At 42.3% G+C, this 576,716-nt stretch overlaps 8 protein-coding genes and 1 long non-coding RNA gene across 31 annotated transcripts in view; 3 read left to right on the top strand and 6 right to left on the bottom strand.

The window, feature by feature from the left end:
• Nucleotides 1–8,790, bottom strand: part of CCDC126 (coiled-coil domain containing 126) — an 11,736-nt gene extending 2,946 nt beyond the window's left edge. Inside the window, exons 1-3 of one of the 4 annotated variants that reach the window (XM_039527046.1) lie at nt 8,652–8,790; nt 2,179–2,319; nt 1,169–1,564 (exon numbers count right to left, since the gene is read on the bottom strand). In XM_039527046.1, the coding sequence (XP_039382980.1) occupies nt 1,169–1,406 (238 nt within the window). In that variant the 5' untranslated portion in view covers nt 1,407–1,564; nt 2,179–2,319; nt 8,652–8,790. Of the gene's footprint in view, nt 1–1,168; nt 1,565–2,178; nt 2,320–6,448; nt 6,824–8,409; nt 8,429–8,596 lie in introns of those variants that run through there. The other 3 variants (XM_039527047.1, XM_039527049.1, XM_039527048.1) reach the window with 3 other exon arrangements.
• Nucleotides 8,791–36,762: 27,972 nt separating this feature from the next.
• Nucleotides 36,763–82,748, top strand: TRA2A (transformer 2 alpha homolog). 2 transcript variants are annotated; one of them, XM_039522021.1, is made up of 9 exons: nt 36,763–36,987; nt 50,291–50,424; nt 55,353–55,518; nt 60,346–60,408; nt 67,472–67,660; nt 79,996–80,111; nt 80,627–80,743; nt 81,547–81,614; nt 81,817–82,748. In XM_039522021.1, exons 1-9 carry the CDS (start codon nt 36,952–36,954, stop codon nt 81,825–81,827), a joined length of 900 nt encoding a protein of 299 aa, XP_039377955.1. In that variant the 5' UTR covers nt 36,763–36,951; the 3' UTR covers nt 81,828–82,748. The 2 variants fall into 2 exon arrangements, with proteins under 2 accessions (XP_039377955.1, XP_039377956.1); XM_039522022.1 differs by lacking the exon at nt 60,346–60,408 and having other exon boundaries at nt 36,771–36,987.
• A 34,965-nt stretch (nt 82,749–117,713) lies between these two features.
• IGF2BP3 (insulin like growth factor 2 mRNA binding protein 3) lies at nt 117,714–296,653 on the top strand. Of its 3 annotated transcripts, XM_039522900.1 has the most exons (18): nt 117,714–117,890; nt 118,412–118,473; nt 121,138–121,803; nt 122,397–122,575; nt 124,379–124,439; nt 151,405–151,453; nt 212,642–212,693; nt 212,793–212,856; nt 228,819–229,103; nt 232,418–232,552; nt 233,848–233,970; nt 242,873–243,008; nt 246,936–247,067; nt 274,982–275,101; nt 284,919–284,993; nt 290,596–290,727; nt 292,266–292,379; nt 294,111–296,653. In XM_039522900.1, the coding sequence occupies exons 4-18, from the start codon at nt 122,401–122,403 to the stop codon at nt 294,210–294,212; spliced, it is 1,755 nt and encodes a 584-aa protein (XP_039378834.1). In that variant the 5' UTR covers nt 117,714–117,890; nt 118,412–118,473; nt 121,138–121,803; nt 122,397–122,400; the 3' UTR covers nt 294,213–296,653. The 3 variants fall into 3 exon arrangements, with proteins under 3 accessions (XP_039378834.1, XP_039378835.1, XP_039378836.1); XM_039522901.1 differs by lacking the exons at nt 117,714–117,890; nt 118,412–118,473 and having other exon boundaries at nt 121,802–121,810; nt 122,398–122,575; XM_039522902.1 differs by lacking the exons at nt 117,714–117,890; nt 118,412–118,473; nt 121,138–121,803 and adding an exon at nt 121,916–121,933 and having other exon boundaries at nt 122,398–122,575.
• Nucleotides 296,654–298,898: 2,245 nt separating this feature from the next.
• Nucleotides 298,899–311,760, bottom strand: MALSU1 (mitochondrial assembly of ribosomal large subunit 1). The gene is made up of 4 exons (XM_039522905.1): nt 311,548–311,760; nt 307,281–307,459; nt 302,825–302,906; nt 298,899–300,620 (listed from the first exon to the last, which is right to left on the bottom strand). The coding sequence occupies exons 1-4, from the start codon at nt 311,738–311,740 to the stop codon at nt 300,463–300,465; spliced, it is 612 nt and encodes a 203-aa protein (XP_039378839.1). The 5' UTR covers nt 311,741–311,760; the 3' UTR covers nt 298,899–300,462.
• Nucleotides 311,761–317,784: 6,024 nt separating this feature from the next.
• On the bottom strand, nt 317,785–345,652 carry GPNMB (glycoprotein nmb). 2 transcript variants are annotated; one of them, XM_039522903.1, is made up of 12 exons: nt 345,435–345,510; nt 338,847–338,999; nt 337,620–337,763; nt 335,620–335,793; nt 333,472–333,630; nt 330,841–331,149; nt 329,454–329,513; nt 327,411–327,533; nt 326,743–326,845; nt 325,570–325,775; nt 323,247–323,340; nt 317,785–321,235 (listed from the first exon to the last, which is right to left on the bottom strand). In XM_039522903.1, the coding sequence occupies exons 1-12, from the start codon at nt 345,508–345,510 to the stop codon at nt 321,082–321,084; spliced, it is 1,755 nt and encodes a 584-aa protein (XP_039378837.1). In that variant the 3' UTR covers nt 317,785–321,081. The 2 variants fall into 2 exon arrangements, with proteins under 2 accessions (XP_039378837.1, XP_039378838.1); XM_039522904.1 differs by lacking the exons at nt 317,785–321,235; nt 323,247–323,340 and adding an exon at nt 324,161–324,277 and having other exon boundaries at nt 345,435–345,652.
• A 4,291-nt stretch (nt 345,653–349,943) lies between these two features.
• LOC120398483 lies at nt 349,944–353,784 on the bottom strand. Its single transcript, XR_005594471.1, has 3 exons — nt 353,511–353,784; nt 351,621–351,663; nt 349,944–350,525 (listed from the first exon to the last, which is right to left on the bottom strand). It is a non-coding gene; the product is annotated as an uncharacterized LOC120398483 (long non-coding RNA).
• A 34,635-nt stretch (nt 353,785–388,419) lies between these two features.
• Nucleotides 388,420–399,745, bottom strand: NUP42 (nucleoporin 42). Of its 2 annotated transcripts, none has more exons than XM_039527388.1 (7): nt 399,623–399,745; nt 396,755–397,004; nt 394,878–394,972; nt 394,373–394,449; nt 390,502–390,588; nt 389,490–389,574; nt 388,420–389,396 (listed from the first exon to the last, which is right to left on the bottom strand). In XM_039527388.1, exons 1-7 carry the CDS (start codon nt 399,630–399,632, stop codon nt 388,825–388,827), a joined length of 1,176 nt encoding a protein of 391 aa, XP_039383322.1. In that variant the 5' UTR covers nt 399,633–399,745; the 3' UTR covers nt 388,420–388,824. The 2 variants fall into 2 exon arrangements, with proteins under 2 accessions (XP_039383322.1, XP_039383321.1); XM_039527387.1 differs by lacking the exon at nt 399,623–399,745 and adding an exon at nt 399,380–399,606.
• An 8,248-nt stretch (nt 399,746–407,993) lies between these two features.
• KLHL7 (kelch like family member 7) lies at nt 407,994–446,672 on the bottom strand. Its single transcript, XM_039527142.1, has 11 exons — nt 446,102–446,672; nt 435,501–435,603; nt 432,988–433,081; nt 431,524–431,648; nt 430,612–430,787; nt 427,293–427,467; nt 424,249–424,391; nt 415,131–415,371; nt 411,556–411,757; nt 411,164–411,261; nt 407,994–408,388 (listed from the first exon to the last, which is right to left on the bottom strand). Exons 1-11 carry the CDS (start codon nt 446,219–446,221, stop codon nt 408,105–408,107), a joined length of 1,761 nt encoding a protein of 586 aa, XP_039383076.1. The 5' UTR covers nt 446,222–446,672; the 3' UTR covers nt 407,994–408,104.
• A 45,584-nt stretch (nt 446,673–492,256) lies between these two features.
• FAM126A (family with sequence similarity 126 member A) lies at nt 492,257–576,121 on the top strand. 15 transcript variants are annotated; one of them, XM_039523880.1, is made up of 16 exons: nt 492,257–492,316; nt 498,784–498,840; nt 508,671–508,750; nt 509,002–509,098; nt 525,895–525,984; nt 527,887–527,975; nt 531,375–531,476; nt 536,785–536,964; nt 543,238–543,318; nt 543,747–543,862; nt 546,746–546,841; nt 557,652–557,768; nt 558,609–558,696; nt 559,349–559,508; nt 569,866–570,161; nt 571,065–571,201. In XM_039523880.1, the coding sequence occupies exons 6-15, from the start codon at nt 527,925–527,927 to the stop codon at nt 570,132–570,134; spliced, it is 1,260 nt and encodes a 419-aa protein (XP_039379814.1). In that variant the 5' UTR covers nt 492,257–492,316; nt 498,784–498,840; nt 508,671–508,750; nt 509,002–509,098; nt 525,895–525,984; nt 527,887–527,924; the 3' UTR covers nt 570,135–570,161; nt 571,065–571,201. The 15 variants fall into 15 exon arrangements, with proteins under 15 accessions (XP_039379814.1, XP_039379815.1, XP_039379816.1 ...); XM_039523881.1 differs by lacking the exon at nt 569,866–570,161 and adding an exon at nt 561,449–561,521 and having other exon boundaries at nt 571,065–571,192; XM_039523882.1 differs by lacking the exon at nt 571,065–571,201 and adding an exon at nt 561,449–561,521 and having other exon boundaries at nt 569,866–569,992.
• The last annotated feature ends 595 nt before the right edge of the window (nt 576,122–576,716 follow it).

The following is a 576,716-nucleotide window of genomic DNA, read 5'->3' as shown; positions in this document are numbered from 1 at the left end:
TTCTAAATATGTTTCAAATAAATTCCTTTGCACAGAACCAAGGAATATAGATCCAGTTATAGATGTACTTCACCCCCCTTTAAGGGTCTTGTTGAGTTAAAGATTTTAACACCCTAAAATATTGGACCTGACCTACACACTGAAAGAGAGATTTACCCTCAACTAGAATTCCTTCTAAGAAGGGGCAGTAAGTATGAGTCTTTCTGTATGTAAAATCCTAATTTAGCTCTTTCACTGAAAACTAATTTGTCTATATTCATATGTTAGCACAGAAGTTTTTGTTTTGCATGCCTGCCTGTATTCTGTCAATGAGTTTATTTTATCTAGTTCTCAGAAATTTAAGTGTGAATGAAACACTGGAGAATAGTGTAGGAAATTTAAGTAGATTGTATTTGTCAAATGGCAGGTTAGAACACCTAGACAAATCATAAGACTGGAGTTGCAGAGTTTAAAGTGTTATGTTTTTGAAGTGAGAAATTTTCAATGTTTACATTAAACAGATCTCAATAACTAAATCACACACAGATCTCTCTTGCATTCTAGATGAGCATGGGCTATAGACATATAGCAGGTGCACAGGTAACAGGGCACAGTGGTGTCAAGTCAGAGGGGAATATGGTGATGCAAACACAATGGAGGCTCAAGATTTGGAGCACTCTACTGCCTTCTGCTAAATACATAATCATGCCCCCACCTTTCCAATTTTACCATCATGATTGCTTCTCATTGTTTGTTAATAGTGGAAGAGAAGAAAATTAAAGGAAAAAAAGATATAAAAGCAATAAAAAGGTAGAAATAACACACAAAGTAACAGTGTTTGGGTAGTGAAGTGTTTTAATTTTACATTTAATTCCTACATTATGAATCTACTACTTCATGTTACTGTGGAGAAAACCCCCCAGAGCTCTATTTGCAATTGGTGGAGAAAAAAGGCAACCTAATATTGATGCTGACAGTCAAATTACTATAATACATACAACTATGTTTAAAGAACAAGTGTTAGGGCTTAATTTTAAGGCATAACTTCTATGAACGAGCAAACACACAGTCAGTACATAAAAAAAATATTTTGAAGAGTTCCATGTACCATTTAAAATAAGATTTAAATGTTGTACCAAAGGCAGTTTAGAACAAAAAGGTTTGTGTAGCCAGGTTTATTTAATCTTACCATATCCTGCCATTGAGGCTCCATTACCACCATTCATTATGTTCTTATTTTCTTCTGCCAGGGCTTTCACATATCTTTTACTTAAGTCTAGTATCTGTTCACGCAATTCAGTGCTGCTTTGGTGTCTTGGATGCTGAAAAGTATAGCGCAGCAACATCAAGCCCCAAATGAATCCAAACACCAGCAACAACAAACTCAGTTTCTGGGACATGTGTTTTCTTGAAAATGTTAAAAACATTTCTGATGAAGGCAACAGATGAGTCTCGATTTCAAGAAAAATAATTCAATTTGAAGTTGTCATGGTATTTACATATTAGTCAAAAGCAAGATCTTCACAAAGTAACAAATCTTCTGGATGGACCATCTTAAACACATTTTCTCCATGTCACTTGATTCCTAAATTTGAAGTATTACAAGATTAGTCAAAATGCTCATTCACCAGGAAAAGGAACAAAAAAAACAGTTTTCAAGGTCAGTAATACTGGATATTCTAGAAATTCTTTGTGGATTCATATCTGTGAAGAAACATACCTGTCCACCTCACCTACCTCTACAGCTTTCTCTCTCAGCTTTTTTGCATCAAGTCAAGGCTTCAATACCACCATCATTGCTTCAGTTTTAAATTACTGTAATGGTAATTAACTTTTTAAAGTGCATTTGGGTTCAATTTCAAGAACCAAGTGTCATCTAATAGAAACCTGTAAAAAACTCGTCCCTTTAGAAACTATTCTGTTTGTAAGCAATATTTTGGACTGTTTATAATGCCATATTTTCACACAAAAAAGTCCTTGCAAATTCATCTGCAGCTGCTGCTTATTCCCCACTGAAAGTCACAAGGCTATGGTGAAACTCAAACATGAAATTTATTTAGACTAAGTTTCTTGGGCAAGGGCCTCATTTGCTTTTGTACAGCATCAAACACATTGTCAGTGTCTTAATAAAAAATAATGAAGTTACACCTCCTTATAGCACTTTGGCTAATAATTATCCATTAGTTATATAATCCTTACCGTAGCAACCAATTTTGATGCCACTACAGATTAGGACTTCAGATGGGAAGTGATCAGCAGGAACATATCAGTACTTATAAACCAAATATCCAGCTTCTGAGGGTATGGAGTAGTACCAGCCATACATCTTCAAAGAGAGCTCTGCATGTCAAGCAAAGTTTATTCAAATAAAGTTCTGCATATTATGTTAAGACCAACATTTTCAAGGAGGAGCCTCCAGTTGAGCAGTGCTTAATTGTAAATAACTATGTCTGAAAACCCAAAATTACTAAAATAACGATTGGAACTGGATACCGTGGCTTAACATACATATAAACACAAATTTCACATACATAAAGTCACTTCTGTTTGAAAGGCAGGCAAAGATTTCTTCTTTTAAGCAGCTACTTTGCTTTTTAAAATCCTTGTTTACAATCTTACTAAGGATTTGGCCTCTACAGTATCCTGTGGCAATGACTTCCACGGCTCAATAATGTGTGATAAAAATATTTCCTTCCATAAGTTTTGCATCTTCCATCTTTTAATTTCATTAAAACATCCCCTTGTTTTGTGTCATGACAAGGAGTACAGAAACTCTGGATCTACCTTTGACATATTTTTATCATATCCCCTCTTACTTGTCTCCTTTCTAAGGTAAACAAACCCAATCTTTTCAGTCTCTCTTTAAATGAGTTTTTCCTCATGCCTCTAATCATGTGTAATCCTTCTCTGGACCTCTTCCAATTCTGCAATATCCCATTTGAGATTAGGTAACCAGTATTGCACATAATATTCTAGGTGAGGCTTCAGTATCGTATTTTTGTATAATAGCATTGTATAATATTTCGTATAATGGCATCGTATTTTCCATATTATTCTCCATCCTGTTCCTTGGGCATCCTAACATCTTGGCTTTCTGGACCATAGCTGCACATTGAGTCAAGGTCTTCATTGGGCTGCCCAGAGCAATGTCCAGGTATCTTTCTTGAGTTAACAAAGTTAATTTAGAGTCCTCTAAAGTGTACAAGTAGTTAAAATTTCTCTTTTGAATGTGTTTTACTTCTGATACAGCATACTGACCCAACAGAAGATTTTTTTTTTAAATCATACAGTAGGCATTAAAGACAGTGCTTTCGGTTCCTCTGGGACTATCCTTGCTAGCTTGACTAGGTGAACTAGTCAATTTATCTTAGTAAAGCCAGGATCACATTAAAAAGTAGCTAAATATGGGGACCATGGTGGTTTGAGTGACAAAGTATTTTGTTGTTCATAACACATGCAAGGCTCGGAATATAATAAAGATAAAGCCCACCCCCTTCCCCCTGACCATAAGGGCAAAACAGATTGTTTCAATGGCAAAACATTTGAAAACTTATGATTTGGCACTATTTTAGACTTAAGTTAATAACCACATCTTACATTTACAAAGCAGTATTAAATTGCAAAAGATCCCAAAGTCCTTCATAAATATTATGTATGAGAATACATATGGGGGGAGGAATAGCTCAGTGGTTTGAGCATTGGCCCACTAAACCCAGGGTTGTGAGCTCAATCCTTGAGGGGGCCATTTAGGGATCTGGGGCAAAAAAAAAATGTTGGGGATTGGCCCTGCTTTGAGCAGGAGGTTGGACTAGATGACCTCCTAAGGTCCCTTCCAACCCTAATATTTTATATTCTAATCAATTCCTCTACACTTGGATGGAATTTAGCAGCTGTTTAACAGTGAACAGTCCTAAGGCAAAAGTTTAGAAGAGGAAATGAAAAGATACAGCCTACACCACACTGTTAGATTTCACCCACATCTGAACAGGGTTGTCCAGGCTAACTTACACAACGCTGAACATATTTTAGCAGTCAGTTTAGACCAAGGTTAATTTTGTTCAGCATCACCAGCTAACTATTAAACCCCAAGAAGCACTGATAAATTCTATTGTAAACCCTCTGCTGACTATCTCCAGCACCCATTAGTCTTCAGATATTGTAGACCAGGCCTATAGCAATTACAGTAGACAACATACAATGACTCAAGTTTATAACTTAGACAGGATACAAGGATTAATACCCCTAAATCTTGTAAAAAGTGTTATGGGATGTTAATATGTGTTCATGACCTCAGTATCTCTCTTCAGTGAAAGATGTCACTTCTAATAGCAGAGTGACCTTTAATACCTTACTGAATCATTTGATCAGAATTGGCTCAGAAGGAAGACCACAGTCTCCCATTGAATCACCAACAAGTTAGACGATAGGATGAGTTTTCTTTGAGGAAAGGGAACACAAGGTCCCAACAATAAGAGTGCAGTTTAAATGCACTTATCTATTAAGGTTTTGGGGAATATCCCTGTTTACTAGACCAGAGAACTCAGAAACCATTGCATAATTCTCAGGAGCTGTAAAATAACTGCAAATAAATTATTAACAAATTAGACATGAATACACAATGCAAGAAATAAGAAGGCACAAGGCCAATGGGCTGTGTACACAGGGGAATCACATCTTGAGGGTCAAAATGGGACAAGAGTAGTCGTAATTTTCCACATTCCACCTACAAACCAAAATCCACACGCTCACGATGAGATACCACTCCAGTGGATTGCGCTCATCTTCATATTGTTCCTCTTTTCTTCTATACTTTACTCAGAAATGAAGTAGAAACTAGGGCTGTCGATTAATCGCAGTTAACTCAAAAAAATTAAATCATATTGTTAATAGAATACCAATTGAAATTTATTAAATATTTTGGATGTTTTTCTACACACAGAATACAAAGTGTACAGTGCTCACTTTATATTATTTTTTATTAAAAATATTTGCACTGTAAAAATAATAAAAGAAATAGTATTTTTCAATTCACCTAATACAAGTACTGTAGTGCAATCTCCTTATCATGAAAGTGTAACTTACAAATGCAGATTTTTTTGTTACATAACTGCATTCAGAAACAAAACAATGTAAAACTTTAGAGCCTACACCTCCACTCAGTCCTACTTCAGCCAATCACTCAGACAAACAAGTTTGGTTACAATTTGCAGGAGATAATACTGCCTGCTTCTTGTTTACAATGTCACCTGAAAGTGAGAACAGGCATTCGCATGTCACTGTTGTAGCTGGCATCGCAAGATATTTACATGCCAGATGCGCTAAAGATTCATATGTGCCTTCATGCTTCAACCACCATTCCAAAGGACATATGTCCGTGCTGATGACGGGTTCTGCTCGATAACAATCCAAAGCAGAACAGACCGATGCATGTTCACTTTCATCATCTGAGTCAAGTGTTCTATTTTTTGGTGGTTCAGGTTCTGTCGTTTCCGCATCGGAGTGTTGCTCTTTTAAGGCTTCTGAAAGCATGCTCCACACCTCATCCCTCTCAGATTTTGGACAGCACTTCAGATTCTTAAACCTTGAGTCGAGTGCTGTAGCTATTTTTAGAAATCTCACATTGGTACCTTCTTTGAGTTTTGTCAGATCTGCTGTGAAAGTGTTTTTAAAATGAACAACATGTACTGGGTCATCATCTGAGACTGCTATAACATGAAATATATGGCAGAATGTGGGTAAAACAGAACAGGAGACATACACTTCTCCCCCAAGGAGTTCAGTCACAAATTTAATTAACACTTTTTTTTTAAACGAGCATCATTAATATGGAAGCATGTCCTATGGAATGGTGGCTGAAGCATGAAAGGGCATACATATGTTTAGCATATCTGGCACGTAAATACCTTGCAACATCGGCTACAAAAGTGCCATATGAATGCCTGTTCTCACTTTCAGGTGACGTAAATAAAAAGCAGGCAGCAGTATCTCCTGTAAATTTAATCAAACTCGTTTCTCTGAGTGTTTGGCTAAAGTAGGACTGAGTGGATGTGTACGCTCTAAAGTTTTACTTTTTTTTTAAATGCAGTTATTGTTTTGTACATAATTCTACATTTGTAAGTTCAACTTTCATGATAAAGAGATTGCACTACAGTACGTGTATTAGGTGAATTGAAAAATACTATTTCTTTTGTTATTTTTACAGTGCAAATATTTTTAATAAAATAATATAAAGTGAGCTCTGTACATTTTGTATTGTGTGTTGTAATCAAAATCAATATATTTTAAAATATAGAAAACATCCAGAAATATTTAAATAAATGATATTCTATTATTGTTTAATAGCACAGTCAATCACATGATTAATTTTTTTAATCGCTTGACAGCCCTCGTAGTAACAAAAGTGATATTTAAATCATCATATTTTAGCTGCAGAAGTAATACTACACAGAGATTAACTGCAGCAACTCACCTCTCAGAACTGTGTACTAAAATTTCATCAGTTTACAATCTGTTCCCATTCTAAAGGAGGTGTTACATTTGCCAACACCAAAGTGCCTTATTTTTCATACTGTAACCTGGATTATGGAGCAAAGATTGGAGCCACCAAAAAAAAGCATCAGATTACTAAATTGCTGCAAACTGGCCTAAGTAGACCCCAGGTCATTATCACAGAACAGAGAGAAAATCCTTCTTTATGTCTGTCACACTGGAAAATTATATTCCATTTAGTTATCTGTATCTTTCCAGTAATGAGGTATACAAAAAGTAGTTTAGAGAAGATTAGCAAGGTTGATTAAGAAGTTGGAGCGAATGATTTATAGAGAAAGTTTAATAAATGTAAAAATATATAGCTTGGAAAAACAGGAGACATGATGATAATCTATAAATATCTGAAAGGTTAAACTCCAAGGAAAGAAAAATGTTATTTAAAGGATGTATAAGGTATTGCCACTAGAAGTAACTGAATTATATAAGTGAAAGTTAACGTACAATAAAGACAGACAGATGACAGTGTGGTAGAGTAGGCTGTGGAATAGCATACTAAGCAGTAACAGAAGACTCATTGCTTTGATTTTCTGGTAAATTAGATTGGGTCCTTACAGTACAGCAAACACATTAGTTTTTCAGAGTCACAGCAGCCATAGTACAGTTCTCAAAGTTTAGGAATTATATGGGGGTAAAAACTGTGATTCTATAGCAAATGCACAAGGAAACAACACAAAAAGTATTTTTAAGGAAGCACTAATCTATGTGTCCTGAGTAAATTCTAGAATTGGGTAGTAAGACAAGACAACTATTTGATGCATCATTCCCTCAATACATCTCTTGTTCTCTGCAAAACAATTCAATATAAACAATCGTTTATATAACTTATTGTTATATTTGGACATAGCCACAGAAGAGTAATAGCACTTCCTTACCTCACAGAGGTGGTGTGAGGATAAATACATTTAAAGATTGTGACATTCTCAGGTACTATGATAACAGGGGCTATATATATCTAAAATTGATAATCATCAGATCTTGTGGCCCCTAAGAGGACAACTTAGGAAAGTATACATTATTAACAGTGCACAACGCATAGTAAAATGCTGACTCACACCAGGACAACTGAGGGTCAATGCAGCACAGATGTGCAACGGGGTGATCCATGCTAGAATAAGGCTGAGTCAAGGCAGCTAGCTCCCATGGAACACTGCACAGAGGCCCTGCTAAGAGAGGTTTGCAACAACCCCCTTACAAGCACATGGGGAACATTACATTGGTATTAACAACAGGGATTTGAGAGGGGGGGAAAAGGGATTGCTCCTGCCATCAGAATCCAAGTGCTCATACAGTCCAGTACCAGGAACTGCTGCAACAGGACAAATCAGAACAAAAGCAGATTATTGCATGTACAGCAGCAAAGAATCCTGTGGCACCTTATAGACTAACAGACGTTTTGCAGCATGAGCTTTCGTGGGTGAATACCCACTTCTTCGGATGCACGTAGTGGAAATTTCCAGGGGCAGGTATATATATGCAAGCTAGAGATAACGAGGTTAGTTCAATCAGGGAGGATGAGACCCTGTTCTAGCAGTAGAGGTATGAAAACCATCTGCATGTACAGATGGGCTGGGCAGGAACAGGGACGGGAGGAAGGAGAAGAGAAAAGAGCATGATCTGGACCAGGGAGACATCTATAGAGAAGAATCAAAATAAGATGCCGATGAGGTAATAACCTCACTTTACTCAACAACTGCGACCACCCCCAACACTTAGAATAACAAACCCCATCCCACACGCATTCTCAAACTCACCCGTATACCTGTCCCAGTTCACAGCACTCACACAATTCCCTAATCCCTATCTCAGACCTCCCTGCAATCCCCTAAGCCCCCGCATCGCATCATGTCCCCAATTCCCAGCACAGCGCAGTCCTGCTCTCACCTCTCGATCCTGTCCCGCTGTAGCACTCGCAGACACCCCGGGGAACGGGGCCCGCCCCGCTGCGCCCCATCCCAGCCCCCTCTCAAACACCCCCCAGGGGAACGGGGCCGGCCCTGTCCCCCCACGCCCGGGGCCCGGAGCCGCCCTCCCCCCCCTCACGCCCCCCGGGGCACGGGGCCGCCCCTACCAACAAAGGCTCGGGCTCCCCGGCGGCGGCCGCGGCGCTCTCGCCTCTTCCCTACCTGGCTGACAGGCGCGACACCGGCTCCCCAACCCGCTTCCGCGCATCCCACAGCCCCGCCCCCCGAGCCCTTCCGCCCCAACGAATGCCGGGAAACGGATCCCGCGGCCTCCGCCGAGCCAGGTGCCAAGCGCATGCGCGGTCCCGATTCTCTTCTGCGCGCGAGCCAGAGGAGGGCGCGGGCCGAAGTGTTCGTGCCTTGCTGCAGGGCGCGCGCGTGGGTTGGTTCTCGGATCGCTCCTGTCCTCGCAGCACAGGAGCCGCCTCCGCAGTGTTTGCTGGGTCTCCGTGCGCTTCTGCCATCTGTGGTTGTGTGTGCACAGGCCAGGGTGCGTTTGTTCTGTGCCGCTCAGGAGGTGCCAAGCAGCCAGCCCGGCTCGGCCGCGTGTCTAGGTAGCAGCCTCGCCCAGCGTGGCGCCTTAGCTTTCATATTGAAAACAACGTGCCTGACCTTCAGGGGCGTGACGAGCAGGTCCCCACTGATTCTTGAGCGGGGGTTAACCTGAAACATTAGCTCAGCAGAGTTAAACTCCCCCATGCCCTGTTAGCGGATCCCGGGCGGCTCTGGCCATAAGAAATACAGCTTATAGGAAACTCCGAGGGGTTGTTCCGGTGTTGGCTGGGGGTGCTGTGTGGCATGGCATGGGCCTGCCCCCGAGGGGATGGGGCATGCTGGCAGCACAGAGCCAGGTGGGCCACTGTGCATCTGGCAACTGCCCGTTTGTAAATAGTGCCCTTGCCATGCCATGCCCCATTGCCTCTGGCTAGCCCCTCGCTCTGGGGACTGATGTCCCTGTGCCATGCTCCATTGCCTCCATGGGGGCGCACAAATATGTTTGGCACCGAGCCCACAAAAGCTTGATCCAGCCCTGCTGGCAGGAGTCCAGCCAAGTGCAGCATGCAGTTCATTGTGAAAGCAGCACATCTGTGGGGTAGCACCAGGTCTAGTGTTGGCCTCCTTAGGCTGGTACTACTGCCGCAGTTCTTTTGCTTTCATGTGGCACTGCTGCTGATCCCTGTTGTAGTCCTTTGCCTGCATCCCTTGTGCGATCTGGTGGTAGATGGCCCTGTTACTACACCTGGTCCATAGCTGATAACTGTGCTGGCACAGCCTCTTCTCCCCACAAGCCCAGGAGAGCCAATAGTTCCTGTCTATTCCAGGCAGGAGCATGACTAGTGCAGGGCACCACCATGGTCATTTGGGAAGCTGCACACAACAAGCGTGAACTGCTAGATATGAGCAAGGTGGGCAAATAGGAAAAGGCATTTCAAAAATACATGGGGAGGCTTGAGGGGCAGAGTTCTGGTCTCTGTGACCCTTGGGCAGTGGAGTGTAAAATTGTGACATAGTTACTGTTGCAGGGAATGGGGCATTGTGTGACAACTGCTATAGGACTGTTAGGATTGATAGAGGTCACACGCTGTCAACAGTCGCACTTCATTGACTTCAGTAAGTCGACCATGGCTCCACACCATTTCAGGGAGGTGGTTTTACTGCATTGCTGTAATGGGCCACTATGTCGGCTAGAGACAAATTTCATTGTAGACACACATGCAAATAAGTTGACGCAAGGCAACTTACATTAGCCTAACTTAGTACTGTAGACCAGGCCTAACCATACAAGAATCACACTCCTAACTGACATAGGTATGCCAACAACTTTTAAATGTAGATCAGGCCTTATTAGGCCATGTCAAGACTAGGATCATTTTTTGTTATAGATATATCAGCACAGTGCTTCTAGTGTGGAAATAGTTATACCAGCAAAGCTAACCAATACAGCTTATTCCACCATCACCCTGAGCGAAACAAGCTAAACTGGTGACAGCATAGTTTTGCTACAATAACTGCATCTACTCTAGAAGGTTTTGCTGGCACAACTATGTTGGCCACAAGTCACGCCTCTTCACACCCCTGACCAAAATAACTATGCTGGCACAAGCTCCTGGTGTAGATGTGGACTCATTCTGCAATAAGTGTGTCCACAAATGGAGTTATTCAGGAACAGCTGTTCCATGTGCAGACAAACCCAAGGTGTAGAAAAAGTAGGCGTCCTAAAGGTAAGCATATTTTCCCAGTGAGTAATGCTGAATACAAAAGCATTAGTCAACAGGAAATTAATAAATTATAACTGCAAGTTTAGTTACTTTTCCAGTTGACAGTTACGCTTTTCAAATGGGAGTTCTATGCTGAAGTGAGGGTAGTATGCAGTCCTGCATACCCCAGTCCATGGGTTATTACTAAAACTTTACTAGTAAATATTTATATTATGGAAGTGTCCAACAGCCACAAATCATATTTCTGACAGCTTTTGACAGCAATTAAACATGAACATGGGCAGTGGGTGAACGTGCCCTTGGAGGGGGCTAGCCCCGGCTCCTGCCCCTCTGTCCAAGGCCCCACCCCTTCTTCCCCCCACCAGAGTCCAGAGCACACATCCCTGCCCCCCTGTGTGCCCCTAGCCCCAGCACATTGGGCGGGCAGAGTGCCCCCAGCCTCAGTGTGGTTCCAGCACCGGGAGGACAGGCGGCGAGTTATATGGGCCCATGGTGCCCATGCTCCACCAATAGGAAGATGGGCCCGGCTCCACCAATGTATGGGCTTATATTTTCAGAGCCCTCCTGTCCATAGGACAACCACCCTGGGCCCTGCGCTTTGGGGGGCCCCATGCTTCAGGGTAGGAGGGGTCCAGGGCAGCCTGGGGGGCTAGTGAGGGACCTGGTGCTGGCAGCAGCGAGTGACCCATCCCCATTCCACCCAGCTCTGCCTCTTCCTGCCCCTGATCTGCCCCTGCCCCACCCCACCCCATCCCTTCCCCCAAGCCCCTGCCTCCTCCCATCCCTGCTATGCCCCCTCCCCACCCCCATTCTACCCCTTGCCCCAAGCCCCCGCCCCACCTCTTTCTGGCTTCCACCCCCTCCCCTGAGTGATGCCAGGAGTTGGCGGGGCAGGCTGGGGCTGGGTCACTTGCTGCTGCCAGCGCCAGGCCCCCCCACTAACCTCCCACACTGCCCTGGACCCTGTGTCCCCCTGAAGTGCGGGTTCCTCCAAAGCACAGGGCCTGGGGCGGTTGCCCTGGTCTGTCCTATGGACGAGGCAGCTCTGTGGACTCGTCCTGGGCCTCACCAAAAATTTTACAAACCTGGCGCTGATCAGCGGCACAGCGTGGTGTGGCCCCAGCCTGGGGGTCTTGTGCAGAGGAGTTCTGTGCCCCCACTAATTATTGAGGGGAGCCATGCTCCTGCTTACCCTCCCCCTTCTGCCCATCCTTGTCAGTGCTTCCTGCACATTGCTTGATACTGCAGGCCTCCACCCATAAACAGAAACCCAGAATGCAGAGGGGAAAGTTCTCAACCACTGTACCGGGATCGATGCAGCAGTCACCATCTACAAAGCATTGGTTTTGATGCCTCCATCAAGGGCCATGAACACCCGTATGATCTAAATCTGAGGCTGTCCCACTCTGCTCCGCTTCATGCTCCCACTTTTTGGAAATCATCTCTTCCGTTTCTGCAGCTCCTGGAAGCAGATTACCTCCAACATATGGGTCTTGGAGGTTATAACATCAGGGTACTCCATCTATTTTCACTTCATATCTCCCTCCTATCCTCCTCCCCCCCCCCCCCCATCCCTTTTAGGGACCCATCTCACGAGTCTTTCCTGAGACAAGAGGTTCTCTCCCTCCTCTGCTTAGGAGCTGTGAAACCAGTTCCCAATCAGTACAAAGGAAGCAGATTTTAATCCAAGTACTTTCTGGTTTGCAAAATAGATCTCAGTATTCTGAATACCTTTGTCAAAGTACAGAAATACAAGATGGTAACACTCACAGCTATTATCCCATCCCTGAATCCAGGAAACTATTTTGTGACTCTCGACCTTGAAGATGCATACTTTCACGTTGAACTACATCCCTCTCACAAGAGATTCCTATGCTTTGCCATAGTCAGGACCCACTATCAGTATCAAGTCCTCCCTTTCGGACTCTCTACTGCCCCCCCACCAAAGTTTTTACAAAAGTTATGGCAGTAGATGCTTCACCAATGTGAGTAATCATCTTCCCATCTTGACAATTGGCTTCTAAAAGGGCATTCCTACTGTGAAAGGTTGAATCACAGAAACCCCCTTGAGAGCTGCCACCAAGACTCCCAATGGGGTCTAAACCCAAATAAATGCATTTTACCCTGTATAAAGCTTGTACAGGATAAACTCTTAAATTGTTCGCCCTCTATAACACTGATAGAGAGAGATGCACAGCTGTTTGCCCCCCAAGTATTAATACATACTCTGGGTTAATTAATAAGTAAAAAGTGATTTTATTAAATACAGAAAGTAGAATTTAAGTGGTTTCAAGTAGTAACAGACAGAAAAAAGTAAGTTACCAAGCAAAATTTAAAAAATGCACAAATCTGTGTCTAATCCAACTGAATACAGATAATCTCACCTTCAGAGATGCTTCAGTAAGTTTTTCCTCAGACTGGACACCTTCCAGGCTTGGGCACAATTCTTTCCCCTGGTACAGCTCTTGTTCCAGCTCAGGTGGTAGCTAGGGGATTCTTCATGATGGCTCTCTCCCTCCTTTGTTCTCTTCCACGCCTTTATATATCTTTTGCATAAGGCAGGAATTCTTTGTCCCTCTCTGGGTCCCCCATGGAAAGACACCAGGTTAAAGATGGATTCCAGTTCAGGTGACATGTTCACATGTCACTGCAAGACTTCATTGCTCACTTGCCAGCACACACACATATACAGGAAGACTAACAGGTAAAACACACCCATCTGCAAACAATTGTCTTGGTTAATGGGGGGCATCAAGATTTCAAACCACCATTAATGGCCCACACTTTGCATAATTACAATAGGCCCTCAGAGTTATATTTCATATTTATAGTTTCAGATACAAGAGTGGTACATTTATACAAATAGGATGATCACACTCAGTACATTATAAGCTTTGTAATGATACCTTACAAGAGACCTTTTGTATGAAGCATATTCCAGTTACATTATCTTCACTCATTAGCATATTTTTATAAAACCATATAGACCGCAGCGTCACACCGACACTGAAGTTCAAACAGGGTAAAGAAGTCTACATCTCTCTTATATATGCTCAGCCTTCAGCTCAATACTGCAAAGTCCTCCCTCTTACCTTTACAACAGATAGAACAACTCTCAAGGCCATCCATTTCCCATTAACGCCCAGTCTTCTCACTCAGAATTTGGAGAACATTTATCACCCCAACCTGAACACTATGACTCAGGGCTTGGTACCTGGATGCCTCCTCAGGGTTAGAACTCTCCTGTTCTAGAGAAATACAGGAAGTCCTGTTGAACAGTAGAAAAGAATCCACAAAGAAAACTTACTTCAGAAATGGAAAAGATTTTATCACTGGTGCACCTTTTCACTGAGGCAAGGAGGTCTCCTTTTGAGCGCCATTAAAGTTTACCTAGCAGCCAGCATAGCATTTCATTCTCTTATGGAAGGTTTCTCAGTATTAGCTCTCCCTGCAACTTTTAGATTCAACAAAGGATTATTAAATGTCTTCTCAAATGTCAGAGAGCCGACCTCAATTTGGGACTTGAACTTAATTAAACCTCCCTTTGAGCCGCTAGTTTTCTGTACCCTTTTAAACCTTTCCATGAAAACTGCTTTTTAGTGGTAATTACCTCTGCTCCAAGAATTGGTAAATTAGGGGATTTGATAACTGACCTCACCCCTTACACTGTCTTCTTCCAGGATGTGGTATCCCTCTAACCATACCTATGGTTCTTATCCAAAGTCATTTTGAACTTTCATATCAGTCACACAGTTCATCTACCGGTTTTCCACCCTAAACCTCATCAAATTAAGGAAGATGCTGCCCTTCACACCTTATGTGTTAGGAGAGTGCTAGCATATTATTTGGACAGGTCTGAACCTTTTCAAGTTTCTCCAAGGCTATTCGTCTCTATTGCAGACAGACAGAGTTAAAGGAACTTCAGTGTCCAACCAGAAACTTTCTAAGTGGGTTTCTGGCTGCATCCTCTGTTGCAAGGGTAGGCAACCTATGGCACGGGTGCCAAAGGTGGCACGCGAGCTGATTTTCAGTGGCACTCACACTGCCCGGGTCCTGGCCACCGGTCTGGGGGGGCTCTGCATTTTAATTTAATTTTAAACGAAGCTTCTTAAACATTTAAAAAACCTTATTTACTTTACATACAACAATAGTTTAGTTATATATTATAGACCTATAGAAAGAGACCTTCTAAAAATGTTAAAATGTATTACTGGCACACGAAACCTTACATTAGAGTGAATAAATGAAGACTCAGCACACCACTTCTGAAAGGTTGCCGACCCCTGCTCTGTTGCTATGCAGTTGCTAATATGCCATGCTCTCCTAGGGTCATAAGCAATTCTACTATATTTCAGTCCCCATCTGTTGCTCTACTGAAAGATATTCCTATCACAGAAATCTGGAAAGCTGCTACATGGGCCTTGGTTCACATCTTTTCAAGACACTATGCCTCAATGCACTATGCCTCTACAGCAGATGCCACTTTCAGTTCTGCTGTTCTGCAAACAGTTCTAGACCACGTTCTGAAGCTGTCACCTCCTTTGAAGAGCACTGCTTAGTGGCATCCAGAGGGACACTACTTGAAGAAGGAAAGATTACTCACCTTGTGCAGTAACAAGTTCTTCGAGATGTGTGTCCCTTTGGGTGCTCCACTACCTACCTTCCTTCCCCTCTGATTTGTAGTCTTGTCTCCATGGGTCTGTGTGGGAATTCGTCTGAGATTGCCCTGTATACTCTTGGTTTGGGGTACACAGATAGTTAGGGCACATGCACTGCTGCTGAAAATCTCCAGTGGAAGGTGCACAAGGCACAGGTGCACCTCAAGTGGAGCACCCGTAGAGAGAGACATCTCAAAGAATTCCAGTTACTACACAAGGTGAGTGTGACGAGTTTGACCCCTTGGGAAGCCACCTGATGTGCTGAGATACCACTGAGTCTACCTGTTCTGCCAGCATGGGCCCCCTTTAATCTGTCTTGCTGAGCCAGGCTCTTAAAACCTCCTCTAACACACACACAGGCAGGGCCACACCCAGATGCAGATCAGCTCTGGGAAGACTCATCTTAAGGGACTTGCTCCAGCACTCAGATGTCCACCTCCCTTGGAGTGCAGACCCAAAGATATATTATGAAATTTGCCCCCTCCCTCAATGTGGAGCTATATTATGAAATTTGTCATCGTTCCCCCATTGGAAATTACAGAAACTGGGTTTACTAATAAACAAAACAAATGTTATTAACTATAAAAGGCAGATTTTAAGTGATAAAAGGGATAACAAACAGAACAAAGCAGATTACTAAGCAAATGAAATCAAGCACACAAACTAAGCTAGTTTCATTAAAGAAATTGGTTACAATTAGTATTTCTCACCCTAGATAGTGTTGCAGGCAGTTTGCAAAGTTTCTGTGGTTCAAAGTTCCAGTTATATTCCCTTTCAGACTGGACCCCTGTTTCAGCCTGGACTCCCCCCTTTCCTTCCTTTTTTCAGTCTTTCTTCTTGGGCGGACAGGCCATTGAGAGGAGGAGTCTTGTTTGCCTTCCTCCCCACCCTTAAATAAGATTTACATAAAGAGGGAATCCTTTGTTTCCCAAACTTGACCCCCCTCCCCTTTCCCTTACAGTGGAAAGGAACAAAAAGCCCCAGGTAATGTTTTAGTGTCAGGTGACAAGACCACCTGACTCTGTAGGATCACTGCGTTCATAAGTCAGTGGCGGTATGGAGTGTCCACAGGAAGGCCAAGCTTTTCACAGTCCATTGTCCTTGCTGATGGGCCATCCACCCTGTCTGGCTTTTCCATTGTTGTTAACCTGAATTGTTAGCAGTGGGCATCACCCAAAGTAGCATAGTTAAAATACAGATACATAGTCAATTTCCTAACTTCAGATACAGAAATGATCTGATGAAGTGGGTATTCACCCACGAAAGCTTATGCTCCAATACTTCTGTTAGTCTATAAGGTGCCACAGGACTCTTTGCTGGTTTTTACAGAAATGATGGCATACAAATTGGATAATCGCATTCAGTAAATCAGAACCTTTTCCATTATATCTCACATGAACCATCTGGTATAACGTATATCTCAGTTATGTCATATGAAAATATGCTTATGATATGAATAAGAAATATGGAACGCAATGTCACAGTGAGTAACCCCTCCTTCCAGAATAACACCCTGTTTTGACAAGCCCTACAGGAAAGTTAAGACAAATTTGCTAAAGGCGTGAAGTTCAAGCTTATTAAACCCTTGTGTGGATGCTCTCATTCAAAAGTAAAGTGGCCTTCATTTGAGATTATCTGTCACGGACTCACAGATCGTGCCCACTCTTGGCCCCGTGAGGCCAGTGGGGGGTGCCCCTTTCAGGGAGACAGCCCTTCTTGGGGGTCCACTCTCTCTCGGGGTTAGGCCCCTCCACCTCCTGGAGCCGCACCTCTCTGAGCCTTAGCACACCTGTTTCTTGCCGTGGGCCCCCTCAGGGAGTCCACTCACTCTGGACCCCTGGGGCCTCCACCCCCCGAAGGGGTTGATACAACCCTGTTCTCTAGACTGGAGTGACTCTCAGCCAGCGTAAAACAGAAGGGTTTATTGAACGTTGAACGCAGCACAGGAAACTCTCAGGGCCTGAGGCCTGGCCTCCCTCAGCACAGCACATCCAAGTCTCCCCTGCATCCAGGTGGGCTCTGCTTGCTTCCCCCCCCCTCCAGCCCAGAACCCCCTGCTTCCCAGCTGGACATCTGATATCACCGGCCCCAAGTTTTCTGTCCATTGTTTTCTCTTCAGGTAAATAGGGTCATCAAAAAGGGTCACCTGGGACTCCTCTCCTCTCTTCTGTCCTCTGTCCTCCTCTGGCTGGAACCAGCTGGTTAGGTCATCAGGGTCCTCTCTTTAGGTCACCGGGGTCCTCTCTTTACAGCCCATTGGCCTCCCACTGGCCAGAACAGGCTGTGATTCCTGAGCTGGGCCTCTGGGTCGCCAGGACACCAGTCGCTGAGGTATCCGTCTTCCAGGTCATTGGCTGGGGTCCCAAGTTCCCTCTCCGGTCCTCTGTAACAACAAACTCCCTCTCCCCTCACCTCATTAAACCAGTAACACCCAGGGATACTGAGTCCCACTCCCTCTGCATGCAAACCATTGGAAAAAACAAGGAAAATACAAGAAAATCCCCCACTTCGTCACAGTGTCTTACATTTAAAATTTAGGTTGACATAGATATGCTCAGGGGCATGAAAAGTCCACACTCCAGGGCACCATAGCTATATAAACCTAAACTCCTGGTGTACATGTAGCTAGGCCGATGGAATAATTCTTCTGATCACCTTCATGAGCAATGGTAGCTAGGTTATGTTCCTACAGAGCTGGAAAAACCTTTCCGTCGTCATAAGCTGTGTCTACACTATGGGTTTATGCCAGCATACCTACAGCACCATAGTTATGCAGCTATAGTCCCCATAGTGTAGACATGTCCTTAGTTCACTTTAGTTTTATCCCCTTTGAAGGAAGCAAGATGACATATCCTCCCTGGTCTGCTTCTCTTTGTGCCTGATCAAGGTTCAGTGTTCAGCAGGCACAGAGCGACCAACAAAGTCACCATGCCAGAGGCTGCTAATTAAAACAGACAAACACACCATTAGATTTACAGTCACGGTGGAAAGGGAAAGATAAGTCTTAAAACTCCCTTACATTATCGCCATAAATATCTTTAATAAGAAATGCTAATTGTCACTTCAGCTTTGGAGTGCTCATTACAGCACCATTTTGCAGCTCAAGACATGGTGAGTATAGCCTAGCAGGGAGAAGGCCAGGGAGGATAGTCTATTGCATGGAAAGTTTAGATACTGGGTGTGACATTACCCAGGGTACAACGTGGACTGATGGACAGCTGTGTGTGTCCTCTCAATTCTCCAACCTGGGGTGCTTTGCTGTGAGAGCAACAACTCCTGGTCAGTTCAGACAGCCTCCAGCATGTAAATCACTCCCAGCTATCTTGTATGAGTGCTATAACCAGTCACCCATGAATTACACCTCAGGGCAACACTAGCAAACTCCCAGTCCCAGACTTTCCCCCAGTGATGTGCGTCTTGTATTGCCCAGCTCCTTCTGGACAACACAAACTCATATAAAGTCTGTCATTTCATTAATAGAAAATTATATGCACAAGTCTTGTTATCCCAAATGAAATTTCCCAAACACTTCAGTCCAAACACATACTGGTTTAGTTAAAACAATAATACAATTGTATTGACTACAGAAAGATAGATTTTAAGTAATTACAAGTAATGAGGCATAAAAATCAGCCTTGATTACAAAGAAATAAAAGATGAAATGCAACTAACACCTAACTTAACAAGTTAACTGAATTCAAAGCAAGAGGTTTCTCTCACCACATGCTTTAGCAGTCTTACAGCTGGAATCCTTTCAGCCAGGACCCCTGCCCCAGTTCAGTGTTAATTTCCTTCTTCTCAGTAGTTGTTGATGCCATGGGCAGAGAAAAAAGGAGGAGTCATTTGAGGCATCTGTTCCCCATTTTTATATCTTTTCCTCCTCCTTGAGAATCATCTCCAGCTGGGGTTCAGGAAATAGAAAGTCTGTTGGATGGGAACTTCCAGCTGTTTCTTTGCCAAGATGTAAATTTCTCAAGTACACACTTTTCCTGCCAAAGCATGGCTGCTTAACCAGGTAATAGTCTGTTTGATTTTGTTGACAGCTGGCTGAGGCGTTAATTTGCCTTTTGTCTTTGAGGAACAGGTTTGTGCCTGCTTTTCTAAACTTGGAATGTGTCTCAGTAATGTTTACAGTGGAATCTTATAACTTTACATACAATGTTGCCACACATATTTTACCAGGACAATAATGATGAGCAATTATGAGTTTTCAAATGATGTCACAAGGCATACTTTGTACAAAATCCATTATAGTTTTGTAAAAAGAGTGAATATAGGGATACAGACTGTCATACTGGGCACCCTGTGTATGAGTGTAGGGAATGAATGGCAGCTGTTCATTTCAAAAGACAGTGGTGTAAGTGTTGAAGCAATTCAGTTACTGTGTGTTATGCTTCAGTATTGCAAGAGACTAATAAGTCCAATTCTCAAGCAACAGTCCTTGCCGCAGATAATGCAGGTGTAAGATGCTGAGCCAGAAGATGAACTAATACACTACTAGCACTTGAGGCCTGCTGTACTTCCCTCTTTCCTTTCCTTTTTCTCAACCACCTCTCTTCAGCCTCTTTGACACCTTGGTGCAGACCAGCCCTCCAGCATGTCCTCTTGCTAGCTGCATCTTCCCAGCTTGTAGTGTCAATGCTGCAAGTTTTCAATTCCCTTTTGCTAATATCTTTGAACCTGAGCCTAGGTTGGCCCAGGGGCCCTGGAGCATCTGGAATTTCTCCATACAGGAGATCCTTTGGAATATGTCCATCTGGTGCAGATGACCAAGCCACTGGTGTTTGAGAACAATTATTAGACTTGGCAATTTTGCTTTCTCACATATAGGGAAGGTGTGGTGAATAATCTGGTGTACTCCAGGCGGGACTGTGTTTGCAGAGGAAAGCCAGCATCATCAGCTGGGAAGATTCTATGTGAGCTGTCCACGCTGAGCAAACAGAAAATGGAATTTCAAAAATTCTTGGGGATTTAAAGGGGCAGGGGTGCATGCCTGCGTACCTGTCTGCAGGACAGCAGAGTAGAAACTGCTTACCAAAGTGGTCATGATAGGCATTGTGAGACACCTCCAGGAGGCCACTTAGGGTGACATAAGCAAGCACAGTATCTTTACTGACACTGTATCGCTCTAACTTTGTTGTAAAAAGTTCTATGCCGCTCGTCAAGGCGGGAGGAGCATTGTTTTGTGTACACCTCCACTGTTTTGTCGATGAAACCTGACTTGTGTTGACAAAACTATGTAGTGTAGACAAGGCCTAAATATGGGAAACTGTGCTAATATGGGTCAGGAAATCTGTGTTACAATAGTCTCTTCACCCTACAAGAGCAAACTGTATCAGGATACCACTGTATTGTATCCAGGTTCTTTCTACTGCAGACAGGGTCTTATAAATTATTAACTGTGTTCATCAGTGTTTTCCCCAGGAATTGAAATTAGGTGTGTATGTTCAAATTTATGAGGGTGGGGGGTGAGACTGTGAGGGTGAAGGTGGGCTGTATGGCACCATAGTCAAAACTGAAAAATGTTTCATGACCATTTTATTAGATTTAACTCATGTTTTAAAACCATCACACAAATTAAAGTTGGCAACTCAAGCCTTCTATGAAGCACTACGTCTATATCCTTCTTGGTTTCTTCTTATAAATTTTGCACAACTCTGTTAATGAACTTATTAAATGCAGTGCATTCATCTTTGGTGGCTTCTCGTGTGTCCGGTACTTTCATTCCTTCAATTGATATGCTCATTAGTTCATTCACATGATCAGACAGAAGGTGATTTTTTTCAGAACACAAGATTCTATTCCATGGGGCAAAAGAATGCTCAACTGTAGCTGTTGTGACTGGAAGTAGCAAAAGATGAATTCCTACTTCTTTCTTCCCAGGAAACATAGCACAAAGATCGGGTCGAGCCACTAGTGATGATAAAAAAGAAGTTGAAGTCAAATCTTCATTAATTCGTTGTATGATATTCCACTCTGTGTTCAAATTCTCTATTCTATCCTGAGCACATAGCAGCCCCATTGCTGGTAGTGCCTCACTCCACTCAACTGTCGGTGTTTTATGGGACAGGTATCTGTAAATGCTATGTAGAGGTTGAGTAGAATCTAGAAGTCGCTGCTGTAGATTTTTAAGAATCAAGTCTGTGTACTTTTTCAGTTGTCTTAACAAACACTTCTTGTCCCCTTCACTTAAGGATTCAATATAAATGCCTTCATTAGTCAACTCCTGGACTGAAGTCTTTGCTTCTTCCAGTACTTTTTCCAATGGATAGCTCTCTGATTGATCCAAATGTAGCTTCTATTGCTGGACAAAGATCTACTACTGTTGCAGCAGATGCCTGGATGGCATTGTTTAATGACCCAAGTGGTTTCAACAGTAGACTTACAAGAGAAAGAACAGCAATCATTTTCTCTGAATGTAGTAGCAAAAGTAATCCACCAGCCTCACTACCAGTGGTGAGCTGGAGCAGGTTCCCACAGGTTCTCAAGAACCGGTTGCTAAAATTAGACCTCTGTGGAGAACCGGTTGTTAAAGGGCCAGGAGGTGGGCAAAGAACTCCAGTCCGCGGGCCGGACCATCCTGTTGCTCCCAGGATTCCCAGCTGGGGAAGCTGAGGCTCCCCCAGCCCTTCCCCCGCTTCCCGGCAGCTGCAGCGTGGCCAGCCACCGGCACCAGCTGGGCAGCTCAGCTGAGCTCTGGAGTCGTCCTGCTGCCACTTTTTGAGAGTCCCGGCAAGGTTGGGGGCGGGGGGGCTGCTGCAAGCTCCAGGGCTGGCCAGAGGGGAGGGGGCAAGTGGGGCAATTGGCCCAGGCCCTGCAGGGGCCTCCGGCCCCACAACGATCTCTCCCTGGCCCCGCCCCCCTTAAATCAGAACTTTTTATAGGGAACCGGTTGTTAAGATTTTGGCAGCTCATCACTGCTCACTACTTAGATCCATCCAGTGCTGGTAGATACTTTCCGAAGCCAGTAATAACGGACAACAGCCAAGGATCGCTCATGAGAAAACCAGAGGGTTTTCCCAGGTTGGACTAATTTGAACTTCAGTCCCAGTGTATCTTCTATATTTTCCAAGATATTCAGTCTTTTTGGACTCTTGCTGAAAAAATAATATAATGAAGACATTAAATTTATAGCTTTTTTAATGTCTTTCTGCAGCTTGTACTAGCGCGAGTTGGAGTAGATGGCCTCTGCATTGTGTATAGGAGAGCTTAGGGTTTTCTCTGAGTAAAGCTTGTACTCCATCTCTTCCAGAGAAGTTTGCATCTCCATCAAATGCACAAGCAGCCATCTGTTTGGGGTACAGTTGACAAGCATTTAACCCTTCTAAGATGTGGGTTGTCACAGATGCAGCTGATGTGTCTTCTATAACTTGAACATCTAGAAATGCATCTACTGGCTTATCATTGACATCAAGATAATGTACACAATGACTTAATACTTGATTCCCATTTGCATTGGTGCATTCATCAGCCATGTATGCACATTTTTTGAATGTGGTGAGAGAGTTCTTCACCTTTTCAACTGTTGAGTCTTTCACTGTTGCACCACATGCTTCTAGCCAGTCGGTTGAGTTTCTTGCAGAAAGATAGTGAGCATTTGCTGTTCTTGTTTGGAACCAGTGTTCAACTTCAGGATGAACAAGTGACAATGCACTTAACATTGGCCTCCAGTTTGTAGAGTGTGGTATCTCTTGCTTAAATAGAAAGTATGATGCCACAGCCATGTTTGTTCACATGAACTGTGTTGTGCCTCCAGCATTCTTAACAGCCTCATTAACACTCACTGGTGTTGTCCTTGGTCAGTGGAGGCTCATAGAATATTAGGGTTGGAAGGGACCTCAGGAGATCATCTAGTCCAACCCCCTGCTCAAAGCAGGACCAATCCCCAAATGGGCTCCTCAAGGATTGAGCTCACAACCCTGGGCTTAGCAGGCCAATGCTCAAACCACTGAGCTATCCTTCTCCCTTCAGAGTTGCTTTCCTATTATATGATATATGGAGATATACCTATCTCATAGATCTGGAAGGGACCCCAAAAGGTCATTACATCCAGCCCCCCTGCCTTCACTATCAGGACCAAGTACTGATTTTGCCCCACATCCCTAAGTAGCCCCCTCAAAGACTGAACTCATAACCCTGGGTTTAGCAGGCCAATGCACAAACCACTGAGCTATCTCTCCCCCCACATGAGTTTGTTTCCCACATGTGGGGCAAGAAGGCACCTTGCTCGTTCCTCCAGCTGCTCACTGTTCGCTCTGGCCATTGTTTTCATTGTGCCACCGTTCACTCCATCGCTCTGTTGCCAATGGCCCTGTGCCATCACCTTCTGCTGCCACCTGCCACTGTGACCTCTGCTAGTTGGTCTCTTGAGGTTCCACCCAGCTCTCGGTGATTTCAGCTGAACTCTCACTGCTAGTGCAGACTGGGCCATCACTTCCACAGAAACACGTCCCACAGCAGGTCTAAGCACTTAAACCTGATTATCAGTTATTTCAGCTGTAGTGGTCACTTAACAAAACAAAAGACTATCTATGGAGCCTAATCAGCTCTGTCTTTAAACAGTGGAGAGGGGCAAGTCAAATAGTACTTGTGACTCAGGCAGACCATCAAGCAAAACACCTGTCCCCACCCTCTCTCTTGATGCCCTCAATCAGCACAGGCTAAGTACAGTTCTACTGCCCTTTACTTTCTTACAATAAGAATAACAACATTTCATTCCGCCCCACTCACCCACCCCTGCATTCAAGTGATTTGTAACCCAACCCCAGCCAAAATCTATCACTTGGGCAGTGCAGCTCTGTTTCCTGGATACGTAGGTAGATTAGGTGTGAATGTAAATACAATCTGGTCCTGAAGCCTTTTCCCCCAGCTCATCACTAGCTGTCAGGGAGAGCTCATTTAGACTTTGCTTACAAATCATAATTTGAAATTACTATGTTGGCCAACATCACCAAAATGAATGCACTGACATTGTCATAAAAAACAACAGCTGTATAAGGAAGCTAGTCTATGTTCAAACTTTTCAAATCTATTATACTTTTTCAGATACATTAATTTTATCATACACAGTATATGCTTTTAAAGTGTGTATTAATCTTTTAAATTCAATTCAAATTTCCAAACAATCACTAAATTGGCAACATTGCATGTAATTAGTTCACAAAACTGGGGGGTTGGGGAAATTCAGGTGGGGTGTAGGGAAATCCCTGGTATTCATATTTGTTCCTTTGGGCTGATAGTCATGCTCTTGTTACTTTTTTTCAATTATGAAGGTACAGCTATCACCATATTAAATGATATGCTGCCCTGTTATCCCAGGCATGTGATTAGACATTTTAGGAATATGTGCACTTAAAATCTTCACACTGATGCCTGTATTGGGAGTGAAGGCATATTTAGGCCTGGCAGAAGCCTGCTATGGATTTTAAGAATCTGTTCTGATAATGTTTAACAGCATAAGCATAAGTAGAACTGTGTACTTGTAAGAAATTGCAGAATAATTATGTTTAGCATTGCACATATGTAAGAAATTGCAGAGTAATCATATTTGGGAAAACAAGAAAATATATAGTAAATAAAAAGCCAGAATAGTTTGAACTAATACTAAATTTCTACTGACAGGGGAGGAGAATTAACATGGACATGAGAGACTAATACATATGTATAAGAAAAGATAACAAAAAGTTATAAATAAGTTTGTGTAACAAAGAGAGATTGAAGTTGTATTGTCCAGTGCTGCAAGCGACTGTGATGAGATCATCCTGGTGAGCTTGGCACTTGTGAGTAATTGATCACTGCTCTGAGTGTTTTGCCTTAATAAATATTTGTTAGACTCATCTGCTGAGTAAGTGAACTTTAATCCAACACCCCAGAGTCAGTTCTTCTGTTTGTAGTGATTTAATTACAATATGTTTTAGGACCAGGAAAAAAAGTACTATAACAAACTACATAAATCCTGTGTAATTTATTTTTATTTAATATTAAGTGACACACTTAATGACAGAGGACACCTTCGTTTATGCCCTTGTGATGAGAATCCTGAGAAGAGCATCATACAGATGCTCTTCATTAACCTGTTTTTAGAGGCTGAAATTTGTCACCTGTCCAGAATGATCTGAGTTTCAAGTGGTTTAATTAAAAATCATGTAAGGAGATCAGATTAAAACAAATGAAATAGTATGCAGAAGAAGTGTATCTGAGGGTCCATTCCCAAATTCATTCAGAATAGTATTCAGTGCTGAGAACAAACAATTTCAGTTCCTCCTTTTCTGCTCCGCTTTTGCATCTTATCAACCCAATTTAGCTTCTCCTCTCCAAGAATGACCTTTTGTACTGGGCTTGGCAAGTGAATTGTCTTGCCTGAAGGTGCCATCCTGAAGCCAGGTCAGTCTGCTTTTTAAAGATGCAGGGTTTACATAAATGTATAATTTGTCCTTAACATTAATGGTACTACATATCTAATATGAATAATGGACAAGATAATGGATTTGTCATACTCCTTCCCCTTTACAAGGTGCTGTCTTGATGGACCAAAATTCTCCATCAAGTTAGCTTAACACAATTGAAAAACCATTTCAGCACTCATTAAAACAGGATAATACATATGAAGGCATGTTGGCTGGCTATGTTGTAGCCTAGGCAGCAACCCAGCCAGATAATATGCCTTAAAACATGCTAGACTGCATCTTAACAAATGTTAGAGGGACTTTCACTTGCATTAAGCTAACAACTGAAAACAACACATTTTTATTTTTTGGTTCTTTGAGACAGGACTTTGTCTGTGTTGTAGCCTAGACACCAGTGTGGTGGGAGCTGCCCACTGTGGTAGCCAGTTCCTAACTCCCAGCCCCTTGGGCTTAAGACCGTCCTATGGCCTTTGGAGAGGCAAATATTCACCCAGAAGCCACTACAACTCCTTTATCAGTAACAAACAATCATGTTATCAGCAACAGTCAGCTTTATCAGCAAAGTGTTCCACTGTATGCATCCAATGAAGTGGGTTTTAGCTCACGAAAGCTTATGCTCAAATAAATGTTAGTCTCTAAGGTGCCACAAGTACTCCTGTACTTTTTGCGGATACAGACAAACACGGGTGCTACTCTAAAGACACTCAGGATACCTTCTTCCTGTTTGTGGGTTCTAGCTGAATCTCGCATATGGTGCTGTTTTACTGAATGAAGCCACATGTTTAGGCTGCTCCCTTGCCTTGTTTCCCCCCTATCTAGAGCTCAGACTCTTGGTCTGATATGTCTCACCAGCAGCCAACTGCACATGCCCTTTCCAACAACCCACTGAATTCTATCTCCAGTCCTAGGAGAGCTGGCAGTAGGAAGCAGGAGCAAAATTACCTGCCAGCTCTCTAGGCAATCAGAACGCTTTGAGGGTGGAGAGTCCAGCTTCTTGTTTGCTTACATACACACTCCCAACCACTAATCAGGTCGGGGGGGAGAGCTAGGTTTCACAGCATGGCTGCTGATCTGTGGAGTTGAGGCTTCACAACAAGTTAGCATTCTCTTTTCATATGATGTGATCATATGATTGCGGGTCTATCTATTCAGTAAACCACTTCCCATAATGAGATAGCTATAGTATGTTTAGACCCTGCATTATGACAAGACACTTTTCTTCAACAGTAGCATAGTTTTTCTCCCTTAATAGTATTTTTTGCATAGCTAGATTATTTATTGTTGTTATTATTATTATTTTATTAATGTTGTGATAGCACCTAGAAATCCCAGTCATAGGCCAGGACCCGTCATGGACTAGGACCCCATGTGCTAGGCACTGCACAAACACAGAACAAAATTATGATCCATGCATTGTATAGAATTTCTTTCCTTATCCCTCTATACTTACTTACATCAGGAGAGCCCATAAACCAGTGTCAAGCATCTGTGAGCACCAGGGAGGATTTGTCAAAATCTAGGTTAATTAGCACTAGGCCTTTAGACAGCTCCTGTTCCAAAAAGTGGAAGGCCTCTTGACAGTGGTCTCTTTAAACAACCTTCTTAGGGTATGTCTACACTATGGGATTATTCCGATTTTACAGAAACCGTTTTTTTAAAACAGATTGTATAAAGTCGAGTGCACACGGCCACACTAAACACATTAATTCGGCGGTGTGCGTCCATGGACCGAGGCTAGTGTCGATTTCCAGAGCGTTGCACTGTGGGTAGCTATCCCATAGCTATCCCATAGTTCCCGCAGGCTCCCCTGCCCATTGGAATTCTGGGTTGAGATCCCAGTGCCTGATGGGGGAAAAAACATTGTCGCGGGTGGTTCTGGGTACAGCCTCCCTCCTCCCTCCATGCAAGTAGCAGACAACCGTTTCGCGCCTTTTTTCCTGGGTGAACTGTGCAGACGCCATAGCACGGTACGCATGGAGCCTGCTCAGCTCAAGACAGCAGTCATGGACATTGTAAACACCTCGCACATTCTCTTGCAGTCTATGCTGAACCAGGACTTGCAAAACCAGGCGAGGAGGAGGCGGCTATGGCAGCGCGGCGACGAGAGTGATGAGGACATGGACACAGAATTCTCTCAAACCACGGGCCCCTGCGCTTTGGAGATCATGCTGGTAATGGGGCAAGTTCTAGCCGTGGAACGCCGATTTTGGGCCCAGGAAACAAACACAGACTGGTGGGACCGCATAGTTTTGCAGGTGTGGGATGATTCCCAATGGCTGCGAAACTTTCGCATGCATAAGGGCACTTTCATGGAAATTTGTGACTTGCTTTCCCCTGCCCTGAAACACCAGAATACCAAGATGAGAGCAGCCCTCACAGTTGAGAAGCGAGTGGCGATAGCCCTCTGGAAACTTGCAACGCCAGACAGCTACCCGTCAGTCGGGAATCAATTTGGAGTGGGCAAATCTACTGTGGGGGCTGCTGTGATGTAAGTAGCCAAAGCAATCATTAAGCTGCTGCTACAAAAGGTAGTGACTCTGGGAAATGTGCAGGTCATAGTGGATGGCTTTGCTGCAATGGGATTCCCTAACTGTGGTGGGGCGATAGATGGAACCCATATCCCTGTCTTGGTACCGGATCACCAGGGCACCCAGTACATAAACCGCAAGGGGTACTTTTCCATGGTGCTGCAAGCACTGGTGGATCACAAGGGACGTTTCACCAACATCCACGTGGGATGGCCAGGAAGGGTTCATGACGCTCGCATCTTCAGGAACACTACTCTGTTTAAACGGCTGCAGCAAGGGAATTACTTCCCAGACCAGAAAATAAGAGTTGGGGATGTTGAAATGCCTGTCGTTATCCTGGGGGACCCAGCCTACCCCTTGATGCCATGGCTCATGAAGCCATACACAGGCAGCCTGGACAGTAGTCAGGAGTTGTTTGACTACAGGCTGAGCAAGTGCAGAATGGTGGTAAAATGTGCATTTGGCCGTTTAAAGGCGCGCTGGCACACATTACTGACTCGCTCAGACCTCAGCCAAACCAATGTCCCCTTTGTTATTGCTGCTTGCTGTGTGCTCCACAATCTCTGTGAGAGTAAGGGGGAGACCTTTATGGCGGGGTGGGAGGCTGAGGCAAATCACCTGGCCACTGATTACGCGCAGCCAGACACCAGGGCGATTAGAAGAGCACACCAGGAAGTGGTGCGCATCAGAGCAGCTTTGAAAACCAGTTTCATCACGGGCCAGGGTACGGTGTGACTGTTGTGTTTGTTTCTCCTTGATGAACCCCCACCTTGATTGACTCATTCCCTGTAAGCCACCCACCCTCTCCCTTTGATTACCGCTTGCTTTCTAAGGAAATAAAGTCACTCTTGTTTAAAAATCATGTATTCTTTATTAATTAATTATAAAAAGAGGGAGAGAACTGACAAGGTAGCCCGGGTGTGGTTTGGGAGGAGGATAGGAGGGAAGGAAAAGGCCACTAAAAAAATTTCAAAATAATGACAGCCTTTTGGTTGGGCTGTCCACTGGGGTGGAATGGGCGCGTGCACGGAGCCTCCCCCCACGCGTTCTTAGTCATCAGGTGGGTGAGGAGGCTAAGGAACATGGTGAGGGGGGAGGGCGGTTATACAGGGGCTGCAGCGGCACTCTGTGATCCTGCTGCCATTCCTGAAGCTCCACCAGACGCCGGAGCATGTCCGTTTGATCACGCAGCAGCCCCAGCGTTGCATCATGCCTCCTCTGATCTTCCTGCTGCCACCTCTCATCTCGAGCATCTCTCCTCTCCTCACGTTCACTGGCATCTTTCCTGTACTTTGATACCACGTCCTTCCACTCATTCAGATGAGCTCTTTCATTGATTTCCGAGAACATTTCGTCTCGCGTCTTTTTTTTTCGCCGCCTTATCTGAGATAGCCTTCGGGACGGAGGAGGGAGACTTGAAAAATTTGCAGCTGCAGGAGGGAGGGAAAAAAGGGAGAGAAGTATTTAAAAAGATACATTTTACAGAACAATGGTTATACTCTTTCACGGTGGACTACACTATTCACCTTACATAGCACATGTGATCTCACTACAAGGTCGCATTTTGCATCTTACTATTGAGTGCCTGCGGCTTTGGTGTTAGAGCTCACAGACGCAGGTCCGGGCAGCAGAATTCGGTTTGCATGCGGCCATGGTAAGCCATTGTCTTTTGGCTTCTGCAGCCTTCATATATCCAGCACCCTCCTTTCCCAAATAGCAAGCAAAGCCCGTTGAGTGCTGCTTCTTTCCTGTTAATGTGCAGCACCAGAACCGCCCCCATCCAATTCTCTGGGATGATCGCTTTACCCCTCCCCCCACCACATGGCTGGTATCATGGAAGATCGCTGCTAGCCACCCTCCCCACCACCGCTTGGCTGGTAACAGGGAAGATCCCAGCTAGCCAAACGCGAAAAAGCTCAGCGCCAATCACACCCTCCCCTCCCCCATGCTTGGCTAAATGCAGGGAAGGATTTCTCTTAAGCCACAGGCAAACAGCCCAACCATCTCTGTCCCCTTAATTAAATTCCTGTATTTCAACCAGGTTACCATGAACGATATCACTCTCCTGAGGATAACACAGCGAGATAAAGAACGGATGTTGCTTGAATGCCAGCAAACACCGGGACCATACGCAGCTAGGCTTTGTCATGCAATGATACCAGATTACTTGCTACATGCATGGCATGGTCAAATGCCCTACCATGGAGGACGGAATAAGGCTGCCCTGCCCAGAAACCTTCTGCAAAGGCTTCTGGAGTACCTCCAGGAGAGCTTCATGGAGATGTCCCTGGAGGATTTCCGCTCCATCCCCAGACATGTTAACAGACTTTTCCAGTAACTGTACTGGCCGCGAATGCATCCCAAGTCCTCAGGGCAAATTAATCATTAAAAAACACTTGATTTTAAACCATATTTTATATTTACAAAGGTTCACTCACCAGAGGTCCCTTCCATGGCTTCATTGTCTGGGATAGTGGCTTGGGAGGGCTGGGATGGTACTTCTTTCAGGCTGAGAAAAAGCTCCTAGCTGTTGGGGAGAACGGAGTGCTGTGTGCTCTCTGCAAGCTCGTCCTCCTCTTCCTCCTCCTCATCTTCCCCGTCCGCAGAATCCTCAGGCACGGCTAAGATTACTCCCACCTTGGAATCCACAGACAGGGGTGGGGTAGTGGTGGCGGACCCCCCTAGAATTGCATGCAGCTCAGCATAGAAGCGGCATGTTTGCGGCCCTGCCCCGGACCTTCCGTTTGCTTCTTAGGTTTTCCGGTAGGCTTGTCTGAGCTCCTTAACTTTCACACGGCACTGTACTGAATCCCCGCTGTGGCCTCTCTCCATCATGGCCTTGGAAATGTTTTCAAATTTTTTTTCATTTATTCTTTTGGAACGGAGTTCTGTTAGCATGGAATCCTCTCCCCATATAGGGATCAGATCCTGTACCTCCCGTGCGGTTCATGCTGGAGCTCTTTTTCGATTCTCAGACTGCATAGTTACCTGTGCTGATGAGCTCTGCGTGGTCACCTGTGCTGATCAGCTCTCCACGCTGGGCAAAGGGGAAATGAAATTCAAAAGTTCGCAGGGCTTTTCCTGTCACCTGGCCAGTGCATCCGACTCCAGATTGCTGTCCAGAGCGGTCACAATGGTGCACTGTGGGATAGCTCCCGGAGGCCAATACCGTCTAATTGCGGCCACACTAACTCTATTCCGAAATGGCAATACCGATTTGAGCGCTACTCCCCTCGTCGGGGAGGAGTACAGATATCGATATTAAGAGCCCTTTATATCGATATAAATGGCTTCGTTGTGTGGACGGGTGCAGGGTTAATTCGGATTAACGCTGCTAAATTCGGTATAAACGCATAGTGGAGACCAGGCCTCATACACGCCTGTAATAGATGTAACACTATTGCTAAAACTGGGCACAAACCATGTACTGCAAGTGGCCCATCCCTCTAAAGGATTGGGCATTTTTCTGTGTTTTGTGGACTGTACTATTTTTATGGATTCTACATTCATTGACTAGGGGTAGATCCACCTATTTCCAACCTGGTACTTCAGCCATTGCCACCTTATGCTTTTCTGCTTTTACTATTATCCCAGCCATAGGCGTGGAAAGTAGAGATGCGGGGGGTGTTGCAGCACCCCCAGGTTTTATGTGGGGCCACTGGCCCCATGCCCAGAAGTTCACTCCCCGGCTCGAGGGCTGTCCCCATGCCCCAGTTGCTGTCTCTGTGCTCGAAGCCCTGCTCCCGGCCCTCCGCCTGGGACTCCGCTCCCCAGCCTGGGGCTGTTTTGATACCATGTCAGAAAGGATCAGAGCAAACTGTTCTTACAATGATGTAAGTGCTTTATTGGTACAGTCAGAGCTGTCCCATCCATAGGACGGACTGGGGCAACTGCTCCAGGCCCCACGCTTTGGGGGCCCCACACTTTGGGATGCAGGGTCCAGAGCGGCCTAGGGGTTTAGCGGGGGGCCTGGCACTGCCAGCAACGAGCGACCCGGCCCCAGCCTGCCCCGCTCCACCCTGCCGGCTCCCCGCGTCGCTTGGGGGAGGGGGCGGAAGCTAGAAAGAGGCAGGGCGGGGTCTTGGAGGAAGGGGTGGAGTGGGGGCAGGGCCAGAGGGGAGGGGTTGTCCCGGGCCCCGCACCAACAAAGAGACGGCCCTGGGTACAGTAATAACAAAATGACAGTTACTTAGCACTAATTCCAGTTATAGCAGGGGTTCTCAAACTGGGGTTCAGGACCCCTCAGGGGGTCACAAGGTTATTATATGGGGGGCCATGAGCTGTCAGCCTCCACCTCAAACCCTGCTTTGCTTCCAGCATTTATAATGGTGTTAAATAGATAAAAAAGTGTTTTTAATTTATAAAGGGGGTTGAAATCAGAGGCTTGCTGTGTGAAAGGGGTCACCAGTACAAAATTTTGAGAACCACCGAGTTATAGTGAGGCCTATTATATTAACTCTTCAAGTTAGGTGACCAGAGGTCCCATTTTTAAAGGGATAGTCCCATATTTAAGCCCTCCTGCCGGTTTCCTGACTTTTTCTTAAAAACGGGCAAATTGTCCCATATTTTTTGTCCCCCGCCCCCCTCAGTACTGGCAGGTCCTGCTGCTGGCCAGATCCCTGCTCACCACCCACCCACACAGGGTGAGTCGGGGGGTCCAGTGGCCGATTATGGGGGTGCAAGGCTGATGGCAGGGCAAAGATGCAGTGTGCGGGGCAAAAGCCAAAAGACTGCTGTTGGCCATGTTCTGGTGTGAACCCTGGCAGAAATCTGGGCAGAGAGGGTCGAGTCAGTCAGCCACCCTCCCTATGTGAGAGAGGTGTACGGGAGTATGTGTGTGTCACCTCTCCCTGTGTGAAGCCTAAAACTTTAAAGATGGGAAGGTTTGGATCCCTTTGGGAACTGGGTGATGGAGACAGATAACCTGCTGAGCTGTTTTCAGGAAGTCTGCAGCTTTGGGGGCATGGAACAAACCCTGGGTCTGTGTTGTAGCAGGCTGGCATATTTGGCTCAACAAGACAGGATTCTGGAAGTCCCAAGCTGGCAGGGAAATGAGGCTCAGAGGTAATTTCAGCACATCAGGTGAGAGTCCCAAGGGGGCCCCTGTGACTGAACCCATCACAGAGGTGAGATTTAAATAAATTGATAAGGAGATGAGGAGAAAGTATAGGTGATGTGTGTACTGGAGCATCTGTGTAAGGTAAGATGGATATGTACGCACCTGTGCAGGGAAGGTGTTGGTATGTTGGGGGTTGCAGGCATAAGGGGACCACCTGCATGTCATGTTGGGCCTCCTGCATCTCACAGTGTGTGTATAAGGTTGCCAACTCTGACTGAAGCTATTCTGGGAGATTTTTTCCCCCAACGTGACATGATGTCATTTTCTTAAAATAGCCCATTAAAATCTCCCGGATTGCTTTCAGTAGTCACCGGGAGATCAGTGCTGATTTTGGGAGACTCCAGGCCAATCCTGGAGAGTTGTCAGCCCTATGTGTGTATGAGAAGAGCGTGAGAGCTTGAGCAGGCCAGTATGTGTGCGCGATTGTGGGGGGCTCTGTGCATGTGTATGTCCATTCGGTTTTGTGTGTGGTTGTGCATGCTAGCGTATGTGTGTGGTTGTGGGGGCTTTGCATATGGCAGCATGTGGGCGCATTGAAGAGAGCACTGTGTGCAGGGAGGTGTGTGTGTGTGTGTGTGTGTGTGTGTGTGTGTGTGTGTGTGTGTGTGTGTGTGTGTGAGAAGAGGACACGCTGTTCATGCTGGTGTAGAGTGTTGTGTATGCCAGTGTGTGTGAGCCTTATGTATGCCAATGTATGTTGGGGTAGCGTGTTGTACATACCAGTGTTTGTCTAAGGGAGCCTCATAAATTTCAGAGGGGTAGCTGTGTTATTCTGTTTCAGCAAAAACAGTGAGGAGTCTTGTGGCACCTTAAAGACTAAGAAATTTATTAGCACATAAGATTTCGTGGGCTATGGAAAAAAAACACCCATGAAAGCTTATGCGCTAATAAATTTGTTAGTCTTTAAGGTGCCACAAGACTCCTCGTTGTTTTTTCATAAACATTAGTGTGTGGTGAGGAGAGAAAGGTGGGACCTCATTCATGCCAGCGTCTGTGTGTGTGTGGAGAGGATGGACACACACACTGTTGTGGGGGGTGTAGTAAGTGCAGGCCCTGATAAAGGCCCAGTATGAGGCCTGAGGCCTGAACTAAAGTAATGAACAAGACTTAGCTAAAAAGCAAAGTGAGGCTCTGAGCTGAAGGCCGGCCCAGTTCACAGAAGCTGGCAGGAAAAGGGCTGATGCTGCATAAACATATATTCACCTAGCATACCAAAGTATAAACACAGCACTGGAATACACTATACTGAAACATTCCATAGATAATAAAAGGATAGGCCGACCCAGCCCAATGACAGGGGCAAAAGGGTAAATGATGGATAGAGTTGTTTTGATCGAACCAACATGTACAAGGTAAAAGGTGGCACCTTAATACGTAGAGAGGTTGAACCTCGCTGCGTAGAGGGGTGGCCCCTCAATACGTCAGGAGTGATGTGTAACTTGTTTGTACCTACGTATAAGAATGTACCCCTGGGGCGGTGTCTTTGTCCGGCCTAGGGGGCAGTGGAAAGTCCCGCCATTGACTGAGCCAGGTCCATTGCCAAGAGGCACTTTCTCGTAGTATGCCCTGAGTTAGGCTAAGAAACCTACAGGGAACTGCAATTGTGTCCGAGGTCGCAATAAACCTAGCCGACGTGGCTTTGCATCTTACTGGACTTTGTGGTTATTGGGGGTTCTCGTCGGGTCTGCTGTGTCAGCTATCTGCGCAGAGCTGGGACAGCACACAGAGGAAACGCGCACGCAGCCGAGTGATATCAACATTGAAGAAAGCAGAGCACCACACTGGTAACACTCTGACAACAGGGGGCTTCATGCACACTGATTAAGATGATCACTCACCTTTTATTTTAAAGGACCATCCCTTATTTCATTGATTTGTTCCTTAGGGTTACCATCCATCCTTTATTTTAAGATGAATTGAAATGTATTCAAACTAATAAGTACCATTTTAAACATTAAATTGAAGCTTAAGATAATTGCATTGTCTACTTGAGGGCAGTAGAAATATACACATGAGAGAAAAATACATGATATGCTAAGGAAAAAAAATGTTTCCTTAAAATGTCTCTTAAAATAAAGCGTTGACCCTTATTTTTCATGTGGTTTTCCCTTATTTCTATCCAGCAAAGGTGGTCACCCTAACACTGATGTATATGTTGAGGGAAACACCGTGGACATTTCTGTGAGGAAGAGGAGGACTGTGCACATCAGCATGTGTCTCTGTGACAGTAGTGGACCTCTACACATTGATGTGTGTGTAGTGGGGGGGTTGTACACACCGCACCATGTGATGTATGGTTTTTTTTGGGGGGGGGGGCTCACCAGTGTGTGTTGTATGTGTAGGTGGTAAGAGGCTTGTACACACTGATGTGTGTGATGTGGGTGCAGGTGGTAGAGGGCTCATACACATTGATGTGTGTGTAGGGTGACAGGGTTTGTACACACTAGTGTGCAGGGGGCTTGTACACACTGATGTGTGTGGCAAAGGGGCATATACTGGTACGTACAACATTCTCCCCCAATATACACTGGCATATAAGGCACACACTCACTGGCATGCACAAAAGTCTACACCAGCTAGGGTGACCAGATGTCCCGATTTTATAGGGACAGTCCCTATATTTATGGCTTCGTTTTATATAGGCATCTATTACCTCCCCCACCCCCATCCCGATTTTTCACATTTGCTGTCTGATCACCCTAACATCAGCATGCACCACGTGTCCTCTTCACACACACACACATCTGCCTGCACACAGTGCTCTCAATGCGCCCACAAGCTGCCATATGCAAAGCTCCCACAACCGCACACACACGCTAGCATACACAACTTCCCCCCCAAAAAACCCGCGCAGACATACACATGCACAGAGCCCCCCACAACCGCACACACTGGCCTGCTCAAGCGCTCATCTCACTTTCTGCTCATACACACGCTGTGAGATGCAGGAGTCCCAACGCACCACGCTGTGTTGGGCGTGGGGGAGCTCATACAAACGGCTGTGTGTTGTGTGTAGGGGGGCTTATACGTGGTGGTGTATGTTGTGTGTTTGGGGGTAGCTCGTGCAAACCGCGTGGGGGCACGTACGCAGCGGCGCGTGTTGTGGAGGGGGGAGTTTATACGCTTATGTGTGTTGAGTGTGGCGGGGGAGTCGCACAAGTCCCGTGTGTTTGAGGGGGCCGCTGCAGAGCCTGGGTGCGCGCACGAGGGGGTCCGCCGTAGGGGGAGGCAGGGGGTAAATGGGGACAGTGTCCCTCTCCCAGTTCGGGCGGGACGGACGGCTGAAAGCCCGGGGCGGGCCCTCACCTCAGTCACCCACCCCCCTCCGCCGGGCGCCTCCTTTGTGATTGGCGGGGTGGCCCCGCCCCTCTGCGCGGTGTCGGGCGCAGACGAGGCAGAGGCGCCATTTTGCGCTGCCGCCGCTGCCTACACGACGGGTCCGGAGGCTCTGCGGGGAGGGAGGCAGGAAGGAGCCCGTTGCCCGGGACTCGCGTCCCCGTTCGCTGAGCGCAGCAACCAGCACCCCGCCGCCATGAGCGACGTGGAGGAGAATAACTTCGAGGGGAGGGTGAGTGGCGAGCCCGCCCGGGCCGTGCTTGGGGAGGCCGGCCCGGTCCTCCAGGGAGTGGGGGAGGGGCGAGGCGCTCTTTTCCGGCGGGCCGGGAGGCGCGTTAGCTTCTCCCTAAGATGGCGCCCCTCGGCGACGCTGAGCCATCGATGCCTCCCGCCGATACCCCCCGCCCCCGGCGGGTTCTGCATTGGGCCGCTGTCCGCGCCCCGCTGCCCTACCCCCTCCCTTGCTCCCCACAGTTTAGCCACGGGGCGCCCTGCTCTGCTGGCCCCGCCACACTCATTTCTTGATGCGGGCGATGCGCCGTGCTACCTGCCCACCTCCTTTGAGCCCGCCTGGGGTCCCTTCTTCTCACCCGCCGCCCCGGCGAGCGCCCTCGCTCTGAGTTTCTCTCTTCTCTCCTTCTCGGGCTCCGAGTCCAGCTCGCCCGCCCCGAGCCCCCAGGTCTGCGGGATCCCACTCCTGGAGCTCCTCTACCCGGAGCTTGGGCACCGGAGGCGGCGCGGTGCCAGCCCTTGGGGCGGGGGAGATCACAACGTGTCAGCGCTGGTTTGGTTGTGCTTTCTTTGTCGGGCAGTTAATGGCTGCGCCTGTGTGAGAGACGGGCCGTGTCACTGCCTGAGGAGCGCAGGGACCAGCCTCCTCTTCCCTTCCGATGGCCCGTGATCGGGATTTCCTCTCAGCCAGATTCCCGATGCCACCTGAGGTCTCCGCTGCTGCCCTGTGTAGTTCACTGATGATCCGATTGTACCCCACCACTCCCGCTGTGCCACCTACTGGGGTGTGGTGACCCCTTGCCTTGTTAGGCTGAGCACCTCACTGATCCTCTAAGGCAGTGGTTCTCAAACTTTTGTGCTGGTGACCCCTTTCACATGGCAAGCCTCTGAGTGTGACCCCTCTTATAAATCAAAAACACTTTTTAATATATTCACCACCATTATAAATACTGGATGCAAAGCGGGTTTTGGGGTGAAGGCTGAGAGCTTGTGACCTCCCATATAATAACCTTGTGATGCCTTGAGGGGTCCTGACCCCCAGTTTGAGAACCCCTGCTCTAATGGTTGCTGCAGTCTTTTTGTACATGTGTGAATGGTATTTGTATACTTGTGAATGGTCTCTGTACACTTTTAGTGATTGACAAAGGCAGAAATTAGAAATTGCTTGGTACTATTTGAAACATGGGACAAATGTTCACGTCCATGTGGTCACTGCCTTCATCCCATCCCTGTTTACCTCTGTTTTATTGTAGGAAATCTTTGGGGTCCTCTCAAGAGTTGCTCTTGAAGAGAACTAGAGGAGCTTTTATGTGACCTCCTCTGATGATGCAGTGGCAGCAGCTTTTGCAGCAACCTGATGCTGCCTAGGGAAATGACCACTGAAATTCTGACAGTGCAGTGTTGTATTCCAACAAGTATCTCTACTGAAATAGTGCTACTTTTGTAACACTAAATAAAAATAGTCCCTAGGCTAGAAGCACAATACACTGCTATAGTATTGGCTGCCGCTTCCTCAGGTGAGGTAAACAAAAACGGTTCTAGTGTGGATTATTCTGGCAAAAGTGGCTGTTAGCTGTGTATTTCTGATTTAATTAAAGTAATGAGTAAATGGAAAATGAACATATATATTTAGATATCACTTTGAAAAACTTGGGTAACAATCGTGCTTGCTTGTCAGTAATTCTTTACAGTTTATGATGTTCTTTGAGCACTAGTTTACCAAGAATTTTTACTATGTATTTTGGTATCTTGCTTTTTTCCCCCCAGAGATATTTTCTCATCCCTTTCTCTAGTTTAAGAGTACAGTTGTTAGGGTGGTGATGAAACTGATGAGCTTCAGAGTTACTGTATGTTTTCCATTGCCTGATGTTGAAATAGGAGGGTCTACTCTAAGCATTTCTGAAGCTACGGTTCTGTGACTGCTGTTGCAGTTGGTCCCTTCTCTATTTAGAGGGTAAAGTTTACTTGTCAGTGTGTGCCATTAGTCTTACTTCAGTTCTTTTGGGAGTACACTTATCTTTATTTCCAGTGATGATGAAATTTCTTACATTGCCATTTGCTATGCTGGTTATTTTCCATTTTATGGTCTTCCATGCAGCTGAATGCAATGGTAGAGAAAATTAGTGATATGTTTACTTTTGTTCATGTATATCAGAACAGAAAACAGTCACACACACTAATTCCTGTTACTCTAGGAGTATTCTAAAATTATTTTTTGTCTGTTTTTCTTTTGCTTTGTGTAAAACATTATTTTAAAGACGCAATACATCTGTGCCTTGCGTTTTCGCTTGTGAGCGATTTTGAAGATCCATCTGTTGAACACTTCTCCCAAATCCAACAAAAGTCAATTGCACTAAAGTTAATTAAAATAAAATTGAAGTACTGTATGGTGCTGCTTAGTTAAGTATGTGTTCTTCACTACTTCAGCCCAACCAGTCATACCTTAATCATCATGTGTCCTTGATACATGCATTTCTGAGTGTTTTATTGTGTTCTAAAATAATATGAATTGAACTGAATTACCACTGTTGTGGATGTCATAAAAGCCTAGCTACGATAAAGTAACTTTAAAAAAGTGCTGCAGACTGCCTTAAGAATTGCGCAACACATAAGTTTACTGTACTTGAAATATTAGAAAAATAATTCTTTAGCTTTGTCAGTTTTACTTTGCATTTTTATGTATATATAGTCAGTTTCACTTTTTTCCTTGTATAATGAATAACACTTATAGGGGTGTCTTACCCATCCACATTGTAGGCTAGAACACACACACTAAAGATAAATATGATTTGTAAGGCCACAAAATTGAGAAGTCTTGGTGTAGGAATATAGGCCTACATGAGACCTAAGTAAACTATGATTTTACATTGTTTTGATTTTAACCTAAGAGGTAGGTCTGAAGCATGCAGCCAGAAAAAATGAGAGGGATTGTTTGTGTTAAAACTTACAATGGTCCTGGAAATATCACTGTTACCTTATTGAGCATTTGAGCTAAGCAATGGAAATAAAGAAAACATGGTTAATTGAGCACCAGGTGCAGTAAATAATAAGTTAGAAATGCTTAGTCAAGTCTTGCAGCTGGGGAAAATATGGCAAAGTGAGATGAGAAAGTATGGTGCAGCCCTAAACTGCTTCAGCTGATTTTAGCTAAGGTCCAATAACCAGCAGTGATATTGCTTACTTTTTATGCAGTTTCGTTGTCAGTTTTCTTTAGCCTTCTGGAGACATGGCATGATGGGGGAAGTTGTCTCCCAACCCTGAACTTTATTGTAAGCATGTTGGCCAATGCTTATAACTATATTATTGTTAGGATATAGGTAAGGATATATTCTTTTGGATGCAACTTGCACCAAGTGGCCTTTGAACTAGTAAAGGAATGCTTGTATGGAAACTGAGTCATGGCAAACCTTAATACAGTTGTTAAGGAAATTTCCATAACTTGGCAATTATAGCAATTGAAGCTATTTAAAATTATTTGTTGAAGCTGAGTAGATTCCCAGTTGATATCTCTCTTAAAGGTGATCTGCTAAGAGGAAAAAAGGGCATGTGCATTTTTTGTATATGATGTATATCAGTGGTTCTCAAACTATTGTACTGGTGACCCCTTTCACATAGCAAGCCTCTGAGTGTGACCCCCCCCTTATAAATTAAAAACACTTGTTTATATATTTAACAACATTATAAATGATGGAGGCAAAGCAGGGTTTGGGGTGGAGTCTGACACCTCGTGATCCCCCATGTAATAACCTCATGACCCCCTGAGGGGTCCTGCCTCCAGTTTGAGAACCCCTGATGTATATGGAGGACTAGGAAAGTGGTTTTGTTTTTGTTTTTAAATCTGCCTTTTTTACATTAAAATGACAGAAGATCTCTATGCTGAAAGACACTGACTGGGAAACTACTGAAATGGTGACCCCATTAGAGCTGAAATGGTGGAAGTTGAGCAATTTGAAAAGTAAAAGGATTTTTATTCATAATGACTAAATCTATTTAACACCTGATATTTTGGATAAATATATAAAGGAAGCCTTTATTAACGATTAAATATCCTCACCTTTTCAATTAAGGTGCTAATTGATGTGGCAAACACTAAGACCTTCCCAAGTGAATATGGTGGTTGCTAATTGCAATACTAAGACGAAGTCTTCTGTTTCCAGCTTCCAGGGGATGTCAAGAGTGGATTTTTTGTCATATCCCTGGATTTAAGTCTGGTTTATAGTTCCATTTTCTGCTCATACCCTAGGCCAGGGATTCTCAAACTTCATTTTACTGTTGTCCCCCCCTCCCCCCCCTTCTGACAACAAAAATTACTACATGACCCCAGGAGGGGAGACCAAAGCCTGAGCCCCACTGCCCTGGGCAAGGGGTCCAAAGCCGAGGCCTCAGGACTTCAGCCCCAGGCTGGGGGCCTGTAGCCTGAGCCCCGCTGCCCAGGGCTGAAGCCCTTGGGTTTGGGTCCTGGGCAGTGAGTCTTAGGCTTTGGCTTCGGCCACAGGCCCCAGAAAGTTTAATGCCAGTCCTGGCAACCCCATTAAAACCGGGTCCCAACCCACAGTTTGAGAACCACTGCCCTAGGCTCACGTACTCACGAAAGAACTATTTTCATTCTGGTAACTCCAGTTTGGCCTTTGTTACGTTTTGGTTCCCAAAACTGTAAGTTTTTGTCCTTCCTCAGGTCAGGGGAGTATTGTTCCTTGTTTCAGGGACAGTACTTCACTAGAATCCCAGTTATCTATGTCTAAAATAATGGTTTTATATATTATATATGAGATGACATGGATTGAGTAAATTGTAGTATTGCATTTTTAACTTACTCCCCCGCTGCATATAGGATGTTTTCAGAGAGAAATAAAGAACATGGGCTTATTCACCTCTTATGCAAAGTTTGTGCAAATTATTAGTAAATTACAGAGAATTTAAGATTTGAGTCTTTGTTCCCTTCATATTCAGCTGGTTGTCATTAGCAGCGTCTTCTGCATCCAGTGATGTAGCTTCGTAGTGAGGTTTTTCAAAGCAGTGTACAAAGTACACTTTAAGCCAGTGGTTTTAACCTTTCCAGACTACTGTATCTGTTTCAGGAATCTGATTTGTCTTGCAGACCCCAAGTTTCACCTCACTTAAAAACAACTTGCTTACTAAATCAGGCATAAAAATACAAAAGTGTCACAGCACACTAATACTGAAAAATTGCTTGCTTTCTCGTTTTTTAAATATACATAAAATAAACTGATTGGAATATAAATATTATACTTACTGTACTTTCAGTGTGATACTTGAGACCATTTTTCACTCGTGTGAGCCTTATCTGAAGACTGAACTCTGCTGCCTGGGGCTGAAGCATGTAACTTGGCTTTGCAGGGCCACCTGTGGCATGGAGCCCTGGGCAGTTGCCCTGCTTGCCACCCCCTAATGCTGGCCCTGCACTTGTGACCACCCCCCTCCTAACCCATCTCTTGATGAGTCGTCCTCCTCCCCCTGCTGAAACCCCAAAGTTAAGAAACATTGATCTAGATGAATTGAGTAACTGGAAAGGTTGGTTTGTTTGGTTTCAAAGAGGTGAATAAGCCCATATTCTTTATTTCATCCTGAAAACATCCTATGCACAGCAGGGGGAGTATGTTAAAAATGCAGTACACCTCTACCTTGGTATAACGCTGTCCTTGGGAGCCAAAAACTCTTACTGTGTTATAGGTGAAACCATGTTATATCGAACTTGCTTTGATCCACCGGAGTGCGCAGTCGTCCCCCCCCCCCCCCCGAGCACTGCTTTACCACGTTATATCCAAATTCGTGTTATATCGGGTGGCGTTATATCGAGGTAGCAGTGTACTACAATTTACTCAACCCCTGTCATCTCATACGTACGTAATATATAAAACTATTCTTTTAGACATAGATAACTGGGATTCTTTCCCTAAAAAAATGGTGTCTTCAGCAGATATTTACCTTGCTAGTCAAGGAGTGATAGAAATTCCTACAGGATATGCCTATTCAGTTTTTCACCAGGTCAAAGTAGCAGTCAAATTTTTTCTCATCTTCCTAAGTTTCAGTACCTTTGATTTTAATTGAGATCTCTTTCTACTCTGTATAAATCCTAACATTGGCCATAGTCCAAAAAAGTGCTTAAGCACGTATGTAGCTTTAAGCACATAAGCAGTCTCATTGAAGTCAGTGTGGTTACTTATGTGCTTTGCTGGATCAGAGAAATTGTGAAAGGAGTATTTGGCTTGAAAAGAATACTTTGCAGGTGTATCTTAAAAATATACAGGTTAAGGAAATCTGGTCATCTGTTCTCTTTGCAGTCCTCTCATTGGCTCAAAGATAATTTTAGGGAAGGCTGTGTCTGTAACCTTTGGTTAGGGTCAGAACATATTCTCCAAGGGCAGTCTACTGCCTCAGTAGAGACCAGACGCTCCCAACAAGAATTTTTAGAGGACGACAGTATGGATGTATTCTGTTGCAGCTTTTGGAGATGGCAGTGGCAGTTTTCACACATGGGTAGTCCAACAGTTCTTTGGGAAGTGCTCTGATAATCCCATGGTCTGAGTCTATAAGAGTGTGAAAAAGGAGGGTAACTTTTTTTTTTGTTAAGTGTCTGAATATTCTTGTCCTGTTTGTTCCCTTTGGCTTTTCGTCTTGTTATTGAGTAATGCTGGTAGTTACTGCTAGACTACTATTCATGCCATCGTAGACAGCTGGACTCTTAGATTTCAAAAAAGGAGATTTGTTCCTGTCTTCCCTACCTTATAGAGGAGTACTTGAAAACAATCCTTCTGCAAAAATACTCACCTAAATAAACCCTAAGTAGAGCACAGAACTTCTCTTTTTGGCTATAACCGTAAATATGAGTATTTTCAAAGACCTTTTAACTCCAGTTAATTTTTTGAACACTGAAGGGTAAGGGTTATCTGTTGATAATCATGTAACTCATTAACATTGTGAGTTGAATATGTTTATTGGTATATTTTCTGTTGGACAGTATAGTTGGCAAATTATCTTTTTTAGCAGCAATTCATCTTCCTCCCATATAAGTTGAATTACTCATACATAGACAGCTTAATATACAGATCACATTATAGGATTTACAGTCTTACGTTTTGATTTGTCAAGCTCTTGACAGGGTATAAGAAAAAATAGCCATTAAGAGATCTGTTTCTCCATTTAAAGCAAAGTTGGCCCTATTCTGTGGCAAGATATTCCAATTGATCCCTGAGTAAATAACTGTGATTGAAGGGACTCATCTGTTAGCTGTTACCCTGTTGATGTTTTATCCTACAGACTTGGGCTGCTATCAATACATTCCTTAAAATCTCCTTTTCTGATCATCCATCTCCCTTTTTATTTTTCCTTTCTTTTTAAAGGGTTGTGTTCCTTTTCATTCACTCTTTATTTTGCTAGTGTTTCCTTTTTGTCTGTCTGTCTTGGGGAAGGGTCTGGTGAAATTCCCAAGAAAGTACATAGGATTGTCCTTCCATTGGCTCCAGACCATTGATGTTTCTCCTTCAGTTGACTTGGGGTGCTGTCCAGCAAGTGATGCAAGCCACATCCTTGTGCTTATCCCTATCTCTTGTCTAGGGCTGATCCTGCTGCTACTCCCCATCAACAATAAAGGCTCATACAATACTGGCCCAGCCTGTGGTGGTACTCTTCCCTGGCGAAGTAAGACTAGAATAGCATTGTATATGATCAGAACTGTCAGTCTTACTTTGCTACTTATGCTATTTCTTGTGGTAGGGAAGGACTTTGAGAACAGTAGCATAGGCAAGACTGGCTCAGTGGATGTTTTAAGTGTGTTTGGGGTGGTGAAAGTCGAATTCACATGACGTTTCATCAGATTAAAACCTTGATGTATGTGCAGCTCTTACAAGTGAAATGTTAGCTACAGAGAAGTCTGAGACTGATTTTATTTGTTCTGCATGTAATATGTATGTTTTCTTTTTAACCAAATCAAGCATACTGTATTTTGGCATGGAGGGGGAGGAGGGTGAGAGGTGGGGTTATTATGAGACATAGCCATAGTGAAATTCCATAGAATTGTTTTTCCTTCCTATTCTACTCTTCATGCACACACTGCTATGCCCTATTTTATCTTTTTTAATATCTCATCTCAAAAATGGGGTCCATTGATATTCATTTGACAAACTCATTCTGTCACACTTTGGAGATGTTCAAGTGGTCAGTGAGAGGGCATAAATACCCCTTCCCCCAAGGCTTTTTTTCCCCCCTTTTTTCCCTTACCTCATTCTCTTCCCCACCCCAGGAAATTTGAAAGAGCATTTTTTTTAAAACCCTGCAAAAGATTCAGTAGGATAGTTTAAGTACTCTGAAAGCTTGTTTTAAAGCCTTATCTGTACTGGAGAAAATAACATGGATTATTGGGAAGGCAACACTCAGTGTAGCTTATCTGAAATTTGTAAGGATATAACCCATAGTTCAACCAGTTGTGTATCAATGTAGACCCAACACATTGGTACAGTTGGTGCCCTGTTAACCGATACCTATCAGAGATTACAATATCCTCAGCTCGTGAATGGTCTTCAGTTTGATTGTGAGTTTTCCCTCTCTGCCCTTGGTGGGTCCCCTCTCTGCTTCTGGTTTCCTCTCTTCCCAGAAATATCCTTTAGAAATACTTCTGGCTCTGCATATCCTCATCTGGTGAAGCACCAGTAGATCAGTAGTTGAAACTGTACTCTGTAGCTTGTTCACTCACCTCCAGTAATGTCCCCTGCTCTGACTGTGCCACTGCTTGCTTGTGGTTCATCAGAGTGAGAATGTCAGCCATAATGTGGGCCTGCCACAGGGAGAGTGGAGTTGGTCAAGGTGCTCTGTTAGCTTTGGAGTGTTAGGGAGAATCTGGTACCTAAGGTATTGTAAGGAGCGCAGCTACTAGTTGTGCTCTTCTTGCTGCCTCTTGAGCTGGAGAATCATCTGTGGATTGCTGTCTGAAGCATTCACTGTGACAAACTACCTGTAGTTCGTTAGAGCAAGAGAATTGACTGGTGAACCATTAATGACTCACTGAGTAGCAGATAGAGGGGGAGGCATTAGTGTAGGTGTTCTGTCCAATGGTGGCAGTGGGATGGGAGGTTAATGGTGTTTAAGAAATACAGCCTTAACTGGTGATTTGTCACAAATTGAGAACCTTCAGAACAGGAGGGAGGGCATTGCTCAGTGGCATTTCTATGGAGCAGGATATACTGTAAGGATGAAGACAGTGGAGAGGGGACTCTTAGTTGGCAAGTAAGGATATGTGCTAGCTTAGGTGGCAGTCAAAGATAACTGTCCACATCTTTATTTTAGGGCAGTCTTTATGTGAATTCAGATCAGCGCAGGTGGTTTTTGATCTGCAAGGCCACATTCATTTAGGATTTGCCATGATGAATGTGGATGCAAGGGCAAACTTAAACCAGTTAGGGAGGCGAGTGTGGACTCAAGTGTTGGTATTTCCATCAGTGCTGTATGACCATTTGAAGAGCAATAACTGATTGCTCTAGTGTAGACAAGCCCTTATTTTTTGGTGTGCTTTTTATCATTTTTATAACCTGGCGGCTGCATAGAAAACTCAAATAATCCTAGGAAATTTTTTTCCCCATTCATTAAAGATTATGTGCCCAAGGAAAAATCTTACTTCCTGGGACAGGGATTATATTGTAGGGCAAAACATAATATATGAGGTTTGTGGGTTATATCCATCCCATAAAATGCTTGTGTACGAAACCATCAGGTCTGCTCTGTTTGCATTGTAGATGATAAAACTGTAAAGATGCCATATTGGTTTTGGGGTGCGGGGAGAGGAGAGTTTGGGGAAAAAAGGTAGGAATGGTGAGGACTCTGGAAAAAATCCTTCCCAGCAGAAGACTTCATCCCGTATTATGTAACTCACCAGGGGTTGGAAACCTGTTCTAGTTCAGCAAAAGACCACAAATAGAGGGAAATATTTTCTTAGCTGCTTTGCTTTCCTTAAACTATCTCATAAAACCATTATATAGATTTCTTTAATACTCCCTTTGAAGTTCTGTGAGAGTAATGTTCTCGGTTATATCAGAAAACTGTTAATGCCTGCCATTGACATATAGTATGCAGCTGCTGATAGAGAATAGTTGTCTCCTCAGCTGCAGTCCACATCACCAATTGTTATGAATTTGAAGAGGTTTGAAACTTGTAAGGACCTGTGCTCTCACTGCAACTTGAAAATTGGAACAGTTGAACTGTCTTGTGAGTTTAAACTGTTCTAGAGCAGGGGGTTGGACTAGATGACCTGCTGAGGACCCTTCCAACCCTGATATTCTATAGGTCTATGAAATAATTTAAAAATAAAACAAATGGATTATAGTTTGATCTGTATGAAATGAGGTGGTGGTTCCTTTCAAATATCTGGCAGATACATTCATGTCAGTATGGCATTAATTGGAAACCATGTTGGCAGTGTCAGCAGAGTTTTAAGTTTGAATGGACAGGGATACTGAACTATAACCTCTTATACTAGAGGTGTCAAACATATATCCTGTGGGCCACACCCTTCCCTTTTTAATTTGATATGTCAATGACACTTCTGCAATTAACTTTAATCACTGATCACTTGTAATGAGGAAGGCAGTGGGAATGATTGCTGTAGGTATTGGGAATTGCTGCAGGGAATAAAGTGTAGAGGAAAGAATAGAGGAGGCTCTCAAAGGGTATGGCTACACTTGAGAGTTGCAGTGCTGGGAGTTACAGTGCTGGTAGTACAGCTGTGTAGGGAAAGGGTTGGTGTGTGGCCACACTCACAGCTACCAGTGCTGCAGTGTGGCCAAATTTGCAGCATTTGCAGTGCTGTTGGGAGTGATGCATTTTGGGCAGCTATCCCAGTGTTCAAGTGGCAGCAATGTGCTTTTCAAAAGAGGGGGGTGGGGTGGAGTGTGACAGGGACCGGGGTGGAGAGAGAGAGTGGATTTTTGGAGCTGACACTGTGTATCAGCTCCCTGCCTTGCAAAATCAGAAAATTTTCCCGACCCCTTACTCTTAACTGCAAACAGCTTGCAGACCAGATAAGCAGCTGCTCCAACAGACTCCCTTTCTCCCCCCTGCCCCCGCTGTTTCTATCCTCAAGCAAACACTCATCCCCCTGCCTGCCTCATTCACAGCAAGGTAGTGGGTTATCTCATTTGATTGTTCACAGTCAGTTACAGATTGATCACAGCAAACAGGAGCTGTGTTTGTTTTTTAGATAAGCAGCTCCTGGAGCCCCAGTTCACAACAAAACAAAGAGAGGCAGCATAACAAAACAAAGAGAGTGATTTAGTTAAAAGCATTCTGGGATATCTCCTAATACCCTGGAGGCCAATAACAGCGCTGGTGTGTGGCCATACTTTACAAGCAGTGCTGCAGCACCAGCGCTGCAATCGTTATACCCCAAGCAGACCCAGGTGTACAGCCAGCGCTGCAGCCAGGGAGTTGCAGCACTGGATGTGCCCTGCAGGTGTGGACAGTTACTAATTGCAGCGCTGGAAAGCCTCCACCAGTGCTGCAACTCTCAAGTGTAGCCATACCCAAAGACAATGAAGGGGCAGAGAAATAGAGTAAGGAGGATAGGAAGGAAAGAAAGAAAGAAAAGGCAGGAATAGTTGTGGGCCTGAAAGGGAGCATGTTTTCTGAGTGAGCTCTGGATGTGAGAATAAGGCATGGAATAGAATAAAGGTACATAAAATCACCACCTTCTCGTGATCTCTATGGAAGCCTCCTATAGTCATCAGAGGGCATTCTGAATAGTTAGCAGTTTGAATGTAGCTCTCCCTTCTTTCTCTTGAATTCTTGTTGAGGTACATTGGGGAAGCTTGCTCAGGTTACATGTTATGAGGCTCAGTAGAACTTGAAAGGTTCTTGAAATAACTTGAAAGTTGGGGGAAAGCTTGCTAAAACTTGTGTATATTTAATACTTCTCCATATCTAAACATTTACAGTTACTTAAAGCAAATTTAAGCCACATATGGCCACGCTCCCTGGAAAAAAGTGTTATTGGCTGGGAAGGCGGGCGGGGGGGAGAGAATCCTATCCTGCTCTGTTTGCTTGTTTTCCTGGTTATTTCTCTTATGTGTGTGTTCATGCAAGTAAAAATGGCCCTTCATGGGTTGCTTTGTACTATAATACATATTTTATTTTAAATATGGCTTTAATACTCAAGGGAAATAGGATAGCAATAAGGAAGAGAAGAAAATTTAGACAATCATTAACTTTAGGTTTAGTTTGGGCAGTGTATGTACCTATGTGCATAGAATTTTTTTTTGACTGGGAAAGTGCTGCTTTAACTTTCTGTTGAACTAAACGTGGCTTAATAAGAGCTTATTACAAGACTAGCATTTTAGGTATTTAATATCAAAGTGAACATTTAATATTAGGAAAAAATCTATTTTATATCAGAACATCTTAATATATTTGTGCAAATTAAGTTTTAGTACATGCTTGTATCTTGTAGAAATTCTAAAAAAAAAGGATAATTCTATAATTTGAAAGGGGGGGAGGGCAGCTTTGAAACATTTTGAGAAAATCAGTAAACTCATTGTCAGAACCTAGAAATAATACAATTTTAAAGATTTTTTTTAAAAAAATGTTTTTATAAAATAGTTACTTGCACTTTACCTGCTGGCTTTTCAATTTTGGTAGATAACATTCTGAACTCCAGCAGAGTTTTATAATCCCTAGTGCTTAAATATACTAAATGTTCTTTTTCCATTAAGGTTAATGTTCGTGAAGAAATTGAAGAGTTTTTTCCAAGATTGTGGAAGATAAATCAAGATAAAAGAAGGCTAATGAAAAGTATTAAAGATCAGAAAATTAAAATTGAATGGGGGAAAAAATTGAACAGAAGATTGGTCAGATAGAAGCACTTGAATGTTTTTTTAAGGCTATAATGAATTGTTTGAATTGGGGAAGAATACACGAAGTATGAAAAATGAAAAACTCAATGAAGAATGAAGAAAAGTAGAAAGCAAGAGTGAAGTAGAATTAAAAGAATCTGGAAGAATGAATGGGTCCTAGGTTAAGTAAATGTATGGTTTATGTTCCAGTGTCTGTATGATCAAGTTGTAGATGAATTTGCATGATTACTTAGTTAATAGAGAATTGGTGATCTGGTTCAAGTAGGGAATTATTTGAGGAAAGCATACAATATTAACAGTGGGTTAACAGACTGAAATTTGTTCTGGAGGGTATTGCCTAACCATTTGTCTTTCAGGAGCAATCAAAATAATATAATTACGGTACTTTAAACGTTAGGAGTTAGGCATTTATGTGACCAGTACCATTTGTAATACTGTCTTTTTTGTTAGGAGTCTCGCTCCCAGTCAAAATCTCCAGCTGGGAGTCCTGCTCGTGTAAAATCGGAGAGCAGGTCAGGATCTCGTAGTCCATCGAGGGCTTCCAAACATTCTGAATCGCACTCCCGGTCAAGGTCAAAATCCAGGTATGTACTGTTTTTGATAAAAAATTAATTCTGCATCATATATCCATGGGTATGATGTAAGATACCGAGAGCATCTGATTTTCAGTTTCGACCAAGACACACATTAAAACTCTCCAATACAGAAATCTGTTACACCCAGTAAACAGTGGAAAAACACCAGAAGTGGTTACTTGTATCTGAAGTCTTGTCTACATAAAGCAGTAATGTAGACTGTTGCTTAACATGTTGGGCATTAATTGGGCCCTGCTGGTCTGCACTAAAATCCCTAGTGCACTTTAATATAGTGCTTTTTCAGACAGCACCATGTTCTTCTTTGAGGAGTGTCCATGTGGGTGCTTTAGGTAAATCTGCATGCCTGTGCTTGGAATCAGAGATTTTTAGTATCGGTGCCTGGTTGGGTCTCACATGCGCTGTTCCTGTCTCACGGAGTACCAGTTTATAACCCATTTAGTTAGTTCATAGTTAACTGCCCTATCTTTCCCCTGTTTTTCTTACAAAAAATAATAATTCTTCCTTATCTTAGGAGTTTAAGTTTCAGTTATTAGTATACCTCTTGGTGTAATGTAGTAACCCTCCCTTACGGGAGAACCTTATTCTAAAGGGCATGACCGACTCTCCCCACCACCCTCTCAGAGGAAAGAGCACTTCCCCGAAAAAGCAACATAGAAACGGGCTCCACCTTCCCTGTCTCGGGAAGCTGCCAAAAAGACTTTCTCCGGCCTCTCAGACAAATCAGTATTGACTGCACCAAGACCATCCACCTCTAAGGTAGTGGGAACATTCGATACTGTGCAAGCAAATGACCCGAAGAGGGCTGGCTCAGAAAAAGGCAAAAACGGGAAAATCCCTGCCTCGGTACCGCCAATGCTGATCAAATGTGGCACTAAGCAGCTTGGCACCACTACAATCTATGGCACTACCTCCTGCTTACACAGTGCATAGCGCAAGGCCCTCGGCACTGACAACTGCGGTAAAGGTGCTGGTACCGCCGACAATACCTTCCTTGGTATCAATGCTCTCTGTACCGCAGCAATTCCTCTGGTATAAGGACCTTTTAGTCTCGTCAGCACCAGAATCTCCACTCCTGAGTACTGACCTTACTCCAGCATGCTCGGTACTGTACCAACTTACCACACTAGCCAGATCAGCTCCTCCTTTATCTAGCAAGGAGGCTAATGATGATGAAGAGGAAATCTCCCACCACTCCTTGCCTACCCCCACCAGACCAGGTCCACTACAACAGGAGTACCAACTCATACTTGAAACTCAGGGATGGTATAGACACCCATGAATGCTGCCACCGATGCCATTCCCACCACAGTGGTCTTATTGGGACTCATGGGCAATGTACTGCCAACACTGTCAGCCTCCCAGTTCGCACACAGAGGGTGAGGCTTTCCTCATCACCCTTTGTACCTGTACCCTCTGAACCTCCGGAAGAGGCAGTTGAGGAACTGGAGGAGACTTCAGATTGAGTCACTCCAGGTACCAGTTTTTCTTCATCCTCTCTGGATGAAGCTGCTATGCTTCCACCACCCACAATGGGGGGATGACTTTAAACAGTTCTAAGAACTATTTAAGAGAATCACAGATTTATTAGAGATTCCATTGGAACAAGTTGCGGAGTCCCAACATAAGTTATTGGACATCCTTCAGACTTCAGCCTCTTCTGAGATTGCCCTACCAATAAACGAGGCTCTCATGGACACGGCCAAGATGATCCTGCAGACCTTGGCAACAATTCTACCCGCTTGTAAGAGAGTGGACAAAAAATACTACGTCCCCTTCCAGGGAACGGAATTTTTGTTTTCCCATCCCACATCAAACTTTCCTGTGGTAGAGGCTGTGAATGAGCAGGGCAGGCAACATCACTCTAGAATAGGCTGACCAGATGTCCGAATTTTATTGGGACAGTCCTGATATTTGGGGCTTTTTCTTGTATAGGCTCCTATTCCCTCCTCCCCCACCTCCTTTCCCGATTTTTCACACTTGCTATCTGGTCACCCTACTCTAGAACCACCCCATATGATAGGGATTGGAAGTGGTTAGATGTCTTTGGGCATAAGGCCTACTTGTCAGTGACCCTACAATTCAGGATTGCCAATTACGAGGCACTGATGGCCAAATACAGTTACACAAATTATTGAAAAATGTCTGAATGTATTGATCATCTCCCCGAGGACAAAAAAACAGCAATTCAAAGCAACCTTGTCACCTTCTCTCTTGAACAGTTTGACAAGTCTCTGTGGACAAGGCAACACATTCCATCGCCACAGCCATAGTCATGTGACAAGTTTCCTGCCTCCACTTCTCTGTTTTTCTCAGAGGTACAGTCTACCTTCGAGGATCTCCAGTTCGAGGACCCAAAGCTGTTGGCAGCCAAGATTGAGGAGTCTCTTCACACATTAAAAGATTCCAGTGTGACTCTCAGATCGTTGAGCATTTATGTACCTTCTCAAAAGAAAAAACTAGAAGTATTATTTGGCATAAAGAACAAGATCTGCACCCTACACCCAACCTCAGAGGCAATATGACCCACAGAGACCACTCTCTTCTCAGCCCCTTACATCCCAACAACCTCCTTCTAAACAGCGGTTTCAAAGATTTGGTCGAGGACCGGAGATACCTCCGACATTTTCTATTGCTGGAACCATCCAACACAATCCATCCATTCAGAGACCGTCTGACTCCATTCCACCCAGCGCGGAGAAACATCATGTCAGACAAATGGGTACGGGAAATCGAGACTGGCTATTCTATCCAATTTGCCTCCATTCCCCCTACCCACTCTCTCTGTCCCTCGTTAGGGATCCTTCTCATGAACACCTACTATCACAGGAGGTAAACCATCTCACACCTGGGGCAGTGGGGGAAGCGTCACACTCGGGGGAGCTGGGGGGGCCAAAATACAAGTTGGCACAGGGCGCCATTTTCCTAAAGGCCAGCCCTGACTACACGATATACCTACCTTCACAAATGAAAAAGATTCTATATGTGATGCCAGAATAGGCAAACAATGGCAACTACCTCTCCTTTACCAGTGGCATTGGATTACGTACTAGATCTCAAGGAAATTTGATCTCTCATTGAGCTCGATCAGAGTACATCTCACAGCAATTACGGCGTTCCTTCACAAAGTGGACACGTTCTTGATGTTCGCCCACCCTACCGCTAAAATGCTTCCTCAATGGTGTTTCTAATCTTTAACCTGTAATACGAGCTGCTATTCCATCATGAGACCTCAATCGGGTGCTGCGATGCCTTATGGGGGCCCCTTTTGAACCATTAGTGACATGTTCACTTCTCCATCTTTCAATGAAGATGGCCATCCTTGTTGCTATCAGATCTGCCTGACAAGTAGAAGAACTGAGGGCCCTCATGGCACATTCCCCATAAACAAAATTTTTGAAAGTTAACCTATGACCGCATCCCAAATTCCTACCTAAAATAGTTTCATCATTACATTTCAATGAACCCATCCATCTCCTATCATTCTTCCCAAAACCTCATGAGATCAAACACTTTATATCCTGGGTGTCCGAAGGGCGCTAGCTTTTTACATTGAAAGGACAAAGTTATTTCTTTCCATCATGGAAGGATCTACAGGAGATGCCATATCAAAACAAAGGCTGTGGAAATGGATCTCCAACTGCATTGACTTTTATTGCCATCAGTAGGTACAACCCCCACGGGGACCCATACACACTCCAACAGAGCATTCTTCACATCAGTAGCCTTTGTCAACAATGCGCCTGTTATGGACATCTGCAAAGCTAGCAACCTGGGCATCAGTCCATACATTCACCCAGCACTATGTCACAGAGCTGCACTCATCAGATGCTCTACGACTGCAACTCCAAAGCCCCTCCCTTCCACCAACGGGCACTGCTCTACAGTCACCTAAAGTGGAGCACCCACAGGGACAATCCTTGAAGAAGAGGAGGAGGTTACTTGCCCTGTGCAGTAACTGAGGTGCTTCAAGATGGTTGTCCCTGTGGGTGCTTATCTTTCCTCCTCCTCTCTACTTCAGAGTTTTCACACAAGAGACTGGAGTAGAGAATGAGATCAAATACTTCAAATCATACCACACTGGTTTCTTCATAATTACTGTCAGACAATAATTTCTGTGGTTTACCAAAACTTTGCAGGTAGTTGTGAGGTGTTAGAGCATAGGTTTCATAAGGAGCATGAATGATGTGAATGCCAAAAGACCATGAATTGAACCGTGCAAACCGTCAGGCATTCTTTGGCTGTTACAGTATGTTTTTCTTGGACTGTTAGGCAATGAGGGTTGTACCCTACCTGTGACTATGGTACTTGTGTGTGAAACAACATAATTTGGAACAGTTTTGTACCATCTTACTGAACAGCTGGACATGTGTGAATGATGTGAAGAACAACCTAATTACCTGAAACTAGCATGATCCTTCTGGCCTTAATTTTCGATTACTGTTGAGCCTAGGCTTACGTCAATCATAGACGTTAGACAGAAAAGCCCTGCTAGATCTGTCCATCTCCCTGCTGATGTAAGACTGTTTGTTTCTTAAAACATAGTATATTGGGCTTCCATATCACTGCATGTTATAGATGTCATTTTATATTGACATGCTGTGTGTGTGTGTGTAAGCTTAGAAATCTCTTCTCTAATTTAAAATATATTCTAGTTCACATGTCAAAAGTGTACTTGCCGTGTGAGTTTGAATCACATTACTGATCAGTCTCAGTGCAATTTTAAACTACTACAAATCTGCAATTGTCAATCTATAGTTACATTAAGAAGTAGAATTTAAACAATATTTTAAATGTAATTTGTGTGTGGTGATAGTGAATTTGTGAACTTTCCTTTAGGGACAAGTAATCTTTTAAATTGAATTTGTTGCATGTATTTCACATGTATATACACCTGAAAACTTTTTTCTTCATTGAAGGTCCAGATCAAGAAGACATTCTCACAGACGTTACACTCGCTCCAGGTCCCATTCTCATTCCCATAGGAGACGATCTCGAAGCAGATCGTACACACCCGAATATCGTCGCCGAAGGAGCCGCAGTCATTCTCCAATGTCTAACCGAAGAAGGCACACTGGCAGCAGAGTATGTGGTATTAATCAAGGCTGAGTATTTTAAATAAATAAATGATGTAAGGTAAAGCTCCCTGTGGACATTTCTATCATAAGGGAGGCTAGGTTTTTTTTAAAGTGCTTATGAGTTTACTGTGTTTTCTTTGTTTATGTGGATGAATAAGGCAAGAGAAACTCCAGGAGATGTCTACCTCTAAGGCTGACTGAAGGAGTAAAGATTCCTGGATTGATTATCCATGCATAGCTTGCAGTGTACTATGTTCACGGCACTTAAGACTATTCATGCCTAACTAAAGAAGAGCTATGATTAGGATGCATTTCTTGTGCCTTCTTGGTGAAGGAGGTGCTCTGTGGGCTCACGTCTTGGTGCATATGGAGTTAATCAGTTCTGCTAAGTGCTTTGTCTGGATGGGATGTGGGAACATAATGCAAGAATCTGCCTGTATAGTGGTTTCAGCCAGAGGAGTAAAGAATCTAGCCTTGCCCCAAAGTCCCATCTGCAACACGATAGCATGTAAGGGGAACAAATCTGTTGGTGTCTGATGAATAAAAGTGGCATGAGTTTTTGAAGAATAAACATTGTTATAATTTTTTTAAATAAACTACACTTTTATTTGGCTACAGTGTAAACATTAGTTTATTATGTATACTTATGAAAGGCAATATCTAAGTATCTCACTTTACAAACAAACCAAACCCCTATTTTAAAGATGTGCAAGGGGGAATAATAGAGGGATTAAAATTATTTACCTAAGATTAGACATTACATTGGTAGGATAGGATCATGACTCCTGGTTCTCTGCTTAAACCCTTAGACATTATTTCCTATGAAAGATATCTAGACTTCTGACATACTTGACTATGCCTCATATTAATTTTTATCTAATGAAATTTCACTCTATTGGGCAAATACAAAATTAAAAGGGTTAAAAGATGACAGGATGTAACTAAGGAGTAATTCTGCATCTTGTTTGACTTGAACATCTTGTCTGAATTAACTGTTTAGTAGGACTTCTTGAAATGTCAGTGTAGGAATTGATTTTAGCATATTTTATAAATGATCTATGGAAGAATTAATTAAATTTGCAGATGACAATGCCAAATGGAGTTGTATACACATAAAATATTGATAATGTGTTTATATCACTTAAAAAAATTGGCTGGAATTAATAATGAAATTTAGGAAATATGCTAATTATCTTAAATGAGGGTTGAAGGGAGAGGCAAGAGTAAATTCTGCTGCTACTTTAGGAAAGATGCTGCAAATCATTCCTCTTCAAAAAGGTCTTTCCACCATAAGAGAGACTCACAACACTGATTCCCCCCACATCCCCCTTCAACCCAGATAAAACCCCTAGAGTTTCCAAAAAGGTAATTTATAAAATCTAAAAAATTGAAAACAAAATGCCCAAGTAGAATTTTTGCTATACATGGACAAGTGCCAGAGATACCATAAAAAAACAGGGATTTCACCATTCCCGTTGCTTTTACGTGAAAGTTTTCTCACATACTATGGTGATGAGAGGCAATATTAAATTAATCCATCCTGTATCGGGGATTGTAACCTATTACACAGTGGCATAGTTATTGTTATACCTAGCTCTCTGTGTCACACATTAGAAAGGTAATAGCAATGGTTGAGCTGTAAATCTCCTATTTGCACATAGTATCCCAAAGACAGAAGGGCAGTACAGGTAGCAGTAGGTATAGAGGGGCTTGCCCATGAAGAAAAGCTACAAGAAATATGTTTTACGCTTTAAAAAAAAAAAAAAACTACTAAAGGCATGCTGTAACAAACACAAATAATTAAGGGTGTAAAGAATAAAGAGGAAATTGCTTAATGATACGGGGAGGAATAACTGGAAATTATGGAATGAAATGGAGCCAGGTAAATCTTAGACTGAACTTCAAGGGAAAAAATGCTTCAACAGTGTAATTGATGCAAAGAAGGAGTTGGCATCCTTGTTCAAATTACCCAGATTGAGCATGGCAAAACTGAAACATTGAATAAAGTAGTGAAGCCATTCTGGATCAGAGGAAATAACAAAAAGGCAAAGTACTCAAAAATGTCTGGGGAATATCAAGCATTGACGTAAATGTGAATTGGATAAGGTTTATTTTTTATCATACATTTTGATATGTCACTTTGATCATGATCAAGAGTCATCAGTACCTGTCTGACTGACTTTAGTTTCTGGAAGGAACCTGGAAGTTGAAATCTGAGGTTCTGCTCCTGATATTATTGCAAGTAGCTCTATCTCTTGTATAGGCTTTTAGCCCACAGCAGAGCCCTTGCTATCAGTAGTCCTCTGTCTCTCCGCTCCAGTTGACAGTTACTTTAGTGACTCAGGTACTCTTACTTCCGCACTTCTAGGTAATAGGTAATAATTGGAGATATACCAATCTCCTAGAACTGGAAGGGATCTTGAAAGGTCATTGAGTCCAGCCCCCTGCCTTCACTAGCAGGACCAGTTTTTGTCCCAGATCCCTAAGTGGCCCCCTCAAGGATTGAACTCACAACCCTGGGTTTAGCAGGCCAATGCTCAAACCACTGAGCTATCCCTCCCCCCCTTTGGTAGCTATGGCAGCAGAAGCAAGATACAACTGAAACATGGGGCGCTACAGTGACCGGCATATGCCTGATCTATTCTGTGGCAAGCTTGACCATAGGATCTTGACTCTCCTTCAAGACAGAGTGAGTCCAACAAGACTGATGACACCAAGAACAAGAACCTAGGATCCTGATGGGCTGGGCAGTATGCCGTTTGGTATTCCGCGAGATGATTTACCAAGCCAGCAGGCTCAATCCAATTAAAATGGATGATTTAAGTCTTTACTGCCGGGGGAATGAAAGCTGAAACGAGTATTTCCTCCAAATCTATTTGTGACTACTAAGAATACCAACGATGCCCCGCTATCCACTTACTACAAAGGAAAAAGGGGTTGGACAACTCCTGATCCTTTAGGAAGTTCATCTAAGATGCACCTATTTTTCCTCTGATCCATTGTGTCCTGAAGAAATTAAGTTCAAAGGCTCTCTGATTCTGATCACCACCAATTTGGTAGAAATGATCAGGATGTTCCAAATTGATGATCCTGATTTCATTTGCCTTCAGTTTGCCTGATTAGGTGTTCTTTACATTATTGTTGGAGTTAGCAATAAGCAGTCTAAATTGCTCAACTTGAGAAATGCATTAGTTTATGTAACCATGGTAGCTAACTTCAGTCCAAAATAAGACAGTACATTTCTCCATATCAAAAGTGGCTATTGACCCCTCGCTACCTTAAAATATTTTAAAAGGTGCAAGTGAGGAAAGCATTTTGCATATGGCAATATGCCCATTTCATTTATTAGTTTGCACAATACAATATTTTAGGTATAAAATCCAGCCTAGAACATGTGTACAACATGTGTATGTGACTTACTGTAGCGGTAATTGTTTAGGCACTTACACTTATGAGTAGTATATATATGCGTAGAATGCATACAAAAATGCATTTTAAAGGGTTATTTAAGGTTTAAAAGTATTTTAACAAACACCCAATGAAATTACATTTTAAAAAATCTACACTTAGTTATTTCGGTTACAAAACAAAGAACTTGAAAGTTGGGGAATGTCAGATTCACAGTTGCCCATGCAACCTAAATTTTTCCCCCTTGTGCATACAATCTGTGGACTAAATGAGGTAGGTGTCTTGGGATGTGGGGAGGATTTGATTAAAGATTGTCAAAATGCATGTGCACAAAGTGGTAGAATTAAGATTGCACAGGCAACTATAAATCTGGACATTCTTAACTTCTGCATTCTTGGTTTTGTAATCTAAACAATTTTCGTTTGAAGCATTTTTTTGTATTGCACTTCCCTAGGTTTGTTAAAGGGAAAAATATAAAGCAGGTTGTACGGCTATAACAATCACCATCATGGATAATCAAGAAAGTTTGAGACCTCAACCCTCAGCAGTGCAGCAACATTTCTACTACTTGAGAACTGACCATATTAACCGGCAGCAGGAGGAGACAGTTATCCCAAAGCAGGAATGGGCTGCAGGTGCCATGTGCAGAGTTGGTGGGGGATCCTGGCTTGATTGTCTCCACTCCCTTCCCAACTGCCCCTGAGCTGAGGGAGCTCCTCCCCCATATGATGGCCGCAAGGGCAGGCAGATGGAGATCAACCTAGATCATGGCCTCAGAGTCCAGTGTTTGTATCCGTGTCCAATCCACAAACATGGTCTGCGGATATCCGCAGATTTGCAGGGTTCTACCCATGTGATGTGGTTGGAGAATTAGGGGGCCTGGTCTAGCTCCTTCCGTAAACCGCACTACTGGAGTTGCTCTGGTAGGGCCAGGTGTTCCTAATACATCATGTGCTGTGGCAGCCTGGTTCATTAGAATGTGTTCTGTTAATATTTTGGCATGCAGACAGTTTTTTCCTGAGGAATGTTAATGAAAGAAGGGAAATTATTTTAACTGTTTATAACTCTGCTAAATCTGAAAGGAATTTCATGGGATTAAAGGCACTTCTTACCCAAGGGCTTTCTAGTTGCCAAATTGCAAAAGCCTGCTGTGAACAGTGTAGGTGTTAGAGCTTCTGGAAAAAGAGTTACAAGAATTTGATATAATGGAAAGCGTAAAGAAACCTAAATATAGAGATTACCACCAGTTACTCTTGTAATAGTACATGACATTGTGCATTTTTGACGCATTTTTTCTTCTGTTTAACTTTACGAATGTCTAAATATTTCATCATATAATCTCCCATTAAATACTTTGAATAGATTTGTTTTGCATTTATTTGTATATTTGAGAGAATGAACAATTTTCCTTGATCCAACAATGTAGGTCAGAAACCATAGTGATAAAGTGAGACGTGCCAAAAGTCAAGCAGAGCTGGGCCTTACAAAGGTAATTAAAATCAATAGTAAAAGGTTCTTTAGCCATATAAACAAAAAGAAAACAAGGAAGTGGGACTGCTAAACACTGACAGGGTGGAGATTAAAATAATATTAAGTATGGCCCAAAATCTAAAAAAAATACTCTTCCTCAGTTTTTAATAAGGATAATTAGGTGCTTGGGGGCAGGGGTACGGTTGCTGATGGGAATGAGGATATGGAAGTAGAAACTACCACATCGTAGAGGGAGGCCAAACTCCAAACAACTTAATGAGATCAAATCGAGGGGCCAGGCTAATCTCCATCCAAGAATATTACAGGAACTGGCTCTTGAAATTGCTAGGCAATAGCAAGGATTTTTAATAAATCCATAAGCTCGGCTGTCGTACCATGTGACTGGAGAATTATAGACAGAGTGCCTATATTTAAGAAAGGGGGAGGGGCGGAGTAACTTGGGAAACGACAGGCCTGTTTGACCTCAAATGTATGCAAGGTCTTCAAACAAATTTTGAAAGAGAGTAATTAAAGACATAGAGGTAAATGGTAATTGGGATTAAAAAAAACCCATAGTTTTACAAATGGTAGGGGAGGCTAGACCAACCTGATCTTTCTTTGAGAAGATGACCAGTTTTTCGAAACAGAACATAAGAACGGCCATATTGGGTCAGACCAAAGGTCCATCTATCCCAGTATCCTGTCTTCTGACAGTGGCCAATGCCAGGTGCCCCAGAGGGAATGAACAGAAGAGGTAATCATCAAGTGATCCATCACTTGTTGCCCATCCTGGCTAATAGCCATTGATGGACCTGTCCTCCATGAACTTATCTAGTTTTTTTGAACCCTGTTAGTCTTGTTCTTCACAACATCCTCTGGCAAAGAGTTCCACAGGTTGACTGTGCGTTATGTGAAGAAATACTTCCTTTTGTTTGTTTTAAACCTGCTGCCTATTTTCATTTGGTGAGCCCTAGTTCTTGTGTTATGAGGAGTAAATAACACTTCCTTATTTACTTTCCCCACACCAGTCATGATTTTATAGACCTCTGTCATATTAACCCTTAGTCGTCTTGTTTCCAAGCTGAAAAGTCCCAGTCTTACTAGTCTCTCCTCATACGGCAGCTGTTCATACCCCTAGTCATTTTTGTTGCCCTTTTCTGAATCTTTTCCAATTCCAATATCTTTTTTAGATTGGGCGACCACACCTGCACGCAGTATTCAAGATATGGGCATGCCAGGGATTTAAATAGAGGCAATATATTTTCTATCATCTATCCCTTTCTTAATGATTCCCAACATTCTGTTTGCTTTTTTGACTGCCGCTGCACATTGAGTGGATGTTTTCAGAGAACTATCCACAATGACTCCCAAGATCTCTTTCTTGAGTGGTACATTTTATATGTATAGTTGGGATTGTTTTCCAATGTGCATTCCTTTGCATTTATCAACATTGAATTTCATCTGCCATTTTGTTGCCCAGTCACCCAGTTTTGAGAGATCCTTTTGTAGCTCTTCACAGTCTGTCTGGGACTTAACTATCTTGAGTAGTTTTGTATAATCTGCAGATTTTGCCACCTTACTGTTTACCCCTTTTTCCAGATCATTTATTAATATGTTAAATAGGACTGGGCCCAGTATCGACCCCTGGGGGACACCACTATTTACCTCTCTCCATTCTGAAAACTGACCATTTATTCCTACCTTTTGTTTCCTATCTTTTAACCAGTTACAGATGACAGTTAGTAGTCCTGCAATTCCACATTCAACTTCTTTCAGAATTCTTGGGTGAATACCATCTGGTCCTGGTAACTTCTTATTGTTTAGTTTATCAATTTGTTCCAAAACCACCTCCTAATGACAGGTCAATCTAGGACAGTTCCTCAGATTTGTCACCTAAAAAGAATGGTTCAGGTTTGGGAATCTCCCTCACATCCTCAGCCGTGAAGACTGATGCAAAGAATTCATTTAGTTTCTCCACAATGGCCTTTGCCTCCTTGAGTGCTCCTTTATCATCTTGATCGTTCAGTGGCCCCACTGGTTGTTTAGCAGGCTTCCTGCTTCTGATGTACTTAAAAAAAAATTTGCTATTACTTTTTGAGTCTTTGGCTAGCTGTTCTTCAAATTCTTTTTTGGCCTTCCTAATTATATCTTTACACTTCATTTGCAAGAGTTTATGTTCCTTTCTATTTTCCTCACTAGGATTTAACTTCTACTTTTTAAAGGATGCCTTTTTGCCTCCCACTGCTTTTTACTTTATCATTTAGCTATGGTGGCTCTTTTTTGGTTCTCTTACAAGGTTTTTTAATTTGGGATATACATTTAAGTTGAGCCTCTATTATGGTGTCTTTAAAAAGTTTGCATGCAGCTTGCAGGGATTTTACTTTTGGTGATGTACCTTTTCATTTCTGTTTAACCTCATTTTTGTGTAGTTCCCTTTTTTAAATTAAATGCTACAGTGTTGGGCTGCTATGGTGTTTTCCCTGCCCCAGGGATGTTAAATTTAATTATATTATGGTCACTATTACCAAGCGGTCCAGCTATATTCACCTCTTGCACCTGATCCTGTGCTCTACTTAAGACTAAATCAAGAATTGCCTCTCCTGGTGGATTCCAGTCATTTAAGGCAGGGATTGGCAAACTACAGCCCTTCAGATGTTTTAATCAGGCCCTCAAGCTCCTGCCGGGAAGTGGAGTCCGTGGCTTGCCCCGCTCCACGTTTGCCATGCCTGCCCAGAAGCAGCAGTATGTCCCACCTCCAGCTCCTATGCGAACAGGCAGCCAGGGGGCTCCATACGCTGCTCCCACCCCAAGTGCTGCCCCCACAAGTCCCATTGGCCAGTAACTGCAACCATTGGCAGCTGCGGACGGGGCAGCGTGCAGACACGCCTGATTGCGCCTCTGCTTAGGAGCCGGAGGGGGGTCATGCCGCTGCTTCCAGGAGCTGCTTGAGGTAAGTGCCGCCCAGAGCCTGTACCCCAACCCTCTACCCCAGCCCTGAGCCTCATCCTGCCCTCCGAACCCCTTGGTCCCAGCCCAGAGCATCCTCCTGCACCCCCAGCCAGTGCCCTCACCCTAACCCTCCGTCCCAGCTCAGAATCCCCTCCTGTACCCTGACCTCCTCATTTCTGGCCCCACCCCAGAGCCCTCACCTCCTCCCACATCCCAACCCCCAATTTTGTGAGCATTCATAGCCCACCATACAATTTTCATACTGAGATGTGGCCCTCAGACCAAAAAGTTTGCCCACCCCTGATTTAAGGTGTCAAGAACCTTTTTTGTCTGCATCCTGTCCTGAGGTGACATGTACCCAGTCAATATGGCGATAGTTGAAATCCCCTGTTAGAGTTTTTTATTTTAATAGCCTCTTAATTTCCCTGAGCATTTCATAGTCACTATCACCATCCTGGTCAGGTGGTCGGTAATATATCCCTGCTGCTATACTTTTATTATTTGAGCATGGAATTACTATCCATAGAGATTCTATGGTACTGTTTGGTTAATTTAAGATTTTTATTTAATTTCATTCTATGCTTTCTTTCACACATAGTACCATTTCCCCACTGGCACGACCTGTTCTGGCCTTCCAGTATATTTTGTACCCTGGTATTACTGTGTCCCACGGATTATCCTTATTTCACCAAGTTTCTGTGATGCTTATTATATCAGTATCTTCATTTAATGCAAGGCACTTCAGTTCACCCATCTTATTAAAGCACTTTAAAAACTTGTCACTTTTAAGCTGTCTGCCATTACATGACGGCATGTAGTGATCTAATCTACCTGGATTTCAGCAAAACATTTGATATTAGTTAAATTGAAGAAAATGGGGATTAATATGAGAATCAAAAGATACGTAAGGAACTGGTTAAAGAGGAAACTACAACAGGACATGTTGAAAGGTGAACTGGCAGGTTGGAGGGATGTTATAGTGGAGTTCCTCAGGGATTGGTTTTGGGACCAAGCTTATTTAACATTTTTGTTAATGACCTTGATACAAAAAGTGAGTGCTAATAAAAACTGGATGACTCAGTGGGGACATATTGTCAATACTGAGGAGGACATACAAAAAGATTTGGATGACCTTGAAAACTGAAGTAATAGAAATGGAATTAAATTTAATATTGCAAAGTGCAAGATCATGCACTTCAGGGACTAATTACAATAATTTTTGCTGTAAACTGAGGATTTACCATTGGAAGCAACTGAGGAGAAGACAGACCTGGGTATATTGATTGGCAGCTCAATCATCCTGTGATCAGTGTGATGCGGCCATGAAAAAGGCTAATGCAATCCTAGGCTGCATCAGATGAAATATTTCCAGTAGAGCTATGGAACTACCATTGTGCAAGGGTACTGGAAAGACCTCATCTGGTTAGTGTGCAGTTTTGGACTCCAATGTTTAAGATGAATTCAAATTGGAAGCAGGTGCAGAGAAGGGCTATTAGTATGATGAGAGAAGTGGAGAAACTGCCTTGCTAGATGAGACCTATGGAGCTTGGCTTGTTTAGCCTAACAAAATGAAGGCTGAGGGGAGCTATGATTGCTCTCTGTAAATATATCGAGGAATAAACACCGGGGAAGGAGAGGAGGTCTTTAAGGGCCATTGTTGTCACAGGAACAAATGGATATAAACTGGCCATAAATAGGCTTAGTTTTGCAATTAGACACAGGTTTCTAGCCATCAGAGGAGTGAAGTTCTGGAACAGCCTTCCAAGGGGAATAGTGAGGGGGCAAAAAACCTAACTTATTTCAAGAATCGGCTTAATAAGTTGACGGAGGGGATGGTATAATGATAGCCTGCAGTGGCCCATCCGCTATTGCTAGTACCAGTTATCCCCAGCAGTCTGAGATGGAACGCTAGCTGGGGAAGGTGCTGTGTTACTACAGAGAATTCTTTCCCAGGTGTCTGGCTGTTGGATCTTGTAGACATCCTCAGTTGCCATATTTGGGGTCAGGAAGGAATTTTCCCCCAGGTGAGCGTGATAGGATTTTTAGCCTTCATCTGCAGCATGGGGCATGGGTCACTTGCTGATTTGAATTAGAGTAAATGTTTGATTCCCTGTAACTTGAAGTCTTTAAATGAAGATCTGAGGACTTCAGTAACTCAGGAGTGAGTGAGATTCTGTGGTCTGTGATGTTCAGGAGGTCAGATTAGATTATTATGATAGTCCGTTCTGGCTTTTAAGTCTGTGTCTGTATCAGTTCTCACATGAATTATAAACGTTTCTGTATAATACTGTAAATGAGCTTACACTCAGACACAGAAAACTTTAAGCTTTGTAAATTATAAACAAGTGCAAAACAGGTAGAAAATGTTTTAATCATGAGAAAAGCTTAAAGAAACACCATCAGTTTGTGATCTGGTCAATTAAAGTAGTAGTTCTGGAACCCATATCTTTCCACTAATCCCCTGTCAATTTTTATAGCATGTACAATCACATTTTTCTTTTTAAACTTTCACTTTTATTGTATAAGATTTACACAAAGAAATAATTCAAGCTGATTGTGCATTTGACATTATTGAATAAAGTAAACCAATTGAAGGTATAAAAGAATGTTCTCACTAAAATTTTAGTTAGTAATTTTAAATTCTGACAATGACAAGAACAAAATTATCATACAGATGTTTGATTTTTAAATTTAAAGTGGCTTTATTGCCTTAAACAGGATGGAAACCTCATTTCAAATTGCACAGGGCCCACACGTTATCACAAGGAGTGTTTCTTTTAGAATAACTGACATGAATAAGAGGTTCATGCCAATTGTAGAGATATGAGATCCCTTAGGGAATTAAGGAATGAAATTACACTTTTTTATGTAAGTCAATGACTTGCGTCAAGTTAGTGGTCACTGAAAATGTCAGTGAATTATTCCATGGCTGTGGAATTATGCTCCAAAATGAAAAATAAAAAAATGTAATTGTCTTCACAGCTCCAGAGATCAGGAGCATGTTAACCAGTGCACTTTTTGTGGCTAGAAAATCTGAAACCATAGTTCTGAAAGGTGTGAACTGTGCCATTCACTTCGTTGTTCTATCTAAAAATGATTAAATTTCAACCTTATTAACTTTCACTGCTGATCATTATAGCTGAAACATTCAGCTACTGCAATTAATCCTACAGTCCTAAAGTGCTTCCGACAGTTCCGAATGTGCTAAAAGTTTCAAAACAGTTTCTACAATGCAGTGTATTAAAACTAAAATATCCAGCATATCAAAAAATGAAAATGTGGAGACAACATATTATAAATGTAATAAAAAGTACTGTACTGATTGTGTGGGTCAATGTTATATTTTTTTAAAGGTAGGTTAAGTAAAAGTAGTAAAATTCAATTGAGATGAAGGTGCCAAAGAATTTCCAGTCTACCATGTAAGAATCCTGGCATCTTGCTGCAGAATTCTGGTCCTACTGTTTTTGGAGTGCCAAGGTCCTTTAAAATAGTTCATATCTATACTATCTAGATAAGATGAGCTTGTGATCTTGGTCTGTTTAGAGGGATAGGACAGAGATGCACCTTACGACCTAAATTGAGCCTTTTATTTACAGACATAAAACTATTGTGGGAGGGAATGACAGATATAGTCACAATCTTTGGGGAAGATCACAGGTATACTAATGGTTGAGATTTCCATATCTAGCAAAGATAAATTAGGAATTCACGCACCCCTATGCTATATATTCATGAATAGAGTGTTAAATGATATTCCAGTCTCTGCAGAGAGGTCAAGGATGGAATCTGAAAGGAGAGTAGTGCTACTCTGACCACTAGTCTGTCCTTCCAAATCAGGCCAGTAGCATATTAGCAAGGGGCAGTATCGGAAAGCTTCCGGAGCAGCTGTCTACGTTATACTTGTTCAGTAGGTTAACAAAGGGCTTCAGTTTCCAGTACTGTGAATTCAGTATCGTTTGCTAATATTTAATTTGCTGTAATATTTATCAAAAAATTAAGTTGATTTTTGAAAATATCTTTTAGTTCATTAAGGTTGAAGTGCTAAGCTTTGAATAACCAGGAAAACAAATAGTAGGTTGATATGATAGTAATAACATTTTAATGGAATATATTTTGAACTTTTGTTTTAACAGGCTAATCCAGATCCTAACACATGCCTTGGAGTGTTTGGCCTCAGTTTGTATACCACTGAGCGAGACTTGCGTGAAGTCTTTTCCCGTTATGGACCTTTGAGTGGCGTCAATGTGGTTTATGATCAGCGGACTGGACGATCAAGAGGATTCGCTTTTGTTTATTTTGAGAGAATAGATGATTCTAAAGAGGTAAATTCATGTTTATTGCTCTTGACGGGAGTTCATTCTTATTACATATTTGTAAAAAGCTTCACCTTTTTATAAACTAAAGAATTTAAATGTATTTTGTGAATCTCGTAAATGCTGAAAATCGCTGTCTAAATAGTACATTGGTCAAATTTATGAGAAGTAATGTTTTGGTGTTTATAAAACACTGCAATTTTATATACAAATATACTGTTGACAGCTGTAAAGTGCAATCAGTATACGTCCATTAACACAACCATAACTACCCACTAATGCAAGCCCTGTTTGCCTCAGTACATCTATTACAAAATGGAAATAAAATCTTTAAAGGGGCATGGATTTTTTTAATGTTACAAAACCTTTTAAACATCTGCCTTTAAAAAGTTACTTCTCTCTTCCTTGAGCAGTCTCTTATCTGTCAGAATCATGAGAAATACCATTGTTTTCTCTCACATAGTCTTGAGCTTTTGTCTGTCATTGTTTTAAGGAACAAGATTTCGACAGCTTACTTTGACTCATCACTATGTGCCTTTATTGGTCAGTGGGTTACTAATCAGTGCAAAACACTTGTGAGACACCTTGCTGCTGGGATTGATCATTCTCCATCCATGATACGGTCAGTTGAGGAGGAAAGAATAGAAACCAAGAATCTAAATTGATTTTTGCACAAGGGGTACAGAACACCATAGAAAAGTAGTCTCTTTTTTAAAAAGAGATGTGTTGTTACTTCTTCCTAGATAGGAAATTATATTGAAACTTCTGTGGCTGTGAGGCCACCTCAATTAAAGATACTGTATCTCCAGTTTTTCTAAACAGTGCTCTGTCAAAATGAAGAAAAATAGACACCAAATCAGCAGTTTCAAGTTTGCAGTCAATGCTTCTTCCATCATTTTCTCAAATGCTGGGATGTGACACCTCCTCTACTTTCCCCCCAAGTGGGTCATGAGGGGGTAGCTACCGGATTGGTTGCACTCCAGGGGCCAAGAAACAAAAAAAACTTCCTATGCTAAGGTAGAAGGCATTTTGATAACCACTAACCCACCCTTCCTCTTTAACATTGGACTGGGACTTGAGAGATCTGGATTCCGTTCCTGGTTCTGCCACAGATTTGTAGTGTAACTACAGATGAGTAATTTGCAGGTTAAGTTTTCTGATTGTAAAATGGAGATAATAGATTCAGGAATTGCAGTAAAATGAACCTACCTCATGGGTGTATAATATCGGTTAATTGATGTTTTTTGTTAAGCACTCATATGACAAGAATGTGAGATAGGAAGAAAGCTACCAAAGGCTGCAGCTTTTAGGAGTGAGGAAAAGAGAAACTTTCTTTTTCTTGTAGTTACTTCACTCTGTTATTCCACAATAACTTGAAACAGTTGGATGGAAGGAGGTTGGGGAATGGGGGAAATCATAGTTATTATCAGCACCTTAACACATTGCCCCCAGTCCCCAAACTGAGGTCCAGTTTCTTGTTGTGGAGCCCATATTTGCACTTCTTTGTGGCCACAAATTTTTGTGGGATTTTGGATTGCAGTAAGAAGTATGATTGATTGGATCTTCGGTGGGAACAGTTCATATCCACTGTACTAGACCATGCTCCCTCTTCTTCGCCAGTTCGGCTGAAGTAACTGGAAGAAGAGCACTATTTTACATACCTTTGGGAATTACTTGCCATATATAGAAGTCATGCATGCCAGCATGTGCCCCTTAAAGTGATCCATGTAAACAGCTATGCTTTAGTCTTTCATGAACTAGTCCAAAATAAACAAGTGTTTCTTAGGACCATTATCAGGTTCATGTGCATTCTGACATGTCTGAAATTCACTAAGATTCCTTTGAGCTTTTAATGTGACCCTGGTAAAGCTGATCAGCTTTAAAGTTATTTAGTAGCTGTGTTTTCAGCTACTGAGTAACTGTCTACAGAGACCCCACCTTAAGCAAAACTTAAGATTTCGTTTTAAAGTTTCTAGCCCTCATGGTTATGAAGAGAACTTGAAATGAACGTAAACTGTCTCTGTGTTGTCTTCCTAAGTGCGTAGACAGTCTGAAACAGTAGGTCTAAGAGGTGTGAATTATCCTCATGCTCAATAGAGCGTTAATTCTGGAACCTAATTATGACAGTTTGCGTCAGCCTTGTTAACTATAACAATGCTGACCACATTAGCAGAAACATGTGGCTATTACGCTTATTTCACAATCATAAACTGTTTTCCCAGTTTCCAAAAGCCCCAGCTATCTCTTAACGAGCTGATAGTCTCCAGCTTCCACAATGCAGTTCTGTATTTTCAGCACAAAATTCTGCAGCCGATTTAAAAAACTGATAATTATGGTGCAACATTTAATTGAATTTAACATGCTTTTATTTAATTCTGTAAAATTCTCCTTCAGTGTGAAACTGCTACAGAATTTCCAGTCTCACCAGAGTGCTAAATTTCTGTCATGGTAGAATTTGGGTCCATTCAGCATGTCTCAGAGTACACAACTGCCATCTCTCCATATGCTATTGGATCCAGTCTCCTTCTACTTAAGTAAAAATATCATATGTGGTAACAACCAAACTCCACATCACTTAATAGCTCCACCCTATCATTTCTCATTAAGGATCAAGATATTGACTCCCGCCTCTGATTGGCTCATGATACTAGCCTCCATTACCCACTTGTTAGATTTTCAAACAAGGACCTTCATGCTTTCTCCCATGCTGCCCCTCCCGCTTGGGAGAAGCTTCCTGTAAACATTTGCAAAACCACTTCAGTGTTCTCCTTCAGATCCCTCCTTAAAACTCTCCTATGCCATGATGCACCCAAAAAACTTGACAACAGTTGGGTTATGGTCTCAGCACACCAGTAGCCAATGAGGCTGGCCAATATTATTTAATTACTTCCCTGTGCTCTTTTTTGTAACCCTTTGTCTCTTGTTGTACAACTAGATTGTAAGCTCCTTGGGCAGGAACCTTCTTTTTTGTTTATGAAGTGCCTGTCACAGTGGGGTCCTGGTACATGAGTACATCTCATAGGCAGTATGAAATTACATACAATTGTCTGTGGACATCTTGCATTTTTCTGTCAGACTTTAGATAGGTCTTGAGAAAGAGGCAGTCCTCGTAGCAGTAATTTAGTGGCCACTCTCCAGCTAAGGATAAAAGCAAAACCTCAGCCTTACTTTGGCTTTTGATTCTATTGTTGCATGACATGTAGATGGCATAACACTACACTCATTCCAACTGAACAGGACCCAGATAGAGGTGTGGGAAAGCTGCTTCTCTTTTTTCAGGTGGTGTCCCTATGGGTGCACCACTTTAGGCACGCATGCACCTGTCGATCCCATGATTGGAGATTTTTACTTAGCAAAGTCCATTCAGTCTGCTCATCCATCCTTATGCCTCCTTGTGCCAGATACCAAGGCTATATTGGGGGGTGTGGGCAACAGCCCTGAGTTCCTTCTCAATCGCCTCAGCCTGAGACGAAGCCTTACTGTGTCCTCCTTGAGTGTGCCTTGGCTTTTCTAATATTTCTATAGTGGTATAGTTTTTATAGTTGTTAGTATAGATTTAGTTAGATAAGTAGTGAGATAATAGTTTTACCGTCTTTACCTTCTGGGAGACTTATTTTTCCTGGCAGGGCATATCTGGCTCACCAGGCTTCAAACATTGCCTCTCCTGGTGAGAGGCAGTATTTGTGCAAGATGGGACTTCCCAAGCCCGACACACTTAGAGTGGCCAAGTCTGCCAGAAGTGCAATTTCTGCCTGGCCCTCAAATCCAGGGCAATGAAAAAGGAGGTTAACATCAGTCTGCTAATGATGGAACACTCCCTTCAGACAGTTGCTGAGTCAGGTCAGGAGACAGTGTGACACTCACTCACTCTACAACTGTCAAGAGATCCAGCACCTCTCTTACCTCAGCACAGGCTTCTCCTAAGGAAGGAAAAACGTTGGAGGCTTCAGGAAATGCTTCTAAAAAGAACATTGGCTTTCACCTTAAGGACCCAGCTCCAAAACAAGTCCAGGACCCTGGTGAGATCTATGGCCTCTAAAGGAGCTACCTCTTGACTCAATACCACTGAATCAAAGGACTCCTCATCCAGTACCAGAGGGGCTGTAAAGTCCTGGAGCACCAAGGAGAGAGAGAGAGAGGGGTCCAATCGGGACTTGGTACCTTCTACTACCAAGCATATCAAGCACAGACACTCAGAACTGGCACCATCAAGTTCAGCCCATCTGTCAGTACCCATGCATTCAGCACCAGCAAGTAACAGCACCACACATCATTGATTTTTATTTCGGTATGCCTACCATTGGCGGTACCATCAACTTTGGCGACCATGGCCTCCGCTACCATGTTGGTACTGATCCTCTATCCGGTACCACGGGAGTTCAGATATACTAAGACAATATCAGCCTTCCATCCTCCACTAGAACGATTTTCCATATTTGCTCAAGCAGTGTGGTCTAGGCTTATTAAAGGTTTGAGGAATGTCTGTCTCCAGATAAGAAACCCTGCCCCAACCTGAGACCTCAGTCTGGTACCTTATGAGACCTCCATTCGAACCAGTGGCAACCTGCTCTGTTGCTTTGGTCTATGAAGACAGCCTTTTTAGTAGCCATCACGTCAGCCATAAGGTCAGGGAGATTGGATCCTGGATGACAGATTCCCTTTCTCTATCCTCCATTTACGGTGGTCTTTAAGGGAAGTTCTCTTTACATCCACACCTTAAATTCTTATCTAAGTTTCTATCAGAGTTCCACCTTATTCAAGCCATTCATCTATGGGTGTTTTTTCCAAAGCTACATATTTCTCTACAGGGTTTTTGTTTATATACTCTGGATGTCAGAAGAGCATTGGTCTTCTACTTAGATGGGATCAAGCAATTTAGGAAGACACCTAGGCTCTTCATTTTCTTTGCCGATAGATCCACACAGTTCTCAATCTCTACTCAGGCTATCAAGATGGATATCTAGATGTATTATCACTTGTTATGATGCTGTGGGTGTTCATCCCCACCCCACCCCACCCAGGGTAATAGCACATTCAACCAGATCGCAGGCAACATCTGCAACATTACTGATTGAGTGTACTAGTATCTGAAATACTGTAGGGCTACTACATGGGCTTCAATACATACGTTTTCAAAATATTACGCCTAGCTCCATGCTGTCCATGCTTGGTTCTGCAGTACTGTCTTCAATTCCGGACTCTCTCCTGAAGCTCCCTCCTCCATTGAAGGTACTGCTCAGAAGTTACCTGAAGTGAAGCACTCATAGGGACACTTCTCAAAGAAGAAGAGGTTGGTTACTTTGTGCAGTAACTGGTTATTTCAGGAGCGGCAGAAGCACCCTAAAAGTGTGGAGACCACTAGCGCCCGAACTGTGGCCCCCTTCCCCTATGGCCTCTCCACCATGGCCCTGTCCCGTCCCCCCGCCTCCCCCCCCGGTCGTTTGCCCTTGTGGCTGGTATGCCGTCGCACTTTTAAAAGTGATGGGGCCATGGCCCCCTTGCCTCTCCTGTTCCAGCATTCCTGAGTTCTTTGAGAAGTGTGTCCCTAGGGGTGCTCCACTACCCACCCTTCTTCCCCTCTGCTTCAGACTATTCCTGTTCTGAGTGGAGAAGAAAGGGCAACTCACCTGCGTGCCCCTCAGTAGCCTTGGTATTGGGTGAGGAGGCATGGGCTGAATGGACAGTACTAACTGCCTCTGATCAAGGGCTTTGAGGGGTGAATGTGCACCTGAAGGGGGAGACATATCAAAGACCCACAGTTACTTCACAAAGTGAGTAATTTCTTCCCAAAGAGCTCCCACGTAGAGTACTGTAAAGATCTACTTGCTGAGCTTACAAGACACCATGGGGTCAACTAACAAACCCATCTTTGTTTTCAACAGATGCAATAAATGACTTCACAGTTATATTCTAGTGTTTCCAAAAGATCAGCTGTTGAACAGCCTTAATCCACCCAGCTTCTTGTATCTAACACCAATTGAATAGGTGTTGCTGTTACTACAAAGGCTGTGTTGAGTGCATTTCTTGCTGTTATAAGCTTTTAGCAGTCCTGCACTATCATGCTATTATATAAGGCAGGGTTGTTTCATTTGCCAACCTAAGACCTGTTTTTCTTCCAAATATATGCAGAGTTTACATGTGGTCCTTCTGGCATGCTTTTTCAAAACAATGTTGCTTAGAATCTTTAAGGGTCCAGTTTGGTCTTTAGTTGCTATTTTCAAAGCAGAGGTACCCAGACTATTCTACCTGCTAGAGTATTTTTTGTCCTTTTCAGGATGTTTATTTGAGTAGGCCAATTGTAAAACAGGGATTGTTTCTGAGGGCACAATCTTTGAGGTTCTGTCTGATTTTATTTTTTTTTTTAATAGAGGAAAGGAGACATTTTATCACTCGTTATATTTTCTTAAGAAACTTAAAAGTTGGGTATTTGGTTTTGTGTCTTGTCTGTTGCAGTATGTGGTCACTTGTGTTGATCTTCCTTGAGTTACTCAGTCTCAAAGATTGAGATGTTTAAGGAATGGCATTTTATTACAAGGGATTATCACATTTGTAATCTTCTCCCTTTGGAGATAATTCACACGATTGGCATTCCATCATAAAATTCGAACGAAAAATCATTCTACCTCCACTTGTTTACCGCATTGTCACTGAAACACCTTGATGGAATTCTAGCCCATTCTCGCCTATCCACCTGTTTGCGTTTTGGAGTTCACTTTTCTATTTAAAAAAATGCATCCTCAATGTTGTTTGTGTTGACTAATAATATGTATAGCAGCGGGGAAAAACTACTACTACTACACTCATAGCTAAAACACCTTTGAGTAACAATGCTGCACATGTGGGGAAGTGGAATGCCTTCTCAATAAAACCCCAAGTAGAATATCTGTAACATTGCGTATTTGTTTAGTAATGTGTCAGGAAACTTCGAAGCGTGAGAGACTGGATAATTCAGGGCATTGGTAATTATATGGATTTTTCAATTTTATGGATGCCAGTTCTATGGAATGTCCAGTTGTGTGAATCTTATAAAACTACTTTTAGAAGTGGTGGTAATTTACACTGTTGGCAGTCTAGGTAAAGGCACCAAGGATTGTGTAGGCATAGAGACTGTGCACTGCTTTTTAGACCTTTATAAATTAATTTCCCTGGGTCAGCATAACACATTAATAAAACATGAACTTGACATTGTTGCTAGATATACTTTGTTTCCGTTCTGCAGATAGAGAACTTAAGGGTGGTCAATTCATCACCTTTCCCAAGCACTGAAACATGGACTTAAATCCAAAAAGACCAAAAATATTCTGACCAAATATTTACATTACTTAAGACCACTGTTAACTATGTTACTAATTATCAATACTAATTACTCTCTACAGTGCTGGCCTATCGGTGTGTTTAGAAATAAATTTACATAGTTTATTATTACAGACTTCAAAAATTCTCATACAAATTATTCAGTGAATGCTTAAAGAAATGGTTTACATTAAAAAAAAACCCACAAATCATACAGAAGGCACTCTTGAGAACAAAATGAACCAGCAGAGATTGAGACCTATGGGATTACGATTTAAAAAGTTTGCTGATTGTAAAGTGTCCTGACATTGCTGACACACTCAGAGAAACATTAGAATAGCATTCTGATTAGAAATAATTTTGTTTTATATCCTGTATTTATCTACCCTTAAATTCTTTAAAGCTTTTTGAAAAACAGGATCCCAAATTCTTAGCAGGATGTTTAAATATGTAAAATGCAGGCTTGCTTGCAATTTCTAACATTAGAAATACTTACACCAGAGCAGGAAACTGATGCGGACTCTTTACAAGGAAATAGAGTCCTGAATGTTAGACTTCACAGATTACAGTAAATAAAAAAGCTATTTTTATATGCTTAATTTGCTTGCATTTTTTATTTTGATCTGAATGAGATATTAAACAATATTGGTTTCACAAAAGCTTTAGTTTAATTCATTCATTGTGACTGTCTGGTCCTATCACATGTTTTAATATTGTTCATTGCATCACAATTGTTTTTTGTGGAAGTGATTGACTTAAGGAGGACGTCAGGTAAGAAATAGGCAACAAAAGCCAATGACTTAGTAGAAATCCTTTCCATGTAAGTAATCACAATTCTTTAAGAAATACTGAAAATAAATATATGTAGAAATATTTGAATGTGTCCCAAAAGTCATTAACTACTATTTAGAAGTTACAGCTGGAAGTTTTTTATTTAAAACATTTTTACAGTGTGTAAGGGTATTGCCTTTACAATTGTAGTAGTAAATTACTAACTATGCTTGGCCTGCTTCATTGGTTTCACAAATTCTTGAAGCTGTACATAGCAGTTAATGAGACACTGTCAAATAAAGGCCTCTAATGTTTGATCTGTTTGCAGTTTGGGTTGTATCTCTTACTTAAAACCAATCATGTAATTGGCACAATTATTTTTAGTGACTTTACGCCTCATGAAATATATTAACAAAGGATTTCACTTTGTAGAGCTGTCTGCTGAATAAGTGCAACACACAGAGATGGCGTAAGCCCTCCGATGTTCCTCAATCCTCCCCTGGGTTGTTTTTTCTAAGGCAGAAGTTCCCAAACTCTTGTTATTACGTACCCCCTTCCGGATCTACCAGCTGTCTGCATACCTCTAGCCTTTTCATCATTGGTAATTTTTGTGTTTTAAACACTACCTGTCTTTAAGCCATCTGTCCATATTTCACTGTTCTCTTTGGTACATATGGAGTAAATCAACTACTGTATTTTATATAACAAATTCCCACTGTGTTAAATCTTTGACTCATTTATTATGAAAATGCAATAAATAAAATAAATAAAATCCACCATTGCACAATTTCTCCCATGTATCCCCAGGGGTATGCATACCACTGTTTGGAAACCTCTGTTCTAGGGGGATGAAAGAGTAGTTGAGTCTCTGCCTATTGAATCCTTGGCCATTGTCACCTAGGGTAAAGGTGGTATACCAGTCCACTAAGATCTACACAGACTACCAACTTAAAGTTAATAAGCCACTGAACAGCTGTAAGGATATAAACAGTACTAAGCTGATCCAGGTTTAATATAGTAATGTAGAATTGAAGAATTCACATGCGGTTACCAATGTTCATATACTTCCATTCTTTCTCCCTCTGTGAAGACAGTGACTTAGTGTTTCCCATGGAATCTACCCAAGTAAACTACTAAAACTTGTTTCTGTAGAAGAGCTGTCTGTTTGTTACATCATCTTATAAAAGCCATGGTGATTTCAGGTCTTCTAGAAATGTTCAGATATTGGGGAGAAAATCAGAGTTCAAATAGAGAAGGACAGAATCAATAGGGGAAAGCATTATGGCTTGGAAAGGGTAGTAAACAGTGATGTTTAAAACCAAAATTAAACTTTAATAATTTTCCTCTTAAATTTGGGCATCTATTATAGATTTTCCAGACATTCAAATCAATACTGTTTTTCACCCTTTTGACGAAAAAGTGAATTTCTGAGACTGTGCTGTATGGATATGCAATCCTATTTGAAAATCTAGTTTACAAATGTTTTAAAGAATTTGATTAACTGTGGGAAACTTTCCCTAGGCAAGTAAACATTTTAAACATTTTTTATTATACACTTTACAGTAATCAATAAAAATATGCTTTGCATACAAATACAGAATAGCTGTACAAATGGATGTGTTTGAGATACAGAAATGCAAACTATCAAAAGTTATTAGCATTCCTAATGTTTGTCCCTGGCAATAATGTCTGCAAATTTAAGACACTTTCACCTGTGGACCGTTTAAGCACTCTATGAACGATCATTGCATGGATTTCTCTGTTAGTTGCTTTGTGTTGTTAAAAAATAGTACACAGCATCATTAAGAAGAGTTGCTAGTGGATGAAGGTGGGATCAGGTTATGAAAATTATTTGACTTTAATTACCTTTTTAAAAAAAATCTAGGCCCCATTGTTCTTGCCTATTGGGTAAATAGATGTCTATAAGGACTGTAATACACATAGGTAAAAAAGGAAATCACTTTAAAGTTACTTTAAATATCCTGACCATGATGCTGACAGTTGTTCAGCTTTTTTATTTTTGTGTTTTATGGGGGGAAGCGGGTAGGTTTGGGGGCGAAGAGTGTCTTTGTGTTTTTGATAAACATTTATTTGGGACACTAAGCAGGCCAGTCAGGTTTTCTGAAGAGCTGTGGAATTACAAATTAAACTGTTGAATCTTTATATTAACGTGTAATGTACTTAATGTTCTTTGGGGAAACAGTTATTAATATTTTGGGTCACAATAAGACACTAGAATTACACTGACTTGAGATCCATAGGTACATATCTTAATGGTAGTTCTAAGATGTTCCAGTTAACACACTCAAACCTTATTTGCCAGTTAGGTATGTTGTTCATATATAGCAGCTCTCAAAATGGATCATCTTCGAGGTTGACTTCTCCCTGAAAGGGATGGGGCCATTTGAAATAGAAGTTCCTTTTCCTGTAGAGTTAGCTCTTCAGTTAAACACAAACCTCAATCAAGTCTGTATTTGTTGAACTGGCTGTCACTTCAGCTGTATTTGCTTTGTAAGACTTTACCAAAATTGCTGGCTCATATTTCCTGAGATTTTAAAATATCTTCCACCTGAATATAAAATAACCCCACCTTTTATACCTTATTTCACTTTATTAAGTTTCTGAGATGCCTATGGTCAAAATGACATCAGTTGAGAATCCTGTTGAGTTCTAGGGTATTCTGTAGCCAGTTGCTTTTTTATATCTGAGTGCATCTTTGCTGAACAACATTTTTATTTTATGGTATTATAGGAGTAGTTTAAAAGATTATGGGTATGCAAACACTTCAAAACCTTGTATTTATATGTTTAAGTGTAATGCTGAAAGATTGAGATCTTGCTCATTATCCTCTCATGGTTTTGCTCTGCTATTCCCTGTACTAAATCTAGCTATTTTTGAGCTTGAATTGATATCACTAGGTGGCGATATTGTCTAGATTTAAACAGCATTATAAAAGAGCAAACTAAGTGGGATTAAATAGGTTAGTGGAGAATTGTTGTTTCCAGTTTGGTAGGGATATAAACAGTGACCATGTGGTGTTGTCTTTTAGATTCCTATTGCATTGATTTAACATTAAATTATAAAATTATTGTTGGCCAAAAAAGGGACTTGAAAAGGAATCATATCTGAATCTAATTTTGTTTTAATGGTTACAATTTTAGTTACTTTCTGTCTGTAAAAGAGAATGCTTTGTGTATCATTTACAAGACAGCCTTAAGTGTGATGTGTGATATTTAACTTAAAATCCATAAAATGGGAAGACAATTTGGTGTGCTAATTTTAATAAAACTCTATTTAGCTCATATAAGAGAAGGAAAGTAGAATCTACATCAGGTAAACTAATCGTTAGTATGAACTGATGGGTCAAAGACCTGTTAGCTGAGAATGCCCTTAGATGGATGGAAGGGGCCAGAAATTGCTGCTTATTGCAAATAACACTTAATTGTAACCTAATAAATATATTAGTGGTTAACTCTGATCTCTTTGACTGAAGTCTTAAATTATATTCACGTAACTCTTTAAAGTGTGTGATGCTCCGTTGAATTCCAGTTTGAATGATTTGGAATAGGGCTAGGGGGCCATTGTATTGATTCAAAACCGAGGGTATCAGGGGGCCACTGAATGAGTGCGTGCGCGGGTCCCAGCCCTGTCTGGGGGCGCAGCCTTCCAGCACGGTCCCTGATGCGTATCCGTTTAGCGGGCTGCACAGAGTGCGAGTAGAGAGGAAAGTTGTAATTAGGTATCCATGTAGGCTGAACCCGCCATTTTATTAAGCTCTGCTGGAGTAGGTCCTTGTAAGGGAGATGGCAGGAGGCAGAGAGAGCATGAAATGGCAGCCGACTAGCAGTAATGCGGCCATATGCATCCCGCAGGAAGCCACTGTGTGCGCGGCTTCTGAATGAGCCCGTCCCCTCCGCGGGGCTCGGAAGGATGCCGTTTACAGGGAAAGCTGCTTTGCTGCCTGTTAACTTTTTGGTTGGCTAAATGTCGAAGTGGTGTGGGGAAAGCGTCAGTATGTTAATGGCTAGCACAGGGATCGCGCGTCACGTAGCTCCAGCGCCCCAGTGCAGGCAGCGCTGCAACACTCCGCCTGCGACCGGCATGTCGGCGGGCGAGACGCGCCGCTCGCCACAGCGGGGCGCTAGTAGCCAGCCTGAGTAGATCACGTTTATTCAGGGCTTGTGCCGCGTACTGAAAAGCGAAGCGCTCATTTTATCGCCTATTCATTAACTGGTGTAGCAGCTCGCGAGCTAATGGCCGGGCCCCTGTCTCCCCTGCAGGCGATGGAACATGCAAATGGCATGGAACTGGACGGCAGGAGGATCCGCGTGGATTACTCCATCACCAAGAGAGCGCACACGCCCACCCCGGGCATCTACATGGGCAGGCCAACCCAGTAAGGAATTTACTCTTCATTCTGCGTAAACGAACCTCAGATCAAGTTAAACTAAGTGTTTTAAGACGCTACCAGCAGCATATTTGTTGTGAGGGTTTGTCGTCTGCCTTTTTAAAGCTGTTCTTTATCGCTAATGTATTTGCATGCACTGGGGGTGGGTTTGTTGCAGTTGATCTTGAGGTACACTATTAAACCCTGTTTTAGTATGGTATTTTTACTTAAGGTGAACGTCTTTTAAAGCCCAAGAGCTTACTGAGTGAAGAATATATTACAAATAAACAAGATGGGGGAAACAAATTGTTCCAGGGCTCTTTAATGTCTAAACCCCACCCCACTCTGGTTAATCAATGCACTTAGTGATTTTCTTTAAATGTGGAATCTACTGAGTCTGAGACACAAAGTGTACAGTTAGTAGTTGTCACTTGAGGACACTGAAGATAATTTTAGAGAACTTAAAATTAAGAAGAACGAAGGCAGACTTTTATGCTTCTATTTTATTCCTATTTTTTAAATAGCAGTGGAGGTGGCGGCGGTGGTGGTGGTGGAGGAGCAGGTCGTCGTCGTGATTCCTACTATGATAGGGGATATGATAGAGGATATGACAGATATGAAGAATATGACTACCGGTACAGGTAACCAGTTTGATTAATTGATTATTTTATTTTATTTTTTTAATATGTTGCTGTGGGGAAACTTGCAACTCTCATACATATCTGGTGTCCTTAAATTTCAAGTGACCACTAGGAGAAAGATCAGCAAAAGCAAGCCTTGTAGCCTTACTAATGCAGTTATGTCAACTAAATAACATATTCAGCTGTCCACATACTCCTTTCTAGGAGAATAAGGGGAGGAGAAGAAAGGGAAATAATGTCAGTAGGGAACTGGAGGAAAGGCTAATGTAATAGAAAGGTAAGGTTTCAGAATCGGGGGGGAGGGGGGAAGGGGGAGATTTCTGAACCCAAGCTAATAAGAATGTATGTAAATAGGCAGGGGTGCAAATAAAACTAAAATAGGAAAATATTAAAATGAAATGGAAAATGTCATATTGAAAATAAAGCCACTAAAAGGATGGTTAAGCATGAGGTCAGATCCATTTAAAAGTCTTTCTCCTTTGTCAAAGTTGTCTAGTTAAACTAAACTAAATTATTTGGGGGAAAGGACTTGTTTCTACATCTCTGCAGAAGTGCTGGGCACACTTTGGAGCACCATATAGGATAATAAACATTCTAAATAAACTCGCAAGTTTTTAAATACACAATACTTAGAATAGAGAAGCTAGGAGCGCCTTAAATATTTCATTGAGTCTCTGCCAAATCAGATTTAAATCAACCATACAGTCCAATCATCCACCATCAAGGGAATAACTGTATCACATAGAAGTGATTGTATAAAGACACTTTCATAACAAAGCAAAAACTTTATATTCTCTTTAAAGGAGACGATCACCTTCACCTTATTATAGCCGATATCGATCACGGTCAAGATCCCGCTCCTATAGCCCAAGTAAGTATATATAAATAGTTCATATTAAACCATGCTAGTGCATCTGGACTTGATTGTTAGTTTTAATGGAAAATAGATTTGTGATAAATGAGAAATCTTGAATGTGGCAACAGAAAATTCGCCTTGGTGTAAGTTCTGCTACTGCAAGCTCGAATGTTTAAATATACATGATTTTTATAGTAATAGTGTCATCTTTTTTCAGGACGCTACTGAAGAACGGAAGAATTCCAGTTGTGGACATGATTTTTAAATAAAGTTCTGCCCTTAGCTTCCCTTTGGTCTCCCCCTCAAATCCGTCTTATAAGATCTTTGGTTCATTTAGAAGATGCATATTTTCAGTTGAAGTATTGCTGTTTTCCACCCCCTTTTATTGTAATACTCTTAAAATTGTAATTGTTGTAGTTTTGTGTAGTTAAACATCTTAAGCAAAACTAAATAGAAATCCCAAAGTGTTATTACATTTTGTAAGTCATTCTGTTTTTGTTTTTAAAACAATTGTACTCCTGGCTAATCTAATGAGGAGAAGAGAGCATTGATGTTTTTTAAAGCTTGCATGTTGTGTGTAATATACACACTCAGCTACTTTAATATAAACCTGTGTTTCCAAAAAAAACTTGTTAATCTTTCTGTTAATGCTTGGTTGTTGATTTTGAAAAATAAGCAACATCTCTGAACCTTTTCTGTAATGGCAAATTTCACTAGATAGTCATGAACCCAACGGGTTTTTTTGGTTAAATTGCTTTGAGTGTAGAAAATATTAGAGCTATAGCAAATTTTCATATTTGGTTTAACTTCTTTGGAAAAACAGATTCTTACAACCTTTATCTTCAGTGTATGTTTTATAGATGAAAAGTTTCTAGACTGCTACACAAGTTAAAACCATAAAAATCTAACTGATTTTTTTAAATTGAATTCAAAGTAGTGTTTCCCCTTAATCAGTGCAGGAGAAAAATATTTATTGAACATAGCAATTAGTTATATAATTTGCTGTTCATACAAACTCATGTTGGTATTGCAATGATGGTTAAGGAAGTTCTAGTTTCCAGTCCTTTTGAAGTTTCTGGTATGGATAGAAAAATTACAGTTACATATAAACCTCTTCCTCCTCAAAATAAAGTTAATTACACAAATGGATTTTCATGTCTTTTATTTTGTATATACATGTCATCTGGATAATAAAAAAGTACTACTACTATGGGCTAAATTCTAACCAGTGAGTTAGAGATGAAGAAGATCCATATTCCAAGAATCTCCTGAATCATCCAGCTCTCATGACTAGATTTAGATTACACTTTATTTATATTGATTTAGTATTTCTTGCTAATTTTTTCACAATCAACTTAACTATTACTACTTAACTGTGGAAGTTAATTTACTTCATTTCTTTTTGCATTTCATTCAGTTTTAGATTTGTAAAACATGTGCCCAGATGGAGCTCTGGTCACATGCAGAAAGGTTTACCAATTTGAAGTAAATGCCTCCAAAGAAACCATCCCAAAATCATTGACAAAATTTAGAAAATTAAAATAGTTTCCCTCATTTACATGAGCTTGCGCACTAGCAAAAATTTTTAGGGTTTTGACTCTTCTAAATTTTGAGCTGAAATTAGCTCTCCTTTTAATTCCCAAGCCATCAAATCTTCCCACCATAATAGTTATTTGTATGTGTATAGTGCCTTAACTGAGACTCTCAAAGGAATTTTAACAAAATGGAATTAAGTCTAACACTGCTGTGAAGAAATTAAGTAAGTTACATTAAGTAATTCTTTGTTAGGCAAATGACCATTTTACTGATGCAATTGAGGGGGAGGGCAGAAGGGAGGGTGCCCACAGGAAAAGGAAGTGGAGATTAGTGTTTAGTGACACCTGTGAAACTCTCATTGGTCTTGCATTGGTGCAACAATGAATAATTCTTGTGCACAAGGAATCAAATCCATATCCAATAGCTATGTTAATTCTACAGGGCTAACGAGGAAAGCTGTAAAAAGTATAGTTACTGAAGTAAGCAGACCTGAAAATCAGGGATTGGATGTTTTCAATGAGCTTTGGTTGTAAGTTTTTTCTGAGCATAATGTTTATGCATTACCAGTCCTAGCATGAGGAGGCCTTGATAAGTGGCTTTGAGGCAGGACCACAATAGACAGAAGGTGCCATTTTTATGTAGACATCTGTCTGAAAAGGTTTCAGTGTATTTTGTACTGGTGAAAAATGTTTTGCAAATGGCAGAGTCCAAAACAACCTGTAATTACCCAGGATAGTATAAATGTGTTAAACCAATGTAGATTCTTTCAGTACTTCCTGGGAAAATCAACTGACATTTTGTTTGTAATAAGTTGTACAAAAATTCTCAGAAAATTGGTGGTAGTTGGGCCTAAAAAGTGTTTGCTATGAGAGGAAATAGCTTTACTGAAGCTACCATTTTAAAAATGCCATTTATACTGTATACCCATACTTCATGCTTGAAAACTTGAGTTTTCAATCTCCTGTCTCACTACATGTGAAGCATACAAGTGATGTAAGTTGCTTAAACTTGTTAATTTTAACAGAAGAAACCTGAGTTATGAAGCAGTCTTGATGCATTCAGCTGTTTAACACTTTAAAAAATACTTGGCTTGGACCTTCTGTTTCTGGGTTTCACCAAAGAGAATGGCTGGGCATGTCCATCTCCCCTCTTCTGGTTCTTAGTAAAATGTTATATGAACAACAAAGAGGATCAGCACCTCAAGTATTTTTGCTTCCTGGCACCACTTGTCTGCAATACTGGTTTGGTGCCTTGCTGCAGAGGAAACTCAAACTGTTGCTTAACTATCTACTCCGCTTGGTCACAGCACTATCTTGTGTTACCTTGAAGTTCTCCACTGACATGGTAGGAGTCAACTTCTCTGGAACTAACGTTTTCTGGACAACTGATGGGAACAAAAACAAGTGAAGCCTATTCTTCCTTGCTCCCTACAAGGGGTAGCATTTTTTATGAGTTAGGCAAATGACCTAAGCACAGACCCTCCTGGAGTGCCTTCTGTCAGGCATGCTGTCCTCTACACAATATCTGCAAAGTCCTCCTCAGGCTACATCAGAAAGTGGGGAGGGGCTATATCTGTCGTCTTAAGCTGGCAAAAGGGCTCAAAGGCTAGAGAGGATCCTTTTTTCTTCCCTTCTCCCCCCATTTCCACACAACACAGGGAATGTGCATTCAGGGTGGCCTCTGCCCAGAAAAATATACATAAAGGACTCTAGCTCTCATTCAGGGGCACCCAAGGAACACTCAGTGCAAAACCCTTCTCATGTACCAAACACAGATTACTTGAAAAGGACCTAGGATACTTAGGTCCCTTGTAAAGTATTTAAATGGGAGCTAACTGGCTTAAGGAAGCAGACTGGTGTCTTTCAGATCCCAGGACTCCCTCATGGTTCTTCCTCCCCCAAAGGAACACTGCCCACTGCCTCTGTTGGATTGGCCTGCCCCTAGTTGAGGACGTACAACATACAGTTGCCCCACCTAAGAGCAATTAAGGGAACCATGTATGAACAGCACAAAATACCACTCTTCCACTGCTACACAAGCTTCTTTAGACAGCAATAGTTGCTGAAACACACTAAAAGGCCTTGGGTACTGAAAAACCCAAAAGTTGTAGTATTTCTTATACACACATACACCCTGCCCTTGCACAGGGCAAGTTACCTGTATCAGACATGACCAGATCAGAACCAAATTCTTTCCATCTACCTAGTTTGATGCCACATTAGCAATAGAGGAAGAAGGCCTCAAAACCAAGGGTAAGTTTCCTATTCAAGCTAGGATGGTTGCAGATTTTTCCTCCACAACTTTATATGAATAGCAGGAGATCTAAATGAACACTTAGAAAAACATGAATGCTGAATAAAAACACATTTTAGAAGTTGTGTAAGTTGCAGATGCTTAAGGTTGATACAGCTGTGGCCTTGCTGACAAAAGACGACATGATCAGCTTGGACAAGGGAGTCTTTTTACCAAAGGATCCCATAGAGAGAACACTACCCTCTGCAGAATGATTGCATCCTAGCTACTTGGTTGGAGGCTATAGTGGCTATATCATGGATGGTTGACAGTCATTCCCAATAGATACTCTGCACATCCACATGAACAAACATTCCTCTTTGGGGAAAACATTAAAAATGGTGACAGCTAAAAAATAAGGAAAATAGCCATATTACTAAAGCCTACAAAGTTATATAAAAGGCTACAAAGTTACAAATTTTCCCATTCCAAAGTAATCCCTGTGGAAGGGTAGGCACTTAAGCTTTCTGTCTTTAAGTATAGTGTAAAGGAGGATTACAGTGCTGCTCAGGCAGCCACAAGAGCAGCCATCTCATACATAAATCCTCCTTTTCTTTAAGGGGATGTTTTCCAACCTTTGGCATTTCAGACCCTGCCACAACAGAGAGCCAGAATAGTTGTGAATGTTGGACATAAGAGGAGTGGTGGCATGATCAACCCATCTCGTGATCCAGATCTTGTATTCCTTTTAGCAGGAGATTAAGAACTAGGCTGCAGATCCTCTGTACAAAATCCCAACCGCCCCAATTTGTCAGCTGCTGAAACTTCTGGGCCTAATGCATGCAGACACAATTCAGTTAGCCGTCCTGCATCAGACCTGTAATCCATCCTAACAGAGTGGATTGCCAAGAAGATCCATGGCACAAGGTAATGCTCTCCACAAGTAACTATAATCCTTGAGATGGTGGAGCAAGCTAGATTTATCCCAGGGGAAAGTACAAGAGATGCTACCCACAAAGATAACTGTAGATGCATCAGTGTTGGGATGATGCACTTCAATGGGTCTTCACACATGGTAAATGGACCAGGAAGAAACAAAGCAAGATTAAAAATTGGAGTCAGGGCAGTGCTGTTGGAGACCCTTAACCCTCAAATTAAATTTAGCTCCATCCTGCTTCAGAGCAGCAGCTCAGCCAGCTATTCCATCAAATTTTACTCTCTGGAAACCCGCAGTGTGTGGGAAACCTGTCTCGGATACACACATCCAATACAAGGTCAGCCTTCAAGTTGACTAGTTAAGTTACCAAACTCTCTCCACAAGGGAATTTGAGTTGAAATATATAGTACTGATCAAGATCTATGAGAAATGGGGGAGGGGGCTCAGATCAGTTTATTTGTCTCAAGCAATAATCAGACTGCATTTTTCTTGATCGAGGGTCTAGGATATAGAGTACTATTCTCACTCAAATAGACTATTTGATATACGTCTTTTGTTGGCGTAAGAAGAGCAGGCTGAGCCCATGGAATTCTTATTGCCGTGTATTATTGTTACAGCACCATATGTTGTGATTTTTGTTGCTTCCTGGAGATATTTGTATGCTTACCTTGGATAGCCCCAGTCCCCACATAACTTCTGAGGTGGGGCCCTATCTTATGTCAAGAACCCACTACTCCATGGAGTTTGGTTCACACCTTCACAAATCACTATTTTCACAAAGAACAAGATGCTGGTTTCAACAAGGGCAGTGCTTTAACTAATGTTCAACAAGCGGTGGTCTCAGCCCACCTTCTGACGACTGTCACTGCTAGCTCGTTCTCTATGGCATAGTGCTGTTGAGGCAATGTTATGGAAGCAAAAAAGGGTCGTCTACCACACCAACATGTTCTTCAACAGCATCACCTCCACAGATCCACACTGACCCTCCTCTTTGCTTCACTCTTAAAGCCCTAAAGCTCCTGGAGGAAGAGGAAGAGAAAGACTGAAGGCTGGTTGGAGAGTGTGTAGGATATATCTGTTGTCAAGGCACTGTTAAGTTTTAGGAATTTGTGAGTGCTCAACTGCCCATCAAGTTACAAAAGGTTTGTGAGACCAGGCATGCAATCCTACAGCATGGTCCTGTGGAGGCAATACATACAGAGAACAAGAGCTACTCTGGTAAGTACACGGATTAAAATCTGGCTACCTGATAATCTCAAAATGTAATTGTAAATGGGGAATAATCAAACAGATATGTTTGTACTGAGATCCTGTGATCTGAACCACTTGGTTAAGTTGGCCATAAGCAAAAAATACACATTTTAATATGGTTAAATGTAAACATATCTGCCAACAAAAAACATAGGTCATACTTACAGGCTGGGGGACTCTGTCCTAGGAAGCAGTGACTGAAAAAGATTTTTGGGGTGGTGGTGAGAAGGATCATCAGATGAATATGAGCTCCTAGTGTGATGCTGTGGCCAAAAGGTCTAATGCAATCCTTGTCTGCCTGAACACAGGAATCTCAAGTAGAAGTAAAGAGGTTATTTCACTTCTCTGGCACTAGTGTGACCACTACTGGAACACGGTCCAGTTCTGGTGTCCACAATTCAAGAATGATGTTGGTAAATTGGAGAGGGTTCAGCGAAGAGCCACAAGAACGACTAAGGACTAAAAAATACCTTACAGTGATAAACTAAATACACTGAGCACTTTGAGTCTAACAAAGAGAAAGTTAAGGGAGAACTTGACTACATTCTAAGTACCTCCATGGGGAGCAAACCTTTAATAGTGGGCTCTTTAATCTAGCAGAGAAAAGTACAACACGATCCTCTGTCTGGAAGTTGAAGCTAGACAAAAATCAGACTGGAAATAAGGCATACATTTTTAACGGAGAGAGTCATTAACCATTGGAACAACTTACCCAAGGTCATGGTGGATTCTCATCACTGGCAATTTTTAAATCAAAGTTGGATGTATTTTCCTAAGGAGATTGGGAAGTTCTAAGGCTTGTGTATGCAGGTGGTCAGACTAGGTGATTTCAGTGGTCTCATCTGGCCTTTGGTTTGTTAAGTTTGAAAAACACTATCTGCCTATGAGAGAACTGTAGTTCTTTGAGTGCTTTCTCATGTCCATTCCACATTAGGTGTATGTGCTCGCCACATGCACTGGTACCAGAAGTTTTTCCCTCAGCAGTATCTGTTGGAGAGTGGACCTGGCGCCTGCTGGAGTAGCACCAGCATGGCATGGTATAAGGGGCGCCGCCAGCTCCCCCCACCCTCAGTTTCTTCTTGCCGCCAGTGATGGTGCATGGAATATTCGCTGCTTTTACTAGTGTTGCTGAGGCTTTGTTCTTACAAACTAGAGTTCTTGTAAAGTTAGTATACATAGTAATTGAGTTAGTTAGCCCTTAGCAGTAGTTAGAGTTTAAGTTTCATCGCTTTAACCCCTGCAGTCGCTGCAAAAGGTCCATGCCCGTGAGCAATCCACATAGTAGCTGTCTCTGGTGCCTCAGTGAAGGACACAAGTGATAAGAGCCGAATCTGCAAATCCTTTAAACCTAGGACCAAGAAAGAGCGTGAGATCAGACTCAGTGCACTGGATGGAGTCGGTGCTCACTCCAGCCCTGGAGCAAAGGTCCGAATCGGCACCCTGCACCATGGCATCAGTGCGTAGTGCCCCGCCATTGCCGTCAACGAGCTGGCACCAATCCCCATCCATAGGCCTGGCCAAGAAGTCAAAGAAAGCCAGTAGGGTACGGTCTCCTACTCCCCGCAAGTGGAAGAACAGGGCTGGGGGTGAGCTAAGACCTGCGCCAGGTGGCTCATCTCCCCTGTCGGGAAGTCAGGCCTCAGCTCACATCAAGCGATGCAGCCCACCCCCTTCTTTGCCTGGAAGCCCAAACACAGAGGCAAGCCTTCATCAACTTCAGGTGCCATCGATGCCTGAAGTGCTCCAGGCTGCACAGGAAATCCTGATGCTCCCAGTGCCGCCAACACCAGCCCCGGTGGTGCCCAGACCTTGGGGTAAGCCCACCTTGGTACTTTTCCGTCTGCCCTCGTGGGGGACGTCCCGCCACCATTCACTCACTCGAAGCTGTCATGCCTTGAAGTTATGGAGGCAGATGCATCAGAGCTCGCTACTGTCACTGGCAGTGGTATTCGAGGCAGACTTCGCCAGTTACCTGATGCAGATCCACAGAGGCACGCACTTCCCAGCAGGAACGTCAGGACTGGCCCTTCATGTCACCAGAACGCCATTACACATCCCAGGAATGATCAGAGGACCGCAGCCACCCTAAAAACCCTGGGGCTCTACATTCCAGGCTCGGCACGTAAGTGGTTCAAACTGCAACTTCCCCAGGGGCAAGGGAGTCAACTCTGGTAGGACCCGCCACACACAAGCCCAAGGGTTACAGATGGCGCTCGAGCCACCCGCCCCCACCCTCTGCCTAGTCAGGCTCAACCTGCTCCATGCAAGGGGCTAAAAAGTTGTTTTGAGAGTGCGCCTGGGGGCGACCTACCAGTTTCTCCAATTTTTTGCACCCAATTTTCCTTTTTCCTCCCGGTGTGGTCGGCGATAACTTTGGACCGCTGGGTCCTCAGTACGGTGGTGCATGGCTACACCCTCCAATTTATTTCCACCCCCCTCTCCGTTCCTGTTCAGGGACCCTTCTCACGAGAATCTTCTTGAGCAGGAATCTTCTTGAGCAGGAATCTTCTTGAGCAGGAGGTTCAGGGGTTCTTACAGCTGGGGGAGGTCCCGCCTCCTTACTAGAACAAGGGTTTCTATTCCCAGTATTTTCTGACCCCAAAGGTCAAGGGTGATCTCCATCCCATCCTAGACCTGCGAGACCTCAACAGGTACCTATGGAAGCTAAAGTTTCTCATGGTCTCCCTGGCCTCCACTATCCCCTCCCTGGATCCAGGAGACTGGTATGCCACCCTTGACCTGAAAGACACATACTTTCATGTAGTGATCTTCCCAGGACAGACGCTTTCTCTGTTTTACAGTTGGCTTGGCTCACTACCAGTTTGCAGTCCTTGCGTTTGGCCTGGCTACAGCACCATGGGTGTTCACCAAGTGTATGGTGGTAGTCACAGCCTACCTCAGGCTTCGGGGTATCCAGATTTACTTGTACCTCAATGACCGGCTGGTCAAAGGTAGCTCCAAGGCTCAGGTCCAATGCAACGTCACTATATACTACAAGCCACATGCTGCTCCTTGGGACTACTGGTCAACCACGAAAAGTCCACATTAGTTCCAGTTCGAAGGATAGAATTCATCGGGGCTGTGCTCGACTTAACCTGGGCAAAAGTATTCCTGCCCACATTGCAGAAGTGTCCGCATTTCCCCTGACAATGGTGAGAGTGTGTCTGTGCCTACTAGGTCACATGGCAGCTTGCACATACATGGTCCACCATGCCAGGCTCTGCATGCTGCCCCTGCAGCAATGGTTGGCGTCGACCTATTCTCAATCCAGTGACCACCTGGAAAAGATCATTCCTCCAGCAGTTCTCACCTCACTGCGGTGGTGGACCGATCACAAGAAGGTCCTGAAAGGAGTCCCATTTGACTGTCATGCTCCATCTGTTGAGCTAGTGTGGGACGCTTCAGACCTTGGCTGGGGTGTGCACCTTGGACATCTCCAGACCCAGGGGATGTGGACCCCAGAGGACACAATGTTACACATAAATGTCAAGGAGCTCTGGGCGAAGTAGTGAGAGTCCTGACTGATAATATGGCCTCGATGTTCTACATCAACAGGCAAGGAGGAGCATGTTTGTTGGCTCTCTGCCAAGAGGATCTCCATCTCTGGGACTTCTGCATCGGCCATGGCATCCCTCTGGAAGCTGGTTACCTCCCCAGCATCAGGAATGCCCTAGCAGATCAGCTCAGCAGGGACTTCTCCTCTCGCCACGAGTGGTCGCTCCACATGGAGGTGGCCTGCATGATCTTCCAAAGGTAGGGAACTCCCCAACTATATCTGTTTGCCACCAGGTGAAACAGAAAGTGCCATCAGTTTTGCTCCCAACAGGGCCTGAGCAAGGGCTCCCTCTCAGATGCCTTCCTCCTGTCATGGGCCAAGGGTCTGATGTACGTGTTCCCTCCGATCCCTCTGGTCAGCTGGGTCCTAGTAAAGATCAAGAGGGACAAGGCACAGGATATCATAATTGCCCCTGCATGGCCTCACCAGCACTGGTTCGGCACGCTCATGAACATGGCGGTGGCCCCTTCCCTACCACTTGGACCTGCTATCTCAGCAACACGGTCGGCTCCTAAACCCCACCTTGAGTCTCTACACCTAGTGGTGTGGATGCTCTGTGGTTGAACCCAGAGGACTATCTGCTCAAAGGAGGTCCAGCAGGTCCATCTCGGAGGTAGGAAGCCATCCAGGAGACTAACTTACCTGGCCAAGTGGATGAGGTTTTCCTGTTGGGCGTCAGAGTGCGGCATTTCTCCCTCGCGTTCTTTAGTGCAGTCCATCTTGGACTACTTACTGCACCTCAGGACCCAGGATCTGGCACACTCTTCATCAGAGTGCACCTTGTGGCCATCTCTGTGTTCCACCAGCCGATCCAAGGTCAGACAGTCTTTTCTCATGACATGACTGTCGGGTTCCGAAGGGGCCTCGAGAGGCTTTACCTGCAGATATGGGCCTCTGTCCCGCAGTGGGACCTTAACCTGGTCCTCTCCAGGCTCATCGGCCTGCCTTTTTAGCCGCTGGGCTCCTGCTCCCTTTCCTACTTGTCCTGGAAGGTCGCTTTCCTGGTGGTGGTGATGTCAGCGAGACGAGTCTCAGAGATAAAGGCCTTGACCTCGGAACCGCCTTACACAGTGTTTTATCAGGATGAGGTCCAGCTGTGGCCTCACCCAGCCTTCCTGCCGAAGGTGGTATCTTCCTTCCACATGAGCCAGGACATATTCCTGCCTGTGTTCTGTCCCAAGCCTCACAAGACTGCTGAGGAGAGGCATCCGCACACGCTGGACGCCCGGAGGGCCTTGGCTTTTTACCTGGAGCGTACCAAGCCTTTCCGTAAATCAACCCAGCTCTTCATCACTACGGCGGATAGGATGAAGGGCCTTCCGGTTTTTTCACAGAGGATTCCCACCTTGATCACCTCTTGCATTCAGACCTGTTAAGAGTTAGCAAAGATCCTGCCGCCGCTAATCGTCTAGAGCACAGGCATCTTGGACGGCCTTCCTGGCACACATCCCGATCCAGGACATCTGTAGAGCCGCGACGTGGTCCTCAGTCCACGCGTTCACATCTCATTATGCCATCATTCAGCAGGCCAGAGATAACGCTGGGTTCAGTAGAGCTGTATTAAAATCTGCACAGCTGTGAACTCCTACCCACCTCCACGGGAACTGCTGAGAGTCACCTAATGTGGAATGGACATGAGCAAGCACTGAAAGAAGAAAAGACAGTTACCTCTCTGTAACCGGTGTTCTTCAAGATGTGTTGCTCATGTCCATTCCATGACCCGCCCTTCTTCCCCACTGTCGGCGTGCCGGTGGCTCCCCTTATACCACGTCATGTGGGCGCCACTCCAGAGGGCACCAGAGCTGGTCCCCTACAGATACTGCTGAGGGGAAAACTTTTGGCACTGGTGCATGTGGCAAGCACACACACCTAATGTGGAATGGACATGAGCAACACATCTCAAAGAACACCAGTTACGGAAAGGTAACTTTTTTTTAAATCAGCTAGTCTTACAAAAGATCATGTAAAACTACTTCATCAGGGATTAGGACATATTCAGCTAGTACAGTGGCTACCACATGGGCAATGAGAAAGTGTTTTATTACATGATGTGGACAGCAGCAACATGGCTGTCTATAAGGTGGATGTCTTTCACTTGTTGAATTTTGCAGTGTGCTATACTTTCTTCACATCCCTATTTCTTCCTCTTATCTGACCTCCATTTCTTTCTGCTTTCTAATTGCTAACTAGGGTGACCAGATGTCCTGATTTTATAGGGACAGTCCTGATTTTTGGGTCTTTTTCTTATATAGGCTCCTATTACCCCCTTCCCCGATTTTTCATACTTGCTGTCTGGTCACCCTATTGCTAACAGTTCCTCTTCCTCCAGCCTATCATTTTGTGTATGAGAATGGGATAGGGGGAAGTGACCTCAAGAACTAGCTGCTGGTCTGGTATGCATTTAAAAATCCTGGGCACAATAATTGTCTGGCAGTTACTTCTACATTTGTCTAACAAGAATCCAGCAGTCTTAAAGACCCCGCCCTTTCAGTAAGAGTTACCATATATTGTAGCATTTTCAGGTTGTGGGTTATACGGTGTGCAATGGTTTATTGTTCAGTACATGTGCGGAAGTCTTCAGAAGCTTGTCTCTAAAGTGGGGGAAGTGGCTCAGTAAAATACAAAACAGAAAACTTTCTAGTGGGAGACTTCATCCCAATAACTTTGTGTGACTCCTTGGGGCTATTTCCAGCAGTTCCTCTTCCTCCAGACGTATGAGTTATCATCATGGGAAGACTAGTTTACAGTTCACAACACCATTCGTCTGTCACCAGAGTCCTGTGCCTTCCAGAAATTGCTGCTGATAGAGGGTTTGCTGCAGAAGTCTATGCCCTGCTCTGATTGGCTTTCTCATGCCATGCTGAGCAGAGACATTGCTCCAATCAGTGCTTCATTTTGCCTGGGCATAGGCTCAAGTCAAGGAGTGGAGTGCAAATTACAAAAAATGTTTCAGTCCTGTGCTGCAGGCATCCTCTCTTTCTTTTAACTACCAGGTGGACAGCACGATGGGGAGGTAAGAAGTCTACACTCACCCTCCTCCCTGTTTGATTATGTCTGGGTAGGCTAGGCATACCCGTATACTATTGCCCAATGGCCCAAAAACCTATTCCAGATGACAAATATTATTTACTGCCCACTGGACAAGTTGCCTGCCTGCATTTAAGAATTCCACATGCGTTTAATTAAGGATGGATGATAATTAAAGAATAGATTATTTGGAGTCCCTGATTCTAGGAGTCGGCTGCAGCCCCAAATAACCACAGCACAATCCATAAATACCTCAGAATTTGTAGTAATAACCAGTAAACCTGTTTATCCCTCACAAAATGAATGAATGATTGACTTCAAGACCATTCAACTGTGGAAAAAACACTGAGTTTTTATGATAGTATCTGCAATTGCTTAATGCTGCAGTTAAGGCTGACTTCATATTTAAATAAGAGTGGTTATGCAGCAGTTCAATCTCTTCATACACTCAGTGAACCAGCAGTAACAAAGAGCAGATCACTTATCTGGGGGTGGGGGAGGAGGTAGGGCAGTTTTGTTTTTCTTTCTCTGTTCTCTTTCCTCCCTAGTTCCATTGGTGGTTTCTTTTGCTGTCCCTCTTCTTTTCCCCTGCTACAGTGCACTTTAACTTCCCTTTTGCAGCTGCACCACCCACTTTACCTTGCTTCCTATGAACCTTCTTTCACTGCCTGTTTCCGATCTGTCTGCTCCATGGGTTTGGTGGAGGAGAGTGGAGACTGCAGCCTTCATTCTGCTTCCTTGAGGCATCTCTTTCCATCCCAAATGGCACAGAACTTTCCAGAACATCAATGCTAACATTCTGTTCCTTCTCTTCACAACACGGCCCCACTTGAAACATATTGCTTGCTGCTTGAATAGCAATACAAAGGAAAGATATTGCTGTTTGTACAGCATCTCTAGCACAACGGGGGCCTGGTCCATGACTGGGGTGCACTCATTAAAAGTTGACTGATCTATACCCCCAGACAGCAGCAAAGAATGAAAACTGGCCTCTTGCCTCAGTTTGTTAAAAGCTCCACACAGCTTTGAGGAATGGGTGATTTGCCTGCCTTTCTGTTTGACTCCATTCCTTCTCGGACACCACCCAGCCCGTAGCCTCACATGCAAGAAGAATAAACATGGAAGATGGGATATGCTCTCCCCAGACTACTGTATGGAGGTATAACTGAGATGAGAAGCCAGTACTAGATTCAGTCAGTTAACACACCTAGAGTTTTAAATGCAAGTCAGATCAGCTGCCTTGGTCTTGAGGGAAGGTAGCTAGAACAAATTTTATTTTAAAATACTCCATTCTGGTTACACACCAGTGGAGACAACCATATTTTTCTGTTTTTAACACAACATTCTAAATTGGAGATTTACACTGTCTTTGGACAAACCATTTTACAAAAAATGTGTAACTTATGTCTGTGGGAGGCTAGAAGAGGAAACACCCGGAAACCAAGAGTAGAATTGTTTAGAAAGGAGACAAACAACAGGGACATGACACAGATATATACAAAATAAAGAATGTGCAGAAAGTAAATTGTGTTCTATTCATCCTTTTTAATATTACAATTGTGCAGTGAAATTAAAATACAGCAGATTTAAAATAAATAGGAAGTACTTTTTACAATTAATAGTTGAAACCATTGCCACAATATATTAAAACCAAGAGCTTAACAGAATACAAAAAAGGATTAGACATTGGTATGGCTAATAAGAACAGGAGGTCTCGTTTCAGTTCTTAGAACTGCCACAGCCTACTTACATAACCTTGGACAAGTCACTTAATATCTCCTTGCCTCAAGTTCACAGATATAAAAATGGGGATAATATTTACTTTCTACAACCTTTTACCTGTGTTAATGATGAGTTCTTCAGGGCAGAGACAATGCCTAGCAAGCACAAGGGCTCTCAATCTCCTGGACTCTATGTTCTCCTGTAATACAAATAATAGTTATATTAGACAAGATAAAATTTACAGAATTATAAACCCTCATGCTCCAGGACATAAAATAGCTTCTAACTGACAAGAATTAGGAAGAAACTTCCTCAGTGGGCAAGTTATTTTGTAATTGTTCATGATGGGGTTCTCGCACCTTCTGAATCATCTGGTTCTCTTCACTGTGAAACAGAATACTAGGCTAGATGGACCGCTGGTCTGACACAACATGAGTATTCCTGTGTCAAGGGAGAGTTAGAGCCTTTGCAGAAAAGCTGTAGGGGATTTTTCAGAGCACTTCACTCTGAAGCTGGGATGAATGGATGGGTTAGACTCTAGAGTCTTCTCATTTTCCCAGTTGATAGGAAATTAAGGAACATGGACTCCCACTGCTTTGATGCAATCCGAGAGAAGGGGCGAAGGCCCCATTTCTCATCCCAAGTTTAGCGTTGTTGATCTGGGTAGTATCTGGAGTAAGGGATCCTAATTTCTGCCTCTATACATACATCTGTCTTGCATTCCACAGTGAGCTGTAAATTGCACTGCAGATTGAAATGTATGGAAAGCCATTCAATCTCCGAGGTTTATATTAAACTCAGTATTGCAGCGTCAGTTTAATGCTATTTTGATATTCAATATAACCTCAATTTTTAATGTGCCTTTTATGCTACCACAAGATTCAGCACCATGTCAGAAATTAGGGGCCCTTGCTGCAGAATTTAGGGCTGATGTGCCACAGAAAACATGGGGCACTGGTTATCATCAGTATTAATGGAAAACAAACCAGTACTCCACACACCAAGTATTAAAGCCACCAGCACCACTAAAAACTAGGAGTTAAAATGACACTACTGATCCCAGGTGCAGTATGTAATTATCCACTCTCCACCCTCTTTCTCTGAAGGAAAAATGTAACAGACAAAGATTTTAGATAGCAAGATTAGATAGACAGACAAACAAGGATTAAATAAGGGAGGATGGCAACACACACAGTTACTGGTAGGTAATTGTCTTTGTTGTCTGACCCCTCTTTTTCTAGCTTTCAATACAAGACTGTGAATAATAGCTAGGAATGAGGAGCAGCAAGAACAAGGAGATGAACTTTTCTTGAGTGGCAGTTTGGAAAGCTCTAATCAAAGTCAGCCTTGTGGAATGGTGATAGGTCTAGACAGCAGTGAGATACAAAGAGTGAAACTAGATCCATATCATTTATTGAAATTTAACATTTTAAAGGATGACTATCCCAGAAGGTGCCCTGACAACCATTAAAAACACAAGTCAAAACAAAGAAGCAGCAACTCCCTCCCTAAACAGCAAGAACCCTTAACAAAACAGCCCCACCCTTAAGCTTTGGAGAAAAATTCTTACATTCCACCCACATCCCCAAATGCTTGTTCAAATAAATGGACTATGCAGTGTGTCCTGAACGGCACTAGATTTTGGGACTGTTTCAGACCTGGGGTGGGGGGAGGGGCTGATATAGTGCCCCTAAATTCATTGCCCTCTGTGCCTCAGAGGGAGCAGTGATTTGTCTGTGGTACAGCATGTACAAACTGATGTTGAGGTACAGGGATCTTCTGCTCATATTGACAGTTTTTATTTCACCAAGAAATTATTGCTCTAGAAGCTCTTACAGCCCTGTTTTGTCTAAGGAAACAAACAGATTTGTAGACTTGTAAAGACTCTTTGTCAGGGCTAAACAACATTTAAAAGCCCTCTTAACATCTAGACTCTGAAGTTTATGGTGCAGAGCAGTTACTGGCTCGGGGGAGGGGGGGGGAAATCGTCAGATCCTCTCAGGAGCTGTGGGGCATTCCATTTGTAACTCCCCAGTGGGAAGTCTGGAGAAGCCTTAAACACAAGAATGGCCATACTGGGTCAGACAAATGGTCCACCTAACCCAGCAGCCTGTCTTCTGACAGTGGCCAGTGCCAGATGTTTAACTCTTTTGTTAAACATAGTAGGATTTTCTAGTGTAGACATAGCAGTATAGTGTCACGATTTGCAAATGCAGTGTAAAAGTATAAATTACATGTACATTAGTGGTAGGAGCTAATCCCCAGGAGCCCTGCGTTTTCAAAGATTCAGTGAAATATGTAATATGGTCATTTCCAGCTGTGTAATATTACTGCACAGCTTATCTGAATTAATAACCTGCTTTGTAATGTTGGCTTTATTGAACCTCTAAGGCTAGCTCTCTAGAGACTATGTGCATCATTTATACTGGGTTGGGATTCAGTTCTTTAGCAGGAGAAGAAATACTGTAACAAATACAATTACTAATACTTAATATTTCCATATGAAAGGGGGGAAATAGAGGTCTTGAATGAGGTGGGCAGGCAGATGGCTTTAAAGAAGTTGTTTCAGGCATTGCCGTGGAGAAGGCTGTTGCATTTACATTGGTGAGATGAGCGGCAAATAGTGCCAGATACAGGGGAAGGGCAAGAACTGCCTCATTCTATCCTCATACAAATTTAAACATTTTTCTTGTTTTATTTCTCACTGCTCCATTGTGACTTTATTAACACGTTGGCTCCTCTCCCGCAATGATCAGGAGCTAGCATACATATGTAGCTAACACCTACATATGTAGTGCTGGGAGTCTAATTCTCCCTGCCTCTCCATTATGGGGGGAGGGATAGCTCAGTAGTTTGAGCATTGGCCTGCTAAACCCAGGGTTGTGAGTTCAATCCTTGAAGGGGCCATTTAGGGAACTGGGGTAAAAATCTGTCTGGGGATTGGTCCTGCTTTGAGCAGGGGGTTGGACTAGATGACCTCCTGAGGTCCCTTCTAACTCTGATATTCTATGATCCTATAGAGGAGGTGGATTTTTACTTTAGTTGTGACAGTGTCTCAGCACTGAGCTGCTAACTGAGCTACTGTCTAGTAGTGCAGGGGTCGGCAACCTGTGGCACGCAAGCCGATTTTGCCTGGCACATGGCTGCCAGGTGGGATCCCGGCCGCCAGCCCTGCTCAGCCCACTGCCGGCTGAGTGAACAGAACCCCAGGCTGGTAGGATGCTGAGCGGGGCCAGCGGCCGGGCCCCAGACCTCCCCTGGGGGGGCTCCTGCAGCAGATACATGTGGGCGGCGGTCCCCGTGTGCCCCCTGGCTCCTCCCTCGCCGCACTCGGGCTCTGCGGCTCCCTGGGGGCGCACGGGGACCGCCGCATGGATGCATCTGCACCCAGCTGCAGCCCAGGCAGGCATGCCCCCCAGCTCCCACCTCACCGTGCTCAGGTTTTGCGGTTCCTGGGAGTGTGAGCTGCCGCCACCGCTGCCCCTCCCGCAGCTCCCCCCCTCCCGCTGCCTCAGCACTCTGTGTGGGAGGGGCTGTGCGCACAGCAGCCCGGCAGCGAGTTTTGCACGTGGAGCCAGCATCTGACCGGCATGGGCACGGTAAGGGGAGTCCCGGGGGGCAGTCAGGGAGCAGGAGGAGGGTTGGATGGGTCGAGAGTTCTGGGGGTCCTGTCAAGGGCGTGGAGTGGTTGGATGGGGCGTGGGAGTCCCGAGGGTCTGTCTGGGGGCGGGGGTGTGGATAAGTTTTGGGGCTGCCAGGGGACAGGTAGGGGTAGGGTTCTAGGGGCAGTTAGGGTGGGGAGTCTCAGGAGGGGGCAGTCAGGGGACAAGGAGTGGGGGGGGCTGGGGGTTCTGACGGGGGCAGTCAGGGTGGGAAGTGGGAGGGAGTGAATGGGGGCAGGGCTCTCCCCTCTTTTTTGATTGTTGAAATATGGTAACCCTAGGCAAGGGGGGAGCCAGGGGGCGCATGGGGGCTGGCGCCTGCATACATCCACTGCAGCCTGCAGGAGCGTCTGAGGGGGCGCTGGGCCGCAGCCTGGGCAGGGGGACACGGCTGCTCCCCGCTAGCAGCACTGCCGCCTTTGCAGGGCTGCTGCCCCCCTGCACCGCACCGGCTCCTCCATGGCTGGGGCTCGCTGCTGCCGCAAGTGGGACGCTCTGGCTCTCCGGTGCCTCTGGAAGGCGGCTCCTCCCTGCCGAGCTGTTGTAGTGGCCAAGCCGAGCAAAGCCAGTGAGTGGACTCAGGGCCACCAGGGTGGGGTGGGGAGGGCTTGTGGGGGGGCTGTGCACTCTCTAGGGGAGTTCAGGGGGCAGGGAAGGTGGAACCTGGTCTGGGGAGCAGCCCCTGGGCATGGCTGGCCCCTGGGGTCTATAAAGGCTCGTTGGGATTTGCCCCTCAATGAATCGATATGGGGGGGGGGGCAAGGTGGAAGTTTCACCTAGGGCACAAAATATCCTAGCACCAGCCCTGCCCCAGGGGGTGCGGGCACCCCAGGTTAAGAACCACTGCACTAAACTGATAAGATCTGCATTTTAATTTAATTTTAAATGAAGCTTCTTAAACATTTTAAAAAACTTGTTTACTTTACAGACAACAATAGTTTATAGACTTATAGAGACCGACCTTCTAAAAACGTTAAAATGTATTACCGGCACGCGAAACCTTAAATTACAGTGAATAAACGAAGACTCGGCACACCACTTCTGAAGGTTGCCAACCCCTGGTCTAGTGCTCTACATGTCATCACTGGAGCGACTTCAGTCCCAGCCTATCATTAGGAAATAGAAGCAAAGTACGTTCCAGCCCTAAATTAAATTTAAACTTTCTGACAAATTTAAAGAAAAGCCAGCTTTGCCCGGTATTCTTTTTATCTTAGCATCTGGTAACATTTACAGACAGCCTTCTCTCTAATTTGTTCACCCAGCCTCCCACCCCACCAAAAAGAATAAAAAGTCCTTATCAAACACTGCACACTGTTCAGAGGTGTGCTGTGAAAACAAACAAGAGTGCCCCTCCATCCATTTCCCATGAAAACATCCTATGTCCTTACCACTGTTCTGTGGAAGCAGAGGATGCTTGGAAACAGTTGCCACTTCTACTGGCCCTCACAAGAGATACTGGCTGTGAGTGTTGCGAGACTCTGCAAAATAAATGGTAGCAGATACAAACAAACAAAAAGAAGTCTGAAATTCAGCTATTTTATACTGGGAATTTTATTTATGTAACAATGTGACAGTCCGAAATGGAATATTTATACCCAAATCCAAAGTACTTGGATTCACCATTTCTAGACACCTCCGCTTCCCTCAAAAGAGAAAACAAAAAAGAGAGAGAAATTAATACTACAATTTAAATTGTATGTATGATCTATCCAAAATTAGGTAAGGTACACTTTCTATGTTACCCTCTCATACAAAACAAAAAAAAAATCAAGGCCTCCATTACACTCTCTTTGATGAGACATTTCACTTTCCATTCCCACATACAAATTATCTGTATTATGTTGAGGATGAGATGGGAAGAGAGCTTAAGAAAGAGGATAAGCAGCATGCAATAGGCGAAGCTGGGTTACCTACCTACCTAATTCAAAATGGTTGTCTGTAACCCTGCCCTGGGTAATGTTGGGTAAATCCTTGAAGCCCAGAGCAGTTAAATTACTCCATCTGTAAACAGGGATAATACCTTTGTTAAAGAACTGAGATGTATGGATGTGTGCTATAGTACTGTCTTGTATATTAAGTCTTTTTGATAGCCCGGTGAGGAACGGAGTGGTTATCTATGGGTAGGTGCCCTTTGTCTCCCAGTCCACCTCAAACATCCCAGTGAAAACATGGAAAAGGGAGGATCGCTTCGTAAAGTGCTCACTTTTTTTATTTACACAGGTGCGCATCATGCTTTGCAGGTAAATAAAAGCCAGGAATCCCTTCTAGTAATCCAGTGGCTCAGTCCTGTAAATACATGTGACTCACGTGTAGTCCCATTGACTTCACTGGGACTTCTGTGCATAAAATTACTTGTTTGTTTGCAGGACATAAAGAGAAATTATACCAAGAAGCTTCAAGTTGTGAAAGAGCAGCTGTTCCCCATTGTGGGCTTTTTGTCTTGGTGAGCTATTCTGCTTCTCCTTGTGCCTTCTTTTTTCTCTGGTCTTTTCCTATACAAAAGCAGAAAGGGAACAGCAGCCATTTGGAAGTGTTTCTGGAAAGATATTTCTTTATATTCTAAATGGAGAATTATTGTTATTGTTTAGGTTTAATGTGTGCTTTCTCCCTAGCACACTCCTTTCCAGTAACTTATGTTTTAAATCTGGGAGAAACAACCAGATGCAACCCTAAAATGGCCATTTTGCAGCTGACTGCTTCCCTGCCCTTCCAGCTAGTATGTATTTTGGCTTCTGTTACATTTTCACCTAGCTTTTCCTTTTACTCAATCCTGAGGTTACAGTCTAACCCAATACATTTATACCTGTAAAATATTGCTCATTGAGGGAGGATTTGCATTCTGCACTAGCTCAGGTTTGTGAGTGACTCTCAAATGTAACTCCTCAGAGATGAATCTGGTTTGGATGTGAAAAAGATATGGTTGTCCAGGGTAAGGTCTGTATCAAAAGGAATAGCAGCACCAATCTTCCAACTAGGCTTTGATGGGGAAAAAACACTCTTGGCTACTGCTGCTATCAGAATAGCCAACGGCAGCCACATCATTCGCTAAAAGGGAAAGATAAACCTCCTCAAGCAAGAAGGCTGATAACTCCTTCCACCAACTCCTGTGGTTGAGCCTGGACAGCTAGCAATAATCTAGGCTCAGTCTCAGCCAAGAACTGAGAGAGTCCATCACCCACGCTGTTTGGGCTGAATGAAATGGTGATATAGAGGCAAGTGTCAATCATATAATGGAGGTATTCTGCTCAGTGTGAGGTAGTAGGGGAGACTGAAGAGGTACCAGAATGGAATCCTGCCCACGTAAGAAATCCCTCAGGACTGAAGAGCAACTAGGGCATTGATCCAATACCACTCTCTAGACCCTTGGGGAAAGAAATTGAACTTACCTACTGTTGTCTCCTTTTGTTTTCCATGTCTGCCCCTTAGCTTCATGCAAGCCACATTCCTTACTGCCCCCTTTGTAGCCTCCTACTGCACAGACCCTTACTCCTGGAATCCACCTGCTGTTTCAGAATTAGCAACAATGGTACCAAAGGGAGCTAAAGAATCAGAATGGCCCCATGACCTTTGTTCAGTGCCAGAAGACAAATGACTGATAAGACCGGTGCATACTCTATACTTAAGAATTAAACCAGGCTAGTAGAAGTCCAGAAACTCTGAAGATTCCAATCACTGCCAAAGTTGCCTTCCAACAACACCCTTCTCAATATCTTCTTGGGAAGAAAGGTGAGCAACAGCTGCAGTTGTCAAGATAATACTTACATAGCCATTTCTTAACAACTGCTCATTTAAGGGCTGCTGCCACTTTGCTTTCCAAAAGAGAAGCACTGATGACCTCTATGAAGAGTCTTCCCACAATCTTTTACCAATTAGGATGATCAGGGGTCAAAATGTCAAGTCTCAACCCAGACCTACCAAGAACTTCCAGAACTTCACCGAATGCAATAGCTCAGATGTAAGCAGGGAAGACTGCATTTGTACCTCCTCCCACCATGGTAATGCACTGCCTCCACAAAAAGGGTCAATGCAATCTGAATCAGAATAATCTTATATATAAAGTAGCTAGAAAATTCCCTGAGAGAGAAATTAAAAAAAAAAAAGGAGGATAAATGTTGTTGTTTAGAGATGGGATAAAGAAACAGACAGGATTTGGTGACAGGATGGATGTATGAGAAGAGGAATTGAACACTACACTAAGATTGTGAGCCTGAGTGACTGGAAGGATAATGGAATTTGACGTGCATAAAGAAAGGAGGGAGATGGTAGAGAGGGAGTTCAATTTTTGCTATGCTGAGAGTTGGTGTTGGGACATCCAGGGGGAGATGGAGACTCAGAGACATGAGACTGAAGGTAGGGATACACTGGAGTTGGGAAGATCAGAGGTAGGTTTGGAAGTTATCAATACAGATGAAGGCATGAGAAAAGAGGAAGCTATCCAAAAGGTTAAAGTAAACAGAGGGGACAGGGTTCTCAACAGATTGTCGAGAGGGGGTTTAGGAACATTTGGAGAAGCAGGAGAACCAGGTCCATTCAGAATCACAGCAATCTGAAGACAAAAATGGTAGATCAGTGAGGAATCCTCAAATCTGGAATGCTTTCCCTGGTTTGCTGGAGACCAGAGTTCAGAATTTACTGAAATACTGTGGGTTTCTCTGGTTTGAGGGAGATTTTATGGGGTTGATGGGTTAATGAGAGTTCTGGAGCAGGTGGATGGGAAGTAATTTGTTTGTGCGGGTGGGATAATACCTTGGTACAGCACGCAGGGCACTGAATGGCAGGCATCGTAATACGTCTTAAGCTTTCTTGCAGTCTTCACATCTTAGTAAATAGGTAGCTCTGCTTATGCCTCACTCCTTCACTAACTGCCAAAACCACTCAGCATTTCCATGTCTCCTCAGAACTATGAACCCTGTCAGCTAGCATCTCCTCTAAGAACCAAGTTTCCTGTTACAGAAAGCAGATCTGTAACAAACCCACTTTTAGTGTATTCAGCTGAACACTGGCTCTTAAATATTATGTTGAATGCTATCGCTTGGAGCAGGCAGCTGGGCCCAGCCCCATGGGGCAGGAGCCACTGCTGTGGGGTGAATTTTTTATTTTATTTCATGTTCCTTCCCATTGGCAAAAAACACAATGTTCTACCAATGGGTGGCCATTTCGGGTGCTACAGTACAGAGGGTGCCAAAGTTCCCGCTCTGCAGGTTTACAGACCCTTCTCCTCTCTGCCTTACGGCTTCCTTCATTTCTCTCCCTCCTATTCTGCTGTGCACAGCTGCAGCAGTGCCAGTGTGGCCAAAGAGCAGTGGCTCTACCACCCCGATGGCTGCCCTTCTGCCTCCCAGGCTGTGATGGAGAATTAAACTGCTTTCTGCTCCCCGTTGCTGTAGGGTACCACATGCTGCTTTGAATCCCCAGCCTGGTTCATTGCTGTTAGGAGCATCACATGAGTCGTTGCCTGGAGGAGAAGGAAAAAGTTTGGAAGGGATGACAAGGATTGAGAAAAGGGGAGCTTGGAAGGTGGAAGGGGGCACAAGGTTTAGAGAGACAGCCTGGAAGGGGATCCTGTGAGGTGTGATTCGCATGAGCTCTGGTAAGAGACCAGTATTTATTTCTTAGCCTCAGACAGCTGACATGGGTGGGGACAAAAGGTTAATATTCCTGTCACATCCCATGGGTACTATTACACAAGGTTGGGGATGGGCAGGAACCCTGTTTCAAAGCAAAAAGATACTAAGGTGTTGAGGGCATGGGGAAGTTACCCAGTAAAGAGGAGGAAAAAATATAAGACTGTCCCTCCAGCCATACGTATTGGTACGAGGGGTGCTGCCACACCCCCTGGCTTGAAGAGGTTTCCACTATAGACAGGGTTTACAGTTTGGTTCACTGGCTCTCAGCACCTTCACTATGAACACTGTTCCAGCACCCCTACATCCAGCCCAGCCTCCTGTCTTCTGACAGTGGCCAATGTCAGGTGCTTCAGAGGGAATGAACAGAACAGGTAATGATCAAGTGATCTATCTCCTGTCACCCATTCCCAGCTTCTGGGAAACAGAGGCTATGGATATGTCAGAGCATGGTTTTGCATCCTTGCTCATCCTGGCTAATAGCCATTGATGGACCTATCCTCCATGAACTTATCTAGTTCTTTTTTGAACCCTGTTATAGTCTTGGCCTTCACAACACCCTCTGGCAAAGAGTTCCACAGGTTTACTGCATATTGTGTGAAGAAATACATCCTTTTCTTTGTTTTAAATCTGTTTCCTATTAATTTCATTTGGTAAGCTCCAGTTCTTGTGTTATGAGGAGTAAATAACACTTCTTTATTTACTTTCTCCACACCAGTCATGATTTTATTGACATCTATCATATCACCCTTTAGTTGTCTCTTTTCCAAGCTGAAAAGTCCCAATCTTATTAATCTTTCCTCATATGGAAGCCGTTCCATACCCCTAATAAGGTTTGTTGCCCTTTTCTGAACCTTTTTCAATTCCAATATATCTTTTTTGAGGTGGGGTGACCACATCTGCATGCAGTATTCAAGATGTGGGCATACCATGAATTTATACAGAGGCACTATGATATTTTCTGTTTTATCATCTATCCCTTTCTTAATTATTCCTAACATTCAGTTAGCTTTTTTGACTGACCCTGCACATTGAGTGGATGTTTTCAGAAAACTATCCACAATGACTCCAAGGTATCTTTCTTGAGTGGTAACAGATAATTTAGACCCCATCATTTTATATGTATAGTTGGGATTATGTTTTGCACTTATCAACATTGCGAGGAAGAGGAATAGGTAAGAGAAAAAGAGAATGGGGAGCATATACCAAAACTCGAGAGAGACAAATCTGTGAGGGCTAAATATTAAGAGATAGGTGAAGAAGAGAAATGGAAGATGAGAAAACAATAGACAGAGAAAAGTGAGAGCTGAGAGAAGGTTGAAAAGGAAAAGAAAAAAGATCAGATCACATCTTTCAGGTTAGTAAATATTTGGTTTGTGTTTGTATAAAAGTGTACATGTCACAGTACGATGGGCCATCTGTGCTGAGCAACTAATAGATTCCTCTGACTGAGAACCTGCAGTCTAAAGACATGAGTGAGGATAGTACTGTATAGCAAGAAGCAAAACAGAACAAACCTGCACTGGGTTATGGTAATTTACCCATGTTCATTCCAATCTGCATGTTAGGGGAAAGTCTCATGAAGAGATTATATATATTTAAATTAGGGCTGTCGATTAATCACGGTTAACTCATACGATTAACTAAAAAAATTGTGATTAAAAAAATTAAAACAATAGCACTGCTAAACAACAGAATATCAATTGAAATGTATTAAATATTTTTGATGTTTTTCTACATTTTCATATACACTGTATTCTGTGTTGTAATTGAAATCAAAGTGTATTTTTATTACAAATATTTGCGCTGTAAAAGATAAACAAAAAATAGTATTTTTCAATTCACCTCATACAAGATCTATAGTGCAATCTTTGTTGTTAAAGTGCAATTTACAAATGTAGATTTTTTTGGTTACATAACTGCACTCAAAAACAAAACAATGTAAAACTTCAGAGCCTGCAAGTCCACTCAGTCCTACTTCTTGTAAACAAATTTGTTTGTCTGATCCATTGGCTGAACATTTGCAGGAGATAATGCTGCCTGCTTCTTATTTACAATGTCACCAGAAAGCTAGAACAGGCATTTGCATTGCACTTTTGTTGCCACCATTGCAAGATATTTACGTGGCAGATGCGCTAAACATTCGTATGCCCCTTCATGCTTCAGCAACCATTCCAGAGGACATGCTTCCATGCTAAAGGTAATAATTGGAGATATACCAATCTCCTAGAACTGGAAGGGACCTTGAAAGGTCATCTAGTCCAGCCCCCTGCCTTCACTAGCAGGACCAATTTTTGCCCCAGATCCCTAAGTGGCCTCCTCAAGGATTGAACTCACAACCCTGGGTTTAGCAGGCCAATGCTCAAATGAGATGTTTTTTTAAATGAGATGACTCTCATTTAAAAAACAAACAAAAAAAAAGCTTTAATTAAATTTGTGACTGAACTCCTTGGGGGAGAATTGTATGTCCCCTGCTCTGCCATATATTTAATGTTATAGCAGTCTTGGATGATGACCCAGCGCATGTTCATTTTAAGAACACTTTCACTGCAGATTTCACAAAATGCAAAGAAGGTATCAATGTGAGATTTCTAAAGACAGCTACAGCACTTGACCCAAGGTATCAGAATCTGAGTCCCTTCCAAAATCTGAGAGGGATGAGGCATGGAGCATACTTTCGGAATCTTAAAAGAGCAACACTCCAATATGAAAACTACAGAACCTGAACCACCAAAAAAGAAAATCAGCTGTCTGCTGGTGGCATCTGACTCAGATAATGAAAATAAACATGCGTCGGTCCACACTATTTGGGATTGTTATTGAGCAGAACTCGTCATCAGCATGGACGCATGTCCCCTGAAATGGTGGTTGAAGCAGGAAGGGACATATGAATCTTTAGCGCATCTGGCATGTAAATATCTTGAGATGCTGGTTACAACTGTGCCATGAGAACACCTGTTCTCACTTTCAGGTGACATTGTAAACAAGAAGCGGGCAGAATTAGCTCCTGCAAAAATAAACAAACTTGTCCGTCTGAGCGATTGGCTGAACAAGAAGTAGGACTGAGTGGACTTGCAGGCTCTAAAATTGTATATTGTTTTATTTTTGAATGCAGTTTTCTTTGTACATAATTCTACATTTGTAAGTTCAACTTTCATGATAAAGAGATTGCACTACAGTAATTGTATTAGGTGAATTGAAAAATACTATTTTTTTTTACAGTGCAAATACTTGTAATAAAAAATAAATATGAAGTGAGCACTGTACACTTTGTATTCTGTGTTGTAATTTAAATCAATATATTTGAAAATGTAGAAAATATCCAAAAATAACAGAATACCATTTATTTAAATAACAGTGCAATTAATCACATGATTAATCATGTTTAATTTTTTTTAATCATTTGACAACCCTAATTTAAACAGCCCTTTCACCTTGTCTGGGTAGCAGGAGAATACGCCAAAAATTCTTGCCTAGAGTACTATTACACTTAAGATTGGGCTTGCACAGAACAAGGAGTGAATACATGGCATTTGCCTCTCTGCCCCCTATAATGGAGAGAAAGAAATAACATTTCCCCCTCCTCACAAACTTCTTTTCTCCTTGTTGACAGGTCCTAAAGACTTTCCCCAAGCCTTGCTTGAGACTGCAACCAAAGAGAAGATAAACCAGTACCCCATTCCAGGCACTTGTTTAAATAGGTGCAAGCTTAAAAATACCCCTATTTAAATACAAACAGCGCTTGTTAATTGGACATACAAAATATGCACATTTTTAAAAACACACACAGCAGTCTGGGATGGTTTGGACTCTCTCTCACCTCAGGCTTGGGGCTCCTCTTATGGGGTTAATGGGGGAGAAAATATCGGTGACGCCTCTTCTGCTGCTGCTTGGGAATGAGGACTTCTCTTGTATATACCTGGTCTTCAGTGACTGTTGCAAATGCACCTCACATAAACTGGTAATTTGCTACAGACACTGGAGAACAACCACTCCCTCTCTCCCCATCCCCCTCACGCTTGCTTACACAGTGAGGGCCCCAAGCAGTGATTTGTCTCCTCTTCTCTGTCATGACATAGGGAGTCAGGGTTTGCACAGGCTTGCGAGAAAGGAGATAAGAGAAAAAAAGAACGAGGAGTACTTGTGACACCTTAGAGACTAACAAATTTATTTGGGCATAAGCTACTACATGCATCTGATGAAAGCTTATGACCAAATAAATTTGTTACTCTCTAAGGTGCCACAAGTATTCCTGGTTCTTTTTGCTGATGCAGATTAACAGGGCTACCACTCTGAAACCTGTCACCATGCAAGGAGATAAGAGAGGATTTCTATTGGGTGGGAAGGGACAGTTGGCAGCTCAGTGGGGGATGGGAGGTCTTTAGGCAGCTGGAGGAGAGAGGGGGTAAGGCATTGGGAATATGCACATCCCCAATGAGCCACACTTGCAGATCACTGGAGATCTACATCTCACAGTGCTCAAACTGTTCATGCTGCCACTAGTTAGCATAGAAGATTTAAAGTTTCCACAGCTATAATTATAGGATGCAATTTCTTCAAACTTGTCCTGTCATAAAATGTGGCAAGTTTGATTTTAAACAAGCAGATTTTGAAGTTATAAGCAGCACATGTTATGAACATGAACAAAAAAAAATCTCTTTCAGCTCCTCATTTAAAAATCTCACATTTTCAAACAAACATTTGCCTTTGGGATTAAACTAAACATGACATTTCAGTCCCAAAAGGATTTTTTTTGGGGGGGGGGCGAATTAAATGGAGTGGAAACAAGACTTTACATTCTAAAGTTTCTGGCAACTTTGACTCTCTCTCTCTGATAGTGGTGTCATAATCTCATTCTACTAGTAACAGTGCTACTTCTAGCTTCTATCCTATGCACTTTCCCCCACTGGGTTTTTAGTGCCTTCCCAGCAAATTAAAACTATTACATTGTTTAGATGCCCATATTTTTGCATAATTTAACTCTGCCTTTCCCACCCCTTGCACTAGCCGATGAGCAGCAGAGGAAGATGACTTTCCTGAAGTAAGCTAGTATTCTGGCAGTTTTTATTAATTGCTAGACTTCAATTGCATTTTAAAGCAGAGGCAGAAGAGAGTCAGTTCTTAAGTCAAAAAGCCTCCCAGTTCATTTTGTATACTGTAGAATCACTACCATAAATGCACCATTTACTCAACTGGATTTAGATTAATTAGTTGAAGGCCAACAGGTGTTCTTTAAGGAAATTGTGTGTATAAAACCAAGTTCCACCACTGCCCCTAAGTTATCTGCCAGATTGATCATAAGAACTTGTTTTATGAGCTTGTAAATGTCATTAAATCTATGGGTTTAATAGCAGATTCCTATCCAACCTCCATTCAGTGGATTCCACAATATGAAACTGGAAGCTGTAGTTTTACAGATAAAATGGTATATATGTGGCCATCTATCACCCATAGCAACAGTGTAGGTCTATGTCTAATAGAATAATAAACACAGTAACTTTGCATTTACTATAAAGCAGAATACGGTAAAAATGATTTGTTCTAAGGAAATTTTCCAAAGGACAATTCTCTCTCTGCACTTACAGCCTGGGGAGTTGGGGGCATGAAAGATGAAATACCTCACCTACATCACCCATCAGTCTCACAGGTAGCTATTTCCTTTTCCTTCCACTATCTTTCTAGGTCCAGCCAAACACATTGCACATTACTTTTTTCAACACTATTCAGTAGATTTGCCAGATTATGGGTGAAATTTACCAGAAAGGAAAGTAGTGAAATTTATTGTAAAGCAAACAATACTTGTGTGACCATTTTCTCTTACAGTAAAGAGACAAGACCAGTGACAGCTTAGTAAGGTAAAATGTTACATTAATGTATTTCATATTAATCCAACTTTTTTCAGTTGTATCCAGTTGAAAATGTGTCAATACTTTATAGTATTTAAACTAATAGGTGACTAAACATTAAAAAAGTATTTTCTCTATGCCAAGGAAAAGAAAGATGGTAAACTGTCACTTGATTGCAGCGACAATCCTAACTGATGGCCACTCAGAAAACTTAATTTGTGGCTATGTCTAAAACATTTTCTTAAGTTTACAGGTATTGTACAAAGGAAAAAGAACTGTGGCAAAGAATAGAGAGATCATTTTCAAAATGTTAAGTGCAGTGCCTCAATATTTAATTTCAATAAATGCCTCATCTCTCACATAACAATATCACACCATTATTCTATTCCATTGACATTAAGAGATAATGTCTAATATTTTGGTTCTAAGAAAGGTTTATATATCCTTAACATGTATGACTATAAAGACTATGAAGGACAATAACAGAAAGTCTGTAAAAACAACTCAGAGTAAAAGATGAGGGAATAACGATTAACAGAAAAGTGAAATGGTCATGGAATTATTTCTGTAAAAAGTCTTAAATCTAAAACCATTAGTAAAATAACTTATTCTAATGTAACAAACATTTAACTAGACAGAATAGGGAAACAGAAAAACTCAACCTAGTAAAACTCCCCTGAAAATCTAGTAAAAATTAAAAAAAGACCTGCTTTATTATTTCAGAAATCCAATAGTACTGAAAAAAAGAAGAAAACAAAGTGGTGTAGATTCTAAAATAAATGTTGTATGTTGAGTTATGTACATGTAGCTTTAGAATCTGGAATAGTAATAAGACCTCAAGATTGTTCACTGTTACACATTGTTTGACCTAGAACTTCAAAATTGCAGGCAAGCCCTATCTTGTTTTATCACCTCACAACATGCCATGAAAGACTTACCCAAATTGAAAATGTGTGTATACAAATGCAAGTGTTGCATTGTGGGCAACAAAAAAGTTAGACTGCCATTTTTATGTTTAGAAGATGAAAACCCTGATGCTCCCGTATAATAATGTTTTCATGGTAATTTCAGTTACAATCTTCTCATCTCTTTTAATCACTCATAATCTTGTGAAAAATTATTCTTTTAGGCTAAAGTTTTCATGCTTATTTTCTGCTCAAAAGTGACAAGTTGGAGGAGTGTGTGTGGGTATATATATGTGTGTGTGTGTGGAAGGAATGGCAGTACATTTTCTATTTTTTAAAAAGTGGCACCTGCACATCATCAATAATTAAAAGATAGCTATACTTTGAAACTTGACATTTAACTAGTCCTCACTGGAGTACATCCATGAACAAGTCTGAATTAAAAAAAGACTAGAAGTTAGTTTTGAACATCTGAAAGTTACATACTGCACACAGGACACAATGTCACTAAATCCAAGAATTTGCACTTATAGAAAGATACAGTGTGTATGTTTTTTTCAATAGTGAGCATTTAAAAATGAACATTAATAGCTATTGAGTATAACCTCTTAGTTAGGCTAGTATGTGCTTTGTGAGGAACTGAGCAGGCACCTGTTGGCCTTTGACTTACTTGAGCCTGTTTTCTCTATCAGTGAACACTTTTGTCCTATTCCCACTCCTTTCTCTGTTTACTGCCCCTCACCCCTTTTCTGTCTCTCAATAAAACAAAACAAAAAACAAACAAAAACCCCCAACATCACTAAAAAAATCTTAACACTCTAGGGAAATATATTCATATAAAAATTAGACTATACATTGTCAAAAGATTTAATGCAACATTAAGACCTCACAGCTAAAAATCACAAGATCAGGAAACAAAAGTTAAGAGTCACAGAACTAGCTTAATTTGACCATGTTGCCAAATGTAGTATTTTCTGTTCCTGTTTTTCTTAAATGTATAGCTTAATACATATATTTTGATATAGTTAAATCTTAGAAGGATGTGCATTTTGGCTAGCTTCACACATCCCTGGGAACTCTAACCTGAGTTTCCTGATTTATGGTTTAATTAAGCAACCTTAATTAAGATATTTTGCATTTTACTTATGTTAGTACTGAAGTCAACATTTTAATTTCCTATTTTGAAAAAAGATTAAAATCTTATTTTGCCCATGATCTTATGTTTTTAGCTCAACATTTTGATTTTAGCTTTGACTATTATTATTTTAACATTGTAACCAAAGCAGATATGCATATACAAAAGACAGTGATATAAAACATATACTTTCTGAACCTTCTTGAGGCTATTATTGAATTTCAAAAAGAGTGATATCCAATGTTTCAACAGCATCATTCAAGGTCTCCCGTTAAAAAACAAAAACAAAACAAAGAACAAACATAAACCAAAGTATTGCTATGTCTTTGTAAAAATAAAGTTATTTTAACAATGTTAAGTTACAGCAAATAATGTAGATGTTATTCTGCACTTAAACTACTATGTATCAGAATGTTTACATATAGGTTGAAGTTTTATAACAGGTCTGATGCAACAAAACTGATTTCCCCCCCTCCCCCGGCCCCTGTGACCCCTATTATACTATTTTAGTGTGCCTTCAGTGACCTGAGTTTTTAAATGCATGAACCACAAACCTCATACAAGTTCACCATAAAATAACAAAATAGAGTGAATTCAGTATTAAACTTTCAGGCTTATCTAAACATATTGTTTAGTTTTTCTCTATATTTTATTGTTGCTCCCAATTCCAACTTTAGTTCACAGGAGGCTTTACATTTGATGGAGACACATGGGTAATCTGTTTCATTACCTATACTTTAGAACATAGGATTTTATCACTTATATAAGACATTTAAAACCAGTCTTTAAGAAAAAAAATCAATATACAGAAACCAGTTATTTATCAACAGAAACATTCTAATGGCCCAAATTTTACCAAGGACAACACAACTTGGACGTAAATTAGAGATTTTAAATTCAGAATTAGTTAGTTTGGGAGTAGCAGTACTTTTCCTTGCCAAATTAAGTTACATTTATTCCCACAAATTATGTTTATGATGATGCAGGATACTTTTTGGATTATGGGACTTTTTCTTCCAGGGACAAAGAATTATATTGTTGATGAAACAGTGATTATCAGTCTAATAAAAAATAATCTTTGTATAAGTCCTAGTTACTTGGTTGTACCAGATGATGTTTTACAACATCTGGGAACATAAGTACATTTGTTCTGACTACTTAACACTTGCAGTGCCATAACTGAGTAAAAAGGATGGTCTATTTATTTTCATTATATATGATTGTGCAGATTATTTTATTTTGACAGTGGTTATACAAATACATTATTTGTAGTTTGATTTTCTTAACATATTATTTTAAATAGCAACAATATGTTAAGCTAACCAATTACAGAGGAACAGTTATATGGTTTGTATGAAAAACATACAACTGAGGAGGATTTGTTTAAAATTAGGTAAAAATAACTGAAGTGACATAAAATTACTAAGGGTATAAGCACTACTGTCTTCAGAAGGAACCAATCTCAGCTGTTAAGCTAAATTGAGGAAAGAACTGAAGAGCAACAAAACTGGATTGCAATTAACATTGTTACTTTATGGTCTTGAGAAAAATAAAAAGAAGTAAGCAATGAAACCCTAATGTGTTTGAAAATTTGCTTTAAAAAAATTACCGACCAAATATTCCTAGTGTAAAATCGTAAGTAATTGTATATTGTAAGCAATTGTTTTGATGATTATTTCTTGGAAATTTTAATATTTCCATCTAATGAAATACAATTTGTAAATGAGAGAAACAAAATCTAAGGTAAACATTAATGAACTGAATTACACATATCAACCTCAGTCTACATAATAAGTTACTTTTAAGACATGGGACTAATTTAAAACATTTTATTTGTAAATCCTAGGAAACTTTCCACCATTAGCAAGTTTAACTTTTCTTTTGAATCACAGAATAGAGTATTACTACAGGTGTAAGTCTTTCAGAGTTTTGTCAAAGACTGGCACTGCATCAGATTTTTCTTCACAAATCATGAAATAAGGTAAATTTTTAAAATCTTCCCAATGGAAATGTAGTCTATAGATGTTGGTTATTTAGAGAGAAAGGATAGACCAAGATCCAACCACAAAGCAGTATTAAAAAGCAAATATAAGGCTCCCTTCCTGTAACCTACAGATATTAAAAAAAGGTTCAGGCTATGTTCATCAGGTACCTATGATGTTGAATACTAGCTGAAAACATCAGAATATGTTTTGCTTTACTAATATTATAGTGGAGAGCAGCTTCTCATTGTTCTCCAGTGGGATTTCATGCTTGGGTTGCTGTCCCATTTTACTCCATTACTTAATACATTTTTCCCCTTGGCAAGAGACCTGCTGGATCAAATGAGTAGCAAACAAGAAACATATTTTGACTTCTTCCAAATGCAATATATATATATTATATATATATATATATATATAAATTATATTTAAATTAGGACAAGCATTGTTTGTGAAATAACTACTTAATTTTCAGTTTTTGATTTCTTATAAAGGGTCCATAAACCCTCTGTATATAGAGGAAGCCATATAAACAATTACTACTGTCACTTTTTGAATTTTCCTGGTTCTTCACCAGATATGTTTTACGTGAGGTTTATAATTTCAGAGATATATTTTCCATACAATAACCACCTTTCCTTCTGTATAGTACTATAAATTATCTACAGTTTCAGATATTAATACACTAAACATTTGTAAGTCATTTTGAAGCTCAAACTTTAAATCCATTTGTGCCATACAAATTAATATTGTGCTGAATATCTGTTTTACATATAAGCAATCTTCAAGGAGTTTAGCCTACATTTATCTAATGTAAACATAAAAAAAAATCAGGTTTTCATTTTGCAAGAACTGTTTTGGGAATGTCTAACAATTAGAAACATAATAAACACAGAAATCAGTTACTACATAAGAATATTCTTCCAATAAATGTAAGAGCAAGTTATTTAATTTTCCACCAAAATATATAGCACCATGTATACATTGCAATTATTTCTCTTTCAGATTATAATGGAATATTTACATTTTGTTTCTACCATTATTTTCATTTGTATCTAAACTCTAACAACTATTCTTAGCATTACAAATAAAGCAAAAATACATAACTTTTTTGGTAAATCAAGCCACAAAAGTTAACCTCTATATATTTTCTGAACATTTTTATTAAGTGACAAAAATTAAACAGATTTATTTGTTACAATTATTTTTACCCCAACCACTAAAACTCGATATAGTTCTCATTTATCTGCCTCATTATTAGTAAGTATCTATAGCAAATAATTGCATACATATACACTATATTGATTTTGTTAATTCACTTACTGTTATAGATTCAAGATTAAAACTTCAATAAAGTAATTAATAACTATATAAATAACTGTTCTTCAGTAAATGGTCTGTAAAGAATTCCTATACTGTTGTAACTTTGCTAATGGCAAAAAAACAATAAAAGTGTTACAATTCCTTTCATCCCAGTTCACTACATAAATTATGAATAATTTCTTCTGTTTATCTGGATTTAATTATTTAAGTGATTAATTTTAGACAATTTTCTTAAATGTTTTAAAAGTTATTTATACTAGTACAAAATACATCTTTTAGTTCTCAATGGATGTTTTCATTCAGTCTTATTAGCAACACAAATCAATATGACAGGTATTGGCTGGTGTGATTATTCCAGTTAAACCTGCAAAAAAAGTTGTATGTGCTTATATGCTTGATAGTTTTTTAATGCAAATAGTAGCAATATTGATCAGATATTGGACTGCTATCATGTAACTGAGTGACAAAATGAACTGCAGCACCTTGGTGAATGCACTTTTTCAGTCTTTCTGCTGTTCATCTTGAAGACTCCTATTTTATTGGTTTTCTGTTTGTCTCTGAACTGGATTTGTTTTTGCCTTACCACCCCAAATTTTTACATCTTCACAAAATTAGGCTGTATCTTCCATCCTAGAACTAGCTGTTAAGCCACAGAACTGCAGCAACCTTACCTATCCTGTAGCTGTTTCAAACAAAAAGGTACTTTTATGTATTTTGTCCATAGCAAAATAATTATGTACTGTTTTGTTAGTCGTTTTCGGTTCTATTTTAACATTTAGCTTTGCAAACTCTGGGGAAAGCTACTAGTTTATTTAGAAACGTTTGAATATTAGTAGTCATTTTACCAAAAAAAAAAAAGGACTCTAAATACCTACAACGGATCTTAACGGCTAAGGCACAGTCAGAATGTGGAAAAGAAAGAGGCACACGAAAATGGTGAGAAGCTGCATTGCTTGTGCTGCAGCGTGGTACAAACTTACACGTTTACAAAGCACCAGCCCCAGCAGACCCCTCCATCAGCCATTAGAGGGTGAACGAATCGCAGGAAGAACTACACATTGTATCGCTTCATCCTACCCAGTAACACTTTGTTTCCTTTTTTTAGGGGCCCAACGGAACAATCAGAGGAAAGAAACAAAAACACCCGAGAGAGGAAAGGGGGCCGTTTTCGCGCCACAACCACTCCAGCTGCGGGGAATGCACGCAGGAGGCCAATGAATGGGGAGAAGAGCAAACAAATCAGGCAGCCCGTGGCCCCAGCACAAACGAGGCTGGGAGAGCTGGTAGGTGCAGCTCTGAGCCAATAGGATGCAACGCTCACTCACAGCCTCAGAGTCATAGCTGTGAGCTCCATGCTCTGCTTACTACGATTACTACGGCGGCTCCCTCCCAGGCGCCCTGCGCTTGTTGCTAAACTGCAACCTTGCTCCTTTGCTCTACGTGCTGAGTTTGCTCAACTGGCTGGTGTAGGAGGCGGGTAGTTTCTAGCTGCCAAAGAACTTCTGCACGATCCAATCCGTTGTCTTTACAATTCACTGGATCATGACAATAAGGTTGTTTGATATTTATATAGCATGTGTGTCTTCTGCAGCCTGCTTAGTTTGTCTCCGTGTTAATGCGGTGCTACGGTGGGCAGCGTGTGGTGGTGATTTTTTTCTCCTTCAACTGCCTCGTGGAGTGTCCTCTTCGTCTAGGGTGTTAGCTTCATGTATGAGTCAGTTATGCATCCATGTTGAAGCCAATTAAAGGTCGCTGCAAGCTATAGGAAGCTTTAGTTGAGGCAAAGACAAGGCAGGGCCTTGAAAGGGGGGAGGTGTTTGGAAGGGGGAGGGGAGGAAGAGAACGCACCAGAATGCTGACCAATTGAACAATATTTCTAACCTTTGCTAATCCCGGGTCGAGTCAATACAATCATTTTCCCACTTCCCCTAAAATTGTATGCCTTTCTCTTTCCTTGTTTTGGGCCTAATACAGTGAAAAAGAGAAGTCCCTTCAATGACCTTTCAACTCCTTGCATTATATAAACAACAGCAATATTCCTAAAACACGTTTAAAATGCATATTTTTCATGCAGATTATGGATGACAGATCTCTATTATATCCTTATCTAATGCCAGTTGAACTCTTTCTAAACAGGTAAGAGTTTACTAGATTATTCACAGGCCCTTCAAACACTGCTACCCTATAAGTATATTATGATTTCTATTTTTTGTTGTTTATGGCAGAGAGAGAGACCAATACATGCCTCCTCCTCCTCATTTTCCACCTTAATTATCACTTAAACAGAATTTTTTTAAAATAAAAGATTAATGTTCTAAAATAGAATTATCTTCAGAACATACCTGTATCTTTAAAAATTTTTTTTACAACTCTGTGACAGAGCAGTATTAGTTAAATCCACATCTGATAGCAAGTACTGTTGCTTCATATAAATCTATTGTGTGTACTAGTATTATGAGGAAAATAACTTCTTTAACAGTCTCCCTCTCTCTCTCCATCTGTAAAGGTAGCACATGTCACTGGGGGGAGGGGAAGCTTTAGATAAATGATTACACTTTCTGTTACACAAGTGATAAAACTTTAGTACAGTTGTTACTTTTACCTTTAATTTTCCTACGAAAATATTGTTTTAAAAGGAAATTGATCCAATTAAAGGTTAGTCTTGTTCAGCTTCCTCATATGGGGTAAAATTCAGTAACTAATTTTTGCAGTACATACTTTTAACATGAAAAATTAAAGTAAGCACAAATGTTTTGAATTTGGTAAAACTGGATCCACATTTCTAGCATACTAGGCTTGGTAAATATCTAGTTAACTATAAAATGATATTGTAAAGTATTTAATTTGGGCTTAATAAAAATGTACATATCAAATTATAAGTTTTATATAAAAAAGATGGTTACCTAATTAGTATTGGGTGTTTAAATTAAATTAGTATATGGTAATAAGAAGGGCCCTATTTATCTAATAGCATAAATAGAATGTTTTATGTTAACATTTAGAATTTAATTTTGAAAACACATTCACTTCTTTACATTACAAATAAAACAATACAATATAGTTTGGTATAAACTACTAAGTAATGTTTTTGCCCTGTGTTATAAAAATATATTTCCAGTATATATGGCTGATGATATGCAAGGTTCTTCCTCTCCTCTAACAGTGGACAATTACATATGTGTAAGTTGGGTTGGACAACTGATATATGGTTTGACTTAAATTCCCACTTCTGACTTTTCTAAAGAAAAAAGTGGGTAGCAAAACATATTAGTAAACTAGAACATTACATAAAATGTATACACTCTACATTTAACAGTGTAAAGAGGAAAATATTTGCACAGTGCTTTTTAGACCACACATGTAGAAAAGAGCACATGCAGATGGATTGATAAATTCAATACAAATCAAAGTTATAAAGAATAACACTAGACACCTGAGAACACTGACTAAACCACTCTGCAGTTTTGACTAATACATAATTTTTAAAAACTTACCATGCAGGTGTGTTCTCTTTTAATCAGACTTTACAAGATATAATAAATACAAGCTTATTTAAGAAAAATGTCTTGTCCAGCGCAGACTGGTACTGTTGAATGAAGATTCTTTAAACTAAGGAACTATTTGCCCATTTTCTACAAAATAGAAGTTGTGTTTCACTCTTTAGACTTTACACAAGAATACCCTTTGTCTACTACAAGTAAGTCATCAATTAAACTGACATTAAACAATGGATTTAAATGATAGAGGTTAGTTTCTTGATAAGCACTCATAAAATTATACATACTGGTTTATGAAAAGTTATGCCTCAAAAGTTAAACCAAAATGTTATATTTAATTATTTCATATTAACTACTGTTCTTACTTTAAGGAATGCCACATTGAATTATACCATTCTGTGCTAAATTTTCAATAACTGTCTTTACTGTGTCTTTTGTAAACCATCTGTAATAGTACATACAGATTGTAGTGTCCAAAGTACAAACAAAAGAACTTGTCAACATTCATCAACAATATAGTTTCAAGTTACATGTATTTACTTATTTAGTTTGTAGAAATGAGGTACAAAACTGTAAGCCTTAAGGTATTTCTCTTTGTGTATTTCCACATAAAATGCAGGACGTGGAAATTCATTCACTGTTAACTAATACACATACTTAACTATTTTCCATGGAATACCTATTAAAATCTACCACAAAAAAATAGACCATGGAATAAATAAAACCTTCCACTAAAGTGCATTGACATTAAACAAAACCTACTAGATTGCTATATTAAATACAGCGCTGGCTTTCCTTTCCGTATCCTTTCTTCATCTTCAGGCAACATTTTGTTTGCACTGGAAAGGCTCCACACACCCAAACCCCCTCCCCCCACAAACCCACCATTGTACTCTTTACAAATGTTGAAAATTATGAATGGTTCTTTAAACCAAACGGGGGAGGAGGGAAAAAATCTCTAAATTCCTGGGTATGTTATTACCATGCTAGGGTAACGCTGGTTGGTCATTCTTCACATTTTCTAAGATAAGAGCCACCATTAACTAGATTAAAAGAAAGAAGGAAACATTTTTTTTCTTTTGGTAGGAACTAGAAGAGCATGTTATTCTCTCACTCTGGACTCTCCCACTTCCCAATCATTTCCCAACTGTCCTCCGTCCACCCCCACCCTGCGCCCCTTTGTCCTTTTAGAGACACTGCAACCCACGCTAATCGACCCGCCAGAAACATTACCAGATGGGGGGGCTCCTTCGAGGCTGGAAAGACCCTAATCTCCCCCTTCCCGCTCCCCTCCCTCGTTTAGTCCCTTGTCTTTCTGCAGCGCGCAGCCAATGGCAAACAAGAGCCCGAAAGCCACCAAACATGAAATCGCAGGCAAAGGTGCTGCGCATAGAGAGATCGCTCCGGGCGCTGCTAATAAGAATATTACCCCAGCAGCACGCAGCCTGCCTAAGTACCCTCCCCTCCCCCTCGCTGACCCACCCACACAAAGTGCTCAAGCCATCTTGCCAGAGCAGCGGAGCTTGCACGAACGACCCCTATGAATAATACGGTGGCTTCGCATCACGGGGAGCGAGGAGGAGGGGGAGGCGTGGGCATTATATGGCATGTTTTCCCTCCTTCCTGGAGTCCCCTCGGCGATTGCACCCGCCCCGAGAGACAGCGCGTCCTCGCCTCCCCCGCTGTTTGTGCGCGCTTGCAGGGGAGCGAGCTGGGAGAGGTTGGCTCCAGACGAGCCAGGCCGGGCGTTATTTGTGAGCGCTCGGCGAAGGGGTGCGAGCCGCTGTCAACAACAGTGGTGACTAGGGGCAGAGCGGGAACACGCGCTCAGGGCCGGCGCCCATCAAACTCCCGAGCTCCCTCTGTCTCGTCCCCAGCAGCTGCAGCAGCAGCAGCCCTCTCTAAACTTGTCCCTGTGTGTGTGCGGCCAGCCTCTCTCCTCCTCCCTGCCCGTCCCTCCTCCTCCTCCTCCTCCGGTGAGTGTGTGTGTGTGTGAGCCGAGCTACAGCTACTATCTAATTGAGGCGCTGGGATTCCTCACGTGAGAAGTTGATTTGTAGTTTGAACACGTGGCTCATTCAAAAAGCCGGAATATTCAAGTAATTTTCTTCCACTCCCCCCACCCTCCTCTCTGGCTTTTTTTTTAATTGAGAGGCGGCGCCAGCATGCACGTAGTGTGACATTTTCATAGTCCGCCTGCCGCTGCCGCTGCCAAACGGGCTTGGGGGCAAGACAAAAAAAGTAGTTTTCCCCCTCCTCTCTCCGCCCGCCATCCTGGTCCCCAAGCTGGGTGTTTCCCCCCCTCTCTCCCCTGCGCGCCCGGATCATACGGCAAACACTCCGGATTCCGATTTGGATACAGTTTTTTTTTACCCCGAGAGAGGAAGGGAGGGTGGGAGGCACTCAGCCTGCAGATCTGATTTTTTTTCACCTCGCTCTCGCTTTCTCTCTTTATCTCTCCTCCATCGCATTTTATTGTATCCCCTTCCCCACCTTATTTTGCAAGCCGAGGCTGTGAGTTGTTGGGCGTGTGTGGATTGTGTTTTTTTTTTAAACGAACAAGACGATGAATAAGCTGTACATCGGCAACCTCGGCGAGAGCGTGAGCCCGCTGGACCTGGAAAGTCTCTTTAAGGAGTCCAAGATCCCTTTCAGCGGCCAGTTTCTGGTGAAGACGGGATACGCGTTCGTGGACTGCCCCGATGAGAACTGGGCTATGAAGGCCATCGAAGCACTTTCAGGTGAGTCTCTCCGGGCGCTCTCCACGCCGGCCCCGGGCACCCACCCCCGCACCTCTCGCCATCTGCTTCCTGCCCACACACAGAGAAGGTCCCCTCCTGTCCCCCAGATTTCCCCCCCACCCACCTCGCCGGTTCAACCCAGGGGGACCCCGAAATCTGCCCTTGCCCCTTTCCCTGCTAAGGGGATGGGGGGGCGAAGCGAGAGCCGGCTCCCCGGGCCGCGCGGGGGCTGTGTGTGCACGGGCTGCAAGCGGCCGAGGCTGGGGGGGCTGCTGCCGTGCCTGGCCGTGGGAGCTGGGGGGCTGTGGATCCCGGGCATGCCGGCAGGTAACGTGCTCGCTGGCGTTTGACATCCAGCCGCCTTCTGGCCTCCGCAGCTCCTCGCGCCCGGGGCTTGCGCTGCAGCCATGCGGGCTGTGGGAGGGGGTCCGGGGGGCGCTAGGCTGGCTGGCTCTAGCGGCGGGGAAGGCGGCCAAGGAGGTGTGTCCCCCCCCCCCCAATCGCTCACAACAGGCCAGGGCAAGAGGCAGCAGCCTGGGCCCAGAAACCTACCACGATGTGGCTCCCCTATTCCCCCTCCCGCCCCCGATGGAAAATCCTGGCTTCTCTGCGAGCGTCCCGGGAATTGGGGGTGGGGGCGGATTCGGAGGGGGGAGGCCATGCGATTTAGTGTTTGCATGGTGCGAAGGCAAGGCTGGCGATGTGGAGGGGAAAGTGAGCCCTGCTTCCGGCATAACGTGCGGGGACGGCGGGGCGGACGAGCCTTGCTCTGCGCATTCAGCGCGCACCTATAGGCGCTCTTGGCCCCGCATCTCCTGCCCAGCGTGTATCCCCGGCAGCCAGGCTGCGGGCTTGGGAAAAGCCGCCTTCTGGGTGCACTTGGAAGGAGTTGGCTGGCGAAGCTCCCAGCCCCACGCGTGTTGTTGCACAGAGGCGACGCATGCTGTAGCTTTCCCTGCAGGGAAGGAGAGTAACCCAAACTTGTGAGGGAAAAGCCATCGCCCCCCTTCCCGCGCTGGTCGGAGGGGCTGGCAGGGCTCGGGCCCTAGAGGGCTGCATTCCTTCGGGATTATTTATTTCGCTTTCCCTTTGACTGCCTCTCCCGCACCCATCACCGCTTGCAGGAGCCAGGCCGCCTCTCTGCCTCTACATCCTGTTTTTGTGTAAAATGTAATGTTGCCTGTTTAATACGGTTTACAGAGGCTTCGGGGGGAGGTTCCCGGGGCTGCGAGAGCCCTTCTGAAATGCGCTCTCTTCACCCCCATCTCCCTCCAGAAAATGCCATGAAGTTTAAATTGAGGCCTGTCGCCCTGCGGGACGCGTTGGAGGTAGCCGGGGGAGGGAGGGGTGCCCTGCCCAGAATAGGCAAGTAGGGAAGACACAAGCATTTTCACACAACCCTGAAGCATTCCCAATCCCTCCTGTATCCTCTCTTTGGGCTGTAGGGCCCTGATCAGCTCATCCGATCGAAATTTGTGTATCTATATTACAGAGCCCTTGGAGAAAATGGCTCAAATAAAGGAAGAGGTCCACTTTCAAACAGCGTCATTCACTTACCTCTTCGGTCAATTATTGTGCTAAAAGGAATCATTAAAATTCAAGTCCCTTGGCTTGTGATAGCAGCAGCATAGTGGCAAACTGCAACACCAGTTAATGAATAAGATAACATGTTGCACTTTTAATTTCCTGTGGTGTTTTAAAACACCACAAATTCAATTTGGGAAGGGTGGGGAGATGAGAGAGAGAGAGGGAGACGTTCAAACATTTAAAAACACTTCTCCCTAATTTTGTTTGTATTTGCAGGTAAAGTGGAACTGCATGGTAAACTCATAGAAGTTGAACATTCAGTGCCTAAAAGACAAAGGTAAATGATTTTTTTTTCTTGCCCTCAATGACCAGTCTGCCACAAAAATAAATACATAAAAAAAAAAGCTTGTTATGTTTGCCTTGTGGATAAATTAGCTATGTTATTAAACTAAAACCCCACCATGATATCAGAAATAATCCCAGAATTCTACCCTTATATTTTTAATGTAATGTATTATCAGTCTGCACTGGATTTACAGAAACCAACCCTCTTCATGGAGGAAGTAGGTTGTGATTGAATGACAAATAATTATTAAAAATTTTAAATTCCTGAGAAGAGTTAAATTTTGTGCGTTAGCAGGAAATGAAATGGGATGTTTTGAATTGTGTAACAGGCAAGCATGTGAGCTTTGCTCTGCAACAAAAAGCATCTTGTAAATATACTTGTATACATACAGTTTTTTGATCCTACCATGCTGGAGGCTGCAGCATTTTATAGCTAAGTAGTGTAAGTTTCATCTAGATTTAAGGAGGAATTTTTCTTTACTGTTTTGATCTGGCATGTACAGACATATGAGGAAACGCTGATTTCTCTTTAGTAAAGACATGATTTATGCATCCTTTATTTGTGTGTGTGTTTCATTTTTGCAAAGTGAGAACTTCAGGGCTCAGTAGCATGTAGTTTTGTGGGTCTGATGTGAAGAAACAGTGCTCAGATTCTTTCAGCAAAGCAGACTAGTACTTCTGTACTACCTAGAGCATTGCATTCTGCTTTTTTTCACAAATGCTTAAATTATACTGCATTCTAGGTTTTCTAGAGAGTAATAACAAAATAAATCAAACTTTGCACGTACTTGTTCCTGCCCTCCATTATACAAACAGCCATACTTCCCAGATTAAATAACTTTATTTAAAAAGTGCTCCTAACACATCCCTTAAACTTTTACAAAAAAATACAGAATTTCTCAAACAGCTGATTAAAAAGGTGTGTATAAATATTAGTTGCTTTATCGTTGGGAATCTGATTGTGGGATTAATTTTTGTTTAGCAGTTGAGGGAAGCTTTGATTGAGAAAGTATGGTTGTGGGATTTTTGTTGGTTTAATGTTAGTAGGAAAGTCTTCGTGTATTTATAGTGTCTGGCTAGTTTTGTTATTTGGAAACTAATGTAATATGCAGTCTTGTTTGTTATGCAAGATGAATGTATCAACTGCAAATTACAGTAGCATATATTCAACTTTTTGAATGTATAATACTGATTAAATACATTCTTGTATACTTAAAAGGTTATTAGAGTTAAATAGAAGAAAATGCAATGGCAAATGTAGGAATTGATCAGTCTCAAAAGTACATTCCAGTCTTTGTAATATATGCCAATATAGCAATTAAGTTGTAAACAGAAATTTATGAATCTGAAGGACATACAAAAAGTGCACTGATATATACACCATTCTAAACACATTAATTTAATAATCACAAATGTAGTTTAGAAAAACTTCTGTATCATTTTTGATGTGTATTAAAAGTAGGGAAATACGCATTTAAAGAGTTCAACTGAAAGTATAAAAACACATTGTTCTTTGTGTTGGGGTTAGGCATGTTTTCATATTTGTGTGTGAACTAGCACTTTCTCTTCTACAACTTCCTTTTTTTTTGTTAATTCTGTAATTTATTGGAAGAAATGTTTTATAAAACATGAGAGTAAAGTTAAGATTCCAAAATATATTGCAGGGATACAGGTACATACCCATATTTGTATTTTTATGAATATTTAGTTACCAAAATATCAGTATTATTTCCCACTTCAAACCATGTCTATTAAACATTATTTAAACATGCTGTGTCTGATCAGAATATTTCTGAACTTTTTAATAGAAAATTAAATTGCATTTCTCATAATTGAAAATAAAAACTCTCGCCTGTAGAAATCTACTTTAAAATTAATTCAGTAACGTCCATGCAAAAGTAGTTTTCCTTGCTTTCCTTTGAAAACTATGTAGTACTTCCCTTGCACCACCTCAACAAGTTTGATTTTTTTTTTCCTCCTACCATGGATCTCTCTAAGTATTGCCTAGTTGTTATGTTTCCAGAGTTACTAGGTATCTTTAAAAGTTAAGCCTTTAAATGTTGAGCTAAATAAGTAATTTAGAAAAAAGATTATTTACATATGTTCGAAGAATGGCTGTAAAAGAAATGTATTTTAAATAAACCTGTATATCTGTACATGGGAAGTGTGGCAAATATAGTTGTTAATGAGGTAGTCAGTCACAGTGCTGTGGAGAATCCTGTGTGGTGGTGGTCAAAAGACCTACCCAGTTTGTTAGTATGTTGAAAGTCTAGGGTTAGTTTTCCATGGAGCCCAGCTTGTACCAGTGTGTTTTGTTTGGTTAAATAGATGTTACAGTAAAGAAAATTATGTGGAATATAGGTAATGTCCTTCTTTTAGCATGCATAGCCATACAATTAACAGCATGATCAAATTATTGCTGCATAAGAATAACAGCAAAAATTGTTTGTAGTGCATTTAAATAGCTCAGTGTATACTGCTATATTAACCTTTATCACTGTTTAGCTGCTGAGTGGGAAGTTCCTACTCAGTTTTTAAAAATATGCATTTTTGCATTTGCCTGCATTTCTCCTCCACCCCCCAGAGGCTGGTGAGGTTGTGTATTGGGGTGAAGGTAGGGAGCTGGTAATCCATAACCTTATCATGGAAAGGAAGGTCAAGAGGTGGTGTCCGTTAGGGTTCCCATAATGTTGTGGTGTGTCCAGAAGACTCGTCATTGTGAAGTGTGGTTTGTTGTTCAAAGTGAAATTCTTAGACCCAGTAGTCACTATATTCCAAACTTTATTGGACATTCCAGTCTGAAGCGGGCACACCCACATTTGCAAAAATTTACCTTTATACCTGCTGTGAAAGGTAGGTTGGGAATATGGTACTGTGGAATGCCTACTGAAGCGTTAAGACAGATGCTGGGTACATTGCAACTGTAGCTGGGGTGGGGGAGGGCTGGTAAGGGATTACTTGCAAGAAGGGTGGAGATTTTTGGGTGGGAGGTGCCTGCTGTTTCATAAGCCAAAAGTTTATTCCTGATTTACTATTGAAATCTCAAGGGAATGTGAAAGGGAAATGTGGAATTTTTGCATTCAGACCATATGAATCATGGAAGACTATTGCAATACTTCATAGAACTTTGTCACTTCATTCAAAACTTGGAGAAGACGTAACAATTTTGAGAGCTAGTCATGCTTCTCAAGAGAACACAGAGCATTGTTAGTTCAGATCAACTCTTCACATTAATTTTGTTTTGAGAAACAAAAATGCAGCAAGATTGATATATGTACACTTGTGGTGGAGCCCTTTAGGGGCCCCCTTTCTGTGACTCAAGAGCAGCTGGTATCTAGTGGGGCAATGTACGTGCTGCGATCTGATTATTCAGATAGCACTGATGTCACTGGTGTGATGTGCAGTTTAGCTTAGTGGGGGGAAGGGTAGGGAGCTGACGCTGGCCACCTGAGCATTGCACATTGAGTCAGTCTTTTAAAATTTCTGAGAACATTCTTAAATCTCTGAAAAATGTATAGACCTTCACCTAAAATCAGGATTTTTTTTTATTTTATTTATTTATTTATTGCTTTGCTTTAGGGAAAGCTTGCTGTGACTTTCTCTTTAGGAGCTTAAAATGGTTAGTTTACACTTACAACTCAGATACTATGGTACTAGTGAGGAACTTTTCTAGCTGGGCAGATAGATACTGTTCCACCTCTGACTCTCTTGCTTTGTTTTTAAAAACAAATCCTAATCTGATGCCTTTTTTTTTTAAAAAAAATTGTGGTAGTTGGGGAGGAATGATGAGGTACAGCAGATTGGTTAAAATGTGACCTGTCATTTTGGCCACTAGTAACTCTCTGGTACAGGAAACTTAAATAAGCTTCTAATTATACTTCACCTAAAATCTCAATTAATGTGAAGTTTGGTTTGAGAAGAAATAGACCTTTTTAAAATAAAATTGTTTAGTGGGATGCATATGAGCTTCATACTGTCAGTTGTGGATTAAAATTTGTGTATAATTTTAACATGAACGTGGTATATGTGTTGGGAGCGAGGGGATGAATGTCTTATATCTGAAACGCTAAGGGGTGATTGAGCTGTATGTGGTGATTATACTTCAAGTGATCGGATTTTTAAGTTAGGGACGCAATACTTGTAGATTTTTGTTTTTGGTATAGTGTGTGACTTTAAGGCAGGGGTAAGAACACCATGCTAATGTCACATGGGGTTAGTGCACTGTACATAAGTACATAAAATTGCTAAGTACAGAGCACTTTTTTGTTTTATGACATATTAGTGATCTGTTCGTTATGCTCAGTGTCTGTTACGTGGAGGGGGTGGAGCACATGTGACTGAATATCTCATATGGCTCAAAATGAGCGAGAATCTGTTGCAGGACTTAGGAGTCAAAATTCTGCTTAGCAAGTCCTGTTTCTTAGTGGCACCATATCTACATTTGTTTTTGCAGATGTGAATAGTGGTGTGGGTTTTGGTTTTTTTTGTTTTTAAGGGAAGTTAATTATTTATTAATGGTGGAAAACATAAATTTGGCCAGTTGTTGTGGCATGCAGTATGTAGTTATAGTGAGTATAGATTTACCCAGTTTATGGATAATTATATTGTAGGAAATTGCATTTTTGTAGATCCTAGACTAGCCTTCTCACAGTAAGATAGAGGTGCACATAAGAGCACCCGTTTTTTGTCAGTCTCTTAAAGTGGGATGGATTATAAAAAGCTCATGGCTCTTTATTTAAATTTTAGGTTAAGCTTTAAATCTTTTTTTCCCTCTCAGCATTGTAGAGCCTCAACTCTGCAGGCATGCTAAACTTGAATCATTTTAAGTAAAGCATAATTAAAGGACTGTAAAACATGGCCAGGGAGTGGTTAATCAGATTTTTTTTTCTATATAGTAATTAAACTCCCTGAAAACTACAGCAGTGCTCTCTACATGGGGGTACAGCTTGAGGCCTTCCAGAAGCCGAAATTATTGCAGAATACAACTGCCTACTTTGTAAGTGGTGATTTGCATAGAGAACATGTTACTCCAGTGCTCTAGAGTCTTTCCTTGCTTCCGATTAGTTTCTAGGTGGAGTTTAGGGGATTGGCATAAATCCTTAAATGGTTTGGGACTTGGCTACACAAGAGATTGCAACTAGGAGAGGTATCACAAAAAGAGAAGTAAACAGCGGAGCAAATATACCCCCAATTTATAGGATATGGGGAGCCTGGTGGCAGAGTATTTTCTGTGGTGGAGCCTCAACTTTGGAATTTGCTTCCCTTCTTGGTCCAAACAGTATCTTTTTTTTTTTCCTTTTGGCCTTTTGATAAGGCAGTGTGTGACGGCATAGAGAGTGGCTAGATGTGTTATGATTTGCTGTTTGGGCAAGTATGAAGTGTCAGGTGCAGAAGACTATTGGGGTGTGTCTACACTCCAATAAACACCTCTGGCTGGCCTGTGTCAGCTAACTCAGGCTCGTGTGCTGTAAAATTGCGGTGTAGACATTTGGGCTCAGGCTGAAGCCCAAGCTCTGGGACCTGAAAGGGAGGAGGGTCCCGGAGTCTGGGTTCCTGCCTGAAGTCAGATGTTTACACCACAGTTTTACAGCCCTGCAGCCCAAGCCTCCTGAGCCCAAGTCAGCTGATATGGACTAGCTGTGGGTGTTTAGTCGCAGTGTAGACTTATCTTTGGTATATTTTGTGTATTTAATGCTTTGTATTGTACGAGCCAGGTAGGCTGTGGGTTAGCCATTCTAGAAATGGTAAAGAAATGGAAATAAATTGAAATTGGTTACAAAATATTAGATGTTATGAAGCAGAAATAAAGAAATTGCTTTTCATTTTTATCTAAGAATAAGAATAGGAAGATTTGTACACAGTACAAGTATTTACAAAAAGTTGAAATACAGTTCCATAATATTTTCCCAAAAAACCTCAGTGTATTCTTTCAATTTTGTGCTTTCTAAATTTCTGTATACATAAAAATCTATTCATGTATCTGAGTCAGTTAATTCTTTGTCAAATCTGCATAAAGTGGTACATAGTAAAAACTGTGAGTTAACTGCTGATGAAAACTGGTATACAAATATGTCTTTTGTTCCTGCCTCACTTTTGAAGGAATCAATATTTTTCGGAAAACTGGCTTTGTCAAGTGGAATGTTCAGGAAGTATATTTAAACCTGAGTCTAAAGGGTCTACTTGTGTATTTTGCCAGTTATCAAGCATATATATTTGTCTGGCCTTCTATCCAGTTGTTGTTTCTCTGTGTGAGCCTTCCTTTTCCTACCTAAATAGGGCAAAAGATTTCAAAAAGAGCTGCAGCATATAATAGAATGTCACATGGTCTTGCATTGAACTTGTGATGTGCTAGGATGGTGATGGTAGTAAGTAGTTCCATGCTTACCTGTGTCTATAATTTCCAATCTACCATTTAACCTGCCACTGAGGCAACTGCTATTTCCTTTTCTCAGTTCATCTACTGAAAGGACCATTTTGGCTTTTAAATACTGTCTGTGCAGTAAAACTTCTTGTTTTGCTTTTGGCAGGTTAAGACAATTATCACAGCTTTTAAAATCTATTTAATCACAGTCATCTTTTTTTCTTTAACCCACTTTATTAGCAAGTCAAGATGCAAACTAGTTTGCATATGTTTATTACTTATATATTAAGATAAGTAGCTATGGATATTATGAATCAATATCTGTAGGCTGCTGGAAATAACCTGCATTATGGGTTTTACACCTATAGTGCTTTAGTGTCAAATGAATGATGTTCCCTTGCAGAAGAGGATATTCATCATGTGTTTACAATAGAAAATCTATAGTATAAACTAAAATACAGCACATTCTTATATTCTCGTCACTTTGCAAAAGTTGGTTCCCCTTCAAAATGGTTATTATGAGAAAAGTCTGAAATACAGAATGTAAGTTACCTTGTGTTCTGTGTAGTTTTCTTTAGGAATCTTCCCTAGCCCCCTTTCTGTTTGCATACCAACTGCTGTTAGATGTCGCCTCTTTATTTTAGGTATAGTGGGATTGTACTCAACTAAAAATGGCCTTCTGTAAAGATATATTCATGAATATATTAAATTGCTCAAAATAAGATGCTCTCTTCAAAATCCAGAGTATTTGGTTCTAACACTTGGGTGGAGAAGTAGTTGTGCGTTTTCATCATAATTTGACAAGAGCATAAATTATGAAAATTATACAAAGAATAATTCATTTTTCAATTAGGAAATATATTAAAATGTTCAAACATGAAAGGTGGAAAGAACTTCAGTTTCTATTTTAATCTTTACATTTTGGTGTGAGGAGTGTTTGTGATCACGGTATTTCAAAACAATCAGACAATAATATGCAGAACAGTGTTTCAGATAAAATGCCTTTTAATCAAGTTTACATCCCAATGAACCACTTGCTATTTAAGTAGAAAATGGTTTAGTATCTAAAGAATTTTTCAAAATAGTTAAATTTCCTTTCTTCAGTATTAGTACAATTGGAGTTGAATATTCACTTTTAAAAGATTAATTTTCATGCTCAGCTGAACTTTTGGAATGCTATTTTAAGATATGTAAGTCTACCTTATGTGTCTAATAGATCTTTCCCCTCTGGCAGTAGCTGGTTTTTATTGTTTTGGTAAATAGATGTTACTCTCATATTGTGTATATGTAGCTAAAACTCAAAAGTGGTATTTGTTCATGATGAACTCTGAGAGTTCTAAAATATACTAGTGCATTGTCAAGTGTAAATGGAAATTCTGTTTATAGCAAACCTGCACTTAGGGTGTTCCATGAGCAACCAGGTTTCATTGTGTCACCGTATGTCTACAAAACTTGGTTTTAGTTGTGTTCAGTTTAAGTGTTCAGAAAGGCATTTATTTGAAATCTTAGCCTAAATAATTTAGTTTTAAACTAAATCGGAATAAAGCTGAGCTTTTAATGTTTCACTGTAATCATTCTACATTTGTGGTATCAAAAAGGAATTCTAACTTGTTAGGTATAAGCAAGGCTAGAGGACCAGTTAAAAGAGAGAGTTACACACACATACTATATAACAACTCTCTCCTCATGGGATCTGAACTTACAAAACTTTTTTCACCTATGTAGTCTTCAAAAGTCACATGAAGACTTTTACATGAGTATGAATTTTTAGAATTGAGTCCTAACTTTGGGACTGTGACTGCACAAGAAATTTAGGAAAAGTAACCTGAGTTTAAGTAGGCTTGGTCTTCCCCCTCTCGCCACCCTGCTCCCCCCACTTTTTTTTTTTAAAGTAACATGGAAGTTTATTTTCAGGATGGGGCTGTTTGCTTACAAATCTTTAGCGTTTACACTGCAGGAGGGTTCTGGATGCGAAGACAACATGACAGGTTGCGCCTAGTCAATGAACATTTTCTTTTTCTACTTTTTTTTAGAATAAGAAATATTCAAAATTAACATTGTTTAGAAGGGAAGAATTTTTAATCTATTCATTGACTTTCTTTAGCTTCTAAATTTAAACCATGCAGATATCAAACACTCTCGTTTTGTAATTGCCCTTCTTTACTCATGTGAGTATAGTTACCACATGAGTAAAGAATGTAAGTATAATTCTGATGGAAACTACTGGAGGAAATTTCCTGTGAAAGTTCATTGACAATATGAATATATCATGGCGGCTGTTGCAGCACTGAAATGGCAGAAGGAAACTTAAAAAAAATCTCTTGTCTTTTGGAATCATATTACTCACTTTGAAGTTGCCTTCCAAATATCTAGTTGCTAATATCACATGTACTGTCCACAGGCTGACTTCTTGCTGCTCTGTTGTTTATGTGAATTACTGCAGTATAGAACACTTAAGTTTATACCATCTTTCTCTTCCACTGAGTTGATTCAGATATGTTGACAATGATAATACGCAGACTGTGTGGTCTTAATTGAAAAATTTAATATTCCAGTGTGTGGAGAGAGCTCTCCAGTGTGTGTTCCTTTTGTTAGTGTAAATTTTGTTAAATTTTCTTAAAGCTAACTAGTGAAAACAATTCAATACTAAAAGTATCTTACAGCAATGCCAGTCAGTCTTACTGCTAGTCGCTAAAAAGCAAGACAATTTGTTAAACCAGTGTATATGGCATGCTTCACAGAAGTGATTTTTAATGAATGCTGAGATACTTCCCCCAATTGTATAATTCACGAACAAAGAGCTAAAATTTGCCTTAATTCAGCAAAATTCTATTGAAGTCACCAGGAGCTTTCTTAATTAAGGATGTCAGAATTTGGCCCTAAAAGAAGCCATTTTTATTTAGCCGTTATACATGATTATATTTCATCATATGTGCTGAAGTTCTTAACCCAGGACACTTGTAAGAGAACCAGTAATCTTTCTGCCAGGTTGGACACTTAAGTAAACATGTATAGATTTAGATTTTTATTTCATTTGAGTTGCGTGTTACCAGAAACCAAGTGTGTAGTTGAGCATACAGTCTGTATATTTGATGATTAAAATGAGGGAATCCGGAAGTCTAAGTCTGTATAGCAGAAAGCAAAAGTTTTAAACACTGAATTTTATTATAACTCAGACAAGACAAATGGGAAGTACAACAAAGTGTAAGTAGCTGGCTGCCTTTCTAATAGATATGGTAATTATTTTTCTTAATTTATGTTCTATCTGCCAAACTGATAATTCTCTCAAACCTCCTGATGAGTTTAATCCCACTTCTCAAAGATTCAATAGCAGAGTGATGTAACAAGGTCTCGTATTGTGAAGACTCACTCTTACAAAAAAAAAAAACCAGACAAACATTTAATAGTATACCAAGTATTATAACACCCGTACTTTAGAAAACTGTAGATGGGAGGAGGGGAAGTATGATACTTTAGTGAATAAATGAATCAACAACAAAACACTCAATACCCAAATTTGGTGATCCTCAGAGGACTTCCTAGCCATTAATGCAAATTAGTAAGGTTCTGCTGTACTTCAATAACCTTATTTTAGCTTGATTATTATGTTCACATTGGCGTAAGTCTACCTAACTACAAAAAATATGCATTTTTGGTAGGTTTGACCAATACTCGTTGTAGTAGAATTTGCACAGATTGTCTAAATATCTATGTTGGGGCATTTGGCCACTGTTTCAACCAAGAAACAGTGTTTATTTTGCTGCTTAAACACTCTCTCTGAAAACCTTGCATTTAGTATAGAAATGGAAAGTGCACTCTAGTATAACTTTTAACTTGTGTGCACACATACCCATGTAGCTACTCTATCGGTCCACAGTAGAGTGCCACTAAAACTGAGTCATTGTCAGCTATATGGGACAGTACTGTTAAGAATGTTTCAAACACAGAACAGTTGAATAAGCAACAGCAAATTGTTTGCCAAAATAATAATGGCAAAGGCTCTAGAACTAAAATTAGTACGTAGACATTGGCTAGTAAAGATAACTTTTTACATGTGTAGTGTTTCTTTCTGGCTTGTTAGTAAAAAGACCCACAAACTCATAACTTTCTGTACTATTTTTCTTTAATAATATTTGTCAGAGTGAAAGTCAAATTAATGTACATTGCCTTTTGTCCCTGCCCCCCCCCACGTTTACATCACTGTGTAGATACAGTTCAATTATTGCAAGTCTATACTACTGCATCCGTGAAATTAAATCCAATGATTTAGAATCCGGGATGCTACTTTTGAATGCATGATCAGTAGTAGAGGTCCATCTTACTACTTTTTGCTACAGGCAGCTTTCTGCTCTATGCCAGTGTTTTTGAACCACAGCTTTTCAAAATGGCTATTGAAATGAACAGTTGGGCATATAAGATACTGTCAGAAATTTAGTGACGCTTCAGCATAGAAAGTTCCTGCAATCCTGAAAATGTAGTGGGGAAGGAATAGCTTAGAATGGGGTCTAGTTTTCTGAAGACCAATATGGATGCCCTGTGACAGGCAATATTCTGACAAACTAGATAAAACTCTTGTGAATATTCAGTTGAGGAAAATCTTGCCTGGTTCTAAGGGGCTGATTAGAACACCTGACCCTATTTCTTTAACATACAGTTCTATGAACTTTTACTTTCGCTCTATAGATAACATGCATATGTTTGCGAACTGTGTTCTCTATTAAACACTTATTTTGGAGTTTCTCTGTCTTGAGGTTCATAACCATAGTTCTGCTGCTAATTTGATTTATATTGTCTTGTCCAGTACTTGGTAGGAGTAGGCATTCACTGTTCAGAAATAAACTAAATATTTGCAATCTTTTTGTAATGCAAACTAATGTAGAAATTGGACAGTAACTCCTAGTAAATAGTGATAATATTATGCTTGGGTTTTGAACATTTGTTAGATTCCAAGATAGCTTTCCTCATGATGATCTCGGGTAATCCTGTATTTTAGTGCTCTATTGCCTTTTCGTAGTTTAATGGGGCTTGATTTTGAGTCCTAACATGTTCATTTTAAGATGAATAGCTGATTTTTTCAAGATTCTAAATGTTTTCTGTTTACATTATTGATCAAGTGCAAGTTTCTGCCCCATGGGAGATGGGTGGGATAATACCTAGTTGTACAGAAAGTTTATCACATTCCTATGGCAAATAACACATATTTGTTCATAGTGGAACTACTAAAATTTTAATGTGATAAAACTGTAGTGTAATTGTTGAAGAGAAATGATATCTTCTCTGTGTGGTAATATAGTTCCATAGCTATGAACAGACTAATTTTTAAGGTTTTTTTTTGTTTTTTTTTTTAATTGGTTAGTTTTCTTAAAGGTGGGCGAATAGTCATTGCAATCAGTACATTGGTCTTATTAGGTCTTTAAGTATCCAGCAAGTCAATAAATACAAACAACCTTAAACTCTTAACTATATTACTAAGTTAACAGGTACCAGGATAATATATTTGGTTGTGATATACTCTAGTGAGTCTCAAATTTTAAGGTAAAATAAATAAAACCAATTTAATTTTACAATGTTCACTGTAATTGAAAATATGTAGCAAGTTTAAAATGTAATTGATGAAGCGAAGATCAATTTCAGTGTTCCTTTTATGATTATCTTTGGGAACACACAGATATAAAGATATCAATACTTTGAATAGCATAGTCAAAAAAATAGTGGAAACATACTGTAACTTTTGGCGTAGTTCTCTGATTATACAGTAGCTTGCATGTTCTAGGTTTACGCTGTACTGTAACATGGAAACCACTTACATTTTTACCAATGCAGTATGTGGCTTAAAAAAGGGTTAATATGTGTTATAATGTCTTTTATCTTCAAAACATATTTATTATTTTCAGGAAAATAGGAAACGAAATAAATTGTTTGAAAGTGGTGGTAGGAGCTAAATATACTCTTAATCTATGTGTCTGATAAACTTCATGGTAATTTTTCCTAGTGTTGTGAAACCAATGGATGAAAGTCTTTATTTTGGTAAATAGAATTCACAACTATTGTGTAAAAAGGAAACTTACATATTTTGTATACATGGAACCTTACTGTAATATAAACTGCTTCTGAGGGATAGCTTAAAATACAATGTAAAACTAAGTATGATTGAAGTATTGCAGAATTATATTTTTGTGAGCAGCTGAATTTGTCAATGGAATTGAATAAAATCTGTTAGTGACACTTTTTGTAGGGCCTGATGCAAATGTTCAATTAACATCTTTACAATTTCTATGAGTTACAGTATTGTTTAAATCAGTGGGCTAAACATAGCTTACATGAATACAGCATAAAAGTAAAACACTAAGTTATGATAACTTTTATTGAATGCCTTATCTGAAAAATACTATGACTAAAAATAGTTTTACATGAGTACTGAAGTAAGCTACCTTAAAGAAATACACTGGGGGGACATGATCGAAACACAAATTGTATAATTTAACTATTCCAGTATAGTTAGAGCAGTCAGACACACCCCTTCTGCCCCGGTGTAGGCACAAAATGTAACTGTGTTTAGACTAGTTAAACCTTATTCCCATATGGGAAGGGGGAATAGTCTATACCGGTATAATTGCATCCACACAGGGGATTGTACTGGTATAGCTATTTTGGGGAAGTGTGTGGTGGTGGGGGCTCCTTCTTAGAATATGCGCAACATGCCTCAGGTGTCACGTGACCAGGATTCATCACCAAATTTGGTCCGCTGGTTGGATTATTAGCTTTCCCGGCCTGGGCCGGATACTGACCAGGAGTGTGACATGAACGGTGATTCAGGCCTCCAGGGGCTCCTAATCCAAATAGTTACATTGATACAAAATCTTGTTTGAGGGCCAGGCCTTATTGCATAGAGATCTTGTACATATTTCAGATACCTAGAACTATTAAATTGTTAGATATTGGTCATCTTGCTGAACATGAGGGTGCATTCTTTATTATTAAGGTAATAGGGGATTTATTTACAATCTGAAAGCTCTTGTTCTTTTGTCCCTTTTTATAGGGAAAGGAGAGGCAATTTTTTTCAAATGGTACACGTAAAATAATAGAGAGATTACAGATGTGGAATAAATTCCAGGAGACTGTTGCTGATCTGTTTTCCCCATAATTCACACACAATCCACTTGAGGTTTCTAACAACAGAAAAAACTTAATCGGCATTTAGATTAAAAATCATAGTGTGATTCTGAAAACTTCTAAGCTATGTTGTCTTTGACAAGTAATTCTTAACCATTTACTATATACAATTTAGAGAATTATTACTTTTGTTTGTTTTTTACTCTGCTTTTGATAGTATTCTGCATTTGGGGTTAGGGAAGAGAAATGCAGTGATTTTAAAAAAAAATAGATTTCAATTTTATGGTACAATTGAATTGGGCTCCTAAAAGGGAGCAATAAGCTGATACTGTTTCCTCTTACAGCTATTTAGATTGTAGTATTTCCATAATAATTTGCTACAGAACAATTACTAAAGCATTATCGTCAACTAATACTAACTAAACTTGCCAAAATATACGAACCATTTATGATGCATTGGCTTGTTTTAATTTTGTTTGTTTACTGAATTTTGTGAAGTAGTAAATAATTTACAATAATTCTTAGTGTGAATTCGTATGGTTCTACTAGTTTGAGTGACCAGAGATTTATTTGCACTCAAACTTTGTTTAAAAAAGTTAAAAACCTGTTAATGGGAATCTGCCTGGCAAATTTGCCAGGCAATCTCTGCTGTTGCAGGATAGATGAAGTGTAATTTCTGTTAAACTTATTCCTGTTCAGAGTTCTAGAATATCCACCAGTAGCCATCCTCATTCCTTACTTATTCTTTCTTCTTGGAAGGTTGGAGAGTATAGGGTGAGAAGGAAGGAGGATATTTAACCGACTTTGTTATATTTGGTGGCAATTAATCTTTTTTTAGAAAGAAAATACTGTATAGAAATATTAAATTGTGACTTCTGTCCAAACAGAGCTTTAAGCTTATCTTGTTTAACCATTAAATCATTGACCTAATACAGTATGTTTTTAAATGCACAGCTAGCAGAATTTAGTAAAAAGTTACTCTTGCAGTTAATTTTTATATAAAACCTCCCTATTTAAGAAATACAAACAATACGTGTATGTACACCCATACAACTATACTTCCACAGTGTGTCCCTGTTGGCTAAAACTTCCAGTTACCAGAGGTGGTTAAAAGCTAGATAGAACTTAAAACATAGTCACTAATCATATGTCAGGTTTCAGAGTAGCAGCCGTGTTAGTCTGTATCCGCAAAAAAAACAGGAGTACTTGTGTCAGTATGATCATATGTCAGTATCTTAAACACTGCGTTTGAAGAATTGAGTGCTCTTATAAATTCTGCTTTTAGTTTTTCTTTGTGGCTAATACTTCTGTGTTTAAAAAACAATACTTCTGAGCATTAAAAGTATTAAGATTTTTGTCATATAGTCAATAAATTAATCTGAATTGGGAGCTACCTAATCAAATTATAACTTTTCACCTTTATCAGAGGTAAACCTAACATTAATTACAGATCTTCCAAAATGTCATTGTAAACTCTCTAGTCTCATAAATGTGAAGTTCAACTAAAAATTACACTTTTCTGAATGTTTGCTAACTCTTGTTACAACACCTAAGATTTGTTTTAAGGTTAGTTTTGTGCATTTTCCAGCACTTAGTTTCATTTACTTCCCTGTGTAGTCAAGTAAAGTCCAGTGATCTTCCAACTCTGATATTCTATGATTGTGGAGCTCGTTCCAGGATCAGGGGCTTCATTTCCCATCTTTGTCAGGGTCTCTCATTTGGCAACATGAGAGAGAGAACAATTTTTTTTCTGTAAAAGGAAAACAGGTTTGTGTATAACAGTGATACTCAAACCTCAGTGGTTCATTAGCCAAATTAGTGATCAGCATTACCCAAAAGAGCCACGGTAGTGTGAATTCATTGTTTCATTTACAATAGTACTATATATTCATAAACAGTATGACAGGAAATACTTAGTGTGTATGTCTATAATTATCACATCAAAATGACTGATCAAGTATTATTTTATCAACTACAATTGGTTATTAACATAGTAAAAGCATCCTGATTGGTTAATAATTAAATCACAGTATTTTAATATCACGTGCTGCAAAGAGCCGCAGAAACGCATTGAAACGCTGCTTGTGGCTCCCGAGCTTCAGCCTGAGTATCATTGGTGTATTAAAGCAAACAAATCTCCAAGCACTCAAAGAATCAAATTTGTAATAGCAAAGGAGAGAGACCAGGGTAACCTTAATTGCTAACTTCATGCTGTTGAGCCTGAAGAGCAGAATGTACTGTAGCCAAGTATCATAATATCTATTTTTCTCAAAGCTCTGGATTCTGGCATCATGTGACTATGTGAGAATCTAAGGCCTGGTCTACACTACGCGTTTAAACCAAATTTAGCAGCGTTAAACCGATTTAACCCTGCACCCGCCCACACAACGAAGCCCTTTATATTGATATAAAGGGCTCTTTACTCCTCCCCGACGAGGGGAGTAGCGCTGAAATCGGTATTGCCATGTTGAATTAGGGTTCGTGTGGCCGCAAATTGACGGTATTGGCCTCCGGATGGTATCCCACAGTGCACCATTGTGACCGCTCTGGAAAGTAATCTGAACTCGGATGCACTGGCCAGGTAGACAGGAAAAGCCCCGTGAACTTTTGAATTTCATTTCCTGTTTGCCCAGCATGGAGCTCTGATCAGCACGGGTGGCGATGCAGTCCCAAATCCGAAAAGAGCTCCAGCATGGACCGTATGGGAGATACTGGATCTGATCACTGTATGGGGAGACAAATCTGTTCTATCAGAGCGCCGTTACAGAAGATACAGAGTCTATGATACAGAGTCCACAGCACAGTGCTGTGTGTCAAGCGTAACGGAAAGCCAAGAATCAAATGGATGCTCATGGAGGGAGGAAGGGGGTACTGAGGACTCCAGCTATCCCCGCAGTCTCCGAAAAGCATTTGCATTCTTGGCTGAGCTCCCAATGCCTGAAGGGTCAAAAACATTTTCCCGGGTGTTTCAGGGTATATGTCGTTAATTTACACTCCTCCCCCCCGCCCCCCAAAAAAAAAGAAAAGGGGGAAAAAAACGTTTCTCGCCTTTTTTCAGTGTCACCCTATGTCTACTGCATGCTGCTGGTAGACGGGGTGCTGCAGCACTGAACACCAGCATCCCCTTCCCGGTGGCAGACGGTACAATATGACTGCTATCCATCGTCATCATCAGCCCGTGAATGCTCCTGGCTGGCCTCGGTGAGGTCGGCTGGGGGCGCCTGGGTAAAAATGTGAATGACTCCCGGTCATTCCAGGCAGATGGTACAAAACGGCTGGTAACCGTCCTCATCATAGCAACTGGAGGCTGAGCTCTATCAGCCCCACCCTTTCATGTCTAAAGAAAAGATTCTGTACTGCCTGGACTATCATAGCAGCGGGAGGCTGCGCTCCTCTCCCCCCACCCTTTAATGTCCTGCCTGGACTATCATAGCAGCTGGAGGCTTCCTCCCCCTCATTTTATCTCACTAAAAAGTCAGTGTTTCTTATTCCTGCATTCTTTATTACTTCACACAAATGGGGGGACACTGCCACGGTAGCCCAGAAGGGTTGGGGGAGGAGGGAAGCAACGGGTGGGGTTGTTGCAGGGGCACCCCCTAGAATGGCATGCAGCTCATCATTTCTGCGGGATCTCTAGGGCTCTGACATGGAGCAGCTGTGCTCTCTGGTTCTCTAGTGCACTTGCCCCATATTCTAGGCAGGACTGACTCTATTTTTAGACAAAACATAAAGAAGGGAATGACCCGGGGAGTCATTCCCATTTTTGTCCATGCACTCCTGGCTGACCTCAGCGAGGCCAGCCAGGAGCACCCATGATAGCAGCAGACGGTACAAAACGACTGATAACCGTCATCTCATCGCCAATTTACAATGGCAGACGGTGCAATAGGGATGGTAACCATCTCTGCTACCTTGCAAAGGCAAATGAATGCTGCTGTGTAGCACTGCAGTACCGCGTCTGTCAGCAGCATCCAGTACACATACGGTGACAGTGACAAGGCAAAACGGGCTCCATGGTTGCCATGCTATGGCGTCTGCCAGGGCACTCCAGGGAAAAAGGGCGCGAAATGATTGTCTGCCATTGCTTTCACGGAGGAAGGATTGAGTGATGACAGTTACCCAGAATCACCCGCAACAGTTTTTGCATTGGGATCTCAACCCAGAATTCCAATGGGCGGGGGAGACTGCGGGAACTGTGGGATAGCTACCGACAGTGCAACGCTCTGGAAATCGACGCTAGCCTTAGTACATGGACGTATACCGCCGAATTAATGTGCTTAGTGTGGCCGCGTGCACTCGACTTTATACAATTTGTTTTACAAAACCGGTTTATGTAAAATCGGAATAATCCCGTAGTGTAGACATACCCTAAGATTCCATTGTAAAAAGTTTCTAACCCTTATAATTGTGGCAAGAACCTTGAAAATGTGACATTAAAGGCTAGGGAACTAGAAGGCAAATGTATTGTATTTAAGACAATCTCATGATTTTTTAACATATTGGGATTGGTAATACTTAGAATAGTAGGTTTAACTATAAACATTACTGCACTCATTGATTGTTTAAATTTAGTCTTCAGGACAGTTTAGTGACTCGTCCTTCCTGGATTAACCCCACATCATCTCATCCCACCAAAAATCCCCTCCTCCCCCAGACTTTATAACCGTGGTCAATGAGATAGATCAATACATATTTACATCAAGCTTTTAGCTGATGGGCACACATGCAGTAACTTCTCTGAAAATATCTGTGAAATAGATGTTTTGATTGTTTCTGTTCAGCAGCAGCACTTTGAAGTGAAGTAACTTGTTGACTATTTTAATTACAGGCATTAGTGCCTCTATATTTGCCTAAAAATGGCTTTAATATAAGCTTAGATGACTTTTTTCCCCCGTGAAGTGTAAAAATAGCAGAACTTGCTAGTGAAGATTGTAAATGCCTCCTTTCCTTAAACAGAGTCCCTCCAAACCGACTACAGTTTGCAGCAGAGACTTTGTATGCAAGTTTCAGCTTGGAGCTGCTTCTTATGGCTGATAGAAATCTGTGAAAACTGGGTTTGTAATTCTAATGCTGATGGCCTCAACACCAGCAGCACTAGTAGGCACCACTAAAATGTTTGAGGAGATAGAAGAGCCTTTAATTGTGTTGGTGTATTAAAAAAAAAAATAGGGGGAGGGAGAAGATTAGCATTGTGTGCTATTACTAAAGGATTAGAAGACTCTGCAGCTAAGATGATTCATAAACAATCCTTTTGCATATGTGAAAGTGTCTTTCTGCTGGCAAAAGGCATTGTGTTTGGTTCTTCATGTAGTCTTTAGGTGGACAACTTACAATGATCCAGATACTAGTTGGTGGGGAGTGGGAGGAGAAGTGGCAAAACCTGTATAATTTTAAAGCATTCAGTCAACAAAATGAGTTTAGTTAGAGGTACAATTGTTTGAAGAATACAGATCCTTCATCTGAGTGGGGGGTGGGGCAGGCAGAATCTAGCTTTCAATGAATGCGCAGCTTCTCTACAGGAGCAGGGAGGGGAGGGGGATAAAGGGGACTGTGGAGTAGCATCGACAGATCCATTGAAGTATCAGAGGGGTAGCTGTGTTAGTCTGGATCTGTAAAAGCAGCAGAGAGTCCTGTGACACCTTATAGACTAACAGAATACTTTCAAGATAAAAAATAAAAAAAATAACATCTGTTAGTCTATAAGGTGCCACAGGACTCTTTGCTGCTTTTACAGATCCATTGAAAACTCAGTGGCTGCAAAATTAAAGACCATGTTCTTACTGATGGATGATAGAACTCACCACAGCATACGTATAGTGGTGTATCAATTTTTAAATAAGTTAAAACTCTTAAAACAGCATTTCATTATGGTAAAACTCCTGGAAAATGGAAGTATTTTTCTTTAAATAACTGAGAATTTAAATTGAAATATGGTAATAGTTGCAGTGTCTTTTAATTATTTTCCATATTAAATCTCTTTATGGTCCACACTTGGGAATTTACAAATAATGTATGTAAGATTTTAGTCTAATTAGAAGTGTGAAAAATAGTCACAATTATGTCTTGAAGTGGCCTTAGCTAAAAGTCTATTACCTGATTTATTTTTATAAATATAAGGACTACAGGCCTATAATTTGACTATGCAGTGTGAGCTAATTTGGACATGCTGATAAATAATAGCCTTTAGGTTTCATGCATTCCAAAGCAACTCCCACCCTCAAAAATTTAGTCTGCAAAACAAAAGGGGAGAGAGAGGCTTGGCCTTTCACACACCAAAAGATTTCTCTTTTAGAATATAAGCCTACACTGAAACTAAATTGCTCCACTGGTGTCAAGTATCATGGCTGGTGGTTTGTGACATAAGAATGGAGATATATAAAACATTGGCCATACATGTACTTCAGTGTAACTCTCTTAAAAATCTCTGGTAGAGAGATCCAAGCACACACAGGTATTGTGTACATCTAGGGTGTGGGGGAAACAATTGATCATACCTTGACTTTTTTTTTTTTGTAAGGGAGAGCGGAATGTTCCTTTGTGCGACAAGGTAAGGGCCACATTTTTATCTTGAATGTTGCATATAGATGTATGCAACTCTCCAAAGCTGCTTCTGTGGTTGGGTTTGTATGTGCAAAAGGAAAATGAGACGTGCATCGTGTCTGAGATTAGAATCAGATCCTCAAATTTAAATCTAGCATGCTTTGAGTTTTGAGAGATCTTACTTTGTTGAAACTTTAAAACCTTTCCTGTTCTGCATGTAGTGACGCATGGTGTTCTTAAACTAGGGGAGGGGAAGTGCGGCAGCTATGTAACACATAGCTTATTAGCTAGGCCTCCATTTGTGTGAATAACAGTGTTTTTAATCTGAATTGTGGCAGTAGGATTTGCAGTTCAAGGATGCCCCTCTCCAGTAAAATAAAGATGCTATGGTGTATCTGGGTGTTAGTATTCGAGAAACTACTTGTAGTTAGCAACTATCTCTTCTTGTTGAGCAATTTGATTAAACATGCTCATCTGGTATTTTGAGGGGGAAAATACTTCATTGTTTCAGAAAAAATCTTCCATCTTAAATACTAACAATATTATAATGTTGACAACTTAAATATTTGAAGCCTGTTCCCCAATATTCCTTCTGCTCGCAAGCATTTTGTTTTATGAGCTTATGGCCCAAATTAGGTAAGATATAGCAATTATTCCCCTTACTGTGTTGTATAGAAATACACAAAGCAAATTGCTTAGCTTTTTATAGAAATAATGTAAAACTTCACTAGCCGTTTGTCAGTTCTAAACATAGTTTCCAGGGTAACAATCGTGTGTGTGTGTGTGTGTGTGTGTGTGTATTTTTAAAAGCTATGCAGTGTAATTCTCCTTTTAGCAAAGGGATATGAAAACAAAACTTGTTTTTTTAAAACATCAGAATTGCTCATTAGGAACAAATGAACTGGTGGGGCCACAATTTTATTTGGAACTTGTAGGTGATTTACTGAATAAATGCGCCTTATTTTATCTTTATTCAAAGGATTTTGTGTTTTGCTTAATTTCTTACATGCCTTTTTAAAAAGAGGAATTAAATTTTAACTACTGTATCTTCCCAGTCTTTCAAAATCACTTACCCGACTTAACTGGCAAGCAAATTCACTGTAATATTAATTACAGGAAAAGCTATTCCATTGCTAGCTTAAAAAATCTCCCACTGTGATGTTACTTTAGTTGGTGCTTGGTGTGATTGCTTTATATTTGCTACACAGAGAATATTGTGAGTTCTTGTGAATAATTAATTTTTGTAACTGTAGAATGTGGGCCTGATTCTCCCTCTCACTGGTATGAATCAGGAATAACTCCGTTGTAACAGTGGCTGAAACTGTTGTGGGAAAAGCATTAGGCACTAAGATAGAGTAGCTTAAAAAAAAAACACCCAAAACCTAGAGTGGCATTAATAACCATTTTAATTTTTGTTTTATGGTTAAACAGTAGGTGTAATAAATAATTAAAAATTAAATGTCATGTTTATTTTTCCTGCAACCAGCAAAATCATTTGAATCTGATTGATTAACAGGAATTTGCTTTATTGGTACAAGAATCTTTAGCTTTACACTCACTGTGTCTGGCTAATCCAGTTTTAGATACTCCAGTTCTTTATTAGACCATACACTATTTGTAACAAATCTCAACTTTACGTCTTAAAATACTATTATTCGGTGTTTTTTTTGTTGTTGTTTTTTTTTTGCCAGGTCCAGTTTCTTCAGGTAAATATTAAGACATGGGTGGTTGCAGTTTATCAATTCTAAATAGGCATAAGTGAAATTAATTACCCTTCCACTCTTTACAGAGTTCTTAACTGCATAAATCAAGACAGCTTATTTCCAACTTTGTGTGAAGCTGAAGCTCTTGCAGTTGATTTGAAGTAAAATTGTAGATGTCAACTCTTCTCTGAACTACTCGTGACCCTTTCAAATGTATGAAGTCATTTCTATCCTGTGTGAGAACCATTTTGACTTCAAGTGTCATGGTTTTATGCTGACATCTTTCCCTTGTAAGCTGTTTTAACTTGTATGTTTTTATTCTGTATGGTTGTTTAAGTCAAATTGAATAGATGAGTATTGCAGCTATAACCACACAACATAATTTACAAAACAATTTGGAGACAAACTCTTTGGGGTAGGGAACTTGTCATTTTTTGATGGGAGTTGTTTGTAAAAGACTTTGCACACAATGGCAGTATAGAAGCAAAATCTTTCAGTTGCTGTAAAATGCTGGATATAAAGATTAGGAACTCTGAGCAAAAGTTGGAGATGTTTTTGGTATTCCTTGTAAACACATTTGCACAGCAACATCTTAATCTCCCCTCTCCTGAAAAAAGCCCAGACATCTATGAATTTGCCTTGGCCAGATATCACCCAGTTCATCATACAGGAATGAGAATGCTGAAATGTATTTAAGCCAGAGATATATGCATGACCAGTGTTTGAGCATCTTTACCCCAAAAGAAGTTCTTGGGAGGAGCAAATCATCTCAGTATTTCCTTTCATTTACAATCTCTGCTTAGTGCTGTTCTAAACCTTTAGGGTTCTCCTTGGCCACAGGCATTGTGGGTCCCTAAACATGTTTTGATTGTACCCTCATTCAGAAGTTTTTTCTAAGATATATAAAAATTGCTTTATTAGTTGAAACAACGAGGAGTCCTTGTGGCACCTTAGAGACTAACAAATTTATTTGGGCGTAAGCTTTAATGGGCTAGTTGAGTAATATGTGTTACACTACTTTTAACATACCACTGTACAGTTACTTAATAAAGAACCGCACTTTTCTCTGCCAGTGAGCACAGTGAAATCTGTAAGCATATAAAACTGATGTGGGCACGGTATAAATCTGTTAATACACTTCTTCAAGTCACCGTTGATACTTGTATATGGATCCAGTTTCCAACACTGCACCAAAAGTGCAATTGAAATAATAGTATTAGAGTTTATCCAGTTCTTTTCTTCAGTTGCAGTTTCGGAGGAAGCCTAATACAGGAACTAAAAAAATGTATATTTCATTCTTTCTGGTAGAGGACTGTTGTGTGTATTTTGAGAGCGAGAAATAACATACTTTACATATATCTAACTTTTGAAAAGTATCTGAACACCACATTATTAAGATCAGATGCATATGTCTGATTTTAATAAGTAACTGTATAACTCAGGTGAACTAGAGAAATTGGTCTCACTGACTAGATTTATTTTAAAGCTCTGTTAAGATGCCCACACACTCTTAGGTATCAGGTTATCACCAAAAATTTCATTCAATAAGTACAACCTTCATGAAGTTAAGAATGAATCAATCATTTCTTTAAATCTTGAGTGATTGCAGTTGGCTTAATTTTTATAAATTAATTCATTAATAAATATTAATATAACAAAAGTGATTGAGCATGACCCAGGAGCACAATCACATTATAGTATTAAAACCTAGCATGCTATACCTTACCAAAGAGAGCAGCATCATTTAGAAGGGATGTACATGAGCTGATGGTTACTGAAATAGAAAAATGTCTCTGGAATGAGATTTTGATTTCCATCCCTCCAGGATTGAGGCATCTTTTTAAAATGAGAATTCCACACCTTAAGCACCCTAAGTGTGTATTTTCTTGGAGAAAAATCCTGGTCTAATGAAAGCTAGATAGTGATGTCTGTTTCACTGAAATCAGTGACCAGGATTTGTCTATGGACCATATTAACAGATTTTGCATGTGGTTTGGTTCATGATACTTTCTCAGAAGTTATTGAAGTAAAGTTGTGTGGTGATCCTGCATGGGAGTGTGTACACAGATCAAATGAACATAATTCAATAATATTTTATTGGCACGACAAGCTGTTAAACAATGTTGCCAAAGTGTACAACAGTGGTGGTGGGTACAATCCTGTCCAAGTTTGAGCAGCTGAGAGCCTCATGCGTTTATCATTGTTGTACATTCCTGATCCCTGGTGAGACTGCTATATGGCATGATATAGAATCTTTTCCCCCCACCCCCCCACTGCTTTTGGGTGAAAAGCCTTAAACCTTTTTACTTTGAAGAAATATTTTTTGCACTCATTTTCTAGAAAGTGTCTTTGGTCTCTCCTGTCACATTAGTTGCATGACGACTCTCAGTGTGGGCTGAACTTTGTGCGTGTGTGTGTGTTCTAACTGCATTGACTACAGTACAACAGTAATGTGAAAGGATTCCCCGCCCCCCAACCTTTCTACTTATATTTTTGTGATCTGCGTAAGAAAAACTAGATGATGTAAAAGTCTTGTTGGCAGTCAACAGAGTTGAGGTTAGGGCTGTTATGTTTGGAGCATGGCTGCTGAACGGTACAGCTGATTGTACTGACTTTACTTTAAACTTATAAGCAACAATGTGAAGTGTTCATTTAAAAAATGTGACCTTTCACTTTCACGGGGTATTAATAAGTGTCTCACATATGCACTTCCAAATTTATGACAACAGTAAAAGATACACCTTTTTGAGGCTAGCTTTCAGAAAGCTTTCCAGAGCCATAGTTTTCCCCCATCTCCACAAATGATAGGGGATCTGGTCATTTAGGAATATGGTCCTTTTTTTATTTTCACCCTAAATGCTTCTCTGCATGCAAATAAACTGACTGGCCAAGTTAACTTTCATCAAGTTTTTTTTTTTTTTGTGTTTAGTAGATAAAAAAAAAAAATTGAGACCTAGTAAAAGAGGGCATAAAACTAGATTTTGTCTGTCTTGTGTTTTGAGGTAAAATTGAGGAAACACAGGGTTTTTGTGCTAGATGAAATGGAAGGAGGGAACTGTGTACATAAAATTCACCAGCTGATATACGTTCAGAATAACTATTGCCTAGTTCTGTATCAGGTGTTGAGCTCTTTCAGTTAGATCTGTTGTCCTGGTATATCTTGTCAGTACATTTGGATCCTTCTATAGCAAGTAATGACACTCTCTCAGAGCTCTCTAGTGAATTTTAATTGGAATCTACAAATGAGCAAGACTATAACATACCTCACTTTTGAAGCACATTGAACAGCATTTATATGACTGGTACTTTGCCTTGAAATCTTCTAATACTTTAAACTGTGATTACGGACTTGACTGTAAAATATACATTCATCCATTCAATTTTACTGTTGGGTTGATGAGTAAGAATATTTTGATAACGCAGGACAGTGTATCACAGATGTAGACTTTTTAACCTTATTATGAAAAGCCTTTAACAATAAAGTTGCCTGAGATTGCAAAGATTTCTCAAAATATTCAGACTTTTCACATTGCTTCTTAGGCTGAAGTAGCTCCCGACTTTTGCCAGCAGACTTTGTTCTATAAATCTTGGAAATCAAAATTCAGGGGTCTAGTTTATTATTCATTTATTTATACTGGAGACCACTTTTATTCTGTCCACTTGATTGTGAACTCCACCACGAGGTGGCCAAATATGTGTTCTACCTATTTAAGAAAGTAGATATATAAAAAATACTTCTACAATTACATTGCAGTTGGTATCCGTTCATCTTCAGAGTTAACTTTTTTGAGAAGATAGCTGCTATTTTAGTCAATTTAATTGCCCATCAAAAATAGATGATATGGAAGTGGGCTATTTACACAGTATGGCTAGAATACTGGGCCTGGTAATTACCTTCTCAGGGGAACCTTCACGCACCAAAAATGTTAAGGATACAACTGGAGTTTGGTTTAACACAAGAGGCCTTTTGAACACAGTATTTCAAGATGTAAAAACTAGCTGGAAAGGTGAGTAAGTGAGGGTGAGAGAAGGTGTCCATTCTAGAAGAAATGTGCATTGAGGAAAAAGATTGCCTTCCATGCCGTTGTTGGGCAAGAATATCCTTAGAAGGGAGCACAGTCTACTTTGTCATAAGACACTACTTGCCTGTACATGTTTGTTTTATTTTTAAAAATTGTTTAATTGTTACTTTTTTGCAACATCACAGAACTTTGATACAGATCATTTTATAAACAAACTTTAAACTTTTAAAACATCGGAAAGCAAAATAGTGTGTGTTTGAACCAATTGTTATGTATTCTGAGGCAAGTGTTTCTTCAGCTATTCTTAGCCAACTAAGACTTAGTTGCACCCCATATTCCTCCAAAGGGCTTTTAGTGATTCTTTTTATGGTATAATGTTATCCATTTTGATGATTTCTTACACGAATAGCTTAACTGGCCATATGCACGCACACTCTACCTGAGTACAGCTAGAGCTGTGTTAATCTACACATTCTTGAGAATCCCAGGGGCTATGTGGCATCTCTGGCATTTATTTGTTCTCTTGCTTTGGGGGGAAGGGAGGAGACAAAGGGTTTGGCCGAGAATCTAGTCAGAACATTACTGGGCTTTGCTGTAGTACATAAAAATATTTTGTTGACTAGATAAGTGACTGAAAGCTAATATAAAATTGATGTGAAAATATAGTGAACTAATTTCATGATTTCTACTTTGGAGGCAAAGAATGTCAGGAATTCAGGTGTTAAAATGTGATCAGTTAGGCAAGCCCTTTAATCTCAAACCAAACCTATTTATTCAGGGGTTTGGTGTTTTTTTTGTTTTTGCAGGGGCTGTAGAATGCAGTAAATATTTGAAGTTTCCTGTTGGAAACCTCGTGGTATAACATTTTTTCTCAAAAACAGTGAGGGGTGGAAGTATTTTGTATATGCTTTTGTATACAAAAAGCTAGATACTCCTGTCTTGCTTGAAAAGGTTTAATGAAAATAGCTTTCAAGCTACATGCTTTTATGAAACATCACAGCTGCCACATGTAAAACACATTACTGTAACAGTTTGATGGACTTGGACTTACATTGGTTTTGATCTAACTTCCTCCCTTTGCACTTCATTGTTTTGCCTTTTTTGTGTACTGTGGAACTGCTTCTGCCTATTTTATTAGAAAATATGCTTAAATGTACACTTTTTGCTATTAATGATGCTTTTTCTGTTTTTTAACTGTTTTCTTTAATTCGTCTGCAGGAGTCGGAAACTTCAGATCAGAAATATCCCGCCTCACTTGCAATGGGAGGTAGGATTTCACATTTTAAAATTAAGACATCCATATCTAAAGCTGTATATTTCTGTTTCTTTTCTCTTCCACAAGACTTCATGCTTTTCCTCTGCCCTCCACCCACTTCACACATGCCCCATTCTGTTCTTGGGGGAGAGGGAGCATGGAATCCTTTGAAAGTGTGAACAAGAAAGCTTTCTTAGCAATTCAGATAACTGTCTTCATTTCTACTCTCTGAGTTAATGTACATTTTTTAAAAAAAAAAATAGATTCTTGGGTGAATGCTGACTTCCTGATTCAGTCTGTCTCCTTGACAGAAAGTTTGTCCGTTTCAGAATTTTCTGGTATATGAACTCAGTAATCTTATGGAAGTTCAGATTTAAATACTCGGCAAAAAAATCTTTCAACAGCAAAACTTTAATACTAGGCCTTTGTCTTTCAAATACTTTTTTCCTTTCCACGAGTGGTAACATTATGGTAATTCTACAAATAGAAACTGGTTTACTCATACAGTACAATTAAATCATCCACTCTATCACCAGACATTTCCATAGTAATTGCGTATGATGCCACAAATAAACTGTTGTGATTTTTACAGTCGGTAGGAACAGGATAGGTTGTTATGAAGAGAAATCTTTTTTGTTTTAAACACGCATACGGTGAGAAACTGTAGTAAGTGTATTTTTCAAGTGTCCCTCTAGCCTAGCCTAGCTGATGGTAAGCCATCATGCTGGAAGATGGAGATCCGAGGCGGTAGAGTGTTAAGTTCGTATAATGTCATTCATCTGATGAAGCAGGTTGGCCAGGCCTGTTCAGTTGTCTTTCTGTCTGCAGCGACTTCATCTGCAAAATATCTACTAGGTTTTGCCCTGTTCTCGATTAGAAGAATGGAGACAGGGATCTCTCCAGTTCAGGCTCCCAATTTAGGGGTTTGTGTGCTATGAACACAGCCCTGTTCACCTGTCCCCTCCTGGTTTTCACTCTCAAATCTGGAAGTTGCAAAATAAGATACTGCACAACATTTTAATTGAAAAACATAAAATTTTCACTGATAAAGTTTGCAGATGGCTCAAAAAATGGGAGAGTGGTAAATAATGAGGAGGACAGGCCACTGATTCAGAGCAATCTGGACCTCTTGGGAGACTGGGTGAAAGCAAATAGTATGCATTTTAACATAGCTAAAGGTAAATGTCTAGGAACAAGACGGGGGATTCTCGCTTAAGAAGATTTCAGGGTCGCAATAGATATCAGTTGAACCTGAGCTGCAGTGTGATGCTGTGGCTAGAAAGGTTGATGTGATTGATGGGTGGATAAACAGGGGAATCTTGAGTAGGAATAGAGAGGTTATATTATATCTGTATTTGGCCCTGGTTTGGCTGTTGCTGGAATACTGTCTGTCTCTGGTGTCCACAATTTAAGAAGTGTTGAAAAATTGGAGAGGGTTCAGAGACGAACCAGGAGAATGATTTAAGCATTGGAAAACCTGCCTTACAGTGATAGACTCAAAGAGCTCAATGTATTTATTTTATTTTAACAAAGAGAAGGCTAAGGGGTGACTTGCTTACAGGCTGTAAGTACCTACATGGGGAACAGATACTTAATAATGGGCTCTTCAGTCTATTCCAGGGGTTGGCAACCTTTCAGAAGTGGTGTGCCGAGTCTTCATTTATTCGCTCTAATTTAAGGTTTGGCGTGCCAGTAATATATTTTAATGTTTTTAGAAGGTCTCTTTCTATAAGTCTATAATATATAACTAAAGTATTGTTGTATGTAAAGTAAATAAAGTTTCAAAACGTTTAAGAAGCTTTATTTAAAATTAAATTAAAATGCAGAGCCCCCCGGACTGGTGGCCAGGACCCGGGCAGTGTGAGTGCCACTGAAAATCAGCTTGCGTGTCACCTTTGGCATGCGTGCCATAGGTTGCTTACCCCTGGTCTATTCAGTCTAGCAGAGAAAGGTTTAACATAGTCCATTGGCTAGAACTTGAAGCTGGACAAAGTTAGACTAGAAATAAGCTGTAAACTTTTAACAGTGAGAGTAATTAACCATTGGAATAACTTATCAAGGATCAAGGTAGATTTTCCATTACTGGCCATTTTAAAATCAAGATCATAGTTACAGGAACTAGGAGTGCTGGGGGTGCTGCTGTACCCCCTGGCTTGAAGTAGTTTCCATCATACACAGGGTTTACAGTTTGGTTCAATGGCTCTCAGCACCCCCACTACAGAAATTGTTCCAGTGCCCCTGGTCAAGGTTTGTATATTTTTGTTAAAGATGCTCTTGGAATTGCTTTGTGGGAAGTTCTATGGCCTGTGCTAATGCAGGAGCTCAAGCTAGATGATCACAATGGTCCCTTCTGGCCATGGAATCTGTGAATAAGAATATCCATTACAGGTCACTCCTGTGTTTCCCCAAGTTGGACAGTAGCCATCTGTATATCTTAGCGTTTTATACTGCCCCCATCATCATGGTGACTTAATGCCTTCCATGTAAAGACAATAGCAATAACAAAGTCTCTAGTAGACTTTGTGGATTCTTTGGCAATGCTACTTATTTTGGGGGTAAAAACTCTGCCTGGGAGGGTAGGGTTTTTGGCTTTGGTTATGTGTGGATGTTCTGAGGTTTTTTAATAGTTTTGTTTTTCGGTCGGTAAGGGCTTAATGGTAGCAGGTAGTATCAGTGTTATGCCATTCTTCAGTAGTAAACTTTTCCCAGATTTCTGAACTTTATCATGCTGGCTGTGCCCAGTTCCTTGAAATGCCTCTGTGTACCTCAATCTGTTGGTCTGAGTCTCTCTCACTAAAAGGTATATCATTACCTTTATATTTCTGACCTCACTGGTAGATGTCTGTCGTCCTTTTCCTCAACTCCTAGTATAATTGATCCCCCAAAACGTTGTAACTGTTTTATGGTGACATTCTGGTTGCATTTCAGTTAAGGTGAGCGTCTTTCTGTATGGGCTGTGTCTTCCCAAAAGGTTCCTAAGGCCAGGTCTACACTACAGACTTATATTGGTATAACTGCGTCGCTCAGGGGTGTGGAAAAATACACATACCTGAGCGATGAAGTTATACCCCCCCATGTAGACAGATCTATGTTGAGGGGAAAGCTTCTCTCGGGAGGCATTCTGCGGTGTGCCTGCTTAGCACAAAGGTTGGGTGACTTCAGTCACATAAAAAAGCTTCTAGCAAGTCCTGAAGAGGAGCATGTTCACTATGAATGGTATAGGAAGGTATAAGAGAAGTGTCCTGGAATTACCTCTGCAGTATCTTTCTCCTAAATGCTTCTGCTTCCACACACATAGCCAGCTAGACATGAGGAACTCCAGGGTCTCTGTGTGTGAATAAGGTGTTAAAAAGGCAAGGATTAAATTAATTAGACACTTCGGGATTGTCTTCATGTACAGCGCTATAGTTAGTGAAGATGCTCCTACACCAGTGGGAGAGCTTCTCTCATCTGCGTAGTTACCACATCCTGGTGCTAAAAGCCCTTGCAAGAGCTCCCTTTGAACTCTGTTGGAAGGGTCCTGGATTTGTCATCCTTAAAACTGCCTTTCTTGTGGTCAGTTGCTTGGCGGGGAGAGTAGGAAAACTTTAAACCCTTGAGCAGGGATCCCTGCCTGTCTCTTCATAAGAACAACCTCTTTGCATGAGCTTTCTCTGTAGGTAGCCCTGTATGCTGCAGCTGGCTACTGCCTCATGCCCCAAAGTACCCAGTGTTTCTACTGAAGATGAGCATTGCTATTCAAGTGCCCACTCTGTGGGCTGGCATAACGGATAATGGAACAATTTTACCTATTAGTTTTCTTATAGTCATTCTGTGCTAATCCATTTATCTTTGGTTCTTTTGTTGCATTGGTAGAGTTGGGGCTGTTTTAATTCTTATGTATTGTTTTGAAAACATATTCTATTGCTGGCGAAGTCTCTAACCAGTCAGCCCTCGTAGAGAGAAGGTGTCAATGTACAAAATCTTTGCTTTTTCCTGTCTCCATATGCTGGTGAGAGAACTCAATCGACTGCTTGCACTGGCATAGAGGGACTTGGAGAAAGCAGGTTACAAGGTAAGAAACTAATATTCGTGTGTGAATTAGTCTGTTTCTAATACTGTTGTTTTAAGGAGGTTTCCCTATATTGTTTTCTGCACTAAAATCTTCTTTCACTTCCCTTGAAAGGAAGGAACTGAGGGATTTTAAAAATAGGGCTGCATTTTATATAAGGGAAACCAGACCAATGTATCACTGTATTGAATGGTCAGTGAACTATTGAATGGTCAGTGAACACATGTTATACACTGGTGCCTTGTAGTTTGTTGGTAATTTGTATTGTGATGGTACCTGCAGTCCCCTGTCAAGGGCCCATTGTACTAGGTATCCTCTCGCACTCCCCTCCCCACACCAAATAGGTGCCCCAAAGAGTTTACAATCTTATTTTTTTAAGTGCAGGTCATTGTTTCACAAGGAGCTTGGTAATCTGTTTTGTGCTAAGGAGACTTGGAAGAAACCTATATGAATTTGTGCATTTAGGCAAACACTTGAAAATGACTTAAATGAAGATTATTCCCTTTTGTCTGAATGCAAGGGATTTACACGTTTGAGGCCACAATCTGCCCCAAATCAGGTCCTGGCAGGCCAGATCCTAGTTTTGTCTCCTCACTATACCGTGTTGGTCATAGATCAGATTAGACATCTCAACAAAAATATGCAGCTATTTAACCTGAATGTATGAGTGTTAGCATTTAAACAACATTTATATTGTGGTAGCATTTTCATACCTCAACAGATTGGGCACTGTTGTGCTAGGAGTTACACAAATCTCAGCTCACTCTGGAATCAAGGAAGGAGAATGACTTGTGGCTGAGCTTTCAGTTGTCTCAGTTGATGGATTACTCTTGGAAGACTAGGATAACAAATGTCTTTACTTGCATTGTAACATTTGAAATTAACTGAATTTCAGATTTTTTTTTGAGATTCTTGTTTTTATTATTTGGTAGCATCATACATAGTATTAAAGTCCCTGCCACAGTGTCAACCCTCTTCTCTTTATTTGGAGGCATTAAAATGAATAGTGAAGGATAAGAGTTGTCCCTGAGCTCATAGAGAAAATCACTTGCTGAGAGGCTGCTGCACAACTCTGGTGGTATCAGATGCTCTGGGAGGCAAAATGTAAGATTTTAGAGTTATTTTTCATTGTTTTTTGAACTGTCTGTTCTGCTCACTAGTGACAAACAAGAGGGTCTCCTATGTATGCAGTGTCTAAGCCATAAAATTTCTACAGAAATTTTAAACTTGAATGTTATAAACAAGGTAACTTTTTTTTTTTTTAAACGTGAGCCAAATGTAAACTTTTATGTTGTCTTCCTGACAACTTCAGTGCCTCTGTTGCTAGTAGCTTTACTAGGAAGCAGCAGAGAAATTTCAGGTCCTTGGGCAGCTGGACTTATGCTTCTTAGATAGCAGTAGTGAAACAGTTAAGTGTTAGGTCCATTTCACACAGCTACTTGGGAGAACTATCAATAGGACCCAAAAAAAGGAAGCTAAGAGAGTAACAGAATAAGGGATCCATTTCTCTTTACCCTTCCATTCACAGCAGTCTAGATCAGGGAGAAGAGAGCTTCCCAGCACCTTCTTTTTGGATTTTCATGTTATTGGACATCTACTAGTTTAGTTACAGGCTGATACAAAGACAGAGCTACCCAGCAGAGTCCGCACACAGCAGCTGGGTTGAAATTTAGTGCCTGCCCTCCTGGACATTACTTTTCTGCACGTGTAGGAGGGATAGTTCAGAACTGCCGGTCACAAACTCCTGAATGTGGGGGAACCTTTTCTCCCTTAGATTCCCTACTGGACGGTCTGCCTCCTGTGTGGCATGTTGTAACTAATTCTGCAATCTCTGGAAAATTGTAATATAGCGGGATTCAAAGCAGAGAATTAACTCCTACGCATTAATCTCGTTTGATTCAATTTTATAGTTTTTTCATCCAAAAAGCCACAGATATTTAATTTGTTGCCAGAGTGCTAATGTTAATGGCAGGCAAACAGACTTTGTGGTAAGGGCAAGAAATCTTCTAAGTCTTGTGGACAAGGCAAAGCCACCTTTTGTTGTTTGTTATAGTTGCATCTGCACATTATGCAGGCAGGGTACTTTTAAGGGGAGAAGTGAAACTGAAACAAGAGTGGTAGAGATACCTGTCCACCCAGAATTGTATTAGTTCTGCTTCCCTTAGTCATGCATGCACTGCTTCATTGCCTTTTCAAGTCCAAGACCTATCACCCTTACTCTTGAAGTGTTGCCAGAGGTTTGCTGTGGGTAAGTGACAATATCATACCTATTTTTAAGAAAAGGGGGAGAAATGATCTAGGAAACTACAAGCCCGCTAGTTTGAACTGAATTGTATGCAAGGTCTTGGAACAGATTTTGAAAGAGAAAGTAGTTAAGGACATAGAGGTAAATGGTCATTAGGATAAAATACAATGTGGTTTTATAAAAGATAGATTGCCCCAGACCAACCTGATTTTCTTTGTCTTTTTTTTTTTAAAGTGGTAGATCTAATCTACCTGGATTTCAGTAAGGTATTTTGATATAGTTCCACATAGGAATTTATTAGTTAAATTGGAGACGATGGTGATTAATATGAGAATTGAAAGGTGGATAAGGAGCTGGTTAAAGGGGACTACAATGGGTCATGCTGAAAGGTGAATTATGAGGCTGGAAGGAGGTTACTAGTGGAGTTCCGTAGAGATTGGTTTTGGGATCAATCTTTAACATTTTCATTCATGACCTTTGGCACAAAAGGTAGGCATGCACTAATAAAATTTGTGGATGACATAAAGTTGGCAAGTATAGCCAGTATGGAGTTGGATGGGAATATCATGCAAGAAGATCTGGAGGACCTTGAAAATTGGAGTAGTAGAAATGGGATGAAATTTAATAGTGCAAAGTGCAAGGTGTAATTCACCTAGGAACTAACAAAAAGGGTTTTTGCTATAAGCTGGAGATGTATCAGTTGGAAGGAACAGAGCAGAAAGACTTGGGTGTATTGGCTGATCGTAGGATGACTGAGCTGCCAATGTGATGTGACCATGAAAAAGGCTAATGCAGTACAAGACTGCATCATAGAATATCAGGGTTGGAAGGGTCCTCAGGAGGTCATCTAGTCCAACTCCCTGCTCAAAGCAGAACCAATCCCCAGACAGATTTTTGCCCCAGATCCCTAAATGGCCCCTTCAAGGATTGAACTCAGCATTTCCAGTACAATAGGGAAGTATTATTACTATTATACGAGGCACTGGTGAGACCTCATCTAGAATAGTGTGTGCAGTTCTGGTCTCCCATGTTTAAGAAAGATGAACTCAAACAGAAATCGGTACAGAGGATGATCAGAGGAATGGAAAAACCTACCTTATGAGAGAAGACTTATGGAGCTTGGTTTGTTTAGCTCAGTGATTGTCAACCTATTTACTACTGAAGGCCGCGTATGCGGCCCACAATTGTCATGTGGGCCATATCCAGTACTACCTGCATGGCCCTGAGGACATCACATGGGACATAACTCTGTGCTGTTTGGGTCGCAGATTGAGAACCACTGGTTTAGATGAATCAAATGAAGGCTGAGGTGAGAGATAATTGCTTTCTATAAATACATCAGAGGGATAAATAATTTAAATAACTCCTCTCCCTTCCAGGTAAGTGTCAATGTTGACACAGGAACAAATGGCTATAAAGTTGCCATTAACCAGTGTAGGCTCACAATTAGGTGAAGGTTTCTAACCATCAGAGGAGTGAAGTCCTGGAACAGCCTTCCAGGAGGAGCGCAATGGCGGCAAAAAACCTAACTGGCTTCAAGACTGAGCTTGATAAGCTGATGAAGGGGATGGTATGATGAGATTACCTACAATGATATGTGGCCCATTAGTGACAGCTAATAGCAAAAATCCCCAGTGGCCAGAGATAGGGCATTAGACGGGAAGGGCTATTAGTTACTACAGAGAATTCTTTCCCAGGTGTCTGGCTGGTGGGTCTTGCAGGCATGCTCAGGGTTCAACTGTTTGCCAATCTGACCGCAAATATGGCTGAGACCCTGAGGTTTTTTTTCTTTCCTCTGCATCATGGGCATGGGTCACTTGCAGGTTTAAACTTGTGTAAATTGTGGATTCTCTATAAAGTCTTGAAATCATGAATTGAGGACTTCAGTATCTCAGCCAGAGTTTATGGGTCTATTACGGGAGTGGGTGGGTGTGGCCTACAATGTGCAGGAGGTCAGACTAGATGGTCATGATGATCCCTTCTGGACTTAAAATCTGAATCTATGAATATATTTATTGGGTCAAAAAGAAAAGGAATAGTGGAGCTGGATGACTGCGGTCCTAGACTTTTCGCATGGCACCACTTAAAGGATCATGTATTCTCAAAGCACCGGGTAAACAGCCTCTAAAATGAGAAGAATGGGGACAAAAGTTCCTTTTAAAAAAAATACTGTACTGCACTTTCTTGATTTCCTAAAACATGTGCTTCTACTGACTTCTCTTCATCCTACAAAAAACTCTAAAATAGTACAAGTTACTTGTTGAAACTAAAGTCAGATATGTAGCTCCTTAGCATTTGGGGGAACTTACATGTGCTGAGTAAATAAACTGAAACTAGGGTAGAGGGATTAGATGACTCCATATAGAATTTATTGGAATTATATTCAAGAGAGGAAAATGCCTTAGAGAGACGGTGGGGCAAAAATCTACAAAAAGGGAGAGATTTTTGGCAGGTAAATGGGATAAAAAATGCTACCTTCTTTCTGCCATTCATCTATGAAGGTTGTCATCTTAGCAAAAAAAAAAAAAAAAAAATTCCAGACAAGTAAATGTGGATCAGCTGATTTCTTTCTTACATTTTAACAGTCGACACCAATCCTGGTTTGTTTCCAAGTGTGCTGTAGATTTGGAATCTAGCAGAAGCCATGATGTTCAGGGAAAAGGATTTCTTCACAATAAACCAAAACTAAAGGAAGAAATGTCGATGGTTCCTGCAGCTCTCTGGACAACTATAGGTCGACATTACGCATCGCTCATGTGGTGCCTCATGGTCTCAGACACCATCCGATGGTCCAGGGACATCTACATCTAACACATCACCGGCCACCGACAGTACCAAGGAGGTGTGAGCCGGCATGACATCGTTCTTCAACTACGAGAAAGGGACCAAGAGACTTTCTCCGTTGGATCATATGAACTGGAACCATAAACTCCCTGAACATTAAATCTCACCAAATGAGGGTCAGTTCGTCCTCCTTCTCATAGCCACTCATGATAACCCACACCCAAACATAGCCATTATATGAACTTCATACCCTCATATCTCAATGTCTGTACTTTGACCCATCAACCTTTTACCCCTAATCGGGTATTGCAGATTATGTATTCCTTATGCCAGCTGATCTTAAACCCAATTTTGCACCCCTCAATAATCTGTGTGTTATTTCCTGATAACCAGAAACTTCTATGCTTAAACTCTGTACCATAATTTTTTTTAAATATCTTAATAAAATTTTTAAATCTATTCTTTGCCAAAGCAGACCTAGCTTTGTGCAACCAACAGAGACAAAAAAATTAAAACTCATCCTTAAAATTGATGCTAATGACAATTTATACAGATACTTCCACAGCCTTCCTCAAATTAATTCCAGGCTACTAAATGTTATCCTTTGCAAGTAGAGAACAGGCAGCTTAGTCAGAGAAGCTATGAAAAATTGTTTGCTTAGGAGCTGTAGATACCAGAAGATAATTTTAGATCTACTCTCTTACAAGCAAATATTGGAACAATAGGACAAGATAAGCCCAGACCAGACTGGTCTGCCTTATTAAACAGTAGCTCTGGTTCCAATGCACAACTCTCCCTGGCATCCCAGTTGTCAGCATGTCTAGTGGTCAGGCTGATGTGCTTTATAGCAGAATGGGGAAAAATTCCACTTATGCCAGATTAGTCCTATACATAACCCAAGGTTTAAATTCTGAAAATGAATCAAGAATTTCTTGCCATTTTGGATCTGGACGCTGCAGAAAATGCCCCCACCATTAGAAACTGTCAAGTGTGGGGATGTTAGGGAGATGCAAGCTCTCAGAATTCACTAAATATTTGAGAGAGTTGAAGTTTCACACAGAGACCCTGAAGCCACTTCACTGGGACACTTATTGACCTGAATTTGTCTGCGAGGGAGAGACCTGTCTGCTGCAATAGCACCATGCCTCTGAACCTTTCTGCGGATTCTGCTCAAGTAACAGCCATTTGGGTTACCTAAGTAAATGGTATTAACCAAACTACTAATTATTGTGGTAGAAGAGTTCAAGTCCCCTGGTGTATCTACACTCCTATTTGGACAACCTATTTTTATGGGTGTTGCTACAAAGCAATCTAGTGGGCACTACTAGCACCTGGGTTAATTCTCATGCAAGAGTTGACCAAATTCATCCCAGTCATTGGAATACAAGGAGTTCTAGGAAAGATTCAGAAAAGGACTCTGACAAGAAGAGCCTCCCCATAAGGTCTGGGCCCACTCTAGATGATGCTTTTATATGTGAGATGTTAGAGGATTCCTTTTGTGGTAATCTTGGACTCCTACCACCACGAGCAGGAAGCTGGAGAGGCACATATGCCTCCATATGCAACTTCCAGTCTCTTTGATAACAAGGGGAAAAAACACATATTGGTATACATACCTTGGCTCCCTCTTGGGAAATTTTTTTTCTTTTTCATTTAAGACTCTCATGCAGGGCACCTGGTGCCTGCAAGAGAAGTTATTCCATATAGACTGCCTAGAATTGAGCAGGCAGCACAACTGGGCAAACAATGGGCAACATTATGAATAATGCTTGATACACCTCTACCCTGATATAACCAGGGCCGCCCAGAGGATTCCGGGGGCCTGGGGTCTTGGGCGGCGGGGAGCCCCTGCTTCGGCGGTAAGTCGTTGTCGTCGGGTCCTTCCGTTCCGGGACCCGCAGCCAAAGTGCCTCAAAGACCCACGGCGGGGACCCCCCGCCGCTGAATTACTGCCGAAGTGGGATCCGCTGCCGAAGTGCAGCCCCCACCGCGGGTCTTCGGGGCACTTCGGCGGCGGGTCCTGGAACGGAAGGACCCCCCACACCGCCGAATTACCGCCGAAGATCCGGCTACACTCCGGCGGCGGGTCCCGCTTTGGTGGTAATTCGGGGGGGGGGGGTCCTTCTGTCCCGGAGAGGAAGGACCCCCCACCAGCGACGACCCGGTGCGAAGAAGCTCTGGGGGCGCAGGCCCCGCGAGAGTTTTCTGGGGCCCCCGGAGTGAGTGAAGGACCCTGCTCCAGGGGCCCCGAAAAACTCTCGTGGGGGCCCCTGCTGGGCCTGGGGCAAATTGCCCCACTTGCCCCCCCCCTCCCCCCGGGCAGCCCTGGATATAACACTGTCCTTGGGAGCCAAAAAATCTTACTGCGTTATAGGTGAAACTGCATTATATCGAACTTGCTTTGATCCACACCCCCCACCCCAGCACTGCTTTACTGCGTTATATTTGAATTCGTATTGTATCGGGTCGTGTTATAGTGGGGTAGAGGTGTATGTAGACAATTTTCACTCATTGATATATTTTGCTTTCCTTCACCAACTCTCTGTATAGCTTTTTTCATGAGTAATGTTATATCGGGTTGCGTTATATCGGAGTAGAGGTGTCTTTTCCTAACTAGTCTTGCTAATTTACCTGAGTAGTGAGTCGTCAGCCATCTGTGTGGCTGGCTGAGTACTGGGAAAATTTATTCACAAATAATTTACCCAATTGATGGGTGAGAGGGGAAGATTGAATAAACTATTAAGGAATACTGCAACTTGCCACAGCAGTTGGGCTCCGATTTGCCTCGTCATAGTTCCATAAGAATTCAGTTTGTATTTATTGCTTATCAGATTGGGCCACTGTGGTGCGCACACCTAACCAGGGAGGGGAAATGTATTCCATGTTGCATCCTAAAGCCCAAGTGCTGATAGAGTGGGTGGAGAGCATCTGTAAAAGGGATCTTAAACATGAACAGATCAGGTCAGCAGAAAATCCCCATAGCAGACAATGTGTCAGGCTCTGTGCTAACAGAAGCAGGCATGGTCTCTGTCCCAAAGAGCTTACCCTTTAAAGCTTATTTTTAATTACCTTTTAATGCATCAAAGAACACTTGGCTAGATTAGACTTGTATCTGATTTGCTCAGTTGTGTTACCTGAGCCTTACTCCATTCCTTCTCACTACAAAGCATTTAGAGTTTGCATTCTTAACATAGCACACTAGGAATCTGCCTTTCTAAAGGGTGCCATGTTCCCTTGTTGGGGCCACCTGAAAAGCAACTATGATGTGAAGTGTGGTGTTGCTCTTGTAAAATGACTCTTGCAAAAGCATTTATAAACTAATTTCCTCAAAGTGTAAGGTGCTTAGAGAAACTGCTTTTCAAAATATATTTCTATGTAAGTATAACGAAATGAAATTAAGTGTCAGAGAGTGGCTTCTAAACTCTCTGGGGACAGTATTGGAAACCAGCTAGGGTGACCAGATCACAACACTAAAATATCGGGACACATTGGGGTGCCGTCAGCCCTGCCCACAGTCTACCCCTCTTCCAAGGTTCTGCCCTCTTCCCCCCTCCCCGCACCCTTCTTCATCCCCCGGCCCCCTGTTGGCTTTCTGCATCCCTCCTCAGTCCGCACCCACAGCTCGCCTCTTCACCCACCTGCCTGCCACTCACCCCTATGGCGCCAACTTCCCCTCTGCCGGGTGGGTGCTCGCCCACTCCCCGCCTCTTTCCGCCCAAGCATCCGCCCTCGCTCTGCCCCCATTCCACCCCCTTCCCACAACTCCCCGCCCCGTCCTGCCTCTTCTCAACGTCCTCCCCGGAGTGTGCCGCGTCCCCGCTCCTCCCCCCTCCCTTCTGGAAAGCGCTACTTGCTGCCAAACAGCTGTTAGGCGGCAGGAAGTGCTGTGGGGGGGGGAGCGGGAACGCTGGGGGCAGGGGGGGCAGAAGGAGGCGAGAAGGGGCAGCTTGGCTGCAGTTTTTCCCCATGGGTGCTCCAACCCTGGAGCACTCAGAGTCGGCACCTCCCTCCCGCTCACCTCCTTACCTGAATATCTGGACAAATGGCGTCCCGATCATACATTGATCAGGGTGAAGGACAAAGGGTTAAATATCGGGACAGTCCCAATTTTATTGGGACATATGGTCACCCTAAAACCAGCTCTCATAGCTCAGAAGAAAGCCAGCAGCTGCAGTTGAGTTCTCTCTCCTCTGCTGCTGTCTTCCAGTTCCAGTTTCCTCACCAGCTTATGTGAAGCAGATAAATAATCAATGGCAGTAATTAACTTTGTTGCCACCAAGTGAAGCCTGCAAGCCTGTGCAGAATGAAGGAACCAGATTGACTGAGCAGAGAAACCAAGAGATGCACTAATGTGTAGAGATTCTCAGCCTGGGCTTGGTCATCTGACTTACTGGCTGATTTTGAAGAAAGAGGGCCGGGGCAGAAGATGAGGAAGGAGGCATGAACTGTGTGCTTTCTGCAGGTGCAAGAATGTTGCCAAATAGAGCGTAGACCCACTTGCCGCTCTCTGTGAAGGGGGCAGAAGTAAAGCTTCTCAGATGTATTGGGTATTCTGGGGCTCTGCAACCTGTTGTATTGAGTACTCTATGTGTAATGAAGAGGGGATAATTGCAAGTCTCTGGGCTATATCTGGAGGGCGAATGGGGTTTGTACTGTTGGATTTCTGGCCCATGTTGGAAGAGTGAAGATGTATCAAGCTCTTCTGCACATAGCATAGAAAGGACTCTGTGCTTTCTTTACTTCTGAAGGAACTTAAAATTTGCCCTACCTGTGGGTGTTACTGAATTTCAATACACATGCGTGCCTGGTGGTGCTGGGGCCACATGCAGGTTTGTCAGAGGTTTCTGTCTTGAGAGATCACTTGGGTTAGAAAAGCTGAACTGTGAGTCAGTCTCCCTTTCCCGTGTTGTTTTATATTTAAGCAGTGTTAAAGCTAATCTTGCTGAGCGGCGCCTGGGAATCCTGAAGCTAGTAATGTCAGAATATCAGAATGCTGGGGTGATGGGGTAGTGGCTAGTGTTTGTTAAAATGTTAATACTTAGATATTTTCCTCATAATATCTATGCTTTATATAATCCTAATTCATAAAGTGAGTTACAGCGAGAGGAAGAGCCAAAGTAAGAGGGGAAAATTGCAGTAAAAGAAAATTCAGTAGCAACGGAGTATTAAAACACAACAAAATAAATGACTTCTAAATGAGGCTTGAACCAATAGCTCACAGATTAATCCATTACTGTATAACTAAAAACTATCCCGCGCAACACTGAACTGTGAAGCAAAATGGAATGCCAGGCACACGCATGAAGTATTATCTCCTAGTCAGCCTTTCTGTTCAGGCATGGAAAGACTTCCACCCTGTTTCTTCTAGCGCAGGCTGCGCCTGGGTTTCCTTCAGTTCAGTCCCAAACCAACTTAGCTCACTTGTGGTCTGTGTGAGTGTGTGTTTGGTCCTGGGCTACTGGACCTAGTGGCATAAGACCCAGCTGAAGCCTATGTAAACAAGGTTAAAACATATTCTCAACTATTGATGAGCCAAATTAGTGAGCAGTTGAATGCAAACCTAGTCCTAGTCATTGATCTTCATGGACCTAAGTAGTTTGAGCAGAGCGTCATTCATGGATGTGCTTTACTCAGAAGCATCATTTCAACCTCTCTCTCCCTCCCTTCTCCCATCCAAACATGCATTAGAAGGCATGTCTGCCTGGTTCTGATGGCAGTCCACTGAGTGGTGCTCTGTAGCACCCTTTACCATTAGCCAGGTGAACCCACTGGGTTCACTAGCCACTTCCCCAGTGTCCTCATATTCTGACATTACTAGGTGCAGGATTCCCAGGCGCTGCTCAGCAAGATTAGTTTTAACACTGCTTAAATATCAAACAAAATTGGAAAGGGAGACTTGATTTTGAATAATCAGCTATCCAATATTTTGAGCTGTGCATGTCTCACAGCATGAAGTGGGACTTAAATACTACATGGTGTGACAAAGTTCCTCCTCTACCTTGGTGGGTCCTGCACTTATTGGCAGATTTGCTCACCTCAGTGATCTTCCCCACAGTCTGGATCAACTCCTCCTGTGTCTAATCAGGAGTTGGGAGGTTTGGGGGGAACCCGGGCCCGCCCTCTATTCCGGGTTCCAGCCCAGGGCCCTGTGGATTGCAGCTGTCTATAGTGCCTCCTGTAACAGCTGCATGACAGCTACAACTCCCTGGGTTACTTCCCCATGGCCTTCTCCAAACGCCTTCTTTATCCTCACCACAGGACCTTCCTCCTGGTGTCTGATAACGCTTGTACTCCTTAGTCCTCCAGCAGCACATCCTCTCCCTCTCAGCTCCTTGTGCCTCTTGCTCCCAGCTCCTCACATGCATTTCCTCTCCTCTGGTTCCTCCTCTCCTGACTGGAGTGAGCTCCTTTTTAAACCCAGGTGCCCTGATTAGCTTGCCTTGAGTGGCTGCAGGTGTTCTAATCAGCCTGTCTGCCTTAATTGGTTCTAGCAGGTTCCTGATTACTCGAGTGCAGCCCCTGCTCTGGTCACTCAGGGAACAGAAAACTACTCATCCAGTGACCAGTATATTTGCCCTCTACCAGACTCCTGTACCCCACTGGTCTGGGTCTGTCACAATGGGCAATAGTTAGGGGATAGTGTCCATGTGGTAGACTGTCCAATTCTGTGTATGCTCCAACATTGTGACTTATCTTGGAGTTTTAATCACTCAGGCTGTGGCTACAGTTAGCACTTCAAAGCGCTGCCGCGGTAGCACTGCCGCGGCAGCGCTTTGAAGCGTTAAGTGTAGTCAAAGCGCCAGCGCTGGGAGAGAGCTCTCCCAGCGCTGTCCGTACTCCACCTCCCTGTGGGGAATAACGGACAGTGCTGGGAGCTGCGCTCCCAGCGCTGGGGCTTTGACCACACTGGCGCTTTGCAGCGCCGCAATTTGCAGCGCTGGAGAGGGTGTGTTTTCACACCCTGCTGCAGCGCTGCAAATTTGTAAGTGTAGCCAAGCCCTCAGTTTAATTATGAGAATGATGATCATAGTGAAGGTGTGTGAAGTAATAAACACCATTTGCAACTGGCTAAAAGTGGGGAAAAAAGTAAAGGTTCTTGAGTAAACATGTAATAAACACTTTTGGACATCTGGAGAGATGATTATTCATATAAATGTGATGAATGCAAGGCTCTTCCAAGCCTAGATTTAGTGTTGCTATTGTGACACTGTAATTACATAAATAAGGAAAAGATCTGACAAGCAGGAATTTCTTAGTTTTTTAGGGGTTACATTAAAAAAGTACAGGAAGTTTCTTCAAGCTTTGCCCCAAATCCCTAAAGTAGCTGCTCTAAAATGATCAAAAGTCAATGTATCACTATGAACTATTAAACTCTTACCAACCGTTTATCAATCACCATTTGGATTGAGTTAGCATTGTTACTGGGAGCAGGTAACTCCAGCCTTGTAGCTGTAGGCTTAGGAAGACAGCACTGCACTGGTTCACTTTTGGTAGATTATTCCTATTCCTTACTTGTATTACAGTTGTTTATAGAAGCTGAATTGTGCGGGGCACAATACAGACAAGATAAGGAGACAGCTTTGCATCTCTGAAACCATAAAGATTTAAACATTTAATTTTTGGTTTCAGAGAAACCAAAGGGACCACAAAAGAAGTGCTGGTATAGCTGGTAGAGTGTCAAGTATTTTCTTCATTGTAGTGTTGTTGTTGGAAATTAAGTGAACTTGGAGCGTTTGCAAGTCTATCACCTGCATGAGTTGGAGAGAAAACATCTCTGGGAATGGTACTGAATCTTTACAGATAATTTTTTTTTTTTAATTGCAAAATGCTGCTGGCTGTGTTCCCTTATGCATTATGTTAAACAAGTCCTACTTGGGCCTCAGTGGTTCAGGAGTCAAATTAGTGATCAGCATTACCCAAAAGTATGAATTCATCGTTTCATTTATTATAGTACTATCTATTCTTATTTGAACTGTGTGATGGGGAAATATTTAGTGTTTATATATAATTATTCTTGCAGCAAAATGACTGACCAAGTATTATTTTATCAACTACAATTAGTTAATAAGATAGTAAAAGCATCCTGATTGGCTAATAACTTAATTAGCTAGTTAAATTACACAATGTTTTAATGTCATGTACTGTAAAGAGCGGCAGGAGACGTATCAGAAAGCCTGAGACTCACCAGCTGCAAATGGCTTTGTATACACTGGCACTTCATTGGCAAAACTTTTGTTGTTCAGGGGTGTTTAATACCCCCCCACCCCGAAATGACACAAGTTTTACCAATGAAAAGAGCCAGTGTGAACAGCGCTTTGTCAGCAGGAGCGCTCTCTTGCTGACAAAGCCGTTGCTGCTCCTGGGGGTTGGAAGATTTTTGTCGGCAGAAGAGCTCTCAGAGGAAGGTATTGCTTGCTAGGCCCATGCCTTTACATTTACAAGTCCTAAACTTGAAATGAATTAATAGAGATTAACTGTAAATGGCTTGGTATTTTGGGCACTAATACGGCTAATCTGAGCTCTTGGTCCTGGTAACCAGAGGAATGGAAAAACATTGAGTTGTGCTAATGACTTTTAAAACCATCTTGTGTAGTCTATGAAGTGAACCACATAGCTGTGTAACTGAACTTTGGACTTTTTCTTCAGAAGGTGCCCTCTAGAAGTATGCAGAGAAGTTTTTTGAGCGGCTCTGTGAATTGGTTGAATAAAACAATCAAATCAAATGCACAGTCCTTGTTTCTATGTTATAAAAATGTTGCGTGAAAAGGATGTGCAAATTATTGAGAGTGCTGTTAACTGGCAAACTAACAAATCTTGTAACTGGAACATCATCTGACATTCTCACTTTTAAAATTTCTCACTTTAGTAGAAGTGTAAACAACAAAAGTGACCAGGAACTGTCTCCACAGCATTTGGATTACTTTCTAATGTTTATGCAACAGAGTGTATACTGTCAGACTTTAAATTGCATTTAGCCAATATCAAATGATTGGGGTGAGAGGGAGAGGAAACAGCTGTTTTACCTGTAACAGAAGGTTGCATTGCTTCATCTCCAGCAGAGTTTTTTCCAACTCACAATAATACAGTTAATGCCTGTTCTTGTGTTTTGTGCACTGGTGGCTTTCTACCAAATAATTCCAATAGATTTCTATCACCTCATTTATTTGGTGCTGCTGGCTTTTCCTTTCTGGTTGGCTTATGATGGTTGGCAATTTGACATGACTTTTTTTGGTCATAGTCTTAGAACTGGAGGATAAAATGGAGGATTTAATGCAGTTTTTCAAGGGTGCTAGCAAGGAAGTCTTTCACACAACTACCTTTTTTTTTTTTTTTTTAATGGTCTAAATGGAGCAAATAAATACTCTGCTTTACTTCTTCTTGAGTGTTCCTTCTTTGACGTAACCTGTAACTTCTTCACAACCAAGTTTTAATCATAGGTTTCAGGAGGGGTGATGCCACTGAATTTAAACTGTGAGGGGGGTGTTAATTATAGATATGTATACAGTAATTTGTTTTTTCATTTTTATATCTTAAACTTGGCTAAAGAAAACTCGTGAGTTATAAAATGATTGAAAACTAAAGCTTAGGTCAGTTCCAACATCTCATGCACTTCCCTTTCAGATAGAAAATACTTGTAAATATATTTCAAAAGTGCTATTCCAGTACCAGTGGTGAATGGTCCACAGTTTTTTTTAATACTGCAAAAGTATCAGGTTTTTATTACGAGATGAGAGGCGCAGTTTTAAAAGGACACCATCAAATTATGTAGTCCCCAAATTTAGTCTGTAAAGAAGAAAAATACAATACAGATGTATGAAGTTTTTTCTTTACATAATGTTCTTGTTTAAAACTTAATGTTAAGGTGAAAATATGCATTAACCCTGCTCTGAAAGAAATCCAGCAAAGTTTGTATTAGTTCACAAGAATCTTGGAGTGAAGTGATATATCCAAGTCAGTCCAGTTTCACTGTTCAATCTAGTGAAGAGCAAAAAGTGAACCAGCACATAAAATCCTTTACAGTCTAATGAAGTGTTAAGGACAGGTAAGAAAATCTTTAAAACTTATATGTGCACAAATAATACATGTGTATAGCATATATAATCAATACACAGTTTGATTTTATATATAGCATATATGCTTTATTGTTATATAGTTTTAAAATCCAGTTCTCAAATTGACATTCAAACCAGCAGGAAAATAAGTTTACCTTTCACACTTATTGAGGCTTTCTTGCTGTGTCTCTTGCACAGCAAAAGTTATTGGTGATTACTTTTGAAATGAGAGAGGAAGGATAGTGGATAATTTAGAGTTTTGGTGATATATAGAAACAGTGCTGACAGTTAAGCAATCGCAGTAGGAATTGGGTCATGGGGAAGACTGTAAATACATTTGCACAGTTCTTCCACTAGAGTGAGTTAGAACTGCAATCTACAAGACCCATGGGGACATGAACTCTTGAATCTTAAAGGCTTTTCATTTTACGTTTTGGTGTCTACCAGCTCAAAATTGCTTTTTTCCCCTGGATGGTCCTTGGGAAGCTAGTAGCATCATGTTGACTGGCTCACTGGTACACACTCAGAGGTTTCTCCATTAGAGGGTGTTGACAGTGCTGGTACTATTTAACTTGCTGGTACTGCTAAGTTAATTGGTTCAATTAAAACATAATTTTATCTTATTCCTTGAACCAAACCTTTTTTGTGTGCATCAACAGGGTTCCATAATCCCCACCTTGCCTCTGTTACAACTCTTTCAGGAGGTGGGGAGGACCATTTTGTTCACTTTGTCTCCCATGCTCCAGTAGCAGCAGGTGTGTGTGTGTGTGTGTGTGTGTGTGTGTGTGTGTGTTGGGGGGAGGGAGGGTCCTAGTAATCCTCTGCCCCCACCCCCAATTTTCCAGTGAATACTTTGAGATTTCAGAGTTGTGTAGTATACAGCTTTTCTAGTACTCAAGCCTAAGACGGAAGAGCTGGAGCAGGTAACTCAGTCAGACCTTTCAAATTCTCCTCCTTTTGTCCAGAACAAGTCAGTTCTGATCTGATATTTTGTAAATTTAACTGGAAAAAACTTGGCACCTTAGCAGGTCTAGCAAAAACTACAGAACTAGATTTATGGTGAGCTCCAGAGACCAATCCAAAGACCTAATGTCTTCCAAATAATTGGATTTTATTCTCTGATTTCTTGTAAAGACACAAGCAGTTTGCTCCCCAGGCAGGGGCGGCTCTACAAATTTGGCCGCCCCAAGCAATCATGCCCGGGAGGCGCCCCCGAGCCGCGGGAGCAGCGGACCTGCCGCGGGCATGACTGCGGAGGGTCCGCTGGTCGCGCGGCTCAGCTGGACCTCCCGCAGCTGCGGACGGTTCGCTGATCCAGCGGCTCCGGTTGAGCTGCCGCAGTCATGCCTGCGGGAGGTTCAGCCGAGCCGCGGGACCAGCGAACCGTCCGCAGTCGTGCCTGCGGCAGGTCCGGTCGTCCCGGGGCTCCGGTGGACCTCCCGCAGGCATGACTGCGGCAGGTCCACCGGCGCAGCCTGCCGCCCCCTGGGAAAGGGCCGCCCCAGGCGGGTGCTTGCCCCGCTGGGCTCTAGAGCCGCCCCTGTCCCCAGGGTATGTCTAAGCCATGTAGCGGTTCCAGCTAAGACAGGAACTCAGGCTCTGAAGCTCAGTTTGGGACCTGAACTGGAATGTCTACACGGCGATTTTTTGTCAGAGCAGGAGACTGAATCTGTAGATCAGGGCTCTGAGGTTCACTGACATTCTTCCCCTTCCCCCCTAGTGTACCCTACATCTAGTCTCTGTCCTTGGCTTCTTTAAAGGTGGTATGGGGAGGGGGGTGGAAGAGGCTGCAAAATACCATAAATTAATCTCCAAAGGTTCATCTTTTCATGGGTGGAGGGGAGGGAGCTTTTATTTCCTCTTTGTAGTGTCCCTCTGAACCTGCCTGCTTTTTCCATAAAGGCAAGATGGTTTTCAAGACCTCCCCCCACCCCTGACTTCATTTTAGTTGTTAAAGTATGAGCAAGAAGTAGTTTATTTAAAGCAATGTTGCCAACCTTTTTTTAAACGTCCACTAATGACACTTTTTAGATTATTAAAACTGATTTGTAAATATTTATCTTTTATTCCTGTTTTCACATATCACTCAGATTGGACAGGAAAACTAGACTGGTCAGTTTTGCTTGTTAGCTCACATGTACTGATTTCACAACATTGCTGGGGAGAAATAGCTATCCTCTCCATTGAAAGTAATACGATTTTAATGAAAACTGATGTATCTGTTTTCTGAAAAAGAAATGTTGCGCCTAAAAGTCAAGTTTTTAAAAAGAATGGAGTTGCATTAAGACATGCTCAGACTTTATAATGCTATTTAATATTTAAGTTTTCTGGATTGAATATATATAAAATGTTTTTCATGGGGATGGGGGGGGGGGACAAGAAGGAAATTCTAATTTTGGTCCCTCAGTAAAAATATTTGTTTTGACCAGTGACCAATCGGGACTATTCTCCGTTAAATTATATCCTTGGTCTAGTCAAATCCTGCCTTGAAGATTTCTTGTATTAAGGCCACTCTCATGATAATTGGAAACAGACTGTTTAAAAAGTTGCTGTTTTTATATTTGTTGTTACAATTACTTGGATCTCATTTTAATGTTTGCAAAAGGCAACTTAAGTTACCTAATTAAATATATTTTTGTCAGACCATTAATCTAGATTTGAGTGAGCTCTGTTTCTACACTAGGATTTACCACAATGTCTTGAAGTATATATGAAGATTTTGGATATTTGACTGACTTTAATCTTCAGACAGTTCTAAATACTAATCACATCCCTTTGAGAAACTTGGAAAATATTTTTCACGTAATGAGAGCTGGAAGGGTATTATTGAAACATTTTGGACCACAAGGACTAGTTATACTGTGGATAGTGGATTAGTGTTAGAAATAACTTCCTTGGTTAAAACATAACCTTTGTTTATTTCCATGCTGAGTAATTAGCAAGCTGTAACTTCCATAAACTTCAGCATTTTTTTCTTTCATAACTGTGCATGGTTGATTCCTTGTGGGTTTAATGTATGTGTAGTGCAATTACTAGGACTTAAATTAATAATCGACAGCTTTCTTCATAAAGCTGCACTGAAATGTAAAGTATCACAAGTATTAGTTTGCTTAGCAATTGGCTTTCAGTACCCCGGTTTCATTTTGACTGATTTATCAATACGAGAGTCTTCTCAATTCAATTTCTAGTGAACAGTAAAAGCACCAGGTATAATAATACTTAGTTCTCTTTTGCCACTCTTCATCTATAGCTTTCAGTGCTTTCAGAGGAAATAAGTATCCTTATTCCCACTTTGACAGATTGGGAAACAAAGGTACAGTCAGTCACTCAGCAGGCCAGTGGATAAATCCAGAATAGAATACAATATAAATGGGTACCAGTTACATCCAGGAAACACATAGCGAGTACTTCCCTTTACTGTCATTAAACTGCTGTGTGTGGAAGCAAAGCTTTGTGAGAAATATTAAGGATTCTTTGCTGTTTCTTGCTCTTCCTCTGGTCACCCACCTCTAGAGAAAAAGGGCAAATGGACAACACCAAGGCCTGGTCTACACTATGCATTTATACCGAATTTAGCAGCGTTAAACCGATTTTTATGCTGCACCCATCCACACAACGAAGCCCTTTATATCGATATAAAGGGCTCTTAATACCAATATCTGTACTCCTCCCCGACGAGGGGAGTAGCGCTCAAATCGGTATTGCCATGTCGGATTAGGGTTAGTGTGGTCGCAAATCGACGGTATTGGCCTCCGGGAGCTATCCCACACTTCACCATTGTGACCGCTCTGGAAAGCCATCTGAACTCGGATGCACTGGCCAGGTAGACAGGAAAAGCCCCGCGAACTTTTGAATTTCATTTCCTGTTTGGCCAGCGTGGAGAGCTCATCAGCACAGGTGACCACACAGAGCTCATCAGCACAGGTAACAATGCAGTCTCCTGAGACTCGAAAAAGAGCTCCAGCATGGACCGCACGGGAGGTACTGGATCTGATCGCTGTATGGGGAGAGGATTCCGTGCTAACAGAACTCCGTTCCAAAAGACGAAATGAAAAAACATTTGAAAAAATTTCCATGATGCAGAAAGGCCACACCAGGGACTCAGTACAGTGCCGTGTGAAAGTTAGAGAACTCAGACAAGCCTACCAGAAAACCAAAGAAGCAAACGGAAGGTCCGGGGCAGGGCCGAAAACATGCCGCTTCTACGCTGAGCTGCATGCAGTTCTAGGGGGGTCCGCCACCACTACCCCACCCTGGTCCGTGGATTCCGAGGTGGGGGTGGTAATCGCAGCCATGGCTGCGATTGATTCTGCGGACGGGGAAGATGAGGAGGAGGAAGAGGAGGACGAGCTTGCAGAGAGCACACAGCACTCCGTTCTCCCCAACAGCCAGGAGATTTTTCTCACTCTGATGGAATTACCCTCCCAGCCCTCCCAAGCAACTATCCCAGACAATGAAGCCATGGAAGGGACCTCTGGTGAGTGTACCTTGTAAATATAAGACATGGTTTAAAAGCAAGCGTTTTTTTAATGATTACTTTGCCCTGAGGACTTGGGATGCATTCGCGGCCAGTACAGTTACTGGAAAAGCCTGTTAACATGTGTGGGGATGGAGCGGAAATCCTCCAGGGACATCTCTATGAAGCTCTCCTGGAGGTACTCCAAAAGCCTTTGCAGAAGGTTTCTGGGCAACGCTGCTTTATTCCGTCCTCCATGGTAGGACACTTGACCACGCCAGGCATGTAGCAAGTAATCTGGTATCATTGCATGACAAAGCCTAGCTGCGTATGGTCCCGGTGATTGCTGGCATTCAAGCAACATCCGTTCTTTATCTCGCTGTGTTATCCTCAGAAGAGTGATACCGTTCATGGTAACCTGGTTGAAATTCAGGAATTTAAGTAAGGGGACAGAGATGGGCATTCCTACTGGGCTGTTTGTGTGTTGCTTAAAAGAAATCCTTCCCTGCAGGTAGCCAAGGGGGGGGAGCGCGATTGGCGCTGAGCTTTTCAGCATTTGGCTAGCAGGGATCTTTCCTGCTACCAGCCATGCGATTGGGGGTGGTGGTGGAAAGGGGGGTGTTTAGCAGTGATCTTCCATGATACCAGCGAAGGGGTGGTTTCTGCTGCTGCACGTTAACAGGAAAGAAGCAGCACTCAACGGGCTTTGCTTGCTATTTGGGAAAGTGTTGTTCACCGTGAAAGAGTTTGACCAGTGTTCTCTAAAATGTATCTTTTTAAATACTTCTCTCCCTTTTTTCCCTCCCTCATGCAGCTGCAATTTTTTCAAGCCTCCCTACTCCGTCCCGAAAGCTATCTCAGATAAGGCGGCGGAAAAAAAAAGAGGCGAGAAGAAATGTTTTCGGAAATCATGGAAGTGACCCGCAATGAAAGAGCTCATCTGAATGAGTGGAAGGACGTGATAGCAAAGTACAGGAAAGATGCCATTGTCCGTGAGGATAGGAGGGACCAACGTGAGGATACGAGAGACCAACGTGAGGACAGGAGAGATGCTCGAGATGAGGTGGCGGCAGGAAGATCAGCGGTGACGGGATGCAACTCTGGGGATGCTGCGTGATCAAACTGACATGCTCCAGCGTATGGTGGAGCTTCAGGAACCGCAGCAGGATCACAGAGTGCCGCTGCAGCCCCTGTATAACCACCCTCCCCCCTCACCATGTTTCTTAGCCTCCTCACCTGCCAGACAAGTAAGAACTCGTGGGGGTAGGCTCCATGCACCCGCCCATTCCACCCCAGTGGACAGCCCAACCAAAAGGCTCTCATTATTATGAAATTATGAAATTTTTATAGTGGCCTTTTACTTCCCTACTATTCTCCTCCCAAACCCCACCCGGGCTACCTTGTCAGTTCTCTCCCTCTTTTTATAATTAAGTAATAAAGAATACATGATTTTTAAACGAGAGTGACTTTATTTCCTAAGAAAGCAAGCTGTGATCGAAGGGGAGGGGTGGGTGGCTTACAGGGAATGAGTCAATCAAGGGGAGGAGGGTTTCATCAAGGAGAAAGAAACACAACAGTCAGACTGTACCCTGGCCAGTGATGAAACTGGTTTTCAAAGCTTCTCTAAAGCACACCGCTTCCTGGTGTGCTTTTCTAATCGCCCTGGTGTCTGGCTGTGCGTAATCAACAGCCAGGTGATTTGCCTCAGCCTCCCACCCCGCCATAAAGGTCTCCCCCTTACTCTCACAGAGATTGTGGAGCACACAGCAAGCAGCAATAACAATGGGGACATTGGTTTGGCTGAGGTCTGAGCGAGTCAGTAATGTGCGCCAGCGCGCCTTTAAACGGCCAAATGCACATTCTACCACCATTGTGCACTTGCTCAGCCTGTAGTTGAACAGCTCCTGACTACTGTCCAGGCTGCCTGTGTATGGCTTCATGAACCATGGCATCAAGGGGTAGGCTGGGTCCCCCAGGATAACGACAGGCATTTCAACATCCCCAACTCTTATTTTCTGGTCTGGGAAGTAATTCCCTTGCTGCAGCCATTTAAACAGAGTAGTGTTCCTGAAGACGCGAACGTCATGAACCCTTCCCGGCCATCCCACGTGGATGTTGGTGAAACGTCCCTTGTGATCCACCAGTGCTTGCAGCACCATTGAAAAGTACCCCTTCCGGTTTATGTAGTGGGTGGCCTGGTGCTCCGGTGCCAAGATAGGGATATGGGTTCCATCTGTCATTACCACAGTTAGGGAATCCCATTGCAGCAAAGCCATACACTATGACCTGCACATTTCCCAGAGTCACTACCTTTTGTAGCAGCAGCTTAGTGATTTCTTTGGCTACTTGCATCACAGCAGCCCCCACAGTAGATTTGCCCACTCCAAATTGATTCCCGACTGACCGGTAGCTGTCTGGCGTTGCAAGCTTCCAGAGGGCTATCGCCACTCGCTTCTCAACTGTGAGGGCTGCTCTCATCTTTGTATTCTGGCGCCTCAGGGCAGGGGAAAGCAAGTCACAAAGTTCCATGAAAGTGCCCTTCCGCATGCGAAAGTTTCACAGCCACTGCGAATCGTCCCACACCTGCAAAACTATGCGGTCCCACCAGTCTGTGTTTGTTTCCCGGGCCCAAAATTGGCGTTCAATGGCTAGAACCTGCCCCATTACCATCAGGATTTCCAAAGCGCAGAGGCCTGCAGTTTGACAGAATTCTGTGTCCAAGTCCTCATCACTCTCATCGCCGCGCTACTGTAGCCGCCGCCTCCTCGCCTGGCTTTACATTGAGTGCATGAGAATGCGCGAGGTTTTTAAAACATCCATGATTGCTGTCTTGAGCTGAGCAGGGTCCATGCTTGCTGTGCTATGGCATGTGCACAGTTCACCCAGGAAAAAAGGCGTGAAACGGTTGGCTGCTGCTGCTTTCACGGAGGGAGGGGTGAGGCTGTACCCAGAACCACCCGCGACAATGTTTTTTGCCCCATCAGGCACTGGGATCTCAACCCAGAATTCCAATGGGCGGGGGAGACTGCGGGAACTATGGGATAGCTACGGGATAGCTACCCACAGTGCAATGCTCTGGAAATCGATGCTAGCCTCGGTATATGGACGCACACCGCCGAATTAATGTGCTTAGTGTGGCCGCGTGCACTCGACTTTATACAATCTGTTTTAAAAAACCGGTTTATGTAAAATCGGAATAATCCTGTAGTGTAGACGTAACCCAAGTTTACCCTTCCATTTCGAGGGTGTTAAAGGCATTGCAAACCTCACCAGCAGTCAGAGGGCTGCCTCTCTCTAGTGCAACATCTCCACCTCGCCACTGGACTAACTCTTATCAGCCCATAACTTGTTCTAGGCCATCACCATGTCATTGGATGCCTGTATTTGACTTTTCACTGTGTTGTACTGACTTTTGAGCTGGCAGAACAGTGGTAACTAATGTGACAACACCTGTTAGCTTTTGCCCTTCTCATCTATCTTTGTTAGCAACTTTACTCACCCCTGAGCTGTGTCTTGTTTGCTTTTGTGGCTTGTGGATATCTAGCAGCATCTTCTGTAGGTGTTGCTTTTCAACTCCTTCAGTGATCTACCTCTCCTCGCTGTTTATCCCCACCTTCCTCTTGCTGATGGAAATGCCTACCAAGCAATTCTTGGTGGGAGAGGAAGGGTCTGATTCTCAGACACAGGGCAGAAAGCAGGATATTAAAGTTAGGTGGGACGTGTAGGAGGCTAAAAACATGTATAAATACATTTACAAATCAAAGATTTGTCTCTTATCTCCAGTGTTTATTTAATCAAAATGATGGCTAAGGAACCCAACTACACATCAGCTAATCAAAGTATCTGACACCAGCTATAGAATAGAGAGAGAGACTGCTACACTTAGAGAACATTGGAAGTCTAAATTGTGATTTCACTGTAAACTATCTGAATCTGTGTTAATCTATTCTAGCATCTTTTTTTATTTTTATTTTTTTTAAAAAAAGGTCCTGATCCTGCAATATGTCATATGGGGTAAAAGGGATCTCTGTACCCACACTGAGCCCCACTGAAATAAGTAGGGCTGTTTGTGTGTGCAAGATTCTACCAGCAGGCAACATTTTTCCTGTTTATGGCCCTGCTCCTTTTTAGTGTGTGGTTTTTAATTTCAGTAGAACAAAAAAACCAAATGGCCGACAAAATACAACATCCTACCCTAGGATGCAGGCAGCAGCCAGGGGGGGTGGGGATTGGGCTCCCTGCTGTGCTTGGGGGCAGGGACGCTTAAGCTCAGTACTCACCCTGGCTGGGGCAGGGTGAGTGCTTGGTGCCCAGGAGCAGCACAAGACCCCCCCTATGGGGGAAAATCAGAACCTATCAGCACAGTGGTTTTTATGGGTGACGCAACTTTTCATTCCTGAAGTATGGTGTTTGATTTGATTAAAGAGACAAATGGTAGTTTAGTCATCTGTCACTCTTCAGTATATTTTGTTTACAACTCTCCAATCACAATTTATTCTAGAACGTTAAACAGTACATGTATAGTCTTAAAAGTGCACTTATAATTCCATTTAATATGAAGAACTTTAGTTGTTTATATATAAAAATTATTGTAGCTTGTATTTACATAGTCCCTGATTATGTAGTTTATAGTGCGTAGACAGCCTTCGGTGTTCACAGAGAGACCTCACTGTAGTTAATGGGAGCTAGTCCACCTTTGCTTTGTAAATTGTAGTACTGGAGCTTCACACTCTAAACTCTTTTGGAGCAGGGACTCTTTCTGATGTGTACAGTCCCAGCACAGTGTGACCCTGAACCTTGACTAGGGCTTATAAAAATGTCATTACAAGACAAATCTAATGTTATGAGACAGGAGAATTGGGCAGCAGGATCCATCTGTCTTTTTTTTTTAATGAAATAGTTTTTGATTTTTCATTTTGTCCTTAAAATTGTCTGAATTTCATGTCATTTAACTTTTCTGATGTTGCTTAGTTTTCAATCATTCTGTTATGTGGCTATGACATAACTTCATATATATATGTGTTAGTCTTTAAGGTGCCACAGGACTCATTGTTGCTTTTTACAGATCCAGACTAACACGGCTACCCCTCTGGGGGCGGGGTGGGTGGGTGGTTGTGTGTGTGTGTGTGAGAGAGAGAGAGATCTATGGGGTCCCTGGAGGAACAAAGCATCATCTGTTGCAACACCCTTATTTGTAGAAAGATCAAGTTTATTCAAACTGGCTGAATATGAGGGAAGAAGTCTTTTTTTTTTTAATATCAAAGTTCATTCTACAGAAGGCTTTGTTGCCTTATGTAGGCATGTTACAAATAATAAATGACAAAATCTACAAAAAACAAACCACTAATTGTTTTCCGTATTCTTCCTCTACACCATATTATGGTGTCTTGTTCCTGGGCCATTGCTTCTGGTGGAGAGGAAAACTTTGTGTAGGCTACTTAAGGCTTTTTAGTTTTTGCTTTAAAACCTCAATGGTAAATTCATTAGCAAATTCAGACCATTAAGGAATTGGAAAAGTACAATTATTAAAAAAACAAAGAAACCCACAAACTATAAATTCCTACGTACCTCTGATTTAGCTTAAGATTAAAACTACATAGCTTGTGTTGGGAATGTATAAAAAGATTCCTCTTTATGAAGTCCACTTTACTCTCTGCAACACTCCTTATAAAAGTAGTGTGAAATTTGATGTGATTTATTGAATGACTTAAAGGGATATAGCCAAACTGAAATGTAGTCAGCTTTTTAAAGCGTTAAAAGTTGCTTCAGGAGGTAAACTTGCCCTGGATTCTCCAGTCAATCTTTATAGTTTTACACCAGTTGTCTATTTAAAAATATTTTCTCTTTCCTGTTGCTCTGTGAAAGACCACACAAACAGGGGACTGCTGACTCCAGAGAAAAGTGAAACTCTCCATACAAAAAGTACAGTCAAATGCATAACTTGAAAAAAGAAAAAACAAAAAAAGCCCATGCCAACTGGAGAGGGAAAAAGAGCTCTTGACTGTCTTTCAGTGATAGTAGTCCTAAGTATACCTCCTACTGTCACAAGTAACAGTATTTTCAGATGATTTTAAGTTGATATCCCTTTAACTTCACATGGTGTGTTGTGTACTTGTACGGGCTAAACTTTATTGGGTTGTCTGACTTGATGATGATAGTGTGACTTTTAAAATAGTTTAGTATGTCTTTCCTCCTAGATGACCAATAATTCTCTGTGCCAGGAAGAAACAGTTCCCTACAGGTAGGTAGCAATACTAAAAAAATGCAGAGGAGAAAGTAAGCAAGCATTAAATTAGGGTTGCCACCTTTTTAATGGTTGGTAACTGGACCCCTGAGGCCATGCCCTCTTTCCCCCCACCCCAACCTATTTAAAAAAAAAAAAAAAAAAAGGACATGAGGGCTTGTCACATGGCATCTGGACTGTCTGCGTGAAAACCAGACGGGTGGCAACCCTGCCTTAAATGCTACAGAAAGCACAGAATAGTTTAGATGTCTGGGTCTTTGTTTACATTTTCTGTAACCCAGTGCTGAGGCACTTTCTCTTGTAGGTCATAGAATCACGTGAGTCAGTCTAAATTTTTCTGGTTTATCTGGCAGTTCAGTGTAAGCGTTGGATTTTGAGTAGTTTTATTTTGGACTTGTGTATGAGTTAAGAGTTGCACTAAGCTTCAGTCAATGTTTAAAAAACAAAGTTGACCCTACTACCTAGTCATTTGATTAAGACGAGGGTTTAAAAAGTTTTAAATCCTAACTGCATGATTACGGTTGCTAAGGTCCAGTTGTAAGACTCCTGAGATGTTCTAGGTTTATGGACACATCTCAAAGATTGATCTTTTTATGTAACTGCCTCTATACAGTGTCAGAGAGACAAGGTGGGTGAGGTAATAACTTTCATTGGATCAGTTTTTGTCAGTGAAAGAGACAAGGTTTTAAGATCTACAGAGCTCTTCAGATCTGGGGAAGGTACTCAGCATGTCAGCAAAAAATGTATTCTGTATGTACAATACAGGTTTTATCTTTAAAATAAAGTACTAACCATTTGGTGCAGTTTTTTCACACAATATCTACTATTTATTCACCAGAAAGCACTTTTTTCCTTCAAGAAAACATTCACAATAAATGTTTATAATATTTCACCCCAAAAAAGTCACATTTTAAGATCCCATATCTGGCTGGTTTATAAAGGGTTAATAAATGACTAATAGATGTTATGAGCATGTTACAGCTCTGAGGAGTATGTTGTAAATCAGGGGTTCTCAACCTTTCCTTCTGAGACCCACCCCAACATGATATAAAAATTCCACGGTCCACCTGTGCCACAGCAACTGGTTTTCTGCGTATAAAAGCCAGGGCCTGGGGCCCCGTGTCACAGGGGCCCCCACGAAGCTACCTTGCTCGGGCTTTGGCTTCAGCCCCAGGTGGTGGGGCTGTGGGTCCTGGGCTTCAGCTCTATGCAGTTAGGTGTTGGCTCTCTGCCCTGGGCCCCTGCGAGTCTAACACCGGCCCTACTTGGTGGACCCCCCCTGAAACCTGCTTGCGGCCCCCTAGAGTTGAGAAACACGGTTATAGATGGTTATAAGCCAGGGCTTGTAAACAGTTTATTGACCTGTTGCACTATAACAATTGATAAATAAGTTTGCATAAAAGGGTTACAACATTATTTGTAAATGAAACCTGAATTCTATTCTACATATAACGTGAGCCATAAAATAAATATATTTTATAATACGTACCCCTTTAAGGAACAATCTTAACTTCTAAAAGCAGCAGCAATCAGAGATAAAAGTGAGGAATGATTGTTTGAGAACAGTTCTTTCTACTGACTATTTTTAATCAGTTTTATACACTCTCTTTTCTCTGTCCCTCTAATCTCTTGATCTCCTTTTTTTTCTTGTCTTGTTCACTCCTTGCTCATCTCCTTCTGTCTCTCTCTACCGATTAGTGAAGTTCAGGCCACTCTCCACCTGTGTCACTGTTCTGGATGCTGGAGGGCATGGCAGACGGTACTCAACCTATTGATTGTGGCGTTGAGCAGTGTGGTTTTTGATAGTATTATGTCCAAGAGTTTAAGAGCCAGACTTGAATGACTGCATGTATGTGATCGCTCATGAAACGGGCACACTCAGCTTTGCATTTCATTGGCCTGTACAGTTACTATGACAGTGCAGAGAAAGAAGCAACTGCACGTGAATGTGATCATCTTTTAGACTTTCTAGAGGAGAAGCTGCAGTGTGAGGAATCTCCACAGATACAGCCTTGAGTTATTGTAGGGTCTGTTTACACTGGCACTTTACAGCGCTGTGGAAAAAACACCTACACCCAGCGCAGCAAGTGTCAGCACTGTAAAGTGCCATTGTAGACAGAGCGCCAGCGCTGGGAGCTAAGCCCCCCGTGGAGGTGGGGTTTTTTAGAGCACTGTGCCCCCACTTTAGCGTTGCCAGTGTAGATTAGCCCTAATTAAAACTAGCATACAAGAACATCCTGTAACTTCCAAACTGTTCTCTCAGGCCTGGTCTACACTACGCGTTTATACCAAATTTAGCAGCGTTAAACCGATTTAACCCTGCACCCGTCCACACAACGAAGCCCTTTATATCGATATAAAGGGCTCTTAATACCAATATCTGTACTCCTCCCCAATGAGGGGAATAGTGCTCAAATCGGTATTGCCATGTCGGATTAGGGTTAGTGTGGCTACAAATCGACGGTATTGGCCTCCAGGAGCTATCCCACACTTCACCATTGTGACCGCTCTGGAAAGCCATCTGAACTCGGATGCACTGGCCAGGTAGACAGGAAAAGCCCCGCGAACTTTTGAATTTCATTTCCTGTTTGGCCAGCGTGGAGAGCTCATCAGCACAGGTGACCACACAGAGCTCATCAGCACAGGTAACAATGCAGTCTCCTGAGAATCGAAAAAGAGCTCCAGCATGGACCGCACGGGAGGTACTGGATCTGATCGCTGTATGGGGAGAGGATTCCGTGCTAACAGAACTCCGTTCCAAAAGACGAAATGAAAAAACATTTGAAAAAATTTCCATGATGCGGAGAGGCCACACTAGGGACTCAGTACAGTGCCGTGTGAAAGTTAGAGAGCTCAGACAAGCCTACCAGAAAACCAAAGAAGCAAACGGAAGGTCTGGGGCAGGGCCGAAAACATGCCGTTTCTATGCTGAGCTGCATGCAATTCTAGGGGGGTCCGCCACCACTACCCCACCCTGGTCCGTGGATTCCGAGGTGGGGGTGGTAATCGCAGCCATGGCTAAGGATTCTGCGGATGGGGAAGATGAGGAGGAAGAGGAGGACGAGCTTGCAGAGAGCACACAGCACTCCGTTCTCCCCAACAGCTAGGAGCTTTTTCTCACTCTGATGGAATTACCCTCCCAACCCTCCCAAGCAACTATCCCAGACAATGAAGCCATGGAAGGGACCTCTGGTGAGTGTACCTTGTAAATATAAGACCTGGTTTAAAAGCAAGCGTTTTTTTAATGATTACTTTGCCCTGAGGACTTGGGATGCATTCGCGGTCAGTACAGTTACTGGAAAAGCCTGTTGACATGTCTGGGGATGGAGTGGAAATCCTCCAGGGACATCTCCATGAAGCTCTCCTGGAGGTACTCCAAAAGCCTTTGCAGAAGGTTTCTGGGCAGCGCTGCTTTATTCCGTCCTCCATGGTAGGACACTTGACCACGCCATGCATGTAGCAAGTAATCTGGTATCATTGCATGACAAAGCCTAGCTGCGTATGGTCCCGGTGTTTGCTGGCATTCAAGCAACATCCGTTCTTTATCTCGCTGTGTTATCCTCAGGAGAGTGATATCGTTCATGGTAACCTGGTTGAAATTCAGGAATTTAAGTAAGGGGACAGAGATGGGCATTCCTACTGGGCTGTTTGTCTGTTGCTTAAAAGAAATCCTTCCCTGCAGGTAGCCAAAGGGGGGGAGCGTGATTGGCGCTGAGCTTTTCAGTATTTGGCTAGCAGGGATCTTTCCTGCTACCAGCCACGCGATTGGGGGTGGTAGTGGAAAGGGGGGTGTTTAGCAGTGATCTTCCATGATACCAGCCAAGGGGTGGTTTCTGCTGCTGCACGTTAACAGGAAAGAAGCAGCACTCAATGGACTTTGCTTGCTATTTGGGAAAGGAGGGCGCTGGATAGATGAAGGCTGCAGAAGACGAAAGACCATGGCTTACCATGGCCTCATGCAAGCAGAATTCTGCTGCCCGGACCTGCGTCTGTGATCCGTAACACGAAAGCCGCAGGCACTCAATATTACGATACAAAATGCGACCTTGTAGTGAAAACACATGTGCTATGTAAGGTGAATAGTGTTGTTCACCGTGAAAGAGTATGACCATTGTTCTCTAAAATGTATCTTTTAAAATACTTCTCTCCCTTTTTTCCCTCCCCCATGCAGCTGCAAATTTTTCAAGCCTCCCTACTCCATCCCAAAGGCTATCTCAGATAAGGCGGCGGAAAAAAAAAGAGGCGAGAAGAAATGTTTTCGGAAATCATGGAAGTGACCCGCAATGAAAGAGCTCATCTGAATGAGTGGAAGGACGTGGTAGCAAAGTACAGGAAAGATGCCAGTGACCGTGAGGATAGGAGGGACCAACGTGAGGACAGGAGAGACGCTCGAGATGAGAGGAGAGATGCTCGAGATGAGGTGGCGGCAGGAAGATAAGCGGTGACGGGATGCAGCTCTGGGGCTGCTGCGTGATCAAACTGACATGCTCCGGCGTATGGTGGAACTTCAGGAACCGCAGCAGGATCACAGAGTGCCGCTGCAGCCCCTGTATAACCGCCCTCCCCCCTCACCATGTTCCTTAGCCTCCTCACCTGCCAGACGAGTAAGAACTCATGGGGTAGGCTCCGTGCACCCGCCCATTCCACCCCAGTGGACAGCCCAACCAAAAGGCTCTCATTATTATGAAATTATGAAATTTTTATAGTGGCCTTTTACTTCCCTACTATTCTCCTCCCAAACCCCACCCGGGCTACCTTGTCAGTTCTCTCCCTCTTTTTATAATTAAGTAATAAAGAATACATGATTTTTAAATGAGTGACTTTATTTCCTTAGAAAGCAAGCTGTGATCGATGAGGGGTGGGGGGGTGGCTTACAGGGAATGAGTCAATCAAGGTGGGGGAGGGGTTTCATCAAGGAGAAAGAAACACAACAGTCAGACTGTACCCTGGCCAGTGATGAAACTGGTTTTCAAAGCTTCTCTAAAGCACACCGCTTCCTGGTGTGCTTTTCTAATCGCCCTGGTGTCTGGCTGTGCGTAATCAACAGCCAGGTGATTTGCCTCAGCCTCCCACCCCGCCATAAAGGTCTCCCCCTTACTCTCACAGAGATTGTGGAGCACACAGCAAGCAGCAATAACAATGGGGACATTGGTTTGGCTGAGGTCTGAGCGAGTCAGTAATGTGCGCCAGCGCGCCTTTAAACGGCCAAATGCACATTCTACCACCATTGTGCACTTGCTCAGCCTGTAGTTGAACAGCTCCTGACTACTGTCCAGGCTGCCTGTGTATGGCTTCGTGAGCCATGGCATCAAGGGGTAGGCTGGGTCCCCCAGGATAACGACAGGCATTTCAACATCCCCAACTCTTATTTTCTGGTCTGGGAAGTAATTCCCTTGCTGCAGCCATTTAAACAGAGTAGTGTTCCTGAAGACACGAACGTCATGAACTCTTCCCGGCCATCCCACGTGGATGTTGGTGAAATGTCCCTTGTGATCCACCAGTGCTTGCAGCACCATTGAAAAGTACCGCTTGCGGTTTATGTAGTGGGTGGCCTGGTGCTCCGGTGCCAAGATAGGGATATGGGTTCCATATATTGCCCCACCATAGTTAGGGAATCCCATTGCAGCAAAGCCATCCACTATGACCTGCACATTTCCCAGAGTCACTACCTTTCGTAGTAGCAGCTTAGTGATTTCTTTGGCTACTTGCATCCCAGCAGCCCCCACAGTAGATTTGCCCGCTCCATATTGATTCCCGACTGACGGGTAGCTGTCTGGCGTTGCAAGCTTCCAGAGGGCTATCGCCACTCGCTTCTCAACTGTGAGGGCTGCTCTCATCTCTGTATTCTGGCGCTTCAGGGCAGGGGAAAGCAAGTCACAAAGTTCCATGAAAGTGCCCTTCCGCATGCGAAAGTTTCGCAGCCACTGCGAATCATCCCACACCTGCAAAACTATACGGTCCCACCAGTCTGTGCTTGTTTCCCGGGCCCAAAATTGGCGTTCAATGGCTAGAACCTGCCCCATTACCATCAGGATCTCCAAAGCGCAGGGGCCCGCGGTTTGAGAGAATTCTGTGTCCATGTCCTCATCACTCTCGTCGCCGCACTGCCGTAGCCGCCGCCTCCTCGCCTGGCTTTGCAGGTCCCGGTTCAGCACTGACTGCACGAGAATGCGTGAGGTGTTTAAAACGTCCATGATTGCTGTCTTGAGCTGAGCAGGGTCCATGCTTGCTGTGCTATGGCGTGTGCACAATTCACCCAGGAAAAAAGGCGTGAAACGGTTGGCTGCTGCTGCTTTCACGGAGGGAGGGGTGAGGCTGTACCCAGAACCACCCGCAACAATGTTTTTTGCCCCATCAGGCACTGGGATCTCAACCCAGAATTCCAATGGGCGGGGGAGACTGCGGGAACTATGGGATAGCTACGGGATAGCTACCCACAGTGAAACGCTCCAGAAATCGACACCAGCCTCGGTACATGGACGCACACCGCCGAATTAATGTGTTTAGTGTGGCCGCGTGCACTCGACTTTATACAATCTGTTTTAAAAAACCGGTTTTGGTAAAATCGGTATAATCCCGTAGTGTAGACATACCCTTAGTGTTGTCAACTCTTGCAAGTTTACCACGCCTGTTGCGATATTTGCTGTATTTTTCTTATGGATCCCCCTCTTCCCCTCCCCCCCCTCTGTTCTCCTGGAGTTAAGTGAGAATTTCAGTTTCATTTTTAAAAAAAGGAGATTTGCAGCCCTCATGGTTGCAGAGAAGACTTGAATATTTGAACTTTAAAGGTGTAAAACCCAGAAAGCAAATGAAACCCCAACACATTTGGCTTAAAAATCTTGAGTTTTTTAAAACTCCTGATTTTTTTTCTCCATTTACTCGTAATTTTTGAGTGTTTGTTGTCTACAATATTGTGTGAGTATAAGGTAACCAAACATACACCCAGGGTGTCGCCATGAGTACCCCTCACCTCTAGATGTTCAGTAGTGTGCTGTGTGTACCGTGTGCTCAGAGAGAAACACTGTAGATTTTCCAGGCATGATGCTTTACAGGCTCAAACCTCCTGTGGGTTCCCACAAGCATTCACGCACTTTGAGTACCTGAGGATTCCTTTAGTAGGGCATCCAGAAATAAGAGGCAAATACCCTAGGTTTTGTATGTATCTACAGTGGAGTTTGAGCTGTTTTAACTGCCTGAATGTGAATATTTAGGAGCCTAACTTTAGGCACCCAGACCTGAAAACTTTTGTGTTTGTTCCTAATATATGGTAGCTTGATACCATTATAGTCTAGCAATTTATACGTCCATGTGGTATCTAGTAATGAGAGGGATACATAATGCATTGGGTTTTTCCTGTTGTCTATGCCAGTATTGAAGTGTACTGTAGATGAGAAATGTTAGAAAGTGTAATCTTTCCTCCTTTAACGCCTACTTTACTGGTCAGAATATGAGAATTATACTTCTAGCAAAACGTTTAGATGGTAGATACAGAAATGGAACTAGTTGTGTTCTTGTGCTTTAAAGGCTAGAAAATATGAGATTTTAAATGAAGGTGTTTAAAGTCAGTATCCTCTCTCTCTCTCTCTCTCTCTCTCTCGTATAACCCTATATTACTGTATGAACAGTCTTATCTGGGGTGGTTGCAGTTATAAAAAGCACCATTGAGTTGGTGACTTACGTGCTTAGAAAAGGACATCCGTGCTGCTCTGAGGAGGCTTCTTGTGATTGCGCTGCAGTGGCCCTATAAATGTGAAGTCCGAGGTCCATCCCAACTTTCTCCACCCTAAAGTGTTTTGAGATGCTTTATTTTCTGAGGATTTTTAATTGCCAAAGTTTGGGGATTTTTACAGCCTCTATTGACTTAGCAGAAAACTAGATTAATTTTGAATGAAGTTGTACTCTAAGAATCAAAATTTTTTATTAAAGCTAATGTTAAAAAAATTATATAATACATAGGTTGAGAAATGAGTGTCTGTACATCTGGGTGTAGTGCTTAGATTATCCACAAATACAAAGTTTGTTTTTAAAGTAATCAGATACGTATGGTGCATAATCAGCAATAACCCAAATTTAGGTGAATGAATTTAAGAATACAGTTTAGATATTTAGCATCCATGCATTCGGGTACATTACTAATGAAAAAAGCTATACAGAGAGTTGGTGAAGGAAAGCAAAATATATCAATGAGTGAAAATTGTCTACATACACCTCTACCCCAATATAACATGACCCGATATAATATGAATTCAGATATAACGTGGTAAAGCAGTGCTCCGGGGGCCATGGCTGCGCACTCCGGCGGATCAAAGCAAGTTAGATATAACACAGTTTCACCTGTAACGTGGTAAGATATTTTTTTGGCTCCTGAGCACAGCGTTATATCGGGGTAGAGGTGTAGTAGGTTAACAGTTTATGGTCTCATTTTGTAACTTACTATTCCATTATGTGCATAAAATAACTGTTTAACTTGAGGGTTAAAAATACGCATGGGAATCAAAGATATGAGAAGGCTGTTGGGGGGGGGGTACATTTGAAAAAATTCTTGTTTGATTTCTCTCATTTGACTTTCTTGAAACCTGGCACCCATCATATTTGTTTCCTTGTACTGCTATATACCTGCTTAACATAAGAATGGCAATCCTGGGTCAGACCAAAGGTCCATCCAGCCCAGTATCCTGTCTACCGACACTGGCCAATGCCAGGTGCCCCTGAGGGAGTGAACCTAACAGGTAATGATCAAGTGATCTCTGTCCTGCCATCCATCTCCACCCTCTGATAAACAGAGGCTAGGGACACCATTCCTTACCCATCCTGGCTAATAGCCATAAATGGACTTAACCTCCATGAATTTATCTCTTTTAAACGCTGTTATAGTCCTAGCCTTCATAACCTCCTCAGACAAGGAGTTCCACAAGTTGACTGTGCGCTGCGTGATGGAAGAAGAACTTCCTTTTATTTGTTTTAAACCTGCTGCCCATTAACTTCATTTGGTGGCCCCTAGTTCTTATATTATGGGAACAAGTAAATAGCTTTTCCTTATTCACTTTCTCCGCACCACTCATGATTTTATATACCTCTATCATATCCCCCCTTAGTCTCCTCTTTTCCAAGCTGAAAAGTCCTAGCCTCTTTAATCTCTCCTCATATGAGACCCGTTCCAAACCCCTAATCATTTTAGTTGCCCTTCTCTGAACCTTTTCTAATGCCAGGATATCTTTTCTGAGATGAGGACACCACATCTGTACGCAGTATTCAAGATGTAGGCGTACCACGGATTTATATAAGGGGCAATAAGATATTCTCCATCCCTTTTTGAATGATTCCTAACAACCTGTTTGCTTTTTTGATTGCCGCTGCACACTGCATGGACATCTTCAGAGAACAATCCACGATGACTCCAAGGTCTTTCCTGATTAGTTGTAGCTTAATTAGCCCCCATTATATTGTATGTATAGTTGGGGTTATTTTTTCCAATGTGCATTACTTTACATTTATCCATATTCAATTTCTTTTGCCATTTTGTTGCCCAATCACTTAGTTTTGTGAGATCTTTTTGAAGTTCTTCACAGTCTGCTTTGCCCTTAACTATCTTGAGCAGTTTAGTATTGTCTGAAAGCTTTGCCACCTTACTGTTTACCCCTTTCTCCAGATCATTTATTAATAAGTTGAATAGGATTGGTCCTAGGACTGACCCTTGGGGAACACCACAAGTTACCCCTCTCCATTCTGAAAATTTAACATTTATTCCTACCCTTTGTTCCCTGTCTTTTAACCAGTTCTCAGTCCAGGAAAGGATCTTCCCTCTTGTCACATGACAACTTAATTTACATAAGAGCCTTTGGTGAGGGACCTTGTCAAAGGCTTTCTGGAAATCTAAGTACAATGTCCACTGGATCCCTCTTGTCCACATGTTTGTTGACCCCTTCAAAGAACTCTAATAGATTAGTAAGACACGATTTCCCTTTACAGAAACCATGTTGACTTTTGCCCAACAATTTTATGTTCTTCTATGTGTCTGATGATTTTATTATTTACTATTGTTTCAACTAATTTGCCTGGTACCGACGTTAGACTTACTGGTCTGTAATTGCCGGGATCACCTCTAGAGCCCTTTTTAAATATTGGCGTTACATTAGCTATCTTCCAGTCATTGCTGCTTTTTTTAGGATTAGCTGAATTTAACACCATTGCAGAACAGAAGCATTTGCAGTTTTGTTTGAATTCAAGGAAAGAGATGCTTTTTTATGGGATTTCTTAAAGGTACTTCTTTCCCAATAAAATTACTTGTAAAACATTTAACTGCATGTGGATTTGCATAGCTGTTTCATTCAAGTATGTAACTTTTGCAGTATGTGCTGATAGTTATCCTAAAAAGAACAGGATGATGGATGGTGACATCCTAGTACTCTTTTTTTCTGTTTCAGTATGTATTTCCATATAATCTTAAATTGAAACACCCGTCTTTTTGAAAAATATAATGCAAATGCTCCATTTAGTAACACAGTTTTGCTAGATGGAATTTTCGTGATAGTCTAGAATAGCAAAAACTGGGACAAAAAGATGTTTCTCATACACAATAGGATTTTAAAAATGCATATGGTTGAAAATATAGTGAATTCAATATATAGCATTGTCTTAAATCTGAATCTGGCTAGAAATTGCTTTTTTTAAAATGCTGTATAACTTGAACTTTATATTTGGCTGTGGGTGGGAATGAAACTATGGAGCTTGCAAAATCGCAGTTTTATTTCTAAAGCGATAGCCAGTGTATTGTGAACACTATAATGTGCACAGTTTATGGTTTCACTTTCTAGAGGATCTTTGGTTTTTATGTAAACTTTATGCAAAGTTTTGATGGCTACAGACTTCCAAAAAATTCACCCAAAATTAACATTTTGTTTGTTGTCAAGGTAATTTGCAAACACTGATAGCTATTTGTTTTATAGTTAATGATCTTTGGTAACCAAAATTAACTCGTTAGATATAAAACATTAGCAAATTTAGTTTTTTCTAACATTAAATTTAGCATATTGTACTAGTTAGTTTCTAGTGGAAATATGGTTCTGTTTATACTTCACTTCTGGATACTATAAAATGTTAAGTTTGTTTGTGAAATCTGAATATATAAGTCAGGAGAACAAAAGTTTGGAGACGTGGAATTTATTTCTTTGTCTACATGTTCCTTTGACAATAACATTATGCTAAGAAAGACAATTTTAAGAAAACTTTTCAATAATATATAAAATTAAACTTTAAATGTAATGAGCAGTAAAGGGGACAGAGCAAAAGGGGAACAGGGAGAAAAGGTGAAGGTGATACCAGCCAGCATACTAGAGCAAGAGGCTGGCCAATGATTTGGGTATGAATGTGAAAGATTCAGAGAAAGGAAGGTAGAAGCAGATTTTCAAAGGTATTCAGGCATTTGAAGATGCAGATAGATGCCTAGTGGGATTTTTAAAAGTGCCAAATGGCTTTTGAAAGGCTGGGCCGTATTGCCTTGGAAGAAATGAGGGAGAGAAGAATGCCATGCAGAAATGAGAAGAGAAGTAAATACTGTGGAAATAGAGTGAGTAAGGATGAAAGGAAAGGATAAAGAAATCAAAGTTGGGAACAAGTGAGTAAAGAGACAGACCTGGCACATTTGTGCCTTTCTTTAAAATGCGTCGTGTTTTCCTTTAAGTTTTGAGCAAAGGGACTAGCGTTTGTACATTTATATTACATTAGTGTTCCTGGCTATTTTGGATTCTACAAGTAAACAGCTGGAGAAAGACCGAACCTAAAATTCACCAGAATGTGTACAAATCTCTGTGGGATTTGGGTAGAGTGGATTAATTTAAATTCCTTTGATTTAAATTATTGATTTTTAATTGTTTTGCGTTTGTACTGTTCAATTATTTTCCTGCAGAGAGATTGATTCTTATTGGTTGGTAACCATTTAAAACATGTTGATTTGCAACGAAATATAGTCTTTACCCTACATTGGATACTTTTTTGCTAACCAGGAGGACTATACCTATGCATATTTATTTAGCTTAATGTAATTTATTCAAATTAGTATTTTTACATTTTATATTTAGAAAATGGTGACTGATGCATTTCTTATTTAGTAGACTATTAATATTTTACTTGTAATTTGTGCCAAGCTCTCTTTGGATGGAAATTCAAATTCAGTTAAAAATGCACAAAAAGCAGTAAATAAAACTACCTTAAATATGCTGGCAAGATGAGGAAAAAAACTATCAAAACATGTTTTGCATTTAAAACTAACAGACTTATTGAATAAAGGAAGTATTAACTGTATACAATTAATTGAACTGTGTGTTTCCAGTCACTGTATCCTTCAAGGTGGTCAGTTTCAAATTTAATTTTAAATTGGTTTATTTGTAAACAAACAAACAAAAAAACCCCATATTTAATTTAAATAAATTCTGATTTAAATTTTAAAAAGTCCAGTTGTTAACAGAATCGTTGGCTTTTATCAACCCTAGATTTGGGGTCCCTAACTTCTAAGGACACTTATTTTCTTTTTTTTAAATATTCACAACTGTGCATAAATCCAAGTATAAGCAGCTGGACAAGCAGCAGTGGGGGTTGGTCATAGTCTGAAGATTTGGGGGGAATATGAAGCATCTTCTCAGTGACCCTCTTGAAAATCTTAAGGCTGGATTTGCTAGTACTTACATTGTTTGACTATTGAATCACAGGCTGCAGTGCTTCTTGAATCTTATTGCACCAGGTTTCTGTCAATACTTACTGATTATTCAAACTGCTGCTACTTTAAAATCCAGTAATATTTCCCTCATGCAAATTTGTTAATGTGCTTATTTCTCAAATGTGGTTAGACTACTTCCTTTTCATTCATTCTCATGCAAGATGACATGAGGGTAGCACGCTAGTATCTTCTGATAATACTCTTTTAAAGGCCTGATCCAGCAGTGCTTATTCCAGCAAAAATCCTATTATACTTACTTGTGTCAGAGAGAAGGGGGAGAGATGTACTACAACAGATACCAGTGTGTCTTCTAGCAGAGTAAAAAGCATGAGAGGAAAAAGTACTACTTGTTAATTTAGGACAGGTCTGCATATTCATATAATGCACAGGAATATCTTTGCCTACACTTTGAATCAAAGCTAAATCAAAAGTTTTGCACTTTTCCCATTTAATTGTTTAGCATGCTACTGTTTCCTGACTACTTGGTTAAAAGTGTAAAAATACCATAAATGTTGTTTTTATGGTATTTCTAATGCAGCCAGAACAGTGAGTTACTTGAGGTCTCAGGACAATTGTTCTTGTGAGATCAAGTCCCATTTTCAGCTGAATGTGAGCAGCAGCCTTTTGTATTTGTACAAACAGAGGAGAGGATGCTGGTTCTATGAGCTGAGCTTTTTTTCTTAACAAAGGAAAAAGTTGAATTAAATTTCTGAGTTGGTAACTAGATGCCATGTATCACCTCAACCACTCATGGCGCCTGGCATTTACCCATTTGACTTCCACACGTTCTATGCGCTTTTCATTGTATAAGTATATTAAGCAGAGCTCTGTGCCCTGTGTTTTATATTTAAACAAAAAAGTTAGACAGGGCAGGGCAAAAAATAGAACCACTCTCAGTAGCTGGATGAGGTTGAGGAAATCATTGTAAAACAGGTACAATCTGGCAAGTCGATATCCGCAAAGCTGGACTTCTACCAGTCTAGAAATAGATTAGTATCTGGTTTAGTGGTTCTCACTTTGAACAGGGCATGAAAAAAATAAAACTCTGTCTCTGAGCATACAGAAATGGAGGGGTGTACTCAACCCTCCAGAAAAATCTGCATCAGTAGACCCTAATCTACTAAAATCAGATACCAAAGACTGGAGAAGAAACCATCAGAAAGGAAAGCTATGAAGTCTGTTTAAAAGTAAATAAAGCTTTAGTTGATATAACCTATAGTGTAAACCCACAGAGTGGATGCTGTTTTATACCTGTAGGTTAAAAGAAATCCAGTATTAGGTTTTGTTTGTTTGTTTGCTTTTCTACTAGCTAAATCTAATCCGTCTCCCTTCACTTTTCTGACTGTGCATATTGACAGTGAGGAGGATATCAAAATGTTAACCTCTGAATGGTGAGGTCTGTACTGAGTATTGAGAAACCACCAAAGCAAGATAGTGTGAAGGCTCAAAAAAGATCAGAGTCTGTCTTTATTAAATATATTTAATATCAAACAAGGAAACTCCTTCCATGTATTCTTGTGAAATTCCTTCTACCTTAGGGCTTGTCTCAACTCTGGCACTTCACAGCGCTGCAACTTTCTTGAAAAAACACCTCACTGAATACTGCAAGTTTCAGGGCTGTAAAGTGCCAGTGTAGAGCCACGCCCTTCATGAAGGTGGTTTTTTAAGAGCTCTCCTAGTGTTGTGCTGTGACTACACAAGCCGTGGCAGCGTTTTAACGTTGCCAGTGAAGACGTGTCCTTAGTCATGCCTCATCTTCATTGCAAGGCCATTTGGGAGATGGGGGGAACCTTTTTTTGTCTTCTGGGGGGAAGAAAGGAACTATTTCTCTAGTGCATCCTTATGAGAAAGCTCACTGGTTCAATTAGTGATGAATGCTGTAGCTTCACTGTCCAAAAGGTAACAGTAGATAACTTGGAATCCACAACTAGAAGGAGAATTGTAGAGTGTCCGTTTACAAATCAAATATTGGCCTGGCCTACTATGCTTTTTAGGTGGTGTATTAGGCCTCTTGTAAAATGGCAGCATAGCAGAGTTTGTCTACTAAATTGAAAGAGGAGGCTGGTGGTGGAGGAATTCCACCTGTCCTGTATTGGGCTCATTGGTTCTACAGCAGGTACCGGTACTGTGTTGCTGGCATCAAGTACCCAGTACAATAACAACAAAACATTGTGCACCATTAGATAAGAGCTCAACAATAAGGGAATGGAAAAAACCCACTTTCCATTCATGAGGTTTTCCAGAAGGCTAAATACGACCAAAGTCATTTCTCCAAATTATAATCTGGAAAGCAATTCAAGGGGTTGCCCTGCATCTGCAGCCAGACCTCATAAAGTTTTGGTTTCCACAGATTGCTGTAGCACACTGAGCCATGCTACTGCATCCCAAGCATAAAATTATTCTCTGCCATTGCCATACTTACACTTTGATCAAACAATCATCAAAAGTAAAGGCATGCTTTCAGACAAGTGGAGGGAAAAGTAATGTTGCCATCACTGTGGACAAGCAGCCAAAGACTTGCACATGTTTCTCTTAACAGTGAGCTTTAATCCTAAGGAAAGGGTGCTCACATTTCTAACGCAGCTTCTGGGCCTGGCAGCAGCACTCTCAGGACTGCCATTAGGCAAAGGTAGTAATATATACAGTGCTGAGTAGGGTGCCTTGGCCTTGGAAGAGAGAGTGGGGTCCCTCTGGTTGTACTGGCCTAAACCTGCCACACTTCATGGATTCCTGTAGTTGCTACAACCTATTCTAAAGACTTATAAAAGAAAGCCAATGCAACAGTCTTTGTCTTCGCTTTAAGGCAGTGGTTTTCAAACTTTAGGCTGTGTACCCCTTGCCAAATAATGTAGTCCACTGTGTAGCCCCATCTGAGATAAGGTCATTATATATCTATGAAAACAGAGGAAAAAAGGATCTGTAAGGGATAACACGATACACTGTCTGCCATTACAGGATTTTTCGCATACCCCCTGATAAGAGCTTGTATACCGTAATTTCATATCCACTGCTTTAAGGTACTGAAGAATCTAAACAAGGCTATCCACAACAAATGCTCATGACATTGTAACTTTTTGTTAGAATAATGTAAAGGTCTCTGGGTTATACCCTTTGCAGCACTTCCAAGAGTTATGAATGACTATTCTGTAACTTTTGAGGAAGGTGTTCTGTGGGGTTTTTTTTGTTTGTTTGTTTTGGGTTTTTTTGAGTTCCAGTTTCCCTATTTAAAAATTCTGCTCACCTATTGTAAAGTTAATTCCTAGTCTCATAAGGAGAAATTTCAGTAACTTTTTTCCTGGCGTTTAAACACTTCTGATTTTGATTAAGTGGCATGCTGAGCTGCACATGTCTCATGTCCGTTATTTGCAAAAACAGCTTGAGTCTTCAATTTTAAAATTACAGTGAAACATGTACAAGAGGCCACCCTTATTAGGCCGACTCTTGACTCAAAATAGCCTCAAAGGATCCCCGATCGTACTAAGTACAGCTTCGTCAGACCTTCATTAAAAGGTCTTTTCTGTTAAGCACCCAGTTTTAGATGTTTCTTTAGTAGACATGTGACCAATTCTGCTATGTTAACTTTCCGTGTCACGTGACCTGTCTTTCCTAGCTTTAGAACTAGTCACATCCAGTTGCTGCGACATGTACAAATGCTGCCTGATTTCAAGAGGGTGGGGCGGATGCCAAACCTTATTTGGCAGGTGATGGCGCAGCTGCTGCAGCGGTTTACAACATGCGTACAATAATCACTCTGGTGCTGCTTTCACTGCTTGCCTCCCTCTCTCAATTACATTATTTTAACTTGATACCTTACGATTAGAAATCACTATTGCGCACTTAAGTGCAGATGTTGATTTGAAACTGTTTCTACCTCTACCCTGCTCAACAACTCACTACAGCACGTTCTTTAGTCACTTGGTATTGCAAACTGAGCAAATCCTACAGTCCTGTATTTTCTCCAGTTTGTCTGTTGAATATTTTGGTGTCACTTAAAAAAAAAAAAAATTCCTGCCCTGGAAATGAGGAAAGATTTCCCATACACAGGGGAAACCTTTCCTGCCTCTTACCTCTTGTCTGTTCTGACATATCAACAGCAAAACATTTAGGTGTTCGGTTTTTCAGCTCTTAAAAACCTGCTTCTCTGTATTTCACTGAGTCAGTGAAAAATCTGAATGAAATGCACACTCAACAAAAACACAACTGATGACTTTCATTCCCACTTCCCTTATCTTATGTTGTTGGGTAGGTGGTTTCTTAATGTCAAAAAATTAACTTTAAAGGTGGCTGTATTGATGGGGGTGGGAGGGAAGCTGCAGTTGCTTCTGTGATACATTGTAGGGCTGATAAGCCTCTTAAAATTTTTGATTTCCTCGTGTTTTGCCCATCTCTAGTCTTAATGTACTGTTCCTGTAGGGGAGTTATTGACTGCAGTCCATGGGGACTATTGTTACGGAAAAGTAAGAAATATCATTTTAGCAGAGAGATTCTTCAGAAATGTTAGTGAAACAAAACCTTTCAATCCATTTATGTTAATGCTTGCAGTTTCTATTCCAAGACTATTGGACTAAAAACGAACATACAGCCAAAGCGTTCTAAAAAGAAAGCTCCCCCCCCCACCATCACCAAAAAGGAATACATATTGGAATGGAACTTTGAGTTACAAAGCACTCCGATGTTTGTAAAAGAGTGTCTTTATTATTTGAGGGACTCCCCAACTTTCTCTCTAGTTGGCAAAACCTGATGAGTTGAGCAGAACCAATTATTTAATCAAATGAAAAACTGGCAATAAACAAAGCCCAAAAGGAGAGGTTTAGTCAATCTTTACTTTACCCTTTCTCTCTTCAAAACTAACATGAACTTCAGTGCTTGTGAAAAGTGACAGATCCTCTGTTTCCAGGGCTGCAAATCTATCTAGCCACTAAAATGTCATTGCCTTCGTCTTGTTCCAGTGGGATTGTTTTTGTGGATAAGAAAGTAGTCTCGACTCCATGTTCATTAAATACTTATAGTTTTCAGATGTTTGAAGGTTTTTGCACATTATTGTAAAGTGAGAGAAGCTTATTAGTGCATAGAGATGTATTTGTTAATCGTTTTCAATCACAATTACATTATATTCTGTAAAACTTTGAATGACTAAACGTAAGTAGAAACAGGCATTTATTTTATTTCTAAAGTGAAGTTAGAGTGGAGTGTGTAAATTGCAGCAACAAGCAGCTTAACAATTTCTCAAGCCGTTTGGAATGATTTAAATTTTTGAATAATTTGTAGTCTGTAGGCTGTTCGCAAGTACTCATTATTGAATTATTGGCTGTTTTTGACTGGATATACAGGTCAAATGGTATTCGGGTAGTATAACTCTTGGAATCAATTTTCTGGTGTGCAGATACTTGCATTTATAAATTCAGAAGTTGCTTTATTGTGACTATTCTGTACTAAACTTCAATTTTGATCCCACAGGCATTCATGTCAATGAATATATTGGCCAGAATGTCTGCAGTTTCAGTCCATACTTTAAATCCTGATGCATTTTGAGGTAAAATGGCGTAGTACAGTTTGAAAATTGTCATTCCATTGAACTCTGGTCTGTCTTAGGTTACTTTTTTGATATCTCATTGATATAATTTTGATATCTCTACACTGGTTCCTTTGGTACTCTTGTTTTAAAATTTGAATATTTTTTGTATTGTTTTTCTTGGGGCTGCTGCTGAAACCTATCTACTAGAGATCTAGGATTGTCTGGCATATGGATAATTAGGATATTTCTTTAAACATAGAAAAAATAGTTATAATACTAGATGTTTACAGTCGCAGGTTAACCACTTACCTACAAAGGAACACATTTATTGGTAGCCAGAGCTACGGATGGTCTTGGGGATAGCTCTCCCCCCCACCCCCACCCCCAATATCCCACAAGTATTTTCTAGTCAAAAGTACTTCCACTATTCCAGAGGGTCAGGTTTTCTCTCATTTGAAGACTTCATGCCAGCAGTGGATGTTTTGTTTTTGTTTTCAAGGCCCTTGTCTCTGCTTTACTATGAACAGGCTTGTTCTTATTGCAGAAGACCTCTTATAATTTGTTTCTGGGTCCAATCTGTTCTCCCAACTCAAAATACTTCCAAGTACATGATTCACTTGTGCTAAAGGTGTTGGTCTTTATACAGCTTTTCTGATGGGAGTTGCACTGAAATTCTGTTCAACAGCATGGTTGAATGCTTTGCTTCCCTGCTCCATTCTCTTCCTTCTCTCTTGTGGGGATTATGATTATGGTTTAAACCCCAAAACAGAAGACTAGATACAATTTATTTTTTCCTACCCAATTATCTGGCAGTAGTTGGGTGGGTGTAGAACTTCTCTTCTCCAGCCATTAGGTGTGGAGTATAGACTGGAAAACTAACAGACCCATCCCACATGGCAGTACACAACACTACCAGTAGTGCTTGTTATTGCTGCAGTGACAGGCAGGCTATCAAAGTCAGCAAAAATGGTAGCTTGGGTACAAGTGATCATAACCTGATTACATTTATAATGTGCAAACAGAGTAAAGTCCAGATCAATAATCTATATACACTTGTTGCTTTAAAAAAGGTCATTTTTGTAAAGCTGAAAACAATTGAGTCACATCAGCTGGGAGGAAAAGTTTTTAATAAGAAAAATGTGAATGATAAGTGGGAATTGTTTAAGAACACTTTCCTAGATGCCCAAAAAGCCACAACCCTACAATTAAGGAAGATGGCCATCTTGGTTAAAAAACAACCTGGTTTAGAGGGGTAGTAAAGACAGCTATATAAATAATACATAACACATGAATGAAAGGTGAAGTTGGTAGTGAGTACATATCAGAAGTTAGGAAATTTAGAAAATTTTTAAGAGAAGCAAAAGGACAAAAAGAAAAATGGCTAGCAAAATTAAGGACAATGAGAATTTTTATATTGGGAACAAAAAGAATCCTAACAATGGTATTGGTCCAGTACAAAATGGAAATGGTAGAATTATCAATAATGGTGCAGAAAAGGTAGAAGCATGCAATAAATATTTCTGTGTTTGGGGTAAAAACAGTATGTTATCATGTTATGATGATGATAACACTGGTTCCATTCCACTAGTATCCGAAGATAATTTTATACAGCAGCTAATACAGTTAGACATTTTTAAATCAGAAAGTCGAGAACTTGCATCCAAGAGTTTTTAAAGAGCTGGCTAAGGAGCTCTCCAGACCACTAATGATGGTTTTCAATATGTGTTGGGGAGGTTCTGGAAGAAAGCTAATGTGGCAAAATTTAGAAAGGATAAAGGCGATGGCCTGGGTAATTATAGGCTTGTCCCTCTGACATTGATACTTGGCAAGAAAATGGAACTGCTGATACAGGACTTGATTAATAAAGAATTAATGGAGGGTAATATAATTAATCCAAAGCAATATCAGTTTATGAAAATAGATCCTGTCAAACTAACTTGATATATTTTATTGATGAGATTACAAAATTTGTAGATAAAAGTAATAGTGATGATCTGTTTATATTTAGACTTCTGTAAGGTACTTCACTGGGTACCACATAACATTTTGACTTAAACTAGTAAGATATAAAATTAATGTAACTATCTTCTAGTCCATTTGATGTATGCCAACTGATAAGTCTCAAAATGTCATCGTGAATTGGGATTCATCACTGAGCAGGTGTGTTTCTACTGGGTCCCCACAGGAGTCTATTCTTGGCCCTATACTATTTAACATTTTTATGAATGCCCTGGAAGAAAACATAGTAATCACTGATAAAGTTTGCAGATGACTCAAAAATTGGTGGAGTGGTAGATAATGAAAAGGACAGGTGATTGATGACAGCATTCTGGATCTCTTGGTAAGCTTGGCGCAAGCAAATAATATGCATTTTAATGTAGCTAAATGTATAAACCCAGGAACAAAGAATTTAAGACATACTTTCAGAACCCTGTTGGGAAGCAGCAACTCTGAAAAAGATTTTGGGTCATAGTGGATAATCTGCTGAACATGAGCTCCCAATGCGATGTGTGGCCAAAAAGGCTAATGTGATCCTTGGATGCATAAACAGAGGAATCTCGAGTACAAGTAGAGCAGTTATTTTACCTCTGTATTTGGCACTGGTGCAACCCCTTCTGAAATATTGTATCCAGTTCTAGGGTCTATAGTTGAAGAAGGATGTTGATAGATTGGAGAGGATTCGGAGAAGAGCCATGAGAATAGTTAAAGGGTTAGAAAACATGCCTTGCAGTGATAGACTTGAGGAACACAATTTATTTAGGTTTCAGAGTAGCAGCTGTGTTAGTCTGTATCCGCAAAAAAAACAGGAGTACTTGTGGCACCTTAAAGACTAACAAATTTATTTTAGCATGAGCTTTCGTGAGCTGCAGCTCACTTCTTTGGATGCATAGAATGGACTGAATTGTCCATAGAATTGTCCATTCTATGCATCCGAAGAAGTGAGCTGCAGCTCACAAAAGCTCATGCTAAAATAAATTTGTTAGTCTTTAAGGTGCCACAAGTACTCCTGTTTTTTTACAATTTATTTAGTGCAACAGAGTTAAGGAGAGAGTTGGTTAGTCTATATAAGTACCTACATGGGGAACAAATATTTGATAATGGGCTCTTCAGTCTAGCAGAGAATGGTATAACATGCTTCAGTGGCTGGAATTTGAAGCTAGACAAATTCAGACTGGAAATAAGGCATAAATTTATAAACAGCAAGAGTAAATTAACCACTGGAACAATTTACCAAGGGTTGTGGTAGATTCTCCATCACTGGTAACTTTTAAATCAAGATTGGATGTTTTTCTAAAAGATGTTCTCTAGGAATCATTCGGGGGAAAGTTTTATGGCCTGGGTTATACGGGAGGTCAGACTAGATTATCACAATGGTTCTTTCTGGCCTTAGAATCTATGAATAAGTAATTTTACTAGACGTTTTATTTTTCTTAAGTCCTAGTAAAAGTGAAACAGAAACTGAAGTTAAAATCTTGGGTTTATGTTTTAAAAAATATTTACCAGGGACCCAATGTGGGGGGTCAGAGTCTCCTATCAAACTCCAGCAGCCACTAAGGGATGGGGAGCAAGGAGCCCAGATTCCATGGTGAGCAGTTGGGCAATGCATTGCTAAGTCAAAGTAAGAATAATGCTGCAGTGATTCCATTGATGTTACAGCTCCAGACTGAGGTGGGGGGAGAAACCATCTCTCTCTCTCTCTCTCTCTCTCTGGACTTTTTCAGATCCAGCTTCCCAACAACAACTGCTGCAGTCATAGAGGCTGTACACAGCCACAGCTGCTGCTTCTCCTCCCTCCCATAGTGACAGCCCCCCACTATGCACTGAATGTGAGGCACCCCACCCTCCCCATACCCAAGAGGCTCCATGCTTTAAGGACAGGAAGTGAAAGTGCACTCTATCCACATTTATCTCTGTTGTCTCTGCTGTGTTGCTCCAGCCATATACTTGAGCTACATACCTGAGACCACAGAGACTAAGTGGTTGTTGGTGGAGCATCTCGTCCCAAGTTCCCTATTACGGCTCTTTGTTTCCTGGGAATTCATGTTCCTGATTGGGAGCATGAGAGAGCACTTGGACCGGGAGCCTCCTGGGAAGAACAGACAGGAAGCATGGGCGAATGGACAGGGTTAGGGTAACCACCTTTTCAAAATGCAAAAATGGGACACTTGCAGGAGTCCTGCCACACTCCATGGCCCTGCCCCCTGCCTCTCCTCTTCCCTGCTAAGGCCCTGCCCCCTAGTCAGACCAGAAGCCAGAGCTGCCCAGGGAGCCTGGACTGCTGTGGGGAGTCCCGGACCCTCCACCTGCACTGAGTGGTGGGAGGCGGTTCCCAAGAGCAGCCCTTGGGGCACGCCTCCCAGGGCAGGTGGAGACTCCAGGGCACCACACAGCAGCCTGGGCTCCATGGGCGGCTCTTACTACTGCCCGTCTCCAGGGTCTCGGAGGGAAGAGGAGGAGGGGCCTTGTAGTGAGGGCGACTAAAGCCCACCTCAGCTCCCTTCCCCCTGGGAAGAGGCTGGTGCTGCTCCTGAGCCTCGGGCAGGTACAGAGTGGCAGTGCAGGAAATCTGGGACAAATGCTGTCTTGGAGTCATTCAGCCCGGGACTTGAAATGTGCATTTCAGTTCTGTCCTACCCAATTAGGGATGGGTGGTCCCCCTAGATAGGATGTTGGACTTGTCCTTGAGAGACTGGGGATGAGTTTCCATGGAGGTGACCCAGAGCTTGCCTGTGACTTTGGGCATGACACTTAATGTGGCTGTTACCTCCACTGCCCATCTGTAAAATGGGGATAATACTTTCCGACCTCAAAAGGGTGCTGTGAGGATAAAATCCACTAATGATTGTGGGGTGCTCGGATACTGGGTGATGAGCCAGTACTTAGACAGTCAGTTCTATATGTACCGTAGCTTTGGCACTATGGAAATGGGCAAATACAAAAGTCACGTGTGGAACCTCAGTGGATTGATTATTCCGAATGCAGTCTTTCCACCTGGTATAATGCATAAGTCACTCTAATGCTTAAACAACGAGAAGTCCTTGTAGCACCTGAGAGACTAACAAATTTATTTGGACATAAGCTTTCGTGGGCTGGAACTCACTTCATCAGATGCATGCAGTGAAAAATACAGTAGCAGGTATAAATATACAGCACACAAAAAGATGGAAGTTGCTATATCAAGTGGGAGGTCAGTCTAACGAGACAATTCAGTTAAGAGTAAGATACCAAGAGAGGAAAAAATCACTTTTGTTGTGTAATGAGTGGCCCATTTCAAACAGTTTCAAGAAGGTGTGAGTAACAGTAGGGGGAAATTAGTATGGGGGAAATTAGGTTTTGTAATGACCCAACCATTCCCAGCCTTCATTCAGGCCTAATGCTTATTTTTCCAATGTATCTTATGCCCAATCACACTGCATCTCCCTGAGCTGCAAATCAGGATGGCAACAGGGCACTCTCTATTTGGGAGATAAGCAGCTATCTGGAGGCCAAACATTCTCTAAACATCTGGCTAGATCTTAGCAATGCTTTCCATTGGGAGGGCAGCTTGTGAGTGGAGGAAATATGTATTTTACAGAAGATTTTGAAATGACTGAAGCTCTTTAATAATATAGCTTATACATGACCTTTCAATTTTGTATGGGTTTTTTTCTTCAGGTTTTGTTTGTAAAGAGATCTGAGAATTCTTCCTAGTCAGTTAGCCAGGAAGTGGTTGTTAAAGACTTTTTTTTCTTTAAAAGCCTATCATTTTGAATGTATGCTGTACACAGTTAATGTCTTTGATATAGTCTCCATCTGACTTCTAATACTTATTTTATCAGAGGAAATTGTCAGCTAAACCTACTTCCCCCTTTAATTAGTGTTCTCTTCTGAGATAGCTGTAAATGGATACTATAGGAAATGCTAAATTCTGGAAGAGGCAAAACTCCTGGGAAAGATTTACCGAATATCCATCACAGAAGTGGTCCCTGTTTCCACAATTCAAATATATGGCAGTACTCACAACAACATTTTTCCTATATATGGTCTTTATTCAAATTAGTTGTGCTCACAGCTATATAAGCTTATTCTCAGTGATTTGTTTCCAAAAGATGATTCAAAAGCCAGTTTTGCTGTTACAACTAATTTCCTGTAGTTGCTGTAGTCACAAGCTTTCAACTTCACTTTACTTTTGTGCTATTGTGGCTCTGAAGATTTTTAAACTAACAAAAATTATGCTCTCAATCTGAAAAGTCCAGGTTAGTGCAAATCCTTTAAAGCAATAACATTTCAAACCAGAGCTTTTTAATATCTGTAGAAAATTGTACAGGAGCAAAAAAGTCTATTTTTGCAACCATGGCGCTCTCACCCAGTTTACAGTTCTTGCCTTTGTGTGCCTAAAAGTCTCTGGATGCCTTAAACAAGACTTCTATGAAGTAAAAATTGACATGTAAATACACCCAAGCAAAAGATAAATCCAGTGCAGAAAGGAGAAATTTCCTCCCTTTCAGTAAACCAGATTTGAAATTGACACACAGTAGAAAGATACTAGAATGGTGCTGTGGCAGGTGTTCTTAGGGAGACACAGGATATCTAAATTGAAGTAATATTTTTGATCTGAAATATGCTCAGGTATCTTTATACTATAAAACTAGAGCAGGTCAAAATTTCAGGTTGATGAAAAATGGCTTTTTAAAATGGAAATTTGTATTTCTTGACATTTTAAAGTTTTTGACAAACTGAAAATCAAAAAGTAATTTTTTGTTTTGTTTTCAAAAACTTCCATGGAAAAAGTTAGATAAGCAACATTTGGAGGTTTTTAAAAATTTTTTGGGGGAAATACTTAACATTTTCTGACCTGCTTTATATAGTGTTGAAAAGAGACCTGAGATTTGCAAAATTGGATCAAAGCAGCATTCTGTCTAAACCCTTGTCCTGTCTCTGACACTGACCAATGTTAAATGCCGCCTCCCTAGGAAGGTGTTAAAATGTGATTCAATTGCATAGCACTATTAGGTGCTTTATTGGTAGTTTAGGTACAGCTATGTCAATAATGCAGAAAATACACATTTCATCACTCTCCAAAACCCCCCACAGAATTTTCCACCTCCCACACTTTGCACATTCTCTCACTAGGACAGCATAATTTGAGTAGTATGAGCAGCACGTTTAGCATTGGATCCTAATATTGTTACATCTAATGTTGATACTATAGGGATAAGGTGGTGGGAGCAGTAAATAGAGTTTGCACTTGGATTCTGTTTTTCCTCATGAGATCAGATGGATAGATGTGACTTTACAGTCATACTAATCCAGCAACCCAGCTGTCAGGTGATATCTCCTTTACCTGGATATACTTATCTAAACTTGGAGAAAGAGGTTCTGGGAAAATTGCTTCACCTTTAAAATAAATAAATACATTTGTGGGTGGTTGTTGTTGTTGTTGTTTTTTAAAGTAGGGTCCTATCTGTGCTGCATTATTTTATGGTGAGTTCTTCTTAATCCCAGATGGTAATCTGTTTGTGCACTGAGGCCTTGGCTACACTGGAGAGTTGCAGCGCTGGTAGTGGCTTTGCAGCTGCTGGTAGCTGTCAGTGTGGCCACACTGCAGTGCTTTCCCTACACAGCTGTATGAAGACAGCTTTAACTCCCAGCGCTGTACAGCTGCAAGTGTAGCCAAACCCTGAATCATAGACATTGATAGCTGTAGGGGAAGGGGAATTAACTATAATGTAACGCATATCCTGAGGCATTTAGTTGGACAGATCATACATTGGATAAACACGTATTTGCCTGGGTTTGTTTTAAATTAGCTTCCTTTTACTTTAGATAAAGGGTAAATGGGAGCTGCCAATTTGGCTGTCTCGATATCTCTCGATCATTTGCTTTTAAATATCAATTTCTTAGACATTTTAATCTCCATGTTATCTGCGAAAATTTCAATTTGTATCAGCATAGTGTGGATTGGGTAACTACTTTTAAAAAAATATCTAAATTTACCTTTCTGTCTTGCTTCTAACTGTTTTGGTTTTCACCAAACCCCCATCCCAGATTTTGGTATCCAAGCAAGGATATTTTTAAGCAGCTTCCATGCTGATGAATGAATTTTAACTTCTTAATTTTAATTGTCCACACTATGTCGAAGGTGTGAATGCTTTTCTTAAAAAAACAACCATCCAGCAACCTCAAACCCTGCAAAGGTTGGTGTTATAAGACTACCTCTCGTTATAATCTCCCTTTGAAGATATTGACTTTTTATATTATGGCTACCGTTTGTTACTAAGGCTTTGTCTGCACGTAAGTTTTGCCCATACAGCTGTGCTGGAAACGTCCTCATAGCATAGTCCCAGTTATAGTGCCAAAAGCACTTATGTGCCACTATAACTTTGGCCACACTAGGCCTTTTGCAAAAGAGCTATGTTTTTAAAAAAATTCACACCCCTGACTGACATTGCTGTGCCAGCAGAATGGAAGTGTAGATCTGGCTTTAGGGGCTGAGGTGTGTTTACCTTGAGCCAGTCTCTCCCTCACCTGTTTGTCTTCCCGACTTCTGCTTTCCTCTCCAACCACCACCTCTTTCTCACCTCACCAGCTTTCATTCTCAACTCCTTTTTTAAAGACACATTACAAACAACTTCATTTCCCCCCTGATTGTTTTAAAAATCCCCTGGAATGTTTACAAAGTGTTGGGGAAGTTCCCTGGCTGCATTCTAACTCAGGCTATGGCTACACTTAAACTGGCGCTGCCGCCGCGCGCCGCCGCAGCGCAGCTAGCGCGAAGCGTGCAGCGCAGCGCCAGCTGAGAAAAAAAAAACTCTCCCAGCCTCCCAGTGCCCCTGTGCTCCCGAGGGACGCGCTGGAGCGCGGCTGCTGCGGCGCCCAGCTCTGGATTACACTGGCGCGCGCGCTTTGCCCCGCCAGCGTGCGCAGCTGTGTTGCTGCAGTGCTTTGCTGCTGCATGCTGCTGTAAGTGTAGCCAAGCCCTCAGACTAGATGATCAAAATGATCCCTTCTGGCCCTTGGAATCCCTGCACCTATTAAGTGCCTGCAAACCTCTCCCCTCTTTCCCCCCCCACCACAAAAAAAAAATCATCCACACATGGTCATATTGTACGACCCTCATCCTCCTTTCATCTGTCCTGACCTCATTGTTTGCCATTTTGGTTGTGTTGTAAGCATGTTTGTTAACAAATTCATGAAAGACATTTGGACAAATTAATCTAGTTGCTCTATGTGAGAAGAAAAAAATTCAGAAGTTAATGTTAGAATCCAGCTCATCGGTGGAAGAAATATGGTGTGGTTCTTTAATCCTCTTTTGCTTGTGGTCTTGACATCTTGAGACTGATGTGCTTTGCCATACCACAATAAAAGGCCTAGAGCTAGAGCAATAAGAGTTGCGTGAAATACCCATGTTGCTCTGAAAGTGCACAGTCCTATGTTCAGCTGAACAATTCAGTTAGAAGTAGAATCCCTTGAATGAATAAATATGCAAAACCTGCGTGGGAAACAAAATATTTGTAAACTGTAAATTTGAGTTACCCTGCTACTCAAAAGTGAAATTTTCTTGTCAAGCAGCCTATAAAGCAGTTATGATTGGGGCTCGGTTGGTGTACGGTAACTGTATTTATAATGAAGTCAGAGTTGGCTTTAGAGGCTGATGAATGAAAGTCCACAGTATAAGGCTGCAGCTTTTTGTGAGAGAGACATCTGCGCTATAACAAGAGAGGGAGACCCTGTTTAGACAAATGCTGGAACTAGGGCTTTAGGAAAAGGAATGACTTTTTCTTTTAGCTTAGATTAAATATTTATACAAATGAACTTTTCTTTTCAGCTGCTCATCAGAATTGCGGCTGCACCACCAACTTGGCTTTGAATTTTGTTCTGATTGCCCAACAAGGCTGTACATGGAGAGAGTGTTGCAGAAGAGCCGCTTAAACAAAACATGTTTGTTTTACAGCAGAACTAGAGGCTTTGGCTTTTAGGGATGAAAATTAAGGGGGGAAGGAAAAGGTAAGGCAAAACAGAGTGGGAAGTAAATCTGGAAGAGGAAGGTTGGGAGAGGAAACTAGAGTTGATATAAAAACATATGTAGGGAAAACAGAACATAAAGATGAGCGAAAAGTACAAGAGTGGAGTATTATTTTGGAGAGAATTGTGGTAAAGGGGCTACTTCTCTCTTTCAGCAGATACACACACCAACAGCTGATGATATTTTTTTTCTAATACAGTTAAATACAATTTGATTAGGTGTTAATCTTTCAGTGTTAATCATCCTTAATGCCTTGCTGTTTGAGACTGAGATGGCCAGGAAAATCAAGGTTTATAATGAAGACAGTGCTATCATGATGGCATGTTTCTTTGACCCAACAAGATTACTACTGTTTTTCTGAAAGGATGTTGGATCTGCTTCCAGTCTTTGGAGGGAACTTCTTAAATCTGTTTGATAAAGCAATTCTTCTGAGGAAAAGGGAACTCAAGTTACTTGTGTGTGTTAAAACCGTGACTAACTTTGTCCCTGTTTGTGGCAGCACAGAAGGGAAACAGGGAAGAGAATGAGTGGTGGTAAAGAGGAACCTGGGTGAAGAGGGTGGGATGCTGAATGTGCAGGATGGATATCTTTATTCATCACAAAAGTGTGGTGTGTTGCAGATGTGACTTCTTAGAATGAATAAGAAGCTCCTGTTGTGTGGGTTGGTTGTTCTGTTTTGTTTTTAGTGTTGTGTAGGCAACATTCTGAAAAAAATGCAAGAGGAGTTTTTGGTTTTTCTCTGAAGAATTCAGTATCTTTAAAGATAGTAGTATCAATTATGTGCTGTTAGAATGAAATAAACTAACTATAAATCTGAAACATCATTTCCCCATCTCCTTCAGTGCTTTCCCTCCCCTCAAAAGCTGGTGGCATTTTCTGAATTGTGGGGTATATTTAAAAATCTTTGGGACAGGACACAAATTTAATACACACATATAACCAGTTTACAAAATATTGGAGAAATTTTATTCTGCAAAGCTGTACAGAACACTGGGAATTTCAGTCCTGTTCTTATAACACCAGGGTTAAAATAAAAACAAAAAATCAAATGTAAGATTGCAGTTTTGGACCTCGGCGAACTTGAGTTGGCTGATAATTACAGAGTTTAATTGTAACTTTAAACGTAAACTTGTGAAAAAACAGAATAGTTACATGATTTTATAGTACTATCAAGTCAGTGACACTGCAGTGGTGTTGATGTAATGTAGAAATGAAATTGCATTATCAGACGATGGACTGTCTAGTCTACTATCCTATCGCAAGAAAAACACTTAGAGGCTTTTTGAAGCAAGGGCCTGCCTTGCTTTTGCATTTTGGACAGCACCTAGTACAGTGGGACACTGATGCTAATGGGTGCTCTGGATATTCCACTTATTTCTATTGTGGCAAAAGTTATTGCATAAATTATCTATGGGAGACATTTTTTCTCTCTCTGTGAGCGAGTAGCTGGTTTATCTCCTAAAGCAAGAAGTCAGAAAATCCCATGACTCTTTCACATGTACTCTAGTTAATTTCCATATAAATGTCAGATCCCTTTTTTAACCCTCCTGAAATCTTAGCATCATTGATACTTAGTAGTAGTGTGTTTGTATTTAAAAAAAGTTAAAGTGTGAATCAGTTTTAAATTTTGGAATTTCAGATGGGTTTCAGAGAAGTCTCCAATTTCTACAGGATTGTCCGAAAAGGAGCTTGCTTAAACTAATTACACAGCCTAACAAATTTCTAGCTGGCTGAAGGAAGAGTTTAAACTTTTAACTATTGTGTAATAGACCAAATGCTGTCAGAAGACTCTCTTTAATGGTTGCTAAATGAAGTAGATGGGAAAATACTGCTGTTCAGGGTGGTTCTTCATGACTAAATTTGGGGAACAATGTACTGCCATTTATGTGTCTGACTTGAAAAGTTACATTTCAAGTGTCTGCATATATTTCCTATTTAATAAATGGCAGAGAAAGAAATAAACAATTCAGAGTTGTTTTTTACATTATACTGAATGTCTAATAGTATATCAATAAATGTTTTTCTTGGTACACTTCTAATTTCTCATAGAAACATACCATGCTTTGAAGTCTTATTTATTTTATTTTAAAGGCCAGTTATTTTGCATGTTTGTCTTAGTTGTGGTTGTTAGAGATTTATAGGAAGTGTGAGCTGTGCTGTTCTGATGCATGTTAATTTTTTCTTCATAACAAATGGTTTTCCTCCCCTCATCAGTATTATGCTACATATTTAACATTAAGTGAATATTTGTAGAGAAATTGGTGTATGTGACACCTCACAGGTTGCAGATTTAGTTTTTGTTGCTCAATGTGAATTGCAAACTGTTTAGGCATTGCTTTAATACCTTAACAGGATTTATGACTTAATATAAAATGTTAAAATCCGTTGAACCATAATAACATGATTGCCGTCTATACCAGTTACTGCTGTACAGTTGTTTCTATTATTCAACAAATTCTTAATGGGAAGAAAATTAAATTTTAAAACAATGTAGGTTTAGGAAAAGGTTAAAGGATTTTGATATGGAGGAAAATGGGGCGATAACTGAGACTTCTAACTTTACCAAGTATATTTGAAAACTGGCTTTGTCTGGAATATTTTATATTTTCTTACCCTTTTCTAAAATTATGACAATATTTTTCCAGTATGGTTAAGGAGGTGATTGCTCCAAATGAAACTTCAGTTATTAGACAAAGAGCTAATTGGAATTGTAGTTCTTCCCCTTAATCTTTCTCCATACCGGTTTCTCCTCCTGCTCTTCTTCCAAAACACAAGGCCGCCACGACTTCTACATGGTTGTCAAGTGATTGCTGCTTCTGGGTCACCCAGGGCGTGTCTACATGGGGAATTTGACCAGAATAGCTTATTATTTTTCTCAATCCCCTCATGTAGATGAGAGCTCAGGAAAAACCAAATATATGAGATTTCAAATGCAGATCTCGAAGGTGGGAGGGTTGGAAAAAAGCATGCACCCTTCCATGAATATCCTCCATCCACAAGCCCAAAGTGGGAAGTTCTTTTGAATATTATGCATTCTACAATTTACAAGTTCTAGTGTATAGTGTAATGACAGGTGGTGCGTTTTTGTCAAGAAATTTTGAAACTCAAATTTGCAACTTCTTTTCCCTTTGATAGGTGCTGGATAGTTTGTTAGCTCAATATGGAACAGTGGAGAACTGTGAGCAAGGTACACACGCTTTAAACTCAAATTGCTTTCAGATTTATAGAGGGTGAAGTGAGTGGGAAGTGAACTTAACTTTTTCTTCTGTTGCATTTTCCCCTCTAGTGAACACCGACACAGAGACTGCAGTAGTAAATGTAACATACGCCAATAAGGACCAGGCTAGACAGTAAGTATATTTTTGTTCACTTTGTTTTTATAGTTTAACTCATAAATCTGAGCTCAGCATATCTTGATGTAAAGTAGTACAATTGCTCCCCGACTTACGCAATCGTTCCGTTCCAGAAAGCCTTGCGTAACTCAAATTTTGCATAAGTCGGAAACGTATACCCGTACGTTACGCAAAAAAATCCACAATTCGAAAATCCTATTTCTGGCTTATGGAACTTTTTCCGTAAGTGTGAATTTGCGTAAGTTGGGTCGTGCGTAACCCGGGGAGTGTCTGTACATATATTTTTGCTTCTGTTCAGTTGCACCTTAGGAAAGCTTCTCCTCTTTACCTCAATTTACTGTCAGTTGTACACCGACTTTCTCTCCTGCTTTTTTAATATTTGAAATCCTGAAGACATGTGAATTCAGAATTGGGTAAAATTATTTACCACAGTTCTTTCTTAGGAGCTAATCAAAATCCCACTGACTCCAATAAATACCCTCATTTTCTGTCAGTGGGCTTTGGATCAGGCTTGTAAAACATTGCTAAAAACTCTTAGTAAAGCTACAGGCCTGGTTTTGCCCTTGCATTTTCGTTACCTCCTGAGGGTGTGCTCTCTCTGGATTTTGCTAATTTTGGTTAAAATCTCCCCTGAAGATTGAATGTTTTGTCAGTTGGAAAGTTGCTGCTGTTTTTAAATAAATGTGTAACTTGAAATGATCCATTTGCCTTATTCTGATTATATGAATTATTCTGTCTTTTTTAACTTAGCATCCATTGCCTGTTGATTTATTTGCTTGTATCTATGGTTTTTGGTGTCTCTTAATCCAAAGCTATCATATTTTAATCTTTTTAAATTATTTTTTATAATTTCACTTACTGGATAGAAGATTGCCTTTGTATTAACATTTTGGATCACATTAGATATATTAATGTATGTATAATTTTGCTTTCCAAGATTGGTGAGGGAGTGTCTTTCTTGAGACATCTCAGATATTCCATCTTTGTATCTGGAGCATAGGCATGCTCCTTCACTCTCCTCTCCTAACCACAACAGTACCAAAAACATACAGAAATTTTGGGCTCTTTTTACTTTGAAATTCCTGCCACCTTGTGGCTAACTGTAAGCAGCAGCTGAGATGCACTCTTACTTCTTACGGTACATAGTGATATAACATTTGCACCAACCCATAATTCAGTAATTGCATTTTGCTCCCCAGAATTTTTTTTAATGTTTCTGCTAATTAATGCAGTCTAAACAAATTTCACTTGTGGACATGTGACATAAGCAGTTTTCCTGTAAGAGGAAGTGCATCAGGGATCCAGAGATTGAGTTGCTGTTTAATTTTCTTTTCCTTTCAAAACTTCCATGTTTTAGGAGTCCGTCGTGCCTTGAAATTCTGTCTTAATGATTTTGTAGTAAAATTTATGAATGTTTAACACCAAAAGAATAAAAGATATTGGAACCACATTTAAACTTTGTCATGTGTCAGAACATGGCGCTGAGACTATTAGAACAAAATGTGTCTGAAAATACCCCATGGAATTGTGTAATCCATGCTTTGGATCTAGAAACTGAGACATGACTTCTTGAATGTTTCATGTCTTTTTGCTAACCTTAGAGGTAGGTGCAACGACTGGCAACTGGCTTGCTGCTACTGTACTCCTGTGTATATTCCTTATTAAAATACAGTTTTTAAAGTTAGTCACAAATAGACACAATGATAAGACAGACAGTCACTGGTCCATTGGGAACAAGCTTTGTTATTCATGGGGAGAGGAAATCAAATAATTGAAAATAGCTCATTTGAGGCAGATGAACTAGAGGCAAATGTAAACTTTGGAGGTGGGATTGAAGTGAATATTGGATGGAACTTTTGAATAATGAAGCGTTGTGTGGAATTTGTAGTACACTGCTACCTCGATATAACACGAATGTGGATATAACGCAGTAAAGCAGTGCTCCGAGGGGGCGGGGCTGTGCACTCTCGTCGATCAAAGCAAGTTCAATATAACACGGTTTCACCTATAATGCGGTAAGATTTGTTGGCTCCCAAGGACAGCGTTATATCGATGTAGAAGTGTACACTCTAGCATAGCTGTCAGTACTTGTATTGGATAGAAACCTAATAAACAGATGGATGAAGAGAATGTGTTGTAGATGTTAAAATGTGGACTCTCAGGTTACAAAGGGCTAATTATAGTTCCTGATAGAAAGTGTGGTTAGGCCTTTAACTATGGTTGGGTGGTTGGATATGAACTCTCATCTTTTAGAGACCACAAACAGGAGAGGTAGCCAGGTGCGTGTGTGTCTGTATTTAAAAAGAAAAGCTCTGTGAGGCCTCTGTCATGAAAATTAACTGTTGCAAAGGTACACATGGCTTTTCTCTTTTATTGACTGATGTTGAGTTTCAGTTGGCCGGATTTCGAGGCACAGCTGAAGTTTGTTACTTGAAACAGGTTCAAGTGGTAAGTAATAGCTATAAAATTAATGAGCTCTGATTTCACTAATATAGTGGTCAGTCTGAATACGAATGAGAACTGGGCTTCATGAAGCTGCTTATGACAATTGAACTCAACAGCTGATACTGGTTTCACATTTAGGATATGTTTAGGATTAATAAAGCTCTTAGATTGCAAACTGCTTTGAGCCAGAGACCATGTCTTCATGTGTATTTGTATAGTGCTTCCAGTAGCGGGGCCTTGATCCTGATTGGGGCATCTAGGGGCTACTGCAATGCAACTAAATATAAAGCTAGCATTTAGTAGGGTTGGTTTACAAGCTGTGGCTGATAGTAACATATAAAGCTGGCCACATCTCAGCTGCAGCACCATTTGCTTAAGCAATAGTTGAATTTATAGTGTATTTCCTTGTTGAAGTGTGTATTAGCAGAAATATATAACAGCATGTGTGTTTGTAATGCTATAATACAAGACTGAGATGATATTGAACTATTTGCAATTGTTTAGAATCTTTAAAAGCATTATTGTTTTGAAATAAAATGTCTCTTGGTTTTAGTTCAGAAACAAACTTCTAAGGCTGCATTTTGTGTTCTCAAAATGTGGGGGAAATTGCCAAGTTAGTTTTCTTCAGGTTGTGATCAGACAGCTCAAACATGTATGCCTTGGTGTTCTTTGTATTTAACGTTGGCCTGTAGTCAGTGCTGAAAAAGGTTTGGTGCCTTTTTTCTGTCAGAAGAAAACTGTTTCAAGAAAGACAATGTTTTTTTTTTTTTTTTTTTTTTTTGGGAGGGCGGCACCGTCTTGTCTTTGAACTTTGAAAACAGTAGACTGAGTAAATGCAGGATATCAAATTCTGGATGGTACAAGAGTGGATAGGGCAGCTGTCATGGGACTCATTCCTCCTTTGCTGTGAGCTGTTTTGGGTGGGCCATTGCTGTTCATTCCTAAAGGTGGTGTCATTTGGAGTCCCATGGCATTCCATCTAGTCTCCTCTCTTGTTCCATGTTTATTTGGGGCCATTGGAACAGTTGATGAGGATGCATGAGTTGTCCCTCAGCTGTGTATCCAGCTCAGCCTTTTTAGCCAGTGCTGTTATCTGGGTGAGATGGGAGCATAGATGAGTTAGCGGGTGGAGATGATATTTGCATTCTAAGGGAAGCAATCAAAAGACAGGCTGAGGATTCTGTCTGGTTTCTGGTGTCTAATCCCCACTGGCTGTTACAGTGTAGTAGCAGTGACCAGAAATAAGGGGTGGTCCCTGTCTCTCCCCTTCCCTCCCTCGCTCCTCCCCTCCCCCCAAGTCTTCATCTGACTAGAAAATTCTGACTGTTCCTTTAAGATGCTACAAGCCTAGCTACTGTGATTGTTGTGTTTGCCATCTCAAGACAGGAGTCCTGTAATGTATTCTACCTGGGGCTACACATCTTAGATCAATCCAGATACTGATACAGATAGAATACTGCAGCCCTCTTCAACAGCATATCTCAGGGGGATCATATGAGCCCAGTGGTCTGTGACTTGCATTGTCGGCTTATTGATTTCAGGGTAGAGTTGAAGGGAATGATTTTGACCTACTGTATAAGTCCCTAAGTGGCTTGAGACCTACCTATTGAGAGATTACCTCTCCTTGTGCCATCTTGACAAACTCACAATCAACATAGGCACTGGAGCCCATTTGTGTAATGGAAGAGCCTGTTGATTGTGAGGTCCCAAGCCACTTGGAGACTTGTACAGTAGGTCAAAATCATGCCCCTTGCTGTAAACTTCAAAACCCTACTCTTATTTCCCTCCTTGGTCTACAATAACCCACATTTGTTGACCCCCAAGGCATGTTACGGAACCCATCTCTTTACCTGGGCTTTTGCAAGAGAGGGTCATTTTATGGGCGAATGTTTGGGGGTGAAGGGAGGGAAAGGAGTATTGTTTGGATCTGGTTTTATTGTGGTTGATTATTTTCTTTGGGTTGGGGATGAATACCTGCTGGCTCTATTTTGAAACTGACTATATTTTAATTTTTGGCTACAGTGCCTAGACCTTACGGATGTATGCCTTTTCGGATATAGATAACCTGATAAGTATTATTAGCCTCTGAAAGCTGCACTGAAGTATGTTAGTTTTATGAGACACATGTATGCATTAGAATACGCTGTTATGACACTGGACAGTATATAGCACAAAGAAACCATATCTTTTTAAGGACAGGTACATATCTGAAACATTTTGTGTTATTGCATAAATCCTTGATCATGTATCAAATACTGTTGCAATACATGCTGCGAGGGGGCCGAACTAAGGTTGCCATAGAAACCAAACAGTGAAAATCCTGAGTTTTGTGAAATTATAGTCTGTTATATTTCCATTGTGGTTTTATGTTGTTTTTTAATGTTGAAAACTACTTATGAAAGAAATACTGGTATTTAAATGCAGAAGAATATAATTATGCAAAAGAAATGCTGCCATCCAAGACCTTCATGCAAATGTGTCCACTGGAAAAATTTTCTAGTATTGTAGACATAGGTTGGGCTTGGGAGTGAAATACCTTGCCCGCATAGTCTTTGGTGCCATCAGAACACTAGCAAATAACTGGTTAACCATAAGACGTGGAACCTTAAAGGGGAAGGTGTGGTGGTCAGCAGTTAAGAATATTGTTCAGCCTACCACAGCATGAGAAGGACAGAGCGACAGACACACTTGCCTTGGGAGCTGATGAGAAGACCATAACAAGACCTGCTGCTCTTGATTTGAAACCAAGAACTTACATGAAAACATGGTATACCTAATATTTCTTTCATCCTAATGCAGGAAGACATTTATTTCTGAGCGAGTTCACTGGTTTATGTGTAACAAGTTATGAACGATGGCCATTGCCCTCTTCTAAACATACTGTTTTAGTACCAATCTCTGATTAAAATACTTGTACCTTGAGCATCCTGTCCAGTTGATCACCGCTTTCCACTCTTGCAGTTGACTGACATAGAGGTGGTGGTGTTTTTTTTAAACAGACTGAATTAAACAAGATTTGGGGTGTCACCTCCTGGTGTTAACAGGTTCAATGCTCTCCAACTCTTCTCTCTCCACTTCTCCCCTTTATCTCCACCAAGCCACTTTTTTTTTTTTTCACATCTGGGGAGTAGATAGTTTGTAGGTCAGAGTTTGGCAGATACAAGTGGTGCCTCCTGATACAAGTTGTTCATCAACTTTCCATTAAACAAGTCTTTCATGTTAACTATGCAGAGTCTCATGAGATTTGAGCTAAGGGTGACTAAGTAGCATCTGTCCTGTTTAATCACCTCATTTTTGTTCTATTGAGTTGGTGTTTTGAAATGGCACTGGTGCCAGGAGGAGAGGTTCTGAATGTGTGCAGTCTCACTGTTGTCCACTCTGCAAATAGTGCTAGATATATGGGTTATAAGAATATATGGAGATATACCTATCTCATAGAACTGGAAGGGACCCTGAAAGGTCATTGAGTCCAGCCCCCTGCCTTCACTAGCAGGGCCAAGAACAGGAAACATTTTCACCCATCGGATTTTTTTTCTCCTCCTTTGACCCCTTCCATCTGCAAACATTATTATTTCCTATTTGCTTTGGCTGGAAGGCGCTTCTAGTGGGATTGAGATACCACTTATTTCCTTGTGCCATGCTGATACCATTGAGATCAACAAAGGTGCTAGAGTCCCCTTGTTGTAAATGAGTGGGAGCTTCCTCACTTGCTCCACTGAAGCCTGGGTTAGTTAACCTTCTGGTCACACTGCAAGGGCCATCTTTTCTCCCAAGGATTTGAGGAGGAGGTGGTTGAAGAATACAGAGATGTGATAGCTGTTGTGATTTAGTGTTTAAATTGTTGGGCAATTGGTTGGCTCTGAGAGGGGCAGCTTTATTACAGAAGGTGGGTTTAAAATGAACTTCAGTGGTCTGTTAGGGCATCCGGAGCATGGGATGGTCACTTACTGTAGTTTTAATTAGTAAAAATAAGTAAATCTAGTCCAGTAGTACACTTTTTCCCACTCTAGTCCCTACTCATCTTTTACGTTTATTTCCTCTCCCCCCACCCCCCCTTTCCAATTCTCACTACTTTCTTTGTATTTAAGTGATGTACTGACTTAATGAAATCACAGCAATAAGTTCTGATCTATATAGTCATTAGAAAAATCCTCCTTATGTTGCACTGAAAACACACGGGGCTGCGCAGTCATTGCTGTGTCATGTACGGTGTGTAGAAGTGATGTATATGTAAATGAGATGCAGGCAGTAATATTTCCTTAAACATATGTAAGAAAGCTATGCACTGGTTTAGTGTAGGGTTGCTTATAACAGTGCTGGGATTCTGCCATAAAGCTTTTTTCTTGAAGCAAAAGCAGCTTGAAGTATTTTGTTTGAGGGTTAGAAGGAGACAGTACGTGAACTTGGCAAACAAATGTGGGAAGGAATAAGATACTGGGGGGGGATGGGGAGGAATCATTGATGGGCCTGCCACCACCTTTGTAAAATGACTTATTTTCCACTCAATCCCTTCATCTTTTTATTAAGCACAAAATATATAAAAAACATTAAGGTTGCAGAAGTTGGGAAATGTCAGAATTAAAGTTGCCTGTGCAATCTTAATTTGGCCCCTTGTGCATTATGATACAGTCTTTAATTCCATAATCACATGTTCCTTTTTTTGCAGGACACCTGCCTCATGCAAGGCAGAGGATGGATGGTGGTCAATTAATGAGCAGCTAGTCAATGTGTGGCCTGTGCCTTATTTACTGCACACTATTCAAACCCCAGAATTACTAATTTCCTCATTGACTTTTCTTTGGCAGTCCTCACTATATAGCATCCTGGTGCTTCACCAATATTAATTTATTTTCATAACGTCCTGTGAGGTCAGGAGTATGTGGTATTCCTATTTTACAGATAGGGATCTGAGGCAGAGAGAGATCAAGGTTAAAAGTATCCACTAATTTTGGGCACTTAATCTGAGACTCCTAGGGCCCTCTGCATCCAGATCAAATGCTGCCTGCCCCAGGAGGGAGGTCTTTAAGAGCACAGGAGAGAGGGTCTCCCTACTCTCAGTTCAGGGGCCTGGACCTGCCGATAGCAACCCAAAACTGCAACTGCAGGGAAAGTCCTGCTCAGCCCCAGACTGGAACATGCTCAGTGCAGTTGGAGTCTTTGAGGAATTTAGCTGCTAAAATCCAATGCCCAGTCTACGCTTAAAAATGAGATCAACCTAGCTACGTGTCTAAGGGCTGTGAAAAACTTAATGCCCTGAGCACTGTAGTTAGGTTGTCCTGGCGCATGGTATAAATGCACCTCAGCTGCAGAACAATTCTTCATCGATCTAGTATTGCCTCTCGGAGAGATGAATTAACTACATAGATCAAAAACCCCTTCTGTCGGTGTAGGAAGCATCAGCCGTTCTCAAACTTCATTGCACCACAATCCTCTTTTGACAACAAAAATTACTACATGACCCCTGGTGGTGGTGGTGGGGGGGCTGAACCTGACCCCGCTGCCCAGGATGAAGCCCTCAGGCATCAGATTCAGACCAGGGTAGTGGACCCTCAGGCTTTTGCTTCAGCCCCGGGCCACGTCTAATGATGGTCCTGGCGACCCCATTTAGATGGGGTCATGACCCACTTTAGGGTCCTGACCCACTGTTTGAGCACCACTGAATCTACACTATGGCACTACGATGGCACAGTTGTAGTGTGCATATGCCCTAAGTATTTACTGCACATATGGGAACTGCAGTTTTCTTGGTCTTACAACCCTGCTCTAAAGAATGAGGGCACTAGAACTTTTCAAAGAAAAGGTTGCCAAAATTTGTAACATGGGCATAATTATGTATTTTTCTGTAGCCTTGTTCTCAAACTGTTCTGGCTGAAGTCTTAAAATTTTTTCCAGGCTTATGTCTGCCTCATGGGTGTAAAAATCAGCATGAGGCAGATATGAGCATGGAAATCTTCACCCCAAATGGATAAAGTTTGGCAAAGTTACAAACAACTGAAAACAGGGTCTATAATGGAAAGCGTCAGAAAACCTTAATAGGCAGCACTACCAGCCCCATCTATGACATAGCAGTAAACCCTCCCCACAAATAAATGTAACTTTTTTCCAAACAAAGCTAAAGTTAGTGAACAGATATTTACAGCACTATGCATAGCACTCTGTTTTTTCCTAGATTCAGTATATCTCCTAATTTATCCACATTGCTGACTTTTTCTGCTGTAAACTGTCATGGCATTTAAATCCAAAAGAATCCTGCTCTCAGAAAGCTTTTCTATCATAGGGCAATCCTGGGCTATTTAACAATACCAATTTTTAAAAAGATCTTTCTTTTCCCTGGGAGTAACACTATAATGGAAAGAGTTTACTGGAGGCACTTTCTACCTATGTGCTATCTCTGAAATTCATTTGACAGGCACCTTTGGTGGTTAGGGTTAGTGTGTTCCTCCCCTACTTTAATGGGAAAGGAACAACGCTGTCATACTTTCCCCACAAAGTGGGTTTGTTTTTCAGTGTCCAGGGTCTTTTCTACACTGGGAAAGAACATTGCATTGATAACACATTAACACAAAGCTAAACAGAGGACAGTACTTGGTGTAGACAAGGGACATTTCTATACTACAAGCACTATAGCGGCACTGTGGCATAAACACTTGATATAACAACAGGAGGGGTTTTTCCATTGCTATAGCAAATATGCCCTCTCAAGAGGCTAGCTAGTTTGACTGAAGAATTCTTTCATCAGTCTAGCAGTGTATGTGCTGGGGCTTAGGTCAGCTTAACTATGGGTCTCAGGGGTGTGAATTTTTCACACCTCTGAGTGATATAGCTAGGTTGATCTATGTTTTATGAGTAGACCAGGCTGAGGACTGTTTATTTTAAAAATGTCAGCCGGTTGTGGCTGACCCGAGATGGACTAAACTGTTTTGTATTATGGGTAACTGGGAAATAAAATGGCGAATGAAATTCAACACTGATAAGTGCAAAGTAAGGGACATGGGAAAACATAATCCCAACGACGTGCATATAATGGTTTCTAAATTAGCTGTTACCTCTCACAAAACAGATCTTGGGGTCACCATGAGTAGCTCTCTGAGAACTGCAGCTCAAAGTGCAGCAGCACTCGAAAAGAGTTAACAGTCTGTTGGGAACTATTAGGAAAAGGGTAGAAAATAAGTCTGAAAATATCATAATGCCACTATATAAATCCATGATGCACCCACACCTTGAGTACTGTGTCCAGTTCTGGTTATGCCATCTCAAAAAGGATATAGTGGAACTAGAAAAGGTTCAGAAGAGCGCAATAAAAATGATCCAGGGTATGGAATGGGCTCCTTACAAGGAGAGACTAAAAAGATTAGAGCTGTTCAGTTTAGAAAAGAGCTGACTAAGAGATGATAGTCAGAGATCTATAAAATCAAGAATGGTGTGGAAAAAGTGCATAGAGAAGTGTTGTTTACCCTCCCCACAATACAAAAACCAGGGGTCAACCAAAGAAATTAATACGCAGCAGATTTAAAACAAACAAGTACTTTTTCATGCAGTGCACAATTAACCTATGGAACTGGTTGTCATGGGATGTTGAGATGGGCAGAAGTATAACTGGGTTCAAAAAAGAATGGAGGATATGTTAATGACTATTAGCCAAGATGGTCAGGGATGCAACCCCATGCCCAGGGTGACCCTAAACTCTGACTGCCAGAAGCTGGGAGAGGAAGATGGAGTGAATCCCTCCAACTGCCCTGTTCTGGACACTCCCTCTGATGCTTTGGTACTGGCCACTGTCGTCAGAGACAGGATCTTGGGTTAGATGGACCATTGGTCTGACCCAGTATGGCTGTCCTTATGTTCTTTGTTAAATGCAGTGTTGCTTCCCAGAGTAGATGAGACTTGGTGAAGGGAGCTCCTCTTGTATGAGGCAGAGTGAGGAATGCTGTTGTAATTGCTCTGTTCCTCCTTTTGCCCCAAAACAATGAGAATGAGGAGAAAAGTGGGAATTAGTGAAGCTTAGTGAGAGAGGCTTGGTGTTAATTAGTGGGTCCCTCCAAGGGGGAAGGTGCCCTTTAAAAAAAAAAAAAATCCAGCTAGCTATTTAAAACAAACAAACAAAAAAAAAACAACTGAGGAGTCCTTGTGGCACCATAGAGACTAACACATTTATTTGGACATAAGTTTTTGTGGGTTTATCATCCGATGCATGGGGTGAAAAATACAATAAGCAGAATATATATTATAGCACATGAAAAGATGGGAGTTGCCTTACCAAGTGGAGCGGTCAGTGCTAACGAGCCAGTTCAGTTAAGGTGGAAGTGGTCTAGTCTCAACAGTTGATAAGAAGAGATGAATATTAGTATTTGAAACACCATTTAGCAACTAGTGCAAATGCATTTCAACACCTTTCTATTGTGTCAGATGGCTGTTCTGTAACCTATGCTCCTGACCAAAGGCTTGGCTACACTTGCAAGTTACAGCGCATTAAAGCAGCCCCTGGGCGCTCTAACTCATGACCCGTTCACACTGGCAAGGCACATAGAGCGCTCTGACTCCGCGGCTAGAGCACTCCTGGTAATTCATCTTGGCGAGTGGAATAACGCCCCTGCTGGAGCACTGCGGTGCCAGTGTGGACTCCCTGGTCTGTTAATGCACTCTGATCGGCCTCCAAAAGTGTCCCACAGTGCCTGTTCTAGCCACTCTGGTCATCAGTTTGAACTCTACTGCCCTGCCCACAGGTGTCCAACTATCAGACCTGCCCTTTAAATTCTCTGGGAATTTTGAAAATCCCCTTCCTGTTTGCTCAGCCACGCGTGGACTGCTCTCAGCGAATCTTTCCAGGTGACCATGCCTCCATACGCCAGGCAATCCCCAGTATGGAGCAATGGCAAGGTGCTGGACCTCATCAGTGTTTGGGGGGAGAAAGCTGTCCAGTCCCAGCTGTGCCCCAGCCATAGGCATTACAGTACCTTCAGGCAGATATCAAGGGACATGATGGAAAGGGGCCATGACTGGGACACACTGCAGTGCAGGGTTAAAGAGAAGGAGCTGTGGAATGCCTGCTGCAAAGCCCAAGAGGCAAATGGCCACTCTGGTGCTGCCCCTGCGACCTACTGTTTTTACAAAGAGCTGGACATGATACTTGGGTTGACCTCACCTCCTCTCCGAGTACCACCATGGACACTTTGGAGCCCAGTCCAACAAGGCAGGAGGAGGAGCAGGAACAAAGTGGGAGCGAGGATGCCGAGGAGGAGTAAGACACCCCAGCATCCCTAGATGCATGCAGCCAGGAGCTGCTCTCAAGCCAGGAGGGAAGGTAGCCAGTTGCGGCAGCTGGTGCTTGGGGAAGGACAACCACCAGAAGAGGTTCCCGGTAAGCGGCTTTTATTTTGGGAAGGAAGTTATTCGATATGGGCTCTTGGAGCAAGGAGGGTTAGGGCTGTATGCATGCCTAGATGCGGAATAGGGCGTTAATATGCTCTCTCACATCGTGGTAATCGGCCTCACTGATCTCTTCAAAGGTCTCAGCCAGAACTTGGGAAATGCGCTTGCGCAGGTTTCATGGGAGAGCCACTGTGGTCCTTGTCTCAGTCAGGCTAACATGTCCGTGTCCCAGTGAGGCTAACAGGCTCTGTGCCGTGAGGGGCAGGGGGACCATTGCTGCACAGGGAAGCTGCATATGGGCCAGAGAGGAAGCCGCATTGTAGTAGAAGACCCTCCCTTGCTTCCCAGGTCACCCTCAGCAGCGAGATATCTTCCAGGACAAATTCCTGTGGAAAATGTGAGGACAGTGTTCAATGTAGGGAACTACAGCCATGAAAGTGCTTACTCACCATCTTGGGGCTCCCGTGGGTTATGTGCGCTCACTTTGGGATGGGCAAATTATGGTATTGTGCTATTGCCTGCCCTCCTTAAGTATGTAGGAATCATTGCTCTGTCTGGTGTGAACAGTGCTGCCTCTGTTAAGTGTTGCATTTTGTCTTTACAGATGCAACCTTGAGATCTCAGCCGTCTATGTTATCACGGGCTGAGAGGCTGCAAAGAATCAGGAAGAGGCCACCTAGAAGCGAAGAGGACATGCTGCATGAAGTCATGCAGCACCCCCTTAATGAAAATCAAAAAGTGCAGGAGTGGCAGGAGAGTGAAAGGAGGGTCTGCTAGTAGAATGCGGATTGCCAGCACCAAAGTACAGAGCGGCTGATGAGCATCATGGAGCACCAAGCGGACTCGATCCAGGAGCTCGTAGTCATTCAGGCAGAGCACTACCACGTCTGCCCACCCCTGCAGCCCTTGTCTCAAAACTATTGCCCTTGTGCCCCCATGTCACCTCCAACTCACTTTCCCCAACATCTGGGTTCTTATCACCACCAGCTGCCTCCAACACCTTTAGCTTCACCACCCAACCCTGAAAACTACAACCCTTACCCACTGCACTCAACCACTATCACCATGCAGTATAGCCACCCTGAAGTGCAGCAGTCATTGCACAGCACTCCAAACAGGAAGGCTGAGTATGATAACAGGACATATGCAAATCTATGATTGTCTCATTCCTCACCCCTTTGCCCTTTCTGTTTCCCAAGCAGTTGTTTCTTTTCAATAAATAGATTTTTTTGCTTTGAAAATATTCTTCATTATTGCATAAAGTAAAAGATAGCTTAGACCAGGAAAGCAACAGGCATTGCAAGTCAGTGTATCATATGTAGCAAACACAGATTCCTACTAACATTAGAACCACTGCACTTCACTCCAGGGCACCAGACATTACTGGTGGCTTTCAGCCTCAAATTGCTCCCTCAAGGCATCCCTAATCCTTGCAGCCCCATGCTGGGCCCCTCTAATAGCCCTGGTCTCTGGCTGTTCAAATTCAGCCTGCAGGTGTTGAACCTCTGAGGTCCATGCCTGAGTGAATCTTTCACCCTTCTCTTCACAAATATTATGGAGGTTACAGCACATGGATATAACCACGGGGATGCTGTTATCGGCCAGGTCCAGCTTCCCATACAGAGAGCGCCAGTGGCCCTTTAAATGGCCAAAAGCACACTCCACAGTCATTCTGCACCGGCTCAGCCTGTTGTTGAACTGTTCCTTGCTGCTGTCAAGGCTCCCTATGTAGGGTTTCACACAGCATTAAAGCGTAAGTGTTGTCTCCAAGGATCACAGCATTTTGACTTCCCCAGGGTGATCTTCTGGTCAGGGAAAAAAGTCCCGGCCTGCAGCTTCCTGAACAGGCCAGTGTTCTGAAAGATGCGTGCATCATGCACCTTCCGGGACAGCCTGCGTTAATGTCAATGAAACGCTCACAGTGATCCACAAGTGCCTGGAGAACCATAGAGAAATACCCCTTCCAATTAACGTACTCGGAGGCTAGGTGGGCTGGTGCCAGAACTGGAATATGTGTCCCATCTATTACCCCTCCGCAGTTAGGGAAACCCATTTGTGCAAAGCCAGCCACAATGTTATGCATGTTACCCAGAGTCACAGTTCTTCTGAGCAGGATGCAATTAATGGCCCTACAAACTTGCATCAACACAATTCCAATGGTCAACTTCCCCACTCCAAACTAGTTAGCGACGGATCGGTAGCTGTCTGGAGTTGCCAGCTTCCAGATTGCAATAGCCACCCGCTTCTCCATGGGCAGGGCAGCTCTCAATCTCGTGTCTTGCCCTGCAGGGTGTGGGCGAGCTCATCACACAGTCCCATGAAAGTGGCTTTTCTCATCTGAAAGTTCTGCAGCCACTGCTCGTCATCCCAGACTTGCATGATGATGTGATCCTACCACTCAGTGCTTGTTTCCCAACCCCAAAAGCGCCGTTCCACGGCAGTGAGCATGTCTGTGAATGCCAGAAGCAATCTCGTGTCGTATGCGTTACTCGAGTCTATATTGTCGGAGTCCTCACTGTCACTTTGGATCTTAAGGAATAACTCGACTGCCAAACGTCATGTGCTGGCGAGACTCGTCAGCGTATTCCTCAGCAGCTCGGGCTCCATTCCTGCAGACCAAAAGGGAAGACAGAGTGCGCAGTACAAAAAGCGTTGAAAGATGGCACCAATTGTGGACGGAAGCAGAGGGATTGCTGGAATGCGAACCAATGCATCACGGGGTGTTCCGGGGCATTCTGGGTCCTGTCCCACCCTTCCCACAAGCCACGGCGCCAGAATGGGAAGAGGTGCTCTGTGGGATAGCTACCCACAATGCACCACTCCCAATGCCACTGCAAGTGCCACAAATGTGGCCACGCCAGTGCAATGGCAGCTGTCAGTGTGGACAGACTGCAGTGCTTTCCCTACTGCGCTCTCCGAAGGCTGGTTTAACTCAAAGCGCTCTACATTTGCAAGTGTAGCTATGCCCCAAGTGAATTTCTTAGCTAATTCTCTCACAAGGTTACAACATAATTGGCTGATATTGTACAGGTGTTTAAACTCTGTCTAAAATAGGTGCTGAGTGGTATTTCAAATCCTGTTAGCTAGCTGTGTTTTAAAAGAACACTTTTTGTCTTCGTCTACGTCTACACTAGAAACTTCAAAGCACTGCCGTGGGAGCAGTCCCGCAGCAGCGCTTTGAAGTGTGAGTGTGGTCACGTGTGAGTGCTGGGAGAGAGCTCTCCCAGAACTCCTGGTAATCCACCTCCACGAGAGGGGAGTGCTCGGAGCTTGTCCACACTAGAACTTTAAAGTGCTCAAACTTGCTGCGCTCAGGGGGGTTAGAGCACTATAAAATGTAAGTGTAGACAAGCCCTTAGGGTTAGTCCACAATACAAAGGCTTTGCTAGTATAGCTCTGTTAGTATAGCTAATACTGGCAAAGCCTCAAGCATAGACTTGGCTTATACCAGCAGAAAGAGTTAATTTGCCAGTATAGTTAAACCACCTGCCTGATATAAGATATACCAGCAAAAGGAGACATGGCTAATGTTCTGGGAGGTGGTGTCAGTGTAGGCTGTGCATATGCTAGGGGGCTGTGCTGACATAGCCATGTGGGCTTAGGCTCCAGAGTGTAGACATACCCTCAGACTTTGCAAGAGCATATTTGTAAGTTTGTGCATAGTGCTTTCTCTGTGTAATTGTATATCATAGGTCTTGGGTTGTATAAGGCCTGATCTACATTTAAAAACGCAGTCGACATAAGTGTGGCACCCAGGAGTGTGAAAAATCCACACCTCTGAGCACCGTAGCTATGCTAGCCTGAGTCCTGTGTAGACACAGCTAGGTTGATGGAACAATGCTTTTGTTGACCTAAGTACTGTTGCTCAGGGAGGTGGAGTTCCTACAGTGGTGGAGAAACTCCTAGTGCACTGTAGTCTGTCTCGACACTCTGGGGATTACAGTGGCATAGCTATGGTGCTATAACTATGCTGCTGCAGTGCTTGTAGTGTAGACAAGGCCTAAGTGTGTAACTTTTAATGTAGGAGTCAGTCTCTAGTTTCATTCATGCAGTTTACAATGAGCAGAAGCCCATAACTGAATAATTTTTCATTTCATAAGGTCCCATGTATAATTCTCATATTTTTTCCCTTTGCAACTGTACAGAGCAATAGAAAAACTAAACGGATTCCAGCTTGAAAACTATTCCTTGAAAGTTGCATATATCCCAGATGAAATGGCAGCACAACCACCCGCACAACAGCATCCACAGGGGAGACGTGGATTTGGACAGAGAGGTCCTCCGAGGCAAGGGTCACCTGGTGCAGCCACAAGGCAGAAACCACAGTCGGATGTTCCACTGAGGATGCTGGTTCCCACGCAGTTTGTAGGAGCCATTATTGGGAAAGAAGGCGCAACTATCAGAAATATCACAAAGCAGACACAGTCCAAGTAGGTTATTCTACAGAATCGTGTTGTGGGCTTTAATTTTTCTTTTGGCTGTCTTTGTCTTTCTCCCTACACACCCAACAAAAGCCTATGTTCTTTCCCTTCCCTCTCCCCCAAATGGAGTGGTGAATATATTTGTGGACTAGCCAAAAGTTCGGTCTATCTGGCACGTTCTCTCCTCCTCTCCCCCCCGCCTCCCCCCAAACTTAGTCTATCAATCTCCTCTTGTCTGATGTGTAAACTTAAATGTTCCTCTGGGATTGATTGCCGCTTTCCATGTCTTCCAAGATATTTTTGGGAAAAGCTTGGCTTTACAAATAGAACACAGTACAACTTACTGTTGGGACAAGCATATGAAACTAGTTTGTCAAGTATGTATCATGTCTTGTCTCCTCTTTCTGGAATGCTTGGGCCAGATCTACACTAGAGACTTTTGGTGGTATAATATTGTCAGCTAGGGTTTTTTTAACGACACTTACACTGGAACAGAGTCTTACTGTAGATGCAGTTATACCAGCAATGAAGTCCTTCTGGTGGTATAGCATGTTTCATTCGGGGAAATGGCATAAGCAGCAGCTCTACTAGAAGGCTATTTTTGGTATAACTATACCATTATAACTATACTGGCAAAACCCCCTTTTGAAGTGTAGACTAGCTAAGTGATTTCTCTGTTACATTTCTACTCTCTTGGAGGTGTCATTTTGGATATTTGGTGTTTGTATTTTTTGTTGAGACAGCCCCTGCAGGGTATTGCCTTGCCAACTAAGGTTTCATGTCTAAAGCCTGCAATGTTCATAAACTAAAAGAATGTTTTCATTCAGAGCTGTGAGAAACCAGCAGTACTAATAGAATGGTCTCCAATTACAGAGATGTGTTGCTGCAGGGGTCTAAATGTAAAAGTTCTATGTATACGCACCTTTTGTTTTAAGTAAGTAGCTATCTCTGGTGGCTGTAATAAGACAATGATTCTGGAACTAGGATCCATGAACCATTGGTGGTTTGCAAAGCAACACACTGGGGGTGGTGAAACCAGTCAAGTCAGTAGTAATGCATCCGCTAGCCTAGCTATAGCCCAGGGGCAGCTTTCAGGTTTTTTTTTTTTAACTGTGTGGGTGTGGGGTGGGTGGTTTTCATGTCTGCCTGCCCTGTTCCTCTCCCCTGGGGTTTCTTGGCCTATGTCTACACTATCACTTACGTTGTTCGGGTGTGAAGACGCCACCCCCCCCCCCCCCGAGTGACATAAGTTACACTGACCTAAGCATTGGTGTGGATAGTGCTATGTTGGCAGGAGAGCTTCTCCTGCTGACATAGCTACTGCTGCTTGTTGGGGGTGAATTAAGTCGATGGGAGAGCGGCTCTCTGGAGAGCTTAGAGTGGTGCAGCCACATTGGGGGGAGTATGTTGGTGTGTTAACCTTGAGGGACAGATTTTCTTGGGGTTGGGGAGGGAGATGGGCTGCAGATATGTATCATGTCAATGATTTAATGGGGGAGGTGTCGTTTCAAAAATGAGTGTTATTTCACATCAGACCCTCCGAATTTAGTATTTAACCAGACTTTAATGGATAAATGCTTACAGTTGCCGAAAAATATTATTACTGTTTTTAATTAAGTGGATTTAAAATACTGAAGGTGGACTAAAAAGATTGTTTAATGGAGAGTGCTCTACACAACAGGAAACGAATTGTTGGGGAAGCCCTAGGACTTCCAATTCTCAGACCAGCAAAGGCCTGGGAAGTGTTGTCTAAGGAGTGTTAAAGATTAAGGTTGTGGGTTTGGTGCAGAGGTCACGGTGTTCATGGTAATCATGCATTGTAATAAAGCAGTAGCAGCTCCTGTGGGCCTGGTTTCCCACTCTGGGCATTGTGACCTGGCCCATGTGGTCGCAGTGCCGTTCAAGTTTGGCACATGCATCCCTCCATAGATGGAGATGGAAGGGTGGATGCGACCACCCTGCATGGTGTTGTGACCTAGTGCATAGAATTGTGACACTCATGGCTGGGCCTACCTCCCTGTTTTGTGGAACAGAAGCCACTGCTATAGGGCGAATGTGAGGTTGGCTTGCTCTCCAAGATGGGTTCACTCTCTAACACACTCATGTATGTGCTCATGCTGTGACCTTTTTTGTGACTTGGTTTTTTCCCCTGAACCTCTGCTGTGTTTCAAAAAAAAAAAAAAAAAGAGACTAAAAATTTGCATGACACAATTGTAGACTTACTCATGATCTCTGAAAAGGGCAGAAGAGAGCAGAAGTACTGTCACTGGCTGTAAGCAGATATGACTTCAGAGGATGCTTTCTGCCTTTTTTGTCACTTTGGGAAGGCATACACAAGAGAAATGTCACCTTCCTCCTCTTCTGCCTGACAATTGGTTTTGTGGATTTTGCACAAAATGCTGCACTATGAACCAAAATGAAGTGTCCATATCCAGAAGGGTTGACAAATTGGAGGGAGTTTAGAGAAAGGCAATACAAATGATTTAGGGGTTTGGAGTTATTGACTCATGGTTAGACTTCAGAAAACTGTAGCTTCTCACCAAGGTGAAAGCAGTGTATAGCCTACAGGTATTTGAAAGGTTCAAACACTCAGGGCCCTATTGTCTCTCTGCAGGCCATGAGTAATTCTTAATTTTATTGGAGTTACCCTTTGTGGTGCAGAATGGGGCCCCAGTAGTGGGGAGAGAGGATATTTAGGACGATACAAAGGTATAACTAGGAGAAATGGGATGACACTAAGAAGAGAAACATTTAGAGTTGAAAACCAGGGCAATATTTCTGATGTGAACATTAGTAGGATGTAAAATAGTCTTTTAACAGAAGTGCTGGAAAACTCCCATCACTGGGGACATTACAAAGTAGGCTAGACAAAACACCCATTGCGCTGTTGGGAGGAATTATTCATTTGTGGAGGATGGACTGGGTGACCTCACAGCTGTTCCCTTTCTAATTTTGTGATAGGAAAGCCAGGTGGGATGCAACACATGCTTAATAACTTGAGAGAGTAATTTTTCTATTTTATATAAAAAGCTCGGCAAAATATGTGTTGGATAGAATCTGGTGGGGAAGGGAAAATCCACTTTCTAACGTGTGGAGCTTCATCCAGCAAACCAGAATGTGTATCTTTTAAAAAGGAAAATATTTAACGAGTGTTGAATTTTATGTGGTGTTAATAACTATATTTATATGTTTCACCAAATGAAACCTTGGTTTTGGTATTTTTAAAAAATCCATATTAACTCAAAATAAAGTGGATCTATAATCTCAATTATCAATCCAAAATAGAATAAATGCTTACAGCTAATGTTTTTTCTTTCCTCAAGAATTGATATTCATCGTAAAGAAAATGCAGGTGCTGCTGAGAAACCAATTACTATCCACTCTACTCCTGAAGGCTGCTCGACAGCTTGTAAAATTATTATGGAGATCATGCAAAAGGAAGCTCAAGATACCAAATTGTAAGTAAAGAGTTTAAAGAATGCACAATTCCAAATCCGTTTCCAGTCTCATTAAAGAAGTACTCTTAGCTTTATCTGTCAACAGGTGAAGGTGAATCTTCTCCTGGGTGTCGGTAACAGCATTTAACTTTTGGCTTAAAGACCTTAATTTTATTTTCAGTGCCACTCTCTTTGCTTAGTTTAAAAAACACACTTCCAGACACTGGTTGTTTGTGGTGGGGTTTTTGGTGGGGCAACCTGCAGTGAAATTCAAACTTTCACAAGCAATTAATAGTTTTTAAGGTGTGCAGATTTTGTATGAGCTTTCACAAAAGGCTCTGTGGCAGCACATCAGGCCTTACCAACGATACGCTTGCTACTTCAGTCTGACTTCTATTGAGTAGCTGAACTATAATTAATTTTATATGGCATTTTATAACGTGCGCTATTTGGTCCAATTTTGCCTCCAGCTAAACTGGTATATGGGAATGGGAGTACATTATAGCTGAGAGCAGAATTGGCCAGTGACATAAGTCAAAATTTGTGTTTTGGTCTCCGAAGGGAAAAATTAATATAGTAAGATACTAACCTACTGCTTTGGTTGAGCTCCATTTCAGAAGTAGGTACTATGATGTTTGTAGCTACTAGGTGTGTCATCTTTATTTAAAAAAAAACAAAAAACAACTTGGTTAATTTGGCTGCAAAGTATTTTTAAATAGTGGACACTACTGAGACAACAGCCCCAGTCTTTTAATGGAGAGAACAGTGAAAAGTACTTAGTTTTGAAAGCTTAGACCTGGTCTACGCTACACAGTTAAGTCAATATAAGGCAACTTATGTCAACCTAACAATGTCAGTGTGCACACTGCAGCTGTGCTCCAGCTGATGTAAGTGCTCTACTGCACCAACATAATAACTCCACCTCCACAAGAGGCATAGGGCTTATGTCAGTGTAGTTAGGGCGGTGCAGTGTCTGTGTAGACACTGTGTTACTTACATCAGCTGTTGGCCCTGGCTTTCAGCCTCACACTGCCCCTCTTCAGTCGGTGGAAATGCTCCTGGTGAAGATGCACACCACTGACAGAAGGAGGGTAGTGTGGACCTCAGCCACTGCAGTAATTACATAGGGCTGCAGTGTAGACCTGCCTTCACTTTTAATCTCTGTTAGTAAATATTTATATGTATATATCTGTATAAGTTATTGCAGCAAACAGTTAAGATTTTTCATTCAAGTGATATTACATTTAAAACCTTGCCTCTTTCAACTGCTTTTTAATAGTTGGCCATTTGTCTGAATTCTGTAACTTCTATTACAGTACAGAAGAAATTCCCTTGAAGATATTAGCACATAACAATTTTGTTGGCCGTCTTATTGGCAAAGAAGGAAGAAACCTAAAGAAAATTGAGCAGGACACAGATACTAAAATCACAATATCTCCGTAAGTGTTTGATGGCCTAAACCTTGAAGTGCTGTGCTTAAATAGTTCCTTGGGTTTTGTCCATTATGTAAAGGCTGGGTTACCAACCATTCAGACCCCCATCCATGCTGGGACTTAAACTGTTATTTTAGCTGAATTTAAACACATCTCGGCTTGTCTAATAATAGTGTAGGCAAGGGCTAGTCTAAAAATAGTATTCTAGCTAGTTTAATCCATGTTCATAAAATGTTGTCTTGAAACTGTTCTATGCTGGACAGGCAAGCATGTTTTATAACTGGACTAGTTTTGAAGTATGTATAGAATGAGTTGAAATAACATGGTTTACTCTCCTATATTGGCTGGGCTTTGGAACAAGGGAAAGGAGAAAAGCAACTGAATAAATAAGATGAGAATAGTATTTTAGGTAGTAATTTTCTGTCTGGGTCAAGTCCCTTTCTGCTTCAGCCTCTAACAGCTAAACTGCAGTAGGGTAACCAATCTATTGTTCATTTAGACAAATGTCTAGGCAGGAACTCTTTCTGCTGTTAGCTGGTCCTCACCCATGGGTGGAAGTGACTGCTGCAATGAGCTGAAACGTCTGAATACTGCTCTGTCATGGAGCTACATGTGGGTGAGAGGAGCATGGACGACTTCTCCTGAATAAAGTTTGGGGAAGTGAGAGCAATAAAAGAGTGAGCACACCGAAAGAGGAGGGACAAGAGGGAAGTGAGTTAGGAAACTGGATGAAGGAAGGGGAAACAAGAAGTGTAATACAAAAGGGAGAAAAAGGGAAAGAGGAAAGTAAGAAAGTAAATAAAAATTTCTGTAAAGAAGGAGAATTGGAAAACAGTCTTGGAGATGAAAGAAAGAACCTGATAGTTTTTGTAACATGGGCAAAATGTTTGAGAGCAGGGAAAATTACCAGAAGATAGAACAAAAAGATGCTTGTGACTGTTATAGAGTCCTTCTGGAGACTCTCAGGACAGAACTGGGAGTGAAAACCATTTTGCCCCAGATTGAGATGAGGGAAGTTGCTGCGGGGGCAAGGAGGCAGAGGACCCTGTCTGACAGAACAGAGATGATTCTCCCCAGGGACTGGTGAGCTAGTGAGGGACATTGCATTTATGGTGTCTTATTGTTTTATATAATACTGTACTCTCTTGTGCTTTATCTGTTAAGTAAAGAGCATAAAGATGTTAGACTGGACTGTATCTGACTACTTCACAGCTGCTGCTGCTTGTCCCTTAGACAGTTAAACTGTAAACCAGAAAGTTCGCACTTTTTGGGTGGTGGTCTAGGTGAGGGGTGTCTTTAAGTACCGGAGAGTCTGAAGGGTCAGCGCTATGCCCAGGGGCTGGTCAGAGGGTTCCGACACTCAGGTGAGGGTGCCAGATAAAAGGTCTGTGCCCAGAGCATAAGCCTAGGGACCTTAAGACTGAGGCAGTGGCTGGACTTCATTCAGACTCCAGAGGCTTGAAACACCCTTGGGATCCAAAGCACATGGGTTTGGATTCCCCTGACAGCAGTCCTAGTGGGTGGCAAGGAAGGGGTAATTCTTCTTCAAATAGTGTCCCTATGAGCACTCCATGTCAGGATGTGTGTGCACCAGTGCGCGCTTATCTGAAATTTTTGTCAGCAGTGTATGCGCCTGCACCCCAGACACCCCTGTGCCTGAAAAAAGGGTTTATAGGGAGGGGCTGACCTGTCACCACTCCAGTGCCTTTTCAGCTGCCTGTGGCTTGAGACTGAGCGTTGCAGTGTTGAGCCTCGTGGCTTGCTACACCTTGCTTTCTTTATACCTTTTCTTTTAGTTTTTAGTTATTTTTTCTGTTATTAGCAAAAGTTTGTCCTTTGAGGGAGTTTCTCCCTTTCCCTGCTCCTTGTTTGCCCTTTGGGCCTCTAGGTTGGGCATCCACGGCCTTGAGTGCAAGTTTATAACCAAGACTCTGGACTTCATACCCTGCTAGACCTGTCGCAGGTCCTTTCCCCTCAGCAACAGACATTCAAGCTGCCTTCGCTGCTTGGGAGTAACCCGCATTCCCTGTAAATGTAATTCTTCGGATTTAAAAACAGATCTAAAAAATGGAGGGAGGACAGACTTGAACTCCTACTTTTGGAGGGCTCCCGGAGACCCACAGGAGCCGAGTTACCCCTGTACATCTGTTGCACTGACCACCTCTGGTTCAGCGGTCCCTGAGGACTCCCCAGCCCTTCCAAGAAGAAAAGACCACATTCTCCAGACTGAGAAAAAAGAAGGGGAAAGTTGCATCCTGGGTCTCAGGTATCTCGTGTCCCAGTGTGGGCATTACAGAGGCTCCCAGTCCCTCTGATACTGCAACCATGGTACCAACTTAGGAGACTATGTTGTATACTGAGAAAGCATCTAGAGCAGGACCAACATCCCAGTCCTGACTTAGTTGCTCCAAAAGCCAGAACCAAGATAAAGTCTTTATCTGTACTGTCGGCTGTAGCCTAAGGTGAAAAGCATACCATGCTTATTTCAGTGCAGTCTCCAGGACCGCCTGATATTTTTACTCCTGAGGAACCATATCCAGGGTCCCCAGTATCATCCAGGCTTCTGTTTCATGGGAACCTCTGAATCCTCAAAGAACCCAAATCACTGTCATTTAGATGTCCTGAGAGATACTCCTCCCCAGTACCAACTCATCTCATGGAGACTACTCACCTTCCATCCGTTTCTTCAATGGTGACTCACCCTCCGGTATTGACGCTGTCCCCATGCAGACTCTTTGAGGGTACTGAGGGATACTTCCAGCTGGTACCATTACAAAATTCACCACACCACCTCACCAGTCTCCCTGTCTAACCTTGGTAACAATGGAAGCGCATATCTCTTCTCGGAGCTTGGTACTGACCCAACAACCAGTGGCCCAGTTTATGGATACAGATGTGTCTGTCATGGTTCCTCCAACTTCCAACCTCCCTTCCTAAAGGTTCACACTGCAGAAGGAGCTCATAGCAGAAAGAACACCTGGTTACCCTGGCAAAGACTAACTTGGGGTTCTGCCCCATTCCCTTATGCTTCATCACAGTTGGCTTACTGGAATCTGTGGATTCCATATGGAGACCCTTTCTAGAGATGCCCTAGGTCCTCCCACCCAGATACCTCCAGGAGAGCAGGAAGCAGTGGAAGAGGAGAAGCACCCCCTTCCCATAAATCCAAATCATCATCCGATGAATCTGTTGTGCCTCCCTGCCATCTTACCCTGATGACTTCTGGGCTTTTCAAGAACTCATAAAAAGTGAGGCAGACACCTTACAAATCCCATTAGAGGAGATTCAGGAAATCCACCATTCTTTGGATGGATATCCTTCATTCACCTCCTCAAGGCAAGGATTGCCTTGCCCATCCGTGAAGATTTGTTTACCCCAGCAAGCATGGTATGGCAAACTCCAGCCACTCTCCCAGTCACATGTAAATGAGCTGACAAAAAGTATTACATCCCTCCTAGAGGCTCAGAGTACTTTTTTTTTTTTCCCTCCCATCCACCTCCCAAATCTTTGGGGTGGAGGCTGCCAACCAATGGAGCAGGCAACTTCAGTTCCATTCAACACTATCTGATAAGCAGCTGAAATGATCGGACCTTCTTGGCAGAAATACTCCTTGGCCTAGTTGCAGTTCAGAGTGGCCAATTATCAAGCACCAATAGCAAAGTGTGACTTCACAGTCTCTAGTCAAAGTTTTCATCTTTATTGAACACCTGACTCAGAAGCAGAGAGAACAATTTCAGGCCCTCATTACAGAGGGACAGACAGTTGCCAAGGCATCTTTCCAGGCCTCGCTAGATGCCGCTGAAACAGCTGCATGTTTTGTGGCTATGGCTAGTCATGTGCTGAGCTTCCTGGCTGCAGTCTTCCGGCCTCCCCCAAGAGATACAAAATATGGTCAAGCACCTTCTTTTCAAAAGCCTCAAGTTGGTTAGTGATGCCATGGATGGATCCCTCACTCAAAGCCTTCCTGGTGACACTATGATCTTTGAGCATCTATAAATCTGTGATGAAAAGAAAATAGAGCAGGACAACTCAGTGACCTCGCCCACTTCACTACCAGCCCACAAGACCGGCTGAACTCCACGGTGAAGCTCAGATTCCCTAAGAAACAGCCCTCCCCCAGCCAGTAATGTCTTCAAAATATCCGTTTTGACCCATTGGTCAAGGATCACAAATTACCTCTCACTTTGGATCCTAGGTTACGTTTGTTCCCTTCCTACCCTTATGGGGGGGGATCATCTCTTTCATTTCCTACATTCCTGGGAGTTCATTACCTCAGACAGATGGATCCTGGAAGTGATTTCTACAGGCTATTCCATCAGTTCAACTCCTTTCCACCTCCAATTTCCCATCCCTCTTCAGGGAACTCGCTCAGAAAGATCTCTTATGAAAGGTACAATTCCTTTTAGCTGGGCACGATCAAATCTGTCCCATGGGACATCATTGGGGAAAGGGTTCTATTCTCAGTATTTCCTTGTCCTGAAGACAAACGGTGAGTGGAGACCAATTCTGGATCTCAGGACCTTAAACACATTAATCTGCTCCCAGTGGTTCAGAATGGTGACTCTAGCAACAATAATTCCCTCTCTGGATCCAGGAGGTTGGCTTCTTTCCCTTGACCTTCAGGATGCTTATTTTCATGTCATTCATCTCTTGCACAAACGATTTTTACATTTTATGGTGGGCAGGGACCAGTACCTGTGTCACATCCTTCCCTTCGGCCTCTGCACCACCTCAAGGGTCTTCACCAAAGTTCTCTCAATTGCAGCAGCCTGTCTTCTCCAGATGAGTATCATCATCTTTCCTTACCTGGATGATTGGTTCCTGAAAAGAGAAGCAGCATCCATTGCGTCAGTTTGGTAAAACCCAATAAACTCCTCATAAATCTCCCAGTCTTCACAAGAAAAGAACCTTAAAGAAAAACGTACTTGTTCTTTTCTTGACAAATTGGTAGTCTAATCCATTACAATGGCATAAAACTTTGAAGCCTTTATCTTTTGCACAATTTGTCTTAGCGCCATCATTGCGATTATTTTGTTAACCTCATGTGACAGCCACTTGTATTTTGTGCGACTAAGCCACTGTCTCAGTTCCTCTGAATCTGTACTACGTAGCAACAAGAGCTGCATCAAATTTGAATCACTCTCATTATGTCCACGTAATGCTATTCCTTGTTGAGCTAGATACTGAACACCGTTAAAATTTTGGGCAGTGCATTCCTAGCTGATTGATTCTTTTCTGTAACTGGCCGACATTAGTGCAGAAACATTTACCTGTGATTGCAGAGCAGCATACTTCATTACCACTTCCTTGTGACAGGAGGATTTTTCGTGTGATGTAAAACCACGCAACGCATGTCTCCAATCTTGAAATCTGGACGAAATAAACGTTGGTTTGCCCTTCGTAGAAAATATTAAGATCTTCTTTTCAGAACAGGTTTTGGAGGCTGAGCAAAAAGCTCTGTCTAATTCGCTGTTGTACTCCAACCACATAAATCTTGATAGCCAAGATTGCTGAAAACTCCTTGATGAAGACTGGGGGCCAGGGGACGCTCCGGAGCCTGGGGGAGATGCATGCGTGGATGGAGGTGGGGGTGGGAGGGGGCTGGGGGACGCTTCAGGCAGGGCTGGGGGAGAGACTTGTAGATTTGCTGCATCTTTCTTTCATATAACTTCAGTCTGAAAGCTTGGTGTTGAACTCAGGTAGTCACTTGATGAATTATCCTTTTCTTCTTTTTCTCTGGGTAACTTTTATTAAGAATTTATCCATTGTTGATTATTACTGGTCCTACAAATCAGGAATTTGTTGCTGGGATAAAATGAAGCTACAATGCACTGGTGCTACAAGATCACAAGGGCCAATTAAAAGTGGAAAGTCAGAAGCAGCACTTGCCTGCTTCAATACATTATATTTTGTTGTACCCGTATACAACCAATTATATACTTTAAAGGGTGTAAAATAATCAAGTATCATGCTAAACACGATCATACCCCAAACTGACCACCAAATTTAAGTTGCATGTTTTTTCCCTCAGGTGAGAGCTCTGGGGTGGGGCCGGGGATGAGGGGTTCACAGTGCAGGAGGGGGCTTAAGGCTGGGACTGAGGGTTGGGGTGCAGGGGGTGAGGGCTCTGGCCGGGGGTGTGGGTTCTGGGATGGGGCGGGGCCAGGGATGAGGAGCTTGGGGTGCAGACAGGCTGCCCTGCTGCTAGGGCCAGAGAGGAGGACTCCCCCAAACTCTCTCCCTGCTGGCAGCAGCAGGCTCTGGGGGAGGGCCCCCCGGTCAGCACACTCACCTCACACTCTCAGCACTGTCACTGCACATACTCCTAGGGCCCCTCTCAGGTCTAAGAAGCCCTCTCCCCTATGGGGGGGCCTGCCGTCATGTGTGGTGTCCTCCCCTGCTGCTGCCCCTAACCATAGCCCCACTGGGGGTGGGGAATGGGGCTGCCCCTTGCCCGGTGTGGAGCAGGAGTGGGGGATGGGGAGCGGATCAGAGGGTCAGACACTCACTCACCAAAGCCCCTGCAGCTGCTCAGGTGAGTAAGATCCACTCCAAGATGTTTCCCAGCTGGAAGCCCCCTCGGCGTCACCTCCCAATGGGTGCTGGGGGAGGGGAGGGCTGCCAATCATGTTTGTGCCTCCTCCCCCTCCTCAGGTGCAGCAGCAGCCAGCTGCCTCAGTCTGCTGCTGGCACTGCTCTTGTGCTGTAGCCTAGCCTTAGGCAGCAACAGCTGACAGCGCAGGTGAGGGATAGCAGGGCGGAGCAGCAGGGCAGCCACCCGCTTTCAATCAGGCAGGGACAGCCCAGGGGAGGCGTGCAGGGGGTGGCAGGCGGGGGCCAGGGAACGCTCCGGGGTCTGGGGGAGATGAATATGGGGGTGGGGGTGTGCGGGGGCTGGGGGACGCTCCAGGCAGAGCCGGGGAGAGACCCGGCTCCAAAAATTGGTGGAGCCCGGCCCCCGGCTCTGAATATTCCTGGAGCCCAGGCACCATGGGCCCATATAACTCACCACCCTTGCTCATAGGGCCATCATGGCTGAGACAGGTGTGGTTCATAGAGCTGATTGATTTGTCCCTGCAGCCTCCTCTCTGCCTTCCTGTAATCCCAACTCTCCTCACCCAGGATTTGGGTTTGGTCACCTACCACAATCTCACAACACTTTGTCTCAGTGTGGCTATTCAGTGGCTGTCTGGTATAGAAGAGATCTGCTCTCCAGAAGTTAAAAGGGTACTGCTTAACATCAGAGCCAACAGCTAGGAAAACTTACCAGAGAAACAAAGTGGGTGAGGTAATGTCTTTTACTGGACCAGCTTCTGTTGGTAAAGAGACAAATGTTTGAGCTGAAGAAGAGCTGTGTGTAAAATCGAAAACTTGTCTTTCTCACCAACAAGAAGTTGGTCCAATAAAAGAGATTTCTTCAACCACTGTGTTTCGCTAATATCCTTAAGCCAACGTGGCTACAACAACACTGAATACAGGAAAATTTACCTGTAAAAGTGGAAACGCTTCCAGGCTTGGTGCAACCATCAAGCTATGCTTTCTCTTGAGTTCTCTTTGTCTCACATCCTTTATTACCTTCTGGATTTAAAGACCACAGGCTTAATGCTAAGCTTCATCAAAGTTCAGGTAGTTGCCATCACAGCTCCTTGTAGAAGTGTTCAGTCTTCATTCACCCTACCAGCAAGATTTATCAAAGGCCTATTCAACCTCTTCCTTCCTGTCAAGAAGCCAAGTCTGCCATGGGACCTCTCCTTAGTTCTCAGTGCTCTGAGGAAATCCCCCATTTGAACCTATGGGGATGTCCACATCTTTGCTTCCTTCCTGAAGTCTCTTCTGAATTCCACATTAATCTAAAGATTTACTACCCACTATTTTACACCAAGCCACACTCTCTATGGATGTTAAGAGCTCTTGCCTCTTATCTTGACAGGACCAGGCCCTTTTGGATTTCTCCTAGACTCTTCATCTGTGTTTCAGAATGAATTAGGGGACTTCCAATCTCCTCCCAAAGATTGTCCAAATGGATTCTAGGTTATGTCGTCATGCTACAAAGCCTCATTCCCCTCAGATTCAGCAATAATCCTTGATCTCTGTAGCTCTTCTTAAAAATATACCCATCTCAAACGTCTGCAGGGCAGCCACCTGCTCTTCGCTGCACACATTTTACCAGCATTATGCTCTCATGCCTGACTCCAGGACTGACATGGCCTTTGGTGACACTGTCTACAGTACAGATTGAATCCACTTCCTCCGCACTTTCCTCCGTGATAGAGGCACAGAGAGTCTCCTGACCTGGAGCACCCGTAGGGACACTACTTGACAAAGAAGGAGATTACTTACCTTGTGCAGTAACTTGAGTTTTTCAAGATGTGTCCCCCTGTGGGTGCTCCACTACCTACTCTCTTTCCTCTCTGCCTCAGAATCTCTTTCTTTAGACTTCTGTGATTGAGAAGGAATTTGAGTTCTCAAATTCTGCTCCTCCTTTTCGGGCCCAAAGGTGTCTGGGGCGCACAGGTGTGGACCTGCAGACACTGCTGACAAAGATCTCCAGTCAAGAGGTGGGTGTATATCCTGATGTGAGGCACCCAGAGGGACACATCTCAAAGATCTCAGGTTACTGTCCAAGGTAAGTAATCTCTCCTTGCTAGAATCTGTGACACATCCAAGCAAATCTTAACCATTTGACACTGAATCACATTGCACTAATTTTACTCCAGTCTTTTGTGAGGGAAGCATTCTTTCAGATTCTGTTAGAACCATGTTTGAGTTCTGCTGCAAATTGATCCTGTATGTTCCATTGTTCCAGGGAAAATCTGCCAGTTTCAAAATTCCCCAGCTTCAACTGATAAGTTTTGATTACCATCTACTGTTTGAATAGTAATTAATTGGATTTCTGTTTTGTCTGCAGACTGCAGGACTTGACACTCTATAATCCTGAACGGACCATTACAGTTAAAGGCAGTATTGAAACTTGTGCCAAGGCCGAGGAAGAAATAATGAAGAAAATCAGGGAGTCCTATGAAAATGATATTGCTGCTATGAATGTGAGTCTTTTTTTATGGCTTGGTCCTTTTTGGAAGTTTATTTCTGAGAGATTCTTTAAGTCTATATTTATATATATTGGATCTCTTTTGGGTAGGGAAAATTGACTTAGATGAAGGAAATGAAGAATAATTTTACTTCAAAAGTACCTTCCTTTGTCGTCTTTGTGGAGACTGGAAAGGAGTTTTTATGTGTTATGAATGTTCATTTGATGCCACAGTAGTATAAATTACTTGAAGGACATGCTTTCTAGTTTCCTGCTGCTGTTCTGTTTTTAATATAATAAGAGCAATTTTTTTATTTGGTAACTTTAATCTGTAAATGAGACTTTTCCTTAGTTTCCTATTTTCTCATGTATAGGACTCGCTCTTTAATTTGGGAGTAGAAGTATGTCCTTTTTAATTTGGAAGGTAAAGAAATTGTACGCCTATGAAATATAGTTGCTGATTATCTAATGCAAAAAAGTATTACCCTGTAATTCGACAGTGTCACAGGTAGAGATTGGTAGACCAGAGAAGACTTGGGTAAACCATCCTCCAAAATGTGGAAACATGGACCAATTGCTAACTTTAAGAACAAAAGAATAGTACAAGCATGTAGGGAGAAAATCAGAAAGAGTAAGGCACAAAATGAGTTACTCCTAACAAGAGACATAAAAGGACATAACAGGAGGTTCTATTAGGAGCAATAGAAAGACAAAAGAAAGCGTAGGTCCACTACTTAACGGGGAAGGAGAGCTAATAATGGATGACACCAAGAAGGCTGGGTGTTCAATGCTTATTTTGCTTCAGTCTTCACTAAAAAGGTTAATTGTAATCAAATGCTTTTACACAATAGTAACAAGAAGGGGGAAAGAACACAAGCCAAAATAGGGATAGAAACGGTTCAAAAATATTTTGATAAGTTAGATCTATTCAAGTCGGCAGGATATGATGAAATTCATCTTAGTGTGCTTAAAGAATTAACTCAAGCAGTCTCAGAATCACTAGCAATTTATCTTTGAGAACTCATGGAGGGCAGGTGAGGGTTCCAGAGGACTGGAGAAGGTCAAATATAATACCTATCTTTTAAAAAGGCAACAAAGAAGACCTGGGGAATTTTAAGCCAGTTAGCTTAACTTCGGTACCTGGAAAGATACTGAAACAAATTTATTAAACGATGAGTTTAAGCACCAAGAGGATAATAGGATAATTAGTATCCAATATGGATTTGTCAAGAACAAATCATGCCAAGCCAATTTAGTTTCCTTCTTTGACAGGGTTACTGACCTAGTGGATAGGGGGAAGATGTAGACGTGATATATCTTGACTTTAGTAAGGCTTTTTATAGAGCCCCACATGACATTCTCATAAGTAAAGTAGGCAAATGTGGTCTAGATGAAATTTACCATAAGGTGAGTGCACAACTGGTTGAAAGCAAACTGTTCATAATTACTCCTGAGTACAGCCTGTCAAAATGGGATGAATCTAGTGGGGCCCTGCATGGGTCTGTCCTAGGTGTGATACTACTCAACATTTTCATTAATGCCTTGGATGATGGAGTGGAGTATGTGCTTATAATACTTGTGGATGACACCAACATGGGATGTGTTGTAAGTACTTTGGAGAATAGGATTGGAATTCAAAATGACCTTGATAAATTGGAGAATTAGTCTGAAATCAACCAGAAAAAATTAAGTAAAGACACATGCAAAACACTACACTTAGGAAGGAAAAAATCAAATGCACAACTACAAAATGGAGAATAACTGGCTAGGCGGTAGTGCTGCTGAAAAGGACCTAGGGCAGTGATTTTCAACCTGTGGTCCATGGACTTTTGGGGGTCCACAAAAAGTTATTACCATAGAACAGTGGTTTTCGCCCTGTGGTCTGCAGAACCCTAGGGGTCCACAGACTACGTTTAAGATTTCCAAAGCAGTCCACATCTCCATTTGAAATTTTTTAGGGGTCCGCAAATGAAAAAAAGTTTAAAAGCACTGATTATGGGGTTGTAATGGATCACAAATTGAATGAAAATCAGCAGTGTGATGCATTTGTGATGCAAAGGAGGTAATTGTTCTGCTCTACTCAGCACTGTTGAATCCTCACGTGGAGTACTGTGTCCAGTTCTAGGCACCACCTTTTAGTAAAGATGTGGACAAAATGGGGAGAGTCCAGAGGAGAGCAACAAAAATGATAAAAGGGAATGAGGAAAGGTTAAAAAAAGACCTGGGCATGTTTATTCTTGAGAAAAGACTGGAGGGGGATGGGGACTGATAAGTCTTCAAATATGTTAAGGCTGTTTATAAAGAAAATGGTGGTCAGTTGTTCTCCATATCCGCTGAAGGTAGGAAAAGAAGTTATCTGCTTAATCTACAGCAAGGGAGATTTAGGTTAGCTATTAGGAAAAAACGTTTTAACTCTAAAGATAGATAATACTAGAATAGGCTTCCAAGGGAGGTTGTTGAATCCCGGTCATTGGAGGTTTTTAAGAACAGATTGGACGAACTCCTGTCAGGGTTGGTCTAGGTGTAATTGTTCCTGCTTCAGTGCATGGGGCTGGACTAGATGACCTCCTGAGATCCCGTCTAGCCCTACGTTTTTATGATTCTATGAAAAATTCAGATATATATCAACACTTAACCAAAACCTTCTGTTCTGGATGTCAGGTGGGAAATGTCTTTCAGTTGCCGGTGTTTCCTGCTTGTCCAGACTGATCAGAAATACCAGGGCTGTTCTTCACCACCTTCGCAGTGGGTGGGAAGTATGTTGGGGTTTTTTTCTAATGCTTTATTGGATGGATTTTGACCAGTCATTCCAAGTTAGTTTGTTGCCCTATAGCTGCAGTTTTAGCTTGGTCTTTGGCAATAAAGGAATCCCTAGCAGCTAATGTCCCACAGTTTGTTTCTAGTGATGGCCTTAAATGAGGTCTCTGTCCCAGCTGTAACAGGTTTAATATTTCAAATTGTATGGCAGGAAAATAACTTGGCGGGGGAGGAGGGGAAGAACTGGAGCTTAACTGAAGATTCTGGAGTGTGTTAGAATGTTACAACACCTCCTTGTAATTAGGCATGGTAAAATTGCCCAGGAACAATCTAGTCCAGTGGTTCTCAACCCGTGGGCTGCTTGCGGCCCAATCAGCAAGCAGCTGCGGCCCATGTGACATCCTCAGGGTCATACAGGTAGTATATACACCTGTACCCAGATACAACGCAATCCAATATAACACGAGTTCGGATATAATGCGGTAAAGCAGCGCTCCGGGGGGGGGGCTGTGCACTCCAGTGGATCAAAGCAAGTTTGATATAATGGGATTTCACCTATAATGCGGTAAGATTTCTTTGGCTCCTGAGGACAATGTTATATCGAGGTAGAGGTGTATATTGTGTTGATGTGGCCCACAGTGGTAAATAGCTTGAGAACCATTGATCTAATAAGTGACATGCAGCTTCTATATAGTTAATGCTAACTCTGTGAGCACTGTGGGGGAATTTCACACTAAACACTCTGCAGTCCACCTGCAGTTTTAGCAGTGTGGGAGGTAAGGAGAATTAGTGGTTATGGGTGGAGCCGCTCTGTTTCTAAAGGACTGTTGACTTCCTATCACAAAGTCAAGCAGGTTTTTGTACTAAACCTTATTCTAAGCATGCGGTCTAAAGGTCTGCCTGTCACTTGGATTTCTTTTCTCCAATCTTGTGGGCCACTTCATTGAAAAATAAAGTTGTAGTGAGAGACACCTCACTGTCTGTCACATTAGAGCCAAGCTTTTAACCTTATTGGCCTAAGTGAGTTGTCTGGGTTATAGGTCTGAAATCTGAATCCTCAAGAATGTAGATTTAAAATAAAACATTGGGATCTTTACACAAGAGGCTATTACATTGTTCCAACTAGGATTTTGATTAAATTTAATAACTTACATTGTAAAGCTAAATAATTCTTCTGCCGTTGCAGCTTCAAGCACATTTAATTCCTGGATTAAATCTGAATGCCTTGGGTCTGTTCCCACCTTCTTCTTCAGGAATACCACCTCCCACAGTGGGTGTTGCCTCTGCTGCCGCTGCTACTTCATATCCACCATTTGGGGTAAGAAGCTTTCTTACTTTTGGCTATATTATATTGGCAAAAAAGGGTGCTGTCGAAGTTTGACTACTGTTGAAGGGTAACTGTAACATAAGGTAATGCTAGTCAAAGCTTGAAAAAAAGAAAAACTTGGCAAAGACCCAGGTATGTCAGTGTTCTGGCAACAGTTTACTGGTAGCACAGTTCTTTTGTGTTTTTACTTGATGTAATGTGCAGGGTTTGTTTGCTGAATGCTTTCAGCTTGGCTTGTTTATCCTGTTTCCACATGAAAGTTATCTAAGGTGGTTGCAGAAGAGTACAAACACTCAGTGACTGTTGTGTAAAATTATCAGTGATGAATTTATCAGTGAAATCAAACAAATGAGATTTGGAAAAGTATGAAACCCTGTTTTCTAAACACATGATAGAGATTTTCTTTTATATCCCTGCAGAAAAATAAGTGCAAGTTTATACTTCACTCTTAAATGACTTAGAAAAACACTTTGTCAGCGGTTACAAGAAATAAAGCAATCTATATAAGCCTCTCTCTCCTATCTGGTTTCCTAATATGAAGAAAAATATAGCATTTGATAATAGATTAGAATTCTGTGTAGCAAAAACAAATTATCTTTCAATACAGAATTTTTGTGTATGTACAAAACCTACTGGTATACAACAACACTAAGTACAGTAGAACCTCAGAGATACAAACACCAGAGTTACGAACTGACCAGTCAACCACACACCTCATTTGGAACTGGAAGTACACAATCAGGCAGCAGCAGAAACAAAACCAAATAAAGCAAATATAGCACAGTACTGTGCTAAATGTAAACTACTAAAGAAAAAGGGAAAGCAGCATTTTTCTTCTGCATAGTAAATTTTCAAAGCTGTATTAAGTCAATGTTCAGTTGTAAACTTTTGAAAGAACCAGCATAAGGTTTTGTTGAGAGTTGCAAACATTTCAGAGTTATGAACAGCCTCCATTCCCAAGGTGTTGGTTACTCTGAGGTTTTACAGGATACAGGTGATGGTTTATACAGATTAATCTGTTGGAAGGTGTGTGTGCATAGAATAATGCTCTCTGAAAAGAGAGTGTGAGGAGTCATGGTGTGCTCTTCAAATTCTTTGCTTCTTAATGTTCTTAGGGGAACCGTTTGCTTGCTGCATAGCAATATTTTTCATCACAGGGACCCACCAGGAATCATTCTAACAAGGGAAGGTTCTTGTCTGCAAACTCTCTGCAGTTTTTGGAGGCAGGGAGGAGGTAATTTTTCGTCACTTCTCTATCACTAGCCTCCATGGTTACCAACTCAGTAAAAGATTACTAGGTTTTCAAAATGAACTATTAGAACAAGCTACTGGTAAGACTTTACAAAGCCCAGAGACCTAACAGAACTTTTTACCATCTTCTTTACTGAGAATCCCTTTGAGTTAACTTTTAAATTTATTAATATTGAGCAACACTTGATGGGCAAAAATGCAGTGCTACATATTGGCTATGGAGGCCCACAGACAGTGTGTTCAAGACACTGGTTGCACTATATATTCACCCCCGTGTCAAAGTCAAGGCTTGGTTACTGCTTTGCAGAAGGCTTTCTTAGCAAATCTCTCATCTCTATATTTGCCATGCATGCTGTACATGAAGCCAAATTCACCATAAGATAAGAAATTGTGAACTTGATTAAATAATTGCACTCAGATGGGCTAACTAACTATACAGATTGTACTAGGGGTTTCTTTAATATTTTTCCCAGAGAAGTAAGCCAAGGAAATATCACTGAAAGAAAGAGAGAAAATAAATGCCACGCTCATAACATTGTTCATGGGAATGAACGATCTGAGTGTAGGGAGATTCTATACTACACATAGTGTATAATGTTAGTAGCCTTATCAGGAAAATGTTCCAAAAGAGAGCCTGGGAGGCAATCTATGCTATGTTTATACTGCACAGTTTTACTATTAAAAGCAATGCATCCATGAAAAATTTCATTAGTATTGAAGATGAAACTAATCCCAAAATACTTTCTCTGGTTGAAAACTAAAACACATCCTTGGCTTCATTGCTTTGCAGAAAAATGTCATCTGTAGAAGCTGATGGTTTGTGTTTTGGAAACGAAGGATGATTTTGTTTATGCTGGCAGTCACTATTTCTCTTTACATTGGTAGTAGTTATAAATGCTACTTTTCTCCTTGACCTGAACTTGCAAGCTGCCCTACTACTCCTGCAAGAATTCTTGCTTCAACCCCATTTTCCTATTCTATCTTATTCTTCTCAGTTCTTTGTTTTGCTTTCCCTTCCTTTTATTCCTGTAAATTGCTACTGTCAATATATGTCTCTCCGAGTGCCGAGTTTGAGAACTTCCTGCTACCTTTTTTGAAGCTGGCAATGTCAATACACTTTTGTCCCATTTTTCTCTTTTGATCCATCCTCACTCTTCTGTCCCTCCACTCCCTACCGCCAATGAAAAAAACCTATCCAGGTTATTCTTTAGAATCCTGATCGGTTTCCAGGTGGAAGATTCTGGAAATAGGACCTCAAAATGCTGGAAAAGCCCATCAAGAAGTAGGTGCTATTTTATAGCAATGTAGAATTTTTGCAGCTGGAAAGTGGCACAGGCTATGACATGCGTATTTAAGCAGATTCCTAACTTGCTTCCCCATTGTGCTGCTGCAGTCTCTCAACCTCCTAAACATGCTGCTGTCCCAACTGTTAGTTCAACTGGGTTTCTGGTTGCATGGTAAGTAGATATGCAAAAAGCTAAGGAATAAATTGGTGGAAACAAAGGGTAGATATCTGGGAACATCAAGCTGGGGTTCTTTCTTGGAGGTTGGGATTGGGGACTGGCAACAGGAATGGGGGAGGGTGTAGACCATGTGCATTGGGGTGCCTTGGTAAGGCCGGCATGGCTCTGACCCTTGCTGCTTTGATCAGCCCTGCTGCTTGAAGTCTGAGTGGCTCATCACTTTCTGGTAGTGAGGGGCAGGGCTGAGCTGGAAGAGTTGATATAAAAAGTCACTTACTAGGCAACAGAGGCAGCTAACAGGAGTGTTTTGGACGTAGGTTAGAGAGAGAGGTTGAGCTCTGTGATTTCACAGTGGCTAGCGATGGAACTGTGGTGGTGACCTGCATGTTTTCTTTCTTGCCTGAGCTGGAAGGGATTCCTGTGTATGAAGTGCAAGTTGGTGGCTGTGCTGGAAGAAAAGATTCTTGGATTGGAAGGGCAAATACAGATACTACTGAGAATCCGAGAAGCTGAGTAGTTCCTAGATAGCTAGGTTTGGGAAACATCAGTACCCCAGATTGCAGGAACTGATCACTGTCAGAGACAAGACACTGGGCTAGATGGACCATTGGTCTGACCCAGGATGGCCATTTTTATGTTCGTTTAATGCTCTGTTACCCAACTCCCTCTCTTGTATTCAGTGCATCTACTAGTGGAGCAATGCAGTAGGATAGGCATAACAATGCACAGGGCAGGGTGTAAGGCTAAAGGGAACAGGCTCTATAGGGTGGGAGACGGGAACAGGGTCTGGGAAAGGGGGAGGAGAACAAATGGGAGCAAGTCATAGGGTAAAAGCTTCAGGGGATAAGAGAGCAGATTGAGATGAGGAAAATCCAAGTAAGTTATAGGACGGGAAGAAGGATCACGGAGGTGAGGCAAAGGGCAGGCAGAAAACTTGCCAAGGGAGGTTAATGATAAGGACCAAGGGGAATGAGAGGGGCCTAGAGGAAAAGAACCAAGGAGATCAGAACTTTTAATGTAAAGATCTTGACTAGCAACATCCTCTTTCAACAGGAATTCAGTTGTTTGTGCAACCAGGTGGGGTTCTCATCCCACTGATATGAACGGACACTATGGTTATTATTCACAACGTCCTCCGCTTACCTGAAAGTAAAAATACTGCATACATAAACTGCCCTGCACCAAGTGAGCGAGCTGCTAAGGTTCTCCTGGAAGGACCTCCTGTTGAGAAGCCACCTGGCACCCTTTCCAGGCAAGGTCAGGGACCCCGATACTTTGTCACAGTTCCTTTTTAAGAAGGGAAAGTAGCTTGTTGTGAAATCAGTACAAATGTGTCCTTCTTTATGTTGTATTTGCACCCTTACATTTTGGGTTACATGAGGTCAGAGTGGATTTGATTTACATCAAATTGATTTACATCAGGGATTGGCAACCTTTGGCATGCAGTCTGCCAGAGTAAGCACGCTGGCGGGCCGGGCTGGTTTGTTTACCTGCTACCTCCGCAGGTTTGACCGAAACCTACATCTATCTCTGAGTTGTGAAGAATATGTATTAAGGTTATAACAACCAACAATGCACTTTTATGTAGAACAAGGCCGGTTTGTTTACCTGCCGCGTCTGCAGGTTTGGCCGATCGCAGCTCCCACTGGCCACGGTTTGCCGCTCCAGGCCAATGTGCCATAAATGATCTGGAGAAAGGGGTAAACAGTGAGGTGGCAAAGTTTGCAGATGATACTAAACTACTCAAGATAGTTAAGACCAAAGCAGATTGTGAAGAACTTCAAAAAGATCTCACAAAACTAAGTGATTGGGCAACAAAATGGCAAATGAAATTTAATGTGGATAAATGTAAAGTAATGCACATTGGAAAAAATAACCCCAACTATACATACAACATGATGGGGGCTAATTTAGCTACAACGAGTCAGGAAAAAGATCTTGGAGTTATCGTGGATAGTTCTCTGAAGATGTCCACGCAGTGTGCAGAGGCGGTCAAAAAAGCAAACAGGATGTTAGGAATCATTAAAAAGGGGATAGAGAATAAGACTGAGAATATATTATTGCCCTTATATAAATCCATGGTACGCCTCGAATACTGTGTACAGATGCAACAAAGAATCCTGTGGCACCTTATAGACTAACAGACGTTTTGCAGCATGAGCTTTCGTGGGTGAATACCCACTTCTTCGGATGCAAGACAGATGTGGTCTCCTCACCTCAAAAAAGATATTCTAGCACTAGAAAAGGTTCAGAAAAGAGCAACTAAAATGATTAGGGGTTTAGAGAGGGTCCCATATGAGGAAAGATTAAAGAGGCTAGGACTCTTCAGTTTGGAAAAGAGAAGACTAAGGGGGGATATGATAGAAGTATATAAAATCATGAGTGATGTTGAGAAAGTGGATAAGGAAAAGTTATTTACTTATTCCCATAATACAAGAACTAGGGGTCACCAAATGAAATTAATAGGCAGCAGGTTTAAAACAAATAAAAGGAAGTTCTTCTTCACGCAGCGCACAGTCAACTTGTGGAACTCCTTACCTGAGGAGGTTGTGAAGGCTAGGACTATAACAATGTTTAAAAGGGGACTGGATAAATTCATGGTGGCTAAGTCCATAAATGGCTATTAGCCAGGATGGGTAAGAATGGTGTCCCTAGCCTCTGTTCGTCAAAGGATGGAGATGGATGGCAGGAGAGAGATCACTTGATCATTGCCTGTTAGGTTCACTCCCTCAGGGGCACCTGGCATTGGCCACTGTCGGTAGACAGATACTGGGCTAGATGGACCTTTGGTCTGACCTGGTACGGCCTTTCTTATGTTCTTATGTTCTTATGGGCTGCGGGAAGCAGCGCAGGCTGAGGGATAAATGAATAAATGAATGGTTATTTCATTTACCAAAGGTAACTGAAGCAGATATTTATGAAGTCACTGGGAGGTGAACTATCTCCAATTCAACAGGTTAATCATTAATATTTGGAGGATTTTCTTGCCAGGCTGTATTAGGAGGAGAACATCACCAGAGAGATATTTAAATTGTTTTATTTAACTAAATCAACAATGTTAAGTATTCTGGATTTTTATCTTCAACAGCAAACATATAATATTTTAACAAAACAAGCATATGAATTTTTGATTTAGTTAAACATTCAAGTTTTTTTTAAATCAGGTTTGTTTTGTTAAAATTGTTTTTAACTAAAATAGTTAAGTGAAATTTAAAAAAAAGTCAATTTAATTTTTGTGTTGTTTATGTCAGCCAGATCAAGATGAGAAACTTAAAATATTGGCTTCTGCAGCTAACTCAATCATCTTCACCTTCATTTTCCTGTTTGTTCATAGCCTGGAAAAGAAAAACAAGCTCTTCTGCTTTTTCAGGTCCCAAATGATTTCTCAATTTGAAATGAATTAGTCCATAGGAAGAAAATACTCTTTCTACACCGGCAGAAGAAGCTACTGCTATTAAAAGTGAGATTATCATTTCAACAGTCTCTGAACTCAAGTGCTTAAGTGACTTCCACCAGTTCACTGGTGTGACTTGCTTTAAAACATCATCAGCAAACATATATTTCCTGAATGGTTCACCCTTAGCTCTGAAGTTTATTGTAGTTGGCATTATGGAGGGATGATTGCTGGATGTCCATGTCATAGCCAACTCTTCTTCTTCAGCAGTTAAGGTTTGAACTTGGAACCGAGTATTGAGAATATTTGCAAAAAAATGAGCTGGAGATAGTTTGTCCCATTTGTTTGTTTTTATGTTTGTAATTTAACTCTGTCATTGCATATTTTTCTTTTTAAGATCTCACTCAGTTCCTTCCAAATTTCAACAGCGTCAGCAATAAAACAGCTATTTCCCTTCATTTTGTTCAAGGCTACAGAAATAGGCTTCAGGGTATTCGGCATGTGTTCAACATTTCTCTTAAGCCCAATGTTGAGAACTTTGGCTGTGATAGTGCCATCTATTTTTTCATGATTTCGTTCACAGTGTCATCGGAGTAAGCCAGTTGTTGATCTAGTGCTCAAAACAGTCCACTACTGAGTTCCATCACATGTCTTGTGGGAGAGTTAGCTTGGTTTCTCCGACTTTTTTTCAGAGCAGCTGCTGCAAAGTGGTTGTTAAGGAAGTATTTTGCAACTTCCACATTAGCCTTTATTTCTGGAACACTGAAGTCTTTGGCTAGGAGAAAACTATAGTGATCTTGAAGGTGGATAGTCTTCAGAATCCTGTACATTGAGGATGATTCTCCTAAACAAGTCAATGCAGTTATTAAATAATTATTACTATACAGCTCATTTAGTATTACTCACTGCATTCACTGACTACTCAGTACTACTTAAAGACGAAATTGTAAAAGGAATATCTGCCTATTTCAGCAATTAATGTTTTTATCACAACTGCATCTAAAATGATAATACTGTAGAGTAACAACTATATTTTGCTCAAACATGAGAATTCAAGAATAGTCCAGAAGGGAAGACGGACAGTCCTTAAGAAAAGTATGAAATAAAAAAGTTTACTAACCTGAAAATCCTGCATGTTCAGACATGTTCCTTTCATCATCTTCAACACAGCTCCCTCCTGAGAAGAAACACTTCCCATGATGTTGTTTCATTTGGGCAAACAGGCCCTGCATTTCTTTGTTGCACTGTTGGCATTTTGCACACATGCCCGTCTTACCCACAGGTAGAGGAACTTAATTAAAATATTCTCAAACTGGGTCTTTTTTACGGCCTGTTGCCATTGTAGGTTTTCCCTTCTAGTGAGAGAATAGTATGGTAGATCTCAAATCAATAAAGGCTACACTCAAAGACCTCAAGACTTCTGGAATATGCTGCTCAAACAGTTTCACTTTTGTTTCTACTGCCTGTCCCTCCTTTCTCACATTTATCTCCAGACTTCTTCTCCTTGTCCAGATCTATTCCACCCCCAACAATCTTCTATTCATTGAACTTTTTGAAACTTTGCATTTTTAGCAAGAGGTAAGGGATTGACTCTGTGTACACAAATTTGCAGAGGGACAATAGGGTTGAGGTCTGTTATTTCTCACCTCTCTATATTATTTATTTATTTAAAACATTTTTGCAGTTAACAAGCATGTTATCTCTGGAGACACAAATCCACAGTTTGAGAACTGCAAAACTAAGCGTCTCTGATGGTATCTTCTAGACTGAGCACTGAGTCCCATTGGGTAGATGGAAAGATTAACCTAAATAATCTATACAGAAGCCCCTGGAACCCCATAAGATTGGGTCCTTAATCCATGAACTATTGGAACTCGTTTACAAAACTATTTTTAAACATTACATGAATATATTTGTCTCATAGTATAGAATTAGAATTTATAATCCCTATTCCATGATGAGATATCTTTGAGCTATAATGTATCTTAATTAAAATGATCTTTAGATAGGTTTTTTCCTCAAAAAGCATTTTATCAAAACAGATTTTATTTTTTTTTAAATAATTGATTTTTATCCACCCTGCATGAGATCAATTTAAAATGATGCATACAGACTCCTAGTTTAAAAAACAAACAAACAAAAAAGCTGTCTCCTGTACCAAAAGAAAGCAAGTGCTAGGCCTGAAGGCCTTCTCATCTAAGTGTGCCCTCATTAGTGAGTCAGGCTGCTAGGTTGTGTCCTTATTCTACTCCTGCACCACTCGTACAGGTTGGGAGACTTGGAGAAAGCTTTTTGTAGCCATGTTACTTTTCTGCAGAAGAGGTGGGGACCAAGAGAGATTCCTCTCTCTCTGAGGTGTCAAGCTGGAAGAGGTCTCCTGTCTCACTTCTGTGCGTGTGAGGAAATGCTTGCTGCACTGCTTCTCTTGGAGGAAAGATACTTTTTAAAATGAAAATTTGCTTCATGAAGGATCTAGACAATAGCCTGGAGTATTGGGCCTGGGTGAGGAGGAAGGAAAGTAAACTGTTTCTAATCCTCTAGCATCTTTCATGTCAAGTCTGTCTTGGAGTTTGAACTTCTGAGATATAGATGTGAAGAGATTAGTTCCTGCAATTGTGTATTTAAAAGCAGCGTATCTAACACGTGCAGAGTTGTGTGTGGTTGGTGCACCAATTCATTTAATTCACTGTAATTCTTCTGAGTTGCATTATACCCTAATCATTTTGGGTAGCTTAGTAAACAGCAGGTAGTGTTGTTGTGGGGAGTCATCCTACAGCCAAAAGGAGGCAGGGCTTCAGGTGCAGTTGAGGGGAGGATATGCATTTCTCTAACCTTGTTCACCCGTCAGTTGGGCATCTGTGCAGTGGAGACTATACTTCATTAATACCACAAAGTGCCAGAGCCAACGAGCAGTCTTGGTGGATTTGTGTGAGGTTGAAAAACCGCCTTCTGTGATTGATTCCAAATGATTAAAACTGAATTTTCCAAGGCTGTAGGTTCAGTGTCTAGAATTCCTCAACATCTTTTTTTTCTTTCTAAGTTCCCTCATGCTGCTATTGACACCTTACAACATGTAAGAAAAATTTGCTCCTTCCTGCTGCATCCTGCTCCACCCTGTCTGATCAGTCTACCTCATGGAGCCAAATGGATGGCTCTCACTGCAGTGCAGAACTCTCATCCCTGCCATGCTTTTGACTCCCTCCATGCTGAATTGGCATTGCTCTTGGTGAATGAATGACAGGAAATACTGTTTCCTGAAATGCTCAGACAGTAGGGGAGAAGGACTGGCAGCCAGTGGAATGGACAACAGTGAAATTGGCACCATGAACAACAGAGAGCTGGCAAGTTAGCAGCTTGTTTTTTCACAGTCTTTGAGCCTCTGGAACTATTCTTGGTAGCTGCTTTCAACAGTTTTAAGGCTGCTACAATGTTTCTAGGCATCACTGACTAAACATAGATCCCGACTATTTTTAAACAAAAATAATTACGCCTTCCTCAATGCAACTTTGAACCAGTTTGCTCAAAGTTCTGTTTGAGGCTTTCTTACTCTGGATCAAGAAATGAAATTTTTTAGATTTAATTGTATCTAATAAACTTTATGAAAGGGAAGAAACTTAATTGGAATAAAATTCATTTTCCTGAAGGTCCCCGAAATCCTGAGCCACTCTATAACTGCCAGCTTCAGCATCCTCTAAACTAAGGACTAGACGGGATCCACTCCATGGAGCCCATAAACACCCCTTTTTTTAAGCTGACCAGTGATTGCCTCGACTGTGCACTCAGTCCCTGCTGGACTGTAGCCAGAAACCAGGAATTGAACCCCGAGCATATCCTATATGGTGCAGATACTGACACAATACTTCTGAGCTGGCCCTAACTTTCTAAGGAAACATTTTTGCTATTTTAAAACTTGGTGAAACAATTGACCTTTGGGGATGTTTCCGGAGATTGATCAGAACTTGGTTTTTTTGCTTGCCAGTTCCTTAGAAGCAGCCGAGTTATTACAGACCACAATTTGTGGATACTCAGATTCTGTAAAGGAAGGACTTCATGGACTACTTGCCAAGAGCCCAAGGGACACATTCAGTTTGCGTGTACACTACCACAAATTTTAAATCCAAAGAATTGTGTCTGTGGCATTTCTGTTGTGGCCGTCAACACAGTATTTAAGCACTAAATACAACTTCATGAACTTATTGAATTTGTTCATAATAGACCTGGTTCATCCCACTCCATGACTCACTGTTACCTTGACGATTCCCCTCTCACCTCTTTCTTTTTGTCATCTGTCCAAAATTAAAGAATGACAGGTAGTTCTTTGTCTTCATTGCTGAATGTTCGCTTTTGTGAAAACATGGGATTTGTCATTTTCTGAAAACCGGCTTGTTTCTGTTTGGAATTCCCTATTGCAAGATGGTCAGAATATTTAAGGAACTAGCTGAAGCAATCTCGGAACTACTATCAGTTATCTTTGAGAACTCATGGAGCGCAGGTGTGGTCCCAGAGAACTAGAGACCTATCTTTAAAAAGGGAAACAAAGAGGACCCCCGGGTCATTATAGACCAGTTAGCCTAACTTCGGTACCTGGAAAGATACTGGAACAAATTTTTAAACAGTCAGTTTATAGGCATCTAGAAGATAAGAGTGATAAATAATAGCCAATATAGATTTGTCAAGAACGATCATGCAAAGCCAACCTAATGTCCTTCTTTGGCATTGTTACTGGCCTAGTAGATAGAGGGGAAACAGTAATTGTGATATATCTTGATTTTCAAAAAGTCTTTTGGCACTGTCCCACATGACATTCTCATAAGCAAACTTGGGGCAAGTCTAGATGAAATTACTAAAAGGTGGGTGCACTACTGGTTGAAAGACTGTGTACTCAGAAAGCGACAGTGTCCTGTGGCACCTTCTAGATTCACCCATGAAAGCTTATGCTCCAGTACTTCTGTTAGTCTCTAAGGTGCCACAGGACTCTTTATCGCTTTTTACAGATCCAGACTAACACGGCTACCCATCTGATACTGTGTATTCAGAGTAGTTATAAATGGTTCACTGTCAAACTGGGAGGACCTATTTAGTGGAGTCTGCAGGGATCTCTCCTAGGTTTGGTACTACAGTAGAACCTCAGAGTTACAAACTGACCAACCAACCATATACCTCATTTAGAACCGGAAGTGTGCTTTAAAAAAAGGGCAGGTTTTAAAAAAAAAAATTTACAAGGCAATGAAACTGTTTCTGTGCTTGTTTTATTTAAATTAAGATGGTTAAAAGCAACGGGTTGTTTTTGGTGTAATAAAGTTTCAAAGCTGTACTAAGTCAATGTTCAGAAGAACCAGAACATTTTGTTCAGAGTTATGAATATTTCAGAGTTACGAACAACCTCCATTCCTGAGGTGTTTGTAACTGAGGTTCTGCTGTATTCAATATTTTATTAATGACCTAATTTATGGAGTAGAGAGTATGCTTATAAAATTTGTGGATGACACCAAGCTGGGTGGAGTTGCAAACACTGTGGAGGATGCTACTGGAATTCAAAAGGACTTTGAAAAACTGTAGAATTGGGCTTTGTCTACACTAGCACTTTTGTCAGTCAGCGGTGTGAAAAAACACCCATTCTTCCTCTCCTCTTCTCTCCTCCTAGTCCCTCCGACCAACAAAAGCCCCAGTGTGGACAACACTATGTCAGCAGGAGTTGGTCTCCTGCTGACATAGCTACCACCGCTTGTTAGGGATGGGTTAATTATGCCGGTGAGAGAGCTGGCATAGAGCGGCTCCCTGGGGGACCTTAGAGCAGCACATACAGCTGTACCACTGCAAGGTCTGTAGTGTAGACAAAGCCTTGGCCTGAAGTCAACAAGATGAAGTTCAGTAAAGACAAATGCAAATTGCTACACTTATGAAGGAAAAATCAAATGCACAGCTATAAAATGGGGATTAACTAGCTAGGCAGTGGTACTGCTGAAAAGAATCTGGAGGGTATAGTGCATCACATATTGAATATGAACCAACTATGTGATACAGTTGCAAATAAAGCAGATATCATTCTGGGTATTAACAGGAGTGTTGTATATAAGACACAAAGCAGTCGTTCCACTCTATTCGGCATTGGTGAGGCCTCAGCTGGAGTATTGTATCCAGTTCTGGATGCCACACTCTAGGAAATGTGCAGAGAGAGTCCAGAGAAGAGCAACAAAAATGATAAAAGGCTTAAAACAGGGGTTCTCAACACTTCTTTGAGGCCCCCCTAAAAACTCCATGGCCCCATATGTGCCGCAACAACTGTTTTTTCTGCATATAAAAGCCAGGGCCGGCATTAGGGGGCTCCACACCACAGGGCACCCCGTGAAGCTAAGTTGCTCAGGCTTCTGCTTCAGTCCCAGGTGGCAGGGCCCAGTGCTTAGGCTTTCTGCCATGGGGCCCACGAGTCTAACATTGGTCCTGATTGGAGAATCCCCTGAAACCTGCTCGCAGCCCCCGACCCCTGGTTGAGAACCACTGGTTTAGAAAACCTGAGCTATGAGGAAAAGTTTACAAAAACTGTGCATGTCTAATATTCAGAAAAGAAGACTGAGAGGGGACTTCAGGGCTCCTCTCAAGAGGATAATGATCACTCATTCTCTATGTCCACTAAAGATAGGGCAAGAAGTAATCTGCAGCAAGGAAGATTTAGGTTAGATATTAGGAAAAATTGTCCAGCTTGAAGGGTGGTTAAGTACTGGGATAGGTTACCAAAGGAGGTGTGGAATTCCCATTGTTGGAGGATAAGAACAGGTTAGACAAACACCTGTCAGGGATGGTCTAGGTTTATTTAGCCCTGTCTCAGCATGGGGGGCAGGAGTCTAACGCGCTATGGTTCTATGATTCTGTGACTATTCCTCCTCTGCTTCTGAGATTTACACTTTGGGCTCTATTAGCAGCATTCCTGATGGGTACAAGTCTCTTGGTGGTTTGCAGCAATAGAGGATGCGTCTTAAGATAATCAGGCTCTTGTCCATTAATGGCTTTAAAGCTTAGGGCCAAGATCTGGAGTCAAACTGAGGCAGCGGAGTGAGTAGAACACTGGTGTGATTTACCCCTTTTCTTAAAACTCGCTGCTGTATAGTATTAGAATAGGTCTCAATGTATCTTTCAGTGCCAGGTGTTAAGTTACAATAGTCTAACCTGGAGGTGAATTGTGTGCTCATTGGCTGGATGGATTACAATAACTTGGCCGACTAGATTGTGGAAAAAAGTGTTTCTAATCTTTGGTGTGTTTCCTGTGTGTCCAGAACCCATGGGTCATCCATAAAACACACAGACTCTCTACTACTTGAGTGATTGGAGAGTAGCTTCTCTCAATGGAGGACAAAGTTCACGTCCCAAATAACTCCTTGAGTGTTTCCCTGCTCCTAAAAGCATTACATCTATATTACATGGGTTAAGAGTGAGCCAGTGGTTTTCATCCATGTGGTGATCTCAGACATAGAATATGTGGGTCAGTGTGGTGGGAGGTGCAGTCTAAAGGACATCTCATCTAGGAGAGCCCAGTACCATGCTGGAATGTACTTCAACTTAACTCCAGTAGGAACACTACCAAGCTTTGGGGATGTCTGAGTGCCACTAAGAATTCTATTCCCCCTGTCTCCTGGACTCTCCTATCAGGTAGGGATGGACACTAAGGCCTGGTCTACACTACGACTTTAGGTCAAATTTAGCAGCGTTACCTCGATTTAACCCTGGACCCGTCCACACAATGAAGCCCTTTTTTTCGACTTAAAGGGCTCTTTAAATCGATTTCTTTACTCCACCTCTGACAAGGGGATTAGCACTGAAATCGGCCTTGCCGGGTCGAATTTGGGATAGTGTGGATACAATTCGACGGTACTGGCCTCTAGGAGCTATCCCAGAGTGCTCCATTGTGACTGCTCTGGACAGCGCTCTCAACTCAGATCCACTGGCCAGGTAGACAGGAAAAGGCCCGCGAACTTTTGAATTTCATTTCCTGTTTGGCCAGCATGTTTGCAGAGCTCATCAGCATGATATGCACATTGCCAGGGCACATTGCCCGGCCCGTACTTTGTGAGAAGTGTATGACCATGTCCCTCTCGTCACCGTGCTGCCGTGGTCTCCTCGCCTGGTTTTGCGCGAAACAATTGTCTGCCATTGTTCTGACGGAGGGAGGGGCAACTGATGACATGGCTTACAGGGAATTAAAATCAACAAAAGGGGTGGCTTTGCATCAAGGAGAAACACAAACAATTCACACAGAATGGCCCTCTCAAGGATTGAACTCAAAACCCTGGGTTTAGCAGGCCGTTGATTTCACAAAACAAATCGGGTCAATTTCTTGTTTTGATCCATCTATCTTTTATATCTTAGGCTGGCAGTAGACGGTGCAGTACGACTGCTAGCCATTGTCATCTCCTGGGTGCTTGGCAGAAGATGCTGCAGTACGACTGCTAGCCATCATCATCTCCTGGGTGCTCGCCAGACGATGGGAATGACCTGGCTGAGTCACTCCCATGTCTGCCCAGGCGCCCCTGACCGACCTCACCGAGGTCGGCTAAAAGAGCACCCAGGAATACGACGACGATGGCTACCAATCATAATGCACCGTCTGCTGCCAAAAGGCAATGAGCTGCTGCTGTGTAGCAATGCAGTTGCATGTCTGTCAGCACCCAGGAGAAGTATGGTGACGGAGAGCTGAGCGGGCTCCATGCTTGCCGTGGTATGGCATCTGCTCAGGTAACCCAGGAAAAAAGGCACAAAATGATTGTCTGCCATTGCTTTCACGGAGGGAGGGAGAGGGGGGCCTGATGACATGTACCCAGAACTACCCGCGACACTGTTTTTGCCCCATCAGGCATTGGGAGCTCAACCCAGAATTCCAATGGGCAACAGAGACTGCGGGAACTGTGGGATAGCTACCACAGTGCAATGCTCCAGAAGTCAGTGCTAGCCTCAGTACTGTGTACGCAGTTCGCCGACTTAATGCACTTAAAGCATTTTGTGTGGGGACACACACAATCGACTGTATAAAAAAATTTCTACCGACGTCTATAAATTCGACCTAATTTCGTAGTGTAGACATACCCTAAGATTTTTGTCTTCAGGGTGGGGCTTCTCTGCAGTTGAAGTTAGAGGTGAACAGCATTCTTACTTTAATTTTTTTCTTGACGGCATTCAGCATTGAAATCAGCTTTATGCCTTCGGTCCTTACCCTAAAATTACAGAATACTAGCAGATAATTTTAGAATTGGAGGATAAAGCATAAATCAGTTATTTATAAACTAGAAAGCTGGGAAACAGCTGACATGGGTTCTGGCTTGTTAGTCTCCATTGGCTGCATCACTTTATCTAATATAGTAAGTGGTGACCCAGGAGGTATTTACAAGGAGGTTATAAAACTCAGTGTATGGCACGCTGAGCCTGTGTAGCAAAATCTTAAATAAGCTTTTCTTAATGAGCCTTTTGTTTCCAATGAAGGTTTTAACATTAAATGTTGATATGGGGGGGAGGGGGGAGGATAAACTCAGACTCTTTTGACCAATGTCAAAAGCTTATTTTGTATTAATGCATTGACTCTTACTGGAATGTCTTCCAGGATACTAGGCTTAATGTTAGTTTCCCCTTGCTGCAAACTTTTATTACTAAATAAATAAAAGCATTTACTATAGCTGTAGGCCAGTGTAGTTCTTCAAAGCGTGTTGAAAAAGTGTGGTTTAAATTTTGGTTTTGGGTCTGGTAGGGGTTGAATAAAACAGTTCATCAGTTTCTGATGAAGTTTAGAGCATTCTGAAGACCAAGTGAGTCACTTATGTTGAAAAATATAAATCTGCTTTGCCTTAGTGGAGGTGATTGTGATTGTGGGGGAGGGGAAATGGCAGAGAAGAGCTTTTTAATATAGTGCCTATTGCACACAGATTCTGTTCCATTAAGTGGATTTGCTCTGTATATTTTTTTAAAAATAGTATGCTAGGTTGGAGCCAAACACATTGGATGGGACTGTTTCAGGCAGTCTTAAAATAGTTTTGAACTATTTCCCTCACAACTAAAAACTGACCTTGGTTGGGAGTGAGTAACGTGACCTGGTGATTTTGAAATAGATGCCTCATCCTAAGATAACTGTGCTCCAGCACATGTAAGATAAATAAACCATATATTGGAGATACGTAACAGAGGTAGAACGCAGAGAAGGTCCAATTCCTTACCCACGGCAGTATGGCAAAAATCCCATATGCTTCAGTAGTTGCAGGATTGGGTCTTAAAAGATATATAAATTGTAACCTGAATGTTGTAATAGACTGCACTAGTATTGGGAGGAGATACGGTAAATAAAAATTCTTCACACCAATATCTCTGGGAGGTTTCACAACAAGGTTGTGAGTAACCGTGAAATGCTGACGTTAGTAAGAGGAACAGAAATGGCAAAAAAAAGTTATGCTTCCTAATCAGAGATGGGTGGCTGCTGGAACTCTACATGTGACTGAGAAAGTTGTGACAGCTGAACCTCACCTCAGTAACCTCAGCAGCAGATAATTGATGCAGCACATTTGGAAGAGAAGGGAGGAAACGAAACTGCATCTTATATATACACAAATCTGACAAAATTCCAAATCAGAACCATGTCCTACTCTCTTACATTTGCAGGGAATCTGACCAGTCCTCATGGCTTTTGTCCTGCCCTCCCTTCCCCGTCTTCTCCCCCCACCCCCCACCCGCTTCTCTATTTTCACAATATCTTCTCCAGTTTTCCCCAGTTTCCTTCTTGCCTGGTCCCCAGTTCTACACTTCCTAGAGCCTTCTCATTTTTGAGGTCTTCATGGGGGCGGTTCACTACTACCCCTACTAGATTTTTAGGGGAGGTGGTGACTACCCCTCTTCCCATCCATATTTCTGTGTTGGTAGACCAATCGTCTTCAGCTATCCCTCGATGCGAGGATGATGTCTGCCATGGGGGTTCATTGGTGAGTTTTAAAGTGGCTGAGGAGTCCAATTCTTCTGTCTCATCTGTTCTCCTTAAAGTGATCTGTGGCTTGGTGTATGGCAAGGCCTAGACAACAAGAATTGCATTTTGGGACTAACAACAAGAATTTTTGCTATAAATTGGGGATGTATCAGTTGGAAGTGACAGAGGAGGAGGAGGACCTGGGTATATTGGTTGATCACAGGATGACTATGAGCTGTCTGTGTGATGCAGATGTGAAAAAGGCTAATGCAGTCCTGGGTTGCATCAGGCAAGGCATTTCCAGTAGAGATAGGGAAGTATTAGTACCATTATATAAGGCACTGGTGAGACCTTATCTGGAATACTGTGTGCAATTTCTGGTCTCCTGTGTTTAAGAAAGATGAACTCAAGCTGGAGCAGGTGCAGAGAAGGGCTACTCAATGATCTGAGGAATGGAAAACCTACCTTATGAGAGGAGACTCAAAGAGCTTGTCTTGTTTGCCTAACCAAAAGAGGGCAGATGGGGTGTATAATTGCTCTCTAGAAATACATCAAGGGGATAAATACCAGGAGAGGGAGAGGAGTGATTTAGGGGTTAAACGCCAGTGTGGACACACGAACAAATGGATATTAACTGGCCATCAACAAGTTTAGGCTTGAAATTAGATGAAGATTTCTAACAATCAGGGGAGTGAAGTTGTGGAGCAGCCTTCCAAGGGGATTAGTAGGGGTAAAAAAAAAAAAAACCTAACTGGCTTCAAGACAACCTGATAAGTTAATGAAGGCAATGGTATGATGAGACTGCCTACAATGATATGTAACCGATCTGTGACTGCTAGCAGCAATTATTTCTAACGGCTGGTGATGGGAGACTAGATGGGGAGAGCTCTGAGTTACTACAGAGAATTCTTTCCAAGGTATCTGGCTGCTGGTCTTGCCGATGTTCTGTGGGTCTAACTGATGGCCATATTTGGGGTTGGGAAGGAGTTTTCCCTCGGGTCAGATTGGCAGAGACCTTGAGGGTTTTTCACCCTCCTCTGTAGCATGGGGCATGGGTCACTTGCAGGTTTAAACTAGTGTAAATGGTGGATTCTCTGTAACTTGAAGTCCTGAAATCACGATTTGAGGACTTCAGTAACTCAGCCAGAGTTGATCGGTCTATTACAGGAGTGGGTGGGTGAGGTTCTGTGGCCTGCAGGAGGTCAGACTAGATCAGGGATTCCCAAACTGTGGAATGTGTGCCCATGGGGATACGTGAGACATCTCGGGGGGAGGGGAAGTATGCAGGAGAAATTGTGTAATGGAGGGTTTTATTTATTTATTATTTTATTTATCGCATTTTCACAATAGGCTATTCAGATGAAGGTTTAAAACTCTGAGAACTTGTTACATAAAATACAGTAGTTAATTTACTTCAAGATGTACCAGTGAGAACACAGAGACACTGACGTACAGAGCTCTCACCTCTAAGCACCGTACAGTGTGGGTTCAGTTGCCCAGCAATTGTCCAGTCTAAGTGAGCTCAGAACTGAGTCAGGGTTTTTTTATTTTCATTGTTATACATCACACTGTAACTATATCTATACATAACAGTGAAATATGGGCAGATGGCTAAAGATGGGTAGCATTCAGAAGATGCAAAGTATCAGTGATGATGATACCAGCGGGCAGCTGGTAGAGCTGGAAGGGGGTATGCAGGCGGCTAGTAGAGCTGGAAGGCGGTACACAATAAGAAAAGTTTAGGAACCTCTGGACGAGATTATCATGATGGTCCCTTCTGACCTTAAAGTCTGAGTCTGAGACACAAGCAGCTTACCAGGGCCCAGAAACCTTTCCATCTGTGCAGTGATTAGTGGGCCTTGAAGTTCAGCAGTGGCTCCAGGATACTGAGCCACTCCTTGCTGCCTACCCCAAAGATGCTTGGATGGAGAAGGTCCTTACTTGGTAGCTATATCCCCTGGAGGTCTGGTGTGGAAGAGTAGCTAACTAGCTCCTGCTGAAGAGCTTGGGAGCCCTGTGGAGCCATGACTTCCCAGTGCGTGTACATGTGCATGCTTTGCAATGATCTTTCTGCGATTAGAAGTGCTGTAGACTTGCCTAAAAACACATAGTCTTGGTGGTCTTGAGAACCTCTTTCTACTAAAGCTGGGAATGGCTCCCTCTTTGAAAGGTGAGCTGCAAAGGAAACTATTGAACTTTTTGTTCTTTTCGTATAAATACATAAAGATGTCTTGGGATTTTTTGGCTTGTTCTTTTTACCTTAGAAACAGTAGATGCCCCCCATTTTTGGTGCAGGACTCTGGAGGATTGGGGGCATTGTAATAGGCTAGAACCTATGCTAAAGCTATTCTGGCCTTTTAGTTAAGAAGGGTGGGAACACTGAATCTTAGACTGCATGCAGTGGAGAATGATTTCACTGAATTTAGTTCTTATGGTGTATTTGTAAGACTAGGAATTTAATTGTGATGCCTTCTCCAGGCTACAGAGTCCTGAAAAACAGCATGACTAAGTGGTATGGCACTGAGGAAACTGAATGATGATGAAATGCTTAGTTTGAAAGATTGTCCAAGAATTCCAGTAATTTGCTCAGGTAATGATGTTGGGTGGCTTAGTCATCACACTATGTGCTCATGCATTTCAAATGGAGGACAGTCTTCCAATCAGTACAAGGATAGTTGGTGTGGGGAAGTAGTAAAAATTCAATTTGACTCTGATGTTCCCCTGTCTTGTTTGCCCTACAGTCAGACCTTGCAAGGCGAGCAAGAAAACCCCCATCATTTTGACATCTGTGCTTAAAAGAAACAAAACAACCCTCCCCACCCCCCACCAAACAACAACTTCTTAATTTATTTATGTTGTAGACTAAAATGACTGGTTAGAAGAAATTAAATGGAAATGCTTCTCTCAAATATGATACCTGATGGTAAGTTGTCTTTTATATAACTGCAGAGTAGAATTTGAAAAACACTGATAAATCAGATCACTCATTGCAGACATCTCTTTCTCCTCCCCTAGATTCTATTATTATTCATCAAGCACCCATATATATTCTAGGTCACCTCATAAAACTGGTTCCTGCTTTGAAAAGTTTGCAATCTAAATTTAACATGAGATGAGTGAGGGTTGTAAACAGATATGAATAGGGAAGGAGGAGAGGCAGGACAAGAGTGACATACGACACTGTTACTCAATAGTTATCATGATCATTCATTTACCTTTGTTCATTTTGTTCCCCATCCTTCACTTATAAGTGAGATGACAGAAGTGAGGTTTTAGTAGTGAATTGGATTTAGCAGAGAAGTAGTTTGGCAAACACGTTTGAGGAGGAACAGTTGTGCAGACATGGGGCAACGTGACAAGAAGGGCATGGAAATACTTATTAAAGAAGGGAATGACGGTATCACTGGCAAGGCAGGGAGGGTGAGGGAAATGCTTAGGAGATCAGGTCGGAGATGTAAGTAGGGGCTGCATGCATGATGGAGGGCCTCTAAAGCAACGTCAAGAAGTTTGTGTTTGATTTGAACCACAGTGCAGAGCCAATTAGATCACTCAAAGGAGTGCTGGAGGCGAGTTGTTGAAACAACTTAACTCGTGGGAGAGATTATTTTGGCAGTGACATTTTGGATGGATTGGAGTGGGTATTCAAAGAGATCAGAAAATTGGAGAAGGCAGTAGTTGAGATGAAATATAGTGAGGATAAGAAGTGTGCCATTTGGGTTGGAAAGAAAGGATTGCTACTAAACTGGGTCCATTTCATGTAGTACTTTTATAGCAGTGGTTCTCAACCAGGGGTATGCAGAGCTCTTCCAGGGGGTACATTAACTCACCAAGATATTTGCATAGTTTTACAACAGGCTACATAAAAAACAAAACTAGCAAAGTCAGTAAAAACTAAAATTTCATACAGACGTTTACTTGTTTATACTGCTCTATAAGTACAATATTTATATTCCAATTGATTTATTTTATAATTATATGGTAAAATGAGAAAGTAAGCAATTTATAATAGTGTGCTGTGACACTTTTTTGTATTTTTATATCTGATTTTGTAAGCAAGTAGTTTTAAAGTGAAATGAAACACAGGGGTATACAAGACAAATCAGACTCCTGAAAGGGGTACAATAGTCTGGAAAGGTTGAGAACCACTGCTTTACTGGAATAGGACTAAAAATGCTGATTTCTTTCAACAAATTGATGCTGCTTCAGAACTACCCATCTTCACCGAAGAGGAGATCAGATGAATAGTTACATCAATGACTCCAAGTTACTTTTCTAATTACTGGAAGGATTAATGATGAGTGAGTGACATTACCATGAGGTCTTTCATGGGATCTGATGTGGTAATGAAAGAGGGAGTTCTATTTCCTGTAAGTGATTTAACATGTAGTTATCTTACTGCTGATTTAAATTGAAATAAGAGGTTTAAAATTCCAGTTACCCACGTGCTTGTGAAGAAAAACATGTTAAGTTATGTGTCATAGTTATCGGAAACAACTGGCAGAGTTTATTTTCATTCTAAATATGTCTATTTTTATACTCTTTACCTGGTCCTTAGAGCCGTGCCTAGAAGAGTGTCTCCTTTCCACCGCCAGATTATAGTTGGCTTGTGTTTTATCAACAATGGAAAAGAAAAACTTTTCTTCGAGTGCTTGGTCATGTTGATTCCATTCTAAGTTTGTGCATGCCCACACGTGTGGTCATCAGAGATTTTTGCCTTAGTGGTATCCGCAGGGTTGGCTGTGGTGCCCCCTTGAGTGCAGCGCTCATGCATCAATATATCAGGCACTGCTGGCCCTACACCCTCTCAGTTCCTTCTTAGCACCCATGGTGGTTAGTCGAAGTACCTTTCTTTGCATAGCAAGGGCTACTGGTTTCGTCTCTTCTGACTTTGAGCCTTAGGGCCTTGTAAATAGTTGTTTACAGTAGTTAGTGTCAAGTAATTAAGTGTAGTTAGAAGTTAGAGTCCCAGTGGGGACTTCGCCCCAGGTACGGCATGCCCTGGTCTCTGGGGTTTAAGCCCCGTGCGGACTGTAACAGGCCTATTCCTGTAAGTGATCCCCCAGCAGCTGCCTCAGGTGCTTGGGGGCATCATATGTGAAGACAAGTGTCGTATCTGTAAAAAAAAAAAATTTGTCCCGGAACTCAGAAAGAGACGAATATTTGTTTGAGGACTCTCCTTATGGAGGCTGCCTTCTGTCCGGCTTCCGAGTCGTCCCACCAAGATTTGACTCCTACTGCCTCGGTCCCCTCCACCAAGCTCCTCCTGGCACTGCTCCCCATCACCAGTTCCCAGAAAGAAAACAAAAAAGCACGGCTCCCCGGCACTGGACAAGAAAGGCCATGGGCCATGGGCAAATGACCCAGTTCAGGCTTCCCAGCCACTCCAGAGCCACGCGGACCCATAGCCCCTTAAAGGATCCACCACGACTCCTGGGAGTGGCAGGAGACCCAAGTTTCCCTGGTGCTGAGAGAGCAGAGGCCTCCACCTGTGCCACTGGCACCACGCATGCTGCAGGAGGCGGCAAAGGCTCCCTATGAAGGCAAGCCAGCTGCTAAGACCCCCCAGGGGCAGTGGGGCGCTGCTGATCCCCCGAGCCAAGGCCGTGCTCTCCATCTCCACATCACAGATCTCCAACATCACAGCCCAGGCTCACCTTCACCGGCACCACGTTCACAGTCCCTGCCATCTTGACACGGATCACTAGGGGGAGGTGCTGGTCTCTGTACCACCAGCACCGTTCACCCTCCGGCTGGTCATCCTCTTGGCGCGGATCTCCGTCGCCTGCCCTGTGGGGGTGCTTCCCATTGCAATACTGGTCCCCTCCATCCCCGGCACTGATCCCCCTCCAAGCACTGGTCTCCAGCCATGACAGTTAGCAGGAAGACACAGGCGGCAGTGGCCCCGACATGGTCACCGCTAGAGGATTCCTCCAGCATGGCTGGGCAATTTATCCCCTTGCCAATACTCCACCGCCACGATTGGGCACCTGAGGCTGTCAGCATCCATGCTGCTGCCTTGGCAGCACGGCCAATGCTGGTGATGCCACCTTCACGCTGCTCATTTGCCGGCGCCTCGGGCTTGGTGCATGAAGCACGCTCAGAGGTTGGCGTGGAGGAGTCCACTCCAAAATCCCCACTCCCCCATGGGGGTTGATGCCCTGGGGCCTCTCCCCCCGCCCCCACAGTACAGTTGTCCTCATCCCCAGACAAGGCAGTCGCGGGATTGTCGGGAGCCAGCCTACCGGACGATTTTAAGGAACACCAGGCCCTGCTTCAACAGGTAGCTGAGAACTTGGGCCTTGAGGTGGAGGAGCTGGCCGAGCAGGTGGACATCTTGTTCAGTGTGTTCTCTACTTTTACCCCGCCCGTGTTGCAGTACCATTGCATGACAGGGTCCTGAAAATTATTAAGGCCCTCTGGCAAACCCCATCATCCATCCCTTCTACCTCCAAAAGGGCCAAAAAGAAGTACTTCGTCCTGGCCAAGGGGTTTGAGTACCTTTATACCCACGCACATCGAGGCTTGCTGGTTGTCTCTGTGGCCAACAAGGACAAGCAGGGCAGGGCAGTTCAACTCCCAAAAATAAAAAGGTCAAAAGACTGTACCTTTTCAGGATAAAAATTTATTTAACAGTCAGCCTGCAATTCTGGGGGTGAACCACCAGGCACTTTTGGTCAGGTATAATTTTAACTTATGAACTCCCTCCATAAGTTCAAGGAGTCCCTCCCTCAAGGTTTGGCTCAGGAATTTGGCATCCTGGTGGAGGAAGGTACTATGGCAGCGAGATGCTCTCTCCAAATGGTGTGGGACACAACAGACTCAGCATCTAGGGTGGTCGCTTGCGGTAGTCATGAGGCGCAGCTCTTGGCTTCAGACCGCTGGCCTATCCCAAGAGACGCAGACCTCGATCCAGGACCTCCCATTTGATGGGAATGGACTTTGCAGAGCAGATGGATGCGAGGCTGCATGGAATAAAAGGACACTTGGGCCACTCTTCACTCACTGGGTAAGCATATGCTGCAGTCTGCAAGGATGCAGTTCCAGCTGCCCCATCACCAAGGCCTTGGCAGCCTTGTCAAGGGTCTTCAAGGAGAAGGGATAGAGACACAAGCTTTAGTCATTACCACCCTTCCTTCTCCCCCTCACCCATGCAGCCCAGCCCGGCAAAGCATCCTGGGGGCCAGAAGTGCTCATTTTGAAGGTGGGCTCGAGAGCAACACCCCCAGTCAACTCCCAGGATCCACCTTGTTCTTTCCTCGACCATCCTCGTCCCTACCATTCGGCCTGGTCACAGGTCACCTTGGACTGCTGGGTGCTGGACATAGTATCTCAGGGCTATACCCTGCAATTTTTCACCGCCCCTGCAACCCATTTCCTTCCCCCCTCCACCCCTCTTCAGGGACCCTTCTCACGAGCAACTCCTCGTTCAAGAGGTCGAGGACCTCCTGCATCTGGGGGCTGTGGAGGAAGTTCCTTGGGACATGAAAGGAAAGGGGTTCTATTCCCACTACTTCCTAATCCTGAAAGCAAAAGGGGGCTCAACAAGTCTCTCAGGAAGTTGAAGTTTCACATGGTCTCCCTGGCTTCCATCATCCCCTTCCTGGATCCAGGAGGCTGGTATGCCATCCTCGACTTGAAGGACGCTTATTTCTATATCTTTATATTCCAAGGTCAGACGTTTCCTCCATTTAATAGTGGGCGGACGCCTTTTTCAATTCATAGCATTGCCCTTTGGCCTCTCATGGGCCCCAAGGGTGTTCACAAAATGTATGGCACCAGTGGCTGCTTACGTGAGACGTTGAGGGGTCCAGGCCTTCCTGTATCTCGATGACTGGCTCATCAAAGGCAGGTCTTGGGAACAAGTGCAGAGGAGCCTTAATCTGGTGTGTTCCACCTTCTGCAACCTGGGCCTGTTAATAAATGAGAAAAAATCCACCTTAAGGCTGGTGCAATGAATAGAGTTCATTGGGGCAATTCTCGACCCCACATGAGCCAGAGCCTGCCTTCTGGAAGCGCGTTTTCAGACCATGGCTCTCACCTGTCTGCGTTTTTTGGGCCACATGGCCACATGCATGCACATGGTCAGTCATGCCCGGCTCCATCTTCGACCTCTGCAAGTGTGGCTGACTTTGGTCTACATCCCGAACAGGCATGACCTAGACTAGGTAGTCAGGGTGCCAGAGTATGTCTGGGAGTCTCTGAATTGGTGGGTGGACCCTGGGTCGGTGTTTGAGGGAGTTCCCTTCTCAGCTCTGTCCCCGTCGCTGACCCTGGTCTCCGATGTTTCAGAGCTGCGCAGGGGAGCCCACCTGGGTCAACTAAGCAACCAGGGCCATTAGTTGCAGGACAATCTGGCGCTCCATATCAACGACAGGGAGCTCAGAGCTGTTTGCCTGGCCTGCCAGGCTTTCTTGCCCCACCTGAAGGGCAAGGTGGTGCAGATCCTGACAGACACCACCGCCACAATGTATTACATCAATAGGCCCGGCGGAGCTAAGTTGTCAGCCCTTTGCCAAGAAACTCTCAGCCTTTGGGATTTTTGTATGCGGCATGCCATTCGTCTGGTAGCCACGCACCTGCCGGGAACCAAGAACATATTAGTAGATCACCTCGGCAGGACCTTCTCATCTCGCCACGAGTGGTTGCTCCATCTGGAGGTGGTAAGCATAATCTTCCAGAGGTGGGGGACACCCCAGCTGAACCTGTTCGCATCCTAGCAGAACAGGAAATGCCATGTGTTGTGTTTGTTCCGTGGGAAGGACAGACACCCCCTATCAGACGTCTTTCTACTCCTGTGGTTGTGGGGGGGTTCTGAGGTACGCCTTCCCACCAGTGCCGTTAATTCACAGGGTCCTTGTGAAGATCAAGGAGGACAGGGTGAAGATTATCCTAATAGTTCCCATGTGACCTCACCAGCGCTGGTTCGGCACGTTGCTGAACCATTCGGTAGCTGCCCCGCAGCAGCTTCTCCTCTGGCTGGACCTGCTGACCTCCTCTGGCTGGACCACGACAGCCTTTTGCACCCAAACTTGGAGGCGTTGCACTTGACAGCATGGCTACTGCATGGCTAAACGTGGACGAACGGGAATGCTCAGCCCATGTTCAGCAGGTCTTGCTGCGTAGCAGGAAACCCTACACGAGAATGACTTACCTGGCTAAATGGAAAAGGTTCATGTGCTGGGCCTCGGAACGGCGTATCCGAGCAGAGCAGAGCTCACTGAAGGAGATCCTGGATTACCTGCTATACCTCAAACTCCAAGGTTTGTCCCTGTCATCGATTAAGGTCCACCTGGCTGCTATCTCGGCTTTCCACCATCCGTTCCAAGGCAGTTTGATCTTCACTCATGACATGACAGCCCGGTTTTTGAAAGGCCTGGAGTGTTTTTACCCACACGTCTGGGATTCCTTCCCTCCCTGGGACCTGAATCTCATGCTGTCGAGGCTCATAAAGCTGCCAGCTTCCTGTTCTCTCCTGCTTCTCTTCTAGTTGCGGTAATGTCAGCCCACAGAGTGTCCGAGATCAGCGCACTCACTTCGGAGCTGCCCTATATGGTTGTCTTCTTTAAGGATAAAGTCCAGTTGTAACCGCACCCACCGTTTCTGCCCAAGGTCATTTCGTAGTTTCATACTGGCTAGGACATATACTTACCCATCTTCTTTCCAAAGCCTCATACATCAGATGAGGAGCGCAGGCTACACACCTTGGATGTCACAAGGGCACTGGCCCTCTATTTAGATAGAACAAAGCCGTTCTGTAAGTCATCTGAGTTCATTGCAGTGGCAGACAGAATGAAAGGTCACCCAGTGTCAGCCAGGAGGATTTCATCCTGGATTACAGCCTGCATCCACTACTGTTATGAGCTGGCAAAGGTGCCTCCGCCGGTGATCATGACGGCATATTCAACTAGGGCACAAGCATCGTCCGCGGCCTTCCTGGCACAGGTACCAATCCAAGAGATCTGTAGGGCTGCTACCTGGTCATCTGTCCACACATTCATCTCTCATTATGTGCTTACCCAGCAAGCTCAAGACGACGCTGACTTTGGCAGACCAGTTCTGCAAGACCATGAACTCTGAGCCTACCTCCAGTGACACTGCTTGTGAGTCACCTAGAATGGAATTGACATGAGTAAGCACTTGAAGAAGAAAAAACGGTTACCTTTTGTAACTGTTGTTCTTTGAGATGTGTTGCTGATGTCTGATATCCTGTAGTGAGATGGGATGGTCTTTATGATTTCAGAAACTCTTAACCTTGCATTTAATTTATTGTTTTGGGACTGCTGCCAAGACTCCAACTGTTATATAATCTCACAGATGAGGGCTCATTGGTAGTTTTAAAGTTGGTTATTTATCATTCCAGATCACTCCTACGCAAAGGAAGCTGTAAAATGAATGTAACTCTAAGGCTTGTTATGCAATTTGTGTGTCACGGTCAGTGTAATTTACCTTCAAAATTAAACAAAAAGGAAATCTAGAAATAGTTCACTTATTTAACCTTCAGTCTATTTAGATTTGCACACTTGCAAGAGTCTAATCTGCCCAGTCATAAACTGGAAAAACACCAAGGTAGAGCTGATAGCCAAAAATGAAACATCCCTTTAAAAAAAAAATCTCTCAATTATGGTCTTAAAGTAGAAATGTTAAAATCACAACTTTTTTTTTAAGACTGAATGAATCATCTTGGGCTTGAATTGTTCTTTCATATACAGTTGGATTTCATGATTGTCATTAAACATTTAAATTTAACAGGGCATCAAAGATTTCTCTCATTTCCATGCATGTGTGCTCCATACCTCTTTCCTGTCAGTCTGATTCATAATGTTCAAAAACATTCATGTCATATTATTTCTTTCCCCCTTCTCCACAGCAACAGCCTGAGTCTGAAACTGTTCATCTGTTCATCCCAGCCTTGGCGGTAGGAGCCATTATTGGCAAGCAGGGACAGCACATCAAACAACTTTCTCGTTTTGCAGGCGCATCTATTAAGGTACTATTAACTTGACAAGATTTCTGTCTGTTCCAGGTGATACTTCCAGCAAGTTTTCACAAGTAATATTCCAGTGAATTTATATTCTCTCTCTCCCCGCACTCCTCACACTGAGTTATGTGATAAACGGTATATTTGTTTATAAATTAAGTTTTAAATACCCAGAGAGAGAACATAATTAGAATCATGTATTCAGACCTCTCTTGAGGTGTGAAATATAAGCTATAAAGAAAGCTGCCTTGGTGGTCTCAACTTAGAAAAAGCCTTTAGCCAAGTCTTAATGATATGTTCAGGGCTTCCTTGCCACATTGTTAAGGCAAAAAACAGTACCTATGAATTTTCTCTTTTAATAACAAATAAGTAAGGAAAACCTTTAACTACTGTGCTTTGTCTCCGGGTGCCCAAAAAGGATCAGTCTGAGATATTAAGCTCTGGTGGCTCCACTCTGAAGTACTGATTGTTGGAAAATCCGTGCTGTGTATGCTAGGCTCCTGTGGCTGAGCCCGTTATTGATCACCAGGTTTAACTGACATGATGGCTAAAAGAACCAGAAGCTGCTGGATCCTTGTCTGCACTCAGGGGATAGCCCCAGTTCAGTAATCTGTGAATCTAGCTGCACAAATGCTGACCCTGAATGTAGACAAGGACGAGTGCATGTACCAGAGGAACTAATCTGGGGATAAAGCTTGACTTAGTTCAGTCAAGACAATCCTGGCTCACCTGTGCACACCTGTAGGGTTGGCATCAATGCAGCTCTGTTAGTTAATGTGCTGGTGCTATTTGGCCTCCCACCAGTTCTGACACGGAGGCTGTCAGGGCTGATTCCCCACTCTGGCACTTCGAGTGCAGAAGGTGGGGGCCCACAAGGATTCTAAAAATTAATACTGGCCATGCCAGGCTTGTATTAAACTCCCAAGGTTACAGCTTCTCTCTGACCTTGGATGGGTAGATGCTGCCACCACCTAAATTCAGAAAAGCCCTTTGAAATCAGAAAGGTGCACTTGAGAATTCCTTCCTGTGGGGTACCCTCAAGCCCTCCTCTCCTCCTACCCCCCTTCCCTCTCCCCCCACCCCCCGGGAAGACCTGAGAGAGAGAAACAAAAGGGGTTGATATGGGACATTGAGTGAGTTTGTCTATAAAACCAGTTAGTTTGATTCAATGCATTATAAAATGTATCCAGAAGGAGGGCGATCTGGGCTCCATGGTGTAATGTGCTTTTGTAGAGCAATATTAGAAGTGAGGTTGATCACAATTAGCAAGGAGTCTCTTGTTTTTCTCACACAGTGAATTGAATTGCTCTAAGAAGGAATGATTATATTTCTCACGTTGACCATGGTGGCTTTGTTTCCTTATGTAAAAATGTTGCCTCTCCAATCTCTGTTGACAAGCACAGATGCCAGTGAGTACTTTACAGACCTCCACTCTAGCTTCATCCTTTATTATAAGAAGTTTCTTGTCCAAAGGTAATTCTGACAACCCTGCTCTCTCTCTGGACCCAGAGGGCCCTGAATGCGGAAGACCTAATGCAAAGTTTGAGGCGACAGCGTAGGAGTTATGGAACTCCTGCTTGAGTACAGCTCTACAGGGACTCATGTAGGCCCCATTTCACAGTGCATGGAGGGATGAGCTGGTGGATCCATTATTACTCTGGCTGTTTTTCCCCATCCCATTTCTGTATGTGTCACCGCGTTAGTGGCGGATACTACAGCCACAGAGTTGCAGCTTTGATGGAAGGATCCCTGCAGTTCTCCGCTGCATATAGCCCAGGGGTAGGCAACCTATGGCACGCGTGCCGAAGGCGGCACGCGAGCTGATTTTTAGCGGCACTCGCACTGCCTGGGTCCTGGCCACCGGTCTGGGGAGCTCTGCATTTTAATTTAATTTTAAATTAAGTTTCTTAAACATTTTAAAAACATTATTTTTTTAATAATTGGAGATATACCAATCTCCTAGAACGGACCTTGGAAGGTCATGTAGTCCAGCCCCCTGCCTTCACTAGCAGGACCAATTTTTGCCCCAGATCCCTAGGTGGCCTCCTCAAGGATTGAACTCTCAACCCTGGGTTTAGCAGGCCAATGCTCAAACCACTGAGCTATCCCTCCCTCTCCCTCTTCCTCTTCCTCTCCCTCTCCCTCTCCCTTACATACAACAATGGTTTAGTTATATAATATAGACTTCTAGAAAGAGACCTTCTAAAAAACGTTAAAATGTATTACCGGCACGCAAAACCTTAAATCAGAGTGACTAAATGAAGACTTGGCACACCACTTCTGAAAGGTTGCTGACCCCTGATATAGCCAATATTCTTGGCTGGTGTAGAGATGAGGTTTTGACCAAACTTTTGGTAGTATATCTGTTTTAAAGTGCAGATTGGTTGCAGCTGGATTCCTGCTCTTCACGTGCCACAAATTCTCATTCTGTCACATAAATCAACCAGATGTTGTTCTCTTGTTCTCAATTTACTTGTTACCACTTTCCCAGCAACTAGGGATGTGGGGGTCAGGCAGCTATGGAATCTGTGGGGTTGTGTGCATGCAATCATTGGGTCAAGACACATCCAGAGGTAGGGGCCTGTCTTGTTCTACAGTGCTCTTTAAACAGGCAACAGATTTTGGAAGAGCAGGGATTGAGCATCCCTGAGCTGGGGAGCAGGAGTCAGGTAAGAGTGAGGTGGTCACTAAATTTTCAGAAGCAAGAGAGGCTTGCACCAGAAGGTGAAAATTTGCATATTTTTAAAAATTATCCAGAAATCATGCTGCATATAAATCTGTTATGACATGCTACATGGAGCCCAGATTTTCTTTATTTGGTAAAAATAAACACACACCATAACAATGGGCTAAATTTATTGCCCCACTTAAAACTTCTGAATAATAACATCCTGTATTTTTAACATATGCGTCCCTTAAAAATCTTTGTTCTAATATTTGAGCAAAGTAATATGTTCTGAATTATGAAACAACCTGTTCAATCTTACCTAAGAGTTTAAGGAACACTTGAGTAATTTTTAGATGGACAAACTAGAAATCTGATTTTTTTTTGTATGCAAGAATTAGGATATCCCTCTGTATATGGCTTTCTGGACCTGCTTGAGGTCTGTACAGGATGGTGTGCATGTAAATGTTTGAATCAGTATGAAATCTACTTTTGTGCAGTGCTGAAGTTTGTAGATCCAATAAAAATATTCAGCCATAAAATGGGATTTCAAGAATATATTAAATGTACATGTTACTGTTGGAGGGAATATATAGGGATTAGTCTGTTTTTTATAGATGCTGTGAAATTTTAAATTAAAACTTCAGAGAAAACATTTGTGTATATAGATCTCTAGTTTACACATTTCAAGGATAAGAGACACAAAAATAACACCAAGGCTTTTGAATGTGCCCCCTGCAGGCACTGTCATGTTAATGTTAGTAGTGAGTGTTGTTTTCTAACCCCCAATGCTGTTTGTCTCCGGCTATACAGATAAAAAGGGAAGAGTCTGAGATTTGGAGTCTAAATCTTAGACTCTTCCCTTCTGACCTGCAACCTTGTACAAAAAAAATGTAGCATTAAAATAATAAAAAATACAGAAATGAAACAGACTTTATAGAAAATACTTTTCCAACATTTAATACAGGAGTTGTTGGCAAAAAGGATACCCTGGTATGAAATATCAGAGTCTGTGTACAAATGAAATGTAAGGTGACTGCACGAAGTGAAACAATCTCAAACATGTCAATCTAATGTGGACAGAAATTATCTTCTCAAGCCATGTTCGGTAAACTAACGGCAAAGGTGCCTTGAAATTTGGCACCATTTAAGTACTTTATGAAAGTGCAAGAATTGGTCTGACTTCCTGCTGTTGGCGCATTTCCTATTTTGGTAGCTTAATAAACGTGCTGCAGTCATACCTGTATGTAGTTATAAAATAGCTAGTTAGATTACAGGGATTGATGTGCAAAGTAAATAGCTAGTGTGTGTTGTATTCTCAGTGTAGTTTATAATGTGAATGATTGTTAACCAAATTTTTACTAACTATATTGGAATTGGAAAAGGTTCAGAAAAGGGCAACAAAAATGATTAGGGGTATGGAACAGCTGCCGTATGAGGAGAGATTAATAAGACTGGGACTTTTCAGCTTGGAAAGGAGACAATTAAGGGGGGATATGATAGAGGTCTATAAAATCATGACTGATGTGGAGAAAATAAATAAGGAAGCGTTATTTACGCCTTCTCATAACACAAGAACTAAGCGTCACCATATGAAATTAGTAGGCAGCCGGTTTAAGAGAAACAAAAGGAAGTATTTTTTTACACAACACACAGGAAACCTGTGGAACTCTTTGCCAGAGCATGTTGTGACTATAATAGGGTTCACAAAAGAACTAGATAACTTCATGGAGTATAGGTCCATCAATTAGCTGGGATGGACAGGGATGGTGTCCCTAGCCTCTGTTTGCCAGAAGCTGGTAATGGGAAACTGGTGATGGATCACTTGATGATTCCCTGTTCTGTTCATTCCCTCTGGGACACCAGGCATTCCCTCTGGCCACTGTTGGAAGACAGGATACTGAGCTACATGGACCTTTGGTCTGACACAGTATAGCTGTTCTTATGTTAACCACAGTGTAGCGGGGTGATCACCCCGCTCCGGTCCTGGAAGGGTGAAAGCAGCCCTGGAGAGGGCTGCAGCAGGGTTAAAGGGATTAAGAACCGCTGGGGAAGATGAGTGGGTAGCTGACCACAGCTGTGGCCAGCTTAATCCGGGCCCAACTGGCCCTTATAAGAGGGCTGGGGCCAGAAGCCAAAGAGAGTCTCTCTCTGAATGTTGAAGAGGGACAGGCTTGGCTGCTGGGAGCTGAGCAGGGTACCTAGACTGGAGCAGGGCTGGGGAAAGGCCAGAGGAGCTGGTGAGCTCCGGCCAGGAAAACCTCCAGGCTGCAGGCCTTGCTAAAGGCCAGAAAAGGTATTGAGATTGTGGGGGGCAGCCTGAGGGTAGGCAGAGGCAGCAGGTCCAAGCCTTCCTTGCCGATGAGTGGCAATTATACTGCAGTCCGCTCCAGTTAGTGGGGGCTAGATGGTGACTGGAAGTAGCCAAAGACTGAGGCGAGGTGGGGGTTGGGGGTTCTCCGGGGAGGGGAGACCCAGAGTGAGGGGGTACTGTGGTGGGCAGAGCCCCTGGGTAAATGGCACCGGGGTCTGGGAAGGACACGGGGCCAGTGGCAGGCGAGACATCGGCCTGCAGAGGGTGCTCCAGAGGCTGGAGAGACAACCAGCAGGAGGCACCGCAGCAGTGAGTTGTCGCCTCGTTACACACAGTTATATAAAAGTGATGCATGATGACTAGTAATTTGTCTGAATTAAACCACAGCTGTTAAAGATGAAAAATGTCCCTTGGCTGTTGGCAAAGATGAAGTCCTGTAATGTTTAATAGATTACTTGTTCAACACTGGCTATGTAATACTAGCTGCAGCAATGGAAATGTCAGTTGTGATAAACAAAGGATTCATCCACAATGTCAGAGGTTGGGTTAAATTATTTAATGCTATTGGAGTCTGAGAACAACACCCACAGAAATCTTATTTTATGGTGAAATGAACTATTGAAGAGTCTGTAGGCTTCTGTGGCTCAGCCCTAGTGGAGCTTAATTTTTTTTCCAGGAGACAAAAACATCTGTGTATCTCACAATCTGGAGGAATGTTAGGATATTATCAGCTAGATAGGTTGACGCTTCCTTATCCTGATCCCCAAGGGAAAAGTCTTGCTGATGGGCAGAGTTTGTTAGGAAAATGTTCCCCTTTCTCTCTTTCCTGTTAGGACTTGTTTGACGGTAGCGAGCAAGGTTAAAAATCTTGGTTGTTCAACAGTATCCTTCCCTGGAAAGCTCTCTCTTTGTACTGCGTACACACTGCCTATGAGATTTTACCATGGGCTACAGATCTTTTTGAGTGGCTATCCCTTTGTTTCATTCTCATGATTTTTCAGTGGTGCGAAGGTTGCGGATCTCTCGAGGCATCTAGATAGACTTATGTGTAGTGCTGGGGAGGAGCCGGTGGTCGTGGTACATGTAGGTACCAATGACATAGGGAAGGGTAGGAGAGATGTCCTGGAAGCCAAATTTAGGCTGCTAGGGAAGAGACTGAAATCCAGGACCTCTATGGTGGCATTTTCAGAAATGCTCCCAGTTCCACGCGCAGGGCCAGGTAGGCAGGCAGAGCTTCAGAGTCTCAATGCGTGGATGAGACGATGGTGTAGAGAGGAGGGGTTCACGTTCATTAGGAACTGGGGAAACTTCTGGGATGGGAGGAGCCTATACAGGAGAGATGGGCTCCACCTAAACCAAAGTGGAACCAGACTGCTGGCGCTAAACATTAAAAAGGTTGTAGAGCAGTTTTTAAACTAGGTGATGGGGGAAAGCCGACTGCTGCAGAGAAGCGTGTGGATCGGACACAGACTTCTCTTAGGGGAGAGTCTGATGATAGAGAATCTCCAGGTTATAGTCAGGAGCAGAGGAATGAGAAATATAATGTAAGGGCCGGATCAGATGATGAACAGTCACATAAAAAAGAATCTGGCACATCAGAAAAAGGCAGGCTAATAAACAGGGACAAGTTTTTAAAGTGCTTGTACACAAATGCCAGAAGTCTAAATAATAAGATGGGTGAACTAGAGTGCCTTGTGATAAAGGAGGATATTGATATAATAGGCATCACAGAAACCTGGTGGACTGAGAGCAATCAATGGGACACAATCATTCCGGGGTACAAAATATATCGGAAGGACAGAACAGGCCATGCAGGGGGAGGAGTGGCACTATATGTTAAAGAAAGTGTAGATTCAAATGAAGTAAACATCTTAAGCAAATCCACAGGTTCCATAGAGTCTCTATGGATAGAAATTTCATGCTCTAGTAAAAATATAACATTAGGGATCTATTATCGACCACCTGACCAGGACAGTAATAGTGATGATGAAATGCTAAGGGAAATTAGAGAGGCTATCAAAATTAAGAACCCAATAATAGTGGGGGATTTCAATTATCCCCATATTGACTGGGAACATTTCACTTCAGGACGAAATGCAGAGATAAAATTTATCGATACTTTAAATGACTGCTTCATGGAGCAGCTGGTACGGGAACCCACAAGGGCGGCGACTCTAGATTTAATCCTGAGTGGAGTGCAGGAGCTGGTCCAAGAGGTAACTATAGCAGGACCGCTTGGAAATAGTGACCATAATACAATAGCATTCAAAATCCCTGTGGTGGGAAGAACATCCCAACTGCCCACCACTGTGGCCTTTAATTTCAAAAGGGGGAACTATACAAAAATGAGGGGGTTAGTTAGACAAAGTTAAAAGGTACATTGACTAAAGTGAAATCCCTGCAAGTTGCGTGGGCCCTTTTTAAAGACACCATAATAGAGGCCCAACTTCAATGTATACCCCAAATTAAGAAAAACTGTAAAAGAACTAAAAAAGAGCCACCGTGGCTTAACCACCATGTAAAAGAAGCAGTGAAAGATAAAAAGACTTCCTTTAAAAAGTGGAAGTCAAATCCTAGTGAGGCAAATAGGAAGGAGCACAAACGCTGCCAACTTAAGTGCAAGAGTGTAATAAGAAAAGCCAAAGAGGAGTTTGAAGAACGGCTAGCCAAAAACTCCAAAGGTAATAACAAAATGTTTTTTAAGTACATCAGAAGCAGGAAGCCTGCTAAACAACCAGTGGGGCCCCTTGACGATGAAAATACAAAAGGAGCGCTTAAAGATGATAAAGTCATTGCAGAGAAACTAAATGGATTCTTTGCCTCAGTCTTCACGGCTGAGGATGTTAGTGAGATTCCCAAACCTGAGCTGGCTTTTGTAGGTGACAAATCTGAGGAACTGTCACAGATAGAAGTATCAGTAGAGGAGGTTTTGGAATTAATTGATAAACTCAACATTAACAAGTCACCGGGACCAGATGGCATTCACCCAAGAGTTCTGAAAGAACTCAAATGTGAAGTATCGGAACTATTAACTAAGGTTTGTAACCTGTCCTAAAAATCGCCTTCGTACCCAATGACTGGAAGTTAGCTAATGTAACGCCAATATTTAAAAAGGGCTCTAGGGGTGATCCGGCAATTACAGACCGGTAAGTCTAACATCGGTACGGGCAAATTAGTTGAAACAATAGTAAAGAATAAAATTGTCAGACACATAGAAAAACATAAACTCTTGAGCAATAGTCAACATGGTTTCTGTAAAGGGAAATCGTGTCTTACTAATCTATTAGAGTTCTTTGAAGGGGTCAACAAACATGTGGACAAGGGGATCCGTGGACATAGTGTACTTAGATTTCCAGAAAGCCTTTGACAAGGTCCTCACCAAAGGCTCTTACGTAAATTAAGCTGTCATGGGATAAAAGGAAAGGTCCTTTCATGGATTGAGAACTGGTTAAAGGACAGGGAACAAAGGGTAGGAATTAATGGTAAATTCTCAGAATGGAGAGGGTAACTAGTGGTGTTCCCCAAGGGTCAGTCCTAGGACCAATCCTATTCAATTTATTCATAAATGATCTGGAGAAAGGGTAAACAGTGAGGTGGCAAAGTTTGCAGATGATACTAAACTACTCAAGATAGTTAAGACCAAAGCAGATTGTGAAGAACTTCAAAAGATCTCACAAAACTAAGTGATTGGGCAACAAAATGGCAAATGAAATTTAATGTGGATAAATGTAAAGTAATGCACATTGGAAAAAATAACCCCAACTATACATACAACATGATGGGGGCTAATTTAGCTACAACGAGTCAGGAAAAGATCTTGGAGTTATCGTGGATAGTTCTCTGAAGATGTCCACGCAGTGTGCAGAGGCGGTCAAAAAGCAAACAGGATGTTAGGAATCATTAAAAGGGGATAGAGAATAAGACTGAGAATATATTATTGCCCTTATATAAATCCATGGTACGCCCACATCTCGAATACTGTGTACAGATGTGGTCTCCTCACCTCAAAAAAGATATTCTAGCACTAGAAAAGGTTCAGAAAAGAGCAACTAAAATGATTAGGGGTTTAGAGAAGGTCCCATATGAGGAAAGATTAAAGAGGCTAGGACTCTTCAGTTTGGAAAAGAGAAGACTAAGGGGGGACATGATAGAGGTATATAAAATCATGAGTGATGTTGAGAAAGTGGATAAGGAAAAGTTATTTACTTATTCACATAATACAAGAACTAGGGGTCACCAAATGAAATTAATAGGCAGCAGGTTTAAAACAAATAAAAGGAAGTTCTTCTTCACGCAGCGCACAGTCAACTTGTGGAACTCCTTACCTGAGGAGGTTGTGAAGGCTAGGACTATAACAATGTTTAAAAGGGGACTGGATAAATTCATGGTGGCTAAGTCCATAAATGGCTATTAGCCAGGATGGGTAAGAATGGTGTCCCTAGCCTCTGTTCGTCAAAGGATGGAGATGGATGGCAGGAGAGAGATCATTTGATCATTGCCTGTTAGGTTCACTCCCTCAGGGGCACCTGGCATTGGCCACTGTCGGTAGACAGATACTGGGCTAGATGGACCTTTGGTCTGACCCGGTACGGCCTTTCTTATGTTCTTATGTTCTAAATTTGCTTGTGATTTAGCCATTTTTTGCCGATAACCAGTATATTCATTTAAAGAAAACCAAAAACCCTAGCATGACCAAAGCTTAATGCTGCTGGTGTAATGAATGATTTTGCACTTGTGGCAGAATGGAACAGTTTTACTGATATGGAAAAGTTCTTCCTTAAACTTATCTTGCAGTTAGGCACCTGTCAAAACCAAAAGGCTGTGTTAATCTGAACTTTGTGTTCTAGATAGCTCCTGCTGAAGGACCAGATGCCAAGCTCAGAATGGTTATCATCACCGGACCTCCGGAGGCTCAGTTCAAGGTACTGTGTATGAAAACTTCCATCCCATTTGTCAATCTGTAGTGGGCTTTGTCCTGTAGGAGGAAACGTTACTGAAATACTTAACTAGCATGCACCATTTTACTCAGAATTTTAATAAATAGTTGGTATGCAGTATAATTATAGTCATGTCGGTCCCAGGATATTAGAGGGACAAGGTGGGCGAGGTAACATCTTTTATTGAGACAGCTTCTTTTGGTGAGAGAGAGAGAGAGAAGCTTTTGAGCCACACAGAGCCCTGAGTGGCTTGAAAGCTTTTCTCTCTCTCACCAACAGAAGTTGATCCAATAAAAGATGTTCTGTCTCCCACCTTGTGTCTCTAATAAACATGTTGGCCAAATGGTTCCTTCCCCCCGCCCACCCCCTTCTCTTTGCCAAAAGAAAAGTCATACAACCATGTGGGCAAAGAAACTTATTAAGGGCCTTCCATTAAAGTTAGTGGAAGTTTTGCATCATTTCATTGTGATCAGAATTTGACCTAGTAGTAATGCACACAAGAAAAAATAATCATATGACACCCATAATGGCAATTTACTAATTTGTTCTAGATAGAAATGCCTTTTGAGCAGCTTTTCTGATGAGTGGAATGATTTTGATTGTATTTAAAATAAAATTACGTTAGGATGCGCCAACCATCATTTGCCTCTCTTAAACATATCAGATGGTTGAGCTGCCTTCCACCTGAGCAAGGGTAACAGGTGAGTACAGTGTAAGTGCAGATACCAAATGAATTTCAGTTGGAGAACACTAAGAGTGGCTCAAAGGCTGAAATAAATCACTCTGTCATATCACAGCCTGCTTGCTTTGCAGGTAAGGCCTGTAGCAGGTGGAAAAGTCATTCACAACTTCACAACATTGCAGTGCTGTCTTGCTCTCATGGGTTTACAGCCATGCTTGTTCTTCGAGTGCTGGTCCCTATGTATATTCCATTGTGGCCATGCATGCGCTGTACACACTTGGAGTTGGAGAATTCTTGAAAGCAGTGACTGTTGGTCCATGCACGTGTCCTCGCTTTCTTTGTGCCTCCAATCAAGGAGATAAAGGGCAGAACGGACTGACCCCTGCTCCAGTTCCTCCTTACCACCGCATGGCCTGGGTCAGAACCTCCAGTGTCCAGAACTTTGTTTTCTTTCATTCTTCAATCTGCAAATATATAGAAAATAGTTTAGAATTTTATGTAACTATCAAACCTAAACTATAGAATAGATTCCCTGTACCAGGGAACACTGTCCCATTCTCACTTCCAACTACGATTACTGGACTATGCCCAGAACGCTGGGCTTCAAAATCTGTGCTGCTTTCCTGTGCTGCTTCTCAGTCAGCGACAACCATCTATACTGCCTCAGGGAGGCTCATGTCATGGCAAGCTGCAGTTTCTGCTACTCTTTTCCCAGTCATACTTGTGAGGGTCTGAAATTTCATCTTCAGAAGTACCTAATGGAGAAAACAATGAGGCTGCAGTCAGACCCAGGCTGGTGCAGCCCCCCTGCATGCTGGCCTTGCTCGTCAAAGAGTGCACCTTCTGCCACGAAGTCTGACTTAGCAGCCAGGGAATATCCCTGTTTGGGTCTTGTCGGGAAAGCAGGGAGTGTTCTTATAAACACGAGAGCAAATCCTCCTCTAAGTCCACTTCAGAGAAGTCGGATCCAGCCCTGCCCGAGTCAAACAAGTCTTCCTGCTCAGCCCTTGAAGACTTAGAACAGAGGTGGACAAACTATGGCCTGCGGGCCCCATCCGGCCCATCGGACCATTTAATTCAGCCCTCAGCTCCTGCCGGGAAGCAGCGTTACGGGTTTGCCCCGCTCCAGCCAGGGAGCAGGGTCGGGGGCTTGCCCCACTCCGCACGACTCCCAGGAAGTAGCCGGCATGACCCACCTCTGGTTCCTACGTAGTATGCAGAGGTGTAGCCAGGTGGCCCTGCACACTGCTCCGTCCGCAAGCACCGCCCCCGTAGCTCCCATTGGCCGCAGTTCCCGGCCAATGGGAGCTGCCGGAGTGGCACCTGTGGACGGGGCAGCGTGCAGAGCTGCCTGGCCGCACCTCAGAGCTGGAGGGGGGACATGCTTCCGGGAGCTGCTTGCAGTAAGTGCTGCCCAGAGCTGCACCCCTGAGCCCTCTTCCCCCCCGCAGTGCCCCAATCCCCTGCCACAGCCCTGATCCCCTTCCCACCCTCTGAGCCCCTCAATCCCACTCCAGAGCCCCCTCTTGTACCCCAAGCCCTTCATCCCCAGAGCCCTCACCCCTCTGTGCCCCAGCATCCTGCCCCATCCCTGATTCCCCCTCCTGCCCTCTAAACCCATTGGTCCCAACCTGGAGCCCCCTTCTGCACCCCAAACTCCTCATCCCTGGCCACACCCCAGAGCCTGCACCCCCAGCTGGAGCCCTCACACCCCTCCCCCATGCCTCAACCCCATACCCTGATCCCCCTCGGTCCCAGCCTGGGGCCCCCTCCTGCACCCCAAACCTCATGTCCCCAGCCCCATCCCAGAGCCCTCACCCTTCCCACACCCTGAACTCTTCATTTCTGGCCCCACCCCAGAGCCCAGACCCCCACCCAGAGTCCTTATCCCCTCCTGCATCCGTACCCCCAATTTCGGGAGCATTCATGGCCCACCATACAATTTCTATACCCCGATGTGGCCCCCAGGCCAAAAAGTTTGCCCACCCCTGACTTAGAATGTCCCAAGTCTCAGAGGTCATGACAAGGAAGTCCACAAATCCAGGGCTCCATTGGTACCAGACCACAGTCTAGTCAGTGACAACTGTGCATCCGGTAGCCACTAAGCTTAAACACCAGTAACTTATGGCACTGACAAAAAGCAACCATTGAGAGCTTCAAACAGTGATAGTACCACCTCTGCCTTGCCTGACTGTGGTGCAAACTGAACTATAAATACTAGAGCTCCAATGGTTTGGGTGGACAGGACCCCTTGCACTTCAGAGAGAGCAGAGACTTACATTACACCTGATGACATTTTTGATCTCCCTGATCCCCAATCTCCATTGCCATCAGATCCTTCCTAAGATGCACCAGGGATGCAGCTAACGGGAGGAGTCCGTCCCCCATTCTATCACCCAGCCATGGTTCCTCTCCAGCAAAACCATTGGTACCACAGATAGATCCAAAATCTGCATTTTCTTTCTTTGGAGGCTCTAAGGCTATGTCTACACTACAGCTTATGTCACCGTCAGCATAACTTTTGTTGCTCCGGGGTATGAATAAACCACCCCCTGAGTGTCCTAAGTTACACCAACGTAAGTGCCCATGTGCACAATGGTATGTCAGCAGGAGAGCTTCTCCCTCTGACACAGCTTCTGGTGTTTTTATTATGCCAATGGGAGAGCTGTAGCGGTGCAGTTGCATCAGTACAGCTGCAGCGCTGTATGTGTAGACATGCCCTAAACCAGTGGTTCTCAACCAGGGTATGTGGTCTTCCAGGGGGATACATCAACTCATCTAGATATTTGCCTAGTTTTACACCGGGCTACATAAAAAGCACTAGTGGAGCCCGTACAAACTAAAATTTCATACACACAATGACTTGTTTATACTGCTCTATGTGTTATAACATAACGTAACATGCTTATACACATTGTATTAGACATGCGTTTCATGTCAATTACTGATGTGTGCAAGCAAGTTAATTACCTTGAAGTTGTCTTGTGTATGCAGTTGCAATGTAAAAATGGATAGTTGGTTGTTTTGGGTTTTTTTTAAATGAGGAGCTGGAAGCAGAGGTAGTAGTGACAGTCACTTAAGATTTTTTTTCAAAGCAGTGCAGGGGATTTAGCCAAACATTTTCCTTAAATTCCTTGCACTGCTTTGAAAATCTCAAGCAGAAGAGTGAAATCTAATGATTTCTACAGTTGGGCCTCAGTTTCATGCCTTCTGGCGTGTACTTGGGACACTTCCTTGTAACATTTTTTTGAGTTTGAGACTAAATGTCTTTCCACTCAGGTAGTTCTTCCTACAAAGACAAATCTAGCCCACATCTTTTTCTTTAGATAATTTGTTTGACAAGGGTTTAAATAGTCTTGTATATTAAGATCTTGAAGACAGGTCATGTATTTATCCAGCTATGAGCTGCTTTCAAATTAGGATGATACGGTAACTTCAGATTCCCGTCTTTTTGGCTCTGTTATGAAAGAATGTAACTGAAGTCTAAAGCAGTGCCTCTCAATCTTTCCATACCACTGTAACCCTTTCAGGAGTCAGATTTGTCTTGAAAACCCCAAGGTTTCACCTCACTTTAAAATTACTTGCTTACAAAAGCAGACAAAAAAAATACAGAAGTGTCACAGCACACTATTACTGAAAAATTGCTTACTAACTCACTTTTACCATATAATTTTAAGCATAAATCAATAGGAATATAAATATTGTACTTACATTTCAATGTATAGTATATAGAGCAGTATAAACAAGTCATTGTATCAGTTTAGTTTGTACTGACTTTGTGAGTGCTTTTTATGTAGCCTGTTCTAAAACTAGACAAATCTAGATGAATTGATGTACCCCCAAAAGTACATTTACCCCTGGTTGAGAACCAGTGGTCTAAAGCACAAAGCAAATTCATGAAGTTTCTTCCCTTGTTGTAGAACAAACCTTTATGGGAAATGGACAGTGGGGAAATTTACTTGACTGGTAATTTTGTCACTTGGGAAGCGTCAACCTGACGTTGAAAGGCGTAGGGTGTGGAAGAGTGATCTAATATTTCTCAAGACTGCCTATGAGTGACAGGGAACAAAGAAATAGTTGCTTGAGAAGCCACTAAAATTATTATAGCAGAACTCAGAGAAAATTGGAAAGGTAAGAGATTCAGCTGCCCACTTGTAATGGGCAAACCCTTCTGCTTTGTTGTGTTATTGCCCACCACTACTGCGTACCCAGTGTTGCAATAGGGTGATGCACGTTGGGGGTTAAAGTGACACAACTTCCAAGGTGCCACTCATCTCTATACTGAGAGACTTAATCTCTTACATTAAAAACGAAAAATCAGAGCTAACCTAAAGTACTATACATTGCATTTCATTACTTGGTAATTAAATGTAAAGGCATAAAATCTGGTGTATATTAAGTCTTTGTCATGTGGTTTTACTTTGAATTCACCATCCTCTGAAGGATGAATTTCGGAAACTTCTACTGCTTAAGCCAATAAACTCCTTTATGTGCACCTGGTGATAATAAAAACATAACATCTGGCACATTGTTGTCTTCCCCCCATGATTCTTTACTGCTGCTTTACCTGTAGAGAGAGACATTCTAACAATAACTCAAACGGCTGGATTATTCTACTGGAAAACATTGTTATGCTGTTACTTGATAGTCATTGATGGCTTGTCAAGCCTTCTTTCAGGGTTTGACTATGGTATCTTCTAGCTAGAAATGTGAACACTCCATTCATTTAAAAATAAATTACCAACTACTTTTATAAGAAGAAAATCTTTTGCATCTGTCCATAGTAGTTTGCGCATTTGGACGTAGTCAGTCAGTTTCCTTTTGGGTGGATTTTAAGTTTTTTTTAAAAGGTGACTTGATTTCAGAATGATGCTGTACCTTTAAAAATATTAATTACTTTTGCAGGCTCAAGGGAGAATCTATGGAAAACTTAAAGAAGAAAATTTCTTTGGACCTAAAGAAGAAGTGAAACTTGAGGCTCATATAAAAGTGCCATCCTATGCTGCTGGTAGAGTTATTGGTAAAGGAGGCAAAACGGCAAGTACTTGAGCAAAACCTAAATAATGAGAGACAAGAAACCTAGCCGAAGGACATTCAACGTGTAAAATCTTCTCTCTAGCTAATTCACATTTTAACTCTTTGCATGTTAATTTCAAGGTTGTATGTGCTGTTTAAACTTATTTTGTTCATTGGGATTTTCTTTTCTGCAGCCTGCAATTGAAGTTGGGCCAATTTAATAGAATTACCTCTTTAAAAAAACACCACTGCACCTGCATGGATCTGATTGTAGGTTTCATGGCTTAAAATGGAAATACAGTTCTTCCATTCAGAATAATAGATTCCTAATTAGAGTCCTGATTCTGTAAAGTCTTTCTCGTTCCAGTAACCCTATTGACTTCAATATGATCAGTTGCTTGAGTAAGGGTTTACAGAATTGTCCCCAATATGTATCAAGCAGATGGAAAATGAAACATTGCTGGGCAAAGTTTTCCCGTGTGAAGCGCAAATAGAAAATTGTGCTTTGGCCGTTGAGAGGTCCCCTGATTATGGAGTGCAGAATTTCACCCTGTTCTAGGAGTGGTACTACTTTACCTTGACCCGCTGCCACTGCATAAAATGAATTCTCTGAGGTACTGAATATCCTTGAGTCTTTCATAGATTTTTAAGTTCAGTAGGGACCACTGTGATCTAATGTGACCTGGAAAGAAACTGCACAATTTTCACGGCTCCATCCTCTGGCGTAATGAGGCCTTGAAATCTACACCCCACCTACTAAGAAGCAGGTGACTAGTACCTGCACTGTCACTATCCCATAAGACCCAAAGGGAGTTGAGGATTGTCAGGATTTCAGCCCTTCTTTCGAAATCCCAATGGGAACAAACATACAAGAGAGCTGTCCTTGATGACTTGTGTATATGTAGTAGAAAAGTTCTAGGCTGCTGGGTTTGCAGCTGTCTATAGCTTAATGTGTGCATTTTGCCCTACTGTGATGTGCACAGGTCTGTGCACCATGGATTGAGAACCCCTACACTAAACCCATGGTGTAATCTTTAATGCAGTAAATGGTTAGAGCAATTCACTTAGTCATCATAGAGCATTTGAAGGAGTTTACTTTGCCATTATTTCCACACCAACCCAATAAATTTAAAAAACCCAAATCAGATCATGTGAAGGGTGAAATTATAATCTCCAGGGCAATATAGCATGTGGAAGTGTGTATGTTGTACTGTATCTTTGGTTTCTGTCACCTTGGGCTACATTTTAAACTCTCCTTCCCTCAAAAAAAAAAAAAAAATTAAATACTGTGGAAATTGTAATATGTAGTGTAGAAATCTTCATTCTTTGCTAATTAATGTTTCTAATTTACTAAGTTACTCGCATCTCTCTACATTGAACTCTTGGCCTTGCTTTTTTTTTGGTGGAGAAAAATACTTACTTTTTCATAGGCAAATAGGGTTGGTTTCTAGTTGTATTGGTGCTGCTTTTATCTTTCAGATGGCCAAGCATTTTTTAAAAATTTTCATGAATTAAAGATGGCTGCATTTTGCTGATTTTTTTTTTTTTAAAATTTACAGGTAAATGAGCTTCAGAATTTGACAAGTGCAGAAGTTGTTGTGCCTCGTGACCAGACACCTGATGAAAATGATCAAGTTGTTGTGAAAATAACTGGCCATTTCTATGCATGCCAGGTGAGCAGGTTTCAGTGGCGGGAGTAGTAATTGAGTTTGAGTGAATCTTTATACCTCCTCTAAATGTATCCATGAATCTTAAGTTTACACACACCACACAGATCTCCCAAGGAATAGTTGCTACTACAGTAGAACCTCAAAGATATGAACACCAGAGTTCTGGACTTTCTGATCAACCAGATACCTTCTGGAACCAGAAGTAATCAGGCAGCAGCAGAAACACATGCAAAAAAGGGGGGGGCAAACACTTTACTGCCTTGGGGCTTTAGCCCTGGGGCTCAGGGCTTCAGCTGGGATGGGGGAGATGAGGGCTTCTGACCCTCGGGAGCACCTGGCCTCAGGGCTTTAGATCTGGGGGGAGCGCTGAGGCTCAGGGCTTCAGGCTCCCTGCAGGCTCCACTCCCAGTTTCAGCTACATGGGGCGCTTGGGGCTTCGGGCTTGAGCCCTGTGGCTCCATTCCTGGCTTCAGCCCCAGGGGGGGTTCCGGGACTTGGGGCTTTAGCAATGGGGGGAGTGCTAATCGAGGCCTATGTTTGTCGTTTTCCCAATTTCCCTGAGTCCTAATTTTTGAATAACATTTTGATAAAGTTTGTACACTTCCTTAAATGTGTTTTTTCTTTATATATTTGTATTACGGTAGCATCTAGGGGTCCCCATCAGGGACCCCTGATGCTAGGCACTTTACACAAGGCAATAATAACAAAAAAGGAGAGAGAGAGAGAGATTATTGCCCAAAACAGTTTACAGTCATATGTAAAGCCCTGCATGGATACAAAATTTGAATCCGCATCTGATTCAAGATTCGCAAAAATGGTCTGCGGTTATCCGCAGATTTTCAGGGCTCTAATAACAGCTCCACAGGACGCTGCGCACGAATGACACCGGGCTGTGCCAAGCTCCCAACCGTCCCCCATTTCTCCCCAGAGACCACCTGCTCTCCGGGCAGGGAGGCTACAATCCTGGGCCCTTGTGTGCAGCACCACCCTCTCAGTGGGGCGCTCAGACACCCCTACACCGCCCCAGTGGCTCTCACCCACACAGACCCAGCTGGGACAGACGGCAGCAACAACTTCTCTCCTCACAGCGCCCACTGTTGCCGCCTACTAGTTCAAAGTACAATGGCACCTCTTTCAAAATGGCACTTGGCTCACTGTGCAAGAGCGCATGTTCGCACTCCCTTCTGGGACTTGTCATTTACCGCCTCTGTCTGAGCAAGCTGAGGACTACAACTCCCAGAATGCCTAGCAGGCTGTTGCCACATATTGCAGCCCGCTGCATGATTCAGAGCGCCAAGCTGGAGCCTGAGGGCTGGGAAATAGCTGCTCTGTTGGAGTGCATGTGCGTGCTGCAGTCAGAGCTCTGTCCCCACCGCCTCCACCCCACACCTGCCCACCTCCCGGGTCCTTCCCAACCGTAGAAGGTGTGGCCAGAGCCTCTGCCTTGTCCCCTTCCTGTCCATTACAGCGTCACCCTGATTTCTATGGGGAGATCACTAGAGCCCTGTGCAGATACAAAATTTGTATCCGCATCCGAGCCACGTGCTGCAAAAATGGCCCACGGATATCCGCGGATTTGCAGGGTTCTATCCCTATGATAAGGGACAACAGGCAAATGTGACAAACAAATCATGATGGGTGGAGGAAAAAGGCCAAGTAACAGTGAAACAAGCCAGTGTAGCATAACCAGGAACAGTTGCAGCACAGCAGCATCTTTTTGTTTATATCTTGCAGCTTGCCCAGAGGAAAATTCAGGAAATACTGGCTCAGGTAAGAAGGCAGCAGCAACAGCAAAAAACAGCGCAAAGTGGACAGCCTCAGCCAAGACGAAAATAAAGGTTTAGGAAATGGCCCATCAGAGACAGATGCCAGACCAAAGACAGACTGTGTAAAAAACAGGTTTTGAACACCTGTTGGAGTTATATGCAGAAGCTTCACCAAGCCAGTCACCTGTTTGAGGACCAGGCAACCATTGAACGCTGTCTCTGAGAATGTATTCTTTAGGCTCTCTCAAACTTTTGAAACCCAGCTTTAAAATAAGGACCCCTTCACTTCCCTTTTGTTCTATTCTCACAATTTAACATAAACTCGTTAGTCTTTTTTATTGTTCTTATTATTCCCCAGCAATTTTAGAACTTGGTTTAATGAAGCTTTCTCTTCTGAGTTCACTGGTTTAAAAAAAAAGAAAAGGCATTGCTCTTAGAAGTCCAGTTGTAAAAGAAGAAACACAATTGGAGGGTGGGGTTGGGGGTGGGGTAGGGTTCGAGCAAGGGTATTGACAAGAGTTTAAGTGTTAGTCCCAATGTTAAACAAGTGGCATTTTTTTAAAAATTTGGTTGCATTTTTACATAACACTGCCATGAATAACCTAAGGGAAGTGTTGAATGGTGTTGGCCAGGGCATAAAAAAGATAAATATGCATTTTACTAAACTACCTCAGGCATTTAGTACCTCAATGAGAAATTGTTCCTTTTTGCGCTTTTTTTTGTATACTTTATAAAGCTAATAGTTCTTGAGCATTTTATTTTTTTAAAAAAATTTAAAATTTGATCAGCCACCAGCCAGGAGTACTACAGAATTATTGGGGGTGGGGGTGGGGATATAGTAGGATACTTCTAGCTGCTGGCTGATGGGAGTGTAAGATGGAAAAAAAAAAAGTATAACCTCGGATTTTCTGAGCGTTTCAACACCACCATTTGTTTAAAAAAAATTCAGTGAATGTTCAAAAGATAGCGAATGATGCCAACATTCTGATAGCAGCAATGCCGTTTATTTTTCTTTTAAGATGGGATGAAAAAGTTTGACGGTACTTTTTTGGGAACAGAACAAGGAAGTGATGGCAAGAGGCTGGGGTTGAGGGAAAAATTAGGAGACTGAATTTTTATTATTATTTTTGTGCTACTTTGATTGAATGCATGAACCCTTTGTGCCTTTGACCATCACTACCTAATAATGCTACATGTAAACATTTGCAGCCCATTTGGACTTTGCCATTCTGTTCAAAGAGCAAGCTTCATCTTCAGTTTGATAGAACACTTGATCTGCTGGAGTAGTTTGGAGGCTGTATGGTCTCTGCTTCCTGCAGGTCGCATCATCCTGCTTTCAGTTACCACGATGGGGGAAGGTCAAACACTGTTTGATCGTGTTTAAAGATAAGGAAAGGCTAAGTTTACATATCCAGCCGCTGTTATGGGCCACACTAAGCCACTTTGGAAGGTTTTAAACTATATAACACAACCTCTAGTCTGGCTTATAAAGATGCAGCAGGATTTATGCACATTCTGCAACCAACCATTAAAGGAAGAGACAAATTGTCAAAAGGCAGGGATAACAGGAAAGCTACCAAATTTTTTAATTTCAGAATGTAATTTGAATAATGATTGTGGTAATATAACACATTCAAGTTTCTACAATAAACTTCAGTCTACCTCAGTTTTAAAGATGTGGCAACACATGGTGCATAAAGACTGCTGTGTGTGTGCGCGTGTGCGCCTGTATGTGTGTGGTCTACAGAGCCATGCTATTACCTCTGAACCTTTTTTTGTGTGATGTTTTTGTGCATGAGATGATCAGAATCACCATGCTGCACTGATTTGAGGGGCACAACTAGCAAAAACGTTTCATCATTTTGTTGATCTACCTCTTAGATTCATATTGAAATAGAGGCATTTCACATAGAATAGATAATTTTCCCAAAGATCATTGTTGTACAGATTAGATAATTTTGAAAATGGTCTGAAGTGTTTTTCCTGCATCTCTTCTTTACTAATTGGTTTAAAAACCACAAACTTATGTTGTAGTTTTAGCAGAGAAAAATGAGGGTTTTTTTTTTCCTTTTTTGACAGTGACCATCTAGCCTTTAGGAGAATTTTTTCTTGCAATGAATTTAAAATTACTGAAGTTTATAAAAAGTCATAGCATTTTAATTTTTGTTGAGGCTTAAGTCTTAAGTCCAATTTTCCTTTCTTAACATTTGAGAAGGATTTGACTTTATTATTTTCCATAAAAGTTATTTTACAAATAGGCAATGCATTTACATTTGCTGATTTAAATACTGTCATCTCTCTTAAATTTCTATACTTAGTGTGATAAATCATGTTCTTATTTTCAATTGAGACTTGGTAATTTGGAGTATTTGGGAATAGCTAGAAAGTAAATACTGTAAATTATTTCAATATCCGCAAAGTATGGATCATTTTTTCATCTGTAATGTGCCCCCCAATGCAGCTCCACTTGCCAGATGCCTCTGAATGGAATAAAGAGTTTAACTCCTATCATCAGATATAGTTGTGTGGTTTTTTTTTCTTCAAACTAAAGATGTGATATAAATAGTGCAGGCATTTGTTTGCTCTAATGATCAGGTTTTTTTATGGTTTCCTTTCAATTCGTTTTCATTAATATTTATATAAGGAACTCTGCAGCAATCCACAGGTATTCCACAGTCTTCAGGGTAGCCAACAACATCTGATGCAGTCAGAATTTTCACCTGGCCCAGCACCAGCATTCATCTCTGTGGTTTATAACTTTTTCTTCTCTCCTCCCCTATATCCATATTACGCTGCCCACAGTACACTTTGCAATTAATGGCTTCATTTTTATTGAGAGAGATTTTGTTCTAGGTTGCCTAGATCTTTTTGGAAAGACTCTGTGCCTGCCCATCACAACCAAGCATATGAATGCCAAGGAATATATTACAGCCCTTAGGAAAGAGATCTAGATTGTCCACTTGGAGTTATAGATGTTTTATTTTTGGCTACCATTTGTTCTGGTCTTCTGCTTTGACCCTCTTCTTATGGACAAGACACACAAACAGCACTTCCCTGAAATTTGGAGGGCAGATGGAATCTGTGATGGTAGTGTGCAAAAAGTAGCAATCTGTATCTCATTTCTTCCCCCCAACTTCTGTGAGGTGGCATCAACTCCTGATATTTAGGCTTAATTGCTGGTAATAGAATCTCAGGGTTGGAAGGGACCTCAGGAGGTCAACTAGTCCAACCCCCTGCTCAAAGCAGGACTAATCCCCAGACAGATTTTTGCCCCCAGATCCCTAAATGACCCCCTCAAGGACTGAACTCACAACCCTGGGTTTAGCAGGTCAATGCTCAAACCATATTACATTAACATTAACGGAGAATTGAAAAGTGAAGTGATTTGTGTATGTGTGCATGAGAGTGCGAGACTAAAGCGATTTTACATTGTGTATCTTTATAAATGAATTGCAAAGCAAAATCTAGAATTGCTTAGCAAGGTTTATTTTCCTCAAACATCTTACTAGTCAGAGGAAAGATTCCCAAGCTTTCCCTCCTGTATAATAGCACCTACCACTAACTGGAATACCCAGAAAATGGTTAATTACTGGTATCGTTTACATTGCCATGGTTTTTATTCCCGGTAATTGTTAAGTCTGTACTCTTCTAAACTCCTTGGAATTCCTCTCCAAAGCCCCATGACAAAGTAAAGCCTTCCTCATATGAGTTATGGAATTTTGTGTCTTTGGTCTCAGAGGCAGTGTTACGCTAGTATTTCTGTATATGTAACTGCCAAAGACGCCAGGACATGATTTAATGCATCTTTAGGAAAGGTTTTTCTATTTAACGAGCTACTGCTTTTCAAACCATTTATGATGGACAGAAGACAAGTGTCCATCAAGAGTTTTTTAATACATATTCAGTGGTCTAATAAATATAGTCACTTCCACTCCTTACTACTAATCTAGTGCTACATGTGTGAATCTTGGAAGGGTTCTAAGCCTAACAGTGTTAAAGTAGCCATAAAGACAAATACGATGTAGATCAGGACAGGCTCATACCTTGTAATCTGAGGCACATCAAAAAAGCAATCTGCAGTATATTTGGCTACTAACATATTTCATTGTAACATCTGCTTAATTTGTGTACCAGTCTTGTCATCAATTGGAATATTTCTTGCCTCAGTGGCTTATTAGACAGCCAAGCAGACTTTTCATTATGTTACAGAAAATCTTGCCAAAGGCATCTTTATTAGCATTTCTATGAACAGTTATTGTGATAGTCTCTCAGGTTAAACTTCTTGTTGTGCCTAGTGTTTATTAATCATTAGCTCCTGCATTCATGGCTTTTAGGGCTGATTTTTGTTTTGATCAATAGCTAGTTTTGTCTGAGTTGTCTGCTAGGTTGGTGTTAGAACTCTGCCATTCATAGGACAAGGACACAGTGCTAATGCTACATGATCACCTCCAAGGTAGGTGACGAGTACCTGGATACATTCCAAAATTGCATTGGCTTTATAGCTAAAGTGTAGCCCAACAGTTGCATAGTTTTTTAATGCAACTAGACCTTCTGTAATTTCTACTTGTATGCCTGCAATAGCAGCTTTGTGGTACTGTTTGGGGCTAAGAGCTAGCTGTGGCTTTCTTTGCGCTAGTACTCAAGATTTCAATGTAGTTTTGTACGATACCTGTCAGGACTCTTGGCTCACCCTTGTGTGTGTTTTGACTAAAGCTGGGGATGCCTGATGGAGAGAGTAAATTTCTACTTCAATTTGTTTCATATAAGAGCAGATTTTATTGGCAAAATATTGAAAGGAAACTCTCTCAATAAGTAATCTGAAATTCTCTTTGGACTGGGTGCTTTGAAAACACCAGAAGGCATCCAGAAAGCATAGTATCACAGTACTGTAGAACATGTCATCAATTCTGAGCACAAGTGAGCCTCAGCTAATTGTTACAGAATAGCAGACTATACCATAGGTGGAATGTTTATCTTCAAGAGCACAGTATTTCTGTTTAAAAAGCATCAAGTTATTTATAATGTTGCTTTTCCCAAAATCATTTTTTCTGCTTTGACTTGACCTCTTTAGTGCTGTTTAATAGGACTGGCCCATCTCCTCTTTACTCCTCTCCCCCTCCTTTCTTAAATTAGTGGCCTTTCCCTACCTTAATGACTTCAAGGTACCCCTTTGGAATGAATTTGGACATATCCGTTAGGCAAAGCTCAATATTAGCCAGAGTGGTTTTAAGCATTGCTTTCCAAGTTTCTTCCTTCTGCTGAATGTGTAGAGTTTTCTTTTCAGGTTCAAGCATTTGGGAAAACGTTAGGCTAAATTGCACAGGAGCTGTTTGGTGGACAAAGCTGCTACAGCTGTTTGGTTTTAGGTACATCTCCTTATATTGGTTTTAGGTACATCTCCTTAAATTTATAACATATATAAATTTATCACAAAATCCCCTTTAAGGCACACCTATGTGATCAGTTAATGCACAGCAAGCCAGGCTATACAGCTACAGCATTCTAGTCTGCCACCCACAGAAACCATTTCAAACAGCAGTACATCAGCATGCACTTTGGAGCTCTTAGTGCATGGCATGTTAGTAGAGTGCTGTAGATTTACACCTTAGCTTGCCCCATGCTAACAATCAGTATAAACGAGCCCGTCTCAGTACTACTTTGCTTCCCCTACTTGTACTTTAACCTCAAATTGAACAAGGTTTGGGCTCTGCTCACTACGGATCTGTGCCCATAAATGGTGTTAAAGGGACATAGTAAAATTAACCTTCAAACCAATGTAATTTACATAACACCTTGATTACTGAAGTAAAGAGGGGTTTTCACTTTCACATACAGCAACAGCAGAGGGAGATACTTTTGGTATTAAAACCAAACACTGGTAGGAAGATTCAGGGGCAGGTATAGTACCTGAAGTTCCTTTTAAACTAAGTTTCATGTTAACTGTCTCTACTATTCAAATAGCTGCTACTCTTCCTTCTCACTCAGTATACTTGAAGCTACAGCTTCAACTGAGATGCTGACTACTACAGTCAACAAGGTCCCCCTGCACTTCTGGAAGAACAAGGGGGGCTTAAATCATAATACTCAATTCTAGACTGATTCAATTAGGTACTTTGTGTCCTACAGCTGTATTGCTGTAAGCCTAGCCCCTCACTCACTGCACAACAATGGAGGAGCATTCAAGCACAGTGGCTCTTTGCTGTGTCCCCTCTCCTCAGAAGTAACTAAAGAAATTGCTTGTTGCATTCTTTAATCCTGAAGCGGTGAGTGCTCTAACTGCATTATTTGTATGTATTCCTTTCATGAAGAAAAGATTGTGATCACTGCTGGTGGTGAGTGAGTCCAACTATGAAGTCTTCTGGTAATGACTCTGGAACCATCTGTGCTAACTGGTCATCATAAGAACGGAGAGTCCATAACTTTTCCAACTCATAAATCTCTCGTGTCTCTGGAAGCATGAAATGGATCACTGTGCTACCTATACAGGACAGAAAGAGATACAATAAAGCCAAAAATGGACACACATACAGGTTAAATTTCACTTCTCAGCCTCAAGGCTAAGAGGGGTGAAAACATTATTTAAGTTGCCAAAATATTTTCACCACACCAACATGTATGCTGCACTTTTTACAGAAAAATGTAACTTCATTGCAACACTTTCATATCCTCCTTTATGGAATGCTAGTACACTACACCCAATTATAATGAATCTTAAAAAACAACGGTGACCTATACTACCTTTCTGTACTTACAAATGTTCCAAAGATGTTAGTATTTTATCCTGATTATGTCCAGGGCTAGAAGCAAGAGCTGTAACATCTAACTTCCAGAGATAAAAACTCATTTCTAGTGTGGGCTGTGTGTATAAATTGAGTATATATAATATGAATGTTATAACATATATAAATTCAATATAAGTTGAACAAAACACCCGTTTATTCTACATCCCTTAGAATACACAACATTCTACCACATTATGTAGGTTTTGACTAATGTGGAAATCTGAAAAGACAGGCATCTTGCTCTAAAGTGGTGTAAGCACACTATAATGCCCAATGTGTACTTACAAAATATAGGTGTATTCAAGTCTATAAAACAGAATAACCTTGACAATGCAGTTTAAACTTTTAGAACAGAGAGGCAGAAGGGTTATGTTTTATGGAAGAGGCCCAAACACTTGCCCCACTCTTATGAAAAATCGAATCAGAGATAGTTAGGGTCAGGTCATTATAGCTCTGTGCAGGTATTTTTTCTGAGGCTCCCCCAACATAATATTAAAAAACCCATGGCCCACCTGTGCCACAACAACTAGTTTTCTGCCTATAAAAGCAGGACCGCATTATGGGGTAGCAAGGAAGGCAATTGCCTGAGGCCCCCAGGAAACTAAGTTGCTCAGGCTTTGACTTCAGTCCCAGGTGGAAGGGCTCAGCCCCATGCAGTGGGACATGAGCTTTCTGCCCTGGGCCCGAGTGAATCTTAATACTGGCCTTGCTTGGCAGACCCCCTGAAACCTGCTCACAGCCCCCTAGGGGCCCCGGATCCTTGGTTGATCACTACATTCTAAAACAGTGGTTAACTACATTCAGATTAACAAGTCCCTAGTAAATTATGTAAAACATCTGTTTACTCTTTAGGCTTTTCAGCTGGCTTGTGAAATAGGGAGAGGGACATAAAGTGCTGATCAAATTTAACACCTGAAAATGAAACAGACCCACGCCACTAGCAGAAAGGATGTTATATGTTCAGCTACCTTATAAAAGTTGTATGGGGAAAAAATGCCTTACATGAATTTCAAACAGTCTATGTAAATGTGAACACTGTGCAAAAACTGCACTATGTGAAAGTGTGTAGAATTAATTTTATAAACTTGGGTAATTTCTCATTGTCTTGTACGTAATGTAGGATTCACATTTCTCCGCATAAGACACTTTTAAAGGAGATGTCAAAGTTTCTGATCACTGATTTTAGAGCTCAAAATCTCATTGAATTAGTGTTTGCATAGGATGTCTCACTAGTGTACTATTGTCCAGCAATAATACTTAAAGCCAACTCCAACTAGCCATCTCTGGAGTTGTACTCTAGGGTAACAAAGTTTGTCCAGACTTAGGTCATAATTATCATTTCATTGTTGCATACTTTGACACACAGCTTTTAAAATGATAGATCTGGTTCCTCTCACTTGAACACATTCACCAGAAAATTGTATATTTATTAGAGGAACAGGGAAATGCATTGCAATTCTTTAAGCATTAAGAATCTATTAGCCAGAATCTTGGCATTAGTTGAACAGTGAGAGTCTGAATTTAGTAGTAAAGTACTGTTAATCGAGGCAAAAAAGCCATCAATTGAATAATAGGGATTATACGATGAAATTAACATTTAGAGAAATGTATAATTATTGAAACATCCTTGCATATCTCCTTCCACAACTTTTGATCCTCACTCTGAGAATTAAGAATTATTTTTTAGCTACTGCAGAGCTGTTACTCCACAGTGTTCAATGCCAATGTTCTCCTATGAAACTTAACAGTGGGGGAGGACTCAATGGAGTTCAGGCAATACAATTATACTTGGAGCTACATACTAGGACCTATCTGCAGCAACTAGATTTTACCAGTGAAATGCTGCCCTCAACACATGGCTCACATGGAACTAGCATCTGTGAAATTTGTAAATATTTACCAAAATCAATGCACATCCAGTCATCTGTGTCTTTCCCTTCAATCTGAATGTGAGGATCATTTTCTTGTTTCAGCTGCTTGTACTGTAAAAGAAGCCGCAAATCAGTGTGAAGACAGATACTTCCAAACGTTCATTCTAAAGTGTTGAAGCCTACCAGGCAGCTAAAGCCTGACAAATTGTCTAAGAAATAAACTTCGAATATGTCACTGGTGAAACAGCTACTGGAATCTACACCCAGTTTTGATGTCTGTGCTTTCAAAAGGATGTTAAATTTGGAAGAGAGATTAAAGAATAAGGTCTGGAAAACATGATGATCCCTTTCAAGGAGCTTCATCTATTTTGCTTATTGAAAAGAAGTTAAAAAGGTGACTTGATCATAGTCTGTAAATAACTACTGGATGATTTCTCTTTTCTAGGAGACAAAGAAATAAACAATCCAACGACCAGAAGGTAAAGGTAGAAAAACAAACTGGAAATAAGATGTAAATATTAGCAATGAGCAAAATTACCCATTGGAACAGCTGCCTAAAGAACTCAGTAAATTCTCCCTCTGAAGTCTTTAATTCTGGATGCCTTTCTAAAAAGTAGGTTGTAGTTCACCCCAAAGTTATGGGATTTAAGTGAAGAATTACTTAATGAAATTCTATGCCCTGTTATGCAGGTGATTAGGCTGGAGGATTACAGTTGTCCCTTCTGGCCTTAACAAAACTATGAAAACTACATGCAAATAGTGCTGAGGAAGTCAGCAGATAGGCCTAGCTGGTTAGGGAGGGGGTCTGACTTCAATAGGAAAATGGTATCACAAATGCAGTCCTTATTGGTTTTGGTAGTGTACAGACACCCAAGATGGTAAAGGGCCTATGCTTACAAAGTTACAAGCAAAAATTTATGGTAATAAGTGGTACAACACATCCCAGTAAAGAATAAGCCCTTTGCCTTGCTTGACGGCATATAACTTCTAATATTATCCCAGTCGGTCTTTAGCTGTTGAAATACTAGCTGCATTTTTGCCTAAGGGTCAGCACACACTGCTAAGTGGGTAGCAATGTGTGGAAAGGCTGAGTTGAGGTATTAGGGCTTTTTAAAATGTCTCACTGAAAGATAAGCCAAAGCTGCAGTAGGGCAAGACTAAGATTTAGGCTCCCAGGTGCACCTGCCCTGTGACTTTACTTTTTTTTTTTTTTTTAAATAGTAGTTGTCGTCATGCAGTTTAGAAGATCTGGGGTCACTCACAAATGCATTTGGAGGTGGGGATGGGAGAAGAAATGGACCTAACTAGCTACCATGCTCTCCTGCCCCAAGCTGTCTCACGTTTGTTAAAACCTGTGGTTTGTCCAGAAGACTCCCACTTTCAGGCATTCTTTTGTGGATGCTTAAGTGGCTGCTCAAATTCCACCTTTTTCAAGTTACCCAGGAAAAGGGAGCCCAGATCTCTTCTGAGGCTCTCCCCTCTTACAGGGACTTCCTTCTCCTGTAGAGCTTCTGCTCAGTAGTACAGACCTGGTGCTACAGACAGTAGCCACCAGGGGGAGGATAAGGCTGCAGCCCAGAGACAAGAAGCTCTTTCCATTAGGGTGGAGAGGAAGGATAGAAAAGAAGACTCCCTAGACTTTAGGAGAAAAGACACTGCTGTCTATAGGGGGACATGGAAACAGCAGGACTGACTGCTATAATACTGACCATGCAAATGAGGTAATGCAGGGTAAGTATTCAATTTAGTATGTTAAATCACATCAATATGAATGCCTGCTTGCAATGATGAATGGTGTATGGCACAGAACACAGGTGCCCCTAGGTTGGGGCTTAACAAAACAGAGTTCAGCTCTACTCTTCCAGTCCTACTTCTCACTGTTAAAACCCACCATTTTGGAAGAGGAAAAACAGATGACAGCAAGGAGTGAGTGAGTAGGATGATTGGGAATTGGAGAGTCAGATGGGAAAAAAGGAGAGGTAAAGTGGGGGCGGGGGGAGGTTAGAAAGAACCCAAATGCCTAAGTGATCAAGGTCAGTCTGAGGAACCCACCATCAGGAAGTTCAGACTTGAAATTAGACAAAGATTTATAATCAGAGGAGTGAAGTTCTGGAACAGCCTTCCAAGGGGAGCAGTGGGGGCAAAAGACATATCTGGCTTCAAGACTAAGCTTGATAAGTTTATGGAGGGGATGGTATGATGGGATAGTCCAGGGGTAGGCAACTTGTGGCACGCGAGCTGATTTTCAGTGGCACTCACCCGGTCCGGGGGGGGCTCTTGCATTTTAATTTAATTTTAAATGAAGCTTCTTAAACATTTTAAAAACCTTATTTACTTTCCATACAACAATAGTTTAGTTAGATATTATAGACTTAGAGACAGACACTTTCTAAAAACATTAAATGTATTACTGGCACACGAAACCATAAATTAGAGTAAATAAATGAAGACTCAGCCCACCACTTCTGAAAGGGATAGCTAATTTTGGCAATTAATTGATCTTTGACTATTAGTGGTAAATATGCCCAATGGCCTGTGATAGGACACTAGAGAGGGTGGGATCTGAGTTACTATAGAGAATTCTTTCCTGGGTGTCTAGCTGGTGAGTCTTGCCCACATGCTCAAGGTTTAGCTGATAGCCATATTTGGGGTTGGGAAGGAATTTTCCTCCAGGGCAGATTGGCAGAGGCCTTGGGGGGGGTTTCGCCTACCTCTGCAGCGTGGGATGCAGGTCACTTGCTGGAGGATTCTCTGCACCTTGAAGTCTTTAAACCATGATTTGAGGACTTCAATAGCTCAGACATAGGTTAGGGGTTTGTTATAGAAGTGGATGGGTGAGATTCTGTGGCCTACGTCGTGCAGGAGGTCAGACTAGATGATCATAATGGTCCCTTCTGACCTTAAAGTCTATGACTCTATGACCCTAGGGCCAAGGAGAATATAGGAAATAAGAAGGAAATTTGCGGTTTACCTTTTGGATGTTTGTGGCTGGCAGAATCAGCAGCAAGGGCAAGTAGAATACAAAGCTAGTGTCAACAACTACCACTGGTGAAGCTTATAAGTTACACATCCTCTGTGCTGCATGAGTAAGAGCAAACCGGGCTATTACAAGACATGAAAGCTGCTCCAGCTGCTGTAAATCTTTTGGGCAGACCTGTAATGCTATAAGCCTCTTCAACCCCATCTTTGTTTTCAATACAAAAATCCAGCCAGAATAAAAGCTCCCAGGATTCAGATGTGATGAGCAGATGGACTATTTCCTTTCTAGATTTTGCACAGGCTGTGTGCTGCAAGAGATTAATAGGTATAATTCCAACTAAAGGAGGACTGCTGTTCTCCCTTTCCCTCTAGACAGGCACAAAGCTAACTCCCATGAGCAAACCTTGGAATGTGTAATTTTATAGCAATTGCCATTTAAAGGGAGCTAACTGTAGCCTATGAATCATGCAAGCTTCATAAGTAATATGCACTTAATTTAAGATGATCTAAAATAGCAGTACTCAAACTGTGGTTCACAGAATTGAGTATTTTTGAGAACCAGGCACTAGGGGAAGGATTTAGGTGTTATGAGATGGGAAATCTGTAAGATCCAAAAGCAGTTTGCAGAATCCCTGTTCCGAAGTCAATAACCATTATATCACTATGCAAGTGCTTTTAGATCTTCTCACAGAGAGACAGGAGAGTTGTTTTATGGAAGAGACCAGCACACTCTTATGAAAAATCAAATCATAGACAGTTAGGGCCAGGTCATTATAGCTCTGTCCAGGTTTTTACACCAGGTACAAGACAAGAAAATGAGTCTACACGTCTAGGTTTCCAACACATCGTAGTGTTAGGATGTGCGTGATTCATCTCCCCTCAAAACTGGAAGGTAGTATGACCTCCTAAATCTCAGATCCCATGAGATCCATCCTTTACCATGCTGCCATGGACTCTTAAAAGTGCCCTGAGCACAACCCTGCTCCAAAGAAGATGGGGCTGCCACTCAGCACAATGGGAAAGCAAAGAAGAAGATTCTTAGTCAGAAACCACCACAAAGTAAGGGGTGAGTATGATGCCACAATCCCAGCCCCAATACTTCCAGTGGATGGCTCTAGGGTCGGGCAAGTAAAGGCAATTCCATGAAGCTGCTGCTCTCCTCCACACAGCAGAGTGGGATTCTGTTTATTTGTACACTCCAGTGTTTAAGGCCACAAAACTCTGCACTGCAATCATCATCCTTCCTCGTATAGAGAGATCTCTGTTCACAGTCTACACTTTATTTCCTTACCTAAGAAAGCAGATTAGGTTCAGCATCTCCTATTTGTACAAAGGGTAATACTGCATAAGAACAACGAACCTCACCTTGTCTGGTTGTTACTTTAACAGATAAAATTTATATATCTGCTATGTTTAATTCTCACTTTTGCAAATATCTCAACATACATTTCCAATTAAAACTATTCAGAATCTAAAGCAAGTGAAGAGTGAAAATAATTGTCCTACCATTTTCAGCATGTAGTGCGCCATAGCATAGAGGTGTCTTGAAGAAGATCCGCTCACAATTATAAAATAATCACTGTATCTCATTTCTGGAGGGACCTGGATAACACAAATATTGCTAGCATTTTCTTGCCTCAGGAGAGAGATGATAAGATCAATATTGAATTTGGAAAGAGTGTGATCTGAAACAAAGAACATGACTTCAAATTGTGATTTCCCTTTTTAAACAAAGTACAAAAACTGTCTACTTAAACTTACTGAAAAACAATGAAGTGTGAGGGTGAACTAAATTATAATCTATGGTGGCCAGCCATTCTGGAACTTGAGATGATGCTAAAAACAAGGATTGAAATGTGAACTCCAGTTGCTAGAATAATGATACTGTGAAAAACCAAACTCTTGGAAGGTAAAAACAGGGAACTAAAATGATGCTTATGGTTAATAATAATCTGTGACTAGACAGTTATTTATATAGTATCCACAGTGTGTTAGACACTTCTCTGACAGCTACAGTAGAACCTAAGAGTTATGAACACCAGAGTTACGCATGGATTGGTAAACCACACACCTCATTTGGAACCGGAAGTACGCAATCAGGCAGCAGCAAAGACCCCCCAAAAAAGCAAATACTGTACAGTACTGTGTTAAAAGTAAACTACTAAAATAAAGGGAAAGTTTTTTTAAAAGATCTGACATGGTAAGGAAACTGTTTCTGGGCTTGTTTCATTTAAATTAAGATGGTTAAAAGCAGCATTTTTCTTCCACATACTACATTCACTATGCGAGGGGGTTGTGATAATAACGTACTAAATCTGTATTAAGTCAATGTTCAGTTGTGCACTTTTGAAAGAACAACCATAATGTTTTGTTCAGAGTTACAAACTTCCTCTATACCCAAGGTGTTTGTAAGTCTGAGGTTCTACTGTAGACAGGAAGCTACAGATACAGTGTTTCTTTAGGTGACTTGTAAGACTTGACTTAAGAAATAACTAAGTCACTATTTGTAATTATTGGATATATTTCAAAACAATGCTTGTTAAGTTCTAAAATGCCTGTGATAAGGAGACATCAGGCAAAATGGTAACAAGTGCACTATAAAATTGTAAGTAGGATAAACAAACATATAAAAATTGACCTAGCATAACACACACAGTGTGGAAACAAGTAATCTTATAAACAGGGCCCTACCAAATTCACAGCTGTGAAAAATATGTCACAGAGCGTGAAATCTGATCTCCCTGGTGAAATCTGGCTATTGTAAGGGAGACCAGATTTCACAAAGCTGGGCAGTTGAGGAATGGCGGCAGCTGGCTGGAAGCCCAGCTCTGGAGGCAGTGCCACCACTGAAAGTGGCGCGGAAGTGAGCATGGGATAGTATGGAGGCTGGGGTTTGTCACTGTTGGGGATGACATTGCTGGCCTTACAGGTGAGCTACCGCCCAGGGCCCCGTGATCAGGGGGGCCCCCACGGTCAGCCCTCCCCCACCCCACACACACACAGGCAGCCCAAGGCCCCTTTAGCTCCCAAGCACTGGGCCTGGATCCAGGAAGGGGCAGGGCTGTGGCTGCCTCTGCCAGGGGCTCATACCGTGGGCTGGGCTTCAGCTGCTAATCCTGAACAGGCTGGGGAGGGACAGGACTTCCTCTTCCCCTGCACAGGCCCCTCCGAGGGCCAGGTCAGACCCACCTCTGGGATCCTCACCTGGCTGCAGGAAGTTCCATGGCTGCTAGCCAGCTGCCCAGCTCTGAAGGCAACAGCACAGAAGTCAGGGTAGCAATACCATGACCCCCCTACAACAGCTTTGTGACACATACACACACAACCCTCTTCTGGGTCAGGACCCCCACAGTTACAACACTGAAATTTCAGATTTGAATATCTGAAACCGTTAAATTTACAATTTAAAAAATGCTATGACTGTGAAATTAACGCAAATGGACCATGAATTTGGTAGGGCCCTACTTATAAAGTTCCCATTCTTACCATCGTACCCTGATCTCGCCTTTATCTCATCCTTTCTAACGGACCATAGAGCCTTCTCTACAGACCCTCTCTGACCAATTTAACTAAATCCAGTCAGAAACTGACATAGATCAGCGCAACCCCCTTGCATGGACAGTTTTAACTAATCTGTTTCTAAACAGATTTAGTCAAATGGGTATCATTTGTGTGTGTAGCTAAGACCTAACTAGGTAGGGCAAGGTCTGTTTCTATTTGTCAGTAAGGTGCAATGCCCATTCCCCTACCTGAAACTGTAAAATTAATAGAGCATTGCTGAGTTCATATTCATCACCTATCAGCCTCAATACAGAGAAAAAGCCAAACAGGGAGGCAATAACCAGATGTATATAGCATGAAATTGATGAGAGGCCTGTAAAACAAACATGAGCTCCTCGGCCCTGCAGGCACAGGATCACAATGACTGCTACAGACAGGTTTACTCTAGAAGAGGTTTGCCGATATAGCTATACCAGCAAGCTCTCCTAGTGCAGACACCGCTTATTCTCCAAGGGAAATAACCTATAACAGAAAGAGTACTTTTATGCCAGTATAAATAAGTATACCCTAGGGTTTTTGCAACTATGGAACTGTGAGTGTGTCTGGTTCACCATACCCTCCTCCCATTGATATATCAACAATAGTTTCTAGGGGAGACCTGGCTTACATCTGTGGCAAAAGAGTTATTTTCTTCAGCAGAGATATGAGAAACAATTTGGTACAGTATACATACCTGTACCTCTATCAAAAGCTATATTTAACTTGAACACTTCACTATAATGTTCCACTCATGTTTTGATCCTCCCCCTTTTCTGCCAGCCTGAAGCCTCTGTCCTCAGCAGGAATTAGAATGTACATACAAAACATTAAATACAAATCATCTTCAAAGATTTGGACTCCACAGCTGAAGATGTTCCTAAAACCCAATAGTTTTACTCTGTCATCTTTGACTGTAGGAAACAGTTTATTTTTCTTCCTTTTTTCCTGTGTTCTATTTTAACCCTATTCCACTGGCTTGCCTGGGTGAGGATGGTTTTGTGTCACAAAGCCAAGACACTCAGGTCAGAGGAGAGGGACCTTCAATTTATATAGTATGTTCTTGCCCAAACTTGCAGAATCTTTACAGAATCTTTACAGAATCTATAGTAACAATATTTTATCTACATCTGAGTTGGAGATTCTTGCTAGTCCTCTTTTGCTTTTTATTTACAAAAACACTAATTTTGAACAGGTATTGAATTCCTAGCAGTGAAACACTGTGCTTTATTGGAAGTGAAATGACAGACCTTAGTAGTACGACTGATCCCACTGAAGAGTCTTAGGATCACAATTAGCCTTTAAACTAGAGTCATGCATATATATCACATGTGGAATCAAATAACACCACTAGCACCGTGTGTGTTTAGACAGCTGTCAAGATTTACTCTCTGGGAAAGGAGGAATGGAGACAGAACCCCCCACTGTCATGGCAATGGAGTAGGGGATGGGGACTGTTTTTAAGACAGTATTTACACACATCCACTGGAGTGACAGAATATTTTGCTCTCTCTTCCATAAAGAAATTAGAACAGTTTGCATTTACACCCAAGAAGTGCCCCAGCCAGTTTACTCCAAATGGGTCTTAGAACATGGGGAGATGATGCTGTCTGCAAGTCTGGGGACTTGTTCTGTCTGAGTTGATATGGACATGGACTAGCTGGTCTAGAGTGCACCAGCCACCTTCTAACATGTCCCAGAATGCACTGTTTCTGCAAGCTGTGGGGCAGGTGCCCAGAAGCCACTGCACAGACACAGGTTACAGAAGCACTAGCATGGGCATGGAGCAGCTGGGCGGCCCCAAACCAGGTGCCGCAGGACAGTGTGGATGTACTGACCCACGTGCACATTCACTTGCTCCCTCCAGTCAGTTCAGTGGCACTGCCCAGCACCCCCATCTGCCTGGGTCAGAGCCCAGACCTTCCTGGAGCACATTTCGCTGGACACCCGCACGGGGCTAGGCCCCCATGCAGGGTGGGGATGGATGGGGAGGTCTGGCTCAGTGCAGGGGCAACCAATCCTCAGCTCCCTGGGCTGGGGCTGGAGTGTGCAGGGGCCTGGTCTCCCCCACGCCAGGCATCGCCTAGTGGGATAGGAGGGGAGGGCGGGAGGGGGCAGGGGGCGGGCGGCTCAGCCCGGGCAGGGGAGGGACGGGGGACGGTGCGCAGGGGGCGGGCCGTGTCTAAGGCGGGGGCGGCACCTGCGCCCCCGCCCCACAGCCCGGCACACGCTGTACCTGGGGCTCTGCGCTCCTGCTCGGCTCCTCCGCCCGCCCGCAGCTCCGCGCTGGGCCCGCCGCCGAGGGCCCGCCCCGCCCAGCAGGGAGCGCAGCGCGCAGCGGCCCCCGGGCCCGGCCCAGCGGGGCGCAGCCGCAGCCCCCTCGCCGCCGGCAGCACCAGCCCCCGCAGCCAGCGGCTGCCCCGCCACATGTCGCCGGGAGTCGGGACACGGAACGGAACTCTGGCTGCGGTAGCGTTCTGAGACCTCCCACTGCCCCGCCCTCATGGCGATCCCCGCACTGATTGGCTGCCATAAGTACCGCCTCCGACACTGACTGGCCGCGCGCCGCCTTCCGGCCCGAGGAATGGCGCAGGCGCAGTGACAGGTTGGAGCTGGGCGGGCGCAGATGGGATGGTCCCGCCCTCAGTGGGAGCTCGCTGCTCTGAGGTCTCTGTCCCCGTTGGGGCGGCCCCAGGGGCTCGGGCACCGCCTCGGGTTACCGCCTTTGACCTGCCCCGCCCCCCCCCTTCAGCAGCCACGTCTATCGTGTGGCGAGCGCGCGCGCGCGCAGAGCCCGTGCCACCGCCCCTCGCTGCCCGGGGCCCAAAGCCGCCCCCCCCCGCGCGCGCGCGCGCGCGCGCCCAGCGCTTGCCGCGGCGTGTTCCGAACAGGCTTGGTCGGGGACGTAGCAGCTGGACACAGAACGTTTGGAGATTCGCGCTCCAGCCTGGTGTGATCATGATGCAAATCGTTAGAGCAGAGGGTCGGCAACCTGTCAGCAGTGGGGTGCCGAGTCTTCCTTTAGTCCCTCTGATTTAAGGGTTCGGGTGCCAGCCATACATTTTAACGATTTTAGAAGGTCTCTGTCTCTAAGTGTATAATATCTAACTAAACTGGTGTTGTATGGAAAGTAAATAAGGTTTTTAAAATGTTTAAAAAGCTTCATTTAAAATTAAATTAAAATGCAGATCTCCCCAGACCGGTGACCAGGACCCGGGCAGTGTGAATGCCACTGAAAATCAGCCCGCGTGCCAGCACACATGCCATAGGTTTTCTACCCCTGCTTTAGACCCATGTTAAAAAAAAACCCCGGACGGACTAAATTATTTTTCTGGCAACTGGCAAAATCCATAAAAAAAAAAACCTGTCCAGGCCAGTCAAATACTGTCCAGATGGTAACGTTAGCACCCCTCCCCCAGCCCATTGCTTATGGCTCCGGGCACCAGGGGCACCACAGTTAAGGGCCCCAGGGCCTATCAGTGCCTAGGCCAGGCGGGAGGCTGCTGCCGACCACTGGGGCATTGTGGGGCCCTTTGCAGGGGTGCCATGTGTGCCTCACTGGTAGTGGCAGGAGGATGCTGAGGAATAGTGCCAGCGCCACCAGGTGTAGGGCGAGTCTCACAACCAGGGGTGTTTTCCTGACCGCCCCAGCTTCTGGAGTCATGTTATTGTATGAGCCATGCAGCTTGCTGAGCAATAAAAGTACATTCATAGCCCTGAGGGTTGCAGCAGTGTTTAATTTGTGCCAGGGCTGAATCCTGGCATCTTTAAGCTTGGCATGTCGTAGCCCTGGCACCTCTGGGCTTGCCACATCAGTTATGAAAGTAAAAAAATTGTTTGCCCCAGCACCTAATCACTTGAGCCCCGGCCCCTCTTTCATGACACATTAATCACTACACCCAAGTGCCCCCAAATGGTTTGAAAAAATAAACAGAGCAGAGAGAAACTACATGCCCCCGACCTCCAGCTTTACTCTTTTTTAAAAATATCTCAGGCTTTATAAACCAACTTCAGGCTTTTGCGGGGGGGGGAGGGGGGAGGGAGACAACCAACTCATAATTTTTGAACACTTGGGGTTAGTAATAAACGCCCCTCCCCACCTGTGCCGTTGCTGCTGCCCACACACACAGTTCCCATCTTTGCCCTCTGACTCAGTCCCCTGCTGTTAGCATCTCTCTCTTTCTCATTGTTCTTGGGCTGTGCAGGACCAGCCACACTAACAGCTGCAGAAGAAACCACGCTAGTCAGTTTCCCTTCAGGATAGGGATAGAAAGGAAAACGTGAACTGACAATCAGTGACATGTTCCCAGTATTTTATCAGAAATATTACCTTTAACCTGTGATAAACTCCGTTTCCCAGGAGTGCTGCAAGATGAAGAGATGGAGGGGGTGGGACTGTAGAATCTAGTCATTTGTTCCCCATTTTTTTAAACTAAAATCATTTTTGTGGCCTGTAAGGGGGAGGGATAGCTCAGTGGTTTGAGCATTGGCCTGCTAAACCCAGCATTGTGAGTTCAATCCTTGAGGGGGCCACTTAGGGATCTGGGGCAAAAATTGGTCCTGCTAGTGAAGGCAGGGGGCTGCACTCAATGACCTTTGAAGGTCCCTTCCAGTTCTAGGAGATTGGCATATCTTCAGTTATTACCTTTTTTTTTAAAGAAAGGAAGCAAAAAACACTTGCCAAACAGATTTATGTAAAGGATCTGTTGTCCACAATGTTTATACTTTGTTCCTGAAAAACAGCCAGAGCATATAGATAGTTTAGCACTATTGCTCACCTTGTGTGATTTGAAATGGGTGGGTGCTCCTATGTGGAACATCCCATGGTACATATTTTGTGGAGCTGGTCAAAAAAATTGAAAAATGTATGTCAAAGTTGTTTCTATTTAGTAGTGTTCTAAGTGGAACCGTTGTCTGGTTTTTTTTTAAATTATTTGGTAAACGTTTCTCAAGTTTTTTTAAATTGAAAATACTGCAAAAATTTATTTGCAAACAACAAAAAATCTCAAAAAGCCCTAATTTTTCTTTAAATTTTTAATTTTAATTAAAAGGCCCCATTTCAACTTAAAGCCTTTGAAAATTTCAGCCAGCAATAATATTTTGATAACACCTGCTCTTTGGCAAACTCTGATCTATTCAAATAGGTAAACAAATTACTATGAGCTTTCTATGAACTAGGAGTAAAGCATCAATGGTAGTGGAAAGGGTTGCATAATAGTGCATAACAGAACAAGACGCAATGGTCTCAAGTTGCAGTGCGGGAGGTCTGGGTTGGATATTAGGAAACACTATTTTATTAGGAGGTGGTGAAGCAATAGAATGGGTTACCTAGGCAGGTGGTAGAATCGCCATCCTTAGAGGTTTTTAAGCCCCGCCTTGACAAAGCCCTGGTTGGGATGATTTAGTTGGTGTTGGTCCTGCTTTGAGCAGGGGGTTGGACTAGATGACCTCCTGAGGTTTCTTCCAACCCTAATAGTTTTTGATTCTATGATAGTTAATAAAATGTTGAATTTTGCTTCATGTTGGAAGGCCCAATCTTGTAATTCTTGTTCATATATGTCATCCTTACTCATGCAAGTAAGTCTTCTCAACATGAATGGAAATACTTGCGTGACGACTAAACGTGTAAGGGTTTGTGGGATCAGGTAAAGCTGTCACTTTAAAGAAAAATAATATAATTGTTTGAGAACTCAGTTTTTCTTCTCTTTTGCTTTCATTGCTATACATTTTGAAAATAATTATGCTCTTGAAGGAAACTAGAGCTCTTTGCAAATTGATATATAAACTCTATGCAAGTATCATTTCATCCACCACTGAAATGCAACTAACTCTGAGGTGAAACACAACAACTATTTAAAAGTACACAGCAACACTACACTATGGTGTAGGTTAGGAAGAAAAAGAATACATTTTTCCAAGAGAACTAATAGGGTAGATTTACATAGACAGAACGAAATGATCAGAGTTGCACTTTGACCAACACATCAGAATTAACAGCCTTACTCTTGTGAAGTGTCTGTTGGACTCTTTCATGATCAACACTGATCACCATGGTGTATGTAGCCTGATTGCAAATCTTGGGGCCAGATTAAATAATGGAGACCACCCAGCTGTTGCAACATACACTCTGATCTGCAGACTAATTCATGGCTTGGCCTAATCCAGTTTAGCTTGTGATTTCTGTGAGGATACTGTACATTTAACATGTGCTATGCACTAAATAAATAATAATAATAGGATCAGACTACAAGGCAATTAGGCTGCACAGTATAAAACTAAAAAGCAACCATTTACATGTGGTGGTTGGTTACTCATAGACTTTAAGGTCAGATGAGACCATCATGATCATTTAGTCTGACCTGCATGTTGCAGGCCACAGAACCTCACCCATCCATTCCTGTAATAGACCCATACCCTCTGGCTGAGTTACTGAAGCCCTCAAATAATAATTTAAAGACTTCAAGTTACAGAGAATTCACCATTTACACTAATTCAAACCTGTAAGTGACCAGAGTAGGCTGGAATCAGGGCAAATCTCCTGTGTAGACAAAGCTCAATACCACCCTGCTGAGAAAATCAGGCCAAAGCATCTATCTTCACTGCTTCCTCCAGCCTACTTTGGAATAGCCACTTTAGCTGCATTATAACACTGATTTAGTAATATATTGTGATGTTAAAGTACACAGTACCAAATATACCAGGCTCTGGAAATTATTTTGGACTGAAAAAATTGTATTAATGTGTTTTCGCTGGAAAAAGGAAAGGATCAGGAATTGGAATACTAAAACAAAGGAAAGAAACATCTTGTGCAAACTATAATCATGTACTCAAACTTTTTGTACCCCTCTTTCAAACAATCCAGCCGTTGGTACAAAAACAGTTTTTGTTATTTCTTTGTGCATAATGTGAATGTGTTTATGCACTTTATGAATAATAGGTGCCTACAAAAATGAATAATTTATAGTCATATAATGCACAGGCAATGCTAATTAATATGCTTAGCATAATATAGAATAGTCTTGCTAAGGCAGGCTGAAATCAAATGTTAAAAAAAAACAAATGTCAGCAGAAAGTATAGCAGAGTCCAGCTAATGCTGAGTGCCCCTCCCCTCACATATTTACTGAAACAGAATAAGCTCAAATGCCACCAATTATAGAGGAGAGAAAGAAAATTAGTCCTACAGTTATGAGACTTGTTCATAAGGCAGCATATGTCACTGGGCTGAAGTGAGTGAAACGATACTTAGAAGAAACAAACTCTGAGACAAAAGATGTCATGAGTCTGGAAATAATTCCACGCCACCTCTTCTTTTGAAGGAAACTCCTCCCCCACTCCCAACCCAAAGCTAGCAGCTTGAAGTATTGACACCTCATTGTGTGTCTGTGCTAAAGAAATTGTTTGGTTCAAACATATCTTGAAGCTGCTGCAGACTCAAGCATGAGCTAGAAACATCTGCTTTTGTTCTGCCCGCCACCTGCCTGCATCCAATTCCCCACTCCTCCAAGCAGTTAAAGGTTAGAGGGCACTTCTAAGTTCACTCATCAAGTTATTCCCTGTTGCGGCTTGAGAGTCTTTATCTGACAGTTCATGTGCATACATTAGCATAGAATATTAGGGAATACCAGTTCCATGGTAATGGAAGATTAACATTACAGCATAGGCTGGAGTCACAGCACTCCCATAGCGGAAGGATGGATGAGCAAATCTGTTCTAACCCCTAATTTTCACTCCATTATAACTGTCTGAGGAAATGCCTGAAAGGAGTGAATTTTCTTATGCGTAGCCACAGCCTACATGTGACTTTTGTATGAAAAATATTAAAGCTGATGAGGCATTTTTTTTAGTTATGTTGCTATGAAAAATATGTGCTTCTATTTTCTAAAAAGCTTGTTAATAATAATGCACTCCTGTAACTCAAAGCCAGCTTGCTCAGCAACATATCATACAACTCATTCTTGCTGGCATGTTTGAAATGATCTTGTTTCCAAATAAGAGATTTATTCATGTTTGAATCCCCTCTCCTTTTGAGGTAGAGATATTTGCTAATGGTGGCTCTCCTAAGGCTTGCATTAGAACTGTACATCTCCTAGCATTTGTGTGTTTTAGTCTTCATCACGTGCTGTTTCATTTAAAGGTGCTGAATTCCGTGATTATTCTGGATCTCTTCTGGAAGTGGGTGCCATGGTCATGGGCCAGTTGGTGAGAAAGCTCGTCTCACTCCTAAGGTTGCTAGCGTCTTCGTTCTAGTTAAGGTTGAAAGGAAAAAGTGCAGCAGGAGGCTTAGATTCCCACCACCAAACAAGCAATGGGATGGCACCTGTTACTTTTGATTCACTTTATATTTACAGTGTAACTGCAGGTCCCTTTGGGTCATCTCTTAGGAGTAGCGACTGTCCTGGTGCCCAGTAAGTAGGTGACTCATTTGACTAGGTCGCTCATTTGACTACATCTCCTTACAAGACAAAAGTAACATCCTGTTTGAAATCTCCAGATAGTTTATTGTCCAATACAGTATCAGATCCCATTAGATAAAAACAAATATCTATTTACTGAACGTTACAGCAGAGAAGATAGAAAATAAAAAGGCATAAACTTTAATCCCCTAACATGAGATGTAAAGGAAGATTCTCTGAGCTGTTCCATATACGCAGGTTAAGGTATAAAATGTATTACTTTTCTAAGCATGGCGGAAAGCTGCCTATTGTATAAGAGCTGATGATGCCTCTGAGTTCCTGTAGAGCACATAGGATTCTCTGAGAAGTAACATGCTGTCTGCTTAGAATCTAGGTCACCAATAGCCCACATCAGCTTTGATTCAAAAGTGATACAATTGCAACCAAAGTGAACTCATACTAGGTTTTTATTAAAAACTTTCTCCTGATGCAAGTTAGGGAAATGCATAAACATTACAACTGTCCTCTTTCCTATCACTAAATCCGTAATCACTTTTTATTTAAAACCATAATCTTTATTATCCTCTTTCAACCTGAAAAGCAGGATCATGTATATACACAATGTATTTCACTAATTCTCTTTGTAAGGCTAAAAGTTGCAGTTGCTGAACTTCTGAAAGTCGTGCCATCAACATGCCACTGAACCAGTACTCCCTGTTCTGTGCCACTAGTAGTTTTAGCTCGCATCTGCACTACCAAATGATATTCCTCAATTTTGTACTAGAAAAATGCAAACTAAGGGCCCTGTCCTCTCAACACTTTCTACACCCATTAGAATGTTTGAAGTATTGGGTCCTTAAAATTCATGGGCCAGATTCTTAGCTGCGTCAGAGCTCCACTCAGTTCAGCTGAGGGGTTAAGAATGGGCAAAGGCCACCTTTAGCTTCCTTGGACTCTGGAGTAACTTGGAGCTGCCTAAAGGCTGCTTAATCTTATGCCTGGCTCAGTGATACCCAATGGGGCACTGCCTCAGCCAAGAATCACTGAGTATGGTAGAGTTCTGACTATGCCCCGACATAATCCCTGTGCCAGGTCTGGTGGGCTCCATCAGGTCTACACCATGTAGGGATTCCCCTACACCAAGGCAATCCCAATGACCCAGTTAAACCAGCTTTTATCAGGTGTTAGGATCTGACTCCATACACATAGCTATCAGAGTCATAGTGCTCCAGTTGTTCCAATTTGACACAACTGGTTTAACTAAACTACTCCCAGACTTTGAAAAAGCTTCTAGTTTGGATTAAGAGATGGAACTGTTCTTCCATTGATGATGAGTTGTAATTAAATTAGTGCTTAGATATCAAGTTGATTGATGTTGCAAATACCTATGATGGGAAGCTAGACTGTAGTGCATATGTCAAAAAGAAAATGTTACAATGGACTTATCCAAGACTCTGTGTGTGTGTGTGTGTGTGTGTGTGTGTTTAAATTCAACTTTGTTTGCAAGATTCCTAGATTTGTGCGTTTTATCATCAGAAGGGACCATTATGATCATTTAATCTGACTTCAGCATAACAGAGGCCATAAAACCTCACCCAGTAATTTCTGCATCAAGCGCATAAGATAAGTCATTTAATGTATAAGGAGGGAAAGACAGTGACCAACAGTTTTTTTTTAAACTAATATTTGCACAGTAGCCAGAGAAGACCTAAAAAAATACTACGTCCTGAAAGGTTTTTAAGTAAAGCGCTAACCCCATAAATGTTTGTACAATTATTGATATGCTGAAATTATTAACAAGTGTGTATGGTGGAGGGTAAGGCTTATTTTAGGGCATTAGGCAACAGCTGCCAGGAAAACAGCAAAATATGGTTATGTTTATGTCGCCCTTCAGAGACTGAGAGGAAAGATGTATTAGGGATGTTCCAGATTAGAAGGAATAAAGGAGACTCCAAAATTGTTCACAGTTGGGTTGGCAATGAATAGGTCTTCAGTGACTGGTGTTTAGAAATGGATAAGTGAAATTATCCACTCACTCCCAAACTAAAAGTTAGTTTTGTTCTGCATTAAACTGTTATATTAGGTATCAGGTTATTATACAGATCCTTGAATTTAGAGCATTTCTGGCTGTCTTCTCACCCAGCAAGGATTGAATCTTCTCAACAATCCTTTTCTCCATAGACAAGACACTCTCCTCTTCTGATATCCCCCTGTGATCCAGTCTTCAGAAGGGTGTTTTTATTTCTAAGCGATAAGTAGACAATTGCATCCAGGGCTAAACTCCATGATATGGAATTACAAGAGTGAGTGGCTGAAAGACAGGGTTTTACTAGATCACTTGAGAAAGATATCAAAGTGAGATTTGTAGCTGAAAGTTAACACAGCACAGCAGCTGCATTAAGCAAGCAAAGGCCCATCACCCTTCTGGATATTGACAGTTTCTCAGCCGCTTAGTGGACAAGCAGAAACTGGAGAATATTGCCCTACCCAGCTTGAGGTTTTCATTTATTTGGAGGGAATAGTAAAAAAACAGAGGGACAGGAGGATCAAGGAGAAATTAGTGGCTGTTTACAGAGAGCAAGATGAAATTGAAGAGAAGGAGGGGGGGAAAAAGCCCCTCTTAGTTCTCTTTACTAATAGTTGAATGATATAGAATCTTTTTCCTGTTACCACCACTCTGCTGGGCCTCATCTTTGTCCACCCTCTGGAATACAGCAGCTCCTTCTGACACAGATAGACATATTGTTGCGGATGGCAGTCAGTTCAGATGGCACAAAACCAGTAGAAACAACAGCTACAAGAGGTAGCAGCAACAACTACAGTAAGAATTTTAAATGGAACTTTTAGTAGTTGGTTTAGGAGAAGCCAAGTAGATTAGGTTTCTTTGTTCACCTGATGTCCGTGATCTAGTTTTATAAAGTGACTGAGGGTTGGCCATTATGGCTATTCTCCATGTCTTTCAACCTCACAAAGCCCAGACTGTGGGATGCATGCAGAGGGGGAGTAAACTAGGACAGTGGGACTGTGCAATTCTTATTTAAGATCTAAATACTGAGGAGATAAAAAGTATCTAGCCTCTTCTCCCAAGCTACAAATTAACCTAGGTGAACTGCATAATCATGCCCAGTCTAGAGTTGTTTATTATTCAATATTTTGTGACCCAGATCATAAGCAAGAACAGTGAGTAATCACAACAGTTCCATTTTTTAAAAGAAGCCATTCTCCATTTCTAAATAAATTGAGCTACAAACTGTACCGACCCCTATTTGGAGGTTACCTTAATCCTTTGTTTTCATAATAAGTAGTCATCCATTGAAGTACAGTTCAGCCATAAACCCCATATATACATTCTAATATCAGAGGTTACGCTAAAGATTTAAACAATTCCTGGTTTGCTTTTCAGCAGAGGATCTCTCTCATTGTTCCCAGGGAAGAGAACAGCCTTGACATTGTTGAAGTAAACACTCAGTCCCTCCCTGTTCACCGCTTGTTCTGCACTTCTTTCAATAGGTTTGTACTCTTTGTATCTCCTGCAAGGAACATTGTAAAGTTAGTTACTGAAATGGATTCCAGTGGTGGTGCATATTTAACATGGCACTGTGAATATGTGAGAGAGCCAAATATTGATACCATATCCTCCTCCATCCTCCCCCACAACTGGAAACCATCAAAGGAGGCTGTTGTGACTAATTCTGAATGATCATGTGAGAACCTCTCTAGACCTGGCAGCTATTCAGGAAAATAATAGAGGTCCAGAAAGGATTTTGAGTTGTTATGCACACAGTTCTGTGTTTTACTGGGAAAGAGAAGTTGCTGTACACCCAGCCTTACCATACTGCATTCTGGGGCAGTGGCATTGGGACAGTTTTTATAGTGGAGGTGCTGAAAGTCATTGAACAAAATGGTAAACCCCGTATATGATGGAAATAACTTCAAGCCAGGGGATGCTACCGCCCCTTGTTCCAGCACCCCTGTTTTGGGGGCAAACACTTGACCTCTTTTCAGGGCCCTGCTCACCATGAAAGCAAAACTAGCTGTGACTTTGAGGGGGCCACTTAGGGATCTGGGGCAAAAATCAGTACTTGGTCCTGCTAGTGAAGGCAGGGGGCTGGACTCGATGACCTTTCAAGGTCCCTTCCAGTTCTAGGAGATAGGTATATCTCCAATTATTATTATTATTATTATTTTGTGTAAACATGTTTTGTTCTGACAAGGTTCTAGCATGATTTCCCTCACCACTGTGAGTATTATAGCCAATCTCTGCTCTCAGCTACTCCCTTACTATAAGTATAGTCCAGGGGTGCTGGAAGAGGGAGACCCAAGGGGCCATGGCCCCTCGCACATTTAAAAGGCCACAAAGGCAGACGATGGGGGAGGGGGGAAAGAGTGAGCGTGGGTGGGGTCATGGGGGGAAGAGGTGGCACTGGAGTGGGGCCGTAGGGGAAGAAGCAGTGCAGGGGCAGGGCCTCGGGGAAAGGGCCGTGGTGGGGCCTCAGGGAGAAGGGGCAGTGCGAGGGCAGGGTTTCAGGGGAAGAGGCAGAGGCAGGGCCATGGGGGAGGGCCCGGGGGGGGCACAGATTGGGCTCCTGTGGGCCCCCTCCCCCGCCACCACCACTTTTAGGGTGCTTTTGCTGCTCCTGGTATAGTTTTATAATCTGCTTCTAATACAGTTAACAGACAAAAAAATCCCTGTTCATACAGGCTCAAAGAAACTGTATTAGAAACTTGCTAGTAACAACCATGGTTAAACCTAGTCATAGCAGGATTCTGCTCTCACACTAAATGAGAATGAATAGTGAACACTGTGATAAAGGCCAGGGTAAATGCATGCAGATGGTAATAAAACGTAAGCCTGAAGAACAAGGGTACTTAGTAATTAGAAAGAGTGGGAATACTCTTAGCTAGAGCTATGCAAATAATTTATATGATGAATTTGACTTTTTTTTTTTTTTTTACTGTAAGCTCTCTGGGACAGGGAATGTCATTCACTATATGTTTGTACAATGCCTAGCACAGTGGGATCCTGAAGGCCTGATACTGCAATATAAATGTATCTGTTTGTGAATTGTCTGCAAGCTCCTTACTATTTTCTCAAATGTATTTATTAGTTAAAGTTATTTGATTAACAGTTTTGATGAATATTCATAGTCTGCAGATCATTCATACACATTTTGTTATGAGTATTCTAAATCTGAAACTTAAGACGTGTTGGCTATTTTTGATTGGACGCATAAGTCACCTGGTATTATTTCCTCTCTGATTGGATGAGTAAAATTTATAGACTCATGTTTCCAGTATGAATACTTGTGCTGATGAATTCAAAATTTGTTTTCCATGATATTCTTTAATATTCACCCACAATTTGCTGGTTTTATGAGCATTCCGGGCAGTAAGCTAGTTTGATGAAATATTTGTGGAAAGCAAACCCAGAAAGGATGCAAACATAGCCAAAGCAAATTCAGTTTTTTATCCATCTGAATATTCATGGAATCATTTTTGTCATCCTGGTCTATTTCTTAACTGTTGGAACCAGCAACTTACTTGTAAAGAAGGAGAGACACAATGATGACAAACGCCACCAAGAAACCTGAGGCAATCAAGACACCTTCCACTGTCCTCGAAGATGACCCTGGAGCTTGAATAACAAATTTGTTTTAAATATTAGCCTCATGTTCTATACAGTGAGGTACAATTTTCCAGCAGTACCATTCTTTCTGCCACATGACTCTAAGGTTCAGTATATTTCACACTCCCTTTACGCTAAACAATAGGGCTCAGGGGCATTCACAGACTGTAGGGTCCAATTCATCTTTGATGCCAACTGAGTTATACTAAAGGTGAATACTAAGAGTGCCTTGTATGTTTCCATGTGAAATATATTGTTTGCTGACTGTAACATGCAAATACCTTTACAATGTGCAAAGGAACTGCAGGACTAGCTGGCATCCCACAAGATTTGGAGTTACTTTGCTACTTGCCCAGTTGTTATGCTACAAAGGGACTGTTTAAATTAAAAGTGCAAAGTACTTAATCGTTTTATAACCCAGAGAATAAGAATTAGCATGTCATTGAGGAGTGGAGTTTGAGGGAGGAGAAAGAATGGACTTTCTCTGGTATCTTTTCATTTGCCCTAGACATGCGTTCTAGTGATTCCCCTCTCTGGCCCAGGATTGGACAGAACATCCTCCTGAGAGGACTGAGTGTCCGTAGATGGGATGACTGTTGGTGATGATGTGATGCCTCTCCTAGGGGTTGAGTGTTCTGCCTTTGTAATACTGACAGCTTGGGAAATTAACTCTTGACCCAGCCTGTGATTTCCTCTGTCGCTGTGCCACCAAATTTCCAGTCCACCTCTGAGAATGGCCTTAAATTCAGAGACCACTGCGCTTGGATCCAGTCCTAACCCCACCAGATCTGGCCACAGGAGAAATTGAATAAATAAATACTGTTAATTATTGTTTACTTTTATGATTTGTATTAAGCATCTTAATTCTCCAGTCCAGAGGCTGCTCTTCAATCTATGTGGTGAGTTTACTGATGCTCAGTAATGCTCTTGCTTATCGCGTTCACAACTGTGTTTATAAAGCAGAGTAAACTAGAGATACACATTGATTTGGACCTAATTTATTAATCCATAATTACTGTGTAAATATATTCAAATCAAGGTCTTAAATTAGTGTTAACCATTGACATAATCTATGTAAGCCGTACCATCTTGCAGTGTGTTATTATAAATGTTTGGCTAAGCCCGACAGTAACGCTAGTTTACACCGTCGTCCTTGTGAAGACAGCAGCCAGGGATGTACATTCCTGTGTGAATTGCATGTACCCTTACGTGATTTGGAAAGCATTATACATCCAAGGGGCACGTATACATTGTGGAACTACATCCTATCTAACAGTAGTTTAAATACACATAAACTGGACTTTTGTTAAACAGTCATGCTGTACACCACACCAGTTTAGGGAGGGAACAATCCTGCAAAGCACTGAGGGCCAGATTTTCAAAGGCATTTAGGTACCTAAAGATGCAGATAGGCAGCCAGTGAGATTTTCAAAAGCACCTACGCCCCTCCTATTGAAATCAATGGGAGTTAGGCTCCTAGGTGCTTGTGAAAGTCCCAGTAGGTGCCTATCTGCATCTTTAGGCACCTAAATACCTTTGAAAATCTGGCCCAGAGTGCCCCCAGCTGTTACGGACTCACCAGATCCCGGCCAAACTAAATAAGATCTGCTGAAAACAGTGTTGTTAATGAACACCAAAGGCCACTTCCTCAGATTATGTAAATTAGCCCAGCAATATTGAAGTCAATGGGGAGGCAGTGGAGTCTAGTGGCCAAAACACTAACCTAGGACTTGGAGACCAGGCTGCACTTTCCAGCTCCACCCCAGATTTCCCTATGTCAGCTTGGGTAAGTTCTCAACCTCTCTGTGTCTCAGTTCCCCATCTGTAAAATGGGGATAATGGCACTTCCCTGCCTTACAGGGCTGTTGTGAGGAGAAATACAATAAAGATTGTGGGGCATATGAATACCTTAGATTGATAGACGGCCCTGAGTTCTAATCCTGGTTTTACCACTAACCTGCTGGGTAACCTTAGGTAAGTCACTTTCCCTGTCTGTGCCTTTGTTTTCTCCTCACACCCTTTGTCTCTCTTTTCTATTTAGATTAGAAACTCTCTGGGGGCAGGGACTATCTCTTACTATATGTTTGTGTAGTTTCTCACATTATGGAGCCCAATCTCAGTTGAGGCCTCTCAGCAGTGTCATAATGCAAATAATTAATAACACACACACACCCCTGTGAAATGGCCATGAAGAGACGCTATTCACAGATCCTCAACATCTGTTCCATTTGGACTCACCTCCATTTACAGATATAAGGGCACTTGTGAGGGCTTGGCTTGCATCATCACCCAATGTAATGTTTACACAGTAGGTTCCAGGCTCATTGAAGGCTCTTCTGATGGTCAGTAAGCATTGATCAGTAACTTCAACGGGGTCACATACCACATTCTGTGACACCTGGCATGTGGGGTCAGAGACTATCGTACAGGCATCTGTAGGAAGACTGCGGGAAGCATGAGAGAGAAAATGAACGTATACTACTACTAATCCAATTCATAGATTCATTGGTCCTGATTCTCCTCAGCTGGACCTGTTTTATGCTGGTGCAACTCTTTGGAATCAGTGATGTTAGCCCGATATAAAACTGGCCCAGTAGCCTTATTCTTCGATTAAATTAGCTGCTTGGCATAACACTCATTGTTTTCTGACTACAGAGGACTTTGCATTTTTCCCCACTTCACTCCTGCAAGCATACATAATTTCACAACTATGTCTGGCATCATTTAGACTCAGTTAAGATAATGTTACCAGCAATTACACTCATTTCTCAAAGCACAGTATCACCTGGCCCCTAGTTAGTTGATGAAATCTATTAATTTTGGTTCAGTTCACCAGGCATACAATGTAAACCCTTTGGAGAGTTTTAGATGTACCACTACATGTGGCAGTTTTAGGATTACTTTCAAAGTGGTTATTTCCCAGTTACGTTGCCAAGACTCATCTGTACCTCTCAGTTCTCTCAGATACACACACTTTCCAGTGGCTAGGAATATTAATGCAATGCTCTTTGCATCCAATGAATTCCTTTGATGCTCATTTTTAATCCAAATGTCAAAAAACCTATGGCTAGAAAGATGGCTTCCTCCCAGTTTGAGCAAGCCACTTCCCTTTTTAGTGTGAGTGCTGAAGTCTCCATCTTTGCCTGGAAAACAGGGAATTGCCTCTGCCCACCAACTAGTTCTATTAGTTTTGCTTAGGCATGTCATTTTGGTCTGAAGCCAAAGAACTTGGCAACAAATTCTCTTGCTGTAGCTCACAAATGAGACTTCTATTATCTTAATTTCAGTCAACAGATGGTAATTACTGTATTTCTAACTACTGTTCATGCAACTGCATATGAATGTGGGTAGCATTCTAGTAACATCCAAGTACCTAATTTTTTAAAGAGGGAAATTAATGAATACACTTACCTCCCTTGGCAGGTAACAACAAAGTCAACCAGGGAGTTTTCACCTTGAGTCACTGTCATCTGGACACTTGTCATCTGAATAATGTTTACCTGAAGGATTCCCTCTAAGGGAGGAAAGAGCCTATCAACCTGTTAGGTTACTCAGGCAACCACATGATACAGCAAAAACAGTCCACTTAGAATCATAGATGGTCTGTATTTGATTTATCCTCACTGGATCTGAAGACTACACATTTAACAACTCAATAAGATAAGTGGTTTGTTAATGGGCAGCTCAGGTCTAGTCTCTTTACAATACTCCATCTCACCCCAAAATTCCCCTAAAAAAATCTTGGAAATTTTAAGATGTTACTATGCACATAATCTCGCACTCCATACTGAATTGTTGCCCTCCACTCTAATTAGTGACAAACTCACTCAAATCCTCTACTGTCCATATCTTTTGAGCTTAGCAACTGGATAAACCAGGTTGTAAAAAAGCAAACAATGCCAGTCAGCTAACTGTATATTAAATTATGAAACCAGACCCAAGCCTGCAGAATAGGTTCTTATAGTTCCTTCTTGTGGTGTTTACACGATAGCAGGTAAACTGAACAAACAAGGCAGCCCATATATGTTCAGTACCATATCAACCAATTTTCCTATTCTCTTATTGATTTAGGCACTTACCTACAATGGAGATAGTTGTTTTATAATGTCCATATCTGTAAATATGGCAGCCTCCATCAGGAGTGTCTTCCATTACACCAGCACTGGTGGGAGAGTCCAGATTATAGGGTGGTATAGTAGTGACTGTTGGATTGAGCGGGGGAAAGAAACATATTGCTAGTTATACTGCTTAGAAAATATTTTGCATAATCTATGTTATGGAGACAAAGTCTAAGTGGATTAATTTCTTTCATACCACCAATGAAGGGAAGCCAAATGATTTAAAAATTAGGTTTTTGCCCTTCTGCTAAACGCACAGTGAGTAAATAAGTGATGCAGTTTATCTCAACGAGATCTTGTGCAAAACTTAAAGAAAACCTGCTTGCCCCAGTGTTCTGCAGAGCCATGCAAGAGGAGTAATTTGGATTTCAGATCCCTAGGCCAGTAGGAGCTGCAGAAGTAGCAGAAGTGGGGGGAAAGGAATTTATGATCCAGCTCACAGGTGATTAAAAATGGAATCCAGCATTCTGCACAGAATGAGTTTGCCACTCTTCTCTCTTTTTTTCCCCTTCTTTTTTTTTTACCTCTACTACTGTTATTCATGTCTGTTCCACCCACCTGCAGGTACTTTCACTATATGTTATCAGACGCATTCCAGTCTCCAGATATATTGTGACACAGTATATAAAGGCCTTCCATTGTCTTGGTCTGTCTCTTGTTGTGTACAGTATAGGTTTTACATTGTACTTTGTGAGATGTGTCATTTCATGCTCATATTGTTTACACTGTTTGGATATTTGTATGTATGATGAATTACATCCATTAGATTGAGTTAAAAAACAGTTGTGTTCATCAAAAGCCTGGTCCAGCACCCATCAAAATCAACTGAAAGGCTCCCATTGACTTCAGGGGTGTTGGACTGAGCCATAAGTTATTACATGAGTATTTAAGGGGTAATTGATATCAGTTAGCCAGAAAGTGGGGCTATCTCCATTTGCATGGTAATGAATCATTCTCTTCCAAGAGATGTTGAAAACAATCAACCAGCTAATGATTGTATCCAGAAGAAAGGGGTCAGATATCTTTCTGGGACAACACACACAAACTTGCAGGAACAGACATAGGTAGTTAGATCTGACAATGTGCTGCTTTGTCAGGTTTTAATCTTCTTCAACCATATGGGTAAACTAAGTTTAGAGCTCCACTCAGCATAGTGATTAGCCCAGCTAATGAATACTAAATTAACCTAACTAGTGAGCTTTCAATAAGCATTTTTTTATTTTTGTTCTAATCCAAACAAACCAATAGCTAAACCAGAATCACTGCTATCACCCCTTTTCACTGCTCCTGATGATTAAAAGGGACCATAAAGCTGCATTAAAAAGCCTCCTAGAGATTCCCTTTATATAGGGGGATTCCCTGTAAGTGTTATAGAGTCAGCATAGAGGCGCTAAACTGGGGTGGTGGGAAGGGCATGTCTGGAAAGTCATCTGCTCTGCATTTGGCAAACAGTACAGCATCTTGAGGCCAAGGGCAACTGGGGGAGGCTAGTCTAAGAGGCACTGAGGGCCATCCCCAGGATTAAGGAGCCACAAAAATGGCATGAAGATACCTTTGCCCCCTTCCCTCTCTGGTCCTGAGTTGAGTGCCACTCAGCCAGACCAGAGCTCCTGCACCATTTGCTCTATATTTGTTTTTACTTTTGCCCCCTCTCCCCACCACACTAGCTCCTATTCTGTGCCAACCGAACTTTTATTTAAGGTGACTGGGATTGGATGTTGTGACTTGATGTTGGGAGTTTGCCACTGGTGTCCTACTTGGGAAGGGAGGACTGTGCTCTGTGTCCTGAGGGGAGGCTGTCAGAAAGAGCGGGGAACAAGCTGAGCATGCAGACAAAGCAAGAGGGTTGCAATCCTTTCCTCAAGTTAGTGCTGTGAGGAAACTGCCTGAGGTTAGTATGAGCAAATGAGCCCCTGACATTGTGAATCAAGCTGTAAGAATCATAGAAAATCATTTACTAGAAAATGTTTCTAACAGTCTACACAGGAGGAGATATAAACTTACTAGCAGGAGTGGTTGACTCAGTTTTGTTTGCAGTACTGGTTGCGTTTTGAGTTGTTGCCCCTGTAAAAGACCATTGTGATAATTAGCACAGCCAAAAATACAACAGCAGTATAATTACCTTCTATTTAGTGTAAAAGGTCACTCTGGCACAGTGCTGGATTAGTTTGTCTGAATCACACACATTTGGTAGCCTCCCACTAAACACACCCACATCTTAGCCCTGGTCTGTGGGAGAAAATTAGGTTGGCTAAACTACGTGGAAAAATCACACTCCTTAGTGGCATAGTTAAGTCAACCTAAGTCCCCTTGTAGACAGCGCAATTTCGACAGAAGAATTCTTGTGTCAACCTAGCTCCTGCCTCTCGGGGAGGTGGATTACCTACGTCGATGGGAGAACTCCTCCCGTCGGCGTGGGTAGTGTCTACACTGAAGTGCTACAGAGGCGCAGCTGCAGTGCTGCAGGTGTCCCACTGTAGTGTTTCAAGTGCAGTCATTTGTCTCTAAGCAAGGGAAGGTAGATCTGCAAAGTATGGGGAGATGAAAATGCTTGTTTAAGATTCCCAAATCAATAACAACAAATTACAGATTCAGTTTTTTTCTTAAACTAGATATTTATCTATTAATTTACACTGGATTGAAATATAAGGAGGAAATTGTGAAAAATGTTATTGACTTTTTCCCCATTTTTTGATTGAGTGTCAAAATTTTGGAGACATACAAATAAAATTTGAAACATACTGACCCACTCAACTTTACACTGTAATGGTGGTAGCTTTATAATGATCAAAGTTGGAGCTTCAAAACTTTGCAAATATAAAACTTCTATGAGATTATAAATCAATAACTGAATGAAGGTGACAATTTCTTACAAAACAAAAATCTTACAAGCTTGATTCTCATTTACACTATTATAAAGGCTTGTCCATGCTAGGAGGTTGTCTGGAATATCTATTACAGAATAAGCTATTCCACAATAGCTATTCCGGAACAGGCATTGCACTTTAAATTCACACCCTACTTTATTCTGGAATAACTTCCCCCATGTACCCATGCCCGGCTCTGGCAGTGTTGAGGGGGCCATAAAGTGAGTGCACGTGTAATTTACTCCCCCTTGAAGGCTCCTTTACACTGTCAGGGTATTGTAAATTGGTTTTAGCATAAATTAGAATCCTTTTATATCTGTAACTTTAGACTACATATTTATCCTGTTATTGATTCAGACTCTTAAGTAAGTGTAAATATGTTACGTTTACAAAAACTGTGTAGCTCCAACTTTGATGACCGTAAAGCTTTTAAAGCTTTTACTATAAAAAAACCAAAATGTTGGTCTATTAATGATTATTATTCATTTATTTCCTAATATTCCTATTGATTGACAGACTCTTACCTGGCGAGGTAGGCAGTGGTGGGGTAGGTGTTGCAGGCCCACAAGGTACAGGTATAATAGCTTGGACGGTCAAATTCAGGCTGAAGTTTCCCTTCAGCGTGTAAGTGTGAGTTGAAATAGGGCTGTTAGATATAAATGAGCCACTGCCATCTCCATAATCCCACTTGTAGGAGATAGCAGAATTATTAAGGTAGTGACTGGGATCATGGATCTTGACATCAAATGTGATAGGAGCATCCTTAATGAAGACGGAGTCTGAGGCATTGCGGTCATTCTTCTGGGACAGGTTCACATATAAAGGAATCTGGTCTGCAGGAAAAATGAAAGAAAGTGAAGCAGGTGTGAATGGATGCAAATAACAGACTGTTTCACAGCCCTCAGACTGCAAAGGTCACAGTGTAAGACACAAGCCTGCATTGTGTTAACTGCCAGGCTTAATTTCTTTAATACAGGTTTCTTCTTTAACTCACTTTTCAATAGATTACAGTAATAAAGTGAAACCCTGCAACCAGGTAGAGAGTCATGTGCATCGACTGAAGACCCTATATCTAGTCATCTGGAGGTTCCCTGTCCCATTAATATTGTTCTATACTTGCCATTTGGTGCAATCTGATGCATTTAGAAATCAAAACATTTGCTTTTCAGTAGTATCTTTATTACATCAATTGTATTTCTAAAGGTCCTATTGTAATTTCCTACGTATTTCCCCCCCCTACCCATCAGCACAAAAGAGGAGGAAAAACCCTTGAAACTCAATTCATTAAGGAGATTTAGTGAATTTGGGTTGGGGGACATTATAGGACCTCATCCTGCGACCACTGAAGTCAATGACAAAACTCCCATGGGCTTCAGTGGGACCACTTGTGGCAAAAGCTGCTACTTAGCATGAACAAGAGTGTCAGAGTGTGGCCCTTCGTGAACAAGATACTTCACCTTCGCCATTATTTTATCTGAGATTGTCTAGATCACAGATAATAAGAGCCTGAGAATGAGGTATAGGGAGCAAGTCTTAGGGTATGGCTACACTTACAGTTTGCAGCGCTGGTAGTTTGCAGCGCTGGTCATCCAGCTGTGCAGGGCCAGCGCTGGTGTGTGGCCACACTCACAGCTACCAGCGCTGGTGTGTGGCCACATTTGCAGCAGTGTTGGGAGTGATGCATTATGGGCAGCTATCCCAGCGTTCAAGTGGCCGCAACGTGCTTTTCAAAAGAGGGGGGTGGAGTGGGGTCTAGTGTGACAGGGAGCGGGGGGAAAGAGAGAGGGGATTTTTGGAGCCAACACTGTGTGTTTAGCTTCCTGCCTTGAAAAATCAGAGCATGTTTCCGACCCCTTAGTCTTAACTCTTAATTGCAAACAGCCTGCAGCCAACATGACTCCCCGCTGTTTCATTCACTCCCTGCCTGCCTCTCATTTGATTGTTTACAGCCAGGTACAGATGATCACAGCAAACAGGAGCTCTGTTTGTTTTTTAGATAAGCAGCAGCAGCAACGGAGCTCCGCGCGGAGCTCGTTCATAACAAAACAAAGAGAGGCTGCATAACAAAACAAAGAGAGTAATTTATAAAAGCATTCTGGGATACATCCTTATACCCTGGAGGCCAATCACAGCGCCGGTGTGTGGCCACACTTGATGACCAGCGCTGCAGCACCAGCGCTGGAATCCTTATTCCCCATGCTGAGTGAGGTGTACGGCCAGCGCTGCAGCCAGGGAGTTGCAGCGCTGGAAGTGCCCTGCAGGTGTGGCCACTTACTAATTGCAGCGCTGGTGGAGGCTTTCCAGTGCTGCAACTCGCCAGTGTAGCCATACCCTTATACTCAATGTGCGAGGATTGGTTTGTCTGTTCCAGTGGTTCAAAAAGGATCCCTTGACTGAACTGTTGCAGTGTGTGCATTTGGGTTGATGTTGGTGGGTTACTTAAATTTAAGAGACAGCCAGAATAAAAGGATAGAAATAATCCCTGGGATACTTTAGCCAGCCTCATCCAGAGAAGGGTGATGAATTTTATCCAGAGAAAGGGTCAGGAAGTCCCTCCAATTTCCTTTCTTTGGACTATTCGTACTAGGGATGCATGTGGGATGAAGACAGAATAAAGGGCAATTTGCATTATGTCCATAAATGTAAGCTTAGATTCTCATTCCGTATGAAAGGTAAGTTAGTTTATGTACACCACAGATTTCTGTTGCTTATTCAAACATTTCAGACAAAGAACAATAAGTAGAAAGTGATCTTAAATTGTATTTGGGACAAGTCAAATTGCAGGATAGCATGAGGTAAGACTCTGGAGTATCATAGGTTGTAGATAGATAAAAAAAAGTATTCTCTATAGAGTTCTGGATAAATATTATTAGTATAATTAATTTCTATCCCTACTTATATATTTGCAGTGTTAATATCTATAGTTAAGGACACATTTTTCAACTAACTCTTAACAAGTCTGCTAAAAGGACTTATTCCATACTGTTCAGGGTAGCCCATTAGAGATTTCACATGAAGGTTAAAAGCATCACTTGTTCCAATCCCTCCTTACATCCCTCCCTACTCTCCCAGATAGCACTTTAGTTGCATTTATGTAAAATCTTCTCTACAAACACTGCCAAGTATTTAGTTGTGGTTTAATCCAGCACACTCACCTGTCACAACATAGATGCCACTTGCTGTTGCAACTGGAACATATGTTCGATGACCTCTTCTGTAAACAGAGACCACCATCATCTGTTTGCCAAGGGTGATATTTGTTGTGTTGATGGAAACAATTGCTGAAGAGCCTCCCGTTTTTTGGTAGTACTGGCCTGTGAACAGGACATGAACTCATATTTTCCTCTTGTGAAGAGATAGAAAAAGTTTTATAAAGAGAAGCAGCATTTCTGTGAAATTTTGGATTGGCTAAATCAAAAGTGTATATTTTATGCTCATCCTTCATTTGTGTGAAATGTACTTTTCAAACACACTTCATGTAATTGTTATGTTCCCTGCCATTAGTTTTTTTTCCCTGAGTTTCAGCAAAGCAGCCAAAGGCATTAGAAAGATGTGCCTGCTCCCACCGATCCAAGAAAAGGCATTTGCCAAGGCACCTTCATCTCCCCAATGCAACTAAATTTGATTAATACCTAAAATATTTTTGCCAGTCAAAGTCAGGAGCCTAAGATTTACAGTGTAGTCAATAGCACCAAAAAAGAGGACACTCCACGGGGGGTGTCGGCCCTGCTCACAGTCCACCCCCACTCCTCCCACGCTCAGCCCCCACTCTGCCCCAGGTCCCACCCCTTCCCTGGTTGGCCCCGCCACCACACACCTCCTCACCCCTAGCCTGCCGCTGGCTTGCTGCGTCCCTCCTCAGTCCCCGACCCACCGCTCGCCTCCTCCCATCTATCATTCACCTCCTCACTCCCCTGCCAGAAACGCCCATGCCTGCCCCGAGAACCCCTGCCTGCCACTGGCACTCTGCTTCTTGCCTCCTCACCCCCGCCCGCCCGCCCACCTGCCGCTGGCTCCCTCGCCGCTCGCCTCTTCAACCCCTGCTGCCCGCTGCTGGCCTTTTCACCCCCCCCCCCCCGCTCACCTTCTCACCCCTCAGCTACTCAACCTCCGCTGCTCACCGCTCGCCTTTTCACCCCACCCTGCTCGCCTACTCACCCCTTCTGCCGCAGGTCCCTCTGGCATCTAGGATCAGGGGTCGCCAAGGGGTCTCCACGTACTGTGCCCACCACAAGCGGGAGCTCTGTGGCTCCCACTGGCTGGGAAAAGCACCAATGGGAGCTGCTGGAGCCGCACAGCAGGGCTTGCAGGCACCGGCAGCGCACAAAGAGCCCTCTGCCTCTGACCCAACCCTAAGAGCCAGAGGGACCTGCTGGGGGGCGAGGTGGGGAGTCCCGGCGGTGTTTACCTGGGGCCTCCCGGGAAGCAAATGGCAGGTCCCTCTGGCTCCTAGGGTCGGGGTGGGTCGGAGGGCTCTCTGCCCACTTCCGGCACCTGCAAGCCCCACCCTCGCAGGTCTGATTGGGAAGGAGGGAGCCAGTGCAGCACACGGAGACCCCCTCCGCCTCTGTGCCTAGGGGCCATCCACAGTACAGGCTCCTGCTGGCGGGCAGGCGCCGGGAGCTGCCCCAGGAAGCGCCGCCAGCCCTGGGACTTTGGACTTATGGTTACCATACGTCCGTATTTTCTTGGACGTTTTTAGATATTTAAAAATTCCTCCCAGATGGCAATTTAAGAACTAAAAACCTGGACATGTCCGGGAAAATACAGACGTATAGTAACCCTAAAAGCAGGGATAGGCCAATTATTACACAATCTGTTGCTGGAAGTCACAACCAGGAGAGAAACAGAACTATATTCAGCCAGCTTAGGAGTGCTGAAGCAAAATGCACATTGCACCTTCTTTCTAGAGGTGAAGAAGCCAGTCTGAGGACCTACAGGCACAAGATCACTCCTGAACCTCAGACTGCTACTTGGTGGTGCTAATCACTAAATCATCTGGCTTCCCCCTTTGCCCTGAAGATTTCCTCTAAATGTTCTATCCAAATTGTGATTGAGAAAGGAGTTCTTTTCAACAGTGGTAGCTCTGTGCATTTGCAGTCTCACAGAACATGTCATGGTAGTATATGACTTCCAAACCTCAGAGGAATTAACAGAGCAGCTGCTATTCTCGCTGAGCAGCTCGGAATGTGTTTAGTATTCTCTCACTCAACAACTGTTGAATTCCTCTTTGGGGATTGTAATGCACGGCATTAGGGAAACAAGTTAGGACACAAAACCAAGATACATTTTACTGGACTCACCAACTGTATGAAACAAATAGACAAAGTTCCTCCTTCTCCAGCCAGGATGATGAGGGAAAGGTCTCCCATCTGGGAACACATTATGGGTATTGTTGCTTGTGCAGTTTTCCCAGCCACAGTCATCAATCCATGTAGTCCAGTTGTAGACATACTGGTCAGGAAAGTCTGAGGAATCTAGGTGCAGAAATAGATCACAGATTATTAAGTGGCAAATTTATAAGTGTTTTTATATACAAGCGGAATGTTTCCCCTTCTTTATTTCTATGGGGCTCATTCATGGCAACAAAGATCCTCAGACACGTCCATTAACTTATCTTTACAATGACTCAGTGAGGCAAGGAATGGAGGTATTGTTATTTCAATTTCATAGTAGTCACTACGGCACCACATGCTTAATGACTTGCCCAAGCTCACACAGGAAGTCTGTGCTAAAGCCGGACACAGACTGCAGATATCCTGCGTTCCAGTCCAGTGCTTTAACCACAAGACCCCTTTTTCCCAGCACACTATTAAGACAGATTAAGTGAAAGCTCATGTTGTGCCTCAGTTAGGTGCTCATGAAACTGTCTGGACTATTGTACATAAGCAAATAACAAGGACTGGATTGTGTAAAGATGTGGGAGCCACATGCCTATGGTGCATCATGAGGAACAAGGCCGAAGACATGGGGCTTAGTCCTGACTGCACTGAAGTCAATGAAAAATACCTATTAACTTCAGTGAATATGATCATGCCCAGAGAACTTACACCACCAAAGCAGAACATTTATTACATTTAAACCACAGTATTGCTTTTTGGCCGTTTTTAAATATGGAGCAGGAGGAGAGGGCATTTTCAGACTAACGTTCACTACATCACAGTTCCTCTGCTCTTTCTAATTATAATCCTAGGTATTTTCTGCTTGGCATGTTTTTATTCCAAAGAAAAAATGTAGTTGTTTTCAAGAATTCTGTTGGCTCACAGAGCAGATGCCAATTGAAGCTGTTGGTCCAAATTCTACTGCCATCCCCTTAGGACAATGCTGTGTCATTGAGGTCAGGGGGGTTGCACGTGCATTCTGGCCCAATGGGAGCTGCAGCTGCGAAACTCAGTAAAATTTGGCTTGCTCTTTATTTTTCTTTCTTTCCTTTGTCAGAAGAGCCAGTTGTGTCATTTTTAAATAAGTGCCATGTAAACTGCAAGCACCACTAGAATCAGAAAAATATATGTTTCTTCATTGGAAAAGCACAAAATTAGTAAGCATAGGACCGATACAAGCATTTCAGTCATTAGACTGTGAAGTAAGTAGAAGCTATGCTATTCAAGTAGCGACTGACATCTCTTGAAATTGATTGGTAGAAAGTGTTATTTAATCTATCTGGATGTTGGAGCAAAGGTTTATTTCTGCCAAGCTGCAGCAAATAAAAACACTGGGGTTTTGACCGTTTTTCCTAGTTTAAGAGGTATAAAGAAGGCCAAAAATGTTTTTTATTTTAAAAAGATATTTTCCCCTGCTTGTTTTTTATTTTTGAAATATCAGTAATGTAAGATCTGCTCTTCCTTGGGAGGTAGCCATATAAAGATGTTATTTAGTGAACCCTAAACTCCTTATTGAAGATTCTCAGTTTTACAAATCTGGTTAGAAAAACCCATATTACTGATATAACATGCCAGTATTCAGTCCAGTGACTGGGCAAACTTGCAGCTGAGCTGAGCAGCAACAGTTTTTTCTGGGAGCCAGATTAAAACATTTTGTAATGGAAAAAAATCCATTTAAAGTTCTTGGCCATTATATGTAGTGGGTGCAGATGGGTAAAAATAAGACAGTCATGTTCTGAACAAGGACCTTTTGTGTGACGCAAGTCAGACATTATTGTAGTTCTCAATTTAACAGGGATAGAACAGCAGCCTGGAAGCAGAATGCTGATGGTTCCACGTGTTCATGACACTTTTGTAGACCACAAATGCACCAGTACCATTGCCAGACTTGTTCACAATATAAGGGTATTGTTGTTACCTACCATTCCTGCAATTCTTGTCATATATTATGTTGCTGTCATTATCTTCTTTCTGGCACCTGGGAAACTGTAGGGTCACAGTAAAGGTCACATTTGATCCTACTAGAGCTGGGCTGTCAGAGGTCAATCTGGCCACCACCTTTCCTCCTGAAGAGATTAAGATGAGATTTCATTTATACACCAGTCTTTTTGAGTAGCTATTACTTTTATTTGTATACAATGTAAACAAAAAAGTTTAAAATCAATCATGTTAAACTTATTACAAAGACTGTAAGAGCCAGACCCCCAACTGCATAAACGTATCATTCTGTTGGCTGCGAAAAGAGCTACACCTATTTATACTTGCTGAGGAGATGACCCTAAGTGTCTCTATCACTTCTTACATACTATGCTCCATTGTAGTGACCTTCCTGAAGACGCTCTTTTGCCCCTCATGCTCTTAATATCTAACCAGAACAACAAAAATGATAAACTTGTTACTTAAATAGTTTGGAGAAGACCAATTGGAAATTATTAGTATGATTTTTTTTTAAAAAGTGCTATATAACTTTGGGGCACAAGTCTCATGTACTTTCAGTGGAATTTGTGATCCTAAGTCACTAAGGTACTTTTCAAAATCCAAAACTATACTAATAAATTAGATTTATTGGGACAGATTCTAAGCCAAGGTAAATCAGTGTCGCTACACTGCAGTCAGTTGAAGTCAACTGTTCTCTAGATATTCCCCTACTATAAACTAGAATCACATTTGTACACAAAAGAGGTAGAGTATTCCAGAGTACAGCTTTTTTGTCTTTATCGGAAGGTGTAGCCTTTAGTCCTGGGCTCATAACCAGTGGTGATAAAACAGTGCCGTACAATGTGCTGGTTCTTCATAGAAAGTGTTAAACTGATCCAGTGATGTGTCTTTGGGGTGGAAGTTGAAGATCCCAACCTACTGGTGCTTTTCACAGAGAACAGGGGATTTTCCCAGTGGCCTGGCTAACGTTCCTTTTCAATAAACCAGATTTCAATATCTGAGGCTGTGAATTATTACTGAGTAGATTTTGTAATGGTGGCCATGGCCGCTTCATCAGACAATGTATTAAGTACTAGTATCTAGCGCATTACTGTGTAGAGCAATTTTGGGATATGTACAGTACAAAACACACTATCTATACCTTTCTATTCTATCGTATAGAATTTCTGGCTACATATCCCAGAGCTTTAGGGTTGTATATCTAGACCTACCTCTCCAGCAGTCCTTCCATCTAGGATCTCCTTTTTCCCAGAAAGGATAAAGCTTTTCATTCCACTGATTTTGATCAGGAGACCAGCCATGTAGCTTCTTATGGGACCTGACATGAGAAGAAGATCTTCCATGGCTCATCACATCTCGAAACTCTAGATAGAAATATGAGCAACATAAAGTATGAATGTTTCCACTGCTCCATTTCACAATACTAAATTCTTGCACTGAATGCAAAACTCTTAATCAATGGACATGCTTGGAACTTTATCATGATAAACAAAGCTTATGTCTTTCAGTTTATTGACAATGGAAATTCCTCTGAATTTAGGCTATACATATTTCATCCTTTCTTTACTTTAGGACATGTTCCAGTTATATAAAAGGATTCTTGGAGGGATAAGATCACATTGATGAACATTTTCCAGCCCTTCTCTTGCTCATTTATACTTTCTCAGAACTTTTAACAATATTTTCAGTAGCTTATAAACCAAAAAAGTTACATGTAAACTGTCAGCAGGTGATTATTAAGAGACATTAGGGAATGTAATAGTGAGCTATTAGGCCTCAATCTTGCAATGAGTTCTACACAGGTGGACCCCTGCATCCATTAAAGTCCATGGGAACACACATGAACATAGATATCTGCCTACATGGAATGCATTGCAGGATTGGGGCTTTACTTATAGTTTAGTACCTAAAGTACCTGAAGCATTCAACAGAAGCGGGGGTGGGAGGAGCGAGGACATGATGCACAGGCTCCCCCTCCCTCCCCTGCCTCCTGAACACCGCAGGCCAGCTGATTGCTGAGGGCAAGAGGCAGGGGAGGGAGGTGGGAGCTGTGCTGCGTCCTCGCTCCTCTCCCCTCCCTCCTGCCCGCGGCAATCAGCTGGCTTGCAACATTCAGGGGGCAGGAGAGAGAGGGGAGGAGCAAGGACTTGGCGCACAGGCTTCTCCCTCCCTCCCTCCTCTGCCTCCTGCCTGCGGCAATCAGCTGGTTTGTGGCATTTGGGAGGCAGGGGAGGGAGGAGGAGACTGCGCGCCGAGTCCTCGCTCCTCCTCCTCCCTCCTGAACGCCACAAACCAGCTGATTGCTGCAGGTAGGAGGGAGAGGAGGAGGGGGAAGGTGCTGATATGTGGGGTCGGCCAGCAGGTGCGAGGTGCTGGGGGGGGTGGCGCAGGGGAGCTGATGGGGGACTGGCAGCTGTGGACAAAGAAAGCAGCCAAACGATGTTATAGTGAAGCATTGCACAACTTTAAATGGAGCATGTTCTGTAATTGAGCAGGGACATAAGATCAAAACAACGTTAAGCAAGAGGATGTTAAGTGGGGAGTTATTGTAACTTAGGTCAATCCCCCCCAATGCAGACCAGGCCTAAGACGGCTGATGTGTTTAATACCTATTTTGCTTCAGTCTTCACTAAAAAACTTAATTGTGACCAGATGCTTAACACAATTAATATTAAACAAGAGGGAAGGAACACAAGCCAGAATAAAGAGAGAACCGGTTACAGAATATTAGATAAGTTAGATATATTCAAAATTGGCAGGACCTGACGAAATTCACCCTAGGGTACTTAAACTAGCAGAAGCAATCTTTGAATCATTAGTGATTATCTTCAAGAACAGGACAGGTGAGGTCCCAGAAGACTGGAGAAGGGCAAGCACAGTACCTATATTTAAAAAGGGGAACAAAAAGGTCCTCAGGAACGTATACTAAATTTGATATCTGGAATGATCCTGGAACAAATTATTAAACAATCAATTTGTAAGCACTTACAGGATAATAGCATGATAGGTAATAGCCAACATGAATTTTTCAGTAATAAATCATGCCAAACCAACCTAATTTCCTTCTTTGACATGGTTACCAGCCTAGTGAAAAGACAGGAAGCAGTAAATGTGATATATCTTGATTTTAGTAAACTTTTGACACAGTTCCACATGGCATTCTCATAAGCAAACTAGAGAAATGTAGTCTAGATGAAATTACTATAAGGTAAGGGTTGATAAAACATACTCAAAGGGTAATTATTAATGGTTGATAAAACATACTCAAAGGGTAATTATTAATGGTTCGCTGTCAAATTGGGAGGCAATATCTAGTGGAGTCCCTCAGGGATCTGTCCTGGGTCCACTACTATTCAATATTTTAATTAATAACTTGGACAATAGAGTGGATAGTAGGCGTATAAAATTCGCCAATGATGCCGAGGTCGGAGGGGTTGCAAGCACTTTGGAGGACAGGATTGAATTAAAAATAACCTTGAGAAATTGGAGAATTAGTCTGAAATCAGCAAGATGAAATTAAATAAAGCCAAATGCAAAGTACTACACTTAGGAAGGAAAAATCACATGCACAAGTACAAAATGGGGAATAACTGGCTATGTAGTAGTACTGCTGAAAAGGATCTAGGGGTTATAGTGGATCACAAATTCTAGATGAGCCAACTGTGGGATGCAGTTGTGAAAAAGGCAAATATCATTCTGAGGTGTATTAACGGGAGTGTCATATGTAAGACATGGGAGATTATTGTCCCACTCTACTTAACACCAGTGACACCTCAACTGAACTATTGTGTCCAGTTCTGGGCACCATATTTTCAGAAAGATGTGGACAAATTGGAGAGTCCAGAGAAGAGCAACAAAAATGATAAAAGGTTTATCATGCAGACATGTTACAAAACTGGGTATGTTTAGTCTTGAAAAAAGGAGACTGGGGGTGGGGGGAGAGAGAACTGATAACAGTCTTCAAGTATCAGAGGGGTAGCCGTGTTAGTCTGGATCTGTAAAAGCAACAAAGAATCCTGTGGCACCTTATAGACTAACAGACGTTCTGCAGCATGAGCTTTCGTGGGTGAATACCCACTTCTTCAGATGCAAGTCTGAAGTATATTAAGGGCTATTATAAAGGAGATGGTGATCCGTTTTGCCTCAGATCCATGGAAGATAGGACAAGAAGTAATGGGCTTAATCTGCAACAAGGGAAATTTATGTTAGATATTAGAAAAACTTTCTAACTGTAACAATATTTAAGGACTAGAACAAGGGATGTTGTGGAATCACTGTCACTGAAGGTTTTTAAGAACAAGTTAGACAGATGCCAGGGATGGTCTAGGTATATTTGGTCCTGCTTCAGTGTGGGGGGATGGCCAGATGACCTCTTGAAGTCCCTTCCAGGGGATTTCTATGATTCTATAAGTGGGTATTGACTACTCTGACTCTTCTTAGGGTACCCAGAGGCATGTTGCTACCATCTGTGTTTCGTGTGAGGAAACCTTGTCTGTGCCTGCCATGGGTCAGAGCCCCAGCTCTACCAGCCACGGGCAACACACACACTCCCCTGTAGGTCTTGTAGGCCCCGCTGTCACTCTACAAGTTAGCAGCTGACACACCCAAGCATCTCCCTGGAGTGCCCAGCCCTTGGTCCACTGGGCACTTGCAGTATTCACAAATTCGCTGTGTCCGAAGAAACAGTACACCCCCAGCTCTTGTGCTTAACACTCAGCACTTAGATACGTTTATAGTGAAATCTAGTATATATTTATTTGACAACAAAGGAAAGAGATTCAAAGGAGTAGAAATGTTGGAAACAAAGGGTTACATAGAAAACAAAATCATAACATGCATTCTGAGCATAGATTTAATTAACAAGATACTTTCATGTCTTGCGGAGAATCCTTATAGCACTTTTCAGCTAGGCTGGCTTTGACTCTCCTTTCAAGAGACAAGCACACCATCAGTTTGCGCCCTAGATGAAGGATTCCTTGTGCCTCTTTGCACTCCAAGATGTACTAGAACAATCCTTTGTCTTCATTCATAAACAGGACGCCTCCTGCCGGTTTTTTTCCCCTGAAGAATTCTTCTCTTGTAGATTTTATAATGTCTTAATTTGCATCTGGCTCCGTATACAAATAGGCATACATTGTGAGGCACGCAATACACAATATACAGATGGCCAGATACGGAGATAAGTAACAGTTACCTCCTGATGACCTGCCTTAACTCCAAGACCTTAAGAATATAATTTCCAGTATAGACACATAACTTCTTTGCTATTATCGGTACATACGCGTCTCAATTATTATGATGACCAGTGGGCTACTGTCTCTCGGTAGAGACCTCACATGCCACCCTTTGGTGAACTATTATGCATATATCTGACCCAGGGGATCCCTGTAAAACCTCAGGCACCCCTTATGCAGTTGTGCCTTCTCCCAGTTGGCACCATGGGGTCCCTGGGACACACATACCCAGACATCTCACTGTAATCTGTTTAGAAGAGACCGGAGCATACTTCCCCCTGTCCTAATTCAAGCCCTGGCAAGAAATATTTTACATCCCAAAGTTTTAAGACCATCAGTACATTTTTCTAGATGTTGTGCTGTATTATCTTATCTAGCTGAAGAGAAGAAAGTTTCAACAGGCATTTTTTACTGTGAAATTTGCAGAAATTGTTCGTATCGCTGGACATACCACTGCAGTCATGGAGTTGGTTCACTTTATAAAGAGATGGACTGCTTTATGGATGGATCACACAGAAAGCCAAGAGAGCAGCCCCTGGACCATGTCCCTGCCCCCTCAGAGCAGGTGGAGGGTCCAGAGCTCCCCACAGCAGCTTGGTCTCCCGGGGTGATTCTTAGCATGACCCAGCTCCGGCTTCCAGCCTGGCCAGGGGGTGGGGCCTTGGTGGGAAGAGGAGGAGCAGGGGGCAGCGCCCTGTGGCAAAGGGGGGGCTAAAGTCCACCTCAGCCCCCCACCAGGAAGAGGCTGGCACCACTTCTGGCACCCCTGGGGAGCCCAAATGTTCTTTGTGCCCAGGGCACCAATAAATCTTAATCTGCCTCTGCGCCTATAGTGGTGTGTTATGTGCTCCGGGGTCCTGTCACTTCTCTGTAGTTTAGAAGAGGCACCGTGCAGATATAGCTGGATGAAGTGGAGTCTGCACAACACTGTGATGCCTGAGGTGGAGGCAGGGAAGCAGTGCTGAAGAAGAGGCAACGGCTGCCTTTTTGCCACCTGCCTTCCTACCCACTGAGGCTGCTGCCGGACTGGAGTTCCTTTTGACTGGTCCCGTGTGCACCATTCTCTGTGCTCAGCCAGCGCTGCTGCAAGCCCCTCCCTGCTCTGTGGGGAATTGTGCCCTGCAAGGTCTTTAGGAAGGAGCAGCCTTTGACCTCAGAAGTGTGCAAGGGCTGCAATTGTGCCTGGCCTCTGCAAAGGGGGTAGAGGTCTGGGGAAGACTCCTGGCCCCCTTCCCTTTTCATGCACTCTCCGTGTGGCCAGTCACAACCTCACGCTTAATGCGTGAAACAAGTTGTTATTGCCAAATGGATAATATCTGGATTCAAAGAGCCCTGCAACTTTTGGCATTTCCTGCATGACTGGACTGTGGCTTGTATGTTTTTTCCATGACAAACCATCAGCCCTAATCATAACTTTGGCCGTCACAAATTCTAACAAGGTAAGCTCCTATGGCATGTCTTCACTCGCTTGTAATTTGTTTATCTCAATCAAATATATGAAGTTTCACAAGCTTTTGGATTACACAGCCAAGGCATTTTTCACCCTAACATCTTCTTCAGCACCAGTCCCTTTAAACCACATGGAGATGAACTGAGGGGTAAGAAAAAAAGAGCCTTTATTGAAGTTTTTTCCTCCACTTAACTATACACAGCCTTCATAAGCAAGTGTCAGTCATTACCACATGTGGAGCAACTGAGTCCAAAGCAGCCAGTCTAATAATAAAACCCAAGAAAGTGATTCTTGTTAATAATGACACCATACTTTAGTGCTCCTGGGAGAGGAGCTGGCACTCCTTGCACCCTGCTCCCAACTCAGCTGGGCTCCCATTCCTGAGCTTGTACGCTATCTCTGGTGGAGAAATGGGGAGGTGAAGAGAGGTTCAGCATTCCCTGGGACAGTGTGTTGCCCAGGGAAGGGAAAGGAGGCCAACTGAGGCTCAGTCCCCACCCCTAGACCTCTATCCTATAGCCAGTAAGTCAACCATGGACTCCTGGAAGGTCAGCAATAGCTCAGTCCTAACTGGTCCTGCCCCTCTGTACTCGAGAGGGTCTGTCAGACCTGGAAGAGAGAGAGAGAGAGAGTGTTCCAAAGAGGCTTAATCCCCTCCCCAGGATCCATGGCCCATTGTCAGTGTGGAGAGGGAATGGGCTCCTCCCTGAGACCCTTGTTTCTGAATTGGTGAGTCACATCCAGAGGACTTTTCCAGAGGTGGGGAAATCAGCAGAGGCTCATTGTCCCTGTCACTGAGCTGGTGTGTCTCATCTAGAGGTGTGGGGAGGTCAACAGAGGCTCAGGACCCATCAGCCCATCACCCTGACCCCAGTGTTACAACAGGTAGCAGAATAGCTCTCCTCATTCCTATCCCAGCTCAGATCACATGTGCAGCCACAGAGGCAGATAACCCCCAGCTGGGTAGGCTGCAGCCTGAAAGCACCCAACCCCTGAGCTGCAGCAACCAAAGCAAAACACATTTCAAAATAGCAGCATAGTTGTGATCACACCATCTCAGCAAATTAAACCTGGGGAAGTGGGGGGAGATGAGGGGAAGGAACCAAGGCACTCACGTTTGGCAGCAGCATGTAGAACTCCTTCTGCCAGGAGCAGGACGCCGAGGAGGAGGAGGAGGCAGAGACCCTTCATGGTGTGGAAGTGTGTGTGTGTGTGGGTATTGTGTCCCCAATTCCTGCACAGGTTAACTCTCTTCAGAGAAGTGGGAATAATGTTTATCTGCTGCCCTCCTCCTCTGTGATTAAATGGAGAGCCCCAGGGCTCATCATGTGATGGCATTAAGCAGAGATGCATGATTTCTTGTCTTCAACTCAACTCCCTGCTCATGTGCTTATGACTCACTCCTCTCACTTTAACATTCACTGGCATTTTTAAGAGACCCACTTAGAAACATGCCATTCTCCCCACAGGAATTCTTAGACCAATTTGGCCCTGTTTCCAGCTTTTGTAGATGTTTGTTTTCAAATTAAAGCCATTTCCCTTCAGTTACCTCTCATCTCAGCCCAGATTGCAATTATTACTGCAGTCGCTCGTTCCCCTTCTGTAAACCTGGGAGCGACCCACGTCAGGTCCGTGCGATGTGGTGGGTAACACTTCTGGGTTAAAAAGTGAATGCTTGATCCCCGTTCATCACCAGGACTTGGGCTTATATTTAATGCTCATTTTAGGGAAGTCATTCTTAAAAGTATCTTCACTGCAGGAGTCAGAACACGCATGTGCATCTGATGTTGCATTTTGTGATACATGATGTTACATGGCGGCACATTGTGATGTTGTGATGACATCCCCCAAAACAGTTGCTGCTATGAATTGTTATTTGTGTTAGGTAGTGCTATTATTATAAGGCTTATTAAGACAGCATGTAAGGCCCAGAGGGTTTTGAACACAGGCCTGCAGGGCTGCAAACACCTCCCCTTCCCCTCAAAGCCCTGCCCCCATGCCACCCCTTCTCCCCAAGCCCTCATACTCATGCTGCCCATTCCCCTGGTGCCCCACTCCTGCACCACCTCTTCCCCCCAAGATCCGGCCCCCCGCTCACTCCTCTCCGCTTCCTCACCCCGTTGCTTGCCCTTACAGGCTCTGTCCACTACCATGATCCACTGGAGACACAGACCACAGGAAGTAGCACTTTAGTGAAGACGCTCCTACACTGACGGGAGAGCTTCTTATGTTGGCGTAGTTAATCCGCCTCCCTGAGAGGTGGTAGCTATGTCAACAGAAGAAGCTCTTCCATCTACATGGCACTGTCTACACGGGGAGTTAGGTCGGTATAACCACATCACTCAGGAATATGGATTTTTCACCCCCCTGAGTGGCATAGTTATACTGATATAGGTCTGTAGTGTAGACCTGGCTTCATTCTAGATTTTGTGCATTTTCTTTTTCCATTTACTTATGTGGTGAAAATCAGTGCTTTCATGGACACCCGTGTAATTGGAGGAGAAATCCAAATACACTGTGAGTTGAGTAAACACTGAAATGTGGCTGTGCTGCAAAGATCTAGGAATTTGTATTGTGTCCTCAGCACTTATGCTTCAGACCAAACATTTTCAAAATGAAACAGAAAATGTTTGGATACTTTCACTCTTTGGTGTGGCCAGCAATGCTAACAAAGCTAAAAATGACGTAATTGGCCCTCCAGACTGAATGGATTGCCTGAAAGCTGGATTGAACGTCTCAAAGGCTGATTGATTTGACAAGTCTTCTGCTAGTCCACTTCAACTGACTTCTTATTATTTGTATATGTGTGAACTAATTCCTCTGAAATACACTGCAGACCTGTTTAAATCAGTTTTCATCAGACCAAATTAGTTCATCATTGCCAAAGCTTTCATTCGCTTTATAGGTTTCACATGAGAGCTAATCCTGGCTTCCCACTGAGCAGTTGGTTTGCAGTCCAAGAAAAGTTCATGTATAATTACAATTTGAATAAAAATTCCATGGCTCTATCAGAGTTAAGGAAAAGAGGAGCTAATGAAAAAATTTCTTAAACATCTAGATAAACAAAGATAATACGAATTAAGGGACGTTTTAAGGACTTGACCTTACAAACAGCTGAGAGTGCAGGGTCTTCAGAATATCACAAGAAGTGTTCGGTATGTCACAGGATAAAGCCCTTATTTATTAACATACATAGTGAGATATATAATCTGTCCTGCATGAAGGGCTGTCATATGACAAGAAATCCTGAAGAAATCAAGCCTGTGCATGCCCTGATTGCCACAGAGTTGGCAAGTTCTTGTTCTATCTTTCTGTCTCCTCAACACCAATACAAGAATGGTTATTTGGAGCTTAGATACGGTGACCATTTTTCCCTATACTGAATACGGGACACCTGGTAAAATTACTCGTATTCAAGTGAGTTTCAAAGGCAATCAATATACAAACATGCAAATTAACATCAAGTTGACTGAGCCCCTGTTAAAAAGAAGTACCAGGGCAGGGTGTGTGTGTGAAGAGGGTGCTAAGTCCCTGCCCCAGGGGCTGCTGTGGAGCCTGCAGGGTCGGGGCACAGACAGGCTGGAAATCACTTCCCTCCCCCACTGGTCCAGAGTTTAGTGAGGGGCAGAGAGGCTTCCTGTGCCAGCACTATGCGGGGCTTTGGCACATGCAGGGCTTGGCTCCTCCTGGTCAGTGCCCCAGGCCGGAGGGTCTTGGGCTTTCCCAGGGCACCGGCCCAGCCAGAGGCAGTGGGGGAAGGAAGGAGCCAGACTGTTAGTAAGCTGAGCACTCTGACCGGGGCTGGTTCTCTGCACAGTACTGGGAGCGAGATGCAATCCGCCGGATGGGCTATGGAAGAGCAGCAGGGCTGGGGGGACAGGAAGGGGCAAAGCAGGGAGAGGAGAGCGAGAGGAGGAGCACGTAAAGGGCTGATGGGTGGGCAGCAGAGGCTACATGTAACCAGCCACCACCTGGCACCTGCCCACACTCAGCAGCCACCGCAGCTCACAGCGCACAGCAGGTGACGGCCGGAAATGGGACAGGCGGGCGTGGTCCTGCTGGCTGAGAGCTGGCACGCAGCAGGGGCTGCGGTGACCGACCGGCAGGAGGAATGGCCAGCCCCACACACTGCATCTTCACCCCACCACCAGCTTTGCACACCTGTACCCATCACCAGACCCCACACCCCCATCACCACTGGTGGGTGGGCAGCTTTCGAGCAGGGGTCCAGCCAGTACTGATGGGGAGAGACAGAAAATACAGGACAATTTGTCCATTTTAAGAAAAAGTTGTAACACCTGCAGGAGGGCTTAAATATGGGATTGCCCCTTTAATAACAGGACGTTTGGTCATCCAAAGCTTAGAGGAATTGTGAGAAAACTGAATTTGGTTTGCTATTGTCAAAATAACAAACTAAATGAGGGAATCAGCCACACAAAATGCTGTTTGCTAAACATTATTTGCCACCCTCAATGGACTTGCTGGGGAAACTCATGGTCAGACTACACATGCTGCCGTTCTGGTGAGATTTCCCCATCACTCTTTGCATGTGACAGCTGGCCACCGGCTGACCAGTTTGAAAACAAAGAAAGCCACTTTTGCCTTCTAAAATCTTGTTTGAAACAAACCAGTCACAAGCTTTTGACTGGTATTTGGTACATCCAGATCAGTAAGAGCAGAACCTTGCTAATGGACAACCAGATGTGTAACAATCCTTTGGGCTCAGCTAGTCTGACCTCCTGTATAACGTAGGCCATGGGACTTACAATAAGTCAGATATTTCTATCATCATTTTTGGGGTAGCTAATGCTACAGTTAAGAGTGCAAAACCAGGTTGTATTAGAACTCATTTTCACTCCGTGATACCTTTCTCTACATTTCTTCTTTTAGGTTGATATTTTCCAAGCTTGGTCTCTGTCCAAGTGAATTCTTTTGGAATTTTGTTAATATATATATTTTACTAGAGAGATGCCAAATGACCAGCAATTTAAGGGACAGCTCAGCACTTTGAAGTCTGAATCCTCTAACAAGTATGAACCCTCCAAGATCCCTCTCCCCCCACCACACACACATACATTATTTTTTAAAAGTGCATGGGTGGCAGGGAGGAGTTTTCTTCAGTCTCTTTAGGGTTGCTAGTTGCTAGAAAGGTGTTGTATCGGGAAACAGAGACGAGACAAGGCTGCAGTGAGGCGTCCTGGTATAGTCCCAGACCGCTGCTTTTCTTCTCTCTCTTACAGACTGGTTACTCAGTATTACATGATTGACATCACACAGGTTACTTATTACTATATGATTGATACACCTGTTTACTTCATTCTGATTGGTTAAGGCTGGCTTTCCTCACCGGCCTCACCGGGCCATTGTCCTGAGTGACTAGTGAATGCATAACAGAATGTGCATGCTGTACTTGTACTATTGAATGGTTCAATGCAGAGACAGCGTGGCTTGCCAGCACTTGTACCTACATCTCACCCTTTTTTGTTTTGTTAACATGACTAATACTTACGAGGGGGCCCTGGGTTGGTCCACGGACAGCCCTTAATGAAGAGAGAAACAAATGAGGGGACGCACTGAATGCCGCAGCAAAATAGCACAAGTAAGAATACAGTGAGTCCCCCAAAGGTTACAAGCTGATGCAACCACCCAGTGTTAGGAAGCCATGAGGAGAGCCAATCCCACCATCCCGAGAAGGGGTCTGGATTGTATCTGATTTGATCTGTTAAATTTTTAATTATCTTGAGTTGATTTTCAACTGAATGATGACGATCAGAAATATTAAAGCAACACATATCATTAACCTTTTCACATCCATAATGATGCAGCATAAGTAAATAATCTATAGCCGCTCTAATACATGTTCAGCCTGCCGTGATAAAGCTTTGACCTGCCCCCAAGTTATGGCAGTGTTAGGTGTGCCACGCTTTCGGGCCTTGTCGATCTTGTCTGCCCTATCCGTCAGGGTTAGACTGAAATCCGGAATGGGATTCTTTAGCCCCTGATGCCAGGCCATCTCTCCACGGCTTCACAAAGCGAGCAGGAACCCACACAGGGCCGGTTTCAGTTGACACTGCTGTGTAGCCCCGGCCCCAGGTGATGAGTGGCACAGGCAGGCTCCACTCTGGTCCTGGCAACTTGCGATATATCACCTTCGGCGCCGGAAGGGGCTCGGTCTGTCTATAATGGCGCTGGGCTCTAGATAAAAACTGATTATTAAACAAGGTTAAATTTAAATGATTCAGAGTAAACAAGACACGAGCCAGCCATTCTTCCTTATCTGGCAAGGATAGGGGCACTCCTCCTTTTTGTTTTTGTTTAGTAAGGGCCTCCTTCAGGGTACGGTTAGCCCGCTCAACAATGGCCTGACCCCGGGAATTATAAGGAATGCCGAATTTGTGGAGAATGCCCCACCGGGCACAAAATGCGGCCATGGCGGAGGAACAGTAAGCAGGGCCATTGTCGGTTTTTAACTCAGCGGGGCTGCCCATTACCGCAAAACTGCGAATCAAGTGATTAAAAACATGTTTGGTAGCCTCCCCTTTTTGGGCAGTTACCCAAGTGTAACCAGAAAATGTGTCGATGACAACGTGCAGGTATTTCCAAGGGGAGAAGGGGGGAAAAAGGGTAACATCCATCTGCCAAAGTTGATTGGCTCCGAGACCACGGGGATTTACCCCTATGGGAGGACCCTGTGGGTTAAGGGTGCATTGAGGACATTGTTGAACAATACCTCGAGCATCAGAAAGAGGGATCTGAAATTGTTTAGCCAATGCCTTGGCATTTTGATGTAGGGCATGACTTTCTATAGGAGTACAAGGGAATGCCCTGAGTTGGGCATCCGCCTGGGCATTGCCTTCTGTCAACATGCCAGGGAAGGGTTAACTGTTCCTGAACTAATTCTTTAAGGGCTATTAATTTTTGCTGAGGGAGTGGCCATTGTTCAACCCACACTGGGACGTGGGTTTTCCATTCCAGGGGGAGGGCAGTGTGTGAAGAGCATTGACGTGTCATGGCACAACTAGGGAGGCTCCCAGCTGAGACAATAGGTCTCGCCCCCCAGAGATTAAGATCAATTGGCAAAATGCACGGACGAATTTTTGCAACCTCTCGCCCCTCTTCACTATCCCATACTGAGAGCCAATTGGTGCTTTGTCGGGAAGATTGCGGGCCTCCCACTCCCCAAACAGAGGGGGAAACTTCGGAAGGCCAGGAAGGGTCCCAATGCTTTTGTGCAATTACTGAAACATCCGCTCCAGTGTCTAGCAATCCATAGAGCTCCTTACCGTTGATGGTATACTTACGGGTCGGCTTGTGGGTTCGGATGTGTTGTAATACTGCAGCAATCTGTGGATGAAAAAGGAGACCTTGCGCCAGATTAACGCAAGTAGAATCAAATCCGCCGGCACGACTCGCTTGGCTGGGTCCGGCCGGCGCTGTGTAAGGTAAGATTAGCAGTTGAGCCCAAGAGTCCCCCGCCTTTAATTTGAGGGGAAGGTGACTCCAAATTTGAACATAGATAATGCCGGTGTAATCAGAATCGATAACTCCAGGCACAATCATAATAGACTGACTACTGGCAGATGAGCGAGGCAAAATTAACCCAAATGTGTCTGGGGGAAGCGGACCAGAAAGCTGCGTAGGCATGAGGAGTACGTCACCAGGGAGAGGGGATTGCATATCTACTGCATTAATAAGATTCAAACCAGCACTGCCTTTTGTGGCCGGTTGAGCGGCCATGGCAGGCAGGGGTCCCTCCTTTAAACCGGGGCTGAAGGGGGGCCCGGTCGAAAGTTTCCCGAATTATCTGGGGTTGAGGAGCGACATTGATTAGCCCAATGATATCCTTTATTACATTTTGGGCACTTTTTAGAAGGACGGCCCCCGGTGGTGTTAGTTCCGCCCTTATGAGCACCACCTCCTGGGGCCCTGCACTCCTTTTTGAAGTGTCCAGGTCTCTGGCAGTTAAAGCAGTTACCTGTAGGTTTGTTACCTTGACGGATTGCTCCCGCCAACAGTGCCATAGCGTGGGTCTGAGTGCCCACTTCGGCACATGCCTGCAACATGTCAGCGAGTGTGTAATTAGGGCGGTGAATGATAGTTTGGAGAATTTTCCGACAGTCAGCATTGGACTGCTCATACGCTAAGCGTAAAAGGAGTTCCGTCTGAGCGTCCGGCTTGTCAATTTGGCGTTGAACAACCTCCTTGAGGCGATCAACGAAATGATGATAAGGTTCAGTAGCTTGTTGTTTAACATTTGTGAATGATCGAAGGGGCTTGCCAGAGGCTGGAACGCGCCGAAAGGCTCTCTGAATGCACATTGCCGTGCGGTGAAAAGATTCCATGGGCAATATAGATTGTTGCTCCATGGTGGCAAAAGCTCCTGTCCCATATATTTGCTCAGCAGTATTCTGCGTGTTACCGAGTGCTAGGGCTGCCAACCTAAACTCATTATCCCATACCACGTACTGTGCAGGGGAAAGGATCATACGAAATAGATGTTTCCAATCCTCCGGGATCATAGTATAACTATTAGCGATCCCTTCTATCATACCCTGCACATAAGTGGAACGCAGCCCAGACTCACGTACCGCTTTGTTAAGCTCCCGAAGAATTGAATACGGGAGGGTGGAGTGCCGAGCTACCACCTCACCTGCCTCATTGGGAGGGTCATAAGACAGGGGAAACATCAAAGGGATTTCTCCCTCCCATTCTTCCAATAAGGGGTCCTGCCCGCTCGCCCGCGCCGCCGCAAGGGCGGCACAGACAGCACCCTGATGAAGGGACTTCTGCCCCAGGGTGTCCACCACTGGTGTAGAAGTTTTTGGTGCTAAAAAAGGGGCTGGTGGGAGCACTCGGGGATAGGCGGGAGGTGCCTCTACCGAGAGCAAGGGAGGTGCGGAGGGGGACGCCTCTTTTCGTAATCTCCCCACCGCAGCTGAACAGTGCTGCCACAACAGAATATGTTGGATCTCGGCTCGAGGTTCCCTAAACAATGCCTCTCCGATCTTTATCCAATCGGAGTGATCTAGGGAGCCTCGGTTCGAGTACCATGGGCACTTATACTCAATCACTCGGAGCAATTCCTCCAAGTGCCGTAACGATACTGCAGTACACCCGTCCTGTTTGATAAGCTTCAATAACTCTTTTGCATGATCTTTTTGCTCAATGGATAAATCCCCCCCCATACTCACGAGGGAGCGCGTTGCGCTGTGGTGCACCAAGGCTAAGCCAGCCGATGAGTCGGGAGTCCTGTGTCTGGATCACGTCGGGGTCACCAGATGTTGTATCGGGAAACAGAGACGAGACAAGGCTGCAGTGAGGCGTCCTGGTATAGTCCCAGACCGCTGCTTTTCTTCTCTCTCTTACAGACTGGTTACTCAGTATTACATGATTGACATCACACAGGTTACTTATTACTATATGATTGATACACCTGTTTACTTCATTCTGATTGGTTAAGGCTGGCTTTCCTCACTGGCCTCACCGGGCCATTGTCCTGAGTGACTAATGAATGCATAACAGAATGTGCATGCTGTACTTGTACTATTGAATGGTTCAATGCAGAGACAGCGTGGCTTGCCAGCACTTGTACCTACAGAAAGGGTCTCCATCCCAGGAGGATGTGCAGTTAGAGCAGAAGACTGGTCAGAACTCTTTTGTGCTGTCACTGATGACCCCACTGACTCTCTGGGTAACCTTAGGCCAAATCATCTAATCTGCCTGTGCCTCAGTTTATCTATTTGTAAAATAACAAAAACTACTAAACCTGGTTAATTTTCAGTCTGAATATTAACTTTATTATATTAAATATCTAATAGATTTGTGAACTACAGATTATGCAGCTAGAGAACCTGTTTCACAGTAGATACATAAACAGTGGTTTACACATGGTTTATATTCATAGTGACTCTTCAAAGTGCAATCACCATTCGGTCTGCAGGGCATATAATTACTTTGAAAGTACTTAGTTACTACTCTGTCATATGCCATATTATATGCTTCACTACATCACTTAATAATAGCATCTATTCAGCCATCTTTCACTGAAAAACGCCAAGGTTTTGCTACTGTATATCTTTCAGCTATGTACAGTGCAACCAAATTATTGCTGAAAATGTCACCCTGACATTTTTAAAGGCATGTATTGATATTTTGGAGAAAGAGCGAGAATTCTTTAAAAAGACCAACACTGGAAGAATTGGACTATGGTAGGTGAGTAGAAAGAACTTAGCAAGAGCAAACCATTGGATAATAATTTTTCTGCTGAGACACAAGCGAGAGAAGTGCTGTCTCAAACAACCAAGATCCACACTGTTTATTTATTTTGTGACATTCAATAAAAACTGTACTGTAATGTACTGCGTCAGGGCTTCCGGGGGGGGGGGCGGGGGGAAGTGGGGCAATTTGCACCGGGCCCTGCAGGGGCCCCCATGAGAGTTTTTCAGGGCCCCGGAGCAAGGTCCTTCACTCACTCCGGGGGCCCCGGGAAACTCTCGCGGGGCCTGGGCCCCCGGAGCTTCTTCCACTCCGGGTCCTCAGTGGCAATTCAGCAGCAGGTCCTGGAGTGGAAGGACCCCCCGCTGCCGAATTGCTGCCGAAGACCCGGAGCGGAAGAAGCTCTGGGGGCCTAGGCCCCGTGAGAGTTTTCTGGGGCCCCCGGAGTGAGTGAAGGACCCCACTCCAGGGGCCCCGAAAAACTCTCATGGGGGTCCTGGAGCCCTTGGAGGTCCAAGAGGTAACTATAGCAGGACCGCTTGGAAATAGTGACCATAATACAATAGCATTCAACATCCCTGTGGTGAGAAGAACATCTCAACTGCCCAACACTGTGGCCTTTAATTTCAAAAGGGGGAACTATACAAAAATGAGGGGGTTAGTTAGACAAAAGTTAAAAGGTACAGTGACTAAAGTGAAATCCCTGCAAGTTGCGTGGGCCCTTTTTAAAGACACCATAATAGAGGCCCAACTTCAATGTATACCCCAAATTAAGAAAAACAGTAAAAGAACTAAAAAAGAGCCACCGTGGCTTAACAACCATGTAAAAGAAGCAGTGAGAGATAAAAAGACTTCCTTTAAAAAGTGGAAGTCAAATCCTAGTGAGGCAAATAGAAAGGAGCACAAACACTGCCAACTTAAGTGCAAGAGTGTAATAAGAAAAGCCAAAGAGGAGTTTGAAGAACGGCTAGCCAAAAACTCCAAAGGTAATAACAAAATGTTTTTTAAGTACATCAGAAGCAGGAAGCCTGCTAAACAACCAGTGGGGCCCCTTGATGATCAAAATTCAAAAGGAGCGCTTAAAGACGATAAAGTAATTGCGGAGAAACTAAATGGATTCTTTGCTTCAGTCTTCACGGCTGAGGATGTTAGGGAGATTCCCAAACCTGAGCTGGCTTTTGTAGGTGACAAATCTGAGGAACTGTCACAGATTGAAGTGTCACTAGAGGAGGTTTTGGAATTAATTGATAAACTCAACATTAACAAGTCACCGGGACCAGATGGCATTCACCCAAGAGTTCTGAAAGAACTCAAATGTGAAGTTATGAACTATTAACTAAGGTTTGTAACCTGTCCTTTAAATCGGCTTCAGTACCCGATGACTGGAAGTTAGCTAATGTAACGCCAATATTTAAAAAGGGCTCTAGGGGTGATCCCGGCAATTACAGACCGGTAAGTCTAACGTCGGTACCGGGCAAATTAGTTGAAACAATAGTAAAGAATAAAATTGTCAGACACATAGAAAAACATAAACTCTTGAGCAATAGTCAACATGGTTTCTGTAAAGGAAATCGTGTCTTACTAATCTATTAGAGTTCTTTGAAGGGTCAACAAACATGTGGACAAGGGGATCCGGTGGACATAGTGTACTTAGATTTCCAGAAAGCCTTTGACAAGGTCCCTCACCAAAGGCTCTTACGTAAATTAAGCTGTCATGGGATAAAAGGAAAGGTCCTTTCATGGATTGAGAACTGGTTAAAGGACAGGGAACAAAGGGTAGGAATTAATGGTAAATTCTCAGGATGGAGAGGGGTAACTAGTGGTGTTCCCCAAGGGTCAGTCCTGGGACCAATCCTATTCAATTTATTCATAAATGATCTGGAGAAAGGGGTAAACAGTGAGGTGGCAAAGTTTGCAGATGATACTAAACTACTCAAGATAGTTAAGACCAAAGCAGACTGTGAAGAACTTCAAAAAGATCTCACAAAACTAAGTGATTGGGCAACAAAATGGCAAATGAAATTTAATGTGGATAAATGTAAAGTAATGCACATTGGAAAAAATAACCCCAACTATACATACAACATGATGGGGGCTAATTTAGCTACAACGAGTCAGGACAAAGATCTTGGAGTTATCGTGGATTGTTCTCTGAAGATGTCCACGCAGTGTGCAGAGGCGGTCAAAATAGCAAACAGGATGTTAGGAATCATTAAAAAGGGGATAGAGAATAAGACTGAGAATATATTATTGCCCTTATATAAATCCATGGTACGCCCACACCTCGAATACTGTGTACAGATGTGGTCTCCTCACCTCAAAAAAGATATTCTAGCACTAGAAAAGGTTCAGAAAAGAGCAACTAAAATGATTAGGGGTTTAGAGAGGGTCCCATATGAGGAAAGATTAAAGAGGCTAGGACTCTTCAGTTTGGAAAAGAGAAGACTAAGGGGGGACATGATAGAGGTATATAAAATCATGAGTGATGTTGAGAAAGTGGATAAGGAAAAGTTATTTACTTATTCCCATAATACAAGAACTAGGGGTCACCAAATGAAATTAATAGGCAGCAGGTTTAAAACAAATAAAAGGAAGTTCTTCTTCACGCAGCGCACAGTCAACTTGTGGAACTCCTTACCTGAGGAGGTTGTGAAGGCTAGGACTATAACAATGTTTAAAAGGGGACTGGATAAATTCATGGTGACTAAGTCCATAAATGGCTATTAGCCAGGATGGGTAAGAATGGTGTCCCTAGCCTCTGTTCGTCAGAGGATGGAGATGGATGGCAGGAGAGAGATCACTTGATCATTGCCTGTTAGATTCACTCCCTCAGGGGCACCTGGCATTGGCCACTGTCGGTAGACAGATACTGGGCTAGATGGACCTTTGGTCTGACCTGGTACGGCCTTTCTTATGTTCTTATGTTCTTATGTTCTTCCGCTCTGGGTCTTCACCGGCAATTCGGCGGCGGGGGGGTCCTTTCACTCCGGAACCCGCCGCCGAAGTGCCCCGAAGACCCGCGGTGGGGGGTCCTTCCACCTCGGGACCAGGGGCGGCTCTAGGCACCAGCAAAACAAGCTGGTGCCTAGGGCGGCAAAATCTAGGGGGCGGCAAAAGGCTGGGGCCCCAGCTCATCCTGCCGCTGCGAGCCGAGGCTGGGCCGGCGGACCTGCCGCAGTCATGCCTGCGGGAGGTCCACCGGAGCCCCGGGACGACTGGACCTGCCGCAGGCATGACTGCGGAGGGGGCGCTCGTCCCGCGGTTTGGCTGGACCTCCCGCAGGCATGACTGCGGCAGCTCAAGCGGAGCCGCCGGACCCGCGAACCGTCCGCAGCCGCGGGAGGTCCAGACGAGCCACGCGGAACCAGCGGTCCCTCTGCAGTCATGCCCGCGGGAGGTCCGCTGCTCCCGCGGCTCCGGGGCGCCTCCCGCGCATGACTGCTTGGGGCAGCCAAAAAGGTAGAGCCGCCCCTGCTCAGGACCCACCGCTGAAGTGCCGGGTCTTCAGCAGCAATTTGGCAGCGGGGGCCCCCCGCTGCTGAAGACCCCAGGCCCCCTGAATCCTTTGGGCGGCCCTGTACTGCGTCTTATTTCCCTGCACAGTCCCACCCATTTGCCGTGTTACATTAGTGTTAGGCCATTATGGGGCTGAGTCAAAGAGTTCAACAAGGAAGCTCAGCAACAGGTCAAAGGGAAGAGCCCTGAAAGTTCAAGAAATATTCCTGGTACCTCTCCTGACTGGAGGTCAGACGAGATGAAAGTTTTGGCAGCTGAACCTTAGCATACTATATACTATGTTAACTACAAAGTATATGGCCAAAATCCTGCCTAATTTTACTCCCACTGAATCATGTTAATGAAACATGTTAATTCAGAAAATAATTTCCAGCAGTGGAATTTCCAGACCTCACCCCAGCTAATGCAGAGGCCATGGAGAGAAAAAGGTAGGGATCTGCACACTCTTATTGGCAAGCAAGGCACACAAGACAAAGACCAATATTTATACAATAATATTTAATGGCACAGAAGGAACGCATGCACTGACCAAGTCATGGCCACTGCACTCTAGCCTACTGCAGTGGTGATGTGCTGCCGCTACCATGGAATTTAAAACTTCTTGGAGCTGGCTTCCTTGAGAATACCCATTTGCTTTTAGGAAAGGCACATTCTTTGGGGGAGCTTACAGGCACTGGTTTGAGTTATGGACACACCTCCTTTTTCAAAGTCCACACCTTCTTTTCATGGGTGTGCTGTGACTTGCACAGAACTGCCAAGAATTGCTGCTTACAGGGCCGGCTTTAGGCCAGTTCAACCAATTCCCCTGAATCAGGCCCTGCCCCTAAGAGGACCCCACACCCAAGCCCCAGTACCGTGTACCGGCAAGAGCCAATGTGCCAGACCAGGCTGGCCCGGCTTCCCCAGGGGGCAATTTAAAGGGCCTGGGGCTCCCAGCAGGGGCTGGAGCCCCAAGCCCTTTAAATTGCCACCAGAGCCCCAATGCTGGAGCCCTGGGGTACGGCTGCGGGGCTCTGGGGGCTATTTAAAAAGTCCGGGGCTCCCATTGCTTCTACCGCCCTGGCCCTTTAAATAGCCGCTGGAGCCCCACCACTTCCCCAGGGCTCCCGCGGCTATTTAAAGGGCCGGGGCGGTAGAAGCAGCGGAGCCCCGGGCCCTTTAAACAGCCCCCGAGCCCCGGGCTGCTGCTGCTACCCTGGTGGGGGTGGGAGGTGGAGGGGGCACTCACCGTACAGGGTGGGCTGTACCCCCTGCACCTGCACCCTCTGCCCGCAGCCAGTTCCTGCTGCACCCCTTGCCCTGCCTGCAGCAGCTCCTGTCTGCAGCCAGCCCTGCACCCCCTGCCAACAGCCAGCCCGTCTCCAGCCAGCCCCACACCCCCTGCCCTGTCCGCACCAGCCCCTGCCTGCAGCCAGCCCCGCACCCCCTGCCCACAGCCAGCCCGTCTCCAGCCAGCCCCTGACGCACTCCCTGCCCTGCCCGCACCAGCCCTGCACCCCCTGCCCTGCCCGCACCAGCCCCGCACCCCCTGCCCTGTCTCCAGCCAACCCCTGCCTGAAGCCAGCCAGGCCTGCACTCCTCTGTCTCCAGCCCTGCCAACCCCTGCTGTACCCCCCTGCAGCCCTGCCTGAAGCCAGCCAGTCCTGCACCCCTCTGTCTCCAGCCCTGCTAACCCTAGCCGCACCCGCCCTCCCCCCCGTGGCCCTGCCTGAAGCCAGCCAGCCCACCCCTCATCCCCCTGTCTCCAGCCAGCCCTGCACCCCTTGCCCTGCTTGCAGCCAGACCCACACCCTCTGTCTCCAGCCAGCCCTGCACCCCTTGCCCTGCTTGCAGCCAGACCCTACCTCCAGTCAGCCCCTGCCCTCCCTCCAGCCAGCCCCATGTCCACTGGTGCCCTGCAGTTCCCAGGGCAGTAACCCTGCACACCTGCTTCAATGAGAGGGGCAGGGAGTGGCTGGGACCCCCACATGTGCACACCCTAGGGTGACCAGACAGCAAGTGTGAAAAATCGGGATGGAGGTGGGGGGTAATAGGATCCAAAAATCTGGACTGTCCCTATAAAATCAGGACATCTGGTCACCCTAGCACACCCCCAGGGAGTGGTGTGGACCCACACATGTGAAATGGAGCTCATTTCTAGTTCAGGCCCATCTTTTTTAAAAAGAACTTTAGGTATGGTTAACATACATCCATATTTTCCCGGACATGTCCAGCTTTTTGGTTCTTAAATTGCCATCTGGGAGGAAAATATGGATGTATGGTAATCCTATTGGTACAAAAAATATATACTGTGGCACATCCCTTAAATCAGAACTTTTTATAGGGAACCGGTTGCTAAGAAATGAAAGGCTTTTTTTAACCTGTTTTTTTTTTAAGTCATCCCTGCTAGGGCTCTGCCGAAAATGTTCCAATTGGGCCCCGCACTTCCTAAAGCTGGCCCTGGCTGCCTACCTTGGGTTACTCAAGGAAACACCATACTAGCAATTCATTTTTAGTGTAACTGGCCCATTGGTCATGAGTGCACAGCCCCACTTCTATGGTTTTTGTTCTGTTGCATTGCAGGCCAAAGACAGCATGATCAGGCCCTGAGATTAGAACAAGAAGACTAAGTTAAAACGATGACATTTTTCCCCCTGTCAGTATTAAGATGCATATAAAATGTAACACAAGATTTCTCTAAGTGCTACCTAACAAAGCTTAAAACTAACAGAATTATGATGGGAGGAGGAAGGGAAAATGTTATCAAATATACTAAATGTACTATAAGATATAATAAAAAAAAATCCTGTTTTTAAAGAGACACCCAAGCAATCTGAATCACCAAATGTTATATTTGCCATAATATGAATAGGCATGTTTTCACTTTTTAAAAAAATGGTATATATATGATTTGTATTGAAACTTTGTTGTTTTATCTAAACCTTCTTGTACAATGTTGGAAAACTAATTACAATCTTATATGAAAGCCAAAAATGGAACTAACAGGCCAGTTGAGTTTCCCTCTCTGACCGAGGTGAACTACAAATAAACATCAAATGGTTAAAAAGCAAATTAGATTTTTGCAGTGCTTGTAACTTTAATGATCTAAAGTTCTGCTTGTAACTTGGAAAAGGAATTTCTTTGAAAAATCCATCTAGCTTCTAGACCTCCAAAATGCAGCAGTCACCATAGCGTCTAGCTATATACATTTTTGGCCTGATTAGCACTCACTACAGAAAATGCACATGAATCACCAAAATAAATAAAAAAGCCAGTTCTTCAATCTATAGCACAAAAGATTTTTTCTTAGAAAGAGCAGAATAGCGTAGGAAATCTCCCCCAAGAAACATGTGATTCCTACCTATCACTCAGGGTACTATTGTATCCTGTACACCAGTAAATTAAACAATCTGAGGGGGATGCTCAGGCAGGAGTGAATAAGACTGACTAGAGTATCCCAGCTGGGAGCAAGAGACTTTTGCAGAAGCCTGCCAAAGCAGGGAATGGCTACTGGGAGTAAGTGAACTCCAGCAGGGAAAAAGCTCCAGGCAGAAGGCATGGCAGACCCCCAGCAGGGAGACTGGGAGAATGGACTTGATGCGGGGTTGAGAACTTTTATTTCGAATATTTTGTTATGTTAATAAATCCAGCCCCATGGAAGGGTGTTGCTGAACTTGAAAAGAGTTTGTTTTGGTAATTTGACTGTCAGAACCCTGAAAAGAAGGGAAATTGAGGCAGGACACCTGCAGAGTGACCTCAGGCCATGAGGGGGTGCTCAGGAGGTAGCTAGCCTGTTCACATAAATGAAACAATTACACTTTCAGTACAAATGGTGTGTAGTGAGGCAGTCACCCTGCTCCGGCCCTGAAAGGGTTAAAAGCCAGTCCTTGGAGAGGGCTGGGGCTGAGGACCAATAAGAAGAGGCTGGGAGGCAGCCAATCAGGGCCAGGCTGGGTGCTATAAAAGAGCTGTGGGGCCAAAAGGCAAAGAGTCTCTCTCTAGCTTTGGAGAGAGAAGGGCCTGGCTGCCTGGGAGCACAAGGGTACCTGAAGCAGAGCAGAGCTGGGGGAGGGCAAGAGGAGCTGGGGAGCTCCAGCCTGGCAATTCCCCAGGGATAGGCAGAGGCAGCGGCAGCGGGTCCAACCCCCTTGCCAGTGATGAGTGGCTATTACAGACTGCAGTTTGACCCAGAGAACAGGAGCTAGATGATGACTAGCAGTAGCCACTGAGGCAAGTTGGGCATAGGGGGACATGGTTCCCAGGGGAAGGGAGACCCAGAGTGTGGGAGCACTGCTGCAGGGCAGAACCCCAAGGAAAGGGGCACCGGGGTTTGGGAGGGACATGGGGGCCTGAGGCAGGAGAGACACCGGTCAGCAGGAGGCGCTCTGAGGCTGGAAAAGAGCTAATTCCTGGATGACCAGCAGGAGGCGCCACACCAGTGAGCACTCTATCTGCTACATGGTGCCAATGTAGACAGGATGGAGCGGAAGCTTCACGGTTATTAAATGTACATTCAGACCTCCTGTAAAGCAGTTGCAACTCCCCTGAAGCCAGTGTCATTGCACCCATTTGAACCAGCTCTGAATCTGACCCTGTACTACATGTTTCCTCCAGGAGCGGAGGATTATACATAAACTAGTCTTATTCTGGAGCAGCATCAAGAAACAAAATTAAAGAAATGAGCAGTGTGAAAGAAGAGGAAAAAGTGGTTCATATATTCAGAGCTCTCCAAAGTTAAAGTGATTCTCCAGGCTGAAGTCAAGGCTGGTGTCCAAATGAAAGCAAAAAGATTGATTTGCTTTCTGAAATGGGGTAACATAAAATGAAAGCCATTGCGGGTCATTTCAGTTCTGAATTGCTGGTGGTTTGTCATTCTCTGGATGTTCGCCAGAGCCAGCTCTTGTTTCTTACATGCCACAAAAGATTTTGCTGCCTCTGATCCTCTCAGTATGAAAAACTGGCGCTTTGCCAGGGTGGAGAATACAGGCATATAGGGAGGCAGTATTGGTTAAAGGAGTAAAAGCCAAGAGAGCCCAACTTCTAATCACTCTCTCACTGTATAGATTTGGATACATGACTTAACTGATGGGCCTCAGTTTACCCATCTAAAATGTTGATGAGAAATAATTCCTACCCCACAAGGGTGCTGAACGGAGGACTACGTAGTTATTATTTGTAAAGTGTTTTGAATGTGTAAAGCACTGTAGTGTATAAGCACCAAGTGTTGTTTTTCATTTTTTTAAGAACACTAATATGATGGTCAGTCCATGAAGTTGCTTCTTTATCTTTAAAGTGCTGCTTTGTAGTTCAAGAAAGAGCTCAGCTCTGATGCTGAGAGATCAACTTCGTTCACCTTTGTTCTGGCAGTTAAGTTCTTGTCCTTTGCACATGTATGTATTGACGTTCTGCTCTCACTGTGATTGGGAAAACCTCCAGCTTTGTGCCACAAGATAGACACTTTGCATTTCCCATTGCAGTAACCATCTGCTCACGGACAAGACTCACTTGGAGGTGACTGTGATTATTAAAAATAAATAGCACAGCATGAGCTTTAAATGATTCATTAACTGTGTGATAGTGCCATTAGGAAGCAGGATGAGAAGTGTAAATCAGACTTTCAAGGCATTGTGTCATTTATGGCCGACCTAGTATCTGGATTCAGATCACTGGCAGTAGTCAGCATGCATTCTGATCCTTGCTTTGAACAAATTTCTGTCATAGAGACATAAAATGTGAAACTATATTCCAGAGTCAGGTTCTGTTAGAAGCACTTCACCATAAAATGCCTCACAATCATCAAAGATCTATTAAACCATTAAGTCACAAGGAAGAATTAGCTATTTGTTTCAGGGCTGCCCAGAGGATTCAAGGGGCCTGGGGTCTTCGGCGGCGGGTCCTGGGGCAGAAGGCCCCCCCGCCACAGGTCTTCGGGGCACTTCAGCGGCAGGTCCCAGAGCAGAAGGACCCCCCCGCCGCCGAATTGCCCCCAAAGACCCGGAGTGGAAGAAGCTCTGGGGGCCCTGACCCCGCAAGAGTTTTCTGGGGCCCCCGGAGCGAGTGAAGGACCCTGCTCCAGGGGCCCCAAAAAACTCTCGTGTGGGCCCCTGTGGGGCCCGGGGCAAATTGCCCCACTTCCCCCCCCCCAACCTCTGGGCGGCCCTGATTTGTTTTATTTTTCCACCAGTAACTGGTCACTAGTAATATGAAACTGACTTGTACTGTGCATTTATTTGGCTAATAGAAAAACAGCAATTAACTTTGTAGTAAAGACCCGGGGTCTGGGTGACTCAGGATTAATAATGGGATAGAGAGATTTTTCACCTCTGGGTGGGCAATTCTGCTTCAGGTAAGTAGAGATAATAACTCACTAGCATCTGATGACTGTTTGCTGGCCTACATACAATGAGTGGGTGGTCGGAGTCCATCTCCAACAGGGGGCAACTGTCTACATCACTAAACCGTCACTTGGCATCAGATGGCAGTTGAAGCAGAGGGGCCAAAGACTGAAAGGGTCTGACGATCAGAACACTGTCTCACCTCTAGGCTAGGAATAAGACACTTTAGCAGGATAGTGTGAAGAAGCTTGCACTGCTGCTGCCTCAGCTGTATGGCTCTTTGGATAAATAAATAACTTCACATCCAGGCTTGCTACTCCAGCTCTAAAGTAATGAACAAAATTGAGGTGGAAGGAAGAATTAGTAATACGTAAGACAGAGGGATCGTTATAAAGATAACGCACAAAGACATCACCCATTGAGTTATACATAAAATAATTACCCCTGGACTCTACCTGGTATGCTGAGGAATCCAAGTGTTTCTTCTGAGCACCTCACCAGAGTCGCCTATTGGAGCCAAGCTCTCTCTCTCACTTGTATTATGTCACACCATTAAATCTGATCCATTCCATTAACTCCGCTGAAATGCAAAAGCTCTGAGTAAAAGTGACAGGTAACATTTTCAGTCTGTGGACCAGCTCACTACTATACCATGAGACAGGGACCTATCTACCTTTCCCTTTGCATTACTCCACTAGATCTTTCCATGAACAAAGGCATTTCTCTTCCTGAGAAGGACACAATAGAAGCTATTTTTTCCTCTGATGAAGACAGGGATTAAAAGCCTTTAATGAAATTAAACAGTCTAACAATGGCATGAAAAGCAGAGCATCATATTCAGAATAAGGTGCCAACAAATCAAGGCTCTCAGAAATAAAACAGGTAATTTAGGTCTTGTCTTCACGTACACCACTGTTATACTTTAGTGAAAATGGTCCTACGCTGACAGGACAGCTTCTCTTGTCAGAGTGTCTCCCGCCAACACAGCGATGGATTTTTCACACCCCCGAGCAACCAAGTTGTACCAATATAGGTCTGTAGTGTAGACCTGGCCTGACATCATTATGAAATGGTGTAGCTCTGCAGTTACCAAGTTATGGTCTGCAGACATCCCATAGTCTGAGAAACCCCTTCTATTGGTCCACAGAATGAAACGTTTGGAGCAACAATATAATAAATAATATGGGGACTAAAATTTTGGGAGGAGAAGTGGTCAGGGAGAGGATCTGTCTCATACAAACTAATTCACATCATGAAAAATTATGCGAACCACTGCTGTATATCATGCCAGTGAATGGCTGGCTATTTTAAGCTACTATAGTTTATGCATGTGTTTCTCTCTTCCAATAAAAATAACGTAAAAAACAGCCATATGGGGTCAGACCAATGGTCTGTCTAGCCCAGTATCCTGTCTTCTCACAGTTGCCAGTGCCAGATGCTTCAGAGGGAATTAACAGAACAGAGCAATTATCAAGTGATCCATCCCCTGTCATCCAGTCCCAGCTTTTGGCACTCAGAGGTTTAGGGTCACCCGAGCAAGGGGTTGCATCCCTGACCAGCTTGGCTATTCACCACTGATAGACCTGTCCTCCATGAATTTATCTAATTCTTATTTGAACCCAATTATACTTGTGGCCTTCACAACATTCCGTGGCAATGAGTTCCACAGGTTGACTGTGCCTACTTGCTTTTGTTTGTTTTAAACCTGCTGCCTATTAATTTCATAGGATGGTCACTGGCTCTTGTGCTATGTGAAGGGGTAAATAAAGCTTTCCTATTCACTTTATCCCGGCCATTCATAATTTTATAGGCCTCTATCATATCCCTGCTTAGTCATCTCTTTTCTAAGATGAACATTTCCAGCTTTCATGTCTCCTTGTATGGAAACTGTTCCATACCCTTAATCATTTTTGTTGCCCTTCTTTGTAACTTACCATTCTAATATATTGTTCTTGAGATGAGGCGACCAGAATGCCATAAAGTATTCAAGGTGTGGGTGTACCATGGATTTATGTAGTAGCATTATGATATTTTTTGTCTTATTATCTATCCTTTTTCTAATGGTTCCTAACATTCTGTTCACTTGTTTGACTGCTACTGCACATTGAGCAGATGTTTTCAGAGAACTATCCACAATGATGCCAAGATCTCTTTCTTGAGTGGTAACAACTAATTTAGACCCCATCATTTTGTATATATTAGTTGAGATTATGGTTTTCCAATGTACATTACTTTGCACTTTGTGATGGGTTGGACCCCCCTTCTGGGATGCCACCTGATGTACTGAGGTTTAACTGAGCTCCTCCTGCTCAACCACCCTGGGTTCCCTCTCCCTATTTTGCTGAATTAGGCTCTCCGGCCTCTTGCAGCGTGCACACAGATAGGGCTCCCCCTCGCTGCAGACACAGATTGAAGTCAGCTCTGTGTGAGAGGATTCCCCCAGCACTCACATGCACACCCCTTTTGGGAGACAAACCCAAAATAATACTGTCTTGAGCTGTATAGAAATATCTGTACAGCACAAGTTCATAAAATTCGCTCTCTTCCTCAATGTGCATGACTTCTTCTCCCCCCAGTTAGAAATTGCATGAACTGGGTTTAATAATAAACAAAACAAATTTTATTAACTATAAAGATGTTAAGTGGTTAAAGGGATAGCAAACAGAACAAAGCAGATCACCTTAGTAAATAAACAAAAGCCGCAAACTGGGCTTAACATACTAGATAGGTAGGATACAAATTAGCAAATTCTCACCCTGAGTGATAAACAGGCTGGCAGATTCTTAAGACACAAGTTGCCTTGGCTTTCCCAGGTTTTCATACACAGACTAAAGATCTTAGTTTGGGACCATCACTTCTCACAGTTCAATCTTTGTTCCTCGGGTGTTTTCAGGTGTTGTTGTTGTAGGGAGAGTGACGACCCCTCATGTTGTCATTGTCCCTCTTTTATATCTTTCCCCCACTTGCTGGAAAGCTTTTTTGCTGTGACCTGAGTCAAACAGTTCCCACTGTATAGAGCTAGCTGACTTCGATCAAACAATTCCCGTTGTGTAGAGCTCTCTCTGAGAGGTTTCTTCTGCACACAGTTCCTGGAGGAATCCTTATGCTTGTGTGCATTTCTTCAATAAACCACTAACATTGTTTGACCTCATCCAATGTAGCACATTTGAAATACAGAGACCTGGTCAATATTCCCAGCTTCAGATACAAAAATGATATATGCATACAAATTGGATAAACACATTCAGTAAATCATAACCTTTCCAATGATACCTTACACGAGCCATCTTGCATAAGGTATATCTTAGTTATACCATATTCATATCATAAACATATTTCCAGGAAGAATATAGGGTGTAATGTCCCACACTTATCAACACTGAATTTTGTCTGCCACTTTGTTGCCTAGTCATCCAGTTTAGTGAGATCCTTTTGTAACTGTTTGCAGTGAGCTTTGGACTTAACTATCTTGAGTAATTTTTATTGTCTGTAGACTTTGCCACTCTTTTCCAGGTCATTTATGAATGTGTTGACCAGCACAGATCCTTGGGGGGACCCTACTATTTACCTCTCTATATTTATTCTTACCCTTTTCATTTGCTATCTTTTAACTGGTTACTTATCCATGAAAGGACCTCCCCTTTTATCCCATGACTGCTTACTTTGGTTAAGAGCCCTTACTGTGGGTCCTTGTCAAACACTTTCTTAAAGTCGAAGTACACTATATCAAATGGCTCACCCTTGTCCACATACTTGTTGACACCCTCAAGGAATTCTAATAGGTCCCTTTACAAAAGCTGTGTTGACTCTTCCCAAATACATCGTGTTCATCTCCATGTCTGATAATTCTGTTCTTTACTATAGGCTCAACCAATTTGCCTAGTACTCAAGTTAGATATACTAGCCTGTAATTGTCAGGATTGCCTCTGGAGCCTTTTTAAAAATTAGCATTACATTAGCTATCCTCCAATCATCTGGTACAGATGCTGATTTAAGCGACAGGTTACATACCATAGTTAGTTCTGCCAACAGTCAGATGATGTACTTTAAAAAAATGTGCTGTTTGTTTTTGTGTCATTTGTTACTTTTCAAATTCTTTTTTGGCCTGCACTAATTATACTTTTACACTTGATTTGCAGAGTTTATGCTCCGTTCTATTTTCCTCCCTGGGATTTGACTTGCAATTTTTAAAGGATGCTTTTTGGTCTCTTGTCACTGGGTGCCTTGGATAGATCATACTGATAATGCTACACTCAGGGCAGACTGCAAGAAGTAGGGCAGATAATCCCCAAAGCTGGTGGTTTCCTCTACAGTCAGATTCACCAAACCAGCAACAAAAGAGCTTCTGCAGTACCACACTAGTTAACTTGAAGCCAAACACATTCCAGCCCTTGTCTCTCATCCAGGCACCTCAATCAATATAGTGAGAGGTTATTGCAAACCATTTCACCATATGTGAGGTTCTTTCTAATCCCAAAGGATCAGACACATCCCCAGCTCAATATGTATCTCAGCTCTTACCCAAATATTACGCTGTCAGCCAATCCTTAGCAAACTAACTAAAGATTTATTAATGAAAGAAAAGAAGAGTTACACATGGTTAATAGATCATATACATACAAATGATTGCAAAGTCCTTAACTCAGATGTGTAGCAGTGATGGCATAGCCTGACAGCTTGTAAAGTCTCTCTGGTAACTTCCAAAAGATCCATAGTTCAAGGTGCTCCTTTTAGTTGTAAATTCACAGTCCAGAGAATTAGAGCAGGAAAAGAGGCAACATGGAGATGGCTCAGGTGTCTTTATATCCTCTAACACGTGCATGGAAAGTTACTGTCCCAAACAAAGCCCATGGCCCCAGAGGTTGGAAAGTTACTGGCACAAGATGGAATCCAGGATCACGTGAGCATATCACATGTCCTTACAAGGTTTACTGACTCACAAGAGGTGGCCATAGGCTCTTTGCTGTCTGAGGCATCTGCAGGAAGACATACTGGGTGGAATGAGTTTCTTCAATGGTCCATTGTGAGAGCTGAGTGTTCGTGATGGACCATCAATATATAGCTGTCTAGCCCTGATGTAAATCTATCTGATGGGTGTCACCCAGGAATACAACACAGGTTTAAGATACCAGTACATAGCCAATAGTCATAACTTCTGATTCAAAGATGATACATGGATTTAACCAGGATAATCACACTTGATAGAGGGTAGCTTATCCATTGGCATCTTACATGATACACTTTGTACAAGATTTATGGTAATTGTATAACAGTGGTAATATCAATGATATAAATGGTCATCTTTAATCATACAGCATCATACCTCTAACTATCTTTAGTCTGCTGTTTAGCTATGGTAACTTTTTTTTTGGCATTCTGTTGTTTTTATTTGGGGTTATACATTTAGTTTGAACCTCTATTATGGTGTTTTAAAATAATTTCCATGCAGCTTGTGGGCTTTTCACTCCTGTGACTGTTTGTTTTAATTTCTATTTAATTAGCTTCCTTGTTTTTGTGTAGTTCCACTTTTTGAAGTTAAATACTACTGTGGTGGGTTTCTTTGGTATTCTTCCTCCTCTACAAGGATGCTAAATTTAATTACATTATGGTTGCTATTACCAAGTGGTTCAGCTATATTAATCTCTTGGACCAGATCCTGTGAGCCACTTAGGACTAATTCAGTAATTGCCTTTCCTCTTGTGAGTTCCAGGACTATCTACTCCAAGAAGCTGTCATTAATGGTGTCTAGAAACTTTATTTCTGCATCCTTTCCTGAGGTGACATGTTCCCAGTCAATATGGGGATAGTTGAAATCCCCCATTATTATTGGGTTGTCTGGTTTTGTAGCCTCTCTAATCTCCCTGAGCATTTCACAATTACCATCACCATCCTGATCAGGTGGTCAGGAGTATATTCGTACTGTTATCCTCTTATTATTCAAGAATGCAATTTCTATCCACAGAGATTCTATGATAGTTTGATTCCTTAAAGACTTTTACTATATTTGATGCTACACTTTCTTTCACATACAGTGCTACCCTGCAACCAGTGTGACCTGCTCTATCATTTCTATATATTTTGTATCTTGGTATTACCAGGTCCCATTGATTATCATCATTCCATTGTGAATGCCTATTATATCAATTTTTCTATAATGCCTATTATATCAATATCCTCATTTAATATCAGGCACTTAAGTTCAGCCTTCTTAGTATTTAGACTTCTAGCATTTGTATGCAAGCACTTATCAAATTTGTCACTATTTTGTTGACTGTCTTCGTGTGATGTAATTGTTTCTCTTCCTGTGCCTTATCAACTTCTACCCTCTCCTCTTTATTAGGATATAAAGTATCTCCTTTAATAAATCCACCCCTAAGGGATGTGTCTGAACCAAGTGCTCCTCTGCCTCTATTGGATTTAAAATAAAATAATATAAAAATAATAATATATGGAGATTACCTATCTCATAGAGCTGGAAGGGACCGAAAAGGTCATTGAGTCCAGCCCCCTGCCTCCACTAGCAGGACCAAGTACTGATTTTGTCCCAGATCCCTAAGTGGCCCCTCCCTCAAAGATTTGAACTCACAGTACTGGGTTTAGCAGGCCAATGCTCAAACCACTGAACTATCTCCCCACCCCTGTAAAGAAACAAACACATGAATAGCAGAGGATGGTTTTGATCCTTTAACCACAGGGTTCTGAGCCCAGCATGCTGCTACTGTGCCACTCTGCTGGCTTTCCCCCAGCCAATAGTTTAAACATGCACCAATATATTTGTGCTGTTAGGGCAGTGTCAGTAATGACTTGATAGCTAAAGCTGTGTTCAGTTTATTATTGAAAGGCTGGGACTACACTAGACTGCTGAAAAATCACACAACATTACCACCAGTGCTAGCAACAGTGGGAGCCACTGTAAAGACAGAATTTTGGGTGGATGCCAGTGTTAGGCAGATGTGGTATAACCTTACTCACAGTAGATGTCTACACATCACATAAGTAAAAATGCCAGTGGCCCAGAGACCCTTGTCTACACTGGTGCTCCCTCTGTAGCCATCACCAGTGAAACTGTTCTGGCATTAGAAACAATAGGAAAGTTTGGGGTTTTTTTAAAGCCAAAAGTAGAGCAGGCTTAAGTATTATTTGAATATCTTGAAAAATTAGATTCAAATTATGAATTGCTTTAATAAATACAGGTAATGTTGGGGAGCAGATGAAATGCATAGGGAAGTTTCAAAGTTCATGCAGAAAGGAATCGGAAATAGCTAAAACCATCCAGATCCCTACAGTGGAAATAGGCCACTCAAACCTTTTAAGTTGTCTATTTATCTACACATGTATTTTTATAGCTCTAGTCACTGTAGCCTCTTTGTAATAATTACTAATTAAAAAGAAAGTTTCAGGTTATTCACGAATAAAAATAAAGTTGTTGTTTATATTAAAACCACCAGCACAATGGCACCATTGTTGGATAGCTGAGCTGAGAGGCCATGGACTGGCTGGGCATGCAAACTAAACTATTTTGTTCTGGAAGTTAAGAGAGAGTGGGAAAATGGAGACTCCTGGATAGATCTGATGGGGTAAGAGGGAGGAAGTTGGAGGAGGCCCATAAAGGGGTTGAGACATTGGGAGGACAGTGCAGTGCAGGGATGCTTATATTATATCTACATAGACTGTGCCTATTTTGCAGATAAAGAAAGGATTTCTATCTCCATAGCTATCAATCCATAGCATTAAATTTACTTGTAGGGGGAAATAACCTCTTTCCTGTATAAAGACGTTTAGCGATAGCTGTGATGTGAAAGCCATGTTATTACTATGTATGGGGGCACTGATGATGAAAATGCCACCTACTTGACAAAGTGAATGGGGTCCCAAGCAAATTCCAGCTAGGAACAGTTATGACTCAAACAGATAAATAGAAGATTTCTCGTGATCATATCTGAGTCTCCCAGTACATTTTGTCTTTTCTGTGCCGAATAACACATCATCAAAAAATTGTGCTCTTAGAGTGAAATTTGTCTCAACATGGAGAACCAGCACAAATCCTTTTCACCCCTTAAGCCAAATCCTGGGATGTGCATTAAGAGCCAAAGGCAGAGCAACTACACAGGGGACCTCTGCATACTGTGGATGGTAGAACCTGGGGCAGAATAATGGAACATACAGCTACATAAATTCATTTGGCCTAAAAACCCATGCCAGGAACACATAGGGATTGCAGCTACTATTCCAACCCATGCCAGTAGTGGCTGTGAGAAGGAGGCAGCAGGTTGTTCTGCACCCTGATCCCAGAATAAGGATGGATTGCCAAGCCTAGACCTCATGCATGTCAACAACATGAAGCCTGATTTTATCATCATATTATGGGCGATGTGAATGTCATCCTGAGGCTGAAGTCAAAGGTGATGTGCCCATCACATCTAGCTTTGAGCCCTTTGGACTAAGTTAGATTCCCTTGCTTCAGTTAGACTTCAATGGCTAAGCTTATAGGTGATGTACATATAATTTTCACATTGGTAAATTGATATGAGTTTATATAAATAAATCTGTGTAAAGATAGACAGTGGTAGGACATGTTTCCACAACACACACATTGAGAGGGCCAGAAGAAGGTGTAAATCACACCAAATTAGATTAGATTAGGGTCACTTCTGAATTTGGTCCTTAGTTTTTAAGGTGTGTCCTATAGCATGTGCTTATGAGCACGGTACTAGAAGAAGATATTATACCAGTTAACAAAAAACTGAAATTAAGAGCCCTGGGTGTGTCCATGACAACCCTTTACTCTCCAGTACTGCCCTTTCTTCAAAATCTTTTAGGAGGCATGATTTTAAGTTTCCTAAAAACCAGAAAGTGCTTAGGTCAGCAGTCATGCACTTTCGCGTGAGGTTTGTGTGGCGAAAGAGCTGACGGAACATGTGCCTTTGCTAATGAGAAGTCAGGGAGAAAAAGCTTTAAGCAGACACATTTCTGCTCCAAGTTACATCATACATTTTTTGGGAAAACTTTTTAATCAAGATCAGCAGCTTACACAGTTCAGTTGTGTTTATTTTATTTATTGTGTGTTTGAAAATGATTGAAAGGAAGAAATTCTAGCTTGTTAGTATGTTATCTTTTATGCCAAGTAAACTGTCCAAGTTCATACAGTTTTTGAGAGAGACAGATTACATATTTCAGTCTCCACTTAATCTGGTATCCACATATTGATTTGAGTTATTTTAGATTGTGATATAATATAGTAGGTTCTCAAACTGCATAGAATTGGGGAGGTTTTTTTTAAAAAAAATAGTTTTAGGAATACAGCCAGAAGACACATCTGGAAGATTCTTTTGCTAATTTTGATATTCAGGCTTCACAAGCTGCTTTGTAATTAAGAACTCATAATATTTATATCACAGTAATGCTTACAGGCCACACCTAGGTTGGACCCCACTGTGTTAGGCACTGTACAGACAAAATAAATGACAGTCCGTGCCCCAGAGAGTCAGCTGTTTAAACTCAGGTTCTAATATTTATGGAGTGTCTGGAATGGTACTGTCATTGTCAGATTTAATTGCGCTGTACTTGGCTAAGCCTCCACTCTTCCATTTCTGTTTTGGTACCATGGATAAACACAGACTTACCTGACACTTGCTTATTATTATCCATATTCTTTGCTGATGTTAATAAATGACAATATTATGACAATTCCTCTGAGTTAGCTCAAGCTCTCATGGCAACGTAAGCTTAAGCCAGGTGGTTTCTGGCTCATCTCACACAGCTGGCAACACTGGCTGGGGAGGGAAAGCTTGGGGGCTAGGAGAGAGAGAAAGATTGAAAATGGATGTCATATGCGTCTATCACAGGCGGATAGTATCTCCTTTGATTTTAAGTCAGAGCACTCTTCTGTTCAGAGCAATATTTTGATGAGCCCCCCTCCGAAATGCATCTATCACAGGCGGATTCCTATTGGACAGAATGGGAAGCAACAAATAGACATGTAGTATGTACAGAATGGAGTGGGATGAACGGTTAGAAAAGAATAGGCTAGAATATGATCAGAAATAAAAATTAACTTGTGGTAAGAAGCACTTGCCTAACTTATCTCCACGAATATTTTAAAAGGTTTTGTTTATTTCCCAAGGAAAGTGTACCAAGATTCGTGTTCAGTTGCAGAAACCTGTTTGGAGCTCATCTCCAATGATTCAGTCCCTTTCCCCAATGATCTCAGGCAGGCTGGATACAACTCCCTTAGAAGCACTACTCTTATTGGGCCTGTGGCCAGTCTGATAATAGCAATCCTCCCCACATGAAGGGCTAAGCAAACTGCTTCTCCTCCATTGCTCCCACTCCTGGCAGCCCAAACATGGGTTTCTTTTTCAGATTTCAATAGGGTTTTTGTCTTGGTTTTTTGAATTAAAAAATGTATTGGATTTTTAGAATGTTCAACTATAAAGCAGAAAATAAATACCATGGACCAGCCCCTCAGCCTTGCTCTATCCCTTACGTGCTGCTCCAGAAAGCTTAAACTGCGAGCTGGGGATTCTCCTAGCACAGGGAAATTTTGGGGTAGTATATAGCTGGCTTTATGCCACTTGCTCCTGGGGCATACCATTCCCAGCAGAGAGGGCATTCAGGAATAGGACTAGAGAACACTGTGCTCTAGCGGTCCTGGACTGCCAGCACAAGTTGGAGCCACCCTAGGTTGTACAGGGGGCTAAATGGGCCCTAGGCTAGCCCCAGGATCAGGGTAAACGTCTGGTAGAAAGCTGCCTATATCCCCCTCAGGTATACTGGTACTCTAATATATTCATACATACATACATACACACTCACTTCTATATATACACACAGAATTAAGTTACATAGCTATAGATTACAACACATGTTTGTGATTATGAAAATGCATAATGACTTTAGATGAGAACAATAACAGGGCTCCCTCTGTTCATGAATGTTCCCATTCTGCTGTTGTTGGAAAAATAAACCTTTTCAAAGTAGACCATCATAAGAATGGAATGCATCCAATGAACATCTAACTGGGAGGAATTCTCCCAATGCTGCCAGAACCACTTTTATAGCAGCTGTGATCAAGATGTCTGTTGTGTGTATTTATTTACTTGTTCTGCAGTATTGAATTTAAATACCAAGCGATAGGAACAATGTTAATCTTTTGGGGGGAAAATATTAGATTACATTCTAAGTGAAAGTGTAAATGGGAAAGGGAGAAAAATATTAATAAGAGCGCTGGGATCTCTTCAGCACAAATCAGCCTGACAGTCCAGGCCTGTATACTGACAGATGTCCACATTGCTTTATTATATTTTTATTGAAGTAAAATCAGCAGCCATATGTGAAATATATTTCCTGATGTAAGAATCAACACATGGTTAAACCATGCACTCTTTGGCCTATTTCTTATATAAAATGTGCCCTTCATAAACATTATTCTGTAGATCTACTGTGGGAAGAAGGATGGTCTTGTGATTAAAGCACAGGACCCAGAGTCAGGAGATCTAGGTTTCATCCCCAGGGGTTTAGATTTCCTATGTGACCAGAGGCAAGACACATAAGTGTTTTGTGCCTCAGTTTCCCCATCTGTATTTTAGAGATGGGGGCTGCAGGATGCAGACAGACTGTAGAGAACCCATAGGATGAGAGGAGCCTACAAATGCTGTCTGGGGGGCATTCAGGGGAGAGTGGCTGGCAGTAGACTATGAAAACCTGCTAGTTAAAGCCTTCTTTGTGTGCAGGTCCAGGAATTGCAGGCATAGTCTGAGAACAATTCCGCAACTGGAGGGAGGATTCCGTTTTTCTCTTTCCACAGTGCCTGCACAACACCAGTGCACGAGGACTCCGCCCAAAAGGGTGAGGATTTACCTTTAAAACTCACAGCTAGGCTATGCAGTGTTACAGTGTTATGAATTGGTCACTGATGCATATTTGACAGAGATAACTCTAAGAAAACACGAGCTCTATCTCCCTGAAGGTAGACTCATCTGGATTCAGCAGTTTACTTCCTCCACTCAGGACACTTAAAAGCATTGGCTGCTTATCTAGACCAAAAGCTGACAGCTCGTGGAGTGGGGGTGCTGCTTTGGAAATTAGATGTGATGGGTGGGTGGGAAACGAGTACCGTGTGCATAAAAGCTTAATAATAAATAATAATAATAATATTATTAGCCCACCTTCAAAATGACTCTTCCATTGTAGAAATGCACAAGCCAAGATCCAATCACCCTCCGACTCCAGCCTGACTATGGTAAAGGCAAAAATGTAAGCGGCAGTTGAAATGTTGTTTTCCCAGAGGAAACTGGGGGATATACAACAGAATGTTAGCAGAATGTGTGATGGAGCAAGACTATTCTACTTTCTCCAGACTGTGCTCCTGATCAAGAGTTATGATGGCAAAATGCCGGGGTAACCTGCACCATTGTATCTGATATATGACAATTGAGTCTTTCACCTATATTTTCCTACAGGGTCACAGACTGTAAAAGACTATAATCCCAGGGTAATTTGAAGACTAGAGACCATGTCCTTCGCATGGTGCCTGCTAAATGGAAAGAGAGAGAAGAGGACAGGCTGGATGCCTTTTTTTTTTTTTTTAAAGTCAAGTCACTTCCATATGTTGTTTTGAAGGGGAAGTAATGTTCTAAACTCTTCTGGGCAGGTGTCTGGGAGAAAATAGTATCTACCTTGGAGCATGCAGTTGAAACAACAGCTTCAGTGCCACCCACTGTGGTTAGTAGGCGCACAGGGAAAGCTGGCTGACCTGAAGGAAATGCAGGAAGAGGGGACCACTGGATATTTAAGTCAAATCAGGTTCAGATTTATTTTGTTCCAGGTGAAATAACCACATTTTAAAATCCGTTTTGATCTAGTCTGACCATGTAAAAGAAATGCTGCAATGGGACAGCAACTTTGAACAACTCCAACCTGAAACACAAGTTGTGTTAAGTAATGGCAAGGCCCCTCTATGGTCTTGTACAGCAGTGAGCCCTTTGCTGGGTGTGACTGCCTTGGAGCTGCCTGGAATAATTTAGCAATAGTATATCTGGGCTGGATGATGATATTTGCTGTATGCATATGTTTGAGTGAAGTCTTAGCAGTTTTGTCAGGAAGGGAGCTGGTTCCTGATAGTCACATCTCTCTGTGAACACTGGGAGGACAGTGCAGAGCAATTCATTTTGAAGCCCTGGCTCTCACACCCCCTCCGGGCCCTCATGGACCACAAAGATGGGTTTTCTCCAAGAGGAATTCAGCTCCTGTGATGGGTGGACAGGATCAAAGGCCTCAGAAGAGTTGAAAGACACACACACACTCAAGGAGGGCAGATGGTTAAGGGGGAGACTGAGGCAGAGATTGTTGTGGAGCAGACTGACCCCGCCCCAGACTCTAGAGGTGGGAGTCTGGGGTAAGAAAGGCGTAACTAAGCCTGAAAGTGAGATAAATATGTATATCCATTTTGTTTTAAAATCCCTTTCCTCTTATGCTATGCTGAACTTCTACTATTAAGATTAAACAATAATTTGTTTTAAGATGACTGTGTGGGAACACTGTATTCACCACTGGTCACAACTCCCACATGTATCGAGTCCAGTAGGCTCTGCTGGGTAAGCATGGTTGGTACACAGGGTACTGTAGCTCTGGGCCCAGGCCTGGTCTTAGAGTCAGAGAATTGTGGAATTCTGCCGTAGAAAGGGGAAGGCACAGTGCCCAAGACTAGGAGGGGAAGTACTCACAAGAGACCAAGGAAAGGGCTAGAGGTGCAGCTGGCCCTGAGCTGTGACACCAGCTTTTCACAAATAATGACTAGCAGTACTGCATAGTCAGTACTAAAACCAACCAACCTCTGGCAAATAAATTACCATGAACTGATGAAGGAGTCTCTGCTCCTGCAACTGTAGATAACTCCTGCTTAGTAATGGTAGAGTTGCATGCTTTGTGTTATGTTGGGATCACGGATTGAATAGCATATGTGCAAAGGTAGGGCACCAGAAGAGACCTTGCACAGGGGATTTAAGGAATATTTCAAAACTTTTCTAAACCATTCTAAAAGTGGATGGTGGTAGATAAAATCTAATAATGTGTAAGATGCTCAGACCAACAGCTGTTTTCTCTCTCCTTTAGGAGGAGGAGGAATGCTATAATTTCAGTTCAATCATTGGGGCCAGTAGTTATTTGCTCTGATGTTGTAAATCCTTGATCACAGCAAGAGTTAAAGAATATCTAAGGCAGGATTCTATCTGGATCTAATCTGAAATGCATCTGATGTGCAGAAACCGTGTGCTACTTATGGCATTTTCTTATCCCATTATTTTATCCCATTGTTATAAAATGCCATTCCTGAACAATGGTCAGCACTTCAAGGGAAACCTGAATATATTTTTCATTGTAAAGAGAAGGCCACCATCATGAGAGTGGTGTAAACAAAAAAATTCTCTGTTGCTTTTTAGGGTTTCTGTAGCATTTAACTCCACAATAGTCCAGAGCTCACCAGATATTTCAAAGACTTGCCTCGCTGAGAAAATTCAACAACTGGGGGGGGGAAGGTAGGAAAGCAGAGTAGCAAACAGCAAGAACAGTGCCACATGTGACCGCTTTCAGAAGAGGTCTTGTATACATTACTACACCATGTATTTTATACAAACACTCTAAACAAAGTAAGAAGTAAAGCAGTATTTGTAGGGTACACTGTGTGCATTTAAGTAATTAGATTTTTCCTAATTAGATAGATCACATGATGGAGCATATGCTGCAGCCAGATCTCATGTGATCTGCAAGGATAAAGCAACAGAGAAGTCTTATAGGAATGTGACTAAGATGCTGACTAGAAAGTATTTAGTTTGCTGAGAGGGATGTGGAAAGCTCTGCTTAACAATGAACAGAAACACAGGACCTACAGGAAATAAGATCTGCATGTACTTTTAACTACCACATCTCCTTTCCAGTGGCCACTAAGTTATATAATGAACACTTGTATAGAATTTGTTGCTCAAAGGGGGCAGGGCATGAAAGTTGTTTCTAATATATATCAAATTGTGTTTGAATATTGTATATTAAGTATAATAAAATCCCACCCACTGGTGTGTAGTCTTCTAGTAGAAAGTATGAACAAAACCAAATCAAACCAAAAACACTTTTGATGCATTTGTTGACACTAAAAGAACTTTCTTCGCCTTTGTTCCTCTTCCCAACATTTTGAGCTGTTTCATTTTGTATGGGGAAAAAACTTATACCCAATACCATTTTTTTTAAAAGATTATATTGATAAGAATGTGTCTAGTCCTCCTGCACAGAGAAAACTCTGAAGAGATGCAGCAGCAATGCAGACTATGTAAGAGTATTGCCTAAAGTTGATTCGTTAAGGAGAGCTACTCTTCCTTTTTATACTTGCGCATTCTCAAAAGGAAAACTAAAGACAGTTGTGGGAGAGAGATAAAGCATCCTTCTTCCTGACACCAAATTATGTATAGCATTATGGAAATACATTAGGTCATCTATTCCTTTTACCAGTCAGAGCAGGATTAGTCCCTATTGTACACTGTTTGGTGGTGGTGTGTTTGGTTCATGAAGTTTTAAATAGAGAAGGAACTATTGGTCTAATAAAGCTGGCAGCAAGTTCTTTTCACCTATTATGGACTAATTATATCCCTTTAAAAATTCCATCTCCACCCTTTAGCGTTTACACCCCAAGTACCTGTAGACAGTTCTGCCACTCCACATACTTAGTTATCACCAAGCAATAGTTATTTCCCTCTTGCGTTTCTTCAAAAGTCCATGCCTCCAACTCTCCATTCAGTTTGCTTGCTCTCCTCTGAATTTTCTTCAACTGTTTAAACAGTTTTGTGGTTACACAGTACTTAGAACCAATGGCACCAGCATGGAGCCAGCGTTAAAGACTTATTTCTCTACTGCCATACTTCATACCTGTGTACTTCAAAAATTGTATTGGCTTTTTCTATTGCCCTAGCCCATTCCAAAGTCTCATCTAGTTTGCTGTCCAGTGTCACCTAACATCTTCCAGAATCACAGATTTACAGGTTTCTCATTCTCACTAAATACACAGTACAGATTTCCCACCAGCTCTTAGGTTGCATTCTTCAAGGTTAAGTATAATTGTACACTTATTTATAACCTCTCAGTACATTTTTGTATTATTTCTCTGTCCACAACATGGTCTAGTATATTTCATTAACATGCACCTCTACTTCCAGATCATTAATAAAAGTGTTCAATAACAGAATTAACACTGGCCTTTAGCTGTCTCCTTCAAACTAGATACAGAAAGTAGACTGTAAATAAATGGCATTTCATCATTTTCAGTACACCTAGCAATGTTCTTATCCAAATCACCTTAAAACAAACATACCACATTTTTTTGGGATACACTATCAAACGTTTTACTAAAAGTCAAACAACCCATCCATGGAATTCCCTTCAATTATTTTGTAATTGTCAAAAAAGCAATTGTTTGCCTGCTAAGATGTATTTTCTCTAGTACATCCCTACTGCTCCATAACTTATCAAAATAATTGTCAGTGGCACAGTAAGTGCATTAGCTCATTCTCTTACTACTGGAGGAGATACACCATCTGGACTCAATGATTTGTGTACAGTAGGTTCTCATTTCACAAAGATTCCCTTAGCTGCCTTTTATCAATAAGCATTTTGCATCTTCCTTGCCTTCCTCCTGGCCAGTTATTTCAATAGTGTTTTTAAAAATGATCTCTCAGCCATTTCAGAGTTATCAGTTTCATCTCACTGTTCCTTTATTAACAGATTCTTGTATTTCCTTAAATATATTTGTAAAAGCCCTTATTTCTCTTTCTCCTTTAACTTATTTTTTTGTGCTGCTCTTATCTTTTTACAAGTTTTAACATTCTCAGTTCATCACCTTCTTCCTCTTTGATTGTGAGAAGCGTTAGCCTCTGATTTTTCAGCAGCAGTTAGTGAAGTTGTTCCTACTACTTTTCTTTCCTTTTATTACACAATTGGAATTACTTTCAAGCCTCTTATTTCCCCTCCCCCTTTAACTGCTTACACTTGAGGCCCCATATTGCTGCTGCTAATATTTGGTTGAATAAGCCTGGAGAGCGTTTCAGTTGTTGCCCATTAAATCTGCTCCTTTTGCTTGTGCAGTAGAAAGATGCCTTTGGATGACAAATCTCTTGGGCATACAGCCAGCCCATAGCTGCTGCTATCTGAGAACTGCACCATCATCTCCCATGACCCAAACTTCAAATAATTCTTAAAATTAGTTATTTGTACGCACCACAGGAATTTCAGTGACTCATAAATCCTGTTATTATCAAAGCAAGGGAAATACTCAATATCACATGGAGCCAGACCCTGGGTTGAGAGCTTGACTCCACTGTTGTACCTAGTCTTCTGCCAGCGATCATGACACTTAAATCTGTTATAGCCCTGCACTGTGATTTTTAAACTCTTATTACTTGAACTAAAGCTAAATGTGATAATGAGATCTGTGAATCTGCTACCATGTGCCATTTTCTTTTCCATATGTCAAGTCCAAACTTTTATGACTATCGGTATGGCAGCCAGATAAGGAGGTAGGCACAAGAGGCAGCACTCTAGTCAGCAGGAGGATAAAAGAGGGATATAACTGCTATGAATTAGGAGTTTCTCTCCCCCATCCCCATGTTGACAGTGAATTTTGAAATTCTGTTCTGCTTTCACTGTAATTGATTAATAATGGCAGTGTGACAGGGTGTGCATGTGGGGCATTTTTTAACACAACTGTTCAGTTGGATGGATGGACTGACTGACTTAGAAGTTCTCTGTCTTATGTAGTTTAGCAAGACTCCTTTGGCTGCTTGTATTCCTACCATCTGCAGAGACTGCTCTACTTGGGGGAGGGAGAAAAGTCCACTCTTCCTTGCCCCATCTCTGCCCTGGGCCCAGAACTGTGCAGTTGACCACCCCATGGGGGGTGGGGGTGGGGAGGAGGTGGCATTAGAACCCAGGTGGTGCTTCTCCTCCCTAATGGCCTTCAGGAATAACTGCAGAGTGCAGCCAGCCACTGAGACTCCAACTGGTAGGAACAGGAGCAGCCAAAGCAGGGTCCTTTGGACATGCCAATCAAAACTGGCATGTTCTGACTTTCTCTGCCCTGTATTCACTGGCTATTTTGCTCCAATCCTCCCCCAGCATCTCTTCACTCCACACCTGCCATGCCCCTCTCATCCCCTCCCACCCTTTCAATTTAGCTGATCTCCCATCTAAGAAAACCCACCTCCACAATCCATAAAGGGATTAAGATGCTGCTTGCCACCATCATATTGTTCACTGTGCTAGTATGTTCTACCCCTTCCCACAGCCTGTGTCAATCTTGTCTATTCAGACAATATTGTCTCATTGTTTCCGTGCCCCCTCTTGCTGGTGTCTTATATTTAGATTTTAGTTTTTGAGATAGGGGCTGTCTCATTGTTCGGTGTTTGTACAGAACCTAGCACAATAGGGTTCTAGTCCAAAATGGATTCTTAGATGCTGCAATAATACAAATAGTTGTCATATTTATGCTCATTTTAGCATTGTCTTATCTGTTGTATAGGCCACCACGCTGAGATGCTTGACTACTACCACTTAATATAGAGTACCAATTTTCTATTCTAACCTCTTCCTCGTTTTAGTTACTCATAAATACCATTGGGGATGAAGGGGTGGGGTGCTAGCTCAATGAGGATTGTTTTTTATCTTAAAGTTGATCAAACCTACTGCAGTGATACTTTTGCTGTAGGCCCAGCTAATGAATTGTACCTTCATTCCTTTTATATACATTTCTTATAGCCAAGTTAAAGTTTTTAACTTTAATCATTTTAAGGCTTTCTTACATCCCTCAACCTGACTATTGTTTGAAAAATGTCATTTTAAAGATGGCATTTTGGCTGCATGCAACAGACTTTTCTACTCCAAATTACAGTGTTGTATAGCTGTTTAGAACGTGGTATGCATGGAAAACCATCGCAGCTTAGAGAAGCCCTTGGCCACTTAAGCCCTTAAAAGTTCTTAAAGCAGCTTAGTAGCAGCCTGTGAGACACCCTAAAAGGGGCTAATAGTTTCAGGCAGCTCAGCACTTAAGTGCAATGCTAAACAACTATAAGGATCATCTGCATTGCAAATACAGCTAAAGGCTCTTGTAGTGGCCTAGTTTTTTCAGTGTTATGAAAGTGGCTTAAACTTTTAGCAGATGCAGCCCCTCTCCAACTGCTATTTCAAGAATCCCTGTCATTACTATGGCAGCCATTTAATTGGACAAACCATGAGGACAGATGTGAAGAATGTCTTGAAAGTTGAAATACATGGAATTTCTAGATTATAACCCCCTTTGAGGAATTTTCCCAACACAAGTTAAGAATGACTTTTTCTAAAAAACATGCCAGGGGATTTTAATGCCAGGAAGACCTCATTTTTAGGCTATATTTCAAACTATAAGCTCTCGTGCAGTCTACCATCATGCACTGGTTTAAACGCTAGTTTAACAGAATATCACCACCAGCTTTTCCTGTAGCATCTGGTTTTGTTTTTCCTTGGAAATCTCCCATCCAACTACTGACTTGGTTTTCTAAATTAAGCACCAAGGCTAAAGCTGCTCTAACAGTCTTTGCCATTGTTTTTATCTACAAGTAATTTTACAAAAAAGTGAGGCAGTGAACGTGTATTTTTTTTTTAGAATTACAAAGGCATGACAATTGACATGCAAGTAGATTTTATCATCTGGGTAAGTCCTAGAACAAGGATATTTCATCTTAATTCTCGTACGTGCCTCAGCTTCTCCAAGTAGAAATTTTAAAACAGAAGCAATTGGTGTAAGAAACCCATAGCTAGGGCAATTCTAAATGAAAATGTGCATACCTTAATTTGTACAAGTATCAGTATTCAAAAGATGCAGCATGTTATGTAAACATACTTTTCACAGGTGCTAGGTAGCACCCAAGCATAACGTAATAGCCTTTCCTTTGAAAAGTGAACAGTTCAAAACTTGTTTTGGGTCTGAAATAAAAAAAAAAAAACCACACCCAAGATGCTTCCCTTCTTCTAATCTACATCAAAGTCACCAGAAATTCTGTGCAAACAACCCAGAACTACGAGAGAAGCTGTTGCAGATCAGGCTTGACACACGAGTCTCTGTGGTAAACCTGCATAGCACATGCCTGTACTCTGCCTGTCTCAAGTTCGCTTTCATGTACACCAAATTCACTTGCATTATTTAAACAAGCCATCTTCTGTGTTAATTAGTAGTGTATTTGTGCAAAGGCTATGTGGTCCATAGTAAGATTTAAGGCAAAATGTCTTCAAACTGCTCAAGAGGAGGCGGGTGGTGGTGATTGGGGGGGGCGGGGGGGAACGGGACAACTGCGTCATCTTTCTGCCGTCCCGACCAGGAAAACCGAGACGTGTGCTGCTTGCTAAGAGCTAGGAGCCACAATGTGACAGAGAGACTGCTGAGATTCATCAAGCCCTTGGATTGCTACCCTTTCCTGCTTCTCCATGGGGGCACCAATGATACTGCCAAGAATGACCTTGAATGGAAGTCAATGAATGGCTATGCCGGTGGTGTCGGAAAGAAGGTTTTGGATTCTTTGACCATGGGATGGTATTCCAAGAAGAAGGATTGCTAGGCAGAGACAGGCTCCACCTAACCAAGAGAGGGAAGAGCATCTTTGCAAGCAGGCTGGCTAACCTAGTGAGGAAGGCTTTAAACTAGGTTCATCGGGGGAAGGAGACCCCGACTTACCTCAGGGCTTTGAAGTGGGATACCAGGAGGAAGCACAAGCAGGAGAGTGCAAGAGGGGAGGACTCCTGCCTCATACTGAGAAAGCAGGAAGATCAGCGAGTTATCTTAAGTGCCTATACACAAATGCAAGAAGCTTGGAAAACAACCTGGGAGAACTGGAAGTCCTGGCAGTGTCAAGGAATTATGATGTGATTGGAACAACAGACTTGGTGGGATAACTCACCTGACTGGAGTACTGTCATAGATGGATATAAACTGTTCAGGAAGGACAGGCAGGGCAGAAAAGGTGGGGGAGTTGCATTGTATGTAAGAGAGTAGTATGACCGCTCAGAGCTCCAGTATGAAATTGCAGAAAAACCTGAGAGTCTCTGGATTAAGTTTACAAAAAGTGTAAGCAACAAGGGTGATGATGTGGTGTGAGTCTGCTATAGACCACCAGACCAAGGGGGTGAGGTGGATGAGGCTTTCTTCTAGAAAGTTACTAGATCACAGGCCCTGGTTCTCATGGGGGACTTCAATCACCCTGATATCTGCTGGGAGAACAATACAGCAGTGCACAGATGATCCAGGAAGTTTTTGGAAAGTGTAGGGGACAATTTCCTGGTGCAAGTGCTGGAGGAACCAACTAGGGGCAGAGCTCTTCTTGACCTGCTGCTCACAAACAGGGAAGAATTAGTAGGGGAAGCAAAAGTGGATAGGAACCTGGGAGGCAGTGACCATGAGATGGTAGAGTTCAGAATCCTGACACAAGGAAGAAAGGAGATCATACGGACCCTGGATTTTAGAAAAGCAGACTTTGAATCTCTCAGGGAACTGATGGGCAGGATCCCCTAGGAGAATAACATGAGGGGAAAGGAGTCCAGGAGAGCTGGCTGTATTTTAAAGAAGCCTTATTGAGGTTGCAGGAACAAACCATACCGATGTGTAGAAAGAATAGTAAATATGGCAGGAGACCCGCTTGGCGTAACAGTGAAATCCTTGCTGATCTTAAACACAAAAAAGAAGTTTACAAGAAGTGGACCAGGGAGGAGTATAAAAATATTGCTCAGGCATGCAGGAGTGAAATAAGGAAGGCCAAAAATCACACTTGGAGTTCCAGCTAGCAAGAGATGTTAAGAGTAACAAGAAGGGTTTCTTCAGGTATGTTAGCAACAAGAAGGTGGTCAAGGAAAGTGTGGGCCCCTTACTGAATGAGGGAGGCAACCTAGTAACAGAGGATGTGGAAAAAGCTAATGCATTCAGTGCTTTTTTTCCCCCCCGTCTTCACAAACAAGGTCAGCTCCCAGCCTATTGCACTGGGCAGCACAGTATGGGGAGCAGGTGACCAGCCCTCTGTGGAGAAAGAAGTGTTTCGGGACTATTTAGAAAAGCTGGACAAGCACAACTCCATGGGGCCAGATGCACTGCATCTGAGGGTGTTAAAGGAGTTGGCAGATGTGATTGCAGAGCCATTGGCCATTATCTTTGAAAATGGATGGTGATTAGGGGAGATCCTGGATGACTAGAAAAAGGCTAATGTAGTGCCCATCTTTAAAAAAGGGAAGGAGGAGGATCCAGGGAACTACAGGCCAGTCAGCCTCACCTCAGTCCCTGGAAAAATCATGGTGCAGGTCCTCAAGGAATCAATTCTGAAGCACTTAGAGGAAAGTGATCAGGAACAGTCAGCATGGACTCACCAAGGGCAAGTCATGCCTGACATCTCCTCAGAGAAGACAATTAGGTTAAACTGCCTCTGTGGATGAGGGGAAAGCAGTGGATGTGTAATCCCTTGACTTTAGCAAAGCTTTTGATATGGTTTCCACAGTATTCTTTCTAGCAAGTTAAAGTAGTATAGGCTGGATGAATGGACTATAAGGTGGATAGAAAGTTGGCTAGATCATCGGGCTCAACGGGTAGTGATCAATGGCTCCATGTCTAGTTGGCAGCCGCTATCAAGCGGAGTGCCCCAAAGGTTGGTCCGGGGGCCAGTTTTGTTCAACATCTTCATTAATGATCTGGAGGATGGTGTGGACTGCACTCTCAGCAAGTTTGCAGATGACACTAAACTGGGAGGAGTGGTAGATATGTTGGAGGGTAGGCATAGGCTACAGAGGGACCTAGACAAAACAGAGGATTGGGCCAAAAGAAATCTGATGAGGTTCAACAAGGACAAGTGCAGAGTCCTGCACTTAGGACAGAAGAATCCCATGCACTGCTACAGACTAGGGACCGAGTGGCTAGGCAGCAGTTCTGCAGAAAAGGACCTAGGGGTTACAGTGGAGAAGCTGGATATGAGTCAACAGTGTGCCCTTCTTGCCAAGAAGGCTAACAGCATCTTGGGCTGTATAAGTAGGAGCATTGCTAGCAGATCAAGGGACCTGATCATACCCCTCTATTCGGCATTGGTGAGGCCTCATCTGGAGTACTGTGTCCTGTTTTGGGCCCAACCCTACAAGGATGTGGAAAAATTGGAAAGAATCCAGTGCAGGGCAACATAACGATTAGGGGGCTGGAGCACATGACTTAAGAGGAGAGGCTGAGGGACTGGGGTTATTTAGTCTGCAGAAGAGAAAAATGAGGTGGGATTTGATAACTGCTTTCAACTACCTGAAAGAGGATGGATCTAGACTGTTCTCAGTGGTACCAGATGACAAAACAAGGAGTAATAGTCTCAAGTTGCAGTGGAGGAGGTTTAGGTTAGATTTTAGGAAAAACTTTTTCACAATTAGGGTGGTGAAGCACTGAAATGGGTTACCTAAGGAGGTGGTGGAATCTCCTTCCTTAGAGGTTTTTAAGGTCAGGCTTGACAAAGCCCTGGCTGGGATGATTTAGTTGGGGATTGGTCCTGCTTTGAGCAGGGGGTCGGACAAGATAACCTCCTGAGGTCCTTCCAACCCTGATATTCTATGAATCTGTTCCACTTCCTCCACAGATTACTGATAAACAAAATTTTGAGATTTCAACTTCATCATGGATTTGAAATGGGAAAATTCTGAAATTTTAAACTCTCATAGGACAGGAAAACTATTCACTGATCAGCTCTAAAAAACTCATTAGCCTTTGTGAGATGCTCAGATGTTACAGTGATGAGGGCCAAACAAAAGCCTAAAATCAATTAAAAAAAATCCAGGTTCTCTTGACAGCAAGGGCTTTGCCCTATTGTAGATTTTATGGTTATGAACTGACTGTAGGGTGAAGAAACAAGGTTAGAGCCTATGAGGAGTGGATGACACTTGTACTTGTCTCCAATTCAGACACACCCAGTAAAATTGTCAGTTGCCGAAGAAAGCATGTCCCTTTCTTTAAAGGCAAAAGAAGGCAAGGGAAAGTAAGTGATTTGAGGGTTAGAGCAGTTTTATTTTGTACACATTTCACTATATATCTCAAAAGTACTCCCATTCCACTGCAGATTTTCTTTTCACAGAAGAGAGGGAAAGATTGAGAAGATATCACTGTATTTTTGTTAATTCACTATAAAAACTTTATTTTCAATTGTAAACTCCTTGGCTTTAAAGACTCTTCCAAAGCAAACAAAGAATATTTACAATTGGGATCTTACCTTCCTGGAGCAGCCTTAGAAAGGAAATTAAAATTTAACTCACAAGAAAGTATATAGTTCAGTGCCAAACCTCAAAATTATATATCTGAATTGTTAAAGTGTCAAGTTGCCTACTTCCAGAAAATTAAAAACATTCTGTAAAAGTTTAATTTCAGAATTTGCTTACTGTACATGTTATAGTTTCAAACATTTAAAAGCTCTATTGGTGGTGGCTTTAGAGGAATCTTTCCTAGAGTAAACTTCTTTGCTTCAAACTGCTTCAACTCTTCAGGTGATAGATCAGTCTTTGGTGTGAATAACTTATCTGAGGTAACAATGCTTGTGGCTGCAGGAGGTGCTGGTGCTACATTATATCCAAAGGCACTAACAGACCGTCCAAATAAAGAGTTGCCTGATTCTGAGGCAGGGGCAGCAACTGCTGCATTAACAGCTCCAAAGGCTGGAAGTGAGGTTGTGCTTGACAAGTTTACAGCAGAGGAACTGCCAAACCCTGAAAATCCAGAAGCTCCAAAACCACCCGCAGTTTCAGGCTTTTTAAATGAAAAAGAGGCTGCAGATGAAGCTGGTTGGCTACCAAAGCCAATGGAAGGGGCTGATCTTGCGGAAGATGTCACACCCAATGCTGAAGGGTCCGGAACCATAGAAGAGCTTCCAAATGTAGTGGTGCTTCCAGAGGATGGACCGACAAGTTCAGTATTCGATTTAAAGGAGGAACTGCTGGCACTCCTATTGCTGCTACTGCTTAGTGGAAAGCCTGCAATTATAGAACACACACATAGGGAAATTTTTAGAACAGAAAAACAAAGGCAATATTTAACAGTGCTAGCTATTAATACAGAAAACTTACCTGATGACCCAAAGGTTGATGTTTGTTGTCCACCAAATCCAAAGGCAGGCAATGGTTGACTAACCACATTTTTCAGTTCAGATACCTTTTACAAAAAGGCAAATGTAGGAATCATTTTAAAGGAGGGAAAATGTGTCTTTCTATAAAGATTTATAACTAATAATATAAATACTTCTGATAATTAAGTCAGTGAAGTCAAAACTAGTTTCAACTGAAGAAGTTAATTGGCATGGTTCTTTTAAGTATGTTGTCATATCAGGCCAAGCCTAAAAATATTGTGTGGCAGGAATGGAGCGCGACACTGTTTTCAAATCCAGACCACCATCTTCTCTCTCTCTCACCCTCCATCTGTTCTGTCATTCTTCCCTGCCCCCCCCCAAATGTTCCCAAAGCATTATCCAAGACCTGACACCAGACTACTATCAACAGGCCTCTCTCATTGCTACTTGGCCAGGTCCTTTGACATGGATACCCCTGCATGGCAGTAATATGGAAGATAATCTCAACTATGGTGTTTTTCAAAGTACTGCAGAGGTTTTAGCCACACATCTTCTATTAAAATTGCCACAGCTAGACAGCAAATATTTTCAAGTATTGGCTATTTAGAGCCAAGCAAGACCATTCTAAATGAGTGCAAAGTACTTGTTCTTATATAATAAATGTTGAAATTTTCAAAGCCAAGCAGGGGGATTTAGAATTTAATGTAAATAGCCATCCATCTTCTAAATCCTATGACGATATTATCTGTATTTTCTACATGTGGAACTTTTGCCTGATCGCTAAACAAAGATTAATTCATGAGGTCGGCAAATAGGGATTCCATTTCTTCACCCATATCATGTCTCAGAAATTGGTTCATTATCAATCATTGTGAAGGCAATTAACTTTGGTATGTGTAGCACACTTTGGCATGATGTGTCTAACAAACTATCTTGAATCCAAGTTAAACATTCCTGTTTAAAATTAGGAAAAGGAGAAAATTAAATATATTTTACTTTTCAGTAACACTCACCAATGCTGCTTTGGTAGATGTATTCAGAGTCTTCAACGCAAGTAATCTATTTCTCCATTGGTTTACTAATTGCTGGACTGAATTTATCTAAAAAAAGGGGAGAGAAAAAAAAGACAAAGGACATTTTAAGTCTGTTAAATGCAAATAAGAAATGGCAATATTGAGTAATTTCAGGATTCAACTGAAAAGGCATAGGTTTCTCAAATTATGATAGGACAACCCCACTAGCCCAAAAGTAGTAAGACACCTTCCCCTTCCCAAAAGCTCCATGCTACAAATTTTAGCAGGGGAAGTAGAAGTCTAAAACTCAAGATTCCTTCAACTTTCTTTACGCAATTGCTCTCAGACCAAGCGTATTGCTTTGTATGCATATGAAACATGAGAAACTGCAGGATACTTTCTTTAATGCAAGTTCTAACCAATTAGTAGTATATTAACAGAGGAATTCCAAATTCCAGCTCTACAAGAATAAACTCTTCAATCCTTGTTTTATTGCTGGTATAGTTGACGTTGTATGTGCTGAATCAGGAAGTTAAAGTACCAAGAGTTCACCTAAGGCTCCTGTTGCTTTCTAGTAAAAACACCCTCTTCTTTCAGAATAATTTAGCCCTATCACTCCATACTTACCAATTAAGGACTTAAATTCACTAATATAATTAGTTCCCTCAAAGTGCGGAGTGGATTACTACACAAAATTCTGTAGTAATTGCTAAAACACAGTAAATTAAACTTTAATAGAAGAAAAAAGTATTTAGTAATGATATTTAATGTTTTAATCACATCACAATAGAGTATATCACTATTCCACATCAGTATAAATTTATAACAAAGGTGAAAGCACATTTAAGTAGCTATAGTTTAACATAGTGTAAAAGAAAAAAAAATCAACATTATAAAAGCCTTTTGATGTGCCAGCAACCTGTGAAAAAGTGGAATTTTTAATCTTTTAGTAAAATATTTGCACACTTTCAAAGGGCCTCAACATCATAAACATCACAACCATACCAGCAATTCTATTCAGCATGGTCACATGCTGGAAGATCATATTGTCTGACATCAGCTCTTATAAGACACAAACTGGGAAATTCCTAGTTTATATTTTGACTCCATTTATGAATGAAATACACATTTGGATGAGGCTATCTCACAGAAGGTAAATAATTATGGACATATATTGACAACTTCATGAACTTGCATTCAAATATTCAGTGAAGCTCTCCTACAAATCTTAAAATCAGTTAATACATTATCCACCACCATTAAGTTTGATTATAGCTTACTAAATATTAATGGTTTTACAAAAACTTCTCAGCATTGTAGCAATACCAGATATTAAGAAAACATGCAAAGTACACTTAAAGCTTTTTTATTTTAAAGTGAAATATTTACTAGATTAGAAAGTTATATTTGGAAGGCTCACTTCAGAGATTTGAGGAAGCAACAGTTCCACCTTTGACAAAAAAATATAGTATCAATATCTTTAAAGGGTTATACTTTGTTTTTGAATGATTCAGCCTTCTCTAATGACTTCTGCTACTTTCATATCTTCACTGGCTTGTTTGACTAATACTAAATGTTTCTGGTGGGACAAAATTTTCCTCCTCCCTCCCAAAAAGCAGTGTTCATGCTAAATGTTAATGTTAACAGGAAGCACCAGCATTTAAGTGCTTCCTGTGTCTAATAAGACTAGTAATATTAGCAATTCCTGCTGAAATGCTGTCCCAAGGGGAAGAAAAATTGTGCAACAATCAGATTAGGATGGGGCATCCAAATCATGATATTCCAGAATAAAACAGAGTATGCTTTTATAATCCCAGCATATTAGATTCTGGTCTGTAGCAATATCCGAAGTCTACTTAAAGGAAGATAATTGACTAGATTTCAAGTTAATTACAAAAGGTTTGAAGTAAGGTAGTTTCAATGTCAGTAATTTGTGGGTTTACAACAACATTCTTCTATTTTTTAAAAATGTTTTCGGTTCCCCACACAAACAGGAAATCTTGTAATTGTCTATCGTTAATTGCACAAAATTTTGTAAATTTTTTTCCCCCTTTAATCTCTGAATTAACATTAGGTGTCACTTGGGGCAATTCTTCAAATACTTTCAAAGAGAAATTTGACTTCTGATGTCATTAGGGTGTTATAAAATTAATCTTTTGCAATAGTGTAATTTCCTGTTTGTGAACTGAGAAAGAACAGAGGAAAACAAATTTAAAAATAATACTCTTGGATTATTGAGGATGTTATAAACAAACAGTTATATTATTAACCACACTACTGCAATTGATTTTAGTTTAAGCAAGACTGGTAGTAAAAGACAGATTGGAAAGAACAGAGGGGTATAGTCTCAATGGACACATTTTTCTGACTGGAGACAGAGACTAAGGCCAGATTTACTTGTGGAATTTTTGCTACTATAGTAATGTCAGTCAAGGATTTAATTTATTTTTTAAACAACATTTCTATAACATCCAAAGCCCTAGTGTAGATGCAGTTATACCAACACTAAATGCTTTTGTTGATATAGCTTACTTCATTTGAGAAACTGATATTTGCTATACTGGAAAAGCATTCGTTTGCCAGTATAAGCTGTATCTACATTAAGAGGCATTGCTGATATAGCTGTAGGAAAAAAAAATTGTCAACAGTATAGAGGAGTTTTTGAATAGGAGACAAGAACAAAAAATTTGCTCACAAGAAGGGAGTCTTCACAGCGCTATGTTTGTAATACAGATAAACTAACCTGTTTGTGTCTCACAAGTTTGACTGAGTCATCTTTTAGTCATTTGTAAATCCAATAACTTGTATTATGAAAGGATGTGGATAAAACTTCAGTCTGACTGGTGCAGCTGGTACAAACCCCATATAATTAGCTCAAATACACACACTTTTTGACTTTGTCCTCTTCTTCACCAGAAAGATCACTGTACCACTTCATAGTACACATTATTTTATAAAATGAAACTATTACTATATATGGTTAGTGATTCAGGTGGCTGTTTTCCTCCCAAGGAAATCTGAACCGCTGACACCGCAAGAGAGGTTGACTGTAGCAGATCAAATTAAGTGTAGTGACTGCATTCAGGGCAGGCCTACCACTACCTATTATATCCCTTTGCAGTTTTTCTATATCCCCAAATCTGTCAAACAGCTCAATTCCTACTATGAGACTGCAGTATCAAATTGTCTCCATTGCCAGGCTGGTTCCCTTGATACTAACGTGGCTTTAGGGGCAGCAAGGACATAAAATTAAAATGAATACTGGTACAAGTCCTCTGCTCTGAAGGGTAAACTTTAAACAATACATGGAGTTTATCTTCATTGTGCCCTATGCTCTGCCACGGCAATATCAAATTATATTGATATCAGCAGAGACATTAGTGTCAAGCTCTCAGGCCATGATTCAAGCAGTTACACAAATAATACACACAAGATTCTAAGGGCTAGCAGAGAAGAAGCTTGGGGAGTAAGGATAAGTGTGAACAGAAGAGCAACACCTAAATTTAATTATGTGGGATTAGCCAAAGACCCTCTCCCATTGCTTCCCATGGAGCTGCAGCATTAACAAAGCAAGTGCCCAGCACTTTAAGAAATCAAACCACTTTCTTTAGCTGCCTAATTTTAGGCATCCACGTGTGACAGTTTTGGCCAATGTTCTCAATGAAATTAATAACTGAAGTGGGAAAGCATGCACAGTATATTTAAAACTAAAAACAGCCAATTCATTGAGAGTGTATTTTGGCATTCTGAAAATTCCCTGAAATTTGCTACACAGATCAAATGAGCCACCACTGTACAGTTATTAAAATAGCACTACTCTGAAGTGCATATGTTACATCAGAAAAGTTTGCAATATTTTTAAAAAGCTTACATAATTCTGAATATTATTGTTTGCTCTGCAGTTATAGTATTCAAGATGCAATTCTTCTGGTGAGAAGTCTGGAAAACCTGCAGGGAAAGGAACAATCAAAATCCTCAGAGGAAGATGTATTGTTTAAGAGCACTTTTATGAAGCTACAATAGATAGGCTTTGCTGCAAAACCCATAATAAGTCAATTGGTTACAGGACATTTGAAGAGATGCAAAGGTCACTTGTAATAGACCCTCAAGGTTGCACATGCCAAAAATGAGGCACCATATCACTTTATCGTCTCCTTTTAGTTGCATCACAAATTAAGTCTAGATCCTGCAAGATCTCCACACAGATGGAACAAGTGGAAGGTTTGAGGCTTTAGCTTTTCAGGGGAAGAGCTTTTGTCTCGTGCATTTCTGCAAAGCAAGTGGCATTCTTTTGAACCCTAAAATAAATATAATGCAACACCTTGAGAGAAACATTCTTGGTAATAAGTGTATGATGACACTAAGGAAGTTACTACCTGAGATGTTAGGCTTTTCTTTCATAGGTGAGTAACAGGAGAACATCCACTGTCCTGAAGATTCCCAGACTTCCATGTCCTTTATTATGCCTTCACTAGAAAAATTATACCAAAACAAAGAAAAAAAATTGAATAAATCAAACGAATTATTTGATCAAAAAAAAAAAGAGAGAACAAAAAAGGTATTTCAAAATAATTCAGGTCCAGATTCTGATACACTCCCTCACCCTGAGGGGCACCGTACTCCATGAGCAGTCTTCCTGACTTTAATGGAGTAAGCATTTCCCCATCCTACTAGTAAAGCTGAACCATGGACGTTAATGGTTTACACATGTTGAAGTAAGGCATTCATCACCATGAACACTGGGACAATTAGCCCCTCAGTGAACAATTGTAATAACCTATAGGAATGGCCACTTTATAAATGTTTTGCTAAAGTATACAATTGCATAATGAATTGAGAGAGTCAGAAAAAGATTGGCAGTCTGAAGTGCATACCTCCCATTAAATGATTCCCTCTGAGGGCTGCAGATCATTATCTCAACATTACTATATGAGAAACCTTGAAAATTACAAAGGTAATTCTAAAAAATAAGCTAATATGTATAGCAGCAAAAAGTAAAATGCAGAAAGACTGACTAGAGGAAGCCAGCTGTCTCATGTCAATTTTAAGAGAATACAGAAGTCCATATACTGTAGAAGCAATGAAATAATAGGGATAAAGGACAACCAACTGAAGTAAAACAAAATGGAAGGAGAACATTTAGAGACAAACATTGAAGAGAGCAAAAGCAAGAATACTGTACTGTACAGAGAAGATTACAAAGTATTTGAAATTTGCTTTTATTACCCTGGATTTTTTGTAATAAAAAACACACATTCATACGAGGTAACCAAAATTTAGGTAAATACCAGCCTTTAAGGATTTTAAAAGTTTCCTCATCCTACTCTAGAAAAAGTGACCTGCAAAGGGAATTTAATATATTTTTTCTCTCTCTCTATAAAAAAATCCAATCTAGTTTATGCCCTTAATGTATAAAGAATGTCTGATTCTTCCCCCTCCCCCTTTAAGAAGGGGGAGGAGGTTTTTACTTGTTTTCTCCTTAAGTGTCAGGAAAGTCAAGACAAATCTTTCCTTTGTTGTTGGAGAACTTTTTGAATGACTGAAATGTATATTGGGAGCGCTCAGCCCTTAATTAACTTGGCTGGCACATCAAAATCTTAAAGGAAGTGTTCCCCTAGATCTAGGTACATTAAAACTTTTTTCAGAACACCTGTTCAACTAAAAAGAGAATAAAAGCCACTTCTGGCCTCAACCAGTACCTCCATTCCTTAATACCCATGATATAAAGATCCTACCAGTACTCCAGTCATCCAATAGCAAAGACCTGACTTTTTTTTATTCAAAACAAACGGGGGCGGGATTTTTATTTTTTTTTAAATAAACCTTCCAGGTGTCCTTTATGGATGAGAATAAAGCAAAAACAGGGGGAAAAAAGATACAAGCCCAATTTTTCCCCCTTTGCAGATCTTTAAAGAGAAATGCAAATTATTAAAACAGTAATTTAAATTCATAAAAAGGCTCTCTGTGTGCATTTTAATGTAAGGTTCACTGAGGTTTTACTTCCAGCTCTATTGAAGTCCCATGAAATTTAATTTCACTACAAACACACTTCTTTATTACCCCCTAGTGAAGACATTCATATTAACAAGTGATCTATAATGTATAATAAATAGTTATGCATTAGAAGCCTCTTTAGACTTCATTATGGGGAAGTTACATAATACACTCAACAAGTGCCTCCATACAAATCTACACTTTTAAAATTCATTTTACTAATTCTTTCTAGATGCTCAAAGACAGAACAAGGACTTACAGAAGCTTCTCCTCTTCATCTCTGTAGCTATTGCCAATATTTTGCTCAGAGCTTAATGAAGAGAATCTGTTTTGAGAAAATCCTGAACTTTTATTGCCACTGCCTGGTGCTCCAGAGTCAATAGAGGGTCCAAAAAATGCCTTTCCATCATCTCTGCTGCCACCCCATGTAGTGGGTTTAGAAAAGTTAGAAGGTTGGACAACATTGGTGTATCTCTGGTTATGGGCACCCCATCCTCCTCTGCCAGAACCTTACAATGAAAAAGAAAAAACAATTAAATATTTTTTCACATTTTACACATTTTCCTCACTACCATGAATCAAGTAAAGCAAGCCCAGCTGTACATCTTAGCACTGTACAATGGAGCATGAAAAGAATCAACTTCTCAGTCAACATTTTGAGGTTGTGTTTAGTGTGATCAAAGTTTATTTTTTTTAAAGATGTGTGGACAAACTAAGAGCCCAGGCCTGCACAGGTCAGCAACTGTAATCATGTGAGCAGTCTCAATGAAGCTAACGGGACTATTTATACACGTTTGCAGAGTGGGGTCTTAAGATATCCCATTCATAGCTCAAAACCTTTCAAAAGGCCAAAACCAAAGTAAAATAAACCATAAAGGACATCAATTAAAAAAAAAATCATACATACACCAATATGAAATTTAGTCATTGTTACTGGAAGTAACAATTAAGATTACTATATCTGAAAGATTAGAAAAAAATCACTATTCTTTTTTCAGTTTATTTTGCCCATTTGACAGCACTTTGTGATAGTCTCCCATTTAGGCCCCAATCTTGAAAGATGACCTGCATAGCTGCACCCCTTGCCCTGCAAAGTCAAGTCCATATGTTCAGCTAGAAGAATGAGGCCCTCATTTTCACACTGTTTGTGAGAGATTTCACAGGGCAGTATGGCCAGAAACATTAAAAAAACCACAACAAGGGAACATGTAAGCTACATGTAAGCTACAAACTTTTGCTGGGAGATTCAGGGGCAGATAAACATCTGAAACAACTTTTAACCTATTTTTTGAAACAGATCAGATTCCCAGTTGGCAGCACCCCTCGCAAATCATAAACATTAATGAGGTATTTAGCAAGGCTTGGGTGCTTGGGAGTTACCATTCAAACTGTCCACTTTGGAAACAACAAATCACGGCACTGTGATGTGTGTGTTCTATCTATGGAAGAAATACGGAAAAACCACACCTGTGCGGTGGGAATTACACTGGAGAGAAACCTTCCCTATCTACATCTCATCTCCCTTAATACTTATGTCAGAATTCTATTAGTATTCCAGTCATCCAGTAGTCAAGAATGGAGGTGGTTTTTTTGGTTTGAAAACTAAAGATTTTCTGAAAACACCCTCCAGAAACTTTCAAGCCTTGCTTATGTATCAGAATAAACCAAAATGTATCTAGACAGGCTATAATTTCTAATGAGAAAAAAAATCAACTTTTTTATTTTACAAATATTACTAGTTCCTAGCTATTAGTCATTTACAATAAGTCCCCATATGAGCTATGTGAAAAAGTGATCAATGACAAGGATGACAGTGAAAGATAATTCATGGTACAATTCCACAAGTAACTTTTAATTAAAAAAAGAGAGAAGAAAAAAGGAAAAGGTAAAATACTGAACTATTTGCTATTAAATAATAGTTTTCCTATTTGAACTGACAGTTATTTAACCCTTTAAACTTCAAGCTCCTGCAAAAGCCTACAGCATTCGGAGCACCTAAATTCTGTATTTATATGTGGTGCAACACAATTGTTTTCTTTTAGAAATCTACTAGTTAAGGAGTTGGAAATGGTCACCCTCTACCAGCCTCCTGTTCATTAAAGAGGGAGGAGAATTCAAGATGCCAGTTGTCCGGGATTACACATTACCCCACCAGATTAGGCACTCTGCAACAGCAGGTGCTAACAGCAGCACCAGTGGTTACATTGTTAGGGCACAGAACAGAGACAAAAGAAGTCTTAGCAGTCTGACAATAATTCGGGACCTACACAGATGACAAGACTATTTAGAATTATAATAGTAAACGTTAAGGGAACAAACGAGTTTGGGCAGGGATATAAATCTACCCGCTTTATGGCAGCAGCCAACCTCGAAACGGGGGAGAGAGCAGTCAGGAAGAACCGTCTCTGGGCGCAGGTTACCCCAGGCCTGAGCAGCGGCAGGGCTCCTCGCAAGCCGTCCCCTGTGGCGGGCAGGACACTGGACGGGTCAGAGCAGAGCTCCAGCTAGCAGGGCAGCTGCGGTAACGGCTTCCACTGAAAGCGCCCAGGGCCCCCGCCATGGACCACGGGCCCCGGCGCGAGGCTGCATTTGCCAGGGGGTGATTGGCACAAGCCCAATGCGCGGGGGGGGGGGGTAAGTAGGGTCCCAGACGTTTGGCCATTGAAACCGCAGCGCGAAGGGGGGCGCTGGGACCCCTGGTCCGGGACCCCGCCGGCCCCGACAGATTCAGCCGCTTCAAACCCGGGGCTCGGCACCCGCACCCGCCGGCTCCCCGCGCGCAGAGAGCGGCGAGGGCCGGTCGCCGCGGGCGCGAAATCCCAGTAGCGCCCTCACAGAGCGGCGGCGGCCCCCGCCGGCGGAGGAGAAGAGGAGAAGCGGGTACCCTGGGAGGGCGGCGCGGCCGGGCCCGAGCGCCCCCCGCCGCGGGGATGTTCGTTCCAGCACCTCTCGCCGAAGCGGCAGCGGCCCTGCAGGAAGAAGTGGCAGATGGTCATGGCAGCGGCCGGGCCCCCCTGTTCCCTCAACCGACCCCTACTGCGTCAAAACAACCCGCCGCTACCGCTAACGCCACGGGCCGGCAGAACCGCCCGCTGCCGTCACGTGACAGGGCCCACAACCGCCTCACCGCGGGACATTACGGCGCTTCTTAGTGACGTAAGCGAGTCCCCAGCCCAATGCAGAAGAGGACGTAAGAGGAAGGCGGGACCCGACTTTTAGCGGTTGTGGAGAAAACTGCCCGTTAAGTGGCGTAATGAGCAGCAGAGTTGTTGCTCCGCCCCTTACTCCCTGTTTAACGCAACAGCCAATCAGCGGGCCGCAGCCCGCCTCAAGCTATTACTTGCACCTGCGGTCATCCCCGCCCGCCATTCCTCCCTTAATCCCCTCACCCCCGGCTCCTAGGGGGACCCACTGTCCTGGTTTTATAGGGACAGGCCCGATATTTGGGGCTTTGTCTTATATTGGTGCCTATTATCCCCCCCATCCCATCCTGTTTTTTCACAGTTCCTGTCTGGTCACCTTACCCAAGCCCCAACCCTGTTCCATTGCCTCACCTGTGCCGGGAGCAGGCGGTGGCGCTGAGTCCCCGCGACCCGACCCGTCCTGTCCTCAGCACAGTGCAGGGCGCAGCACCCTTGCACGAGCCACCCCATGGGACAGCAGGCCCAGTACTGCAGCCAGCCCGAGGGTCCCAGCGCAGCAGCGCAAGGGGGCGACCATGAGATGCACCGTGCCCCCACCCCCCTGCATCACACAGCCACCCCAGGGGGAGCTAGACCATAACTCAGCCACAGCTCCCCCTTCCGCAACACAGCCTGTGACCCACACTTAGGTTGCCAACCCTCTAGGATTAGCCTGAACTCTCCAGGACTTAAAAATTAACCTTTAATTAAAGATTGTCATGTGATGAAATCTCCACAAATATATCCAACCAAAATTGGCAACTCCCTTCCCCAAGAGCAACCCTCACTCACACTGACACCCCAGCCTACCTAGCATGACCAGATAGCAAATGTGAAAAATCTAGCCACTTTTTTTTTTTTTTAAGCAGCAGAGGGGATAAGTAGTTACCTATATAAAACAAAGCCCCTACTATGGGGATGACTCATTACCCTCCCTACCTCCTGCCCCCCACCCCCAAGACAGACTGTGACTCTGGCATCTCCCCAAGAGACATACTGGACCCACACTGCAACCCTCCCCCAAGAGGGAGACAAGGACCCACCCTGACCCCATGCCCATAGGAGTAATAGAAAACAGACTCCTAATGTTCCAAGCATTGATTACACTCTCCTCCCAACAATGTTTTCACATATAAAGCAATTACTTAGGCAAAATGTGATATTTAGATAGTGGTAGCCTTCAACTACACTGTTTAAAAAAATTGCCTATTACCCTATCCAGCTACTAGGCCAGTTCTATTTTAATCCAACATAACTTTAAAAAATCCTATGTTATCACAAGTTATGTAAAAAGTCAAAATAATATTTTGAATTGCCAGATAAAATATATCAAATTATCTTGATTGCAAGATCACTCCTGCTTCATAGCTGCATCACTAAGGGCACATCTAAACTGGCAGTGTGTTCATACTATCAGCTGCCTGAACAATAGCCTGTTCACAGTTGCAGCACTTGCAGCGGTATTCAGAGTGGTGCACTCAGGGCAGCTATTCCACAGAGCACTTCTTTCTCTTCTGCCGCTAAGACTTGTGGGAAGGTGGAGAGGGTCATGCGGCAGCCTAGGTCCTGTCCCAATCCCACAAATTTGGTGCCATCTTTCAACAGTTTGTGTGCTATGTACCCTGCCTCTTCAGGCTGCAGGAATGGATCCCAAACTACTGACCAGCATGCTGCTCGCTCTGACCAACACATCACGAGTGGCAGTGGAGTTATTCCTTAAACCACAAAGGCAAGAGAAATGTGACAACTTTTCTTGCCACGCAGAGTAGCTACGACCTGAGATTGCTTGTGGCATTCATGGAGGTGCTGACCACAGTGGAACACCACGTTTCCTGAAACCAAGAAAGCACTGAGTGGTGGAATCACATTGTCATGCACATCTGGGATGACAAGCAGTGGCCACACTGCAGAGGGATGGGTATTGAGTGCAGTGGGTAGTTTGAGGCCACAGTCCTGGACTGGGAGGAGTGGAATGTTGCGGGTAGAGACTGGAGGTTGATAAGAGTGTGTTGGCAGTGACTATAGGGCACATGGGAAAGTTTTGTGACAGCGGCTGCAGGGGAGGGGTGGGCGCGAAGCTGCTCAGTGTGAAGTGCTAGTATCGCTTGGAGCGTGTCCTCTTGGTGCTCCATAACATTTAAGAGCTGCTCCGTAGCTTTATTCTGGTGTGCCGCATTCTCCTCACTGTCCTACCACTCCTTCAATTCCTGTTTCTCGGTGGCGGCATGTATCATAACCTCACACAGAAAGTTCTCCTTAGTTGTTCTTGGCCACTTTCTAATTCTGTGCAGCCGTTCTGCTGCCGATAAAGAGGGAGGCTGGATTCCGAAGGTCGTCTCTGTGAAGTTTAAAACAGTTTACAGAAGCACTACTGTTTGCAACACAGACAACACTGATTCAATGATTTAAAACATAGCCAGTACTCACACACCTGTCACAAACTGGCTGATCCCAGGCAAGCACACATGAGCCACAAGACCCCCCAAAATGGTGAGTAGCCACAGAGGCAGGGTAAATCACTGTTCCCAGATCCTTCTGTACACTGGGCATGTGGCTCTTGGGGAGAACCAGCACTCTATGAGAGGCCTGATAATCATTTCTGTCCCCACACTTTCCAGAGGATGTGATCATAATGGAAGATATCTTGCTGCTGAGAGTGAGCAGGGAATCAAGGGAGGGCCATCTCCAAGCCTGTGACTTCTGCCCTGGCCCTTATGCATCTCACCTGTGTGCAGCAATGGTTACCCTCCCCATTCCCCCGTGACAGCACAGTGGCATGGGAAAGTTACCATTAATGGGGCAAGAAACAAAGCAGCTCTGCCGAAGAACCTGCAGCTGCAGATTGCCCAGTATCTCCATGAGAGTTTCCTAGAGATCTGAGGGAGATTCCTGTGAAGTGAGGGAGTCAATCAACAGCCTGTTCTGCCGCTCAGACTAGGCATGCAGTGGGAGACAAGCCTGCTTTCTGCAACCCTCCTGCCCCCAACAACTTGCTTCAACAATTTCCCAAATCAGGTCCACTTACCAGGGGCATCCTCTCCTGTTTGTGCTTCGCCAAGATTTGACTGCTGTGACTGGCTAGGCTTCTCCAGGGTAGAAAAGAGCTTGTGGCTGCATGCATCCGTGGCCTCTGAGTCATCCTGTGCGTCCCCCTCCTCACTTGGTCCACTCTTGACTGGCATGCAAGCCAAAAATGTATCCACAGGGGCCTTGGTAGGTATTCTGCAGCTCCTTCACTTTTACCCTACACTGCAATGTGTCCCGGTCATGGCCCCTTTCTGTCATTCATCGTGAAATCTGTTCGTAGGTATCATAATTCCTATGGCTAGAGTGCAGCTGGGACTGCACAGCCTCCTCTCCCCAAATGCTGATGAGGTCCAGCAGCTTGGCATTGCTCAAAGTGGGGGATCGCCCGGTGCATGGAGCAGGCATGGACACCTGGAAAGATGTGCCGAGACCACTGCACGCATCACCAAGCAAACAGGAAGGGGACTTTCAAATTTGCAAAGGAATTTACAAGGTGGGGATGATGGTTGGTCACCTGAGGGCAGGGCAGTAGAGTTAAAACTGATGACCAGAAAGGTGAGAACAGGCATTGTGGGACACCTCCCGTCCCGGAGGCCAATTGCAGTGCTGTAATCACCACAGTGCCTACACTGGCACTGCAGAGCTGTAGCCCCGGTGCAGAAAGCTGGACGCCTCTCATTGAGGTGGTTTTTTTAAAGTGCAACAACTGCGCAGTTTCTGCACACTAAGTGGCTTGGCAGTTTGTACGCCTTGGGAGTTACAACACAGAAAAAAAGACAGTTACCTTTTCCGTAACTGGTGTTCTTCGAGATGTGTTGCTCATGTCCATTCCACAACAGGTGTGCATGTTCGCCACATTCACCGGTGCCAGAAGCTTTTCCCCTAGCAGTACCCGTAGGGGAGCGCCCCTACAACCCCAGGAGTGGCGTCTCTATGGCATGGTATAAGGGGAGCTGCATGCTCCCCCGACCCTCAGTTCCTTCTTGCCAGACAAACTGAACTGACACTAATCTAAACTACTTTAACTACAGGTACTACTATGAATGAACAAGAGTTCAAGAGGAAAGCTGCAGCTAAGCTGGAGCAGAGCAGTTAGATTGGCGGCAAGAAGGAAAAGAGGCTGGGGGGAGCACACAGCACCCCTTATACTGCACCATAGAGGCACCACTCCAGGGGTCGCTAGGAGAGCTCCCCTACAGGTATTGCTAAGGGAAAAACTTCCAGCACCGGTGTATGTGGCGAGCACACACACCTATTGTGGAATGCACATGAGCAATCACTCTTAGAAGAAGCTGCTTTACTGCGCAGACACTTGCCAGTGTAGACAGGGCCGAAGTAGGGCATATGGATTTGTCACTACAATACTAAGTAATAAACAATTGTGGATTTTTAAGTTTTTGTGGTGAGGTAAGACAAGCATTAACACTTTTCTGTTAGTACTGAAGAAAACATTTACTGAACAATGTTTACTGATCCACAAGCTTCACTGAGGTATTTGTTTCATTTCCATCAGAAAGTTTTAAAGGGTGCTTCTGATACTTAACACAGAAGCCATACTTAAGGTTTATCAGTACACGTGCTTGATACATAGAATTATCTACGAAGAAAAAAGTTTTGTTGCACTCTCAGTAATGTTCAAATACTGATACCAATAATTCAGACAAAGAACCAGGTTTAGCATGCTCTAGACTACAAGATAGATTACATAGCATGAGAAAACCCAATAAACTCTAACAGATGAAGTACATAAGCAAGATCTTCATTACTTTACATTAGTTTAAGTCAATAAATTATAGAACGTATTGAGATCGACTGATTAATAAGAGGTGGATTGATCTTCTAGAAAAGACAAAGAAAAGGCTAAAACCAAAAGTACTGTATAGCAGTTCCAACAAAATGTTCAACTGAAGCTGCTTTTTAACTGTGCTACAACAGTCAAATTTGTTCAAATCCTTTCATTCTTTGTATTTATAAATTTGTCAGTAGTTTTAAGAAAATTATCAACCTATGAAAATAAAATTAGAGAAATGTGCTTCGGAATTTTACAAACATACTAGCAGTTATAAAAATCAGCCTGTTGAACCCAGAAAGTGTAGGATTTAATCCAGTCTATGAGAGTATATGTGATACTTTAATGCACAGAGATTCTTGAAAGGTAGTAAGATCAGGAAGCTGGGATTTTTCCAAATTTATATAGAACTTGGAGCGGAGCATCTTTTGGACATCCCATTTTCCTTTTGGCAGAGTATCCATTAAAAAAGTATGTACCAATGTAATTATTTTTTTTTTTTAAGTAATTGCTATCTTGATAGTCTAGCAGGGATGGGTCTGAGAAGGATAGGAGGTTACAGAACTGATAAAATTAGGGTGAAAACTCATGAACTAACTGAACTAATGTGCACAGCAGTACAAACTTATGCATACCAGTCTGTAGTTTTTCAAAGTGGGAAAGTGTATACAGTATTGACTTCGATAAGTGTACGAGAGGTTAGCTGACAAGCATTAACACTTTAGCTTATTTGTCTTGTAAACTGGAGCATGGGGGAACTGGAAGATTATATTGTTGCCATGTTTACAGTAAAGTTTTTGATGATTCTGATACACTTACAGGACTGTATGCTTATAGTCCACAGATTTTTCAAAATCTTTTCCAACTTTATAAGTCTCTATAAAATTATTGTAAGGAATTTTATACAGTCAATTCCCAATAGGAAGAAAGTCAATATAACTATCTTACTGATTACTTTTCCACCCCAAATCTTCACAAATGTGTTGGCTTCCACAGTGCTTACAGCACATTTGAATGGGAAAACAGACTGGGAATTGATCCCAAGTGCCCAACCTGATAGTACAGAGCACTATTACTGTGAGGAATGAAATATGCAATCAAACTTCAAGATTCTGAGTTTTGTGATAATTTAGAGGTCTTTTTGTATAAGGCCCTCAAAGTGCCAAATCAAATATCTAGGCATCAGTGTTTCTGTAATGTACATTTGGCTTACTATTTAAAATCAGCATGCACTGAAATGATCATGAAGGTGATGTATGAACAGCACAGGAATAAACCAGCCATAGTACAGATAGGCGCTGTGCAAGTTATCTGCACATCACTCTTAATCCATTATACCCCTTGCGTTGCAAGGCTGGGTACTTACAGTTATATAAGTAAAATTGTAGTTGTGCAATGTGCATCAATGAAAAAGAGAACAGTATGAGCAAATTCATTTTTGCTTGTGACCCAAGCTATATTCACTCACCTTTGGTAGCTGGAGAATCTGTGTCTGAGCTGTAGAAATTACATAAGAACGTAAGAATGGCCGTACTGGGTCAGACCCAAGGTCCATCAAGCTCAATAAACTGTCTTCCAACAGTGGCCAATGCCAGATGCTTCAGAGGGAATGAACAGAACAGGTAATCATCAAGTGATCCATTCCCAGTTGCTCATTCCCAGCTTCTGGCAAACAGAGGCTAGGGACACCATACCTTCCCATTGTGGCTAATAGTCATTGATGGACCTATCCTTAAAACGATGTTTTAGCCATGGGTATTTTTAGTAAAAGTCATGGACAGGTCACAGGCAGTAAACAAAAATTCACAGCCCGTGACCTGTCCATGACTTGTACCCCTAACTAAAACTTGGGCTGGGGGGCACAGGTGCTTGAGGGTGGTGGTCCACGGGTGTCATGGGTGCTGGGGTGTGTGGCCCAGGAGGCGGCAGCACACAGACTGGGACCTCCGTTGGTGCTGCGGGAGGGGAGGGGGGCAAACAGCCTGGGACCCCTGCTGGTGCTGGGGGAGTGGGGCGTTAGTGGGGCTGGCAGACTCCCTACCCAGCTCTGCATGTCCCTGCAGCTCCCAATGGGGGAGGGAAGGCCACAGGGGCTCCCCATGCTGCCCCCACCATGAGCTCTGACTCTGCAGCTCGCATTTGGCAGGAAACCGCAGCCAATGGGAGCTACAGTGGCAGCATCTGTGAGTGCGGGCAGCGTGCAGAGCCCCCTGACACCTCCGCCTAGGAGCTGCAGGGATGTGCCGGTCACTTCCAGGGAGCCCGTGCGCGCCCCCCACCAGGTAAGGGCCGCCCTGCACCCCAAGTTCTGCCCCAGCCCTGAGCCCTCTCCCACACCCAAACTGCCCCAGCAGCAGCCAGTGTGGCTGGCACAGGGGCTGCCTGATCTGCTTGGGCAGCCCTGGAGCCAGCCGCACCAGCGGCTGCAGAAGTCACGGAATTCGTGATTTCCGTGACCTCTGTGACAAACATGTAGCCTTACCTATCCTCCATGAATTTATCTAGTTCTTTTTTGAACCCTGTTGTAGTCTTGGCCTTCACAAGATCCTCTGGCCAAGAGTTCCATGGGTTGACTGTGCGTTGTGTGAAGAAATACTTCCTTTTGTTTGTTTTAAACCTGCTGCCTATTAATTTCATTTGGTGACCCCTAATACTTGTGTTATGAGAAGTAAATAACATTTCCATATTTACTTTCTCCACATCCGTCATGATTTTATAGACCTCTATCATATCCCCCTTAGTGGTCTTTTTTTCAGGCTGAAAAGTTCCAGTCTTGTTAATCTCTTCTCATACGGAAGCTGTTCCATATCCCTAATCATTTTTGTTGCCTTTTCTGAACCTTTTCCAATTCCAATATATCTTTTTTGAGATGGCGCGACCACATCTGCATGCAGTATTCAAGATATGGGTGAACCATGGCTTTATATAGAGGCAATACGATATTTTCTGTCTTATTATCTACCCCTTTCTTAATGATTCCCAACATTTTATTAGCTTTTTTGACTGCTGCTGCACATGGAGTCATTATGGATAGTTCTCCGAAAACATCCACTCAAAAAGCTCTTTCTTGAGTGGCAACATCCCACTTAGACTTCATCATTTTATATGTATAGCTGGGATTATGTTTTCCAATGTGCATTATTTTGCATTTATCAACATTGAATTTCATCTGCTGTTTTGTTGCCCAGCCACCCAGTTTTATGAGATCCCTTTGTAACTCTTCACAGTCTACTCAAGATAATTAAGTGAAAAGCAAAGTAAAGATGAGATTTAGGCTAAACTACATCAAATGCACTAACATTTTCTAAGTAATTGGGTTGAGTGGTGTGGGGTGAGGGCGGTTGTTTTTTGGCAAAGCCACCCAAAAAAAATATTTTCAAGACAACTTGTCATGTGTTCTCAACTATGTTAGTGGAATCTTGAAATACTTCTCATCTTTTAAAACAATCTGTAAAAATTAAACTGACACATATTGTATATACAAATGTGAGGACTGCATCTCAGTTTTTCAGATTATTCAGTTTAACAAGAATCAATAAAACACAGAAGCAAAGCACCGATGGCATCTTTTCCAAGTCTTTGAAAAATGTCCTGACCTCTCCTTGAGGCTTTCATGTCTCTAATGTCTCTTCATTTGCTCCACAAGTATCAACAACACAGATTAAACAACTTGTCACTGGGAAAGCACGGACTTTGGAGTTGGCTACCCACTTGTCTGTTTCAGTATTATATTCAAGGATGTGCCCTAATCGGCCCACACCCTGAAAGCCAGCCAGGACGTAGACTATAGAGCCCACAGCAGCACACTTCACTGTTACACCCTTCCACGGCATTGGCGACACCATCTTCCATTCATTCATCTTAATATCATAATATTCCACATTGTCTAGGCCACCTTGAAATGAATCAAACAAGTAACAATTAACAGCAATATGAACACTGCCACCGCTTACATAAAAATCTCACAGAAAATGCCTTTGACCGATAGTAGTAGAAGGCTCTTTAATCTATCAGTCATACATCTTCTCCCTGTGGGAGTATTTCTAGAACACATATTTGCGTAGAGTGTGCATAACCAGCAGCACAAACATTACCCACATGTGTGAAGTTCCAGTTGTGTATCATTTCCAATTATAAATTGCTATTTAATGATTCTTCATTAAAACTTTCACTCTGGGCTGAAACTTGACATCCAATTTTTTTTTTTAAATTAAAATCAACCCCTTCCCCCCGTTTCTTAGAAGGCAACATGTTCTTTAATTGGGATTAGTTGCTTTTTCTTTCAAAAGAGGGAAGGGGACAGGGGAAGCGATGAAAAGCAGTTACAAGCTCCCAAACATGAATGTATAACATCTCATCCAAAAATCTTAAAAAGCACTTTACAAACAGTGCCTCACAACACTCACCCACAAGGCAGAGAGGAGTATTGATTCCCAGTCCCAAATTCTAACTGTTTAGATACATGGGATTTTAAGAACACTGTATGACCTGAAGAGATATGGAAGCCACGACAATGGCATTGTTATACCACGGTCACTGCACTGAAAGGAAGTAATTAGTCAATCAGGCCAATTTTCACTGAACAAAAAGTGAACTGCAAAATAGTATTTTGGCCTACTGGGTAAGTGGTGTATGTTTTCAAATTGGGTATTCAACTAGTAGGCTCAAAGGGTGAAGTTTCTAACTCTGATTGTCTCATTGTGTGCACGTAAGATGCACCTACATATACCTCTTTGCGCTGGAAACTACCCATTACGTTGGAATACAGTTAGTAAATATTTTGGGACAGTTTATAATTTGCCATTTAATTAGCATTAATCTGAAACAAAATATTCCAGTTGTTAGCATGAATAAGTAATAAGTTTAGCATTTGAGTAGTTTTCATCTTCAAAGCACTTCAGAAACATTACCTAATTAACTTTCAACACTTCTGTGAGGTAGGTAAGTATTATTATTCCTGTTGTACAGGTGGGGAGAGAGACAGAGGATAAGAGACTTGCCCAAGACTGCCCAGCAAATCCTATGTTACGTATTCAGGGCAGTCAAAACAGGTAGTTTCACCCTTTTTAATTATTGATTTGTAATTATCTTTTAGACTGCAAGTTCCTCAGGGGAGTGACTGTATCCTTCTCTCTCTCTCTCATAGAGCTAAGCACACAGTTGCCACTTCTCAAAAATATCTAATGAAGAGTAATGAAGTTACCCTCTTGTCAAATGACAAGTTAATCCAGTTAACTCTGTTCTAGAATAGTTTCATTTAAACAGTGGGAACAAGGTTCCCCAAAGTACTTACTACTGACAGTTCTACCAGATCCAATTTCAAGTAGAAAAGTTTGGGAAGTATCTAGGATATGAGGAGGCAGAAAGAAGGGAGGCAACAGTGGAGGGAGGAGAGTATGTGTTTGCTGTCACTCCAAAAGCAAAGAAATGGAGATCAATATCATAAAAATGCAGTTTCTGACACTGCCAGTGTTCAAGAAGTTAAGCTACTAGAGAGCTTAGCAATTCTCCCAACCTAGCTGCAAGGGAAACCTTCCTCAGCTGGGAGGAAGGGAGGGGGAACAGAGTGCTGAACAAAACAAATAGGTAGGTTAATTATTCTTAATGACTCAGTAATTCCTACATACCGGTAGGAAAGGAAATGAAAACAAGGGAAGAGTGTTTGTTGAAGAAGCTGCCATCTTTTGCATATGATGCAATAATGAGGGCCCTTAATAACCTGAGGTGGTTCAGATCCCAGAGCTCTTTTCACATAAGAGGGGTGCTTCCTGACTAAATTCCAATTTCAGCCTTTTAATAATACCTTTATGTGACTGCATGGTACCAGATTTCTACTAAGCATAAGGCAAAGTTCTAAACGATAGGTTGACTGTATCCTAATTTCTGACCTAGATCAGATTTTACAGTGTGAGTATTCAAAGAAAATATGATATAGATTCTGTTCTTATTTTGCATGATTGCCATGCTGCCAAGCAATACATTCCAAAAATAGAAGTAGCTTTATCAATAATTGTAGTGATTTGATGTATTAACAAAAACAAACTAACAAGTGGTCTTCCAAATTACAAAGTAGCATAATTCCAATTTTAACATTCATGTTATCAAGATAACTCATCCACTAGTTTAGTTGGAAGACTGCAAACCAGTCTTTTACTCGTCTGCTCATAAGAGTCCTTCAGTTGTGTGAACATGACTGCAATGAACTTTCTCTGTCCAGTACTGATTAGCTGTTTGTGAGGGAGGAGGAAGGTTGAAGCAGTCTCTTTACCTTAGCTTCACTCCACACCTGCCCCTCTTTAATCCTCTCCTTCCCCATCCTGATCCCTCCAGTTGATCCCCTCTTAAGTAAATCCACTGCCCCACCCCCCAAAATTGTGGAATTTATATGCTGTTTACCACTATCACATTCTTCACTCTGCTAGTGTGTTTTATCTTTTCTCCCACCCTGTGTCTGTCTTGTCTATTTAGTTTGTAAGATCTTCTGGACAAGGAGTATCTGTTACTCTGTTTGCTCGCTCAGTGTCTAGCACAATGGGGCCCTATTCCTGGTTGGTCTTTAGGTACTACTGTAATAAAACATGATTATTAATCATTAATAACCTGTATGTGTAAAGAACATAGTCAGAAACAATATTTTGTGGATAAATTGAAGAGTTACAAAACTGAATACCTAAGCCATTTTGTCCACCCACAGCAAATATTTTGTCTTTTACAAACACCAGCCCATGATTCTTCCTGGCTTCTATCATTGGACATAGCTCAGTCCACCTGAAAAAAAGAAAAAAAAATGGAGTTACTCACCTAGTTCTTGGTCATTTATTTACATTTCTTTCCCATCTTCTGGGATTGGGGAAAGGCAAGATATGGAGGAGGAAAGCTACCTAAAGCACAGACCTCCAGTTTGCAGCCAGTCAGTCAAATATCTTGGATTCCTATTCACTATTCCTGTCCCTTCTTCGATAATTGCACAATTCTTCCTGGTTGTCTATAGTTTAGCTATCTGAAAAGCGAGCAAGTCCACAAGAGCTGCTAGTGACAAAGGGCGTTAGTATTGGTACATACGTTTCTGTTGCTGGATCATAAACTTCACAGGAATTCAGGACCCTTCCAGAAACATTGTTTCCCAAGCTTCCTCCACATACGTAAATCAGGCCATTTGCCTCCACCATCCCATGACTGCAACGCTGAGTCAGCATGCTGGGCTTTGTGTGCCAGCTTTCTGTTCTTGTATCATAGCATTCAAATAAATACAGAGCAGAATTTCCTTCAAGAAAACAAAGTAATATTTACTTTAGCGGTTGTATTTGAAAAGAAAAACCTAACAATACTGAGTCAATACTTCAATCATTAGTTAAAGGGGAAAGCGTTTTGTATCCCGTTCCTCTCTATCCCACCCCCCTAAAAACTAGCTGGCCTTAAACCTGGGATAAGTTTTGATAGCTGTACTTTAAAATTTAATGAAAGTCATTTGGATAGCTCAGGGAGGTGGATTAAAAGAAGAAATGAACAGACACATGAGAGAGTACATTTACATGTAATTGATAAAATGATAGTTTATGTCAGCTTCATTATTTGAAATCTGCTGAACTCTTAGATGTCACAGTCAAATTGATAAAGACTTGTAAATTGTCTTTGCACAAATTCATACAAATCAACAGGATTCACACGACAATACACGGCTTGATTAATTCACTTCATAACGCTGGTCACAATGTATTCTTTTTTGGAATGATGTGGTAGCTTACGTCCATGTGATTAGTGACCATTTAACTACAAAGCTACCATTTGATGGTGTACTTCTTTTCTGGGGGTGGCAAGATGGCATGTGCCTCTCACTTTCTAAAGGTCCCGTATCAGTGCCCTTCCCTTGAAAGGCCCAATCCAGCTCCTTCTGAAGTCAATAGAAAGAGTCCTATTGATTACAACAGTAATTTAATGATACTTTAGCACCAGCTTAAGTGCTTGTCTGAATCAAGGCCCAACTGAAGAAGGTTGGATATGGTTTCATCTAGCTACTCTGTCATTTTAACTCTTCATTCCATCAGATATTATCACTCGACTGAAGGCAAGGTATTTCCCCCTCCTCTCTACCTCCAGGACTGAGCATGCTACTTCTGCAGAACTAACCCTTGCCTGCCTTGGGAGGTAGGGATTCAAACCCTTGGAACCCATGTGGCAGAGCATTACATTTTCACTAGGCCATCAAGCTTTTATAGACTTCTATGAAACATACATGTATATTGTACATATCATCAGACTTGCCAAGCTGCACATTAACTAATTATGAAACAGGTTGTGTCGCACCTTAGTTCCATTTAGCAGGGACAACATGGGATAATAAACAATCAAAGCTAAACTACACATGGAATGGAGCATATTCTTCCTTTATATAAATACACACACATTAATGCTAATGGGAATTGTGCAAGTTAGCATTAACAGGAATGGCCATAGAACTTTATTTAAAAAAATCTGAAATACAACATCAGTTCTGAATACATTTTCAATACAATATAAATGAATCTCTCTCTTTGTCTAAATAAAATAAAGAATTCCATCACTTGCAACAGCTAACAAAAATTTTCAAGTTAAAACTAAAATGCACTCCCACCAAAGCAATATGGGGGAAAAGAGGCCATATTAGCGAAAGTACAGTCTACAGTGAATAAACAGAAATCAGCCAGTGAAATCCTCAACTTGGATTAAATTGGTACCATGTTTTTCAGACTCGTATCATAGCCAATCCAACAACACACAATAAGTTACTGACTTGTCGAGAAGTTTATTGAAAAATCTGTAATTTACAACTAAATATTATAGGAAAATTAGGGAAAAAAAACTTTAGACATAAGACAGGTAAAATGTTACTTATTCACTTTGATCTTAAACAGGATGGTAAAAGTTTGTCACAGTTTGAATAAAAATATTCTTCTGGACAACTGGCCAATGTTTGTCAAAGATTCTAAAATACACTGCCAAAATTAATTCTAATAGAATAGTAAGAGGAGAACTAAATTATCTTAAACATTTATAGTGAGAAAATATAACATTTTATTTAACTGAAAACACATAAATCCTAGAACAGGCTCCTATTACAGGTGTACTATTAACTTCACATGAAATGCTGGGTAAAAGAGCCTATGCAGTCAAAGTTTCGGTCACACTACCTTCATGAAAAGAACGGGAGTACTTGTGGCACCTTAGAGACTAACAAATTTATTTCAGCATAAGCTTTCGTGGGCTACGAAATAAATTTGTTAGTCTCTAAGGTGCCATAAGTACTCCTGTTCTTTTTGCAGATACAGACTAACTCGGCTGCTACTCTGAAAACTACCTTCATGGACTGTTGTTTTGGACAGGGAAGGCTAGGCCTTACTCAGGTCTGAATATCACAGCATGAGATGAGTAAATTATTTGAAAGGGGGAAAACAGTTATTTCATATGTACAACACTAGATGGCAGCTATGAACTGTTGCCTTATCAATTGCAAAGTCAAACCTGATGAAGTATTTGAAAATCAAATGCTATCTAAATATCACAACTTCTTATCAAGGGAATAATATTTCAGTGTTAAACAACCATCATCATCAGTGCTTATCTTCTGCTTGCTTTATTCTGCAGCAAGGCAGAACTCAAAATGACTTGCTATGAATTGTACTGTCACAGCATTAGATATTTTGGCAGACTGCAGAGCTTTTAGTTCTCACAGCAATAATCAGTGAGATTCTACATACACTACATTGCAGCAATCAGTCTGATGAAGACCGTACTTATATCAGTGTAAATTAGGCATAAGACAATTGAAATAAATTGAGCTCATACTAAAGTGTGAAATCAGAACCAGGGCACTTGTCTTGGCAATAGTTTTATCTTCCTCTGTGGTTTACAGGATCTTTTTGAAATCTGTTTCTGAAGGAGAAAGTTAGTTTCTGCCTCATTAATTGAAGTTAACAGAGAACAAGAGAAAAACAAATCAGCAAGAAACAACTTTTTTCAACAAATAATCCCCTAAAATTGGGGGATAGGAAATCTTTCTTTCCATGAACAGTTAAGTAGGGTTTTCCCTCAGGTAAAAATAGATAGCTTTTGAAAATACTATATAGTTACATTAAATGGCATTATTAAGATAGCTGATATTTGGGCTTCATATTTATTAGGCCCATTATAGTAAGACTATTAACAGAAATCTTATTCACACTAGCTACCCAAATGCAATGTCTTGGTGCTGCATTAGCCATGACAAAAAATCTTGGGCTACATTCTGCTGTTACTGAATCAAAAGTCAGTGGAATTCTCTGGGGGTTAACACCAGTAAACAGAGAACAGAATTTGACCCCGAAAATGTATTTGCTTGCAGCTAATTTACTCCAGACAGTTGTAGAAATTTCTTTATGACACAGATAAAAGACAGACTGTTCATTTTTACTCAGTAAAATAGCATCTAAAAATGCAATACAAATTGATAAAACCTCTCAGCACCTGGGAAAAGAGACCTATTATTGAACAGAAGAACTTTATAGTCTAGTATTACAGCAACACGTATAGATTCTATTCAAACAAGGAAGTAATGGAACTAAAAAGCATTTAATGTATTTTTTATTATTATTATTATTTTTTTTTAAAAGATTGTGTCTTACCCACTTCTGAACCACCAGACGTATAAATTTTGCCCTCCGCAGCACAGGCTGCAAGGCTATCTCGAGGCGTTGGAGGTCCCAGTTTGGAATACCAGCTGTCCTTCACCACATTGTAGCAGTCCATTCGCTTTATAGGGAAGAGTTGGGAGCCACCCAAAATATAAACTACATTGTCCCAGAAGACACAAGCTGCATCTCTGCGCTTTTCAAAGGGACATCGGATGTCTGTCCAGCTGTAATCCTGTATTATAAAGAACAGGTAATGTCTACCTGGAGCGAGAGAGTTTTCAAACAAAGATTTTCACTGAGATTTAGCCATGATCAGTTTTAAGTTTCCTTTTCAAAACAAAACACCAGTACTGTGAATTGAAGAACGCTCCTCAGGCACATACATTTTGAAAAATTATCTTAGACACACATGCAGTTAGCTGCAACGAACCATGGCAGTACCAATTTCTATTTTCTTATTCTTTTTGTGCACCCAAAACAGCTTCCTGAGAACTGAGAATTTAATAAAAACACAAAAAATACAAAAAAAAATTTGACCTACTACCATCATGTCAGAAACTATACATGCTGACCATAAAATGATTAAAGCGGTTTATTTTATGGGACTGGAAGAAGAGACATCTGATACAGAGAAAGAACATTACTACAGAATAAAAATACACCCAGTTTTACAAAAGAGTGTTAAAAATTTGCATCTCACATAGAGCTCTAATTGCTGACAGCTAGGAGCTTGTTTACAGTTTTTAGCAACACGTTATACATAGCTATCCACAGTGGATAGCACTAATAAAAACTGATAATGCTGCTGGCAGAAATGTTAGCAGCCACACTGTCAGGGATCTGAGCTCTAACACACTGCAAGAAGAAACAAATACCAAACACGGGTGGTAATGAGCAAGGGACCTTCACTGGGGAAGTCCTAGAAACGTCCAACCAAGGAGCTGACCGCACACTGTGATGGCATATAGCACAAGAGGCAGCTTTTAACCAGCTACATCTCAGATCGTTCAGAGCTTTAAAAGATTTTCACCAACAGCCTGAATTGCACCCACTGGTGCACAGGGAGCCAGTGAAGAGATTTGAGCACAGGGATTATATGTGCATCACCCTACTCCATTCCAGTGGAAGGTGGCTGCGTTCTGCACTATCTAAAGTTGCTGGGTGGTCTTCAAGATAACTTTACGTACATGTATTTCAAGGAGGTTGCATTAATGATACCTTGGTCAGATATGGAGAAAGAAATGTTACCAATATCTGGACTCAATGTAAAGATAACAGAGCTAAGTAAAATCAATATACTGATGACTGCAGCCCAAAACATCTTGCAATCTGCCTTAGAAGCATCACACACATCAAGAAGGGTTGACAAGATGCATGCGGACCTTGGTGATAATAAGCAATGGGCTAGCACTAAGTTCTTGGTCCTATGAGACAGGCTGGCTGGCCCCTTATGGGGAGTCAGGCTTAGCCTTGCCTGTGATGGATCAGTTCTCCCCAAGGTGGATCAGGTGGCTGAATTCAGTTTCAGACCCATCTGGGAAGGCATCAGATGAATTCCATAAACGGCTGGGAGCATTCAGCTGGTGAGAAGAGCCACAAGAGAAAAGTTCTGTCCTGTGACTGGCCTTAAGGGAGAAGGTGGCAGGAAAGGAGGATCCTGTGGCAGGCCCTGGAAAGGGCCAAAACCCAGGCAGATGGCCAGGAGGGAGATTAGGAATCAGGATCCAGTCTGATAAGAAAGGCTCCAGGGAAAAGCCCTGAGGGTCAGCAGCTTGGATCAGAGCTAGGCCTCTGGGGGAAATACCTGTCAGTGCCCCACACAAGTGGGGCAGAAGAGCCCCACAAGGGTGGTGGAAGACCATTCTATTTTATGTCACCTTTGGGACTACTGTTTAAGTTATCAGTATGATGCTGTATGGAATTTGGGGGACACTTTAGGATATTATGAACATTAATATTGTAAAACTGCAATGAGTTGTGCCAGATGTGTCATGTAAGAGATCTGCAAAAATGATATAATTTGCCAAATATGATAATCTCATTTATGTGTTTGCATCACCTCTGGGGTCAGAAGAACATTTTGTGTAGTGAGCAGAGTTTTTTAAATAACTTCTCACTGTACTGGACCTAGATGCTGACTGGGAGCCAGAGAATTGGAATGCAATAAGTGGGTGTGTGTGTGTGGGGCGGGGGGGCAGAGGAGGGAGAAGAAGGCTCAGAAGCACAGTCTGTGACTGGTTGGGGAGTTCAACTTCAGTGTTACCCACCCGTCTTGGAAGCATCTGCTCTCCCTTTCGCAGCCTGCCCTGACCTTGGCATTTCCAGTGAGGGCTACCCAGGCACCCCGGGGTCACAATCAGTGATGCCACATGAGGATGCTGTTTAGGCTGATCCTCCCGACAGCCTCCAGAGAAGGTATGCTACAGCACTGGAAGAAAACTAACCTCATCACGGAATACTTAAACCTCAAGTTCTCTTGCTGCTTTGTGTAAGATCATCCTGTCTTCTACCTGATTTCATTGCAAAAAGCTTCTCTCCCTCAACTGCAGAGGGGATCTAGTGGGTTTGACCCCTTCAGCAGCCTCAATCCACAACTCCTATTTCCTCCAGAATTGTGCTTCAGACCTTGTAGGGAAGCCCAGGGCCTTCCATGACACTCCTCTGGGGTGACCTAGTCAGCAGACTCATCATCCTCCAACTAGACGCAAGCAAGGCCCTGTTCTGGTGATGAGGTACTGCTCCCCACTACTAGCTTGTGTCAGGCCTAGTTGGTTTTGGAGGTAAAAGAGTGAAAAAGGGAAGCCAGAAAGTTTGAACTCAATAGTTCAGGCTGTCAGAGAAAAAAAGCTGATTCGGGGTTAACGCGTACAAGATTTGCACTGACGGCTTAACAAGAAGCCAAGATTGTTACCCATCTGTCATGCTATTCAGCAGAGCGGATTGGGAAACAGTCCCCCCCGCCCCCCGCACACGATTTAGATTTATTTTAATGAAATATTGAAAACTAAAATATTTCATTAAAATGGTGCCATGGTGCCTCAAGGAAGCTGTAGTTCAGATGCCTTATGCAATCAATCATTCTCCTCTATGAGCTGAACTACAGCTGCCATGATGCACCACTCTTCCCCCTCTTAGCGAGGGAAGGGCATGCAGCACAGGAGCCCTTAGCCAAAGTGCATCCAGAAAAGCAGAATTTAACTTTAAAAAGTACACTTAATGGACTAGATAGCAAGTTGACAAAAGGTAGAAATAGCTTCCAACCGCTCCTCCTAATTTCTGTGCCAACCTGTGCAATCACATTTTTCTATTTTTAAATGGTTTTCCTCTTCTGCGTTTTATGACAAAGGGGGGGAAAAAACAGGAAAACTGACTAGCAGTCTGTACAGGAGAAATTCTGCATTTGACAGCACTTTGTGTACTAAATAGACAACCTGAAAGAAATCTTTTGCACCCTGTTATTTACAATTGTTATTTGTAACACTAGTAGAGAATATTTTTAGGGATTTTTACAAATTGTGTCCCTTTAACTCTTAAATTTCTTCACTTCTGTGGGATTTAAATTATATTTTATCTCCTACAATAGCAGATGTCATGCAACCACCATGTTGTTAATCTATTACATTTTTTTAGTATTACTCCAAGGAGGCTACTTAACAATCGAGTTTGGAGAAGTAGTATATAATCACAGCAAGGGATGAATCAGACGTAGGGAAAGGCAGGACTTTCCAAAGTTAAACAGCAGCTAAATCCCAAAAGAAGACAAAACTTAATTCCTTTGTGATCTGTCATCTAAAATTCCTTCCTAAGTGGTGGTGGTTTTTTTTGTTTGTTTTTTTGTTTTCTAAATATTGATGACAGCTTGAGGAAGATGCTTAATCACCCTCTTTGAAGGTAATGCTCCTTCCCACCAAATAGCTTCCCCTTCCAAATTACTGGATTGGAAACAACCTTTAGCAGTGTTTCTTCAATAGAAGTGTAGGAAACTCTCTACATTAAAGTTAATATGAAGGAACTACCTCTCTATCAAACCTGCGTGCAGCAGGCAGCATATAACTGAGTTTCATTCTTTACTAAGGCCCTGTAAAGATTTACATATGTGCTTAACTTTCTGCACTGTGAGCAGTCCTACTGATTTCAATGAGATCACTGGCAATACATGAAGTTAAGCATGTGTGCCAATTTTTGCGGGATTACAGCCTTAGATTGCAAATGCTGTGTCCGTGTGCATATACCACTCCATGCACACTGGGGCCTTGATCCTTGCTCAGTGGCTTCTAGGCGATAGCACAATACTAATTTAATAAAAGATTAATGACAGTGCTGCTTGAGAGACTTATTAAAAGCTCTTTTAGTATTGTTGGTGTTGAGTAAATACAAAACTGCTCCACAACATATACCAAATGGAACATCTAATATATGGCTAGTTAGCAGCACAAGTGTATGAGCACCAGCCAGTGTTTACAAAACACTTTTACCCTGTCTTTGATTCTCAGATCCCCAATTACCCACTTGTCACTCCTCTTTACCTCCCACCTTCAAGGCCATATAACTCAGGAGGAGTTCTTCTGACCAAACAGGGCTGCACAAAGCTCCATTCAGAGTCAAATAATTCTGACCTTGTGATGGGCCAGAGTAAATTGTTGCAGAACATTGGAAAATTCAAAGGGTTCCATGTGGTCTAACTCAAACCATTTTACTTGTAATATCTCATTTAGGTTTTGGTTGAAGACCACCCGACAGCAAACACAACGTTTCTTTAAGTTGCAAGTTATTGCCTTGCAGAACACACACATAGCATATGGCAGGGGCTTTTACAAGATTAAGCCTTCAAAAATAAATAAATAAATAAAAACTAGGAATTTTGTACTAGTTTATATAGTTATTAATGGGTCTTCCCCCCCTCCACTTCTACCTCAATTAACAGGAATTACTTATCATGGAATTTTGTCTTTTTATTACTAGTTATGTTGGCAAAGAGACTGGATATACTCTAAGCCAAGATAACAGAACTACCAATTGATGACTGAAGCTGTAGTACTCAGAGCCAGTTTCCATTCTGCCTTAAAATAATTTCATACTTTACCTATGTGATCTGCGATTAAGAGAAACAATTTGATCTAACATAGAGAGGTCAAAGCACATTGCATATATCACAGCCTTGTTAAAATGTCAGAAAAAAAATAACTGTTTGAAGAGGATGAATAGACTGATCAAAGATAATAGGTATGTTCTCATACACGGATTGCACCTTTCTGAACAGCTCCTTGCTGGGAATTCATCAGTTTACCCTGGAAATGATATCCTACCATACAAATCTCTACTCTGATTCCTACAAAGACAGTGTTCATATATGTTTCTTTAGTATGTGAATCAAGTGATCAGAGGGGTAAAGTGCAATTAATTATTTAGGAATCCACAGTTCCTAATAGAATTCCATCTTTAGAGACTGAGAATTTAAGTCCTTTCTTACAGCCAAGTGACAGATGCAGGTATAGGAAAGAGCAAGTCTGGCCAAATTTTCCTGGATTTCAAGAGAGACTATCTGTGCACAAAAAGGAAGAGACATGGAATGAAATCCTAATCCTAGTGAAGTCAATGAGAATTTTGCCATTTGCTTCAAATGGAACCCAAGATTTTACCCATGGAAGCCTACATTCTGAACCATAGGGTTTGTGGCCTCAAATGGCCCTTCACAGTCCACCGAAAACACACACAGCATACAGCCATTTGAAACTGTAACACATATTTGATATGCCAATTTTACAGCAATAAGTCTGCTATGGTGTATTCCTATGTGGTATTTTTATAAAAACACATCATATAGCCCCAATTAATTTTTAAAATATATATCAATGTGTTTTAGGATTCTTGTGTGTGTTGGGGTGATAGTGGAAAGCATAGATAATCTTTCTGTAAGCAGAGAGGTTACCAGAATATATATACACTGCATACCATCCAAATTTACTCCCTTCCTGCAGTTTGGATTTATTAGTGACTGAAATAAAAAATTTGCATTAGACCAAAAAAAATCAATAAAGCACACATTAAATGGATTAAGAACTGGCTAATGGATAGTTCTCAAAAATTAGTCACAGGAGAATCATCACTGAATGGGACGTTTCTAGTGGAATTCCACAGGGATCAGTACTAGGCCTCATGCTATTCCACATTTTCATCAATGACCTGGAAGTAAATATAAAATACTTAGATTGGTGGAATGGTAAGCACAGGGCAGTCACACAGAGCAACTTGGATTGCTTGGTAGGCTGGGTCCATTCAAACAAAATACACCTTAATACAGCCAAATGCAAAGTGATAAATGTAGGAACAAGGAAAGAAGGCTATACCTAGAGAATTGGGGACTGTGTCCTGAAAGTCAGGGCCTCTGAAGTGGACAACTTAACATGAGCTCCCAGAGTGATGCTGTGTCAAGCAGGGCTAATGCGATGCTTGGAGATGCATGCTGGGGAATAGGAAGGCGATTTTAATTCTATACATAGCATTGGTGAGACTGTACTGTGTACAGTTCTGGTGTCCCCGTTTCAAAAAGGCTGTTAAAAAACTGGAGAGGGTGAAGAAGAGGGCCACAAAAATTATAAGGATAAAATGTCTTACAGTGAGAGACTTAAAGAGCTCAATCTGTGTAGCTTATCAAAAAGAAGCCTGGGAGGTACCTTGACAGGGAGAAAATACTGGGTATTAAGGGCTCTTTAATTTAGTGGAGAAAGGCATAACAAGAACCAGAGGCTAGAAACTGAAGCCAGACAAGTTCAGACTGGAAATACGACACACATTTTAACAGTGAGGGTGATTCATCATGGGAACAAACTACCAAGGGAAGCAGTAGATTCTCCCATCTCTTGAGGTCTTCAAATCAGAACTGGTTGCCTTTCTGCAAGATGTGCTTCAGCCAAGCACAAGTTGTTGGGCTCAATGCAGGCATAACTGGGTGAAGTTTAAGTGCCTACAATATACAGGAAGTCAGAATAGATGATCTAATGGTCCATTCTGGCCTCAGTCTTTGAATCTCTAAGCTTGGCTGGTTTCTTAGATTTTTAATTAAAGATCCTCTCCTGCCCAACAGTTAGTTCCCTGTGTTTCAGAAAGGCTCCCACTCCACTTAGATGCTGGCTAGAACTAACAAGATGCACCCACCACCATGACTCAGTAGTAATTACCTGTCATCTTTATGCTGAGCTCAAGCACCTGATATCAGAATGATGACAAAAATCCTTGCATCTTGTAAAAGGGTTCTGGAATCTGTTGTGCTATCATACATGCAAACCTCTTAATTTACACTAAAAAGGTCTTTCTGGTCTTGAAGGAGTATGCAGTTTTAAAATTTTTTTATATCAAAAGGTTGATCAGTAAATGTGACAAGGTACAATTAATAAGAATATAAAATTGGCTAAGGGACACCAACTTCAAATCTAGTCAATTTAAAAAAAAGCAGAGAAAAGTGCAATTTTTAAAACCGATGATGTCCCTTTATGATCTCTCCTCACACAATGTATTCCTACTTAATTACTTTATGCTAGTATTTCCTGATATTTATCTGTTTCCAACAGGGATGGCATTGCCAATAAAGCTCTTGAATAAAGTTATATTAAATCAGGTTTATATCAAGTACTGCAGAGAAATAAGTTTGGTACCATTAATAAAAATTAAGTACTGTATGTAAATAGGTAGTTTTAAGAATATCAAAGTTAACCTTGCTCTTTAAAAATTAAGCTCTTGGGGCCAGGACCATATTGTGACACTGCACCCCATATTCTTCATAAAAATATTGTCATAATATGACTATGGCATAACTAAGATATGTTTTATGTGAGAGATCATTGGAAAGGTTATGATTTACTGATGTGATTATCCAATTTGTATGCATGTATCATTTCTGTATCTGAAGTTAGGAATATTGACTATGTAGTAATTACAACTGTGTGTGTACTTGGGGAAACACCCACCAGACAGTAGGCAATCAGCCTGAATGGTTCCAATAAGGACAATAGGGCTTTGATGATACTGATCTCCCACCTTCCTGAGAAGCTTCCTGGGATGCTGCTTTGACTCTACAAGGTCATGTGGTCATGTCACCTGGTACAGGGTCTCATCTTGAGCTGGTATTTTTCCACTGGAAAGGGGCTGGGCTAGGAAACAAAAGATTCCTGCCATATGTAAATCCTATTAAGGCTGGGGAGTGAGTTAATCTAGGGCTCTTCTCGACTGCCTATCCACCCAAGAAGGAAGACTGTTTCTTCAGGTGTTTTCAGCAAAGGAACCAGGCTGGGGGAGGTAGGTGGTGAGCCAGTCGAGACAGATCTGCCTGTAAAAGGAATCCCTGGAGATTTAAGGTGCAAGCAGGGCAATTTACCTTCAAGAAACTCTGCAACCTGCTTGAAACAACATTTAGGGTGAGAAATGATTATCTGTAGCCAGTATTCCTTAGTGCATTAAGCTTAGTTTGCGTGTTTGGTTTTATTTGCTCAGTAATCTGCTTTGATCTGTTTGCTATCCCTTATAATCACTTAAAATTTACCTTTTGTAGTTAATAAGCTTGTTTTTTGTTTATTCCAAAACCTATTTTCTACAATTCATAACTTGAGGGTTGGGGGAGGGGGGGGGGGGAAAGCTGTGCATATCTTCCTCCACATTGAGGGAGGGGGCGAATTTCATGAGCTGATGCTGTATAAATTTCTATACAATGCAAGACAATATAATTTTGGGTTTACACTCCAGAGGGTGTGTGCACCAGAATGCTGGGCAATTCCCCGAGCTGAGCCCTCCCACGCAGAGGTGATTGCAGACTCTGTGTGATTCTACAGTTGGGTGTGTCCCTACCTGTGTGTGTGTGTGCTGGATGGGGGCTTGAGAGCCTGACACAGCAGCAAGAGTAGGGAGGACCCAGTCTGTTGGGACAGGTGGGCTCAGTGGGACCCCAGCACATCAGGTGGCACCCTGGAAAGGGGGGTCCAACCTGTCACACACATCTTTCATTGTATCCATCTGTACAGCACCAAGTAGGTGATCAGTGCTCAGTTAATACCACCACCACCACCACAAATGGAAATTACAACAGAGACACTGCATGTATTCTGACGCAATGGTTTACCTTTGGATTAAAGTATCTGCAAGACTGTGGCTGTGAGCCTCCAAATAAGGCAATGCGGTAATCATGTTTTTTCCTGCGTGGCCGCGTGCCCTCCACTAGCTCTTCTCTGTCCTCTGGAGACAGCAGATGATATCGCATTCCGCCTACAAGGAAATCCATGCAGATTGTACAGAGAGGTATGTATGCATATGATAATTGTAGAGAAACAAATTTTAAGCTACATTTTCCAAATATCCAGCATTTTCCTTAAACCACTTTTCACTCATGAAAATATTCATCAATTTTTTCCATTTAGGAGAGAATATATAGTAGAACAGGGGCTCTCAACCTTTTTCTCTCTGAGACCCCTGTTGACATGCTATTAAAACTCCAGAGCCCAGCAGGGGGTGAGGGGCCGGGGCGGGGCCTTGGGCATAGGTGTAGTTTGATTTCTATTGGGGGAGGGGGGAAGAAAGGGGCCAGGATTCCAGGAAGGGAGTGCCACCCTCCACCCCCTGACTCATCTCAGCAGGCTACCCTCCAGTCTGGGTTGGGGGGCAACCAAAAATTAGAACTCAAAAGGTGGGAGCTTAGGTCACAACGTTTGAAAACAGCTTAGGGCGCAGGGAGGGGATAGCTAGGGGTTGTGTGCGGGCAGGGGGTAGCTCAAGGTACAGAAAGGGGGTAGCTGGGGCTGTGCACACAGGGGGTAGCTCAGAGTGCAGGAAGGGGGTTAGCTCAGAGTGCAGGAACGGGGGTAGCTGGGGCTGTGCGCACACAGGGGGTAGCTCAGAGTGCAGGAAAGGGGGTTAGCTGGGGCTATGCGCACACAGGGGGTAGCTCTGAGTGCAGGAAGGGGGTAGCTGGGGGTGTGCACACAGGGGGTAGCTCAGAGTGCAGGAAGGGGGTAGCTGGGGCTGCGCGCACACAGAGGGTAGCTCAGAGTGCAGGAAGGGAGTTAGCTGGGGCTGTGTGCACACAGGGGGTAGCTCAGAGTGCAGGAAGGGGGGTAGCTGGGGCTGTGCGCACACAGGGGGTAGCTCAGAGTGCAGGAAGGGGGTAGCAGGGGCTGGGTGCGAGCAGGGGGTAGCTCAGGGATGGGGGTAGCTGGGGCTGCATGCCGGGGCGGGGGTCCTGTTGCCAGAGGGGTCTGCCGACCATGGAGTCGATTCTCCCTACCCAGGCGGCTCTTACTGGCTGCCTCTGCAGGAGCAAAGGGGGCTGGGACTTGGGAGCTGAGGAGCTGCTTTAACCCGGGGCACCAGCAGGAGAGGAAGGAACGCTGTGGCAGCCTGTTCCATAGCACCAGCCAGAGCAGCAGCTGCCACGCACTGCCTGTGTAATGGCAAAAACAACAGCCGGCACATTTTCCACCAATAGCAGTTACCTACTGAGCCTGCTCAGTTCGGGTGAGCCTGCTCAGTGCAACCTAGATAGGAAATTCTGCCAGGGAGCTCTTTTGTGCCACTACGCTGGTGGGGATCAGGACTTCAGCCCCGCGTGGGGTGCCAGGGATCAGGACTTCAGCCCTGCACCTCCAGCTTGAGCCCCACAGTGGGCGTAGGCTCACTGTCTGGGGGTTTTAGCCATGGGGTCCTGCGGCCCCCTTGAAAGGGCTCACGGACCCCGTTGAGAGAACCGCTGTAGTAGAACATAGGGATAGGACAGATACCCAGTTTTAGGATCCATGTCAGACAGGTCCAGCTACGTCAAAAGAGAACAAGGATAAAAGGTGCCTGCATGCGCTATTCGTTTAAAAACCTATCCATTTAGTTAAAGGCATAACTGAAAGTTGCCACATGGAAACTGACAGAAGGAAACATGCATAGAAAAGGCAGACCCGGGAAGTCCAAAGTAGAAGTATAAGGAAAGAGAAACCTGACCAGCAAAATTTAAATAGGGGATACAAGTATGCTAGGAAGACATTGACTTGTCTTTAGTCTCCAGCTAACACCACAGAGGAGAGGCAGCTGTTTGCGTTCCCCTTCTCATCAACAAAACCAAACCAAAACCTTAGTTTACCTGTGGCAACAGTATAAGACCTTTTCAAAGATAATCCAAGCACTTACTTTACTGTCTGTTTAGGAAATAGTCTGGTATGTCCACAAATTTTTACTAATATCAGCAGTGGTATAACTTGTCTCCTCAGCCCTGCCCTGGGTTTATAATAAGAGCTCTAACCTCCATTTGGCTTTACTGAGAGTCAAGATCACTCAGCACCCTGCAGGGTGAAGCCTTAAATTTGTAAGAGTTAGGTTAGCAGGAAAAAAATGGCTGTGTGTTGCTTTTAAAGCAGTGCTATGTAGTTTATTCCAGCAGTAATTGAAAGGCTAAAATTAAATTTGGATTTTCTTTCCAAAAACCTGAATAATGTTTATGAATATCTGGATTCATCACTGGCATTTGATGAAGTTTTAGGGATTGCATTAGGAATCCAGGTCAGGAAGGAGGCCTAGGAGGATTTGTCCCCTCCCTGTTTTTTTTTTTAAATGTATTCATTTAAATAAACACACACTATGTCAAAGAGAGATTTCATTCAGCACCTTTAGAGTCCTGTATCTCTCGTCCCAATTGTCAGTCTGCATTAGTACCAGAAATGGTGGAGCATAGGTTTAATTTTCTTAAGTCACCTAGGGAAGCTTCATAGACTCAGACATTTTGACATAAACATTTCTTATTAATTCCAATCTAAACCTGAGAAATATTCAAGTTATTAGCTAGTCTCAAAGGTACACTAACCCTCCCAATTATCCTTAATAATCTTGACAAGGAAGCCAAATTTCATTACTTATCACTAAGTTGGGATAATTTACAGCTGACTTTCATTTCTTTTCTCATTATATCTGTTATACTCTAATAGGTACTATTTATTTGACAAGCAATTAATCAACTTCAGCTAAACGAGACACTCTAGAAGGCATACAGTTATTGCCATATTTAAACTAAACTAAAATACAGTGAAAAATATTTTCATATTAGAGTAAGCAACAGTCAGAGAGCAAAAACAGTTACGTATCAAACTGATCATATAAAATATTAAAACGTGCAACTCAGAGGCAACTTACTGATCACCATTTTAAGGCATTCAGGGTTATCCTGAATAAGTGGCTCAGCTTGTACGGTTTTACTTAAGAAGTTCTTCGATATAAGAGGAAATCTGACTTTAGCAAGGATGTCGACCATGTATGGCTGGCGGTTAGGTTCATCATACTTCAGCCACCTGACTGCTGCATCATAAACCTAAAACACAAAACCAAAACCCAGTAAAGTAACTAAAGCTGCAAAACAGTTTTTCTTGTGTAGTTGAAAAAGAGTTGCTAACTTGGTAATATTTAAAAACCTCCCCGTCCTGTCTCTTCCCCAAGCTCTGTCCCCATCCACTCCTCTTCCCTCTCCCTCTCCCTCCTGACCTGAGCAGGGGGGTGGCAGGGAAGGTGAAAAAGCAGTGAGTGATGGGGGTGGGGGTGGGGGGGGTTCACCTGCAGAGCCAAGGTTGGGAGCTGGAGCAGCCCGACGCAGGAAGGTGGCATCCCCTGCTGAGTAGGGGCTGGCACGGGTGATGACCCTGCATCTCCCCGCCAGCAGTAACCAGACTTTGTGTGACTGATCTGACTGGACACTGCCAGGTCCCCTTTTCGATCGAAGTTTCTGGTCCAAAACCAGGCACCTGGCCACCCTACGTTGAAAGTTCATCTAATTTATGATTCCAGAATGTGTGAATTTCACAAAAATGTGAAAAATCCAACACACTTTAACACAAAACAAAATAAACATATTACTTTGGGATAAATACAGCCTACGAAGGCTTCAGATTTTGAGAGGTTTATACAAACCAATTCTATTTTCAAATGAAAGGCCCAATCCTGAAAATTCTTACTCACCTGAATAGCCCCACTTATATCAAGTCCACTCATGAGCATAAAGATTTGTATGACCAGGACCAAAGCAAAAGGCAGATGTTATAATACAACACAAGATTTATAACCCTGCCCTTACCTGAAATACCTTGTACCTGTTTTTTTTTTTTTTAATGTTTTTAGTCTAGAGTGTGAGGGAGATCTCATTATACTGGAATTGTGTGTCTCAGAACATATTTATATTATTTTTATTCCACATTACCATAGCACCTTTGTTAGGAGGGCCACTTCAAACAAAAGTTATTTAAAACAATTAACAGCAGAATACTGAAAATGCAACATTATGGTAAGTTAACTTAGTAAAGAACCCAAGTATGCCAATATGCAACTTGTGGGCATTTTTTCTGTTGTCATCTTGAGTGAAGTTTAAAGAACAAAACATCCAGGGTTTGCATGCTAAAATAATTGTATGTAAATGCAGCAGCTGTTTGTTCAAGAATGCAGAGTGTTTCTTTACTTTATCTAGTGTGTTTACACAGGACAGTTTCTACTTTAAATCATAGTTATTAATGATCATGCTGTCGCAACACATTTGAGCTGAAAACTGATCATAAAAAGTAATTAGAGTTCAAACTGGATGGGTATTCTGCCACCAAACCCCTTTGCCACATTCTGAATTACTAAGGTCAATGGACTGTCCCCTTGACCAGACTAAAACATTTCAGTTATAATCCCCTTTACCTATGAATTATAAATCAGAAAATAAGGGTGAATGAAAAAAAGGATAGGTTTATTACTAACCCTACAGGCTAAGTAAACCCAACAGATGTATAATTGGAACAGAAAACATGATATACACTTATTGATGGAAACATATACGGGAAAGATATGAAAGGTAGTTTATAACTAAACCAACTTTCCTTAGCTAAATCTAAATGCACTCTGGAGTAGTACACAAGCTACCGTGTGTACAAACATTATCCGGACACCCCAACAATCACCCTTCCTGCAGGAGTGCTTGGCTGGCAGACAGTTTGGGAGTAAGTTCCCTTTGATAACACAGAACAATTTATGCAACTTAAATCTTCTCATACCCACTTTCCTAGAGGCTTTTTATGCAGGCTAAGTTCTTCCTACACAAAATCTTTTACAATCTCGCTGAGCTGGAGCTCACCCGCCCTCAGCTTAGGGCTTTAACTCTATTCTATTAGTTAGCTAAGCCTGCAAACAAACAAAAAAAACCCTAAACCCCCCAGAAGTACTCCAACGTTTTTGGAACTTGCATTTCTAGTTTCTAGGGTGTTACTCTGTGGTCTCAGTGTTTCCATGCCCACAGCTAGAACTCTGAAGTTTCACTCATTTCCACAACTTGTAGCCGTCAATTCTCATGTTCTTACCACCCAACATTTAAAAAACAAAAGACCACACACGGAGTTTGATACAAACTGAAGCTTCGTTGTTTAGTCTTTGCCAAGCAAATTCACATAGTTTTATTTAAATGCTTTATTGCAGCAGATATATTAAGTAACCTGCACTAATCTTAGAGCCTGTATATCTTGCCAAACCTTAAAGTCAGCAAGATGCCAATTTTATCTTAGCGCGCGCACACACACACACACACACACCTTTTTGTTTGCTACTGTGACAGGAAGTTGCTCATGGTTTCCTCTTAACCTGATTTTTCCAGTTTTCCTGTAGCTGCAAAGACTGGCTAGAAAACAACATGCAGAAGCAGTATCTGCAGAGTCCTACATTCTAAATGGGATGGAGTGAAGGCAACTTTTAGGGCTATCAACAAAGGCAGTAATTCCTTTCACTGAATGGCCTTCTGGCTCCTTTTAGCTGCCTACAAGCATTGTCTTGATCTTCTGTCTAGTCAATCCCATTTCTTTCTCCATTTCCAGGTTTCTTGAGTGCTCTGTACATTCTAGTTATATAGACTCTCCTTCCAACTCAGCTCATGTACTCTGGCTAAGGATACAGTTCTGTCACAGAGGCCACGGATTCCATGACTTCAGCGGATCTCCATGACTTCTTCAGCTTCAGCCCACCACAGCAGCCATCAGTCAGCCCCCGGAGGGGCTCCCAGTGTTAGTCTTCCCCCTCTCCCAGGTATTTTTAGTAGAAGTCACAGACAGATTGTGGACTTCCGTGAATTTTTGTTATTGCCTGCAACCTGTCTGTGACTTTTATTAAAAATACCTGGGACAAAAATCTTAACCTTAATGATGGCAATGGAGGTCATATATGGACCTATATAGACAGAACTTTTTCCATAATCCCCTCCTTATTTCCTTGAATCCATTCTCACAACTACACAGCTTCTTACACCTGAAATGCTGCCCGTATTTGTTTTTGCCTGAATTAGACTGAAAGATTTCTGGGTCAGGGTTTATAAATGATTCCATGATCTATGAAGCACTATGGAAATAATAAATGTAATACATTGTAAGTCGGTGTTTAAATCTTTCAATTTATGTATTTAGCTGGTAGAAGACACATTTTACTAAGAAAACTGGAGTCTTACCTGATCTTCTGCCCTTACAGTCAGTGTGTCCTGGTTCAGGAGATGTGTCACACGTTTAACATCAAGCTGTAGAAACTCATCTGTCTTGTAAACTTCAGTGAAATGTTGATGGATAAAGTCATCTGCAGTGGCCTTCAGTTCTGGACAGTCTAGGCATTCTGCTAATACACTTATACCTATACAGGGAGGTGGAAAATATAAAAAGGTGTTAGACTTTTCCCAAAAAGTTTTTATTGCAAGAAGTTTTCATACACGCCAATGGAATAAGTATCTCTGAAATTATGGTATTTTTATTACTTATATAGCACACAGTTTTACCCATAGCACCCATTACTCATCTGCAACTCAAGCTGAAAGAACTAAATGCTTCTCTTCTTCTGAAACTGGAGGCAAACACCAATTATGGATCTATCTCAGTGGAAAGGAGGGAACAAAATACTTCTATCACAATATAATGCTATTCCACTTTTGGTTCCCAATCCTGTGCAAGCCCATAATTGGATCAGGTTAATGGGTCTCTTCACAGGCAGAGCTAGTTGTAGAATTGGGACCTCAGTTTACAATGAAAATGACATCAGTTCCTTAAAAAGTGTCAAGAACATGACACTATCATCTTCATTTCTGTTAAACAGGATCCTATACTTAAATCCACTGAACCTCTTATAAGAAATATTGTTTGTAGAAGCTGCTCTGAAACTTGAGTTGATCTGGGTGAGATAAGTTTTTAGTAATATTATACAGTTCATAAGTTTCCAAGTAAAGTCTCAAAAGTTTATGACATATTGAATGATATATACCTGATTTGTGCAAATTCTGTTGTCTTTTTAAAAGAAAAACACCCAGCTCCAAACATTAATTGGCATTTTTCAAATACCTTTAAAATGGTGCATTTGTGTTAAAATAATCTCTTACCAAGACAGTTTGAAGCATCCACTTGCTCTTTCAAAAAATCCACACACATTTTTTTCACAGGTTCTATTTGATACTGGTTTGCTGCATCTAGTAAAGACTGGACGTTATTGCTATTAACGGAAATTCTGCAAAACACATTTAGTACAAAATGAGCACCACAAACTACTAAGCTACTAGTGTTTGAAACATTTCAACAAAGTTACACAAAAACATCTGCAAAATTATTTCCCCACTCTTTCCCAGCCAGCTTTACCTTACATTTAAGGGTGAGATGTATTCTTTCTTTGGGTCCTTTCCTGCCCTCCCCTAATACAACAACTTACATAATAATAAGCAAATAAAGATAAGTTGGAACAACTGGTCCTTAATTTTAAAGGATGATTCTTAACCTCTGGACATTTGTAGGGGCCTGATCTTACAATAATCATTTGTACAATTAGCCCTTATACAAGTGGGAGCAGATTGAAGGAAAGGACTCTCTCTTCATCAAGTGTCACCCCACAGCCCTTTTAGCCCAAATAAGCTCAATATAAACATTCCAGATGACTGAAGTGCTATTTAAAAGCAGAAGAGAAAAGAAACATTGTTAAGAAGTTTACAGAACTACCCATCTAATCTTCCTAGAAACATTTGCCCCAGTCCTGCAAGCTATTCTGCATATGCAGACGCCGGTGCCCGGTGCCCATGTAGAGCTCCACTGACGTTAACAGGGGCATATGCAAGTCCCTGCCCACAGAGAGCAACTTGCGGGATCCGAGCCTTTGGCATCTCTTTCATAGATGCAAATATCAATCAGTTTTAGGTGCTGTCAGACTGATGTTTAGAGACTCCATGTAGCAATGCAAACAGCACATTTAAGCATTTGGGAACATTTATTTAGAAACAAAAGCAAAAACTTGCCAATTATATATTCAATTTTTTTTAAAAAAAAGTTCCTAACCTGGAACAATAGAAACCCTGTTTTATTAAGTTACATCACTATGGCCCTCATCACACGAACATATTAGAGATTAACTACACACACTTAAGCTATGTCTACACATGGAATTAGGGGTGTGATTCCATGCACGTGTACATGTACTTCTCTAGCTCGACTCAGCTTGTACTCGGCACAGCTCAGATGAGAGCTAGTGTAAATATGTTTACATGTGCAGGGGAAATCATACCACTAGCTCCTAGCGTACATGTACACACACGTAGCCCCATTTAAGATACAATCTTAAGTGTTTTCAGAATCAAGGCATACATTATTAATCTTTTAGTTGGAATAACTATTTGAATGACTATGGTACAGAGAAAAAAAACGTTACCAAGGTTAACACATTTTAAATAAGGAGTCATAAATAGTAACAAGTCGCTGGACTACACACAACTTTTTTTTCTTTGAGATTTCATCATTTATAAATAGTATACTAAGCTTTAAACTTTCTGGCAAAAATGACACATTTTTAAACAACAAGCTACCTCGCAGTATAAGCAAACTCCACAAGCTGTTCAATAATGTCAGGCTCTGCATCTTTTAGTTCCACTTCAAAGGACTTTGATTCAAGCATATTTGCTGCAGTGAAAAGTAACAATAGAACTACATCATTCTCTGAGCAGTTATTTTTCCACCAATCACAAAAATCAGCAGTAAAGCAACTATGCCACGGGGAAGACCTTAAAACAAAAACAAAACGAAACCAGCATTCCCAGAACCTAAATATTCACACATAGGAACTATTTAAATAGAAACAAAATTAATTTATACTTTACCATAATATAAAAGTTTATTATTAATATTCCAATAATAACTTCACTTTTGTAAGTTCTACTCACATTTAAGAACATAAGAACCTGGGCTGTTGATTAATCGCAATTAAGTCACACGATTAACTCAAAATAAATTAATCGTAATTAATCACAGTTTTAATTACACTGGCAAACAATAGACTACCAATTGAAATTTATTCAATATTTTGGATGTTTTTCTACATTTTCATATCTATAGGGTAATCTGTGTTGTAATGGAAATCAAAGTATTATTTTTATTACAAATATTTACACTGTATAAATGATAAACAAAACAAATAGTATTTTTCAATTCACCTCATACAAGTACTGTAGTGCAATCTCTTTGCCGTGAAAGTGCAACTTACAAATGTAGATTTTTGTTATTGTTACATAACTGCACTCAAAAACAAAACAATGTAAAACTTCAGCGCCTACAAGTCCACTCAGTCCAACTTCTTGTTCAGCCAATCCCTAAAACAAACAAGCTTGTTTACATTTACAGGAGATAATGCTGCCCTCTTCTTATTTACAATGTCACCTGAAAGTGAGACCAGGCATTTGCATGGCACTTTTGTAGCTGGCATTGCAGGATATTTACGAGCCAAATGCGCTAAAGATTCATATGCCCCTTCATGCTTCCGCCACCATTCCAGAGGACATACTTCCATGCTGATGACGCTCGTTAAAAAAAAAAATGTGTTAATTAAATTTGTGACTGAGCTCCTTGGGAGAGAACTGTATGTCCCCTGCTCTGTTTACCCACATTCTGCCATGTATTTCATGTTATAGCAGTCTCAGATTATGACCCAGCACATGTTGTTCATTTTAAGAACACTTTCACTGCAGATTTCACAAACACAAAGAAGGAACCAATGTGAGGTTTCTAAAGATAGCTACAGCCCTTTACTCAAGGTTTAAGAATCTGAAGTGCCTTCCAAAATCTGAGAGGGACGAGGTGTGGAGCATGCTTTCAGAAGTCTGAAAAGAGCAATGCTGCAATTCAGAAACTACAGAATCTGAACCACCAAAAAAGAAAAATCAACCTTCTGCTGATGGCATCTGACTCAGATGATGAAAACGAATATGCCTCAGTCCACACTGCTTTGGATTGTTATCGAGCAGAATGTGTCATCAGCATGGACGCATGCCCTCGGAATGGTGGTTGAAGCATGAAGCAACATAGGAATCTTTAGCACATTTGGCTCATAAATACCTTCCGACGCCAGCTACAACAGTGCCACGAGAATGCTTGCCCTCACTTTCAGGTGACATTGTAAACAAGAAGCGGGCAAGCATTATCTCCTGCAAATGTAAACAAACTTGTTTGTCTGAGTGATTGGCTAAACAAGAAGTAGGACTGAGTGGACTTGCAGGCTCTGAAATTTTACAGAAATGATTGGGGTATGGAACAGCTTCTGTATGAGGAGTGATTAATAAGACTGGAACTTTTCAGCTTGGAAAAGAGACAAGTGGGGGAGGATATGATAGAGGTCTATAAAATCATGACTATGTAGAGAAAATAAATAAGGAAGGCTTATTTACTCCTTCTCATAACACAAGAACTAGGGGTGACCAAATGAAATTAATAGGTAGCAGGTTTAAAACAAACAAAAGGAAGTATTTCTTCACACAACGCACAGTCAACCTGTGAAATTTTGCCAGAGGATGTTGTGAAAGACAAGATTATAACAGGGTTCAAAAAAGAACTAGATAAATTTATGAAGCATAGGTCCATCAATGGCTATTAGGCAGGATGGGTAGGGATGGTGTCCCTGGCCTCTCTTTGCCAGAAGCTGGGAATGGATGACAGGGGATGGATCACTTGATGATTACCTGTTCTGTTCATGCCCTCTGGGGCACCGGCCATTGGCCACTATCCTCCATGAACTTACCTAGCTCTTTTTTGAACCCTGTTATAGTTTTGGCCTTCTTCACAATATCCTCTGGCAAGGAGTTCCACAGGAAGATACTTAATCACATGAGTAGCCCCACTGATTTTAACAAGAGGAGATAAAAAGGGTAAAAAGCAGCGCTGCATGAGGGAAGGAGCGAAATTAAGGAGAGAGGAAAGTACAAGAGCTTTCCCTCCGACTGTTTAAGAGCCAGTCTCTATTACCTTCTTCAGAGACCCATGGCAAAAAGTTGTTAACTTTTTATTTTAAATATTACAAATATTAAAATAAGCGAATTTTGAGAAGACTTACTAGTAAACATCAAGTTAAAAAAGTGACTGGCTGAAGCAAGCACAACACGATGAGCTGGGATCTTTCTTTCCTGTACCATGAGAACGACATCACAGAGAGTTTTCTAATAAAAAAGTAAAGATCAACTTTGTGAGAAATACACACAAGAATATTATCTTAAAAGAGGTTTTCAGAAATCCATTGCTTTCTCTACTCTCCGGCTAGCAGGCTCATCACATAATAGTAAAGTAAAAAACATAAGAACAATTAGTAGTTTAGATATGCCAAACAAAGGTGAAGGGACGATCAAAGTTAAGGCTTACATATCAATCTTGGTTTACCCTGTTTAGCAAGACAATAATGCACCTTTATATTGGAGACAAATAGATCACCCAAGCATCAACTCAAAAATACGCAAGTTAAAGGGACAGTTGTCAGTTTAAAAGTTCCCACAAAGAAATGTTTTTTTTACCTGCTATTGTCTAAGTAACATGTAAGATCACTGTTCTGAGAATTTTCTGTTTACTCAGTTTGGTTACCTGGTATATTTTGACAACGCAATGTCTAGTCAGACAGTTTTTCCCATTTGTGTGATCTTTCACACAGTGATGGGAAGAGAAAGCACCTATAAAACTAGAAAAGTTGTTGGAACAAGAATAGTGTGTGTGGGTGGAATATATATAAATGAATAGAATTAAAGTTGGCATCCCTTTAAGACTGACTTTAAGAACATGTAAACGCAGCAAAGAGTCCTGTGGCACCTTATAGACTAACAGACGTTTTGGAGCACCCATGAAAAGCTCATGCTCCAATATGTCTGTTAGTCTGTAAGGTGCCATAGGACTCTTTGCTGCTTTTACAGATCCAAACTAACACGGCTACCCCTCTGATTTAAGAACATGAACACGGACTTGTGTCAGACTTCAATTGGACCCGAGGACATACAGCATCAGGTTCTTATTGAATTCACTAATATTGCTGTCTAGCATTAGAACTTCATTCTGAGGTACATGAAGTTCCCTTATTTCAAAAAAGTTAAACCAAAACAACCCATTAATATAATGGGAAGGAAGTGTGCATAGTCAGAACTAGATAGGGAAAACAGAATGATAGTTTAAATAACCGATTATTTGAGTTTCAGTCAGATCCCTAAATGCTCTTTTAGTAGTTTTTGGTTCACTCAGGAAATAACACAGATCAGAAGCTCCTACAGCTACAATAACAAATTCATAAAAATAATGCAGATGTTACTCAAACAACTGTTTTTTTTTTGACAAGTGTACACCAGAAAAAGGTCCCTTTGCACATCTGTAGCTTAAAATACTTAAGCAATAACGACCAAATTTGGTCTTAAAAAAAGTTGCTCCAAACCCAAGGCCTTGTAGGCAAAGCTTCAGAGCAAGTTCTTTTACAGATGAATTAGAAATTCCTAACACATTTGGCTTAAATAGAAATACTGTCTGACTTATGACAAACACAACTGTAATATTCTGCATTTAATTCAGATGGTAGGGTCCAAGCAGGGACCAAAGCCAAGATTTTTAGTGACGATATTAAAAGCGGCCAACACTTTTGCACAACACTTGGGAAACATGACCTGTTGTGAACTACCCCTCCCTGCTTTGTTATGAAAAATAAGCATCCTGCCATTTGAAATTTACCTAGAGGTGGGACTTCTATACAAACAAGTCTTATTTCTTAGTCAGATTTTTCACTCAAAGATGGTCATTAATTGTTTCCTCTTAAAATGCTTTCCTTCACCTCCACCTGTCCCCCTCCACCCAAGAGATGGAGGGGGTGCGTGAACACAAACATTGTTAGAGCAATTTAAGATGTCCATATTTGGAGCCTCCTAATCCTGTCTCCTAATGTCTCCTTTTAATTAAAATTGGTAGTTTTATGGGATGAGAAATATTTCCACACTCATTCATTCCCACCCAATGGTTCTAGAGCACAGGCGCCGACTCCGTGGGTGCTCCAGGGCTAGAGCACCCACAGGGAAAAATTAGTGGGTGCTCTGCACCCACTGGCAGCCAAGCTCCCCGTGCTCCACCTCTTCTTCCTCCCCTGAGCACGCTGCATCCTCGCTCCTCCATCTATCTCCCAGCCCGCTGTTAGCACGCTCCAGGAGGAAGGAGGAGGAGCAGGAACATGGCACGCTCAGGGGAGGAGGTGGGGCCAGGGCAGGGATTTGGGGAAGGAGTTGGAATAGGGACAGGGAGGGGGCAGAGTTGGGGTGAGGACTTTGGGGAAGGGGTTGAAATGGGCGTGGGAAGGGGTGGGGCCTCATGCAAGGGGTGGAGTGGGGGCAAGGCCGGGGGCAAGCACCTATGGGAAAGAGAGGAAGTCGGCGCCTCTGTTCTAGAGCATCAGACAATAGTTACAACTCAAGGTTCTAATCTTTCAAATTCTTAAGCAGGTAGCTTCACTCATGTGAGTAGCTTCATGGAGTCCTTTGGGTTAATCACTTGACTAACTACAATTGCATGCGTAAGAGTTTACTTTACAGACCATACATTTGATAAATTTTGAGCTGTTCTACTCTGTGTACTGAATATAGCATTAAGAACATTGCCCTGCCACCATTAGCTGAAGCAAGGGAAATGCAGAAATAAAATTATCTAAATTAGTAAAACTTGGAGTGGAAATAAAAAGCTACGTGGTCCATTTGTTCAATGAGAGGTTCTCAGCAGAAGGACAGCACATCATGGAGATGAATACTGCCTGAAACAACAGCTCTGAGAGGCGTGAATTGCTCCATTCATCACAGTAGGTATTCTCACCCCCCCTCCCCAGTGTCAGTGCTCATGAGCCTGTGCTATGAAGGGAGCAAGCCCATTCTCACCCCCAATCTCAGCACTTTGTGCCTGGTGCATGCTCCAAACATGCCTGTTTTCAACTCCCCACTCAGAGGGCACTGGGAGATGGGGCTTAGACCCCCACAGAGAGATAGGGTCCCCCAGTTGCCAGCTCATATGTGGAAGGGCAGCGAGAGAAACTTCCCAGAAAAGTTAGACCCCCTTTTAAATTAGCTGTACTACTCAGGGCTTATTTCCCCCAAATATATAAGCCCCCTTGAGAGAGGCAGACAGTGGCAACATGCCTACAGACTTCTGCCAGGGATAGGGTTTGAATTTACAGTGCAGCTCAGGTTCAACGGCCACAGCATTTCCCTTGAGCCATCAAATTATTGTGAAAATACAGTGCAAATCCTCATTTCAACAGAGCCCTAGGGCTTGTCTACACTGGCAATTTACAGCGCTGCAACTTTCTTGCTACGCCCCTCATGGAGGTGGGTTTTTTTTTAGAGTGCTGGAAGAGCTCTCTCCCAGCGCTGTGCTGCAACCACACAAGCCACATTAAAGCACTGCCATGCTTTAGCATTGCCAGTGTAGACTAGCCCTTAGTCTTGCTGCACACGTGCATTTCATTTTCTTTGGCTCCACCTACTTTCCTAACTTAACCCTGAATACCTTCTACAGCAGTAGTTCCCAAACTCCCTTCCCTCCCACCCCCCAAAGATACTATTTTGAGAACAAAATGGTGTCCTCCAGCATGTTCCAGCCCTGGTTCAAGGGACAGATCCCTGCATAAACCACGGTGGACCCTCAGGGATACAGGGACACCAATTTAGAAACCACTGTTCTACAGCATAAACCTCCAAAGGGGCACTGAGTAGCTTGCACAAGCTGAACTAAATTCCAAGTGCTTGAGATCAGTCTGAGGGGAGGACAAGAGCCACAGTCTGAGCCCTAAGCATGGGCAAAACCCAGAAGCTTAGATTTTGTAAAATATAGCACCCCCCTCCAAAAAATACATCTAAGGAACGCTTTGCTCAGATGACCTCTAATTTGGTCTACTAACATTATCCGGCACCCTCGTGTGTCACTGAAAATTTCAAGATAATCTGAGTAACCATGCAGATTTTAACACACTTTGAGTCAGCCTTAGACCTGAAAGTGATGTTCAATCATAACTACAGTGGTGCTGGTGCTCTGCTATAATAAAGCACCATGCACCCATATGCCAATACATTATTTTTGTGTGTTGTGGCAGCATCTAGAGGCCTCAATCAAGAATTGGGACTTCATAGTGCTAGGCACTGTATGTACATGTATTGAGAAGATGTTCCCTGCCTCAAATTGCTTACAAACAAGGGATAGCACCATTCAGTGGCCTCAAATTGGTGCTGTGAGTGAATGGCACTCTACATAAACAATAAAAAACACCTTAATACCGGATGTTCTCCACCAGTACTACTTTATCAAAACTGAAAAGCACATCCTCTGAATTATGGACGTGAAGGTGCACTGAAAAATGGTTTATCCAAATGAGAACAAACAAAAGCATACATGTGGACAACCAGATACAATACTTTTAGTCTGCCTATGAAACAGGACTAGTTTGCTGAACGTATTAATTCAATTTGCACTGAGTACCAGAGCTCAGTATACAGCCTCCATTTAAGCAAGCTTTTACTCCTTTCCTTTTTTGGTTATTTGGAACAAAACAAGTATAAGTAGTGTGGGGGAAAAAAACTGACTTCTACAACATGAATCCATAACTTCTGGCCCACCACAGTAATACACAGATGATGGGCCAATGGGAGCGGAAAGGGACAGTGGGAAAGATGTGAAGGCCAAAAGTAAATTGTTTCACTAGCCTGATGTCAGTTATTGGGAATCTGGGGCCTGATCCAACTCCCATATACATCAGTGGGAGTTGGACTGGGCCTTTGGGAAGGTTCATGCTGGAGGAGTATTTACTTTCTATTAGTAAACATAGTATTGCACAACACCTAGTACAAAGGGCTGTTCATTCCCCAGTTCCAGTCACCACGCTACCTCTGGTTGTTGAGTCAGCTGTGGTTTTGGCTTCCCATCCACAACCTCAAAGGCACTTGAATCCTAGAATTAAGTTTGCTTTTGTGGAGTTGGTTGGTTGTTTTAAACAGAGTTGGCAGTGCCTCAAAGGCACTTGAATCCTTAGGAGCATCTAAGAAGAGTCACCACCCAAGAAATGTACATGCACCACTACCTTGGAAAAACAATTCAAAATAAGATCATACAATTACTGGCAACAAAAGTCAAACAGAAGATTGTGGCAGATCTGAAGTCAGCAAGATATTACTCTGTTATTCTGGACTTCACACTTGACATCAGCCATATGGAACAAATCACTTTAATTGTGCATTTTGTAACAACAACAGAACCTAGTGAAAATGTCCCTGCAATGGTGACTGTCAGAGAGCATTTTCTAGAATTTATTGACATAGATGATACTACAGGAGCTGATATGACAAATGTGCTTCTTAAAAAGCTGGAAGATACAGGAATTGCGATAGCTGACATGAGAGGTCAGGCTACGATAACGGTGCCTACATGAGAGGAAAGAACAAAGGAGTCCAAACCCTTGAGCTTTTTTTGTCCCATGCAGTTCTCATTCATTGAACTTGGTGGTGAGTGATGCAGTATCAGCTTCTAGTGAGGCTGTTGAATTTTTTAATGTAATTCAAAGCATCTATGTATTTTTCTCTGCATCAACTCATCGATGGCAAATTTTGAAGCAACATCTGGGAACATCCTCTCTGACACTGAAACCACTGAGTCCCACACGATGGGAAAGTCGAGTGGAGGTGATAAAGCCTATCAAACACCAAATTGGGAAGAGAGATGAGGCCATAGTTGCCATTATAGAGGTTAATGCTACGACAGGAACTGTTCGTGGGAGAACAGTGGCAGAGGGAAATGGAATCACCAGAAACATGCATAACTTCAAATTTCTGTGTGGCTTAGTGTTGTGGCATGATATACAGTTTGAAATAAATGTTGTAAGCAAGAAACTCCAAGGTGTTGACTTTGATATATCTAGAGCAATGGAACAAATGGACAAAACAAAGTCATACCTACAATCTTACCAGTCAGATGAGGGATTTCAAAATATTCTGAAGAGTGCACAGAAATTGGCAGAGGAACTTCACACTGAAGCTATTTTCCCCACTCATTCAAGAATACAAGAGTTGCCGAAGAAGACGACATTTTGATTACGAGGCACGGGATAATCCCATAAGTGACCCCAAACAACAATTCAAAATTGAATTCTTGAACCAGGTGCTAGATTGTGCAATACAGTCAGTTGAAGAATGTTTCATGCAGTTCAAGGAACGCAGCAGTATATTTGAGATGTTCTATGATATTCCAAAACTCCTCACTATACCTGAAGAAGACCTACACCAGCGATGCAGGGCACTAGAGACCATGGGCGCCAACTTATATGGGCTCCTGGGGCTTTAGCCCCAGGAATATTCACAGACAGGGGCTCTGCTCCAGCAATATTTGGAGCTAGGTTTCTCCCCTGCTCTGCGCTGCCGGCAGCCCAGAGCCCTTTAAATCCCAGCCGCGGCCGGGAGTCAGAGGGCTCTGGGCTGCCTGCTGCAGCGGGGAGCCCAGAGCCCTCTGATTCCCTGCCGCGGCTGGGATTTAAAAGGCTTTGGGCTCCCCGCCGCAGCGGGCAGCCCAGAGCCCTCTGATTCCCGGCCGCGGCTGGGATTTAAAAGGCTCTGGGCTCCCCGCCGCAGCGGGCAGCCCAGAGCCCTCTGATTCCCTGCCGCGGCTGGGATTTAAAAGGCTCTGGGCTCCCCGCGGTTGCAGACAGCCCAGAGCCCTTTAAATCCCAGCAGCGGCCGGGAATCAGAGGGCTCTGGGCTCCCCGCCGCAGTGGGCAGCCCAGAGCCCTCTGATTCCCGTCCGCAGCTGGGATTTAAAAGGCTCTGAGCTCCCCGCGGTTGCAGGTAGCCCAGAGCCCTTTAAATCCCAGCAGCGGCTGAGATTTAAAGGGCTCTGGGCTCCCCGCCGCAGCAGGCAGCCCAGAGCCCTCTGACTCCCCGCCGCGGCTGGGATTTAAAGGGCTCTGGGCTCCCCGCGGTTGCAGGCAGCCCAGAGCCCTCTGATTCCCAGCCGCGGCTGGGATTTAAAAGGCTCTGGGCTCCCCGCGGTTGCAGGCAGCCCAGAGCCCTCTGACTTCCAGCCGGGGCTGGGATTTAAAGGGCTCTGGGATCCCCGCGGCTGCCAGCAGCCCAGAGCCCTTTGAATCCCAGCCCCTGGCCACTGATTGCCCCCTCCCCAGACCCTGCCCCAACTGCCCCCCAGGACCTCCACCCCCTATCTAAGCACCACTGGTCCTTGTTCCCCGATTACCCCCTCCCGAGACCCCTGCCCCTAACTGCCCCTTGGGACCTCAGCCCCTATCTAAACCTCCCTTCTCCTTGTCCCCAACTGCTCCCTCCTAAGACCCCACCCAACTTCCCCAGGACCGCACCCCCTACCTGTCCCCTGATAAACCTCCTGGACTCCCATGCCTATCCAATTGCTGCCTGTCCCCTGACTGCCCCGTCGAACCTCTGCCCCATCCAACCCCCCCGCTCCTTGTCCCTTGACTGCCCCCCGGAACTCCCTACCTCTTCTCCAACCCCCAAACCGCTTACTGTGCCACTCAGACCAGCGTGTCTGGCTCCGTGCAGCTCCAGACAGTTGCTGCCATGCTCCCCCATGGAGCCCACAGCCCTCTCCCACCCCTAGCACCTGCCTTCCGGATTTGAACACCTCAAAATTCAGAGTGCTCAAGCTCGGTTTGGGCAGCTTTTACTTCATTTCTCCCAAATCAGTTTCCCCTGCAAGGTACCAACTGAAGGTGTTGGAGAACAGAGAGATCGGGTGGCCTCCTAATGCCTGGAAAAGAGACAAAGGCCGGAGGAGGGAGTGTCAGTGCCTGTGCAGACTTCTGGGAAGTGCACGGTGTGGAAGGGGATGCTGTGATGCTTTGGAACAACTCCATACAAAGCCAGTCAGGACTCTGGGGGAGCCTCCTCTCTTGGAGCATAGTGTCTCCAGGGCAAGAAGCTTACACCTTCCTGGGTCTGACCTCGGAGCATTCAGCATGCCCTTCCACGTCATGCACTTTCCACAGCGAGTCTGCCCAGGCTGGTCCTGGGGCAACCAGAGGGCCCTGCACCCCAACTCCGCAGTCAGATGTGACTCTCAGCCAGACAGTAAAACAGAAGGTTTATTAGATGACGGGAACACAGTTTAAACAGAGCTTGTTGGTACAGAAAACAGAACCCCTCTGTCAGGTCCATCTTGGGGGGTGGGGAGCCCAGAACCAAGTTCTGGGTCTCTCCCCATTTCCCCAGCCAGCTCCAAACTGACATTCCCTCCTCTGGCCTCTGTGTCTCTTCCGGACAAGGAGGCCACCTGATCTCTTTGTCCCCAACACCTTCAGTTGGCATCTTGCAGGGGAAACTGAGGCATCCACACAGTATTCAGAAAAATATTAAGAACATTCCCACTTCATCACAACAGGTGCAACAAAATATAATACTGTATATTGAAGTAGGCAAGTGCTGCTTCTGACTTTCCACTTTTAATTGACCCTTGTAATCTTGTGGCACTGACGCGTTGTAGCTTCATTTTATATCGGCTTACAGGGCGGGAGTGGGGGGGCCCCACCATTTTGGGCCCCACCAAAAATTATACAAACCTGCCGCCTATGCTAGAGACAGTGTTGACATATGATGACATGACCGATATTGATGCGAGTGATTTAGGTGATGAACTGAATACCCTTTCAAGATATTTTTCAGCAGGATCAACTCCAAAGGCTGTTCTGGAACATATGTGCACAAATAAGATGAGCACCCTCTTTCCAAATGCTTTTGTTGCTCTGCGCATACTTTTAACACTTCCTGTAACAGTTGCCAGTGGAAAACGCAGCTTCTCCAAGCTGAAGTTAATAAAAACACATCTACACTCCACAATGACACAGGAGAGGCTGGTCAGCCTTGCAACCATCTCAATAGAGCATGAGCTGGCCCAGACTGTGGACCTTCAGGAAGCAGTTCAAATCTTTGCAACCAAGAAGGCACGGAAAGCACCACTTTGATTATTCAAACAGATAAAAATGCCAACGTTTACCATGCAGACAAGAAAAGTTACATTTGCTGTTCAGGCATTTGAAAGTTAAGTGTTACTTAAAATTTTTGAACAAGGCATTTTAAGTTGTTAGTTCTCCTTTATTGGGGCAGGTAGCAGAGCAGTACTATGAGAGGAATAGAACAGGAAGAAGGCAGATTTGAGACCTTTCAAAGTTTTGGCCCAAGCGAGGGGGCATGGGGGCATCAGTTGAGCTCAGGTGTCAAAATGTTGTGGGCCAGCCCTACCTACCAGGCTATAAACATGAGCATGGGCTTCTTAGGTAAGCAGTCAGATATACCAGCCATGTAGAACAAAAAACAACATTTTGCAGGGGTGCTGCCTAGAATTCTAACAGAATCTCAACTGATTCAGTTGACAGGAGGCATATTTAGTTTGGGATCCACATTGGGAGAATACATACTAAAAAACACCCAACACCCATTCCACCTACACCAAGCAAAAAAACTTGACTATGCATGCCCACCTCAATTCCAACTAGGGTGACCAGATGTCCCGATTTTATAGGGACAGTCCTGATATTTGGAGCTTTTTCTTATATAGGCACCTATTACCCCCCACTCCTGACCCGATTTTTCAAACTTGCTGTCTGGTCACCCTAATTCCAACAGCCTCTGAAAAAGGGTTGTGTATTAGTACAGTTTCAACCTGAAATAACTCAGCCCTCTACTCAAACTTGATTTTTTGGCTTAGTGCAGAGAAGCCCTCAGATAATAAAGTTGATCCACTGCAGTAACTCTTCCTGTTTTTGTATTAGCAACGAACACTTGCATAACAATAACTGAACTTTCAATACAGGAAGATGTTCACTGTGCCACAGCACACAAGTATGTCTGCAGTTATTTATTATTTTTACAATGCCCAAAGCATGCTGGGTGCTGAGACTACTTATTGCTTGTATTTCATACAAATTCATTTTGTGACATCTTCCTCTCAAAATCCAATATGTGCAAGGATTAAATAGAAAGGGGTTCTGTCCATCCCTAAACATTTTTTAGAAGCTCCACCAGATCTCTAGATTATTCAATATGCATATATTCATTTAATAAAGGATACTGAAGCCTAGTTGAGAAACTAGTTTTGGCTGGACTCAAACTCTGAATTGGTGGATTACCCCCATTAAAATACTTAAGAGCAGATGTTGGTTTTACACAATAACACTGAAAGTTGTCTTAAGCAACCACCCTATAGATAGGGAGACATCTATGAAAGAGCAAACAAACTTGAATTGTCTAGTGAATACAAGTGAGATAGCAAGATTCCTGGGATCAACATCTGACCGGATGTGTGCCCGTGGGAAAATTACTTACATGCTTGGTGCCTGTAAAATGGGAACAATAATTCAGACCTTGTGTAGCTTACTTGGTTACAGTTTCCAGTGCATACTCAAATCTAGGCAGTGAAGTCAGTGGAAGCCCACACACACATCCAAACACAAAGGACAGGACTAATGATGACATGTTCTAACTACGATTACTGGGAAACTTGAGGTTGATGTAGATCAGTTTACTAAGACTGGGAGGTGATGATGTTGGCTACTAGACACTGGATATTGGATCCTACAGGGCAGATTTCACCACGAACAGCGAAAGAACACAGGACGTTCTTCTCCTTCAGCTGTATCTCCTGCCCTACCTGTTTTCGCATGGTATTCATGACTCCCATAAAGCTCGCCAGCAGTTTAGCTTCTTCTCGGGCTGCAAGTTTCTTCTCTGTTTTCTTCTTGTTGCTTTTTTCCGACCCAGAGGCTGCCATGCTCCCCTCCTCTCACCACCACGAAAACAAAGGCTGGCAGGACTCACGCAGGCCCATGCACAGCAGCCAAAGGAAGCCAATTATAACACACCGAACTGCCCTAACCAAGATCCCAGACGGACGAGTAGGCTGCGCAACCACGCACTACAGACCCTCCTGCTGCTTCTGCAACCGGGCAGGCGGCAGGGCAAGCCACCTGGGCAATCACCTGCCGCGGCAGCCGGAGGAGCCGGGCTGATCAGACCCCAGGAGAAGCCGCAGGGCCAACCAGCCCCTAGTGCAGACGCCTGAGAACGCAGCTTGGGGCCCGCGGCTGCAGCGCTCCGGGGATGGTGGGGGCGCGCGACACATCAATCGCCAGCGTTCCACCGATAGAACGCGAGCTCCTGGAGAAAATCCTACATAATTCCCAAAGGGGGCGGGGGGAGCGGACCGGCGCATACTGACGTCATATAACGGCGCGAGATCTAGCTCTAGTCTCCTCCTACACCCGCCGCCGCCGGGCGTTCCGGAGCTAAACAAACAAAGGACGAGGAGGTGGAACGGGTCACGTGCTTGCTTTAGTCCCAGGGGCGGGGGAGGCGGGTTGAGTCAAGTGCGCACGCGCACGCGCACGGTTGAATGTGCTGTGCTGAGAGGAGCCTGCTGGGTGGTGGTGGGTGCGCGTGTCTGTGCTTTGCGGAGGGGAACAGGCCTGTGCAAATCCCGCGCCTTTTACTGTGTTATCCGAGCTGCCGGCTGCAGAGGAGGCATGCAGTGTTTAGGGGAAAGGGTAAAAACTGGTTCCTGGTGGGTTTTGTCCCCCCATAAACCGCTGCTTCCCTTTTACGGAGGAAACAACTAGTCGCTGCACCAATCCAGACCAGAACATACTGGCACCACGCTGTGGTCACAATCACATTCATCTGCCAGAGCCTGAGAACAAGTGCTAACTGCTGTTTTTGCACTTAAAAAAAATCTGATAGATCCTGGAACAATAATACGATAAATACCTGGATCCTGCCAAAATTGTGACTAGTCTTCCCCTCCCCCCCCCAAAAATCAGGATTTTAGCACATCCCTTTACTTTTAACTTAAATGTGTTTGTGTAAGGGGACTATTACCCCTTTACTAACATTCAGGGGTGGTGTTTTGGTTGGCTGGCTCCCAGCACTAAAAGGGGAAGGGTTGATGGGAACTCAGGACCCTGAGACTGACAGTCCCCAGGAACAATGGGGAGAGGCCAGTGCTCCAGGTCAGCCTGATTGACAGGGTGGACAGGCTAGTCAGGAGGCTGGCGGGGGCTGTCCTCCATGTGAGCTGGAATTGCCTGGGTCAGACAGAATGGGGCCAAGCTAAGGAGAAAGCAAAGGTCCAAGCTGAGCTGGGGAGCAGAGCCGTGCCAGATCCAGAGGAGCCAGAGACATAGCCCAGGGAGAGAGCAGATCCTGTGCTGGTGGCAGGGCTGTAACCACAGGGCCAGGTGTGGTGAGCAACTGGGGCCAGCCAAGGAGGGACCTTGGCCAAAGGGCCCAGTGCAGAAAGATACCTCCAGCCAAGGGTCCTTGCAGGCCAGACTAGGAGGGGAATCTTAACCTGACAGGGAGCTGACACTGGGAAGAAGGGTCGCACCACCCAAATCCAGGAGGTGTGTGGCCACCACCATTGCAAGTGTCCAACCCGCACCATCCCTGCAGCATAGCCAGGGCCTGAGAAGGAGACCTGGGACCTACAAGGAACAGACTGTGAAGTGCCCCGACGTCCAGAGACACTGTTTGTAATGTTCCCTGCCACAGAGCAGAGTGATGTGTTTTCCTTTAACCTTTCCCATTTTTCCTTATTCTTTTTTTAAATTAATTGTTAATTAAGCAACTTGTATTTGCTTTAAATTGTATGAAATGATCAGTGGGTCAGGGAAGTGCCCAGTGCAGAGAGAGTATCCTGGAGTGGGGACAGCCTAGCCCCTGTCCTAGGTGACCACAGCAGGGTTGGGGGTTGAGCTCCCCAGGAATCCTGGGCCCAGCCTTCTTGGGATTACAAGGACTCTGCCAGACAGGAGAGTGGAAGGGAAGTCCTCAAGGACAGGGAGGCCTCTGGGTAAAGGAAGTGTGAGCGAGGACTCAGATCCTTTCGCTAGCCCACTTCACCGGGGTAGTGCAGAAGCCAGGAAAGTTCCCCACAATAGCAGGACCATTCCCCCGCTTACATTTGTATTCTGCTGGATATGGCTAATTTTGGCTGCATAACTGTCCCTCCTTCCAGTCCGGGGCGGCTCTATTTATTTTGCCGCCCCAAGCACGGCAAGCAGGTGGCTTTCAGCGGCATGCCTGCGGGAGGTCCACTGGTAACGCAGATTCGGCGGCATGCCTGTGGGAGGTCTGCCAGTCCCACGCCTTCGGCGTCCCCGCCGCCGAATTACTGCCGAAGCCATGGGACTGGCAGGCCTCCCGCAGGCATGCCACCGAAGGCAGCCTGACTGCCACCCTGACGGCAACCATCAGGCCGCCCCCGCCCCGGTGCGGCTTGCCGCCCCAGGCATGCACTTGGCGCACTGGTTCCTGGAGCCACCCCTGCTCCCAGTTTTAGCATCTAAATTTAGTACATAGATATGCAGCATGTCCTAGTCCACCAGAAGAAAACAGATCTCAAAGTATCATGGTACAAAATCTAGCTGTTCCAAGTTTTTGCAGCACTGTTATGCCAGGATGCATTGGAGTCTGGAGTTTTTTGATGCAACAGAAGCAGCTAGACTTGCTGAGTCAGTGAAAATTTGGGTGTTGGGTTAAAACTGGCAGAACACAGCTTTTACCTAGAGGATAGTGCCACTTTGACTTGTAAGAGCTCTACATTTAATTCCATGCTGCCAAGGTTTTATAACTGAGTAACCCTGTGATTTGTAGGAGAAAGGGATTTATATATGACCGTCTGTCCTTTAGTTTAAGGAACATATTATATTTGGTGCCTAATATCCTTATCCTGTACTAAGTCACTATATGATATACTTTGTCCTGTGCTGCAGCAATAATCATGTGTGACTTTGTAGTACACAAACTATTTTGTATAGAAATCCATATTATACTATAGAAATCAGATTTGGTATTTTATCATTAGGAGGTCACCCTAGGATAAGATAGTGACAGAGATACACATAGGAGCCAGAGTGGGGGCATGCTGCTGTTTCTGGGAGCTATGTGGAGCCACGGCACACATGGATTGGGGCCAACCCCTGACTCTGCTCCCCTGGCGGGAGCTTGAGGGCCAAATTAAAATGTTTGGAGGGCCAGATGTGGTCCTGAGGCTGTAGTTTGCCAACCCCTGGTCTAAGTGCTTATATGGCCTGTATCAACATATAGTGTCTGAGTACCTCATGAGTATTTAAAAATAGACCAGCCAGTGGGACAAATAGCTTTATTAGTTCATGGTGGGCTTTGTGTGTGTATATAATGTATTGAAGACAACTTACCATAAGTCAAAAAGATGAGTTTTATATTTACAGCTGAATACAGGGAAGTTAGTAGCTGGAATGCATCAGAAACAGATGGATCTTCATGGATTCCATCTTCCTCTTTTGATGAAAACCAGATAGCAACATTTTCCATATACAAGTAAGCTAAAAGACAAGGGGAAATTTTTTTCATAAAGAAAAAAATGTGTGCCAGGGTCCTAGATTTCATGATCTGAGTAGGGTTTTCAGCCTTAAGAGGAACATGGGAAAGCGTACAACATAAGGCACACATGGAAAGTCTTTTATTCAGAATTTTGAGGTGGGGATTGGAAGAATACCTATGTACTTCCAATCCTCTTATATGGATCTGAAGCATGGACATTGCTTAAAGAATTCATCAGGAGGCATTTTATATGCATTGGTAACGGCAATTACAGGGCATAAGATGGTTCGATTTTATCAGTAATAGGGAGGTATTATTGAGAACTGTCCTTGAGAGGATAGAAATCATTGGTCACCAGTGGCAGGCACTTTTTGGTTATGTAGCCGCATCGGAGATAAAGTGCCCACAATTGAGCCCAGAAGAGCAGACTTGAGGTCAGGAGGGGACATTGTCTGGTCACAGGCTGGCGGCAGCTACAGTCTTCAGCGATTAACCTGGTTGCACCAGATCAGTGATAACCCTATGAAGCTTTCAGAGGCCTGGAATAAAGCTCTCCAATGTGACCATGACATTCGGCACCATGGATCCTCACCATGTAAGCATGGTGGTATTGATTGGAAATCATAGAAGTGATAGAGCTACCCATTACAAAAATAAGAAATTGTCAGATAATTTAACTGAAAAAGAAACAGGCAACTTGCAGTGTAAATTGGCATATTATGCACTTAAGATAATTTTACCATAATAATTAGCACTGGTATGGCACATTGTTTTCAAAACCCTGTACAAACATTAACTGTGTCTTATACTCCAGTCCACAAACTGAGGTTATAAGAGACATTTAGATCCTCCCAAAATAGTATTTTATTCACAGGATTGGGTGGGAAAGTAGTTGGACTGGTACAAATGACATCTTTTTCAGAGCAGTCTCAAGAACTGCATCGTATTACATTTTGAGCTTTCAACTAATGCTGCTGAACAGGTTTGTGCATTATTCCTGTGTATCCTGGTTACTCCAATAACCTCTAATCCATAGCATTGTAGAAACATCTAAACCAGCCTCTCTGTTGGTGCAGCAGTAGTGTAGTGTGCTGGCATGCAGATGACTAAGGTTTCTGTCCTGCATTTATTCTGGCAGCTATGTATGCAAGATCAATACTTCATTTTTTTACTATAAGAGGAGGGTGGAAGGGTTGGGTCATCACATGGGAATCCAGAAATTATTCTGGTGTGTCTAAAGATTAAGATGTTTAGAAATATTTAAATTTGAGCAAAACTCTGTGATAATACTCATATGAATAGGCACAAACATTAAATATTAATAACATCCCCCTGTTGAACACGAACTCTGATTTTAGTGTCCCTGGCCTTTTCATGGGGATATAGGAAGTAAAGTGGGACCACCACCTTGTGTGTCCTATGCAAGGTCCAGGGACAATCACAGCCTCTGCACTCGGAAGGGCAAGGAGTGCTATGTATCCTGAAATGTAAATTTCCCCAGAGAGGTCAGGGAGATCGTGGGTCTACTGCTCCACTACAACAGCCTGTGGAGCTGGCTCAGTGTATTCAGAGAAGTGGGTTTCATATTGCCTGTGTGCTCCCATTGTACATCAGGAAGATCTCACAAGAATTGCCCAATCAAAATTCCACCTTAGTTTGGTACTGTCACAGGGTGACTGGTTCCTTTAAGGGGAAATGGGACCAGCTGTGCCTGTTTCATAATCAGTGCCATCCTGGCCTAAGGGGGTAGGACTAATTGGGATAAGGTGGGAGACTGATGAACATCTGGGCCTCAGGAAAGGGCAGAGAACACAGTTTGGAAGAGGAACCAGAAGGATCTATTTGGGATTCTATGGCCCTGGAAGAATCAGGGGAGTCAGGACCCTATCCTAGAGCAAGGATGACTGAAAGGTAGCCTAGAAAGGCAGAGATTGTGAGAGGGATTTAGGGAAGGAACCTAGGAGCTCGTGTTCTGTCCCACAGCAGGGAGGCCAGAAGACAAGCTGATGAGCCCAAGTGAAGCAAAAGAACTTCTGTGTTGGGACTTTTGTTACCCTGAAAGGGAATGGAACTCTGATGGTGACCTAGCGGAAGAGCTGAGCCCTGTGAATTCCTAGGAGAGAGAAAACCCTGGGGAGGGAAAATGGAGGCAGACTGCTGTAAAGCCACCTGAGGCCATGAGGAAGTGCTTAGGAGGTGGCTTCCTGAGCACAGGGATATTTAAAAATGTCAAAAATTGCACAGCAGTCTGTGGGGGCAGGGTGTTGATCGGTGCCAACCTTCTCTCCCCATGAAAAAACATTGCCCCATCTCTCTTGATCCTTTCTGAGCTGCGTTGAGATCTAAGGGGATTTGTATTTGAACAATGTTTCTTGGTTGAATTGGCATACTCTTTCTTGCACAATTTGTTATTAAAAGTTTTTCTAATGGCTTGTCTTGAATGGGTGTTTCATTGTTACCTTGAATAAATGACTTATTGTCTGTTTCTAGTGCTGTAGAGCTCTTTGTTCTACATGTCTATTTCCTTTTTCTTGCAGAAATAGTTCCTTAGTTTTCTTCCTACGCAATTATGGCTTATGAGTCTATGACCAAAGGAAAAGGGGAACTTCTTTTCTCTTACAACTCGCTGAGCTGCAGTTTGCAACTGAAGTTGGTGCTAGCTGTTTAAATAGCACTGGAGTTTTAAAAATCACCTTGGTATGCGGGGGATGAGGGGGGAGTGGGTTTGTGCCCTCTTTTACTTCTTCATGATATAGGAGGAACACCTGTATTTAATTTTTTCCCCATCTTTCTTTTTACACAAGGTGTTCAAATTTTGTTCACTTTGTCTTTCCTGGAAGACTCTATGGTTAACTGGGAGAACTAGTGAGTTGTGACAGAGATATCTGATTATCTGAGAGATGAAGTGATTTGTATTCAGACTATGTGAACAGCTTTGCTTTTTAGCACAATTTACATCAAGAGCCTGGTAAACAGTCAGAGGAAACACTCTTATTAAAGTTCCAGTGACTGATATCAATTGTTAAGTTATCTGCTTCTCTCTGATAGTTCAGTATGTATGTTCAGTCAAGCACTGCTCTTCTTGTAACTGACTACATTCCTGTTCTAGCTTGTTGTGGAATAACTTCTTCTCAGGGCCACCCTAGGGAGGCAACTATGACAAACCATGTAAATATTCTGAAAATAATCTCTTTATGGGAAGAGATAAAACAAACTATTACAAAAGGAAGAAAAAAACCCTGAATCTTGCTTGGCTGACCTCTTGGTCAACCAGCTGTTGGGTGGGGTGAAGTTATTGCTGTAATAGTACTTATTACACATTATCCTCTCTGATCATGAGTGTTTAACTTAGATTAAACATTTTTGTTTGGTTTTGTTAGTGTATTAGCTAGTTCAAGATCTTTTCTTAAAGTTAGCTTGTTCACTCTCTGAGGAAGGATAAATATCAGTGTCATCTACCATCCATACTAAACCAATTTACTTCCCTGGATCCACCCCTACAAAAACAACATTGCAAGTTGTAATGACTTCAAACACTGCAGCATTTATTACTAGTTATGCATTATCATATCATAATTAGCATCTCTGAAGTATAATGGCCTGGCAGGCTACTGGTAATGCAACATGCTGTCATGTGGAAGACTAACATGTGAGTCCAAGGTCAGGCCCTCACTTCCTGGGCCAGCAGAATATAGGGGTACTGCAGAGGTTCCAGACAACAAGGGCCAGTCTTCCTTGGGTGGAGGGAATATGGGCAAGTAGTCTTGGTGATGTAGGATTTGTAGTAAGGCCAGTTGCTGAGTGACAAGAATAATCAACTGGAGGATGAGGTGTGTTTGACAATCACCTTTTCTGGGTTGAGTTTTGTTGCAGGGGTTCTGTATGATGTCCAACTTGGCAAAAGCTTCTACCTGCATTCTTCCACACAGTTTAAAAAGTAAACTCAAAACTACAAAATACAAACCAAACTGGGTCGCTCCTGTATTTCCTCAGCACTCGCTGCCCTGACTTCTAGAACACAGAATGCCCATATTGCTGTCTTCTCTCTAGAACTAATCCACCCTTCTTTTAAGGGACTTAGCTGCACCTAATCAGATGCTAGCTTAGGATATCTCCTTGTGTCTAAACTCTAGGAGGAAATGAGCATTAACATACCCAATATATACATAGGGGAAACTGAGGCACGGTGAGGTTAAATGGCTTGTCTTAGCTCTCACAGTGGGTCAGTGTCAGAACTGGAAACAGAAACAAAAAGGATATAGAGCCATTCTCTCTCTGTCCCAGAAACTGTTCAAATATTTTTCACAAAGTGGAACAGCTTCAACTGGAGAGATTGAGAAAAACCCAGTACAGACTATCCCACAGCACAGTTGTTAGGGACTCACCCAGGTGGAGGGAGCCCCATGTTCAAGTCCCTGTTCCAATGAATATTCAAGAATTTTATACAAAGTGGAACAGTTTCAACATGACAGACTGAGAGCAGGGGTGGCTCTAGCAATTTCGCCGCCCCAAGCACAGCGGCACACCATGGGGGGCGCTCTGCCGGTCGCCGGTCCCACGGCTCCGGTGGTCCTCCTGCAGACATGCCTGCGGAGGATCCGCTGGTCCCGCGGCTCCGGTGGACCTCCCGTAGGCACGCCTGCGGATGCTCCACTGAAGCCGCGGGACCAGCGGACCCTCCGCAGGCACGCCTGCGGGAGGTCCACCGGAGCCGCCTGCCGCCCTCCTGGCGACTGGCAGAGCGTCCCCCGCGGCGTGCTGGGGCCTGGAGCCGCCCCTGACTGAGAGGGACCCACCCAAGAATAGCCTATAGCCTGGTAGTTAGGACACCCACCTGGAATGCGGGTTAGGGAAGGGGAGACCTGGATTCTAATCTTTGCTCCAGACCAGAGCAGAGATTTGAACCTGTCTTCCCTCTTCCAGGTTGGTGCCCTAACCACTGGGCTAAAGGCTATCTAAGGGACTTCACCTACTCAGCAATGGTCAAAACTATTGAGCAAATTCATGAATAGTTTCAGGCTGACTGAAACTGCATTTTTCATGGCATAAACTATTTGAAAATTTTTGCTGAGCCTCATGTGGGATGCTTTCCAAAAAAATCCTGCAAAGGCTGAACTCTGGCCTGTATTTCAGCAAAGAGTTACACTAAGGTGCAGGAAAGGGGAGTGCACCAGTAGCAGTTATATGTTAAGTTAGCCCATCCCATTATACAAATTGATTCCTGCAAATATTGGATTTCAGCATAGAAAAATGTTTCTACAAACAGTTTCAACTCTGTCCTCACAACTATATGCTATTCTCCCCAGATAAAACCAATATCTCCCTGATCTCATTTGCATCCCATCTGATCCTATCTATGAGATACTCCTCCTTTAAAAAGTAAAAAAGAAAAGAAAGGAAATTCCCCAGGTGAAAAACTTATCCTCATTAACTTCTCAAAGAATAATGATCAGTTAAAGTAAGGTGGATAGAGATCTGAATATCTTACAATTCATGTTATAGGCCTGGTCTACACTAGGAGTTTATGTCGAATTTAGCAGCGTTAATTCGATTTAACCGTGCAACCGTCCACACCAGGAAGCTAATTAGTTCGACCTAGAGGGCTCTTTAGTTCGAATTCGGTACTCCACTCCGACGAGGGGAGTAGCGCTAAATTCAACATGGCTATGTTGAGTTAGCCTATGTGTGGACGGAAATCGACCTTAGTAGCTCCGGGAGCTATCCCACAGTGCACCACTGTGTTGACGCTCTGGACAGCAGTCCGAGCTCAGATGTTCTGACCAGCCATACAGGAAAAGCCCCGGGAAAATTTGAATTCCTTTTCCTGTCTGGCCAGTTTGAATCTCAATTCCTGGTTGGACATCGGGGCGAGCTCAGCAGCACCGGCAACGATGCAGAGCTCTCCAGCAGAGGGGTCCATGCAATCTCAGAGTAGAAAGAGGGCCCCAGCATGGACTGACCGGGAAGTCTTGGATCTGATCGCTGTGTGGGGCGATCAGTCTGTGCTTTCGGAGCTGCACTCCAACAAACGTAATGCCAAGACCTACGAGAAGGTCTCCAAAGCCATGGCACTCAGAGGATACAGCCGGGATGCAACGCAGTGCCGTGTGAAAATCAAGTACCTGAGACAAGGCTACCAAAAAATCAAAGCGGCAAACGGACGCTCCGGAGCCCAGCCCCAGACATGCCGCTTCTACGAGGCACTGCATGCCATTCTCGGTGGGTCTGCCACCACTGCCCCACCAGTGACCGTGGACTCTGAGGATGGGATAGCGTCGACGGGCAGTTTCTCAGTGATGTTCATGGATGGGGAAGATGAGGAAGGGTTTGTGGAGAACGAGGCAGGCGACAGCGCTTACAATACTGATTTCCCCGACAGCCAGGATCTCTTCATCACCCTCACAGAGATCCCCTACCAACCCTCCCCGGCCGTTAACCCGGACTCTGAATCAGGGGAAGGATCAGTCGGTAAGTGCTGTAAACATGTAAACATTTATTTTTTAAAAAACAGGAATAAAAACTATATGAAAAGAAGGTCAATGCATAGGGGATAGAACAGAAATCCTCTTGGGAGAGTTCCACGAAGCTCTCGTAGAGGTACTTGAAAAGCCTCCGCAGGAGGTTCCTGGGGAGAGGTGCCTTATTGGGTGCTCCGTGGAAGCACACTCTTCCGTGCCAGGCTATCCTCAGGTACTGTGGGAGCATTGCCTCCACGAGCATGGCAGCATAGGGCCCTGGTTTGTGCAGGGTTTCACGCAGCATGCGCTCTCTGTCTGTCTTAGTGACCCGCCTCAGGGTGATCTCGCTCGGCGACTGCTGCATCTAATTAGGGGAATTAGTGTAATGTTACTATTGGGAATGCTTCACTTTTCCTTTGCATAACAATAAGCGTCGTTTAACAGCCACGTGGTGGAGGCTGCAGAGGGGAAGCATACAGGGATCTTTCCCGGGGACAGCCGCGAGTGGGTGGAACAGGGTCAGAGTTTATGCTTTCCGGATTGCCTGCAGCAGGAGGGCACTGCTATACATTAACTTTTAAGCAGCCTAAAGTTTATGGCTTACCATACCTGGCTGCTACACAGATTCTGCTGTCCTGCCCCGCTTGTCTGATCTCCAGTGCAAGACCCCAGGCAATGAAAGCGAAGGCCGAAAATTCGAATTTGTCCTGAGAGCGCATGAGATAGGTGCCGTGTATGGTCTTGTTCACAGAGACAGACTAGACTGTGTTCAGTGTTCGCAAACATGTATCTTTGCAAGGAAATCACTTCCTTTTTCCCATCACACAGCTGCGGCTGTTTCCCGACCTGCCCCGGCATCCCCCTCACAGAGGCTGGCGCAGATTAGGCGGCGAAAGAAAAAGACTCGGGATGAGATGTTCGCTGAACTGATGGCCTGCTCCAGAGCCGAGGCGGCCCAGCAGAGCCAGTGGAGGGAGACCCTCTCCCAGTACCAGCGCTCACACAGCGAACGGGAGGACAGGTGGCGGCAGGAAGACCAGCAGGCGACTCAAACGCTGCTTGGCCTAATGAGGGAGCAAACGGACACGCTCCGGCGCCTTGTGGATGTTCTGCAGGACCGCAGGCAGGAGGAGAGAGCCCCCCTGCACTGTATCTGCAACCGCCCTCCCCCGCCACAAAGTCCTGTCCCCCCCTCACCCAAAATAACAAGAAGGAGGGGCGCTAGGGGCCGTGAAAACTGTCACTCCACCCCAGCAGAGCGCTCATGTACCAAACAGCTCTCATTCCCTAAATTTTGAGAAGTGCTTCCCTTCCTGGCTCACCCAATCCCAAATCCCAGTTTCATCCCCCAACTGTGTAGTTGAGTATTAGAAATAGTTTGCTGTTAAGTACTGTTTCAGTCATGTTTCTTTGCAGAAGACTTTGTGTGAAGGGGGGGAGGGGTTTGTTAATTGCATAGGACAGCCACCATTACCAGGGTCCAGACATGGGGGCAGGATCAACAGCAGGTCACACACAGAGTGCAGTCACTAGGCACCCGGGTCAGTCTGGGAGGTGTCTGCTGCCCCAGGTCAGTCTGGGAGGTGTATGCTGCCCCAGGGTCCTAGCGCCTGCCATCCACAAATGGCAAGGCAGGCTGCCCTTACCATGCCCTTCCACCTTAGCCATGAGCCTCTCCGATGCCCTGAGCCCCAGCCAGAGCCCTCATCCCCCTACACCTACTCACCCTTCCCACACACCCCTCACCCCTTCCTGCAAACCCACCCCTTCCTGCACACCCTCCTGTAACCGTCCTCCCCGCAGAGACCGCTGTAGGAGCAGGAGCCTGTCATTCCTCGAGTGTAGAAGCAGTCTGTACATCACTGCACACCGTACCCACCACAGTCTGCGTCCCTGTTTGAACCCTTTAACGCGAATTCATTAGTAAAGAAAACTTTATTAATTAACAATGTTCCATTAACTTTATTTTTAAATGTCTGTTGGAAGGGGGGAAACCTGGTGAACGGGGTATGTAACCGCAGAAAAATGTCAACAGTAACTGAAACAGGGGCAGGTTCAGCTTCTCTGTAAAGAATCCTGCTCTCTGAGGAACCTAGCTTTCAAAGCCTCCCGGATGCACAGCGCTTCCCGCTGGGCTCTTCTAATCGCACGGGTGTCTGGCTGAGCGTAATCAGCAGCCAGGCGATTTGCCTCAACCTCCCATCCCGCCATAAAGGTCTCCCCCTTGCTCTCACAGAGATTGTGGAGCACACAGCAAGCTGCAATAACAATGGGGATATTGGTTTCGCTGAGATCCGAGCGAGTCAGTAAGCTCCTCCATCTCCCCTTGAGACGTCCGAAAGCACACTCCACCACCATTCTGCACTTGCTCAGCCGGTAGTTGAAGAGTTCTTTGTCACTGTCCAGGGCGCCTGTATAGGGCTTCATGAGCCAGGGCATTAGCGGGTAGGCTGGGTCCCCGAGGATCACTGTAGGCATCTCCACATCCCCAACAGTTATTTTGTGGTCTGGGAAGAAACTACCTTTCTGCAGGCATCTAAACAGACAAGAGTTCCTGAAAACACGCGCGTCATGAACCTTGCCCAGCCACCCGACGTAGATGTTGGTAAAACGTCCCCTATGGTCCACCAGTGCTTGCAGCACCATTGAAAAGTAGCCCTTTCTGTTAATATACTGGCTGGCCTGGTGGGCTGGTCCCAGGATAGGGATGTGAGTCCCATCTATAGCCCCACCGCAGTTTGGGAATCCCATCGCGGCGAAGCCATCTATGACGACCTGGACATTTCCCAGGGTCACTACCTTTGTGAGCAGTAGGTCAACAATTGTGTTGGCTACTTGCATCATAGCAACCCCCACGGTAGATTTGCCCACGCCAAAGTGGTTCGCTACTGACCGGTAGCTGTCTGGCGTTGCAAGTTTCCAGAGGGCTATGGCCACTCGCTTCTGCACACTCAGGGCTGCTCGCATCCGGGTGTCCTGGCGCTTCAGGGCAGGGGACAGCAAGTCACAGAGTTCAAGGAAAGTGCCCTTACGCATCCTGAAGTTTCGCAGCCACTGTGATTCATCCCAGACCTGCAGCACTATGAGGTCCCACCAGTCCGTGCTTGTTTCCCGGGCCCAGAATCGCCGTTCCACAGCATGAACTTGACCCATTGCCACCATGATCTCCGCGGCGCGGGATCCCGTGCTTTGTGAGAGGTCTGTGCCACTCTGACACTTCATGTCCTCACCGTGCTGCCGGAGCCTCCTCGCCCGATTTCTCAGCAGCTGACTGTGGAAGAGGTGGACGATAAGGTGCGAGGAGTTGACAACGGCCATAAGTGCAGCGATGATCGCAGCGGGCTCCATGCTCGCAGTGCTGTGGCGTCCGCGCTGTCACTGACCAGAAAAGTGCGCGAACAGATTGCCCGCCGGCGCTTTCAGGGAGGGAGGGCGGGAGTGACGGTTGAATGATGACAGTTACCCAAAACCACCCTCGACACATTTTTCCCCCAGCAGGCATTGGGGGCTCTACCCAGCATTCCAATGGGAAGCGGGGACTGCGGGAACTGTGGGATAGCTGCCCAGAATGCACCGCTTCCAATGTCGACGCTTGCCCCGTTAGTGTGGACTCACAAAGTCGAATTAGTGTCCTTAGTGTGGATACACAAATTCAACTTCATAAGGTCGAATCCACAAATTCGACCTAAGTTAAATCGAACTACTCTTGTAGTGTAGACATACCCATAGATTCCCATACCTGCTGCAGTCTCTGACTGTATTAACTTTTCTGCAGATTCTGCATGAGATTGGTGAAGGAACAAAGTATATCTTACATTGGCTCTCTGGCTTCCAAACCCTGCAGAGAACTTCCATGTACCAGAGATTAAGGATGTGTGCCATGGAGCAGGGCTGACCCCCTACTTTTGCATAGGAACAAAGAGATCTTGTGCACAGAAAAGACCTTCCATATGGCAATCTGTGGGGGATGGAGAAGAATAACAACAATCTGGTTCTAGAATTTTAAGACAAAGCTGTTCTTAATTATCATTGTAACCATTATGATTTATCTGCATTTGCAAGGCATCACACATCATAAAATGATCTGGGCACAATTTTTTAAAACAGTAGCACACTGCCAGAATATGACAAAAAAAGGACAATCTTCATATATCCTGGACCATCACCATAATTTAAAGGAACTCAGAAACGCTATTTCCCCATGAATACATCCTTGGTCCTAATGATATTTCTGTAAATGTTTTAAGTAAAACATGTTTTCCATCCCAAATGTGTTCTGTAATTTGATGCCTTCAAAGAAAGGATACATGAGTCATCTTCATGAAACATGCAATGGAGGCAAGTCACTGTGCAGCCAACTAAAATATCTAAGTGCTATTAACAGTGTTATGTTACTTATGTAGTTGCCCAAGGTTCTAAGAACCAAATCTGTTCTTTTTACTACAGTAAGAATTACTGTTGTGTTTTTTATGTGGAAAGTGAGGCTAACACAACAAGTACAGAATTAAGATCAAAATTTAGTTTGAAAGACAAGTTACTGCAGAGGTATTCTCATTAGAAAACCAGTGAGGCATTAGGCATTTACCTGTGACCCACCATATCCAATATTACTTTTACTTCTTGTTCAGTACTTGATGCTTTAATATCTGTTTCCTGGCTTAATTCTAGCATGGGCTGTCAGATTGGATGGAGAATTCTGTGTGTTTTTGGGTGGTTAGGATTAGTAAAATTTTAGATTTTGCCTGGAATGCTCCATTATTTCTAATTATTCCCCTTTTTCTTATGAGAGTGAAATTTACTTCTTCCTGTATTAGACAGAATAAATGGGGTGATGTGCTGAAGGTTGGAGAGGATGGAATTCACACCTCAAAACCTATGGGCAAGGTATGAGGCTGCCATTCTGTATCTGTATTGCTACTATTTCAGCCTAAGAGCTGCGGCCCAGTGCCCCCCCGGGGGGCTCCTGCAGCAGATGTATGCGGGCGGCGGTCCCCATGCGCCCCCAAGCTCCCCCCTTGCCATTCTCGGGCTCTGCGGCTCCCGGAAGTGTGAGCCGCTGCCCCTCCCACAGTGGGCTCAGGGCCCCCGCGCCCTGGCAGCTCACACTCCTGGGAGCCGCAGAACCCCAGCCCGGAGAGGGGGGAGCCGGGGGGCACACCTGCCGCCAGTCTGGGGTCCTGGCTGCTGGCCCCGCTTAGTCTTCTGCCGGCTGAGTGATCGGAACCCCAGGCTGGCAGGACACTAAGCGGGTAGAGGGTAATGTGTAAGCACGAATAGGGTAATAAGTAATTTCCAACATAGATTTGTCTAGAACAGATCATGCCAAAACAACCTCCTTCTTTGGCAGGCTTACTGGCCTAGAGGATGGGGGAAAGCTGAATGTTTGCTATATCTTGATTTTAGTAAGGCTTTTAACACAATCCCACATGACATTCTCATAAGCAAACTAGGGAAATGTGGACTAGATTAAATTACTATAGGTGGGTGAATGACTGTTTGAAAGACTGTACTCAAAGACTTGTTATCAATGGTTCACTGTCCAGCTGGGGGGATGTATCTAGTAGGGTCCAGCAGGGGTCTGTACTGGGTCCAGTACTATTCAGTCTTTTACTTAAAGATGTGGATAATAGAATAGAGAGTATGTCTAGAAGAAGGGCCTACAGCAGAGGCAGTCTGGAAGCAACATAATGAGTGCAGCTGGTCTGTAATAGGCTGCCTGATAGGCTACCCTGCCTGATTGGTTGGAAGAGTCAGCAGACGACCGGCTCTTAAGCCCAGCAGCAGTGGTAGTTTAAAGGCTTCAGATGTTTAGGTGTGATATTTGCTAGCTAGCTCACTTGGAAGGATCATATTGAAAAAAATTAGAGATAAGTGTAAAGGCAGAATCAGCTATTATTTAAAAGTATTTCTGGAACTTCCTGGGGGGTGGGAATACTAACAGAAAGCTAAAAAGACTAATTTCCATTTGGCATTGAAAATGAATTTGAGAAAGCTTGAATCAATCCAAGCTCAGATGTTGCAAATTGCATGGATGCCTTAATCACAGTGTGTATTGCAGATAGCTGCAGGTGAAATGCCCATTACTTTAAGAATGATGCTTTAAACTTAACCTTTGGGGCTAACGTCATTGGAAACACTAATATATGATGAATGCTGGGAATTAAGTGGCTAACGTATAGGGCAAAAACTCAAAATGTCTCATGTAAGTAGGGTTAAAGCATTACCGTTACCTTAACAGGATGTTAACACCCTGATTCTTTTTGGTTCACACCCCTTAGCTAAAGGAATCGAATAAGTGAGATTGTGAGCACAGAAAGAGGTTTATATTGTATTACATTCATCTAGAAAATCAGCTGTGGTTATCCTTAAATGCTTCCTCACCCTATAACCTAATTGAGGATTAGAACTCAAAATCCTTCTATGTCCTGGTGATTCCCATTCACTAACTTCAGACTGTCAGGATTATTTTTCATGATTAAACATAACCAGTGTTTTAACCTTTTCCTGATATATCAGGTTTTCTAAAGATCACCTTTTCTAAATCTTTTATCATTCTTATTGCTCTCCTCTGACCTCTCCCATTTGTCCAAACCTTTCTTAAAATGTGGTGCCCAGCTGGGGCTGCACCAGTGCTGAGTAGAGGGGGACAGTTACCTCCCTGTGTCTTACCTACAACACTTCTGTTAATACACTTGAGAATTATATTCCCCTTTTTAGTAAATGCATCATATTATTGACTGATATTTAATTTATGGCCCACTATAACCCTGAGATCTTTTTCAGAAGTACTACTGCCTAGCCAGGTGTTCCCCATTTTGTAATTGTGTATTTGATTTTTATTTCCTACGTGAAGTGCTTTACCATTGTCTTTATTGAATTTCATCTTGTTGATTTCAGATGTTATCCGATTTGTCAAGGTCCTTTTGAATTCTAATCCTGTCTTCCAAAGTGCTTGCAACGCCTCCCAGTGTGGTGTTATTTGCCAATTTTATAAGCATACCATGTCAGAGATTGGGACGTGGGCAGTGGTTGCTAGTGGTTAGACAGGAGTCAGGAATCAGAGTCCCAGAATCAAAGTCAGAGGCCAGGTACCAGAGCCAAGGGTCAGAGCCAAAGTCAGGAATCGGAGCTGACAATCAGGATTGGGTTACCCAGAGTCAGGCAAGACAGGAGCAGGGCCGGGAACAAGCAGGCAAAGGAGCTTTTACAGCTATAGACGAATGCTTTGAGCAGCCACTGAACTTCTTTTTCTTCTTCTTGTGTATTATGGTGAAGCTGAATCTCATACTGCATCTATGACCGCCAAACACTGGACACCATTGTGAGGCACTGGACCAGCTGCTGGCCTGCTTCCTCACTAACTAATGCTGCTAGGCAACCAGTGAGCCCAGCTGCACTGGCTCTGATTGGCTACTGGTTTAGCAGCCCTGCTTATAAACCTGACCCCCATAGCAGATTAGTGGCTGGCTGGAGGCCCTGGCCTGTGGGAGGGCGATGGAGGATTTTCTGGCCCTGAATGAAGTCGCTGTGGAAACTGAAAAAGAGTCTATTAGAGAGGGAGAATGGATGGGAGGGGGGAAGCAGAATCAGATGATAATATCAGCAAAAAAAGCAAAGCCAGGGAAGGAAATAAACCAAACTGTTATAATTGTAAAATCGGTAGTTAAAGAAATAAGATTAGGCGTTAATCCTGTGAAAGTAGCTGACTGGAATAAAAAAAGCATAGGCAGAATTGTAAGAGCTGGGAGACACTGAGATGGTGATCTTTTAGCTGAATGTAAAAACAAAGGGCAAGATGATAAACTGCTAAAAACTAAAATACTAGGGAAAGTTAAAATAAGTTGCCAGCTACCCAAGTATGTGACTGAAATAAAGGGGGTAATACACAGAGTGCCATTAAAGCTGACCAATGATGAGATAAGCAGAAGCACAGAAGAAGTTAGTGTTAGTAAGTAAGTGAGTGATTAGTAAATGGGGAGGAGAAAGAAAGTCATCAGCAGCTATAGTGATTACATTTAAGGGAAGGACTTTCCCTGAGAAAGTAACAGGGTTTCAGATATTCAGCATCAAGTCGTAACACCTTGGTGGAGGGGATATATAAGTGCCAACAGGTATGGGCACGTAGAAGCTGTTTGTAAATGGAAAACAAGATCTGGTAAATGTGGGGGAGAGCAAGGGACAGAGGTTAAATGTTGTAACTGTGATGGTAATCACAGACAGTCTGGCTTATAGGGGTGAATTGTAGTAAGTCAAGCTAAAGAGCCACAAAAGACAAACATTGTTAATATATCTTAGTGGAACCTGTGAGGACATTCTCAGAGTATCAGGTGGAGAAAGAAGAGACAATCAGCACAGAAAAAAAGGAACAGTAGACAGCCTCATTCTATAAAGAATATGAAACCCGGTGGAAGGAATAGGCAATGATACACTAGTAATGAAAAAATAAAGGTTTATTGTATTTAATGAAATGGTAAATTGTACATCACAAACTGGGGAAAAATCAGAAAAATGAAAATCATAAGGGCATCAGAAAAATGTGTATGTTAGCAACTTGTCAATGGACCATATTAGTGTAATTTTGAATGGAATCATTGGTGAAATATGATTAGTATGAGGATCTCAATCTTTTGTTGGAATGGACACAGTCCAATAGCACATGGTCAAGAACTAAAAGAAAATCTAATGGAAATGAAAACTAAACTAGATGTCATATGTATCCAGGAAACATGCTGGGTTGAAAAGCTTGCTTTTAGAATTCCAGGGTATACTGCCTTTAGGCAAGACTGAAAACTAAGAAGAAGAGAAGGCATTTGTATTTTCATAAGGGAAAGATTAAACTACATAGCAGCAGAGAATAAAGAATTAAGACTAAAATATAATGCTGTTGAGATCCCAATGCAGAAGAAGAGTATTTCTTTAAGGATTTACAATATATATAACCTGTATGGGAAATTAGAAAGTTCAAAGTTACAAGAAATAGAGAAGAGTGCTAAAAGACCATATATCATATGCAATGACCTAAACAGTCATCATAAATTGTGAGGAAGTAAGGGAGCTGATAAAAATGGTGCATGCATAGAAAAGTTAATTGATGAAAACAATCTAGTGGTTTTAAACAATGGCACCCCAAGTAGATTTAATGCAGCAGACGGTAGTTTTTCATGCTTAGACCTAGGAATTATAACAATAGAAATTGCAAATAAGTGGAACTGATAAATAGATAAGGAAAAAGGAATGGGGAATGACCATACCTCTATACTTAATATTTTTCAAGGGCAAGGTAAGGTTGAAGGTAATGGAAAAATTACCCACCTGGAATTTTAAGAAAGCTTGCTGGGAGCTATTTATAAGTGAATGTCATGAAGTTGTGAATAATCGTGTGAGTGACGACATAGAGAATTTTAATGATAATGTAAGAGAGGGATTGTCATAAACAGTTAGTTAAGGGTTAAGGTTTTTGTCTACCTGTAAAGGGTTAACAAGCAGTACCTGTGGACACCTGACCAGAGGACCAATGAGGGACAAGATATTTTCAAATCCCTGTGGAGGGAAGTTTTTTTCCTGTTCTTTGTTTTTAGAGAGTCTCTCTTGGGAATTAAGAGAGTCCAGACATCTTAATCAAGTCCTCCCAGGTTTCTGCAATAAATTCTTCTATTCAAGCTAGTGAGTATAAGTAAGGAACTAGTATTCTTATACTTTTATTTCTGTATTTGCAATTCTGTGTTTTGCTATAGAATTTCTTTAAGTCTGTACTGTTATTGCTTTTACTGAGAAAGAGGGGAGGGGGAATTCTCTCCAGAGATTGATAAGTTTAGACCCTGTGTATTGTTCCATCTTGGATTACAGAGACAAGTTACTTTCTTTTTATTCTTTAATAAATTTTTTCTGTAAAGGACTTGGTTGACCTTTCCTTGGGTGGATTCTCAGGGAAACTGTATCTATATGGAGAACAAATATATATAGTTACAAGTTTCAAATTCTTAGGGGTAATATTTGCTACTAAATTACTTTGGAAAGATCATATAAACTATGTTAAAGATACATGTAAGGCAGCAGTTCTCAAACTTTAGTAACCCGAGGACCCCCATTTTGATTTAAAATTTTGCCGAGGACCGCCAAGCCTCTCCCTTCAGCCCCAGGCCCTGTCCCCACTCCACCCCTTCCCCCGAGGCCCCACTCCTGCTCCTCCTCTTCCCCGCCTCTTTCTGCCCCCTTCCCCAAGATCCCCCTCTTCCCTCTCCCAACCAGCACCTCCTGCACTGGGGCAGGAGGAGTTGAGGGAGGGAGAGGAGGGAGTTGATTAGTGGGGCCTGCGGTCCCCAGTTTGAGAAACGCTGATATACAGGAAGGATTGACCTGCTTAAGTCTTGCTGGGACTAATTGGAGGGTGGAAAGAAAATACTGATGGTAGTATACAGAGCCTTAATCAGACCAGTTATTGACTATGGCTGCCAAGCTTTTGGGTCAGCATCAAAATCAGATCTTAAAAAATTAGTTTTAATACAACCCAGGCACTATGAATTGCATGCAGTGCATTTATTACAACACCTATACGCATGCTACAGAGTGTAAGTGGCATTTCACTAGAAGCTATGAATGAAACAACAGGACCTAACTTTCTGGCCAAAGTTAATGGGAACCGCAATGATGAAAGTACCAAACAAATATGAGGATTGTTGGGAATTAGATAGGCAAACTATAGCACATAATGTTAGAATGCCACATGTCGTTTGATTTAATGTGTGGATGCAGGAGTTGAAAGACAAGGAAAAGCTGAACAAAGTCAAAACTTTTAGTTATGGGAAAATTAGTTATAGATGGAAAGCCACATGTCCCAATGTGGATTGAGATTTATTTTATAAACTTAAGGGTAAAAAAAAGATCGGGGTTGATTTAGAGGGTTTTCACTAGACCCACTAAATTGACCTCTGGTGGATTGATCGCCGCAGCATCAATCCACTGGTAAATGGAGACAAGCCCCTAGTATATAGATGAAAAGTGGAGTTGGTTTTGTCAAATATATACAGATGGGCCAAACAAGAAAAAACAGGAAGAGTAGGAATGGCATATTGTATACCAAAATTGGAAATTAGTACATCTAAAAGAATATCTGATTATGCAGCTGTCATAACAGCCGAACTAGTAGCAATAATGCTAGCATTAAATTGGATCTGGGATGTATGCCCAGCAGCAGCAGTCATTTTTTCAGATTCAGTCTCAGGCCTCATGGCAATCAAAAAGGGTGTCTCAATACACAGAAGTGATTTAATCAGTGAAATTGCATTTCTAGTAACAGAGTTAGTACATGTAGCATTAGCATGGATCCCCACACATATTGGGATAACAGAAAATGAAATGGCAGACAAACCAGCAAAAGTTGTAAGAAATGGAAGGATTAACATAGAAATAACCTTGAGTAAACAGGAATTAAAAAGCTGAGTACAGAAAAATTTAAAAGGAGAATAATCCAAATTTTTTGTCAATGAAAAAAGAGTAAGAAGATTTTTTTAATTGTGCCCTATAGTTGAGGCTTATGATATACTTTAGGGCCTGGATAAGACTAATGAAGTACTTTTGTTTAGAGTACTATATGGTCATTGGTGTTAGTCTGTATCAGTAAAAACAACGAGGAGTCCTTGTGGCACTTTAGAGACCAACAAATTTATTTGGGCATAAGCTTTCGTGGGCTATAATGGGCAGGCAACTCCCATCTTTTCATGTGCTGTATATTTATACCTGCCTACTGTATTTCTCACTCCATGCATCTGATGAAGTGGGTTATAGCCCATGAAAGCTTATGCCCAAATAAATTTGCTAGTCTCTAAGATGCCACAAGGACTCGTTGTTGTTTTTATATGGTCATTCTGGCTTAAACAAAAACATTTTTCAAATAAGGAGACACTGTGATGGAATATATGCACTCTGTAAAGTGGAAGAAACAACTAATCACCATTTATGGGTATGTAAGGGCTCTGATAAAGAAATGGAATTTTTTTTGAGATATTCAAACATTTTAGGATTAAAAATTACATTGTTATTTAGTAAAAATTATGAAAAAGACACTGTTCCATTACCTGAAGACAAAGGGCAGAGCAAGAGGGTATAAACCACTAAGTACAGAGGAATTATAGTTGGTAGTGGTTATAGACTATTCAGTCAAGTCTATTTTGCCATAAAAAGGAGAAAAAGAAAAGAAAGATCAGTGGCTGCTCAGCGCATACCATGACAGAAGCTGCGCTTGCCCTTGTTCCAGCCCCTGCTCCCCTCTGGCTTAAATCCCTGGCTCTGCCTCTGGTGTACGACTCTGGTTGACCCTTCTGGTTCTGGCATCCTTCTGTTTCTCTGGTACTAATCCCTGGCTCTGCCCCAAGCTGACTGCTCCAGTTCTAGCATTTGACTTGTTCCTGGACTCTGCCTACCCTGGACTCCGCTCTACTGGTAGGCCAAATCTCCTTTCCACCACTAAGCCTGACTGTCCGTTGCCCAATCAGTTACAAACACAGATAATTCAAGAAAAAATGGTTACTAACCTTTCCCTAACTGTTGTTCTTCAAGATGTGTTGCACTTGTCCATTCCATTGTAGGTGTGTGCATGTCCCGAGCACAGTTGCCAGAAATTTCTCCCTCAGTAGTACCCATCAGGGCGGCTCGGGTGCCCTCTGGTGCCATGCACTCATAGCACTGGTATAAAGGACTCTGCTGGTGACACACCCCCTTAGTTCCTTCTTTACAGCCAATTCTGATGTTGAGGGGTAGAAGGCTGGCTCGTGGAATGGACATTTGCAACACATCTCAAAGAACAACTATTACAGAGAGGTTAGTAACCCATTTTTTCTTCTTCAAGTGCTTGCACATGTGCATTCCACTGTAGGTTACTCACAAACAGTTGAATAAGAGGTGGGATCAGAGTTTATAGGTATGCTGATTGCAAGACAGCTCGACCAAATCTTGCATTGTCCCTAGACTGCTGAGTGATGGCATAGTGAAAAGAGAACGTATGCGCTGATGACCAAGTTGCTTCTCTGCAAATATCTTGAATAGAGATCTGTGCTAGAAATGCTGCTGGTGATGCTTATACTCTCGTGGAGTGAGCAGTTAGGATAGCTGGAAGTGGAGCACCGGCCTGCTTGTAACACTTGCGGATGCACAGTGTGATCCAAGATGAAATTCTGTGAGCAGAGGTGGGAAGACCCTTCATCCTATCCGCTACAGCTACAAACAGCTGGGTGGATTTCCGGAACGGTTTGGTCTTTTCTGTGTAGAATGTTAGGGCACGCCTAATGTCCAATGCTAGAGCATGCCTAAGATCCAATGAGTGAAGTCGCTGCTCTTTCCTGTTTGCATGTGGTTTTGGGTAGAACACAGCACGATGGGATCCTCAGGGTACAACCTGGAACTGTGGGACCACTGTGCTCCCTTAACTCTCCAGCCTGGGTTGTCTCACACAATGCTGTGCCAGTGACAAGCAGCAAACCCCTCCAGGCACTGTGATCACTCAGCCATCAGCATGTGGAGCCATACATCCAGCTAAATTGCATGAACGCTCCCTAAGCCACTCATGAATCATACCGAGAGAGGCACCAGCCAGTCACCCCAGCCTTGCACCCCAGCAATATACCATCTTACACTGCTGAAGATTCTCAGTGTAAGATTAAAACAGTGTAAGCTCCTTAATTAGTTCATCACTCCAACAAAAGGGCAATGGACACGCAAAAGCCCTTGTTAATACGAGCTGAGATTCCCAAGCACTTAAACCAAAACCATGCTTTTTTAAGTAAAATATAAAACAGATTTATTAACTACAGAAAGATAGATAGATTTTAAGTGATAAGTAGCAGGCATAGAGCTCAAAACTGGTTACCTAAGAAATAAATATAGAAATACAGACAAATTCTAACATAGACTAAGCAAGATTTGAATCAAACAATCTCTCACCTTAATAGATGTTACAGGCAGCTCACAGTTCCTAAGACACAGACTGAACTCCCATCCAGCCTGGGACCAATCTCCCTAGTTCAGGGGTGGGCAAACTTTTTGGCCTGACAGCCACATCTGGGTATGGAAATTGTATGGTGGGCCATGAATGCTCATTAAATTGGGGGTTGGGGTGTGGGATGATGGTGGGCTCCAGCTGGGGGTGCGGGCAGGGGCGGCTCTAGGATTTCCACCGCCCCAAGCACGGCGGCACGCCGCGGGGGACGCTCTAGCGGTCGCCGGTCCCGTGGCTCCGGTGAACCTCCCGCAGACGTGCCTGTGGAGGGTCCGCTGGCCCCGCGGCTCCGGTGGCCCCTCCTCAGGCACGTCTGCGGGAGGTCCGCCGGAGCCGCCTGCCGCCCTCCCGCTGGGACGCCGCCCCAAGCGCGCGCTTGGCGCGCTGGGGTCTGGAGCCGGCCCTGGGTGCGGGCTCTGGGGTGGGGCTGGGGATGAGGGGTTGGGGGTGCAGTAGGGTGCTCTGGGCTGGGACCAAGAGGTTCAGAGGGCGAGAGGGGGATCAGGGATGGGGCACAGGGTTGGGGTATGAGAGAGGCTCAGGGGTGCAGGGTCCGGGTGGCACTTACCTCAGGCAGCTCCCAGAAGCAGCAGCATGTCCCCCCTCCAGCTCCTACATGGAGTTGTGGCCAGGCAGCTCTGCGTGCTGCCCCATCTGCATGTGCCGCCCCTGGAGCTCCCACTGGCTGTGATTCCCGGCCAGTGGGAGCTGCAGGGGCAGTGCTTGGGATGGGGGCAGCCCCGTGGCTGCCCCTATGTGTAGGAGCCAGAGGGGGGACATGCTGCTCTTTCCAGGAGCTGCGCAGAGCGGGGCAAGCCCCCGACTCTCTTCTGGTGGGGCAAGCCCTGGGCCCAGACCCCGCTCCCCAGCGGGAGCTTGAGGGCTGGATTAAAATATCTGGAGGGCCCGATGTGGCCCCTGGCCCGTAGCTTGTCCCCGCCCCCCACCCTAGTTCAAAGTCTTTGTCTTCCAGATGATCTTCCAGGTATTGAAATGGGAGGAGGTGGGAGGTGGAGGCCAAGTGATGTCACTGTCTCTCTTTTATACTTTCTTCCACCCTCATTGTGTATGTGCCTTCCCTGAGCAGGCTCTGCAGGAGTGGATTCTTCTTGATCAGACATTAACGCCTGTCTGGCCAGTGACAGCTGCTCCTTTGTTGCAACTGAAAGGCTGGCTATGGGAATCTTCCAACCTCACAACACATTTCAGTAGCACACACATAGCCATATTTCACAACTTCACATACAATGATAGCACAAACAATTCACCATATTAAGGTTCAATTGATCAAGATTTTTAAAATGATACCTCCAAGGCATGCATTGTACAAAACATCAAAATCATAAGACAGTAGTGAATACGGGGGTTCCAGAGTGCTACATTGAGGTAGAGTGTCACACACAGGTAAGATGATTGCCTGATTGCTGTGAAACCACTTTTGGGAGGAAACGAGGGTGAGTCTGTAACTGCACCTTATCCTTAAAAAAGACAGAGTAATGAGATTCTGATGTGAGGGTGCGGACCTCCAAGACCCTTCTAGCCAAAGTAGTAAGCACTACGAAAGCCAGCTTCCATGAAAGGTACAATAAGGGGCACAATGCCACTATAAGACCAGATTTAGGTCCCAGAGAGGGACAGGTTCACGCACTTGGGTGTATAATTTTTCTAGGCCCTTGAGAAAATGGATAGATGTGAAAAAAACAGACCAGTTATCCACCCAAGGGTAGAAAGTTGATCTTGCTGCAAGATGAACCTTGATTGAGGAGATAGCAAAATTTTGCTGTTTCAGGTATAATAAGTACTCAAGAATGACCTGCAGCAACAACCGCATGGGCGAGACTCCACATTGGGAAGCCCAGATGGAGAACTGCTTCCGTTCTGAGAGGTAAGTAGCCCTGGCGAAGGGCTTTCTGCTACCTATTAGGACCTGACGAACCTGCTCTGAGGTTTAGCCATGGAGCCATGAAGCTTCCAGACTGTTAGGTGGAGGGAGCTGAGGTTTGGGTGGAGTAGCCGATTGTGGTCCTAAAAAATCAGGTCTGGGTGTAGAAAGAGCAGGATCAGAGCTACCATAGAGCTACTATAGAGAGGCCTAGCAGAGTGGCCCTTCTCTCAGAGGCCACCAAATAGGAGCACCTCGAATGGGCCCCGGGATTGAGGAAAGAGCCATTGCATTGGCATGGGCCCCCAGTGACCACTACCCCAACACTCGAGGGCACTCCTGTTCCCAGATGTAGGTTAGTGGTGGGGGTCGACTCCTTGAACAAGACCCAACCCAGAGGCAGTTATGGTTTTGTGGGGCCTTAGACCAGAGCAAGGGGGGCCCCTCCCCCATCTGCTTGCATTCCCTCTGTCTCCTCCCCCAAGTCCCATATGTTTCCTGCTGGGGAAATGGAGTTGGGGTGCAGGGCTTGCCCTGCTCCACCCACGCACCCGGTGCTCCTGCAGGGGAGCGGGGTCAGGCTGTGGGGGCTTGGCCCACTCCGACCACCCAGCGATCCTGCCGGGGAGCAGGGTTGTGGTGTGGTGTTTGCCCCCCTCTGCACAAGGAGCCCTGAGCGCACCCTGCCCCCATCAGCCAGAGGAGCACAGGCCAAACTTCCATGGGCCCCTGGCTGGCAGCAGGGCACTGGCTAGCCTCAGTGCCAGAAGTGACCAGTAGTTATTGCATATTGGGTCATAATAATTTTCTGTATGACTGTATTGATCTAACTTATACTGGGGGCTGTGAGAAGAACAAACCAGGAAACAATTCAATAGCTTCCCAGCTACTGCTCAAGCACATAATAGAAATACAGTGGGTAAAGCTATCAGCTTCAAGGACCTTACTCTTGCCTCCAAGGAAGATGCAGGCTTGATTTGCCTGGCTGGCAACTTGGAGAGGTAAAGAATATTAAACAGTTAAAAACCCTCTGAAAAAAGGAGAGGGGTTGCCACTTGTCAGAAGCTGTCTAGGAAGAAAGGCTGACAGAGAGAGATAGAGACTCTGCAGAGGACATCTAAAGACATTGGGTCTTTCCAGATGCAGGGAATGTTAAGCCTTAGGGAAAAGCGAGATATGTATACTGTTTTATTGTTTTTAAGATGTGCTTTCTCTGAAATGCTTTTGTTCTAAAAAATAATGCTTTGTTTTAAGGAAGCCGTCCGGTCACTATTACCACAGCCATTGCTCCTGGAGGGAACAGAACTGTAGGGTCTGAGCCTAAGTCAGACCTGCTGAGGTACATCACAGTTGATATACATTAGACTACATCCAAGGCCCAGTCTCAAGAGTGGGAGAATCATGTGATTCCACCTTGAGAGATAGGTGATGGCTATAGGTCTGAGAGGGCGGTGGCTTTGAGAGACCAGGAGGGTTAGAGGTGCTGTTAGCCCAGTAACTATGGCAGTACCAACCTGCAGTTTTCCCCTGCTCCTGTAAAATAGTCACCTTTTTCCTTTATTCTCTTTCTCCTCACACCGCCTTATTTTTGTATGTATATATGATCCTCTCCAGTGTAGGATTTTCCATGTTACATAGGGATGCACAGTGATATGCTAGAAGCTCTTGCATTGCTGCTCCAGCTACTTTGGTACATCTTTCTGAGAAATAGTGCTAGTATTTACTAAGGGCTAGTCTACACTGGAATTGCTATGCAGCGCAGCTGTACTGATGTAGCTGTGCCACTGTAGTGCTGCTGGTGCAGACACTCTATGCTGACAGAAGAGAGCTTTCCTGTTGGCATAATTAGGGCTCCATGTCTGTCATGGAGGTTGCAGAGCAGCAGCGGGGGGTGGCCCCAGGGGGCGGCTGGAGCAGCCGCTGCTTGGCAGCCCCAGGCAGGTGGTGCCACTGGCCACGCTCCCCAGAAAAGCGACCCCAGCCCCTCCTGAGCAGCGGCTTCTTGAGGGCCTCCCAGAGCAATGGCTCCCCCCAGAGCAGTGCCCCCACCCCCAACTAAGATTTAATCCGGGTATTTATAGTACAAGTCATGGACAGGTCACAGGCCATGAACTTTTTTTTTATTACCCGTGACATGTTCAAGATTTTTATTATAAATAATCATGACTAAATCATAGTCTAAGGGTACGTCTACACTACGGGATTATTCCGAATTTACATAAACCGGTTTAGTAAAACAGATTGCATAAAATCGATTGTGCACGGCCACACTAAACACATTAAATCGGTGGTGTGCGTCCACGGTCCGAGGCTAGCGTCGATTTCAGAAGCGTTGCACTGTGGGTAGCTATCCCATAGCTATCCCATAGTTCCCGCAGCCTCCCCCGCCCCTTGGCATTTCCGGGTTGAGATCCCAGTGCCTGATGGGGCAAAAATCATTTTCGCGGGTGGTTCTGGGTACAGCCTCACCCCTCCCTCCCTGAAAGCGGCAGACAACCGTTTCGTGCCTTTTTTGCTTGGTGAACTGTGCAGACGCCATAGCACAGCAAGCATGGACCCTGCTCAGCTCAATACCGCAATCGTGGATGTTTTAAATACCTTGCGCACTCTCGTGCAGTATATGCTGAACCAGGACCTTCGAACCGAGGCTAGGAGGAGGCGGATACGGCAGCGCGGCGATGACAGTGATGAGGACGTAGACACAGAATTCTCTCAAACCGCGGGCCCCGGCGCTTTGGAGATCCTGATGGTAATGGGGCAGATTCTATCCATTGAACGCCAATTTTGGGCCCGGGAAACAAGCACTGACTGGTGGGACCGCATTGTGTTGCAGGTGTGGGACGATTCCCAGTGGCTGCGAAACTTTCGCATGCGTAAGGGCACTTTCATGGAACTTTGTGACTTGCTTGCCCCTGCCCTGAAACGCCATAATACCAAGATGAGAGCAGCCCTCACAGTAGAGAAGCGAGTGGCGATAGCCCTGTGGAAGCTTGCAACGCCAGACAGCTACCGGTCAGTCGGGAATCAATTTGGAGTTGGAAAATCTACTGTGGGGGCTGCTGTGATGCAAGTAGCCAAAGCAATCACTAAGCTGCTGCTACAAAAGGTTGTGACTCTGGGAAACGTGCAGGCCATAGTGGATGGCTTTGCTGCACTGGGATTCCCTAACTGTGTGGGGGGGATAGATGGAACCCATATCCCTATCTTGGCACCGCAGCACCAGGGCACCCTGTACGTAAACCGGAAGGGGTACTTTTCAATGGTGCTGCAAGCACTGGTGGATCACAAGGGACGTTTCACAAACATCCACGTGGGATGGCCAGGGAGGGTTCATGACGCTTGCGTATTCAGAAGCACTACTCTGTTTAAACGGCTGCAGCAAGGGAATTACTTCCCAGACCAGAAAATAACAGTTGGGGATGTTGAAATGCCTGTCGTTATCCTGGGGGACCCAGCCTACCCCTTGATGCCATGGCTCATGAAGCCATACACAGGCAGCCTGGACAGTGGTCAGGATCTGTTCAATTACAGGCTGAGCAAGTGCAGAATGGTGGTGGAATGTGCATTTGGCCGTTTAAAGGCGCGCTGGCGCACATTACTGACTCGCTCAGACCTCAGCCAAACCAATGTCCCCTATGTTATTGCTGCTTGCTGTATTCTCCACAATCTCTGTGAGAGTAAGGGGGAGACCTTTATGGCGGGGTGGGAGGCTGAGGCAAATCACTTGGCCGCTGATTACGCGCAGCCAGACACCAGGGAGATTAGAAGAGCACACCAGGAAGCGGTGCGCATCAGAGAAGCTTTGAAAAGGAGCTTCATCAATGGCCAGGGTACAGTGTGACTGCTGTGTTTGTTGATGAACACCCACCCACCCTTGATTGACTCACTCCCTGAAAGCAACTCTCCCTCCCCCTTCGAGTACAGCTTACTTATGCAAATAAAGTCACTCTCGTTTAAAAATCACGAATTCTTTATTAATTCATTATAAAAAGAGGGAGAGAAGTAAGGGTGTGGTTTGGGAGGAGGATAGGAAGGATGGAGAAGGCCGTTAAAAAAATTTCACATTAACGACAGCCTTCTGGTTGGGCTGTCCACGGGGGTGGAGTGGGCGGGTGCACGGAGCCTCCCCCCACGCGTTCTTACACGTCTGGGTGAGGAGGATATGGAACATGGTGAGGGTTGAGGGTGGTTACACAGGGGCTGCAGCGGCACTCTGTGATCCTGCTGCCGTTCCTGAAGCTCCACCAGATGCCGGAGCACGTCAGTTTGATCACGCAGCAGCCCCAGAGTTGCATCCCGCCACCACTGATCTTCCTGCCGCCACCTCTCATCTCGGTTGTCCCTCCTGTCCTCACGTTCATCCCTCCTGTCCTCACGTTCACTGGCCTCTTTCCTGTAATTTGATACCACGTCCTTCCACTCATTCAGATGAGCTCTTTGATTGCGTGTAACTTCCTTAATATCCGAGAACATCTCATCTCGCGTCTTCTTTTTCCTCCGCCTTATCTGTGCTAGCCTTTGGGATGGAGGAGGGATGGTTGAAAAATTTGCAGCTGCATGAGGGAGATAAATATTTAGAAAGATACATTTTACAGAACAATGATTATACTCTTTCACAGTGAACAGCACTATTCACCTAGCACATGTGATTTCCCTACAAGGTCGCATTTTTCATCTTAATAGTGAGTGCTTGCAGCTCTGGAGTTACAGATCTCACAGACACAGGTCCAGGCATCAGAATTCAGCTTGCATGCGGCCATGGTAAGCCACTGTCTTTCGGCTTCTGTAGTGATTTACCCCTCCCCCCAACGCATGGCTAATACCACGCTAGCTCCCCGCTAATCAACAACCTTCCCACCCCCCCACCCACTGCGTGGCTGGTAGCTTGGGGAAGATTGCCGGTGACCAAACACAAAAAAGATCATCGGCATTTCACTCCTCCCCTCCCCCCGCTTCGCTACGTGCAGGAAAGGTTTTTTTTAAGCTGCTGCAGTCCACGAACCCATTAGAAAAATGGCCACCCCCCTTACTTAAATTCCTGATTTTTAACCAGGTTATCCTGAACGATATCACTTTGCTGAGGATAACACAACAAGATAAAGAACGGATGTTTCTTGAATGCCAGCAGTCACCGGGACCATATGCTGCTATGCTTTGCCACGCAATGATACCTGATTACTTGCTACATGCATGGCGTGGTAAAGTGTCCTACCATGGTGGGCGGAACAAGGCTGCCTTGCCCAGAAACCTTCTGCAAAGGCTTCTGGAGTACCTACAGGAGCGCTTCATCGAGATGTCCCTGGAGGATTTCCTCTCAATCCCCGGACATGTTAACAAACTTTTCTAAGTAACTATACTGTCTGTGAATGCATCCCAAGTCCTCAGGGCAAATCAATCATTAAAAAACGCTTGCTGAAAAAACAATGTTTGCTATTTACAAAGGTACACTCACCAGAGCTCCCTTCCATGGCGTCATTGTCTGGGATAGTTGCTTGTGAGGGCTGGGAGCAGGGTAATTCCGTCAGGGTGATAAAAAGCTGCTGGCTGCTGGGGCTCACGGAGTGCTGTGTGCTCTCTGCTAGGTCTTCCTCCTCTTCTTCATCTTCATCTTCCCCGTCTGCATAATCCTCAGACATGGCAGAGATTACAACCCCCACCTCAGAATCCACGGTCAGGGGTGGGGTACTTGTGGCGCAGCCCCCTAAAATTGCATGCAGCTCAGCATAGAAGCGGCATGTTTTTCGACCTGCCCCAGACCTTCCGTTTGCTTCTTTGGTTTTCTGGTAGGCTTGTCTGAGCTCCTTAACTTTCACTCTGCACTGCACTGAGTCCCTGCTGTGGCCTTTATCCGTCATAGCCTTAGAAATTCTTTCAAATTCTTTTTCATTTCGTCTTTCGGAACGCAGTTCTGTTAGCACTGAATCCTCTCCCCATATAGCGATCAGATCCAGTACCTCCCGAGCGGTCCATGCTGGGGCTCTTTTTCGATTCTCAGGAGACTGCATTGTTAACTGTGCTGATGAGCTGTGCGTGGTCACCTGTGATGATGAGCTCTCCACGCTGGGGAAGCAGGAAATGAATTTCAAAAGTTCGCGGGGCTTTTCCTGTCTACCTGGCCAGTGCATCCGAGTTCAGAATGCTGTCCAGAGCGGTCAGTGGTGCACTGTGGGATACCGCCCGGAGGCCAATACCGTCGATTTGCAGCCACACTAACCCTATTCCGATATGTTAATCCCGATATTAGCGCTACTCCTCTCGTCGGGGAGGAGTACAGAAACCGATTTAAAGAGCCATTAAAATCGATATAAGGTGCCTCCTAGTGTGGACGGTTGTGGCGTTAAATCGGTTTTACGCTCCTAAAACCGATTTAAACGCCTAGTGTAGACCAGGCTTTAGGCATAATTACTCCACCCCCCCAAGCGCTGGTAGCTATGTCGGTGAGAGAAGCTCTCCTGCAGACATAGTACTGTCCTTGCTGGTGCTTAGATGGGTGCAAAGTATGTCGCTATGGGGAAGTGGCTTTTTCATACCCCTGAGCGACTTAAATTATACCACTGTAAGCGCCAGTGTGTACAAACCCTAAAAATGTGACTTACTTAAGTTCATTCTTGGAAAAGTGGAGTTGTTTGGTGAATCATTTTGTAAAATATTTCAGTAATATTTTTATGTTTGTTTTAATAGTGTAGGTGAACAATTCATTCAAAGAACTAGGGTTTCTTTTTGCAGTGGACCACTGCTATTTTCTAAGGGAACATTTCACTGGGTCTGTATTTAATAAAAGTGTTTTGTAGCCAGGGCCAGCTCTAACTTTTTTGCTGCCCCAAGCAAAAAAAAAGAGTGCCACCCCACCGTAACACCTCCCCCACCACGAGCGCCGCGCTGTCGAACCCCCCCCAGCACCGCACCATGGAAACCCCCACCCCCTTGAGCGCCGCACCGCCAAAGCCCCTGCCTCCCCGAAGAACCGCGCTGCCAAAACCCCCGAGTGCCATGCCGCCGAAGCCCCTGCCCCCCCGAGTGCCGTGCCACCGAAGTCCCCGCCCTCCCGAGCGCTGCACCGCCCAACCCCCGCCCAGCACCACACCGCCCAAGCCCCCGCCACCTCCGAGCACCATGTCGCCAAAACACTCCCCCCCCCGAGCACCACCCGGCTGAAACAAAAACAAAAAAACCTCTCCAGCGCCGCCCCACTGAACCAAAAAAACACCAAAAAAAACCCCTGAGCGCCGCCCCGCCCCAAGGTGCCGCCCCAAGCATGTGCTTGGTCTGCTGGTGCCTGGAGCCGGCCCTGTTTGTAGCTTTACCTACCTTTGATTTCTTTTGGAGGACGTCAACATGTGTCTCATCTATGTGATAATAGGGCACATATTCCTTCTAAGGAACAACAGTGCTGTCCTATGGATTGGTTATACCCACAATCATCTTCCAATGAAAACTATAGGGTCATCTTTGATTCCTTCTCTTTCTTGCACATCTAGGCTGTCACCAAGTCCTATCTCTTTTTCCTCCATAAAATATAACCATTTAATCTTTCCCTTCTGTCCAGACACTCCTTGTCTGGGTCATCTCCTGCCATGATTATTGTCGCTTCCTGTCTAATCTCCCTGTCATCCACATTGTTTCCCTCCCATTTGTCCAAAATTAACTTCCTTTTCTGTCAGACCACTAGCTTCTCTCTTTGAATCCTCATTGGGTCTCCCTTACCTGCTCTATCGACTTTAAACGTCATGGCTTTTCCTGCAAGGCCCTGCACAACTCCACTCCAGCCTACATTGACAATCTTCTCTCCATAAGAATTGCCCCTCACCTCCTTTGCTTGGCCAGTGATGACAGACTTGTTACTGCCTTCATGTTCTTCTACTCTCAGATCTGTGCTTTCTTTCAATGGGTTTCCCATGCATGGAATAATTTCCCTGTCCTTGTACACTAAGCTCTATCCTCTTCTCAATGTAACTTCCCCAAAGGATTCACCTGAGGTCTCTGAACCAATCCACACTCACCTCTTACTCGTTCTATTAGGATATTATAGAAAAAGGGGATATAGGAAACAATCAAATAATTATTCTAAATTAAAGCCTTCATCTGGGTTTCTGGGTGAGTCTTGCCTTATCTGTCACTGGATGGTGAGCATCATGGACAACGTCTGTCTTTAATTTTATGCTTTGTATAGCAGCAGAATTTGGCCCACTGTGTCCACTACTTTCCCCCCAAAAAGGTGAATGCATAAGCTGACTTTCTGTACCATTAACTAAGATTGAGATGGTCCCTCCCTCTGCCCCCAGATCCAAGTGCTGAGAGTTCCCCTTTCCCACTATAAGCCAGTTGCTTCCATGGCACTATTCCTTCTCCTTTGGACTTCACAAGGCCCTTCCATGGGTGTGTGTAGAGGGAGAGGGAGGAGAATAAGTGTTTCTCAGCATACATCCTCCCTCCACTGGTCAATGGACCCATCCACGCCTGGGGCTGTAATATCTGCTCTATGGAGCATTCATGTACAACTGTGTATTCTATAAATGAAAAGGGACATTCTGTTAAAACTGCTGCCAAGATACATCCATTATCCTGCAATGGTAAAAGAGTTAAAAGGAAAATTTATAAAACAATAGAACAATTCTTCTCTTTGGAACTTTATTTCCAGAGAGCTGGTAAGCAAACACTTTCCAGTTATGCTCAGAATAGACATATGGTTGGATACCCCAGTTATATTCAGAACAAACTCCAAAAACTAATCTCCAAACCCACAAAAACAGTAAGATCCTGAGTAAATACCCGAGCAAACAAATACATTCTAAGCTTCTGTTAAGAACAAACGTGAAGATACATATGCATTTGCCTTCCAAAACCATTATTTTTATACCTGCAACATTTTTTTCCATACAAATGTATAATATTTTAATTGCAAATAAAAGGAAAACATTGAAATGTGACACAAATAAAAATACCCCCCAAAGCCTCCATTTATTTTCGTTCATATTAGGCTTTGTATAATGAATTTCTAAAATCTCATTTATTTTGACAAAACCACAGTTTTGGGCCTACACAACTTCACAGTGCCACAATAATAGATATTTATTTTGTAAAGTCAGTTTTCTGTTTTATTTTATTTTTAAACATAGTAGAAGTTTATTTCTTTATCAGCTAATATTATTAAAAGGCCTTACTGGATGTTTGGTATTTTGACTTGATACATGGAATATGGATTAAATTTTTTTACACTCATTTATCAAGTAGCTTTTGAAGGGTTTGCTGTATTTTATAGCTTCTGTTGTATCTTTGAACAATGATACCCTGTTGCTTACTATTAATTTCATCACTGTAGTGATATTGTTATTAAGCAAGTCTGCAAAAAACATTTTGAATGAAAATTGTAAAGGTGTTATTGTGTGGACAAAGAATTCTCCAGGTCTTTAAACTGTCCCTACCAGTAGATGTCATTGTGACAATGGAAAATACAATAGGGGCTACAAATTCTAGAAATATCATTTGCCTAGCAAACAAAAAAGAATGTTTTTTCTTACAATATGCATGGCTTTTATTCAAACAAGGTAGTTATAACAATGCTGAGCATTTATATAGAGCTTTCTATTTTCACAACACTTTAAAAACATTAATTAAGGTGAATAGTAAGAGGTTACAATAGCCACTAGCAATGGAATTTTTGCATTATGTGAATTTGTTTCTATAAATATGTATAATATTTATTGTTATATATGTATGTGTGTCCATATACATGCATGTGTATGTTTTCTTTGTAACCTTACCTTCTCAGTTGTACACCTTCATTCATATGGCCTCCTATACTTCGTTTGGAACAGTCTTATGCTTTCTGTCTATAAAACACCCTCTCTTTCCTTCAAATTCATCTTTAAAACTAATTTCAGGATATCCTCTGACCTTTTTTTCCATCATAAACAACCCCTCTGCACCCTCCATCACTTGAACTGTTGCCATACATCTTGTTAATCTTAGAATACAAACTGTTAAAAATAGGGAAAGTGTCTTCCTCTGGTTATTAAATTGTTTGTAAATTCACAGCCCTATAAAAATGTGCAGTAATAACTTTCATGTATCAAGTGGAGAGCAATTCCTGAGAGCTAGTGAGAATCCCAAACGTTTTTCCCCCACAGATCTTCCAAAACTTCTGATTCAGTACTTGATACTGATATTGATAGTTAGTCTGGGGATTATCTCCCTTAATTTTCATACAATGCCACACATACATTCTTCATGACAGAATGAATCAAGGCAGCATACAATCAGGTGGAATGTAACATAAAGTAAGCTGTGTAAGGCAAGTAAGCTGCTGAGCTACATGTAAGTGGCTTTTCGTAAAACCAACAGGCTATCCACTGCTATCAAACAATAAATCCATAATTTGAATGTTTTCTATTTTGTAGATTACAGCCCTGTGAATAATAAAGCCCTCTTCTTTAAAATGTCAGGCTTTGGGGGAAGGGAAAGCAGAGAACGCAGCTGTCCTGATTAATTTAAGAATCTTCTTCTCCTTCGCATGGTGTTGGAGGCTGAAACCAATCCCTATGCTCAAAAAGATGAACTGTGTGGAAGATGGCCAAGTGATTATATCAGCTCCATGGCCTTCCTCACCAAGAGGAAAACTTAAAGGCAAGTCTTTTATAAAATATAAACAATTAAAAAATTGTTGGCTCAGGGTTTGTCCTTGATGGAATGGAAAAGAGCTTCTGCTGGAATGAAAACAAGTATTTAATCAAAAAAAGCAACCAGTGCTCCTGATAGAGGAGGAACAGACACCTGGCTGACTATCAGAGTGCTCTGGATCAGTTAATCCATCTCAGAGCTGGAGGGATTTATTCTTCTACTATAGCCATATAAGCATCTATTTAATTATATGAAGATAGAGTTATGAATGGGGGTGGGTGGAAGACACTCAGTTGTTATGTAGTTGAATTCTCTCAAAGTATCCAAGACCTACATAACAAGAAAAAGTGCTTCTGCATCCACGACAATTTTAAAATGGATTACAACAGTTAATAATTTTAAGAAAATAAGACATAATGTAATACATATCATTAGTAACATATTATAAGAGCTGGAAAAACACATTGAGTGTTTTTCAGACATTGAGCATCTTGTTTAGAGAATTGGCCTTTAAAGATACAGCTCAAATATTATAAACGCAAATGACATAAACTTGGTAATAATCTGCCAGAAAAGTAACAAAATTAACTGACTGCCTCAAGTACACATTTTGTGTTTTGTTTTGAGTGTGTATATTTTAATGTTGTGCATCTATTTTCTTATAAGAAACTGTAATCCCATTTCAGAATACATATAAACCCATTCAGATTGTTCCCATAATTATCCTAAACGCATTCCCTAATACAGTAATTTGATACTGTACTTTTGGTTTCACTTAGCCTTAAAAATATTCAAACCTTAACACATTAAACAGGTAATGTATACATGTATACACACTATACATTATACATGAAAAAAGGTTACCATTTATTTTATAAGAGAAAAAATATGGCCAATCACTGCCCAGAAAAATCAACCACTATCCATCACAAATGACACAAACTTTAATAACAACATGAGTGAGCCCATGGTAGGACCCCAGTAAGGACTGATGGGAGTTGCACACAGGGTGGGGGCTGTGGACCAATGCTGTCCCCTGTATGGTGGTGTCAGTTCTATTAGTGAGATTGGAGTGGCTCAGGGCAGGTGGAAAGGCACCTCTGGGTGCATCTTACTGCTGCTCCTTTTTAAAGTAGCTTCCAGTCTGATTAGAATGTGGAGGCAACTGCAGCATATATGTTAGCCACCTTGGGGCCTAGACATACGCAACTGGGGCCATGGTGTATTAGAAAGTGCACTAGCTAGTACCTCCTCCTAGTTGGACCAAATTAAGGCGTAGGCACTATAGGTGTCTCTAGTTTCCTGGCTCCTGGAGTCATGTCACTACAATAACTTACTTTTCTATGTTTAAATGCTAAGATTTTTCTAACCCTTGTGATTGCAAACAAAAGCTTGAAAATGTGACCCAAGAGTAATAGATGCAGAAATGTCTGAGTCAACAGAGAGCCTGAAACAATAGCTCTGAGAGGTGTGAATTCCAACATGCACTAGCGTACTCTGTTAACCTTTGTTCTCCACCAGAGGAGGAGAAGAGTGTACGAGACCTGGTGTACCTATCAAATCACATAAATCCAGTGGTGAGCTGGAGCAGGTTCCCACAGGTTCCCAAGAACCGGTTGCTAAAATTAGACCTCCATGGAGAAGCGGTTGTTAAAGGGCCAGGAGGTAGGCAAAGAACTCCGGTCCGTGGGTCAGACCATCCTGTTGCTCCCAGGATTCCCAGCTGGGGAGACTGAGGCTCCCCCGGCCCTTCCTCCGCTTCCCCCCAGCTGCAGAGTGGGCAGCTCAGCTGAGCTCTGGAGTTGCTTTGAGCTGCCAGCAAGGTAAGGGGGGAGGGGGCTGCAAGCTCTAGGGCTGCTGGGGGGGCAAGTGGGGCAATTTGCCCCAGGCCCTGTAGGGGCCTCCAGCCCCACAAGTATGTCTCCGCCTGCCCCGGCCCCTCCTCCGCTCCCCCCCCTTAAATCAGAACTTTTTATAGGGAACCGGTTGTTAAAATTTTGGCAGCTCATCACTGCATAAATCCCAGATGCTGGTGTAAGTACTGCAGAGCCACCCCAGAGCTAGTGCTCCTGGGGCTGAGGAAAAGGTAGTCCCATACTACAGCCCCCACTTCCCTGGGATGGCAAGGTGCTCTCACATAGCTGCCAAGTTTTGTGCAGCTCCACGGATGACATTTAATGAGGTAATTTGCATATTTGAAATTAATTGGCACATAACCATAAACTTCACGCTAAAAATGTGTGGAGATAGGACCAGTGAAGTTGTTATCCTGTTTGACATCCCTACTAAATGAAATCCTCTGTTTTTCTACACTCTGAGCAGCAAGACAAGCTTCATGCAATGGGAGCCCAAGGATCCTTGAGGTTCTGGGACCTGGCACAGCTTCCCCTTCCCCAAATCAGCTTTTTCCCTTCTTCACTCATGCCTTCTCTGCTCCCCATCCAGCCCCCACCTCTCCCTGCTCGCTGTTGTTCTGCTGCTGCCACACTCCATAACCATGTACAATAGAGTCCATCAGGAGGAACTGCAGCCCCTGCTACAGTTTAGCTGGATGCATGAAATTTTGACTAAGGCAGGCATGACAGGGCTGACAAATACAGGAGTGTCATACAATGCATGATGCATGAGAGCCCTGCTCTTGGTGCCCCAAATGGTGGGCAGAGCCATAGTGCAGGGATGGGAATCACAAGAGGCCTGTGTCATGGTGTGCTAGGGCCTCAGATTGCCTTAATCAAACCTTACTCTGTGGTGCGCTCTTGAGTGCTATAAATTCTGTCCCATTGATGCGTAGACACACTAAATTGGAAGAGACATCTTTATGCATTCTTGTCCAACACTTGCTCCTCAATGCATCTGTTCATCACAGGACAAGATTCAGGCCTATATATATCCAATTGCATGATACATGCTACTCACAAACAATTTACTTTGTGGACCTATTCCTGCAAAAGTAAGAATTCATTTTTAACCTCACGCTGGCTCTATTACCCTTCCCAACCACAACCCAATGTGTTCTCTAAAAAGTCTGAGAAAGAGTCAGCAAAGGACTTTCTAGCCCTCTTAAGGTAAGAATATATTATTCTTGGTTTGCATTTGTTCTGATTTGGTTGCTGCATTTTTTTTAAATCTTGTCATACAGTATAATGGGAGTAACATTTGTGGCAGTGGAATTAATAGCTTTTGATGTTATCAGATGCCTTGCAGATGCTTCCCTGCAGTATTTAATCAAAATCAGAGTTATTGCTTCCTATTCTCCAAGGTTATAGAACATTATCTGTTAATCATATTTATGTGAGACTCTGGCATTGAGCATCTTGTTTAGAGAACTGGCCTTTAAAGGTACACCATCAGCTCAAATTTGACCCTAAATCTGGGTTTTGTGAAAATTAGTATTTGAAAACCTAAGCCCAGCAGAAAAGCTTCCATTATTTTGTTTTAAATTCCATTGGAGTGTTTTAGTAAGTACATATTCCTCTGAAGGAATTTGCAACTAGATATTGCAGCATTATGCAAGCACATGAGACCTGGAAAGAGAAACTGACTAGAGACAAATGCAAAAATAGATTTGTGTATTTCCAGTGCAAGTGAACTGCACAAAGGAGACAAGAAGCATGTGTTAAAAAGAAAATTATATTCTTTGAAAAATTCTTTCAGATTTGATAATATAACATATTTGTTATAAAGTTAAGGAAATGATTTTTTAAATTGCTGTACCAATATATGATTTTAAAGCTGACAGTGTTCCTTTAAGACAGTGGTTCTCAAACTTTTGTACTGGTGACCCCTTTCACATAGCAAGCCTCTGAGTGCGACCCCCCCTTATCAATTAAAAACACATTTTTATATATATTAACACCATTATAAATGCTGGAGTAAAAGCGGGGTTTGGAATGGAGGTTAACCGCTCATGACCCCCCATGTAATAACCTCGCGACCCCCTGAGGGGTCCCGACCCCCAGTTTGAAAACCCCTGCTTTAAGAGGACCATAAGTACAGTCAATTGATCAATAAAACGTTTGTAACTGTTTTTATTGTTCTGCTTTTGTAATTTAAAATGTTTTATGACACTATAAAAAAAATAAAACTAGTATCTATGATCTTTGATCTTTGAGTTTGACAGCCAAGCAATTACTATAAAGATATAGTCTCCACCTTTCTGGCAAAGCTGGTCAAACATTTTCCAGAACAGTATTCTGTCAGAAAATGCTGATTCGATGACACTGAAATATTTTCTGGGACCATATTGATTTTATCAAAAAATGTGATGGGAAATTATCAAATAATTTAATTCATTGCTGAAATAGTGATATTAATTATATTAAAATTCAAAATGATAAGGCTGAAACAAAATGTTTTGAGCTCATCTAAATGTTTTGATAATTTGGTTTCGGCGTTCCCAAAATGAAATATTTTGGAATATTTGTTTGTTGGGGAATTTTGACTTTTGATTCCAATTCAGGACAAAAGGAAAATTTGAAATGTCAGAATTTTCTGTGAAATGGAAATCCTGTTTCCCACCTAGCTCTGCTTTCTGGTGACTTTTTTCTGACAAGGTCTCATTTTTTGTTGTTGAGTTTATTCCTTCTGAAAGATTTCAAACGGATAGCCCTGAAGACTGAAGTCTTCTATATAGCTAGAAAGGAATACAGCACAGGTTTGGGAATTGCAAGCTTTCACACAATCTTCCACTATCATGCGTCACCCTATTCTAGGACAATTTTGAGGGTCAGAGTATAGTTCATTCAGGCTGTAGCCTGGCAGACTTTTAGTTATCCAAAGTTAATTGAATTCAATGGAAGTCATTCTATTGACTTCAGTGGTCCTTCAGTCAACTGCTTTGCATGAAAGTAACTTCACACATGAATAGTTCTATTTAATGGAACTACTTAAAGGTTTAAGTGTCTGCATGATTGGGGCCTCAATCCTTGATCTCTTTGAGATTGCTAACCAAGGTTCCAATGGGTGTCCACCTCGAATCTGGTTCTGAGATTTGGATAAGTTTCTGCTAGGAACTGAAGAATGACTACTCCATTCACACAGGCCACCAATGGCCATCAGATGGTAATGACTTCCAGCTGCAACTGACCTGACCTAGATTTGAACTGTGAACCAGGAACAAGAAGTCTTAAGAGTCCCAATTTCAGCACCCCGCTCTAAAGTGTGTCCTCAATAATGTCTCATATGCTATAGATTTGATATAAGATAATATAACAGAAATAACTTCAGATTTTCCATAGCAAAGGCTCAGATTTGTTATTTTAATAATGTTACTAGTTGAATTGAGCTCTGGGTACCTAATAATATGACCCCAGATTACAGTTAAGTATTTAGTTATCAAGGATTTCTTCTTTTTAAAGACGCTTGCAAACTACTGTGCATTTATAATCTAAATATATGAAATTAAAATTAAAACTAAATTTATTTTAGTGCAGAATGAATTGCTAACAAAACAAGTGAAGTTGAGGGTTAGAAATTTATTTTCCTGGGGAACAAAAATATTTTCTGAAACCTGTAATGAAACAACTTTCTGGAACACTTATTTTAAAGGCAGCGCTGAGTATCACCAATTGTCAGTGGAAGTGCAACTGAAGTTTTTATTCTTTGTAGTCTTTATCAGCCTGAAAGGAACTCTTGCTAGGTAATTTGAAATGGCCCTTTGCTAGCGATAAGAGAGCTGCAATGAATAAAAGGAAAAAAAAAGGTAATAAATTTGGTTCACATGCGCACACAGCAATAAAAATATGATTACTGAAATAAGAATCCACACATTCCTGGGAAAGTATGTGGACCATTAATAACATTACAAAGCCACTATAGCTAGAAAAGCCATTTAAAATGCTTAAAGCACCAAAATAGTTTAAACAGTGTTAAAACCTGTTAAGATAATACAAGGCAAACTAATTTATGACCTAAAATCTCAGCGTTGTCAGTGTGAGGTATTCACCGTCTTATCATTGTATGGGATTCATAACCCCATTACTTGTGCTAACTATTACAATCATAACTCTTCACTAACAATAAAACTAATAATTGATTAGCAGCATTTAGGATTATGATCACGCTATACCACTTTTGCAATTAATAGATGTGCTCAGGACGGTTGCTGCTTCTAAGTCACTTTCAAGCTATAGAATTAAAAATAAATCAAAAGTCTCTCTCTTACCGCACTGTATGCAGGTGAAGTACCCACCCTGATCCTTGCCCGGTACAAACATTGCATCTGAATCTCCTCTCACTTACATATGTCTAAATCAGAAGACTCAAGCCCTGTTGGAGTTATTCAAATTTATCCTCTTCCTAAGATTAGCCTTTATTTTTAGCTTAACTTAACATAAACAACCAAGTGGTTGTTTCTACAATTATTCTCTCTAACAGTGCCCATTCCTCTTTACCATGGAGTGTTGGGGTTGATAAGCCCCACCTCTTCCAGCGGCCAGCCTGAGTAAGGAAAATCACTTTGCATGTTTATCCCATGTCACAAAAAACTACCACCCTATTAAATTCAGACTTTTCAGTGGTAACACACTAGGAGTGTGGCAGAGATGAATAACTGAGCAATGGAGGCATAAGTAATTATAAATGGACAGGTCTTTAAAAGTAATCATAGATTTTATTGTAAACAAAATAATACACATTGGATTATATACTTCTACATGCATCTATGTCAGGGGTAGCCAACCTGAGCCTGAGAAGGAGCCAGAATTTACCAATGTACATTGCCAAAGAGCCACAGTAATACGTCAGCAGCCCCCCAGCAGCTCCCTCACCAGCTCCCAGCACCTCCCACGCACTGGCAGTCCTGCTGATCAGCACCTCCCTGCACTTCCCAAGCAGCTGTTTCATGGCATGAAGGAGGCTCAGAGGGGAGGAGTGAAGGCACTGCAGGCTCAGGGGAGGGCGCAGGAAGGGGTAGAGTGGGGGCAGGGCCTGTGGCAGAGCCAGGGATTGAGCAGTGCATTGGAAAATCGGCACCTGTAGCTCCAGCCCTGGAGTCAGTGCCTATACAAGAAGCCGCATATTAACTTCTGAAGAGCTGCATGTGACTCCGGAGCCACAGGTTGGCCACCCTGATCTATGTCAAGACATCCAAGTATACATCCAGTTCAGCAAGTAAGATATGAATTGGTAAATACAGAGACCTGGCTAAGGCCCCAATTCTGCAACAAGATCCACACATCACAGACATATGTTGAAGTCAACAGAGTTTTGTGTGAGTATAGGTACCTACTAGCGCAGGACAATAGGGTGTACTTCACCTGTTAATATTGTCCATATGATATATAAGGGCAGGGCTTTGAAATGAATAATTGTTTGAGAAAACAGCATTATAGAGCAGTGATTCTCAAACTTTTTTACTAGTGACCCCTTTCACATAGCAAGCCTTTGAGTGCGACCCCTCGATCAATTAAAAATGCTTTTAAAATATATTTAACACCATTATAAATGCTGGAGGCAAAGCGGGGCTTAGGGTGGAGGCTGACAGCTTGCAATCCCCCATGTAAGAACCTTGCGACCCCTGAGGGGTCCCGACCCCCAGTTTGAGAACCCCTGTTATAAAGTAAGTGTCAAAGGGCCCAATCCTGAATTCTAGTGCTGGGTCTGACACTGATTATCATTTAACTTTTGGCAAGTCAAAAATCTCTATGCCTTAGTTTCATCATGTGTAAAATTGCATTAATAACAGTGACTCATTAAATCCTTATTAATCCTTGAAACTACTATGTAGATGTATTTTCATGATTAATACATAAGCTTCATAACACTTTTACAAATGATAAAGTACCTTTAATTTTATTTTAAATTAGTTCTTTATGATAATCCAAATGGTTACTCATAAAACAAAATGACTGTGCAAAAAAAAAAAAATTTTGTCTTGTTCCTCACCACTGTAACAGCATAAATTTGACCTTATCACTTAATTTTAGCTTTTTAAAAGTGAAGTATCTTTTCTTTTTACAGTGTAGGTTTTGGAATTACAGAGTGTCTGTGATAGAAGAAAGCCTTATTTATGATTGATGCAAAGTTGAAATCCTCCATCACAGTTGTTTCATTTCCAACGGGTTGGTAAGAAGACACTACATATGTACATAAAAAAGCTGAAAATGCTGATCAACATTTAACATTTATTCTTTATAAATGGAAGAGATTAAAGGTGAGGTGTTCTCATTAAGGCTTCTGAAGTCAGCACTTCCATTTTAAGCATCTATTTGTCAGGGCTGTGTAACTCGTACTTCACATCACTTTAGGTAATAATTTGCCTACATTGTCAACCCTATTTTTATTTCTAAACAATTATCAAAATTGGTTGAGATATAGAGAACAGTAAAACAAGCAAATGTGTCTGTTCATGCTACGACACCAATGTACCTGAACGCTGACTGAAAGTTGAAATTAACACATTTCAGGCCTATTGGTCATTAGTGGGTTTTTTAATTCATGGACATTTTCCATCCTTTTTTGAGATCCAAATCTGAGATAATTTTTTTTATCTTGAGTTAAGATTTTGTTTTTGCCAAGTTGTATCCTAAAATGAAAGCATCAATCCTTAAAGTGGATCAAGCTCTTTCTTCCTGAAATTTCATTACGATAATATTTTGTCTGAGTAAGAAATGTTTCCTGAACCTGTGGTGAATGAAATCAGGGAGTGTAGAGCTAATTGGTTATTGTTAATAATTTATGTTACAATTTAAGTGTACATGGTTCACATTGTTTGGTAGCCAGTGTACTTGTCCTGATTTAAATGCACAACCAAAAGTAAGAGAACTAGGCAAAACAGAACATATAGGAATGGGTGTGTGGCCACTACAGTTGCTATACTACATAGTCTAGCTAGCTTAAGAATGGTTATTAAAGGAGGAGCTGGTATGTATTGTACAGATATAGAACCTGGCAGTTCAGCGCAGGATCCTCGGTGGTTTGGATCCCATCTTGTGGTTTGGGCCTAGCTCTGATTAAGAGTGAGGTTAAAATGGATTTGCTTCTATTAGTTCCCCTGCAATCTATGCCTTAAGGTTGTCTAGGCCTCTAATGTTTATGGGCTCCATCATGGGAAGTGCTGAACCGCTGCTGCAAGATGCTGAGCCCCTCCACTCCCCTCCTCTACAGCAGCCATCCAGGCAGCTCAGTATCTCACAGGATCAAGTTCCCGTGTCACTGTCAAGGCACCAGGCCCCGGTGTCCTGAGAGAACAGAGCAGCTGCACAAGCAGGAGGACGGGAAGGACACTCTCACCGCCCCTGACCCCAGAACACTAGGGGCTGAATGGACCCTCTGTTGTCAATCAGATGTCGAGAGGTCTGGAAACCACGCCCACAGCCTGTATCCCCGCCCACACACCCCACCCCGTCCCTCTTCTCCCCCCTCCCCCCCGAACAGGACAGATCCAACCAGTGGAAAAAGGAGGGAGGTGCCCGTTCTAAATCCCACCCTCTGTGCCATCCCATAGGCTAGCGTGACGGCTCGTCGCCTCAGCATTGGCTGACGCCGCAGCCAGGCAGGGACAGGCTGGGCGGGGTCGGCCCCTCACTTTCCCCCCTCGCCGCCAGGCAGCCCCCGAGGCTAGTAAGTCAGTGAGCGGAGGAGAGGTGGCGTCTCGGGGTGAGGGAGCGGCGGACTCCGGAGCGGCGGTGCCGCTGGGCGGGAGGGGTGAGTCTGACTAGCGGCTGTTCGGGCTGAGGGAACTTTTCTTGGCGGGGCTGGGAGACTTTGGCCGTTGGGACTGTTAGAACCGCCGGGTAACGGCAGCTTGGGGAGGTCCCGGGTCCGAGAGCTGTCAGGCGCTCCCTGCAGCGGAGTCCCCCCTCTTCCCCCGCCGCCGCCGCGCCTGGGGTGTCCCTGCCCGACGGGCTTCAGAGTGCGGGTGCCCGGTGCTGCTGCTGCCCCGGCATGGCCCTGGGCTGGGGCGCCCTGACCCGAGGCGGCGGGGGCGCTGCCCCAGCTCCAAGCCGGCAGCAGGGGTCAGTCTGCGGAGCTGCCGAACCCGGCTGGCCTGGGTCATCACAGCGGCGAGGACTGACCCGAACCCGATCGCTCGTGCCGGCCTTGGGGCCGCGTGTTCCCGGCGCCCTCGCAGCGAGACGAGAGAGGGTCTCGGGCTCTGCCCCAAGGCGTTTGCCGCGCGCCTGGGGCTGGCGGGGCTGGGAGCGCTGCCCCCGCGAGGTGCCCGCACAGCGCCCCGACAGGCAGCCAGGGACCCCCTCCGCTCGCGCTTGACAGACGGGAAAGCAGAGGCAGCCTAAGCCACTTGCCCATCGTCTCATAAGGAGTCTGGCGCAGCGGCCTGCGCGTGTTTCTCTTTAGGAGCGGGCTTGTGGAGTGTGTGTGTGTTGCCTTGGGGCACTTTGGTTATCAGCACTGGTGATTCTGATCTCTTGTTCACATCTTCACAGGTTGAGAATCCTCGAGTCTCTTGGTCTCCTTTCACACAGAGGTGGGGTCATGGGGAAGACCAGTGAGATAGGGGATGGTCTTGCTGAGACTGCTTATTAATAAATAGCTGTACATATCCATCTGGCTTCACAAAACGTAGAAAAGACAGCTTGTGCCTTGAAGGGCTTGCAGTCTGCTACAGACAAGACAAAGACTGTTGCTATTTATCTCTTCTATTATACTAGGATGAGTGTTTCAAATGTCACTCGTGATGTGCTGTTACTTGTAGAATTTCTGCTTCTTATGCTCAGTTATTAGTCTCTACTTCCTCTGTCACTTCTGTTTGTGTTTTTTTGTTTAAGCATCTGCAATTATAACTTTTTATGGAAAGATTTAAAAACCAATCTGGTGCTGTGCTGGTTACATTAATGAAAGCAGATTAATTTTCACTAATCTTTCCAGCGCATTTCCTCTTCTGCATTGATTTCAGTCCACTCAGGCAGGTATGTGAAGGTAGCAGAAAGAGCTGTAGTTGGTGGCTGGGTTTGCTTCTATGCAGATTTCCTTATCCAGTTGCTTGCACATTAAATTCAGGTAACTTACATTTTGTGCTGTGTGTACTTAACATTTTTTTGAAAGGCAGAGATCAATGTCAGTAGACTTTTTTAAAGTTTCTAACCCTGGAAACCATTGCACTTGTCTTCTCATCTAATTTTATCTCTGCCTTGAAAAGCCTTTGGAAGGATTTTCCATTCAGAAGTGTCAGATGGCTGACTGCTATATTTTCACATATTTGGAGGGTTTGTGTGACTTCTCCGATTTGATACTAACTTTCACAATTTAGATTGTTCATAATGAAATCAGTGTTTTGGGAGTTTGTCCTTTGAGAAGATGGAAATGGATGAGTAAAAGATGCAGGTGCCTGTTTAATGGCTACTTTTGAGTAGCCTTGATAGCTGCAAGTTCAGACTTCAAAATAGGTACAAACAAATTGTATGTCAAAGAATATTTGTGAAGCAGACTGTTGTAACATTGGTAGTTATATTAGTGAGATCTGACAAACATTTTTATTATAAAACAGTATGGTGGAAACTGACCCCTCTGGAAGTTTTTTCTTTTTACATATTAGTGGTCTATTTTTGGGGTACAAGCTGATTTTAACAAATGAATACATTTGGAATATGCTTTAGTCCAGTGGTTGTCAACCTATTTACCATTGTGGGCCGCATATGCAGCTCTTTGTGTTTTGTGGGTCACATCCATACAATATATATATACTATCTGTATGGAACTGAGAGTGTCATGTGGGCCACACCTCTGTGCCGAATGGGCTGCAAGTGGGCTGCGGGGTGAGAACCACTGCTTTAGTCCACTCTTCATAGAATATCTTTCCTCTAACATATCAGGTTTAATTCTCTATTGTTGTTTTGCAAGAGTAATCTTTCTTCAGTTTTGTTGCTATGACGGTGGGGAATATCACTATAAAGCTTGGTTTAATTTCCAGGGCATTTTAATTCCTAAGATGAAATTTTATTAACAGTAAAATACTTTAAGTGTAATTTGAGGGACACAGTTTCTTTGTCTTAATTTCTTTGGCATACTTTCCTTCATTGTAAGAAAACACAGCATAAATCTTTCTTCCAAAATGAAGATTTTATTTTGTGCATGGTACCAAAAATACCAGTCACAAGATAAGTGTTTTAACAAAACTAATGGCAATTTTGATCTATAGTGTTTTGTTGGCTGTATTTCTAAGTGTAGTAGTTCTTTTGATTTCAGTATTGAGGTGCATTTTAATAATAAAACTAAACTGTTAAAGGAATATCTTTTTCTCCTGTATTAAGCTTTCACTGGTGGTGGTGATATATTTCTGGTCTGCCTGTTGGCTCCCCTCCCCCATTTCTTTTGTTTCTATCAAGAGATTGTGCCACAGGAAGATTGACAAATAATCAGGAACAGCTGGATACTTACTCCCTTAAGCCCCAACCTTGCAAAGACTTTTAAACACATGCTTAACTTTACTAACAGTGTATAAAGTTAAGCAACCCATGTGCTTAAGTTGTTCTAAGATCAGGGACTTAGATGGCATCTTGTTTGTACTGTGATTAACATAATGGGACTGGCCAAAACCCATGATTGGGGGCCCTCCTCATTGCTACTGCAATACAAATTGTTAATAATAGAACTGTTTTCTTTGTGCACAGAATTGAACAACATTGTTGTGATATGTGCATGCCTTGGACATGTTCCTTTCAGGCAGGTGGTAACAGACGCTTATGCCTCTGTCTGGTCATTTGTGTGTTGTATGTTGTCTGCCTCACAACAAAATGTTGTTTGGATACTGAGCCAGGTGCCAGTCGAAAGGTTGCAAAATCTGTAAGAGAATCTACAGGAAGAAACAAAACAATAGAGAGGTGGGGAGTGGCAGCCTGCTTATGAATGAAGTCCAAGGATGGGATTTGTATATATTGGGAGACAAGCTGACAGCGTGCCTGCCTTGTGAAAGGAGAATCACAGCCTAGCCTGTCCGTAAAATGCTGCAAGACCTTTGGATGAGCATTACTCTACTCTACAAGACACCAAAGTATCTAGTTAGTTAAGTCTAGGTTCTAGAATGTGTGTTAGGATTTTTTTTATATGTAAACATTTGTTTTCAATGCTGCAAGACCTTTGGGTGAGCATTACTCTACTCTACAAGACACCAAAGTATCTAGTTAGTTAAGTCTAGGTTCTAGAATGTGTGTTAGGATTTTTTTTATATGTAAACATTTGTTTTCAATCCTACTACTTGCTATTACTTGAATCTTTGTGCTGTGTTAAATAAACTTACATTTATATTGAAATCAAGTATATCAGAGCGTTGTGTGTTAAGTGGAGAGATAATCTGAAGTGGAACCGGTAAGTTGGGGTGTACTGTTTCTTTAGAAGCAAGAAATTGGTTAATACTGTGAGTGTTCAGTGGAACAGAGGCTGGACACTGCATCTCCTTCGAGGGTTGGAGTGTGCCTATTGCTAACCTGTAGAGTAACTGGAGCTGGCGAGGCCTAGAGAGGAGTGCTTGTGTTGCCTGTGGCCATTGGATTTGGGGATATGATCCACGGAAGGCACAAAGCTTCCTTATGCTAAGGGCATGTGGTAGTGAGGTGCCTCACAACCTTGGGTACCCTGGGAAGTATCACAATTGTCTACTAAAAATCACACTTTAATTCAGTAGCTTGTCAAGAACATTCAGCACTGGTCTGAAACCTATAGGAGTGTCTATGCTAGGAAAAAAACATATTTTTACAATGTTGGCTAATGGGTTAGGAGAGAGCTTAGTGTTTTCCTTCACCTGCTAACACATGTTAAAATTTCAGCTGTGTTGCCCACACTATTAGGGAGAGGAAGTGGGGGCAAAAAACGTAACTAGTTTCGAGACTGACCTTGATAAGTTTATGGAGAGGATCTTATAATCAGACTGCCTACAATGGCATATAACTGATCTGCAATTGCTAGTAGCAAATATCTCCAGTGGCCAGTGATGGAACAATAGAGAGGGATCTGAGTTACTACAGACAATTTTTCCCAGGTGTCTGACTGCTGGGACTTGCTCATGTGCTCACTGTGTAACTGATGACCATATTTGGGCTCGGGAAGGAATTTCCCCATAGTCAGATTACGTATATAAAAACGGTTATACTGGATCAGACCAAAGGTCCATCTAGCCCAGTATCATGTCTTCCGACAGTGGCCAATGCCAGGTGCCCCAGAGGGAATGAACAGAACAGGTAATCAAGTGATCCATCCCCTGTTGCCTATTCCCAGCTTCTGGCAAAGAGAGGCTAAGGACACCATCCCTGCCTATCCTGGCTAATAGCCATTGATGGACCTATCCTCTCTTCATTTATCTAGTTCTTTTTTGAACCCTGTTACAGTCCTGTTATAGATTGGCAGAGACCCTTGGAGTTTTTCATCTTCCTCTGCAGCCATGGTCACTTGCAGGTTTAAACTAGTGTAACTTGAAGTCTTTAAATCATGATTTGAGGATTTCGATAACTCAGCCAGAAGTTATTGGTCCATTACAGGAGTGGGTGGGTGAGGTTCTGTGGCCTGCAATGTGTGAGGGCTCAGATTGGATGATTATGATGGTCTCTTCTGGCCTTAAAGTCTGAGTCCATGAGTCTCACCAACAGAAGTTGGTTCAATAAAAGATGTCTCTCGAATATCCTGGGACTGACATGGCTATAACAACATTGTCTGCACTATGATTTTACTTTTGTACTAGGCCTGATCTACTCCTAAACTTAAGTGAATTCTTCCATCAACCTAGCTACTGACTCTGAGAGATGGATTACCTACATCAACGGGAAAAAATGCCATAAATTGCAGGAAGCATCTACATTAGAGCACTGTAGCTATGCAGCTGTAGGTGCTGTAGTGTAGACATGGTAGTTAACCATGGTAAAAATGCATCTTTTTTCTTCCTAGTTAAGATGAGGCCTAAATGTATAGAATATATTTACTAATTATGCCTCCCATAATAGCAGATGCATAGTTTTGAGGAATTTGCATGAATTATAACAGGAAAAACAGTCATTTTAAAGCAGAACTTTTCCATAAAAGTTAAGGTATTGGGAGCATACTTGATACTTGAGCTTTTAAAATGAAATCTAAATTTTTAATTGAGACTTGAATGTTAAAATTGCTGGATGTATTAAGTACACTAGAACTCGGGCACCTATCAGGATTACACTAGACACTCTACAAAAACATGAAGACACTGCTATTGGCCCTAACAATTTACAATTTAATTTAATTGATCAGCTGACCATCATTAATTGATTGATCTTTATTCAAGATAGCACCCACTGGAGTCAATGTGGAATTTTGTCAGTCTCAGGACCACAAGATTGGGCCCAAAATACGTTTATGTGCTGTGGGAGTTTATGCAGGTAATATGTGAATCACTGTGCACTGGAAGGAGTATAATTCAGAGATTGGCATTAGTTGTCAAGCACTCCATCTTCCAGAAGTAATATGCATAAAGTTTAAATAAGATATTCTCAAATGGTATCATGGTACTTCATATTGATACAGTCATCTAAATCTTTATACTGTACATGCTGCTTCTAGCATTTTATTGGAATCTAGAAGGCAGGGTCCAAATTATAATTGCTTCTATTTTTACCCCTTAAATTTGGAAAACTGGCTCAACCAATGAGCATAAAGTAATTCACAATGATTTAAGTGATGCTATATAAAAGACTATTTCCAATACACGATGAGGATGTGGGTGAAAAGCAAATTTGACTTGATTCTCCCGGTGCTGTGTATTGGAAAATTATTTCTTAACATATTGTAATCTGATACTGTCTCAACTGCTCAGCTAAATTGTGGTTTTTGACTTGTTAATGCCATTGCACTTGTTTATGGTGGTGTCCACAGGCTGTAATTAAAATCAGGGCTCCCTTGTGCTCAGTGATGTACAAACATAGGTAAAAGACTTGAACTGTTTTAAGCAGGGACTGCCAAAATAATCAAGATGTAACTGGTGACTCTAGACCAGCATTGTAGAATGACAGTGATTGGGTTTTTAAAACGTCATAATCCACTGTTTCTGCCTTAATTTATATAATGTCGGAGAGACTCTTTTTAAAGTTTTACATACTTTTTTTCCCTAGGCAAGGATGTGGAGACAGGTGTAAAGCCATTTTTAAGACTTCAGTAAAGGGCAACAGGTATGCACTAGCTGTTTGTGGGCAAACTAACTTAAATGTTTATCAGTATAAACAACGTAGTCTGGACTTCAGTGACATTAAAATTTAAGCTCTGTATTTTACCTGCTTTTTTTTTTTTCCTTCTTCCAAGATCTTTGTATGGAATTTTCTTTGTATGCAACTTTGTTTTTGTATAGTGTGTGTGCGTAGTGTTCTCTTGTATGAGTGATTGGAGTCCATCTTTTCCTTGGTGGCCTGATTTAGTGAAATTGGCACAACTTTTGTGTGTAGACTGTCTTACTTTAGAAATATTAGGGATGTCATCTCTGGTCTTTCCTGGTTTTGCTGGAGTGAGGCCTCCCTCTGCGAAAGGCTCTTATGGAGGTTTATTGTGAGCTGTCACCTGAATTGAAGGAGTGTAGTGCTGAATCACATAAAAACCTCCTTTCAACAGGTATTGGAACTAAAGAGACATTGACAAACTATCCCCAAATAGCATTTTGTAACTGTCTAAGAATTCCTTGCTTCTCAAATGCTTCAATTTCTCGCGATGTCATTATTTGGCTGGGTTTCAGAGTGGCTAATGTTCCAGTTGACCATAGCATTACAGTGTGAACAAGATTTAAATTACTTTTATTTTGAATTAGAAAGTGGAGGAGCATTCTCCCCCCAATTCCATCCCTTTAGGCTTTCTTTATACATAATAAACAAGTGAGAGGGCATAAGGTCAATTTCTCCCATTTGATCACATTTAATAAACTCACCGTCAATTTGGACTGGATCAGCTGCCTCTGTTCAAGCAGATGTGTCCTAATGGGACAAATATGAAGCTTTCTGTTTAGGGTTTTCTGACTTGAAGTGATGTAGTTGGCATGGAGAGGGAAATCTGTTCTTAAAATCAGTTTTTTATCTAATCTGGGACCACAAGCACTGAAATTCCATAATAATCATTTGGCTATTACATATTGTCGTTATAGGGCAGAGTTAAAACTGCTATGATGCCTTAATTATGCATACTATAACATGTTTTGAAATTCCTTTGTTTAACTTCAACTATGAATTTCCTGGCTTTTATAATGCTTGGTTTTGAGATAATTGCAATGTCCCCTGTAATGCATTTTACCCTAAAGTATTGCTATATGCTCTCAATTTTAATTCCATCTTAATCTAGTTTTTTTAACTAGGAATAGTAACAGGCAATTTCATGCTATCAGTAAAATGAAAAGATTTGTTTATGGACGTTAGTCTTCATTGTATAATCACTTGTAAAGCTACTGTAAGCAACCTTATGGGCATCTTACACTATTCCATTTGATGTCTTTGTTGACAAGCCAAGGTATGATTAAAAATTGTACACAAGGGCAAATCTTCAACTGGTATCAAGTGTCATAGCTTCATTGATGTCAGTAGAGCTATGACAACTTACACCAGCTGAGGCTCTGCTCCATCTGATGGAGTTTCACTAGTATCAAGCTAGAACTAGCTGCTGGCTGATACCTTGTCACAAGGTGACATTAGCCCTTTAAGAGGGAAGAGACCTGTGTACTTGTGACTGGTCAGAGGACCCCTTGTTAGGCTTAAAGGAAGGGCCTTGAGAGAGGCGAATTAGAAGGTCAGAGCTGTCTAAGACCTGGAAAGTTGGAGTCAGGCATCAGAGGTGCAGGAGAGAGCAGCCTGAGACTCTGAGACAGGAAGCAGCAAGAAAGGTGTTCCTTAGGCCTGAACTTCAGGAGATCCAGTAGAGAGAACTAGAACAAAGTTGTTGGTAGGAACTGATCAAAGCTGGGGATGCTTGATGAGCAGAAGGCTTGGGCAGTGGCCCCTAGGAAAAAGGGGACGATCCAGCTTGGACAAGGGAAGGCAACCAGAATGAAAAAGTGTATTGTGTAAGGGTGGATCCCCTGAGTAGGATTAGGACTCCCAGACGAAGAGGCCTGGAGAAAGTGAACACTGCAAGAGAGGGAGCCCTCAGGGCAAAGAACTGAGTGAAAGGGTGTGGGAAGCTTGGTTGCTATCAGGCAGGGAGGTCTGGAGAGGGGACCTCTGAATGAGGGGCCAAAGGAACTGAGAGAGTGCTGCTATTGACTTTTGAGTGGGTGACTTGCTGCTGATCTCTCTGGAGAGGGGAATGGGAAATCCTGCTGAGGGTTTGTTGAAAATGGTTTTGCTCTGAAGTTTTTGGGGAAGTACTACAATGGTGCATGTGAATAAATTAAGCCCAGAGGTGGGCTTAGTCTGTCACTCAGTGTCTGATAATAGTGTTCCTTTGCATGGGCCATAGAAAGGGGAAGCCAAAGCAGGCATGCTTGTGCTGCAGCCTTCTGAAGAGGGATGCCCCAGGTGGGGCTGCCCTATGACACACCTTTATTCTTGTAAAAGGTGCCATTTGGATATATGGTTAGAAGTGGTCAGCATCAGTTTTACATTTTATCTGACTCCACTTGGATCAATGTTACCTTATATTACCATACTGGGGCACTGTTTGTGCTCATTTGGAAAGAAGACTCACCCACAGAATTGGCAACAGCACTTCTGCAGCATCTAGATTTTTCTTGGAAGTCTTCCACCTAAACAAGGTTACACCTAGACAAAGTTTATCTAATGAATTCTGATGTGATCACTGCCCAAGATAATCTGACTACTGGCATTTAGGCGAGTGGCAGACACCACCGATTTGGTCAACTTAATGTACCCTCTCTGTGCACACATCATTTGAAAGCCTATTAAGTCTACTTTACAGCTCTACATCATACTTGATCTTAAAATGATGCCATTACTGTAGAAACAGGGATAAACAGTGACCCCATCAAGACGTTAAAATGACTACTTTGAAATATTTGCATTCATTGCTGTTAGTCATTAAACAATGTATTCTCTCAAAACATAAAACTGGATTTCTTCATGATTTCAAAGCAATGCAATAACAATCTAAAGGGTAAAGCAAAATATAACAATACATTTGTACAGGTATAATTGAAATGTAATTGCACTGGTGACACTTGTAGTCAACATCATTATCATAGTCTTGTTCATCATTATGATCTCTGCCCAGAATGTGTGGGTTACCACAGTCTTCATTGTGTTGGCGTGTACCCAGTTCTGCGCAAGGAGGATTGTTTTGACTATAGACACTTGATTGTGAGCAACCCTTAACGGTTCAGGCACAAAGTCTTATAGAAGCTCAGATGCCATCGGTCCTTTGAATAGAGGAAATAGTTCATCATTCACGTTTTTCATCTGTATTGTAATGGTGATTCAATACCTGGTTTACCTATGTGTGAAGACATCCAAATCTTCGTTTGCCAAGATGAGCTTTCAACATGCGCTTCAAAACTGTCCTCATGTGGTGGAAGTTTTGCCACTGACTTAGCCTTTTTGATGGCTAGATTAGTGTGCAAGCAACTTGGGTCTCTGGGTCCCCTTTTTCTTTCTTGCTCTGGTCATACAGCACTGGTACCGACTTCTTTGCTGCAGAAATATCAGCTTGTCCATCGCTCTCTACCAATTTGGCAAGGTTTCTGAGTGGTAAGTTCTCTTTGACAGCATTAAACATTGTTTTCCCAATACCAAATAGGGATGACAGTCACATTCTGTTAATGCATGTACAGCTGGAAGCATTTTGCAGAAATCATGTTTCATGTCTGAAGCGACACTTATCAGTTGCGCTGGGAATGGTGCCTGTTTCAATCCACATGTTATCTGTGTGTGCCATTTTTGGAAAGTAGCGAACAGCAAGAACCAAACATTTGTACCAGGTGATCTAACTACTATAGTTTCTTTGACAGCAAGAGGCCCAAAAACACATTGGCATAGATAAGATGCAGAAGCTTCTTTGTGTCTTCTACTTCTTGAGTATTGTACAAGTCTTAGGCTTATTCAAAACCTCTCCTGGTAATGGACTTTGCTGTTTTGCCACTAGAAAAGTCTCCAACAAGGAGAAGTGTTTGTGTTGGGTGTTTTTCTACACTTGCTGCATTTTGAACCATGCATTCAGAGGTATTATAGAAATAAGTGCTTGTTTGTTGCTAAAGGTAGCATCTTTTGCCTTGGAGACACAGGCACTGGTGTTCACCAATCACTTGACATATCTTGCATTCAGCCTTAATGCTGCCTGCTGCTGTCTTGCAGTTTTCACAGAGTTACTGTTGTCATACCTGCCTCATACTTTGATTACGGAATTAGCTTTGTCAAATCCTTTTAGGACCTGCTTTGAGTACTCAGCAGCCAACTCATCAAATGTGAGGAATTAAGTCTCCAGTCATCATTTGTATAACTGCCATGGCATCTCTGATGTACACTGTGGTTTCTTTGTTGCATGCTGGTAGCTCATGGATTATTTCAGCTTGAGCTTCCAGCTAATACGCTAATTCAGCCTTGTCTATTCTTCTTATTGATCCATCAGCATGGAAGAGGGACATAGGCACAAATCCTGTTGGGTAACTAAGAACAGTTGCCTTTGAAGCATCTTTTTTACATCTCGCTAAGGACAGGGCTCTGCAGAAAACAATTTCTGGACTGATAGCTTCTGTGGCTGTCTTCTGTGAAGTCTTCTTGGCTGTGTCATCAGATGTTTTAATGCCAGATTTTTTGATGACTGAGGAAGTGGTCTTCCCCATCAGAATCAAGGGCACCTCTTGCAAATCTCTTCATTTTGTTTTTCACCAAATCTGCTATTTTCAGTTGAGACTCTTGTACATCTGATGTCCCATGCAGTCCAGTAAATATGTTGATAAGAACCTCTGGCTGTGACTCGGGGTGAGATGAATTTGTCATGTTGTTGATGATGTGGTTGGTAAGAGTAGTAATGTGCATTTCATCCTTCTTCTGTGCAGGGGCAAGGACTTGTTTGTGGACTTTGTCTTCATTACTATTTGGGCCATTTCTTTCTTTCATAGCTTTTGAATATTCATAATATGAAGCTGTGTATTGTCATCTTTGACACTAATACTGACCTGTGCATAAGAGTCACTGAATTAAAAACCTAATTTTAGAATATTTCAAAGGCTAGTACTGCAGGCATGGGCAATTACAGATTAAAATGTTCTACCAGGCAGACTACATTCTACATTTTGTATGTACAACAGCTTATAAATCAGGCCTGCACAACTCGTAAAGCGGCGAGGGCCATATTACTCCAAAGAAAACAGCTGAGGGCCGAACCCCGCCCCCCCCCAGCGCTGCCGAAACACACACACCCCCAGCGCCACCTGCCCCGCGGAAACAAACCCTCCTTCCCCAGCGCCGCCCCGCCGAAACAGTGGTATTGAACCTTGGTAATATGTTATAGTGAGGCCCTAAGGTAGTATAATTAAGGTAAAAGAAAAAACTTTCTTTTTGCTAGAAGTAGAATAAGATCTCCCCCCCCACTTTGTAATCAATTGCCCTGTTGAATGAATGAGGTGTGACTGAGGAAGGCGTGGAAGGCAGGCACCTCCAGACAGCTGCAACCCTTGGAGAGGGGATGGGAGCCAGACCAGATCAATAGTACAGGTCAGCCACCGACTCGTATCTCGCCTCCTCAGCCCTCCTCCCCCACCGCCAGCTCCCCTGCCCTCTGCCAATACCCGCCCGCTTGCCTCCTCAGACCCCCACTCCCCTGGCTCACATACTCACTCCCCCACCACTGCCCGTCTTCTCGCTTCCTCAGCCTTCCACCCCCCTGGCCAGTGATGAGCTGCCAAAATCTTAACAACTGGTTCCCGCCTCACTCCACAAGGGTGTCGTGGCCCGCCCCTGCTCCCCGGGACTCCAGCCCCATCCAACCCCCCGTGTTCCTTGACACCCTCCCTGGGATCCCTGCCCCATCCAGTCACCCCTTCTCCCTGTCCCCTGACTGCTGGGCTTGAGCGCAAAGCCGCCACACTGCTTCTCTGCCCTCCCAGGCTTCAGGCGCAAACAGCTGATTCGCGGGAAGCGGTGGGGAGAGGGAGAAGCGGGGCGGAGTGTTCAGGAAAGGAGGCAGAAGCTGAGCAGCGGTGAGCTGGGGCCAGCCGCTGGCTCACCTGCCCCCTCGCCACTGCCCGCCTCCTCAGCCCCCCCCTCACCTGCCGCTTGCCTACTCATCCGCCCCGCGGGCCGTATGTTGTGCAGGCCTGTTATAAATGGAAGAGCATTATATTAAGAATTCACATACATTTGTATCTACCCATTATGCAGAACAAACTATGGGCACGTAGTCTACTACTGTTGCATAACCTTCAACATGAGACTGATCTGGTCAGCAAATTTCAGCTGAAAATATAGAAAATTATTAGTCTCATGAGATACTTTGACAATTAAGAATATGATGTGAAAACACTTCATATTAGTGTATCGCACAATGTTGATATTTGCCATTTTTGCCACATGCTAAACAGCATAATCATTTCTGGAAAAAATACTTGCCCATGCAAACCAATAAAAATCTTTTAATACATTGTCATTTTGGTAGCATTCACCAATAAATGACACATTATGGTGTTGAAATTAATTTAAACAGTAAAAACTGTAGTCATAGCCATGTTGCAGTATTTCTGGAACTGTGCAAAAAATGACACTTTCTCATTTTGGGGACCATTGTTTCACCTACCCTACAGGCTTATAGCTCCATTTGACAGCCCCACATCAGACCTGATCAAAACGTACATAAAATTAAACTTTCAAATGATATGATATATATATACAATGTGGGTATGTGTTAGGGTGTGCACATTAAACTCCAGAAATATGACCCTTTTTGGAGAATTACCTCATGTTTAACTGGCCTGGTTGTGTGCGTGACTTAAAAAAAAAAACAACAAACAAACCCCAAAACAAAAACTTAAGCATCTATTGTGCAACATTAAAAACCAGTGAAATATTCTGGATATACTCTGTCAATTACAATAAACTTTCATTTCATGTCATGTTAATGTCCTGGATGCTGCTCTACTAGAACAGAATTTTCTTCTTGCATTTTTTTTTTTAAATCTGCTGTGCAGTATCTGCCCTAATTAGAATTGCAGTCAGAACCAAAGACATAAAAATAGTAGGCATTCTTAAAGTCTGGTAAAGTTGCTGTGTTTTAGTTTTGGTCTTTTACAGGCATTTCTTCGCATTCATCACCATGTTAACTAACATGCACTTGATTGCCTGAGGCATTGCAACTGGAAAGAGTGACCAAAAATAATGTGTCTTGGATTGCAAATGAATTTTACAAGGAAGCAAGTGTTAACATCTAGGATACAGCCTATTGTAGTCGTCATAGTAGTGGCAAAGAATAGATTAATTTCTGTTTGTATGCTTCACCATGCCTAATGATGGGTTCTGTTTCAGTGACTTTCTATGCAGGTTATATGTTACTATAAGATTACTGGCAGTAGAATAGGTTGTTTGTCAAGTTAGTGACCTGTCCATGACTTTTACTATATACCCCTAACTAAAACTTCGGCAGGGGGGCCATGGCTGCTCAGGGTGGGGCGGTCCAGGGGGGTCATGGGTTCTCAGGGTGGAGGAGGCAGGTGCTGTTTGGGGGGGTGGGGGAAGTGGGCAGGCTGGCAGAGTCTCTACCCGTCTCCGCGTGTCCCTGCAGCTCCTAGGCGGTGGAGGGGCCGGGGGCTCTGTGTGCTGCTCCCGCCACAAGTGCTGGCTGCACAGCTCCCATTGGCTGGGAACCGCAGCACATGGAGCCACCTGGCCCCTCTGCCTAGGAGCTGCAGTGGGAGCCGAGGAGCCCACTCACCCTGAGGTAAGCACTGTCTGAGACCTTAACTGCTAGCCCTGAGCTAGTATCAGCAGCTGCAGAAGTCAGAGGTCATGGACAGTCACGGAATCCATGACCTCCGTGACAGACTTGCAGCCTTACTCATAGTAACAGTCTATCAAAGGCAGAGCCCCCAAGGTAGCATGTGAAAAGTAGAAAATCTTTTAATCCTATTACATTTTATGGATTGAGATGGTGGATGAAGGCACGAATGGGAACTAAATGGTCACTGTTGTGGAGGACAGGACCTAGCGAGAGGAAGATTGAAGTTGGTTATCTCTCAGGAAGACATTTTCCTCCCTATTTGACCCCCTGAAAAAATGCTTCATGGAAAGCATGGCAGAGAAATTAAAACAAAAGTAATATTGGCTGAACAGCAAAACAGCATTTTTGTATATTCTTACTAGCTTCCTTTGTTTTTTGTGGACATACATTTATTCTGCATAAGAGGTAAGGTGGCTTTTTTCTTTAAAACTAGAAGTTAACCTTTTAATTAAAACAGCACAGTATGGTTTGAAGCAGTGCACAATACTAATTAATTCACTTCAATGCTAAAACCATGCTGTCTCTTAGAGCTTCCTGTTGTTTGCACTGGATAAATGTTTGTGCTTCGCCAAGGCATTAACTTCATCCTGATGATGGATTGTCCATAAAAAACAGCTTCACCTTGTAAAAAATTAATAGTGGCATTTAGGATTATTACACAAAACAGGAAGCCTTTAGGGAATCTTACAGCAAGTCCCATTTTAACACAAAACCACTTAATTACTTTTATTTCAAAATACGGAAAGTAGAAACTATAATTTTCCTACTGGAGAATTTCACTTACAGCAGTAGTATAAAATCCCTTAAACCTAACAAGTATTCTGTAATTAATTTATTTTAAAAATTTGCACTTTTAAAATAACTTAAAGCCATTTAGAGTAACACAAACAGTTGAGAGTTAAATGAAACTCTAACTCCTATGTCAGAGTAATGCAAAAAAACCCCCATTTTCTTCATTTTGACTTCATCTGTTTTCAGTTTCAAAAGAGAACTGGTAGAGTAGTATTTGACATTCAAAACTTTAAAAGTTAATTTAGCTTTTTAGTTTTAAACTGACCTAATAAAACATGGTTTTGAAATACTTCCAATATAAGGAAACTGTTGGAGCATTTCCAATTTTAATTCTATTTTAATATGAAAATGCTCTCTTCTGGACATGTGGAGCGGAAAGGAGATTTGAATTATTGAAGAGCTACAGATATTTTCAAACATCAGTGAATCTCAGAAGCACAATAGTTATGCTTTATTAATATAGACGTTGGGCAGTGGAAGTGTCTCTTGTAAAAGTAGCTTTTTTTTTTTTTTTTATATACAAACGAGAACTTTTCTAGTAACTACTTCTTAGTAACCCTTTCTTCCTAGTGGTAATTTAACAGAAAGCCACAGTACAGTAAACATCAAGAGAGAAAATGGGTCATATGATTAGGTTGCAACATCAAACATTCTGAGCTGGGATTAGAGGTTTGAGGGGGAGAGGATGTGAGGTAGAGAAATAGATAGTGGGTCATCCTTTCAGTCTTACTTAAGCACAAGACTGAAAGTTGGGCACTTCACCAGTTCTTACAGTAATTTGGGAGTACACGCTAGTGATGAGATAATTTAGAATCTCCTTTACCATTTAGGTGTAGCAACTCATTTTTGACTGATAGTTTCCTCTGATGATGATAAAGGTCATTATAAGATATGCTATCTGCTATCTTCCTTGGAGTAGGCATTTAGATACAGATAACATACCTTACAGACTGTATAAGTCTGAAAAGGAATTTGTTATTCCCAAAATGTCCTTTTAGTGGACATTGTAAATACAATTAACTTTTTTTTTTAAACCAGATTATTTTAATATTTTGGAACATAGCTTGCATTGTCTGAAGTCCAGAGAAATTTTTGGTGACTCGTGTTTTTGTGGCCTATACAAAAAAAGGAAAACAACTATCTTGTAAAAATATTGCCAGTGTTCTTTTAGTATGGGAACACTACTGTTACATCCAGTGTCCTTCAGAGGTTGTTAAGACAACTTAAAAAATCTGAAAAGCTTTTTGTGCGCCAAGGTCTGAGTTCAAGGTACTGTTTCTTCTGTTTGCAACAGATAACAGTATCCCTTTGAAGCACACAGGGAGCAGCATTTATCAACTATACAGGGATTCTTTTTCCTGCAACTTAGCTCTTGTAAGTAGAGTATTTTCTTAGCTATTTTAGTTTAAAATATGTTTAACTCAAGCCTACTAATGTATTCATACATAAAAATATTTATACAGCACTAACAGTGTTTATAAATGAAAGATGGTCTAGAACTTATCTTGTATTGACAGAGGTATGGAGAGCATTCACAGTTCATCTGTGTTTGTGAAGCTGTGTCCAAGGAAGTTAAGTAGAGAAATTTATGCTTGTCTCCCCTTCACTTAATTGAACCATTGTAGAGCCTCCTGAATGTGGTAACAAAAATGGTGTATGAACTTAGAAGCAGCACAGGATTCAGATACCTTTTGATTTCACATGAAGAAGGAACCTCAGAAGGTAAAATGGAGTGCACATTTAACCTTTTTTAGTGGTATGGTGTAATGTATAAATGTTAAATTCAGACATTGGGGGGGAAAGTATTTAAATGAAACTGGATCAGTTCTTATTACTATCTTGCTGTTTCCCTTTACCTCCACTTTAGATGCAGGCTGAATTTAGCTTCTACCTCACAAACTACTAACACTAGCTATTTTTATACCCTTTGGTTGGAATTAATTTCTGCTCTTAGAAACCAATAATTTCTATTATCTATCGTTAGCAGTCAAGCTAGCCTCTGAATCAAACTGGGGAATATGGACAAGATGTTAATTAGGTGATAACACTATAAAGTACCAGATTTTGCCACTCTTAACTCTTTTTAAGGAGTTGCACTGAAATTAATATGATTGAGGAGTAAGGTACTATTCAGTGTGAGTGAGGTCCTGTCTACAGTAGTGAACTTACAGCGGCACAGCTGTCCTGATGCAGCTGCGCCACTCGCTCGTGTAGCTACTCTGTGCCAGTGAAAGAGCTCTCCCATTGACAGAATAAAACCACCTCCACAAGCGGCGGTAGCTATGTTGGCAGGAGAAGCTCTCCTGCTGATATAGCGCTGATCGCACCAGTGCTTTTACTGGTGTAACTTATGTCGCTCAGGGGGGTGAAAAGAAGTTATACTGACAAAAGTGGTAATGTAGACCTGGCCTAACGGTGGTAGAACCTGTCACCTATCTCGTGATTTTTCAGGAATGTAAAGGCATGCTGTTTATTGCTGGAAAAGGAGAAGTCTTGGATTTTTAGTGTCTTCAGTGGTTTGCAACAATAATTTCTTAACCAAATAGTGTTGTTGTGCTGATCTGAGCCAAAGTATCATTCCTTGGCCCAGTTTGACTTTTAATCCTCGGTCAAGGATATTGCACACAGTTCTAATGATCACGCATGTTATGCTTACTAATGGTAAGCTGAGAACTTGGATCTTTAATACATTGTAATATTTTTCAAATAATTGAATAAATAAGTGCTGTGTTGCCGTAATGAACCGTTCTGTTCTCAAGTCTTGCATTAAAATGTTCGCCACAGTGTCAAAAATCCCAGTGTTTGTTACACAAACGTAGGGCTCTGAATTCTTAAGCACAAAACAGTGGTAAGGAGCTTTGTGTTCGTGTTAGAAACATTTGGCAATTCAAAGTAGACAATCAAATTGCCTACAAATTCATGCTTATGCTGCGAGTATTATATGGAGTGGGGGGAGGAAATGTTGAGAACCAATACAGTTATTAAAGGAAAAACAAGACAAGCTAGAAAATGGAATATGGCTAACTTACACATGCTTTTGAATCTAAAAAGGCTTCCTGTTCTAGCAAACTTTACCAATAGCATAATTTTTATAATGTGAATATTCCTGAAAGATTCACTGAACTGTCATAGACTTTGTGATGGCTGCATTACAGACTGCTAGAAGGTGACAACTTTCCTTCATCCTCTTGTGTAAAAGTGTATCTGACTTGTCCAAATCAAAAAGATGAGCTCTTTTAGAGCAAGTAGTAATTAATGCAACTTCAGGTTGCAAGGTATGTATTTATATAATTTCTTTTTAAAGGGTTGAGGGAGAGCTCCTATGTACTCCCTAAAGTGAGCAGGGTTTCATTTGTACCTCAAGAACTTTTTGTAAAATACATGAATGTTAAATCCAGCTTCAAGTTCCTATAGTCCAGATAGCAATTTACCACTCTCTTGTGCCACTAGAGGGATTTTATTTCCTGTCCTCAAGAGTTGGTGTTTTATGCCCCAGAGTATGTCTACACTACGAAATTAGGTCAATTTTTTTAGAAATCGATTTGATATAGTCAATTGTGTGTGTCCCCACTTAAGACCATTAAGTCAGCAGAGTGCATCCACAGTACCAAGGCTAGCGTCGGCTTTTGAAGCGTTGAATTGTGGGTAGCTATCCCAAAGTTCCCGCAGTCTCCGTGGCCCATTGGAATTCTGGGATGAGCTCCCAGTACCTGATGTGGTTCTGGGTACATGTCGTCAGGCCCGCCTTTCCCCCCATGAAAGCAACTGCAAAAAATTGTTTCTCGCCTTTTTTCCTGGGTTACCCGTGCATATGACATACCACGACAAGCATGGAGCCCGCTCAGCTCAGTCACTGTACGTCTCCTGGGTGCTTCTGGCAGATGCGGTACTGCAGTGCTACACAGCAGCAGCTCCTTGCCTTTGCAAGTTAGTGAAGATGGTTAGCAGCCGTATTGTACCATCTGCTTCTGTCTCCTGGTTCCTCCTGGCCGGCCTCGGTGAGGTTGGTCGGGGGCACCTGGACATAAATGGGAGTGACTACAGGTCATTCCCTTCTTTAAGTTTCGTCTAATGGAGATTCAGTCCTGCCTGGAAAATCAGGCAATCCTACCAAAGAACCAGAGAGGCAAACAGCCGCTCCGGGTCAGAGCCCCAGACATCCCGCTTCTATGATAAGCTGCATGCCATTCTAGGGGGTGCCCCTACAACTACCCCACCCGTTGCTTTCCTCCTCCCCCACCCCTTCTGGGCTACCTTGGCAGTTATCCCCCCATTTGTGTGATGAATTAATAAAGAATGTATGAATTTGAAACAATGACTTTTTATTGCCTCTGCAAGCTGAGATCAAAGAGGGGGGAGGATGGTTGGCTTACAGGGAAGTAGAGTGAACCAAGGGGGTGGATTTTCATCAAGGAGAAACAAAAATAACTTTCACACCATAGCCTGGCCAGTTGTGAAACTGGTTTTCAAAGTTTCTTTGATGCGCAGCGCGCCCTGCTGCACTCTTCTAACCGCCCTGGTGTCTGGCTGCGCATAATCAGCAGCCAGGCGATTTTTGCCTCAACCTCCCACCCTGCCATAAACGTCTTCCCCCTTACTCTCACAGATAGGGGTGGGGGAGGAGGGAAGCCCAGGGGTGGGGTGGTTGTAGGGGTGGGGAAAACGGTTTCTTCTGCTTGCCTGCTGTGCGCAATCTTCAACCTCCTCCTCATCTTCCTCTTTCCCCAAAACTCTCATCCCTGTTGCGTGAGAATCCATTGACGGAGTCCACGCACAGGGCTGGGGTGGTTGTAGGGGCACCCCCTAGAATGGCATGCAGCTCATCATAGAAGCAGCATGTCTGGGGCTCTGCCCCAGAGCGGCCGTTTGCCTCTCTGGTTTTTTGGTAGGCTTGTCTCAGCTCCCTAAGTTTCATGTGGCACTGCTGCGGATCCCTGTTATAGCCTCTGTCCTTCATGCCCTTGGAGATTTTTTCCAAATGTTTTGGCATTTCATCTTTTAGAACAGAATTCTGATAGCACAGATTCATCTCCCCATACAGTGATCAGATCCAGTAGCTCCCATTTGGTCCATGCTGGAGCTCTTTTGCGATTCTGGGACTCCATGGTCACCTGTGCTGATCAGCTTGCCACAGTGGCCAAACAAGAAATGAAATTAAAAAATTCACGGGGCTTTTCCTATCTACCTGGTTAGTGCATCTGAGTTGAGAGCGCTGTCCAGAATGGTCACAATGGAGCACTCTGGGATAGCTCCTGGAGACCAATACCGTCAAATTGCGTCCACACTACCCCAAATTCGACCCAGCAGGGACGATTTCAGCGCTAATCCCCTCATCGGGGAGGAATACAGAAATCACTTTTAAGAGCCCTTTAAGTTGACAAAAATGGCTTTGTCATGAGGATGGGTGCAGGGTTAAATCGATCTAATACTGCTAAATTTGGTAGACCGGGGCTCATTGAAATTTAGTGTGAAGTGGATAATGAGAAATGTGGGGTTGTAATTTGCTTGTCTAGGACTTTGTCCACATTGTTCCTGATGGTTTACGGAATAGATCACTGAATTATCTGTACATGATATTAAATATCATGTCCCCAAGTGTATAGATTCTGTTGTTAAAATTTTGAATGGAAGACAGTAACAAGCTATAAATGATTTCTGTGCAGTATAGCTCTTTTTAAAAAATAGTTGTAGTTCATGAGAAGGAAGAGATCAGTTTTCAAATGTATGGGTAGCAGATTCTTGCTTATATAGAGAGATGACTTTTAATGTTTGGAAATGCTTTTTGTATTGGTGAGAACCCAATCAGGTGAGTAAGTCTCAGTCTCTAAACTTGTGAAGACGCTTAGAAGGGCACCATGAAAGCAATAAGGGGGTTGTTTTAACGACCTTTTAAAGGAAAATCAGTTGTCGTTTATGTACCAGTAGGTAGCATGGCAGTGCTTATCTCCTCCTCTCCCCCTTCACTTTGAGAGACTAATGGTAAGTTCTGTCAACTTAGTGCAAAGAGCAAAAGGAAATACTGAGAAATCTAAGGATTCCCCAACCTAATGTTTTTTTTAATATAGCTGTCCCCCTGGGTTGACAAAGCTTCTCTCTCTGTCTAAATTAGAAGAAGTTTACTTTGGTATATCATTTTACTGGGCTACCAAAACACAGGCTGTGTGGTAGATCACCTCACTGGAGTTATACGTGCCAACTGACTCATCCTGAGCCCCATAAGCTTAAGGGGCTGTTTGATTGTGGTGTAGACTTTTGAGCTTGGGCTGCAGCCCGATGACTGAGACTCTCCCACCTTGCAGGGTCCTAGAGCCTGGGCTCAAGCCTGAACATCTGCATTACAGTTAAACAGCCTTTACCCTGAGCCCCTTAGTCCGAGCTAGCTGGTGTGGATTTTACTTGCAGCGTGGATATACGCAGTGCTAGAGACTAAGAACATAACAGCCATACTGGGTCAGTCCAAAGGTCCATCTAGCCCAGTATTGTGTCTGCTGACAGTGGCCAATGCCAGGTGTCCCAGAGGGAATGAACAGAACAGGTAATCATCAAGTGATCCATCCCCTGTTGCCCGTTCCCAGCTTCTGGCAAACAGAGGCTAATAGCCATTGATGGACCTATCCTCCATGAATGTATCTAGTTCTTTTTTTGAACTCTGTTATAGTCTTGGCCTTTACAACATACTCTGGCAGAGTTCCACAGGTTGACTGTGCATTGTATGAAAGAAATACTTCCTTTTCTTTGTTTTTTTTAAACCTGCTGACTTAAGAAGCAGGTGAGAGAGAAACAGAGCTTCCTGGCAGTGATGAAGCAAAGAGAAAAAGATGCAGCTTAAATTGGATGATACAGAAAACAGATGAACAAGGAACATCATCAGAATTAAGGGACTGCCTGAAAACATGTAAGGAGGAAACCTAATCTAGTATATAAAAACTTTAATTGTGGGAGATATTACATCTGAGCTCTCTGGAAGAGGCAAAAGTGGAGAGAGGACATGGCGCACTGGCCTGGGCCTTGTAATAATAATAAATAAACCCAGATGCCTAATTGTGAAATGCCATGATTATCAGCAGAAAAAATTAATTATGAAAAAAGGCAGAGCACATTCAGTGCTCATCACAAGCTGCAAAGTTGACTGCCTTTTTCCTGACGTCTCTGCCCTAACTTTAAAAAGAAAATAAAATAAAAAGAGAGCGAGAGCTGGGAGAAATAGAGCAGCACTCAGGAGGACAGATATTTGCTACAGATTGGTTTTGAATGACAATGTAAATAGCAGTGTAATACAATTAAAAGACTGTAAACAAGGAAAAATAAACTCTAGTCACTTTGGATAGAAATCCAAATTTCAGATGTACAAGAAGACTTTCCAGAGGTAGTAACTTCAGATGAGCTTACTAAAAATTCTTGGAAAGTGGTGAAACACAGGAAAAAGAAGACGGGAAAAGAAGACAGAAGACCATACTGGCAATGGAAGAAATGAAGTTGAACAAGAGAACTCAGATACTGAATAGTAATTGAAAACTCTAATCTGAAGGGACTTCTTGGGAGTCACCAGGAATGAACAGCTGAACAGTAACTCAGTTAATGTTATAAAGAAAATAGTGCAGAGTTCACTTTAATTGGGGTAGTCAGTAATAGCTGTATTTTTGAATTTTAAAATGTAGAGGAAATAAAGGACAGTAAGAAGGGAGTGGGGAAGGGATTTCAGGATTGGAGACGGGCTGCTCTGTGTTTTTGCCACCCCAAGCATTGGAGTCAGGCGGTCTTTGGCAGCATGCCTGCGGCTGGTCCGCTGGTCACGTGGCTTCAGCAGCGTTTCTGCACGGGACCAGCAGACCTCCCGAAGGCTGCGTGACTGCCACCCTCACGGCGACCGGTATGCCGCCCTCTGCGGCTTGCCACCCCAGGCACGCGCTTGCTGCGCTGGTGCCTGCAGCCGCCCCTGGTTGGAGAAGATTGGAAAAAAATGGAGAGGGGACGGGAAGGAGCCGTTAGGGGTTTTTGTGTAAACCCTCCACATAACTCAAATGTTAGATGGCAATCTGTTTCTACGGGTGAGGGTCAAAGTCCCATAGATGGAGAATGTACCTCCTTTTGGATGGCAAGCGAAGTAGCCCAGTTGCTGATCGGGAATGTACAGGGGTTCAGTAAAGCACAGTTGTTTGAGGACTTTTACACATTATGTTGATATTTTGTTTGTGGATTTAGAGTAAGGGGAATACAAAAGAAGAGAGGGAACAGGGAAGGCAGAGGGGAATTAATATTAAAAAAAAAAAAAAGGATATGGAAGTTTCCAAACAGAAACTAAGCCATATTTGGGCAAACAATAGTGAATGCAACTTACTTAGAAATGAGAGACATTGGCAACAGAAAGATTCATGTAATCACACAGTTTAAAAAAAAATCACAATTTCAAATTTTTCAATAAGAGTTAGTCTCAATGTCTCTTCCTTTTAAAGTAGCATTTTTGAATGTCAAAAGGCTAAATAATGTCCATTAAAAGGAAAAAAAAAAAAGCCCTGGCAGAACGTAACCCCCCCCCCCCCATTATTCTATTTCAAGAAACTCATTTTCAGTAGTGGCAAATTATGGATATGAAAGGTAACCAATTTGAACAGACCTATTTTGCTTCAGCTAAAGAAAAGGAGAGAGGAGTGAATATAATATTTGCTAAACATGTACCTTTTCAGATTACAGATCAATTTAAGGATAAGGTGGAACGATTTATACTTTTGAAGGTGACAATCACTGAGTTATTAATAACGATATCAATACATCATGCACCCAACCAAAAGCAAAAAACTTTTTTTTAAGGTCTTTAAACACTGCAACATTTTGGGGAAGGGGAAATTATACTTGGAGACTTCAGTTGCACCCCTATTCTATATTGGGACAGATCTGTTAAAAAAGACCTGGGGGATAGGGAATCAGGTACAGCACTGACGTCTCTGTGCAAGGTCTTTCAGCACTGACGTCTCTGTGCCAGGTCTTTCAGATTGTGAGAGAGAATTGTACACAATTGAAAGAGAGTGTTATTCGCACCTTCATTAGTTATATATTAAAATAGATTTAATATTAATGACTAAATCCTTAATGAAGCAGACAAGATCTGCTGAAATTGTCAACATTATGGTCCGATCATGAACCAGTGGCAGTAATATTTGATGACTGGGTTGGGTTCCAAAGACCGCTATATTTGAAAGTGAACTGCTTGCTTCTCCAAGATAAAGATTGGTTTACAGCAATTAAAGAGTACACTATTCAACACTTCTAAATAAATGATAATGGACAATATAAAAGGAGTCTTTCGCTGGGAGGCAGGTAAAGCAGTATTTAGGGTATCAGTTGATAAGCGGAGCCTCTCAATTTAAAAAGAAAACGCAAGAAAAAATAGAACTATAACAGAAGACATTCATAAAAACACAGGTTCATAAAAAAACAATTAACTAATATTAGGGGGAAGTTGAATATGTTGATGACAGTTGCCACTGAAAAAGCTAATAGGTATATGAAGCAGAAGTTTTATGATAAAGGAACTAACAGTGATAGTATATTGGCTCAGAAACTTAGAGATTCAAGAGCAGCGTATTATTCCTCCAGTTAAGAACAATCAGCAAAAGATAGTTACACACCCTAATGAAATATGTGCTACTTTTGCTGCTTATTATCAGACTCTCTGTACTTCAGATACTCCAAGCTCTGAAGTTACTGAAAAATACCAAAGTAGCAAGCTTGCCAAAGAAAAGCAAAATTAATAAAGAAACCTTAGATAAAGAAATAACAGAAGAAATGCTAGCGGCAATAGCAAGTATGAAAAGTGGTAAAACTCCAGGACCTGATGGCTTTCCAGCTGAATTTTACAAGGTATTTAAGAAGGTACCTCAAGTACCACTCTGTAATGGGAGGGACTTGCACAACCTATGAGAGAAGCTACAGTGGTTCTCCCTCTAAAGATGGAAAGGATTTTACCTAATGTTGTTCCTATGGGCCTATATCTATGTTGAATTATGACAGTATTTTAGCAAAAATATTAACTAGTATAATGCTAGCAAAAGTACAGTCTATGCTCTCATCTTGTATGAATCCAGTTCAAACTGGATTAATTAAGTATAGACAAATGTCAGACAGTATTCTGAGAGTACTTGGAGTTCATTTCTCTTATCACTAGACTCAGGGTATGTCTACACTACAAAATTAGTTCGATTTCATAGAACTCAATTTTTTAGAAATCAATTTGATACTGTCGTTTGTGTGTCCCCACTAAATGCATTAAGTCAGCAAAGTGCGTCCACAGTACCGAGGCTAGTGTTGACTTCCGGAGCGTTGCACTGTAGTAGCTTTCCCACAGTCTCCGCCTCCATCGGAATTTTCGGATGCACTCCCAATGCCTGATGGGGCAAAAACATTGTCGCGGATCTTTCTGGGTACATGTCGTCAGGCCCTCCCCTCCCCCCATGAAAGCAACTGCAAAAAATTGTTTCTCTCCTTTTTTCCTGGGTTACCTGTGCATACGACATACCACGACAAGCATGGAGCCGGCTCAGCTCACTGTCACCGTACGTCTCCTGGGTGCTGCTGACAGACTCAGTACTGCAGTGTTACACAGCAGCAGCTCCTTGCCTTTGCAAGTTGGCAGAGACGGTTAGCAGTCACACTGTATCGTCTGCTGCTGTCTCCTGGTGGCTCCTGGCCAGCCTCTCTGAGGTTGGTCGGGAGCGCCTGGGCAAAAATGGGAATGACTCCCCAGGTCATTCTCTTCTTTAAGTTTTGTCTAATAGAGATTCAGTCCTGCCTGGAATATCAGGCAAGTCTACTAAAGAACCAGAGAGGCAAACGGCCGCTCCGGGTCAGAGCCCCAGACATTCTGCTTTTATGATGAGCTGCATGCCATTCTAGGGGGTGCCTCTACAACTACCCCACCTCTGGGCTTCCCTCCTCCTCCACCCCTCCCAGGCTACCTTGGCAGTTATCCTCCCATGTGTGTGATGAATTAATAAAGAATGCATAAATTTGAAACAACACTGACTTTATTGCCTCTGCAAGCAGAGATCAAAGGGGGGAGGGACAGGTGGTTGGCTTATAGGGAAGTAGAGTGAACCACCATTCTGCACTTGCTCAGCCTATAGTTGGACTGTTCCTTACTATCTAGGCTTTATGAGCCATGGGAGTAAGGGGTAGGCTGGGGTAGGTGCGACTGTGCGGTGCTGCCAATTGGGAGAGCAGCGTGAGGCAGAGGCCTCCAGTTGGCATAATATTCCAGGCAGGACTGAATTTCCATTACACAAAACTTAAAGAAGAGAATGACCTGAAGTCATTCCCATGCCTGCCCAGGCGCCCCTGACTGACCTCATCGAGGCCGGCCAGGAGCATCCACGGGACAACGATGAGGGCTACCAGTCATACTGCACAGTCTACCATCCGCAAGGCAAGGCAAGGGGATGCTGCTGTGTAGCACTGCAGTACCACATCTGCCAGCAGCACCCAGGAGACATACGGTGACAGAGAAAAAAGGCGAAAAATGATTTTTTGTCATTGCTTTCACTGGGGGGCTGATGACATGTACCCAGAGTCACCTGTAACAATGTTTTTGACCCATCAGGCATTGGGAGCTCAACCCAGAATTCAAATGGTTGGCGGAGACTGCAGGAACTGTGGGATAGCTACAGTCGTCAGTCGCCCCTCTCTCACTGAGAGCAATGGCTAAGAAACGTTTCGTGCCTTTTTTCCACGCAGACACCATAGCACGGCAAGCATGGAGCCCGCTCAGGTCGCTGCAGCAGTTAAGTGCACTGTAAACAGCACGCGCATTATCCTGCAGTATATGCATCACCAGAACCTGCAAAGGCGGGCGAGGAGGCGACAACAGTGAGAGTGATGAGGACATGGACACAGACTTCTCTAAAAACACGGGCCACGGCAATTTGTCCATCCTCGTGACAGTGGGGCAGGCTCATGCCATGGAACGCTGATTCTGTGCCTGGGAAACAAGCACAAACTGATGGGACCACATAGTGTTGCAGGTCTGGGATGATTCACAGTGGCTGTGAAACTTTCGCATGGGTAAGGGAACTTTCATGGAACTTTGACTTGCTTTCCCCTGCCCTGAAACGCCAGAATACAAAGATGAGAGCAGCCCTCATAGTTGAGAAGCGAGTGGCGATAGCCCTCTGGAAGCTTGCAATGGCAGACAGCTACCGGTCAGTCGGGAATCAATTTGGAGTGGGCAAATCTACTGTGGGGGCTACTGTGATCCAAGTAGCCAACGCGATCACTGAGCTGCTGCTATCAAGGGTAGTGACTCTGGGAAATGTGCAGGCCATAGTGGATGGCTTTGCTGCAATGGGATTCCCTAACTGTGGTGGTAGAGCAGCAAACCGCAGCCAGTGGGAGCCTTAATCGGCCGAACCTGTGCATGGGGCAGGTAAACAAACCGGCCCAGCCCGCCAGGGGCTTACCCAAACTTGGGACGCACCTTGTGTAGGGAAACACTGATCTAGAGATATGATCAGTTCTTTTCCCTCACCAATGACACTCATTGCAAATAATCCAGATTTTTAACCCAAATCACGAATCAGAGAGCTTCAAAGATTGGGGGAGCCATGGAATACACATAGTTGGTGAGCTATTCAATAAAGAAACGTTTTTAACTTATTTAGAAATCAAAACAAACTTTAACTGGCCCAGTCTCCCTTGATACCAATACTTTCAAGTCAGGCACTGTTTCTCAACTTTCTAGAAACCTCTTTTGTACAGAAAGCTAATTTTTTTTTTAAAATAAAAGCAATGGCATCTGGTCAATTAAGAAACAAGATTATAACCAATTTATTGATCTTTACCGACAGCTTTCCTAACTCAAAAGTGTCCATATATGACATGCTGGGAAAAAGATGTGGATAGACAAATTATCCCAGAGGAGTGGGGTTTGATCTGGAAAAGAGGACTGGCAACCTCAGTCTGTAGCACAATAAAAGAAAATTTCTTTAAGATACTGTTTCAATGGTGTAATCACACCTGACTGCTGTGAGAGATAGAATATGATAACAAATATAAATTGCTTAAAGTATCTCAAAGAATAGAAATATGCTGGAAAACATATGGGCTCCAGATTGCTAAACTTCTGTAGATCCAGTGGTACAAGTTCCCTTATATGAAGAAAGGGTTAAGAGTACTTTTAGATGAGTCACATGGGGATGTGGTTGGTAGCTCTAGACATATTTCAGCTAAGGGGAGAGCTAGTACATGCAAAATGGGCACAGTTTTTAACCACAGCTCTCATAAGCTCTCTCATAAGAGCACTGGCTTACTAGAGACCAGCTTTATGGAACAAATTACTTTGAGTCCACATGCCTCGGAATGAAAATCAAAGAGTCAGAGACCAGTGAAGTGTCCCTTCAGTTGACAACTTCAGCACTGTGTAGTGATCTCTTAATGGTGTTAAAAATAAAGTGTTTATCTAGAGTTTTGTTGTTTACTTTTGACATTTACTTACATCATTCCTTAGAAGGACTGGGCAACATACACAGCTTTGATCAATATTTGTAAATAGATTAGTCGTCTCTTCCCCTCCCCCCCCTTTTTTGTTTGTTTGAAGGAACAACAAGCATAAAGAAACTTTTTTTGTTAAGTTGGCATATATATAGAGTGAAACATACGGAAGCTAATGAACCACAAAAAACAAACAACGTTTGAAGCATTAAAATAGCTGTTTCCTCTTACAGTCTGGTATGTGCAATATTCAAACATTTTCACTGCTTTATACATCTTAAAAACTACAAGACTCATTGCAACTGGAATGGCTCAGCACCTTTGGAATGGAGTAAGGCCTCTGAGATAGAAGTTGTTCTGTGGGATATGATCAGGCTAAGGGGAATTGTAGGTAGCCAGTTCTAACTGAGCTTGTAGCCACTGATATCATGGTCCCACTTATGGAACAAGAAAAAGCAGCAAAGACAGGGTGATAAAAGGTAAAGTGAGAATATATTTATAATGGGATGTGAGGGCAAATACTGAGTTATCATTCAAAACAATTATTGTAATACCTTTACTCCCATTGGGGCCTTGAGGGCCAGATTCTCCCTGCATTAGGGCAGTCTTGTGCTGCTCTAACAATGCAAGACTGGCTTACTAGCCAAACAAGTATCACATCAGCATTAGGGGAGTCTTCAGATGGTGGGGAAGCCACTATGTGGGTCAATTGCTTTCCCCGTTGTGACAGGTTGAGTCATAGAGATCCCCTTGGGACTGCCACCTGATGTGCTGAGACTACCTCTGAGCCTGTTTTCCCTGGAAGCTTGGGACTTCAGAACCCTGCCTTGAGCCAGACACACCAGTCTGCTCCAACACAGACCCAGGGTCTGAACCACGTCCTCCAAAAACTGCAGACTTAACTGAAAATGGTTTAGAAAGTGCTCCTGTTTCTAGCAGCCAGATACCCAGTTCCCAATGGGATCCAAACCCCAAATGAATCCATTTTACTCTGTATAAAGCTTATACAGGATATACTCATAAATTGTCTGCTCTCTGTAACGCTGATAGAGAGAGATACACAGCTGTTTGCTGCACCAGGAATTAATTAATTACTGTGGGTCAATTAATAAGCAAAAATGATTTTGTTAAATATAAAAAATAGGATTTAAGTGGTTCCAAGTAATAACAGACAGAACAAAGTAAGTTACCAAGCAAAACAAAACACACAAGTCTAAGCCTAATACAGTAGGAAACTGAATACAGATAAAATGTTACCCTCAGAGATGTTCCAATATCCTTCTTTTACAGCATAGACTCCTTCCTAGTCTGGCCCAATCCTTTCCCCTAGTACAGGTCTTGTTAGCTCAGGTGGTAGCTAGGGGATTTCTCATGACTGCCGCCCCCTTCATTCTGTTCCACCCCCTTTTATAGCTTTGGCACAAGGCGGGAATCTTTTGTTTCTCTGGGTCCCCACCCCTCCTTGTACATGGAAAAGCACCAGGTTTAAGACGGATTCCAGTACCAGGTGACATGGTCATGTGTCCTGTGAGACCCCAAACCTTCATTCTTCCCGGCCTGACTCACAGGAAGGCTTGCAAGTAAACATGCATCTGCAGCCAATTGTCCTGGTTAATGGGAGCCATCAAGATTCCAAACTGCCATTAATGGCCCACACTTTGCATAATTATGATAGGACCTCAGTTATATTTCAGACTTCTAGTTTCAGATACAAAAATGATACATTTATACAAATAGGATGACCGCACTCAGTAGATTATAAACTTTGTAATGATACCTTACAAGAGACCTTTTGCATGAAGCATATTCCAGTTATAATATATTTACACTCCTTAGCATATCTTCATAAAATCATATGGATTGCAACGTCACACCTGTCCTTGCAAATGGCATAACTGGGTTGTCTCATTGGGGTTGTTGACAGCCAGCGAAAATTAGAACAGTCTGCGGACTGGTACAGAGTGACTCCAGGATTGGGGCAGTGCAAGGCTGGCTGAAAGCTCCTCCTCAGCTGTGAAAATGTGCTTCTTGCTGGGAGTCAAGGATCAGGATGAAAAATGTAAGAATTACAACTGCATATAATATTTAATAATAAAAGTCGCAAAGAATTTTGAAGAGTTGGTGTAGTTCTTGCTTTTCTCCTAGTAAACTTAAACAGTAAACAGACCTTGCCAAAACAATAGATGCAAAACCTGCTGACACAATCAGAGGTGGATTAATATTTATTGGGGCTATGGGCACAAAACATTTGGGTCCCCCACACACTGGGGGCCTAGGGACACCAGAGTCGGGGTGGAGGTGGCATGGCCGCCCACTTTTTAACTTGGGTGCGGTAGCCTCGGGCAGGTGTGTAATGGTGGCAGCATGAGCATAGTTTGGGGGTGAGGCAGAGGCATTGCCTCCCCCCCACACCCCTGCAAACTGCAAGCCTCTGGCCAGAGGTGACAGGAGGAGCAGTGCTGCACAGGATTGCTGACTTGGGCACAAAGCCTAGGTAGCGGTGGGGGCAGCCTGTGACTGGGAGCAGGAGGGACTAGCGGGGGCAGCCTAGCAGCAATGGGACCCAGTGAGGGCAGCAGGAGCTGGGCGAGACACTGAGCAAGCCTGGGCAGAGTGTGGTTGGTGCTGAGGCTGGGCCAATAGCAACTGGAGCTTTGCCAGAGGAGCCCTTCTGCCCAGCTCCTCACTGCCTGCACTGGCTCCCAGCCAGGGCAGGGCCTCTTCTCCCTGCAGGGTATGTCTGCAGGCCCCAAGGAGGGGGCAGGAGGCTGAATCAGAGCCCCTGCCTCTGGGTCCCACCGGCAGTGGCCTGTACCGCAGGGTGGGGACACGGGCCGGGGGCTCCTCTTGGACCCTTCCCCGGCTTCCTGGGTGGCTCTTACCATTGTCCAGCTCCGGCTTCTGTCCTGGCTAGGGGGCGAGGCCCTGAGAGGAAGAAGAGGAGTGGGGGTAGAGCCACAGTTCTGGCACTGGTGGCCCCTCCCATTTCTACTCAAGTTCTGGTGCTCCTTAGGGGGGCCACCAAGTTGGCATGGGCCCCAAGGGCCTGTGCATCAATCCACCTCTAATTACAATGACCAACATCCCCCTCAACACACCTTTCGAGATCCAAGGGTTGTACACATGCCTGTTGCAGCATGTGGTATACCTCATTCAGTGCACTAAATGCCCCAATAGCAACTACATGGGTGAAACCAGATAGTCGCTACGCTCATGAATTAACTTACACAGAAAAATGATGAGACAAAAACACCACATCACCTGTGGGTGAACGCTTTTCACAAAGTGATCACTCTATATCTGACTTATCAGTTCTCATCCTCAAAGGAAACCTACTCAACACTTTCAAAAGATGAGGATGGGAAATTTAAATTCATAACTTTGCTAGACACTAAATCATGGACTGAGTAGTGACACTGAATTTATGGCTTATTACAACAATCTATAACCCACTAACAACCTCCGTCCCCAGCTGCCCCCCACCCTTTTCTCCCTATGACTGGAGGGGTATTAAAAGGTCACTTCACCTTGAATGATCACTTGAAATATATGTTAATTACTTATGCCAAACAATCTGTTCCACCATGTATTTAGCTGTGACATTCTGAGGTAAATTTCCCAGACCTGAGGAAGAGTTCTGTGTAAGCTCAAAAGCATGCGTCTGTCACCAAGCTGGTCCAATAAAAGATATTACCTCACCCACCTTATCTCTTTAACTAAAATAGATCTGGCACAAAGAAATGCCTCTCCTCCCTAACCCCCACCCCCACACACTCTCATTGAAAGGATTCTAATCAAAGTGAGGTTTGACTTCTGAAGCATTAACTGAGCAGAGCACGTAGCTTATATTGAATTCTCAAGGCAGTTCTCAAACTACTTTCTCTTGGAAGGCTACGTTAATAAGTTACAGGACTTCCTGACTCCTGTAGCTCCTGAATATTGATGATAATATCAATATCAAGTATGCTGAACTTGAAAGCATCCTTTTCTTCTCGAATGCTTTCTAGTGCTCTGCCATATTATTCAAAATATACATATAGTTCTGAATAATTGCTTTTAAGCCAACTTTCATAGTTAAGAATTTGCTCAGTTTGATAAATTACTCTTTTAATGTAGTACATAATTTCTTATCCACTTAATATTTCTTTTGCTTATAAGGCATGTAGAACTTCAAGTATTTACTATAGCTCATATCCTGCAGTTGTATCCATGTGCTTGTAGCCACAGAGGAAATAGACATGTAAACTTTCAATAAATGACTTTCAATAAACATTTTAAAGGAACATTGTAATTTAGGCCCAAGATTTGAGTTATTTATTGTTAGCTAGTGAAGTTTATACATCCAACAGAGAGCTTTGTAAGAGGAAATTCACACTCTATATCTCCGGGAAACTTCAGATGATTTGGCCTGTTAATAACTAGAACCTGTTGATCTTCCCTTCAGGGCAAGCTGAACCTGTGTGCTGGATCTGTGCATCCATCAGTGAGTTCTGCCTTAGTTTACCACTCTACCACATTCTGTCAGCTATCTTTAGTAGCACAGCAGACTGTCCACATAGCTGGCATCTGTAGGGAAAAAGTTTTTCTCCTCTCAGGTGTTTCATGTGGGCTAGAGCAGCCCTCCGTCTCCTCAAAGAGAAAACTCCATTTCTGCAGCTACTAACACTCTGCTCCTTCAAAGTCTTAGGAATCCTGAGGTAATGCCGTTTCAGAATGTTGTAATCTGATGTGGATTTAGAAGATTATTGCTGTCATTACCTAACAGCCTCTTCTTCTGAGTCAGGGCAAATTGGATTCTCTCCCAAATTTGTTGTGCTGCCCTTAATGGGAGTCAGAAATCTTCTCCTAAGGGAAATTGCCCTGCAATTAATGGGAAACATTGTCTATTCATATGTCATTTGGCACATCACTTCCTATAGTGTTGTCCAAGGTGATGTAACTTTGATTGCCCTCTTTTTCCATCTGGGCTTTTACGTTTATCTTTCTTTAATTGAATGCCCTTCTAATGAATGTCTTCTAAAATATTTCTCTTTCTATAGAGTCCAGTAACTGCATCAGCATTTTATTAATTTACTGAACAAATCCTTGGTATTGTCCATCTTGGAGGTCATTTTGAGATACATAATCTGGTAATTCTCCCATTGTTCTAATTCCTAAAATTCTAGTTTTAATCCTTTTTTCTCTCTCTCAGGTGGTCTCCTTAAAATATTTGTTGTCCATACTGCTCTATTGGTGTTATGCATATATAGATTTAATGAGAAATGTAGCACTCCATAGCTCTTCATCCTGAACAATTGGTGATAACATGAGATTCTTAAGACTCCAAAGCACTTAGTAATGGCATTGAAACACTGCTTCACAAAACTCTCCATATGGTTGAATTCAATGTATCTTGTATTCAACAATGATACTGACGCGTGGACAACAAAAATGTACATAAACTGTCAGGGAGTACCAAAGAACATGAATATGAGCAACGAGGTATTCAGAATCTTTTCATCATGGAGAAGTAGGACCTGTCTATCAGGGGAAAAAATATACTCGGCTCAAGGCATATATCAGCTGGTTCAGTTGTTATGTGCAGGCAGCAGACAAATGGGATGATCCTCTCTCCACCAGATGACCTTGTCGCTAAATTTGTAGTTTAGAACTGGAAAGTAAAATATCTCACACTCAACAATAGCATTCCTGACTGTGGAAAACAGATCACTGTACTAATGTGCGATTATTTAGTTTCCTTTATTTTCTAAAATAGTTCAGAAAATAAGACTAGACAGAACATCTGTAATACTGTCATGCCATGTTGGCTTCACAGACAACTATATTCTAGGATTAAAAATGGCAGACTGAAAGGCCTAGAGGTTCTCAGTTTTTCAACAATCTCCTTTATTCCTGATGACTTTCTTAGTCACTGATTTGGGTTTACAGCCTGAAACTAGTCTGAACCTCCAGCAACATGAATGCTCTTAGGAATTAGTTGAATTTCTATCTGTCTTATAAAAAGCAACAAAGAGTCCGGTGGCACCTTATAGACTAACAGATGTATTGGAGCATAAGCTTTCATGGGTGACTAACATGGCTAACCCTCTGATATCTGTCTTATGTACTCTGATTATAATGGTTTCTAAGGTTTTAGGAAACTTGTTCACATTGTTATGCAGGCCTTTGCCAAAATTGGCTTCAAATATCTATCAAATCTTCATTTTTCTCATGGGGACCTCTATTAGGATAAGTCTTAGTTACCTAAAGATAATGGTCTTCTGTCCTTTGGGTTATTAATTTAAGAGATCTGGTACCAGCCTTCTCACATATATTTATTTGCACATAGTTGTGCAAATAGAATGTGCTTCTACAGATCTTTGCAAAACCTTTTTTGTTTTCTCACCCCAGATCCTGTAGAAAGAGCCTCGCTGAATAAATTTTCTTTGTGCTGTAATTATCACCTTGAAGAGTAAATTACTTTGGACCTCTGTCAACCAGACAACCTTGAAAAGATTATTCTTAGTGTAGGTCCTGACTTTGAACAAATCCAAAACAAGAATAATATACAAATTTAAACCAATCTCTTTTTTTTCCTGAAAATCTAAATGTTGTTATGAAAACAGTTTTATACTTTAAAGTTTTAAAGTTTCATTTCATATCTATTTACAGTAATCCAAAGAATGGAGTATATCATCTTCAAGCAATAAATATCTGATTTAAATCTGAAATCCATTTTTAATGATTTTTATCGACCATGGTCATTACTCATTAAAGTTCCCATCTCAGTGCATAATCTTTTGGAATCTAGTAAACTGCTGCTGGTGAATATTCCCATTTTGTGTTCAGCAGCTGGCATCCGTGAGGCAAAGTAAAAAATATTGGGGCTGATGTTGACATATGATAGGTTAGTGAGCTAAAAAAGCAAGATAACAGATTAACACTTCTATAATTATGGTAGCTGAGTAAATGTTCTATAATGCAATAACAACTTAATGATTTATGCTATGCCTAAATTGTCACTTTCTAACAAGCATTTGTCTCTTCTTCAGGTATTTAAGGTTGAAGGTTTCAGATCAGATGTGGAAAGATGTTGGCTGTGGACACAGGAGTTGTGGAGGAGTGGTTATCAGAGTTCAAGGTAATATATTGTGTGATAATTAGAAATAAACTTAGTTTTTAAGCATTATATTATTCAGTAATAGTAGTACCTGATAAGCTCTTGCTTGCTGCTGAAATGGGTGCTATAGAAAACCCCAAGATAAATTTAAGACAGTTGAATTTCAGTCTGTATGACTTGAATTTCCTTTCTTGCCATATTCAGGACTGTATGCTATGTTTGGCACATGACAGCCCAATGAAATTCATGCTTGGACAAAGGAATAAACAATGCAGTAAGATAAAATAGATAAAATCTGATTAAAAACAAATCCTTTAAATGTTAGTGTACCAACTAAATACTCGTAGCTGAAGAGCTCTGGGCTTTCGTGTTACACCAAAATGGTATTTTTTTATCAAGTTCTTACCATACCTGGCATTTTATTTTAATTTACCCATCTTCTTGAATGTACCAACAGCACTTACTGTTTGGAATGTAAAGTAACTCCCAAAGATTGACTTAAGGTTTTAGCTATAGATTTTAATGCTGTGTGTCAGCAAGATAACCTGACTTACTTAACAAGTATTATCCTCTTCTCATATTTGTGGTCTTATTCTGGGGTGACGTTCAGGTTTTTTTTTCCCCTCAAATCACTGATTTAGAGGCAGCTGCTAACTTCTCTCCATCCCTTTGCTGTTTCCTGCTCTGCCTGTTGGCACATTGCAGTGTCTTGTGTCAGACCCAGTTCTGTATTTGAGGGGAGCAGCAATTTCCTCTTGTGCTGTTTTTCTGAAAGTTTCTTCCCTACATATATTTTCACTGTCTCTGCCTGACCTTACTATGGAGAATATGCCTTTGAAGGGAACAATGGCAGCCATAGGATTCCCTTAAAACCAACTATTTCCTTATCAGCTTTGCCTCCAGCGGTTGTAACAGCAGCTTCAATGCCTAACCAAAGAGCTGCCATTTTACCACTCCCATTTGAGAGCACCACATGCAGACTGTTGTTCAGCCGGTACTCCAGCAAATGGGTAAGCTGTGTGCGCATATCAGGGAAGACATCAGAATTCCTGTAGTCAGAACTTCAGGGCAAACCCCTTATAACATGCCACCAGGCTGTAAAGTATTGCTGTTAAGTTTCAGATGGTATACAGATGCAGTGAACACATGATAAATTGAAAATAATAAATGAGTCCAATTATTCTGATGAGGTGGTGCACCATGACCCAGGACCAATGTCACAATTACACCTCTATCTCGATATAACGCGACCTGATATCACACAAATTCGGATTTAACGCGGTATAGCAGTGCTCCAGGGGGGCCGGGCTGCGCACTCAGGTGGATCAAAGCAAGTTGGATATAACGCGGTTTCATCTATAACGCAGTAAGATTTTTTTGGCTCCTGAGAACAGCGTTATATTGAGGTAGAGGTGTACCACAAAAGCTGCCGCTTCAGTGGAGTAACTGAATGGCATCACCATGCTAAGAGGTACTCTGACTTGCTTTCAGGACCCTAGTCTCATGGAGAGCCCAAAGAAAGGGGATCAGGAAATAGTTGTTGACATTTTTATGGTGGCCTTTGTTATACAAATCTATCAAAACCAAAACCCTACAGTTGGCAACTACCTATCTTTTCAGACTAGACCAAATCTGATCTTCTGGTCTGGGTGAAGTAATGGCCTGGAGACGCACTCTTCCAGATGTAGTCCAGAAAATTCACAACTATTCCCACCATCTGCCATGAGACTATGTATATATTATGTATCATGGAGAAAATGCAAGTCCCTCAGTTGTCCTGAATATATGCATATTTCTAGTGGGGAGTTCAACCCTGCTATGTACTGTTCAGAAATATCATGTTTTATTGTACTATGGAGCAACGTAGATTAGTATTCAGGCCTCATTTTGCTGAGATTTGTATCTAACAAATCCAAGGCAGTAAATACACAACATCCTTGATTGTTAACTGCTTCTTTCTAGTAATTCCAAGAAAAATGCCTCAAACCAAGATGGTTGTTGCAATTTTCCATTGAAAGGAGAAGTGGAGGGAAGAAACTAGGTTTGCAGACTTATTTTTATGGGTGGTGTAGATTCACTTGATTTGGACACACCACTTCTGGAGAATTGGCGCCCTGTACATAAATGAAATATCTTGCTTGAATCTTCTCAACAGTCCATTTATTGTATAATTTGTAATAGTCCAACTACAAGATCTTCACGAATCTAAAGCTAGTCTCCTAAAAGCCAAATTTAGGCACCTAAATTAGAGGCCTTATTTTTGAAAAGTACTGAGCATCAAATGTAAGGTTCTGGGAGATCCATTGCTTTTGGAAAATCACGCCATTCATTTAGGTGCCTAAAATGTCTTTTAGAAGAGCAGCTTTAGACTTCTATTTTTGAAAATCTTGGCTTTTCTGTATTTTTCCAGAAATGTTTTCAGATATAGATATAGTTTTGGTCTTATCTGTAATGTCTTTTTCTATAACAACACTCCTTATTTTGCAGTTTAGAGAGGCATTATTGCCTAGTGGGCAGAGAAATAGACTAGGACTTGGTAGATTTGAGTTCTATTCCTGGTTCTTTCTGTTGCCTGCTGGGTAACCTTGAACAAATCACATCATTTCTGTGCCTGTTTCCGCATCTGTAAAATGAGGATTATGATTGCATCCTTTGTGAAGGACTTTGAGCTTTGTGGATGAAAAGCACTATATGAGAGCTAGGAATGATGAGTTTAAGTGTAACAGCTCTATCAGAAAAAGTTAGTAAGCTATTGAAAACCTAATAGTGACCTTTGTAAGCATTGCCAGTCAGAACTCTGGTTGGTGCTAGAAAGAGGGTGAAATGCATGCTCAAATGACCCATATTTGGTGCTTCGCCCCCCCCCCAAAAGGTGGAGCACCCTGTAGCTTCCATATGGCTGTAGATATTCTGATCCTCCGGAACAGAGGACCCATAGCTGATTGCAGACAAAAATACAAAAACAAAAAACCACACCTGATTGTATGCTTATCTTAATCTCAAAGTTGCAGTTCCTGTTGCTCTTTTAAACTGATTATTCTTTTTAGACATTGTTCAGGATGGGTAAACGTGTGGTGAAATTGTGGCCCTTTAGCTGTATTTTCCACCCAATTTAATTAAATTCTGTACAAAGCTGTGGGGAATGGTAAAATGTAACTTTTAATAACTTGCCTTCCAGCAGTTTGTCTTAAATACTGGGGTTTTATTAAACTGTAAAGATTATATAGAAATGTTGTTTCTGTACATGGAACATATTGTCTCCTAGAGTAAACACTAGTGAATGGATACTATTGCAGTTGAAAGGATGTTGTAAGAACAGAAAAGCCAGCTGACATAATAAAATGGCTTTCTTTTGATGCACAGGCAATAAAATATTGCAGTAATGACCTAAAAGAAAAAAATATTTTTGTTTGATTTCAGACCCTTCCAGAAGCTTCTATCTCTAACTATGCTACAAATTTGAAAGACAAGAGTTCTCTGGTTTCATCTTTATACAAAGTTATCCGGGAGCCACAGAGCGAGGTAGGTGCACATATCTCTAAGATTTTAGTTTGGTGTGGCAGCAGACCACAAATGCATGGATGAAAACACACACACACACATGCGCGCGCGCGCACACACGCACACACACATGCCACATTTGTGGTTCAAATACTATTTATGATACAAATAGTTATGATTAGAATCTGAGTAGGACTCTGTTCTCTCATAACAAAATGTTAAGATATGGGTATGAGCCATTCTTTGGCAGTGATATAATACCATGCAATTAGTTTTTCAGTCTCACTACTCACAGACCATATATAGTCTTATAGTTCACATTTCTATGCTTCAGGACTCAGTCATAGGATTAAAAAGTGAATTGGGAAATTGTATAATCTCAGAGTCTGGCATGACTCAAAGTCAATTGAATAAAGCCTGTGACTGACTGTGGTGTTTCCATAGTTTTTAATTTAGGTGAGAACATCAGTGATTGACTTAAACAAAAAATAAAAATATGTATTGGAAGTGTTTGGAAAAGAAACAGAAAGTTTGTTTACATTCAGGATTGTGCAGCTTCCTTCTGGTTGATTTACTTTTTAAAATATGACCTTAAGTTTCAATTACCAAAGCTTTTGAATATTGAGCTTGACATTTATCTAACTGCCATCCACTCAAGTGCATGGCAATCTCTAAAATTATAGTTTATCGTGTTACTATAAAAGTGGATTAATATGTGGTACTCAGTAGGAGTGGGGTAAAAGAAAAGGACTCTCCAAGAAGAATGAAGATCTCAAGCAGCTTGTAATTCGGATAGAAACTCCTCATTGGACTTCTTGAAAGAAACTAATGGCCCGAGGGAATTAGGAGTCCTGAATCCTAAAAAATAATATGCTTGTAGTTGATAGTGGCACAAGCAAAGACAGTGTCACAAACGCATCCTTGGGAGTTGGAGAGGTCTTTAGCCATGTCCCTGGATATAATTTGGAAGAATGAGGGATCAACTCGCCTTGGACCCTTTTGTTCTGGTTGTTGAACTTGCATCTTAGTCCAGCTTGCAATTGGTGTTTTTAGGGCTGCTCTAATGCAAAGCAGTTCCTTGAGGCAAGAGAGACTGTGTTTAAGTGTGTATGTGCTTCCAGGCAACTTGCATACCAATATGACAATTTCTTGGGTCTGTGCTGTGAGACACAAACATCTTTGTGGTTCATGTAACATTAAAATTTTAGCACTCTGTGGTTCTTTGAGCCAGTCAAACATCCCTGTATACCATCATGCTATCCCTCCCGAGGGTATAAAGCAGAGGAAGGCAACCTATGGCACGCGTGCCAAAGGCGGCACGTGAGCTGATTTTCAGTGGCACTCACACTGCCTGGGTCCTGGCCAGCGGTCTGGGGGCCTCTGCATTTTAATTTAATTTTAAATGAAGCTTCTTAAACATTTTAAAAACCTTATTTACTTTACATACAACAATAGTTTAGTTATATATTATAGATTTATAGAAAGAGACCTTCTAAAAACGTTAAAATGTGTTACTGGCACACAAAACCTTAAATTAGAGTGAATAAATTAAGACTCGACAGACCACTTCTGAAAGGTTGCCGACCCCTGGTATAAGGAGTGGAGCGTCCTCAACTGTCACAGAGTTCTTTCTTACTGCCTGTGGCAGTGAAATGGAAAAACCTCAGTGTTTTCTTAGATACTGTATTGTCTCTTGATTGTTAAGTAGTTGTTCAGTAGTTCTAGTACGCCTGTCATTGTTTATATGAGCTCCTAGCTGCCACCTCCTGGAGGAGTTAATTGCTGGGTAATCGCCAAGATGGGATCCACGTGTACACATACTCAGAGAACCGTTACTTACATTGCAGTAACCATGATTCTTCTTTGTTCTGTATACATGGATCCCATACCCACTATCTTTCCCTGCAGCTCTTGAATCTTATTGGGATTCTGGGTAGCAAAGGAAATGACTTGCAGTTGAATGCTCTGGCATTTATGCCCTTGGGAGGTCACGCAGGGAGCATACCCACCCCCAACAGACACTGCTAGCTAAATAAACTCCAATCTCCTGTGCATGGGGTGAATGTGCACAGAGTGGGATCCATGTGTTACAGAACATCTTCAACCACAGTTACTGTAAGATAAGTTCTTTTTCCCTCCATTATTCAGCTAACACAATGGGGTTTACCAAGGACTAATGTGCTGGAGAAGAAAAGGTTCCCAGGAACTTCAGATAAATATTCTGCTTCCAAATTGATTGGAAATTTGGCCTCATTTTCTAATATCTGATGGTGCTCACCCTAATCTAGATTCTGACAGATCTGTACCAGAGGTGATTTGTATTCCATGTCCAGTGGTGTCCTCTTCCTTGGCTATAGCTAAATGAGGAGAGAAATACTGCCTGGTTCCTCAACAGTCTCTTCTACAAGCACACTGACGTTATAAAGTAGGAAGATCACATGGAAATTAAGTGGTAGAGTCAGAAATAATTTTCAATGGACTGTACACAGTTTACACATCATAATTACAGTTACAGTAACCCTGAATCTCTATCACAGTATTTGATGGAGTTAAAAAAATGTTCAATAATACTTAGGCAGCTGACTTATGATGAGACAGAGTTTATAAGACTTACTTTGTGCGTAATGCAGTGGTGACTTTACTGATGAATTTACTTCCTCAATAGAAATTTAATACCACCCTGTCTCATACCCAGCATTATTTTGGTCCCATCATTTTCTAGGGTTATAACTTTTGTATTTTTGTGTGTGAATGAATGCCAGCAAAGCTGCAGTAGTGGCCAAATATGGTATAGAATCAGAAGTTAGACAACTTGGAATCCATTTCTGAGAGTCAATCAGACGAACATTTTCAGTTTTGAGTTGTGTGCAACAATGTTAATAGAAGGTCTCTTCCACGGTGTCTGGAGTGGTTCACAATGTTGAGTCCCAACCTCAGGGCAGATTGTCATAAAGTAGGGCAGACACCCCAAACTGGTGGTACTGAGTTGGTGAAATCTAATTATAGAACGTAACAAATGTGAACTCCTGAAGCACTCTGACCATTTTACTACGGCGTCACAGTCAGTCCAGTCTATATTGCAACCCAGGCAAGCTGGACTCGGTGATAAAGAGTTGCTGTACTCCCAAAATCACAAAATATTCAGGTTGCTTCCAGTCCCAAGAGACAAGTCACTTACCCCAGGTCAGTTTGTACCTCCGATCTCACGCCAAAGACAATGCTTGCAGCCAATCCTATAGTAAACTAATGATTTATTAACTAGGAATGAGAGACTTATTTACAGGCTAAAGCAGGCAACATATATACACACAGGAGTTACAGTCTATGGTTCCAAAAGGTGACAGATGTAGTAATCTGTCAGCACTGACTGTCATTTTTGGGCTAACCTAGGTTGAACCTGGGGGATCTACAGCCTTGGCAAGAGCTATCACCTGGTCTACCAGCATCACGGTCTCCATTTTCAACATTTTCCCAAGAGTCCAGCATATTAATAATAATTTCAGAATATTATATGGCCTAGTTACCTGGTTATTATCAGCAGTGGGATTCCTTTGTTCCAATAGAAAACCCAATAAACTTCCATTTTTGTGCATTGGAATTAATCAGTCAAACTATTATGAGTGGTGAGGTTTTCAAAATCGCCCACGGGAATTAGGTACTTAGCTTCTATTGACTTTCAGTGGGAATTGGAGGCCTAACTCCCTTAAGCTTTTGGAAATCTCATCCTGTAAAACAAAACTGCGGTATGTTGCAGTTTTTTTGTGCATTGCATGATTTGGGTAAATTCATTCTTTCATCTTCAGTAGTTATTTTGCGCTCTGCAGTGGATCTCTTTTTAAAAATGGAGGATTGGAAATTCAATGCCACTAAAGGAATTGATCCTGCCATGAAGCTTGCATACTGTGTTATGTATTCACTGAAAAATGAAACCTGCTATAATTGCCAGCTTCTGGATATGGAAATGTATCTTTGATTTAAATATTGAAGATTGCAGAAGTGATGCTTGATATGGCAAACAGTTTCAACACTAAATGGAATAGTGGTATAGGAAACATGCAGCTAATTAACACTCACTACTTTTGTTCTGGTCTTAGCCCATGGAAGTAACTGTGCAAAAATCTCCTTTCTGTGACAGATAACCTTTCCACATGAGACTATGTTCTGAAGATAGAAAGTAGAATAGTATCATATTTAGTAAAAACTTGTCAAGTAACTTACAGACAGAATTTACACCACCGGGCAAAGAGGACTAGAATGTGTAAAACTTGAGCTCTACACTTCCCTAACACATGGCTATCTAAATCCTATACTGTTGGGTTGTGCATGTGTAGTGTAGTTTTTATATACTATTGTGAATTATGTATTGTTCATTCTGTTGCAGTAAGATACAACAAAGGCAAGGTCCCATGAGACCAGGAAAACACTAATGCTCCAAGTATGTGGGTGCTCAGTAACTCAGCAGTATTTGCTCAGGGGTTGTTCTGTCCTACAAGAGTTAAGGAATGAGTAATTTGCTAAAATGTGATCATGGCAATTGTCATGGTTTAGTTGTAAGTACTAACTGGAATTGGTTAAAATGAGTTATAAATTGCATGGAGAGTCTTAGTAGTGCAAAGCCTGCTAATTTTGGTGCATCAAGGACCTATTTTCTAATCACTTTCCTTTAAGATGGACAGGCATCTTTATTTTATAGCCAGGAGAAGAGCCTCTTCTCTCATTACTTGTAGATAAGAGATTCAGAATCGTTTACTTTTTGTGTGTAGGACTCAGCCCTCTTAAAATTTAGTCCCTGCCTGTTTCATATGGTGCTAACTTTAATCATTTTGGGGGTAGGGGAGGAAATTCTTTGTAGTCTTTTCCTTAGATTGTGCAGTAAAGCTGTATATGCTGACTCAGTGAGAATTCTGTACTGTATTCATACTTAGGTTTCTATTGTTTTGAAAGTTTTTACCCATTGTGCTACTACTACTACTACTCACTGATGAATAGGAAATATTCACCAAGATCCTCCTTCATCCAACCCCTTTATGGGATTGGAGAGGAACAAAGGAGGAAGGAAAGGAGCCATTGGAATTCTCCTGCAGGTAAAAGTATAATCTTCTGTCCTATCCAGTGGGCCAGATTGGAGGGTGAAGGCGGGTATAGGGAAGATTCAGCCAGCCTCTGTCAGTCACTTCATAACACATGAAATTAATGTATAATGTGTTAAAAGTTCAGTTACTTCTGCTTTGAAAATTAACATTTTGGCCTCATACTTACTGAGCAGAAGGAGACAATATCTTGTGATCAGGTTTTATTCTATTGACAGTCACATTTTATATTATTCCAGCTGCTAGAGCCAGTTTGCCACCAGCTTTTTGAGTTCTATCGCAGTGGAGAGGAACGGCTACTACGATTCACCCTGCAGTTTCTGCCAGAATTGATGTGGTGTTACCTGGCAGTCTCAGCCAGCAGAGATCTGCAGAGCAGTGGCTGCATAGAGGCTCTTCTCCTAGGAGTTTACAACTTGGTTTGTATATGCATATAATTATTCAAATACCTAAAATGGTAGTGGGCTTTTTTTGATAGCAGATGAACTCTCATATTGGAGTAGAGAGTAAGCAAGCTAAGGTTTCCTTCAAGACAAAAATGAAGAGCCTGTGTGTTTCTAGTCTAGGAATCCTCTGTATGTCGCTTATATGCAGCTGAAAATGCAACTTTATATATTATCAGCAAGTCCAGTCCTATAATTATAGAAGCTTACACCCTCTCCATTTGGCACCCTAGGGCAAAGGCTGCCAGCCTGAAATCCACACTGAAGATGCCTTCTTTAATCTGCTCCATATCAACTCTCCTTTTGTCATCACATCGTTGTCTTCAGTTTTCTGTCTCCCTCTCTCTTTCTTTGAAAGATCTGTCTTGGAATTGCCAGCAGTCTCCTCTTCACACTTTAAACTATCATTGTTCGGATACGTGAAAGGAACCAATTTCCTCACATTCAAATAAAGAACGTGGTTAGCCAAATCTTTTTAGCAGGGAGTATTTCAGAGGCACTGCATTTGAGACAGTTTTTTGTTTCTAAGGATGGTCTGATTACTTTGGGGAGCTGTGCTGTTGCTCTTAAAAATAAAGGACCTGGAACTTGTTGTCAAATGGTTGACACTTGGGGACTTAAATTCATCTCCTTTCATGCTGTAAAATTTTACGTGGAGATCTTATTCATATCTAATATGAGAATAGTAACTTATTTTTCAATGAACAATTCCTATCTCTATCTAAATGGATTTTTTTTTTGCTTGCGTCACACCCAAAACTTGGAATACATACACTGGTTGCTTCCCCATCCTGTTATTTCTAGTCTTTCTCTGCCTTGTACCGAGTGTGTAGTCTAAAAGCATAGTGTTTTCTCTTTCAGGATTTTCTCCAGTCTAACTCCTTGTACTTTCTAGGAGAGAGACCAGTGCAATGAGGGAGAGGACAGCTTTGTGAAAGGGGGCTTATTTAAAATTCTGATAAATTAGGGGAGGCGAAAAGAAAGAATAGATGTGCCCATTTTGTGGGAAAGCAGCGAAACAAGTTCAGCTCAAGAGTTTTTTCATGCAAACTTCTAAAGAGTTTTGTGCAACTGTCTCTCTAGTAGGCTAAATGCATGCATGCATCTCCACAGACTTAACTGCAGCTGAAAAGAGGATGACATTCCTAGACAATCTCCTGCACAGACAAGACCATTGACTCTTGCACTGGGTTTATGCCTGGAATTGTGATTCATTTTGAACTAGCATTCCCTGATAACACAGGCATCCAGGGTGCTCAGAGTATAGCTGGATAACCCCTTGTGTTCTTCTGCTAGGATAAAGTCACTCACTTGCATTTCAGAAAGAAAAACCTGAAGCCGTACTCACAACCGTATCTCTTTAGAATAGTCAGTTAAGAGAGGTTTCTCAATTATTAATATAACCCTGTCTGCTGTTTCCATCTATCTTCCAGCTGCTTGGTGCAATAAGGATTTGGATAAGGTAGACTTAAATCTCCAAGAGAGAGTCTCTGCCAAAATTTTTTCCAAGACATTCTGAAATAACACTAACCTACAGATGCTGACTTCTTATTCCTCCCTCTCCCACACAGTTACTCATGGAGCCATAAGTATTGTGTAGTGTTTTAAAAACAAACAGGATATTTCTCTGCATCCTGTGGTTCAAAAGATAATTGAAATGAGCTGTTAGACACTTGTTTTTGTCCTTTCAGCTAATTTTTTTAAAGCTCTCAAAAAATGCCAAGAAAAAAGACAATGTAGGCTAATGCAAACATTGATGATCCCTATGTATTAAGTGTTCTCATTTCTTGAGGAGGGGGGAATGAACCTCTTGAAAACACTTGAAAATTTCCTCACCAAAGGAGTAGTGATGTCAGTCCCCTCAGGTGAGCAATTCTTATTGGCTTCCAACTTAATTCTGTAAATTAAATATAAAACTATCTGTAGTACAGGGAATCATTTTCATTAAAATTCATATAACTAGACCAATTGGTTACCCATAACCAAGACTTAAAGACCTAACAGCTAGGTGAATGGATGGCAGAATGTCAGATGAAAGCTTTGACAAATGAAAGGTAATGCATGCTGGAAGGAATGACTTTAATTACTCATACGTGTTGTTGGGTTCTAAACTAGCTGCAGCTACTCAATAATGAGATGTGGACATTCATGTGGACATTTAAATGGAAACATCCACTCATGCTTATAGCAGTAGTCCAAAAAAACTTTATTTTTAACACGTGCAAAGGATAGGATAGAACATACTGAAACTGTCATCCCTTTTTGTACCCTTACAGTAGTCAGGTTGACCTATCTCAAGTAAAGCAGAAATAAAAGGGGTCTATTGATGAGTGAAAAAAATGAGAGTTATGAAAAGACTTCCATGTGGGTCAGACTAGAAAAAACTGGGACTGTTCTAATTTAGAGTGAAGACATAAAGGTATAATAAATGGTATAGGGAAGAGAGAAATCCATGCACTCCTTTTATTATAAAGAAAAAGTATTCTTTTAGTGAAATTGAAAGGCAACCAACTTAAAATTCTAGAAAGGGAGGCATTCATTTTTACATAATGAACCTGTGGAACTTATTGCCACAAGATATCATTGAGAAAAAAACTCAGGAAGTATTGAAAGATTTTGTTTATGTGAATGAGAACATCTAGATAAAATAAACTAGGGGATAATCCCTCATGCATTAGAGCATAAACCCACCAGTAGCTGATGGGGCAGGGACTAGGATGAATTTTCCCCTATGGAAATGTTACTCTGTAATTGTCCAGGGTTTCATATACCTTCCTCCGAAGTGTCTGATACTAGTCACTGTCAGGCAAGACCCCGGGCAACATTACAGTTCCTATTTACTGAGGCAGTGTTTCCCAAACTTGGGACGCCACTTGTTTAGCGAAAGCCCCTTGTGGGCCGGGCTGGTTTGTTTACCTGCTGTGCCGCTTCCAGCAGCTCCCATTGGCCTGGAGCAGCAAACCGCGGCCAGTGGGAGATACAATCGGCCGAACCTGCGGATGCGGCAGGTAAACAGACCATCCCAGCCCGCCATGGGCTTTCCCTAAACAAGCAGCGTCCCAAGTTTGAGAAACACTGTTCTGAGGGAACAAAACTGGTGTTGACTGTTTAACACTCTGCAGACAAATGTCTTCAACTGAGGGTTACATGTGAGAGAGAACAGATTCTTCAAAATGTTTCTCTATCCCAAATCACCTCAGTCTTTCCAAGATTAGCTTAATCTAGCTGCTCCTCTTTCGGGGGCTGATCTCAGCCAAGCCTTTTGATAGCTGGAGAATGGTACTGTTTGCTTCTGAATTACAAGTCGGTAAGATCTGCATTTTGCAGACATTTTAGACCAGGCTGTTTCACAATCCCTCCTCAAGGCTTCACATAGATGGAATGGGATGTGGGGAGATGATGGATCCCTGTGGGACTGCCACAGATAAGAGTTTTGATTGTGTAGAGGCAAGTGCATCATCTGTTACACTGAGCAGTGATTTAAGTCCTGGACAACTGCTTGCATGCCTTAGAAGTTGAGAGAAAGTAATTTCCTTTCTAAAGGAGCTAGTGCACTTGCCTCATTTTGTTAAGAAGTGCATAGATCAGAGTTTTAGTTCATTGTTCAGTTTTACTACTGTGCTTCTGGGCCTTTTTCTGGTGTGAATGGGCCCAATTCAGATAGGGAAATTGTGTGGCCAGGCCTGCATTTGTATGGTACTTGGTATCCTGAAATATTGTCTTAAATGTAGGTGACTTTAGCTGAAAAATAAACTGATAGCATCTCACATTGAGAAGAACTAGGTACTGGAATTGAGTAGAGGCACACTGGGCTTATAAAAGTGATTCAAGGTCCTGAATAGTTCAGTGGTGTCTGATTTAGCAACTGCTACTGTGGAAGGCTGATAAGAATTCTTTGCTGCTCCCATAGTCAAACTGTATCTATTCATGGTTACCCCTTTCTGGCTTTGTCTATCTGTTCTAGATCTCTGGGGCAACAAGGAGGGGATGAATGCTTCAGTGGAGTATCTCAGTGGCTCTGGTAATTTTTTCGCAGACAGGAAGTGTCAATCTAGAAGTGGACAATTGGATAATCATGTCTACCAGCACTCATGGAAAAGCTCACTAAAACAGTTTTGGCACCCAAAGGCTCTTGTATATCCTAGCCAGACATTGCACCACAATTGGTATTCTGGTTTTAGCATAATCAGTTTGGTCTTGTAATGCTCTACAGGCAGACAGAGCACGGCAAAGTACTAGGCATTCCCCCAAATAGTCAGTTCTTCTCTTGTATGTTTTCTTTTATCTCTTTCCCAGACAGGCCTAAGTAGGGTACTTGGAAAAGACAATTCGGGTGACACTTGTCTGGCAGGAGGTGCTTTACTTATTCTGGCCACAGAGACTGGCTCCCGCCCCCACCCCACTCTATCTCTGGGACAGTTTGACTATGGGAGCCGTAATCATCTGCCTCTTTCTGGAGATGATTATGGGTCCATTGGAAGCTTGTGGAGACCAGACTCCTAGTCAAATTACTCTTGCCTCCTGGCTAGGGAATGAGGAAATGCCAACAGTTGAAGGATCCATGGTGACCTGGAGAATGATGGGGTGTGTAGCTATATTCTGGCCAAAGAACGGTGTACCCGTGAGGTTTCATCTGTTCCAATCGAACCATCTGTCCATCTTAAAATCCAATTCTCCTTAAACTTTCTCTTGGCTCCTATCTTTGGAGATATAAATTCTGATGTTGAAGGGTTCATTTATCTAGAAAATGTTCCATGCTTTAAGCAGCCTTCTGTGTCCTGAATTCCATGTTACTGACTGAATCCGTAGATATAAAGCTAAAAGATGGGGTAAATTGTTCATAACTGAAAATATTTTTTTCTAAATATACCATCTATGCAGAATTTTAACTCCTGGATGTTAGCACCTTAACATGAGACTGAAATCCCCTAGCTCCTTGATGTGTTTGACCCTTGAGGAGAGCGGTAGTTGGGGTAGAATGTAAGTCAGGCCTGCCTCTGACTGGCAGTCCCAGATTACTGCTTGCTGAGTATACATGTTGTTGTATCCTGAATGTCCCGGGTCCTTCATGATCATATTGGCTCTGCTATATTCTCTCTTGCTCTCTCTTTCCTGTGGATTTCAACAGCACAGTTGGGTATCATTTGTTGATTCTGCCGCCACTCTTCCAGTCAGGTTTGCGTCAACGTTTCCCATTTCTGAAGCCTTTGCTTTGAAGTGCTGTGGACCAGTGCTCCTCCGTGGCATTGTTAGCACATCTTTTTTGCTGATTCTGTTAATCATGCACTAAGATGCAGGGATAAAATGCCTGTTACTCTGAAGGTCTCATCTTGCAGGAAAGTAATTCCCTTTCTCTGAACCCTTGCATCCATGAATATAGTTTCTCTAGGGTCCTTCCCCCTCACCCATGTGTAGATATGTACTAATAAACTTTGGGTTTCTTGTGCAAATGTTCTGAGATGTAATTTATCAGATAGTGTTAGATCATGTTAGGCTGGAGTTGGATTTAAAACTTAATTAAAAGTGTTTTTTAAATATGCAGTTAGCCATCATTATGCTATGGAGGAGGGGGTTTTGTTACCAGGTTTAGACACCTTCAGCCTTTACTCCTCAATAGTAGGAAATAATAGGTACAGTATAGCTTTTAAAAATAATGGATAATACTATTAAATCAAAGAATTATGTATCTATTTCAAGACAAATATTTTGCAACAGACTCTACAGAAATGCATATTTCTTTTGTACACTATTAAAAATGTCCAGTATGTATCAATTAACAAATACCATCAAATGTCTTTATTTTAAGCGAATTCAAAAATAGCCAACAACACTTAGTTTTGGGTAAATATCAAGGCTACGTTAAGCTTCTAGCTGACTATTTGCATTCTAGAGCTGATAATGCAGTGGGTCTCAAACTTTTTTTTACTGGCAACCCCTTTCACATGGCAAGCCTCTGTGTGCGACCCCCCTAATAAATTAAACACACTGTTTATTATATTTAACACCATTATAAATGCTGGAAGCAAGTGGAGTTTGGGGTGGAGGTTGACAGCTTGCGACCCCCCCATGTAATGACCTCGTGACCCCCTGAGGGGTCCCAACCCCCTGTTTGAGAACCCCAGCGATAATGATATTTAATTCAGAGTTTTCCCCTAGAATATAAAATTTCTTGCATGCTAACTGAGCTCTTCTGATTTTCACAGTAAAATTTTTAATATTGTAACCCTTGATGTCTTTTGTGTTTTACAGGAAATAGTTGACAAACAGGGGCATAGTAAAGTGCTGAGTTTCACAATTCCATCCTTGTCCAAACCTTCAGTGTATCATGAAGTGAGTGAAATTACTTAAATGCATGGTTGTTACCGGATGGACTGCGTAGCTTCCTTTTATGCTGAGGCCAGTTAAAGAAGGCAATGTGAACAGTTTGTTATACATGATGATGTAATGACACACTTGACTTTTCAAAGCATACCTTTTGTGGCTATTGTCTTCTAGTGAGGACATTTAAACTTATTTTTAAAACAATTTTAAGTGCCAACTTTTTCATAGCTTTGTTTCCTAACTTTTTCTCCTAATCTCAGGGCAGTTGCTATATTACATAACATAAGAAAGCAGCCAGATAGATTTATGTAGGTTCAAAATATATGCACAGGTACAACTTTCCATCTTTTTTTTGTCTGTTTTTTACTCCACTTTGTAATGAGACTTTAACAGGACAAATGTTTGGAATCCTTTATTCAAATACCTGTTTACTTTAGCCTTCCAGCATTGGTTCCATGGCTCTTACAGAGGGAGCTTTATCCCAGCATGGTTTGTCCAGAGTCGTGTACAGTGGACCTCATCCTCAAAGAGAGATGTTAACAGCACAAAACAGGTAAAACTGTAGTAAGATCTTGCATGAAAATCCATAAAAATGGTTAAAGTAGCTTCATTATTTTTGGTTTTGTTATCCTGCCATCTTTTTTATCTAATATTGTCTAAGTTTACAGTTGTACATAGGTATCTTGGTAATTTAGAATCTTAAGAATTAGTTGCTAGACATATGTGTTTAAAAATACTTTCATGAGGCATATTTTTAAAATTACATCTTAATCTAGATTTGCAAATAACTACTTGTATTGCATTTCACTACAAGAAGAGAACGTTAACTTGCAGTTTTAAACCATTTAACTGCTTCTGTCTACAGCTTTAATGATATATGTTACTAAGTGACTATGTGATAAAATCAGAAAGAGTAAGGCACAAAATGAGTTACACCTAGCAAGGGACATAAAAAGGCAATAAGAAGAGATTCTTTAAATACATTAGGAGAAAGATGAAGTAAAGTTTAGGTCCTCTACTTAGTGGGAAGGAGAGCTTAATAACTGATGACATCAAGAAGACTGAGGTATTTATCTTGCTTCAGTCTTCACTAAAAAGGTTACTGGTGACCAGATAATCAAAAGTTAATATTAACAAGGAGGAAGGAACTCAAACAAAATAGGGAAAGAACATGTTAAAGATTATTTAGATGAATTAGAAGTAGTCAAGTTGACAGGGCCTGATGAAATTCATCCTAGGATACTTAAGAAACTAGCTGAAGCAATCTCGGAATTGTTAAGAATTACTTTGCGAACTCATGGAGGACAGGTGAGGTTCCAGAGGTCTAGAGAAGGGCAAACATAGTAACCTGTCTTTAAAAAGGGGAGCAAAAGGATTTAGGGAATTATAGGTCAGTCACCCTGACTTTGATACCTGGAAAGATACTGGAACAAATTATGAAGAAATCAGTTAGTAACCACCTAGAGGAATAATATGGTTATAAGGAATCAGCATGGATTTGTCATGAACAAGTAATGCCAAACCAATCTAATTTCCTTCTTTAATAGGGTTCCTGGCCTAATGGATGGAGGGAAGCAGTATATGTGATATATTTTGATTTTTAGTAATTTTTTTTGACAGTCCCACATGACATTCTCGTAAGAAAACTAGAGCAATGTGGTCTAGATTAAATTACCATAGGTAGGTGCATAAATGGTTGAAAGATTGTACTCAGAGTAGTTATCAATGGTTTTCTCTCAAACTGGAAGGATGTATCTAGTGAGGTCCTTCGGGGTCAGTCCTGGTCTGGTACTACCCAATATTTTTGTTAATAACTTGAATATTGGAGGGGTGAGTAAATTTCTAAAACTTGTAGATGATGCCAAACTAGGAGGGGTTGCAAACACTTTGGAGAACAGGATTAGAATAAAAAAAAATAACCTTGACAAATTGGAGACTTACAGTAGAACCTCAAAGATACGAACGCCAGAGTTATGGACTGACCGGTCAACTGGACACCATGTGAAACCGGAAGTAACCAATCAGGCAGCAGCCGGGGGGGGAGTAGGGGGGAAGCAAATACTGTACTGTGCCTGTATTGCATCTTAAAGATAGGCACATCTGGGCTGCCTGTCTCCATCCCACACCCATGCGCAGGACAGCCACTTACTGCAAGACACTGGCTGTCAGCCAAATGCAGCTGGAGCCAGCAAAGTAGGAGCAGCGCTGGTGTCTGCACTATTTTCACCTAATATCCCTCCCCTGGTTGGGAGAGGGACGAGCTGTTTTCACACACACACACCCTGAGGAGGGGGACAAGCTTGCAAACTCATGTCCGCACTGAGTAGGGAGCTCAGCTGCTGCTGAAGCCTGGCCTGGAGTATCAGCTGTGGATCTGGAGCCTGAACTGCACTTTGTTCAGTTACAAACATTTCAGAGTTACGGATAAGTTCCATTACCAAGGTGTCTGTAACTCTGAGGTTCTTCTGTAGTCTGAATTCAACAAGATGAAATTCAGTTAATAGAAGTGCAAAGTACTTCACTTAAAGAAAAATCAAATGCACATCTACAAAATGGGGAATAACTGATAGTGCTGCTGAGAAGGATTTGGGGGTTAGAGTAGGTCCCAAATTCAATGAATCAATCATATGTTGTAGTTGTGATAAAGGCTAATATCATTCTGGGGTGTATTAACAGGAGTGTTGTATGTAAGTAACAGGAGGTAATTGTCCCAGTCTGCGTGGCACTGGTGAGGCCTCAGCTGGAATATAGTGTCCAATTCTGGGTGCCACCCTTTGACAAAAATATGGGAAAACTGGAGAGAGTCCGGAGAAGAGCAACAAAAATTATAAAACGTTTAGAAAACCTGATCTATGAGGAAAGGTTTATTTAAAAAACAAAACAAAACCCCAACCAACCAAACAAACAAAAAACTGGTCATGTTTAGTCTTGAGAATAGAAGATGGGGGCGGGATCTGATAAGTCTTTAAATATATTTAGGGCTGGTATAAAGAGGACAGTGATCAATTGTTCTCCATGTCGACTGAAGATAGGATAAATAGTAATGGAAACTTCAGCAAGGAAGATTTAAATTAGATATTAGGAAAAACTGTCAAACTAGAAGAATAGTGAGGCTCTGGAATAGGCTTCCAAGGGAGGTTGTGGAATCCCCATCACTGGAGATTTTTAATAACAGGTTGGACAAACACCTGTCAGGGTTAATCTATGTTTACTTGATTCTGCCTTAGCACATCTTGATGTCCCTTCTAAACCTATGTTTCTGTGATTCTACGATGCTGTAAATTTGTGTTATTTATAGTAGAATCTCTTGTATGGTTCCTGTGCATGGCATATTTTAACTTATTCTCTATATTCACTTTTTAAAAGGGAAAAGTACTAAAATATGTTGATATTTTAAACTTAAGTTTTTGATCATTTTGACTATTTTTTTCTTTAGGTTTGAAGTGCTGACATTCCTCCTGCTGTGTTATAATGCTGCCTTAAGCTACATGCCTGCAGTTTCTCTTCAATCATTGTGTCAAATTTGCTCAAGGTAAACGTTCTTTAGACTGAATATATTAAATGGACACAGGCAATGTGAAGTCCAGACAGTTTTAAACAAGAAGTTAAAACTGTCATGTAGTATACCTGAAAATACAACAGTTAGGTAGAACACCTGTAGTCCCTGAAAAATTCTGTAAATTGTTTTGGTTTACAGTCACATTGTTTATACTTTAAAATGGCTTTTCTTTCCCTTCTTACTGTATGACTCATCAATAGGGGAAACAATGAAACAATCTAGATTTTTTTTAATCTTAGTTATAGTAGTAACTTTTTGTTGAAGCACTGGGTAAAAATTGTCAGAAGTGATTTGTGTTTTGATATTCCTTTAATACTAGTATCCCATTGCAAGGTTTGTTAAACTGAGTTTTGATGCTTTACAGTTTTGTTGCTATATAGCTGGGAACTTGACTGACTATTTTACTAAGATTTGGGAAGTCTAAAAAACTTATAATTGTCATGATATTGAAAGTGGCAATACATGAGACAAATGTGTATTAGTTCTTTGAATTTTTTTATTTCTTGTTTCTCATTTTATGAATGTTTGTAGTATAAGCTTAATGATAACCTGCTTCATAAATTTGTTACTCAAATATTTAGCTTAAATCAGTCATTCACCTGAAAACTCTTGAGACATATTTGCTCAAGTGTTAGAAATGCCCTGCATTTCCCCCCACAATAAATGTACAACTCAGTGAAGAAGATGCAATGAAGAACATGACTCTCGTAAAATCCAAACATCCTGTCTCAAATCCTGCAAATTTTTCTTGTGGCTAACTTTGAAGTGAGGTGATGTTAAGGATAGGGTGACTCTCTTGTGCAGATAAAAACAAGAACCTGAATCCTGAAATTCCATAAACAATAACACAACAATTTTCCACTAGTCACTAACTCAAAGATCTCAAGCACTGTTACACAAACTTCAAAAGGGCAGCTATTGCTGTAAGGTTTGGGTTTCTGTGTTTTTTTTGTTTTGTTTTTATCCTGAGGGAATAAGATTAGGATGCTTTTTCTTTTTTGTAAGTACCATAAAGAATCCTTTTATACTCGGAGAAATGTACCTGACATCTTGCTAGATGGTAGTGGTATCTTGGAGACCTGAGGAGGAGGTTTCAGAAATGTGTAGCAGTTAAGAGTTGCATAGGAAAGTGAGGCATTGATTATCCTGCTTCATTAAGTTTTGATAGTTATCTTGAGGTTAACCAAATAGAGTGGCTGCAGATGCAAGGTGCAAACCGAAGTTCATTTCAGAATAAACGCTATGAGTTTGGGTACTGAATGATGGTCTATTTTGATGCTTATAAAACTATGAACATGAACTGTGTAATAGCAGGACTTAAATTCCCTCAGTCCCTCATAGAGTCTACCTTCCAAGTCTGTAGAAGCAGCAAAGAATCCTGTGGCACCTTATAGACTAACAGACGTTTTGCAGCATGAGCTTTCGTGGGTGAATACCCACTTCTTCGGATGCAAGCAGTGGAAATTTCCAGGGGCAGGTGTGTATATATAAGCAAGCAAGAAGCAAGCTAGAGATAACGAGGTTAGATCAATCAGGGAGGATGGGGCCCTGTTCCAGCAGCTGAAGTGTGAAAACCAAGGGAGGAGAAACTGGTTCTGTAATTGGCAAGCCATTCACAGTCTTTGTTTAGTCCTAAGCTGATGGTGTTAAATTTGCAGATGAACTGGAGCTCAGCAGTTTCTCTTTGGAGTCTGGTCCTAAAGTTTTTTTGCTGTAGGATGGCCACCTTAAAATCTGCTATTGTGTGGCCGGGGAGGTTGAAGTGTTCTCCTACAGGTTTTTGTATATTGCCATTCCTAATGTCTGATTTGTGTCCATTTATCCTTTTCCTTAGAGACTGTCCAGTTTGGCCGATGTACATAGCAGAGGGGCATTGCTGGCATATGATGGCATATATTACATTGGTGGACGTGCAGGTGAATGAACCGGTGATGGTGTGGCTGATCTGGTTAGGTCCTGTGATGGTGTTGCTGGTGTAGATATGTGGGCAGAGTTGGCATCGAGGTTTGTTGCATGGGTTGGTTCCTGAGCTAGAGTTTACTATGGTGCGGTGTGTAGTTGTTGGTGAGAATATGCTTCAGGTTGGCAGGTTGTCTGTGGGCGAGGACTGGCCTGCCACCCAAGGCCTGTGAAAGTGTGGGATCATTGTCCAGGATGGGTTGTAGATCCCTGATGATGCGTTGGAGGGGTTTGAGCTGGGGACTGTATGTGATGGCCAGTGGAGTCCTGTTGGTTTCTTTCTTGGGTTTGTCTTGCAGTAGGAGGCTTCTGGGTACACATCTGGCTCTGTTGATCTGTTTCCTTATTTCCTCGTGTGGGTACTATAGTCTTGAGAATGCTTGGTGGAGATTTTCTAGGTGTTGGTCTCTGTCTGCGGGGTTAGAGCAGATACGGTTGTACCTCAGTGCTTGGCTGTAGACAATGGATCTTGTGGTGTGCCCGGAATGGAAGCTGGAGGCATGAAGGTAGGCATAGCGGTCGGTAGGTTTTCGGTATAGGGTGGTGTCAATGTGACCACCACTTATTTGCACCGTGGTGTCTAGGAAGTGGACCTCCCGTGTAGATAGGTCCAGGCTGAGGTTGATGGAGGGGTGGAAGCTGTTGAAATCATGGTGGAATTTTTCCAGAGTCTCCTTCCCATGGGTCCAGATGATGAAGATGTCATCAATGTAGCGTAAGTAGAGAAGGGGCGTGAGTGGACAGGAGCTGAGGAAGTGTTGTTCCAGGTCGGCCATAAAGATATTGGCATATTGTGGGGCCATGCGGGTGCCCATAGCGGTGCCACTGATCTGGAGATATATATTGTCATTAAATTTGAAATAGTTGTGTGTGAGGATAAAGCCACAGAGCTCAGCAACCAGTTGTGCTGTGGCATCATCAGGGATACTGTTCCTGACAGCTTGTATTCCATCAGTGTGTGGGATGTTTGTGTAGAGAGCCTCTACATCCATGGTGGCTAGGATGGTGTTTTCTGGATGGTCACCAATGCATTGTAGTTTCCTCAGGAAATCAGTGGTGTCACGGAGATAGCTGGGAGTGCTGGTAACATTGGGTCTGAGTAGAGAATCCACATATCCAGACAGTCCTTCAGTGAGAGTTCCAATGCCAGAGATGATGGGGCGTCCAGGATTTCCGGGTTTGTGGATCTTGGGTAGTAGATAGAATAACCCTGGTCGGGGTTAGATTTGTTCCGGTGTTAGTGTAGGGAGTGTCCTGAGTAGATGGTGCAGTTTCTTAGTGTATTCCTCAGTGGGATCTGAGGGAAGTAGCCTGTAAAATTTGGTATTGGAGAGTTGTCTGTAAATCTGTCTGTAAATCTTTCCAAAGATCTCCTGGCTGAAAGCAATTTAGGTAACCAGGGGAATGGAAGAGGTTTACACAAGAGGTCCAGGATATGTTTCAGTGCATTTAAGTCTGTGGATGTGGATCTGGTAATGAGCTAGGTCTGAGGAGGATCTGTGGAAGAGGTAGTGGGATTCCCTCTAAAGAATCTTCCCTTTCCCCTCATTTTAAGTGAATCAGCAGGATATCTTAGGCATTTCCATTTCATATGGTTCTGCTGAAGGATCTGCCCAAATAAAGGTAAAAGTCTGAGTTACACTGAACAGCCTTTTTAGAAAGGTTAATTATTTTTTATCAAACAGAGATTTGGAAATGTAACACTGTTGCTATTCATCATGCCAAACCTTTAACAATATCAATTTACAAAAGTCAAACTCAAGATTAGAGATAACACTGGCAGCACATCAATTATGTGAATTTACCTAATCTTTGATTTTATTATATATACAGAATTCTCTATTTAGATACCTTTAGTAATAGTGGAAGCAGAAATGAATGCCTCTGTTTTCATTATCTTTATTCTACGTTGGGGCTGTGTAGCAGAGGAATGCTGCTCCCCTCTTTCCATTTTAGCTGATTTTTTTTGGTAGAAAATAACTTGGCCTAGGGTACCTATTTAGAGTTCTGAGTGATATTGGCATCAGATGTGTGGCTAGATTGGGAAGTCTTTTCATGATTTTAGCAGTTACAATACATCACAGATTTCTATTTTCAATCTAATACACCTTTTTAAAAAAAAATAAGTGTAGCTGAAAATCAGAGCAAATGTCTGGTTATTTTCCCAGAATAAGGGTCTTATGCCTACTCATGTATTACCAGTAATCATTCCATAAAATAGATGTATGCATACTAAGGAAGCTATTCCCAGTTAAAAAAATATAGGTAGTTGGTGATGCAATAAAGCTAATGATCCCAATCATTATAACCAAATACCTCTGCTTTTAACCATAGTTGGTTAGCTTTCTATATGCCTAGCCTCAGACTGCTACTCTAGAGTTACCAAGCAGCCATCTGCTATTGAGTGGCAAATAAGCATATTGTTCACTGAAGCTTATTTCATAATCTCTACTCCCTGTCTCAAATGCTGGTTCTAGTAGGAGTACATGAGTCTCAGCATGACTCTTTTTTGGTCTTTTGCTCTGATGATCCAAAGATACAATCTCTTTTGGGTTTCTTTCTTGTTGAATGCATACTGAAATCAACATGCAAAGTGTCATGCAGAGTGCAAGTGATAACCATTGCGGTCATTGTACATTTATATTTGTCTCCAAAATATACCTTTTTTAGATCAAGAAAAGTGTGAAAGATGGATGATGGCAATACAGACTTTCCCACAATAACCTGCTAATCTACCTCAATCCTATAGGTCATGCTTCAGAAAAGGAGATTGTTTCCATCTTTGTCCTCTCCATGGATATCAGTCTTGTCTATGGTTCTGTCACCATCTAGCCACTAAAAAATTAGTTCTGGGTATGCTAGAGAATGCACACTGAAGCTACTGTGGCGCTCAGAGGCCCCTATGGGATTATGACCCCATTTTCTCTGCTGTATAAATAAAATTGGATGTGGTTCCTGCTCTAAAGAGTGTATGATCTAATTTCACAGCCCTAGACCCTAGTCACGTGTACCCTAAAACCATTTATTGGACAATATGGTATTAGTTGAATGCTTTTTAAGTTTGTCTTAAGTCCCTAGGCCTTGATCTAGGAAAAGCACTGAAGGAAAACAAACAAGCATAAGTTTCCAGATCAGATAGAGTATAAGTCTTGTGACGTCATCTTTATATATAAGGGACTTGCTGACTCTCAACTCTATCTCTTTAAGTGGAATATCAGTACACTTCATGGCAGAGAGAGTCCTGAGCAAAGATGAAATAGGTCTTGGGCCTCAGAGGGTTGGTGGCATCTCTTGAAATCTGAGCCTGTGGACTCATGATCTCATGTGCGACTGTCTAGCCTCTCCAGGTATATCACATGGCTGACATCTGCAAGAGCTCCAGGCCAGTATTTGCCCCTGCAACCAGGGTTTAATGAAGCCAAATATTAAAGGTCCCTGCTACCTGAACTATAAAGGAAGGAACAGGCACCAACGTATTTTGATGGAAAAGAGGGATTGTGGGGGAGAAAAAAGTCCACCACCAAGATTGTACCTTCAGATAAGGAGACTGATTTACTCAATCAATCAGCCATATTCTCTTGCTCCTACATAGTGCCCATAATGCATACAGCCTGATGTAAAGGCATTGCGTTCTCCCCCCACACACACACACACACTGCCTTCAGGTGGGACCTCTGCAACAGCGAGAAGCACCAGCACCACTCCAGCCATTATGCATGTCCCTGCAGAAAAGCACCATCAGGGAACCTAAAATACCACTCTGGCGCTATCGTGTAGTCACTGGGCCGCTATAGCCTCGTCAGAAGTAAGAACCGATCATAGGGACACGTGCTAGCTCAGTCCCTGCACTAACATACAGAAGACATGGAGTTGAGCAGTTAGTGGGTCGTGGTGGAAAATTAGTACTTGCCAGTGTCCTGATGTGTTCTTTTGACAGAGATGCAAGATTATGGGAAGATCACAAAGAAATGAAGCTATCATGCCTCAGAAGCTTTGGCAACACTGAAAGTCCCCTAACAGAAAAACTGATACTTTTTTCCCCCCTCTGAAATGAATGTTAGTCTTTGGGGCTTTTTCTGCAGGCTTCATTTGGGAGCCAGAGATTAATTTGGTTTCTGCAGCAACAGAAACAAGTAGTTCGAGCAAGATCTTAGCCAAATCTGTCTTGTTCGTCTGCCTCTTCTGTGATGCCATGTAAAATATTACCAGTATGTCTTAATATTCGATAGCCTCATAAGCCTCTGCTAGAAGGAGAGCATCTGAATTAAGCATGGAGATGCTATAATGATGAGCATTGTATCAGTGAAGGGGAGGGAGAAAGGTAGGTGTGTCCACTGTTCCTCCCCACCAACTAAATCAAAATTCCACAGAACTGTCCTTCAAAACCAAGCTGTCAGATCTCTTATTTCAAGAAAATATATGTGGCTTTTAAAAAGTTTGTCACTGATTAAAAAGATCCTCCTCATGGGTGAGACATTCAATATGTCTCAAGTTCCAATATGTAGGAACATCCAAAAATATTAGAGCTTGTTGACAAGGCAGAGATACCAAAACTGGCGCTCAAGAGAAGAAGCAGACTTGACTGGAATAAATCTTTGTTCAAAGGAAGGTTGACATGAAGATCCAGACCGTTCACAGAATGCAGTCAGAAGCAGAACATTTAAAACTATTCCATGCATGAGCCTCAACAGCAATAGACCACTGGGGGTTGTATGCTGTGGCAGTCAAGTATCTGATGGAGGATTTCATTTTTAACTAACTTTATTTGTTGCACTGTCCCAACCTTTTCAACAGTGAAACCATTGTGGGCTTAGATAAAGGGGCAGCAATAAACAACTTCTGTGAATTACTGACAGATGGGAGAGCAGGAAGCATCAAAAGTACAGTGGTTCGAATAAAGTAACCTGCTGGTGAGCCTGGGGAAATGTGAAATCTTGTGGTAGACAAGGAGATGTATAGAAAACGAGACAAACTTTGACTTTCTATGGACCTCCAAAACAAACACAAAAGCAAGGAGGTAGTTCAGGAAGGTTTAAGAAATCTGGGGCAAACAGATGACTTGATATGGGTTTTTTCTAGGCAGTCTAGCAGAACGTTGCCATATTTGCATGGAAGTTAATCCTCCTAGCTCCAGACTGATCTAAGGCCATTGTGCCCATATCTAATAAAGCTGTCCATGATTAAACCATGGACTTGAACAGACAGTGAGTCAGAGGATTTCCTCAGAGTCCCTCTTGCTTCAGGCTTTTCTCTGGGCATGAGGCAATCAAACTTTAAGAAAGAGGGAGCTATCAGATTGTGGGTACTCCCCTGAAAACAACCTAACTCTCTAACTTACTCAAGGGTTTAGAGATCTTATTCTCTCTTTATGCAAGAGAGTGAAAATAGACCTCTCTCAATCTTGAGTTCCAGACATTCTGGAATTCCTGGCTTTGGGTTTGAGTGCTAGTTTAATTAAAGCAAATTCCACAGCATTTGCAGTGCTTTGTGGTGCAGTTATTATTTAACCCATCACCAGAATCTAGTTCTCTGGGAACTAATTTTTATATAAGTTGAACAAACGAGGGTTGACAGCTCAAGGCTGTTTGAATCAGACTCTTAATTATAGGGGGAGCACCACCCCCAGGTGGTGCCTAACATATTCTATCATAAATGGTTGCATCATTTGTTTGAGAAGCTCTAATATCACTGTTTGCTGCAAACCTTTGAAATTGGGCAGGGATAAACCGAGACCAGGGAAGTGCTGCTGCTTTGTCCCATTTAATTCCTTTCAGGTTTAACTGAGACAAACTTTTGAAAATAATTTTCCCTCTTCTGTCACTTGTGGTGGTTCAGTTATTTTGGCATACTGCCAAAATTTTGTAACAGGTTCTCATCTAAGGCCAGGCCCATGTCTCTCCTGCAGCTGCAAAACACATTGCACGTGGAACTCCAGGGGCAGGAGGGGAGAGAAACTGGGTCAGGCTCTCCTGACAAACCCCTATCCCAGGCCCAGCATATGATCTCAGTAGCCCATCTTCCCAAGCATTCACCATTCTTTGCAGGCTTTGGCTGGCATGCAGTAAGGAGATGGGCCATTGACTGGATGATGATAAAAATGTTGAACAGCTGCTTCATTCCCTGTGCACAGAATGAAGCAGGGTCATGTAATTAGACTGTTTTTAATCTATACACATGAGGGACCAAATTAAAGTTTCAGGGCAGCCTAAATTCTGTCATTTCCTAACTTTTGAGTGCTTGACTTTGCAACCTTAAAAGAACATGGAAAGCCAGAGTGAGTGACGCAGGGAAGTGCCTGATCCAGAATAGAGCAAGCATTGTTACCAAGGAAACTCAGTTTCTGGAACAAAAGAGGAGATGGAAAATGGATCCAGAAGAAATGACAAATGCCTCTGCTGTAGTGACTCAGAGCACTAATGTGGAAAATCTAGCTAGCATACTCATATAACTTAGTCCACAAAACAACTCTATAATCCTTTTCTCCAGTCCCTGATTATCTTATAGCCTACAACGTCTTCCATTTCATAAACTATGGAGACTAGGAAAACACCCTTAAATATACAAGAAAAGTTCAGTTTTCCTAATTTCACATCTCTTATCCTCATTGCCATCTGTCTAGAGTATCCAGTATCAGAGGCAAGAATTTATTGGTTAAAAAAACTTTCAGGTTACCAGAAAAATATTCTAGGTTATGCCCTGCAAAGATGAAAATAGAAAGAACTATAAAAGTAGGATTTTTTTTTCTGGAACCCATAAACACTTTTTAACAATATTTGTATTACTGCCTGTTTGGAAATTTTCTAGTCGGCATTTGTCTAAAAGTAGAATGTGTAAGAGTAAACTGCATAGCTAAACCTGGCACTGTTTTTTCACTATGGCTGAGCACTTTAAGGAAAAACTGTTTTTTTTCTATTTGCTAAATCACCTGGGATCTAAAGGCTAAGTTGTGTTCTTTGCTACTTATGCATCATCACCAGTAAGGTTGACCCAATGTATGTGTATTACAGTGTACTAGTTTAATTGTAATTGTATTATAGACCTTGGTTGGGTCAAGTTTACTAGTGATGAAGATATGCAGAAAAACATAGCCAGTTGGATACCCTTCAAATAAGAAGACTGTCTCTTACTTTGTGAGGCATGAAGTAAAACTCACGAATGTTTGCTGAGCTCAGAAATACAGTTTAATTTATGGGTTCACGTTCTGAGTGTTTCCCTTCATTGACTATCTGTTAAATCACATAAAATCCAAATATAAACTCTGTGGATCCAGACACTGCTCAGATCACTTATAGAGCAAAATGAATTCTCATAATCACCAATGTCAAGACAGAATTGGGGCATGAGACCACACACTTAAGGATAACTAAATGTAAAATTAGCTTCATTCTCCAACAAAACCATCAAAAATCCTCTTCAGACATGTAGGAGGCCTATAAAAATTCATGCAGCATGCAATCACTCCTGCCACATAATTAAAGCCCCACAAATCTGCAGATATCCACGGACCATTTTTGTGGATCGTGGATGGATGTGGATCCAAATTTTATATCTAGAGTCCTGCATATCTGTGGATATCCATGGACCATGTCAGGGAGTCTGGTGCTAGAATTATTTTTATGTAAACGTAGAAAAAATTATAACAAGAAGAAAATATTGATCTCTGAAGAATAGAGATTTGTAAAGATGGGATGGCTTTACAAGAATAAGATAGAAAATTTGGAGGTGTAGCAAAAAGATTCAAAGGATTGAGGGGAAACATTCAGTCAATAGTTGTATGACAGTAGTACCTCGAAACCCAATCACATACAGAGAGAGAGAGTTTTTCATCTAAAGAATTTACAATTTCAAATAGGCATGACAAAGACTAGGTGGCAGAATGAGGCACAGAGAGATGAAGTGATTGTATCCAAGAATGCACAGCAAGTCAATGGCAGAACCAGGATTAAAACATAGGACCTCCTATCTATGAAGAACTATTGACACCTGAAGAATAGAAGATCTTTGGACTCAGTCTCAGATTCATTTTTTATGTTTATGGCAGAAAAGGTTAGATGCATGTACTAGTTACTGTAAACTGCAAACAGAAACCAGGGGAGTGTTACAAGGATAAAGTATCTGCTAAGAGAGTATTTCATTATAACAGTTCAAAATTAGTTTCTGATCTTTAATATCTTCCAGTTTCCACCTTGAGGAAGACATCATAACAAAACTTGAATAAAATACTGCAGTTAAATTACATTCTATTCCTTTAGTCTTCGGAAAAAGTCTGTTAATGTATATTCAGTGATTTACTATGTGTGTCAAGTTTGTCATTTTTGATCTAAAAAAGCCACATAAGTTACAATCTGTGATGGAATCTAACTGAAAAGATTTTTACCATTGTTAGAGTAACTTTGTAAATTTAGAGCATGTAATATGCTGCAATACTGGCAAAGGTAATTTCATTTTATGAGGAGCAACATATGGTAGATTCACCAGTGTGTGTTTTGAGAAGTATAGTATCGTGAGTAATCTGATACTTGTGTATTTTGTTTGCTATATGCTTGTAGCATGAGTGACTTAAATTTCTTTTGTGTGTAATGAAGTATGAAGGGCTCATACTCTACCAGTAGAGGGCATTTTGAACACTTATTTTGCATATATTTTTCAAAATGGATATATAAGAGTGATCTAATTCAGAAAAATTGATTGCTGGATGGATTCGCTTTGTGGTTTCCACTTCTGGCTGTGGCATATAGTAAACTCTTCTTAGTGTTGTAATATTTTAGATATGGAGTCATCTAAATTAACAGCTGTACTAATGCCAAATGCATGGTTTCTCTAGAATCTGTGTCTGTGGATATCCTCGGCAACAAGTAAGAAAATACAAAGGAGTAAATAGCAGGATTCCAGTTTCTTCTGAATTCATGGTGCAAATGCTAACTGGGATTTACTATGCCTTGTAAGTTTACCAAATACATATGACAGCTTAACTTGTATACTCTATCGCAGATGTCCTTTCATACCTGTTAATTCATGACTGGCAGAAATATGTTTAGGAGTATATTCTCCTAATAGGATAATTCTGTACGCTGCAATAAAGCATGCCATTTGAGGGGGAAAATTCCACTTGGCAAATTGAACTAATATCAGAATATTTTTAATAACCGTTTGCAACTAGTGTATCTATTCATCCCATATCCATTCTTACTCACATACATGTTCATGCTTAGAAGTGACAAATGGAGGTCCAGTTTTGGAGAATTTATTTCAATCTTAGTTTTTTCTTGCCACATCCACATTATTGCTGCTTTTGTCTTCAACACTCTTATCATCCAGTAATGTTCACAGGTAAACTAACTGAATTTTGATGATGTTGTATTAACTGAAATAACTGATCCCATAGACTTGTTCACAACATTAGTAAATTTTCAAAATGTGGAACAGCAGACAGCACACTTCTATTGAAATTCCATGACTAAAATGCAACAACTAGTTGACTGTTTACCTAAAATTAAACACTCAGGAGTGTAAGATAAACAAACTGCTTTTAAACTTGCATTTCTTTTTTCTTTAATTAAAAAGTCAAAACTATCTGTTTATAAGAGAATTGTTTCCCTGTACTTTTTGTTCTTATTAATAGTAAGTTTAATGATTCACCTGAACTTATTTAGAAATGAGGTTATTGTTAATGTTTAAAGATAATGTGACCAAGGAGAGAGAGAGACAGCTATTACTTGAGATAAAAATGAGGATGCAGTTTATAAAACTTGGTAATCATACTTAATTATAATTTTTCTAGTTATAATGGAGAATGGGATCTAGCTCGTAAAGCAATGGATGACATTTTATATAGAGCTCAGCTGGAGTTGTATCCTGAACCGCTGCTGGTAGGTATTATGTTGGGATTTTTCTATACAAATCTAGGTACAAAGTTACTAAACTATAAATCATGCTGGTGATGCAGCATTATAATGAACCATAGGCCCACAGGGAATCATCAATGTCCTACCTAGGCTAAAGATGCTTGGAAGCATGCATTTTTAATACTCCTTTCCCCCCCCCCCCGCCCCCCCTCAAAGGTAAATTTACTTTGTGCACTCAAACAATGGAAAAATAGAATTTAAAGCCATGAAGTATGTGGTAAGTAGTCTTTGTTTTAAATGGGGGCTACCATCAAAGTAGCTGTTTAAAGCATTGTGCTGGTTGCTTGATTTAAGACTTCAAACCACCAGGAAATAAAGGCATAAGTGCAAACAGATTTTAGTCTAATCTTTGATACTTACTTTGAACCTTATGATCATAGCTGATCTCAGATTGCATGTGGTATTATATTTTTCCCAGAGTTGTAAAAATATTCTAATTACCAGGGCTTTGGAGCGGAGCCTGGAGCTGGAGCATGGACCAGTAGGTTTTTGCCTGGAGCCGGAGCGGAGCAATTCAAAAATTTGATTGCTCCAAATCCCTGCTAATTATTGTAAATAGTACTTCTGTTAGAATTCAAATCTTGATAAGAACTTCACCCAGATTTTTCCTCCCTAGGTTGCTAATGCAATAAAGGCCTCACTGCCTCAAGGTGCCATGAAATCTAGTAAAGAAGGTACAAGATGCATTCAGGTTGAAATTACCCCCACTTCATCTAGAATATCAAGAAATGCTGTGACTAGTATGTCCATCAGGGGGCATAGATGGAAGAGACATGGTAAGAAACACACTGTACACATTAAATGTCATGCTTTTTTATTAGAGCTATTTTTTTAAAAAAGTTGAAATTCTAAGACTAATGCACACATCTTCTATTTAATTTTAATCTTAACCAAAATGTGTCTGGTTAGTGAGGTGAAAGCTGCTATATATTAGTCTCTTTAAAAATCCAATATCATGGATCTTTCTCTGAAGAGTATGAACAGAGCAGCTCACTTGGGTCTGTGTTATGAATTTGACTAGATATTGAGTATTGCCCAGTAGGATGTTTGAGCCACTGTGCTATTGAGTGAGCTTATCCTGAGTGAGCTATTATATACTGAGACTTAACTGCCAGTAACAGATTCCTTTTTCCTGACTGGGGAATAAAGATTTCCTTGCCGTAGCTCTGAGTGAACATTTGATCTGTTTCACTTCTTAGCTATTCAGTTCTTCAAAATTTTGTTTTTATTTTAAAATGTAGGACTGTACAAAATTCTTGAATCTGTAGCTAAAGAAGTTACCCATACCATTTATTTAGCTGGAAGCATTAGTATATCAAATATCTGTTACAGGGTGTCCCAGATTTATGTCCAAAATGAAGCAATTATTAGTTGCAATAACCAAAGTAATTTAAAAGAGGTAATGTTCTCCCCATAGAACCTTCATGCAAAATGTTCAAAGAAAGCTGGGCAGGGTGTAGAGTGGGAGAAGATGGTCATGTTACAATTGTATTAATTATCATAAATATGAAAGAATAGAAGCTAAAAAAAAACTTCATCAGAGGTCTTTAATCAGGCCCAGTCTGGGCTGGCAGAAAACAGCATGTTAAGGCTTCTGTTTTTGCAGTAGTCCATTATCTGCACTCCTCTTCTCCAGTCTGAGAAGGAAGAGCAAGTCCAGCACAGATCTGTGCTCTTGATCACTTGCTGTGCCTAAGGCCTTGTAACTACCACCTTGAGTTGAGAGCCGGTGAAGATCATTAATATTGGCTCTTATATAATATGGTCTTCCTTTATCTTTAATTGATGTTTTGACTGTTTTGGGATGGGCTCAGTGTTGTTATATTACTATAATAGGCATCATTATTATATAGGCAGTATAATTAGCAACAAAATTACTACAAGGCTATTTAAAAAATGGTAAAGACCCAGTGATCTTGGATAAGTGCTGATTTTTTAAAAAATTATGACATCCAAATTTGTAGGGGTGTTTAGTTTTTAAAGCAAGATTAAATCTACAAAACTCTCGCTTATTTACCTTGACACACAATAATGCCCACTGTGGTAATATTTACATCAATCTCTTCATGAAAAATGTTAAAGTATCAATGAAAACAGGTTGAGTGCAATGGTCCTAAGAGATGGCTATTTATGGGTCAGAGCCAGTGGTGGAGATGACAAGTGCTTAGATAAGTTCCAATAGTTATTACTAACTGAAATCATAGTAATACAAGGGAGTATATCAGCCTACAGTGTGCAAAATGGCTACTGGCCCTTTCTAATTAGCGGAAGAAAGTAAGGCAGGATCTGCTGCTGCCTAAGACTTGTCAGAATCTCCTTGAAATCAGTAAGGGGCCAGCAGCTCTCAAGCAAATCGTGGCTCAGTGTTTTAAGCAAGAAACCATTTCTGAACATGGTTTAGCCAGTTGTCACGCTGTCTTTAACCTTGCTTCTCTGTGTGGCTTTGATGCTGGTAATTCAAACTCACTGATACAGGGAAGCATAGAGCACAGACAGTGGATCTGTTGTTTCTTCTGAGAGAAATTGAAGGCAAATTTAACTCTCCCCTGTTGTCTTCTACTTTATCACTTTCGATAATACAGAATAAAAACATGGATTATAATGGGCCAATACTAACAAGTCTTATTTCATGCATTTTAAAGGTGCTGACTATCCAGCAAAGATAAAGGTCTTGCAGTCTTTACAAAAATCATGCTTTGGTATTGCCTTCTTGCAGGGATCATGCTTCATGCAGATGGCGAAGTTCAAGAGACATTGGGTGGGACAAGTATTTGCTGCAGCAGATAACAGTAAGGCAAGAGGTTTGATAGTGTTAGTAGAAAAACAGACTCCTGTAAAACATGGAAAAAGCTATTCACTTATGAAGAGAGATGGTGTGACAATTAATAGAGAGATGCATAATATTAATCTATTTCTAAGCAACTAGTGTGACCCAAACAAGGAATGATGGGTAACCTTTGGGAGAAAAATAAGGGCTTTAAAAAAAAAAAAGTTCTTGCCAAGATTCCATTTGATTCAGGGAGGGAACTACAAACTAAGACTTTGGATGGTCATTAGACATCTCTCATTCCAGTATGCCAAAAGTGAATCTGAAATATCTGCTCAGTGACTGACAAGGCTTTTGGGGGGTTATAAATGGAAAAGGCACTGTGCATTATACCAATTTCAGTCAGCTTCACTTCCAAAATGTTATTTATAAAAATTCTAGCAAAACCCCTGACTATTGGACAGCATGAATTTCTTCCTGAATCATAAATCCAGGCCGGACAGGCTTTCTTAACAGGTCATTAAATGTAATATATAGAGTGGGGAAAAATCCTCAAACGTTACAGCTGCTGCTTTTTCTGAGGGGTCTGGGTGTACTTTTCTGGGAGGAGGGTGGAGGAAAGACTTGCTTGAACCGTTCTCCAAATTTGATGTAGACAAACTCATTATACAGATCAAAATACTGTGAAGTAGCTCTAGTGTTGCAGTGGGAACTGACTTATTAATTCCTGATGAATTTCTTCTGAGGAGCTGGATAAAGTTTGGGTTTTGGATATAAAACTTGAACCAACAGCTCCTACAGTGATTAGGAGCGTATAGACCAGAGAATCCTGAAAAAGATATTGCTATTACACTCGGAATAGTGGGGCTCCAGGGGCTTCCTCACTTTTTCCTGGCCTGTGGGTAGAAGGTAAGAACAAGAACATCAGCCAGGAATTGGATGTGCCATATCTCCTACCTTGCTACCTCCTAACCTTTACTATCATGAAGTGTCTCTCTCTTGTGGTGCGGGGGATGGATAGCAGCTGCTTTGAAATCACCTATCCATCTGTCTACCTGCTCCCTCTCATTCTGCCAACTGCCCCTGGAATATTCAGCCATGGAAGCAACATGTGAAGAGGCAGCCACCTGCCCCACCCATGGGAGTAGCAGGCGGTGGTTGCTGTTTATTTTATGAACTACCTGCAGATGTGGTAAGTCATCAGAGACACTGAAGGTGGGGAGAGAAAACAGGAATGCCCTTCTTTAGGGACATGTGTTGTGGAGAGAGAATGGTCTGAACGAGGATGAATATCCGAGTTGGTCGCAAGAAGGGGGAGGGTTAGTGAAGGCTACTCTATTGACTATATTGTTAGAATTCATCATCTCTTGTTTATATTAGTCTGGGGGCTCTTACTAGAATATTCAGAGAATCCCTGCTCATGACACGAATACAAAGTTAGTCTTAGCTGAAACTTGATATCAGTTTTTTAAAAATTAAAGGAGTTTTGAGATTAGTTTATTGTTGTTTAGTAGAAACACTGACAAGCTAGATGTCTTGGTGCAGAAAATAGGGATTTAAATGGACTGCACAGTATAAAAGTATTTGGAATACAAATTACACACTCCAACAAGCTGCTATCTCAAGAAAATTCTTTCTTTGCTGTAGACCAGTTATGAGTGTGTGTGTGTGGACTAAGTTAATCAAAATGTGCTATTTACCCCAAATCTTGTTCTTGCTGGTGGCTGCATCATATAGATTCTGATAAATAGTTTTAAGAACTTCAGTGAATTACTTTTATATTTGTTTGAGGAGAATGGCTTTGACTCTCCAGTAAAATTTCCTCTATGCAGAAATCCAAGAGGATGGGGATTTCCTGATGTTTACAGCTATTAGCTGCTGATGTCAAATGCATTACACAATGAACACTTTACACTGAAAAGCACAGGCCCTAATTCTGTGAAAATGGGTTGACTTCTGACATCTCAAACTTCCTAATACCAATAGTTAGGTGCACCCTCTTATGAAAACTTTCAGTTTTTGGAATAGTTGTAGGGAAAACTTACCAACATATGAGCTGAAAAGAAAATGCAGTTAGGATCTGAAAGATCTGTTCTCTGGAGACATTTTGGAATAATTTGAACTCTTAGAATGGAAGTACAGTATTATGATGTCTTCTAGTACAGACTAATCTTCACAAACTTCTGGGAGCATCCAAGTACAGTAGTTTAGTTGGAGAATTATGGACTTCTGACAAAAAAAAAAAAAAACAACCAGAAGGTTGATATATTTTTAATGTAATGACTTACTGGAATTAGACTCAACTCCAAAACTAAAACAAGAGAAAAGCAGTGGGGAATAATGTGTTAAACCACTTAAACCCCCAAACTGGGAAGACCATATGGATGTATGGCCATCTGAAAAGCTGTGTAGTTTAAAATAATTATGCTACATAACTCAGCTGGCTCAGGATGAAATTTCAAAAAGGATCTTATATAATTGTAGAAAGCATTTGCAATTGGAGAGGCTGTTGACCGCATAAAGCCTATTCAGTAGTTAAAATCTGTGGACTGGCTGAGGATTAGATATGCTCCCTATGGATCTGGTGACACTGCTGTGTAAATTCTGATTTCATGATATAAAGGACTGGAAAGTACTTTGGTTAATTCTGACGACAGCTAGTTACTGCCTTTTATGAGGTTGATGTACTGATCTCACATGGAATGGTTAAATTTGAGCCACCAACCTGAGTATTGAAATTTGACTTACTTCCTAATACTGTGACTTGTATGCCCACCCATCATCCCCTCCTCGTCGTCATACACACAAAATGGAAGATTGTAAAGCAAGAGCATGGGAGGAGGAGTTGAGTGAGACATGCTAGAGCAGGGTCTGTAGATTTAATAGAAAAATGCATTCAAGCACCATGTTGAGTGTGTTTACATGTGTAAATAATATACGGTTTATCACTAATGTTTCAGTAGAGTTTTTTTGAATTATTAAACAGTTTTTCCAATACTAGAAGACAGTAAGCATGTGTAAATGGCAGTTGTATGGAGTATAGATAGAAAGGATAAGGACTTATTTAATATTAGATTTGTATCATATCTTAATGATCTGGAATCTTACAATTTATAATCTTTTAGTCTAATTTTAAAATTTGCTTTTCAGGAGTAATCAATCTCTTGATAAAATGCATTGTTGCCTAATATGGAAAATGTGCATTGAAGTAAACCTGTCTACACCAATTTCAGTATAAAATATAACTTACTGCTGTGCTATAAATAAAATCTGTCTTTTGAGAAAGATCTGCATATTGTTTAACAGGCTTGGAAATATTACCCCAATCTCTGTATTGACACTGAAAATCTAGTGAATAGTTTTCATTATAATTGTCACATTTATGTGTTACTTCTATTGAAGAAAAATATAATTGTTCTTAGCTGTCTTTCCTGAATAGCATATGCCCTTCAATATCTGTATTCCAGTCATTACTACTATTCCAATGTTTCCATTATCCCTATAATATGTGATCTCACTTCTTCCACCAGTAGTTCTAGTTCCTCCATTTTGTTATTTAGACTCCTTGCAGTGGTGTACAGCCATCTCAGTTGTTCCTTTTTGCCTTCACCCAGATTCCTCACCTGAATAGGTAGTCATTTTACTGCCACTATTGCCTATCTGACTGTTACTGTCAATGTTATTGGCACTCTTTTCTCTTGTTGTCCATTCATCAACCCTCTGTTCTGTTTTCCATTGCTGTTCATTCTCTTTTACTTAATTTTCCTTCTGCTCAATATTAGAATGAGGCATGGAGATTACATCTCCCAACCATCTTCCCTGAATATCTAGCTTAAAGGTCTCTTAATCAACCTGTCCTCTGGGAGACAGATATCTTGATCTTTGTCTGACATAGTCCACCATCTGTTCATCAGATCGTGGCTGGCTTTTTACTGTTGTTGCTATTGACTTGGTTTTCCTGTAAATAATCAGCCTAAAGGCAAAAGAATTTCTTGCATTACCAGTCCTTATAGGTATGTAGGGGCTGTTCTGTCTCCAACCATAAATAGAAAAAAAGTAGGAAAATTGCTTGTCTTATGTAAGGTTTAAAAGTTGTTTAAACAGGGATATATTATTTAAGGAAGAAAGGAAAATTGAAAGCAAATGGGATAAAATCTCTGGCAGCACTTGTCTAGTGTGTCGTAGAGTCTTAGATGCAGAATAAACAATTTATAGTAGCTTTAAATATATTTTTGTTCAGTTTTGTTTTATAATGCTTAGGCATATTAATTGCTATCTAGCATGCCAAAAACTACAGAGTGACCCTTCAGAGGTTGTTTGGTGTTTTTTTTCCCCCTCATCCCATGTTCTTGGCAATTAGATGTATTAATTCCTTTGGCATCAAATGAGTAGACCTAAATAGTGTCATATGAAGCAAACCTGTAAAAATGGGCTTTGTGGGCCGGGTGGGAGAAAGGAAACAAGTTGTTAAATCACAGCTGAAATCTGAAAAATGTGTGGTATTTTCATTTATAGCCACCAGTGAATTCTAACTGTGTGTTTAAATGTAACTGAGAAACACTGTTGAGATTGGTGTTTCCAGTGCTTTGTCATAATGGCTACATACTTAAGCATGCGCATGCAGCCAATTTTAAACAGAATTTTAAGGTACCTTATGTCCATTAGAGACCATTAAAGGTGTTTTTTAGCTATAAAAGATGGGATGTGGCAGAGCTTTGTGGCCAAAATAGGCATTGCCACTGCAAGAAGCAGACTTCCCTGCTGCTTTACATACGTACAGAAGTGTGAAGCCACGTTGAAATGCAGTTGGTTCACCTTATTAGTTAGTACCATGTGGTGTTCATTTGTGACCTTTCTTCCCTATTCTCATTATTACTAGCTCTAATCAAAAAACTTTGTTAACCGAAATAGACACAATACAATAGACACCCCTTGGAGGTAACCTTTGTGCCTCCACTCATACTCCTAGGAAACCGAACAGTAAGTTTTCCTACTTAATCCCTTCCGCAAGTGTTGAAATCAGACTTGTCTTCACTGCTGAAATTTTGACAATAGGCATGCATATATATCTATATAGATACTAAAAAATATAAACCACACATACACACACCCCTTTCATCCTCGAGAATTCCAAAACACTTCACAAACTACAGTAGTACTGTGTTAAAGCCACTTCCCTTAGAGTGGCAGCTGCCAGCTGGTGAAAAATCATGTTAAGCAATATGGGGAAAGTTACTGTTTTGGCCATTGACATACAGGCAAACGCCTAAACCATTAGAAAGGGCCTTTGGATGTTTGCTCAAGTGAAGCATGGGGGGGCCTTTGGCCATTAAGTTGTTCTTGGAAACATTTCACCATTGTAGTAAATTGTCAGGTACTTGACTTACTTTCAAACCATTCCTTCCAGCAGATAGCATGACTCTGGTGGTCAAATAGACCTATGTAGTAGCTGAATGTTTACCAGGTTTCATGTCCTTTCAACTTCAGTGTTTACTCATATATTTACCCTAAATTAGTGTTCCTTCAATATTCATATGTAGGCTTCATATCAACAAGTTTGAAAGAAACCTTACAGCACAGACAATTGTTGTCTGCAGTTCTAAAACCTCAAATACTCTTAATATTGATATTCTTTACTTAGTGCTCAGGATTTTGAATGAACTGTTTCACTAATAAATTAAGCACTTCAGAGTAAGGATGAGCTATCATTTCTGGCTATTGCTATGCTTTCATTGGATTTTTTTCATTCTCGTCAAGTTTGTTACTATTTATATACATGGAGAGATTCTTTTCTCTCTTCCTATGCTTGCTTTTGTATGGTACAGATGTGATGGTAGAAACTTTCATGATGGATACCCTATGACTGCTTAGACCTGGGAGCTTCCCCCTATCACAAAATCCAGTTCATAGTAGATCTGGTGATAAAAAGCCACTTGACTCCTGAATATTTTTATTGTCTTAAAGTTTGGAAATCTGTGTTCTAATTCTTTAAAGGTTTTTTATAATGCCGATAGGTTGCTGGAAGTGTAGTTTGTTACATTATATATTGTAAAGTTTGAAAGGTTTTTCCCTCTTCCCACCCTTCTCTTCCCTCCCAGCCCCTCCCCCTCCATTCACATTTCTCTCCCTCTCTGCCCTTAACCTCTCTTGATGGGTCTTCATTTGTCGGAATCTAACTTTAGATCAGGGGTAGGCAACCTATGGCACGGGTGCCGAAGGCAGCACGGGAGCTGATTTTCAGTAGCACTCACACTACCTGGGTCCTGGCCACTGGTCTGAGGGGCTCTGCATTTTAATTTAATTTTAAATGAAGCTTCTTAAAGATTTTAAAAACGTTATTTACTTTACATACAACAATAGTTTAGTTATATATTATAGACTTAGAGAAAGAGACCTTCTAAAAACGTTAAAATGTATTACTGGCACACGAAACCTTAAATCAGAGTGAATAAATGAAGACTCGGCACCCCACTTCTGAAAGGTTGCCGATCCCTGCTTTAGATAGTAAACTTTTCAGGGAAGGAATTTGTCTGTAAAGTACCTTGTGCATAGAGTTGGTGGAAAACAGTTTTTCCATTATGCAAAAATGTTCACAATTGCAAAATGTTTACATTCAGGTGAAACCAATACCTTTCAAAATTTTGTACAAAAAACTGTTTAGGGCACTCACCTTGAATGTGAGAGATGAAAGTTCAAGTCCCTGCTCTGAATCAGGCAGGGACTGTCCTCATCCTAGGTGAATTCCCTAACCACGGGCTACTGGCTGTTCTAGGGAGGGTTTCTTTCTCTTCCCTTCTCCCAAGCCCCCTAAAAATTCCATCCTGAACTCAAGAAACCTTTGCTGATGAATGGACACAGAAAGTGATGAGTTCCGGTGAAAAATTTTGGTTTTAACAAATTGGCATTTTCTGATGAAAAATTGTTTTGTCAAAATTCTTGACCAACTCTACTTATACACCATTGCACTTTAGGTTTTGAAGATCTTCCTGTCACTTGTTACTATAGAAGAATACTACTTTTCCAGTTCAATGGTACTATTTTTATTCATGCGTATAGTATCAAGAACTGCAGTAATCACTGATTTTTGCCACCATTACTTTAACTATCCAGGAATGTCAAAGTATGCTCATACTATTTTTTAAATGATGGCCCACTCTCTGTTGCTGTGCATTTAGTATTGTTTGCTTTCTTCCCCTCCTCATCCATCAGTCAAGTTATAGTACCTTGAAGCTAAGATAATCACTTGTACCTCAACTTGTTTCCATCATTCTCCAGCATTGCAATGAACTGTTAGCCTACCTTCTCCTGTTTGATCCTGTAGTGATGTAATTGTCTAGTACTTGAGATCAGTCTGACATGGAAGTGCTAAGGATACTATACATCAAGCTTCACTGTTAGCTCAAATAAGAGCAGAAAATGGGCTGAGGTCAACATGTTTATTGCGCTAATGGAAAGTGCTCAGATGCTGTGGAGATGGATGTGATATACACATTTATATAGAATAAACATTCCATGTTACACCTACATAGCTTTTTGCAGGTGTTACTTTGCAGATTTTATATAAAGGTTAAGTGAATTTTAAGTTGATGTACTTGAAAGTTTTCCTAACTATGCAGACTTGTTCCAGTTGAAAATAACTTTAAAAAGAATGCAGAGATAAAGTGGCAATCTAATTGTACCTGAGCTGATCTGGCTATCAAGATGTAGGAGTTTCAGTTCAACCACATTCAAGAGAGAGTGCTATATCAGTGCATACTGAAGGCATCATCTCTGCTCCTATGTGGTAGTACTTCAGGTTAACATAGAGATAATTGTAAAGGTAACTTTAAAAACAAAGGTTTTCTTTACATCTTAGTACAGCTGATACAATATTGTCATAGGGCTTGTCTTCCTGGAGAGCTTTCCTGTCAACATAATGCTGTCTACACAGGGGGTTAAGTTGGTATAACAGTGTCACTCGAATAGGGATTTTTCACACCTCTGAGTGATGTACTTATGCTGATACAGGTCTGTAGTGTAGACCTGGCCATAGAAGTGAATTGAGGGGGAAAAAGCTAAACTCAATGTCTAAAATAACATGTAATTTTGAATTTTCAAGAACACATGTTTCATGAGCATCTTTCGGGACTTTAACACTGAAAGGAGATTGGAGGGGAGCGTAGCACAGCATGGGAGAGAGTCCATTTTTTTTAAAAATTGGAGTAATTCTATCCCATCCTCACTAATACTGCTAATTAACAAAAAGTTAATATGCAAACATGTGGCTTAATTCATAACGCTTCAGCCATCCAATTCTGTGTTTCGTTGTTTGTTTTATGATTTTGTTTCAGACATCTTTTTTTTTTCTTATCCATCTTCATTTCTAGAACAACCAGAGAATGGTAATGATGCTCCTGAATTGGGAAACTTTGTCATACCTGAGATTAGTGTCACAAATGTGGCTGGAGAGAGAACCGGGAATGGGGAAAAAAGCAGAGCACTAGCAGAGAATGATTCTCAGCATATACAGGGTGTGCAGGAAACAGCTACAGATCCTAGAAATGACAGCAAAGGCATGCCAGAAATCAGGAGGCAAAAATCTGTAAGAAAAATGATGGAGGATGGAATAAACTCATCTGGCAGAGTGCAGTTTTAGCAGAGCACTTTGTAGCTGCACTCTAAGGTACCATTGATTGAAAGGGTCACTGCTGCATGTTTGGAGAGTTGCAGTATGCAGTTGTTGTGTTTGCATGTTGTAATTTAATAAAAACACAAATGCATGCACTGCACACACCATTTCTTATTGTGTCTGTGCCACATACAATGATGACATAACTTGGGGAAACCACACTGTGAGACTCAACACGGACAGAGAATACTTTCCTATTCTTCACTTTGAGCTTATTTTGCATATTTGTTGGATTTACAAATAAAGTTATCAAGGAAACAAAGTGGACTATTTCAAACTTATGCAAAAAGGCATTTCAGTACGCTTAACCATTTCCCCCCCATTATACCATTTGAAACACCTTCATGATGTTGATACATTCATACTCCAGTGTTAAGTTTCCAACCTAGTTATACTGGCAAACAGATAATGCAGAGGTGACCTTTCAGTTGTAAAACTAAAACACTGTTGGGTTTTCTAAACTTGCAGGAGCCATAATGGGTAATTTGTGGCATTGATAATCTACCTTAATGATTAATTTGCTTTGCAAATAGTATGTAGAAGCACTTGCACATAATAGAATTTATACCTTTTTAGTTTTCTGTGTGGTCTCTATCTGATCTGTTCCTAATCTTTTGCATGAATAATACTGCTTTTTTTCAAAATCACTACAAAATGAGATTATGCGGGCATGCCTTGTGGTTTAGTAAATGCAACTTGATGCAATTTAAATCATAATGAATCATTTTCTACAATTTAATGCAATAGGTAAGTGTTTTACATTTTTCTACTTTGCTCCATACTCTATTGCATTATTGCTTCATGTTTGAAAATGCCAAAGCCTAGCTGTATACATCTGAATTAATCACAATATGGATAACATCTTTTAATTAACACTTTTCTTGTTCCTTTACATAGATAATACTGATCTAGCAATTCCAGAAGAACTGATAGAAGTATCTGAGGTTGATGAAGGGTTTTACTCTAGAGCTACTTCTAGCACAAGCCAATCTGCCTTATCAAACAGCAACAACACCAGCAACAAGATCCTTTTAGGGAAGAGCCAACGAAGGTCTGGAGGAAGCAAAGTTGGGGGGAAAGAAAGAGAAGCTTCTGGGGAATCCTGCAAAGAAGACTTTTCTCGAAAACAAACTCAGAGAGCCATGAGTGAGAATTTAGATCTTCTGTCTTTAAAGAGACTGACATTAACTACTAGCCAATCCCTGCCTAAGCCTGGCAGTCATAGTTTGGCTAGAACTACCACTACTGCTTTTAGTAAATCCTTTGAGCAGGTCAGCGGTATCACAGTTCCAAATAACCGTAGTGGTGGAAATGGTACTGAAGCAAATAGGTTTTCAGCATGTAGTCTTCAAGAGGAAAAATTGATATCTGGAGCAGAAAGAATAGATCTTTCCATTTCAAACAAACAATCAAATCAGCAGCGACCTCCTAGCATCAGCATAACACTGTCAACGGATTGATGTCTGACAAACTGCCTAGTATGAAAAAGGAATCTGGAGATTCTGTTGATAGTGTTATACACTGTGCTCCCCATCTTCCCTTTTTAAAATCTAACCCTCCAAATTCTTGATATCATTAGAGCTTGGCTTGCATTTGACAGTGTGTCTAGATTACAATTTTTAACTATTTTGCATTGTTTCAACTGTTGTTAATAGCCTAGAGGGTTTTTTTTTTCCTTAGGTGGTTTGATTTTACACCTACACTTCCTATTATTTACATCCCCCTATTGTTAACAAACATTGGCAGGCTCTGTTTAGCCATGCTCGCAGAATGTGTCTATGTGTTTGTAAAATATAGACTGCAGAGCAAAGGGATCTTCATTCTCAGGATGCAGCTGTTAGAAAACTTCAGTCACTGATTCAAAAAAGTTACTTATTAGAAGGGGTTTGTGACTCAAGAATGAAATTTTGGGTGACATTGCAATAGGTCCATACAATAAAATCACAGCATCGCAGACCATGCCAGAGAAAATGTGTTAACGTGAGAGAGATACTTTCTTATAGGCCTACAGCTAGAAGTACCAGTTCAGTGTTCCATGTTAAATGGAAACTTTCATAACAGTGGGAAATCTTGGCATGTACCTGACTTAATTCACAAACTCCAATATGTTTGCCCACCACGTGAGTTGCATATTCCTGTAAGTATATGGGTATGTGCAAACTGAGTTTTGTGTACGATAGGTCTCTCTAAACAGTTGGTTGAAAACTTGGCTCCAAAAGTCATACAATGGCAGATCAAACTTCTGCTGGGGACAGGAGTTTTCTGTGATGAAAATGCCATAATACTCAGAAAAGTGACTAAAAATAGCACTGGTTGGGTTCTGTGTTTGATTCTGAGTTACCAAATATGCTCAGTTCAAAAGAAAAAAAAATTCCCACCAGTCCTGTTAACTTAAAGTGGAGTCTAGAAGGGAAGGGTTTTTTTATTCTTTCTGGCTCACGCTTTCACTGGCAACAAATATTCTTGAATTGGAACTCTGTGATCAATTCTGATGAGTGAGCTAGAAAAGCTTCTTGCTGTTTCCCCTAGCTGCATTGACTGTAATACCAGTCTGTTTAGTCACATTTTTTTTACCCATAACCACATTTGAAGATCCAGGATAGTCAGGCTGCTGGGGAAAAAGAGACTGTAAACAGATTTTTCTTTCAGTTTCTTTTGTGGTGCAGAGGGATGCAGAATTACAAAGGAGCAAGTCCTCCTCCTCCTCCCAAGCTGCCCTCCTGCCCACTCCGAGCCACTGTGTTCTGTCAGAACATGCAGTGACTTTGGTTTCTTATCTAAGTCATCAGGAGTAGGCACAAAGCTACTAATTAGAAAGTAATTATCGGCATTTTTCATCACTCTTTGGAAAATGTGTTCATAATTACAGTATCAGTATGTTTATGCTGATTTTGACACCTGTTGTATTGAATCAAGCACATCATTTTAATGGAATAATGTGTCTAAAGATAAGGCTTGTTCTTGAATGAGACTAGGAGACTGTTACAAAAGGACATGTACAAATTAAGAATCTTGCAAGCACAAAGAGAAATTGTACTGTAACTGATTTATAACTAATTTCATTTATGTTGTAACTTAATGTTGTAACTTTCATTGATGTTGTAACATGTAAGTCATGTTGTCATTATTTTGCTAGTTTGAAACTACAAAATATCAACATTCTTTACGGTTACTATAGTAGTGTTTTTAAAAAATCTTATTAGCTGAGATTATAGCTTTAACAATGCTTATTGATTGCAAGCTACACACAAATGGGGAGAAGAGAAGCTGGCAATAACCACTCCTTGAAAAGTGAGGGAGTGCTTTACATAGTATAACTGTGTGGTCTTTTCGCAGAGGAAGTGGAGAAAGTAAAATAGAGGTCTAATGTATATCCATTCATGAATATTTTGATCTCTGTGGTGGGGTTCCTTTTATAGGCCAAAAATGTCAAAGGACCTCATGACACAGAGCAAGGACTAAAGCTTTTTTAGACTTTCCCTAGTTGCATTTTGCCCTGAGATCCATTCTTGATTTGACTGAAAACTAAAGCACAAATAAATGTAAACAAGCTCTCATTGTACACTGTCTGCAGCCTCTTAATCACCTTTCAGAATGGGGTGACAATGTTGTGTTAAATTTTGTTAATTTCCAGCCATTGCATATTGATAGCATCCAAACCACAGGCAGTGGAAGAGTATTGGGGAGCTGGTAAAAGGTATTACTAGGTAATGTCTACATAAGACATTCTGCATTTAACATAACTTGAAATTCCTCCTGGGAGGCCAAGAAGGGATGTCCACCAGAGTTTCGCACAAGATCCTTTCCTAGCTCTCACTAAGCAGAACACACAGCCTTCCTCTGATTTCCTAGCTGTAGGGGAATACAATTTTAAAATTCTTTTACTTGAACTCTACCTTTAAGTTGACTTATAACTTATCGATTTAAACTGTAATTCCAGCAAACTTTTTATCATGACAGTATTAAGCATGGATTACCTTTAAGAACAAATTAGTATTTTAAGTCATTTCTTTTCTAGAGAAATTGTGATTTATTTATTTTTTAATTGTCTCCATAGTAGTTAAACTCCTTTTTGATTCAATAGTGGTAGAAAAGATTTTTCTGTACTGGAAGATCCAGCCATTTAAGTTTGCAGCTACAGAGTAACAGAATTAACTGTCTTTTTTTAGAGGTGTATTTAAAATGCCAGGGATACAAATGAGTAACTTTAATGTTTACAAAGCTGCCACTTGACTGTTCTCCAAACTACAGATCAGATGGTATTTTTTTAAAAGGGTAAACTGGTTTTATCTTGCACGTTTAATCATTCTAACTTTGGCTGTCGGGTTTTTTCCTTCCTGGGCTTAAATAAATGTTAAAACAAAATGATAAAACCCACATTCCTCTTATACAATAGAATTTATGAGGTTTTATGGTTTTCAAGTAAATGTGATTTTAAAGGGAAGATTTCTTAATACTAAAGGGCTACTGCTTCTACTTACACATGCAGCTTTATGTACATAAGTCTTTATAAGCCTATCTATATGGTTGATTCATTGAGTTCATTTTTTTGTAACTGCCACAACCTAGGTCTTGTCAAGACTGAAATTTTACTCTAACAACCTTTTTATAACCATAAGTATTTAAACTTATAACTATTATTTAAACAATTGCAGGAAAGTTTTAGGAGTAAGTATGTTTAGCTTCGTGTCTGAGACTGTCCAAATACCCATCAAGACTTTTACTTGGAGTCAGTGTTATATAGTGAATCTCGAGAGTTTTTAAATTTTATATTAATCACGTTTGCATTGAGAATGGGTTTTTTCTTCTTTTTTTAAAGTAAATGTTATTGTAGTCTTAAGAAATTACATCTTATATTGTACAATGGTAGTTAATTTTGAATGAATACATTTCAGGGGTTACCACCATTTAATACACCTCTACCCCGATATAACGCTGTCTTACTGTGTTATAGGTGAAACTGCTATTATATATTGAACTTGCTTTGATCTGCCGGAGTGTGCAGCCCCGCCCCTACGGAGCACTGCTTTACCGCGTTATATCCGAATTCGTGTTATATCGGGTCGCATTATATCAGGGTAGAGGTGTATAATAATCTGCAGAAGAAAAAAAATCTCCATTTAAAAACAAAAAACTCAAATAAGTGGTACTAAAGGAAAAAAGTAGCTAGCTTACACTTAGGTTTGAACTCCATTTCACTATATCAAAGGGAAATGTTTTCAGTGCTGCATTAACACAGCAAAATCTAACATCAAAATATTTGATTACCTAAAGATTTACTTCTAGACAACAGGAAGTAGTTGTTCACTGTTAGACACTTTTGTGCAAAGATTGTATACATTTTAACCACTTTGTGTAGCTATGTTCTGTAGTGATTTTTTTTTGAGAAATTGTTGACATTTATGAAAGGTTATTGGAGTTCATATTACTAGAAAAAGTAATACTTTTTAAAAACCACCTTTCTAGAGATAACCAGGCTCCTTTTGATTAGCATAAGGATTTTACAAGTTTAGTAATTATGTCAAATATTTCTTTAGTCAAAGTTTAATTTTTGAGGTTTAAAATGCTGTATATAGGTGTGTAACATACTGGATTTTGTATCTGTGTAACTCCATTTCTGAAAGACTGCAACAATGGACTAGATGTATATTTTTAGTAACACAGGTCTATGGAATAACTGCATCCGTTCGCAAGTGTTCTCAGTCTTAACTTGAAAGCCGAAGTTTAAATGAAAGTGCCACACTTTCTCATATTTTTAATGTTTTGCATAATTTGTGTGATTATTTTTCTGTCTTCTATTTTGGTAATGCAGTGTTTCACTTTTTATATAGTAAAATATGTTTTAAATTGTACTCTAGAGTTAATATTCCTAAAGTATAAACCATGAATTTGCATTGTTTTGTGTTTAATATTTTTGCCTATTGGAATAAACAAACTGGAATTTTGTTTTTCAAGTTGTATACATTTATTAATACTTTAGTACTCTGCACTTTTCACTTGACTGTCCAGGAAAACACACAAGCTGTGCAATTACTAGGCCCAAACCAAATTCAACGCCATGAAAAATGTGTCATGGACAGTGAAATCTGGCCTTTCATCTGCTTTTACCCTATATTATACAGATTTTGTGGGAGGAGACCAGCATTTTTCAAGTTGGGGGTCCTGACCAAAAAGGGAGTTGCAGGGGTTGCAAAATTATTTTGGGGGCGGGGGGGTGAGCTGTCACGGTATTGCCACTCATTTCTGCGCTTCCTTCAGAACTGGGTGGCCAGAGAGCAGCAGTTGTTGCCTGGATGTCCAGGTCTGAAGGTGGCTCTCCGCCAGAAGCTGTGTGATGTGGCTTCTTGCATATATGGACAGCACCTATCCCAATAGGGCCCTGATTTTGAGGGGAATCTTTAGGTGCTGCTGCAACACAAATAATTCCATGTAATATTTTGTTACCTTCACTTCTTTACTATGATGTAGTGCAGGCCTGCACAACATGTGGCCCGCGTGGGCTCACTGTGCGGCCCGTGTGCAAGTGGCGTGGTGGCACTGTCGGGTTCG

Source organism: Mauremys reevesii, linkage group 2, assembly GCF_016161935.1.
Source record: "Mauremys reevesii isolate NIE-2019 linkage group 2, ASM1616193v1, whole genome shotgun sequence".
Taxonomy (NCBI): Eukaryota; Metazoa; Chordata; order Testudines; family Geoemydidae; genus Mauremys; species Mauremys reevesii.
This window is presented reverse-complemented; position numbering and strand designations above follow the sequence as displayed.

Excerpts from the sequence above, each read along its gene's own strand:
- NUP42 (XM_039527387.1), bottom strand. The coding sequence starts at position 399,491 with ATGACCATCTGCCACTTCTTCCTGCAGGGCCGCTGCCGCTTCGGCGAG. Across the intron at positions 397,005-399,379 it reads GGCCGCGCCGCCCTCCCAGG|GTTCTGGCAGAGGAGGATGG; the intron begins GTACCCGCTTCT and ends TTTCATTGTAAG. Across the intron at positions 394,973-396,754 it reads GATGAAGAGGAGAAGCTTCT|TGAAGGCATAATAAAGGACA; the intron begins GTAAGTCCTTGT and ends TAATTTTTCTAG.
- TRA2A (XM_039522021.1), top strand. The coding sequence starts at position 36,952 with ATGAGCGACGTGGAGGAGAATAACTTCGAGGGGAGG. Across the intron at positions 36,988-50,290 it reads AGAATAACTTCGAGGGGAGG|GAGTCTCGCTCCCAGTCAAA; the intron begins GTGAGTGGCGAG and ends CTTTTTTGTTAG. Across the intron at positions 60,409-67,471 it reads CAGAGCTGGGCCTTACAAAG|GCTAATCCAGATCCTAACAC; the intron begins GTAATTAAAATC and ends TTGTTTTAACAG.
- GPNMB (XM_039522903.1), bottom strand. The coding sequence starts at position 345,510 with ATGAAGGGTCTCTGCCTCCTCCTCCTCCTCGGCGTCCTGCTCCTGGCA. Across the intron at positions 331,150-333,471 it reads TGGCATCTATGTTGTGACAG|ACCAGATTCCTTTATATGTG; the intron begins GTGAGTGTGCTG and ends TTTTTCCTGCAG. Across the intron at positions 321,236-323,246 it reads GTGTCTCTCCTTCTTTACAA|GAGATACAAAGAGTACAAAC; the intron begins GTAAGTTGCTGG and ends TGTTCCTTGCAG.
- KLHL7 (XM_039527142.1), bottom strand. The coding sequence starts at position 446,221 with ATGGCAGCCTCTGGGTCGGAAAAAAGCAACAAGAAGAAAACAGAGAAG. Across the intron at positions 427,468-430,611 it reads CTGTAAGGGCAGAAGATCAG|GTTTATGATGCAGCAGTCAG; the intron begins GTAAGACTCCAG and ends TTTGTGTTTTAG. Across the intron at positions 415,372-424,248 it reads GCAGATACTTTAATCCAAAG|GATTACAGCTGGACAGACAT; the intron begins GTAAACCATTGC and ends TTTATAATACAG.
- MALSU1 (XM_039522905.1), bottom strand. The coding sequence starts at position 311,740 with ATGTGGCGGGGCAGCCGCTGGCTGCGGGGGCTGGTGCTGCCGGCGGCG. Across the intron at positions 302,907-307,280 it reads CGCACTACATGCTGAAAATG|TACAAGCAGCTGAAACAAGA; the intron begins GTAGGACAATTA and ends CTTCTTTTACAG. Across the intron at positions 300,621-302,824 it reads CTGGATGTGCATTGATTTTG|GTAGCACAGTGATCCATTTC; the intron begins GTAAATATTTAC and ends TGTCCTGTATAG.
- FAM126A (XM_039523875.1), top strand. The coding sequence starts at position 527,925 with ATGTTGGCTGTGGACACAGGAGTTGTGGAGGAGTGGTTATCAGAGTTC. Across the intron at positions 557,769-558,608 it reads ACTGGGATTTACTATGCCTT|TTATAATGGAGAATGGGATC; the intron begins GTAAGTTTACCA and ends TAATTTTTCTAG. Across the intron at positions 558,697-559,348 it reads TGTATCCTGAACCGCTGCTG|GTTGCTAATGCAATAAAGGC; the intron begins GTAGGTATTATG and ends TTTCCTCCCTAG.
- IGF2BP3 (XM_039522900.1), top strand. The coding sequence starts at position 122,401 with ATGAATAAGCTGTACATCGGCAACCTCGGCGAGAGCGTGAGCCCGCTG. Across the intron at positions 232,553-233,847 it reads GAAGCTCAAGATACCAAATT|TACAGAAGAAATTCCCTTGA; the intron begins GTAAGTAAAGAG and ends CTTCTATTACAG. Across the intron at positions 284,994-290,595 it reads CTCCGGAGGCTCAGTTCAAG|GCTCAAGGGAGAATCTATGG; the intron begins GTACTGTGTATG and ends TTACTTTTGCAG.